This window comes from Lygodium microphyllum, chromosome 6, assembly GCF_053477565.2.
Source record: "Lygodium microphyllum isolate KBCC chromosome 6, Lygodium_microphyllum_v1.1.10, whole genome shotgun sequence".
Classification (NCBI taxonomy): Eukaryota; Viridiplantae; Streptophyta; class Polypodiopsida; order Schizaeales; family Lygodiaceae; genus Lygodium; species Lygodium microphyllum.
Window position 1 is genome coordinate 82,016,786 of NC_141140.1, and position 576,716 is coordinate 82,593,501.

Below are 576,716 nucleotides of genomic sequence, written 5' to 3' on the forward strand. Positions count from 1 at the left end.
TTATACAAGGGGTGATATCCATGGATTCTTGCATAGATGTGACCCAACAGGAATCCATTTGTACTGCAGGTCAATTTCGAAGCATGGCATTGATGAAAGGATGATTGTATGAGACCAATGATACGACGTCGATCTTCTCTATCTCTCCTAGAGATTCACATGCCCTCTTATCTCTCTCCTTGGGTATTATCTATAAGTGTTTTGTTCATATTCAAGTCAGAGAAGATCCTATCATGGGTAGTGCATATACCCTTCCATGTATAACTCTTTGCATGTGAATTTCTTTTGATGTAGCGTTCAAGGATTTGCCTCATGGTTTCCTCGCTAGGCACCTCTAGGGGAGCTTCTGAACCTGTCAACACATTCTTTATCCGCACAAAACGTGTTTTCTTGCTCAACTTTCCAATAATGTATTGTGAATCCTTCCACCATGGGATTTCATGGCTACTATCCCAATCCGAGCGAGGAGTATCAGGTGGTGGTATATGTATGAATTTGAGGGGTATGGTAAGTTGAAAGCTTGGTTATGGAATCCATGTGGGTTTTGACATCTTCTGTTGTAGGATCGAACCAATGGCTAATGTCTCCTCCAGCCTCCAAGAGCAGTGGCTGGGAGAGGTGGGGGTGGGGGTTGGAGGCGAGGATGGGGGAGATGTCGAAGACGCGGCCCAGGAGGGAGACCCAGCAGTCCGACTGCACGCAGTGCTCCGTGACCTCCGCTCTCGTGTACCACCCGCTGCTGTTGCCCCGCCGCCCCCTCTCCTCCTCCTCGGGCAACGTGGCGTTTAGCCGCAGATCGCCGACCTAGAATGACACATACACACATGTATGAGAGAACTTATGTGGTTGATCTGCATATGCAAATGGAACGGATAGCCCTGGCCTTGAAACCCTGCTTCTGCCATTCTCTCTCTCTGTCATGGCGCCCCCCTGTTCATAAACGAATTACATCCTAAGAGGCACAAATTCGTCTGCAGAAATGGCGCCCTCTTTCTCTGTAATTTTCCTGCGTTGTGATTCATCATGTCTCCCGCAATCATCGCTACTGCGTCCTTGATAACTAACATGCAACACAATGGTTTTGCAGCACAAGTCATGCTTGCGGTCCCCCCTCCCAAAGTTCTTTATGAAACAATAACTGCCTTCCCAGTCAGTCTTCCCTCCTCTCTCTCTCTCTTGTGCCAAAGGCAAAGCAAGTTGTCATTAGTTGGAACATAGAATACGGCGAACTCTGAGTTCGCCTTGCGCACACTGAATCAGAGTCATTCATTCAGTCAGTGAGTTAGTCGATCAAGCACGGCTCTCTCCAAAATGGCACATCCCCGTACCTTCGTATCGCTTCCTTCACCAACAGGCCATGCTTCCGTTTTCCCATCTTTCTCTCATGCAGATGATGGCACCTCTTCCCTCCTCACGGTAGTTCGCATCCCCCCTTTCCCACGCATAACTACCACACCCATATGAATAGTCCAAAGCATTTAACTCTTCAAGTAAAATGAGATCTCCTTTGTGCATTTTAACTTGCAAAAGGTTGTGGTACATGATAGTTGTGGTTGTGCAATTGCTTTCCACGCCATTTGGTAATCCCCCATGCATGGCTTACAAATACCATGGCCTGAGTTTGAAGCTTTGGAAGACTTTATTGACTTGATCCCCTTTGCCATGGGATGTAAACTCATGTTGCCTAAAGAACCAAATGGCCTCTGCAAATCAATGTTTGAATCCTATGACCTTGCTGCCCAGTGTACTTCATGTGCAACTGCAGCTACGTCTCTGGATATATCCATTCCAAAAAGGCCCTTTGTAAATACTAAGTGGCTTGGTCGATATTGCTAGCTAGTGCTACTACTATGCTTCATACAGTTGGCACACTTTGAGTTTTAGTGAGTTCTCTTTAGTTCTTCTAGGTTCTCTTGCCGTTATTCATATCCTTAGAAGCTAAGGGAATGGTCAGACATCTTATGAGTGGGAATCCACAATGATGGATCATGTTTGTTTAATGCTATTGTACCTTTAGTGCCATCTCAATTTTCTATTGAGGACTTTAACACAATTCTCCTTTGTTGTAACCTAGGCTCATTAAGCTCAAAGAGAACTGCATAATCTTCCATGAATGACATGATTTCTAGTGGCTCTAAGGATGTGGATTGCATAAACTCAAAGGATTCCATTTTGCAAAGTCCTACAGTCTCTAATTCTAGGTCTCCAAAGCCTATGCCTCGCAAATGAGATATAAGAGTTTCCTGTGATTGTAGATAGGCCAAAAGATTAAATTTTGTACCTACATTCCCTGGCCAGACTGCAAGGACACGGCTTCCAAAGACAACAACAACGAACACCGCATCTGCATTAAATTCATGTAAAAATTTAGTAATAAGGTGTCAATTGTATACAGTTTTGCCAAAAAATTGGTGCAATAAATGGCATATATTTAGGTGTTGTCAAACATGTCCAGGGATTGCACTAATACATTACCATGACAATTCAGCATATCAGTTTTCAGCATATCTCCCATCTCTGTCATCGTATCTGCACAAATCACACTGTCATACATCCCATCTATGTGCTCATCATCCTCCAAAATTCTTGCATTTTTCAAATTTTTCTCCTTCTTGCATATATACTGCCTGGCAGCTCTAGGCAACCTAGAAGTCTTCTGATAACTCATCGAACTGTTTGCTGAAATCCCAACATAACCGAAGGAGAAAACACTGCTGCTGCCAGGAGGCGAGAACTCCAATCTCCTCTCCTCTGTACCACCGTCGTCTCGCGAAACGGCGGTACCTAATGAAAACCCGAATCCCTCACAGTGGGCAAAGGTGCATCTCTGAGAGTATCTCTGTTTCTAACATGGTTCACACATACAGTCATAAACTGAACTGCTCTCATACCATCTTTACTGCGAATCCGTGCATAAGCAGATCCATCATCCATGACCTTTGTTTCCATGCGCATCTCTGTAATGAATGGCTGACCAAGAATTATGGGATAAGAGCATGAATCCTGCACAAAGAAATGAAAATCCTCCTCTACATCACCAATAGAAACCCTGACACTAGGGCAAGCAGCATATAAATCACCTGCAGTGTTATTGGCGGCTCTCATATGCCACCCATGCTCTACATCCATAGGCCATCTATTACTCTCATAAACTCCACGAACTATGAGATTAATCTCTGAACCATGATCAACCAATGCAACATAAGGCACCTGTTTCTCTCCAATCTTTACCATCGTCTCTGTAGTTGCCCTAGCCCAATGGCTCCGCGAAAAGTGACTACGCGGTATCAAAACGGGCTCATCAATTTCAGCATAATGCATAGGCTGAACCCTCTTCTCTACCTGCGGAAAAACAGAAGCATTATCAACCATAACCTCATCATCATCCTCATCCAACTCTCCAATCAAAACTCCCTGTGTATCAGTGGTAGCCAATGCATGTCTTTTCCTCTTCAGGACCTCCTGAAACTGATCCTGAAACTCTCTTTTTGAGATGCCCAAAATCTCAGAAATAGTGAAAGTCACCTCACTGCCAAGTATCTTATCATTAAAGATTTTCTTCATATCTGTAGATGTCTCAATATCGGACATCAATCTGAATCCTGGCTTCTTTCTCTCTCTAGGCTCTTGCCTCTTTTCTCTCTTTTGAGCATCCTCCATCTGTCGATCTGGCCCTGGTCTTGAAGATGGTCCTGCAGTAGGTGGAGTAACAAACTCACCCCCTCTAGTCTTCTTAGCTGCACTTGGATTTTCTTCATCCCTCTTACGCTTCTCCTCAACAAATACATCTGCACCATGAGATTTAGCCAAATAAGCATAAATAGAATACCTATCAACAGGCGAGTCCCAACCTGTCTCTGATCTGATGCTAGAGCCTGCACTAGTCAAAACAGTTTGCTGAATTTTCCCCTTGTTTGCAGTCTCCATAGCATAAGTCCATAGTGCGGACTGAGTCTCTGATCCCTTCTCAATCTGTACTCCATATGCAGAAGCATCACCTCTAACTGTCACATAAGAAGTACGCGCAGCCATGTCCTCCACTAACTTCTTCATTCCACCTTTACCACAGTTGGTAGCAAGTGGAGCTCCTGTCTCAGTCAACCAAATCTTACCATCTTGCCCCCAATATACCAAATTCTGCCTCCTTGCATCCTGGAAAGAGTCACAATCCCTACAATGCTGATGCTCCGTACTATCACACCAAATACATCTCCGATCTCTCCTAGGAGCACTAGGAGCACTCCTAGGTGCAGTAGGAGCACTAGAAGAAGTAGTAGGCATAGTCGAAGCAAACTGCTCCTTCAACTTACCCACCAACTCCGCTTTGACTGACTCAAGTGTCAAATCTGTGATGCCTTTGATTATGTCATCAAGAGAGGTAGGCATCGATGGAGCGGATGGTTTTGGAGCAGAAGGTGTAGGCATCGGTCGTGGAACAGGAGGAATAGGTGGAGTAGAAACAGTAGGCACTGGCATAGGCCAAGAAACTGGCTGAGGAGGAGAAGAAATAACAGGGATAGAAGTAGGCATAGGAGCTGATGATGGTGTAGGTGTCATGGAACCATTCTGTAGGCGAGTCTTCCATATCCTCCTCTTGGTCAAAGTCGAGACTGCATCCTGAGCATCCTGCCAATCAGTTTTAAGACCCATAGGCTTTGTACGATCTTCAAGAAGCTCACCCAATTCTTCTTGAAGAGCAGGATCTGCAGCTTGCAAGAAAAGTTCAACTTTTTCAACATCCAATGCTCTTTGTTCAATAGCATCAAGCTGACTATACCTCTCTTCGAATTCTCGAATCAACTCCGAAGCAGCAAGACCCTTGTTTGGCATGTAGACCCACTCTCAGAATGACCACCGAGTAGCCATACCAAAGTCCTCAAGGAAGTATTCTTCTTTTAGAGCCTTCTTAAAATCTTGCCAATGTGTATTTTGAATAAAAAGATCAGTCACCTTTGTCCTCAAAGCAGGTGTGACAAGACGAAGGAAGAACTTACTCATAAGTCCAGCAGGAACTCCAAAAAACCCCATCTTGATCTCATATGTCTTCAAATATGCTGAAACATTACGCCCATCAAATAGCTTCTTCTCACTCTCAACTGATTCAATAGCCTTAGTCGCACTGTTTGCATTCTCCTGCTCCCAATAGAGTTGCCTTTGCTGAGACAACTGCTGTTGATGCAATTGTTGTTGCTGCTGCATATACATTTGTGTTTGCTGATTTTGGAGCTGCATATACATGGACATATTCTGTAAAATCTGTTTTAGATCCTCCCTTGAAGTACTTGACGCAGCAGTCATAGATGGAGCTGAAGTAGAGGCAGCTGGAATTGTAGAAGAAGCTGAAATAGAGGCTGAAGTGTCTCCCATCCTGAAATTTCTGCGACGCTTTCACGTCGGGTTCACCAAAGATGTCGAAGAGTTTGGAAAGCAATGTCGCAACTTCAGAAGTCCTTGATAATTTCAGGCTAGAAGATCCAGCAAGAAAAATGAAGTAAAATCTGTTATAATTTCAGGACACCCTACATTCTTTTGAGCATTTAAAAGGGATTCCACCCTCTTGTTCAGCTCCATAGTTGCTTCAATAAAGTCTATAAGAACAAAAGGAGAGTTGCTTTTTCCACAAGTTTTAATTACAGTGGTTCGATGGATCAATCTCTGAATTGTCAATGATCTCTTATGAATTCAATCCTTCGTGTTTATCACAAACATCCTCATAAGGTCTCAAATCTGTTTCCACAATCATAGATTGTTTTACTGTCTTCATTATCATAGATACAAAGCTTGCATGAATAGCACTAAGAACTGATGGACTTTGTTTAAGCTGTGCCTTTTACATCCAAGACCAGCTGCATTGCCAAAGGACCTCCAGATTCATCCTCAGAATTTAGTTCTTAGATAGCATTTATGTCTTCTTGGGCTTTTATAAGCAAAAGCATTAACCCTTCATAAAGATCTGTCAGGCCTTTTCTTGTTTCAGCAGAGAGTGAAACAGCTTCATCAAATCCTAAAGTAAAAGATTCACCAAGTGTGGCCAGAAATCTGCCAGTACTTAATTCACTTGCAGAATTGGAACCACCAATACAGCTTCTAGAGTCCGCGCGATAACCACAGCATCAATAATCTGATTTCACTGCTGGTTCAAGCCCCTTTAAAATCCCAATTTCACCAATCACATATACCTTCTTTCCTGCTGGAAAGTCTATTGACTTTAAATAAGTAGCTGCAGCAAAAGAAGAAGCAAAAATCTCTTCCTCAGTCACATTTAGATCAAGAGACTCAAATTTTTTTTTCCCATATTGTTTCCTGGACTTTATGGAGTTGTTTGTTACAAACACAAGCCTTTTGTCAAGATCTCGTAACATGTCCAACGTTTCTGGTACACCATCAATCAGGGTATCACCCTTCCAAATAACTCCTGTAAACATCGCAATCGAATATGAATGTCTCGACCGAGCCAATCAAGTCGTCCACATTGGTAAGAAAAGGGGCAGTGACTCTCCCTGCAGAATCGTTAGTAGACATGGCAGCAATCGGTGTTGTCACGCAAGGTCTTCTGTAGTAGTAGTGTGTGGGAGAGTGAGTGCTAATAGGTGATGAAGACAGGCAGCTATGGCGAGAAGGCAGAGATAATGAGGAGGATGCAGAAGAGGGCAAGCAGGCAGTCCGAGAGGTGCTAGAGAAGAGCGAGGAGACAAAAGCACCTCCCCCCAGTCTGGATTCCGAGCTTTCCCCCAGCTTTATGTTCAGCGTCCACCTGATCAGTAGGCGTCATCAAGCTTTTCTTCTCCTTAGCTTAATCAATGTCCAGCGCGTCCATCAGAACTTGCCAATTGTTGCCGGCTCCTTCCTCCTTCGTTATTTCCTTCCGAGCCTTTCTCCTCCATTTTTCGTCTTCACAATCAAGTTCTTTTAAAGAATTTTTCGATCTCCCTCAGTCTGCATCTGCACTTCAGGAATTGAACTCCCTTCTGCATCCAATAAAGATATACAATTGTTCCCTCCTTTTCTTTGTGTGTTGCATCTGAGCTCCAAATTCAGAACGTCATTCTGTCAAAGTGATCGTCCCCGATGTCTGAATGGCTTTTCCATGAAGTAGCCTTTTTGCCCGATTGAAGACCATTCGTCGAACCCTCCTCTGTAATCGATGCTTTTTTCGTTGAAGCCTCCTCCTCACAGCTGATGCCGTCCTCTGTTTTCCAGCGCCGCGTATCGTCCTCCTTACTTCCCCCTTTCTCCCCCCAAAGCACTTTTCAAAAAAAACAAAAGCTTCTCTTTTTCCCCCAAAAGCACGGCTCCTTTCCCCTAAATCACGGCTCCTTTGTCCCTGAAAAAGCCCCTATCCACATATCTTTAGAAGGTGAGGAAGACATCGTTTCCAGAATTCCATCTCCTTTTGGCAAAGCCCACAACTCCTCCATCTATCTCAGCATAAATCGTGCTGTTAATGAACCAAGGCGGTCTCCTCACAGTAAATAGGACATTGCCTAATGCATCCATAATAGAAGCAATGAATGGCCGCCTTCGGTGTAGAAATTGACGAAGCAGCCAATGGCTTGATTCAATTATGTACCCAACCATCATTAATCCTTCTCGAGGGTCCATGATAACATATCGATTTGCTTGTTCAAAACCAACCAAAAGATTGGCCCACTCAATATTTCGTGTAACTATAATATCACTTCTTGCAAGTAAAGGTGCAACTTTTACTTCCTGGGGGGTTTTTGGCTGCAAAATTCCCACCAAAGGTTGACTTGGTATGGTTGTCCCAGGCCGAATTGACGATGGAACGGTTTGCCAGTCTCTCCAAACTCTAAGAAACCTCCTCAAACGATCTACAATGCGCCATGTCTCTAAAATGACAACTTTCGGGTGGTTTTCACATCTCGAATGCGCAGCAATACGACACCGCCACTTTCAAAGGCGCGGCGTTTCCATGATATGAGAGACAAGCAGTAGGAACTTTTAGCACATGGGACGACCTGAAGTTGGCCTTCCTCACTAAATTCAGGTGTGAAAGTTTTGAAGAGCGGATGCGAGAGGAGTTCATGAACCTAAGTTAGTCCTCTGGAGAGAGAGTAGAAGCTTATGTCTCGCGAATGGAATCCATCGTGAAGAGATGGACTAACCATCATTTGGATGAAGGTATCTAGAAAGGAGTTTTCCTCATAGGCCTACAACTAGAAGTTTGCAAGTTTATGGAATTGAGAAGACTAGTCAATCTACAAGCTGCAGTGGAAGGTGCAAGATTGTATGACGAAGTTGAACCAAGGCTATCAATGACTCCAGGAAGAGGAGTCTTACCTCCTCCCATGCAAGGAATGGTATACCCACCAAATGCAATCCTAGGGATAGTTCCCTACCCCGATCCCCAGATGCAAACATTGCCACAATATAGTGCACCTAATCCACTGTGGTCACCACAGATGATAGTGCCTCAAATGATGGTTCAACCACAACAAAAGTGGCCTCAAACAGTTCCTCCAATGGTGACTCAACAATAGTGACTCGACCAACTAGAATCAACAATCCCAAGTCTCAACAAGAGCTTTGAATTAGAACTAGAACAGTGGACCTATGGATCTACTCAACTTGTATATGTAGTAATCATAGAAGCTTCTCAAAACCCTACTACAAGTACTTTAGGAGGTGAAAATCTGAAGGACTACTTATCCAACTCAGTTTCAAATATCAAGCAAGAGCTTATGGATGTGATTATAGAGTAGCTAGAGACGCTGAAGGTGAATATCACCAATATATCCATTCCTACGGGAGGTGGGAGAGATGTGATGCATTCTAATATATGGTGCGAAAAGTGCCATCAAGCAGGACATTTAGCCACTGAATGTACCAAAAAAGGAACCATTCCTAGAGCCTTCTGTTCCTATTGTTTGTGGAAGAACCATAGAGAGGATATTTGCTCTATGAAAGAGATGCACGAACAAAGACAGAAAGATGAAAATGCAAGATTCAACTACTAGAATCCAAAATGACAACACAGGACATTGGACTAAAGCCTAGGAAGTTTGGTCCTAATTTTGGTCCTAATTTTGGTCCAAGGAGGTTTCCCTCTCAAAGTTACAGAGGACGACAGTTTGGAGGTGGTTAGAGAATAAAGGTGGAATGTTACAGATGTGGAGAAAAGGGTCATATCTCCCCGAATTGTCCAACCCCTCGAAGATCTGTGGATTAAAATCCCTGATGCATCAGATGCAAAGGAGAAGGCCACATTGCAAAGGACTGTCCAAGTCCAACCCCTCTCAAAGGCCAATGCCACTGATAGCCAACAACAGGCACAAGAGCTTGCCTCCAATTTAGTGGAGTTGAAAGTTGCCGCTATCATGCACACCAAGAAGAAGGAACTAATTGTCTAGAACGAGAATAATTCCCTTTCCAAGAATGTGAAGTTCAACCTACCAATAGAGGGACAGAGTAGTACAGGACAGAACAGTGGAGTACAGAGCATTGCAGTGCCACAAAGAGTCACAGAGATAGTCCTAGAAATAGGACCAGAGGTCCAGGAGATAGACGATGCAGAAGCACCTCTAGAAACAAAAGAAGTGCTAATGCTGCCATTGCTTGAAGAAAAAGGAAAGATGAAAATGGGTGTAGTCCCATTCTCCCAACAGGCTAGAGAAGCTTGTGGATCCTATCAAAGATTATGACTTGGTCAAAGACCTAGACACTTTTATACCAAATCTAACATTCTAGCATGCTGATGCTATCTGCCAGCTGCCAAAAGAAATTCAAAAGCAACTTGACAAGAATACGCGGACTAAGAATTGCTCCCCCAACAACAATAAAGTCCAATAGAGCCCCAGAACCTGCGAAGGAAGTGGATGTAGCTAACACCTTCCTAGATCTTGGAACCCCAGATATTAGTGTATGGATAGAAGGATGCTTTATTTTAGATGCATTGATTGATGGAGGCTCATCAATAAACATAATGACGGATGTGACAATGAAGGACTTAGATTTGCAAGGAATTCAACCTACGCAATGGCTTATCAAATTGGAAAACCAAAGCAGAATTAAGCCATTGGGCATCCTACCATACATAAAAACAACCCTTGCAAGAAGAGACTATTCAGTGACATATTTGGTGGTCAAACTAAATTCTTACGAGACATCATACCCTCTGCTATTGGAAAGACCTTGATTTTTTGAAGCGAGAGCCAGGACAGACTGATTCAAAGGAATCCTAACCCTAGGAAGAGGACCCAACAAAGTGGTGCTGAAATTGTATGGATTGCAAAAAGGCAATCGATCCACATCCATCCAACTCATAACTAACTCCTCCAACTAAGTAACAAATGGTACATCAGGAGATGAAGAGGCTGTTAAATAGATCTTTCCCAAGAAAACAAAGGCACAGTCCCTAACAGTGGGCACTGTAAGCCAACTACCAAAGGAAGCAAAGTCTTTGTCCATGGGAGAATACCTCCTGCCTCAACTCGAATTGACTTCTGAAATTACCTCTGACAGCGAGATAGAAGCTTGGATGTACTATTCTCCCTGTTAGATGGCAGTCACATAGACAATAGCACAGACAGAGCCAGAGACAGAAGCAGAAGCAAAAGTAGACGCAGAGGTGAAATATCTGTTCTTCTCCTACAGAGCCTCTACAAAAGCAAAGAGAGAGCCTCTAGAGAAAGAGGATGAAAATGATGAGGAAGAAAACAAAGCAGGTTACGAAAGTGCAGTTGAAGAAGATTCTCTGATAGCGGATGATCTTGTTGATGTCCCTACAGAGACCTCAGAGATCGAAGATCTCGGGGTGTTGGAGGGAATGACCATGGTTCCATTTGGGTTGACCGATGGACCACAAAGTATGCAGAATCTGCATAAGCAATGGATTAAAGGTATAAAAATTAAGTTCACCAACGGCTCCTATCACCCTGACCAATCAATCTGGAGAAAATATGATGATGATGCCCCTTGTCAAGAGAAGCCGGAGCCATCAGAGCCATGGCTTACAGAAGGTCTATGCTATGTGACATTCCTAGACGCATCTTCTGAAGATGAATCCCTAAGTCCAAAAGAAATCACCACTCATACAGAAGCAAACAAAGCTCTGATACCCTTCCAGCAATTTCAACAAATAAATGAGTCATCTATTCAGAAGAAAGACATTGGTTCTAGTTGAACATCAGATGATAGCACTACTCCCTTGAAAGAGTCAGACCTCTATCTAGAAGCAATCCGTGGTGGGACATTTATCCGCGAAGTGGAAGGTGAAAGGCAATTGACTTTCTTGGATACTGATGGTACTGAACATCACCTAAAAGTGGGTCTAAATCTTCCAGTACAAGAACTAGTGGTCCTGCGATATCTATTAAAGGAGAACTTAGACGTGTTTGCTTGGTCGTACAAAGACCTAAAGGGGATTGATCCCATAGTATGCCAACATCACATTAACCTAGAGCTTGCTGCCAAACCTGTGGTGAGGCAAAGACAAAGGCATATCGATCTTAATTATTCAACTTTGGTGAATGCCGAATTATTGAAGCTTCTTGAAGCCGAGTTCATTTATCCTGTGGCTAACACAACAAAAAACCCTACTGTTTGCTTCTTTTTTCTTTGTTTTTTTTTTCCTACCTTAAATGCATACAAATCACAAAGTAAATACCTACACTACTTCATTCCACAACATAAAGCTCCGAAAAGCAAAAAACCTACTTGCCAAGGATATCGAATACCCTCTTCAACCCCCTCGCTTCCTACCTATCTACCTCAAGCACCAGTTCGGGGAAAACCCTACTCCAATGCTCGATTCGAAGCGCGCAAGCGCTCAAGGCTTGAATCCGTTGGTCCCGGCAACAAGGGAACCAAAATGTGGGAGCTTTCACTCAACCGCCAAGACCCTCGGACCGCTTATTGTTTCAAGCGTTCCAAGCCGAGCACTAATGGCTACCTCTCACATAGCCGACGCGCAATGCCTACCTTACGGGTGTAGTGAGCTTATCTTGATGCCGTTCGAGTTCCCTCCTCTCCCGCGCACTCCGGTAGCTCCACGATCCAAGTGCAAGCTTCAAGCAAGCTCCATCCTCAAGCTCCACACTCCAAGCTCCATGTCCACGAGCAAGACAAGAGGAGAGAAGAGAAGAGAAGAAGAGAGGAGAAGATGGAGAGCTTCTCCTCCTTAGTCTCTCACCCTCACACACTCACTCCCTCACACTCTCACACTCCCTCCCTCAAGAACAAGCTCAAGCAAGCAAGAACAAGAAGAAGAAGAAGAAGAGGAGAGCTACTTTTGGCCACACACAAGAATGAGCTTCTCATTCACTTTTCAACTTTATATACAAAACCCTAAATCCCTTTTGGGCGGTCATCCCCTTTTCCCCTTTTTACATGGCCGGCCATAGCCTAGGCCCTTTTTCCCATTGTCCTTCTATCTTCCTAGCTTCCTTTCCACCGCCCATCTACATTTACAAATTGCACGGGTGAGAGCCTGGCGCTCTTTTACAAGATTTCAAGGTGTGCCTTTTTATTTTAAAATGCGCCTTTTCCCTTTTGTATTTGCCTTGGACTTTTAAGGTTGCCCTTGCGCTTTTGGCCTTTTCTCCTATTCTTTCCTCAGTCGGGCTACCTTTTTTTCGCCTTTGCCCTGCGTCTTTTTTATTTCCTTTTGCTTTCTTCGTATTGGGGTTAACAACAAGATCACCTTCTTTGAACTCCTTGTGCTGGATGAAACTGTCATGATAGGCCTTGCGTCATACTTGAGTGATTTCCATACATTATAGGGCCATCTTCCAAATCTCATCCAAACATTCCAAGTGTAGAAGATGGCATTGTAGTGATTCATCATCTCCCAAGTATTATTTAATTGCCACTCGAAAAGAGGGCAATTCTAGCTCAACAAGGAAGACAACTTTCGTACCATACACTAGCTAGAAAGGGGTCTGTCCTGTAGCTACCTTATGGGAGGTTTTGTATGCCCAAAGGGCCTCTGTAAGTCGATCATCCTAGTTGTGACGATGTGCAGCAATCGTTCTTGTCAAGATCAAGCAAATGATGTGATTGGTGACTTCAACTTGGCCTTTGGCTTTGGGGTAGTAAGGAGTGGACTTGCGATGGCGGATCTTATATAGCTCTGTCAGCCCCTCCATGATTTTATTAAGGAAATGAGTACCTCTGTCACTTACCAGATCAAGGGGACTACCAAAATGGATGATAATATTTTCATTCATAAATAAAGCTACACTATTACCATCGTCCGGCTTTAGAGCTTTAGCTTCACACCACCTTGTGACATAATCCGTACATACTAAGATGTATCTATTTTGCTTCCTCTTTTGGGTGGATCAATGGGTCCCACAAAATCAATCCCCCACTTCTCAAACGCCTTTAGGGGAAGAATGTATTGCAGTGGCATGGCACTTGTTTTGGTGGGTTTTCCCATTCGCTGACAAGCATCGCATCTCTTGCAATAATCATATGCATCCTTATGGAGGGTCGGCCATAAGTATCCCACCAACAGAGCCTTCCTGGCTATTTCTTCTCCTACGAAGTGTCCACCACATGGTTCATCATGGCATGCTTTCAATACTATGTTGATTTCATCTCCTGCAATATATCTTTGCAATACTTCACCTTTGACTCTCTTGTACAGTGCACCATCTAGCAAAGTGTAGGGGGCTGATTTTAAGAGAAGCTTCTTCTTCTCACGGCTTGAGATGCCAAGAGGATACTGTTGAGTTGCGAGGAGGTTGGCTATGTCTACATACCAAGGACTAACTGTTTCGACTAGAAACAAGGAAGCATTGGAAAGGTCTGGATCATCTTGTTCCTCTTCTGCGGTTTGAGGGATCCGTGATAGATGATCGGCTAGAACATGGGAACGGTCAAACTTAGTAACCACTTCAAAATCAAACTCCTGGAATAGAAGAAACCATCTCATTAGTCATCCTTTAACATCTACTTTGTTCATAAGGAAGGACAGGGCTTCATGATTTACGGAGAACTTGAAATGCATTGACAGTAGATAGTGTCAAAACTTCTCCAGTGCAAACACCGTTGCTAAGCACTCAAGACCAGGTCGTCCGAGTCCCAGAATCGGACCACCCAGAATCAGACGAGGCTGTCTGAGCCCCAGAATCGGACCACTCCCAGAATTGGACAGTCCGATCGGATGTGCCACGTGGCACTTAGACCACCCAGAATTGGACTAGGCCGTCCGAACCTTAGAATCGGACCAGGCCGTCCGAGTCCCAGGATCGAACCATCCTGTCCGATCGGACCACTTGGACCAACCCCACCGTCCGATCGGACTAACCCTGTCTGATCGGACCAACCCGTCCGACTCGGACACTCGGACACTCGGACAATTGGACCAGTCAGAATCGGACCGTCCAGAATCGGACCATCTTGTCCAATCCGATTCCCAGAATCGGACCACTTTGAAAATCGGACCACTTTTTGATCCAATTCCCAAAATCGGACGAGACCAAAATCGAACCACTAGGCTGATGGGACCAACCCAAAATCGAACGTCCAATTTTGATAATTGGACTCCTGAAAATCGGATATCTGAGAATCGGACAGAAAACTGTCAAAATCAGACATGTATCCAGAACACAAATTCTGACGCATGTAAACCCCGAGATTGACCCCAAAGACCGCATAGAGCTAAAGGCACATCACAGATCCTCACTGGGCTAGAATTTAGAGTACGTAGTTCAAAATTTGGCTATAAACGGTCCTCCAAATTGCATATGGCGTCTACCGTAACGGCCCTGCGGGCCGGGGGGGACTACCCCCCCCCCCGGACCCTCGCAGAGGGGGCTCCTGCCCCTCCGCACCTCCCCTGAGTAGGTTGGAGAGAAAACGCGCACCGTGACAGGTCTTCCAAATTGGACCCTAGTGAAGCAATGGCTCTACATGAGCATGGATTCTCACTTGCAAAAGAGCAGCCAAAAGCCCATACCCGAATAGAGACAAACAGAGACCCTAGAACCTCAATGGGCCAATCTAGCCATCAGGGGCAAAAAGGCCACACCACGAGAACACAAAGACATTGTGTTCATACCATGTCTAGTCAGAGCGAAATGCAACATCAGCAAGCAACAAATGCCAAGATGACTAGACATGACACTCTTGACGAGAGAAGTACCTTGAGCAACACTGCACAGACAACCCAAGACATTGGTGGAGAATCCACGTCTGGTCATGCAAGTGGGGACTCAAGGGCATCTGTTAGAAGGCTTAAATTTACAAGCCAGTACCCGGAAGATGAAGATATAGTACCACCTGCTTATCTTAGGGTCAAGCTCACCACGAAAAGAGAGCATACTATCGATGCTCTGATTGATGAAGGCACAGATTTTAACATCTTAACCTATGAATCATGGACCCTACTAGGCCAACCAGAGCTCACTCCGACTAGTGCAACTCTTAGCCCTTATGGGGGACACCCACAAGCACTCATAGGGAAGTGCAAATTCCTTGTGACAATTGAAACGGAAAGCTTGCCTATCCTATTTCATGTTCCTCCAAATAGTGCTAGCTGCGGGAAAGAAACCCTCCTAGGTAGACCCTTCAAAAGGGCGACCAAGTGTGAGGCCGACTATGTAGCACAGAGGATACACCTAACACTACCGGGTGTGAGGATAGTCACAACCTTTAGCAAGGGTGACCTCATCAGACCTCGAGGGAAAGGCAAGCAAGGTGCTGACGTAATAGTCAAGCCTACAAACGAGAGCAAGGACTTGTTGGAAAAACTGATACAAGCATAGATCGAACAACAAGAACCAGTGAGTGAGGCCAGACCTGAAAAGAGGTCAAGAGACAATGCCAAAGACGGGCTCTGGACTTACAAATATCGTAGAAGACCCCAAAAGAAGCCCAAGCCTTATAGACGCAGGCATCGATGGAAGGCCAATACAACACCACGATGGATATCCAAGGCGTTGCTTCATGCTCAAGGGTATTATGCAGGCAATCATTGGATTTGGGTACCCAAACTCCCTACCAAGCCACCTCTATCCGAAGCCCAAATTATGTCCAAAGCAAAGAGGCATAGGAGGAAAACTAAACGAAAGGCCAAGTTTCAAACCAAAAATATTGGAGTGATCGAGCCCCTCACTACTGAAATCAAGAAACCAAACATGGCCTGTCAAAAAGTAGATCCTCAGCCTAGTGTGCTTGACAAGCGGACATCAGATGTAGCCATTGAGCATGCACAAAAATCGTTAGTGCCCAAGGAGCCTTTGATTTCCCAAGGGGAGAGCAAGCATCATAGGCACAACATTGCTCAAGGCAAGGCTGATCGCTCAACAAAGTAGATGGCACAATCGTTTAATAGCCTCGAGCAAATCATTCAGCTGGTGCCAAGTCCACCTAAGAGTCCTAGATCTCCTACATCCTCTTTTTCCAAAAGGACACAGGAAGCACAACAGTGGTTGTCAAGGGAAACGGCTCAATTCTAATCTCTATCTCCATCTAAGTTTCCAAATGTCCAAGAGGTGAGACATGACGCCATCTGTAGCTCTCGACCCAAGGATATGCCTGAGCCACTTAATGCGACTAGATCAACTCATGTTCGATCTACACAGATGAGGGCTCAAAGGCCAACAAAAGACACAACCAGTTCTGATCGCCCTAGGGACTTGACACCACAATCCACCAAGGGTAGCCAGCCCACTAAACTAGTTGCTACTACTTCCAATCAGGGATCACAATAGTCATAGCCCTTGGCCGTGACAATGCCCCTTGTGGAACGTGTCCTTAGTGGTTTACCTGTGAAGGAGGTGTCGCAACCAACTTCATTGACAACTCCAGCACTTTCAAAGTGCCTAGAGCCGAGGCTGGAGAAGTTATACACAAGGGAGTTGGCTGAAGAGCTAGACTCTCCGAAAAGGGAGACAGTTGTGCTCTCACAACCTAGTGAGGCTGTTCCGCAGGCTCCAACCATGCCCTGTATGGACACTCTAGAGAAAGAGAATGCTGAGGCCCAACCAAGCACCTCAGCGGTCGACCTAGCCCAGGGTCCTGAGCCGTTAGATGCACCTGTGCTGAACAAGAAAAAGAGGAGAAAACAGCGAAAACAACAACTATTGCAGGTAATTGTGGACCCCAAGAACATTGGGACGAAGAGTGCTGGAGAGCTGATGAATAAAGCATCAAGTCCGTCCACCAATGAACCCATAGATGTCTCCCCTAATAGCGGTGAAGCCTCAGACACATCCGTGTGCTCTGAAAAATCAAAGCAGCTGTTGCCATCAACAGTTGCTTTCAATGCTCAATCCACTGAAATAGAACCCATATCGACCAATCAAGAGTGGATACAACGTGGTCACAACAAGGTGACGAACTCACACTAGTCACATCCAAAAAGAACCATAACGCAACAACGAAGCCTCTAGAGGACCATGGAAACCCCAAGGGCATGAGCAATCCCAACGTTGACCAATCTTGCTCATCTAGGCCTAAGCCCCCAGCTATGCTAAAGCCCCGGCAAACTCCTAGAACCTTGCATGAGATGGCAATCGAGCAAGCCCTCGTTGAACATAGAAGTGTCGCAGAATGCTTAACTAAGTTGGATGCTAAGCTCAAAGTGTTCGCACGTATCTACGTTCTTGCGGATATGGGCACATGCCCTAAGGAGCAGCTTGAAGAATACTTGCCATTCCCCTTATCTTGGGAAGAGCAAGAACATCTTGATGAGCACCATAACAAGCTCTTACATGAACGCATGCAACTCATCTCTGACGAGGAGGCTAACAAACTGCGCTTAACCGTCACGTTCAATGAAGTGCTCTGCCAACCGAATCTCATAGACATAGAGAAACTAAAGTGACTAACAGAGGGCCGAAGTCAATTTGAACAGCGTTGGTGTGAACGCCGCGTTGCAATGGCCGAACTAGGGGCTCAGATCATAACAGTCTCTGAGGAGCGATTGGCCAAATGGCGGTCTCAAAGAGACCCAACCTATGGGGCACCAACTTCCCTACGAGTGCTGACTGCCATTCAGGGTAGGGACTTGGCTAAACCACCTAGCCAAGAAAACCCTCTGTTTGATAAGGTTCTCATAGAGGAGGAGTTACATGTTGCTAGTAGACTCGAACAAGGGTCCATGCTGCTCGATGTGGCAAAATATCTATTGGTACTAAGTAAGCTGCCACGAGTGTTGGATGCGTGTGCCACGCTCCAGTACAACCCCAAGTTCTACAATTGGTTCTTATCCTCGTGAAGTGACATTATGTATATAAATAAACACTGATTCTTGTGTTACCTTGTAAAAACAATATCAACACACACAAGCAATGACAGTCAAGTGCATGGAGAAGAGTTGGGTCTAACAGGCTAAGCTCCTCAAGTCCTCTTCTCATCACACATTTAAAAGCCATGTGACCATTCCCACCTCCAAGTGAAGGGCATGCAACCCACATTACCGCCATAGGAGGCCTTGATAACAACACTGATGATGTAGACAGGGTGCAGTCCCTTTCTGTACACCTTCTTCCCTTTTTGGTCTATCCTTCCGAGGATGTGCCCTGTCCCACTCCATGACAACCAGTCCACACTACTTAGCATAAGCCAATATCTGCTAATGGCTAGAGGCAAAACGAACATCATCATGGGGGCCATCCCTCTACGACAAACACTGCATGCCTCACCCCTCCCCTTCATATATGCACTTGAACTAAAATCCCTTCCATGCGAACAGTTGTATCCTATATCAAGGTCTAACCCTTGGTTCGCACCTTGCAGGTCCCCCCATGAGGAAAACATGGAGAGCCTAAGGCAGCTGGCTTGTAAAGACACTCTCTGCTGCTGATGGGAACATGCAGCACATGCCCCTCCACCGGTACGCTATGTACCCACCCTCAAGAGGTATGCCAAGAAGGGAGGCCCTAAGCGACACCGTCCTGGACGTAGGCCAAAGAACCCCCAGGCCAAGAAAGTCGAGACTCGAAGAAATGCGCAGTATGTGGCAACGCTACTGGCACAAACCCCCAACATACACTCGGGCACCAATGCTCAAGGGCAAAAAAGGCGGCCCGGGATAGGGAAGAATTTAATGAGTTGTTTAAGGACATTTTGGAAACGGTCGCGGCCCGGGACTACACCATTCATGTCCCGGTCGACATGTTCCCTGCCCAGCCTCACGAGAGCCCCGCACTAACACCGCCCCAGTTGCCTAGCCAACCGGACTCACCTCGCCTAGTACCTATCGACTAAGCCCCTATGATGTATAAGTAGCTTGGCAAGTCATCATGCCAAAACTTTTTGTTTTTGATGAGTAAAGGGGCAAGATCCCCACTTGTACACACTTCCTTCACCTACCATTAATATATGCAACCTTAACAAGTAATGGGATAGGCATCATAGCATTCTGAAAAATTATGTCTTAACATGATTGCATTGGTCGGATGTACTTAACACGAGCAAGCATATACTCTTACAAAGTGACAAGTGGATGCAGAATGACACAGGTCAAGGTCTAGAAGCGTTTAATATCCAAGTCACCACAAGACCACCAACCCCATGAAGAACCATTATGGAGGAAGTGACAGGATACCAAGAAACAAAAGCCATGACAGAAACGCCACTGCATGAGAACCCAAGGACACCTTTGCAGAAAAAGCACATATTGCAACTAAGCATGGCCAAAGCATAATCATCGAGTACCTACTCCTTGTTGGCCAAACTCTATGTTCGGGCAGGAACCACGCTCTCAACAAGGGCGAACGTCTCTTCATCATCCAAGATTCAATTCGCAAGATGCTCTGCCCTTGTCCATGCATAGATCACTCCAAGTGCTACCTCAATTGTTCGATGTCTCACATGTTACAAAGAGGTTTGCAAAATCTCAAGTGTATCTCTTCATCTCAACAACAGTTCCTCTAGCATCAAGGCTGGTGACACAATCATCTTTGTAATATCCATTCTTCATAGCCTTTGGATCCCAACATTTTTCAAATCCAAATAAAAGGCTACAAGCCTCAAAGTATGGCATTGATTGTATTCATTTTTTCCACCACAAAAAAAAAGAAGGGAAAAAGAAAAAGAAAAAAAACAAAGAAAAAGAGAAAAGAAAAAGAAAGAAAGAAAGAAAAAAAAAAGGAGAAAAAAAAGGGAAAAAAAAGAGAGAGAAAAAAAAAAACACACACACAATGACAGCACCGCACCTAGGGGTCCTCAAATTAGGTACCTCCAGTGACCTTGGTCGGCTGGCTCCGTCCCTAATCCCCTAGCCCTTTGTACATCCCCCACAATTGTTCAAGGCACATCAAGGGCAGGACATACCTTGGGAGCTCGCCTCGCCTATGGTTAGACCTGTCACCCTGAACCACTTGCACAATTCTTTTGCACCTCATCTCAATGCCATTACAATCAACAGTGGTAAGCAAGGCATGAAAGACACTGGAAAAGTCAAGGCATGAAAGACACTGGAAAAGTACACCATACTTTTCCAGCACTACGAGTAGCAACTAGCTACCAAAAGCTAAGACATCACAGAGCTTAATTGTGCTGCATTGCCTTGACAAGACCATAAAGATGTCTCAAGCAATCTTTAAGTGTACTCCCCGTCTTCATCGACAAATTTTTCCATCAACTAAGCCCTTGCTTCACTGACCCATTGCTATACAAGGAACCAGGCTGACAGTCTTCTAACTAAGTAATATCTAAGTATACACAAGCACTCACATAATATCTGCACCGAAGTATATTCGCAATTTGGGTCCTCAAGTGCAAGACAATACTCTCTGCTTGCTTAGAGTTCGACCTATCTCCCAAACTAATTGCACTATCTCTTGTGAACGATAAGAAGACTAGTGCTACCCCTTAAGGAGAGACCACATGAGAGGTTTTCAATTGCAGGTGTTGAAGACTCCAACGAAAGTGTCGTTCGCTCTTCATCAACACCCAACTCTGAATGCTTATCCCTTACCATCCGACAAGCCCGAACAGAATCGTCATGTGCAGAATCCCCAACAAACCAACACTTGTGCTGGCCATCAATGCAATCCCCAACACAGAATAGCCCTACCGCCAACTCCAACAACCTTCCACTAGCCACCTTGGCCACCAACAGGCCCCCAAGACCTTCTTCCACACCACCACCAACACTCCTCCACGGAAACCACAGACGTCCTTGTCACCCACGTCTTCAGTGCATACTACGGCCTGCTACCTACGACGGTGAGTGCCATGGGACTGACACTCGTCTAGGAGGGGGTAATGTTAACCCCAATACGAAGAAAGCAAAAGGAAATAAAAAAGACGCAGGGCAAAGGCGGAAAAAAGGTAGCCCGACTGAAGAAAGAATAGGAGAAAAGGCCAAAAGCGCAAGGGCAACCTTAAAAGTCCAAGGCAAATACAAAAGGGGAAAGGCGCATTTTAAAATAAAAAGGCACACCTTGAAATCTTGTAAAAGAGCGACGGGCTCTCACCCGTGCAATTTGTAAATGTAGATGGGCGGTGGAAAGGAAGCTAGGAAGATAGAAGGACAATGGGAAAAAGGGCCTAGGCTATGGCCGGCCATGTAAAAAGGCGAAAAGGGGATGACCGCCCAAAAGGGATTTAGGGTTTTGTATATAAAGTTGAAAAGTGAATGAGAAGCTCATTCTTGTGTGTGGCCAAAAGTAGCTCTCCTCTTCTTCTTCTTCTTCTTGTTCTTGCTTGCTTGAGCTTGTGCTTGAGGGAGGGAGTGTGAGAGTGTGAGGGAGTGAGTGTGTGAGGGTGTGAGGGTGAGGGACCGAGGAGGAGAAGCTCTCCATCTTCTCCTCTCTTCTTCTCTTCTCTTCTCTCCTCTTGTCTTGCTCGCGGACATGGAGCTTGGAGTGTGGAGCTTGACGATGGAGCTTGCTTGAAGCTTGCACTTGGATCGTGGAGCTATCGGAGTGCGCGGGAGAGGAGGTAACTCGAACGGCATCAAGGTAAGCTCACTACACCCGTAAGGTAGGCATTGCGCGTCGGCTATGTGAGAGGTAGCCATTAGTGCTCGGCTTGGAACGCTTGAAACAATAAGCGGTCCGAGGGTCTTGGCGGTTGAGTGAAAGATCCCACACTTGTCATGGCCTATGATTCGAGATTTGGCAAGTTTCCTGGCAAGCTTCAACAATAGTGGATGGGCATGTACAAGGTACTTGCTATCAATCCTAATGGCTCTATTCAAGTCTGTTAATGCCTCTGATGATCCTTTTCTGATCAATGGCTATCATTTAAAGAAGCACTTCCCTCCTTAGGGATATTGACAATCATAGTCGACTCACCCTTTCCCTTTTGGGCATCGCACTGTCATTCTCTTCATGCTTTTGATAGCCCTTATGATCTTCCTCATGAGGCGGTCTCATTCTACTAGCCCCTCGCAGATACCTCTCAATCCCACCTTGTTCTCTTCTCGTCTGATTCATTCTACCATTCTCTTTATTAATGAAAAAAGAAAAAAAAAGAAAAAGAGAGAGAAAAAAAACAAGCAAACTATCATGGGAGAAAAGGAAGAAATTCCATGTCATAACAGGCCTCGTTCCAAGAAAAGGTGGAAACACCCTTGGGCAGGAATCTGACTGTGGAAAAGCTGGTAACACCCCATAGTTCAGGATAGCTGACTCACCAGCAGAACCTTTCCAGCAAGTAATTTGAAGCCACCTCCCTTGGTGGGCTATCTCTGCAATATTAGTCCATTTGCCCTTCTTAACAGACAACCTCTCTTACAAATCATTGAAGTACCAAACTTGTTGGCTGCCTCCCTGGGTACGACTTGTCTTCAATATCCTGATGACAACAATAGAGCCGATATGATCTTCATCACCAACCCCTTGAATGTGCGAGCTTTGATCCTAACAGGATGGGGACGTGATTACGGGCTACCCTCTGTATTTATCAGTGAGCGTGAGACAAAGGGTGTGCTGAGTGACTAGTGTTTCCCTTCAAATCAAATGAGAGGTGAGATGTGTGACTGGAGTGTTGCACATACCAGATGGGCCTCTCAATGCACAATGTACGATCTGTTCATGTGCACTGCACCATAATGCTCCCTAGCCAGCCTTCCTTCTTGCACTGTATGCGTGCACAGGGCGGAATGCACAATTGCACCATCAAATGCGCACAAGGCATACAACCTCTGCACAAGTGCTAGTAAAGATTACATCAATAGGTTTTAGGAATGGGTTACCCTTCTGTATCTTTCAATAGAGAGTGAAACAAAGGGTGGGTTGAGTGTGATTGGCGTTTCTTCAATCAATTATTGAGAGGTGAGGCTTGAGGGACATTACGACAATTGGCGTCAAATACGTTTCTCTTTTCCTATGCACCCACGGGATGGGTCTTTCCCATCATCACAGGACACACCACTTTGTTTTGTGCACTGTACTACAAGGCTCCCTGGTCTTCCTCCTTGCACCTATGCCAGACGGATTGGATGCACTGATGCACCATCAACTGTACACCCTGGCATACTCCCTCTGCACCATTCCCTTGTCGATTCCTAAACCGGATGTGAGATCTGGGTTTCCATCAATATTCACTCATGTGATGCAAGTTATGGGGCAAGTGACTGTTCTCTCATCCCATTTGAGTGCCCGTGAGTTGAGTGACTCTCCTTCATCAACGACACCTACCCCGACGGGCTTTATCAACCAGCTACCTCCCTGGGTGCTGTTGCATGGTCCCTGCTATGATGGCTGAATGCTGGAGCGAGTTGTGGTACCTCCTACAGCCGACTCCAACCCTTCTGTAGCAGTGATGGTTCCTTTAACCATACACGAACCGGGCCAAGTTTTTCTAACCCTATCCTTATGATTGCAAGTTTACGTTATGTTTTAAGTGTGGGGACACCAGAGTCTAGTCGATTGATGAGTCCTAGGCTGTGTTGTTGTATCTAACCCTGCCAGTTAAGGTTTTCAGTGTGGGGATGCGTCCTTACGCATCTATGATGCATATCCCCCGCATACGCCTCACTTTAATCCTGCATCCATGCCATGACCTCATTTTACCTTGATGGGGTCCCTTCCCCACCCACTCGTCCATGTTCACCCCACCCTTGGGGTTGTTCCTTCTTTTTTTCCTTTATCCCTTATTGTGACGATTCTCCATGAGAATACATCCTACGTTCACCGAGACCCCCATCCAACCTTACAACCTTGTTCGTTCCTTCCTTTTTTATCCTTGTCCTTCCAATGCACAGTTCATCTGATATTACTTTTTGCGCGTTTTCGGGTCATTTTCATGCATATTTTTCACATTTTTCCATGTGACCATACCCTATTTTCACCGAAATTCCAGTTTCATTTGACTGCTATGTCTCCCAGCCTTTCTCAACATTTCTTCTTTTTTCTCCACCCTATTTCGACCGCTGTATTTTTCATTATTAATTTTTCACTATATTTTTTGTTCCTTTTTTTTTGTATTTTTCGCATAAGAATCCCTTCTAACTCCACCTGAAGTGAGTTTTGATGTGGCAGCCCTGTGCATCCCCTTACCGCTGACATTTTTCCTTTTTACTGCCCTTCGTTTCGCTGCTAAGTTCTTTCCGTATTAATTTTTGAGCCCATTTTCAGGTCTATTTTTTGGGTTTTTTTCATGTGAATGCATCCTCTCTTGGTTGGAACTGTGTGTTGACGTGATAGATTTGTCGAGCATGTTATTGGACACATTTTTCCTTCTTTTCACCCTACGTTCCGGCGAGCGGATTTTCCAATATTAATCCCCATATGTATTTTTGGAGCCGTTTTTCGTGTTTTTCTTATGGGAACACCCTGATTTAATCCCAGACACCTTGTTCTATTTTTCCGTAGTCTCCCCCTCACCTTCTTGCCCCGGTTTTCTTTTTACTACATTGTGTTTTGATGCATGGTTTGGGAGTTATTAAATTTTCTTAGTTTTGTCGAGTTCCTGCGTGCTTCGCATCGCACATGAAGGCGCGTGTTTTTGTTATTACACGCCTCACGATGCCCCCATGGCGTCCATGCCTTCCATGTCACCATCTCAGCCCCCATTACTTTCCGTCCCTGTAAATTTTTAATACCCTTGTTCCGCACCCGCGCGCGAGACAAGGATGGCCTCCATCCCTTTTTTCTTTCTTTCCTTTTTCTTTCTTTTTAGTTTTTTTTAAAAAAAACAACAAACAAAAGCAAAAAAACAAAACCCAACAAAAAAAAAACAATCAAACACCCACAACTAAATTCCCGCACTTCACACTTCATTTAAAAACAAAACAAAACAAAAACAAAAAAAAACAACAAAACAAATAACACCCCAATTACATTTTATTTAAAACAAATTTTTTAAAAAATTCCCCCCCACCTAACAGTTTTTTCTCTCTCTCTTTCTTCTCCTTCTCTCTCCCTCTCTTTCTCTCTCCCCGTCATCTTCTTTGTCTTCTTCTCCTTCTCCTCCCTGCTCTTCTTCCTCTCCTCCCTCCCTTCCCCCACCTTCTTCCTTCTTCCCTTCTCCTCCTCCCCCTTCCTCCCTTCCTTCTCCTCCCTGCTTTTCTTCCTTCTTCTCTTCTCCTCCTCCCTCTTCCTCCCTTCCTTCTCCTCCCTGCTTTTCTTCCTTCTTCCCTTCTTCCCCTTCTCCATCTTCCCCTCCCTCTTCTTCTTCCCCCCCTTCCTCTCCCTACCGTCCACGCTGCCACCTGGCAGCCTTTGTGCCGATGTGCCGTGCCATGTGCACCGCCGCCTGGCCACCTTTGCGCTTCCTGCCACCTCCCCTACCTCCCTCCTCCATCATCCGCCTCCTTCTTTTCCTCATTACTCCTCCCTCTCCACCAACCCCTCCTTGCCCATTGTCCCCCCCCCCCCCCCAATTGCGCATTGCCCACCTTGCCCCACCTCCCCCTACCATTTTTACCCTTCCCCCCCTCCTAATTTAGCCCCCTCTTCCTTAATTAACCCCCAACCCCACCTTAACCCCCTTTCCCACCCCTACCCAACTACCGCTCTCATAGCCCCCTTTCCCACCACCCCCACCCGCAGCAAACACGCAACCACCCCAACTTTTTTTAAAAAATCTCCAAAACCCCCCATACGTAGGCCCGCTTTCCTGCCCGGTGGTCCCCTGTGTGCGTGTATTCGCGTGGGCGTTGAAGCGTGCATATGTGTACGTGACTTGCCAGTGGGTGTTCATGCGCGAGGACATGCATTTGGTCTTATCCGTGCGGTGATGTGCCGTCCCCAAGCACATGCAGGTGTTCACACGCAGCCCGGGTATCTCCTTTGGTTTTCCACAAACCCGCGAAAAATACCTAAAAATACCTAAAAACACTTAAAAACATTAAAATATTCATAAAAATTCAATTAAAAAATAAAAAAATTACTAAAAAATACCCTACTACATTTGGTAATTTTTTGGTTTATCTTGTTGATTATAGTATAGAGAATTAGTTGTTAAAAAATAATAATATTGAAAATCTTTTTTAAAATTCACTAAAATTTGAGAAAAATTCACTAAAATTTCCAAAAAATCAAAACTATATTCAAAAAAATCACAGAAAATTCCATCAATGAATTTGACTACTTTTGGAATATTTTAAAAGCTAAAAAAACTTGATACATGATCACCCTATTATTTTCCGACCCAAATGATAAACTTTTGATCTAAATTCATAAAAATTTCATTTTAAATGCCAAAAATAGGCTGCAAAATTACCCAAAAAAAATACAGATCCATTGTTGAAGCTTGATGGTTCAATTCTCACTTAGGTTTGATTAATACCCTAATAAATCAAACATTTTAAAATAATAATAATAATAATACAAACAAAGAAAAAACAAACAAAAATAAAAATACACCTAAATTACAATTAATAATAATAATAATAATAATATCACCCATATACTAATCAACATTACCTAAACCAGATGTGAGCCAACTAACATCACCTTGATATTTCTTTTGTTTTTTTTAAATAATGTGTTTTATTTTTTCCAGTCAATGGTTTTTGCTCTTTTGTTGGATTCCTTGCATTTGAGACTACTCCGTGCGCCCTCAGTCTCTTGCATACGCACCCATGTTAGGTATCTATCTTTCGTGATTTATTTATTTTTGGTCATCCCTTAACCATTGTTAATTTTTAAAATAAACTTTATTCACCCACTTTTTCATGCATGTTTGCGCCAAACACACATTTTTCTAATAAATTAAAATCAACTCGTCATTCACACATGTGCTTCAAAGAAACCTTAATTTTAAATAAAAAAGAACCAACTGTCACAAAAATGCATGTGTTGAAAAAGAAGAGTGCTTCAGACACATTAAATTTATAATTAATGAATATACATTTAGAGACCCAAGTATGAGTATTGAAGTCCGGGCTTCGTTAAAAGCACCGTTTCACATTAATAAATTGTAACTAACAATTTAAAAATGAACCGTTGTTTCTTATTAAGGTTTACAACCTAATAAAATTTCAACCATTGTTAGTAATTTATTAGAATGAACCCTTCACTAAATCATTCCTCTCACTGCACTTTTTTTCCTTTTTAATAAATACGCTTCATGGGATGGGCACGTGCAATCCTTTAAGCTAACATTGTTTATCAAAGTTCTAGTTATGTCCTGATTAGGTTATCGAGGTATTATAGTTTGATTGTGTGATACGATTACGGGTGCGGTCTGTAGTTTTCTTTTCTACCTGATACGGGATCTTGGGTGTGTGTTTGTTGCATAGCATGAAGCTTTCAATGGCATATGTGTAGGGGTCATGCCGAAATTTTTTCTATGACGTGGATTGTTTGGGATGGTCAGTTGGTTAGTCAGTTCTGTGTATGCTTATTTTGATCGATTTCTTTTTTATAGCTATGTTGTTGTTTTATAGGCATTCACTGTGATGTTCTGTGTGTGTGGTGTGTGTGTATATTCCATCTGAATGGTGCCTCAAGCTCCTCCTCCTATTCAGTATGTCCCATTGATCAGTATGTCTCTTTTGTGGCTGCTTCACTTCCTCTGATTCTAGATGATCCAGGCCTTTGTGATGAGTTTCTTGCGTCATACAGTAAGAAATTGGGCTTGGTTCATGGTACTTCCATGGTCCTGACACCTAGAGGGTTAGGGAAGGCTTTCTCTCTTCCTTACAAAGGAGAACACTTTGTCACAACTAGACAGTTATTCTCAAATGAGGAGATCCTCAAGCTGTTACAGAAGCAGGCTAAAGAGATCCTCGATGTCAAGAAGGTAATTAACACTTTAGGAGTGTCTTTCTCAATGATCACTAATCCTCTCTGGAAGCTAGTCTGTCAATTTTTTCAGGACAGGTTCATGCCTGCCAAGACACCATCTCACTATTTGTCCAAGGAGCTCTTCACAGCTTCTAGGATGGTTTTAAAAGGGATTTCCATTGATTGGAGTACTTACCTTCTTACGAAGATGGACCGGCATTTTGTCAAAGTGACTAGAGGGAATGTTACCAATGTAACCTATGGTTCATATTTGTAAAAAATGGCATGCAAAAATCAAGTTACTTTTTCAGTCACTTATGGGATTTTTATAAAAAAGGACAGATTGGCGAAATCGCGTGTTGTCAAAGGGGTTTTTGTTGAAAGGTCGAATCTAATAGGGATCAGAAGTAGAAGGAAGTAGAGATAGGAGATGGAAAAGAAAATAGAGAATACACAAGTGGTAAACACTACAAAGACAAAGCACAATGAATTGAATCAATATGTATTGAAAGAACCTGGAATCTTCGCACTACTTATAAGCAATCTCGAGGCATTAGATCTCATGGAGCTTCTTCGTAGAACAATAAACACTAGTACTAATCCATGCAACTCACACTCGTACTAATGGCTCAGATCACATTAACTCTCCACATCAATAAAGAAGTCGGATGATGATGCATTCCATGCTTTTTCACATTGTGTCCTCATAACATCATGACATCCACCCCCTCTGAACTTGCACATCCTCCGGTATGTGCCAAAATCCTAGCTGTCACCGGATTCTGAGTCCTCATCCTCTGCAATCATATCCATTGCTTCTATTGCACTACTTCTTTGGATAATCCATGCAACTCACACTAGTACTAATGGATCATATCACATTGACTCTCTAGATCAATAAAGGAGTCCGATGATGATGCATTCCATGCTTTTTCACATTGTGTCCTCATAACATCACGACATCCACCCCCTCTGAACCTGCACATCCTCCGGTATGTGCCAAAATCCTAGTTGTCACAGGATTCTGAGTCCTCCTCATCCTCTATAGCCATATCCTTTGCTTCTTCATCTTCCATATCTTCCTGGCTAGCCCCTATATCATGAACACTATTTTCTTCCAATTCTGGCAACTCATAGGCAATAGATTTCCGCCTTTTGAATAATTTGATTATTTTCCCTACTACCAAAAGTTTGATGGTTGTCCCATCCAGCTCATTTAATGCATAAGTAGCGTTATCAAACACATGTCTTATCACATAAGGTCCAAACCATGTTTTAAAAACTTTACGCATGGCACCATGCTAGTTGTCTAAATTGCTATCATAAAGTAATACCCAATCCCCATCTTGTATGGTTCTTGGTCTCAGTATATGTCTTTTGTTAAACCGTTTCTTGTTCTGTATCCTTGCTAATTGCTGCCTCTATGCCTTCTGGCTTTCTTTCCAACTGTCTAATGCATAAGGCCAATAACTCCTCTCGATTCAACTCCTCCTCCCAAGGTAACACACTCCATGTGACTGTCATCTCTTCTATCGGCATGATAGACTTTTGACCATACATCAATTCTGCAGGCATATATCTTGTAACAACACTATGAATTGTTCAGTCAGCCCACAAAGCATAAGGGAGTAATCGTGGCCACTCTTTTACCTTCTCTCCATATGCTTTTGCCAATGCCTTCACAATAGGTGGGTGACCTCTTTCACTTTTTCCATTTCCTTCAGAGTTATAGCCTGAATTTAAAGCAAGCTTTATCCCTAGCCATGCAAAGAAATCATGAGCTTCATCTGCATCTAACTCACCCCTATCTGCTGTAATTTTTTCCACACAGCCATACCGACAAAAGAACTCTTCTAAGAGAAAAGTACACATAGTATTTGTTGTCTTAGTACGTAAAGCTTTTCCTTCCACTTGATTAGTCAAGTCTTTACAAGTAAGCACAAGATACCTCATTTGCCAAAGACCTGTAGGCATTGTGACCAAATCCATCACCCACTTAAAATGAAGAGACAATGGATATGTGGGTTGCAATCCATCCCGATGTCTCATAGATGAATACATTTGACATGTCGTACATGTTTCCACAAAGTGAGAAACATCCTTATACATACCCTCACACCAATATATTTCTTTAATCTTTGTAAAAGTACCCCAAACACCTTTATGACCAGCCCACAAGCGTTCATGAAATTCTTGCATTACTTTTACTTGTGAAGCTCTATCACCCAAAACTCGCAATGGCATATCCTATTTCTTTTTAGCATGTTTCCATAAATATCCATCTTTTAAGAAAAACCCATATGCTTTCCTCTTGATTTTCTTAAACTCCTCATCTAACCATTCATCTCTCTTTGTTAATGTACTGAGGTATTGACCAATTCTCAGCCACTCTCGTGCATATTTGTCTTCTAGAAACACTTCTACACAAGATACAAAACATCTAAAGTGTCTCCTCTTTTTTGTCCAAGCTTCTGTTAATGTTGTAGCAACACCTTGCATTGCTAAATTCACTCTTGCTTTATCATTTTCAACCATAAGAAAGTCATCTTCTTCCTCCTCATCCATCATCCCATCTTCATTCTCATAACATGCTCGAGATAACATGTCTACCACTAGGTTATCTCTTCTTGCAATATACTAAAATTTAGGGTTCAAAGATTTGATGTATGCAATCCACTGGAGCACAGCAATGTCTGGAGTAGTACAACTAGTAATCATACCCAATACCGGCAAACAATCGGTCTCAATGACTACAAGAGCACCCATAAAATACTTCTTATCACATTTAAGGGATGTCACAATTCCCCATAATTCTCTTTTAACCTGTGGATATCTTCTCTAACGTTCAATCAATACTTTAGCACCAAAGCAAATTGCATATCTTTGGCCTTCCTCATCATCTTGCCCAATTGCCCATCCAATCCCGATTGGGGTTGTATCAACATTAATAATGATAGGCTCTCCATGTGAATAGACTATCTTTCTCAATGTAAGAGCAGATTTTAAGAGTTGCTTCAATTTCTTCATTGCTTTCTGATGCTTCCTTTGCCAATGAAATTTTTGACCTTTCCTTAGAAGCTAATAAAGATCATTGGCTACATGTGCAAAGTGAGGAATCCATATCAAATAGAACACACATGCATCCAAGAATCTAGGCACCTCTAATACATTCGTGCATACATCTTGCATTCTATCAATTCCATTTATTTTTGGTGGTGATGGCCTTTGCCCATAAGGCCCACACATATACCCAACAATCAAAACCACTTCAACTCCAAAGATAGACTTTTGTCTAGAAAGAGTTAAATGCACCTCTTCTAGATGTGTCAAAATCCTCTCACAATCCACAATATGGTCTGCAACAAACTATCTGCATCCATGTGCATCCATCTCTTCATTCTTTTCATCCATTGCACACTCTTTGATTGGAACATCATCCAAGAAGGGCATAGTCAATTGTGGTATAAAATCCCTGAGTACCCTATTCATAGCATTTGTCATGTGTGCCACTGAGTTTGTTGCTCCCTGTGGGAGAGTACACATCTGTACTAACCCCAAGGGGGTCTTCATGGTTGTGATATCCCTGCTTTCAATTGCAAGCTGAAACTAATCATAACTCGAGTAAAGATCACCCAAATAATAGATCACTTTGCTTGCAAAAGCCTCTGCAAATTCATCAACCATAGGACTTGCATCCACATTTCTTATGGTTACTTTATTGATCGGTTGCATGTCTTGAATAAATCTCAAAGCCCCATTCTTTTTTGTCACAGTAAACCAACTATTTGAGTACGGGGATGAAGAAGGCTCCAAGATCTTCATGTGAATCTTTTCATTTAGCAAATCCGTCAGCTTTGGCAAGTAAGATTTAGACACTAGAATAGGCCTCAAGTTCCATGGTATATGTAGCACCATAAATATGACCATAAGAGAGACAACATTTGGATCCACACAACCTATTTCACTTGGCTAAAATGTAAATGCCTTTCCTGTTAGATATGATCAATGCCCCACCCTCATTAGGTGCTACCAATGATCCATGGTGCTTAAAGTTTTAAGGCCCCCATTATGAGGAGAAGCCAAATGTGAGCCGAGACATTGGTTGAGTCCTGACTTGTATATCAGATGAGGTCTATGTGACCGGATGGCAAACAGGTGACCGTTGTGAGTCTAATCTTTGGGTTAGATGGAGTGGTTAAGCTGGTAGCAACTCGAGACACATTGCATCGAGTTGCAGGGTAAGGGAGTTAAAAGGGGCCCCTATTGTGGGGTCCGAGGGCCGCGGAAGCGGCCCTTAGTGGCTGGGGGGTCCTAGAGGGGGCCAGCGGCCCCCTGGCGAGGGTCCGGGAGCAGTGCCCCCGGCCCGATGGTAAAGAGAATATTCCTTGGAATATTCCATGGCCGACTAGTGGAGGCTCATATGGTAGGTCGGTCAGGCCGACCTAATGACCTTCGTGGGCTATAAAAGCTAAACCCCTTCATAGCCATCGATTACTCATCTTTCACCCAGTCAGAGTTGTTGTTCCAGCTAGCCTTAAGCTCTTCACCTATCTTCTGTCTAGATCGCCATCTAAGCTTCACACAGTGGAAGCACACGGGTGGACAAAGCCATCTTTGTATCAATTGTTTGGACTAAAGAATTTACTGATTCTCCTCTTATCTATTGTGTACTCTCTATCTCTTTCTGAGATTCTGTTCGTGCACCGTGTAATTTTTACATTTCCATGTCTAGCCAACATCCGCATAAAATAGTCTCTCTCAACAGGCAAAAGAAACCCTTCTGCACCAACTTTCAATTCCTGTAATGTTTCAGATGTAAATTGATGACCTATATCATTAGGATCTCGTAAGCTTGGCTGCCTTGACACTTTTTCATACATACCCTCACTCTCTGGTGAAAGTGGCAAAGCAATTGGTTTCACCTTTTTGTCAATGTCTTATACGTTGTCTCCACAAGTGTTTCAACCCATTGTAATCCTTCCTATTGAGCAAATGATGCTATAACACCATACATATCCAAAGAACATACGAACAACACTCTGTTTTCAGCCTCATTTTTTGCATGTATAATTGCTGAAATTTCAGCCATAGTGTCAGTAATATTAAGCCCATAAAAGATGATTGAAATGCCATCATTTTCAGCTAACAAACCCAATGCTCTTTGTTCCTTAGTAGTCCATTTCATAGATATGCATTCAACCCTACACATAGCTTCCATAGGCTTAAACAAACATGAATTGTTTGCTATAAATTGAGAATTACTAATAGTAAATACATGCTTCATTTCATCAAGAGGTGAGTACACCCTCTGAAAAGCACTACTGTAGCCCCGCATTACATGAGTGCTTAATGAAAATCCAGGTCTTTGAATTCCCTTGCATTTGGAACCAAAGGAGACTCTCGATACATATCCTGATTTCTAGGATGATTAACACAAACAATAAAAAACTGGACTGCTTTCCTCCCATCCTTGCTTCTAACTCTTGCACAAGCAGAACCATCATCAAGCACCTTTGTTTCCATATGCACTCCTGTAATATATGGTTGTCCCAAAATCACTGCATATTAGGAATTATCTTGCACAAAGAAGTGTTGCTCTTCTTGTACATCAACAATTGTCACTTTACATTAGGACATGCAGCATAAAGCTCTCCCAAAGAAGTATTTGTAGTGCTCATACGCTATCCATGATTAGTATCTATAGGCCATGCACCATTTTCATACAATCCATGCTCAATGACATTTATCTCAAACCCATGGTCAAGTAAAGCAACACAAGGAGTTTCACGTTTCCCTATCGTCACTACCATTTCAGTGGTAGCTCTAGCCCAATGATTCCTTGTGTAGTGACTTCGAGGAATAAATCCTAGAGTCTCTTCTCCATATTGTTGCATTTTCCTTACTTCACCATGCATATTGCTACAAGACAATGCATTTTCAGCCACTTTCTTCTCTTTTCCACATGTTGTCCCTGATTACTAGCATCCTGCATAGACAATCCTGTACTTACTTTATGCTCATATTCAGCCCAAATACCCAACAAACCAGTTTCCTCTTCAAATTGCAGCAATGCACTAGTGGTATCACCAAGAAATTGACATTTCCTTTTAATTATGTCAATGATCTCATCATGAAATTCTCACTTGGCAATGCTAGCACATCTCGCAAGGCGAATTCCACCCGACTGTTTAAGATCCGTTCTTCAAGAACCTTCTTAAGATTTGTGTCTATCTCAATGTCAGATTGCAACTTATATCCTGGCTGCTTGCCCTTCTTTTTGCCCTCTTGTTTGTTATCCTTATTTTGCTCTTGACTGACCTCTTCCATAACATGCTCGAGAGGTGGCTGATTTGCAACTTTAGGTTGATCCACACTTCTTTTTGTCATTCTTTTAGATGTCCTTGCAATATCTTCATCTCTTTTTCATTTTTCTTCCAGAAGTACATCCATGTTTTGTACCTTTACTAAATATGCATACACTGAATATGCATCTACTAGTGATTTCCAACCAGTTATGCCACAAATGTCTTGCCCTGCATGAGACATTTCACTATTAGTGACATTTTTCTTTTCAGTTGCATATAAAGCATGTGTCCATATTTCAGCCTTTGGGCCAATCATCACTTGGCCATGCATTCTATCCAACTGTACACCAAAAGTAGAAGCATGTACCGCCGCATAAGCATTTCGGATAGCCAAGTCTTCCAACAACTTCTGCATACCTCCCTTTCCAAAATTAAAAGCAAGAGGCAATCCCGTTTCTTGTGCATGGATCTTGCCATCTTTCCAAAAGATAAGATGTCATGCCAAGGCCTCTTGATAGGCAGCACAATTCTTTCTCTCGTGCTGCAAACTGTCATACCACATACATCTTTTTTTAGGCTTAGGGGGCCATGCACCATTTTCATACGAAGAATTATTTGTAGCCCTCATACACTATCCATGATCAGTATCTATAGGCCATGCACCATTTTCATACAATCCATGCTCAATGACATTTATCTCAAACCCATGGTCAAGTAAAGCAACACAAGGAGTTTCACGTTTCCCTATTTTCACTACCGTTTCATTGGTAGCTCTAGCCCAATGATTCCTTGTGTAGTGACTTCGAGGAATAAATCCTAGAGTTTCTTCTCCATATTGTTGCATTTTCCTTACTCCACCATGCATATTGCTACAAGACAATGCATTTTCAGCCACTTTCTTCTCTTTTCCACATGTTGTCCATTGATTAGTAGCATCCTGCATAGACAATATTGTACTTATTTCATGCTCATATTCAGCCCAAATACCCAAAAACCTAGTTTCCTCTTCAAATTGCAGCAATGCACTAGTGGTATCACCAAGAAATACGTTTTCTTTTAATTATGTCAATCGCTGTTGACAGGCTGAAAACTGCAGTTTGAATTGGAAGAGGAAGAAAAAGTGATCTGGCAGATCCGTGAGCAGGTGTCCTAGGATTTTACCCCCCTTTTGGAGCCAACGGAACCATCAAATTTGGGTTCGGAGCAGCAAAGAAGGAGATGTAATTTTGATGCACGTTTTGTTCTACGAAGAAGCTCCAAAAGATCTAATGTTTGAAGATTGCTTTTGAGTAGTGCAAGGATTTCATGTTCTTTTAATACATATTGATTCAGTTCATTGTGCTTTGTCTTTGTCGTGTTTACCACTTGTGTATTCTTTATCTTCTCTTCCATCTCCTATCTCTACTTCCTTCTACTTGTGATCCCTGGTGGATTCAACCTTTTGACAAAAACCCCTCTGACATTGGTGAACCTGACATGAAAGGTCGTCAGACGAAGGAAAGACAATATGGGAGAACCTTCGAACACAATCTCCAGTGATGTTTTGCAACAATTGGTGCAAAATATGAATATGCTTATGCAGGTACAACAATAGCAACAGGTGATGCAGGTTTCTACTCAAACAGAAAGTGTTGTGATGAATGCTCTGTAAGCAGTTGAGTGTGAGATAAAGTTATTCAATTACAGGAATGTACTTGCATATGTACATACCTATGCTCATAAGATGGAATTCTTTGGGGTGGCTCAACCTGCATGGAGTTGGTATTTTGTACGTGTTACTGTACATGAACTGATAACAGTGATTAACTGAATTATACTTGCACGATGCTCACTGGGTAGCTCTCAAGAAGACACTCAAGGAAGAATTTTACATTGAAGATACCAAATTGATTACACAAAAGACTTTTCAGGAGTGGGTTTTACAATCTAATAAGGGACTTGTGGCTACAGAATTGTTAAGAGAATTTAAAAGTCGATTTGAGTAGTCCTGAGCTTCAAGAGAAGCTTGATGATTTGTTAGAGGATCAAACTACAAAGGCAAGTTTGAAAATAGAGTGGAGACATGTCAAGGAAGTTGTTCCTGCACTTGTGAAGAAGCATAGAAGAAGAGAAAGATTACATGTCTCTAGCATGCCCACTATTATGGGCAACGCAGTTGATGTATTCAGTAGGCCACCTACTTCTGTGGCTAACCCTATGGCTGTACCTGCTATTCTTCCCTCTGTTAGGGAAGATGTCTTAGATGAATTGGTCAAAGGCATGCGGGATCTTCAATTGAAGGTTGCAAAATTGGATGAAAAAGGACAAGAGGAAAGGGGATGGGCAGCAGCCCCTAAGCCAGGAAAAAGATGTATGTGGTGTGATAATTTGCAGCATGAGAGAAAGCATTGTGCTACCTATCATGAGGCCTTGGCACAATAGCTCATCTTTTGGAATGATGGTAAGATCCATGCACAAGAAACGGGATTGTCTCTTGCTTTGAATTTTGGAAAGGGAGGTATGTAGAAGTTGTTGGAAAACTTGGCAGTTTGAAACGCTTATGTGGCGTTACATGCTTCTACTTTTGATCTATAGTTGGATAGAATGCATGACCAAGTGATGGTTGGTCCAAAGGATAAAATATGGACACATCCTTTACATGCAACTAAAAAGAGAAAGGTCACTGATAGTGAAATGTCTTATGCAGGTCAAGACATTCGTCGCATAACTAGTTGGGAATCACCTATGGATGCATATTCAGTGTATGAATATTTAGCAAAGGTACAAAACACGCATGTACTTGTGGAAGAACAAGGAAAAAGAGATGAAGATAATGAAGAGACATCTAAAGAGTAAACTCGTTTGTTGGGTATTCGGGTTGAATATGAGCATGAAGTAAGTACTAGATTATCTATACACGATGCTACTAATTAGTGGACAACATGTGGAAAAGAAAAGAAAGTGGCTGAAAATGCATTGTCTTGTAGCAATATGCATGGTGGAGTAAGGCAGATGGAAAAATTAGGGAAGAGACTCTAGGATTTATTCCTCGAAGTCACTACACAAGAAATCATTGGGTAAGGGCTACCACTAAAATGATAGTGAAAATAGGGGAACGTGAAACTCCTTGTGTTGCTTTAGTTGAACTGAGATAAATGTCATTGAGCATAGATTGTATGAAAATGATGCATGGCCTGTAGACATTGATCATGGTTGGCGTATGAGGGCTGCAAATAATTCTTCGGGAGAGCTTTATTCTGCATGTCCTAATGTAAAAGTGACAATGGGTGATGTACAAGAAGAGCAACACTTCTTTGTGCAAGATAATTCCTCGTATGCAGTGATTTTGGGACAACCATATATTACATGAGTGCGTATGGAAACAATGGTGCTTGATAATGGTTAGTCAGAAGTAAGGATGGGAGGAAAGTAGTCCAATTTCTTACTATTTATGTTAATCATCCTAGAAATTGGGATACCCTTCGAGAGTCTTCTTTGGCTCCAAATGCAAGGGAATTCAAAGACATGGATTTTCATAAATCACTGTTGTAATTCAGGGTTGCAGTAGTGATGTTCAAAAGATATACTTGCCTCTTGATGGAATAAAGCATGTATTTACTATTGGTTATTCTCAATTTACAGCAAACAGTTCATGTTGGTTTAAGCCTATGGAAGCTATGTGCAAGGCTGAATGCATATCTATGAAACGAGCTACTAAGGAACTGAGAGCATTGGGATTGTTAGCTAAAAATGAAGGCATTTCATGCATCTTTTATGGGCTGAATATTAATGACACTATGGCTGAAATTTCTACGACTATATATGCAAAAAATGAGGTTGAAAACAGGGTGTTGTCAGTATGTTCTTTGTATATGTATGATGTTATAGCATTGTTTGCTTAGCAAGAATTGCTCAGCAGGAAGGATTACAATGGACGGAAGCACTTGTGGAAACAAAGTATAAGACAATTTACAAAAAGGTGAAATCGATTGCTTTGCACTTGCACCAGAGAGTGAGGGTTTTGTATGAAAAAGTGTCAAGGCAACCAAGCTTATGGGATCCTTAAGATATAGGTCATCAGTTTACATCTAAAAATTTACAGGAATTGAAAGCTAGTGTAGAAGGGTTTCTTTTGCGTGTTGAGAGAGACTATTTTATGCGGATGTTGGCTAGGCATGGAAAGGCATTTGCATTTCAGCCAAGTGAAATAGGTTATGTGAATACCATGGAAATTGAGACCTATTCCAATGCCTAAAGCTTACTTGCCAAAGCCGATGGATTTGCTAAACGAAAAGATTTGCATGAAGATCTTGGAGCCTTCTTTAGCCATGTACTCAAATTATTGGTTTACTGTGCCCAAAAAGAATGGGGATTTGAGATTTATTCAAGACATACAACCTGTCAATAAAGTGACCATATGAAAAGTGGATGCAGGTCCTGTGGTTGATGAATTTGTAAAGGCTTTTGCAGGTAGAGCGATCTACTCTTTGGGTAATCTTTACTCAGGGTATGATCAGTTTCAGCTTGCAATTGAAATCAGGGGTATCACAACTATGAAGACTCCCTTGTGTTTTTGGTTTATATGTATGTGTGATCTGAGAAAAGAAGAACAGAAAGGATCTACAACTAATTTTGCACTGCTTGAGGCAACCACGCTTTGTGGGGCATTTTTCACATGGGGTTGCCATTCCTAGAAAATAGGAGTTGTATGAATTTTAAAGCTTGTGTTGTCAGAGTCTCGATCATGGTTTTTTTTGTATCAGTTTCTCTCTAAAAATGGTAAATTCTGAGCTTGAAGGTTTAAAATTCTTAAGTTTTGAGTTGAAGTCTCCATGAAGAGTGAGTGATCAAGAATATTTGATCATGTTTTTAATGGTGCTATCTCATGGGTTTTGTTGAGGGGAGATATTGGGTCTTTATCCTGTGGTGTTGTCTTCGGGGTTGTTAGAGGCGGACTACCCAATTCACCAACCATAGATTGGTGCCCCTGTTGAGGATCTCCCATGTTGAAGATCTCTTGTTGATCTTATCAATTGGGAAGTGTAAGGTTTGGAAACCAACCTATACACAAAATCAAGCATGGTAGCTTTTGGATATGAACCCTTCTTTGGTACTAAAAATGAGGATGTTAATAAGTTGATCAAGAGATTGGAGTGGATGGCTTACCAAGATGGAAGGGACACTGATGCAAATAAGCTTCAAATGATCAGCATGTTGCTTGAAGGTTCTGTAAGATTATGGTGGAACTCACTAAATGAAGAGATAAGGGAAAATTTGAATGAAGTAAAAAATGAGTTCCTTATAAGGTTAGCAACTAAGCAAACTCTTGAGAGTTTATGGAAATATTTGGAAATGATGTTTCAAGGGGAAAATGACAAAGTGTATAAATTTACTGTGAGATTTGAAGTAAAATGGATAGAAATTGCACAAAGTATGGAGCAACCTCTGATGAATTTCTTGAAAAAGGACAAGTTTGTTTCATTGTTCAAGCCTGAAATTAGAGAAAAGATTCTGATCAAGGAGCCTAATACATATGAAGATGTAGTCAAAATAGCCAAAGAAAAGAAAATCAAAATACAATTGAGGTCGGATCAATCAAGAGGTATTGTTGTGCATGCATTTTTATAGACTAATCAGGTTGCCACTATTGCAAGAAATGCACGACAACAAGCTGTGAATCTTCATGGGGAATTTGAAAGAGTGGAGAATGGAACTAAACAAGACCATAGGAAACTTGATGATGATGTGATTAATAAACTGCAGGAATAGTTGGCAAATCTGAATTTGATATGAGCCTATTGCAAGCAAGGAAACCTCAAATGCAACCTAGATTTAGAGGACCTCCAAGAAATAGATGGGAAAACTTTGAATGCTTTGATTGTAGGGAGAGAGGTCATATTTCTCCTGATTTCCCTTATCCAAGAAGAACAGAAGGGAAGATGTATCCCATGCCACAACAGAATCCTAGGCAAGATGCTAGACCTCAACAGGAACAAAGGCCACTTGAACTAGCTAGGCAACAATTGGAAAGAAGACCTGATGAATGCACATCGAGTATGAAGCTGATCAAAACTAGCATGTCCTAAAATGGGGAAATGCAGATGTTTTAGCTAACAAGAGAGCCAAAGGAGGGATATTGAAACTGAAACTTAGAGGGAAGTAAGGATTAAAAAGGCATGGGGGATTCACTAGTAGTAATAAGGAGACGTCACCTGCGTGCAAGAAATATATGAAAATACCCCTTATCTACCTCCTATTTATGGGACCTTACCTTATAAAATGTACCTTCATTCCCTTAAATAACCCCCGTCCTTTACACTCACAAGGTACCATACAATGAATGCTAGTAGACTCCCCAGGTAAAAAGGGAAAAAACGATCCAGAAGCCAGCAACAAGAAAACTAGACAACGAAGCAAGATTCAAATGGGATACTTTGCTTTGGGAGTCAATCAAGTTCCTTACAACTTGCTTGACGATTTAAAAGGTAAAAAGGCTGATGTTACATATAGTCAACTCTGCTCTATAGATGAACTCACTCTCTAAGGAGGCAATGGCATGAGTTGGTTAGTATTAGGAAAGGAAAAACCTGAATTGGGCATGTTGGAGTGGTATACCTATCAAATGGGAACACATTATACCTTTCATGGATGCATGGATACACGAAAGGACAATTGATCAAGTTTATGTTGATGGTGGTGTGCATGTTTGCGTAATCAGTGAAGAAGAAATTCTACAAATGCATCTTAAAATGACATGGAAGTCATTGTTTAAGGTTAAAATGGCAAACATCTCAAAAGTGAAAAGTTTAGGAGTCATCGAGAACTTGGAGATCAACATTGAAGGCCAAAGAGCATGTTTGGATTTCTGTTTTATGCCTGCAAAACTTGGGCCATATCCTCTCATTTTGGGACGAATGTGGTTGGTTGGTATGAGGTCCGGACAAGACTAGTATAGAGGTCGATTGGAAATATATCTAAAGAAGTCAGCTCATAGGAGGGTGATTTTTGACATGAAAATGGGGTTCGTCATTGAAAATGGACATGAAAGTGATGCTAGAGGCAATGAAAGTAGTGATTCAAAAATTTCTAGTATTGATGAGCAAGATAGAGAATGGGAAGCTGGCCTACTCTCTAAGGATGTTGACCTCTTCAGGTTTGAATGTTGGACTGCCCATGCTTATGAATATATTGGGAAATGACTTGACTAATGATGAAAGAGATAAATATTCAACCATTTTTCAGAAATACCCAAAACTGTCTGCTATAGAATATCACCAACTGAGGGGTACTAACAGTATTGTGCACCATATCAAATTGAAAGAAGGATATAAACCAATGGCTCAAAAACTTAGGAGACTTGGTACAATTTAGGAAAATGTACTTAAAGCTAAAATTCAGAAATTGCATATGCGAGATTTATCTATCCTATTGATGATGTAGAGTGGGTGTCTCCTGTTGTAATAAGGCCAAAGAAGAATGGAAAGTGGAGAGTATGTGTTGATTTCAAGCCTCTTAAATCAACAACTAAGAGGGACTACTATTCTCTTCCATTTCGGGATGAGATGTTGGATCAAGTGGCTGGTCATGAATTTTACAATGTGTGTGATGGATACTCAGGATATTTCCAAATCAGAATAGTAGAAGAAGATTACATAAAACACTGTTCATTACCCCACGAGGATGCTTTTGCTATAGAGTAATTCCCTTTGGTCTGATGAATGCATACCCCAACTTTTCAAGATGGGTTAGCTAGATATTTGCCCCCTTCATTGGAAAATATTTGTGGGTGTTTATGGACAACTTTTGTGCGTACAGCACAAGGGCACTACACTCTTAAAAACTTAATGAAGTTTTTTGCAGACTTAATGAGGATGGCGGCCAGTTGAACCCTAATAAATATAACATAGTAAGAACTAAAGTGATACTTTTGGGTCATGAAGTGTCTGCTAATGGTATTTCACTGGAGCCTAGTAAAGTTGAGGATTTACTTCTTATGGATTATCCAAAAACTGTAAAGAAACTGATGAGCTTTGTTCAAAAGTTGACAAATCTATCATGATTATTCCATATGCTAGTTGAGTATGTATATCCTTTACAGAAAGCAACTCATATGGATTCTTTAGTTTGGATGCAAGTTGAAGAGGATGCATTATTGCAGATTAAAGAAAAGTTAAGCACTTTGCCAGTTCTTATGCCTCCAAATTGGGATGAACCTTTCTTCATTATCATCACTGTTGGAAAAAATGCAGTGGGAGCCATTTGAATGTAGAAGGGAAAGGGGATGTCTTATATGAGGCTTGTGTTTTATATAAGTAGATCCATTGGAGTGGCTAAAAAAGGTTGGATGGAAGAAGAATTGTTGGTATGGAGGATCGTATATGCAGTTAAAAGATGGAAATCAAACTTGATTCAAAAACCATTACTAGTTCCTAGTTGCTTCCACATGTTTTGCGATCTGCTAAAAATGCTCAAAAAGTTACTAAGTGGCTACTGGCTCTGTAAGAATTTGAATTTACATGTTTGAAGGAGGATACTTTAAGAGCTAACTTAGCTGATATTTTGATTTATAAAGAACCTATTGAAAGTGCAGTTATTATAAGATGGAAACTAATTCCACATCCACAAATTCATGAGGAGATGAAGGATAAAGATGCTACCTTGTTTTTTGATGGCAGTTATTATAGAAGAGTGCTAAAAAAGGGAGGACTTGTAACGTGTCCACCTATTGTCTTCAGGACACTTCTTAGCAGTCCATCAGAAAGGCTATCTAGAAAGCTCCGCCTGGCACTCCCATGTAATGTTACGGGGTTTGCAATCTAGGACTTTCCACGTCTGCCACGTAACGGAAGTATTATGGCCGTTCCTACTTAGGACCAACTTGAATCAGGGTTTTCCCTATTGGTCATTTCCTAAATGGCAACTAGCGTCGAACCCGAGCGAACTACTTTACGCAGAAACGCCAGGTCCGAAGCAGATTCATGCTGCACTTGATTCAAGGAGAATGGGAAACGAGAGGGATGCAAGGCTCGACCTCTCTACCATAAGGCATAGTCCCATTCCGTTCCCCTAAAACAGCGTAAATCGGGATTATTATAACTTAGACTCTAGGTCAGCGCCCTTGCTATTCGTGTCCTTTGAACTATCTTCTTGCTGTCCATCATGATTGAGAAAAGTTCCTGGCCAACCGGGACCTCCCATCCGTAGGACGGACCCATGGACACATCCACCGCACTTTTCTCAAGTTGTTTTAGTTATTTCATTACCTAACACATTTAGTTGGACATGTATCAATCAGCTTCCTTAATTAGCCCGTTAGGCACTAGTTCCTTCACGTAATCATAGCACTTAATATAGAAAAGCAATGTCAAACAAGTTCCTTTTCAATAGGTTATCATATTTATCTTTGAATACATAAAGTCCAGCCCGTAGGCTTATCCATAATCTGCCTGAAGGCTATCCAGCAATCCACACGGATTACTAATCCAAGATTCCACCCGTAGACTAGTATGCGGGCCTCGAGATCCAATCCCGAGTCACGTTGGCCTCCTGTGCACGGCCTGAAAGGCGAGGGATTTACGACCATAGCCCCCTTTGGCACCCAAGCGTCCTCCTGCTCCAAGTACTGCTCAACGGAGAGACCTCTCGTGGTGGGTTCAGTCCACCTTCCTTCCCGGCGCGGTTAACAACCCCCTTGGTTAGGGTCGAGCAGGCAGTTGGGGGTAACTGAAGCTGCCTCTCCCTTCACACCTTCAACCAAAAGCATTAGATATCTTTTCATCCTTTAATTCTTTGAGCAAACAAAGCAAAACAATGCTCTAAAAACTGTTACAAGCACAATCATTTCCATTGGTCGTTACTTTGGCCAACTGCTAAGGAGTGAATCCTTCTTTTTTGAATGCATCCACCACTCAATGCGAGATCAATTGCGACTTGGCAAGATCCCCAAGGACTTATTTGTTAACCCTATATCCTTGGGTTAGGGCCGTACCCTATTAACCTAACTTAATCAATACCTTAAGTTCAAATAGTAGTACATATGTTATTCCGATTTACTGATTGGTCTTTTGCTTCCAAGGAAATATCTAATTCTCGTATCTTGGTCACTTTACCCAAGAAAGGTACTATATCAGGACGATTATTCATCCTCTTGCAAGATAACTTGTGTAAGAATCTACCAATCTCTTTCCGAGGATTTGGCCATTCCCTTGTGATTAAATCACAAGATCATGCGACTCTGCAACTTGTTGCACAAGTGTCGCATCAAAACTATGGGACTATTTACCCATAGAATGAAGCCTTATAATCACGAAATCATGATTAGATATAACAATCCGTTCCTGATTGCATTAGGTCAACATTGTCGGTCCTAGGGTTCCAAGTTCAGACCGAGTTTCATCCTTTTTGCGAGCAAACCTTAGGGTAAAACTCCTAGCTCATTTCTCACAATTATGTACTATTGTCCCTACATTTTGTGACTGTGGGCAAGTCTTTAGGGTATAGGAGTTTCAGCTTTGGCAATAAGAGCGATTAGGTCATGTCCTCAACATGTTAAATTCCTAGTTAGCACTTGAGATATGTTGCATTGTTTTAACCATTCCTAATTAGTTCCTCGGGGTTTAGGTGATTAGGTTAAACCACTTTACTTGCCTACTCTTGAAGATAATTACGCTACCATTTTCATAACCACATGATTCATTGCCTACGTATCAGTTAATTTACAAACCCTAACTTTTCAGTTTAAAATCAAAGCATACGTTAAGTTATAGCATAATTCCAACCGATCCTTCATTACATGCAATCAAGTTTCCTTCTACTACTTTAGGGCTTTATGATTGAACCATGTAGCCTTTTTGTAAAAACTATGCAGTTGAAACGAGATTTATGCCATTTGCCTACGGTTTAATCTTCTTCATGCAACCTAGATTCATTTCCATGACTAGCAATTTCCTATGATTGTTAGCAACCTCCTTTTAATGAATCATTTCAAAGGAAAGATGCCTAATAATGCGATTTATTCCTTCCATGCATAATCAAAGTGTACCATCATTATTTTGACTTGTAAAGATGGGCATTTAATTAATCTAAGTTTGTTACCTTGCAATGCATAAAACCCACTTACTAGGAATACATAGAGATTTTTATGCTCTTTCTTTGTTCGTTTCATTGCAAAATACCAATGACCGAATTCTTCCATTGTGAGCTATTTCTTTTAAATTAGTCAAAGTATTTTAATCGAAAAATGCATCCTATCTCCATAAATGATCCATGCACAATTAAATTATAACGACGTAAATCAAAATTAGGAAGAAAAACCTAGACTTGTGGTGAAATGTCCACATGGATGTTAGGAGACAATCCTCCTGCGGTTGCGTCTTATGCCTTCTTAGGGGCCATTGCAAATTCGGTCTTTTCACCTTGGGCGCATATTTATGATGTTGGCCATCTCCTTCGCACACGAAATTCCCTTTGTGATTCCACCGTCCTTCAGAATCGAACCTTAGAAATGGAACTTATGAATTTTTCCTTCCTTTTGTAGAAGCTTCGAGGGTGCAAATTGTCTACACGAAAAGGGGGAAAAGAAAATAGCTTTGTGGTATGTAAAAGGGGAAAAAGATAGCTTAGAAATCCGGGTTATAAAGACCCCTTTGGAAAGGGTTTATAAAAGTCTCTAGGAAGGGCTTTTAAGATAACGTGTGAGGGGGAAAAATCCACAGGAATTGCTAAAATGGCTATTTGTGTGGGGAGGATTTAAAAGGAACCCGGGTTGAATAGCCTTTGGGGAATGCTATGAAAGGCCTTAAAGCCGGCTAGGGGCGGGGAAATCCACGAGAAGGGATTTGAGGACTTGTGTGGAAACCTCACTGAAAGGGGCTTAGGTGGAATTTGCAAGGGAATGGATGAAAAAATCCCAGGGGCGAGGGAAGGGGGAGGAGGGAGGGCGGGACAGGGGGGTATAAGAACCACAATAGGGGGGCTTTGGATTCCGAGGGGTGGAAAAAAAAACTATCAAGAGGAAGGCTTAATAAAGCCACACGAAGGGGGGCTTAGCTCCTCCCCTTAGAAGCTTCCAAGAAGCTTCTTGGAAGCTTTTGTGGTCTCAAAAGCCACGTGGGCAAAAAGGATATTACCTCAAGGGAATTGATGGTGGCAAGAGGTGGACTGCAGCAGCGGATCTTCCGTCAATCCCTCCTCCCTCTCAGCCAGCAGAGCAGCACGGCTTTATGCTCTCCTCCTCTTGACGTTTGCCTGCAACGATGTCAGCCTCTTACTCCCTCCTCTACGGTAGCGATTCCATGTACTCCAGCTCCCTTGGCTATGGTTCTTATAGGGAGGGGGAGAGGTACCTCACTCCCTCCACGCACCATTTTGCATGGCATTCACCCCCTGCAAGCTCCAGCAAGGAGCTTATTCACCCTTGGTATTCCCCCTCTCCTCTAGCACGGCAGTCGGCTGGGGGAGAGAGGGATAATTCAAAAAAAATTTGCCATAATTCTAACAATGACTTCTTCCCAAGAGGGGAGTCTTATGAAGAATGCGGGAGGAATCGGAAATATTACATTCTCTCCCCCTTGGAGGAATCGAGATGTCCTCATCTCGAGATAAACTGGGGATATTGATGGTTGAGAGTGCTTTCATCTATCCAAGTGGCATCCTCCTCAGGATAATCTTCCCACTCAACGACGCATTCTCTCAAGGTTCTGGATCCACTTGTCTCTCCCTAACATCTAAAATCCTGTCAGTCCTTAGTTCAAGGACTCCTTGACTAGGCATTACAACTTGTTGGTCATCAAGTACATGGTTAGGATTTGGTACATACTTCTTCAATAGGCTGATATGGAATACATTATGAACCTTGAGGTTCTCCAGGAGTTGCAGTCTATAGGCATTAGGTCCTAGGCACTTGAGGATTTTGTATGGTCCACAATACCTTGGACTCAGCTTCTTGCAATCTCCTAAGGATAGAGAACTCTTCTTTGGACGTACACGAATGAAGACCATGTCTCCTTCCTCGAAGATTGACCTTCACGCTTCAAATCCGCATATGCCTTCTGTCTATCCTTGGTGGCTTGGATATCCTGTCTTATTGACTTTATTTGGTCATCCATCTCCTCCAACATTTGTCTTGAAGTTTCAACCCTCAAGGTTGGATCTAAGAAGTTTAGGGGACTTCGACAGTCATGACCATACAATGCTTGATCAGATATAGCTCTCCACTAGAAGTGTGATGTGAAGAGAGAATCACGATCACTAATGATTCTTCTGGATAACCCATGTAGCTTGAATATCTCTTTGATAAACAACCTTGCAATGTTTGAGGCTTTATAGTTTGTCTTTACCGGAATAAGGTGTGCAACCTTAGTAAGCATGTCAACCACAACCATGATGGAGTTGTATCCTCCCTGAACTTGGGGTAGGCAAACAACAAAGTCCATACTGATGAATTCCCATTTCATTTGGGGAATGTCGAGCGGTTGTAACTTTGCTGGCATTTTGACATGTTCGGCTTTGATACGTTGACAAGACAAACACTCAATGACATATTTGAGAACATCACCTTTAAGCCTCTCCCAATAGTAGCTCTTCCTAATTGCATTGAGAGTCTTGGCATAGCTAGGATGTCCTGAAAAAGGGGAATCATGAGTTTCCCACAATATCTTCTGCTTAAGTGACTGGCTTGCCGGTAAACATAGCCTCGTTCTATAGTAGACAAGTCCACTATTGATAGAGAATTCGTGATACTTAGCCTATAGCTTTTGCTCCTGGTCCTTGATAGGGATTTCCCTTAGCATCTTCTGGTAGGATGGATCATGGCATGCTTCTTCTTTAGCTAGCTCAAGTATTGGGTTGTTTGGCATGGACACCTTTGTGGCTAGAGATCTAGCTGTTGATGGGTTTTGCAAGATTAATGAGTTAAGAAATGCCTTGCGACTGAGTGCATCAGCAACTACATTCTCCTTTCCTGGTCGATATTTGATTTCACAATCATACTCCTCCAACACTTCAATCCACCGACGTTGCCTCATGTTGAGCTTGTTCTGGGTAAAGATCCACTTGAGACTTTTATGATCAGTCACTAGAGTAAACTTGTTACCCAACAGGTAGTGCCTCCAAAGCTTTAGGGCATGGATGACAGCTAACAATTCTAGATCATGGGTAGCATAATTCTTCTCATGGCTCTTCAGTTTCCTTGAAGAGTATGCTACAGGATGATCTTCCTGCATGAGCACACATCCTAAGGCAAGTGCGCTAGCATCAGTTACTACCTTGAACTCCTTACTGAGGTCTGGAAGTTTTAGGATAGGTGCCGATACAAAACTTTGCTTCAATCTATCAAAGCTGGTTTGTTTCGGGAGTTGACCATGCAATGGATGTTTGCTTCTTTAGTAAGTCCGTCAGAGGTGCTACAATCAAAGCAGAGTTTTTGATGAAGACCCTATACCATCTTGTCAATCCAAGAAAAGTGCGTATTTCTTTGACAATTGTTGGTATTGGCCATTCTAGCACATCTCTGACCTTGGCTGGGTCCACTGAGATTCCTTCCGCTGATACGATGAATCCCAGATCTTCAATCTGACGTTTGAAGAATGCACACTTCTTCATCTTAGCATACAGCTTATGTGCCCTCATTGTCTCAAGGACAATCTGAAGTTGGGGTTCATGATCTTCTTCCTGTTTAGAATATACTAAAGTGTTGTCAAAGAAGACGAGTACGAAGTCATCAAGATATGGCCTAAAGATATCCTGCATTAACCTGTTGAAGGTGGCAGGCGCATTTGTGAGCCCGAATGACATAACTAGGAACTCAAAGTGTCCATAACTTGTGTTGAAGGCCGTCTTTGGGATATCTTCTTCCTTGATCCTTATCTAATAGTAACCAGACCTGAGATCAATCTTGGAGAAGATCTTTGCGCCCTGAAGACGATCAAGAAGCTCATCTATTCTAGGGATAGGGTACTTGTTCTTTTTTGACAGTTGATTGATTTAACCCTCTTTAATCAATACACAGTCGAAGTGTTCCATCTTTCTTTTCTTGGAATAGTACTGGAGCTTCCCATGGTGAACTGCTAGGATGGATGTAGCCCTGATCTAGCAATTGCTTGAGTTGTTCATTCAGCTCAATTGCTTCTGGTATGGACATTCTATAAGGTCTCTTTGCAATTGGCGCAGCTCCTGGTACTAGCTTGATCTCATGATCCACTTCTCTTTGAGGTAGAAGTTCTGTCAACTCTTTAGGAAATACGTCTGCGTATTCCTTTAGCCATGAAGGTCCTTCACTAGACTCCTGCTTCTGATCTAACTTGTTGAGCTTAATCAAGTAGACAGGTAGTCCCTTTCTAACTCCCTTTATAATCCGTGATGCTTTGGCCAATTGAATTTTTGGCTTTCCCTTGAGTTGTGACCAATTCCCCTTCAAAGTTTCGAAAGGAAATTTGGCCCTTTCCACAATGGATGTGGGCGTCATTAGATTTAAGCCAATCCATTCCGAGTAGACACTCATGGATGCCTAAGTTCATGACTCTGAATTTGACCGAAGTTGTCTTTCCTCCCAGAAAGAATTCCACCTTAGCAGTTTACCTAGTACAAGTAACCTCACGACCATTTGCTAATTCCACACACAAGGTAGGTGCTTCTACTGTGGCTATTCCTAATCTTTTTGCACAAACTGGTGGTATAAAGGAATGTGTACTGCCACAATCAATCAAGGTCTTGAGACCTTTACCTTGATAGTTCGCCGGTATCTAAATCACCAAGAACTGGTGATTCGGGCCTTTCTTGTGAAGAGCGGCATGGACTATCGCCCTTTTACACTTTGCTTCCATGGTTGGATCTTCTTCTTTGCACATCTCCCTGTTGGCAACACAGGCGGTTCTTCCTTTGCCTCGGGTAGCGGCTCCCTGGCCACGGCCAATTCCTTGGAAAGGTGCTTGGCCATGTCCTCCTCCAAGCTTGGGACATTGCCTCTTGAAATGTCCTGGCTCGTTGCAGTGGAAACAATGGAAGTTCCGGCCATTGGTTTGGGTAGGGACAAAGTTGTTGACATTATTAGTCCTTGCTTTCTTTCTTTGTCCCTGATTCTGACCTTGAACTCTCTTCATTTGAGGCCTAAATGCTCCTCTATTTGGGTCATTATAAGACCAAGTTTTGTTACCTCTTGGCCTAGCCTGCACCTCCTAAATTATAGGGGCAGCTCGAATGAGTGCATCCTGAAGATCTGATGGGCGCATAGATTCGAGACGGGTATTCACTGGTGGATTTAAACCATCACAAAATTTTAACACTTGCTGTGTCATGTCCATCTGTGGCGCATACTTAAGAGGTGAGACGAATTTAGAATAGTACGCGTCAAGAGTGAGTCCCAACTATTTTAGCTCGTAGAACTCATTCATTTTCTATGTGCGATATGCAGGTGGTAAGTAGCTTCCTGCACGGCTTTCTTCAACTTCTCCCAGGTAACGGATCCTTCCGCAATCCCTTGATCTCTGCACCATTGCTTTCACGAAAGCCTGGCTTCACCGGTGAGCTTTAGCTTGGCAAGCATAGCCTAGTTGGCAGGTGCAGTACCGACTGCTTCAAAGTAATCCTCCATGGATTCAATCCAAATTTCAGCATCTGCTTGGACGGACCTGCCTCTCCAGTCAAATTCGGGCAGCCTAATCTGCTTGAGAAGAAACTTCTTCTCCTGGATTACAGTTGTACTTGATGTAGGAGGCAAACTGGGAATCTGTACCTGGGGTTGTGCCTGGATAAAGGTTTCTTAATGTTATTACTCGTTAATTGTTACGATTCATATTTCATCTCCATTTCAGCTCTCAACCAAGCAATCTAACCACTTAATTTCTTATCAATTCTCATGAACAAAACAGACATTGATAAAAAGAATTCTTATTGCATTTATATGGGTCTAACCATTTTTTGGAGTACAACATCTCTTGGTATGGCAAAGTGGCTGATACATTTAGTTTGGGGAGAGTAGTGTTGTATTACATTTATCTACGGGAGCAGGATAATAGTATGGTTTCAGGTATGGATCTTCAGGAATCGGTAAGTCATCAGAAGATCAGGGTATCCTTTTCTTTGGAACCCATTCTTCTTGTAGCCCCCCAATACTTTGATCCTGTCGGCGGGGATTACACGGGTCACTTCCTCATATACATATGAGTTCAGCTCAACCCTCCCACCTCGAATATGTAAAGTTGAATTTACATGAGGCTCTACAAAAATGAACAGCTTCACGATCTTCAGGTCTTCCAACCACTTGATCCTCTTGAGGTTGGTTTGGAGGTATGCAAGCCGGTGGGCAGTTATGTAGTAGATTCGTGAGGCACCCGTCCATCTTTGTTCCACGTACAAAGGCGATGGATTATAAATACGCTCTAGGATGTTCATCATCTGAACCCTTTGTTGATAATCCGGGGAATGCGTCACAGTCATAAACATGACTCAGAACACTAAGAACTTGTTCCATGCTTTGTAATTCTGTAAGACAGCATCGAAAGTAAGGAAATATTTGGAACAGCAACATTTGCTTTACTTCATCTTATTAAGATTTCTTAAAACAAATCCTTTTTTGGATCGGCTCTGATACCAACTGTAATGTGTCCACCTGTTGTCTTCAGGACATGTCTTAGCAGTCCATCAGAAAGGCTATCTAGAAAGCTCAGCCCGACACTCGCATGGAATGTTACGGGGTTTGCGATCTAGGACTTTCCATGTCTACCATGTAGCAGAAGTATTCTAGCCGTTCCCACTTAGGGCCAACCTAAATCAAGGTTTTCCCTATTGGTCATTTTCTAAATGGCAACTAGCATCGAACCCGAGTGAACTACTTTACGTAGAAATGCCAGGTCCAAAGCGGATTCACGCTGCACTTGGTTCAAGGAGAATGGAAAACGAGAGGGATGCAAGGCTCGACCTCTCTGCCATAAGGCATACACCCATTCCATTCCCCTAAAACAATGTAAATTGGGATTATTATAACTTAAGACTCTAGGTCAACGCCCTTTTTGTTCGTATCCTTTGAACGATCTTCTTGCTACCATCATGATGGAGAAAAGTTCCCGGCCAACCGGGACCACCCATCCGTAGGACGGACCCATGGGCACATCCACTGCACTTTCCTCAAGTTGTTTTAGTTATTTGATTACCTAACACATTTAATTGGACATGTATCAACCAGCTTTCTTAATTAGCCCGTTAGGCACTGGTTCCTTCACGTAATCATATCACTTGACATAGAAAAGCAATCTCAAACAAGTTCCTTTTCAAGATGTTATCATATTTATCTTTGAATACATAAAGTCTAGCTCGTAGGCTTATCCATAATCTGCCCTAAGGCTATCTAGCAATCCACAGGGATTACTAATCCAAGATTCTACTTGTAGACTAGTATGCAGGCCTTGAGATCCAATCCCAGTCACGTCGGCCTCTTGTGCAGGGCCCGGAAAGAGAGGGATTTACGGCCAGAGCCCCCTCTAGCACCCAAGCATCTTCCTGCTTCAAGTACCGCTCAATGGAGAGACCTCTCACGGTGGGTCGGTCCACCTTCTCAGCATAGTTTACAATCCCCTTGGTTAGGGTCAGGCAGGCAGTCGGGGGTAACTGAAGCTACCTCTCCCTTCAGGCCTTCAGCCTGAAGCATTAGATATATTTTCATCCTTTAATTCTTTAAGCAAACAAAGCAAAACAGTGCTCTAAAAATTGTTACAAGCACAGTCATTTCCATTGGTCATTACTTTGGCCAACTGCTAAGGAGTGAATCCTTCTTTCCGAATGCATCCAACACTCGATCCGAGATCAATTGCGACTTGGCAAGATCCCCAAGGGCTTATTTGTTAACCCTATATCCTTGGGTTAGGGCCATACCCTATTAACCTAACTTAATCAATACCTTAAGTTCAAATAGCAGTACATATGTTATTCCGATTTACTAATTGGTCTTTTGCTTCCAAGCAAATATCTAATTCCCGTATCTTGGTCACTTTACCCAAGAAAGGTACTATATCAGGATGATTATTCATCCTCTTGCAAGATAACTTGCGTAAGAATCTACCAATCTCATTCCGAGGATTTGGCCATTCCCTTGTGATCAAATCACAAGATCATGCGACTCTGCAACTTGTTGCACAAGTGTTGCATCAAAACTATGGGACTATTCACCCATCGAATGGAGTCTTATAATCACAAAATCATGATTGGATATAACAATCCGTTCCTGATTGCATTAGGCCGACATTGTCGGTCCTAGGGTTCCAAGTTCAAACCGAGTTTCATCCTTCTTGCGAGCGAACCTTAGGGTAAAAACCCTAGCTTGTTTCTTGCAATTATGTACTATTGTCCCTACATTCCGTGATTGTGGGCAAGTCTTTAGGGTATAGGAGTTTCAGCTTTGGAAATAAGAGTGATTAGGTCATGTCCTCAACGTGTTAAATTCCTAGTTAGCACTTGAGATATGTTGCATTTTTTAAACTAGTCCTAACAAGTTCCTCGGGGTTTAGGTATTTAGGTTAAACCAACTTACTTGCCTACTCTTGAAGATAATTATGCTACCATTTTCGTAACCACATGATTCATTGCCTACGTATAAGTTAATTTACAAACCCTAAATTTTCGATTTAAGATCAAAGCATATGTTAAGTTATAACATAATTCCAACTGATCCTTCATTACATGCAATCAAGATTCCTGCTACTACTTTAGGGCTTTATGATTGAACCATGTAGCCTTTTTGTAACAACTATGCAGTTGAAACAAGATTTATGCAATTTGCCCAGGGTTTAATCTTCTTCATGCAGCCTAGAGTCATTTCCATGACTAGCAATTTTCTACGATCATTAGCAACCTCCTTTTAATGAATCATTTCAAAGGAAAGATGCCTAATAATGTGATTTATTCCTTCCATGCATAATTGAAGTGTACCATCATTATTTTGACTTGTAAAGATGGGCATTTAGTTAATCTAAGTTCGTTACTCTGCAATGCATAAAACCCACTTACTATGTAATATTTCTACCAAAAATATATATTGAGGCCATGTGAATTCTCGACAAAAGACAATACCGGCATTGGGTCTCGGACGGTACGAACTTAGATACGATGTATCATTATCTCCTTTAGCAAAAACCGGGACTATGAAACCGCATCTGTCACATGAATCCCCTCTTGGGAAGAGGTCATGGGGATAATATTTTAATTTGATAATTAATAGGATAATGGCAAATTTTTTAATCCCTTTCTCCTCAGCTGACTGTTGTGCTGGAGGAAAAGGGAATAGTAATGGCCACCAAGCTGCTTGCTAGATGCCATGAGACGAAAGAAGCATGCCCGATGCTGCGTGGGGGAGGGAGCTACCTCTCTCTCTCCCTATAAAACCATGGCTATGGGAGCTTTGGAAAAAGGAGGGAAAGTCGAGAACTTTGACGCTGCCTGGTCGCTGCCGTGGAGTGAGAGGGTTGATGTTGGCCGTCGAGAGGGGGGAGACAAGGCGTTGCGTTGCCGTGAGTTGGGAGAGGCCCACATCGCTGCCAGTCAAGAAGGGGAGTGTTGGTGTGGAGAGAGGAGGAGGGTCAGACTGCCGACGTTGCCATGAAGCACTACAATCGTAAAGGAGGGGAAGAATGCCGACGCCGCCGTGAGAGGGAGAGGAAGAGCCGACACGCTGTCACTTCCGCCAGTCAAAATCCCACCTGGCCTCCTTCCACATGGGCTTCTGAAAGCTCCAGAAGCTTTAGAAGCTTCTTGGAAGCTTCCAAGGTTGGGCCTCGGCCCCCTTCCACATTACACCCCCATTCCTCTTTGTGGGTCCTCTTAGCCCTTGTCCATGTGGGCTTGGTAAACCCCCCCACATAAAATTCCCCTTCTAAGGACTTTTACACCTCTTGCTTCCCTTTTTCCATGGGGTCTCGGTAGACCTTGTGAAAAGCCACTAAGCCCTTTCCTATGGCTTTACTAACCCTTACCTCGAAAGGTTTTAAAACCCCCTCCCCAGGATTTAATCCCTTCACAAGCGGGCCCTTACACTTCCTTTCCCCCAATCTCACTCCGAAATTTAGGACCCCATGTTCCAAAAAGCCGTGTTTTGAAACTCCATTTCCGTGGATTTTTCTTTCCATACATCTCCCATAAAGCTTACCATAATCGATTTTTAAAAAAAAACCCATTTTCATAGCATCCCCACAAAGTTTTAAACCTGTTTCTTTCCAAGTGATTCTCCTCAAGTTCAGTTTATCCACTAGATCAAAAAAACCATCTTTCCTATTGCAACTCCCACAAGTCTTTAAGGCCTTCTAAAGCCGATTCACAAAGGGAGTTTTGCGTACGAAGAGACGGACAAGATCATAACTCTGCGTCTAAGGCGAAAAGGCGGAATTCGCAATGGCCCCTAAGAAGGCATAAGACGCAATCGCAGGAGGATCATCTCCTAACATCCACGTGGACATCTCACCACAAGTCCAAGTTTTTCTTCCTAATTTTTATTTACGTCGTTATAATTCAATCGTGCATGGATGATTTCTGGAGATAGGATGCATTTTTTGTTTTAATACTTTGACTAATTTAAAAGAAATAGCTCACGACAAAAGAATTCGGTCATTAGTATTTTCAATAAAATGAACAAAATAAAGTGAGCTAAAGATTGCTATGCATTTCTAGCAAGTAGTTTTTATGCATTGCAATGAATTGAAATTCGATTAATGTCCATTTTTACAAAACGAAATTATGATAGTACACGTTGATTAAGCATGGAAGAAATAAACCACATATTGCATTATTGAACATCTTTTTCGAAATGATTCCCAAAGAAGGTTGCTAGCAACCGTAGGAAATTGCTAGGGTTGCATGAAGAAGATTTAACTCTAGGCAAGTGGCCTAAAAACTTAAATCAACGAAAGAGTGTCTAAGTTCGACATATGACAAATTCATTCGGAAAAGAAAGTAGAAAAAGGCTGCATGTTTTAAGCATGAATCTTATTGCATGTTATAGGATGATCAATTAGAGTTAGGCTATAACAAAAACTATGCTTTGACCTTAAACCGAAAAGTTAGGGTTTGTAAATCAAGTTACACGTAGACAATGAATCATATGGTGACAGAAATGATAGTGTAATTATCTTCAAGAATAGACAAGTTGGTTTAAACGTAAACACCTAAAAACTGCGAAGTACTCGTTTAGAAAGGGTTAATTCAATGCAACATATCCCAAAGAGCTGACTAGGGTTAGCACGTTGGGGACTTTACCTAGTTGCTCGTTTTACCAAAGCTGAAACTTTGATACACTAAAGACTTGCCCACATTCATGTAAGGTAGGGACATTGGAACATACTTGCGAGATGTGATCTAGGGTTTTCCTAAGGATCTCTTACTAAAAAGATGAAACTCGGAACTCTAGGACCGACAATGTCGGCCTAATGCAATCAGGGACAGATTGTTATATCTAATCATGAAACGGTGATTGGAAGACACCGTTGATGGATAGAATAGTCCCATAGTTTAATGCGACACTTGTGCAACAAGTTGCAGAGTCGCATGATCTTGTGATTGGATCACAAGGGAATGGCCAATTCCTCGGAATGAGATTGGCAGATTCTTACGCAAGTTTATCTTGCAAGAGGATGAATAATCGTCCTGATATAGTATCTTTCTTGGGTAAAGATAATTGCTTGGAAGCAAAAGACCAATCAAAAAATTGGAATAACATATGAACTTAAGGTATTGATCAAGTCGAGTTAATAGGATATGACCCTAACCCAGGATATAGGGGATCTTGCCAAGTCGCAATTGATCCCGGATCGAGTGTTGGATGCATTCAGAAAGGAGGATTCGCTCCTTAGCAGTTGGCCAAAAATAATGACCAATGGTAATGATTGTGCTTGTAACAGTTTTAAGAGCACTGTTTTTCTTTGTTTGCTCAAGGAATTAAATGATAAATGGATATCTAATGCTTCAAGTTGAAGGTCTGGAGGGAGAGGCAGCTTCAGTTACCCCCGACTGCCTACCTGACCCTGACCAAGGGGGTTGTTAACTACGCCGAGAAGGTGGACCAAACCTGCCGCAAGAGGTCTCTCCATTGAGCACTACTTGGAGCAGGAGGACGCTTGGGTACCAGGGGGGCTCTGGCCGTAAATCCCTCGCCTTCCGAGCTCTGCACAAGAGGCTAACGTGACTTGGGATTGGATCTCGAGGCCTGCATACTAGTCTATGGGCGGAATCTTAGATTAGTGATCCTTGTGGATTGCTAGATAACCTTCAGGCGGATTATGGATAAGCCTACGGACTGGACTTTATGTATTTCAAAGATAAATATGATAAGTGTTGAAAAATGAATTGTTTGACATTGTTTTTCTATGTCAAGTGCTATGATTACGTCAAGGAACTAGTGCCTAATGGGCCAATTAAGAAAGCTAATTGACACATGTTCAACTAAATGTGTTAGGTAATTAAATAACTAAAATAACCTGAGGAAAGTGCGGAGGATGTGGCCATAGGTCCATCCTACGGATGGGTGGTCCTGGTCGGCCGGGAACTTTTCTCAATCACGATGGACAGCAAGAAGATCGTTCAAATAGAACACGAACAGTAAGAGCGTTAACCTAGAGTCTAAGTTATAGATGATCTCGATCTACGCTGTTTTAGGGGAACGGAATGGGACTATGCCTTATGGCAGAGAGGTTGAGCTTCGCATCCCTCTCATTTCCCATTCTCCTTGAACCAAGTGCAGCATGAATCCGCTTTGGACTTGGCATTTCTGCGTAAAGTAGTTCGCTCGGGTTCGACGCTAGTTGCCATTAGGAAATGACCAATAGGGAAATCCCTAATTCAGGTCGGTCCTAAGTGGGAACGGCCGGAATACTTCCACTACGTGGCAGACGCGGAAAGCCCTAGATCGCAAACCTCGTAACATTCCATGGGAGTGCCGCGCAGAGCTTTCTAGACATCCTTTTCAATGGACTGCTAAGACGTGTCCTCAAGATAACAGGTGGACACATTACATACTAGGAATACATAGAGATTTTTATGCTCTTTCTTTGTTCGTTTCATTGCAAAATACCAATGACCGAATTCTTCCATCGTGAGCTATTTCTTTTAAATTAATCAAAGTATTTTAATCAAAAAATGCATCCTATCTCCATAAATGATCCATGCACAATTGAATTATAACGACATAAATCAAAATTAGGAAGAAAAACCTGGACTTGTGGTGAAATGTCCACATGGATGTTAGGAGAAATCCCTCTTGCGGTTGCGCCTTGTGCCTTCTTAGGGGCCATCACAAATTCGGCCTTTCCACCTTGGACGCAGATTTATGATATTGGACATCTCCTTCACACACGAAATTCCCTTTGTGATTCCACCGTCCTTCAGAATAAAACCTTAGAAATGGAACTTATGAATTTTTCATTTCTTTCATAGAAGGTTCGGGGGTGAAAATTGTCTACACGGAAAGGGGGAAAAGAAAATAGCTCTGTGTATGCAAAAGGGGAAAAAGGTAGCTTAGAAATTCGGGTTATAAAGACCCCTTTGGAAAGGGTTTATAGAAGTCCCAAGGAAGGGCTTTTAAGATAACGTGTGAGGGGGGAAATCCACGGGAATTGCTAAAATGGCTATTTGTGTGGGGAGGATTTCAAAGGAACCCGAGTTGAATAGCCTTAGGGGAATGCTATGAAAGACCTTAAAACCGGCTAGGGGAGGGAAAATCCACGAGAAGGGATTTGAGGACTTCTGTGGAAACCTTACTGAAAGGGGGTTAGGTGGAATTTGCAAGGAAATGGATGAAAAAATCCCGGCGGGGGGGGGGGAGAGGGGGGCAGGGGGTATAAGAACCACAATAGGGGAGCTTTGGATTCCGGGGGGTGGAAAAAAAAACCGTCAAGAGGAAGGCTTAATAAAGCCATAGGAAGGGGGGCTTACCTCCTCCCCTTAAAAGCTTCCAAGGAGCTTCTTGGAAGCTTTTGTGGTCTCAGAAGCCACGTGGGGAAAAAGGAGATTACTTTAAGGGAATTGATGGCGGCAGGAGGCGGACTGCATCAGTGGATCTTCGGTCAATCCCTCCTTCCTCTCGGCCAGCAGAGCGGCCCGGCGTTACGCTCTCCTCCTCTCCACGTTTTCCTGCAAGGACGTCAGCCTCTTACTCCCTCCTCTACGGCAGCGATTCCTTGTACTCCAAGTCCCTTGGCCATGGTTCTTATAGGGAGAGGGAGAGGTACCTCCCTCCCTCGACGTGCCATTTTTTATGGAATTCACCCCCCTGCAAGCTCCATCAAGGAGCTTATTCACCCTTGCTATTCCCCCTCTCCTCCAGCATGACAATCGGCTGGGGGAGAGAGGGATGATTCAAAAAGAAAAAATGCCATTATTCTAACAATGACCTCTTCCCAAGAGGGGATTCTTATGAAGAATGCGGGAGGAATCGGAAATATTACAGGATTGAGTTTTGTCATTATGGACGCTAAAAATCAAGAAATCTTTTTTGAAAGTCCAGAAAGTAAAGAGATACAAAGTAACAATGAAGCTGAATATGCGAGTTTACATGCTTGCCTGAAACAGTGTATTCAACTGGGATATAGGAAGATAGTTGCAAAAGGAGATGCTATGTTGGTGGTTAGACAAGTGCAAATGTTTGGAAAGGCAATAAAGATATTTTGAGGGACTGACTGTTCAAGATAAAAGGCCTCATGAGGCAGCTACAAAAATTTGAAATTTGGCATATTGGTAGGGAGAACAACTGTAGAGCTCATGAATTGGCTAAAAATGCTCTTTCCTAGTATGTTGCTACCATGAGGGTGAATAATCCTAAATATGAGGGCAGAGAAAACCTTCACTTGATTGAAGAGTTTCTAAAAATTGGGGAGCAAAAGTCATTGGTTGATAAATACAAAAGGTATGCCATTGTCAAAAAGGCTAAGGAATATGTGCTCATAAATGATCACTTGTACATGAAGGGGATTGATAATGTAATGAGAAGGGTGCTGGATAGTTTTGATATTCCTGCTTGCTTATCTTCTCATCATGAGGAAGCATGTGGTGGTCATTTTTATTTGAGCTTACCAAAAGGAAAATTTTGCCAGTAGGACTTACTTGGCCTAGTCTGAGCACTAATGTTGCTCATTGGTGTAAAAGTTATCATGCTTGCCAGTCATATGCAAAAAGGGTACTAATTCCAAAACCTACTAAAGCCATTGTTGCCTATGGATATTTGAGAAGTGGGATTTGGATTTTATTAGACTTTTTCTTGGTACAAAATCAGGAAAGTCTTACATCCTTACTGCACTTGATTATATGACCAAATGGCATGAAGCTAAGGCTACAAGGAATTGCAAGAAAGAGGATGTAACTCAATTCCTCATGGAGGACATATGCTGCAAATTTGGAATACTACTAGAAATAGTGACATACCAAGGTCTTGGCTTTAGAAATAAGCTATTGAGAGAATTAATGGGGAAAATAGACTTGAAACATAGATTTGCTACTCCTTATTATCTTCAGTGCAATGGACTGATGGAAGCATTCAATGGAACGTTACAGAAGATTCTCTTTAAGCTGGTGAAAGATCATCCTAAAGATTGGGACAATTATCTACATCAAGCTTTGTGGGTTTGTAGAACAATGAAAAAGATAAGTACATGATTCACCCCTTTTCAATTAGTATATGGTCAAGATACTTTATTACCTATGAATGTCATGTTCCCTACGATGGATCTTGCAAGAAAGCATCAGTTAGATAAAATGGAATTTGGGAGTTCATAGAGGACTGAACTTGCATACACTACAGTTGGATAGGAAACATGCAATGGATTGTTATGAACAACAATTTGTGAAGAGAAAGGAATGGTTCAATACATGGCTGAAGAAGAAGAATATTGCAGAGGGAATGCTAGTTATGAGATATGACACTAGCTTGGACTCCACTTTTCAAACCAAGTTTTGACTTAGATGGGAAGGATCTTTCCTCATCAAGCAGAAGTTTGAAATGGCACTTACTTGCTACAAGATTTAGATGGGAGTGTTCACAATAGAATCAATGGATTTAGTCTAAAGAAATATATATGCAGAATCCTCTAAATAAATAGGATGTAAGTAATGTACATACTATACATAGAGTAGGTTGCTTCGAGTTTAATGTTTGGGGGCAGATTCAATTTTTTGAAATCCGGTGTTAATTAGATGGTTTTGAATTATGGATAGCATATTTGAAGTGTGCTTTGACACCTACTAAAGGTCTCTATCGAGTTTGTGTTGATCCGAGCAATAATATGAAAGTTATGGTCTTTGGAAGGTCAATGTTTGAAGCAGACTGCATGCAAAAATTTAGGACTACAAGCTATGTAGAGCTATTTCAGGATAGTAGCTCAAAGAGCTTGGCTCTCACTTTTTCAAAAGAGTTCTAGATTGGAAAGAGAGCTACAACTTTCCTTTTTGAAGCTTGGAGATTCGAGACTTTTTAAAAAAGTTATGAGCTGTTTTGTGCAATGCTTTATGAGGCAGATTTTTAGGAAAAGGAGTTTGTCTTTGTCAAATGTTTTCGAAGCTTTTAATAAAGGTTTTTTCACAACTTTTTTTCCAAACAAGGGGGTGGCTAATTATGGTGGGTGAAAATGAGTGATTGGGGACATGATGCTGCATGGCGTCAAGTGAGGTAACACATACAAATATCCTTTTTTTGTCTTTCTAACACCTACCCATAGAGCAGGTGTTTGGTTGATAAGTGGAAATCCCAAGTGGCACCATGCATGTTCAATATGTGGTTGTGGTATTCCAGTTTTGAGACATGCACCTCATGCATGAAGAGATATCCTCATCATATAGGGAACGTGTTCTCGCTTTTGATTTTGAGTCCCCAAGTGGAATTTTGCATGGTAGGGGGCAAGTTTTCCATCTAGTCACTAAGGGGAAGTAAGGGGCAGCTTGGCACAATAGGGGAAAAAGCAAAGACATGAGAAGTTAAAAGAAAAAACAAGAGAGGGGGAGAAGGGTTCTACAAGTTGTACTAGTAGGTGTCTCAACACAGTGTCTTAGATAAATGGAAGTACATGCTAGATAGAAAGGACTATGTGATAGCGATCGTGAATGTGGAGCTCCCCATATCATCTCCTATACTAAGATAGATTCTCCATAGGATGGATGATGGAGCAAATGTACTCATGTATGTCCAATAGGAAAGTTGATACATGCAAGGTAATAAGATCCCACTTCCTCTCTACAAAGATTATAGCAATACCAAAGGGAGGCAATGAGGGCACATTTGGAGACAAAAACCATATAACCCCATGGTAACAAAAACAACAACCTACTTGGAGAATTTTTTGCATTCTATAGATTCTTTATTATAGATTTATTATTCTTTGTGTTGCTTATAATACTACCTCATTCTAACAATGCTAGTTTATGTTCTTTAATGAAGCATTCCATTGCAGGTTAGGATTTCACTAGGCTAAAAATAACATATATGGAGAAAAGCATGGTTTTAATGCCCTCATCAACAAGATCTATGTATGCATGGTTTGTTATATCGTGTCTCTGTTAATAGTGTAGCAAATGTATAGTTCCCATGATGTTGCATCTAAAGTTAGATTATTATTTAGTTATTTTGCAATACCCTTTTGAGAAGCAATTGCCTCAAGATTTGGTAAGGACTTGTGGCCAATCTTGTATAGTTTAGATACTTGGAGCACCCCTTTCTTTTTTACCTTGTGATTTGTCTTGTCCCCTCCACCATGCATTATGGCTACATCTTTGTTTATAGCACATATATTGTATATGATATTGATAGCATATATTACATATTGTGAAACTCAATCAATAACTATTTGTTTATGTTCAAGTGTTTGCAATGCAATCCATTAGCTAGTATAACTCCTAAAATTTAATGGCAAGTTGTGGTTCTTAGCGCAATCAGGTAAGATGTGCTTTTGAACCCAATGTAGTTAGAAGGATAGTAGAGCTTTGTACAAATTTCTTTCTTTCAACTCTCACTATTTTTATTACATCCAACATTATTTATGTCTCTTTTAGCATTGCTACAGCCGTGTGAAAAGAGATAGCAATAGTGATACTATAACTGTCACGCTATTATTATCGCTATTTGCATTACTATAAAGCAACAATTTTATGGTGAGGCTTTCAATGATGAATAGGGGGCCTTTTTTCATTGACTAATTATATCACTAAAGACATTGCTACAGGCCTAATGTTGTAGTGTGGGATTACTTCACTTCTTTGACCCAAGATAGGCATAGAACAAGTTGCCACCACGACGTTTTTGCAGCACTCGAGCGTAACTAGGTTCAAGGTCAATATGAAGATGGTACTTGGCATTGTCAACATGGACATGGGAGTCCACCATTGCTAATAGAGGTAATAATAGCCCAGTAGACTGCTATTACCAACAAAGGGAAAAGCTCAGTAGAACACCATTGCCAGGAGGGCGGGAGGGATTAGAGGGGTTTAGTGGAGGGCAGGCTGAAGAGGTCAAGTGGGACTTTCCCAACTACATATGGCATTGAATGTAGAGGGGTGGCATAGTATATGGCATTGAAGGTTTACAATGCTCTTACTCCCTAAAGATTCCTGACTTTAAATTTTCCAGTCATCAGTGTGGGCCGTCGTTATCCACAAAAGGTGTTACTAACTTTCTCAGGTGGCTAGTTAAACACACTTATTTTATTCCAAAAAATGAAGATTTTGGTATTTTTCCAGAGAGATAATGATACAAATACCCATTTTCTTACAAGGCCCTCCTTTTGACCTCCAAATAGCTCTAATGCTAGAGCTATCACTAATATGGTAGTGAAAATAGGGAAATGTGAAACTCCTTGTGTTGCTTTACTTGACCATGGGTCTGAGATAAATGTCATTGAGCGTGGATTGTATGAAAATGGTGCATGGCCTGTGAACACTAATCATGGTTGGCATATGAGGGCTACAAATAATTCTTCAGGGGAGCTCTATGCTGCATGTCCTAAGGTAAAAGTGATGATTGGTGATGTACAGAAAGAGCAACACTTCTTTGTGCAAGATAATTCCTCATATGCAGTGATTTTGGGACAGCCCTATATTACAAGTGTGCGTATGGAAACAAAGGTGCTTGATGATGGTTCTTCTTATGCAAGAGTCAGAAGCAAGGATGGGAGAAAAGCAATCCAATTTCTTACTGTTTGTGTTAATCATCCTAGAAATTGTGATGCACTTCGAGAGTGTCCTTTGGTTCCAAATGCATGGGAATTCAAAGACCTGGATTTTCATTAAGCACTACTGTAATGCAGGGCTACAGTAGTGCTGTTCAGAGGGTGTACTTGCCTCTTGATGAAATGAAGCATGTATTTACTATTGGCAATTCTCAGTTTATAGCAAATAGTTCATGTTGGTTTAAGCCTATGGAAGCTATGTGTAGGACTAAACGCATATCTATGAAACGGGCTACTAAGAAACTGAGAGCATTGTGGTTGTTAGCTGAAAATGATGGCATTTCAGGCATCTTTTATGGGCTGAATACTACTGACACTATGGCTGAAATTTCAACAACTATACATGTAGAAAATGAGGCTGAAAACAGAGTGTTGTCAGTATGTTCTTTGGATATGTATGATGTTATAGCATTGTTTGCTCAGCAGGAAGGATTACAATGGGCTGAAGCACTTGTGGAAACAAAGTATAAGAAAGTTGACAAAAAGGTGAAACCAATTTCTTTGCCACTTCCACCGGAGAGTGAGGGTATATATGAAAAAGTGTCAAGGCAGCCAAGAACACAATATTAGTGAGTTTGTGAATCTCCCACTTCCCATTTTTTGAATACTAAAAAGGTGTCACCCGGATAACATGCTCATAAGTTTTTTAAAACCATATGATGTGACCTATCATTGGAAAGCACTTGAAAAATGGAATCTATTGAGTTATAGAGCGCTTGATTTGGAGTGATAGTGTTCAAGTTATGACAAATCCAAAGATTTGACCACATGTCCCAAACTTATGGAAAATTCCCATATCCCCCAATATGGTGTTCAAGCTTATAGGATCCTAAAGATATAGGCCATCAGTTTACATCTGAAACATTACAAGAATTGAAAGTTGGAACAGAAGGGTTTCTTTTGCCTGTTGAGAGAGACTGTTTTATGCGGATGCTGGCTAGACTTGGGAAGGCAGTTGCATTTCAGCCAAGTGAAATAGGTTGTGTGGATCCAAATGTTGTCTCTCCTATGGTTATATTTATTGTGCCACATGTACCATGGAACTTGAGGCCTATTCCAGTGCTTAAAGCTTACTTGGCAAACCTAATGGATTTGCTAAATGAAAATATTTTCATGAAGAACTTGGGGCCTTCTTCAGCCCCGTACTCAAATCATTGGTTTACTGTGCCCAAAAAGAATGGGGCTTTGAGATTTATTCAAGACATGCAACCGGCCAATAAAGTGACCATAAGAAATGTGGGTGCAAGTCTTGTGGTTGATGAATTTGCAGAGGCTTTTGTAGGGAGAGCGATCTATTCTTTGGTTGATCTTTACTCAGGTTATGATCAGTTTCAGCCTTGCGATTGAAAGCAGGGATATCACAACCATGAAGACTCCTTTGGGGTTAGAACGGATGTGTACTCTCCCACAGGGTGCAACAAACTCAGTGGCACACATGACAAATGCTATGAATAGGGTACTCAGGGATTTTATACCACAATTGACTATGCCCTTATTGGATGATGTTCCAATCAAAGGGTGTGCAGTGGATGAAAAGAATGAAGAGATGGATGCTCATGGATGTAGATAGTTTGTTGCAGACCATATTGTGGATTGTGAGAGGATCTTGACACGTCTAGAAGAGGTGCATTTAACTCTTTTTGGAGAAAAGTCTGTCTTTAGAGTTGAAGAGGTTTTGATTGTTGGGCATATGTGTGGGTCTTATGGGCGAAGGCCATCACCAGCAAAAATACATGGGATTGATAGAATCCAATATGTATGCACAAATGTATCAGAGGTGCGTAGATTCTTGGGTGCATGTGTGTTTTATTTGATATGGATTCCTCACTTTGCACATGTAGTCAATGCTCTTTACCAGCTTCTAATGAAAGGTCAGAATTTCATTGGGAAAGGAAGCATCAGAAAGCAATGAAGAAATTGAAGCAACTCTTAAAATCTCCTCCTACATTGAGAAAGGCTGACTTTTCACATGGAAAGCCTATCATTATTACTGTTGATACAAGCCCAATCAGGATTTTATGGGCAATTGGGCAAGATGATGAGGAAATACAAAGATATGCAATTCGATTTGGTGCTAAAGTATTGACTGAATGACAAAGAAGATATCCACAGGCTAAAAGAGAATTATGGAGAATTGTGACAGCCCTCAAAATGTGATAAGGAGTATTTTATGGGTGCTCATGTAGTCATTGAGACCGATTGTTTGCCAATATTGGGTATGATTACTAGCTGATACTCCAGACATTGCTATGCTCCGATGGATTGCATACATCAAATCTTTGAACCCTGAATTTCAGCATATTGTAGAAAGAGATAACCTAGTGGTAGACATGTTATCTTGAGTACGCTATGAGAATGAAGATGGGATGATGGATGAGGAGAAAGAAGATGACTTTCTTATGGATGAAAATGATGTTGTAAGAGTGAATTTAGCAATGCAAGGTGTTGCTACAACATTAACAAAAGCTTGGACAACAAAGAGAAGACACTTTAGATGTTTTGCATCTTGTGTAGAAGTGTTTCTGGAAGACAAATATGCAGGAGAGTGGTTGAGAATTGGTCAATATCTCAGTACATTAACAAAGAGAGATGAACGGTCAGATGAGGAGTTTAAGAAGATCAAGAGGAAAGCCTATGGATTTTTCTTAAAAGATGGATACTTATGGAAACATGTTAAAAAGAAACAGGGTATGCCATTGCGAGTTTTGGGTAACAGAGCTTCATGAGTAAAAGTAATGCAAGAATTTCATGAAATCTTGTGGGCTGGTGTCATAGAGGTATTTTGGGTACTTTTACAAAGATCAAAGAAAGATATTGGTGGCAGGGTATGGCAGGGTATGTATAAGGATGTTGCTCACTTTGTGGAAACATGTATGACATGTCAATTGTATTCAACTGTGAGACATCGGGATGGATTGCAACCCATATATCCATTGTCTCTTCATTTTAAGTGTGTGGTGGATTTGGTCACAATGCCTACAGGTCTTTTGCAATTGAGGTATCTTGTGCTTGCTCGTGAAGACTTGACTAATCAAGTGGAAGGGAGAGCTCTACGTACTAAGATGAAAAATGCCATATGTAATTTTCTCTTAGAAGAGATCTTTTGTCGATGTGGATGTGTGGGAAAATTTATAGCAAATAGGAGTGAGATAGATGCAGATGAGGCTCATGATTTCTTTCCACGATTGGGGATAAATCTTGCTTTAACTTCAGCCTATAACCCTCAAGGAAATGGAAAAAGTGAAAGAGGTCACCCACCTATTGTGAAGGCATTGGAAAAAGCATGTGGAGAGAAGGTAAAAGAGTGGCCACGATTGCTCCCTTATGCTTTGTGGGCCGACATAACAACTCATAGTCTACTATAGGATATATGCCTGTAGAATTGATATATGGTCAAAAACCTATCATGCCGATAGAAGAGATGGCAGTCACATGGAGTGTGCTACCTTGGGAGGAGAAGTTGAATCGAGAGTTGATGGCCTTACGCATTAGACAATTGGAAAGAAATTTAGAAGACATAGAGGCAACAACTGCAAAGTTAAGGGCAGCAAGGATACAAAACAAGAAACAGTTTGACAAAAGACGTAGACTGAGACCAAGAACCATACAAGATGGGGATTGGGTATTGGTTTATGATAGCACTTTATATAACCAGCATAGTGCCATGCGTAAAGTTTCCAAAAGATGGTTTAGACCCTATGTGGTAAGACAAGTGTTTGATAATGCTACTTATGCATTAAATGAGCTGGATGGGATAGTCATCAAACTTTCGATAGCAGGGAAAAGAATCAAATTATTCAAAAGGCAAGAATATACTACCTATGAGTTGCTAGAATTGGAAGAAAATAGTGGTCATGATAGAAGGGCTAGCTAGGAAGATATGGAAGATGAAGAAATAAAGGATATGGGTGCAGAGGATGAGGAGGACTCAGAATCCGATGATGACTAGGATTTTGGCACATACCGGAGGATGTGCAGGCTCAAACCTACAAAGGGGGTGGATGTCGTGATGTTATGAGGACACAGTGTGAAAAAGTATGGAGTGCATCATCATCAGACTTCTTTATTGATCTAGAGAGTCAATGTGATCTGAGCCATTAACACTAGTGTGAGTTGCATGAATTATTTGAAAATACTAGATTTTTTTGATAATTTTAGTCTATTTTTTATATGATTTATTGTAAGAATCCGAAAAAGTTAGAAAAAGCTTCTAGATTAGGGTGGCATGCAAAAAGCTAGTTGCTTTTTTAGCTAGTTAGGAGAGTTTTCATAAAGAAGACATATTGACAAAATCGTGTGCGTTGCGATCGCTATAAACAGGCTGAAAACTACAGTTTGAACTGAAAGAAGAAGAACTGGGAGATCCGTGATCAGGTGTCCTACGGTTTTACCCCCCTTTCGGAGCCAACGGAGCCATCAGATTGGGGTTTCGAGCAGTAGAGAAGGAGTTGGAATTTTTATGCACGTTTTGTTCTATGAAGAAGCTCCAGGAGATCTAATGCCCGGAGATTTCTTCTGAGTAGTGCAACGATTCCAGGTCCTTTCAATACATATTGATTCAATTCATTGTGATTTGTTTTGGTAGTTTTTACCACTTAGGTATTCTCTATCTTCTCTTCCATCTCCTATCTCTACTTCCTTCTACTTTTGATCCCTGGTGGATTCGACCTTTCGACAAAAACCCCTCCGACAACGCATCGTTATTGGTGTCATTATTAGTGTTGTAAAGCATCGTTATCAGCATTGTTATTTGGGTCGGTATCAGCGTCGCTGATATCAATGCAAATAGCAACGCTGATAATGATGCTAATACCAACTGTTCTATGGCGTTGCCAATAACAGTGCTTTTTGTGACGACAGGGAAAATTTTCTTTATTTACATTTCATCACTTTTAACGTCGGTATAAGGCCTATATCTTGTAGTGCACTAGCCTTGTAATGGTTGAGATTATTAGTGAGTGTTTCAGTAGGATCATCCTAGTCAATTTTACCTAATGTCCTACCAAGTGGATATGAGATAAATAAAATTGACTCTTGTATCTAGAGTTTCTTCCTAGTTTGGGGACTTTTTTTGTGGCCCTTATGATGTGACCTGTTTGCATTTATTAAGCATCATGACTGATGTGTCCTTCAAACCATGCTCTTGAATTCTCAAAACATTAATGTGCAATCACATGGTTTGTTATCTAAGGGACTATATATTAACACTCCTACATGTTGTAGTATTAAGATAGACAAAGCTATATCATTGATGAAGGTGGGCTATTAGACTTGATATGGAATGGATCTATTAGGTGACGACTATATATATTGAATAGGTTTTAGGCCCAGGGTCTTCTTAGGAAATTGGGTCATGGGGCCAAGTCCAACTTATGGGATCTTGCTTTGTGTAAAAGGATACATGGCATTTTGGATCATTATCTTTGAATATATATAGATTTGGATTATTCATTTCTTTTGAAAGCTAACTAGCTTTAGCTACATGTAGCCTTAAGGCTTTGGGTTTGTGTGAGATTATGGCCTAGATCCCTTGCAAATGGATGAAACATATCTCTTGGCTAGAGTACTTAGTTTGAGGTAAGTTTCTTATGATTGGTATGATAGTTATAGCTTAAGAATTACCTAAATATTAACTTTCTCCATAAGCTATACTATAAAAAATAGAATATTATTCATATTCCAATAATCTAACCATATAAATGTAATGTGATGTAGTATCATAAAAACTTTAGACCATAATTATGCATAGAGTCAATGAAGATAACATAGATTCTGGGCATATCTTTAAATTGTGATTGTCATGGTATAGTAAAGCTACTTGAAAACATGTACATTCTATCAAATGCACATTGATGTTGTAAGATACTACAAAATTATGGAGGATCTATATGGAAAGAAAATAAATTTCCTTTCAATTCACTACAACATGGAAAATTGATTCATAAAATACATTTTTGTTAGTTACATTATTGCTATATGACTTGAAGTTATTGACATTATTAGCAACCATCACTCTCTATGCAAATTAACATGGATTACTTTTCTGAATATGTAATTACCATGGGATATGAGGAGATATGTAATTTAAGCCTACTTTTTTTGGTAATCATTTTCCATAAAAAGGATATTTTTGTATACTAGGTGTTTTAGTATCCTAGGATAGGATATGGGAAGTGGAATACCCTAATTATGTAGCCTAGAATTCCCTAATGTAGGGAATCAGATTCCCTAGTTTTATGACCTATAAATCCCTAGTTCGAGATGTGACAAATGGAATTCCCTAGTTATCTCAGAGGAATCCATTATGCATGCCTACTAGTCCCTACTATGAAATATGGGAGATGTAATTCCCTAGTTATAAGTAGGGAATGCATATGGGGATACCTAGAAAATATTAGAAAATTTCCTACATTCGAGGAGTTTTCCTATGTAGGTACTCTTCAAAAGCTTTGCACAATACATTGTAGTCGCGACGATGATGTGCCTAGCCTAACGATATACTCCTTGATATCTCTAGCAAGCTAGTACTATGGCGACGGATAAAAACACGAATATCAGAATCAATCAAATTAGTTCTCGTCAGCTAATCCAAATTAGGACCCATTATGAAAGCCAACTAGACGTATAGCCAAACTTAAATAATTTTCGATACTGGAATAATGATTTGCTTATGAACTCATGTGCTAGAATTTCATCAACTCATATTATAGATATACTAATTCATACAGGAAGATTTTAAAGTGAAGTAAACCCACTATAAGCTCATCATTAAGAATGCCACCAAGGTGTATCTTCTCCAAAGCCTAAAGCAATCTCAAACCGAATGATTTTTTTAGCTAGAATCAGTGTATTATTATTATTATTATACATAACTTTGAAAGTGTGACCCTGTTTACCCTTTTCAATAGCCTTCTAAGAGTTGTCAAACCATCATCTTGCAATTTATCAACCCCAAGAAGAAATAAACCTTATGTTGCTTACATGCATATGCAATTAGCCAAAGAATATGTGGATGTCTTGTGCATCTTTAGGTATCTTATATAAGTGGCAGTGTATATTAACCATTGGTACGTTTAATAAACAATGCAATCAAGGTATGAGCCTCTACATCTCTACCACTCTAATGGATCTACTTAGGAATAGGTGATGGTTGTGCTTTGATATATACCAAAGTAGCTAGAACATGCAATATTCTTATCAATAACACATATTTCTATTGCACTTCCTAGCTTCCCAAATACCACTTGGTTGTTTTTCAAGTCCACACACGATGTCTTAAAATGCCCTTGATAACCAATATATAATGCATTATATAAGCCCACAGTGGATAGTTGGTTCCCTCCAACTTGTAGTCCTCAAAAGCCAACATATGAAATATATAATTGTTGCAACCATGGCTATTGATTGTACTTCATACAGAGGTTGAAAGTATAGAGGAAAATATGCAAAAATTAAATCTATACAAAATAATAGAGCACAAAGTAGATTGTACAAACTCTTACTTTTGCAAAATCTAATATTGTTGAAACTATTGGATAAAAGGATGAAATAGCTTGACCTATTTAATTTTCCATAGTATTTAATTATACACAATCATCAAAACTTATCCCAATCTAAATCAAGGGGCAGGTATTGACAACTTTGCCTAAGAGGTCAAAGACCACTTTGGATTTAGGGTTGTAGGAATCTACACAACTTGGAGAACAGGAATGAAAGGACATAACACCAATGGTATTGAGAAGTGGTAGTAGAGAAGATTTACAAAACTAAGTATGCCTTAAAGTGAATAGATATATATAGAAGGCCACAGAAAAAGATGACCTAAAGAGTGAAAAAAATGCCTTGAGAATCGTAAGTATATTTACACACATCACTACAAAAATATAATATTAGCTTCTGAATACATGTTGGATAACTAGTTAAAATCCCCTCTGACTTTAATTCTCTTGTTGTTGTGTACATTTATTTTCTCAACCCTAGTGTTGACATATTTATAATCTCCCTCAACACTTGGGCCTTATGTGCACATGGTAAAGCTATGTACAATTTGCACCTTCAAATACAAGGTACCAACAATAAAAATGTGGAATATAGTCACATTATAAACCATGCTATCCACATAAGAGTGCAACTTACTCTAATATTAGTTGATGTAACATGTCCACCTGTTCTCTTCAAGACACGTCTTAGCAGTCCATCGGAAAGGAGATCTAGAAAGCTCCGCCCGGCACTCCCATGGAATGTTATGGGGTTTGCGATCCATGACTTTTCGTGTCTGCCACGTAGCGGAAGTATTCTGGCCGTTCCCACATAGGACCGACCTGAATCAGGGTTTCCCCTAATGGTCATTTCCTAAACGGCAACTAGTGTCGAACCCTGAGCGAACTACTTTACATAGAAATGCCAGGGCCGAAGTGGATTCACGCTGCACTTGGTTCAAGGAGAATGGGAAACGAGAGGGATGCAAGGATTGACCTTTCTGCCATAAGGCATAGTCCCATTCCGTTCCCCTAAAACAGCGTAAATCGGGATTATTATAACCTAGAGTCTAGGTCAGCGCCTTTGCTATTCATTTCCTTTGAAATGATCTTCTTGCTGTCCATTATGATTGAGAAAAGTTCCCGACCAATCGGGACTACCCATCCGTAGGATGGACCCATGGTCACATCCACCACACTTTCCTTAGGTTGTTTTAGTTGTCTAATTACCTATCACATTTAGTTGGACATGCATCAAGTAGCTTCCTTAATTAGCCCTTTAAGCACTGGTTCCTTCGCGTAATCTTAGCATTGACATAGAAAAATAGTGTCAAATAAGTTTCTTTTTAACAGGTTAACATATTTATCTTTGGAATACATTTATAAAATCCAGCCCGCAGGCTTATCCATAATCCGCCCGAAGGCTATCCAACAATCCACAGGGATTACTAATCCAAGATTCCGCCCATAGACTAGTATGCGGGCCTCGAGATCCAATCTTGAGTCACGTTGGCCTCTTGTGCAGAGCCTGGAAGGCGAGGGATTTACAGTCAGAGCCCCCTGGTACCCAAGCGTCCTCCTGCTCCAAGTAGCGCTCAACGGAGAGACCTCTTGCGGCAGGTTCGGTCCATCTTCCCGGTGCGGTTAACAACCCCCTTGGTTGGAGTCAGGCAGACAATCAGGGGTAACTGAGGTTGCCTCTCCCTTCAAGCCTTCAACCTAAAGCATTGATATCTTTTCATCCTTTAATTCCTTGAGCAAACAAAGCAAACAGTGCTCTTTAGACTATTACAAGCACAATCATTTCCAGTGGTCATTATTTGACCAACTGCTAAGGAGTGAATTCTTCTCTCCAAATGCATCCAGCATTAGATCCGGGATCAATTGCGACTCGGCAAGATCCCCAAGGGTTTGTTTGTTAACCCTTACGTCTTTGGGTTTAACCAATACCTTACGTTCTATTAACAGAAAATATGTTGCTCCAAATTATTGATTGGTCCTTTGCTTCCAAGCAAATATCTAATCCCCTTATCTTGGTCACTTTTCCCAAGAAAGGTGCTATATCAGGATGACTATTCATCCTCTTGCAAGATAAACTTGCGCAAGAATCTGCCAATCTCATTCCGAGAAATTGGCCATTCTCTTGTAACCACAAGGTCATGCAACTCTGCAACTTGTTGCACAAGTGCCACATCTAATCCATGGGACTATTTTACCCATCTAATGACGTCTTTTGATTAGATAGGAAACATGGTTAGGGTGTCCTCTTATCCAATCCGTTTCTGATTGCACTAGGCCCACATTGTCGGTCCTAGGGTTCCAATTTAAATCAAGTTTCATCCTTTTAGCGAGCGAACCTTAGGGTAAAAATCCTAGATCGTTTCTCGCAAGTATGTCCTATTGTCCCTACATTCCATGAATGTGGGCAGGTCTTTAGGGTATGAAAGTTTCAACTTGGCAATAAGAGCGACTAGGTCACGTCCTCTACATGCTAAACCCTAGTTAGCACTTGGGATATGTTGCATCGATTTAACCATTCCTAAGCGAGTCCTTTGTGGTTAGGTGTTTAGGGTAAAACCATTACGATACCATTCTCGTAAGCACACGATTCATTGGCTATGAATGATTAGATTTACAAACCCTAGCTTTATCAGCTAAGGTCTAAGAGCATGTTAAGTTATGACACAATTTCTATTGATGCATTCACGATTCATGCTGCTAAGCTTTTAGGGTTTATGCTAAAATGAACCATGCGTCCTTTTTCTAACTTCATTTCTATGGTTGTTAGCAATCTTCTTTAATGAATCCTTGCGAAGAAAGATATGTCTAATGATGCAAAATGCGATTTTATCTTTCCATGCATACTCGAAGTGTACAACAATAATTTCGACTTTGTAAAGTTGATCATTAGTTGATCTAAATTCATTACTTTGCAATGCATATAAACAATTTGCTAAGAATGCATCAACGTCTTATGTCCTTCTTTCATTCGTTCCTTTGAAAAATACAAATGACTGATTCCTGGATTGTGAGTTATTTTCCCTAATATAGCCAATGTTTTTCAATCATAAAAGTGCATCTTACTTTTGTGAATTAACTATGCATAATTACAATATTACAACGTAAATCAAAAATAGGAAGAAAACCTGGACTTGTGGATTCGATGAAATGTCCACATAGATGTTAGGAGATGATCCTCCTGCGGTTGCACCTTGTGCCTTTTTAGGGGCCATCGCGAATTTGACCTTCTTGCCTTGGCCACAGACTTATGATCTTGACCCGTCTCCCTCGCACACGCAATTCCTTTTGAGATTCGGCTTCCTTGACTGATGCTCCATCTTGTGGAATTGGGCTTTGGAGGGTTCAAAAGGGAAGGGCCTTTTAATTTGATTAGAAAAATAGGCTTGTGGGAGTTGCAATAGGAAGGACAGTTTTGAATCCGGCGGTTAGAGTGAACTTAAGGAGCACCAACGGAAAAGAGGGTTTAAACCTACTAATATGGCTTGTGTGAGAATGCAATGGGAGGCTTTAAAAGGAAATAGGGTTAAAAAACCTTGTGCGAATGCTATGAAAAAGGGGCTTTAAAAACCGGCTATTGTGAGCTTTATGGGGGATGCAAGGGGGGAAAAGATCTTAATTCCCAAGGATGCAAGGAAAAAGGGGTTTTGAAGAAACCCGGGGTAAATGGCCCAAAAGGGTCTTGTATGGGAAATTCCATAGGAAAGGTCTTTAAAACCCGGCCGAAGGTGGGCTTTGGGCCAAGGGGGAAATGGGGGCTTAAATTCTAGGGGGAAAGGGGGTTGTAAAGATCGCTTGGGAAGGCCCAATGGAAAAGGGTTTTTAAGAAACCTGGGAGTAATAGGAACTTGAGTGGGGATTTCCATGGGAAGGGGTGCTTAAATCTTGGGGGAGGTAAGGGGAAGGCTTAATTTCCCGGGGTAAAAACCCCTTGTGTAAGAATGCAAGGGGGGGAAAGGGGGCTTAAAGATCCCCCCCTTAGAAGCTTCTAAGAAGCTTCTAAGGCTTCTAGTTACGGCACGTGGGAGAGAGGGAAGAGGATGGGAGCTTGCTGGCGGCCATGATCTACAGGTGAGAGCAAATGGGGATGGCACTAGCGGCGTACTCCACTTCAGGCAGCGGCTCACGATCCCAGGCGCAGCAGCTCTCGCAGCACTTCAATGCCCTTCAGCTCCTCTCCTCCACGGCCTGGCACAGTCTACGCTCTCCTTTTCTTCACGCCCTCTCTCTCCTTTCTGTCAGCCTTTCCACACTCCTTAGCTTCTCAGAATCCTCTCTTTTCTCACCCCTTAGAGGGGGGAAGTATTTATAGGAAGGGGGGTAAGGGCTCCCTCCCCCAAGTGGTGCCCCTCATGCATTTCCTCCCCTCCACCTCTCTAATTCCTTTTTAGTCGATCACCTTCCCTCAACCACGTTTCAGCCAGGGGAAGGAAAATAAAAATAAAAATTTTGCATTAGATGTGCGGTTACCTTAGTTGGTCTCGTTTGGCTAGTGGAGACTCATGATATGTCATGTACCGTTCAAGTTCTCACCGACCCTAACTTCGATGCCGGAATTGTTCTTGAATGAGTCTCACGCGGGCTAGTAATATTTTTCAATGGAAATATTACATTCTCTCCCCCTTGGAGGAATCGAGATAAACTGGGGATATTGATAGTTGAGAGTGCTTTCATCCACCCAAGTGGCATCCTCCTCGGGATAATCTTTCCACTAGATGAGGCATTCTCTCAGGGTTCTGGATCTTAGTTGTCTCTCCCTAACATCTAAGATCCTGTCAGGCCGTAGCTCAAGGACTCCTTGGCTAGGCATTACAACTTGTTGGTCATCAAGTACATGGCTAGGATTAGGTACATACTTCTTCAATAGGCTGATATGCAATACATTATGAACCCTTATGTTCTCAGGGAGTTGCAGTCTATAAGCACTAGGTCCTAGGCACTTGAGGATCTTGTATGGTCCACAATACCTTGGACTTAGCTTCTTGCAATCTCCTAAGTGACACCTTTTTTTTCCCATACAAAATCCCTCGTAAGGGTTTCTACACCTTTTATTCCCCGTTCGTGTGAGTATTTAAAAGGCCATTAAGCCCTTCCCATGGCTTTAATGGGCCTTATTCGCGAAAGATTTTGAAAAACATCCCCTTTTCGAAATCCCTACTTCAAGGAGGAAGCCTTCTAAAACCGCTTCCGACGGACGGTGCAAGTTATCGCAAAGGGAGCCATGGTGGAATTTCAAAATGGATTTGTAAAGCTGCATCCATGATGGAAAGACTGCATTCGCAATGCCTCCTAAGAAAGCTCAAGGTGCAGCCACAGGAGGGTCGTCTCCTAGCATCCATGTGGACATCTCACCCCAAGTCCAGGTTTTCCTTCCTCATTTTTATTTGGTATTGTTATAATTCAATCGTGCAAAGTATAATTGTTGGAAATAGGATGATTTTTTGTCGTAAATGCTTTAGAAAAATTAGCTCGCGACGGAGGAATCTAGTCATTAATATTTTCAATAAAAAAAGCAAAATAAAGGGAGCATAAATACATTTCTAGCAAATAGCTTTATGTAGTGCAATGAATTAAAATTAGATTAATGTCCATTGTTATAGAACAGAATTAAAATAGTATACCTCGTTTAAACATGGAAGTATAAACTTCATATCACATTATTAAGCCATATTTTCTTCGCAATGAATCATCATGGGAAGTGCTAGGAATCCTTAGGAAAGTGCAAGGCATGAAATGATTCTTACGATGCATAACTCTAGGCAATTATCGTTTGTCAACTGCATAAATTATCAAGTAAAAGGTTTCTTGTTTAGCATGAATTTTGTTCGCAAGTTATAGGAAGATTAGTTGGAATTAACCTAACCTATGCATGACCTTAAATCGATAAGTTAGGGTTGAAAATCAATTTACGTGTAGACAACGAGTCATGTGTCTATGGAAATGATAATGTAATTATCTTCAAGAGTTAAACAAATTGGCATTAACCTAAACACCGACTACCTACCTGACCCTAACCAAAGGGGTGTCAAGATTGTGGGAGAGAAGGAAGGAGTCTCACTTGAAGCTTTCTTGCTTGCACAATGGGGGAATACACACACGGGTGGAGGCTGAAAACAGTTTTTCTCTTCTTAGTTGTGTAAGCCAAAAGAACTCTAGTACAAAGAAATAGAAGAACCCTATATATGGGTCTCAAACCAAACTCAACTAACTAAGGTGGCATACTAACTGAGCCACAAACTAGAGTAGATAAGGATAGCTATCATGTAGCTATTATTCATGGGCGGTGTACCAACCGCGTCTGCAACTGACAAGTCAGTGACATAAATACACAACGGTCACCCTGGCGTATCACGAGTGGAGCTCGATATCTCAACACTCCCCCTCGAGCTCAATCCCAATTCCTGCACACCAAGCAGGTCTCTGAACTTGCGCAACTTCTTTGCGCCCAATGCCTTCGTGAATATGTCAGCTACCTGATCCTCTGTGTTGTCATAAACTAGATCAATAAGACCTAGTAAAACCCTCTCCCGCACATAGTGATAATGCACCTCAATGTGCTTTGTTCTAGCATGATAGACTGGGTTATTTACCAAGTGTATACTACTCATGTTGTCACAATAAATGACAACTGGCCCATCTGTAGGCTGATGCATATCATAAAGTAGCTTATGCAACCAAGCTACCTCACATGCAGCCATTGCTGCACCCCTGTACTCAGCCTCTGTGCTGGACAAGGCAACTGTAGGCTGTTTCTTGCTGCTCCAAGTGACTGCAGCACTCCCAAAAGAGAACACATATCCACTGGTAGATCGTCTATCAGAAATGCTACCAGCCCAATCAGCATCAGTGTATCCATGCAACTGTATCTGAACCCCAGTCTCATAAAATAGTCCATACTGCAATGTGGACTTCACATACCTGAGTATGTGTCTAGCCGCATCCAAATGCGGTTTCCTTGGAGCCTGCATAAACTGACTTACCAATCCAACAACATAGCTCAAATCTGGCCTGGTAATAGTCATATAAATCAAGCTTCCTACTATGCGTCTGTACATAGTAGGGTCTTCTAAAAGCTCACCTGCATCTACGCTCAGCTTCACATTATGCTCCAAAGGAACTGAAATAGGCTTACAGCCTGTCATCCCATATTTGGACAGCATGTCCAATCCATACTGCCTCTGCAAGAGCTGTATCCCACTTGCTGATCTAATCACCTCAATGCCCAAGAAATAACACAACTCTCCCAAATCCTTCATCTCAAACTTCTGCTTCAATAGCATTTTCACATGAAGGATATCTTCATCACTGTCACCTGTCATAATCAAATCATCAACATAAATGACAAGTAGCATAATACCTTTCTCTATTTTTCTCACATAAAGTGAGAAACCTGCCTTGGAAATCTGAAAACCAATAGTGACAAGATACTGTCCTATCTTGTCAGACCATGCTCTAGGTGCTTGCTTCAAGCCATACAAGGCTTTCTTCAACCTGCAAACAAACTCAGGATGAACATCATGCACATAACCTGGTGGCTGCTCCATATAGACCTCTTCTTGCAAATCACCATGCAAGAAGGCATTCTTTACATCCATCTAATGTAAAGACCATCCCTTTGATGCAGCCATAGCAATGACTGCTCTTACGGTTGCCATCCTTGCAACTGGACTGAATGTTTCTTCATAGTCAATGCCATATGTTTGTGCATACCCCTTGACTACTAATCTTGCCTTGTATCTGTTCACAGAACCATCTGCATTGTGCTTCACCTTATAAACCCACTTACAGCCAATTGCATTCTTATCTTTAGGCAAAGGTACTAACTCCCATGTAGCATTTGCTTCCAAGGTATCCATTTCTTCATCCATGGCTTTCTCCCATTTTTCTTTTCCCATGGCTTCCTCAAAAGAAGTGGGTTCTGGTTCCTATATCACTTTAACCATATATGCATAGTGAATGGCTGTAAATCCATCATATTTCAACCTATCCACAGGATACCTAGCTCTCGTAGACCTGCGCAAAGTAGATTCACTCCCAGGTGCTCTCAAAACATCCCTGGTCTTCCTTACTCCAAGTGTAATAATAGAAGGAATACCCAACTCATCATCAATGCTCTGTTCTGAGCCACTGGATTCACCATCCACATAAGAGTGACCTGCATTCACATCAAACATGGGCTGATCAACCTTCTCTTTTCCTTTTCGTGATACCTGCATACCACTATCTACATTGCTTTAAGAAGATTCTCCTGATCTCAATCTGCATGTCCATGGCGAAGAATATGAACCACTGCTAGAGAACGCTCCAGGTCCACTAATATTTTGTGACTGCTACTGTGAATTCTATGCAGCATTACCATTTTGTGCATCTACATCATCAATCACATTTAGTGGTTTATACCAGCTACTCATCTCATCAAAAACAACATCTCTGCTCACTGTAAACTTACGAGTAGAAGGGTTATAGTATCTATACCCTATTTGCTGCAGAGAGTAACCAATAAAGATGCACTTCTCAGCTTTTGGATCCAACTTGGATCTCAACTCATCTGGCACATGTACATAGGCAATGCAACCAAAAATTTTCAAATGAGAGATATCTGGTTTCCTACCAGTATACCTCTCCTCTGGAGTCATTCCATGTATTGCTGCAGTGGGAGTCCTGTTCATTATGTAGACTGCTGTAGCAACTGCTTCAGCCCAATAAAAATATGGCAAGTCTTTTTCATTGAGCATGGCACGAGATACCTCTCCAATATGCCTATTTTTCCTTTCTGCAATTCCATTTTGTTGTGGGGTATGACTGCATGAATATTGCTGCTTTATGCCATGCTCCTGCAGGAACCTTGCAAACTCATTTGAGAGGTACTCTCCCCCTCCATCTGGCCTTAGGCATTTTATCTGCATGCCTGTTTCTTTTCCAACCATAGCTTTAAGAGTTTTGAAATGCCCAAAAACTTCACTTTTCTTTTTCATAAAATACACCCAAACTTTTCTGCTATAGTCATCAATAAAACTGACAAAATAATGATAGCTTCCAAGAGATGCAGCTTTAGTAGTCCACACATCAGAGTGGATTAATTCCAATGGCTTCTCACTCTCTTGAACATGTCTAGGAAATGGTTTCCTTGCCTGTTTTCCAAACTGACAGGCTTCACATACCTTATGCATTTCTGCAACCTTGAATTTTGGCAATCCTGCAACAATATTTTAGGCCTGCATTGATTTAAGTCACTGTACATTAGCATGACCAATGCGTTTATGCCAGATATCAATATCTGCAACTACACCAGTCCCATGAGCAAACATTGCTGCACTCAATTCAGACATGTCTACATCCAACGTAAACATTCTGCCCTTCTTCTTTCCTTTTGCTATCAAGCGACCTTTATTTTTCATATCCTCAACAAAGTATCCATGAGGATTAAATCTGACCTGCAAGCCCTGCTCAACCATTTGACCAACGGAAACCAGATTCTTGGAGATATTTGGAACATGAAATATATCTGACAGGTATTTCTTTTTCCCATCCTGCATAGACAAGGGAATTTTTCCAATCTGCACAATAGGATGTGCAGTATCATCACCAGTCTCCACAAATCCTGGTTTTTCCATTTTCCTTGCATCCTCCATCCATTCTGCATGACCTGTCATGTGGTTTGATGCACCTGAGTCAACATACCATACATCGTTGCTTTCTTCTGCACTTGTCACAGAATTGTTCATGTGTTGCACCATAAACAAGTGCTCATTTCTGTCATCACCCTGTCTACTAGAAGATGCATAATTCCCTTGTTGCAATTTCCCATTCATGATGTCATTCTGCTTTTTATAGCAGTCTTTAGCCATATGACCCATTTTACCACAGTAGTAGCATTCAACATTGCTGTTTGCATTTTGGCCTCTTTGCTATCCACCACGACCTCTTTGGCTCCCCCTGCCTCTAGAGTTACCACGTCCTCCTCCATAGGACTGGTTTTCTTGAGTTTGCTGCATATTCTGATTTCTACCACGGCCTCCAAATCGGCCTCCTCTACCTCTGCCTCTACCTCTTCCAGCATTTGAGTAGAATACAGCTTCTTTTGAAGTTCCTCCTGATGAAGATGCACCACCATTTCTCTGCTCCTCAGAAATTAGAAGAGCAATCAACTCCTCAAAATCAGGAAATCTTTCACGAACTGAAATGGATGTCCGAAACTGTGCATAATCCTTTCCTAGACCATTCAAGGTCACGGAAACTAAATCATCATCTTCCACTGGTGACCCAATGGAAGCAAGTGCATCTGCAATCTTCTTCACCTTCATGTGGTAGTCATTGATGCTCATATTTTCTCTTTGCACATTATGCAACTCTTGCTTGAGCTGCATTTTCCTGGCTTGCGTATTTGTGCTATACATTTTTGACAAAGTATCCCATGCCTCCTTTGGCGTACTTGCATCCTGAATATGCACAATCATAGAATCTGAAATGCTGATAGACAGCCAGTACATAACTTTCCTGGCTCTCTCATGCCATGCTTTAAATGCCTGCATTTACTGTTGATTGCGAACATCAGGAAGAACTGGTTCTTCTTCATTTCCTGCAACAAATTCCCAATATCCTTTTCCCAAAGGAAATTCGTCATTCTAAACTTCCATGCTTGGAAGTTGTTCTTGTCAAGCTTTTCAATGACAATCTGTGAGAGAGAATCAGACGCCATTACAGAACACTGCAAAAAATTCTGTCACTGCAAAGAACACAGCTTCAGCCTCACAAAGGCAGATCTGCAAAACTGACGAAAGTGGTATTTGACCACACAGTCACTTCCTAGTGACGATTTTGCATCAACAGGCAACAGGGATGATTTTGTAACTCCCAATGTCTCTGCGCACAAGCATACGATGCAATTTCTACAGTAACTTTTCACCGATCTGTAGAACAGTGGCTGCACAGCATAAAACTGGGCCTTTTCCTGAGTGCATGCAGAAAACTTCCGCCTCCAAAACAGGCCCCGAAATGGCCTCAAATAAAAAAAACAAGGTCACCACAGGCTAAAGCCCTTTCCCGCAGCATATACTGCCCTCTTGCTTCACCGCGAAGGGCGTCTCAACTGGGACAATGCACTCCTGCACTTTCCGGCTGTGCTACCTACAAAGATCTGCTCCCAAAACAGAAAATGAAAGCAACACTGCTCCTCTTACCAGAACACCGCGAGCTTGGCTTGCTTTCTTGAGCTCCTTACCACGAACAAGGCTCTGATACCATGTCAAGATTGTGGGATAGAAGGAAGGAGTCTCACTTGAAGCTTTCTTGCTTGCACAATGGGGGAATACACACACCGGTGGAGGCTGAAAACAGTTTTTCTCTTCTTAGTTGTATAAGCCAAAAGAACTCTAGTACAAAGAAATAGAAGAACCCTATATATGGGTCTCAAACCAAACTCAACTAACTAAGGTGGCATACTAACTGAGCCACAAACTAGAGTAGATAAGGATAGCTATCATGTAGCTATTATTCATAGGCGGTGTACCAACCGCGTCTACAACTGACAAGTCGGTGACATAAATACACAACGGTCACCCTGGCATATCACGAGTGGAGCTCGATATCTCAACAGGGGGTTGATAACTGCGCGAGGAAAGTGGACCGAACCCGCTGTGAGAGGTCTCTCCGTTGAGCGCTACTTGGAGCAGGAGGATGCTTGGGTGCTAGAGGGGGCTTTGGCCATAAATCCCTCGCCTTCCGGGCCCTGCATAAGAGGCTAACGTGACTCGGGATTGGATCTCGAGGCCCGCATACTAGTCTACAGGCGGAAACTTGGATTACTGATCCCTGTGGATTGCTAGATAGCCTTCGGGCCGATTGTGGATAAGCCTACGGGTTGGACTTTTTGTATTTCAAAGATAAATATGATAACCTCTTAATAAGAAACTTGTTTGACATTGTTTTTCTATGTCAAGTGATATGATTACGTGAAAGAACCACTGCCTAACGGGCTAATTAAAGAAGTTGATTGTTACATGTCACTACAACAGAAACGAGGCATAGACGCGCATGTTAGACGTGCAAAGTCGGGTGCGTCTATAGGCGCTTCTAAACGTGCGTGTAAATAGATGCGATTTTTGCATCTATATATCCACACAAATAGACGCGCTTATACACGCAAAAATAGACGCACACGTCAAAATTCAAATCATACTTAAATCATTTCTTTTCAAAATACGCCTTTCCTTTCCTACGTTTTTTGCGGTTCTGAAGCTTGAGTTTAGCCGACATGCAGTCTCTTCATGCCTCACCTAGTCTTTTCATGCCTCACTTCCTCATGACTCACCTCTTCTTTCATTTCAAACACACAAGAAGGGAAAAAGGAAAGCCAAGGAGAGGAAGAAAGAGAGAACAAGAGAGAGGAGAATAAGAAGAAGCAGCAAGCAAGGAAGCAAGCATCAAGGGAGGGTAACTTACCAGTAAGAGAAAGAAGGAGAAGGAAGAAGCGCTACCACCCGCCACACCAAACACCCAAGGTGAGTCTCTCTCTCTCTCTCTCTCTCTCTCTCTCTCTCTTTCTTTCTATCTTCCTCTCTTTGCTCTGTCCGTGTATTTAGGATTTGTGATTTCATTATGTATTGCATTTTGTAAATCAATAATGGCGGTCCTCAGTTAAAATCATCCGACCAAGCATGTCTGATAGCGCATCTACATCCCAGTGTAGATGCATATATAGAAGCGGAAAACATTTCTCTGAGGGCGTGTCTTTGAGCACGTGTGCGGGCGCGTGTGCTCTGCAGTGTACACGCGAGGATACACACAGTGACAGACGCCCACAGAGACGCAGGTATAGACGCTGTATGTAATATGTTTTATCTACACAGGGTAATATGATTTTTTTTGTGTAGATGTGGAATCCTGGATTTTCCAGCACCCCATTCAACAAGGAGCAATTCATGGGGGAGATGATCAATTATCTTGGTCGCCCTCCCACTGCAGATGAGGTTTTCAGTGTGATGTCTGGGACACCTATCACATCTTTGCCTACACAGGGATCAGCTGAGGTACATGTATCGGATGAAGCACGTACATCTGCAGAGGCATGTGTATCGAGTGAGGTAGAGGGTAGTGCACATTGAGGGAGGAGGGAGAGTGGTGCGGGAGGACGAGGAGGTCGAGGGCTTTGTGGGGGTTGCCTAGGTGGTGGCTCTCAATCACCCTCACCGAAAAATGAGAGAGGTGAGCCTCCACAAATGTACTACTCTATCACTGATGTTGGTGGTATCTTGCATGACTTCGAGGGGAGGGAAGTGATAGCCTACTTGAGGAGTGTCATGCATGCCACATACAAAGATTGCATGATTCCCTTCAAGCACCAAAAAAATGGTTTGTGGCAAGAGGTGCTACAGGCAGTACATAAAAGGTACCCTAATCCTGAAAATTCATGATTCTCAGATGATTGGGGACGGTCAAAGGTGAGAGACGCGCTTCATAACAAGAGGTCTCACCTTATGACGCGCGCTAAGGAGTCATTACGGAGACAAGAGTAGGGGCGCCTTGGATATGGCCAACCACCCAATTGCCACTGCAAGGAGTGGAAAGAGGCCAAGAAGAGAGCAACAGAGAAAATGACAAGTCGCCAGCATGCAGAGGTGCGACGTATCCAGATGGCAACCATGGGATCGTTGCATTATGGATCGGGTGGCAGGGAGTCGTGGGAGGCTGAGTTTGTAAGTATTATTTGATTTCTTTTTTTAAATTAAATTTTGTAATTTGTTTCATTTCATTATGTAGTGTGTTTTAATACGTTGTATGTTCAAATTGTTTTGTACTTCCATATCATTGGTAGCATGCCTACTCCTAGAGAGGTAGGCTACCATCGAGGTCATAACCGGGCATCCACTTGGCAGCATTTCTATGAGGAGGGACTCATCATGGAGGAGCAATATAATCGCGCCATGAGGATTCCACCACCAGAAGAGGTATGTTTTATTTTTTACATGAAAAGTATAGATCAATATGATTTATTGTTTGTAATGGTATTTATATATTTTAATCCTTTGTGTAGGCAAACCCTGATGCAGTTGAGGATAGCGAAGGGGGGACTAGCAGTAGCGGTGGCGGCAACGGCAGCGGCACAGGCAGCGGTGGTGGTAGCGATGAGGATGCCTCTTCTGAGGAGATATAGAGGAGTCCCATGCATGCATGCCTCCCCTTGGCTTGTAATTTTCATTTTTGATATGTATTACTTTCAGCTAGTGCTTGCGATCATGACGTCACAAGCACTAGAACTCATAATGTAAAAACATTTCATCTATATATATGAAATTTCGTGTGCTACATACATTGTTTTGTTTTCAGTATCCAATCTTCCAAATAATCTTTCTCTGTTTTTCCTAAGCATACAATTTGATGTTGATGGGGGGGGGGGGGGGGAAAAACCAGAGAGCATGTGGTTTTTCATACCTCTATTTTGCACGTCTATCAGCGCGTCTAAATTGCAGGATAAATGCGTGTCTATTCTCATCAAAAACTTTCAGAGTAAACGTGGTGTTAGACACCTAGATACACGCGTATATAGATGCACAATATGAATATATCCACTTTTTTATAAATATGATTATATATTAACGTAGCGCGTTTATACCTGTGTCTATAGGCGCGTCTAAGTGTGCGTCTACTTTTGCCTATAAGCGCTGTCGAAGGGTTTCGAAAGCAATGTCACAACTTCAGAAGTCCTTGTTAAATTTCAGGATAGAAGATCAATCAAGTGTGACATTACAACCTTATTCAACATCAACAGCTTCAGTTTTCACAAAGGAATCAATTCTGATTCAATAACCAACTGGTTATTCAAAAATTGAAGTTCTTCACGTCCCTTCTTGTTATTTCGAAAAGAATTTTACTGGTTGATACTGTATAAGAAACACCAAGATAATATACAGAAGATTGGACTCTTGAGATTTTAAAGAGAAATAACAATCTTATTCAGATAGGGTAACATTTCAATTCTGTAATCAAATTATCTTCCAGTTTTCTATATGAACTTCAGAATGTTACAAAAGATTCATGGTTCATATTTCAGCATCAATCCAGACAGGTATTGAGTTTTCGATCTTTAGTCGATGGAGAAGTTTACAAAGAAAAGTTCAATGGATTTCTGAAAGTTCTTCTTTTCTCTGCCTAATAAACTTTTGAAAGCTCATATTTTGAATTCTGCACATCTGAATTCTGCATACCAGGGTCTCTGTTCGATTCAACAAGGAAAAAAAGTCTTCCCATAAACAGGACTTAATTGAGCACCTTGCACACCTTTCCAACCATGTAAAATATCATGCAAAGATCCCATTGTTGCAAACTCATAAGCAAAGATACATAAGTTCCCATGAATGCAGTATCCAACAAGCTCCACGATATTCTCATGCTTTAACCTTGAGATCCTGACTTGCCATTTGTTGCTGGATGGTTCAGTAAAATTGGAGGCTTTTCCTCCACTAACATCAATGACCTGTCTACTGGAGGATGTCACGGGCCTTAGTACCAAACAAGTGAGCCTTTTCGATGATGAACAGCTGCTCCTTCTCGGTGGTCCAGAGCATTCGCCAAGTGGCAATTAGGGATTCATGACTGGTGGTAATGCTGTCAGCTCTAAGGACTTTCAGCTCCTTGCACTTGCACAGACATAACGTAAATACAGGGAAAACATCTTGAATCCTGCTACCAAGTTCTCCAATTGAGTGAAATTGTGAACAGATAATCTCGGGTGTTATTGAAATTTCTTGTGGCCTTACAACTGAGGCGGAGCGCTTCTTCTTGTGTGAACTAAGCCACCGAGCACAAAAGTTTTTGCAGAGTTTAAAACAAAGCAAGGTTACAGCAGGCGATGGAGATCAAAAAGCAATCTTCTGGGGCTCCGATTTGCAGGCTATGAAGATGAAAGCTCCTCGAAAAGCTACTCCAAAACACATCATATGAGATTCGCCTTGCTCGACTGATTTCCCAACAGCTTGTCCATCCTCAATTTGATCTCTATCCATTCATTCAGCATGCCCCCAGAGAAAGACTTTCCTTCCCTTCTTCGGATTTGCAACCACCATTCACCGCCTGACGATGTAGTATTAAGGACAGTTTGACTCCCTTCTAAAACATCCTTGGAATTCTTTTTAATGTCGACAGCAACGTCTCGGCTACTTTCCCTCGATCGTCTTCATGTCGTCGTCCTCCTCTTCACTTGTCTTCCACTATCCTTCGCCACAGCTTTCGAGTTCACGGCATCTTCCTTCTGACATCTCGTCCTCTTTGTTCTCGCGCTTTGTTCCATCTCCAGCAGAAGCAACAGCAAAGCGTGAAGCAGCATCGAACAGGCATCCTTTCTCCTCACTTTGCTTTGAGATACGATCTGTCTTTCACATCCAACTCCTCGTTGCAGTCATCCTCTCGTGCCGATAGCCTGCCGTCTTCACTCCTGCTTTGTATGTATCTGTAGCTCGGTCCTTCTCTTCGTCTAACAGGTCTCTTCCCCTCCCGTAATTATCTCCTTTCGAGCTCCCTCAGTTTGCATCTGCACTTCAGGAATTGAACTCCCCTCTGCATCCAATAAAGATACACAATTGTTCCCTCCTTTTCTTCGTGTGTAGCATCGGAGCTCCAGAATCAGATCATCATTCTGATTCCGAGTAGCAGAACCAGTTGGAGTAGGGAAAAGAGATGACGGAAAAGCAAGAGCAAAATCGCGTGTTGCCCGTCAAAGTGATCGTCCCCGATGTCCGAATGGCTTTGCATGAAGTGGCCTTTTTTCCAGATTGAAGACCGCTCCCTCAGCTACTTCGTCGAATCCTCTTCTGTAGTCGATGCTTTTTCGTTGAAGCCTCCCCCTCCACAGCTGATGCCGTCCTCCTAAATCCATTCACCCTGTTTTTTTAATGTTTTCTTTCCCTCCCTCCGAATACTCTGTTTTTTTTCCTAGATTAGTCTTCACCTCTTTTTCTATCCCGCCCTCTTTAGCTTTTTTAAAATTCCCCTCTTTTACATGCTGCTTTTCTTTTCATAAACCAGAAAAAACCCACTTATTTAGCCACCCTTTCCTCTCTTACACACACAGAAAAGCAGCATCTTTTCCTCTTCACATTGCATGTCCCTTCAACTCTAGGTCTTTTGCTTTGCTTTAAGCTTGGTAAAAGTACGAACACAAAGCATCTCACAAGAGCATCTGCACTCCCCATTGCAAAGCGCCTCCGAGTCGGATCAATGGCAAAACAATAACAACCTGCTGTGTGAGCATCAAGTGTGTATAATGTAGAAAGAGATGGATAAACAAGATATCCACCGTTCCATTCTCAGTTGTGAGGAAAAACAGTTCACCTCTTAAGGAAACTTACGCTTGTTTCTTTTGTAAAGTTGAACATGAACCAACTGAAAGAAAAATGTTCAAGCAAAGCAAAGCACAACGTCTACGTCAAACTATGTACAAAGTAACAAATCTCATGCACAACTTTTGGGTGGTTTTCACACCTCGAATGCGCAGCAATACGACATCCACCCCCTCTAATCCTGCGCATCCTCCGGATGGGCCAACTACCGATGATCCTTATCATCAAGATCCACAAACAGATCAATCTCTTTGTTATGCATTTCCGGTAGATCAACAAGATTATCTGTCATATCATCTGTCTCTTCCATTGGAGTTTCTTGTCGTTGCTCTTCTCTTGAAAATTCTTCCAATGCATAATCCTCATCATCTCTTTTCTTGAAAATCTTGATTCTTTTTCCAGCAATAGGCACTCTAAGCACTGTTTCATCCAACTCTGTCAGCTCATATGTTGCATTATCAAAGACATGTCTGACTATGTATGGCCCAAACCATCTTTTCACCATCTTCCGAAGTACAGTATGCTAATTTTCAAGGCTGCTATCAAAGACCAATACCCAATCTCCATCTTCTATTGCTCTAGGCTGCAAGCGATGCCTGCTGTCAAACCTATCCTTATTCCTTAGTCTAGCAACCTTCAACCTGTCAATAGCTAGCTGAATATCCTCAGGTCTCCTCTCCAACTGTCGAATCCGAAGAGCTAAGAGCTCCTCTCTCGTCAAATCCTCCTGCCAAGGTAAAGCTGACCAAGTCAAAGCACAAGTCTCAATCGGCATAACAGGTTTCTGACCATACATCAACTCTGCAGGCATATATATCCTGTGGTAACACTATGAGTCATACGATCAGCCCACAAAGCAAATGGTAGAATTTTTGGCCATTCTCCAATCCGTCCTTTGCATGCTTTGGCTAATGCTTTCACTATCGGCGGATGCCCTCTTTCACTCTTTCCATTTCCCTCTGGATTATATGCTGTGGTTAGAGCCAGCTTGATTCGTAGCTGAGAGAAAAACTCCCTAGCTTCATCTGCATCCAATTCACCACGATCCGCAGTGATCTTACCCACACAACCATACCTGCAAAAAATTTCCTCCAATAAGAACTTACACACTGCACTAGTGGTCTTCGTTCTCAAAGATCTGCCCTCAACATGATTAGTAAGATCCTCTCTAGCCAAAACAATGTATCTCATCTACCATAGACCCATAGGCATGGTAACCAAATCAACTACCCACTTATAATGAATGCATAGCGGATAGGTCGGATGAAGCTCATCTCTATGACGCACTACTGAATACATCTGGAGGTCTCTGCAAGTCTCAACAAAGTGAGAAACATCTCTGTACATGCCTTTCCACCAATATTTCTCCTTGATTTTCTCATAAGTAGCCCATACTCCTCTATGACCAGCCCAAGGACTCTCATGAAACTCCCTCATCACCTGTAACTGTGTCTCTCTATCGCAGACAACCCGCAAAGGTAATCCGCCTCTTTTTTTCGGATGCTTCCAAAGAAATCTGTCCTTGAGAAAATAACCATAGGCTTTCCTTCTGATCTTCTTGAACTCTTCATCTGACCATTCATCTCTTTTGCTTAGTGTACTAAGGTACCTGCCAATCTGCAACCAATCTCCAACATAAAGTTCTTCTATGAAAGCCACAATATCATAGACATGACAAACATGATCAACCATAGTGGCTGAAATTTCTGCATCATCCTCTTCTGCAAGTAGAGTCTCCTCATCATCATATCTAGCTCTAGACAACATATCTGCCACTGGATTATCTTTCCCTGCTATGTGTTTAAATTCCGGATTTAATGACTTGATATATGCAATCCATCTCAACATAGCTATATCCGGAGTAGAGCAACTCGTGATCATGCTAATCAATGGCAAGCAATCTGTCTCTACCACAACTGAAACTCCAATAAAGTACTCCTTGTCACATTTGAGAGCCGTGACAATCCCCAATAACTCCCTCTTGATTTGTGGATATCTCCTCTGTCTCTCGTTTAGGACTTTCGCCCCAAACCGAATAGCATACCTATTTCCATCTGCATCATCTTGACCCACAGCCCAACCTATGCCAATTGGACTAGTGTCAACTGTCAATACAATAGGCCTATCACAATTATAATCCGCTTTCCTAAGAGTAGGAGCATTCTGCAATAACTTCTTTAATTTCCGCATGGCTTTAGTGTGGCTCTCATCCCAATAGAATTTCTGCCCCTTTTGAAGCAGCTGATACAAACAATCTGCAATGTGTGCAAAATGAGGTATCCAAATCATATAAAACACACAAGCACCAATAAATCTCCGTACCTCAGAAGTGGTAGAACAATACTCTGCAATCTTGCCTATAGCATTCACCTTATCAGGTGAGGGTTTTCTGCCATAATATCCACACATATGCCCAACAATGACAACCTCATTCACTCCAAAAAGAGATTTTTGCCTTGAAAGTGTCAAGTTCACTTCTTCTAACCTGGCCAAAATCTTCTCACATGCTGAAATATGATCACCCACAAAGTATCTGCATCCCTGCTCATTTAGGCTCTCATTCTTCTCTTCTTTTGCACACCCCTTAATGGGCACATCATCCAAGAAAGGCATAGTAAGCTGAGGTATGTAATCACGAAGGACCTTATGCATGGCATTCATCATATGCGCAACAGAATTAGTGGCACCTTGAGGCAAGGTACACATCCTGACAAGCCCAATAGGAGTTCTCATAGTGGTTATGTCCCTGTTTTCCAAACCCAGCTGAAACTGATCATATCCTGAATACAAATCACCCAAAGAATAGATGGCACGTCCAGCAAATGCCTCTGCAAACTCATCCACAACTGGACCTATACCAACATTCCTGATAGTAACTCTGTTCACTGGCTGCATGTCCTGAATAAATCGGAGAGTACCATTTTTCTTTGGAACTGTAAACCACCTGTTTGAGTATGGTGCAGATGAAGGCTCAAGGATTCCCATCCTGATTTTCTCATTCAATAAATCAATCAGCTTTGGCAAGTGTGCCTTAGGCACTGGAATAGGTCGGAGATTCCATGGAATATGAGGAATAGTAAAAATGACCATAGGAGCAACAATATCAGGATTCACACATCCAATCTCATGTGGGAAAAAAGCAAATCCCCTTCCATGATGCTCAAGCATCTCCTCAAAGCATTGCTTCTCTATAGGTAACAAAAAATCACCATTTTCAATTTTCAATTTAGCAAGAGTCTCTGTTGAAAACTTATGACCAATATGCTCCGGATTCCTCAAAATTTGCTGTTTAGCAGCCCTCTCTATTTGCTGATCACTGTCAGATGGAAGCGGTACAGCAACCGGCTTCACCTTCTTATCCACAGTTTTGTATTTCGTGTCAACCCTGGCTTCATTATGCTCTTCTGCATTACATAAACCTTACTGTAAATCAACAATTCTGCACTCCAATGACTGAATATTCTCAGCCCTCTGCTCTATGGACTGCATAGAAACAGCCCCAAACTCTGAATGCTGAAATATTTCAGCAGTAAACTCTGTTGGCTGAAAATTTTCAGCCCTCTGTCTCTCTGAAAGCTGATCATAACCAGCTGGAAACTCTGTTTGCTGAATTTCTTCAGCACTCAACACTCTTTGCTGAGTTACCTCACCCTCTCACTCAATCTGTGATATAAAATGTGCAATTTCATGAAACATGTCCAGGGATTGCACTAATACATTACCATGACAATTCAGCATATCAGTTTTCAGCATATCTCCCATCTCTGTCATCGTATCTGCACAAATCACACTCTCATACATCCCATCTATGTGCTCATCATCCTCCAAAATTCCTGCATTTTTCAAATTTTTCTCCTTCCTGCATATATACTGCCTGGCAGCTCTAGACAACCTAGAAGTCTTCTGATAACTCATCAAATTGTTTGCTGAAATCCCAACATAACCGGAGGAGAAAACACTGCTGCCAGGAGGCGAGAACTCCAATCTCCTCTCCTCTGTACCACCGTCGTCTCGCGAAACGGCGGTACCTAATGAAAACCCGAATCCCTCACAGTGGGCAAAGGTGCATCTCTGAGAGTATCTCTGTTTCTAACATGCTTCACACATACAGTCATAAACTGAACTGCTCTCATACCATCTTTACTGCGAATCCGTGCATAAGCAGATCCATTATCCATAACCTTTGTTTGCATGCGCATTTCTGTAATGAATGGCTGACCAAGAATTATGGGATAAGAGCATGAATCCTGCACAAAGAAATGAAAATCCTCCTCTACATCACCAATAGAAACCCTGACATTAGGACAAGCAGCATACAAATCACCTGCAGTGTTATTGGCGGCTCTCATATGCCACCCATGCTCTACATCCATAGGCCATCTATTACTCTCATAAACTCCACAAACTATGAGATTAATCTCTGAACCATGATCAACCAATGCAACATAAGGCACATGTTTCTCTCCAATCTTTACCATCGTCTCTGTAGTTGCCCTAGCCCAATGGCTCCGCGAAAAGTGACTACGCGGTATCAAAACAGGCTCATCAATTTCAGCATAATGCATAGGCTGAACCCTCTTCTCTACCTGCGGCAAAACAGATGCATTATCAACCATAACCTCATCATCATCCTCATCCAACTCTCCAATCAAAACTCCCTGTGTATCAGTGGTAGCCAATGCATGTCTTTTCCTCTTCAGGACCTCCTGAAACTGATCTTGAAACTCTCTTTTTGAGATGCCCAAAATCTCAGAAATAGTGAAAGTCACCTCACTGCCAAGTATCTTATCATTAAAGATTTTCTTCATATCTGTAGATGTCTCAATATCGGACATCAATCTGAATCCTGGCTGCTTTCTCTCTCTAGGCTCTTGCCTCTTTTCTCTCTTTTGAGCATCCTCCATCTATCGATCTGGCCCTGATCGTGAAGACGGTCCTGCAGTAGGTGGAGTAACAAACTCACCCCCTCTAGTCTTCTTAGCTGCACTTGGATTTTCTTCATCCCTCTTACGTTTCTCCTCAACAAATACATCTGCACCATGAGATTTAGCTAAATAAGCATAAACAGAGTACCTGTCAACAGGCGAGTCCCAACCTGTCTCTGATCTGATGCTAGAGCCTGCACTAGTCAAAACAGTTTGCTGAATTTTCCCCTTGTTTGCAGTCTCCATAGCATAAGTCCATAGCACTGACTGAGTCTCTGATCCCTTCTCAATCTGTACTCCATATGCAAAAGCATCACCTCTAGCTGTCACAAAAGAAGTACGCGCAGCCATGTCCTCCACTAACTTCTTCATTCCACCTTTACCAAAGTTGGTAGCAAGTGGAGCTCCTGTCTCAGTCAACCAAATCTTACCATCTTGCCCCCAATATACCAAATTCTGCCTCCTTGCATCCTGGAAAGAGTCACAATCCCTGCAATGCTGATGCTCCGTACTATCACACCAAATACATCTCCGATCTCTCCTAGGTGCACTAGGAGCACTCCTAGGTGCAGTAGGAGCACTAGAAGAAGTAGTAGGCACAGTTGAAGCAAATTTCTCCTTCAACTTTCCCACTAACTCCGCTTTGACTGACTCAAGTGTCAAATCTGTGATGCCTTTGATTATGTCATCAATAGAGGTAGGCACCGATGGAGCGGATGGTTTTGGAGCAGAAGGTGTAGGCATCGGTCGTGGAACAGGAGGAATAGGTGGAGTAGAAACAGTAGGCACTGGCATAGGCCAAGAAACTGGCTGAGGAGGAGAAGAAATAACAGGGATAGAAGTAGGCATAGGAGCAGATGATGGTGTAGGTGTCATGGAACCATTCTGTAGGCGAGTCTTCCATATCCTCCTCTTGGTCAAAGTCGAGACTGCATCCTGAGCATCCTGCCAATCAGTTTTAAGACCCATAGGCTTCGTGCGATCCTCAAGAAGCTCACCCAATTCTTCTTGAAGAGCAGGATCTGCAGCTTGCAAGAAAAGCTCAACTTTTTCAACATCCAATGCTCTTTGTTCAATGGCATGAAGTTGACTATACCTCTCTTCGAATTCTCGAATCAACTCCGAAGCAGCGAGACCTTTGTTTGGCATGTAGACCCACTCTCGGAATGACCGCCGAGTAGCCATACCAAAGTCCTCAAGGAAGTATTCTTCTTTTAGGGCCTTCTTAAAATCTTGCCAATGTGTATTTTGAATAAAAAGATCACTCACTTTTGTCCTCAAAGCAGGTGTGACAAGACGAAGGAAGTACTTACTCATAAGTCCAGCAGGAACTCCAAAAAACCCCATCTTGATCTCATATGTCTTCAAATATGCTGAAACATTACGCCCGTCAAATAGCTTCTTCTCACTCTCAACTGCTTCAATAGCCTTAGTCGCGCTGTTTGCATTCTCCTGGTCCGAATAGAGTTGCCTTTGCTGAGACAACTGCTGTTGATGCAATTGTTGTTGCTGCCGCATATACAATTGTGTTTGCTGATTTTGGAGCTGCATATACATAGACATATTCTGCAAAATCTGTTTTAGATCCTCCGTTGAAGTACTTGACGCAGCAATCATTGATGGAGCTGAAGTAGATGCAGCTGGAGTTGTAGAGGAAGCTGAAATAGAGGCTGAAGTATCTCCCATCCTAAAATTTCTGCGACGCTTTCACGTCTGGTTCACCAAAGATGTCGAAGGGTTTCGAAAGCAATGTCACAACTTCAGAAGTCCTTGTTAAATTTCAGGATAGAAGATCAATCAAGTGTGACATTACAACCTTATTCAACATCAACAGCTTCAGTTTCCACAAAGGAATCAATTCTGATTCAATAACCAACTGGTTATTCAAACATTGAAGTTCTTCACGTCCCTTCTTGTCATTTCGAAAAGAATTTTACTGGTTGATACTGTATAAGAAACACCAAGATAATATACAGAAGATTGGACTCTTGAGATTTTAAAGAGAAATAGCAATCTTATTTAGATAGGGTAACATTTCAATTCTGTAATCAAATTGTCTTCCAGTTTTCTATATGAACTTCAGAATGTTACAAAAGATTCATGGTTCATATTTCAGCATCAATCCAGACAGGTATTGAGTTTTCGATCTTTAGTCGATGGAGAAGTTTACAAAGAAAAGTTCAATGGATTTCTGAAAGTTCTTCTTTTCTCTGCCTAATAAACTTTTGAAAGCTCATATTTTGAATTCTGCACATCTGAATTCTGCATACCAGGGTCTCTGTTCGATTCAACAAGGAAAAAAAGTCTTCCCATAAACAGGACTTAATTGAGCACCTTGCACACCTTTCCGACCATGTAAAATATCATGCAAAGATCCCATTGTTGCAAACTCATAAGCAAAGATACATAAGTTCCCATCAATGCAATATCCAACAAGCTCCACGATATTCTCATGCTTTAACCTTGAGATCCTGACTTGCCATTTGTTGCTGGATAGTTTAGTAAAATTGGAGGCTTTTCCTCCACTAACATCAATGACCTGTCTACTGGAGGATGTCACGGGCCTCAGTACCAAACAAGTGAGCCTTTTCGATGATGAACAGCTACTCCTTCTCGGTAGTCCAGAGCATTCGCCAAGTGGCAGTTAGGGATTCATGACTGGTGGTAACGCTGTCAGCTCTAAGGACTTTCAGCTCCTTGCACTTGCGCAGACATAACGTAAATACAGGGAAAACATCTTGAATCCTGCTACCAAGTTCTCCAATTGAGTGAAATTGTGAACAGATAATCTCGGGTGTTATTGAAATTTCTTGTGGCCTTACAACTGAGGCGGAGCACTTCTTCTTGTGTGAACTAAGCCAACGAGTACAAAAGTTTTTGCAGAGTTTAAAACAAAGCAAGGTTACAGCAGGCGATGGAGATCAAAAAGCAATCTTCTGGGGCTCCGATTTGCAGGCTATGAAGATGAAAGCTCCTCGAAAAGATTTTCCAGAACACATCATATGAGATTCGCCTTGCTCGACTGATTTCCCAACAGCTTGTCCATCCTCAATTTGATCTCTATCCATTCATTCAGCATGCCCCCAGAGAAAGAGTTTCCTTCCCTTCTTCGGATTTGCAACCACCATTCACCGCCTGACGATGTAGTATTAAGGACAGTTTGACTCCCTTCTAAAACATCCTTGGAATTCTTTCTAATGTCGACAGCAGCGTCTCGGCTACTTTCCCTCGATCGTCTTCATGTCGTCGTCCTCCTCTTCACTTGTCTTCCACTATCCTTCGCCACAGCTTTTGAGTTCACGGCATCTTCCTTCTGACATCTTGTCCTCTTTGTTCTCGCGCTTTGTTCCATCTCCAGCAGAAGCAACAGCAAAGCGTGAAGCAGCATCGAACAGGCATCCTTTCTCCTCACTTTGCTTTGAGATATGATCTGTCTTTCACATCCAACTCCTCGTTGCAGTCGTCCTCTCGTGCCGATAGCCTACCATCTTCACTCCTGCTTTGTATGTATCTGCAGCTCGGTCCTTCTCTTCGTCTAACAAGTCTCTCCCCCCCTGTAATTATCTCCTTTCGAGCTCCCTCAGTTTGGATCTGCACTTCAGGAATTGAACTCCCCTCTGCATCCAATAAAGATACACAATTGTTCCCTCCTTTTCTTCGTGTGTAGCATCGGAGCTCCAGAATCAGATCATCATTCTGATTCCGAGTAGCAGAACCAGTTGGAGTAGGGAAAAGAGATGACGGAAAAGCAAGAGCTAAATCGCGTGTTGCCCGTCAAAGTGATCGTCCCCGATGTCCGAATGGCTTTGCATGAAGTGGCCTTTTTTCCAGATTGAAGACCGCTCCCTCAGCTACTTCGTCGAATCCTCTTCTGTAGTCGATGCTTTTTCGTTGAAGCCTCCCCCTCCACAGCTGATGCCGTCCTCCTAAATCCATTCACCCTGATTTTTTTATGTTTTCTTTCCCTCCCTCCGAATACTCTGTTTTTTTTCCTAGATTAGTCTTCACCTCTTTTTCTGTCCCGCCCTCTTTAGCTTTTTTAAAATTCCCCTCTTTTACATGCTGCTTTTCTTTTCATAAACCAGAAAAAACCCACTTATTTAGCCACCCTTTCCTCTCTTACACACACAAAAAAGCAGCATCTTTTCCTCTTCACATTGCATGTCCCTTCAACTCTAGGTCTTTTGCTTTGCTTCAAGCTTGGTAAAAGTACGAACACAAAGCATCTCACAAGAGCATCTGCACTCCCCATTGCAAAGCGCCTCCCAGTCGGATCAATGGCAAAACAATAACAACCTGCTGTGTGAGCATCAAGTGTGTATAATGTAGAAAGAGATGGATAAACAAGATATCCACCGTTCCATTCTCAGTTGTGAGGAAAAACAGTTCACCTCTTAAGGAAACTTACGCTTGTTTCTTTTGTAAAGTTGAACATGAACCAACTGAAAGAAAAATGTTCAAGCAAAGCAAAGCACAACGTCTACGTCAAAATATGTACAAAGTAACAAATCTCATGCACAACTTTTGGGTGGTTTTCACACCTCGAATGCGCAGCAATACGACATCCACCCCCTCTTATCCTGCGCATCCTCCGGATGGGCCAACTACCGATGATCGTTATCATCAAGATCCACAAACAGATCAATCTCTTCGTTATGCATTTCCGGTAGATCAACAAGATTATCTGTCATATCATCTGTCTCTTCCATTGGAGTTTCTTGTCGTTGCTCTTCTCTTGAAAATTCTTCCAATGCATAATCCTCATCATCTCTTTTCTTGAAAATCTTGATTCTTTTTCCAGCAATAGGCACTCTAAGCACTGTTTCATCCAACTCTGTCAGCTCATATGTTGCATTATCAAAGACATGTCTGACTATGTATGGCCCAAACCATCTTTTCACCATCTTCCGAAGTACAGTATGCTAATTTTCAAGGCTGCTATCAAAGACCAATACCCAATCTCCCTCTTCTATTGCTCTAGGCCGCAAGCGATGCCTGCTGTCAAACCTATCCTTATTCCTTAGTCTAGCAACCTTCAACCTGTCAATAGCTAGCTGAATATCCTCAGGTCTCCTCTCCAACTGTCGAATCCGAAGAGCTAAGAGCTCCTCTCTCGTCAAATCCTCCTGCCAAGGTAAAGCTGACCAAGTCAAAGCACAAGTCTCAATCGGCACAACAGGTTTCTGACCATACATCAACTCTGCAGGCATATATCCTGTGGTAACACTATGAGTCGTACGATCAGCCCACAAAGCAAATGGTAGAATTTTTGGCCATTCTCCAATCCGTCCTTTGCATGCTTTGGCTAATGCTTTCACTATCGGCGGATGCCCTCTTTCACTCTTTCCATTTCCCTCTGGATTATATGCTATGGTTAGAGCCAGCTTGATTCCTAGCTGAGAGAAAAACTCCCTAGCTTCATCTGCATCCAATTCACCACGATCCGCAGTGATCTTACCCACACAACCATACCTGCAAAAAATTTCCTCCAATAAGAACTTACACACTGCACTAGTGGTCTTCGTTCTCAAAGATCTGCCCTCAACATGATTAGTAAGATCCTCTCTAGCCAAAACAATGTATCTCATCTGCCATAGACCCATAGGCGTGGTAACCAAATCAACTACCCACTTATAATGAATGCATAGCGGATAGGTCGGATGAAGCTCATCTCTATGACGCACTACTGAATACATCTGGCAGTCTCTGCAAGTCTCAACAAAGTGAGAAACATCTCTGTACATGCCTTTCCACCAATATTTCTCCTTGATTTTCTCATAAGTAGCCCATACTCCTCTATGACCAGCCCAAGGACTCTCATGAAACTCCCTCATCACCTGTAACTGTGTCTCTCTATCGCAGACAACCCGCAAAGGTAATCCGCCTCTTTTTTTCGGATGCTTCCAAAGAAATCCGTCCTTGAGAAAATAACCATAGGCTTTCCTTCTGATCTTCTTGAACTCTTCATCTTACCATTCATCTCTTTTGCTTAGTGTACTAAGGTACCTGCCAATCTGCAACCAATCTCCAACATAAAGTTCTTCTATGAAAGCCACAATATCATAGACATGACAAACATGATCAACCATAGTGGCTGAAAGTTCTGCATCATCCTCTTCTGCAAGTAGAGTCTCCTCATCATCATATCTAGCTCTAAACAACATATCTGCCACTGGATTATCTTTCCCTGCTATGTGTTTAAATTCCGGATTTAATGACTTGATATATGCAATCCATCTCAACATAGCTATATCCGGAGTAGAGCAACTCGTGATCATGCTAATCAATGGCAAGCAAACTGTCTCTACCACAACTGAAACTCCAATAAAGTACTCCTTGTCACATTTGAGAGCCGTGACAATCCCCAATAACTCCCTCTTGATTTGCGGATATCTCCTCTGTCTCTCGTTTAGGACTTTCGCCCCAAACCGAATAGCATACCTATTTCCATCTGCATCATCTTAACCCACAGCCCAACCTATGCCAATTGGACTAGTGTCAACTGTCAATACAATAGGCCTATCACAATTATAATCCGCTTTCCTGAGAGTAGGAGCATTCTGCAATAACTTCTTCAATTTCCGCATGGCTTTAGTGTGGCTCTCATCCCAATAGAATTTCTGCCCCTTTCGAAGCAGCTGATACAAACAATCTGCAATGTGTGCAAAATGAGGTATCCAAATCATATAAAACACACAAGCACCAATAAATCTCCGTACCTCAGAAGTGGTAGAACAATACTCTGCAATCTTGCCTATAGCATTCACCTTATCAGGTGAGGGTTTTCTGCCATAATATCCACACATATGCCCAACAATGAAAACCTCATTCACTCCAAAAACAGATTTTTGCCCTGAAAGTGTCAAGTTCACTTCTTCTAACCTGGCCAAAATCTTCTCACATGCTGAAATATGATCAGCCACAAAGTATCTGCATCCCTGCTCATTTAGGCTCTCATTCTTCTCTTCTTCACACCCCTTAATGGGCACATCATCCAAGAAAGGCATAGTAAGCTGAGGTATGTAATCACGAAGGACCTTATGCATGGCATTCATCATATGCGCAACAGAATTCGTGGCACCTTGAGGCAAGGTACACATCCTGACAAGCCCAATAGGAGTTCTCATAGTGGTTATGTCCCTGTTTTCCAAACCCAGCTGAAACTGATCATATCCTGAATACAAATCACCCAAAGAATAGATGGCACGTCCAGCAAATGCCTCTGCAAACTCATCCACAACTGGACCTATACCAACATTCCTGATAGTAACTTTGTTCACTCGCTGCATGTCCTGAATAAATCAGAGAGTACCATTTTTCTTTGGAACTGTAAACCACCTGTTTGAGTATGGTGCAGATGAAGGCTCAAGGATTCCCATCCTGATTTTCTCATTCAATAAATCAATCAACTTTGGCAAGTGTGCCTTAGGCACTGGAATAGGTCGAAGATTCCATGGAATATGAGGAATAGTAAAAATGACCATAGGAGCAACAATATCAGGATTCACACATCCAATCTCATGTGGGAAAAAAGCAAATCCCCTTCCATGATGCTCAAGCATCTCCTCAAAGCATTGCTTCTCTATAGGTAACAAAAAATCACCATTTTCAATTTTCAATTCAGCAAGAGTCTCTGTTGAAAACTTATGACCAATATGCTCCGGATTCCTCAAAATTTGCTGTTTAGCAGCCCTCTCTATTTGCTGATCACTGTCAGATGGAAGCGGTACAGCAACCGGCTTCACCTTCTTATCCACAGTTTTGTATTTCGTGTCAACCCTGGCTTCATTATGCTCTTCTGCATTACATAAACCTTGCTGTAAATCAACAATTCTGCACTCCAATGGCTGAATATTCTCAGCCCTCTGCTCTATGGACTGCATAGAAACAGCCCCAAACTCTGAATGCTGAAATATTTCAGCAGTAAACTCTGTTGGCTGAAAATTTTCAGCCCTCTGTCTCTCTGAAAGCTGATCATAACCAGCTGGAAACTCTGTTTGCTGAATTTCTTCAGCACTCAACACTCTTTGCTGAGTTACCTCACCCTCTCACTCAATCTGTGATATAAAATGTGCAATTTCATGAAACATGTCCAGGGATTGCACTAATACATTACCATGACAATTCAGCATATCAGTTTTCAGCATATCTCCCATCTCTGTCATCGTATCTGCACAAATCACACTCTCATACATCCCATCTATGTGCTCATCATCCTCCAAAATTCCTGCATTTTTCAAATTTTTCTCCTTCCTGCATATATACTGCCTGGCAGCTCTAGACAACCTAGAAGTCTTCTGATAACTCATCAAATTGTTTGCTGAAATCCCAACATAACCGGAGGAGAAAACACTGCTGCCAGGAGGCGAGAACTCCAATCTCCTCTCCTCTGTACCACCGTCGTCTCGCGAAACGGCGGTACCTAATGAAAACCCGAATCCCTCACAGTGGGCAAAGGTGCATCTCTGAGAGTATCTCTGTTTCTAACATGGTTCACACATACAGTCATAAACTGAACTGCTCTCATACCATCTTTATTGCGAATCCGTGCATAAGCAGATCCATCATCCATGACCTTTGTTTCCATGCGCATTTCTGTAATGAATGGCTGACCAAGAATTATGGGATAAGAGCATGAATCCTGCACAAAGAAATGAAAATCCTCCTCTATATCACCAATAGAAACCCTGACATTAGGACAAGCAGCATACAAATCACCTGCAGTGTTATTGGCGGCTCTCATACGCCACCCATGCTCTACATCCATAGGCCATCTATTACTCTCATAAACTCCACGAACTATGAGATTATTCTCTGAACCATGATCAACCAATGCAACATAAGGCACCTGTTTCTCTCCAATCTTTACCATCGTCTCTGTAGTTGCCCTAGCCCAATGGCTCCGCGAAAAGTGACTACGTGGTATCAAAACAGGCTCATCAATTTCAGCATAATGCATAGGCTGAACCCTCTTCTCTACCTGCGGCAAAACAGAAGCATTATCAACCATAACCTCATCATCATCCTCATCCAACTCTCCAATCAAAACTCCCTGTGTATCAATGGTAGCCAATGCATGTCTTTTCCTCTTCAGGACCTCCTGAAACTGATCTTGAAACTCTCTTTTTGAGATGCCCAAAATCTCAGAAATAGTGAAAGTCACCTCACTGCCAAGTATCTTATCATTAAAGATTTTTTTCATGTCTGTAGATGTCTCAATATCGGACATCAATCTGAATCCTGGCTGCTTTCTCTCTCTAGGCTCTTGCCTCTTTTCTCTCTTTTGAGCATCCTCCATCTATCGATCTGGCCCTGATCGTGAAGACGGTCCTACAGTAGGTGGAGTAACAAACTCACCCCCTCTAGTCTTCTTATCTACACTTGGATTTTCTTCATCCCTCTTACGTTTCTCCTCAACAAATACATCTGCACCATGAGATTTAGCTAAATAAGCATAAATAGAGTATCTGTCAACAGGCGAGTCCCAACCTGTCTCTGATCTACTGCTAGAGCTTGCACTAGTCAAAACAGTTTGCTGAATTTTCCCCTTGTTTGCAGTCTCCATAGCATAAGTCCATAGCGCTGACTGAGTCTCTGATCCCTTCTCAATCTGTACTCCATATCCAGAAGCAACACCTCTAGCTGTCACATAAGAAGTACGCGCAGCCATGTCCTCCACTAACTTCTTCATTCCACCTTTACCAAAGTTGGTAGCAAGTGGAGCTCCTGTCTCAGTCAACCAAATCTTACCATCTTGCCCCCAATATACCAAATTTTTCCTCCTTGCATCCTGGAAAGAGTCACAATCCCTGCAATGCTGATGCTCCGTACTATCACACCAAATACATCTACGATCTCTCCTAGGTGCAGTAGGAGCACTAGAAGAAGTAGTAGGCACAGTTGAAGCGAACTGCTCCTACAACTTTCCCACTAACTCCGCTTTGACTGACTCAAGTGTCAAATCTGTGATGCCTTTGATTATGTCATCAATAGAGGTAGGCACCGATGGAGCGGATGGTTTTGGAGCAGAAGGTGTAGGCATCGGTCGTGGAACAGGAGGAATAGGTGGAGTAGAAACAGTAGGCACTGGCATAGGCCAAGAAACTGGCTGAGGAGGAGAATAAATAACAGGGATAGAAGTAGGCATAGGAGCAGATGATGGTGTAGGTGTCATGGAACCATTCTGTAGGCGAGTCTTCCATATCCTCCTCTTGGTCAAAGTCGAGACTGCATCCTGAGCATCCTGCCAATCAGTTTTAAGACCCATAGGCTTCGTGCGATCCTCAAGAAGCTCACCCAATTCTTCTTGAAGAGCAGGATCTGCAGCTTGCAAGAAAAGCTCAACTTTTTCAACATCCAGTGCTCTTTGTTCAATGGCATCAAGTTGACTATACCTCTCTTCGAATTCTCGAATCAACTCCGAAGCAGCGAGACCTTTGTTTGGCATGTAGACCCACTCTCGGAATGACGGCCGAGTAGCCATACTAGAGTCCTCAAGGAAGTATTCTTCTTTTAAGGCCTTCTTAAAATCTTGCCAATGTGTATTTTGAATAAAAAGATCAATCACTTTTGTCCTCAAAGCAGGTGTGCAGAACGAAGGAAGTACTTACTCATAAGTCCAGCAGGAACTCCAAAAAACCCCATTTTGATCTCATATGTCTTCAAATATGCTGAAACATTACGCCCGTCAAATAGCTTCTTCTCACTCTCAACTGCTTCAATAGCCTTAGTCGCGCTGTTTGCATTCTCCTGCTCCGAATAGAGTTGCCTTTGCTGAGACAACTGTTCTTGATGCAATTGTTGTTGCTGCTGCATATACAATTGTGTTTGTTGATTTTAGAGCTGCATATACATAGACATATTCTGCAAAATCTGTTTTAGATCCTCCGTTGAAGTACTTGACGCAGCAATCATTGATGGAGCTGAAGTAGATGCAGCTGGAGTTGTAGAGGAAGCTGAAATAGAGGCTGAAGTATCTCCCATCCTGAAATTTCTGCGACGCTTTCACGTCGGGTTCACCAAAGATGTCGAAGGGTTTCGAAAGCAATGTCACAACTTCAGAAGTCCTTGTTAAATTTCAAGATAGAAGATCAATCAAGTGTGACATTACAACCTTATTCAACATCAACAACTTCAGTTTTCACAAAGGAATCAATTCTGATTCAATAACCAACTGGTTATTCAAAAATTGAAGTTCTTCACGTCCCTTCTTGTCATTTCGAAAAGTGTTTTACTAGTTGATACTATATAAGAAACACCAAGATAATATACAGAAGATTGGACTCTTGAGATTTTAAAGAGAAATAACAATCTTATTCAGATAGGGTAACATTTCAATTCTGTAATCAAATTGTCTTCCAGTTTTCTATATGAACTTCAGAATGTTACAAAAGATTCATGGTTCATATTTCAGCATCAATCCAGACAGGTATTGAGTTTTCGATCTTTAGTCGATGGAGAAGTTTACAAAGAAAAGTTCAATGGATTTCTGAAAGTTCTTCTTTTCTCTGCCTAATAAACTTTTGAAAGCTCATATTTTGAATTCTGCACATCTGAATTCTGCATACCAGGGTCTCTGTTCGATTCAACAAGGAAAAAAAGTCTTCCCATAAACAGGACTTAATTGAGCACCTTGCACACCTTTCCAACCATGTAAAATATCATGCAAAGATCCCATTGTTGCAAACTCATAAGCAAAGATACATAAGTTCCCATCAATGCAGTATCCAACAAGCTCCACGATATTCTCATGCTTTAACCTTGAGATCCTGACTTGCCATTTGTTGCTGGATGGTTCAGTAAAATTGGAGGCTTTTCCTCCACTAACATCAATGACCTGTCTACTAGAGGATGTCACGGGCCTCAGTACCAAACAAGTGAGCCTTTTCGATGATGAACAGTTGCTCCTTCTCGGTAGTCCAGAGCATTCGCCAAGTGGCAATTAGGGATTCATGACTGGTGGTAACGCTGTCAGCTCTAAGGACTTTAAACTCCTTGCACTTGCGCAGACATAACGTAAATACAGGGAAAACATCTTGAATCCTGCTACCAAGTTCTCCAATTGAGTGAAATTGTGAACAGATAATCTCGGGTGTTATTGAAATTTCTTGTGGCCTTACAACTGAGGCGGAGCGCTTCTTCTTGTGTGAACTAAGCCACCGAGTACAAAAGTTTTTGCAGAGTTTAAAACAAAGCAAGGTTACAGCAGGCGATGGAGATCAAAAAGCAATCTTCTGGGGCTCCGATTTGCAGGCTATGAAGATGAAAGCTCCTCGAAAAGCTACTCCAGAACACATCATATGAGATTCGCCTTGCTCGACTGATTTCCCAACAGCTTGTCCATCCTCAATTTGATCTCTATCCTTTCATTCAGCGTGCCCCCAGAGAAAGAGTTTCCTTCCCTTCTTCGGATTTGCAACCACCATTCAGCACCTGACAATGTAGTATGAAGGACAGTTTGACTCCCTTCTAAAACATCCTTGGAATTCTTTTTAATATCGACAGCAGCGTCTCGGCTACTTTCCCTCGATCGTCTTCATGTCGTCATCCTCCTCTTCACTTGTCTTCCACTATCCTTCGCCACAGCTTTCGAGTTCACGGCATCTTCCTTCTGACATCTCGTCCTCTTTGTTCTCACGCTTTGTTCCATCTCCAGCAGAAGCAACAGCAAAGCCTGAAGCAGCATCGAACAGGCATCCTTTCTCCTCACTTTACTTTGAGATACGATCCGTCTTTCACATCCAACTCCTCGTTGCAGTCGTCCTCTCGTGCCGATAGCCTGCCGTCTTCACTCCTGCTTTGTATGTATCTGCAGCTCGGTCCTTCTCTTCGTCTAACAGGTCTCTCCCCCCCCCTTAATTATCTCCTTTCGAGCTCCCTCAGTTTGCATCTGCACTTCAGGAATTGAACTCCCCTCTGCATCCAATAAAGATACACAATTGTTCCCTCCTTTTCTTCGTGTGTAGCATCGGAGCTCCAAAATCAGATCATCATTCTGATTCCGAGTAGCAGAACCAGTTGGAGTAGGGAAAAGAGATGACGGAAAAGGAAGAGCAAAATCGCGTGTTGCCCGTCAAAGTGATCGTCCCCGATGTCCAAATGGCTTTGCATGAAGTGGCCTTTTTTCCAGATTGAAGACCGCTCCCTCAGCTACTTCGTCGAATCCTCTTCTGTAGTCGATGCTTTTTCGTTGAAGCCTCCCCCTCCACAGTTGATGCCGTCCTCCTAAATCCATTCACCCTGCTTTTTTTATGTTTTCTTTCCCTCCCTCCGAATACTCTGTTTTTTTTTCCTAGATTAGTCTTCACCTCTTTTTCTGTCCCGCCCTCTTTAGCTTTTTTAAAATTCCCCTCTTTTACCTGCCGCTTTTCTTTTCATAAACCAGAAAAAACCCACTTATTTAGCCACACTTTCCTCTCTTACACACACAAAAAAGCATCATCTTTTCCTCTTCACATTGCATGTCCCTTCAACTCTAGGTCTTTTGCTTTGCTTCAAGCTTGGTAAAAGTACGAACACAAAGCATCTCACAAGAGCATCTGCACTCCCCATTGCAAAGCGCCTCCCAGTCGGATCAATGGCAAAACAATAACAACCTGCTGTGTGAGCATCAAGTGTGTATAATGTAGAAAGAGATGGATAAACAAGATATCCACCGTTCCATTCTCAGTTGTGAGGAAAAACAGTTCACCTCTTAAGGAAACTTACGCTTGTTTCTTCTGTAAAGTTGAACATGAACCAACTGAAATAAAAATGTTCAAGCAAAGCAAAGCACAACGTCTACGTCAAAATATGTACAAAGTAACAAATCTCATGCACAACTTTTGGGTGGTTTTCACACCTTGAATGCGCAGCAATACGACAGCGCGCTTTTAGACGTGATTTTGTAGACGCGAAAATAGACGCGTTAATAAATGCGCCCGACTTTTTTTTTCACAATTCAAATATTATGTCCACAAACGCGTCTATGGAGCCTTTTTGTTGTAGTGTGTCCAACTAAATGTGCTAGGTAATTAAATAACTAAAATAACCCAGGAAAATGCGGTGGATGTGGCCATAGGTCCGTCCTACGTATGGGTGGTCCTGGTTGGCCGAGAACTTTTCTCAAATTATGATGGACAGCCAGAAGATCGTCAAGAACATGCACAACAAAAGTGTTGACCTAGAGTTACAATTGATCCCGATTTACGTTGTTTTAGGGAAATGGAATGGGACTATGCCTTATGGCAGAGAGGTTGAGCTTCGCATCCCTCTCGTTTCCCATTCTCCTTGAACCAAGTGCAGCGTGAATCTGCTTCGGACCTGGCGTTTCTGCGTAAAGTAGTTCGCTTGGGTTCGACGCTAGTTGCTGTTAGGAAATGACCAATAGGAAAAACCCTAATTCAGGTCGGTCCTAAGTGAGAGTGGTCGGAATACTTTCGCTACATGGCAGACGCGGAAAGTCCTAGATCGCAAACCCTGTAACATTCCATGGGAGTGCCGGGCGGAGCTTTCTAGACATCCTTTTCGATGGACTGCTAAGACGTATCCCAAAGGTACAAGTGGACATGTTACTGTTGGTATCAAAGCAAACCGACAACCGAATTGTTTTTATGAAATATTAATAAGATAAAGTAAAGCAAATGTTGTTGTCCAAATATTTCCTAACTTCCAATGCTGTCTTGCAAAACTATGAAGCATGGAACAGGTTCTTGGTATTTCAAGTCATGTTTATGACCGCGATGCATTCCCCGTGTTACCGACAAAGGGTTGAGATGATGATAATCCTAGAGTGAATCTACAATCCATCGCCTTTGTACATGGAACGAAGATGGAAGGGTGCATCAGGAATCTACTATATAGCTGCCCACCGGTTTGCTTATCTACAAACCAACCTAAAGAAGATCAAGTGGTTGGAAGACCTAAAAGTTGTGAAGCTGTTCATTTTTGTGGAAGCTCACGTAAACTCAACTTTACATAATCAAGGTTGAAGGGTTGAGATGAACTCATATGTATATGAGGAAGTAACCTGTGTGATCCCCGCCGACAAGATTAAAGTGTTGGGGCGCCATGAGAAGAATGGGTTCCAAAGGAAAGGATACCCTGAACTTCCAATGACTTACCAATTCTTAAAGATCCATGAACCGAAACCATACTATCATACAGTTCCTATAGATAAATGTAATACAACGTTATTCTCCCCAAACTAAATGTAATAGTTGGCTTATCATTGCAAGAAATGTTGTATTCCGAAAGGGCTATGCCCATATAAAGAAAAATAAGACTTCTTTTTATCAATATCTAATTGTGCATGAAAATTGATAAAAAGTTAAGTGGTTAGATTGCCTAGTTGATAGCGAAATTAGACATGTAATATAAACCAATAATGATTATCGTATAATAACGTTAAGAAACCTTTATCCAGGCACAACCCTAGTTACAGGTTCCTAGTTTGCCTCCTACATCAAGTACTATTGTAATCTAGGAGAAGAATTTTCTTCTCAAGCAGATTAAGCCGCCAGAATTTGACAGGAGAAGCAGATCCGTCCAAGCAGATGCTGAAATTCGGATTGAATCCATGGAGGATTACTTCGAAGCAGCCGGTATTGCATCCACCAATTCGCCTATGCTCGCCAAGCTGAAGCTCACTAGCGAAGCCAGGCTTTGGTGGAAGCAATGATGCAGGGATCAAGGGATTGCGGAAGGATCCGTTACCTGGGAGAAGCTAAAGAAAGCTGTGCAGGGAAGATACTTACCACCTACATATCCCACGCACAAAATGAATGAGTTCTATGAACTAAAACAACTGGGACTCCCTCTTGATGCATACTATTCCAAATTTGTCTCACTTCTAAAGTATGCACCGCAGATGGACATGACATAACAAGTGTCCAAATTTTTTTCCGGTTAAAACCCACCAGTAAATACCCATCTCGAATCTATGCGTCCATCAGACCTTCAGGATGCACTCATTCGAGCTGCGCCTATAATTCAGGAGGTGCAGTCTAGACCAAGGGGTAACAAAACTTGGTCTTACAATGACCCGAACAGAGGAGCATTCAGACCTCAAATGAAGAGAGTTCAAGGTCATAATCTGGGTCAAAGAAAGAAAGCAAGGACTAATAACGTCAACAACTTTGTTCCTACTCAAAGCAATGGCCAAAACCTCTATTGTTTCCACTGCAATGAGCCTGGTCATTTCAAGAGGCAATGTCCCAAGCTTGGTGGAGGACATCGCTAAGCACCTTTCCAAGGAACGGGCCGTGGTCAAGGAGCCACTATGCGAGGTAGAGGAAGAAACGCATGTGTTGCCAAAAGGAAAATGTGGGAAGAAGAAGAAGATCCAACCATGGAAGCAGAGTTTGAAAGGGCTATAGTCCATGCCGCTCTACACAAGAAAGGCCCGAATCGCTAGTTCTCGATGATTCAGACACCGTCGAACTATCAAGGTAAAAGTTTCAAGACATTGATTGATTGTGGCAGTACACATTCCTTTATCTCACCAACCTGTGCAAAAAGATTAGGAATAGCCACAGTAGAAGCACCTACCTTGCTTGTGGAATTGGCAAATAGTCGTGAGGTTACTTGTACCATGCAAACTGCTAAGGTGGAATTATTTCTGGGAGGAAAGACGACTTAGGTCAAATTCAGAGTCATGAATTTAGATATCCATGAGTGCCTACTCGGAATGGATTGGCTTAAGCCTAATGATGTCCACATTCATTGTGGAAAGGGCCAAGTTTGCTTTCGAAACTCTGAAAGGGAATTAGTCACAACTCAAGGTGAGGCTGGAGCGCCAAAAATCCAATTGGCCAAAGCATCTCGAATCATAAAAGGAGTCAGAAAAGGATTACGTGTCTACTTAATTAAGCTCAATAAGTTAGATCAGAAGCAAGAGTCTAGTGAAGGACCTTCTTGGCTAAAGGAATACACAGACGTATTCCCTAAAGAGTTGACAGAACTCCCGCCTCAAAGAGAAGTGGATCATAAGATTAAGCTAGTACTAGGAGCTGCACCGATTGCAAAAAGACCTTATAGAATGTCTATACCGGAAGTAATTGAGCTGAAGGAACAACTCAAGCAATTACTAGAACAGGGCTACATCCGTCCTAGCAGTTCACCATGGGGAGCTCCAGTACTGTTCCAGAAAAAGAAAGATGGAACACTTCGACTATGTATTGATTACAGAGGACTGAATCAATCAACGGTCAAGAACAAGTACCCTATTCCTAGAATGGATGAGCTTCTTGATCGTCTTTAGTGGGCAAAGATCTTCTCCAAGATTGATCTCAGGTCGGATTACTATCAGATAAGGATCAAGAAAGAAGATATCCCCAAGACGGCCTTCAATACAAGATATGGACACTTTGAGTTCCTAGTTATGTCATTCAGGCTTACAAATGCACCTGCCACTTTCAATAGGTTAATGCAAGATATCTTTAGGCCATATCTTGATGACTTCATGCTCGTCTTCTTCGATGAAACTTTAGTCTATTCTAAACAGGAAGAAGATCATGAACCCCAACTTCGAATTGTCCTTGAGACAATGAGGGCGCATAAGCTGTATGCTAAGATGAAGAAGTGTGCATTCTTCAAACGTCTGATTGAATATATGGGTTTCATCGTATCAGTAGAAGGAATCTCAGTGGACCCAATCAAGGTCAGAGATGTGCTAGAATGGCCAATACCAACATCTATCAAAGAAATACGCAGCTTTCTTGGTTTGACAGGATGGTATAGGGTCTTCATAAAAAACTATGCTTTGATTGCAGTACCTTTGACGGACTTACTGAAGAAGCAAACAACCATTGCATGGTCAACTCCCGAACAAAATAGCTTCGACAGATTGAAGCAAAGTTTGGTATCAACACCTATCCTAAAACTTCCAGACCTCAATAAGGAGTTCGAGGTAGTAACTAATGCCAGCACACTTGCCTTAGGATGTGTGCTCATGCAGGAAGGTCACCCAGTAGCTTACTCTTCAAGGAAACTGAAGAGTCATGAGAAGAATTATGCTACCCATGATTTGGAATTGTTAGCTATTATCCATGCTCTAAAGCTTTGGAGACACTACCTATTGGGTAACAAGTTTACCCTAGTGACTGATCAAAAGAGTCTCAAGTGGATCTTTACCCAGAATGAGCTCAACATGAGGCAATGTCAATGGATTGAAGTGCTGGAGGAATATGACTTTGAAATCAAGTACCGACCAGGGGAAGAGAATGTAGTTGCCAATGTAATCAGTTGCAAGGCATTCCTTAATTTCCTAATCTTGCAGAACCCATCAACAACTAGATCCCTAGCTACAAAAGTATCTATGCCAAACAATCCAATACTTGAGTTAGCTAGGGAGGATGCATGCCATGATCCGTTCTACCAAACAATACTAAGGGAGATATCTATCAAGGATTAGAACCAAAAGCTGCAAGCTAAGTATCATGAATTCTCTATCAACAATGGACTTGTCTACTATAGAACAAGGCTATGTATACCGGCAAGCTAGTCACTTAAGTAGAAGAAATTGTGGGAAGCTCATGATTCCCCTTTTTCAGGACATCCTGGCTATGCCAAGACTCTCAATACAGTTAGGAAGAGCTACCATTGGGAGAGAGTTAAAGGTGACGTTCTCAAATATGTCACCGAGTGTTTGTCTTGTCAACGTATTAAAGTCGAACATGTCAAGATGCCAGGAAAGCTGCAACCGCTTGTTGACATCCCCCAAATGAAATGGGAATTCATCAGTATGGACTTTGTTGTTGGCCTACCCCAAGTTCAGGGAGGATACAACTCCATCATGGTTGTGGTTGACATGCTAACTAAGGTTGTATACCTTATTCCAGTAAAGACAAACTATAAAGCCTCGCACATTGCAAGATTGTTTATCAAGGAGATATTCAAGCTACATGGGCTACCAAGAAGAATCATTAGTGATCGTGATTCTCTCTTCACATCACACCTCTGAAGAACCATCTTTGAAGCCATTGGAACTCAACTCTGTTTTAGCACAGCTTACTATCCCCAAATGGATGGCCAAACAGAGCAAGTAAATCAAGTCATCAAGGATATGTTTAGGGCATACTGTTGTCGTGAGCCAAAAAGGTGGATTCAATACTTACCTTTGGTTGAATTTTCCTACAATGCTTCTTACCAACAAAGCATTCAGATGACCCCTTTCCAAGCATTGTATGGTCATGACTGTCGAAGCCCCCTAAACTTCTCAGATCCAACCTTGAGGGTTGAAGCTTCAAGGCAGATGTTGGAAAAGATGGATGACCAAATAAATTCAATAAGATAGGACATCCAAGCTGCCAAGGATAGACAGAAGGCCTATGCAGATTTGAAGCGTCAAGATAGAGTCTTCGAAGAAGGAGACATGGTCTTCATTCGCGTACGCCCAAAGAAGAGTTCCCTATCCCTAGGAGATTGCAAGAAGCTAAGTCCAAGGTATTGTGGACCATACAAGACCTCAAGTGCCTAGGACCTAATGCTTATAAACTGCAACTCCCTGAGAACCTAAAGGTTCATAATGTATTCCATATCAGCCTATTGAAGAAGTATTTACCTAATCCTAACTATGTACTTGATGACCAACAAGTTGTAATGCCTAGTCAAGGAGTTCTTGAACTAAGGCCTGACAGGGTCTTAGATGTTAGGGAGAGACAACTAAGATCCAGAACCATGAGAGAATGCCTCATCCAATGGAAAGACTATCCCAAAGAGGATGCCACTTGGATAGATGAAGGCACTCTCAACCATCACTATCCCTAGTTTATCTTGAGATGAGGACATCTCAATTCCTCCAAGGGGGAGAGAATGTAACAACCCCAAAATCTGAATTTCTCATACAAAGGACTCATAGGGATAATATTTTTGAATTAAGCAAATTTTTTAAATTATTTCCCCTCTCCTCCAGCTAACTGTCGAGCTGGAGGAAGAGGGGAATAGCAGGAGAGGCAAGCTCCTTGCTGGAGCTTTCCTAGGCAATGGTGCATGCCCGTCGATGCGTGGGGGAGGGAGGATCCTATCCCCTCCCCCTATTTAAATCACGGCTGCTAGTGGCTATGGTAGCCTTGGAAGAGAAGGAAGAGAGGACCGCCATGAAGCTGTACGCCGTTCTGAATGCATGAGGGAGAGAAGAGAGGAGATGCTTTGAATCTGTGAGGTAGAGAGAGAAGAGTGGACGCGACGCTGCATCTTCCGCCGATCCAGAGAGGTCCCGCTGTCATGAAAGGGAGAGGTGGAGTGGAGGTGCTGATCACCGCCACCTGAAGCATTGCGCCAGCGCCATCCCGACGGCCGACGAATGACTGTTTGTCCCCCCCCCATGTAAAGAAGCCCACTGAAGCTTCTAGAAGATTCTAAGGGGGCTTCATAAGCCCTCTTTCCCCCCAAAAGAAGTTTAACCCTGAAATTCTTATTCTCCCTCCCCCCCCGCCCCGTGTTTTAAATCCCATTAGGCCCCTTTTCCTATAGCCTTTAAGGCTACCTTTTTCCCCTTTAAAATTCCTCCCTACGGGCTCCCTTAGGGTCTCTTTCCCCCCTCGAAATTCCCCCTTAGGGCTTTATAAAGCCCCCTTTTTCCCCCAAGAAAGGATTTTACCCAAAAATTCCTTGAGAGGCCTTAAGTGGTCTTTAAGGCTCTTCCCTCCCCCCCCAAAATTTCCCCCTTGAAGCTCTATAAGCCCTTTTTCCCCCAAAATATTTTACCTTAGCCCTTTTCTTTCCCCATGCAAAAATACCCTTGGAGCTCTCCCATACCTTGTTTTTTTTCCCCACAAATAAAAGAAAATAGGATTTTAATGTTTGTTTTTGTGACACCTTTTTTTTCCCCATACAAAAGCCCTCGTAAGGGTTTCTATACCTTTTATTCCCCGTTCGTGTGAGTCTTCAAAAGGTCATTAAGCCCTTCCCATGGCTTTAATGGGCCTTATTCGCGAAAGATTTTGAAACACCCCCTTTTCGAAATCCCTACTTCAAGGAGGAAGCCTTCTAAAACCGCTTCTAATGGACGGTGCAAGTTATCACAAAGGGAGCCATAGTGGAATTTCAAAAAGGAGTTGTAAAGCTGCATCCACGATAGAAAGACTGCATTCACGATGCCTCCTAAGAAAGCCCAAGGCGCAGCCACAGGAGGGTCGTCTCTTAGCATCCACGTGGACATCTCACCCCAAGTCCAAGTTTTCCTTCCTCATTTTTATTTGGTATTGTTATAATTCAATCGTGCAAAGGATAATTGTTGGAAATAGTATGCATTTTTCGCCTTAAATGCTTTAGAAAAATTAGTTCACGATGAAGGAATTTAGTCATTAATATTTTCAATAAAACAAGCAAAATAAAGGGAGCATAAATGCATTTCCAGTAAATAGCTTTATGCAGTGCAATGAAATAAAATTAGATTAATGTCCATTGTTATAGAACGGAATTAAAATAGTATACCTCGTTTAAACATGGAAGTATAAACTGCATATCGCATTATTAAGCCATATCTTCTTCGCAATGAATCATCATGGGAAGTGCTAGGAATCCTTAGGAAAGTGCAAGGCATGAAATGATTCTTACGATGCATAACTCTAGGCAATTATCGTTTGTCAACTTCATAAATTATCAAGTAAAAGGTTGCTTGTTTAGCATGAATTTTGTTCGCAAGTTATAGGAAGATTAGTTGGAATTAACGTAACCTATGACTGACCTTAAATTGATAAGTTAGGGTTGAAAATCAATTTATGCGTAGACAACGAGTCATGTGTTTATGGAAATGATAATGTAATTATCTTCAAGAGTTAAACAAATTGGCATAAACCTAAACACCTAAGCCGCGGAATACTCGTGTAGAATGAGTTAAATTCCAAGAAATTCACTAGGAATCAATACGTGACCTAATTGTACATATTGCTAAAACTGAAACTCCTATACCCTAAATACTTGCCCACATTCACCAAATGTAGGGACAATGAAACATATTTGGGAAGTGATCTAGGGTTTGTCCCTAAGAATCTTACGAGATGGAACTTGAAACCCTAGGATTGACGACGTCAGCCTAATGTAATCAGGAACAGATTGTTTCGTGACTCCATTTGATGAGTAGAATAGTCTCATAGTTCGATGCAACACTTGCACAACAACTGCGGAGTCATATGATCTTGTGATTGGATCACAAGGGAATAGCCAATTCTTGCAATGAGGTTGGCAGGTTCTTACGCAAGTTATCTTGCAAGAGGATGAATAATCATTCTAATATAGTATCTTTCTTGAGTAAAGATAATCGCTTGGAAGCAAAAGACTAGCCAATAAATGGGAATAATCTATGAACTTAAGGTTTGACCAAGTCAGGTTAATAGGGTATGCCCTAACCCAGGATGTAGGGGATCTTGCCAAGTCGCAAGTCATCCCGGATCGAGTGCTGAACGCATTTGAGAGAAAGGATTCATTCCTTAGCAGTTTGCTAATAAAAACAACCAATGGATATGTTTGTGCTTGTTACAGATTTAAGAGCACTGATTGGCTTTGTTTGATCAATGAACTAAAAGATAAATGGATATCTAATACTTCCGGTTGAAGGCCTGAAGGGAGAGGCAGCTTCAGTTACCCCGACTGCCTGCCTGACCCTAACCAAGGGGGTTGATAACTGCACCGGGAAAGTGGACCGAATCGGCCGCGAGAGGTCTCTCCGTTGAGCGCTACTTGGAGCAAGAGGACGCTTGGGTGCCAAAGGGGACTCTGGCCATAAATCCCTCACCTTCGGAGCCCTGCACAAGAGGCTAATGTGACTCGGGATTGGATCTCGAGGCCTGCATACTAGTCTACGGGCGGAAACTTGGATTACTGATCCCTGTGGATTGCTGGATAGCCTTCGGGCGGATTGTGGATAAGCCTACGGGCTAGAAATTTTGTATTTCAAAGATAAATATGATAACCTGTTAATAATGAACTTGTTTGACATTTTTTTTCTATGTCAAGTGATATGATTACGTGAAAGAACTAGTGCCTAATGGGCTAATTAAAGAAGTTGATTGTTACATGTCCAACTAAATGTGCTAGGTAATTAAATAACTAAAACAACCCGAGGAAAGTGTGATGGATGTGGCCATAGGTCCGTCCTACGGATGGGTGGTCCCCGTTGGCCAGAAACTTTTCTCAAATCACGATGGACAGCCAGAAGATTGTCAAGAACACGCACAACAAAAGCGTTGACCTAGAGTTACAATTGATACCGATTTATGCTATTTTAGGGGAACGGAATGGGACCATGCCTTATGGCAGAGAGGTTGAGCTTCGCATCCCTCTCGTTTCCCATTCTCCTTGAACCAAGTGCAGTGTGAATCCACTTCGGACCTGGAATTTCTGCATAAAGTAGTTCGCTTGGGTTCGACGCTAATTTCTATTAGGAAATGACCAATAGGGAAAACCCTAATTCAAGTCGGTCCTAAGTGGGAGCGGCCAGAATACTTCCGCTACATGGCAGACACGGAAAGTCCTAGATCGCAAACCCTGTAACATTCCATGGGAGTGCCGGTGGAGCTTTCTGGACATCCTTTCCGATGGACTACTAAGACGTGTCCCGAAGGTACAAGTGGACACATTACACTACCTCACCATAGTGTCTCTCATACATCTTCATAAACAACTTCCTTTTTTCTCAACCATACTACTTATTTCCATCTTCGCAAAGTTCAAGAATTCTTGCTTCAATATCTACCATTATCAATATAAGAACCAATGGATTCATCTTCTAACTAAGTATTAGTCTATCTAAACACGTAGACTTGCATAATATTTGCACCATAAGCTATATTCATGGTTTTGGGTCCTCAAGCTGGGGACAAGACTTTAGACTTTGATCCATCTCCCAAACCAACAATATTCTATGTCTTATGCATAAATAGAAGAACTAGTACTCTCCCCTCAGAAGTGATTGGATGTGAGCTTTTACTTTACAGGTACATATCTTCATGTTGGAGAATCCTGAGCCATCACTTCTGGCTTCAATATTGAGTTTCCCCTCTGCTACAAGCTCAATTTCTTTTTCTTGGAAATTCAAGATTTATCCCACATGATGTATAACTAGTCATGTGTATTTGCAAGCAAGAACATAAACTTCTAAAGCTGTGTTCGTGACCATATTGTTCTCATTATCATGTACCACAACACCAACACCATCACTTGCACCACTTACAGTAGGAATATCATCATCATCATCATCCAAAGTTTTTCATCAGCTACTCATATTACTCCTCCATCAGGATCATTTCTTCTTTTGCGCTACTTCATACTGTTCCCAACATTCCACATCTATCTTTGACGATATGTACCTTTCTTCCTAGCTAACAATAGGTTCTTTTGATTGCATTTATGATATTGGCATAGCCCAGATGTCTAGCCCACAAGGTTGTCATGTGCTTCCCACAAGATTTTTTTCTTCAACTCCTAATTTTGGGGTGTTTTTTCCTCAATTTTTTCTTATTTACATGGATAATCCTTTTCAACTCCATGTATTTTAGACCCTTAAGCACTTTAATGGCCACACTATGTCAAGAATGGAATTGCTAGGCATTGATCTCAGACTTACGAGGCTGCCTTATGAAGAATTTTCAATTGTTAGGGTATTCAAGAAGGCTTTACAACTAAGAGCATTGGCCACCACATTTTCTTTGCTAAGGTGATATTTCACCTCAAAGTTTAAAATTTTTTAGGACTTCAATTCATGTTCTTTGTCTCGTGTTGAGATTTGGTTAAGTGGAAATCCATTTAAGGATCTTATGATCGGTGATAAGAGTGAATCTACAACCAAGTAGATAGTGTCGCTAGAGTTTGAGAGTGTGAATGGATACTAGTAGCTCCAAGTCATGAGTGGTATAATTCTGTTCATATGATTTTAGTTTCTGAGAAGAGTAGGTAGTGGATCAATCTTCTTGACAAAGTATGCAACCCAGGACTATTATGTTGGCATTAGACTTCAAATTCGTGAGAGAACTTAGGGAGTTCTAATATTGGAGTAGTAGTGAGACATACCTTTAGCTTATTGAAGCTCTCTTGCTCCCTAAGAGTCCACACTATCTTGGTCTACTTCTTAAGAAATTTAGTTAAGGGAGAACTGATGAAAGCATAATCTTTGATGAAGATGTAGTACTGTCTTCTGAGCCCTAGGAATCCTCTGATTTCTTAAACAATCTATTGAGGTGGCCAATCCTAGACATCCTTCACTTTGGATAGATCAATCAAAATTCCCTCGGTAGATACAATGAAGCCCAGGTATTTTATCTTCTTTTTGAAGAAGGTTCATTTACTCTCCTTTTCTTAGAGCTTATTCATCTTTACAGTTTTAAGGATGATTTATAGATGTTTTTGGATAGTTTTCTTCTTATTTTTTGGAATAATCCAATGTATCATCGAAGTATATAAGAATGAATATGTTAAGCTAGGGTTTGAAAATATATTGTACCAATATGTTGAAAGTTGCTAGTGTGTTCATTAAACCAAATGGCATATCTATGAACTCAAAATGGCCATAGCTAGTGCTAAAATTGAAACCCTTGATGGAAGTTGCTCAATGAAAGGTTGAACTTCTTGAAACTTCCCTAGAATCACTAGAACATCCATATCTAGCATTTTTAATTCTTGCACTGCCAAAAAAGAACCAGATTGACCTAGCTTTTGATCTCCCCAATTCCATATGTTGATCGAACATGTTGGTGTTGGACTAAGTATAGTGGAAAACTTGGTGTCCAAATCGATCTTTCCAAGCTTCAAGAGTAATCTTTTTACTACACATTTGAACACAATGCTGAATCAAATGCATCAAAAATAGCCAAATCAACACTTTCTCCTTCATGCATATAATCAACAATCCTTTGTGTTGTTTCATGATCATATCCAACTACTAAGAGATCATCTAGTATCTATTTGTTGACTATTGTCTTCAATGGAAGGATTATCCACAACATCTTTATCATGCTTAAGGCTGCTCTATAGAACAAGATGACAATTTTCCCTTTCCTTTTCTTGTTGTAGGAGTAGTTTGCAAAATTTGAGATTGCATGTTTGCTGTAAAATTATACAAAGCCCCTATGAGCATATCCAAGCGACTTCTTTGTTGAATATTCCTTTTCCCCCTTAGATAAACTTCATGCATAATATTTACATAAACCACACTAGCCCAATTAGGTATTCCTTCATTCTCAATATACCACAAGATCCTATACGGGTCATAACCAATACAATAGGTCTTAATGAGCTACATAATCCTTTCCATGAACTATCGGAGATGAAGCTTCCTAGGTGGTGGCACTTCCTTAAGTGTATATGCTTTTCTTGTCCCTATAGCCTCTCCAAATTCCTCATTCATCTCTCTCATTGAACATTTCCATTATCTAGGCTTTTCATTTATAGGGTAACTTCATTTTTCTCTAACCAGGGTGGGAGTCAACTCCACCACATTGCCTAACTAGCTCTTTGATTTCTTCAAAGAATCCATCTATATTGTAGCATCAAGATTTGTCTACCAGTTTACCCATGGAAAATTGGCATATTCCCAAAGACCAATTTCTTTCAACCCACCACTACTAGGTCTTGGAATTAGACAGGTCAAGTGATATCTGGGAATCTTGAAAGGATTGTCCACTCTACAGAGATGGGATGGTCAGTGGTCCTCCTTGGCTCTAGACCTCTTCTTTCTCCTTTGGTATTGGAAAATGAGTAGAGTTTATGTCAACATCCTTCTCACTATCCATCTCATGCACAAGTGATAGCTCCCTTTACCTAGTTGCTATTTGCGACGATTGAACCTTTTGTTTGTTACATAAGAGCCTGATGCTATAGCTATTTCTCAATCCCTCAAATGGTTGAGATGTTGCAAAGGAGAAAGTATTTAGTTTTGCAAAGAATCCATGTACTTTCCTTTCATTTGAGAAGAATGGAAATATAGACCATCATGCACGAACACTTTAAAATATTTCTTCCTAGAATTTTTAGAGCATATTTCTCGATTCATGTGCCACAAGGCAATGAATTGGGGAAGAGGGTGGAACAATTGTGTTCAACCTAAATCCATTATTGGCTATCTTCAAGAGTCTGCTTGCAAAATCCTACAACAAGAATGTTCCCAAGCCTACATCCTTAGCAATGATATAAGGGCCATAATGAAATAATTTTTAGTGTACTAGGGTGCTTTTCTAGCTTGGAATTATACATAATTGCACAACCACTCTCCTTAAAGATTTTCTTTTTGATGTGTCAATCCACCCAAGCTTGCCTCTTGCATTGTACCACTTCTGACATATAGGCTGAAATAATCCGGTCCTCATCAAGTTGTATGAGCTACTTTAGTCTTAGGTGAATAGACTCATTAAGATCCAATTTAAACTCTGCAACAGTACTACGAAGAGATAGTACGACATATTCCATGAGCACCACTACTTCCAACCCATATGCCAAGTGGAATGGGGTCATTTTTGTAGTAACTTTATATGATGTATGAAAATCCCATAAAGCAGAGTCTTGCCTTTGATCCCATTGTGTTCTATTTTCTTCAAAAAAAATTTCAAGATTTGCAACAAAATCTTATTCCAACTTTCGGTCTCTCCATTGGCATGTGGATGATATGGAGTAGAATTTTTATGTAGAATCATGTGCCTATACATCAGCTCAACAATTACTTTGTTCATGAAATGCTTACCCTAATCATTAAAGCTCCATGTAATATGTCAAACACTGGAAATCATGCATGAACCCCCTTTTTAGGTAATGGGATAATGATGTAGTATTTTAAAAATTTATTAAGGATGATGGAAATTTTTTTCCTTATCTCCCCCCCCTCGGCCGACGTCGTGCTGGAGGGGGAGAGGGAAATAGAATGTGGAGCAAGCTCCTTGCTGGAGCTTGCTCACACTTACACCCATGCCCGTCGACACATTAGGAGAGGGAGGATCCCCCTTCTCTCCCCTATTTAAACAGAGGGGGGCTGCTGCCATGAGGGGACGAAAGACGAAGAAAGAAAGGGCTGCCATGACACCATTCTGAGTGTGAGAGGGAAGGCCTTGAGAGAGGGGAGGACGGCCGCGAAGTTGTTGAAGGAGGATACACCGCCACAACCAGGCCACCTGCCGCCTTCATTTGCTGTCCACGTCACCATTGAGCTTCCCCCTCCCACGTGGCGGAAGCTTTAGAAGCTTCCTGGGGGGGAAGCTTCTAAAGGGCTAGATAAGCCCCCTTTCACCCCCCCTCGTGTTTAAAGGTCTATAAGCCCCCTTTTCCCCCAATAAGAGTGGGGCTTAGAGGTCTTATTACCCCCCCTCGTGCTTTTAATCTCTCTTAAGCCCCTTTCCTTGGGCTTTGAAGGTACCCCCCTAAAACTCCCCCTTAGGTTTTACAAGCCCCCTTTTCTCCCCCCATAAAAGGGCTTTGACCTTTAAGATCTTTTCTCCCCAGTTTTTTTTTTAAAATCCTCCTTAAGGCCCTTCCTTTGGGCTTGAAACCCCCTATCGTAAAAACCCCCTTAAGCCCTTCCTTTGTGCTCTTGAAACCCCTTTCCTCCAAATTTTCCCTAAGGGTCCTTAGACCCTTACTTATAACCTTTAAGGCTACTTTTTCCCTTGGAGTTACCCCCTTAGGATTTTCCCCCCAATAAAAGGTTACTCCAAATGACCTTTCCTTTTCCCCCCCGTGTTTTCTAAAAAAAACCCTTAGGCCCATAGCCTTTAAGGCCACTTTTCCCCTTGGAAAAATCCCTTAAGATTCTATAGGGCCCATTTTCTCCCAAGCGAATTTTACCTTAGCCCTTTCCTTGGCCCATGCAAAAATACCCCTTGGAACTCTCCCGCACCTTGTTTCTTTTCCCACATGTAAAAGAAAGAAGAATGTTGAGGGTCGTTTGACACCTTCCTTTCCCACTCAAAGACCCTCGTAAGGGATTCCACACCTTTTCATTCCTGATTTGTGCGAGTCATTACAAGGCCATTAAGCCCCTCCTATGGCTTTAATGGGTCTTGTCCACAAAAGATTGTGAAACATCCCCCTTTTTGAATTCCCTACTTCAAGGAGAAAGCCTTCTAAAATTGTTTTCGATGGGGACGGTGCAAGTTATTGCAAAAGGGAGCCATGGTGGAATTTCAAAAAAGAGTTGTAAAGTTACTTCCACGGTGGAAATGCCTCCTAAGAAAGTCCAAGGTACAGCCGCGGGAGGGTCATCTCCCAGCATCCACGTGGACATTTCACCCCAAGCCCAGGTTTTCCTTCCTAATTTTTATTTGATATTGTTCTAATTCAATCATGCAAGGTTAATTGTTAAAAATAGGATATAATTTTTTTCCTAAATGCTCACGATGAACAAACTTAGTCATTAATACTTTTAATGAAACATGGAAAATAAAGAAAGCATAAATGCATTTCTAGCAAATAGCTTTATGCATTGAAATGTGTTAAAAATTAGAATAATGTCCATTAAATTAGTATACTTTGTTTAAGCCTAGAAGTATAAACTGCATATCGCACTATTAACCCATATCCTCTTCGCAATGAATCATCATGGAAAGTGCAATTCATGGAATGATTCTTACGATGCATAACTCTAGGCAAATTATCGTTGTCAACTGCATAAACTATCAAGAAAAAGGTTGCTTTTTTAGCATGAATTTTATTTCACAAGTTATAGGAAGATTAGTTGGAATTAACCTAATCTATGCCTGACCTTAAATCGACAAGTTAGGGTTGAAAGAGCAGTTTACGCGTAGACAACAAGTCATGTGTTTATGAAATGATAACGTAGCTATCTTCTAGAGTCAAACAAATTGGCATAAACCTAAAAACCGCGGAGTACTCATTTAGAATGGGTTGAATTCTAATAAATTCACTAGGAATTAATAAGTAACCTAATCGCTACGTATTGCTAAATTTGAAACTCCTATACCCTAAAAACTTGCCCACTTTCACTGAAACGTAGGGACAGTGAAACATATTTTGAAAGTAAGCTAGGGTTGTCCCTAAGAATCTTACAAGATGGAACTTGGAAACCCTAGGTCTAATGACATTAGCCTAATGTAACCTAAAACAGATTGTTTTGTGACTCCACTGTCTCATAGTTCGATGCGACACTTGCGCAACAAGTGCGGAGGCATATGATCTTGTGTGATTGGATCACAAGGGAATTGCCAAGTTCTTGCAATGAAGTTGGCATGTCCTTACGCAAGTTATCTTGCAAGAGGATGAATAATCATCCTAATTTAGTGGTCTTTCTTTAGTAAAGAAGATTGATTGGAAACTAAAGACCAGCCGCCGATAAACTGAAGTAACCAATGAACTTAAGGTTTGACCAAGTTGGGTTAATAGGGTACGCCCTAACCCAGGATTTAGGGGATCTTGCCAAGTTGCAAGTCATCCCGGATCGAGTGCTGGATGCATTCGAAAGGAAGGATTCATTCCTTAGCAGTTTGCCAACAAAAACGATCAATGGAAATATTTGGGCTTGCTACAGATTTTAGAGCATTGTTTGATCAATGAATTAAAAGATAAATGGATATCTATACTTCAGGTTGAAGGCCTGAAGGAAGAGGCAGCTTCAGTTACCCCCGACTACTTGCCTAACCCTAACCAAGGGGGTTTCTAACCGCGCCAGGAAAGTGGACCGAACCCGCCGCGAGAGGTCTTTCCATTGAGCGCTACTTGGAGCAGGAGGACACTTGGGTGCCAGAGGGGGCTCTGGCCGTAAATCCCTCGCCTTTCGAGCCCTGCACAAGAGGCTAACGTGACTCGAGATTGGATCTTGAGGCCAGCATACTAGTCTACGGGCGGAAACTTGGATTAGTGATCCCTATGGATTGCTGGATAGCCTTCGGGCCGATTGTGGATAAGCCTACCGGCTGGAATTTTCTTTGTATTTCAAAGATAAATATGATAACCTGTTAATAAGGAACTTGTCTGATATTATTTTTCTATGTCAAGTGATAAGATTACGTGAAGGAACCAGTGCCTAACGAGTTAATTAAAGAAGCTGGTTGTTACATGTCCAACTAATGTGTTAGGTAATTAAATAACTAAAACAACCCGAGGAAAGTGTGAAGGATAGGCCATAGGTCCGTCCTACGGATGGGTGGTCTCAGTTGGCCGGGAACTTTTCTTAAATCATGATGGAGAGCAGGAAGATCGTCAAGAACACGAACAACAAAAGCGTTGATCTAGAGTTATGATTGAACCCGATTTACGCTATTTTAGGGGAACGGAATGGGACTATGCCTTATGCCAAAGAGGTTGAGCTTTCCATCCCTCTCGTTTCCCATTCTCCTTGAACCAAGTGCAACATGAATCCGCTTTGGACCTGGCGTTTCTGCGTAAAGTAGTTCGCTTGGGTTCGACGCTAGTTGCCATTAGGAAATGACCAATAAGGAAAACCCTAATTAAGGTCGATACTAAGTGGGAATGGCCGGAATACTTCCGCTACATGGCAGACACGGAAAGCCCTAGATCGCAAACCTCGTAACATTCCATGGGAGTGCCGAGCGGAGCTTTCTAGACACCCTTTCCGATGGACTACTAAGATGTGTCCTAAAGATACAAGTGGACACGTTACACTCCATAGGGCATCCAGAACACGCCATTATGCTAGAATTCAAAAATCTAGCAACACTTCTGGTAGTACTATCCTTTAGGGATTTTTCTTCCACCCGCTTAGTATAGTAATCTATGTAAACAATAATATATCTATTCTATGTATATCTTGTAGGTGGTTTTATTGGGCGTAAAAGCCAATCCCCCATTTTGAAAGGGTTCTAATGTAAGCACAAAGTGATCCTTGATACAATCTTGCAATTGAGGATGGCCTTCCTTAGCACAAATCAAACATGATTTAAAAATTTGATATGCATCCATCAAAACTATAGACCACCACAATAGGTTTGTAAAATCTTTTGGACTATAACTTATCTTGAAAAATGGCCTCTTGAAAGTTCGACATGAGCTTCTTCAAGAATTTTCAACTATTCTTCTTTTGGAACATATCTCAAAATATCACCAGGTCTCCTATATAGCTGGCCAAAAATAACTTGAAAAGACTTACTCCACAATGCTGGTTTTCTCAAATGATCAGAACTTAACCAATCAAGCATGCTGCTTGAAAGTAGAAACTTCAAGAGTTGATCATAATATGCATTCAAATTGTAAACCTATACTTTAAATAGATCAATGTAACGTGTCCACCTGTTCCCTTTCAGGAAACGTCTTAGCAATCCATCGGAAAGAGAGTCTAGAAAGCTCCGGGGAATTCCGGGCGGAGCTTTCTAGACTCTCTTTCCGATGGACTGCTAAGACGTGTCCTGAAAGGGAACAAGTGGACACGTTATAGTTGGTATCAGAGCGAACCAACAAAGGATCTGTCTTTATAGGAAAAACTTAATAAGAAGAAGTAAAGCAAATGTTACTCTTAAGAACATTTCCTTACTTTCGATGCTGTCTTGCAAAATTATGAAGCATGGAACAGATTCTTAGTGTTACAAGTCATGTTTATGACCATGATGCATGCCTCGGATTATCAACGAAGGATCGATATGATGAACATCCTAGACCGCATTTACAATCCCTTGCCGCTGTACGTGGAACGGAGATGGACGGGTGACTCAGGAATCTATTACATAGCTGCCCACCGGTTTGCATACCTTCGAACCAACCTAAAGAGAATCAAGTGGTTGGAGGATCTGACGATCGTGAAGCTGTTCATTTTTGTTGAGGCTCACGGAAATACAACTTTACATGTCAGAGGGTCGAGTTGAACTCATATGTGTACGAGGAGGTGACCCGCATAATCCCCGTCGATAGGATCAAGGTGTTGGGACGCTATGAGAAGAATGGGTACCAAAGGAAAGGATACCCTAACCTTCCAATGGCTTATCGATTCCTGAAGATCGATGACCCAAATCCATACTATTATCCAGTTCCCGTAGCTAAATGTAACACAACATTATTCTCCATGAACTAATGTACTAGTTTGCTCTACTATCCCAAGAAATATTGTACTCCGAAAGGGCTATGCCCATATGAATGAAATAAGACTTCTTTTTATCAATGATTGCCTTGTCCAAGAGTATTGATAGAAAGTTAAGTGGCTAGGTTTCTTGGCTGAAAGATGAATTGGGTATGAAATATAATGGTAACGATTAGTGAGTTGTTAACATTAAGAATCCTCTACCTAGGCGCAACCCCAGGTACAGATTCCCAGTCCAACCCCTACATTAAGTACGGCCGTGATTCAAGAGAAGAAGTTTCTTCTCAAGCAAATCACGTCACCAAAATTTGACGGGAAAGGAAGGGTTGTCCAAGTTGATGCTGAGATTTGGATAGAGTCCATGGAAGATTACTTTGAAGCAGCCGGTAATACACCCGCCAAATAGGCAATGCTCGCTAAGCTGAAGCTCACGGGCAAAGCCAGGATTTGGTGAAAGCAATGGTGCAGAGATCAAGGGATCTCGAAAGGATTTTTTACCTGGGAAAAGCTGAAAAAAGGTATGCAAGGAAGATACTTACCACCTGCATACTGCACGCAAAAAATGAATGAGTTCTACGAGTTGAAACAGCTGGGTCTGACTCTTGATGCATACTACTCAAAGTTTGTCTCACTTCTGAAGTATGCACCACAAATGGATATCACACAACAGGTGTCAAAATTTTGTGCCGATTTAAACTTGCCAGTGAATACCCGCCTCGAATCTATGCGCCCAACAGATCTACAGGAAGCACTCATTCGAGCTGCGCCCATAATTCAGGAGGTGCAGGCTAGGCCAAGAAGTAACAAGACTTGGCCTTATAATGATCATAACAGAGGAGCATATAGGCCACAAGCGAAGAGAGTTCAAGGTCAAAATTTGGGACAAAGAAAGAAAGCAAGGACCAACAATATCAATAACTTTGTCCCTAACCTAGGTAATGGTCGCAATCTCCGTTGTTTCCATTGCAATGAGCCCAATCATTTCAAAAGGCAATGTCCCAAACTTGGCGGAGGACAACATCAAGGACCTTTCCAAGGAACTTCCTGTGGCCAAGGAGCCGCCACCCGAGGCAGAGGAAGAACCGCCTGTTTTGCCAACAGGGAATTGTGCAAAAAATAAGACCCAACCATGGAAGCAGAGTTTGAGAGGGCAACAGTCCATGTTGCCCTTCACAAGAAAGTCCCGAATCGCCAGTTTTTGGTGATTTAGACAACATCGGACTATCAAGGTAAAGGTTTCAAAACCTTGATTGATTGTGGTAGTACGCATTCCTTTATCTCACTAGATTGTGCAAGAAGATTAGGAATAGCCAGAGTAGAAGCACCTACCTTGCTTGTGGAATTAGCAAATGGTCATTGTGGGAGCTTTTGCTCAACCGTCAAGACCCATGGACCGCTTATTGTTTCAAGCATTCCAAGCCAAGCACTAGTGGCTACCTCTCACATAGCCGACGCACCATCCATATCTACGGGTGTAGTGAGCTTAGCTCCATGTTGTTTGAGTTACCTCCTCTCCCGCGCACTCTGGTAGCTCCACAATCCAAGTGCAAGCCTCAAGCAAGATCCATCCTCAAGCTCCACACTCCAAGCTCCATCACCGCGAGCAAGAGAAGAGAAGAGAAGAGAAGAGAAGAAGAGAGGAGAAGACAGAGAGCTTCTCCACCCCACGGTCCCTCACACTCACACACTCACTCCCTCACACTCTTACACTCCCTCTCTCAAGCACAAGCTCAAGCAGGCAAGAAGAAGAAGAAGAAGAAGAAGAGAGCCACTTTTTGCCACACACAAGAATGAGCTTCTCATTCACTTTTCAACTTTATATACAAAACCCTAAATCCCTTTTGGGCGGTCATCCCCTTTTCCCCTTTCTTACATTGCCAGCCATAGCCTATGCCATTTTTCTCATTGTTTTTCTATCTTGCTAGCTTCCTTTTCATCGCCCGTCTATATTTACAAATTGCACGGGTGAGAGCCCAACGCTCCTTGAATTAAACCATGATGTGCTTGCGCTCTTTTACAATAGTTTTGACTTGCGCTTTTCCTTGTGTGCCTTTGTCTTCCATTTCTCTCTGGCTTGGCCTTTGACTTTGTCTTCAGTTTTAGCTTTCCGTATTTTCCACCACCTGGCACTCTTTTACAAGATTTCAGGTTGCGCCTTTGTATTTTAAAATGCACCTTTCCCCTTTTTGTAGCTGCCTTGGACTTTTAAGGTTGCCCTTGCACTTTTTTCCTTTTCTCCTCTTCTTTCTTCAATGTTAATCGCACTGCATATGTGATCGCTTGTCAAAGATGTGGCATACATTAGCTATAGGCAGCAGAAGTTACACGAGTGGGGAGTTTCCCTTTCACCCATCAAAAAGACAAAAAATTAGGTCCTGATAACTTGTTAAGCTGGTCGTACATCCTAGGGCTTAGTCGATTTCTACTAGGCGGGGCAAGTCCGATTGGTTGGGCGACTGGGCTGGTGCTAGTGCGGGATGGTCGTGAGGTCGGATAGGGCACATATCGGCCGGGATATGGATGGTATAGTCCCGGGCCACCATCAGTTCCAGAATGCGTTTAAGTAATTCGTTGAACTCTTCCCTGTCCTTGGCCGCCTTTTCTGCTCTTGGGCATCTGGTGCTTGAGCGCTTGTGGGGGATTGGTGCAACTAGTGTTGCCACGGCTTGCACGCTTAGCTAAGCTTTGACTTTCCTGGTCCAAGGATTTTTAGGCCTTCCTCCGGGATGGTGCCGTTTAGGTCCGCGCTTCTTTGCATATTTCTTGAGAGTGGATACATAGAGTACCGGGGGAGGGGCATGTGCCGCGTGCTCGCATTGTCTGCGAAGAGCGTCTCTGCATGCCAGTTGTCCCTCGTTCTCCATGTTTTCCTTCTGGAAGCCTGCAAGATGCAATCCAAGGGTTAGGCCTTGATATGGAATAATATTGTTTGCATAGGAGGGATTTCAGTGTGGGTTGTCAAATGCATATGACTAGAAGAGAAGGTGGGGAACATGTTGCACTCGTTGTAATGGTGTCCCTCTCGCCTCTAACTATGAATAGATCTTGACTCACGCTGAGTTACATCAGTTGGTGGTCCTACGTTTGGAGGGCTCATCCTCCGAAGGATAGGCCGGGAAGGGAAAAGTGTGTAGAGAGGGACTGCACCCTGCTTACATCTTGAGGGATGTTGGTCAGGGCTTTCCATGGTGGCAATGCGGGGTGTATGCCCTTTGCTCGAAGGCTCACATGATTTGGTGCATATTGTTTGCATAAGAGGGATTTCAGTGTGGGTTGTCAAATGCATATGACAAGAAGAGAAGGTGCGGAACATGTTGCACTCGTTGTAATGGTGTCCCTCTCGCCTCTAACTATGAATAGATCTTGACTCAGGCTGAGTTACATCGGTTGGTGGTCCTACATTTGGAGGGCTCATCCTCTGAAGGATAGGCCGGTAAGGGAAAAGTGTTTAGAGAGGGACTGCGCCCTGCTTACATCTTGAGGGATGTTGGTCAGGGCTTTCCATGGTGGCAATGCGGGGTGCATGCTCTTTGCCCGAAGGCGCACATGATTTGGTGCATATTGTTTGCATAGGAGGGATTTCAGTGTGGGTTGTCAAACGCATATGACTAGAAGAGAAGGTGCGGAACATGTTGCACTCGTTGTAATGGTGTCCCTCTCGCCTCTAACTATGAATAGATCTTGACTCACGTTGAGTTACATTGGTTGGTGGTCCTACGTTTGGAGGGCTCATCCTCCGAAGGATAGGCCGGGAAGGGAAAAGTGAGTAGAGAGGGACTGCACCCTGCTTACATCTTGAGGGATGTTGGTCAGGGCTTTCCATGGTGGCAATGCGGGGTGCATGCCCTTTGCCCGAAGGTGTTGGTGAAAGGGGGGGCTGGCCTAGCGTAGCGTGTTGGTTCCGATTCTTTTGTCTGCGCTTGACTTTTTATTGCTTGTGTATGTTGATAATGTCTATACAGGGTGACACAAAAATGATTGTTTATATATATATACTTTTTTTTCAATCCTTGTCACTTCACTAGGATAGAAACCAATTGTAGAACTCGGGATTGTACTGAAGCGTGGCACACGCATCTAGTACACGTGGAAGCTTACTCAATACTGATAGATATTTTGCCACATCGAGTAGCATGGAACCTTGTCCGAGTCTACTGGCGACATGTAACTCCTCCTCAGTGAGAACCTTATCAAGCAGAGGGTTTTCTTGGCTTGGTTCAGCCAAGTCCTTGCTCTGAATGGCAGTCAGCACTTGAAGGGAAGTTGGTGCCACATAGGTTGGGTCTCTTTGGAATCACCATTTGGCCAATCGCTCCTCAGAGACTGTCATGATCTGAGCCCCTAGTTCGGCCATTGTGACGCGGATTTCACACCAATGTTGCTCAAATCGACTTCGGCCTGCTGACAGTTGCTTTAGTTGCTCTATGTCTAAGAGATTTGGTTGGCAGAGTGCCTCATTGGATGTGACAATTAAGCGTAGTTTGTCGGCTTCCTCGCCTGAGATGAGTGGCAAACGCTCGTGCAAGAGCTTGCTATAGTGCTCATCAAGGTGTTCCTGCTCTTCCCAAGATAAAGGGAAGGGCAACTAGTCTCCAAGCTGCTCTTTAGGGAATGTGCACATGTCTGCCAAGACATAGACACGTGCGAACACCTTGAGCTTGGCATCCAACTCAGCTAGGCATTCTAAGACACCTTTATGTTCAACAAGGGCTTGCTCAGTTGCCGTCTCACGCAAGGCTCTAGGAGTTTGCCTGGGCTTTAACGTAGCTAGGGCTCAGGCCTAGAAGAGAAAGATCGATCAATGCTAGGAGTGCTCATGCGCTTGGGATTTCCATGGTTCTCTTGAGGCTTTGTCATTGTGTCATGGTTCTCTTTGGACGTGACTGGTTATGAATTTGTCGCCCTGTTGTGACAGCGTTATCTCCACTCTTGATTGGTAAATGAGAGTTCTATTGTCGGTGGATTGAGCATTGGAAGCAACTATTGATGGCAATGGCTCCTTTAACTTTTCAGAGCACATGGATGTGTCTGAGGTTTCATCGCTATTAGGAGGGACATCAATGGGTTCAGTGGTGGATGGACATGATGCTTTATTCCCCAGTTCTCCAGCGCTCTTGGTGTTAATGCTCTTGGGGTCCACGACCACCTGTAGCTGCTATTGTTTGCGTTGTTGTCTCCTCTTTCTCTTGGTCAGTGAAGGCATATCTCTCAATAGTTCAGGACCTTGGACTAGGTCAACCGTTGTTGTGCCTGGTTGGGTCTTAGCATTTCCTTTCTCTAGTGTGTCCCTATGGAACATAGCTGTGGCCCACTGAATAGCCTTGCTAGGTTGAGTGGTTAGGTGTGTCATTTCCTTGGCCACACCTTTGAGGGGTTTCTCCTCGAGCCTAGGCTCCAGGTGCTTGGGACAGATGGGAGTTGTCAAGGCTACTAGTTCCGGCACCTCCTCCTCAGATGAAGTGTTAGGGACACATTTCGCAAGGGGTGTGATCACAGCCGAGGGCTGTGACTACTGTGATCCCTGGTCAGGAGCAGTGGCATTTAGTCTAGTTGGTTGGTCACTCTTGGTGGATCATAGTGTGAAGTCCCTAGGGTGATCGAACATGGTTGTGTCTTTTGTTGTCCTCTGAACACTCACCTATGTGGATCGAGATCCTGAGTTGATCCAGTCACATTAGATCGCACGGGAGTATCCTTGGGCCGAGAGCTATGGCTAGTATCATGTTTCCCCTCTTGGGTATTTGGAAGCTTTAATGGAGATAGAGGTTGGGAGTGATCCCCTGCCATTGACAGCTGTTGTTGTGCCTCCGGGGTCCGTTTGGGAAGAGAGGACGTAGGGGACCTAGGACTCTTAGGCAGACCTCGGCTGAATGATTTGCTTGTGATTGTTGGGGGATTCCGTCGTTAGCTTTGTTGAGCAATCAGCCTTATCATGAGTGACGTTGTGCCTGTGGTGCTTCTTGTCCCCTTGGGAAGTCAAAGGCTCCTTGGCCACTAGTGGACCTCGTGCACATTTGACGGATCCCTCTGATATCTACTTGCTAGGTACGCTAGACTGAGGATCTAGTATTTGATGGGTCATGTTCGATTTCTTGATTCCAATCGTGAGGGGCGCACTCACTCCAATATTTTTGGTCCGAGACTCGGATTCTCGTTTAGGGATCCTCCCATGTCTTGTTCTTTTTTACCTAATTTGGGCTCTCGATCGAGGTGGTTTAGCAGGAGGTTTCGGCACCCAAATCCATCAGGTGCCTGCATAATACCCTTGAGCACGAAGCAGCGCCTTGGATATCCATTGTGGCATCGTGTGTGCTCTCCATGGATGCCTTCGTCTATAAGGCTTGGGCTTCTTTTGTGGTCTTCTATGATATTTGTAAGTCCAAACCCTATCAACACAATATAGTGAGTTTGGGAATCTCCCAATTCCCATTTTTTGAATACTAAAAATGTGGCACTTGGAAAACATACCCATAAGTTTCTCAAAACCATATGATGCAACCTATCATTGGAAAGCGCTTGAAAAGTGGAATCTATAGAGCTATAGAGCACTTGATTTGGAGCTATAGTGTTCAAGTTATGACAAATCCAAAGAATTGACCACGTGTCCCAAACTTATGGGAAATTTCCATATTCCCCAATATGGTGTTTATCCTTGGCCTTGTCTCCTAACCTTTTTGTCTCTAGCATGGCCTCACTCACTGGTTCTCTCCGTTCAACTTGTGCTTGTATCAACTCTCTCAACAACTCCCTGCTCTCATTACTAGGCTTGCTTGGCATGTCAGAATGCTCCTTGCCCTTCTCTCGAGGTTTGGTGAGGTCACCCCTGCTAAAAGTTGTGATTATCCTCACACCTGGTAGTGCTAGGTGTACCCTTTGTGCTATATAGTCGGCTTCACACTTCGTTTCCCTTTTGAAGGGCCTTCCTAGGAGGATTTATTTTCCATAATTCTCGCTATTTGGAGGAACATAGAATAGGACTGGGAAGCTTTCTGTTTCAATAGTTACAAGATTTCTGCACTTCCCTAGAAGTGCTTGTGGGCTTTCCTTGTGAGACGTAAGAGTTGCATCAGTCGGTTTGAGCTCTGGTTGACCTAGTAGAGTCCATGCTTCGTAAGTCAAGATATAGAAATCTGCTCCTTCATCAATGAGAGCATCCACACTATGCTCTCTTTTTGCGGTGAGTTTGACCCTAAGATAAGCAGGTGGTACTATGTCTTCACCGTTCGGGTCTTGATTTGCAACTTCCAGCCTTCTGATACATGCCCTTGAGTCCCTAGCTGCATGATCAGAAGTGGATTCTCCTCGGAGATCTTGAGTTATTTGTGCATCGCTGCTTAGGGTACATCTATCGTCAGGACTGTCATGTCTAATCATCTCCGCATTGGTAGCTTGATGATGTTGCATTCTGCTTTGACTAGACATAGTTTGAACACAATGTACATGTGCCCTTGTAGTGTGGCCTTTTTACCCCTGATGGCTAGATTGGCCCATTAAGGTTCTAGGGTCTCTGTTTGCCTCCATTCGGGTGCGGGCTTCTCATAGCTCCTTTTCAAGGGTGCCTCCATGCTCGCATAGGGCCATTATTTCCCGAGGGTCTAAGTTGGAGGGCCTATCATGGTGCGCGTTTTCTCTCCATCCTACTTGGGGAGGGAGTAGAGGGGGCAGGGCCTCCTTTGCAAGGTTCCAGGAGGCGGTCCCCTCCCCGACCCGTAGGGTCGTTACAGTAAGCACCATGCACAGTTGGGAGGATCATTCCACCAAATCTTGAACCACTTGCTCGAAGTTTCGGCCCAGTGATGGATCTACGATGCGCCTTTCGCTCTATGTAGCCTGTGGTGTCGATTTTGGGGTTCAGAGTTTTCCTAATTCGTCGCCTTGTTCATCTTTGGGTCTAATTCGGCTTTTCCACTTGGCTGGTTGCGTCTAAGTCCCTGGTCTCGCAACTGCCCATCTCTAGCTACTCAGCGGTTACGCCCTACAATTTCGCCTATTCCATGTGCCAGAATCAAGTTTTGAGTGTCCTAAGGACTTCCAACAGTTCGCGCTGCTGAGTGTTGGCTAGATCAGGTAAAGTTTTCTGAAAATTTGGTCAAAATGCATACTCGGCCCAACTGGTTCGAGTTGCATGGTCCAAGTGCCCGATTTGGCACATCCGAGGGCCGAGTGGTAAGGGTCGTGTGTGACTGTCCGAATGAAAAATTCGGCTGGCCGGGTGTCTGAGGGCTGAGTAGGCTGAGGTTAGGTCAGGTGGCCGAGTGGGCCGAGGCTGAATCAAGTGGCCGAGTGGGCCGAGGCAGAGTCAAGTGGCTGAGTGCTCGATTCGGACGGCTCGAGTGTGGGTGTCTAAGTGGTAGTGGTCGAGTGGGTTGAGTTGAGCAGTCCGAGGGCCGAGTCTGGGCCTCGGACCAGAGTCATCGTTACTCGGACGCGGCGGGTGCTGTGCATCTTTTCGCTGACTCTCACGAGATTCATCGTGCTGGGCCGCTGGAGGCCTTCCCCCTTGTCGAGCAGCTCCAGATTGGTTCTACTACTGTAGGGGAAGGTGTAGAAATACCTGGGATAGCCAAAGATCTCTTTGATGCCAAGATTGAAGCGGATTCCCTCACCAAGCTTTCCTCTTCTCTCCTGCTCTCCTGAAACCCTGCAATGCACAATGTGGCCTTTCTTGCCACTTTTGCCCTTATACCCCTTTCCTGGAATGGTATTGGCACCACCAATAACTCACTTGCTGACCTTAGGCATCACAGGCGAGTTTTTTTACCACTTTTGCATGATTCTTGCCCTGTTTTTGTCATGTTTTACAATAGTAACCCTAATGCTTATTTTCTTTGTTTTTCTTTGTTTTCTCCTACTCTAATACATCCAAGTCACAAAGTAAATACCTACACTACTCCATCTCACAACATAAATCTCAAAAAGCAAAAAACCTACTTCCCAAGGAGATTGAATACCATCTTCAACCCCCTCACTTCCTACCTATCTCAAGCACCGGTTCGGGGGAAAACCCTTACTTTGATGCTCGATTCAAAGCGCGCAAGCACTCAAGGCTTGAATCTGTTGGTCTTGGCAAAACGGAACCAAAATGTGGGAGCTTTCGCTCAACCACCAAGACCCACGAACCGCTTATTGTTTCAAGCGTTCCAAGCCGAGGACTAGTGGCTACCTCTCACATAGCCGACGTGCCATCCATATATATGGGTATAGTGAGCTTACCTCTATGCCGTTCGAGTTACCTCCTCTTCCACTCACTCCGGTAGCTCCACGATCCAAGTGCAAGCCTCAAGCAAGCTCCACGCTCCAAGCTCCATCACCGTGAGCAAGAGAAGAGAAGAGAAGAGAAGAGAAGAAGACGGAGAGCTTCTCCACCCCATGGTCCCTCACCCTCACACACTCACTCCCTCACACTCTCACACTCCCTCTCTCAAGCACAAGCTCAAGCAAGCAAGAAGAAGAAGAAGAAGAAGAAGAGAGCCACTTTTTGCCACACACAAAAATGAGCTTCTCATTCACTTTTCAACTTTATATACAAAACCCTAAATCCCTTTTGGGCAGTCATCCCCTTTTTTACATGGCCGGTCGTAGCCTAGGCCCTTTTTCTCATTGTCCTTCTATCTTTCTAGCTTCCTTTCCACCGCCCATCTACATTTACAAATTGCATAGGTGAGAGCCCGGCGCTCCTTGAATTAAACCATGATGTGCTTGTGCTCTTTTAAAAGAGTTTTGACTTGCGCTTTTCCTTGTGTGCCTTTGTCTTCCGTTTCTCTTTGCCTTTCCCTTTGTCTTTGTCTTTAGTTTTAGCGTTTTGGATTTTCAACCGCCTGGCACTCTTTAACAAGATTTCAGGGTGCACCTTTGTATTTTAAAATGCACCTTTCCCCTTTTTGCAACTGCCTTGGACTTTTAAGGTTGCCCTTGCGCTTTTAGCCTTTTCTCCTCTTCTTTCTTCAATCAAGCTACCTTTTTTCCGGTTTTTCCCTGCATCTTTTTTATTTCCTTCTGCTTTCTTCGTGTTGGGGTTAACAGTCATGAGGTCACTTGTACTAGGAAAACTGCTAAGGTGCAATTCTTTCTGGGAGGAAAGTCGACTTTGGTCAGATTCAGGGTCATGAACCTTGGTATCCATGAGTGTTTGCTCGGAATGGATTGACTTAAACCTAATGACGCCCACATTCATTGTGGAAAGGGCCAAGTTTCCTTTCAAAACTCCAAAGGGGAATTAGTTACAACTCAAGGAGAGGCTGGAAAGCCAAAAATTCAATTGGCCAAAGCATCTCGGATTATAAAGGGAGTTAGAAAGGGACTACCTGCCTACTTGATTAAGCTTAATAAGCTAGATCAGAAGCAGGATTCTAGTGAAGGACCTTCATGGCTAAAGGAGTACTCATACGTATTTCCTGAAGAGCTGACAGAACTTCCACCTCAAAGGAAAGTGGATCATGAGATCAAGCTAGTGCTAAGAGTTGCGCCCATTGTAAAGAGGCCTTATAGAATGTCCATCTCGGAAGCAATTGAGCTGAAGGAGCAACTCAAGCAACTGTTAGATCAGGGCTACATCCGTCCTAGGAGCTCACCATGGGGAGCTCCAGTGCTGTTCTAGAAGAAGAAGGATGGAACGCTTCGACTATGTATTGATTACAGAGGGTTGAATCAATCAATGATTAAGAACAAGTACCCTATTCCTAGAATAAATGAACTTCTTGACCATCTTCAAGGTGCGAAGATCTTCTCCAAGATTGATCTCGTGTCTGGATACTATCAGATAAGGATCAAGGAAGAAGATATCCCAAAGACGGCATTCAACACAAGATATGGACACTTTGAGTTCCTAGTCATGTCATTTGGGCTGATGAATGCACCTGCCACCTTCAATATGTTAAATGTAGGATATCTTTAGGCCATATCTTGATGACTTCGTACTCGTCTTCTTTGACGATACCTAGTCTACTCCAAACAGGAAGAAGATCATGAACCCTAGCTTTGCATTGTCCTTGAGACAATGAGGGCATACAAGCTTTATGCCAAGATGAAGAAGTGTGCATTCTTCAAACATCAGATTGAATATCTGGGATTCATCGTATCAACAGAAGGAATCTCAATGGATCTGGCCAAAGTCACAGATATTCTAGAATGGCCAATACCAACAAGTGTTAAAGAAATACGCAGTTTTCTTGGATTGACAGGTTGGTATAGGGTCTTTATCAAAGACTATGCTTTGATTGTAGCACCTCTGACGGATCTACTGAAGAAGCAAACATCGATTGCATGGTCAACTGCCGAACAATCTAGCTTTGATAGATTAAAGAAAAGTTTAGTATCAGCACCTATCCTGAAACTTCTAGACCTCAGTAAAGAGTTCGAAGTAGTAACTGATGCTAGCACGCTTGCCTTAGGATGTGTGCTTATGCAAGAAGGTCATCCTGTAGCATACTCTTCAAGGAAACTAAAGAGCCATGAGAAGAATTATGCTATCCATGATCTAGAGCTGTTAGCTATCATCCATGCTCTCAAGCTTTGGAGACACTATCTGCTGGGTAATAAGTTTACCCTAGTGATGGATCATAAAAGTCTCAAGTGGATCTTTACCCAAAACGAGCTCAACATGAGGCAATGTCAGTGGATTGAAGTGTTGGAGGAGCATGATTTTGAAATCAAATACCGGCTTGAAAAGGAGGATGTAATTGCTGATACACTCAATCGCAAGGCATTCCTTAATTCTCTAATCTTGCAAAATCCATCAACAACTAGATCTCTAGCCACAAAGGTATCCATGCCAAACAACCCAATACTTGAGCTAGCTAGAGAAGAAGCATGCCATGATCCAACCGATCAAAAGATGCTAAGGGAGATCCCTATCAAGGATCAAGACTAGAAGCTACAAGCTAATTATCATGAATTCTCTATCAATAGTGGACTTGTCTACCATAGAATGAGGTTATGTATACCGGCAAGCCAGTCACTCAAGCAGAAGATACTTTGGAAAGCTCATGATTCCCCTTTCTCAGGACATCTTGGCTATGCCAAGACCCTCAATGTAGTCAGAAAGAGCTACTATTGAGAGAGGCTTAAAGGTGACGTTCTCAAATATGTCACTAAGTGTTTGTCTTGTCAACATATTAAGGCCAAACATGTCAAAATGCCAGGAAAGTTGCAACCACTTGACATTCCCCAAATGAAATGGGAATTCATCAGTATGGACTTTGTTGTTGGCCTACCCCAAGTCTAGGGAGGATACAACTAAATTATGATTGTGGTCGATATGCTTATTAAGGTTGCACACCTTATTCCGGTTAAGACAAACTATAAAGCCTCAAACATTGCAAGGTTGTTCATCAAGGAGATATTCAAGCTACATGGGTTGCCTAGAAGAATCATTAGTGATCGTGATTTTTCTCTTCACATCACACTTCTCGAGAGCTATCTTTGAAGCCATTGGGACTCAACTCTATTTTAGTATAGCTTACCATCCCTAAACCGATGGTCAAACCAAGTGAGTCAACCAATTCATCGAGGATATGCTAAGGGCACATTGCTACCGTGAACCAAAAATGTGGATTCAATACCTACCACTGGTTGAGTTTGCCTACAATGCTTCTTACCAACAAAGTCCTTTAAACTTCTCAAATCCAACCTTGAGGGTTGAAGCTTCAAGGTAGATGCTAGAAGAGATGGATGACCAAATGAAGTCAATAAGACAGGACATCCAAGCCGCCAAGGATAGATAGAAAGCATACACAGATTTGAAACGTCAAGATAGAACCCTCGTGGAAGGAGACATGGTCTTCATTCGCGTACGCCCAAAGAAGAGTTCCCTATCCTTAGGAGATTGCAAGAAGCTAAGCCCAAGGTATTGTGGACCATACAAGATCCTCAAGTGCCTAGGACCCAATGCTTATAGACTGCAACTCCCTGAGAACCTAAAGGTTCATAATGTATTCCACATCAACCTACTGAGGAAGTATGTACCTAATCCTAGCCATATACTTGATGACCAACAAGTTGTAATGCCTAGCCAAGGAGTCCTTGAGCTACGGCCTGATGGGATCTTAGATGTTAGGGAGAGACAATTGAGATCCAGAACCTTGAGAGAATGCCTCATCCAGTGGAAAGATTATCCCGAGGAGGATGCCACTTGGATGGACGAAAGCACTCTCAACCAACAATACCCCTAGCTCTTCTCAAGATGAGGACATCTCGATTCCTCCAAGGGGGAGAGAATGCAATATTCCTGCTCGTAAATATTACCAAACTTGACTCCCCACACGCCGTGTAAACCCTATGCAAGGCTATCTTCCGCATTGTGATTGCCAGCAGTTTAATCCGTAACCCGCATACGTGAAAACGAGACCTCCGTATTGGAAAATTGAGCGGGGGTTCAAATCTGCATAACCCCGGGGAAACACCCTCTTGGGAGGGAAAAAATGGATAATATTAATGCAATTTGTTTTAATGTTTATCCCTTTCCCCCAGCCGATGCATGGCTAGAGGAGAGGGAGTGTGGGGAGGGATGGGCTAGGTGGAGTTGTTGGCTACATGAGGAGGGGAGGAAGCCATGCAGAGGCCACGTGGGGAGCTTCTCTCCCCAACCCCTTAAGCCCTATATAAACCCCCCTTAGCTAAGGAGGGGGGAAGGAGAGAGCAGAGGACAACATCGTGCTGCAAGTGCGAGGAGAGAGGGAGAAGTTGCTGCCGCCGTCTGCTGTAGGCGGCCACTGTAATCGTTGCCGCCACTCGTCATTAACGTTAGGGCCATTCAATTCATCACCTCCTCCCCAATCATTCCCCTACGTCACATTCTGTACACTTCAGAAGCTGCTTAGAAGCTTCTTATTAAGCTTCTAAGGGAGGGAGCTTCAATAAGTCCCATTCCCACAACTTCTAAGGGATAAGGCTTTGGCCTTGTTCCTGCGGCCTTCCCGGGTTTAAGACCGCCGAGCTCATTAAGCTCTATTCCCCTAGCCTCCTCGTAAAACTCCAATTCTCATAAGTCCTCGTAAAGCCTCCATTCCCACAGCTCCATTCATAAAAGCCATGTTTCCGTAAACAAAGCTCCAATCCCATACGCCCAAATCCCATAAGCCCAAATCCCTTAAGCCTAAATCTCACAACCCCCGGCCTTTTAAAGATCCAAAGTTCGGTGAAGGTATCTCCCGTGTATGAGGGAGAAGGGAAAGATCTTGAGGCTTCTTACCAAGGCTGAGGAGATTCACCGATCACATAAGGGCAAAGGTAAACTAGAAGTCAGTAATCATGCCTATGATGGCCCCCAAGAAGTCGCAAGTCGCACGTGCGAGAGGTTCTTCTCCTAGCATTCACGTGGACATCTCCCCAAGTCCACAAACCAAATTTTTTTACTATTTTGATTCCATGCAAAAGTAATGCATTAAGCACGATAACTTCATGGATTAGGAAGCACCTATGCATGCTCAAATTCACCTAGCCTAGTTAAATGCAATTGGGAAAATTGGTGTTTTCAATGTGATGAACGCAAATTGTCTATCCATCTTACGGCCTTAGTAGTATGTTGCCTTGTCATGCATTTCAAAGTGACGAGCCTAGAACACCTACTGCCTATGATTATAAGGTTGAAATTATGAAATGGCACCTTTGACTAGACATGGAAAGATTAGACGTATGTCATATTTTTAGGCAATATCTTCATTATAATGATTCATTAGGGAAAGGTCATTAACACTCGTAGGAAATATCAAAGCATGGAAATGATTCTATGAGCTTGCATGGAATAGGTTAACTCTAGCTTTAATTGGCATGAATTTCATTTAACTATGTTGTAGTCAGAAAAGGATTGCATGTTGCACATTCGTCCTGCGCAAAAATTCATTCATCAAGAGTTGTATTTAGGGAAAGGTTGCATGGTTTATTAAAGCATGAAATTCTAAAGCTTAGAAAAAGAGTTGCAGGCATGATTCTTGAATGTAAAACCTAGTAGATCCTATGTAAGTTATCCTTCAATTTATCATGCGTTTTAATTTTAACCAAGAAGGATAGGGTTATTGCGAATTGTAACGTGTCCACTAGTATCATCCATGACACGTCTTAGCAGTCCATCGGAAAGGATGTCTAGGAAGCTCCGCCCGGCACTCCCATGGAATGTTACTGGATTTGCGATCTAGGGCTTTCCGCGTCTGCCACGTAGCAGAAGTATTCTGGCCGTTCCCACTTAGGACCGAAATTAGGGTTTTCCTGATTGGTCATTTCCTAATGGCAACTAGCGCCGGACCCAAGCGAACTACTTTACGCAGAAACACTAGGTCCAAAGCGGATTCACGCTGCAATTGGTTTAAGGAGAATGGGAAATGAGAGGGATGCAAAGCTCAACCTCTCTACCATAAGGCATAGTCCCACTCCGTTCCCCTAAAACAACGTAAATTGGGTAAGACATAACTCTAGGTCAACGCTTTTGTTGTTCGTGTCCTTTGACGATCATCCACTTGTGCTTCGAGATTTGAGAAAAGTTCCCAGCCAGCCGAGACCACCCAACCGTAGGACGGACCCATGGTCCATCCTCCGCACTTTCCTTGGTTTGTTTTAGTTATGTAATTATCTAACACATTAGTTGGACATGTAACACCCAACTTCTTTAATTAATCCGTTAAACACTGGTTCCTTCACGTAATCTTATCACGTGACATAGAAAAACAATATCAGACAAGTTCTTTATTAACATATCATCATATTTATCTTTGAAATACAAAAGTTCTGCCCGTAGGCTTATCCACAATCCGCCCGAAGGCTATCCAGCAATCCACACGGATCACTATTCCAAGTTTCTGCCCATAGACTAGTATGCGGGCCTCGAGATCCAATCGCAAGTCACATTAGTCTCTTGTGCAGGACCCGGAAGGCGAGGGATTTATGGTCAGAGCCCCCCTGGCACCCAAGCGTCCTTCCGCTCCAAGTAGCGCTCAACGGAGAGACCTCTCGCGGTGGGTTCGGTCCACGTTCCCGGCGCGGTCAACAACCCCCTTGGTTAGGGTCAGGCAGGCAGTCGGGGGTAACTGAAGCTGCCACTCCCTTCAAGCCTTCAACCTCAAGTATAGATACTTATTTACTTTGTACTTCATTGGTCAAACAAGTCAAACAGTGCTTTCTAAACTGTTACAAGCACAATCAATTCCAATGGTCGTTTTTTGTTGTTGGCAAACTGCTAAGGAAGGAATCTTTCCTTTTGAATGCATCCAACACTCGATCTGGGGTGTCTTGCAACTTGGCAAGATCCCTTATATTCTGGGTTAGGGCATACCCTATTAACCCAACTTGGTCAAACCCTAAAGTTCATTGGATACTTCAGTTTCTGATTTTTAACCTTCCTTACTTAGAAGAATATCAAAGTATACATCCTTTTGCAATATAACTTGCATAAGGATCCGCTATCCTTGTTGCAGGAATTTAGCCTTTCTTCTTGTGAATCGATCACAAGACCATATGACTTCGTACTTGTGCTGCGCAAGTCCTACATCGTACTATGCAATAATGGAGTTACGAAACAATCCATTTTCAGTTTCTTTAAGCTGATATTTGTCAGACCTAGGGTTTCCTAGCTTTATTATTTTCTTTTGAGAAACTCAGGGACAAACCCTAATTTCTTTTACGTTTACAATTTACTGACCCTATAATCAGGGAATGTGGGCAAGTATTTAAGGTATAAACGTTTCTTGGATTTTTAATTCATTCGCAATGAATATTTCGCAGCATAGGTATTTCTATTTTATTTGGTTAACTTTTAGAAGGTAATATCGAGATCACCTCCGCATGATTTATCTATGTGTCAATTGATTTTTCAATTCTAAACTTTATTGATTTGAGATTAGGTAAATTCAATTAATCTTCCTTTTTCCTTGCGAACAAAACTCATGCCAAATAAGCAATCTTTCCCTTGCTAAGTTATGCAGTTAGCAATGATAACCTCTTAGAGTTTAAGCAACGTAAGAAACCTTTTATGATTCGCACCTTCCATGATGACTCGTTATAAAAAGAATAGGGGTTAATAGTGCAAGATGCAGTTTTATACCTTCTAGACTTAACTGAAGTATACTACTTTAGTGGGTAAATAATCTTTCTCATAATTCTTTTCAATGCATAATACTTTTTAAAGGAAAACTATGTTTTTACTTTATTTATTTTGCATGTTTAATTAAAATAAATTCCTTCATCGTAAATAACTAGGACAAAATATATCTTATCCCTAACAAATTATCTTGCATGATTGAATTAAAACTGATATAAAATTAAGAAGGAAAAACCTGGGTTTGGGGTGAGATATCCACATGGATACCGGGAGATGACCCTCCCACAGCTACTCCTTGGACTTTCTTAGGAGGCATCGCAGTTGTAGTCCTTTGAACATGGAAGCAGCTTTACACTCCCTTTTGGAATTCCACCGTCGCTCCCTTGCACGTCAATACTCTTCTTCTTCTTTTTCGAGTAGGGGAAAAACCAAGTCCCAAGGGTATTTTGGAAAGGCAAGGAACAATTAAGGGTTTATCCACGAGGAGGGGTAATAAGACCTTTAAGGTCTTAGTTTCTTTTGGGGGAAAAGGTTTACAAAGCCTAAAGAAAAGGCCCTATAGGGGTATATACAAAGGAAAAAGGGTGTGTGTGTGTGGTTCCAGAAGGCGTAAGAAGAGGTCTTGGGAGACTTTTGGGCACCGGAGTGAAAGGTATAGGAAGGGGGGTATTGGAGGGGTTTTAGGACACGGGGGTGAAAGGGTAAAAGGGGAAAGGTGAAGGGTGAAAGGGGGCTTATAGCACGGGGGGGGGGGAAGGGTGTGTAAAAAGGGGACATGAGGGAGGAAATTGGGATTTTGGAAGGTTCCAATGGGAAGGGGCTTTAAATCCCCGGAGATAAAATGGACTTATGTGGGAAGGATTTCAATGAAAAGGCTAAATTCTCGAGGGGAAAAAGCAAGGGAAAAGCTTAATTTCTCGGGGTGAAAATCCCCTTGTGTAAGAACGCAAGGGAAAGGGCCTTAAGGAGGCCCCCCCACTTAGAAGCTTCCCAAGAAGCTACTGGGAAGCTTCTATAGTCATGACCACTCCACGTGGAGGAAGAGAAGATGCTTTTCAATGGCAGCTTTCTGGCGGGCAGGGCCAACATGATGGCCGTGGCAGAACTTCAGTGGCGCTTCTCCCTCATGGCGTGGCACAGAGCGGCGTGGCTCAACTCTCTCCCTCTCATGGCCTGGTGGCGTCGATCCTCCTCCCTCCACGATGGTCTATGGTAGCCTTACAACACTCCTTGCTTCTCCACCACTCCCCTCAGCGTGACGGCTATTCTCAGTGTCCCGTCCTCCCAGTTTAGCTCCATCTCCTCCCTCTGGCAGCGACGTCCTCTCTGGTTAAATAGGGGAGGGGAGGGGGGATCCTCCCTCTCCATCGTGTCAATATGCATGGAACTCACACTCCCACGAGCTCCCACCGAGGAGCTTCCCCATGGTTTCTATTCCCCTCCCCTTCTAGCACGACTGTCGGCTAGGGGGGAATTAAAAAATTTTGCATTATCCTCAAGAAATTGCCATATCGATATCCCCCCTTCCTATAAGGGTAACTCACGTGAAAAAAAGAAATTTGGAACGTTACATTTACTCCCCCTTAGAGGAATCGAGATGTCCTCATCTCGAGATAAACTAGAGATATTGATGGTTGAGAGTGCCTTCATCTACCCAAGTGGCATCCTCTTCGGGATAATCTCTCCACTGGACAAGGCATTCTCTCAAGGTTCTGGATCTTAATTGTCTCTCCCTAACATCTAAGATCCTATCAGGCCTTAGTTCAAGGACTCCTTGACTAGGCATTACAATTTGTTGGTCATCAAGTACATGGTTAGGATTAGGTACATATTTCTTCAATAGGGTGATATGGAATACATTGTGAACCTTTAGGTTCTCAGAGAGTTGCAATCTATAAGCATTAGGTCCTAGGCATTTGAGGATCTTGTACGGCCCACAATACCTTGGACATAGCTTCTTGCAATCTCCTAAGGATAGAGAACTCTTTTTAGGGCGTACGCGAATGAAGACCATGTCTCCTTCTTCGAAGACCCTTTCTTGACGCTTCAAATCCGTGTATGCCTTTTGTCTATCCTTGGCTACTTGTATATCCTGTCTTATTGACTTTACTTGATCATCCATGTCTTCCAACATTAGCCTTGAAGCTTCAACCCTTAGGGTTGGATCAGAAAAGTTTAGGGGACTTCGAGAGTCATGTCCATACAATGCTTGGAAAGGGGTCATCTGAATGCTCTGCTGGTAAGAAGCATTGTATGCAGATTCTACCAACGGCAAGTATTGAATCCACCTCTTCGGTTCTTGACAATAGTATGCCCTAAGCATATCCTTGATGACTTGATTTACTCGCTCTGTTTGGCTATCTGTTTGGGGATGATAAGCGGTGCTAAAACAGAGTTGAGTCCCAATAGCTTCAAAGATAGCTCTCCAGAAGTGTGATGTGAAGAGAGAATCATGGTCACTAATGATTCTTCTGGATAAACCATGTAGCTTGAATACCTCCTTGATAAACAATCTTGCAATGTCTGAGGCTTTATAGTTTGTCTTTACTGGAATAAGGTGTGCAACCTTAGTAAGCATGTCAACCACAACCATGATGGAGTTGTATCCTCCCTGGACTTGGGGTAGGCCTACAACAAAATCCATACTGATGAATTCCCATTTCATTTGGGGAATGTCAAGCGGTTGCAGTTTTCCTGGCATCATGACATGTTCGGCTTTGATACGTTGGCAAGACAAACACTCGGTGACATATTTGAGAATGTCACCTTTGAGCCTCTCCCAATGGTAGCTCTTCCTAACTGCATTAAGAGTCTTAGCATAGCCAAGATGTCCTACGAAAGGAGAGTCATGAGCTTCCCACATTATCTTCTGCTTAAGTCACTGGCTTTTCGGTATATACAGCCTTGTTCTATAGTAGGCAAGTCCACTATTAATGGAAAATTCTTGATACTTAGCCTGCAACTTTTTATTCTCATCCTTGATAGAGATCTCCTTTAGCATTGATTGGTAGGCCAAATCATGGCTGCTTCCTCTCTAGCTAACTCAAGTATAGGGTTGTTTGGCATAGATACTTTTGTAGCTAGAGATCTGGCCGTTGATGGATTCTGCAAGATTAGGGAATTTAGGAATGCCTTGCAACTAAGTGCATCGGCAACTACATTCTCTTTCCGTGGTCGGTACTTGATTTCAAAGTCATTTTCCTCCAACACTTCAATCCACCGACGTTGCCTCAGGTTGAGCTTGTTCTGGGTAAAGATCCATTTGAGACTCTTATGGTCGATTACTAGAGTAAACTTGTTACCCAACAGGTAGTGTCTCCAGAGCTTTAGAGCATGGATGACAGCTAGCAATTCCAGATCATACATGGCATAATTCCTTTCATGACTCTTCAATTTCCTTGAAGAGTATGCTATTGGATGACCTTCATGCATAAGTACACACCCTAAGGCAAGAATGCTAGCATTAGTTATTACTACCTCGAACTCTTTATTGAGGTCTAGAAGTTTTAGAATAGGTGCTGATACCAAACTTTGCTTCAATATGTCGAAGCTATTTTGTTCGGGAGTTGACCATGCAATGGAAGTTTGCTTCTTCAGTAAGTCCGTCAGAGGTGCTGCAATCAAAGCATAGTTTTTGATGAAGACCCTATACCATCCTTTCAATCCAAGAAAGCTACATATCTCTTTGATGGATACTGGTGTTGGCCACTCAAGCATATCTCTCACCTTGGCTAGGTCCAATGATATTCCTTCCACTGATACTATGAATCCCAAATATTCAATCTGACGTTTGAAGAATGCACACTTCTTCATTTTAGCATACAACTTATGTGACCTCATTGTCTCAAGGACAATTCGAAGTTGAGGGTCATGATCTTCTTCTCATTTAGAATAGACTAAAGTGTCATGGAAGAAGACAAGTACGAAATCATCAAGATATTGCCTAAAGATATCCTGCATTAACCTATTGAAGGTGGCAGGTGCATTCGTAAGCCTGAATGACATAACCAAGAACTCAAAGTGCTCATATCTTGTATTGAAGGCTGTCTTTGGGATATCTTCTTCCTTGATCCTTATCTGATAGTAACCTGACCTGAGATCAATCTTGGAGAAGATCTTTGCATCCTGAAGACGATCAAGAAGCTCATCTATTCTAGGAATAGGATACTTGTTCTTGACTGTTGATTGATTCAACCCTCGGTAATTAATACATAGTTGAAGTGTCCCATCTTTCTTTTTCTGGAATAGTACTGGAGCTCCCCACGGTGAATTGCTAGGCCGGATATAGCCCTGATCTAACAGTTGCTTGAGTTGTTCCTTCAGCTCAATTGCTTCTGGTATGGACATTCTATAAGGTCTCTTTGCAATTGGCGCAGCTCCAGGTACTAACCTAATCTCATGATCCACTTCTCTTTGAGACGGAAGTTCAGTCAACTCTTCAGGGAATACGTCTGTGTATTCCTTTAGCCAAGAAGGTCCTTCATGAGGCTCTTGCTTTTGATCTAATTTGTTGAGTTTGATCAAGTAAACAGGTAATCCTTTTCTGACTCCTTTTATGATCTGAGACACTTTGGCCAATTGGATTCTTGGCACTCCTGCCTCACCTTGAGTTGTGACTAATTCCCTTTCAGAGTTTCGAAAGGAAACTTGACCCTTCCCACAGTGAATGTGGGCATCGTTAGGCTTAAGCCAATCCATTCCGAGTAGACACTCATGGATACCTAATTTCATGACTCTGAATTTAACCGAAGTCTTCTTTTCTCCCAGAAAGAATTCCACCTTAGCAGTTTGCCTGGTACAAGTAACCTCACGACCATTTGCCAATTCCACAAGCAAGGTAGGTGCTTCTACTGTGGCTATTCCTAATCTTTTTGCACATGTTGGTGAGATAAAGGAATGTGTACTGCCACAATCAATCAAGGTTTTGAAACCTTTACCTTGATAGTCCGACGTTGTCTGAATCACCGAGAACTAGCAATTTGGCCCTTTCTTGTGTAAAGCGGTATGGACTATCGCTCTTTCGAATTCTGCTTCCATGGTTGGATCTTCCTCTTCATCTTCTTCGCACATTTGCCTATTGGCAATGCAGGCGGTTCTTCCTCTTCCTCAAGTAGCGGCTCCTTGACCACGGCTTGTCCTTGAAAAGGCGCTTGGCGATGTCCTCTACCAAGCTTGGGACATTGCCTCTTGAAGTGACCGGTTTCGTTGCAGTGGAAATAAGAGAGGTTTCGGCCATTACTTTGAGTAGGAACAAAGTTGTTGATGTTATTCATCCTTGCTTTCTTTCTTTGTCCCTGATTATGAGCTTGAACTCTCTTCATTTGAGGTCTGAATGCTCCTCTGTTTGGGTCATTATAGGACCAAGTTTTGTTACCCCTTGGTCTAGCTTGCACCTTCTGAATTATAGGTGCCACTCAAATGAGTGCATCCTGAAGATTTGATGGACACATAGATTCGAGACATGTATTTACTGGTGGATTCAAGCCTGCACAAAATTTGGACACCTGTTGTGTCATGTCCATCTGTGGCGCATACTTTAAAAGTGAGACAAATTTAGAGTAGTATGCGTCAAGAGTGAGTCCTAGCTGTTTTAGCTCGTACAACTCGTTCATTTTCTACGTGCGATATGCAGGTGGTAAGTATCTTCCTTGCACGGCTTTCTTCAGCTTCTCCCAGGTAACGGATCCCTCTGCGATCCCTTGATCCCTGCACCATTGCTTCCACCAAAGTCTGGCTTCGCCGGTGAGCTTTAACTTAGCGAGCATAGCCTGATTGGCGGGTGTAGTACTAGCTGCTTCGAAGTAATCCTCCATGGACTCAATCCAAATTTCAGCATCAGCTTGGACGAATTTTCCTCTCCCGTCAAACTCGGGTGGCTTAATCTATTTGAGAAGGAACTTCTTCTCCTGGATTACAGCAGTACTTGATGTAGGAGGCGAATTAGGAACTTGTACCTGGGGTTGTGCCTGAATAAAGGTTTTCTTAACGTTATTATATGATAATCGACGTTAGCTTATATTACAATTTTAATTCAGCTATCTCGTAAACAATGTAGCTACTTAACTTTTTATCAACTCTCATGCATAGCCAGACATTGATAAAAAGAAGTCTTTATTTGTATTTATATGGGCATAGCCCTTTCGAATACAACGTTTCATGCGATGATAAGCCAATTGTTACATTTAGTTTGGGAAGAACAACGTTGTATTGCATTTATCTACAGGAACTATGTAATAGTAAGGTTTTGGGTCATGGATCTTCACGAATCGATAAGTCATTGGAAGTTCAGGATATCCTTTCCGTTGGAATCCATACTTCTCATGGCGGCCCAGCACTTTAATCCTGTCGGCGAGGATTACAGGGGTTACTTCCTCATATACATATGAGTTCATCTCAACCCTCCGACCTTGAATATGTAAAGTTGAATTTATGTGAGCTTCCACAAAAACGAACAGCTTCACGACTTTCAGGTCTTCCAACCACTTGATCCTCTTTAGGTTGGTATGTAGATAAGCAAAGCGGTGGGCAGCTATATAGTAGATTCTTGAAGTACCTGTCCATCTTCGTTCCATGTACAAAGGTGATGGATTAAAGATCTGCTCCAGGATGTTCATCATCCCAATTCTTTGTCTATAAAGCGGAGAATGCATTGCAGTCATAAACATGACTCGAAATACCAAAAACTTATTCCATGCTTCGTAATTCTGCAAGACAGCATTGAAGGTAAGGAAATGTCTAGACAACAACAATTTCTTTACTTCATTTCATTGAGATTTCATAAAAACAATTTCGTTGTTGGTCGGCTCTGATACCAACTGTAACGTATCCACTAGTATCATCCAGGACACGTCTTAACAGTCCATCAGAAAGGATGTCTAGAAAGCTCTGCCCAGTACTCCTATGGAATGTTACGGGATTTGGGATCTAGGGCTTTCCGAGTCTACCACGTAGCGGAAGTATTCTAGCCGTTCCCACTTAGAATTGACCGGAATTAGGGTTTTCCTGATTGGTCATTTTCTAAGGGCAACTAGCGTCCGACACCAGCGAACTACTTTACGCAAAAACGCCAGGTCCGAAGCGGATTCACGCTGCACTTGGTTCAAGGAGAATGGGAAACGAGAGGGATGCAAAGCTCAACCTCTCTACCATAAGGCATAGTCCCACTCTATTCCCCTAAAACAGCGTAAATTGGGTAAGACATAACTCTAGGTCAATGCTTTTGTTGTTCGTGTCCTTTGACGATCATCCCCCTGTTCTTTGAGATTTGAGAAAAGTTCCCGGCCAACCAGGACCACCCAACTGTAGGACGGACCCATGGCCCATCCTTCGCACTTTCCTCGGTTTGTTTTAGTTATGTAATTATCTAACACATTAGTTGGACATGTAACACCCAGCTTCTTTAATTAATCCGTTAAGCACTAGTTCCTTCACGTAATCTTATCACATGACATAGAAAAACAATATCAGACAAGTTCTTTATCAACATATCATCATATTTATCTTTGAAATACAAAAGTTACGCCCGTAGGCTTATCCACAATCTGCCCAAAGGCTATCCAGTAATCCACATGGATCACTATTCCAAGTTTCCACCCATAGACTAGTATGCGGGCCTCGAGATCCAATCGCGAGTCACGTTAGCCTCTTGTGCAGGACCCAGAAGACGAGGGATTTACGGCCAGAGCCCCCCCTGGCACCCAAGCGTCCTCCTGCTCCAAGTAGCGCTCAACGGAGAGACCTCTCACGGCGGGTTGCGTCCACGTTCCTAGCGCGGTCAACAACCCCCTTGGTTAGGGTCAGGCAGGTAGTCGAGGGTAACTGAAGCTGCCACTCCCTTCAGACCTTCAACCTGAAGTATAGATACTTATTTACTTTGTAATTCATTGGTCAAACAAGTCAAACAGTGCTTTCTAAACTGTTACAAGCACAATCAATTCCAATGGTCGTTTTTTGTTGTTGGCAAACTGCTAAGAAAGGAATCTTTCCTTTTGAATGCATCCAGCACTCGATCTAGGGTGTCTTGCAACTAGGCAAGATTCCTTATATTCTGGGTTAGGGCATACCCTATTAACCCAACTTGGTCAAACCCTAAAGTTCATTGGATACTTCAGTTTCCGATTTTTAACCTTTCTTACTTAGAAGAATATCAAAGTATACATCATTTTGCAAGATAACTTGCATAAGGATCTGCCATCCTTGTTGTGGGAATTTAGCCTTTCTTCTTGTGAATCGATCAGCAGACCATATGACTTCGTACTTGCCGTGCAAGTCCTGCATCGAACTATGAGATAATGGAGTTACGAAACAATCCATTTTCAGTTTCTTTAAGCTGACGTTTGTCAGACCTAGGGTTTCCTAGCTTTATTATTTTCTTTTAAGAAACTCAGGGACAAACCCTAATTTCTTTTACATTTACGATTTACTGACCCTATAATCAGGGAATGTGGGCAAGTATTTAAGGTATAAACGTTTCTTGGATTTTTAATTCATTCCCAATGAATATTTCACAGCATAGGTATTTCTATTTAATTTGGTTAACTTTTAGAAGGTAATATCGAGATCACCTCCGCACAATTTATCTATGTGTTAATTGATTTTTCAATCCTAAACTTTATTGATTTGAGGTTAGGTAAATTCAATTAATCTTCATTTTTCCTTGCGAACAAAACTCATGCCAAATAAGCAATCTTTCCCTTGCTAAGTTATGCAGTTAGCAATGATAACTTCCTAGAGTTTAAGCAACGTAAAAAACCTTTCATGATTTGCACCTTCCATGATGACTCGTTATAAAAAGAATAGGGGTTAATAGTGCAAGATGCAGTTTTATACCTTCTAGACTTAACCGAAGTATACTACTTTAGTGGGTAAATAATCTTGCTCATAATTCTTTTCAATGCATAATACTTTTTGAAGGAAAACTATTTTTTTACTTTATTTATTTTGCATGTTTAAGTAAACTAAATTCCTTCATCGTAAATAACTAGGAGTAAAGTTTATTCCAATACAAGTTGTATTTCATGTCGACAAAATTTCTAGGATTTCTAATCATCTTGAAGAGGTGTTGTAGGTTCTAGGTCTTCCTCTTCATCTGATTGCTATATATATTCGAAGACTGTACTTGTGTAGCTTCATTTTCTTGGAGGCTCAATATCTTCTGGGCTTACGTTAGGGCAGTTTGCTTGGACGTGTCCTAGCTTATTGCAATGCATTGACGATAGGGACATTTTCTATGAATGTGCCCTATCTCTCCACACGTGTGGCATATCTTGTCCTAATCTCGGGAAGCATCTTTGTCACAATTTCCCGATCCAAGTTCTTGGATGATTGGCTTTGCTCAAACTAACCCATCTTGCAAGTCCATTGGATGCATTGCTTGAAGGGTGGTTTAGAGGAGTGTTCAGGCCATGGCAAAACTAGGATACTTGCTATGCAATATCTATAGGTAGTACACATTTTAGTAGGGTTACAAACTTTGAGTAGTAGGGTTGCAAGGTTAATTCCAGCTATTTGAGCTTGAATAATTCATTCATCCTCAAAGTCTGGTAAGTTGGCGGAAGGTATCATCTGCATACAACATCTTTCAATTGAGCCCAAGTAACCGTGGATTTAGAAACACCTTCATCTTTGCACCATTGCCTTCATCATAATCGAGCCTGGCCAACTAATTTAAGTTTGGCTATCATTGCTTAATTGGTAGCAGTCATTTTCCCAAAGTAGTGAAATAATCGTTCATCAACTCAATCCATATCTCCACAGTGATTGCGATGTCTATCCCTTCTCCACCAAACTCGGGTGCCTTAATTTGCATGAGAATGAATTTTTTCTCTTGCATGTTAGCATTCATGGGTGCAGAAGGTGCTTGACAATCAAGCCATACCACTTAGGTTATTTGGTTTAGGATATGTCTACAAACCATACATAAATCAATCGCATATCATTACAAATTTTCACTGTGATTCCAACTGCAACGTGCCCACCTATCAATTGTTCAAGCATGCTTTAGTTGTCCATTGACAAATGAATCTAAGCGTCGCCGCCCGCCGGCACTCCCATGGAATGTTCCAAGATTTGTCGCCTAGGGTTTTCTGAGTCTACCTCGCAAAACGGAACGTTCACGGTCGAGTTGGCTAGGATCATCCTAAAATCTGGTCCCTAGTGATCAAGGTCTCTTGACACGGCTTTGTGAAATACGAGGCCCTAAATTCCAGAGTGAGACTAGGGGAAAGGAAGTGTAAGGGGCCGCTTGTGAAGGGGTTAAATCCGGGGGGGTGGGGTCATAAAACTTGCTTTGTAAAGGTAATAGGAAAGATGGCACGGGAAGGGGCTTTGGATCCTGGGGGGGGTTATCAAACCCAAACAAACGTGGGCTAGGGGGAAGCCCACAAGAAGGAATGGGGGGGGTGTAATATGAAAGGGGGATTCCTGAGGCTTTGGAAGCTTCCCAAGAAGCTTCCAAAGCTTCTGGGCTTCTTCGTGGAGATGCCATGTGGGGGGTGATGAAGCGACTATTGGCGGCAGTTTGTACTTCCCAGGTGGTGGTAGAGCAAGCTGACGAGCGGCAGTTGGTGTTCTCCTCTCCCCCTCACACTCTTGACCAATAGAGCAAGGGGTCAGCTCCCTTCTCCTAGCCTTTCCTCCTCCTTTCAACGGCAGCGACGACCGCCATCCTCTTAGCTATTTCCCACACCAAGCTGAATTCTCACGGTCTCTCCCTCCTCACAGCAATCACACGGCCCTCCAGCTCACGACAACGATTCAGTTGTCTCCTCCTTTTCATTTATTCCCCACAGGGGGTTTATATGGGAGAGGGAGAGTTAACCTTCTTCCCTCCACGCACCATTACGCATGGCCTCCCCCCCTTGCGAGCTCCAGCAAGGAGCTTAGTGGCTCTTGCTATTCCCTTCTCCTCCAGCATGACAATCAACTGGAGGAGAGAGGGATAATTAATTTAAAAAAATTGCCATTATCCAATTAACTATCCTCATGACCTATTATTAAGAGGAGGTTCATGCGAAGAATGCGTTTTAATTAGGAATCGAAGTTATTACAAATGTAAAGTGATCGAGACCCTATATCATTAATGTAAAGGATATCATAATCAAAATTACAAGATGACACAAACAGATATTCATAATTAAAATTTGTATTAGTATTATATCCATGTCTATTTATAAAATCAAGATTTGAAGCTTTTGTTATGAAGGCTTTGCTCTTATTGGTCTAGAGTACTCTCTCTCTACATCCTAAAAGGCATTTTGGAGACCTCAAAACTCTCTTAATGATCATTACTTCCATCTCAAGCTCCAACATCTCAGGAAGATCAAGTTGGCCCCTAATCGCTTCTCAACTAGAAGGCACACTAAATGAAACACCTTCTAGAGGGGTTTATCTACTTGAGTACTTCTTCTATGGTATACTTCTAAACTCTTTTTATTGGGCACAAAGCATCCATTTCTTGCAATGTACCGACATCTCCCTATGAAGATTTTCATAGATGAATAATATTATTGAATAATATTTCAATTAAAGTTTTACTATAAAGCACAATTAATACATGCTTTACTCCCTTCTAACTCGAAGTCTAAGATTTCTTAATCAATGATATCTAGCCAAGACTCACCATAGTGTCACATATGGTTTATGGAAAAATAATATTTTTAACAAATTGCAAACTTAGTTTGAGTGCAAGGACATGGAACACACTAATTGAGATATATCATTCCATCTCCAGCATCACGGTCATCATTATTAGTTATTTTTGTTGTAGTATAGGCAATAGATAATTTAAATGATTAGTTCATCCATTCTAAACTAAGAATAAAATCTATAATCTAATTTTAATCTCAACAACCAACAAAAACTTCTTTTCTCAAATATTTTGCTAACCATGCATTGAGTATTTTCCAATTTCATTTCTACCTATGCCTCAGAAGGTCTCCATTATGGTATATTTTTTACTTGTAGATGATACAGATAATTGGTATGTTGAAATTTCATTTGAACTTTGCAACAAAAACCAAGCTATCATCTTAAGATAAGGATATACTATTTTTTGTGCTTGTGTTCTCTAAAGTAAAAAAACAAGCATGTGTGTGTGTGTGGATGTCCTTATTGAAATCTCTCTCTCTGTGTCTCTCTCTCTCTCTCTCTCTCTCTCTCTCTCTCTCTCTCTCTCTCTCTCTCAATTTTCTCTTTCCCTTTATCTCACAAGTACAATGCACAATGAAAAAAATGAAAAAAGAAAAGAAATGGTTTAATTCCACCTCTCCCCTTTTCATTACTTTTATAAACCTCTTGCTCTCTCTTTCTCTCTCCATCTCCATCTCCTTACAATGCACATAAAGCAAGGAAAGAAGAAAAGAAATGGTTTACCTCCCCTTCTCGCCTTTTTATTACTTTTATAATCCTCTTTCTCTCTCCATCTCCATCTCCTTTCCCCTCTCTTTTTCTCTTCCTCTCTCTCTTAAGTGTAATGCATAAAGAAAAATGAACAAAGAATAGAAGAAAAGGTTTACCTCAATAGTTGAATAAGGGTGTCTCCGTTGTGGTCTCCTTTGGGGTCTTTCTCCTCCTTTTTTCCTTCCTCTCATCACTATATGGCAACAATTATAGTGATGCTTTTATTGACATGTATAGTGATACATGGAGATACCAAACGAAGATGTTTCTATTTTTTGTCCCTATACTCTTAATGCCTTGTAGTAAAAATATTTTAATTGGCATCGGAATGGAAATATGCATGCTAATATTTTCATAATACAAGTGCACATACTGGTGAGTATATTGATTCATATACTAGTGTTATGCTTTTTTGAAGACGTGCACTTGAATTTTGAATCGTAACTACCCTCATCCATTGTAGTGAGGCCCCTTTACTATTATTCATTTTCAATGTTCTTGTGATCCATAGTATAGAATTCCTAATTAATGCTAAATTTTGACAACCCAGTTCAGTAAGATATCAACATATATATAAACATTTGATAGACAGTGAGTTGAACTTCAATCCACTTTAGCAAAATATCAACATATATATAAACATTTGAGAAATATTGAATTGAACCTCAACCTCAAGGTGTGTATTATTGAAAAAGCTTGTGTATAATAATGTTTTCAAGGGTCATCTTATAATTAATTATGCTAGGATAATATCATAAATAAAATGAATCCTCTTACTTTATACATTATTACAAGTATCTATTGTAGGAAGAAGAGAAAAAAGAGAAGCCAAGATGAGCATGTCTCTTGCATCTACAACCATGTCCTTATATAGATAAATAGAAGGGTACAACCATCTACATGATCTTATCCTACTTAACCTAAGGGTCACTTCATAGACTGTGGCATCACACACATTAGATCTTTCCCCTTTGGGAGAAAATGATTTTTTTTTTTTGTTGTCTTGCACTCAACTGTATTTTGATATGACTAAGGGACATGTTTCATCTCCTCATACAATGACTAAGATGACTACGGAGCTTTCACCAAAAAGGATTAGATGACATCATGCTGAATATGGATGATCTTAAGAGGGTGGTTATGTCCACTTAGGCACATCATTTCAAGGCATGGAGAACCTGTTGACATTATCTAACCATAGATTAGGTTGTTATACCTATGGATATGGCATATTCGAGGTATATCTAGATAAGTTCTTGGTAGCTAAGACTAATTTGGGGGTTTGGGAAAGCTTTGAACTCTTGTTTTGCTGTTCATCTTTGTTCTTCAGAGTTTGGTGTATGTTGATTATTATCTAATACCAATGTTTTTGCAATGGATTGTGCAAGATAATGCAGGTGAGGAGATTTGAGTGAATTTTGGTGCTCTTATGAGTATTGTGACTAATGACCAAACTTTGCAATTCTTGTGAGTTGTTGTTATGCTTAAGCATAGTTGGTAAACTATTGCATCATTAATATATTCTAGTACAATCAATAGAAAAGAATATTCTATTCCATTTTTGCATATACAATTGTAAGCAACTCAAAACCAAGAAATACAATAATGAGTTAATTTGTGCACATAATTTGTTTCATCTTAACCAACACAAGGTAGGACTTTAATGGAATAAAACATGCTTAAATAAGTTACTCTTCATGTTCACAACATTCAAAACCTCCATGTTTTCTTTGCACAATAGATCTCCCTAATAAAAGATGCTACTTGTATGCTTCAATCTTTGCATTATGGATGAGAGCCACAAACCTAGGTCAGTATGTGAAGGTCCAATGCTTGCAAATTTCCTTGAGTTGTGACTCTAGTATGTGATTAGAATTCTTTAAAATCATAGGTGTTGTAGGTTAGTGGGACTTGCTATCGCAATGCCTAAATATCACTATTTTTTGGAGAGGGAATACCATGGACTAGCCCATCACACGATGCTAGTGTTTGTGCATGGCTACAACTGATGACATTTTCTTAGATTCAAAGTTCTGGATGTGGGAGGGGATTGTGAGGTGTTGATCATGTGTTGACCTATCATAATGGGAGAGAATCTCAATAAGAAAGCAAGGAACTATGTCATGGCTATATAGAAGAAGAAAGAAACCAAAGAAAGCACAACTAAACTACCTCACATGTCCGCCAATCTAGCATACTTGTTATAGGAAAGAGAGAGAAATATGAAACCAATATGAGCATGTCTCTTGCTTCCAAGATAATTTTCTTAGGTTAGATAAATAGTAAAGGTTAGGACCTGCTACATCGTCTTTTCCTACTCGCTCTAAGGAATAATTATACATTGTGGGACTATTCGCACATAATACAAATCGTTCTTTTCTAAAAGCAATTTAAATTTTTCTTTTCACTTGCATTCTTTTGTTCATTCACCTTTGACTTTTATCTCATGGGTTTTATTATATGTATATCCTCTATATCACATATGTTAAATGTCTATTCATAGATACCCTTATTTATGAATCTTTCCCGAATAAATCACAACCCTTTTAATCTATTCAATCTACAAATAATCCCTTCATGGACACCCTTTTGTATGTAAAAGGTGTTCAAAAATATTATTCAAAAAATCCCTTATGTTGAATCCATGTGATACACACATATATTTATAAAAAATGAGCTCCCTATGACTTTTATTAATAACTAGTCCTATTGAGTTCACATGCTGTATAAATGATCACAAAATGCACTCCTTGAGGTTTAAACATAGGTATTCTTTACATTTTTTAAATAATGAATAGTTATTTCTAGAGGAAAGAAGTGCCATATAGTCCATAAATATGGTGTGTATAGATGACACAACATGGCTTCACACCATAGACATGATTAAGAAAACTTGTCTTAGATGGTGGATCTGTCAAGATTATGATTGATGGTAGAGTGCATTGTATGCTCTCAAGATTCCTCATTCTTGGTTTTCCCACCACTATGCAATGGTGATAAGATGGATATAGTGTCAGAAGATCTATGGATGGGAGTCATAATAGATGGGAGTCATAATAGAATGATTGTGAAGAAAAAATTTCTATAATACATTTAAGAAGGGTGTGATAACTAATTTAGATAACCTCATAAAAGAACACTTTTTTTTTTGTTGATCTACCACGAAATCACTTCCAAAAATTGACATTGTTTTGAAAAATACAAGTGAAAAATGACAAAGAAACCATATCACAATGATGTAGATAATGACATCGACAATCCAAAAACATAGATAGATCAAGGATGTACTCAAAAAAATTCCAATCCGATGCTCTTCAAGGTATGCTATTGAAGCATGCAAATCTTGATTGATGTGGTCTCAGAGGTGACCAACCTCTTGGTGTCCAAAGGCTTTCTCACATGAGTCGATGACTATCTATCATGGGTTCTAGGCATTGCTTGTCTGGGTTTCCTTGTGTGTGGGCCCGACGTCTTTAGGTTACATCATCCAAGTGCAAACATGATTCACATTCACCCATGCTTTTATTGGTCTTCTCATATGCAAAAGAAACATTTAGAGGTGCACACAACAACTCTGCATGGCTTTAAATATTATGCCTAGGCATGTAAAATCACACGTTAAATGAAGCTAACAATGAACATATGTCACAAGGGGAGTGTGTACTACATACCTTCATTCTTCAGAAAATAAAAGACTCTTTGTAAGGCTCACGAATTTTTTTTTTCCTAACCAGCGAAATGAGACATAAAGCTCTAATGTAGTTGGTATTTCTTTGGTTTTGGTCATTTTTAACACTATAATACATGAAAATCACTCAGTTTTTTGCAAGATTACCACAAAATTTGTCAACAATCTCCTGATTTTAACTTTGATAAAATACACTAAAGACTGGTTTTCTTTGAGCTAAGTCATCACTAGAGCAAGATAGCTAGAGTACATAGGCAGTGAAGAGCCTAAGAGACAAAAAGCCCGTTAATGTGGAGGTGTTAGCATCATTAATGTTGTGAAACAAGCACGCACACATAGAGCGACTCGTGAGAGAGGCACGAATGAGATGTTTTTATTATGCTTGCCAAGGGCAGTTTAAATAATACATCAGAGTTGGTGGTTGCTCGTCAATTATAGGGTGAAACTGACTATCCAAGCAAGTTTATGTGAAACTAGAATTGGGCGACTCAAATCTTAACTTATTGTGCCACACACCCCCGTAAGTTTATAATTCCCATTATAATGGTTTTAAATCGAGCTGCTCATAGCTTTCATAATGTTTAGCCTCTGGAATTGACTTGGTGAGGAAATCTACCCACTGTTGTTCTATACGAACATGGGAGAGCTCAATGTTGCCTTCTTGAATGAGCTCCTTGATGAATTGTAGCTTCATTGTTATGTGCTTTGTCTTTTCTAAGTTTTTAAGATTCCTTGCAAGCATTATAGATAACATGTTGTCACAATGAAGTACAAGAGGCTGATTCAGGAAGAGGGTAGTTTCCATTAGGAAGTGTTTGAGCCACATGACTTCTTTCAAGTAAAGTGTCATTGCTACATATTCAACTTCTGTCGATGACAAAGTGACTCTTTCCTCTTTCTTACTTTGCTAAGAGATTGCACCACCAGCTAAGAGAAAAGCATATCTTGATGTGGATTGAAGAGTATCTTGATCACCCCCCCCAATCTACATGAGAGTAGCCAGCAAAGAAGGGCATTGGCAGAGGCTGAAAAACATAATAGTAGATGCCATAATCCTTCATATGCTTTAGATAGCACATGAGACACTTTAGATGTTGAATGTGGTTCAAGAGCCTTCATGTAGCACGATAAAAGATTTGTAGCAAAGAAAATGTCAAACATAGTACAAGTGACTGGGTAACACACTTTGCCAAGGATATTTGAGTATGGAAAAGACTCCATAGCAACATCTAAGGCAAAAGGTGATTCAGATTGCTTCAGCTTGATTGAAGTTGGGAGAGGAGTCACCAATCCGTTGCATGTAGACATGTTGAACTTCTTGAGTAGGGAGAGAATGTAAGAATCTTCGCTAATTCGGATGAAGCCCTTTGAAGGATCCTGCAACACTTGAATCCCAAGGCAGTAATGAAGGTGTCTCATGTTAGTCATGGAGTAGGAAAAGTGGAGTTCACCTTTGGCTATCTCAAGGGCCAAGTGAGAATTAGAGAGTAGTAAAATGTCATCCACATAGATATGAAGAAAAAGTGACACACCAGCAATATGACAGCTATATACATTGGCATCAAATTGAAATCGTGCATATCCAAGAGTGACCATGCACTGATGGAACCATTGGTACCATTTTGTGGGGGATTGTTTCAATCCATAAAGGGTATTGAGTAGCTTGCATACATAATTCGGGTGTGACACTGAGATATAGCTATTGGGCTGCTCCATGTAGATTTCCTCCTATAAATCACCATTTAAAAAGGCAGTGCGGACATCGATTTGATGGAGCTAGAAACCAAATAGTGCAGCTATGGCAATCAAAACTCAAAAAGAGGTGATACAAAGCACATGAGAAAAGGTTTCAATGAAATCCATGCCAAGGACATGGGTGTATCCTTGTGCCACAAGACGAGCTTTGTAGCGTGAGACTCTGCCATCAGCATTGAGCTTTTTTGTAGTAACTATTTGTAGGTCACCAATATTTTGTTAGATGGTGGAGGAACATGTTGCCATGTGCCATTGTCCACAAGAGATTGGTACTCTGGCTCCATTGCTTGCCGCCAAGATGTGGCCTCACGTCCAAACAAAGCCTCATCCAAAGATATTTCATAAATGGATTCAACAACCAAAAGAAGTGTGTCAAGTTCATTCGAGGAGGCATGGAGCATCTGGAGATACATGACTTCAGCTAGATTGATGTTACCAGAGGTTTCTCCACTGATGGGATCACCACGAGTTTGAGTGGGTTGAACTGTAGAATCCAGGAGCAATGGTTTGCCTTTTCGTAGATCTCCTTGAGAGACTTAACCTTCAAAGACTTAGAAGGTCGAGAGGTTGGGGTTGGGCCTCACAAGAAGCACTAATAGATGGGTTCCACTGTTATAGTCCCTAGTGTTGGATGGAGGACTTGAAATCCTTAGAGTAGGGGTAGTTGGAGGAGTTGTATCATTTGCCAAAGGTACCATGATGGTGGGATTTTCTACCACATGAGGAGTAAGTTGACGAGGTGGGGAAGTCATCAGCATTCACTTTGTGACATCAATTGGTGTATTATGAATAGTGAACAAGGGGTTTGAAGATTTTGGAAATAGAAAGGAATTGGTTTTTTCTCCCAAGAGACTAAGGACGGGCACTGTGAGGTAGTGGTGTGCCAATTGGAATTGGAGAAGGAGGCACCTGTGGTATGGGAGGGGCATGGGGCAAAGGCATATGTTTCCAAACGTCTGCTTCCTCCCATTTAGTCTGTGGAATACTTGAGTTTGAAGTGGTTGATATGATGGGTGCCGATGGAAGGGTAAGCATGGGAGGTACTGCATCTTCCTACTGGGGACTAGTCATTTCTTTTGTAGAGGGTCGTACAACCTGTAAGATTTCACACTAAGACAATCACCATAGCCCACGAACACCATCCTTGTGCTCGTAGGATAAAATTTGTGATGCAGGGAAAGGGCTTTCATAGGGTCGGCTAAACACCCCAAGACACGGAGGTGCTCTAAATTTGGAAATTTACCAAACCAGTGGTAGTATGGGGTGTACTGGGGATCCACTGCATGTGGGATGTGTAACATGTCCACTAGTATCATCCAGGACACGTCTTAGCAGTCCATCGGAAAGGATGTCTAGAAAGCTCTGCCCGGCACTCCCATGGGATGTTACGGGATTTGCAATCTAGGGCTTTCCGCGTCTGCCACATAGCGGAAGTATTCCAACTGTTCCCACTTAGGATCGACCTGAAATAGGGTTTTCCTGATTGTTGGTCATTTCCTAACAGCAACTAGCGTTGGACCCAAGTGAACTACTTTACTCAGAAACGCCAGGTCTGAAGCAGATTCACGCTGCACTTGGTTCAAAGAGAATGGGAAACGAGAGGGAGGCAAAGCTCAACCTCTCTGCCATAAGGCATAGTCCCATTCCATTCGCCTAAAACAACGTAAATTGGGTTTAATCATAACTCTAGGTCAACGCGTTTGTTGTTCTGTCCTTTGATGATCATCCCGCTGTTCCTCGTGATTTGAGAAAAGTTTCCGATCAACCAGGACCACCCATCTGTAGGACGGACTTATGGCCCATCCTCCGCACTTTCCTCGGGTTGTTTTAGTTATTTAATTATCTAACACATTAGTTGGACATGTAACAACCAGCTTCTTTAATTAACCCGTTAGGCATTGGTTCCTTCACGTAATCTTATCCCTTGACATAGAAAAACAATATCAGACAAGTTCCTTGTTAACAGGTCATCATATTTATCTTTGAAATAGAAAGAGTCCAGCCCATAGGCTTATTCACAATCCGCCCGAAGGCTATCTAGTAATCCACAGGGATCACTAATCCAAGTTTCTGCCCGTAGACTAGTATGCGGGCCTCAAGATCCAATCCCGAGTCACGTTAGCCTCTTATGCAGGACCCAGAAGGTGAGGGATTTACGGCGAGAGCCCCCCCTGGCACCCAAGCGTCCTCCTGCTCCAAGTAGCACTCAACGGAGAGACCTCTCGCGGCAGGTTCGGTCCATGTTCCCGGTGCGGTCAACAACCCCCTTGATTAGGGTCAGGCAGGCAATCGGGGGTAACTGAAGCTGCCTCTCCCTTCAGGCCTTCAACCTGAAGTATAGATATTCATTTATATTTTAATTCATTAGTCAAACAAAGCCAAACAGTGCTCTAAAATTTGTAGCAAGCACAAACATTTCCATTGATCGTTTTTATTGGCAAACTGCTAAGGAATGAATCCTTCCTTTCGAATGCATCCAACATTTGATCCGGGATGACTTGCAACTTGGCAAGATCCCCTATATCCTGGGCTAAGGTGTACCCTATTAACCCAACTTGGTTAAACCTTAAAGTTCATTGGGTACTTTAGTTTTTGGTCTTTAATCTTCAATTAATCTTCCTTACTTAAGAAGGATATCAAAGTATACATCCTCTTGCAAGATAACTTGTGTAAGAATCCGCCATCCTCGTTGCGAATTTGGCCTTTCTTCTTGTGATCCAATCACAAGACCATATGACTCCGTACTTGCTGCGTAAGTGCCACATCGTACTATGCAATAATGGAGTCACAAAACAATCTGTTTCAGGTTCTTTAAGCTGGCATCGTTAGACCTAGGGTTTCCTAGCTTCATTTTTGTAAGAATCTCAAGGACAAACCCTAGTTCCTTTTATGATTACGATTCACTGACCCTACATTCAAGGAATGTGGGAAAATATTTAAGGTATAGGAGTTTCTTGAAATTTAACTCATTCCCAACAGGTATTTCACAGCATAGGTATTTTTAAGTTTATATCAATTTGGTTAACTCTAGAAGATAATTTCGAGATTACTTCCACATGATTCATTGTCTATGCGTATCCCTAACTTATCGATTTGAGGTCAGGCATAGGTTAGGTTAATTTCAACTAATCTTCCCCTTTCTTTGCGAACAAAACTCATGCTAAATAAGCAACCTTTTTCCTGCTAATTTATGCAGTTAACAACGATAATTTCATAGAGTTTATGCATCGTAAGAGTCATTTCATGATTTTCACTTTCCATGATGATTCATTGTAAAAAGAATAGGGGTTAATAGTGCGAGATGCATTTTTATACTTTTAGGCTTAACCGAAGTATACTATTTTGATGGGTAATAATCTAGCTCATAATTCATTTCAATGCATAAAGCTATTTGCTAGAAATACATTTATGCTTTATTTATTTTGCATGTTCCATTAAATGTATTACTGACTAAGTTCCTTTGTCATGAACAACTAGGACAAAATATATCCTATTTCTAACAATTAGCCTTGCATGATTGAATTACAACAATATAAAATAAAAATTAAGAAGGAAAACCTGGGTTTGGGGTGAGATATCCACATGGATACCGGGAGATGACCCTCCCGCGGCTGCGCCTTGGACTTTCTTAGAAGGCATCACAATTGTAGTTTTTCGGACATGGAAGCAGCTTTACAACCCCTCCTAGGAATTCCACAGTCGCTCCCTTGCACCACCCGTCAATAGTAGTTTTTTTGAAAGGCTCCCTCCTTGGAAGTCGGGGAAATTCAAAAGGGTGTTTCAGAGCTTCTACGACTAAGACCCATTGAAGCCATGGGAAAGGCTTAATGGCCTTTTAATGACTCGTTCAAACAAGGAACGAAAAGGGGATGGAAAAAACACAAGGTGCGGGAGAGAACTCTAAGGGGATATAGTAACCGTAAAGGTTATAAGTAAGGTCGAAGGACCCTTGGGTCAAACTTCGAGGAAAGGGGGTTTCAATATGCCACAAGGGGAGGGGCAAGGGAAGGTTTAAACACGGAGGAAGAGGGGTGGTTCCAAAGCCAAGGGATAGGGGTTTAAGGGATTAACACGGGGGGTGTGGTTTTAGGATGCCCAAGTAAAGGGTTTAAGGGTTAATACACGGGGGGTGTGGTTCCAAGGAAAAGGGGGCTTGAGGAAAGGGACTAAGTGCCTTTTAAAAGCACGGGGGTGTGTAATAATAGGACTTATAAGCCCACTCTTTATAGGAAAAAAAAGGGGCTTATGATCCTTTAAACACGAGGGGGGGTGAGGTTCCAAAAAACATAAGAAGGGGGCCTTGGGGATTTTTAGGACACGGGGGTAATAATAAGGCTTTTGAAAGATACAATAAGGGGGTGAAAGGCCCTTAAGAGGATAAAATTGGGGGGGGGGGGGGGGGTTAATAAGACTTTTAAGGCCTTAGATCTTTGGGGGGAATAGGGGCTTATGAAGCTTCTTTTTAGAAGCTTCTAGGGCCTTCACGTGTGGTAGGAGGGAGAAAAAAAAATTAGTGGAAATGTGGACGCGTGCTGACGAAGTGGTCATGGCTACGATGGCGGAGGCCAACGATGGCGATACGTGGTGTCTCCACCTCTCCCCTCTCGCAATGGTTGCGACAGCCTCTCTATCTCCCTCACGATCCTCTCATAATAGCAGCAGGCGCATCCCTTTTTTTTCCTTCCTCCCTTGTTTTTGATGGCAGCAGCCCCCCTCTGTATAAATAGGGGAGGGGAGGGAGATCCTCCCTCTCTACGTGTCGAGAGGCATGATTCCCCCTTGCATCAAGCTCCAGCAAGGAGCTTAGTATCCCATGCTTCCCTCCCTCTCCCCCAGCTCGACAGTCGGCTGGGGGAAGGAGGGAATAATTTTATTTAAAAAATACATTTTTCTAATTAAAATGAATTATCCCGCGTGATAGAATTAGATTGTTACAGGATGTGATTTTGAAGGTAGGCAACACTAGCAATGGCTTCCTCCTAGTATGCTTTTGATAATCCAACTATGAGTATCATGGCACAGAAAACTACAACTAGGGTGCGATTCTTCCTTTCATCAGTAACCCCATTTTGTTGAGGCATGTAGGCTATTGGGCAATGCTGATGTATGCCCTCATCCATGCAAAACACTTTAAATGCATTGGTAACATACTCCCCTCCATTATCCGAGCAAAGTGATTGCACAGGTAGCTCATGCTGGTGCACTAGCAAGCTGCAATACTCTTTGAAACTTGAAAGAACTTGTGGCTTTTTCTTCAAGAAATATGTAAGTATTGTGTACTTGCTAAAGTCATCGATAAATGTTAAAAAGTACACAGAACCTGGTAGGGGAGGTTGACTCAATGGGTCCACATAAATCACTATGGACCAATTGATTCAGCTGAGAAGTTTGCAAATGAGAACGAGGGAAGGACTTGTGGGTAGCTTTGCCCAAGAGGTAGCCTGCACATAGATCAATATTTGTCAGGTTTGGTGGTAGGCCTGAGCAAAGATTATTCTTGGCCATGTGGTGGAGTGTGAGACCATTGATATGCCCAAGCATGTAATGCCACATGAGGGTAGATGCTGCTTTGGTTAAGTGTAGGAAGACAATTGAAGTAGAAAGTTGAAGTAGAAGCTACAATGGCATCACGACCAAATTGGGTGATTGGAATCAGATACAAGCAATTATTTTGAGTCAGCTTGAGGATTTCAAATTTTACATTAAGGAGTTTGAAGTGAATGACACAGAAGTTATGGAAAAACTCAATGGAAGACCTTGTAGATGTGGCTTTAGTGGCTGAAAGGATGCGATTGAGGCCAGGTATGTGGTAGATGTCATAAATGATGACAGGAGCCCCATTGGGTAAGGTGATGTGGAGATTGCCGAGCCCAACTGCATTGAGGCTATGATTATCTCCAAGGTAAACTTGAACCTAGTGTGTGAGGTGCTTGTAGTCACAAAGTAAATGACTATGTGTTGTCATATGGTGTCTTGTGTCGGTGTCAAGACACCATATGACTATGTGTTGTCATATGGTGTCTTGTGCCGGTGTCAAGTAGCCATTCTGTTGTAGCAACTGAAGAAGCCAAAAAACCAACATAGTTAATGTGAGAAGTAAAAAGTTAGAGGGTTTCCATACCATACTGGTTGAGGGCATGTACTTTAATGTTCTATAATTGTGGTCATGGACGATGGTCATTCTGTTGTTGTTCACACCATTTGGTTCGACATTCATGAACAAGATGGCCATGGTGGCCACAATGGCTGTAGATTTTGGTAGAAAAGGGGTTATTTGATGTTTTTTTGGTATTGTTGAAGCGGCAAAAGGGTTTTTTTTGAAGTTTGATAGATGTTGCATACATTGTGTGGTGGGTATGGCAAATGCAGGGACACTCGAACTGCCTTGCATCGCATCTTCTTGAAGGATGCGAGAGATAAGTGTTTCAAAAGTGAGGCTTGTTGTTGAAGCTTGAGTAGTGATGAAGGGTCACCAAGATGAAGGAAATGCAGCAAGGAGTAGCATGACCTGAAGGCTTTCATCCAATCGAAGACCAAAAAGGAGGACCTTGTCCAATAGTGTGTGCCAGTCATCAAGAAACTAGGAGATGTCATGTTGTTCAGTAAAGAAAATAAGAAGATGTTTCTTGAGTGTTGTAACACGAGTGATCAAATCTTCGTGATGACAGGCTACACTTAGGAATTTCCAAATCTCGGATGTGGATTGGGAGAGCCTAACCATTTGAACCTATCGATTAGCCAGGTGCAGTAGCATGAGTTCAGCCCAGGCTGTCCAATCAGTGCTATTGGCAATGGGTTTGGGAGTAACTCTACTCATAATATCCCACAGGTTTGCTCCTTTGAGTAGTAAGATTACTGGCCCATGTGAGGTAATTGGGGCATGTAATCATATCAATGTGATAGCTCCTCATTGTGGAGGGAATTAGGGAGGTAGGGGGTTGGGCTTGTTGAGACATGCTGGTTGTCTAAATCAATGAGCACACACAGGCAAGGACAGCATGCGCAGGAGAAGAGAAGGGTGGGTGGGTTTGGTGTGGATGGTTTAAAATAAAACAATTAAATCCTAAAATAAAACTAAAATAAGCCGAATAGTCAAGAAAAGAGGGTCTCACCTTTTTAGTGCGACCCACCTTCTAAATACCCAATCTTCATCAATATGATTGCTATTGTGTATCAAGAATCTCTCTCTCTCTCCTGTCTCTATTCTACATTATGTTCTTGATTAATAGTAGAAAATTAATGCCCACATGGTATCAGTAGTGGCGTATTAAAATCTGTTGTTCCCTCTACGACAACCTGAATCATTGAAGCCTCTATTGTAGCCATTCCTTGTTGACCGATCCAGACATTCTTTAGGAGTTATGGCCATTGTAGCATCAGCAAGTTCATCTATGTCCAAATTCTACCACATTGAAAAATCGACTAGACCAAACTATCTGCCTTGGAGTCTACACCTGAAGATGGTTCTTGAAAAAGCAGGGAATGGAGGTGTTGTTGATGGCATCGAACCTGACCCAGCCTCTGTTCCACTTATAGCAAGACAAGATGCCCCTACAGTCGATGAATTAGCTACATGGAGGAAGAAAGATTTGGAGGCATGAACTGAGATTGTTCTCCATCTTGGTGATTGTCAGTTACAATTGGTTTGCCAACTCATCACGACCAAATCAATGTTGGAATTTATGTAGCAACAGTACCAGCGGACCAATGTTGTTTCTTGCGTCCTTCTACACAAACAACTCAGTGAAGTTGTTATGAAAAACTATTCAACAGCATAAACATTCCTGGAAGCTTGGTAGCAAGCCAATGATAATGTCTCGATCTTGGCAAGATTAATTCTACATCTAGAAATTCAAGTGACTACTCTTCTTGCGCCTTGCCTAAAACCTGGCAATCTTTTATAAGTACTCATTCTACCAACTCTACATTGACAATCAATGAATTGTTTGCATTGATTCGTCAAGAAGACCAACTAAGGGGTAAGACATCGAATTGAGGACATGCTATGCTTGTAGGAGGACCTCGATTTCCTCCTTGAGGTAGGCGGTCCTCTTCCTTCCACCCATCCCCAAACCCAAGGTCTTCACCTAATTGAGCTAATCAGTGGCATAAATCACCCATGAGTGGTAATCAATCCCAGACCTATAAGCCTTCTTCGTGCTTTGGGAATGCAGGTCCTAATCTGTAATGTGTCCACGTGTTCCCTTCAGGACAAGTCTTAGCAGTCCATCGAAAAGGAGATTTAGAAAGCTCCGCCCAGAACTCCCATCGAATGCTATGGGGTTTGCAATCTAGGACTTCCTGCGTCTGCCACGTAGCGGAAGTATTCTGGCCATTCCCACTTAGGACTGACCTGAATCAGGGTTTCCCCTAAGGGTCATTTCCTAAACGGCAACTAGCGTTGAACCTCGAGCGAACTACTTTACGCAGAAACACCAGGGCCGAAGCGGATTCACGCTACACTTGGTTCAAGAAGAATGGGAAATGAGAGGGATGCAAGGCTCGACCTCTCTGCCATAAGGCATAGTCCCATTTCATTCCCCTAAAACAGCATAAATCCGGGATTATTATCACCTAGACTCTAGGTTAGCACCCTTGCTATTCATATCCTTTGAAACGATCTCCTTGCTGTCCATTATGATTGAGAAAAGTTCTTGGCCAACCGGGACCACCCATCCGTAGTACGGACCCATGGCCACATCCACTGCACTTTCCTTAGGTTGTTTTAGTTGTCTAATTACCTACCACATTTAGTTGGACATGCATCAAGCAGCTTCCTTAATTAACCCGTTTGGCACCGGTTCCTTCACGTAATTTTAGCACTTGACATAGAAAAAATAGTGTCAAACAAGTTCCTTTTCAACAGGTTGTCATATTTATCTTTGGAATACATTTATAAAGTCCAGCCCCGTAGGCTTATCCATAATCTGCCCAAAGGCTATCCAACAATCCACAAGGATTCCTAATCCAAGATTCTTCTCGTAGACTAGTATGCGGGCCTCGAGATCCAATCCCGAGTCACGTTGGCCTCTTGTGCAGGGCCCGAAAGGCGAGGGATTTACAACCAGATCCCCCCTGGCACCCAAGCGCCCTCCTGCTCCAAGTAGCGCTCAACGGAGAGACCTCACGCGATGGGTTCGGTCCACCTTCTCAGCACGGCTAACAGCCCCCTTGGTTAGGGTCAGGCAGATAGTCGGGGATAACTGCGGCTGCCTCTCCGTTCAAGCCTTCAACTTGAAGCATTAGATATCTTTTCATCCTTTAGTTCCTTGTGCAAACAAATCAAACAGTGCTCTCTAAACTATTACAAGCACAATCATATCCAGTGGTTGTTATTTGGTCAACTGCTAATAAGGAGTGAATCCTTCTCTTCGAATGCATCCAGCATTGGATCCAGGATCAATTGTGACTTGGCAAGATACCCAAGGTTTTTGTTTGATAATCAGTATGTCCTTGGGTTAGGGCCGTACCCTATTAACCCAACTTAACCAATACCTTAAGTTCTATTAATAGTAAATATGTTGCTCCAAACTATTGATTGGTCCTTTGCTTCCAAGAAAATATCTAATTCCCTTATCTTGGTCACCTTTCCCAAGAAAGGTGCTATAACAAGATGACTACTCATCCCTTGCAAGATAAACTTGCGCAAGAATCTACCAATCTCATTCCGAGGAATTGTCGGAGGAATTGGTCATTCCCTTGTGATCAAACCACAAGATCATGCGACTCTGCAATTTGTTGCACAAGTGTAACGTGTCCACTAGAATCATCCCGGACACGTCTTAGCAATCCATCGGGAAGGATGTCTAGAAGGCTCCGCCCGGCACTCCCATGGAATGTTACGGGACTTGCGATCTAGGTCTTCCCGCGTCTGCCACGTAGCGGAAGTATCTTGGCCGTTCCCACTTAGGATCGACCTGAGTTTGGGTTTTCCTGTTTGGTCATTAGCTAGCAACAACTAGCGTCAGACCCGAGCGAACTACTTTACGCAGAAACGCCAGGTCCGAAGCGGATTCATGCTGCACTTGGTTCAAGGAGAATGGGAAACGAGAGGGATGCAAGGCTCGACCTCTCTGCCAAAAGGCATAGTCCCATTCCGTTCCCCTAAAACAGCGTGAATCGGGTAATCGGTAATTCCAAGTCATTGTTCTCATTACTTGTTTCGGTGATGTTGAACATCCTTCTGTTCGTCGAAGACTTTGAGAAAAGTTCCCGGCTAACCGGGACCACCCATCCATAGGACGGACCCATGGTCCATCCTCCGCACTTTCCTCGGTTTGTTTTAGTTATGTAATTACCTACCACATTAGTTTGACATATACAAACAGCTTCTTTGATTAACCCTGTTATGCACCGGTTCCTTCACGTAATCTTATCACAGGACATAAAGAAAACAATGCCAAACAACTTCTTTATTATCATTTTATCCTTTTATCTTTGAAATACAAGGAGTTCCCACCCGTAGGCGTATTCATAATCCGCCCGAAGGCTATCCAGTAATCCACCAGGGATCACTAATCCAAGTTTCCGCCCGTAGACTAGTATGCGAGCCTCGAGATCCAATCCCGAGTCACGTTAGTCTCTTGTGCAGGGCCCGGAAGGCGAGGGATTTACGGCCAGAGCCCCCCCTGGCACCCAAGCGTCCTCCTGCTCCAAGTAGAACTCAACGGAGAGACCTCTCACGGCGGGTTCGGTCCACGTTCCCGACGCGGTTAACAACCCCCTTGGTTAGGGTCAGGCAGGCAGTCGGGGGTAACTGAAGCTGCCTCTCCCTTCAGGCTTCAACCTGAAGCTTTAGATATCTTTTCATCCTTTAGTTCCTTGAGCAAACAATGCAAACAGTGCTTCCTAAACTATTACAAGCACAATCAATTCTAGTGGTCGTTTTATTTGGCCAACTGTTAAAAAGTGAATCATTCTCTTCGAATGCATCCAGCATTCGACCTGGGATCAAATTGCGACTTTGGAAAGATCCCCAAGGGTTTGTTTGTTCACCCTTTTATCCTTGGGTTAGGGCCATACCCTGTTAACCCAACTTAATCAATACCTTAGGTAATAGCAAATCCTGGCGACCATGTCGCCTCAATTTATTGATTGGTCATTTGCTTTCAGCCAAATACCTAACTCTCCTTTTTCTTGGCAATTATTCCTCAAGAAAGGTGAAGTAACATGATGATTACTCATCCCTTTTGTAAGTTATCTTAGCGCAATAACTTGCCAACATCATGACAAAACTCTCTTGTGGACAAATCTCAAGTCTATGCGATGTTGCAACCTTTATGCACATGTGTTGCATCTATTCCACAGGATCATTTCACCCATTGAATGGTGTTTTCTGGTCACGGAATTACCTCCAGCCGAGTAGCAGGGTTTAGGGCGTCTTCTTACCCAGCTCATTATATTGGGCCATGGTCCTAGGAATTTCCAACTCAGTCGGAGATTCATCATTTGAACGAATGATCCTTAGGATAAAACCTTAGATCATTTTATGCATGAGCATCCAATTGATTCGACATTTCGTGAAGGTGTGTAAGATCTTTGAGTTTGCGGGTTTTGACTTGGCAACAAGTGTAAAACTAGGTCGAATCCTTATCGCGCTAAACACTAGTTAGCACTTGGGATATTTGTCATATCGACTGAACCATGCCCATATGAATCTCTTGTGGTTTAGGTGACTTAGACAACTCAATATACTTGTCTTGCGACAAGGATGAAACCTTTCCTAAAGGTAATAAACTAGATCTAAAGGAGAACAATAGATACAACTTCACCAATACGTGTAAACATGCGATTCACTGCTTCTACGCATCACATGGTTCACAATAACCCTATCTTTCCTTGGCAAAGTAAAAATGCCTGATAATCTGAACACTAACTTTCCTAGGTCCTACTAGGACTTACATCAAATAATCATGCCACTTGCAAGTCCATAGATCATTTTCGTGCCCTTCTATTCCTTTTCGAATAACATCTTATGGGTGTTAACTTTTCCTCATGAATCATTACAAGGAAGATTTATCTAAAAATGGGACATGCCATTAATCTTTCCATGCCTAGTAAAAAGGTGTACCTCAATAATTTCAACCTTGTAATGAGGCAACAGTTGTCCTAGGCTCGTCGCTTTTGAATACACAAAAGGAAAACTTGCTGATAAGGTCTTACAAATGCATAGACACCTTATGCTCTTTCCATTCATTCCTTTGAATGTACCAATGATCAATTTTCATATCTTAAGCTATTTCTAATAAATGTTCAAATAGCCAATTCATTTTCCAATTGCATTTAACTTGACTAGTTGAATTCGAACATGCATGAGTGCTTCCTAATCCGTGAAGTTATCGTGAATAAATCAATACTTTTGTGTGGAATCCAAATAGATAAAACCTGGACTTGTGGACTCGGGGAGATATCCACTTGTATACTCGGAGATGAACCTCCCGCAGTCGCACCTTGTGATCTTTTTGGGGCCATCGTAGGCGTGGATTCGGCTTCTGATTTGCCTTTGTGGTCTACGAATTGACTTGCCTCGGAATGCAGCCTCCAGATCTTGCCCTTCTCCCTCATACGTACAAGATCCCTTTTTGAAGTACGGATCCTTGAAAAAAGGAAATACCGGCTTGTGGGATTTGGCTTATGGAAGGCCTTAGGGATTGGAACTTGGGCTTTTTGCAGAAGAGCTGTGGAAAAAATGAAACTTAATAAATGCTTGCGGGAATTGGGGCTTTCTCGAGCAAGCTTGTGGGAATTGAAGCTTGTTATGGGAAGGAGCTCTTGCGAATGGGCCTTGCAAGAATGGGGCTTTAGAGTTCTTCTTCTCCTTCCCAAAAATCCTAGGCCCAGCCTTGTGGGTGATTGGTGGGGAGGCTCGTAGGCTACCCCTTCTTCTCTTCAAAGTCCGGGCTAAGGGGCTTGTGGGTGTTGCAAAGGGAAAGGGTTTAAAAGGAACCCATGGGGGTAATATGGACTTGTGTGGGAAAATCCATGGAAAAAGGCCTTAAAAATCGGGGCTAATATGATTTGCGGTGGTTCCAATAGGAAGGGGGCTTAGAGAAGCCCCCTTAGAAGCTTCCTAGAGAAGCTTCTAAGAGCTTCTGGCAGCACGTCCATGTCGGGAGAGGGGAGGGTTCGTGATCCAGCGGCGGCGGCGGACTAAGGTGGCCGGGCGGCTTCACAGCAGCGGACTGTGGCGGCAGGCGGCTGGCGGAATGGGCGGCAGCGTTTCCTTCACGTGGTGACGGCCTGGTCTCCTTCCCCTTTCCCAACGGTGGCAGTAGCCCGTCCTCTCCTTCCACAGCCGTCCCTCCTCCACACGGCCACCTCCCTCACACGGCGACAGCCTTCTGCCGCCTTGTCCTCCCTTCCACAACGACGGCCTTCACACGACACGTTCAGCACGTCCTCCTCCCTCTCACCCTTTTCTTCCCCCCCCCCCCAAGAGGGGGTTCTTATAGTCCAAGGGGGGAGAGGGGACCTCCCCACGTGGCCCTTTGCATGGCTCTCTCCCTCCACCTCCTCATGCTCCCCTTACTAGCCCATCCCTTTCCCCCAGCCACACATCGACTGGGGAAGATAATAATAAAAATTTGCAATTACCTATCCTCTTGACCTCTTCCCAAGAGGCTGTTTTCCCGCGGCTATGCGGGTTTGAATCCCCGGCCTTATTTTCCTAAGGTGGAGTGTCTCCATTTCCCGCGTGTGGTTATAGATTAGCTGCTGGCACTAGTGATAATCTTTGCCCGAGTTTACGATGAGAGCGGGAGGTCGGTTTAGTAATATTCTCGAATGGGAATATTACAACAAGTGTCGCATCTAATCCATGGGACTATTTTACCCATCGAACGGTGTCTTCTAATCACGGAATCATGATTAGATAGGATATAGGGTTAGGGTGTCTTCATATCCAATCCGTTCCTGATTGCACTAGGCGAACATCGTCGCTCCTAGGATTCCAACTCAATCCGAGTTTCATCTTTTTAATGAGCGATCCTTATGGCAGAAACCCTAGATCCTTTCTTGCAAGTATGTCCTATTTTCCCTACATTCCGTGAATGTGGGTAGGTCATTAGGGTATGAGAGTTTCAACTTGGCAATAAGTGCGACTAGGTCACGTCCTCAACGTGCTAAACCCTAATTAGCACTTGGGATATGTTGCATTGATTTAACCATTCCTAAGCAAGTCCTTTGTGGTTTTAGGTGTTTAGGGTAAAACAATGTACTTGTCTATTCCTAAAAATATTGTCTTGATCAAAGAGGGGAAAAACTAGATGCATTACGATACCATTCTCGTAAACACACGATTTATTGTCTCTTTATATGATTAGATTTACAACCCCTAACTTTTGTGGTTAAGATCAAAGCGTACGTTAAGTTACGACATAATTTCTATTGATCCTTATAGAACATGCATTCAAGATTCATGCCACTAAGCTTTTAGGGTTTTTTTGTTAAAACGAACCATGTAGCCTCTCCCTAACTTCATTTCTGAATGAAATATTTGTACACTCAATGAGCATTACACAACCTTTCCTAACTACTTACGTAGTTGTGATTGAGATTTATGCCAATTGACTAGAGTTTAACCTACTTCATGCAGCCCTAGAATCATTTCCATGCTTTGCAAATTCCTACGGTTGTTAGCAATCTTCTTTAATGAATCATTGCGAAGAAAGAGATCTCTAATAATGCGACATGCGATTTAATCTTTCCCTGCATAATGGAAGTGTACTACAATAATTTGGACTTTGTAATGATGGTCATTAGTTGATCTAGATTCGTTACTTTGCAATGCATAAAAACATCTTGCTAAGAATGCGTAGACATCTTATGTTCTTTTTTCGTTTGTTTCATTGAAAAAAAATACAAATGACCGATCTTCAATCGTGAGTTATATCCCTTAAAATAGCCAATGTATTTCAATCAAAAAAGTGCATCTTATCAAACTAGGTGAATTTGACAAGCATAAGCGTAACCTAATTCCATGAATTAACCATACATGTTCGTAATACTTCGACATAAATCAAGAAATAGGAAGAAAACCTAGACTTGTGGGCTCGGTGAAATGTCCACATGAATGTTAGGAGATGATCTTCCTGCGGTTGCACCTTGTGCCTTTTTAAGGGCCATCATGAATTCGACCTTCTTACCTTGGCCGCAGTCTTATGATCTTGGCCCGTTCTCCCTTGTATGCGCGAATCCCTTTGAGGTACGACTCCTTGACCAAAGTATCGACTTGCAGAATTGGGCATTGGAAGGCCTTAGGGTTCAGAGCTAGGGCCTTCTTTCTTTCGGAAAAGAGGGATTCATGAGTGGGTTCTTGCAAAAGCCTTGTGGAAACGCAGGCTTGGGAGATTCTTCTCTTTGAAATTTTGGCTAGGAAGGGTTGTATAGCTTTGCGGAAGGAGAAATGGGGATTTATAAACTTCTCCTTTGCTTCAAAGCCAGGATGGCTTATTGAGAATCTAAAGGGACTTATGGGAGTCGTAATGGGAAGGGGGTTTAAGGGAAACCCGGGGGTAAAATGTGCTTGTGGGAATTGCAATGGAAAAGGGGTTTTAAAGAAACCTGGGGGTAATATGAACTTGTGTGGGGAATCCACAGAAAGGGTCTTTAAAAAAAAACTTGGGCTAAGGTGGCTTTTGGGGGGTTCAAGGGGGAAAAGGGGGCTTAAATTCCGAGGGGGGGGGGAAAACCACTTTATAGGGAGCAATGGAAAAGGGGGCTTCGAGAGCCCGCTTAGAAGCTTCTGGGCTGCAGCACGTGGCATGGAGATAGAAGATGGGAGCTTGATGGTGACCACAACTCTCGACAATAGGCAGCGTACTCAAGCTTCAGGCGGTGGCAGTTGGTGCAGCATGGCACTTGATGCCTTCTTTAGCTCCCTCCTCTCACGACAACGGTAGCCTATCGCAACTGTACTTCTCACCTCTCTCCTTCCCTTACCCCCCCCCCCACAGGGGGTTTTTATAGGATAAGGGAGAGGAGACCTATCTCCCCCACACGGCCTGTTGCATGGCCATATCCCACCCCACATCCTCCAGCTATGGTGCTGATACAACTGCGCCACACTCCCTTTCCTCCATCACAGCATTCGACTGGGGAAAGAAGGAGTAATAAATATAATATAGAAAGAATTTGAATTTTTTAATCCCTACATTATCCTTTTAACCTCCTCCAAGAGGATGTTCACCTGCGGTTATGCAGGTTTTTAAACCTCGATCCTGTTTGGCCAGTGGAGAGTCATGATACATCATGTACAATTTAAAGATCGCACCGTCTGTAACTTCAATGTCAAAATTTTTATTTGCATGAGTCTCACGCAACTAGTAATATTTTCCAACAGAAATATTACATTCTCTCCCCCGTGGAGGAATCAAGATGTCCTCATCTCGAGATAAACTGGGGATATTGATGGATGAGAGTGCTTTCATCCATCCAAGTGGCATCCTCCTCAGGATAATCTTTCCACTGGATGAGGCATTCTCTCAAGGTTATGGATCTCAGTTGTCTCTCGCTAACATCTAAGATCCTGTCAGGCCGTAGCTCAAGGACTCCTTGGCTAGGCATTACAACTTGTTGGTCATCAAGTACATGGCTAGGATTAGGTACATACTTCTTCAATAGGTTGATATGGAATACATTATGAACCTTTAGGTTCTCAGGCAGTTGCAGTCTATAAGCATTAGGTCCTAGGCACTTGAGGATCTTATATGGTCCACAATATCTTGGACTTAGCTTCTTGCAATCTCCTAAGGATAGAGAACTCTTCTTTGGCCGTACGCGAATGAAGACCATGTCTCCTTCCTCAAATATTCTATCTTGATGCTTCAAATCCGCGTATGCCTTCACTCTATCCTTGGCGGCTTGGATGTCCTGTCTTATTGACTTTACTTGGTCATCCATCTCTTCCAAGATCTACCTTGAAGCTTCAACCCTCAAGGTTGGATCTCAGAGGTTTAAGGGACTTCTATAGTCATGACCATACAATGCTTGAAAAGGGGTCATCTGAATGCTTTGTTGGTAAGAAGCATTGTAGGAAAACTCAACCAAAGGCAAGTATTCAGTTCACCTTTTTGGTTCACGACAGCAGTGTGCCCTTGGCATATCTTTGATGACTTGATTGACTCGCTCCATTTGGCCATTATTTTGGGAATGGTAAGATGTACTAAAACAGAGTTGAGTCCCAATGGCTTCAAAGATAGCTCTCCATAAGTGTGATGTGAAGAGAGAATCACAATCACTAATGATTCTTCTGGGTAACCCATGTAGCTTGAATATCTCCTTGATAAACAACCTTGCAATGTCTGAGGCTTTATAGTTTGTCTTTAATGGAATAAGGTGTGCAACCTTAGTAAGCATGTCAACCACAACCAGGATGGAGTTGTATCCTCCCTGAACTTGGGATAGGCCAACAACAAAGTCCATACTGATGAATTCCTATTTCATTTGGGAAATGTCGAGTGGTTGCAACTTCCCTAGCATTTTGACATGTTCGGCTTTGATACATTGACAAGAAAAACACTCAGTGACATATTTGAGAACGTCACCTTTAAGCCTCTCCCAATAGTAGCTCTTCCTAATGAGAGTCTTGGCATAGCCAAGGTGTCCTGAGAAAGGGGAATCATAAGCTTCCCATAGTATCTTCTGCTTAAGTGACTGGCTTGTTGGTATACATAATCCCGTTCTATAGTAGACAAGTCCACTATTGATAGAGAACTCATGATACTTAGCCTATAGCTTTTGGTCCTAGTCCTTGATAGGGATCTCCCTTAGCATATTTTGATAGGCTGGATCATGGTATGCTTCTTCTCTAGCTAGCTCAAGTATTGGGTTGTTTGGCATAGATACCTTTGTAGCTAGACATCTAGCTGTTGATGGATTTTGCAAGATTAGAGAATTAAGGAATGCCTTGTGACTGAGTGCATCGGCAACTACATTCTCCTCTCCCTATCGGTACTTGATTTCAAAATCATACTCCTCCAGCACTTCAATCCACCGACGTTGTCTCATGTTGAGCTTGTTCTGGGTAAAGATCCACTTGAGACTTTTATGATCAGTCACTAGAGTAAACTTGTTACCCAACAGGTAGTGTCTCCAAAGCTTTAGAGCATGGATGACAGCTAACAATTCTAGATCATGGGTAGCATAATTCTTCTCATGGCTCTTTAGTTTCCTTGAAGAGTATGCTACAAGATGACCTTCTTGCATGAGCACACATCCTAAGGCAAGCGTGCTAGCATAAGTTACTACCTCAAACTCCTTACTGAGGTCTAAAAGTTTCAGTATAGGTGATGATACCAAACCTTGCTTTAATCTATCAAAGCTAGATTGTTCAGTAGCTGACCATGCAATGGATGTTTGCTTCTTCAGTAAGTCTGTCAGAGGTGCTGCAATCAAAGCATAGTTTTTTATGAAGACCCTATACCATCCTGTCAATCCAAGAAAACTGTGTATTTCTTTGACAATTGTTGGTACTGGCCATTCTAGAACATCCTTGACTTTGGCCGGATCCATTGAGATTCCTTCTGTTGATATGATGAATCCCAGATATTCAATCTGATGCTTGAAGAATGCACACTTCTTCATCTTAGCATAGAGCTTGTGTGACCTCATTGTCTCAAGGACAATCCGAAGTTGGGGTTCATGATTTTCTTCTTGTTTGGAATAGACTAAGGTATCATCGAAGAAGACGAGTACGAAGTCATCAAGATATGGCCTAAAGATATCCTGCATTAACCTGTTGAAGGTGGTAGGTGCATTCGTGAGTCCGAATGACATAACTAGGAACTCAAAGTGTCTGTATCTTGTGTTGAAGGCCGTCTTTGGGATATCTTCTTCCTTGATCCTTATCCGATAGTATCCAGACCTAAGATCAATCTTGGAGAAGATCTTCGCACCCTGAAGATGATCAAGAAGCTCATCTATTCTAGGAATAGGGTACTTGTTCTTGATAGTTGATTGATTCAACCCTCTGTAATCAATACACAATCGAAGCGTTCCATCTTTCTTTCTCTAGAACAGTACTGGAGCTCCCCATGGTGAATTGCTAGGATAGATATAGCCCTGATCTAGCAGTTGCTTGAGTTGTTCCTTCAGCTCAATTGCTTCCGGGATGGACATTCTCTAAGGTCTCTTTGCAATTGGCGTAGCTCCTAGCACTAGCTTGATCTCATGATCCACTTCTCTTTGAGGCGGGAGTTCTGTTAACTCTTTAGGAAATACGTCCTCGTATTTCTTTAGCCATGAAGGTCCTTCCCTAGACTCTTGCTTATGATCTAACTTAGTGAGCTTAATCAAGTAGATAGGTAGTCCCTTTCTAACTCGCTTTATAATTCGAGATGCTTTGGCCAATTGAATTTTTGGCTTACCAGCCTCACCTTGAGTTGTGACCAATTCCCCTTTAGAGTTTCGAAAGGAAACTTGGCCCTTTCCACAATGAATGTGGGCGTCATTAGGTTTAACCCAATCCATTCCGAGTAGACACTCATGGATACCTAGGTTCATGACTCTGAGTTGGACCGAAGTCGTCTTTCCTCCCAGAAAGAATTCCACCTTAGCAATTTTCCTGGTACAAGTGTCCTCACGACCATTTGCTAATTCCACAAGCAAGGTAGGTGCTTCTACTATGGCTATTCCTAATCTTCTTGCGCAAGCTGGTGAGATAAAGGAATGTATACTGCCACAATCAATCAAGGTTTTGAAACCTTTACCTTGATAGTCTGATGGTGTCTGAATCACCGAAAACTAGCGATTCGGCCCTTTCTTGTGAAGAGTGGCATGGACTGTTGCCCTTTCAAACTCTGCTTCCATGGTCGGGTCTTCTTCTTCGCACATTTCCCTGTTGGCAACAGAAATCCTAGGCCCAGCCTTGTGGGTGATTGGTGGGGAGGCTCGTAGGCTACCCCTTCTTCTCTTCAAAGTCCGGGCTAAGGGGCTTGTGGGTGTTGCAAAGGGAAAGGGTTTAAAAGGAACCCATGGGGGTAATATGGACTTTTGTGGGAAAATCCATGGAAAAAGGCCTTAAAAATCGGGGCTAATATGATTTGCGGTGGTTCCAATAGGAAGGGGGCTTAGAGAAGCCCCCTTAGAAGCTTCCTAGAGAAGCTTCTAAGAGCTTCTGGCAGCACGTCCACGTCGGGAGAGGGGAGGGTTCGTGATCCAGCGGCGGCGGCGGACTAAGGTGGCCGGGCGGCTTCACGGCAGCGGACTGTGGCGGCGGGCGACTGGCGGACTGGGCGGAAGCGTTTCCTTCACGTGGCGACGGCCTGGTCTCCTTCCCCTTTCCCAACGGTGGCAGCAGCCCGTCCTCTCCTTCCACAGCCGTCCCTCCTCCACACGGCCACCTCCCTCACACGGCGACAGCCTTCTGCCGCCTTGTCCTCCCTTCCACAGCGACGGCCTTCACACGACACGTTCAGCACGTCCTCCTCCCTCTCACCCTTTTCTTCCCCCCCCCCCAAGAGGGGGTTCTTATAGTCCAAGGGGGGAGAGGGGACCTCCCCACGTGGCCCTTTGCATGGCTCTCTCCCTCCACCTCCTCATGCTCCCCTTACTAGCCCATCCCTTTCCCCCAGCCACACATCGGCTGGGGAAGATAATAAAAAAAATTTGCAATTACCTATCCTCTTGACCTCTTCCCAAGAGGCTGTTTTCCCGCGGCTATGCGGGTTTGAATCCCCGGCCTTATTTTCCTAAGGTGGAGTATCTCCATTTCCCGCGTGTGGTTATAGATTAGCTGCTGGCACTAGTGATAATCTTTGCCCGAGTTTACGATGAGAGCGGGAGGTCGGTTTAGTAATATTCTCGAATGGGAATATTACATTCTCTCCCCCTTAGAAGAATCGAGATGTCCTCATCTCGAGATAAACTGGGGATATCGAAGATTGAGAGAGCTTTCATCCATCCAGGTAGCATCCTCTTCGGGATAATCTTTCCACTAGACGAGGCATTCTTTCAAGGTTCTAGATCTTAACTGTCTCTCTCTGACATCTAAAGTCTTTTCCGGTCTTAGTTCAAGGACTCCTTGACTAGGCATTACAACTTGTTGGTCATCAAGTACATGATTTGGGCTAGGTACATACTTCATTCTTCAATAGACTGTTATGGAATACTTTATGAACCTTTAGGTTTTCAGGGAGTTTGCAGTCTATAAACATTAGGTCTTAAGCACTTGAGGATCTTGTATGGTCCCCAATACCTTGGACTTAGCTTCCTGCAATCTCCTAAGGATAGAGAACTCTTCTTTGGGCATACATGAATGAAGACCATGTCTCCTTCCTCAATATTCTATCTTGACACTTCGAATCCGCGTATGCCTTCTGTCTATCCTTCGCAGCTTTGATGTCCCGAGAAAGTGAAATCATGAGCTTCGCACAATATCTTCTATTTAAATAACTGGCTTGCTCGTATACATACTCTCATCCTATAGTAGACAAGTCCACTACTGACAGAGAATTCATGATACTTAGCCTCTAGCTTTTGTTCCTGGTCCTTGATAGGGACTTCCCTTAGCATCCTTTGATAGGCTAGATCATGGCATCCTTCCTCTCTAGCTAGCTCATGTATTAGGTTGTTTGGCATGGACACCTCTGTAGCTAGAGATCTAGCTATTGATAGATTTTGCAAGATTAGTGAATTAAGGAATGCCTTGCGATTGAGTGCATCAACAACTACATTCTTCTTTCCAGGTCGGTACTTGATCTTAAAATCATATTCCTCCAATACTTTAATCCATCGACGTTGCCTCATGTTGAGCTCGTTCTGGGTAAAAATCCATTTGAGACTCTTATGATCTGTTACTAGAGTAAACTTGTTACCCAACAGGTAGTGTCTCCAAAGCTTTAGAGCATGGATGACAGCTAATAACTCCAGATCATGCGTGGCATAATTCTTTTCGTGACTCTTCAATTTCCTTGAAGAATATGCTGGAGCCCCGAGAGGAACACCAAGGAAAAGGGAATTATCTTGCAAGAAAATCTATCTTGTAACATCAACAAGCTTGTTTATCATATTTCATATTATCACAATGAAGAAAAGAACACCAGGCACAACAAATCTTCATGCAGCATCATGTAAATCTCCCACGGTTTTTAATAGAATCAACCATATTCTTCAACACCTTCACAAAATCCATCAATAGACCAAAGAAATACACCATCTTTGAATGGAAATACATCACATAGTATTCATCTTCAATATCTTCATAGTCTTCTTTCTCAATCTCTCATATACAATCACTCTGTTTCAGTAGAATTGGCTATCTCTGACTCTCTCTCTCTCACTCCATCAATAATACATCATATCCTCACTACAATCTCTCAAAAATTACTCTCAATAATCACTCTTAGGTCGTGGATATCCCTCCCAAGAGGTATGTCTGATATGAAAGGTCACCAGAGCCACTACAGTGTCTCTTCACAGCTCACTACTGTCACTTCACTCTAGTCTTCTCTTGAGTCTTCAACAGCTACTTCTTCCACTTCTTTCAGCTCTTTTGCACTTGTATTCACCTCTTTCCAAGGCTAGAAAACTTTCCCAAAGTCATACATACATTCCACAGAACACTTACAGAACAGTCTACAGAACAGTACCAGAACAGTTACAGTACAGAACAGAACAGAAACTGAACAGAAGCAGAAGCTCTATAGAAGACCTACAGAAGGTTACAGAAGGTCATCAAAACCTCATAACTCATTCTCAAATCATTCCAAACTCTCACAAACCATTCACTAAGCTTTCACAATATCTCATTCTTCATCAATCAATACTCCATCCCTCCTTACAGAAGACAATCAGAACAAAACAGACCAAAACAGAACAAAACAGAAGGTATACAGAACCATTCAGAACCTATCAGAACATCACAGATCCATCAACAAACATCATGAACTTCTAAAACACAATCATTATCATCCAAAACACTCTCAATCCACTTCCTAATCAATCAATCATCCCTTAAAATCAACCATTCAGCTCTCAAAAACAACAAAAATCGGCCAAAAAACAAGTCATTTCAACACTCAACATATCCCCACACTTAATAAGGAAGCGTCCTCGCGACCCAGGAAAAAGGGAATACAAGTTCAGTGAAAAGCTTCACTTTGATCTTCAATATCTTCTCACAAAGAATCCATCCACCACGACCCCAACTTATAACCTGTTTCTGATATAAAAATACAAAGAAAGGAAAACTCTTTATACATTAACACCTCTTATCAAACTAAAAATCACCACAAATTTGTAAAGGATATAAGAGTTTGCTTCTTCTTCTTCATCTTCATCAGCTTCAACTCTCCAACCACGACCCCATCTCTACAAATCTCCAAAACATAGCTCGTACACAAGATCCAATAGGAAACCACCACGTTCGTTTGACATAAATGAACTCACAACACAAACACAAATACACAACACAACCATCTGAATGACTTCTTCAAAAAGAAGAGTTTGGCATTAAAAAGCTTGCACCATACATTGGAAAGGCATCAATGAAGATGATCCCTCTTAAAAGATTGATGTTGTCGGAATCGATCCATAGATAAGGATTCATCTACAAAGTTTTTAGGAGGATTTTGGAAAAATTGGAGACAACACATCCTTTCCAATAGGACCAAGTATCTGCTAGGCAAACAGAGGGCATGAAAATACAATATCTCCAGCTGTTGAGAATCAATGCTAACATTGACATTCATGCACAACTTTGGAATAGGCTTTGAATCAGTATGAGAGTGCCTATGCATATACGCTAGGTACCAAGCAAAGTGAGCAGTTAATCTCACTGAGGGATCTGCAGACTGTGAATATTGTTGGGCAAAATGAACATAGTTCTGATAAGCTTGACTTGAAGCTGTCCATTCCCCTGGAATTACTAGCCAATTAATCTGCGGTCCTGTAAGGCAATCATCCGAACTCCATCCCCTTCTTCTGGAAATCTGATTATCAAAACCGTCACAGTCACTAACCAACTGAGGTGGTTGAGATATGGAAGTGCTAGGAGAGGGTAATGGAATAAGAGAAAGTGGATGTAGGGAAGGATAGGAAAAATCATAAAAGGAAGAAAAGGTTAAAGAAGGAGTGGCAGAAATTTGTAAGGAATCACTAAGGAATGGTGTTAACTGATAAATAGGAAATGTGGAGGGTACATTGATGAGGGGTGAAGAACAGGGTGGAGAAGGGGAAAATACCCTATCCTCAATAAAGGAACAGTAAGTGAAAATAGGAATTTGAGGGAAATTGGAAGGTTGGAAAAGAAGGGGTAAAATTACTGTGGAATTAGTTTGACAAAGGGAAAAATATATAGCATAGCGGTGAGCCATTTGTTGGTAATAAAGGAGAGTAGGAACAGAAGGTCCTAAAAGAGATCGTCTATGATAGGCATCAAAGAAGATAGCATCAAATGGATTATGTTTTGAAAGATAGGTTAAGAGATCCATCCTCAGTTGGTTAGTACTCTGTACAAAGGTAGGAGCTGTGTTTTGTCTTTGATTGAGGACCACTGAATCAATCATGGGATGCCACGAACTATCCTGACAATCAGCTACTTTGGAGGAATAACTCTGAAACATATCAGCTATGCGCAACTCCAAATGATTGACATATAGAACAGCCTGTAAGACCACATCCCCCACATACCATGCCATATCTACCTCATCTGGAATTAACAAATCTCCTCGGAGATACATGTATGACATCAGCATGGTGTCTGGCGTGACAGAATCTTCAAAGAGTATTCTAACTACCTCTGTCAACAACTCAGCAGACCAAGCCCCACTCCAGCCATCCTCTGGAAAAGGTAAATCCATCGTGGAAAGCTTCATATAGAAAACCAGCTTCTGCAAATGGTAGTGGACAAAGAAAGAATGGTCTGGTAAGACATAGTCCTGAAACTGTTCAAAGGTAGACCATAACAAGTCCATTCTGGACTGCAATCTTTCCACTTTGTCTTGGAATAGAGGGCACAAAGTAGCCTGTCTCTGTAAGGCAGCCAAGTCCTGCTGTGAAAGAGAAGGAATTAATGGAACAGGAGGGCTTGGAGGAACAGAGCGGGACTTTGCAAGCTGATCTTGCAACTGCTGGATTTGGGAGGCTTGGCTGGCCACTGCGTCATTAGCTGTCTGTAAAGCTAAAAGCTTGTCATCTAAAAGAACTTGGAATTCTTTCGCTTCACTGGACATCCTCTCCTTCTCTGCTGAAAGGTTAGTAACCTGTGACTGAGCCTCGAATAACTGGGTCTTCAATGAAGAAATCTCATCACTTTGAATGGCAACCAGGTGGGTTTGCTGTTCCATTTGCTTAAATAGATCTGCTAGGGTATCCTTAGCAGAAGCTAACTCAGATGTTGCCGTATGCAACTGGTCTTTGGACTGCATGAGCTCCTCATAGAAAGATGCGTACAGCTGTTGAACACAGGCTGTCACTGACAACTCAATGGAACTTTGAATATCCTTGCAGATGAAAGGAATGGCATCTCCTGAAACGAGACTTTTTAGGGAAGGAACTGAGATCTCCAAGGATCCTTCTCTATGTGCTCTGAACAGGTTATTGCAAGTGAGAAACCCAGGGAGTTCACTGCCAGAAGTAGCAGGGATAGGCACTGAGGGAAGTACAGCAGGGGCTTTGTCCGCTACCCTCTTCAAGCGTTTGCGCTGTATGACCAGGGGAGACGGAGAATCATCATCCTCAATGTCAATAGGTGCTGACTCTTCTGAAGGTGGAGGAGGAGGTACTGGATCTAATGGAGGAGGTGGAGGCACAGTCTTCTGTAAACCTGAATAGGTCAAGAAGGCAGACAAATATGATCCGTAGGTAACATTGGTAACATTACCCCGCGTGACTTTAACGAAATGTTGATCCATCTTAGTAAGGAGGTATGTGCTCCAATCAATGGCAACTCCTTTTAGCACCATCCTGGAAGCTGTGAAAAGCTCTTTGGACAAATAGTGGGATGGCGTTTTGGCAGGCATGAACCTGTCCTGAAGGAACTGGCACATCGTCTTCCAGACGGGATCAGTAATCATAGAAAATGAAACTCCTGAAGAGTTTATCACCTTCTTAACATCAAGGACTTCCCTTGTCTGCTTCTGCAACAGTTTGAGAATCTCTTCATTAGAGAAGAGCTGACGAGTGGTTACAAAAGGTTCTCCTTTGAAGGGTAAAGACAGAGCCTTCCCTAAGCCTCGAGACGTCAATGTCATAGACATTCCTTGGACTACTCCTGTCTTCTTGCTGTAAGAGGCCAGGAACTCATCACATACGGACGGATCCTCTGGAAGTAATGGAATAGAAGTGGCCACAAAAGCAGCAAGTCCTGCCTTCGTGAGGGGCTCAAAAGTAAGTAGGGACGAGTAATCCCTACTAACTAGTGGGACGTACTGGATAGGGGGAGGAGCATGAGAAGGCGCCATTCAGATGGTTACACACACACCATAAACACAGACAATCAAGGTGAATGCCTGCAAACCAACAGACAAAAACCAAGGATAAGAGAATTACCAAATAAACGTGACCCGACCTACTAACCCCAGGCAAACCACATCCTAGAAAAAATTCGACATGACCTTGAGACAAATGCGACCGAAAGCTTCATGCGATGCATCAAACAAACACCCTGAACCCCGTATCAGGCAATAAAAGAAAAAAACTACATACCGTACCTGTAACCGTAACCGTAACTAAAACAGGAAACCAAAACCATACCATATCCGACACATATCAATACGACATCTGTGATAAACCCAAGATTGGACCATGGAAAATAACACTAATGACTGCGTATACCCATCCCACGAAACGGTTCATTAAAAAGGGGAATTCAGTGCAGTGAAGGGGAATTTAATTTAATGAAGGGTTGATTTTAAGCAATTATTAAAAATGGGTGAATTTTTATTAGGTGATAAACCTTAACAAGAAAACGGCGGTTCCTTATTATAAATTTATGTACCAATTATTAGGTTAAACCGGTGCTTTTATTCGATTCCCGGACTTCGATTCCCGACTGGGTCTCTAAATGCAATTCATTCATTATAATTGAAAGTGATGTGGAGCGCTTTTTTGCCAGCGCGTGCTCATGTGACGGCTGGTTGATTTTATTAAAATTTTAGAGTGCCTCTTTAGCGCACGTAGCGCGTGCTAAGTGAACGGCTGGTTGATTTTAATTTAAAAAAGTATGTGTGTTTAGCGCGAATGCGCGTGGAAACTATGGGTGAATTAAAGGGTTTATTTTAACAATTAATTGTGATTAAGGGGGAAAATAAATAAATAAATAACAGAAAATAAATACCTGGAAGGGTGCGTATGAAATGCAGGAATGCGCACGGAAGAGTCCCAGTAAAGGAAAAGCAAAAAGCACTAATGAAACAACAAACAACACCTTAGCAGATGTGTTAATGTGGTTGGTGGTGGTGTTTTTATTTTTATTTATTTTATTTTATTTTTAGTTGTGATTTTTAATGTTTGAATAAATGGAAAATGAGCAAGGGAGGTGAGGGGAATTTTTTAGAATGTTGTTAGAATTTTTTAGAATTTTTTACAATTTGTTAAATGATTTTTTCATATTTTTTTGGCAATTTAGGGGTAATTTAGGAAAGATGGATTTTTCTAAAATTATAGGAAAGGCAGTTCCTAGCAGACAAAGGTCCAAAACTGGGCAACAGACAGAAGGAATTTTTAGAAATTTTTTTAAATTTTTTGATGGAAAAATTAATGTAGTGATTAATTAAGTCACATTAATCACATTAGTCACAAGTCAGGTTAGTCAAGTTAATCAGGTAAGTCTACCTAGGTTAGTCTGGTAAGTCAACCTAGGTTAGTTAAGTTAAGTCTACCTAAGTCAGTTAAGTTAGGTCTACCTAAGTCAGTTAGGTAAAGTCTACCTAAGTCAGTTAGATAAAGTCTAACTAAGTCAGTTAGTTAATGTTTAACTAGGTTAGTTAAGTTAATGTTTAACTAGGTTAGTTAAGTTAATGTTTAACTAGGTTAGTTTCTAACCTAAGGAGGAGGTGGGGTAGGAGGTGGAGGTTGGAGGGAGGCGAGGGGAGGTGGAGGCGGCGAGCCGACGGCGGGCGTAGCGATCCGGGCGGTGCGGCGGCAGGCGGTGGCGCTGCGACGGCGGGCGTTCCGGGCGCGGCGGTCGTGGCGACGGCAGCGACGGCGGCGTTCGCGAGGAGGCGCGGCGACTGCGACGACGACGACGGCGCAGCGGCGGAAGGAGATCACGGCGGCGGCCACGAGGAGGAGGAGGACAGCGCTGGGGGGTGGAGGCAAGGGTGGAGGGGAGGAGGAAGGAGCGCGGGGAGGAGAGAGGAGACGGTGGAGGGAGAAGGAGTGGGGGGAAGAAGGAGAGAGAAGGAGTGAAGGTGGAGATGGAGGGAGAAGAGGGAGGAGGGAGAGGCAGAAGATACGCAGAGAGAAAGAGAGAGAGAGAGAGAGAAAGAAGAAGAAAGAGAAGAGAGGAGAGGTGGTTGAGAGTCAGGGGGGGGAAGGGTGGCCGTTGGGGAAAATTTTTGTATTTATTATTATTATTATTTTTTCATCTGAGGTAATGGCAATGGGCGGGGGGGAAGATGGATGGGCAGGGGCAATGGCGGACGTATCCCCGTCCCGCGCACGTGCGCCGGGCGGGGTAAAAAAAATTTGCCGTGACGGGATTGAAACGACGCTGGGATGATGGTACGAGTTACACGGACACAACCGGGGCGCGTGGAGACGCGTTAAATCGAAAAAGGGCGCGTTCACGAGCAAAACGAGCGCGAGAAAAAACGGAAAAAATAAAGAAAAATTAATAACTCCCAATCCGGATGTCAAAACGAAATATCGTAAAAACGAAAAGTGGGCAGGACGACAGGGGGGAAACAAGAAAAATACGGGACGGGGGTTCCGGGAGGGGTAAAGGGCGTTCACGTGCAAAAAACACAAAAAATGAACCAAAAACGCAATTTAAAAATTAATATCGAAAGATCCGTGCATCGGAATGAGGTGTGGAAAAAAGGAAAACTGTGCAGAAAGTTGTGCCTGACAATCCTATCATGTCAAAACATAATTCTGACTAAGATAAGACGCGTTCACATGGGAAAAACCCAAAAAACAAACCCAAAAATGGGATCGGAAATTAATATCGGACAAACCATTGACCGGAATGACATGTAGTAAGAAGAAAAAATGTCCGCAGGAAGGAGTGGCACAGGGTTATCACGTCAAACCACAGTTCCGGCGGAAATAGGAGGGGTTCACATGTGAAAAACTCCAAAAATACTCCCGAAAACTCATTTAAAAATTAATAAGTAAAAATCCAGAAGTTGAAAAAGGGTGGAGGAAAAAGGAAAAAGGTAGGGGAAGGCACGGGGGACACGGCTGTCAAATCAAATTGGAATTCTGATACAAATAGGGCAGGTTCACATGGAAAAATGTCAAAAATACGCACGAAAAAGTCGTGAAAACCCGAAAAATTAATAACGGACAAACCATGTATCGGAATGATGCGGAATAAAAAGGAAAAATGTCAGGGGAAAAGCGTTGTTCAGGGCTATGACGTCAGATTACGGTTCCGAAGCAAGAAAAGCGCGTTCACATGGAAAACCGTCTAAATTGCGTAAAATGTTTCAAAAATTAATAACTCAAAAACCGTGCACCGGAACAGGGGTAGGTAAAAGGGAAAAATGGTCAGTTCAAAGGGAGGAACAGGGCTATAAGATTGGATCTGGACCTTGGTGAACGTAGGGTGCATTTACATAGCAGGACCTCAAAATCAGGGAATGAAGGAAAACTGCAAGGGAACAGCCCCAAGGGTGGGTGGAACATAACCAGGTGGGTGGGAAGGGATCCCATGAAGGTAAAAGCAAGTCATGGTATACATGCATGAGCAGGTTGAGGCATATGCAAAGGATATGCACGGTAGACGCGCAGGGACGCGTCCCCACACTTAAGACCTTAACGGATAGGGTTAACCGATCAACAGGGACCTAGGACCATGCCACAGACCATCCACTAACTTCCCCACACTTAAAACATGAACATCACTAAGAAACAGAAGGTGTAGGGTTAGAAAAACTTGGCCCGTTTCGTCAAGAATCAAGGTTGAGTGTCAACGCTAGCTCACACGTCCGTCATGGAAGGGACCATGCGGCAGCACCCAGGGAGGTAACTGATGGAAGGAATCACAGGAAATTTGTCGATGATGAGGGATACTACACTCAACTCACAGTCACTCAAATGAAATGAAAGATCAGTCACTCGCCCCATGACTAATATCACTCGCGGAAGAATGATTAAAACCCATAACTCATATCCGGTTGAGGAATCAACAAGGGGGAGAAATGGCGTAGAAGGAGTATGCCAGGGTGCACGGTTGATAGTGCATTAGTGCGTCCAACCCGTCTGGCATAGGTGCAAGGAGGAAGGCAAGGGAGCCTTAGGGTGCAGTGTACAGAACAGGGTGATGTGTCTTGTGTTGACGGTAAAAACCCATCCCGTGGTGCACAGGGAAACGGAAACATACCTGACTCCAAGTGTCGTAACGTCCCTCAATCTCACCTCTCGGTAAATGATTGAAGAAACTCCAGTCACACTCAGCCCACCCTCTGTCTCACGCTCGGGGGATAGATACAGGAGGGCAGCCTTTTCCTGAAACCCATTGATGTAATCCTCACAATCACTTGTGCAAAGATTGTATGCCTTGTGCGCATTTGAGGGTGCAATTGTGCATCCCGCCCTGTGCCGGCATACGGTGCGAGAAGGAAGGCAAGGGAGCCTTATGGTGCAGTGCACAGAACGAATTGTGCTTTGTGCATTGAGAGGCCCATCCCGTGCGTGCAACACTTCATTTACACTTCTCACCTCTTATTCGATTTGAAGGGAAAAGATTAGTCTCTCGCCCCACCCTCTGTCTCACTCTCTGTTGATAGATACAGAGGGCAACCATACTCACTTCCCCATCCGGTTAGGATGAAAGCTCACATCACTCAATTGTTTGTCGATGAAGATCGCGTCATCAATTGTTAAAGAGGCGTACCCAGGGAGGTAGCCATCAAATTGAATATTGTGTTGGATAGAAACATGTTGTCTGCTAGAGGATAGTTAGTCACTTTGCAAAGAGACCCATGACACAGCGTACCAAGGGAGGCAGCGTCGGAATTGGATCCGAGGGATATCAATTAATGAATCCATTATCTGGAATGCTGGGTGTTACCACCTTTTCCACAGCCAGCTTCCCGCCCAAGGGTGTTTACCACCTTTTCTTGGAACGAGGCCTGCTATGACAGGGAATTGCTTCCTTTTCTCTCATAACAGATTTGTTTTGTTTTTTTTTTTCTCTTTCTTCTGTTTTTTTCTTTTCTTTTTCTTATTTTCCCCCATTCCCGAGGGTGTTTCCACCTTTTCTCGAAGAATAGGTCGGCATGACAGGGACCTAAGTCCTTTTCTCCCATGACCGATATGTTTTGTTTTTTTTTCTTTTTCTCTTTTCTTCAAATTGAACAAGGGAATGGTGGAAAGACCATGTGTCAGAACCCACCTCGCCACTGTCGCTGGTGGAAAATAGAGGATAAGAGATCAAGGCTGGACGGGGGTTTTGAGGGGACAGAGGGTTGCGTCCACTTCATCAGGAGTGATTGAAGAACGGCTATCAGAAGTAGCATCATAAGAAGTACAGTGCCGCGCCAACGAGGGAAAGGATCAAGTGTCCGTAATTGTCAAGATCCCCAAGGAGGGAAGTACTTCTTCAGGCGATATCCATTGATCAGAAAGGGATCATCAGAGGCATCAACGGTCTGCACTTGGACAGAACCATTAGGGTTGACGGCAAGTACCTTATAGGGGCCCATCCACCACTGTTGGAGCTTGCCAGGAAACTTGCCAAATCGTGAATCATAGGCTAGGACCAAATCACCTTCTTTGAACTCCTTGCGCTTGATGAAGCTGTCATGGTAAGCCTTACGTCGAGCTTGCGTGGCTTCCATGCACTGTAGAGCCATCCTACGAATTTCGTCCAAACATTCCAAGTGCAGGAGACGGCGTTGCAGTGAATCGTCATCCCCCAAACGCTCTTTGATAGCTACTCTCAAAGAGGGTAGTTCCAGTTCAACAGGAAAAACAGCTTCTGTACCATACACCAGCTGGAAAGGTGTCTATCCCGTTGCTGCTTTATGGGAGGTTCTGTACGCCCAGAGGGCCTCTGTAAGTCGATCATCCCAATCACGACGATGTGCGGCAATTGTTCTTGTCAGAATCGAGCAGAGGATGCGATTCGTGACTTCGACTTGGCCGTTGGCTCTGGGGTAATAGGGAGTGGACTTGCGATGGCGGATCTTATACAATTCTGTCAACTCTTCCATGACTTTCTTGAGGAAATGCGTGCCTCTATCACTTACCAGCTCTAAGGGACTACCAAAACGGGTGATGATATTCTCATACATGAACAGGGCCACGCTGTTACCATCGTCCCGCTTGAGGGCTTTAGCTTCACACCACTTTGTGACATAATCCGTACATACGAGGATGTATCTGTTCTGCTTCCTTCTGGTAGGAGGATCGATTGGACCTACGAAGTCGATGCCCCACTTCTCGAACGGCTTCAAGGGAAGGATAGGTTGCAATGGCATGGCACTTGTCTTCGTGGGTTTCCCCATTCTTTGACAAGCATCACATCTTTTACAGTAATCATAGGCATCCTTATGAATGGTAGGCCACCAATATCCTGCTAGCAGAGCCTTCCTGGCTGTAGCTTCTCCTGCAAAGTGACCTCCACATGGCTCGTCGTGGCAAGCCTTCAGAACAATCCCAATCTCATCTCCTGCAACACATCGTTTGAGCACTTCATCTTTGCCCTTCTTGTACAGTGCAACACCTAGCAGGGTGTATGGGGCTGATTCTAGCATTAGCTTCTTCCTTTCCCGACTAGAAATACCAGGAGGGTACTGTTGGGTTGCCAACAGATTAGCAATATCTGTATACCAGGGAATTACAGTTTCTACCAAGAATAGGGAAGCATCAGGGAGGTCTGGATCATCCTGCTCCTCGTCTGCAGTTTGTGGGATACGCGACAGATGATCAGCCAGAACATGGGAACAACCAGGCTTAGTAATCACCTCAAAGTCGAACTCCTGGAATAAAAGGAGCCATCTCATCAATCGTCCTTTCACATCTGCTTTGTTCATTAAGAAGGACAGGGCCTCATGATCCACATAAAATTTAAAGTGGGTGGATAGGAGGTAATGGCGAAACTTCTCCAGGGCAAACACCATTGCCAAACACTCCAGCTCTGTCACTGTATAGTTTCGTTCCCTATCAGTGACTTTTCGGCTTGCATAATAGATCGGTTGATCCAACTTCGAGGAGCCCTTTTGGCAGAGGACAGTGGCTAAGCCTTCAATTGATGCATCAGTGTGTACGTGGAACTCTTTCGTCCAATCAGGAGGTTGCAGGATGGGTGCCTCTATCAGACACTGGTTCAGAGTGTGGAAGGCTTTGTCACATTCTTCCGTCCAAGTAAACTTTGCATCTTTCCTCAGGAGCTTGTGCAAGGAGGTTGCCTTTGTCGCAAAATGGGCTATGAACCTTCTGTAGTAACCCACATGGCCTAGGAATCCCCTCAACTGTTTGAGGTTGGTGGGTGCTTGCAGAGCTGAGATCTTTTCGATCTTTGCAGGGTCTGTTGATATCCCTTGTGCAGAGACAATGTGGCCCAACAAGACTCCAGAAGAGACCCCAAAAATGCATTTGTCGGGGTTGAGGGAAATCCCATACTCCCGGCATCGGCCAAAGCATTGTTCCAAATGTCCCCAGTATTCACTGATCAAACTATAGACACAGAAGTCATCCAAATATACTTCGATAAAGTCATGCAGATGATTTTGAAATGCAGCCATCATGACTCGTTGGAAAGTAGCAGGGGCATTGCAGAGCCCAAATGGCATCACTCGGTAAGCGTAGGTCCCCCATTCTGTGGTGAAGGTTGTTTTGGATTGGTCTTCTTCTGCGATTTGCACTTGGTTGTATCCACTGAATCCATCCAGAAGGGAATAAAGCTCATGTCCTGCCACTGTGTCCTACAGTTGGTCTGTGAAAGGGATAGGAAAGTGATCCTTCTTTGTCTTGGAATTAAGCTTTCGGAAATCCACACATATTCGCAATTTGCCATTCTTCTTGGGTACAACCACGATGGGTGAAACCCATTCACTGTTTGCCACTGGATAAATGAACTTGGCTTCCAGAAGCTTCAGCAGCTCCGCTTTCACCAATGTGGAATAATTCGGGTTCATTCGCCTCTGTCGTTGCCGTACTGGCTTGGCATCAGGCTCCAAGTCAATATGATGTTGGCATATTGTGGGATCAATCCCCTTTAGGTCTTTGTAAGACCACGCAAACACGTCCAAATTTTCTTTCAACAAGTTGTACAAGGTTGACAACTCCTCTTCTGGGAGACTGCTACCCACCTTCAAGTGGCGTTCAGTGCCTTCTGCATCCACAAAGGTTAACTGCCTTTCACCTTCTACTTCACGGATGAAGGTCCCGCGGACTGCTTCTGGATACAGATCCGACTCCTTCAAGGGAGTGGTGTCCTCTTCTGATGTCCCACTAGAACCAATTTCTTCTTTTGGTAGAGACTTAGGTTGCTCCTGAAGACGTTGGAATGGGATTAGAGCTGTTTCGGGTTTGGTTTCAAAATTAATTACCTCTTGGCTTGAAGACTCATCTTCTGAAGATACATCCAGGAACGTCACATAACAGGGACCCTCTGATGCCTGTTGGGTTGATGGGACTGGTGCTTTTTGGCACGGTGCATCATCATCATCCTTCTTTGGCACGGATGGGTTAGGACGGCATGAGCCACTACTGAAAGACGACTTGTTCTTCTTAATCCACGTCTTATAAAGGTTTTGCATATGAGAAGATCCATTTACCAGACCAAATGGTACCATCACCATACTGTCCCATAGCATGAGCTCGTCGGCTTCTGATGCTTCTGGAACTTCTTCCTCAAATGTATCCTCTTCAGGTGGGATAGACTCTTCTGGCTCACTTTCATCATTCTCTTCGTCCATATCATATTCATCCTCTTCTGTCTCTGTCTCTGCTTCTGCTTCTGTTCCTGTTGCTGCTTCTGCTTCTGCTTCTGCTTCTGTCTCTGTAGGAGCTCTGTAACAGAAGAACAGATTCTCTGGTTCCTCTCCTGCCTCTGTCTCTGGCTCTGCTGTGGCCATGTAACAGGGAGAGCAGTACATCCATGCCTCTATCTCACTATCAGAAGTGACTTCAGAAGTCATTCCCGGTTCAGGCAGGAAGTATTCACCCATTGATAATGGCTTTGCATCCTTTGGAAGTCGGCTTACTGTATCCACTGTTAAGGAATGTGCCACTGTTTTCTTAGGAAGGATTTGTTTGACAGCATCTTCGTCTGCTGATGTTCCATCCGTAACCTCATTAGGGGAGTCAGAAGATAATTCCAAGGAGGTGGATCCATGTCCTTTTTGAGAACCATACAGTTTCAGCACCACTTTGTTGGGTCCTCTGCCCAAGGTCAAAGTTCCTTTGAACCAATCCGTCCTTGCTCAGGCTTCAAAAAGCCATGGTCTACCTAGTAACAGAGGATAGGATGTACCATAAGAGTTTGGCTTCACCACCAAATAGGTCAGCCAATAATCTTTTCTAGCCACAGTAGTCTTCACATATGGGAGAATGCCCAAAGGCTTGATTCTACTCTGATCCGCCAGTCTGATGAGCCATTGGGTTGGTTGCACACCTTGTAGGCCTAGATCCTTCATCGTCACATCTGTCATAATGTTTACTAATGAACCACCATCAATCAGTGCATTTGAAATGAAGCAGCCTTCTATCCATACGCCAGTCTCTGGAATACCCGGATCTAGGAAAGCGTTAGCCACATCCACTTCTTTGACAGGCTCTGGAGCCTTGTTGGACTTTGTTACTGTTGAGGGAGCAATCCTTAAACCACGTCTTTTCGTCAGTATACTTTTGAACCTTTTCCGGCAACTGGGAGACAACAACAATAATTGTCGGAATGTGAGGTTTGGTTTAAAGGTATCTAGATCTCTAACTAGATCGTATTCCTTAATAGGATCCACTGGCTTTTCTAATCGGTTAGGGAATGGAGCAACACCCATTTTCATTTTCCCTCTTTCTTCCAACAGAGGAATTACAGGAACTTCTTCTGCCACTTGTGGCACTTCCTCCTCTTCTGTATCCTGGACCTCTGGTCCTGCCTCTGTAACTGTCTCTGTAACTCTCTGTAGCACTGTAGGGCTCTGTACGGCACTGTTAGGCTCTGTTCTGTTCTGTTCTTCTGGTGGAAGATTGAACTTCACTGTTCTGGCTAGAGGGTTATTTTCTTTCTGGGTAGGTGGTTCCTTCTGCTTTGCACGCATGATGGCAGCAACTTCCAATTCCACTAAATTGGAGGTAGGCTCTTGAGCCTTGGACGGACTATCAGTAGCACTGTTTTTCACTGGGGCTGGGCTTGGACAGTCTTTTGCAGTGTGGCCTTCTCCTTTGCATCGACTGCATAAGGGCTTGTAATCCACTGACCTTCGAGGATTTGGACAATTTGGTGAGATGTGTCCCTTTTCCCCGCATCTGTAACACTCCACTTCTGATCTCTGACCACCGCCAGACTGTCTGCCTCTGTAACTTTGAGAAGGAAATCTTCTAGGTCCGAAATTAGGACCAAACTCTCTAGGCTTGGGTCCAATATCTTGTGTTGTCATTTTGGATTCCAGCAAGTTAAATCTTGCGTCTTCTTCCTTTCTTCTCCTGTCATGCATCTCCTTCAGGGAGCAAATGTCCTCTGTATGGTTCTTCCGCAAACAGTAGGAACAGAAGGCTCCAGGGATGGTTGGTTTCCGTGTACATTCAGTGGCTAAATGGCCTGCTTGATGACACTTACCACACCAAGTATTTGACCGCATCACATCTCTTCCTGCTCCTGCAACGTTGGATATGCTCGCTGTGTTCACTTTCAGCGTCTGTAGTTGCTCTGTAATCACATCCATCAACTCCTTTTTTATGTTTGCAACTGAGTTGGATAAATAATCCTTCAAGCTTTCTCCTCCGGACGTACTGGTAGGAGGGTTTTGAGGAGTCTCTGTAATTACTGCATAAACTGGTTGGGTTGGTATAGAGGGGTCTCTGTTCTGGTTCTGATTCAGAGCTCCTGTTTGAACTGTTGGCTGTTGACCCCAGTTGGTAGGGTTCCACTGTTGCTGCTGATTTTGCATTGAGGATATTGGTTGGGACCATTGTTGTTGTGGTTGAACCACCATTTGAGGTAGGGATTGTGGCCACTGTGGATTTGGTGCATTGTACTGTGATACCGGGGGCATCTGTTGGTAGGGATAGGGAACAGTCCCTGGAACTGCATTTGGTGGATACATCATTCCTGACATCAGAGGAGGTAGGACTCCTCTTCCTGTATTCATTGCTAATCTAGCTTCCACTTCATCGTACAGTCTTGCACCTTCTGTTGCAGCTTGCAGGGTGGCTGGTCTTTGTACCTCCACAAACTTACGGACTTCTGGTTGTAATCCTCTGAGAAACACTCCCTTCTGAATGCCATCATCTAGATTATGGTTAGTCCATCTCTTCAGGATGGATTCCATTCGTGAGACATAAGCTTCTACTCTTTCTCCAGAGGACTGACTTAGATTCATAAATTCCTCTCTCATCCGCTCTTCGAAACCTTCACGCCTAAATTTAGTGAGGAAGGCCAACTTCAGGTCGTCCCATGTGCCAAAAGTTCCTGCTGCTTGTCTCTCATACCACTGAAACGCCGCGCCCTTGAAAGTGGTGGGGAATATTGCTAACCAATGCTCAGGGGTTCTGGCATTGTTAGCTACACACGCTACCATAAACTCTGCTACATGAAGATCGGGGTCTTCATTGTACTCTCCTTTAAAAACTGGCAATGGGACTATATTCGCTGGTCTGTCATCAATATTTCCAGGACGGATCTGGCTTGGAAGTGGGCCTCCAGCAGGAGGAGGAAGGGCTTGATGTGCCATTGGGACTTCTGTAAAGAGTTCCGCAAGGGCGTCCAAGGCAGCTTCTGCTGCGAGCTCGTTCTTGGCTCTGATTCTTGCTTTCTCTCTTCTCACGTACCTCTGGACTCGTTCTAACGCTTGCCTTTTTATTGCGTCATTCATCAGGGGGTTGACTCCACTATGTTGTTAGTGCTCCACAGAGGGTTAACAGAAGGCTTCAATCTCTGGAGGACTCTCTTGCCAACATTTCTTCTACTTCTTTCTTTTCAACGTCCCTAAATTCTGCTTTCATGCCACTGCACAGAGGAAGGTATTCGGTTCTGAAGGTGTCAAAATGCATACGTCTGAGCATTGTGGTGGTGCCATCATCATAGTAATGCCAGCTTCTGATGGTTTCAACAGTGTATGTTGTGAAAAACACTCTGTCTACCAACTTCCAGTGGGTTGCTAATTGAACAAACAGAAGATTATCAGTACACCAAGCATCCCATGTATCTTGCTGTTGAGCATCCACGAACAAATTCCAACTCTTTTCCTTCTTGTCCCTGTGAACCTCTACAGACCAAGACTCCTGAAGCTTCTTCACAATCTCCCACTTGATGTTGTCTGGAAACTTTTCAATGAATGCCAAATCTTCCATGGATGGTCATTCTCTCTGTTTCTGCTCTTCAATTTGTTCCCAAACAGTTTGCCACCAAGATGCAAGTTTCTGCTGCTTCAATAGGAAGAGGAAACTGTCCACCACATAGAGCATGCATCATGATGGTGATATGTTTCCGCCATTGTGTGATGAACTTCTTATGGAAAGTGGCTTTGATTATGAGGAATTCCAACTCTTCTGTGGAAGAAGGAACTTTACAAACATCCATTGAATTCTTCTCTTCTTGGCAATGCCAATTCCTTCATTTTCAGCCTCTTTTGGTGCTTGTTGATGGCAAGTTTCCCCGGCTGCGCACCAAAAACATGGAGCCCCGAGAGGAACACCAAGGAAAAGGGAATTCTCTTGCAAGAAAATCTATCTTGTAACATCAACAAGCTTGTTTATCATATTTCATATTATCACAATGAAGAAAAGAACACCAGGCACAACAAATCTTCATGCAGCATCCTGTAAATCTCCCACGGTTTTTAATAGAATCAACCATATTCTTCAACACCTTCACAAAATCCATCAATAGACCAAAGAAATACACCATCTTTGAATGAAAATACATCACATAGTATTCATCTTCAATATCTTCATAGTCTTCTTTCTCAATCTCTCATATACAATCACTCTGTTTCAGTAGAATTGGTTATCTCTGACTCTCTCTCTCTCACTCCATCAATAATACATCATATCCTCACTACAATCTCTCAAAAATTACTCTCAATAATCACTCTTAGGTCGTGGATACCCCTCCCAAGAGGTATGTCTGATATGAAAGGTCACCAGAGCCACTACAGTGTCTCTTCACAGCTCACTACTGTCACTTCACTCTAGTCTTCTCTTGAGTCTTCAACAGCTACTTCTTCCACTTCTTTCAGCTCTTTTGCACTTGTATTCACCTCTTTCCAAGGCTAGAAAACTTTCCCAAAGTCATACATACATTCCACAGAACACTTACAGAACAGTCTACAGAACAGTACCAGAACAGTTACAGTACAGAACAGAACAGAAACAGAACAGAAGCAGAAGCTCTACAGAAGACCTACAGAAGGTTACAGAAGGTCATCAAAACCTCATAACTCATTCTCAAATCATTCCAAACTCTCACAAACCATTCACTAAGCTTTCACAATATCTCATTCTTCATCAATCAATACTCCATCCCTCCTTACAAAAGACAATCAGAACAAAACAAACCAAAACAGAACAAAACAGAAGGTATACAGAACCATTCAGAACCTATCAGAACATCACAGATCCATCAACAAACATCATGAACTTCTAAAACACAATCATTATCATCCAAAACACTCTCAATCCACTTCCTAATCAATCAATCATCCCTTAAAATCAACCATTCAGCTCTCAAAAATAACAAAAATCGGCCAAAAAACAAGTCATTTCAACACTCAACATATGCTGATGATTTTCCTACATGAGCACATATCTTAAGGCAAGCATGCTAGTATCAGTTACTACCTCTACTCCTTACTGTGGTCTAGAAGTTTTAGGATCGGTGCTGATACCAAACTTTGCTTCAACCTATCGAAGCTAGTTTGTTCGACAGTTGACCATGCAATGGACGTTTGCTTCCTCAATAATTCTGTCAAAGGTGCTGCAATCAAGGCATAGTTTTAGATGAAGACCCCATACCATCCTGTCAATCCAAGAAAGCTGAGTATTTCTTTGAGAGTTGTTGGTATTTGGCCATCCTAGAACATTTCTAACTTAGGCTGGCTCCACTGAGATTCCTTTTTCCGATATGATGAATTCTAGATGATCATTCTGATGTTTGAGGAATGTGCAATTCCATCATCTTAGCATACCGCTTGCGTGACCTCCTTGTCTCAAGGAAAATCCGAAGTTGGGATTCATGATCTCCTTCCTGTTTGGAATAGAGTATCGTCGAAGAAGACAAGCACGAAATCATCAAGATATGGTCTAAAAATATCCTGCATTAATCTATTGAAGGTGGCAGGTGTATTTGTAAGGCCGAATGACATAGCCAAGAATTCAAAGTGCCCATATCTTGTATTGAAGGCCGTTTTTGGGAATATCCTCATTCTTGATCCTGATTTGATAGTAACCTGACCTGAGATCAATTTTGGAAAAGATCTTTGCACCTTGAAGGCGATCGAGAAGCTCATCTATCCTAGGAATAGGGTACTTGTTCTTGGCTGTTGATTAATTCAACCCACGGTAATCAATACATAGTCGAAGTGTCCCATCTTTCTTTTTCTGGAATAGGACTGGAGCTCCCCATGGTGAATTGCTAGGCCGGATGTAGCCTTGGTTTAACAGTTGCTTGAGTTGTTCCTTCAACTCAATAGCTTCCGATATAGACATTCTATAGGGTCTCTTCGCAATTGGCGCAGCTCCTATTACTAGCTTGATCTCATGATCTATTTCTCTTTAAAGTGGGAGTTCTGTTAACTCTTCAGAACTACGTCCACGTATTCCTTCAGCCAAGTGACCAATTCACTTTACTACTTTTATCAATATTCACAGTCAAGACAATCGGGAAAAAGTTTTATTCCATTCATATCAGCATAGCCCTTTCATGGTATAATTATTTCTTGGGCCGATGGAACAAGTTAATATATTAATTCGAGGAGAATAAGATGTTGTTGCATTCAGCTACAGGAACTGAGTAGTAGTACGGATTGGGGTCATCGATCTTCAGGAATCGATAGTTCATTGGAAGATTAGGGTATCTTTTCCTTTGATATCCATTCTTCTCATGACGTCCCAAAACCTTGATTCGGTCGGCAGGGATTCTTTGGATTACTTCTCCGTACACATACTTATTCTGGTAAACCCTTCGACCTCCAACCTGTAGAGTCACGTTTGCGTGAGCCTCAACAAAGATGAACAGCTTTACGATCTTCAAATCCTCCATCCACTTGATTCTCTTCAAGTTAATTTGAAGGTACGCAGGTCGATAGGCAGTTATGTAATAGATCCCTGAAACACCCATCCATCTCTGTTCCATGTACACAGGCAATGGATTGTAAATGCGGTCTAGGATGTTCATCATCTCAACCCTTTGTCGATAATCTGTGGAATGCATCGCGGTCATAAACATGACTCGGAACACTAAGAACCTGTTCCATGCTTCATAATTCTGGAATACAGCATTCAAAGTAAGGAAATGTTTGGGACACAACATTTGCTTTACTTCTTCTTATTAAAATTTCCTAAAAACAAATCCTTTGTTGGTTTGCTCTGATACCAACTGTAATGTGTCCACTAGAATCATCCCGGACACGTCTTAGCAGTCCATCGGGAAGGATGTCTAGAAGGCTCCGCCCGGCACTCCCATGGAATGTTACGGGACTTGCGATCTAGGTCTTCCCGCGTCTGCCACATAGCGGAAGTATCCTGGCCGTTCCCACTTAGGATCGACCTGAGTTTGGGTTTTCCTGTTTGGTCATTAGCTAGCAACAACTAGCGTCAGACCCGAGCGAACTACTTTACGCAGAAACGCCAGGTCCGAAGCGGATTCATGCTGCACTTGGTTCAAGGAGAATGGGAAACGAGAGGGATGCAAGGCTCGACCTCTCTGCCAAAAGGCATAGTCCCATTCCGTTCCCCTAAAACAGCGTGAATCGGGTAATCGGTAATTCCAAGTCATTGTTCTCATTACTTGTTTCGGTGATGTTGATCATCCTTCTGTTCGTCGAAGACTTTGAGAAAAGTTCCCCGCTAACCGGGACCACCCATCCATAGGACGGACCCATGGTCCATCCTCCGCACTTTCCTCGGTTTGTTTTAGTTATGTAATTACCTACCACATTAGTTTGACATATACAAACAGCTTCTTTGATTAACCCTGTTATGCACCGGTTCCTTCACGTAATCTTATCACAGGACATAAAGAAAACAATGCCAAACAACTTCTTTATTATCATTTTATCCTTTTATCTTTGAAATACAAGGAGTTCCCGCCCGTAGGCGTATTCATAATCCGCCCGAAGGCTATCCAGTAATCCACCAGGGATCACTAATCCAAGTTTCCGCCCGTAGACTAGTATGCGGGCCTCGAGATCCAATCCCGAGTCACGTTAGTCTCTTGTGCAGGGCCCGGAAGGCGAGGGATTTACGGCCAAAGCCCCCCCTGGCACCCAAGCGTCCTCCTGCTCCAAGTAGAACTCAACGGAGAGACCTCTCACGGCGGGTTCGGTCCACGTTCCCGGCGCGGTTAACAACCCCCTTGGTTAGGGTCAGGCAGGCAGTCGAGGGTAACTGAAGCTGCCTCTCCCTTCAGGCTTCAACCTGAAGCTTTAGATATCTTTTCATCCTTTAGTTCCTTGAGCAAACAATGCAAACAGTGCTTCCTAAACTATTACAAGCACAATCAATTCCAGTGGTCGTTTTATTTGGCCAACTGTTAAAAAGTGAATCATTCTCTCTGAATGCATCCAGCATTCGACCTGGGATCAAATTGCGACTTTGGCAAGATCCCCAAGGGTTTGTTTGTTCACCCTTTTATCCTTGGGTTAGGGCCATACCCTGTTAACCCAACTTAATCAATACCTTAGGTAATAGCAAATCCTGGCGACCATGTCGCCTCAATTTATTGATTGGTCATTTGCTTTCAGCCAAATACCTAACTCTCCTTTTTCTTGGCAATTATTCCTCAAGCAAGGTGAAGTAACAGGATAATTACTCATCCCTTTTGTAAGTTATCTTAGCGCAATAACTTGCCAACATCATGACAAAACTCTCTTGTGGACAAATCTCAAGTCTATGCGATGTTGCAACCTTTATGCACATGTGTTGCATCTATTCCACAGGATCATTTCACCCATTGAATGGTGTTTTCTGGTCACGGAATTACCTCCAGCCGAGTAGCAGGGTTTAGGGCGTCTTCTTACCCAGCTCATTATATTGGGCCATGGTCCTAGGAATTTCCAACTCAGTCGGAGATTCATCATTTGAACGAATGATCCTTAGGATAAAACCTTAGATCATTTTATGCATGAGCATCCAATTGATTCGACATTTCGTGAAGGTGTGTAAGATCTTTGAGTTTGCGGGTTTTGACTTGGCAACAAGTGTAAAACTAGGTCGAATCCTTATCGCGCTAAACACTAGTTAGCACTTGGGATATTTGTCATATCGACTGAACCATGCCCATATGAATCTCTTGTGGTTTAGGTGACTTAGACAACTCAATATACTTGTCTTGCGACAAGGATGAAACCTTTCCTAAAGGTAATAAACTAGATCTAAAGGAGAACAATAGATACAACTTCACCAATACGTGTAAACATGCGATTCACTGCTTCTACGCATCACATGGTTCACAATAACCCTATCTTTCCTTGGCAAAGTAAAAATGCCTGATAATCTGAACACTAACTTTCCTAGGTCCTACTAGGACTTACATCAAATAATCATGCCACTTGCAAGTCCATAGATCATTTTCGTGCCCTTCTATTCCTTTTCGAATAACATCTTATGGGTGTTAACTTTTCCTCATGAATCATTACAAGGAAGATTTATCTAAAAATGGGACATGCCATTAATCTTTCCATGCCTAGTAAAAAGGTGTACCTCAATAATTTCAACCTTGTAATGAGGCAACAGTTGTCCTAGGCTCGTCGCTTTTGAATACACAAAAGGAAAACTTGCTGATAAGGTCTTACAAATGCATAGACACCTTATGCTCTTTCCATTCATTCCTTTGAATGTACCAATGATCAATTTTCATATCTTAAGCTATTTCTAATAAATGTTCAAATAGCCAATTCATTTTCCAATTGCATTTAACTTGACTAGTTGAATTCGAACATGCATGAGTGCTTCCTAATCCGTGAAGTTATCGTGAATAAATCAATACTTTTGTGTGGAATCCAAATAGATAAAACCTGGACTTGTGGACTCGGGGAGATATCCACTTGTATACTCGGAGATGAACCTCCCGCAGTCGCACCTTGTGATCTTTTTGGGGCCATCGTAGGCGTGGATTCGGCTTCTGATTTGCCTTTGTGGTCTACGAATTGACTTGCCTCGGAATGCAGCCTCCAGATCTTGCCCTTCTCCCTCATACGTACAAGATCCCTTTTTGAAGTACGGATCCTTGAAAAAAGGAAATACCGGCTTGTGGGATTTGGCTTATGGAAGGCCTTAGGGATTGGAACTTGGGCTTTTTGCAGAAGAGCTGTGGAAAAAATGAAACTTAATAAATGCTTGCGGGAATTGGGGCTTTCTCGAGCAAGCTTGTGGGAATTGAAGCTTGTTATGGGAAGGAGCTCTTGCGAATGGGCCTTGCAAGAATGGGGCTTTAGAGTTCTTCTTCTCCTTCCCAAAAATCCTAGGCCCAGCCTTGTGGGTGATTGGTGGGGAGGCTCGTAGGCTACCCCTTCTTATCTTCAAAGTCCGGGCTAAGGGGCTTGTGTGTGTTGCAAAGGGAAAGGGTTTAAAAGGAACCCATGGGGGTAATATGGACTTGTGTGGGAAAATCCATGGAAAAAGGCCTTAAAAATCGGGGCTAATATGATTTGCGGTGGTTCCAATAGGAAGGGGGCTTAGAGAAGCCCCCTTAGAAGCTTCCTAGAGAAGCTTCTAAGAGCTTCTGGCAGCACGTCCATGTCGGGAGAGGGGAGGGTTCGTGATCCAGCGGCGGCGGCGGACTAAGGTGGCCGGGCGGCTTCACGGCAGCGGACTGTGGCGGCGGGCGGCTGGCGGACTGGGCGGCAGCGTTTCCTTCACGTGGTGACGGCCTGGTCTCCTTCCCCTTTCCCAACGGTGGCAGTAGCCCGTCCTCTCCTTCCACAGCCGTCCCTCCTCCACACGGCCACCTCCCTCACACGGCGACAGCCTTCTGCCGCCTTGTCCTCCCTTCCACAACGACGGCCTTCACACGACACGTTCAGCACGTCCTCCTCCCTCTCACCCTTTTCTTCCCCCCCCCCCCCCCAAGAGGGGGTTCTTATAGTCCAAGGGGGGAGAGGGGACCTCCCCACGTGGCCCTTTGCATGGCTCTCTCCCTCCACCTCCTCATGCTCCCCTTACTAGCCCATCCCTTTCCCCCAGCCACACATCGACTGGGGAAGATAATAATAAAAATTTGCAATTACCTATCCTCTTGACCTCTTCCCAAGAGGCTGTTTTCCCGCGGCTATGCGGGTTTGAATCCCCGGCCTTATTTTCCTAAGGTGGAGTGTCTCCATTTCCCGCGTGTGGTTATAGATTAGCTGCTGGCACTAGTGATAATCTTTGCCCGAGTTTACGATGAGAGCGGGAGGTCGGTTTAGTAATATTCTCGAATGGGAATATTACAACAAGTGTCGCATCTAATCCATGGGACTATTTTACCCATCGAACGGTGTCTTCTAATCACGGAATCATGATTAGATAGGATATAGGGTTAGGGTGTCTTCATATCCAATCCGTTCCTGATTGCACTAGGCGAACATCGTCGCTCCTAGGATTCCAACTCAATCCGAGTTTCATCTTTTTAATGAGCGATCCTTATGGCAGAAACCCTAGATCCTTTCTTGCAAGTATGTCCTATTTTCCCTACATTCCGTGAATGTGGGTAGGTCATTAGGGTATGAGAGTTTCAACTTGGCAATAAGTGCGACTAGGTCACGTCCTCAACGTGCTAAACCCTAATTAGCACTTGGGATATGTTGCATTGATTTAACCATTCCTAAGCAAGTCCTTTGTGGTTTTAGGTGTTTAGGGTAAAACAATGTACTTGTCTATTCCTAAAAATATTGTCTTGATCAAAGAGGGGAAAAACTAGATGCATTACGATACCATTCTCGTAAACACACGATTTATTGTCTCTTTATATGATTAGATTTACAACCCCTAACTTTTGTGGTTAAGATCAAAGCGTACGTTAAGTTACGACATAATTTCTATTGATCCTTATAGAACATGCATTCAAGATTCATGCCACTAAGCTTTTAGGGTTTTTTTGTTAAAACGAACCATGTAGCCTCTCCCTAACTTCATTTCTGAATGAAATATTTGTACACTCAATGAGCATTACACAACCTTTCCTAACTACTTACGTAGTTGTGATTGAGATTTATGCCAATTGACTAGAGTTTAACCTACTTCATGCAGCCCTAGAATCATTTCCATGCTTTGCAAATTCCTACGGTTGTTAGCAATCTTCTTTAATGAATCATTGCGAAGAAAGAGATCTCTAATAATGCGACATGCGATTTAATCTTTCCCTGCATAATGGAAGTGTACTACAATAATTTGGACTTTGTAATGATGGTCATTAGTTGATCTAGATTCGTTACTTTGCAATACATAAAAACATCTTGCTAAGAATGCGTAGACATCTTATGTTCTTTTTTCGTTTGTTTCATTGAAAAAAAATACAAATGACCGATCTTCAATCGTGAGTTATATCCCTTAAAATAGCCAATGTATTTCAATCAAAAAAGTGCATCTTATCAAACTAGGTGAATTTGACAAGCATAAGCGTAACCTAATTCCATGAATTAACCATACATGTTCGTAATACTTCGACATAAATCAAGAAATAGGAAGAAAACCTAGACTTGTGGGCTCGGTGAAATGTCCACATGAATGTTAGGAGATGATCTTCCTGCGGTTGCACCTTGTGCCTTTTTAAGGGCCATCATGAATTCGACCTTCTTACCTTGGCCGCAGTCTTATGATCTTGGCCCGTTCTCCCTTGTATGCGCGAATCCCTTTGAGGTACGACTCCTTGACCAAAGTATCGACTTGCAGAATTGGGCATTGGAAGGCCTTAGGGTTCAGAGCTAGGGCCTTCTTTCTTTCGGAAAAGAGGGATTCATGAGTGGGTTCTTGCAAAAGCCTTGTGGAAACGCAGGCTTGGGAGATTCTTCTCTTTGAAATTTTGGCTAGGAAGGGTTGTATAGCTTTGCGGAAGGAGAAATGGGGATTTATAAACTTCTCCTTTGCTTCAAAGCCAGGATGGCTTATTGAGAATCTAAAGGGACTTATGGGAGTCGTAATGGGAAGGGGGTTTAAGGGAAACCCGGGGGTAAAATGTGCTTGTGGGAATTGCAATGGAAAAGGGGTTTTAAAGAAACCTGGGGGTAATATGAACTTGTGTGGGGAATCCACAGAAAGGGTCTTTAAAAAAAAACTTGGGCTAAGGTGGCTTTTGGGGGGTTCAAGGGGGAAAAGGGGGCTTAAATTCCGAGGGGGGGGGGAAAACCACTTTATAGGGAGCAATGGAAAAGGGGGCTTCGAGAGCCCGCTTAGAAGCTTCTGGGCTGCAGCACGTGGCATGGAGATAGAAGATGGGAGCTTGATGGTGACCACAACTCTCGACAATAGGCAGCGTACTCAAGCTTCAGGCGGTGGCAGTTGGTGCAGCATGGCACTTGATGCCTTCTTTAGCTCCCTCCTCTCACGACAACGGTAGCCTATCGCAACTGTACTTCTCACCTCTCTCCTTCCCTTACCCCCCCCCCCACAGGGGGTTTTTATAGGATAAGGGAGAGGAGACCTATCTCCCCCACACGGCCTGTTGCATGGCCATATCCCACCCCACATCCTCCAGCTATGGTGCTGATACAACTGCGCCACACTCCCTTTCCTCCATCACAGCATTCGACTGGGGAAAGAAGGAGTAATAAATATAATATAGAAAGAATTTGAATTTTTTAATCCCTACATTATCCTTTTAACCTCCTCCAAGAGGATGTTCACCTGCGGTTATGCAGGTTTTTAAACCTCGATCCTGTTTGGCCAGTGGAGAGTCATGATACATCATGTACAATTTAAAGATCGCACCGTCTGTAACTTCAATGTCAAAATTTTTATTTGCATGAGTCTCACGCAACTAGTAATATTTTCCAACAGAAATATTACATTCTCTCCCCCGTGGAGGAATCAAGATGTCCTCATCTCGAGATAAACTGGGGATATTGATGGATGAGAGTGCTTTCATCCATCCAAGTGGCATCCTCCTCAGGATAATCTTTCCACTGGATGAGGCATTCTCTCAAGGTTATGGATCTCAGTTGTCTCTCGCTAACATCTAAGATCCTGTCAGGCCGTAGCTCAAGGACTCCTTGGCTAGGCATTACAACTTGTTGGTCATCAAGTACATGGCTAGGATTAGGTACATACTTCTTCAATAGGTTGATATGGAATACATTATGAACCTTTAGGTTCTCAGGCAGTTGCAGTCTATAAGCATTAGGTCCTAGGCACTTGAGGATCTTATATGGTCCACAATATCTTGGACTTAGCTTCTTGCAATCTCCTAAGGATAGAGAACTCTTCTTTGGCCGTACGCGAATGAAGACCATGTCTCCTTCCTCAAATATTCTATCTTGATGCTTCAAATCCGCGTATGCCTTCACTCTATCCTTGGCGGCTTGGATGTCCTGTCTTATTGACTTTACTTGGTCATCCATCTCTTCCAAGATCTACCTTGAAGATTCAACCCTCAAGGTTGGATCTCAGAGGTTTAAGGGACTTCTATAGTCATGACCATACAATGCTTGAAAAGGGGTCATCTGAATGCTTTGTTGGTAAGAAGCATTGTAGGAAAACTCAACCAAAGGCAAGTATTCAGTTCACCTTTTTGGTTCACGACAGCAGTGTGCCCTTGGCATATCTTTGATGACTTGATTGACTCGCTCCATTTGGCCATTATTTTGGGAATGGTAAGATGTACTAAAACAGAGTTGAGTCCCAATGGCTTCAAAGATAGCTCTCCATAAGTGTGATGTGAAGAGAGAATCACGATCACTAATGATTCTTCTGGGTAACCCATGTAGCTTGAATATCTCCTTGATAAACAACCTTGCAATGTCTGAGGCTTTATAGTTTGTCTTTAATGGAATAAGGTGTGCAACCTTAGTAAGCATGTCAACCACAACCAGGATGGAGTTGTATCCTCCCTGAACTTGGGATAGGCCAACAACAAAGTCCATACTGATGAATTCCTATTTCATTTGGGAAATGTCGAGTGGTTGCAACTTCCCTAGCATTTTGACATGTTCGGCTTTGATACATTGACAAGAAAAACACTCAGTGACATATTTGAGAACGTCACCTTTAAGCCTCTCCCAATAGTAGCTCTTCCTAATGAGAGTCTTGGCATAGCCAAGGTGTCCTGAGAAAGGGGAATCATAAGCTTCCCATAGTATCTTCTGCTTAAGTGACTGGCTTGTTGGTATACATAATCCCGTTCTATAGTAGACAAGTCCACTATTGATAGAGAACTCATGATACTTAGCCTATAGCTTTTGGTCCTAGTCCTTGATAGGGATCTCCCTTAGCATATTTTGATAGGCTGGATCATGGTATGCTTCTTCTCTAGCTAGCTCAAGTATTGGGTTGTTTGGCATAGATACCTTTGTAGCTAGACATCTAGCTGTTGATGGATTTTGCAAGATTAGAGAATTAAGGAATGCCTTGTGACTGAGTGCATCGGCAACTACATTCTCCTCTCCCTATCGGTACTTGATTTCAAAATCATACTCCTCCAGCACTTCAATCCACCGACGTTGTCTCATGTTGAGCTTGTTCTGGGTAAAGATCCACTTGAGACTTTTATGATCAGTCACTAGAGTAAACTTGTTACCCAACAGGTAGTGTCTCCAAAGCTTTAGAGCATGGATGACAGCTAACAATTCTAGATCATGGGTAGCATAATTCTTCTCATGGCTCTTTAGTTTCCTTGAAGAGTATGCTACAAGATGACCTTCTTGCATGAGCACACATCCTAAGGCAAGCGTGCTAGCATAAGTTACTACCTCAAACTCCTTACTGAGGTCTAAAAGTTTCAGTATAGGTGATGATACCAAACCTTGCTTTAATCTATCAAAGCTAGATTGTTCAGTAGCTGACCATGCAATGGATGTTTGCTTCTTCAGTAAGTCTGTCAGAGGTGCTGCAATCAAAGCATAGTTTTTTATGAAGACCCTATACCATCCTGTCAATCCAAGAAAACTGTGTATTTCTTTGACAATTGTTGGTACTGGCCATTCTAGAACATCCTTGACTTTGGCCGGATCCATTGAGATTCCTTCTGTTGATATGATGAATCCCAGATATTCAATCTGATGCTTGAAGAATGCACACTTCTTCATCTTAGCATAGAGCTTGTGTGACCTCATTGTCTCAAGGACAATCCGAAGTTGGGGTTCATGATTTTCTTCTTGTTTGGAATAGACTAAGGTATCATCGAAGAAGACGAGTACGAAGTCATCAAGATATGGCCTAAAGATATCCTGCATTAACCTGTTGAAGGTGGTAGGTGCATTCGTGAGTCCGAATGACATAACTAGGAACTCAAAGTGTCTGTATCTTGTGTTGAAGGCCGTCTTTGGGATATCTTCTTCCTTGATCCTTATCCGATAGTATCCAGACCTAAGATCAATCTTGGAGAAGATCTTCGCACCCTGAAGATGATCAAGAAGCTCATCTATTCTAGGAATAGGGTACTTGTTCTTGATAGTTGATTGATTCAACCCTCTGTAATCAATACACAATCGAAGCGTTCCATCTTTCTTTCTCTAGAACAGTACTGGAGCTCCCCATGGTGAATTGCTAGGATAGATATAGCCCTGATCTAGCAGTTGCTTGAGTTGTTCCTTCAGCTCAATTGCTTCCGGGATGGACATTCTCTAAGGTCTCTTTGCAATTGGCGTAGCTCCTAGCACTAGCTTGATCTCATGATCCACTTCTCTTTGAGGCGGGAGTTCTGTTAACTCTTTAGGAAATACGTCCTCGTATTTCTTTAGCCATGAAGGTCCTTCCCTAGACTCTTGCTTATGATCTAACTTAGTGAGCTTAATCAAGTAGATAGGTAGTCCCTTTCTAACTCGCTTTATAATTCGAGATGCTTTGGCCAATTGAATTTTTGGCTTACCAGCCTCACCTTGAGTTGTGACCAATTCCCCTTTAGAGTTTCGAAAGGAAACTTGGCCCTTTCCACAATGAATGTGGGCGTCATTAGGTTTAACCCAATCCATTCCGAGTAGACACTCATGGATACCTAGGTTCATGACTCTGAGTTGGACCGAAGTCGTCTTTCCTCCCAGAAAGAATTCCACCTTAGCAATTTTCCTGGTACAAGTGTCCTCACGACCATTTGCTAATTCCACAAGCAAGGTAGGTGCTTCTACTATGGCTATTCCTAATCTTCTTGCGCAAGCTGGTGAGATAAAGGAATGTATACTGCCACAATCAATCAAGGTTTTGAAACCTTTACCTTGATAGTCTGATGGTGTCTGAATCACCGAAAACTAGCGATTCGGCCCTTTCTTGTGAAGAGTGGCATGGACTGTTGCCCTTTCAAACTCTGCTTCCATGGTCGGGTCTTCTTCTTCGCACATTTCCCTGTTGGCAACAGAGGCGGTTCTTCCTCTGCCTTGGGTAGTGGCTCCCTGCCCACGGCCAGTTCCTTGGATAGGGGCTTGGCAATGTCCTCCGCCAAGCTTGGGACATTGCCTCTTGAAATTTCTGAGCTCGTTGCAGTGGAAACAACGGAGGTTTTAGCCATTGCTTTGGATAGGGACAAAGCTATTGGCATTATTAGTCCTTTCTTTCTTTCTTTGTCCCCGATTCTGACCTTGAACTCTCTTCATTTGAGGCCTATATGCTCCTCTGTTCAGGTCATTATAAGACCAAGTTTTGTTACTTCTTGGCCTAGCCTGCACCTCCTGAATTATGGGTGCAACTCGAATGAGTGCGTCCTATAGATCTGATGGGTGCATAGATTCGAGACGGGTATTCACTGGTGGGTTTAAACCAGCACAAAATTTTGACACCTGCTGTGTCATGTCCATCTGTGGTGCATACTTAAGAAGTGAGAAGAATTTCGAGTAATATGTATCAAGAGTGAGTCCCAGCTATTTCAGCTCGTAGAACTCATTCATTTTTTGTGTGCGGTATGCAGGTGGTAAGTATCTTCCTTGCACAGCTTTCTTCAGTTTTTCCCAGATAACGGATCCTTCTACAATCCCTTGATCTTTGCACCATTGCTTCCACCAAAACCTGGATTTGCCGGTGAGTTTCAGCTTGGCGAGCATAGCCTGGTTGGCGGGTGCAGTACCAGCTGCTTCAAAGTAATCCTCCATGGACTCTATCCAAATTTCAGCATCCGCTTGGACAGTCCTACCTTTCCCGTCAAATTCTGGAGGCTTGATCTGCTTGAGAGGAAACTTCTTCTCCAGGATCACCGCAGTACTTGATGTAGGAGGCGAACTCAGAATTTGTACCTCGGGTTGTGCCTGGATAAAGGATTCTTAACATTATAACTCGCTAGTTGTTATGATTTATATTTCTTACCCATTTCAGCTATCAACCAAGCAATCTAGCCACTTAACTTTTTATCAATTCTCATAGACAAAACATACATTGATAAAAAGAAGTCTTATTCCATTTGTATGGGTCTAGCCCTTTTGGAGTACAATATTTCTTGGGATGGCAAAGCAACTGTTACATTTAGTTCGGGGAGAATAATGTTGTATTACATTTATCTACGGGAATCGGATAATAGTATGGTTTCGGGTCATGGATCTTCAGGAATCGATAAGTCATCGGAAGATTAGGGTATCCTTTCCTTTGGAACCCATTCTTCTCATAGCGCCCCAACACCTTGATCCTGTCGGCGGGGATTACACGGGTCACTTCCTCATAAACATATGAGTTCAGCTCAACCGTCCAACCTTGAATATGTAAAGTTGAGTTTACGTGAGCTTCCACAAAAATGAATAGCTTCACGATCTTCAGATCCTCCAACCACTTGATCCTCTTTAGGTTGGTTTGAAGGTACACAAACCGGTAGGCAGCTATATACTAGATTCCTGAGTCACCCGTCCATCTCCATTCCACGTACAAAGGCAATGGATTATAAATACGATCTAGGATGCTCATCACATCAACCCTTTGTCGATAATCCGGGGAATGCATCGCGATCATAAACATGACTCGGAATACTAAGAACCTGTTCCATGCTTCATAATTCTACAAGAAAGCATCGAAAGTAAGGAAATGTTCCGAACAACAACATTTGCTTTACTTCTTCTTATTAAGATTTCTTAAAAACTAATCCTTTGTTTGTTCGCTCTGATACCAACTGTAACATGTCCACCTGTTCCCTTCAGGACACGTCTTAGCAGTCCATCGAAAAGGAGATCTAGAAAGCTCCACCCGGCACTCCCATGGAATGTTCGGGGTTTTGCGATCTAGGACTTCTCGTGTTTGCCGCGTAGCGGAAGTATTCTGGCCGTTCCCACTTAGGACCGGCCTGAATCATGGTTTCCCCTAATGGTCATTTCCTAAACGGCAACTAGTGTTGAACCCCAAGTGAACTACTTTACGTAGAAACTCCAGGGCGGAAGCGGATTCATGCTGCACTTGGTTCAAGGAGAATGGGAAACGGGAGGGATGCAATGCTCGACCTCTCTGCCATAGGGCATAGTCCCATTCCGTTCCCCTAAAATGACATAAATCCGAGATTATTATCACCTCGACTCTAGGTCAGCGCCCTTGCTATTCATTTTCTTTTAAACGATCTCCTTGCTGTCCATTATGATTGAGAAAAGTTCTCGGCCAACCAGGACCACCCATCCGTAGGACGGACCCATGGCCACATCCACCGCACTTTCCTCAGGTTATTTTAGTTGTCTAATTACCTACCACATTTAGTTGGACATGCATCAAACAGCTTCCTTAATTAACCTGTTTGGCACCGGTTCCTTCACGTAATCTTAGCACTTGACATAGAAAAAATAGTGTCAAACAAGTTCCTTTTCAACAGGTTATCATATTGGAATACATTTATAAAGTCCAGACCGTAGGCTTATCCATAATCCACCCGAAGGCTATCCAGCAATCCACATGGATTAGTAATCCAAGATTTCACCCGTAGACTAGTATGCGGTCCTTGAGATCCAATCCCGAGTCATGCTAGCCTCTTGTGCAGGGCCCGGAAGGTGAGGGATTTACAGCCAGAGCCCCCTAGCACCCACGCGTCCTCTTGCTCCCAGTAGCATACTCAACGAAGAGACCTCACACGGCGGGTTCGGCCCATCTTCCCGACGCGGCTAACAACCCCCTTGGTTAGGGTCATGCAAACAATCGGGGGTAACTGCGGCTGCCTCTTCCTTCAAGCCTTCAACCTTAAGCATTAGATATCTTTTCATCCTTTAGTTCCTTGTGCAAACAAATCAAATAGTCCTCTCTAAACTGTTTCAAGCACAATCATATCCAGTGGTCGTTATTTGGCCAACTGCTAAGGAGTGAATCTTCTCTCTGAATACATTCAGCATTCGATCCAGGATCAATTGCGACTTGGCAAGATCCCCAAGGTTTTTGTTTGATAACCCGTATGTCCTTGGGTTAGGGCTGTACCCTATTAACCCAACTTAACCAATACCTTAATTTCTATTAATAGTAAATATGTTGCTCCAAACTATTGATTGGTCCTTTGCTTCCAAGAAAATATCTAATTCCCTTATCTTGGTCACCTTTCCCAAGAAAGGTGCTATAACAGGATGACTACTCATCCTCTTGCAAGATAAACTTGCGCAAGAATCTGCCAATCTCATTCCGAGGAATTGGCCGTTCCCTTGTGATCAAACCACTAGATCATGCGACTCTGCAATTTGTTGCATAAGTGTCGCATCTAATCCATGGGACTATTTTACCCATCGAACGACATCTTCTAATCACGAAATCATGATTAGATAGGAAATAGGGTTAGGGTGTTTTTGTATCCAATCCATTCCTGATTGCACTAGGCCGACATCATCCGTCCTAGAGTTCCAACTGAATCCGAGTTTCATCTTTTTAACAATCGATCCTTAGGGTAGAAACCCTAGATCGTTTCTTGCAGATATGTCCTATTATCCCTACATTCCGTGAATGTGGGTAGGTCTTTAGGGTATGAGAGTTTCAACTTGGCAATAAGTGCGACTAGGTCACACCCTCAACATGCTAAACCCTAGTTAGCACTTGGGATATGTTGCATCGATTTAATAATTCCTAAGTGAGTCCTTTGCGGTTTTAGGTGTTTAGGGTAAAATAATGTACTTGTCTATTCCTAAAGATATTGTCTTGATCAAAGAGGGAAAAAACTAGATGCATTACGATACCATTCTCTTAAACACACGATTTATTGCCTCTTTGTACAATTAGATTTACAACTCCTAACTTTTGTTGTTAAGATCAAAACGTATGTTAAGTTACGGCATAATTTCTATTGATCCTTCTAGAACATGCATTCAAGATTCATGCCACTAAGCTTTTAGGGTTTTTTGTTAAAACGAACCATGCAACCTTTCCCTAACTTCATTTCTGAATGAAATATTTGTATGCTGAATGAGAATTACACAACCTTTCCTAACTACCTATGTAGTTGATTGAGATTTATGCCAATTGACTAGAGTTTAACCTACTTCATGCAGCCCTAGAATCATTTCCATGCCTTGCAAATTCCTACGGTTGTTAACAATCTTCTTTAATGAATCATTGCGAAGAAAGAGATGTCTAATAATGCGACATGCGATTTAATCTTTCCATGCATAATCGAAGTGTACTACAATAATTTCGAATTTGTAATGATGGTCATTAGTTGATCTAGATTCGTTACTTTGCAATGCATAAAAGCATCTTGCTAAGAATGCATAGACATCTTATGTTCTTTTTTTCGTTCGTCTCATTGAAAAAAAATACAAATGATCGATCTTCAATCGTGAGTTATTTCCCTTAAAATAGCCAATGTATTTCAATCGCAAAAGTGCATCTTATTAAACTAGGTGGATTTAACAAGCATAAGTGTAACCTAATTCCATGAATTAACCATGCATGTTCATAATACTTTGACATAAATCAAGAAATAGGAAGAAAACTTGGACTTGTGGGTTCGGTGAAATGTCCACATGAATGTTAGAAGATGATCCTCCTGCGGTTGCGCCGCTTTGTGCTTTTATAGGGGTCATCGTGAATTTGACCTTCTTGCCTTGGCCGCAGTCTTATGATCTTGGCCCGTTCTCCCTTGTACGCGTGAATCCCTTTGAGGTATGGCTCCTTGACCAAAGTATCGACTTGTAGAATTGGGCTTTGGAAGGCCTTAGGGTTCGGAGCTAGGGCCTTCTTTCTTTCGGAAAAGAGGGATTCATGAGTGGGTTCTTGCAAAAGCCTTGCAGAAACGGAGGCTTGGGAGATTCTTCTCTTTGAAATTCCAGCTAGGAAGGGTTGTATAGCTTTGCGGAAATGGGGATTTATAAACTTCTCCTTTGCTTCAAATCCAGGATGGCTTACTGAGAATCTAAAGGGACTTATGGGAGTCGCAATGGGAAGGGGGTTTAAGGGAAACCCGAGGGTAAAATGTGCTTGTGGGAATTGCAATGGAAAAGGGGTTTTAAAGAAACGCGGGGGTAATATGAACTTGTGTGGGGAATCCATGGGAAGGGTCTTTTAAAAAAAACCCGGGCTAAGGTGGCTTTTGGGGGATGCAAGGGGGAAAAGGGGGCTTAAATTTTGGGGGGGGGGGAACCACTTTATAGGGAGCAATGGAAAAGGGGGCTTAGAGAGCCCCCTTGGAAGCTTCCAAGAAGCTTCTTGGAAGCTTCTGGCTACAGCATGTGGCGTGGAGATAGAAGATGGGAGCTTGATGGCGGCCACAACTCTAGAATAGCAGGCGGTGTACTCAGGCTTCATGCGGTGGCAGCTAGTGCAACACAGCACTCGATGCCTTCTTCAACTCCCTCGGCTCATGACAACGGTAGCCTATCGCAACTGTACTTCTCACCTCTCTCCTTCCCTTACCCCCCCCACAGGGGGTTTTTATAGGATAAGGGAGAGGAGACCTCTCTCCCCCACGCGGCCTATTGCATGGCCATATCCCCCCCACGTCCTCCAGCTATGGTGCTGATACATCCGCGCCACACTCCGTTTCCTCTAACACGGCATTCAACTGGGGAAAGAAGGAGTAATAAATATAATATAGAAAGAATTTGAATTTTTTTATCCCTACATTATCCTTTTAACCTCCTCCCAAGAGGATGTTCACCTGCGGTTATGTGAGTTTTTAAACCTCGATCCTGTTTGGCCAGTGGAGAGTCATAATATGTCATGTACAATTTAAAGATCACACCGTCCGTAACTTCAATGCTGGAATTGTCATTTGCATGATTCTCACACGGCTAGTAATATTTTCCAACAGAAATATTACATAATCCTCAGTCCTCGTCCTTTTTCACCTATTATAAATGACATGGCCATGTCATACAGGACTGTTGTACTCATCACCGTGCATCTGGGGATTTTTTCGAGCTCACAATCAAGCGAATATTGTAGCCACTGAAGTATCTCAACAGGAATTTGGTGAAGAGGAGGAACAAACTCTTTAGCTGTTTATGGCTTCAGTTTTAACCACTGAAGACTCTACTGTATGGTACCTTGACACAGGTGCTAACCATAATATGACAGGGACACTTGACTGGTTGTTGAATTACACGCCTTTACAATCATGGATGACTGTCCGCCTTGGTGATAATGGACTTTATCATGTTGAAGGAGTTGGGGAGGTTCATTTGCAACTTGCAACATGCAAAATAACCCCTATTCGCCAAGTTTATTACATCCCTGGTCTTGCAAAGAATTTTTTGTATGTTAGCAAGTTGATCACACAAAATGGCTCTTCAATTGAAATTTTCTGGCATCATTGCATAATTAAAACACTTACCAAGAAGAGTCAACCGATTCGAGTCATTTGTCAACAGCAAGGTTGTTTGTATCCACTTGGTGTTGGCACTCTCAAAGCTTCACCTTCAATGCATGCTTCGCTCACTTTGAGAACCCAACAACATCCATATTATGATGGCATTATAGACTTGGGCACCCGCATGTTTACACATGCAGACTCTTCAAAGGTATAACATGGCTGATGGATTTAATCCCTCTTTGATTACCATTGACTTGTGCGAGGCTTGCATCAATGGGAAATTAACGCGCATGAAGTTTCCAAGATCAAAGACCAAGACCACACAACTATTGTAGCTGGTGCACTCCGACTTGTGTGGTCCAATGCCGATGCAGTCCCTAACAAATCATCTCTATTTCCTCACATTTATTGATGATTATTCAAAGTACTCAGTTCTCTACTTTCTTAAGCACAAGTTGAAGGTTCTTACTCACTTCAAACACTATTTAACAATGGTGGAATGGAAAACTTCATAGAAAATTAAAGCCATTTGTACTAATAACGGAGGGGAGTAGGTCTCTCATGAATTTTCCACTTATTGTCTTGACCTGGGTATCATTCATCAATTTACAACTCCATACACTCCTCAACAAAATGGTGTTGCTAAAAGAAAGAACCGTACCTTGCTTAATGTTACTCGTGCCATGCTCTAAGTCGCTAGTGTTTCCTTGGCTTATTGGGAACACTACAACATATACATGCTATAACGACATTTATAACGATGTTTTCTTTATATATGAAAAATATCCTGGTCCTCGCTATTAGTGTCGCTACAAAACCATCGCTATTTTCCTTGCTATTTTCGTCGCTAATTTCATCGGTATTAGCGTCGCTAAAATTTTCATTGCTAATCAAAATTAGCGATGAAAATAGCGATGGTTACAGAGGAATGTCTGATGCTAATACCAACGATTGCAGAATTATTTTGCGACGCTAATACCGACGGTTTAGAAAATTTTTTTAATATTGTGGCAGAGCTGCATATGCAGCCCTACCACAGTTAGAGCCACATATGGCTAAGAGACAATTCCTGCTGTCAAAGAAGTTAGACAATCGATCCCAAATAATGACAAGACTTTGCAAACAAGTACTTTCATGACATTAATTAACACAAATGTGCACTACATTGATAAAGAAAATAACAGAACTTAAATTGAGAAGTGCTAGTACGACAAAGCAAATATGTATACACCTGTACATCAATATGTGGTGAATAACATGGAGATGTGTATATGGAATCATGCTACAACATAGAAGTCCGAATCATATACACTTAGCTATTACATATGGAGGATAGAGGCCATAAGGCCTTACATAATACAAGATGGGGAGTAATCCTATGTAGCCTAATCTGCTCTCTACGACTCATCCGCATCAAAAATCTCCTCTCGCTGTAGTGGCATACCGAAGGGAGCCTACAACAGCAAATACATATATAATTGTGAGTACCAAATACAAACTGATATATAATGACAGATTTCTCAAATTAGGAATGATATTTATTACTACTTACCGGTCCTCCGCGAACATAAAGCTTCTCAATCAGGGCACTCAAGCCATGCTTCTCCCTGTATGTCACCTCTAGTGCAATTGGTCGTAAAACCTTGATGTGGCACACAAACATTGAAAAACAACGTACTTGAGATTCATGTTTGAAATACATACATCAACATGGATGTCATTAAATTAGAGTACTATACCCTATTAATACTTACGAAATCTGCCAGGAATGTTATGTGGCTGCCGCTACCAAGGTGATGCACCGATCCTGTATCAAAGCGTGCCTTTGTTGCATCCTTCTGCTGCTTCCAATTGTCTGGAGTGGATGTCGCCTCATCCTGGAGATTACACTAGTCCTCTATATCCAGCCACTCTGGCTTCGATTTGCCCTGCTTGACTGCTTCGCATGCATCAGATTGCCTTTGCGTCTGATAGTCACGCATATGCGTCATCATCCACCCTCTCGGAAATCTATCATTGCTAGAGGGCTGAGGGAGCTCTCAATACAATGTATCTATTATGTACTCCTTGCTGGCATCTGGGATCTCCTTCCACTTGTCTGTAATGTTGTGCCGAAATACTTGTTGGCACAACTCATGCATCCTAGAGATGACAACTTTTCCCTCATCATTCATGTATAAATGGCCAGTGGCCTTATCTGTGAGATATGAGTAACCTGCAAGATTTTGCAAACCGGTACTTTCATGACATTAATACAAATATGTCAAACACAACTTGAATTGATAAGTGCTACTGCGAAAAAGGATGCAAAAATACATACCTGGAGGAGTGGGTTTCTTGTACTTCTTGTCGGCCCTAGGAGTGATCGGTGGGGTACGTGAAGGAGTGGGAGCAGTAGACATCTGCCCGCCACCGCCAATGAAAGACGGTGTCGACTCCCTGGTGGCAGTGCGAGTGGGAGAGACTGCATCTGTATCCCCACAACAGGAGCTGCCTCCTCCATGACTACGTGACTCTGAAGCAAAGCGAAACCTACGACTGCATCTACTGGAGATCGAAGCATCGGACCATCTAGAGTCTGTCGATCGTGCTGAGGTGGAACGGGAAAGCTATGCATCGGCTCTATCTCTGACCTGTGCTAGCTGCTCCGGTGAGAAACGTGCTAGCATCGTGTCAATGTCGTCATCTATAAAATCGCAACTCATCCTGCCATTCGTGCCCCAAATCCTAAACCTACACATACAAGAAAAAATAATAATATTAGATAATGAATTGCAATACATAAAAAAACTAAGACTTAATTTGCAAGAATTCATTTTAAAATAATAATAATAATTAGATAATACAAAACATCATACTCCAAAAACATACAAACTGTCCTAATCGATTTGCAAAAAGTGGCATTGTTGTAGTGGGAGGAACGTTTTGATCGAGTCACTTTTGTTTAGGGTTCCACAATCTCATCTTGACATAGCTCAGTATGCAAAAGGAGATCTATACAAAATTCTCCACAAGATGAGGACTCTGCTTCATTCTCAAAAAACCCATCCTCTATCTCTATAGGTGAGATGTCTTGGTCCTCCAAGCGGTTCATCCTAGTTTCTTGTATGCCTTCTGTCATTGCCGCTATTAAAGGTGTCTCTTCTATGATCGGTACAGGGGTTCTAGAAAACACGGGGATACTCCTAGATGTCATGGGAATGACATACCACCATTGAGGTTATTGCAGATTAGGGAAAAAGACGACCTGATCCATATTACGATTAGTATAAAAGTCCACTTCGAGATTGCTAAAGCGTGTCAAGTATTAGGGACTCTTACCTGCTCACAGTGATTTGGCAAAACAAATGTATCACTCAAATTGGTCCACTTCTTCGTTGAGTCAATCTCAACAAAGCCACTTGGCCCTCGTCGAACACTTGCACCTACTTCTTCGAGAGTAACCTTGAACCATTGCACATCAAATATGGTCATGGAGAAACTTCGATAGTCCACTGCAAGGATACTCTGTAAACATCTGAAATACTCCATCTCTACAACTACACGGTTTGGATCTGTGGCATGTCGTCGGCTTTCCTGCTCAAACATTGCCATCACTCCACAGTCCATTGTCGAGCGTAACTTATCAATGTGCTCTACTTTGAAATGTCGTCCACGTGACCATGCTGCACTATGGACCTTATACTGGGAGAAGAACAAGTATATTAGTTGCGATTTGCAGTATAGATTGTAATTTCTTGGGATTGCATACCTTGGGATTGCATCCACGTGAGAAGTCCCACTCTTCTTCAGGACTGTTTCTCCATCTTGAGATACTTTGGTTAGGGCCTCATGTAGCCATCTAGTGGACATGAGTAGAGGCATCTCCTGTAAGCCCTTCGGATATCGAATGGGCTGTTGCCGCGTACTCCGTCGAAAGTCAGATCTTGCAGACTCTCGCTTAGCTCGAGTATCCTCATATTGTTGCAGCCACTTCTCCATTGTAGCGCTATGCAGCATACAAAATCGGTTCACCTTGGACTCCATGGATGCATCCATCTTCTTCTCTATTCCATTTTCCACTAGGACATCTCCATTCAGACGATCATCCTCCTTAAGTGACCATATCAAGCCTTTGTCCCAGTCCATAGTGGACAACCACTCAGAAATGTACACCAAGGCCTCCGACACTAACCAACCTTCAGCCATGCTACCCTTAGGACCAGCCCGTTGTTGCACAAATCCCTTTAAGGTCTTCATGAACCGTTCAAGGAAAAACATCCATCGACTATGGACTGGACCTAAAACCTGCAATTCATCTACAATATGCACTAGAAGGTGGGTTTGTATCGTGAGCATGCTAGTGGGAAGATACTTCTCCAAAAGACAAGTAGTCATAATTGCCATGCATTTCATGGATTCAATCGATGATGTGTGAATCTCTTTTTGGGAGACAAACTGAACCAACTCAGACAATTTGTAAATGGTTGTCCATAGCTCCGATGTCAGAGACACCACGATTGCGATCGGCAATATGAACTATGAAAACCATGTAATTAATATTGTGTATAAACAAACAGAGATTCTGAAATCTAATATACAGAATCATGCCATATGCAGCCTCATACTGTACATACCTGACACATCTTATGCCAATCATGGGATTTGAGTCATGTCAGTTGGTCATCCTTTGTGAATGTTGTCTTGAGAGAACGCATTAGCCCAGTCGGCATGCGAAAGGACTTGATGTTTTCCTTTACTCATTGCACTTCATTGCTAGATAGAACCCAAGGAGCACGCGGCAATCGCACTCGACCGTCGACGCCACTTACAGGCCAATATGGTTCCATCTTTTCCACTACTTTCAAATCCATCATGGTTCCTAGTGTGTCTCGCTGCCCAGTGAGGTGGTGCCATAGCAAGCTACCCACATTCTTAAAAATGTGCATGGGATCTAAAAGGTTGTTAATTTTTAGTTTTTTCCAATAAGTAAACTCATAGAAAATTGAGAAGCGTCGCATTCCACTGGGAAGCGAGTCTTGGTCCACCATCCTACGATCAAACCAGCTCAGTGCGTTCATTCTCGCAGGAGGGCGACCAAGAAATCCTTCTCTCATGACATGACCCTCTGGCAAAAAATCTCGATGTCCCTCAAATACCATCTTCTTCATAAATTTCGACATACGAGAATCCAACCTTGGTCCACACAGAGGACATGCATGGTAACCTGACGTGACTAGCCTTGCAGAACACACATGTACAATGAGGCATGTCATAACACCAACATCGCTCAAAGAAAACTAGAAAAATAAGAAAACACGCTTTACCAGAGCATTCTCCATAACCTGGAAAGTCATGCATGGTCCACATAAGAATTGCCCTTATAGTTGCGGATCGCCTACCAATATGTTTGCTCATGTCCTCCACTACAATTCCCTCCCACAACTCCTTTAGCTCATCAATCAGTGGAGAGAGGTAGACATCCATATTCTTGACTTTGTATCGTCCAGGCACAAGCAAGCTGAACAAAAGGTGTCCTTTCTTGGTTGAAAGCCATGGTGGTATATTTTAGTTAACAAGGACCACGGGCCATACACTATAGGAGGTGGAACGTAAACCAAAAGGATTTACCCCATCCATGGCAAGACAGAATCGTAGATTCCTCGCCTCCTTTGCAAAGTCAGGGAAAGTCTCGTCAATGTGATGCCATGCTTTTGAGTCAGCTAGTGTACGCTGTACACCATCAGTGGATCGATTTTCCGCATGCCATGTAGTCAACTTTGCAAAACTCTTGGTTCGAAAAATGTGACGAACACGCGGTATCAGCGGAAAGTGCCTCAAAACCTTCTGCAGAACAGTCTGTCCTTGCAAGTCATTTCGATACCTGTCCGCACCGCACTTGGGACATGTGGCCAACAATTCAAACTCTCCCCGGAAGAGAACACAATCATTGGGGCAAGCATGAATGCAATTATAATCCATGCCTAGAACAGTTGGTATTAGCATCGTTATCAACATCGTTATTTGAGTTGATATCAGCATCGCATGCTGATAACGACGCTTTGTGATGCAAATAACGACACCAATAACAACGTGTGCCGGTAAATTTGCAATGCTAATAGCGACGGTAACAACGAAAAAAACAAATTATGGTAGGGCACCAAGATGCCCTACCACATATAGCACTATGTGCTTTATTTGGGCCATACAAAATAGTTTATGCAATGTGTATAATACTCGTGTAAATAAAAACAAAGTATACTTAAATCATAACACTGATACATGAAATAAATACATGATCGCATAATGAAAGCAACTGGTACAATCATGGCAAGATATCACTACTATATAGAAAATGTCTACATAGATCAGGTGACCAAAAAAGAAGGGTGTGTGAGCTCTAGGGATCCATGGGTGAGCTATACATCCTTGCAATCTAAAAGCTCGTCCCGCCGTAGAGGAGCATTGAATAGACTCTGCAAAAAAAGAAATAACTACACATCAGTCCACCATACAATAATGCATTCTAATTAAACATGGTAACTACGGACAAGTAATTAAACATGGTAACTATGGACAAGAAAGATGAATGACTTACAAGGCCGCCACGTCCATACAATCGATCGATCAATGCAATGAGACCGTGCCTCTCTGCATACCGAGTCTCAAGGCTGGTCAGATCGCGATTTGTAAAGGAGTGTTGCAAAGGAAACAAAATATGAACTCTTAGAAACACGATTGTTAGTACAAAAAGGATATTGCAAAAAAATAAGCAAGCAGAACAAAAGAAAAACTTACGAAGTCCTCCATGTTGAGAATCTAGCAGCACACCTAATGTATCCTCTTTGTATGAGGCAGTTTGGGCTTAGGACATGCAGGCTACAGAAATCCCATATGCACATAGAGGGAAGAATGCTACTATCTAGTTCTATATAACATTGTACTTGACTATCACTTATATATGAGATGAATACAATATGATGATGCTTTCCTCTTTCAGTTAGTTTCATTGTCATTGTCTGTCTAATACACAAGAATGTGTTTATGAGTTCAAGTCTCAATCTTGAAATCTAATTCACTTGTGTAACAGTCAGCTCTTCTTTGTTTATGTCATCACGAGGTTTATCTCTACCTTCCAACCTCCATAGCTTTTGCCATGCTCTAGATCCCATGTTTCTCAACATGGTATCAGAGCCCAATCGGGCATGGAACTACTCCTCTAGCTACGGTTCATACTCTCTCAACTTTGCTTGATCTCTCCCCAGCTCAGGTTGAAGGCATGACCTCATTTCTTCACCTGAATCTCATAGACATTGCTTGTCTACCATAGCCTACAGGACGAGAGTTTTTCATTAGAAAGCTTCCACCATACATTGGAAAGATATCAATGAAGATGATCCCTCTTAAAAGATTGATGTTGTCGGAAACGATCCATAAATAAGGATTCATCTACAAAGTTTTTAGGAGGATTTTGAAAAAATTGGAGATAGCACATCCTTTCCAACAGGACCAAGTATCTGCTAGGCAAACAGAGGGCATGAAAATACAGTATCTCCAGCTGCTGGGAATCAATGCTAACATTGACATTCATGCACAACTTTGGAATAGGCTTGGAATCATTATGAGAGTGCCTATGCATATACGCCAGGTACCAAGCAAAGTGAGCAGTTAATCTCACTGAGGGATCTGCAGATTGTGAATACTGCTGAGCAAAATGAACATAATTTTGATAAGCTTGACTGGAAGCTGTCCATTCTCCTGGAATTACTGGCCAATTGATCTGCGGTCCTGTAAGGCAATCATCCGAACTCCATCCCCTTCTTCTGGAAATCTGAGTATCAAACCCGTCACAGTCACTAACCAACTGAGGTGGTTGAGATATGGAAGTGTTAGGAGAGGGTAGTGGAATAAGGGAAAGTGGATGTAGGGAGGGATAGGAAAAATCATAAAAGGAAGAAAAGGTTAAAGAAGGAGTGGCAGAAATTTGTAAGGACTCACTAAGGAACGGTGTTAACTGATAAATAGGAAATGTAGAGGGTACATTAATGGAGGGAGAAGGACAGGGTGGAGAAGGGGAAAATGCCCTATCCTCAATAAAGGAACAATAAGTGAAAATGGGAATTTGAGGGAAAGATGAAGGTTGGAAAAGAAGTGGTAAAATTATTGTGGAATTAGATTGACAAAGGGAAAGATATATAGCATAGCGGTGAGCCATTTGTTGGTAATAAAGGAGGGTAGGAATAGAAGGTCCTAAGAGAGATCGTCGATGATAGGCATCAAAGAATGTAGCATCAAACGGATTATGTTTGGAAAGATAGGTTAAGAGATCCATCCTCAGTTGATTAGTACTCTGGGCAAAGGTAGGAGGTGTGTTTTGTCTTTGATTGAGGACCACCGAATCAATCATGGGATGCCACGAATTATCATGACAATCAGCTACTTTGGAGGAATAACTCTGGAACATGTCAGCTATGTGCAACTCCAAATGAGTGACATACAAAACAGCCTATAAGACCACATCCCCCACATACCATGCCATATCTACCTCATCTGGAATTAACAAATCTCCTCGAGATACATGTATGATATCAACATGGTATCTGGCGTGACAGAATCTTCAAAAACCATTCTGACTACCTCTGTTAACAACTCAGCAGACCAAGCCCCACTCCAGCCATCCTCTGGAAAAGGTAAATCCATTGTGGAAAGCTTCATATAGAAGACCAACTTCTGTAAGTGGTAGTGGACAAAGAAAGAATGGTCTGGTAAGACATATTCTTGAAACTGCTCAAAGGTAGACCATAACAAGTCCATTCTGGACTGCAATCTTTCCACATTATCTTGGAATAGAGGGCACAAAGTAGCCTATCTCTGAAGAGCAGCCAAGTCCTGCTGTGAAAGAGAAGGAATCAATGGAACAGGAGGGCTTGGAGGAACAGAGCGGGACTTTGCAAGCTGATCTTGCAACTGCTGGATTTGGGAGGCTTGGTTGGCCACTGTGTCATTAGCAGTCTGTAAAGCTAACAGTTTGTCATCTAAGATAGCGTGGAATTCCTTCGCTTCTCTGGACATCCTCTCCTTCTCGTTTGAAAGGCTAGTAACCTGCGATTGAGCCTCTAGTAACAGGGTCTTCAATGAAGAAATCTCATCGCTTTGGGTGGCAACCAGTTGGGTTTGCTGTTCCATTTGCTTAAATAAATCTGCTAGGGTATCCTTAGCAGAAGCTAACTCAGATGTTGCCTTATGAAACTGGTCCTTGGACTGCATGAGCTCTTCATAGAAAGATGCGTACAACTATTGAACACAGGCTGTCACTGATAACTCAATGGAACTTTGAATATCCTTACAGAGGAAAGGAATTGCATCTCCTGAGACGAGACTGTTCAGGGAAGGAACGGAGATCTCCAAGGATCCTTCTCGATGTGCTCGGAACAAGTTAGTACAAGTGAGATACCCAGGGAGTTCACTACTAGAGGTAGCAGGGATAGGCACTGAGGGAAGTACAGAAGGGGCTTTATCCGCTACCCTCTTCAAGCGTTTGCGCTGTATGACCAGGGGAGGCGGAGAATCATCATCCTCTATGTCAATGGGTTCTGACTCTTTTGAAGGTGGAGGAGGAGGTACTGGATCTGAGGGAGGAGGTGGAGGCACAGTCTTCTGTAAACCGGAATAGGTCAAGAAGGCAGACAAATATGATCCATATGTAACATTGGTAACATTACCCCTGGTGACTTTAACAAAATGCTGATCCATTTTAGTAAGGAGGTAAGTGCTCCAATCAATAGCAACTCCTTTCAGCACCATCCTGGAAGCTGTAAAAAGCTCTTTGGACAAATAGTGGGATGGCGTTTTGGCAGGCATAAACCTGTCCTGAAGGAACTGACACATCGTCTTCCATACGAGATCAGTGATCATAGAAAAGGAAACTCCTGAAGAGTTTATCACCTTCTTAACATCGACGATTTCCCTTGTCTGCTTCTGCAACAGCTTTAGAATCTCTTCATTAGAGAAGAGCTGACGAGTGGTCACAAAAGGTTCGCCTTTGAAGGGTAAAGACAGAGCCTTCCCTAAGCCTCGAGGTGTCAAAGTCATAGACATTCCTTGGATAATCCTGTCTTCTTGCTGTAAGAGGCCAGGAACTCATCACATAACGACGGATCCTCCGGAAGCAATGGAAAAGGAGTAGCCACAAAAGCAGCAAGTCCTGCCTTTGTGAGAGGCTCAAAAGTAAGTAGGGAAGAGTAATCCCTACTAACTAATGGGACGTACTGGATAGGGGGAGGAGCATGAGAAGGCGCCATTCAGATGGTTACACACACACCACAAACACAGACAATCAAGGAGAATGCCTGCAAAGCAACAGACAAAAAACCAAGGATAAGAGAATTACCAAATAAGAAAACGTGACTCGACCAACTAACCCCAAGCAAATCACATCCTAGAAAAAATTTGACATGACCTTGAGACAAATGCGACCGAAAGCTTCATGCGATGCAGCAGACAAACACCCAGAACCCCGTACCAGGAAAGAAAAGAAAAAAAAACTACATACCTCACCTGTAACCGTAACTAAGACAGGAAACCAAAATAAGATCACATCCGACACATATAAAGACTATATCTGTGATAAACCAAGACTGGACCATGGAAAATAACTCTAATGAATGCGCATACCCATCCCACGAAACGGTTCATTAAAAAGGGGAATTAAGTGCAGTGAGGGGGGAATTAATTTAATGAAGGGTTTATTTTAATAAATTATTAAAAATAGGTGAATTTTTATTAGGTGATAAACCTTAGCAAGAAAACGGCGGTTCCTTATTATAAATTAAATTACCAAGTATTAGGTGAAGCGGTGCAGTTATTCGATTCCCGGACTTCGATTCCCGACTGGGTCGCTAAATGCAATTCATTGATTACAAATTAAGGTGATGTGGAGTGTTTTTTTGCCAGCGCGTGCTCATGTGACGGCTGGTTTATTTTATTTAAAAAGTATGTGTGTATAGCGCGAATGTGCGTGGAAACTGTGGGTGAATTAAAGGGTTCATTTTAACAATTAATTTGTGATTCAGGGGGAAATGAAAATAAATAAAGTACATAAAATAAATACCTGGAAGGGGTGTGTATGTAATGCAGAAATGCGTACGGAAGAGTCCCTCAAAAGAAGTGAATCCAGTAAGGAAAAAGTAAAGATCACTGATGAAACAACAACGACAACACCTTAGCGGATGGGTGGATTTGATTGTTGTTGGTTTTTGATTTTTTTTTATTTTTTTAACATTATTTTTTAGTATATTTATATTTTATTTTTTTTTTGGTGTTAAGTTGTGATTATTTATGGTTGAATAGATGGAAAATAATCAAGGAGGTGAGGGAAATTTTTTAGAATTTTTTGAGAATTTTGTACTATTTTTAAATGAATTTTCTACATTTATTGGCAATTTAGGGGTTAAATGAGGAAATATGTAATTTTCAGAAATTGTAGGGTAGTTAATGGCCAGCGGACAAACTCCCAAAAATTGGCAAAAAGCAAAAGGAATTTTGAGAAATTTTTCTGAATTTTTTTAATGGAAAAATTAAGGTAGAAATTAATTAAATCACATAAATCATGTTAATCAAATAAGTCAAGTAGAAATAAGTTAGTTAAGTCTGGTTAGTGTTGGTAAATCATGGTAGTCTAACTAAATCAAGTCAGGTTAGGTTAGTCAGCTAGGTTAAGTTAACTAGGTTAGTCAGCTAGGTTAGTCAGCTAGGTTAGTAAACTAACCTGACTATGGTTAGTTAGAACTAACCTAGCTAGGGTTAGGGTAGGGGTAGCTAACTAGGGTTAGGTGGTTAGTGGGTGGGGTTAGGTTAGGGTTAGTGGGGTCCTAGTTAATCCTAGTTAGGGTTAGTTTAACCTAGTTAGGTTAGTGAACTAACTAGGGTTAGTATTAACCACAGTTAGTGAAGGGCAAACCTGGTGACTGAGTGGTGGAGGAGGTGGAGGTGAAGGAGGAAGGGGAAGAGGAAGAGGGAGGAGGGCGGCGGCACGCTGGCGAGGAGCGGCGGCGCGGCGTCTGCTGGCGGGGCGGTGTCGACGGCGGCTGGCTCCGGGCACGGGGCAGTCGGTGTCCATAGGCGACGTGGCGGCGTCCCCAGGCGAGCAGGGCAGGGGACGGGGGAGGTGGCGCGACGAGCGTCTGGTGGCGGTCTAGAGCACGACGGCGGATGTCTAGAGCATGACGACGGCTGTCAGGAGCACGAGGGCGGCGACTGGAGGCGAGAGTTCGAGCGCGGCGCGGCGGCTCCTGGGGCGGCGCCTGCGGGTGGAGGGCGGCTACCTGCGGGTGGAGGCCGGCTACCTGTAGGACCAAGGCGGCCGGGGGAGGACAGCGGCTTGCTGGAGGGAGAGGAAGGAGGGGAAGGAGGGGGGAGGAAGGAGAAGCGGGTTGGAGAGGGAGGAGGAGGAAAGGAGGAAGAAAGGGAGGGAGGGAATGGAGGAGGGAGATGGAGGAGGAAAGGAGGAAGAAAGGGAGGGAGGGAATGGAGGAGGGAGATGGAGGAGGAGGGTAGGAACAGAATGCAGGGAGAAGAGGGAGAGGGAGGGGGTTGGAGGGAAGGGGTCGGGCGGTTGGGGGGAAGGGGTGGGCAGTTGGGGGGAAGGGGTGGGCAGGGGCAATGGGCGGGCTGGGTGGTTGGGTAGGGACAAGGATAGGGTAGGGTAGGGGGTGGGCAAGGTGGTTGGGTAAAAAAATTTGCCGTGACGGGATTGAAATGGCACTGGGATGACAGGGCGGGTCATACGGACACAACCGGGGCGCGTGGAGACTCGTAAAATCGAAAAAGGGCGCGTTCACGCGTAAAACGGGCGCGCGAATACACGTAAAAATAAAGAAAAATTAATAACTCCCAATCCGGACGTCAAAACGAAATAGCGTAAAAACAAAAAGTGGGTAGGACGGCAGGCGGAAAATAAGGAAAATACGGGACGGGGGTTCCGAGGGGGGAAAGGGCGGTCACATGCAAAAAACACAAAAAACGAACCAAAAAATGCAATTAAAAATTAATATCGAAAGATCCATGCATCGGAATGAGGTGCAAAAAAAAGGAAAACTGTGCAGAAAGATGTGCCCGACAATCCTATCACCTCAAAACATAATTCCGACGGAGATAAGACGCGTTCACATGGAAAAAATCCAAAAAACAAACCCAAAAATGGGATCGGAAATTAATATCGGATGAACCGTTCACCGGAAAGACATGTAGTAAGAGGGAACAATGTCCGCAGGAAGGAGCGGCACAGGGTTATCACGTTAAACCGCAGTTCCGATGGAAGGAGGAAGGGTTCATATGCAAAAAACTCCAAAAATACGCCCGAAAACACATATAAAAATTAATAATAAAAAATCCAGAAGTCGAAAGAGGGTGGAGGAAAAAGGAAAAAGGTGGGGGAAGGCACAAGGGACATGGCTGTTAGATTAAATTGGAAGTCCAATGCAAACAGGGCAGGTTCACATGGAAAAATATCAAAAAATATGCACGAAAAAGTCGTAAAAATTCGGAAAATTTATAATGGACAAACCGTGTATCAGAATGACTCGGAGGAAAAAGGGAAAATGTCAGGGGAAAATGGATTGTCAGGGCTATGACGTCAGATCACGGTTCCGAAGCAAGCAAAGCACGTTCACATGGAAAACCGGCTAATTGGCACAAAATGCTTCAAAAATTAATAACTGAAAAACCGTGCATCAGAACAAGGGTAGGTAAAAAGGAAAAATGATCAGTTCAAAGGGAGGAACAGGGCTATAAAGTTGGATTGGGACTTTGGTGAACGTAGGGTACATTCACATAGCAGGATCTCAAAATCAAGGAATGAAGGAAAACTGCAGGGGAACAGCCCCAAGGGTGGGTGGAACATAACCGGGTGGATGGGAAGGGATCCCCAGCAGGGTAAAAGCAAGTCATGGCAATCATGCATGAGCAAGTTAAGGCATATGCAGAGGGGTATACAATATAGACGCGTAGGGACGCGTCCCCACACTTAAGACCTTAACGGATAGGGTTAACCGAGCAACAGGGACCTAGGACCATGCCACAGACCATCCACTAACTTCCCCATAGTTAAAACATGACCAACACTGAGAAACAAAATTTGTAGGGTTAGAAAAACTTGGCCCATTTTGTTGAGGACCAAAGTAAGGGTGAGTGTCGATGGCACGTCCAGTGTTGTTGGCGGCGTCTGGAGGTACGAAGGCATCTTCTCGGCACACGTTCGTCATGGCAGGGACCATGCGGTAGTACCCAGGGAGGTAGCTGGTTGAAGGAATCGCAGGAAATTCGTCGATGATGAGGGATATTGCACTCAACTCACAGTCACTCAATTGGAATGAAAGAATAGTCACTCTCCCCATGACTAATATAACTCGAGGAAGCATGATTAAAAACCCATATCCCATACTCAGTTTAGAAATCGACAAGGGGGAATGGTGCAGGAGTATGCCAGGGTGCACAGTTGATGGTGCATTAGTGCATCCAACCCGTCTGGCATAGGTGCAAGGAGGAAGGCAAGGGAGCCTTACAGTGCAGTGTACAGAACAGGATGACGTGTCTTGTGATGATGGTAAAGACCCATCCCGTGGGTGCACAAGGAAAGTGGAACATACCTGACTCCAAGTGTCGTAACGTCCCTCAATCTCACCTCTCGGTAATTGATTGAAGAAACTCCAGTCACACTCAACCCACCCTCTGTCTCACTCTCTGTTGATAAATACAGGGGGCAACCTTTTCCTGAAATCCATTGATATAATCATCACAGTCACTTGTGCAAAGGTTGTATGCCTTGTGCGCATTTGATGGTGCAACTGTGCATCCCGCCCTGTGCCGGCATACGGTGCGAGAAGGAAGGCAAGGGAGCCTTATGGTGTAGTGCATAGAACAAATCGTGCATTGTGCTTTGAAAGGCCCATCCCTGCGTGCAACACTTCATTCACACTTCTCACCTCTCATGTGATTTGAAGGGAAAAGACTGGTCTCTCACCCCACCCTCTGTCTCACTCTCTGTTGATAAATATAGAGGGCAACCCATACTCACTTTCTCATCCGGTTAGGATGAAAGCTCACATCACTCGATTGTTTGTCGATGAAGATTGCGTCATCAGTTGTTGAAGAGGCGTACCCAGGGAGGTAGCCATCAAATCGAATATTGTATTGGATAGGAACATGTCGTCTGCTAGAGGACAGGTAGACGCTTTGCAGAGAGACCCAGGACACAGCGTACCAAGGGAGGCAGCTTCGGAATTGGATCCTGGGAATATCAATTAATGAATCCCTTTCTGGACTGCTGGGTGTTACCACCTTTTCCACAGCCAGCTTCTCGCCCAAGGGTGTTTATCATCGTTTCCTGGAACAAGGCCTCCTATGACAGGGAATTGCTTCCTTTTCTCTCATAACAGATTTGTTTGTTTTGTTTTGTTTTTTTTTTCCTTTTTTTTTTGCTTGTTTTCTCCTATTCCCGAGGGTGTTTTCACCTTTTCTCGAAGAATAGGTCGGCATGACAGGGACCTCAGTCCTTTTCTCCCATGACCGATATGTTTTGTTTTTTTTTTTCTTTTTTTTTTCTGCAAAGTGAGCAAGGGAATGGTAGAAAAACCATGTGTCAAGACCAACCTCGCCACTGTCGCTGGTGGAAAATAGAGGATAAGAGATCAAGGCTGGAAGGGGGGTTTAAGGGGACAGAGGGTTGCGCCCACTTCATCAGGAATGATTGAAGAACGGCTATCAGAAGTAGCATCATAAGAAGTACAGTGCCGCGCCAACAAGGGAAAGGATCAAGTGTCTGTAATTGTCAAGATCCCCAAGGAGGGAAGTACTTCTTCAGGCGATATCCATTGATCAGAAAGGGATCATCAGAGGCATCAACGGTCTGCACTTGGACAGAACCATTAGGGTTGACGGCAAGTACCTTATAGGGGCCCATCCACCGTTGTTGGAGCTTGCCAGGAAACTTGCCAAAGCGTGAATCATAGGCTAGGACCAAATCACCTTCTGTGAACTCCTTGTGCTTGATGAAACTGTCATGGTAAGCCTTACGTCGGGCTTGCGTGGCTTCCATGCACTGTAGAGCCATCCTGCGAATTTCGTCCAAACATTCCAAATGCAGAAGACGGCGTTGCAGTGAATCATCGTCCCCCAAACGCTCTTTGATAGCCACTCTCAAAGAGGGTAGTTCCAATTCAACAGGAAAAACAGCTTCTGTACCATACACCAGCTGGAAGGGTGTCTGTCCTGTTGCGGCTTTATGGGAGGTTCTATATGCCCAGAGGGCCTCTGTAAGTCGATCGTCCCAATCACGATGATGTGCGGCAATTGTTCTTGTCAGAATCGAGCAGAGGATGCGATTGGTGACTTCGACTTGGCCGTTGGCTCTGGGGTAATAAGGAGTGGACTTGCGATGGCGGATCTTATACAACTCTGTCAACTCTTCCATGACTTTGTTGAGGAAATGAGTGCCTCTATCACTTACCAGCTCTAAGGGACTGCCAAAACGGGTGATGATATTCTCGTACATGAACAGGGCTACGCTGTTACCATCGTCCCGCTTTAGGGCTTTAGCTTCACACCACTTTGTGACATAATCTGTACATACGAGGATGTATCTGTTCTGTTTCCTTCTAGTAGGAGGATCGATGGGACCGACGAAGTCAATGCCCCACTTCTCAAACGGCTTCAAAGGAAGGATAGGTTGCAGTGGCATGGCACTTGTCTTCGTGGGTTTCCCCATTCTTTGACAAGTATCACATCTTTTACAGTAATCATAGGCATCCTTATGAATGGTAGGCCACCAATAACCTGCTAGCAGAGCCTTCCTGGCTGTAGCTTCTCCTGCAAAGTGACCTCCACATGGCTCGTCATGGCAAGCCTTCAGAACAATCCCAATCTCTTCTCTTGCAACACATCTTCTGAGCACTTCATCTTTGCCTTCCTTGTACAGTGCACCGCCTAGCAGGGTGTATGGGGCTGATTCTAGCATGAGCTTCTTCCTTTCCGGACTAGAAATACCAGGAGGGTACTGTTGGGTTGCCAGCAGATTGGCAATGTCTGCATACCAGGGAGTTACAGTTTCTACCAAGAACAGGGAAGCATCAGGGAGGTCTGGATCATCCTGCTCCTCGTCTGCAATTTGTGGGATACGCGACAGATGATCAGCCAGAACATGGGAACGACCAGGCTTAGTAATCACCTCAAAGTCGAACTCCTGGAATAGAAGGAGCCATCTCATCATTCGTCCTTTCACATCTGCTTTGTTCATCAAGAAGGACAGGGCCTCATGATCCACATAAAATTTAAAGTGGGTAGATAGGAGGTAATGGCGAAACTTTTCTAGGGCAAACACCATTGCCAAGCACTCCAGCTCTATCACTGTATAGTTCCGTTCCCTATCAGTGACTTTTCGGCTTGCATAATAGATCGGTTGATCCAACTTTGAGGAGCCCTTTTGGTAGAGGACAGCACCTAAACCTTCAATTGATGCATCAGTGTGTACATGGAACTCTTTCGTCCAATCAGGAGGTTGCAGAATGGGTGCCTCAATCAGACACTGCTTCAGAGTGTGAAAGGCTTTGTCACATTCTTCTGTCCAAGTGAACTTTGCATCTTTCCTCAGAAGCTTGTGCAAGGAAGTTGCCTTTGTCGCAAAATGGGCTATAAACCTTCTGTAGTAACCCACATGACCTAAGAATCCCCTCAACTGTTTGAGGTTGGAGGGTGCTGTCAAAGCTGCGATCTTTTCAATCTTTGCAGGGTCTGTTGATATCCCTTATGCAGAGACAATGTGGCCCAACAGAACTCCAGAAGAGACCCCAAAGATGCATTTGTCGGGGTTGAGGGAAATCCCATACTCCCGGCATCGGTCAAAGCATTGTTCCAGGTACTCCCAGTGTTCACGGATCAAACTATAGACACAGAAGTCATCCAAATATACCTCAATAAAGTCGTGCAGATGATTTTGAAATGCGGCCATCATGACTCGTTGGAAAGTAGCAGGGGCATTGCAGAGCCCAAATGGCATCACTCGGTAAGCGTAGGTCCCCCATTCTGTGGTAAAGGTTGTTTTGGATTGGTCTTCTTCTGCAATCTGCACTTGATTGTATCCACTAAATCCATCCAGAAGAGAATAAAGTTCATGTCCTGCCACTGTGTCCAACAGTTGGTCTGTGAAAGGGATAGGAAAATGATCCTTCTTCGTCTTGGAATTAAGCTTTCGGAAATCCACACATATTCGCAATTTGCCATTCTTCTTGGGTACAACCACGATGGGTGAAACCCATTCACTTTTTGCCACTGGATAGATGAACTCGGCTTCCAGAAGCTTGAGCAGCTCCGCTTTCACCAATGTGGAATAATTCGGGTTCATTCGCCTCTGTCGTTGCCATACTGGCTTGGCATCAGGCTCCAAGTCAATATGATGTTGACATATCGTGGGATCAATCCCCTTTAGGTCTTTGTAGGACCATGCAAACACATCCAAATTTTCTTTCAACAAGTTGTACAAGGTTGACAACTCCTCTTCTGGGAGACTGTTACCCACCTTCAAGTGGCAGTCAGTGCCTTCTGCATCCTCAAAGATTAACTGCCTTTCACCTTCTACTTCACGGATGAAGGTCCCACGGACTGCTTCTGGATACAGATCTGACTCCTTCAAGGGAGTGGTATCCTCTTCTGATGTCCCACTAGAACCAACTTCTTCTTTTGGTGGAGACCTAGGTTGCTCCTTAAGATGTTGGAATGGGATAAGAGCTGTTTCGGGTTTGGTTTCAAGATTAATTACCTCTTGACTTGAAGACTCCTCTTCTGAAGATGACACATCCAGGAACGTCACATAACAGGGACCCTCTGATGCCTGTTGGGTTTGTGGGACTGGTGCTTGTTGGCACGGTGCATCATCATCATCTTTCTTCGGCAAGGATGGGTTAGGACGGCATGAGCCACTGCTGAAAGACGGCTTGCTCTTCTTAATCCATCCCTTATAAAGGTTTTGCATATGAGAAGATCCATTTACCAGACCAAATGGTACCATCACCATACTATCCCATAGCATGAGCTCGTCGGCTTCTGATGCTTCTGGAACTCCTTCCTCAAATGTATCCTCTTCAGGTGGGATAGACTCTTCCGTTTCACTTTCATAATTCTCTTCGTCCATATCATATCCATCCTCTTCTGTCTTTGTCTCTGCTTCTGCTTCTGTCTTTGCTTCTGTCTCTGCTTCTGTCTCTGCTTCTGTCTCTGCTTCTGTCTCTGCTTCTGTTTCTGTCTCTGCTTCTGCTTCTGTCTCTGTAGGAGCTCTGTAACAGAAGAACAGATTCTCTGTTTCCTCTTCTGCCTCTGTCTCTGCTCTGGCCATGTAACAGGGAGAGCAGTACATCCATGCTTCTATCTCACTGTCAGAAGTGATTTCAGAAGTCATTCTCGGTTCAGGCAGGAAGTATTCACCCATTGATAATGGCTTTTGTATCTTTTGGAAGTCAGCTTACAGTATCCACTGTTAAGGAATGTGCCACTGTTTTCTTGGGAAGGATCTGTTTGACAGCATCTTTGTCTGCTGATGTTCCATCTGTAGCCTCATTAGGGGAATCAGAAGATAATTCCAAGGAGGTGGATCCATGTCCTTTTTGAGAACCATACAGTTTCAGCACCACTTTGTTGGGTCCTCTACCCAAGGTCAAAGTTCCTTTGAACCAATCCGTCCTTGCTCGGGATTCAAAAAGCCATGGTCTGCCCAGTAACAGAGGATAGGATGTACCATAAGAGTTTGGCTTCACCACCAAATAGGTTAGCCAATAATCTTTTCCAGCCACTGTAGTCTTCACATATGGAAGAATGCCCAAAGGCTTGATTTTGCTCTGATCCGCCAGTCTGATGAGCCATTGGGTGGGTTGCACACCTTGTAAGCCTAGATCCTTCATTGTCACATCCGTCATAATGTTCACTGATGAACCACCATCAATCAGGGCATTTGCGATGAAGCAGCCTTCTATCAACACACCAGTCTCTGGAGTACCTGGATCTAGAAAGGCGTTAGCCACATCCACTTCTTTTATAGGCTTTGGAGCCTTGTTGGACTTTGTTGCTGTTGAGGGAGCAATCCTTAAACCACGTCGTCTTGTCAGTATACTTTTGAACCTTTTCCGGCAACTGGGAGACAACATCAATAATTGTCGGAATGTGAGGTTTGGTCTAAAGGTATCTAGATCTCTAACTAGATCGTATTCCTTAATAGGATCCACTGGCTTCTCTAACCGGTTAGGGAATGGGGCAACACCCATTTTTATTTTCCCTTTTTCTTCCAACAGAGAAATTACAGGAACTTCTTCTGCCACTTGTGGCACTTCCTCCTCTTTTGTCTCCTGGACCTCTGGTCCTGTCTCTGTAACTGTATCTGTAACTCTCTGTGGCACTGTAGTGCTCTGTACGGCACTATTAGGCTCTGTTCTGTTCTGTTTTTCTGGTGGAAGATTGAACTTCACTGTTCTGGCAGGAGGGTTATTTTCTTTCTGGATAGGTGGTTCCTTTTGCTTTGCACGCGTGATGGCAGCAACTTCCAATTCCACTAAATTGGAGGTAGGCTCTTGGGCCTTGGCTGGACTATCAGTAGCACTGTTTTTCACTGGGGCTGGGCTTGGACAGTCTTTTGCAGTGTGGCCTTCTCCTTTGCATCGACTGCATAAGGGCTTGTAATCCACTGACCTTCGAGGATTTGGACAATTTGGTGAGATGTGTCCCTTTTCTCCACATCTGTAACATTCCACTTCTGATCTCTGACCACCGCTAGACTGTCTTCCTCTGTAACTTTGGGAGGGAAATCTTCTGGGTCCAAAATTAGGACCAAACTCTCTAGGCTTGGGTCCAATATCCTATGTTGTCATTTTGGATTCTAGCAAGTTAAATCTTGCGTCTTCTTCCTTTCTTCTCCTATCATGCATCTCCTTCAGAGAGCAAATGTCCTCTGTATGGTTCTTCCGCAAACAGTAGGAACAGAAGACTCCAGGGATGGTTGGTTTTCGTGTATATTCAGTGGCTAAATGGCCTGCTTGATGACACTTACCACACCAAGTATTTGACCGCATCACATCTCTTCCTGCTCCTGCAACGTTGGATATGCTTGCAGCATTCACTTTCAACATCTGTAGTTGTTCTGTAATCACATCCATTAACTCCTTTTTGATGTTTGCAACTGAATTGGATAAATAATCCTTCAAGCTTTCTCCTCCTGACGTACTGGTAGGAGGGTTTTGAGGAGTCTCGGTAATCACTGCATAAACGGGTTGGGCTGGTACAGAGGGGTCTCTGTTCTGGTTCTGATTCAGAGCTCCTGTTTGAACTGTTGGCTGTTGGCTCCAGTTGGTAGGATTCCACTGTTGCTGCTGATTTGGCATTGAGGAAATTGGTTGGGACCATTGTTGTTGTGGGTGAACCACCATTTGAGGCGTGGATTGTGGCCATTGTGGATTTGGTGCACTGTACTGTGATACCGAGGGCATCTCTTGGTAGAGATAGGGAACAGTCCCTGGAATTGCATTGGGTGGATACATCATTCCTAGCATCAGAGGAGGTAGGACTCCTCTTCCTGTATTCATCGCTAGTCTAGCTTCCACTTCATCATACAGTCTTGCACCTTCTGTTGCAGCTTGCAGTGTGGCTGGTCTTTGCAGCTCCACAAACTTACGGACTTCTGGTTGTAATCCTCTGAGAAACACCCCCCTTTTGAATACCATCATCTAGATTATGATTAGTCCATCTCTTCAGGATGGATTCCATTCTTGAGACATAAGCTTCTACTCTTTCTCCAGAGGACTGACTTAGGTTCATGAATTCCTCTCGCATCCGCTCTTCAAAACCTTCACGCCTGAATTTAGTGAGGAAGGCCAACTTCAGGTCGTCCCATGTGCCAAAAGTTCCTGCTGCTTGTCTCTCATACCACTGAAACGCTGCGCCCTTGAAAGTGGCGGGGAATATCGCTAACCAATGCTCAGGGGTTCTGGCATTGTTAGCCACACACGCTACCATAAACTCTGCTACATGAAGATCGGGGTCTTCATTGTACTCTCCCTTAAAAACTGGCAATGGAACTACATTCGCTGGCCTGTCATCAATATTTTCAGGACGGATCTGGCTTAGAAGTGGACCTCCAGCAGGAGGAGGAAGGTGCCATTGGGACTTCTGTAAAGAGTTCCGCAAGGGCGTCAAAGGCGGCTTCTACTGCGAGCTCGTTCTCAGTCTTGATTTTTGCTTTCTCTCTTCTCACGTACCTCTGGACTCGTTCTAACGCTTGCCTCTTTATTGCGTCATTCATCAGGGGTGTGACTCCACTATGTTGTTAGTGCTCCACAGAGGGTTAACAGAAGACTTCAGTCTCTGGAGGACTCTCTTGCCAACATTTCTTCTACTTCTTTCTTTTCAACGTCCCTGAATTCTACTTTCATGCCACTGCACAGAGGAAGGTATTCGGTTCTGAAGGTGTCAAAATGCATACGTCTGAGCATTGTGGTGGTGCCATCATCATAGTAATGCCAACTTCTAATGGTTTCAACAGTGTATGTTGTGAAAAACACTCTGTCTACCAGCTTCCAGTGGGTTGCTAATTGAACAAACAGAAGATTATCAGTACACCAAGCATCCCATGTATCTTGCTGTTGAGCGTCCACGAATAAATTCCAACTCTTTTCCTTCTTGTCTTTGTGAACCTCTACAGACCAAGACTCCTGAAGCTTCTTCACAATCTCCCATTTGATGTTGTTTGGAAACTTTTCAATGAATGCCAAATCTTCCATGGATGGTCATTCTCTCTGTTTCTGCTCTTCAGTGTGTTCCCAAACAGTTTGCCACCAAGATGCAAGTTTCTGCTGCTTCAATAGGAAGAGGAAACTGTCCACCACATAGAGCATGCATCATGATGGTGATGTGTTTCCGCCATTGTGGGATGAACTTCTTATGGAAAGTGGCTTTGATTATGAGAAATTCCAACTCTTCAGTGGAAGAAGGAACTTTACAAACATCCATTGAATTCTTCTCTTCTTGGCAATGCCATTTCCTTCATTTTCAACCTCTTTTGGTGCTTGTTGTTGGCAAGTTTCCCCAGCTGCGCACCAAAAACATGGAGCCTCGAGAGGAACACCAAGGAAAAGGGAATTCTCTTGCAAGAAAATCTATCTTGTAACATCAACAAGCTTGTTTATCATGTTTCATATGATCACAATGAAGAAAAGAACACCATGCACAACAAATCTTCATGCAACATCATGTAGATCTCCCACGGTTTTTAATAGAATCAACCATATTCTTCAACATCTTCACAAAATCCATCAATAGAACAAAGAAAGCAAAGGAATACACCATCTTGAATGGAAATACATCACATAATATTCATCTTCAATATCTTCATAGTCTTCTCTCTCAATCTCTCATATACAATCACTCTGTTTTTATAAAATTGGCTATCTTTGACTCTCTCTCTCTCTCCATCAATAATACATCATATCCTCATCACTACAATCTCTCTAAATTCACTCTCAATAATCACTCTTAGGTCGTGGATACCCCTCCCAAGAGGTATGTCTGATATGAAGAGTCACCAGAGCCACTACAGTGTCCTTTCATAGCTCACTACTGCCACTTCACTCTAGTCTTCACTTGAGTCTTCAACAGCTACTTCTTCCACTTCTTTCAGCTCTTTTGCACTTGTATTCACCTCTTTCCAAGGCTAGAAAACTTTCCCAAAGTCACACATACATTCCACAGAACACATACAGAAGCATACAGAACAGTCTATAGAACAGTACCAGAACAGCTACAGTACAGAACAGAACAGAAACAGAACAGAAGCAGAAGCTCTACAGAAGACCTACAGAAGGTTACAGAAGGTCATCAAAACCTCATAACTCATTCTCAAATCATTCCAAACTCTCACAAACCATTCAATAAGCTTTCACAATATCTCATTCTTCATCAATCAATACTCCATCCCTCCTTACAGAAGACAATCAGAACAAAACAGACCAAAACAGAAGGTATACAGAACCATTCAGAACCTATCAGAACATCACAGAACCACCAACAAACATCATGATCTTCCAAAACTCAATCATTATCATCCAAAACATTCTCAAACCACTTCAAAATCAATGAATCATCTCATAAAATCAACCATTCAGCTCTCAAAAACAACAAAAATCAGCCAAAAAACAAGTCATTTCAACACTCATCAGGCAAGCATGAGCTCCCACTTCAGTATGTGTATGTATTTGTGTAAGAGGGGGAGAAAGAGAGGAGTTGCTATTTGAGAAAGAGAGAGAGAGAGAGAGGAGGAGGAAAGGAGAGTGAGAGTGTATGTGTGTGTATGTATTTGTGAGCAACACAAGGAGAGAGAGAGCAAGCAAGAGAGAGGGTGAGTGTAAGAGATGGAGAAAGCAAGAAATTGCTAATTGAGAGAGAGAGAGAAAGAGAGAGATATATGGGGAGGAGAGAAAATAGAGAGAGTATAATTGGTGAAAGATGGGGGATATAGAGAGAGACAAAGAGAGAGAGATAGAGAGACTTGTACTTAAAGTAATTAACATGGGGCAAGAAACATGGATAGGAATGGTGGTGGTGGTGGTGGCGATGGTGGTAGTGGTGGTGGCAGTAAGGGATAGTAGTGGTGGTTGATATATTCCCATGAGAAGAGGAGGAATAAATGAACTATGTGGAACAAGAAATTGAGGTTTCCTAGAAAAGCTCACTCAAAAAACTCATTCTCACACAAACTCATCATGAAGAAAGCAAATACAAACTTATTGCAACATATTTAAGCTTATATTTATATTGAAAGTAAAGAAACCTTTTCTTCAATATCCTTGCAATATATATATATATGATATCTGGAAAAAAAAATACCATTCAAAGAAGTGGAATCGAATATATATATATATATACTCTATATGACTTGATGTACAAACATACTCGTTTTTCATTAACTTGAAGCACAAGTAGCCTTCCTCTTCTCTTTTTTAATTAAATAATAATACTTTTCTCTTCATCTCCATTTTATTTTCCCTCTCTCTTTATCTCCCTCTCTCTCTTTATCTCTCATTTTTCTTTTATTCTCTTCCCCTGTTCTCTCTTTGAAATGTAAAAAAATTAAATTTTTTTGGTATCCTCGCCCATTCCATCTCCGTCTTCTTCCCTCTCTCTTCTACCCTCTTCCTTCCCCTCTTTAATTTACCTAATCTCAAAACTCTCTCTCTCTCTCTCTCTCTCTCTCTCTCTCTCTCTCTCTCTCAATTTTCTCTTTCCCTTTATTTCACAAGTACAATGCACAATGAAAAAAATGAAAAAAGAGAAGAAATGGTTTAATTCCACCTCTCCCCTTTTCATTACTTTTATAAACCTCTTGCTCTCTCTTTCTCTCTCCATCTCCATCTCCTTACAATGCACATAAAGCAAGGAAAGAAGAAAAGAAATGGTTTACCTCCCCTTCTCGCCTTTTTATTACTTTTATAATCCTCTTTCTCTCTCCATCTCCATCTCCTTTCCCCTCTCTTTTTTTCTTCCTCTCTCTCTTAAGTGTAATGCATAAAGAAAAATGAACAAAGAATAGAAGAAAAGGTTTACCTCAATAGTTGAACAAGGGTGTCTCCGTTGTGGTCTCCTTTGGGGTATTTCTCCTCCTTTTTTTCTTCCTCTCATCACTATATGGCAATAATTATAGCGATGCTTTTATTGACATGTATAGTGATACATGGAGATACCAAACAAAGATGTTTCAATTTTTTGTCCCTATACTCTTAATGCCTTATAGTCAAAATATTTTAATTGGCATCAGAATGGAAATATGCATGCTAATATTTTCATAATACAAGTGCACATACTCACTACAAGGATTTAAGCTTATAGTGACAACGAGTAGCGACGGTGGGTAGCGGCGTCACTATTTGCGACGCAAATAACGACACTCCACAGGGAAAAAAAACCGGTTGAAACCGAGTGCGGCTTTATTTTGCGTTTTTGCGTTTTGTGTTTTGAGAGTGAGAGTGAGGGAGAGAGCGGCCGTCATGAGAGAAGGAGAGGAAGAAGACTTGCCGCCACTGCCACCGCCGCCGTTATTCACGAAGGAGAGGAGGAGCCTTCATCGCGAAGAGGAGCCACCCCACAGTCGCCATATCTCATCGGTGAGTCTCCCTCTCTCCTTGTTTTGCTTGTTTAAGGTTTAAATCACTTTCTCTTTTGCTTGTTTAGGAGAGGAAATGAGAGACAAAGAGAGGGAGAGGGAGAGGGAGAGAGAGGGATATAAAGAGAAAGAGAAAGAGAAAGAGAGGGAGAGGGAGGGGGAGGGGGAGGACATGAGAGAGGGAGAGAAAGAGAAAGAGAGGGAGAGGGAGAGGGAGGGAGAGTGCATTCTCTCTCTCTCTCTCCCTTTTGCTTTTGGAGAGTGTTAGGATATATTGTGAGAGGGAGAGGAAATGAGAGAGAAAGAGAGGGAGAGGGAGAGGGAGAGGGAGGGAGAGAAAGAGAGAGAGAGAGAGGAAGAAAGAGAAAGAGAAAGAGAAAGAGAGGGAGAGGGAGAGGGAGGGGGAGGAAATGAGAGAGGGAGAGAAAGAGAAAGAGAGGGAGAGGGAGAGGGAGAGGGAGGGAGAGTGCATTCTCTCTCTCCCTCTCCCTTTTGCTTTTGGAGAGTGTTAGGATATATTGTGAGAGGGAGAGAAAATGAGAGAGAAAGAGAGGGAGAGGGAGAGAGAGGGGGAGGAAATGAGAGAGGGAGAGAAAGAGAAAGAGATGTATACTCAAATGGATAGCTTTATGGAGATGTATGTCTACTCAAATGGATAGCTTTTGTCTACTCAAGATGTAGTCCACCTGTGTGTGTATATATTGGAACGATAACATATCCATGATTATGGTAATGGTATGCACTTTGCTTTTTTTATGGGTACCATTACATCGACTCCTTAAGAGGGCTAAAAATTGGTCATACACTTTATAAAGTCTAATTAGGAGATTTAAGATACACGATAATAGAATTATCGATAATGGTATGCAATGTGCTTTACCATGGGCCACGTACATTGGTGACTCTTTAAGATGGCTTAAAATTAGTCATATCCTTCATAATGTCCAAGTAGGGGATCTAATTGTGATATGCATAATTCCTTGTTTTTGTATTAACTTTATAGGCATAACAAATTAGTAATCATGCCAACTAGTCAACGGAAGGACTAAAAAAAAAATGATACCCTAGCTAATGGTCATTATGGTACTTCATCAAAATGAACCCAAAAGTATTGCCATAGAAGAAGAATCCCTTAAATTGAGCATAGGATATTTTCTTCAAATGTTATGACTATGAATATAATTGATTGGAACAAATTTTATAACTATAGTTGATAAATTTCATAGATGGCATTAATTTTTATATATGGACCTAGGACAAAAAGACGACATTACTAAGATGCTTTTTGTTGAGACTGATTTATTATTAGACTAAGAGATCCTCAATGATGCTCATAAATTTTGTTGACTAGGATTACTTATACTCAAAGCCCTCTAGTGCAGTTGTATAAGTAATCCTAGTAGAGCCCCTTTAAGATACTCAAAGTACATAACCTAGAGACCGTAGCTAGGTATATAAGGTATAATGGCCATACAAGAAGACACCTCAATAATTGACTGATCACCACTAAATCCCAAAGAAAAATCGTGTTCCATCCCCTTCAACTCTATATTCACCTTGTGAAGAACTTCATTAATCATAGCATCCTTGTCACCAATCTTTTTGTTGCAATGATGAAGTAACATATTCATCACTTTTCCTTTTAGCATCTAAGGCATTATCCAATCTTTGAGGAGTCAGTATGAAATACGAAACCAAACAAGGATTCAAAACTTGGACAATCAACTAGCAATGGAGAAGTTTGTTGAAGGAGAGACCGTTGAAGCATTCATCACTCAAATTAAGAATCTGTGCGACTAGATGGCCGACGTTGGGATACAAAAGACTAGCGAAGAGCTAGCTCCGAGGTGTCTTCGGATTTTTCCACAAAAGTTTCATGCATTTCAAGCCTCTGATGCTTTGGTTGTATGCTGAATAAAAGTCAAAACACTATCAGAACAACTTGTAACTAAGGCACATAATGCATTTCTTCATTTCCAAGCTCATAGAAGATCTGCATTCGGAGGAATCGTCACACTAAAATTTGATGGGTCGAGGTTAGGTCGTGGTTCTGCGTCAATCCCTAGCACAGTCTCAAAAAGCTCATAAGAATCAAGGTTAGTTGTAATTTTGAACTTCCACAAGGTGTAGTTTGTACCAGGTTGGTGAACCAGTCCTCAGGGTTTGAATAGCTGGTACAGCAGCACCACCTCCTACACCACTTCCTAATGCACCAGAACCACTTATGAAAGACGACATCATTCCTCTTTGTTGTTGAAGCCTTTGCCTCTTGCGCACTCTTCGATCCCTAGAGCCCCCTGGGCTCTGATACCATGTAAAAAATTACATGACGCAGTGAACAGAATCAGAGAAAGAGATGGAAAGTACACAACAGATAAGAGGAGAATCACAAAATTTCTTTATCTCCAAACAACTGATACAAAGATGACTCTGTCCACCCATGCGCTTCCACTGTGAAGCTTAGATGGAGATCTAGAAAGAAGATAGGTGAAGAGCTTACGGCTAGATGGAGCAGCTCTGACTGGGTGAAAGATAGATAATAGATGGTTGTGAAGGGGTTTAGCTTTTATATCTTGTGAAGGGGGTCATGATGGATGACCTTCCATATGCACCTTTGTCTATTGACTTTCCATGTGCCCATGTGTCTGTTGACCTTCCATATGCATCTCCACTAGTTGGTCAAGGAATATTCTAGGGAATATTTCCTTTACCATTGGCTAGGGCCCCTGATAACTCTCTTACCCCGCAACTAGATGCAATGTGCCTCGAGTTACTACCAACTTAACTACTCTATCTAACCCAAAGATTAGACCCACGATGGTCACCTTTTTGCCATCTGGTCACATAGACCTCATCTGACATACAAGTGAGGACTCAACCAATGTCCGGGCTCACATATGGATTCTCTCATAATGGGAGCCTTACAACTTTGAGCACCCTGAATCATTGGCAGCACCTTATGAGGGTGGGGCATTGAGCATATCTAATAGGAGGGGGGAGAGAGAGAGGAAGAGAGCTATCAACCCATTGCAATGAAAGCTCTAGAAACACATAGTGGCCACAAAAGAAATCACATTATGTGTGTGTGTGTGTGTGTGTGTGTGTGATAGAGAGAGAGAGATGTATTTAGGATTTAAGAGAAGTGTTTGTTACAACACATGCCATAATTCGATATGAAGCATTATTATACAATGTGAATTAATCACATGTATGAGAGAGAGAAAGTGAGAGAGAAAGATAGGGAGACAAACATGGAGAGTGAGTGAGTGATTGAGATTTATACACACACACACACACACACACACACATATATGTATGTATGTATGTATGTATTTATTTATTTATGTATACATATATATATAGGTGTTTACACAACATAAAGAGAGAGAGAATGTAGAGTGAGAGGGAGAAATTGCGTGTACGAAGGGAAACTTAGAGAGAGGAAAGAGATGGAGAAATCTGAGAGAGAGAGAGAGAGAGAAAGAGAGAGAGAGAGAGAGAGAGAGAGGTGTGGGCCATGGTATACCATTCTAGGGCGATTGCATGAATGTACCCATATTATGTGCTAGAGAGAGAGAATCGTTTACATGAGATATAGTGCTATTTGAGTGTGTGTGTTTGAAAGAGAAAAAGGGAATATACATGTAGAGAGAGAAATGGGAATGAAAGATGAGAGAGAAAGGAAGAGAGGTACACAGATTAAAGGTAGTGGTGGTGATCGTGGAGGTGGTGAGGGTAGTGGTAGTGGTGGTGGAGGCAGTACCAATGGTGGCAGAGAGGGTGGTAGTGGTGGTGGAGGTAGTCGTGCTGGCGGCAATGGCGATGGTGGTGATGATGGTGATGGTGGAGGTGGAAATATCAAGGAGTAGAATAAGTGGATTGTGTGGAATAAGAAATGGAGTTTGCCCAGAAAAGCTTGCTTAAGTACTCACTCAAAAAGCTCACTTTTTGCCCTTTCCCTTCATGATGCTGTCATCATGTTAAGGGTTGAAGGTCTACCACCGGGGCTTTAGTACAGAAGAGGAGTTTAGGATTCAAAGTTCAGGAAGGGAAAATAGATTGAGGTTTAATAAGATCCGGGATTTAGAAATGATTTAGGTACGGAAGAAGAATTCAAGCTTTTTCTCTATGTATTTAGCATACATGAACGAAAGAAATAACTCTATCTTGATAACATCAAATGCCTCTGGATACATACATCATATCATAAAGGACATTTTCAGATTCTCAATTCAATTATGAATATCAAATGCAAGTTCTAATGGATTTTGTTTCAAGTACATAGATGGATTTCAACCCTTTGGAACAAGTATTATGTTGATAGACTCAAATGCATTCAAGATTTGGGCCAATGATACATGAAATGAACTGAAGAAGCATAATTTTAGCTTCAGCCCTATTTTAAAATAGAAAATTCCAGCCCATAATCAAGCTCAAAATGAGTGCATAAACTCAAGAAGAAGCTTCTCTAATCATTATTGAACAAAGTCCTAATGAAAAGAGGTCATTTCCTCCCATTGCAACCACATAAACCTCTTGTTTGCTCATAAAAATGGACCATAATAGTGGGCTGACCTGTTTATAACTAGTTATTTCAGCCCATAACAACCCATATGCCTTCAATATCCTCACCCTTTGCTTACCCCAAAGTCACTCAAGTACTTGGATACAAGTCGGGCTTCATTGGACCAAAAATGAGGTAGACAAAATGAGAGAAGTCGTGCATAAGAGCAGGCTGAATACTTTTCTCTCAGATTTCCCTCTTTTATAGACTGTTTCAACATGCATTTTCCTCAGATGAAATGGGCAGAGAAGTGGAGCTCTCACCATGTTTACACCTTCAGTATTTGGGCCTATTGATCTTCAGTTTGCATGCTCCAAATCATGCACCATAGCTCCAGCTCTCTCCAATTATGCTCAAACTGTGCATCCCGCATTTTGCACCGAAAAATGCGGACTACTCCCTGCTCAGGCCCTGGTCACTTTTTGACCTACCCAGGTCACTTGCTAGTCACTTAAGTCTATTACTTCAGGTCCCATGTGAACCTAGTAGACATTTGGCAACTTTTGGCATTTTTATTGGGTTCTGACCATATTTTTGTACATGAATCAATGTGATTTATCCTGCAGTCTGTCAATTACTTTCAGTTGACCAAGTTGTAGGTTCCCATAGACTTATTTTTCATCAATATACATGGTATAACTGAAAATTATATGCTAAATACAAAACAACTTGTGTAACTAAGTTGGTTATTGGATAACAATGTCTAAATTTTGTATGCAAATTCCTCATATAACTCCCAGTGAAGCTCTTCCGTGTTCATAAGAATCCCATGATTTATATTATGAACAGTAAACTCTTTGACATTCACCCCCTCCTAACCTGCACATCCTCTGGCATGTGCCATTTCATAAGATTACAGGTCAAGGAGGGTCTTCTTCTGATATTTCTTCATCTTCATTCTCTAAGTCTTTTTCTTCCTGCATGTCTTCAAGTAGAGGGCTCATACCTAAGTCATCAAGTTCATAAGTTGAAGATTCTCTTCGTTTGAAGAGTTTGATTAGTTTCCCGGCTATTGGTATCTTAATCATGATCCCATCCATTTCAACCAAAGAGTAAGTAGCATTATTATGTACTACTTTTACAACATATGGTCCAAACCATCGCTTGGCTAACTTCCTATGAGCACTATATTGATTGTCCAGGCTGCTATCATAGACAAGAACCCAATCATTCTCTTGAATAGCTATTGGACGGAGTCGATGGTGCTTGTCAAACCTCTTCTTATTCTTTAATCTTGTTGTTTTCAGCCTTTCAATGGCTGTTTTGACATCTTCTAGCCTTCTTTCGAGTTGCCTTATGCGCAAAGATAGCAACTCTTCTCTATTCATGCCTTCATCCCAAGGTAAGATACTTCATGTGACAATGGATTCCTCAATAGGCATAACAGGTGGCTGTCCATATATAAGTTCAGCTGGCATATATAATGTCACTGCACTATGGGTAGTTCTATCAACCCATAATGCGAATGGTAGCATTTTAGGCCATTCCCTCATCTTTCCTTTGCATGATTTTGCTAAAGCTTTAAGAATTGGTTGATGACCTCTTTCACTCTTACCATTGCCTTCAGGGTTGTAGGCTGAAGTAAGAGATAGCTTAATTCCCAATTGAGCAAAGAAATGGCGAGCCTCATCAGCATCCAATTCTCCTCTATCAGCAATTATTTTAGCGACACATCCATACCTGCAGAATACTTCTTCAAGTAAAAATCTACAAATAGCATGAGTAGACTTTGTTGTCAAGGCTTTTCCTTCCACTTGATTTGTGAGATCTTCTCTAGCAAGTACTAGATATCTCATGTTCCAAATTCCTGTAGGCATGGTTACTAAATCAATAACCCATCTATAGTGAATGGATAAAGGATAGGTAGGCTGAAGCCCATCTCTATGCTTTACCATAGAGTACATTTGACAAACATGACAAGACTCAACAAAATTCTCAATGTCTTTATACATGTTTTGCCACCAAAATTTCTCTTTTATATTGGCAAAAGTGCCCCATATGCCTCTATGTCCAGCCAATAGGCTTTCATGAAATTCTTGCATGACCTGTTTTTGTGTCTTTTTGTCTCCTAAGACACGAACAAGTGCCCTTCCTTTCTTTTTCGCATGCCTCCAAAGGTAACCACCTTAAGAAAAAAACCATAAGCTTTTCTCTTAATTCTCTTGAACTCTTCATTAGTCCAATCTTCCTTCTTTGGCATAGTGCTCAAAAATTGGTCAATTTTTAGCCAATCATCTGCATAATATTCTTCTTTAAAGTGTGAACAAACCATAACATAACATTGAACATGCTGTTTACTAGCTATCCATTGTCCTTCTTTGGCTGTTTCATCCTTCCTTGCTGATGTAAAATTTGTTTTAGCAGCTGAACCTGTTGTACTTGCTGTAATTTTTGTTGTACTTGCATTTTTGATTGTTGAATCAACATTAGATTCAGCTATACTTGCTGTTCACAGATTTGTACCTGCATTAACAGCATCATTTATAAACTCTGATTCTTCTTCATCCATCATTTCTTCTTTATCCCTATATCTGGCATGCGAAAGCATGTTGGCAACTGGATTATCTCTACCTGCAATATGTTCCAAATCAAGATTTAAGGATTTAATATAGGCTATCCATCTTAGCATGGCTATGTCGGGAGTGGAACAGTTGGCGATCATGCCCAAGAGTGGAAGACAATCTGTTTCAACTATAACGTGTGTGCCCATGAAGTACTCCCTATCACGTTTTAATGTAGTTACTACTCCCCAAAGTTCTCTTTTAATTTGAGCATACCTTCTTTGTCGTTCATTAAGAACCTTTGCTCCAAAGCGGATTACATATCTGTTTCCTTCAAGGTCGTCTTGACCAATTGCCCATCCTATTCCAATAGGACTTGTGTCCACTGTGAGTATAATGGGCTGTCCATTAGATTAATTAGCCCTCTTTAAAGTGGGGGCTGAAATCAACATTTTCTTGAGTTTCCTAATAGCCTGAGTGTGTTCTTTTTTCCTTATAAACCTTTGGCCCTTTCTTAAAAGCTTATAAAGACTTTCAGCAACATGAGCAAAATGTGGTATCCAAATAAGGTAGAAGACACATGCACCAAGAAATCTTCTCACTTCTGAAACATTTGTACATTCTTCCTACATTTTGTTGATATCATCTATTTTGGATGAAGAGGGCTTTTGGCCATATGGACCACACATATGTCCGACCACAAGGACTTCTTTGACTCCAAAAACAGATTTAGCTCCTGAAAGAGTAAGATGGACTTCTTCTAATTTAGACAAGATTTGAGCGCAATCATTAATATGATCAGAAACAAACTTTCGACATCCAAGTTCGTTGAGTTCTTCATTTTTCTCATGAACTTCACATCCTTTGATTAGAACATAATCAAGAAAAGGAAGAGTCAATTGAGGAATATAGTCCCTCAATACTTTATGCATAGCATTCATCATGTGAGCTACTGAATTCGTAGCCCCTTGAGGTAGAGTACACATGCGGACTAGGCCAAGAGGCTCTTCATTGTGGTAATGTCTCGGCTTTCCAAAGCAAGCTGAAATTGGTCGTAGCTTGAATATAAATCTCCCATGGAATAGATTGCCTTTCCTCCAAAAGCTTTAGCAAACTCATCAACAATTGGCCCTGATCCAAAATTTCTAATAGTGACTTTATTGATGGGTTGTAAATCTTGAATGAATCGCAAAGATCCATTCTTCTTAGGTACAGTAAACCATCGGTTGGAATATGGAGCTGAAGATGGCTCCAATATTCACATTTTTATCTTTTCATTTAGAAGTTCCAATAACTTAGGAAAATGAGCCCTTGGAACCGGAATTGGTTTAAGATTCCAAGGAACATGTGGGACCGTAAAAATCACCATTGGTGCCATATTGCTTGGATCCACACAGCCAATTTCATGTGGCTGAAATGAAAAGGCTTTGCCATGATTCTTTAACATCTGCATGAAGATTTGCTTTTCAGCTGGCAAGAGGAAAGAGTCCTCACCAATTTTCAGCTTTTGTAGACTTTTCGCTGTAAATTGGTGACCAATATCTTTAGGATCATGGAGGCTTGGCTGTTTGGATATCCTTTCTGCCAGTCCTTCACTTTCAGGTGGTAGAGGAGTAGCTACCGGCTTGACATTTTTGTCAACTATTTTATACTTTGTTTCTACTCTTACTTCATCCTTGTTTGGCTGTCCAAAAGCTTCATAATTTGCAAATTCTTGAATTATGTCATACATATCTAATGTACATACCTGTATGGACTGATTTTTAGCTTGATTTTCTGTATGAACGGCTGTATAAATGATGCCAGGAGGCATATTTCATGGTAGATTCCGTGCTACGGTGGATTCCGTGAGGTTTTACAGTGGATTCCGTAAACTTTGATGACCGAGGCTCATACACAAAGTGGATTCTTTGTGCGAGAAGTTGATGGGGACGCCTATCCTTTTCGGGCGTTTCATTAATTTAGTGTGTACATGGGTGATTCCATAGCGGGTGATTCCGCAAAATGCATATTAAATTAATAAACGTTTATGAGTTTAGAGTGCGCACTCATAATAAATTAAGGTTAGGATTGATTTCTAACCAGTTGATTTATTTATGTAGTTGAAGACTGCTAGGTATTCACTTTTGTCGGTTTAATTGTATTATTTTACTAACGATTGTGAATGCTCCAGTTGATGTGTAGAGATAGCAGTAGTGGTGGAGGAAAGCATTGGAGGATAGCGAGTATTCGAGTTATCACTTATATTTTGATGGGCACATACCTTAGGCATGGCGCCTATATTTTGTCGCGCCTATTTATTGAGGCGTTGGATATTTGTTTATTATTTTGTATGCGCATGGGCGCACGATTATATTATTTGTACTTAGACATGGTATTGGGTATGCCTAACTCTTTGGGTGCCGCCCATTAGCTTTATTTCTATTTTGTGCTAAAGCAAACTCAAAAGCCAAAAGTGTGCTATTTTGTAATTTGGGCTATTATTTGAGCTTGAAGATAATTAATACATAAAATACATACTTTGTGGAGCGCTCACACAAGGCATGGGGGGAGATTGCACCCAATTGGTCTCTTGTTCATGCCGTGCATGCTTTTTACCTTGAGTTTTGTGCAAAAAGTAGAGTTCTTTTGTTCTTGGGGCCTTCTGGCATTCACTATGCGAGCATACAGCATCCGATCTACGCACTAGTGGTATCAGAGAGAAATTGAGATGGAGAGCTTCCAATCGCTACCCATCTTGTGCGAAGGTGGAGCTCCTAGAATGATCGAGCTCTACGGTCAATCTCATCGCAAACGGTCGATACGGGTGGATTCCTGGCGGTCAAGAACCTTTGTTTCCATCCTCTGATCACGAAGGACCGGCGTGCAACAGCGGAGGACCACTCCTACATCCTCTCATACAAGTCGTGGTTATACAGAGATAAGCCATATCCTCTCTTAAGCTTCAAGCTTAAGTTTTTAAAGTTTTAAAGCTTAGTCTAATTTGAAGCTTTATAAAAGCTTCAAATCGTTGATTCACGAGGACGTCAGGATCTTCAGGCCACCGAAATTTCCACCGAGGACATATTCATGTCCTCAAAATCATCGACTAATTAAGAAGCTAAAAGCTTCTTAATACTCTAAGTCAACTAAGGCTTCCCAACTACTCAAGTTCAAAGTTACTTATCTTGCAAGTTCTGTTGGTCCACAGTCACATAAATCTATCAAGTCGATCAAGTTACATAAGTTCTGGTACTCTGCAAGTCACATAAGTCTGCAACTTTGCAAGTCAAACAAGTCATCTGAAGTCAGAATTGACTTGTGCTCAAAACTCCTATAAGGGTTGTTCCTGTGCAGAAACTCCAAAATGCAAAGTTGTTCTCTGGAAGGTACTGTTCGCATACGCAAGCTTGCTGAACTAGTTTTAGCACACGCAGAAGGATAAAACACAGACGTAGATTTTTCAAAGATTACAAATCCCACAATAGCCAAAGACGAAGATTGTGAAATCCACACACAAAAATATATAAGCCTTGTACACCCGATCTTGAGCTACGCTCATCCCGCTAATTGGATTTTGAGAGTGTGAGGTCTTTTGAAGTTTTGCAGGATGACTGAACAAAATATGGATGATTTAATGAGTGAAGGCGATCTTCCTGAACCTACGATGGAGCAAAAGTTGGATTTAATTATGATGCAGTTGGATGCAGAACGACGAGCTCGGTAAGCATTGCAAGTTCAATTAGCTAATTTATAAATATCGCCTACCGACAAAGAGGAACCACAATCTGAAGATCTTATCCGACGTACCATCGATGCGACTCTCGAAGCTCAATCTATCTGCAAAGAAACAAAGATAAGTAAAAGAAATTTCAAATTCCGTACTTTCAATGACACCCGAGATGGAAAAACTGTTCTTGCACTCATCAGTCAGTTTGATGATTACTTTCATGAGGAAACATACGCAGAAAAAGATAAAATCAAGTGTGTCACTAATCATTTAGTGGATAGAGCATCTCTTTGGTGGACCGTGGTTCATAAGAGTATAGATTGTCCCACTACCTGGGAGAATTTCAAGAAGAAGTTTATGCAGAATTTCCTTCCTCCACAATTTCATGAAAAAGCCATAAAGCAATGGGACCTTCTTCAGCAACGAGATCGTGAGCCTATTCCTCAGTACACCCAACGCTTTTGGAATGCATTACTCCAGTTACACATGCTTGAAGACGTACCTGAAGCAACTCACAAGCGCAAGTATATGTCTAGATTACTTGGGCATTACTACGCTAAAGTCAATATGTTCAAGCCTGCAACTCTTGAAGATACAATTTCTTTAGCTCATGACACTGAAGACAAGCTTTGAGGAAGAGACAAGCGTCCACATCAATTTCAAACCAATGGTAACTATGGAACTAAGCAATTCAATTCAAATTTTAGAATATTTAATCAAGGTCATTTTCCTTCATCATCTTTCCGTAAGTCTTGGGCAAGACCACCTGCTTTACCATCCAATACCAATCAAAACCCTAAGCCAACTTCACAGCCAAATTCTAATATTCCTAGACTTCCTGCCATTGCAAACAATGTAACCAAAGCCAAATCTATAGTGTGTTACAAATGCCATCAACCTGGACATCTAGCAGCCAATTACCAATCGAAGAAGCCACCTGTCCATATCAACTATCTTGGAGCAATGGAAGATGAAGAACATGAAGAAATGCCTGACTTTACAGAAGATGAAGACGACATTACTACTCCTTCGGATACTTTACCAGGCATGCAAACTCCACATTCTTTATTGACAATGAAATGTCTAGTGCATGGAAAAGAAAATATTATTTTGCATGATGATGGTAGTACTCATGATTTTATTTCTTCAAAGCTAGTAAAAGAATTGAAATTACAAACTGTTCCTACGCATTATCGCATCAAAGCAACATTCTTAGGCACAACGTATAATTGAACACAAGAGGTGCATGACTTAGAAATTCAAATTGGTGAATACACTGAAAGAAGGAATTTCCTAGTTGTACCACTACAGTCCAGTGATATTATTTTAGGTATGCCTTGGCGTCATCAGCATAATCCTGATATAGATTATTCCACACATTCAATTAATATTCATTTTCAAGGAAAACATATTACATTGTATGGTATGCATGCATCTAATGCTTTTCCACTGCTTTCGCATACACAAGCTAAACGTGCATTACACAATAGTAAATCTTATCTAATTTGGGTGAATGAACTGCAAGTTAAAGAAAACCATATGCACCCTAGGCATAAAGAATTTATTGCACACTTTAAAGATTGTTTTGCAGAAGATCTACCACCTGGTTTATCTCCTTCACATCCAGAAGACCACAAAATAGATTTGATTCCTGGTACACAACCACCTTGTAAAGCACCATATAGGCATAACCAGATAGAGCAAAAAGAAATTCAAAATCAAGTTGAGGAATTACTAAATAGAGGATTGATTAGACCTAGTAGTTCTCCATTTGGTGCACCTGTTTTGTTGGTAAAGAAGAAGAATAATACTTATCGTATGTGCATTGACTATCGCGCTTTAAATAAGATCAGTGTAAAGAATAGATATCCAATTCCTAGAGTCGATGACCTTATGGATAAACTGTAAGGTTCTGCCATATTTAGTAAAATAGGCCTTAAATCTGGTTATCATCAGGTGAGATTAGATAAGCCTGACATATTCAAGACTGCATTTAGAACACAATTTGGTCATTATGAATTTTTAGTGATGCCTTTCGGTTTGACTAATGCACCTGCTACATTTAGTAGAATGATAAATCATATATTTTTGAAATATCAGCATTGTGTTATTGTATTCTTTAATGATATTTTGGTGTTTAGTCAAAATGAGAAAGAACATTATGAACATCTGTCATTGGTTTTCAAGTTATTGAAAGATAATCAACTGTATGCTAATCCAAAAAAGAGTGAGTTCTTTAAAACAAAAATTGAATATTTAGGTCATATTGTATCATCAGATGGTATTAAAGTTGACCCTAAGAAAATAGAAGCAATATTGAACTGGCCTATACCTAAAAATGTGCATGAGTTACGATCTTTCCTAGGTCTTGCTAGTTTTTACAAGAAGTTTATGTGAAATTTTTCATTACTTGCTTTGCCTTTGACTAAACTTTTAAAGAAAGGTATTGTTTATCATTGGTCTGATAATCAACAGAAATCTTTTGACTTATTGAAACATGCATTAACCCATGCTCCTGTATTACAACTGCCTGATTTTAATAGATCATTCTTTTTAGTAGTTACTGATGCTAGCGGATCTGGAATAGGAGCCGTACTTATGCAAGACAATCATCCCATAGCCTATTCTAGTTGTAAACTGAAACCCTCTGAACTTAAATATTCCACATATGATAAAGAATTATTAGCTGTGGTACAAGCTTTAAGACAATGGAAACATTATTTAATGGGTTCTGAGTTTATGATTAAGACTGATCAACAAAGTATTAGACATTTACTTAGCCAACCCCAGATATCTGACCGACATATCAAATGGGCAGCCTTTATTCAGAGTTTTCATCCTATCATTCAATATCAACCAGGTAAAGAAAATGTAGTGGCCGATGCATTAAGTAGAAGACCCACCATTCATAATATTTCTATTATATCATTTGATTCTTTAACTCATATGAAAGATACTTATCATCAGGACATTACTTTTCATGCTAATTGGAATAAATTAGTTAGAAATAACTGGATTCCTATTGATTCACTGTCTTATAATGATGGATTAATGTTTTATGAAAAGAGATTATGTGTTACAGTTCCATTTAGATCTTTTCTTTTGAATGAGGTTCATTGTCCTCCATATCAAGGTCATAGAGGTATCATATCTACTTTACGTACATTAACTGAAGATTTTTATTGGCCACATATGGACACTGATGTATCTAACTTTGTTTCTGAATGTTTGATTTATCAAAGAGTTAAGAGACATCATGGTAAATAGTATGGATTACTTATGCCTTTATCTATTCCATCAAGACCATGGGAACAAATTTCTAAGGATTTTATTACTGGTTTACCTAATACTTAAGCTAACCATGACATGATTTGGACTATAGTATATAGGTTTAGTAAACAAGCATATTTCATTCCATGTAAGAAAACTTTAACAGCATCTCAGGCAGCACAATTGTTTTTGAAAACTGTTTTCACTAACCATGGATTACCAAAAGTTATTATTTCTGATCGTGATTCTAGATTTTGTAACAACTTTTGGATTACTTTGCTTGCTAACCTAGGAACAAAAATTGATTTCTCATCTGTATTTCATCCTGAAACTAATGGACAAACAGAAGCCACTAACAGTACTATTCTAGATCTTTTACGTGCTTACACTATTTCTAAACCACAGACATGGGACACACATTTGCATTTACTGCAGTTTGCATATAACAATACACCACACACATCTACAAAGAAAGCACCCTTTGAAGTGATTTATGGTTATAGATTGTCTACACCTGTTGCATCTTTATCAAATAGAATTCAGAGTGCTGATGATATTGCTACTATGCATGCTACTAGTTTTGATGAGGTTAAAGACATGATTGCCAAAGCCCAGCAATCATATACCAAACAAGCCAATAAGAAAAGACAAGCAATGAATTTCAAAGTTGATGACTATGTTTGGTTGAGAATAGAAAAACGTAGATTACAAAGTGTAGATAGACACCCAGTTGTCAAATTAGCACCTAGATTCTATGGACCATTTAAAATCATTCACAAAATTAATGACAATGCATTCAAGTTAGAATTACCACCTCACTGGAAAATTCACAACACATTTCACATTAGTTTATTAAGACCCTTTAGAGGCCAATTACCTGTGCACCCTGTTTATGAAAACCCACTTTTGTTAGAGGAAGAAACTGAAATACTTGAATCTGAAGCTATCATAGATACTGACTTTATGACCACTAGAACTGGCCGAAGATATTCTAGATATTTAGTCAAGTTTAAGAACCATCCTGTAGAGGAATCCCAATGGATGCACGCTAGAGACTTAAATGCTTTCCCCACTCTGCTAGCTCCACATTGAGCTAATAGCAATTGAGGTCAATTGCTATCCCACCCCGGGGGTATGATGCCAGGAGGCATATTTCACGGTGGATTCCGTGAGGTTTTACGGTGGATTCCGTAAACTTTGATGAGCGGGGCTCATACACAAAGTGGATTCTTTGTGCGAGAAGTTGATGGGGACGCCTATCTTTTTCGGGCGTTTCATTAATTTAGTGTGTACATGGGTGATTTCATAGCGGGTGATTCCGCAAAATGCATATTAAATTAATAAAAGTTTATGAGTTTAGAGTGTGCACTCGTAATAAATTAAGGTTAGGATTGATTTCTAACCAGTTGATTTATTTATGTAGCTGAAGACTGCTAGGTATTTACTTTTGTCAATTTAATTGTATTATTTTACTAACGATTGTGAATGCTTCAGTTGATGTGTAGAGATAGCAGCAGTGGCAGAGGAAAGCATTGGAGGATAGCGAGTATTCGAGTTATCACTTACATTTTGATGGGCGCATATCTTAGGCATGGCGCCTATATTTTGTCGCGCCTATTTATTGAGGCGTTGGATATTTGTTTATTATTTTGCATGCGCATGGGCGCATGATTATGTTATTTGTACTTGGACATGGTATTGGGTATGCCTAACTCTTTGGGCGCTGCCCATTAGCTTTATTTCTATTTTGTGCTAAAGCAAACTCAAAAGCCAAAAGCATGCTATTTTGTAATTTGGGCTATTATTTGAGCTTGAAGATGATTAATACATAAAATACATGCTTTGTGGAGCGCTCACACAAGGCATGGGGGAAGATTGCACCCAACTGGTCTCTTGTTCATGTCGTGCATGCTTTTTACCTTGAGTTTTGTGCAAAAAGTAGAGTTCTTTTGTTCTTGGGGACCTTCCGGCATTCACTACGCGAGCATATAGGATCCGATCTGCATACTAGTAAATTTCAGCCATTGTATCATTATAATTCAGCCCATAAAATAGTCCTAAAATTTCATCATCTTTAGGTAAAACATCAATTTGCTTCAGCTCTTGCTCCATATGACTCAAATATTTTCTTTCAGCCCTGTTCATGGCTGAAAATTGTTTATAACAGCCCACACTATTGGCTGTTAAAACCTGCAAATCAGCTTTTGGCCTTGCCTCCTTTATAAGTGGAGGCATTTTTTTGTGACATGATGCACTGCCATAGCCTCCACTTATAGCAGTGCTACCCGAAAACCCTTAAATTCTCGGGCATTAGAAGGAACAGGAGGATCTCTCAATCGATCCCTATTCCGGTGGTGATTAACACAGTCGACGGTCAGGAATTGGACAGCTTTATCATTATCCTTGCTTCTTATCTGAGCATATGATGAACCATCATCGAGAGCCTTTGTCTCTAAACAAGACTCGAAAATAAATGGTTGTCCAAGAATGATAGGATAGCTGCAGGAATCTTGAACAAAGAAATGAAATTAATCTTTTACATTACCAATAGTAACTTGTACATAAGGACATGCTGCATAAAGATCGCCAGAAGAGTTATTGGCTGCCTTCATGCGCCATCCTGGGTCCACATCAATGGGCCATCCGCCATTCTCATAGAGACTTCTTGACATAACATTAATTTTCAAACCATGGTCTATAAGGGCAATGCATGGAGTTTCTTTTTCACTGATTTTAACAACAGTTTCAGTAGTCGCCCTTGCCCAATGGGTACGTGAGTAGTGACTACTAGGAATAAAGTGAGCTTCACTTTCTTCTTGCATGTTGTGAAGAAGAGTTTCTTTCTTACGCATGGGCTGCACTTTAGATTGAGAAGTCCCCACCATACTGGCTTCTTCAGTTTCTGCTTCATAAATGTCTTCATCTTTGGCTTCTATTGCTGCAATCAATTCATTGATTGCCTCCAATCGAATCCCTTGAGTTTTCAGCTTCTCTTCATCCTGCAAATACACATGAAGTACTTGCAAAAAAGCATGTACAGATTCTTCAGTTTCCTCACCAACATATTGTCTTTTTCATTTAATTACACCAATTATTACACCATGAAATCCTCGTTTTGCAATACCCAGAATTTCACCTAATGTAATCCCCTTCTCTTACACCTTATTAAATCACTCATCATCATTTTATTGTGGTCTACAATTCTAGTAGACTTACATAGTTAGACTATTACATGCTTACATAGACTATTACATAGTTAGAAGACAACATAATGGCTTCACTTTGTCTAATTTCAATGAATTATGGTATGTGTTCCTGATGGATAGGTGATGGGAAGTATTATCATTACTCTTGGGGGATGTAGAAATCAATGGGATATCATGAGAATAACCTCAAAGTACCATATGGCCAATGGGGCTTACATTCATGAACATGATGATAGAGATCCCTTTTAGTGAATAGAGATTACCATGCTTAGTAGGAGTGCAACATTGAACGATGCCTAGATGACTTACTAGTTATCGTGCTTCTTGCATTGTTTCCATAGCTGTGAGAGATTGAAAAATATTAGAAGAATTTGTGAGAGTGACTCAAGCAAAGAGATCTCTATAAACCATAAATATGTTCTACCCTTGAGAGAACCAAGGTTTCCTAGGTGTGTCTGGCACTTGATGCACCTTGAGTTTACTTGCAAGATTAGGAAGTGGGGCTAGGGGATTAGGGATGGAGCCAACTAACTAAGGACACCATGTATACCTAACTTAAGGATCCCTAGGTGCAGTGGTGTGTTTGTCCATGCACATTGTTTTCTATATTTTTTAACATTCTTTTTTCTTTTAAAATACAATACAATACACAAGTACTTTCCAACCTTGGTGAGAAGAATACAAAAATATCAAGAGACTTAAGGAGGTTGTTAAGATGGGACAACCCAATTCATTTTGAAGAAGTAATGATAGAGTGTTTTGTGAAACTTGTGGTAGGATATTGTGGAGATTGAGGCTTGTTTGATAATATATCTACCACCATTTAATGCTACTTTTGCATTCATTGTATTGTACCTCTCTTTGTTTTTTTTTTCTTTTGAAAGAGAATAGTTGAGAGAATGTTGATGGAGGCAAACTTGTGTATGGAGCATGATCTTACAAATGTGGTCCTTAAAGTCTTTTCTAGGGATATGTTCTAGGTAGGTCTTTATTTTTTGGTGGTGCTTTTGGTAATCTTCCAATTGAGGGTAGCCCTTGATGGCTTTGAATATTTGATCCACCCACATGATTATACCACTATCATGCATTCACTTGATAAAGATATAAGAGTACATGTAGTTGATCTACTTCAAAATCTATTGATAAGTCTCCCTTTTTTAAAAATACCACTTACTTGAGTTTAGTTTGATTGTGGTTATCGGTTGACAAACATTGCTTATAGGGTGTGTAAATGATTTTAAATTATAAAAATTAACATAGACAAACAAATTGTTGGTTGATACATTTGTAAGAAAAGATTTTTAGTTCATTGTTATTTTTTACAATGGACTATGTTATTATCATCAATGGTCTATTTTGCAATAAGCCTCTATCGTAAAGTTTAGCATCTTTCACATTACGTTTACAAGTTTATCATCATTGAGATAAATAAACTTAACCAATCTTTTGGCATTTACAATTACTCTCTAGCCACCACAAGAGTGACTATCATCTTGATTGAGGACATTGCAACCAACAATATAAAGTAAAACTATGAAACTTATTTATGATAGTTTATAGAATAAAATTTCTTATTATATTCCAACCATATTAACCAAGACCTTACCACAACTTGTCTATATTGCATTGTTGCAAGTAAGTTAGAAGGCATGGAAGGCTTTTTCTCTAGCAGTTCAATCAAAATTTTTATATCTTTATACCAAAAAGACAATAAAATTTAGAGTACTAGCAAAAAAACAAGATCAACATAATTAGAGTACTTGCAAAAATAAAAAGATCAAAATATCAAGGAGACCTTGGATCATATAACTTACAACTTAGCATTTTCATGCATTCCTTTCAAATAATTGATGTAGAAGCATTACTTGTCCACATAGTCTATTCCAATTAGGCTCCAATGAGAATTGAAAATAATCATACTTCAATAATTTAGCAAAACACAATCTCAAAAATCTAACAGAATAGCAAATTACTTACTTTTCATTGTATGGAATTAGAAGGAGCTCCAAAGTGTCAAAGTCAATTGGATTGAACCAATGATCATATGCACTTGCATCAAGCTCACTTATCATATAGTGTGAGATAGATGGATCAAGAACCTCAAAATTTTTATGTATATTAAAGGGGAGCTCATGCATTACACACATATCAAAGGAATGAAGATACTGAGTATAAATATGAAAAATCTATTGCTAGAAAAATATGGTAAGTAAAAACAAATTTGGGTATATTCTACCTTATCCTAGTAAGAACAATAGATTCATTTACTTCTCTCATTTGATTCTTGAGGATGTGAACACAGTTAGAGTAAAAAAATATCATAACAGATCTTTTGTTAATATCACTAGCTAAAAAGCAACAAACATTAAAGCCCTCAAGATCAGATCTTTTAAGAAGGGTGGATAGCTCTTTTTCAAAATATGATAACTACTTTGCTTCCTTTTCTCTTGCCTTCTTTATTCTATACTCCCTCCATTTATCTATCTACTCTTCTTAGCCTTTTCCTCTTTCTCATGTTGTCTTGTGTCTTTTTCATGTGTGACATCTTCAACCTTAGGACCCATATCACCTTTCTTTTTTCTATATGCAGGCACATTTAAAATACTGAAAGTCTTCTCATTAGTAATCGAGACTTGCTCAAGGACCTTTGAAAATGTGTATCTCAATCTTTTAAAAATTATCATGTCTTTATCCATAAGTATAAGCCTATGTGCATGAGTAGCACAAATATAGGAATCTTGAAAAAACTCAATCAAAAAATATTTTGTAGCCTCCCGGATGCAATTGAGAGCTATTCTTGTCCATCTAAAACTATCAAGACTGTGCTTGTCACAAGTTTCTCTAACAAGCCTTTGAAAGGGCAATTTTGGAATTGCATTATTGAGAGTTTTCATTGCACTTCTAATCTCCTTCAAGCATTTAACCAGCAAAAATCATAAGACAATATAGAGTATCATGAGATACTTGAATGACACTAGTGTTTTACTTCAAAGTGCATGATATCACACTTGTATAAGTTGATGTATGAAATACAAATGCAAACTTGTCCATGAGAGAGAGCCACTATTTTTGCGTTTCATATGTCAAAAAATAAATTTAATTAGTTTTATTTCGAAGAAATTTCATAACAAAAAACGATATAGAAATAGCCAGGATATGTCAAAGGAAATTATATCACTATAGAAAATAGCTAGGATTTGTCAAAGGAATTTATATCACTATAGAAATTATAGCAAGGATCTATCGAAGAGAAATTTACATTAATATAGATAAAATGTCTTCTTTTTACTCCAAGAATATAGAAAATACTGTGCATTGTGGGATCTTATGTGATGAAATCTTACCTTGTGTGATGGGTAGTGGAACATTTTGAGTTGTGATGAAGCTGCCTCAAGCTAGTGAAGTAGAAGTAACAAAGGAGCTCAATGGTTTGAAAATTCACTTTGTGGTTCAAAAAGTTTGTTTAAAACAATTTTTCCTGGAAGTATAATGAGAAATTTACTCCATACGTGTGGTGGGTATATCCTTGTCACCTCAAAACTTGTACCATGTGTCAATGACCTTTCCAAACATTATGGAACTTTCATAGCATTATTTTTTGGGTGAAATGGAATATTTTTTAGCCTTATTTTTCTAGTTTAAATATAGAATTTTTTAAAACTAGTGCATGGTACCTTTTGAGTGAGTTTCAAGGTGATCCTTTTTAAATATATACATGTTGTGAAGCCAAGTCAAACTATTGTTTACAAAAACTTTGCTTCTACGCATTTTTTTCTCTCTTCCACAACCATACAACTTGTGCATCGTAAGCCAAGAATAGGTGTGCCCTTATAATGAAACCAGTTCATGCTCACAAAGCAATACATTTCTAATATAACAAACTTTTATGGGTTATTTCTCTTATACATAGGTGCTGTCATTTATTCTTAATTCCAAAGAGATCAATAGAAATCATTGAATAATTTATTTTAAAGATGTACGAGTAAGGAGTTTGTCTTAATTTTTTCCATTTGGTGAACAATATATTTTGTCCAATGAAATGCGATAAGACTCTAGAAAGCTCATTTGACCTCTACAATTGCATTTCATAAGCCATCAACTCATAAATCACACATGCCAAATGAATATTTTAAAAGTTGATGCCATGGTTTGCTACTTGGCTACTAAACGTGCATTTCATAAGTTCTAAACTCACTAATCTCCATATTAAGAGCATATTCCAAGTGATGTAGATTGAAAAATGTAATGTTACTTTTTGTTGAGTCATTTTGAAGGCAATTAGGATTTATACAAATCTAAATTGCTTATTTAGATGTAAGAAAATGTGGATTGGTTCTTTGTACTCCTAAACTTATCTTGTTGTTTCAGAATTTTGTTCTATGAGTAATCGGGATGACTAAAAGGAAGATTTATCTAGAGGGAATGGATAAAGAGGATCCGGAGGATACATGTGATGAGAAGCTTTTTTATTTCCTCCATGTAACTAGAAATTCATCTAGATTCAACATTAACATCAGAGATATGCTCAATGTTCCCTTTGATTTGTAAGAGCTATTGAAGGATCTCGAAGAAACTGAAGGATTATAGGGAGTGTTATGATAGACATGTGCAGGGCCTAGAGATTGAGGGATTTATCCATCACAATAATGTCATGGAAGCTACCAATGCAAGTAGAACAACTTTGAAAACAAGGTTTAGCCTCATTAATGAGGAATTCAAAAAGTGGAAACTAGATTGCCCTTTTCATCAGAATCAGTATCAATGTCTTCTTGTCGACAAGGATGTCAGATTTCTTGTATATCTTTAGTATATGGATATTTTTTCTTTAGACACAATATAAGACAAGAAGAAGACAAAGGATATTGCAAGTAAAGATAAAGAGGTTGAAGATAAGGGCAAAATGTTTGAGGAGGATGTTGAGAACCAACTAGTGTAGGGATTTGATGTTGCTTTGTTTAAAAGTGAGAACATTACAAAAGTGGAAGAAAAGAAGATAGAGTTGAGTGCAAAGATTGTAGAAGGTCCTCTTGATTGTGTCCCAGCATTTTCTAGTTACCACATCAATAAAAAGAGATATGTATTCCTAAATTATATTCAATACCTTTTTGATATCAAAGAAGGTTACTACTTACAAATCCTTGTAGCATGGAGCCAAAATTCTATAGATTATGAATAGGAACGGCTAGCAAGTCTTGATGTTGAGCGAGAGAATTTTCAAGACATCTCTATAGCCTTGCATTCATATATTAATCAAATCATAGAATATGAAAAGGAGGGGCTATCTACAAAGAAAGAGTTACTATAAATTTAGCAAAGACTTGGTATGAATGACATTGGATATAAAGAGAAACTAAAGTCTTCATTAGAAGAGAAACCAAAAAGTTCAATAAGTCTTTATGATGATAGTTTTTTTGAAGAAGATGAGAACCCTAAGGTTTGGAGGATAATTTTAAGATATGTGTTATGGTTTATATTAGAGTATGTTTTGCCTTATTTACAAATATTATTGGATATTTATTTATTGACATATCACACTATTGTGGTTGATTGTGCAGATAGAAATCAAAGATGCAAACAACTTTCTTGGAAGAGGCAAGGGCTCAAGGCCATTTAAGCTTGGTAAAAGTCAAGGCCTTGGTCATTATACTAGAAGCTTAAATAATCAAATAGGTGCAATTTATCACAGTAGGTTGTTAATGATGGCTTTGAAAGCTATCTCAAAGGTAATTGGAGCTCTCCAAGCTTGCCAATGATGGCTTTGAAAGCTATTTCCAAGGTAATTGAAGCCCACATTTTCAATACAGGATCATATAAGAATAGTTTGGTGGACAAGGAAGAAGTTGTAAGAGTTTTTGGCTTCATGCCTGGATATAGTGGATCTAGGGTAGAATACTTTCGAGTTCTTGGATCTTATTTGCTCTCCCATATAGGAGATGCCAAGAATTTGAAGATCCTTCCAGGCTATAGGAAAATAGAGTTCTTAAAATGTAAAGGTATCATTAAGTGGGATGAAACAAAAGATTCCTCTAGAGGCCCTAGTGAGTTGCTTGAAACTAGAGACTCTTCTGCCAACAAAGTCCGACCAAAAGATGTCAAGGGTTTCTTAAAATTCATCTTTTTCCATCTCTTTGTCTAGTTTATAACCATTTTGAAAATTTTTGCTTTGCACAATAGTTTTAATATCTCTCTTTTCTTCTTTGGGTGACAATTTTTATAGTCCTTACCAAAGATAATGTATTATGATGTGGTTGTATCTTTGAGCTTCAATTTATGCCAAATTTATCTATAGAATCATTGGAAGACCTCTAATAAATTGTTTGCTTTGTATCTTCCCCCTCCATATCCCATGTGTGTAAGGTATTTTATTCTTGCTTGATAATGTGATTTTTTCATACCTTGGGTTGACTTGATAAATAGAGATTCATATTTCTTGATAAAATATGGAGCATGGTTATATAAAATATGTTGCCTACTTCACAAATTAAAAAAATTAATTAAAAAACATTATATGAGTCAGACAATAAATAGACATAAATATGTAAACTTCTTAACATATAGTGAGTGAAGTGTTGATCACCCCAAGCTTGTGTCATTACCTTTTTAAAAATGTTCAATTGGTTTTTGAAGTCTTTGAGATCATCATCATTCCATTCACTCTTATCACAATAAAGGAATATTTTTTCTAGTGTTTCTCAAACATTGGATTTTCTTTTGTGAGCTTGTCCATTATTAGCATCATCCTTAATTGCATTATGTAGGGACCTCTAGAGTTTATCTTACCAAGTCTCCCATGAAAGCGTAGTTACCTTTTAGCCTTTACTCCACCAATAGATGGCTTCTTGGGGACACAATTACCATCCTTAGACATTTGAAGATCTAGTTTAATAACAACATTACCACCATACAGACTTTGCAGATAATACATTTTCAATCTTTGTTATAGCATCTGTTCTAGATGATAATGGCTTTTTCGTGCATGCAAACCCTATATAAAGATGAACAAGTTTTTCAATCATCATGCAAAGCATATGAAATGTACTGATATGGGCATTCACTAAAGGAATATCTAGGACTTGCTTAAATTGTGGATCCTTATTATGCCTGGAGGGAGCTCTATTCCATTTGCTTGAGTTCAACTCTATGGCTAGGGACATGTAATATAGGCAAGCAGATTTGGAGTTGGCTCCTTTTGATACATTATACACACATTTGAGTGTCTTGAAGTCACCGGGTATGTGCCACTCAATCTTATAGTTCCCACATCCTTCAACAAATAGCTCTTCTCTTGTCTCTTGTCTCTAAAGTATTGGTACCTGATAAAAAATCTAATACAATAGATCAAAATCCTTTGCATCTACTGTGAATGCTCCTAGCCACCAAATGTTGTGTTCAGATTGAGCACTAATTTCTAATTTTATGCATTTCAAATTCACACTTTCATCAAGTTGAACCACAAATCTAGCCACTCCTTTGCCTCTTCTAGTGACGTCATAGAATTTGATCATTAAACATTGTAGGGTGGGCAAGTCAAGGAAAATATTGTTAGACTCATTGAATACAACTTCCTTTTTCCTACCCTTGAAGCTAGTCTTGATATTGAAAGGCTCACCCAAAATCTCCATCACTTTGCTATTCACTCTTCGTCTGATAGTTCTAACTACAAATGGCCTTGGAAGTATGAAATTGTGTAGTTGTCATGGCTTCACATTTGATTATAAAAGTTGGAAAGGTTGCATATAAGCATCTCGATTGATATCAATACTATCTACTATCTTCTACACTAACTTAGTATATCCAAAGAATGATCCTTTATAAATGACTTCAAGCATTGTTTCTTTTCCTTTTCAAAATTTTTCTTCTCCAAAATATCTTTTGAAACTACTGAAGGAAGAAGATGACAATAAAACTGAGATGCTTTTGAAGAATCTCTTTCACTTGCATTCGATTGAGAAGAAACCTTAAAAAAATGAATATCACAAATAATTATAATTAATTATAAACAAAGTCATATTTAATATTTTTAAAGTAAAAAAAATTATACATTGATTCTTGGATTCTTTTACTATAACCACCTCCTCCTTGTTTGAGACTATCAATATTTTAACAGCCCTTTGTCAATTTCAAAGGCCTAAAAGTAGCTTGCTTTCCTTGACAAGATTTGATGCATTTCTCCAATGAATAAATCCTTTGTTGATATTCCTCTAGCTTATGCAATAACTCATTTTTATGTTCTGATAAAAGATGGTTCTCCAATCTAAGGACATTTTTTTCTACAACAACTAGGTTAAGTGTATAACCTAGAAATCCATTATAACCATTATTAATGAATCTCATCAATAAAGAGCTATTATAGAAAGGCAAAGTGCTATTTTTGCTAGGATCTTTGGGATATAGCCTACTATCTAACCAAAGATCAAGATTCTTATTTTCTTCAAACATAAGTATATATTTCATAGACTATGTAATAGTAATGGAATTTGTTCTCTTCCTTATTATTAGTTCATACTCACTATCCAACTTAATATGAAGATGATAGAGAGGTTTTTTACTAGAGCTATAGAGATCATTGGATGTTAATCTATAGTTTAGGATGTGATTAGATGATTAGATTGAAAAATTAAGTGAATTAGAAACAAAAAGAAAAACGAAGAAGAAACTAGTAAGGAGGGAAAATAAAGAAGAGAGTAAGAATGGAGGGAAGTAATCAAATGTTTTAAAAACTTCAAATTGAATGTTATTTTTTACTTCAATGAGAATGAAAAAAATCTTTATTATGACAACCCTTGTCACCTTTATGGCAGCCTAGATTTCTATGTTTGATGTGATCATAAGAATATCATGATAATGACTTATTAACGATTTTTGATATATTTACTTACCAAAATATAAAAGCTTTTACAAATCTAAAAAATAATTTTATTTTCTAAAATATTTTCTCTCACTATGATGGCTAACATGGCATTTTTAAGACCTCAAAGCCCCCTTAATGTATAAATTGTCAAATGTATCTCTAGAGTGAGACATTCCACGATCATGATCAGTAGTACTATGAGTTGCTTGAAATTTAATGCAGTAAAAACTATAGATCAACAAAAAATCTCTCTTTCCTGTGATATTGTCCCAACCAAGCTAGCAACATTCTTGAAAATATGCATGGGATTTAGTAAATGGATGATCTATAAATAAGTCCAATATGGCAACTCATAGAAAACTAAAGACCATTACATTTCGCTTGGAAGTGACCCCTTGTGAACCATAATCCACTCATACTAGCTTCGGGCTATCATTCTTAGGGGAGGTCCTCTAAAAAAGCATGCTCTTAAATCATTTTTCATTTTTATTTTTTAAAATTTTTGTTTCTCTTCCTTCCTCTCTCTATCTCTCTAATTTTCTCTCTCCTCTATATTTTTATTTCTCTCCCCTCTCTCTCTACCTCTTTGTTTCTTTGTCCCCATCTCTTTCTCATTATTTGGGATAATATACATGTTACACTACTATACATAACCATCTCAAGATTTGGGAAATATTTTTAAGATAGATCTAATTTTAGAGATGTAGACTTTCCAAGCCAATTTAAATTGTAAAAGAGCACTTGTAATAGAGGTTTTAGAATGTTCTACATACACACACAAAGGTATATGTGTGTATGCACATACAAGCGGTGGGTTATGAGGATACCTAGAGTAGTCCATCACTCCTTATCTTATGACACAATGTTTAGGACTCTCACTCTTAACTTTTTAGAGTAATTTTGGATAGATGGATTGTTCATAGATGGGAGATGATTGGTAGCATTATTTATTGGTTCATCTAAAAAGTGAGATACAACCATGTTTTAGACTTACAGGATGTTTCCATTGGAGAGATATTCTCACAAATCTAGATCAAGATAGTTCCCACTCTTAGGGGGAGATTGAAAGACTATAGTGTGACTAAAAGCGCATATGGCGGAGGAAATATATGTTTCTAGAGATTTGGGATAGTCTAGCATTTTATATCACAAGTCTTGCTTTTTACTCAAACCTTGGATTAAAATTTGTATAGCATTGACAATAGTTAATGTAAACCTCAATTCATCTCTTATGGAGTAGTCATCCTATAGAATGAGTGTCATTGATAGTACACATACTATCTAGAAAAACGATGCTGCTTAGGCCTCCTTCACAAGAAAGAGTGGTGTTGATGTACACCTTGGAGAATGCATTTCCAAAATCACCTTGAATTTGAAGTGATTTTGTCCTTCAAATTAATTCACAAACTAACATGGAACAAAATCAAATGGATCGACTTAAAGAAATAGAAGCCAAGCTAGGTAGAGAAATTAAGCCATGTTGTAGCATCAAAAGCATCACATAACCATTAACCCCATATCAAAGAAGTATAGCATTACTAGCATAAAGGCATACAAACCTAATCATGTAGTGTCCTATTTTGTGGGAGGCTCCCACAATGATAAGTGACTAACAATAAGTATTACACACAATGGAACTTGGATACCAATATGGCAACGTATGAAACTTTGCCCCTTTCATTGATATATTAGCACGAAGGTTGAAACTCCTTGCAAAGGTTTTTAATCTTCATACTACGATTGCCATCTGAAGCTTATGCATTTTCAATGTCTACTTTCTCTAATTTTCTTTTCATCAAAAGTTATAACGCTTCAAGGCATAAACATTGTTGTCTACCAAGCAGTCCCTATCTTGAAAATGATAACTTTGGAAACAAAACTTTCCTCTGAATGAGAGAACTTTCAAGACTACCAATTAAAATTTTGAGGGTTTTGGTAATAACTAGAATGAATTAGAGAGTATAATAATGCTTGCCTTTGGCAATGCAATGTGCCTGATGACAATTCATGGTTATTGTTAACTGCTACGCTCATGGTTATTGCTGTTACCTGCTACAATCCTGTATTCGCAAACTTAAGTGGGATATGCAAGACACTCATCTATTTTGATTGATTGCATTTCATGTGGTGACATAATGTTTCTTACTAGTCAAGTTTGTAAGCCCACATCTTAGTTAAGGATGATGGATTACAAGTCAAGTTTGTAAGCCCACATCTCATTGAAAAAGTATGGCTTGTTTCAATGAGCGAGAGAGAGAGAGAGATGTGTAGACTACGAAAAAAAAGAGATGTGTGTAGCCCTTCAAACAGATTTTCTTGTTCCTTGTGAAGGGAGGTAGAGATTGAGATTTGTAGTGTTTCAAACAGATTTTCCTGTTCCAATCTACATTTAAGGGATATAGAGACAAGATCTGTAGTGCTTCAAGTAGGTTTTCCTACTCCAATCTGCAAAGTGAGATCATTTTTATTCTACGGGACCTTGGAAACGTTGTAAATATTTTCAATGGACACATCGGCAATACATTTAACAACGTTATCAATAAAATGTTTCCAGACTCGAGTGGCCGCGGATTATTGATTCTTTGCGCTGGACCGACCTGAACTACGTCTTCCGATCTTCGCATTTATCCGCCGCCAGCCGGGCCCGCTAGAGATTTAACAGTATATATAAAGCCCGGCTAGACACGAAGGAGGAAAGCAAACCCGGAGAAGAACAGTACAACAATGTCTTCATCCTCAGCTGCTACTTCCTCGACCAGCAGTACGTCCAAGTCGTCGTCGTCGTCGCCGCTATTGCAGCGAACAACGCAAAGCCTGTCGTCATTAAAGATCTCACGTAATTCTACGTCCAAAGATCATTCGACAATGCAGGTGGCTACAAGATCTACTGACGATCCAGTTACGCCAATATTAAGCGGCAACAGCAACGGCAAGGTGGAGCCTCCGATGCCCAGTACAACTGCCAAGCGGCCGGATGATCGATGCCTGCAACGGGGCCTACCGCACGTGTTCGACTGCGTTCTGGAGCTACCCGTGAGCGTGGACACGCACGTGCGACTGGAGGAGACTGATGACGGCTGCCTCGTTTTCTCTGTGCCCTTCTCCTGCCCGCCCTCCAATGGTCGACCCCTGGGGCCGCACTTCGAGGTGGAGGTGGCGGAGCAGTTCCCCGGTTGGCCCACCAAGGTTCAGGTGGTGGGAGCGGGCTCCACCATCCTGAGGTCGTTCATGAGAGAGCTGGGCGTGCCGGAGTGGCGCTGCCGCTTGCCTCCCTCCTGCTGCCCCCGCTCTGCCACCCTCGCCTACCATTATGCCTCTCGGACCCTCGTCCTCTCCATACCCAAACGCCGGCCAGTACCTCAAAAGAACAGCTCGCGGCCCTTCTAGGTTATTACACCATGCGCAAATCGTAACTCATCAGCAGCCACCGATTCATTAACTGGCAACCCCCTTCGGTTCTCAACTTCATCTCAACTAAAGTACTCCTCAAGTTGTTCTATTTTCACGCCTTCTTTCTTGTTATTTAATTTGTATTCTCTTTGACATTAATCACAATGACACCTCGTGAGCTTTGGGTTCTTCAAGCCGTCATATTGGGGATGTTTAGATATAAATGTTGGCGTATTGTGCTTGTTCATCGAGGATTAAGGATATGAGGGAGCTATTATGTCTCTTAAAGAGAGAGAGTGTGTATTTGTTGTGCCTATGCTTTGAAGTTGTCTATTCCATTGAAGTATCCTCATGGTTTTCCTATTGTCAAATTCATAAGGAACAATCTAAGTAGGCACACCCTCATGTACTCTTTTGTATGAAAGTCTTTCATACAAGAAAGCTACAAGAGGTGTTGGACCCCTTTGAAGCTACCTGACAATTTCACTCTTCTTGCCACAACACTCACTTCCTCCACCCAAGAATATATTCTTCCAATAGCTCTACTCGGAATTTGGCTTTCGTGATCCTTACTATAATCCCATTCTCAACATCTCCTAAATGCTCCTTTTTTGCTAGTTAATCATCCACCCATCCCTACATTAGTACCTTTTAGAATTTTCCCACCTTTTTTGAAAGATTGTGTACATGCCCCCCCTCAAAAGGCTTTCATGATTGAGCTTGCCATCTCAATGCTTACATGACTTTCATAAGTTTGGTGAGGTAGTACATGAGAGTAAGCATTAACATACAAGCGCCACCTAGGTTATCGTCTTTTTTTGGGAAAGATGGCTTTATGAATTTTGTATGGCCACAAGTTCAAAGACTCAACCTATTGCTCCCATTGAAGGATATATTATAAGTAGCACCATCAACATGTGTGTCTTTAAGGGGTTTCTTAGTCCATATCGTCTTCATGTTCTATTTGAGTTCACTTTCAAACAACATGTTATAAGTATGATAATAAAATGGTTTCAATAAGCATATATATAAGTTTATATGTGTTTTTTTGCTCGTGCATGCAAATAGCATAGCAACAAACCTTGTGTATACTATTGCATCTTGGATCTCTTCAAAATATTATATATATATATATATATAGAGAGGTTTCTAAGTGGTCTTGTTCATGCATACAAATAATATATATTGCAAAGCTTTTTTATACTATTACATCATGTATATTTTAAAAAGAGTAGGTATAAACATAAGTTTCCAAGTATTTTTGTTTGTGCACATAGATAATATAAATGCGGACCTTTGCAACACTATATTATCAAGGATCTTTTCAAACATTCAACAAATGCCATAATTCTTACATTTGGGATATTTTCAAAATAGTAGGTATGTACGTAAGTTTCTAAGTGTTTTTATATTCATGGAACTTCATTCTCAAAGAAATATTACTTCCATCTCAGCTCTACTAGTTGTGCCAAAGTCTCGAAGCTTGTCTCCTCCACCTGTTTTCAAGCCCTCCTTGTCTTCCACTTCCTAAAAGTCTTCCTTATCTACTTGTACACTCTCTTCGTCTATGTGAGGAACATTCCTTTTATCATACACTCAAACTATCCAAGATGTTATAGGGACAATATACAACCAATGTGCTTATAGTAGAGTTAAGATAAAAGATGACCTATGTGAAATAATCAATAACAAATCATTGTTAAAAGGTATTTGTAGCCTCTGATTACTTGATCGTTTAAAAAAAGGGATTCACACCTACTCGTGATGACTCATTAACAAACATATATTGTAACTTCTTTTCTGAATCTACCTCTAGAAATTTAGATGGCCCTCGCTAAACAGTGATTCTTGCTCCTTGCAAGACAACTTGTACATCAAATATGATCGTGGAAAAGCTATGATAGTCTATTGAGATCACACTTTGCAAGGGATTGAAGTACTCCATCTTTGCTACTATAATGTTCAGATTTGTGTCTTGCCATGAACTCTCTACCCAAACTTTGCCATTGTATCCCAAATTGTTGTGAAGTGGAATTTATCAATGCACTCTACTCGAAAATGTCACCCACGTGACTACACCACACCGTAGACTTTCTAGTAAGAATCGAAGATTAGGGTTAGTTGCACTTAGGGAGACAAAAAAAGATGAAAGAGCACACTTATCTTTAAGCTACATCCCTTGGAGAACTCCTATTCCTCTTCTATGACCACGAAACCTTCATATGATGCTTTTATCAATGCCTCATGTAACCACGTCACAAAGCATGAACTGTGGAAGTTTCTCTAGGACCTTGGATTACCAAATAGGTTGCTGACATGTACCATGTTGAAACTTTGACCATGCTATCTCTCATTTAATTCTAGTAGCCTTGTCTTTATGAAATCAGTTCTCCATGGATGCATGGAACACAATATTAGTGAGTTTGGGAATCTCCCAATTCCTAATTTTTGAATACTAAAAAGGTGGCACTCAAATAACATGCCCATAAGTTTCTCAAAACCATATGATGTGACCTATCATTGAAAAGCGCTTGAAAAATGGAATTTATTAAGCTATAGAGCGCTCAATTTGGAGTTATAGTATTCAAGCTATGACAAATCCAAAGATTTGACCACATGTCCCAAACTTATGGAAAATTCCCATATTTCCCAATATGGTGTTATGGTGTAGTATACAAAAATGATTTACCTTTTGCTCCATGCTTCCATTCATCATCTTTTCTATTCCATTTTTAGCTATTCGGTCCCCACTTAGCTGATTGTCCTCCTTGAGTGTATTAACAATTTATTATCCATATACACCACTATGAGCCACTCAAAAATGTATACGAGTATCTATGACACTAGCCAACCTTTTACCATGGTAGCCTTTGGAAAAACTATCTGTTGTATGAGGCCCTTTAACGTCTTCATAAATTTCTCTAAAAAGAATATCCACCAGCTATGCACTAGTCTTTTGTGCAAAGTCCATGTATATGCTTCTCCTTCTCTTTCACCCCCATATTGAGTTAACTAACATTTCTTTTGTTTGCACACTTCAGCTCACACCAAAGATGTTGTGAGGATTTTTTGGGAGCATTAAACAAAACTAAGAAGATGCTTGAGAAACTTGTATACCTAGCCCCACAAAAGGAGATTCTTAATACTTTTCTTCTTCCAAAGAAATCAAGATTAGGGAGGGACCATTATAAGGTCATTAACAAATAGTGAGCATGAGAGTCTTCATTATAAGTATTTCAAGTTATTATTAATGAGGCCATGCTTACTTGTTACTGGAAATGGAGTGTTTTGTTATAATATAAGGGGAGAAGAAGACAAGTCATAGCCCTTGCAAAGAAACACGCCTTATGCCATAAGGATTTATTTATTTATTTAAAATCTTTATTATGGAGACATGTTAAGGATTTCAACCTCCAAAGATATAACGAAGGAGAAGGAGAAGATGATGATTATGAAGGAAAGATGATATGTTAGGAGGAGCCCCATCTTGTGGAGAATATAGGCCATCTTATGTGGTTGTTCATTCCTGAGGAGATAGGCCTGAGGATTGATTATCATGGTAGCTATAGTAGGCCACAATACAAAAAATAGTCACTATTATGAGACCTATAAAAGGCAATATTAGGTGTTGATACGTAGGAGGAGGAGGGAAGGTTAGTCTAGAGGAGAAGATAAATAAGATATAGGAGGAGTAGGTGCCAAACATGAAGGAGAAGATATAGGTTAAGACAATGGTTGGAAGAGGGAAGGAGAAGGTATTTTTTTGTGAGTGGTGAGGAGAATTTTAAAAAGGGTAGGTGCTATTTTTGGAGGGCTCAAAGGGATTGATTTAGATAATAAGAAGGAGAAGGAATAAGATTGTGAGGCGACAAAGAGACTAGAAGATACTATTGTATCTACTACTCAAGTGCATAAGGCCACTCAACATCAAGCACACAATGTCCATACAAGGGAATAATCAAGGTTTATGAGGCCACTATTGATGCTTGTTTGAGACTTGAAGACCATACTTGTAGGAGGAAGAGTTTGTGTTTTGTAAACTAGGTAAAGCAATGGGAGCGCAATTATTGAGTCTATCCTATAGCCATTTCCTATGTGAGTATAAGTGTAAAGTTTCTGCTTAAATTACATGGCACAGAGAACAAAGCTGTAGAGAATGTACAATAAATATGAGAAGAATAAAAAGTGCTTTAATTCCAAACAAGCTCATACAAATATGGTTGTGTCCACTTGTGTGCTTCCACTATGAAGCTGCGATGGTGATCCAAGTAGATGATATAGGTGAAGAGCTTAAGGCTAGGTGGAAGAACTTTGACTAGGTGAAAGATAGATTGATTATAGATTTGAAGGAGTCCCCCTTTTATAGCTGACCATATTATGAATCTTTCCTAGTCGACCAAGGAATATTTCCTTTACTATCAGATCAAGGGTGTATCCCCAAACCCCATCAAGGGGACCACTAGCCCTCTTGAGAACCCCTAGCTAGGGGCCACGTCCATGACCCTTAGGACCCAAAATGGGGATCCTTGATAATTTCCCTAGCCTACAACTTGATGTAATGTGCCTCAAGTTGCTACCACTACAGCAACTCTATCTAACCTAATGGCTAGACAAAGGTCACATTTTTGCCATCCAACCATATAGACCTCATTTGATATATAACTCAAGATCCAACCAATGTTTATTCTCACACATGGCTTCTCCTCATGATGGGGTCCTAACAACTTAGAGTATTGTGGATCATTGGTGGTACCTTTCAAGGGTGTGGCATTGAGCATATTTAACCCCCTATATGTGAACTATATCATCGGCCCAATGCCAAGCCCAATGCCAAACTCTCTAAAGATGAACTTGCAGTAGACCCTTTGTAAGAGCTTTGGTAAAGATATTTGCACCATTCTCCTATGATGGATAGTAGAGAAACTCTATTCTCACCCACCCTCAACCAAATCACATACATAGTGATACTCAACTTTAATGTGTTTGGTGCATGCATGAAACATTGGGTTTTTGGCAATGGTGATTGAACTTTGATTGTCATATCTTAGAACCATTGGAACTTCATCATATATACACTACAAGGAAAGAGAGGTATAGCGACTGCGAGTAGCGACGCAGGAATAGCGGCGTCGCTATTTGCATCGATATTTGCCCGAGCGTGTTTCATTTCGCGCATTTTCGTAAGACATTTCGAGAGGGAGAGCGAGAGAGAGAGTGACCGTTTTGCATAGAGGGTGAGAGAGGGAGAGGGAGAGGGAGAGGAGGAGCCTTCATCGCGAAGAGGAGCCACCAAACCCTCACCATATCTTTACGGTGAGTCCATTCTCTCTCTCTTTTGCTTGTTTAGGGTTTAATTTGTGTATATTGGAGGGAGAGGAAATGAGAGAGAAAGAGAGGGAGAGGGAGAGGGAGAGGGAGAGGGAGGGAGAGAAAGAGAAAGAGAGGGGGAGAGAAAGAGAAAGAGAAAGAGAGGGAGAGGGAGAGGGAGAGGGAGAGGGAGGGGGGAGGAAATGAGAGAGGGAGAGGGAGAGAAAGAGAGGGAGAGAGAGAGGGAGGAAATGGAAGAGGAAGGGGGATGAAATGAGAGAATGAAAGGGAGGGAGAGTGTATTCTCTCTCTTATTTATTTATTTTTTGTATAATTTGTATATAATGAGAGAGGGAGAAGAAATGAGGGAGAGGGAGAGGTAGAAAGAGAGGGAAATTAAAGAGAGGGAGAGGGAGGAAATGGGAGAGGGAGGGGGAGGAAATGAGAGAGGGAGAGGGAGGGAGAGGGAGAGAGAGGGAGAGGGAGAGGGAGGAAGAGAGAGAGGAAATGAGAGAGGGAGAGGGAGAGGGAATGAGAGAGGGAGAGAGAGAGGGAGAGGGAGAGGGGGAGGAGATGAAAACATAATAGGGAAATGAGAGAGGGCGAGGGAGGGAGAAGAAATGAGAGAAGGAGAGGAATAGAGCAAAAGGAAATGAGAGAGAGAGAGGAGAGAGAAAAAAAAAGAGAATGAGAGGAGAGAGAAAAAGAGATAAGATGTTAAACATAATAAGCAAAGAGAGAAAGAGAGGGTGTGGGTGAGGGTGAGGGCGAGGGAGGGAGAGGAAATGAGAGAGGGAGAGGAAGAGAGAAAAGGAAATGTGAGAGAGAGAGGAGAGAGAAAAAGAGAGAAAGATCATTAAACCTAATAGAAAAATAGAGAAAGAGAGGGTTAGGGTGAGAGAGGGAGAGGAAATGAGAGAGGGAGAGAAAGAAAGAAAGGGAAATGAGAGAGGGAGAGGAGAGAGAAAAAATGAGAGAGGGAGAGGAGAGAGAAAAATAGAAAAAAATTATTAAATCTAATAGAGAAAGAGAGAAAGAGAGGGTCAGGGTGAGGGAGGGATAGGAAATGAGAGAGGGAGAGAAAGAGAGAAAGGTAAATGAGAGAGGGAGAGGAGAGAGAAAAAGAGAGAAAAATCATTAAACCTAATAGAGAAAGAGAAAAAAATTATTAAATCTAATAGAGAAAGAGAGAAAGAGAGGGTCACGGTGAGGGAGGGACAGGAAATGAGAGAGGGAGAGAAAGAGAGAAAGGTAAATGAGTGAGGGAGAGGAGAGAGAAAAAATGAGAGAGAGAGGAGAGAGAAAAAGAGAGAAAATCATTAAACCTAATAGGGAAAGAGAGAAAGAGAAGGTGAGGGTGAGGGAAGGAGAGAAAATGAGAGAGCGAGAGGAAGAGAGAAAAGGAAATGAGAGAGGGAGAGGAGAGAGAAAAAATTTTGAGAGAGAGAGGAGAGAGAAAAAGAGAGAAAGATCATTAAACCTAATGGGAAAAGAGAGAAAGACAGGGTCAGGATGAGGGAGGGAGAGGAAATGAGAGAGGGAGAGAAAGAAAGAAAGGGAAATGAGAGAGGGAGAGGAGAGAGAAAAAGGAATGAGAGAGAGAGGAGAGAGAAAAAGAAAGAAATAACATTAAACCTAATGGAAAAAGAGAGAAAGAGAGGGTCAGGGTGAGGGAGGGAGAGAAAATGAGAAAGGGAGAAAAAGAAAGAAAGGGAAATGAGAGAGGGAGAGGAGAGAGAAAAAATGAGAGAGGGAGAGATGAGAGAAAAAGAGAAAAAAATCATTAAATCTAATAGAGAAAGAGAGAAAGAGAGTCAGGGTGAGGGAGGGACAGGAAATGAGAGAGGGAGAGAAGAGAGAAAAAGGAATGAGAGAGAGAGGAGAGAGAAAAAGAGAAAAAATCATTAAACCTAATAGGGAAAGAGAGGGTTAGGGTGAGGGAGGGAGAGGAAATGAGAGAGGGAGAGAAAGAGAGAAAGGGAAATGAGAGAGGGAGAGGAGAGAGAAAAGAAAATGAGAGCGAGAGGAGAGAGAAAAAGAGAAAAATCATTAAACCTAATAGGGAAAGAGAGAAAGAGAGGGTTAGGGTGAGGGAGAGAGAGGAAATGAGAGAGGGGGAGAAAAAGAGAAAGGGAAATGAGACAGGGAGAGGAGCGAGAAAAAAATGAGATAGGGAGAGGAGAGAGAAAAAGAGAAAAAATCATTAAACCTAATAGAGAAAGAGAGGGTAAGGGTGAGAGAGGGAGAAAGAGAGAAAGGAAAATGAGAGAGAAAAGGAAATGAGATGGAGAGGAGAGAGAAAAAGAAATATGAGAGATAGGAGAGAGAAAAAGAGATAAAAATCATTAAACCTAATAGGGAAAGAGAGAAAGAGAGGGTACCCTAGCACCTGTTACATAGTATCATAGTACTAGGTACTTGGCACTATGATACTAGAGTACTAGGTGCTAGATACTAAGATGTTATGATATTATGTGCTAGATACTGAGTACTAGGTACTAAATACTAGCGTTCTATGATACTATATGCTAGGTCATAGAAAAAGAGAGAGATGGAAGGAGACGATAACAATCTAAGAAAAGAAAAGAATGATAACAAAAATAACTTGTTTGTTGTAACGTAGACAAAATGGAAAATGAAGAAGGTCCTGTTGTTCAAGATCACGAGGCGTATCTTAATCAGCGTGTCCCATGTCCTTGCTCTCAATGCAAGCTAGCAATTAGACGAAAACACCGATTTTATGTAGAACACGTACGACGATTTGGCGAGTTTCAATCTGAGATAATTGATCAGGCGATTGCGGATTTTCAGCAAACGGTAATTTGAAGTTAATATCAATCATGCATTGTACTCGCAAGCTAATTAAATACCATATACAAAAAGATTGGGTTTCACTGTCAAATTTTATTGGCAAATTTTCTATCCAAGGAGATGATGTCTCATCCCAAGGAGGAGTGTACCCTTTGCGGCCAATCAGAAGAGTACGTGGGCGTGCGATGGATGGAGTGCAGGAGCCAATCCACCACTTGCAAGGCCAATCTATACCGTCAATGCCAGAGGAGACAGGCAACCTTCCAGACCTACCTACAATCTTGGAGCCTGAGATGGAGGCAATGATCGATGCATTGATTCCCATAGATGTCGAGACTTTTGATCCGCTTAGAGAGGAAGCATCCATACCATTATATGATGGGTGCCGAGTATCTCGGCTGAAGATACTACTTGCACTCTTAAGTGTGCAAGCAAAATACGGGTGGAGCAATATGAGTGTGACCGAGTTGTTCAGGTACCTTGTACATATGCTTCATTGATTTTTTTTTCGGCACTATTATTACAAGCATTTGTGCTTTTTCAAGGTGTTTATGATTTTTTTCAGGTTATTGAAATATCATGTATTACCACCTGTAAATACCATGCCTGAGTCTCGTGATGATGCACGACATGTTTTACAAAAGCTTGGCATGGACAACAATAACATCCGTGCATGTATCAATGATTGCATACTGTTTCGAGGAGAATACAAGACTATGGAGACATGTCCAAAGTGTGGTGCTCATAGGTATCGATAGGACTTGCAAGGGTAAACCATTCCTCAAAAAGTTCTTAGACACTTTCCGCTTATCCCTCGCATAAACCACATGTTTCGTACGTCCGGCATGGCGAGCTTGACAACGTGGCATGCGCAGAATAGGTCCATGGATAGAGTTCAACGAATATCAGTGGATTCACAAGCATGGAGCCACATTGACTCTACCTTCCGAGGCTTTGCCCCAGAGGCAAGGAATCTTTAGCTCGGTCTTGCAATGGATGGTTTGAACCCATTCAGTCTGCGCTCAACTTCTTACAGTGTGTGGCCTATAGTCCTTGTCAACTACAATATCCCTCCATGGCTTTCTACGAAGAAAGGACATCTCATCCTTAGCTTACTCGTTTGCGGCCGCTACAAAGTTAAAAATATGGACGTGTATCTTCATCCATTAGTCAATGAGCTTAAGATTTTGTGGGAGGAGAGGGTCACCGTGCAAGATATGAGCAGGTGCGATGGTCAGCGGTCAGCCAATATTCGAGCCATTCTCATGTGGATGATGCATGACTTTCCGGGATTCGGAGAGTGCTCAGGTGAGCAGGCCTCCATTCTCGTTGGTAATATCTATATTTTATCTCATTCAAGCAAGTATTCACTGGGTTTGGTGTTGGAACAGGTCTGGTTACCTCAAGTTATCATGCATGTCCATTGTGCGGGACACAATTAGACTCCTGAAGGTCACAAACCATGAAGAAGATGGTATATTAAGGACAAGCTACTTTCTTACCAGAGGATCATGAACTCAAGGAAGGTTTTCTTGGACGACCTCCAATACGTATGAGCGCCGCAAGCTGGTATAAGCTGAAAATGGTCCACGCGGAATAACATGCAAACGGAATGTGACAGTTCTCAGTTTTCTACGAGTTGCCATATTGGACCCACTTACAGGTCAACCACTTGTTGGATCCTATCCATATTTTCAAGAATGTGGGCAGCTTGCTATGGGACCATATCACAGGAAAGAGTGACACTATAGGAGCACGAATAGATTTGAAGGAGGTAGGTAAGATGGAGGCGCTTTGGCCGCAGTCGAGTGCTGATGGTCGCGTGCAGCTTCCTCGCGCTCCTTGGGTTTTGTCCACTAAAGAAGAGTGCATTGTGAAGCAAGTAATCAAGTCTATCCGCACTCTAACAGGTATGATGCGTTCTCTCAGGTCTGCATTTTCTAAAGATGACCAATTATCAGGGCTAAAATCCCATGACTGGCATAAGATATATCAGGTTTGTACTACGAATGGATTGTAATTGGCGTGTGCATTTTGCTATTTGGAGTGTAGTCATTATTCATAATGCTTTCTCATTTGTAACAACTCCGAAATAAAAATACCCATTCGGTATATGAATTCCCTCTTGGGAAGGGGTCATAGGGATAATATTCTTTGAATTGGATAAAGGACAAATTTTTTTGTTGTTATTCCCCTTATTTCCCCCAGCCGACTGTCGAACTGGAGGGGAAGGGGAATAGAAGAAGTGATTAAGCTCCTTGATGGAGCTTGTAGGAGCAAGGAGACCCATGCACATCGACGCATGGGGAACCAAGGATCCTACCCCCTTATTTAAATCACGGCTGTCAGAAAACTCCAAGATGGAGAGGAAGAGGGCTAGAAATGGTGAGAGATTGGGAGGATAGGAGAGTCATCATTCTGTCAACATCTGACAGAGAGGAGGAAGCAAAGAAAATTAGTGGAGGTTGCGAGGACGGCTGAGGTTGCTGCCATAAAAGCCATCGAGGCGCTGCCAATTGGGCACCGTGACCCAGGCAAAAATCGCCTTGCGTGCTACGAGATCACCATGAAGTCGCCCTCATTCTTCTTCTGCATGGGCTTTGTCTAAAAGCTCTTGGAAGCTCCTTGGAAGCTTCCAAGGGTGGGCTTCCTAAGCCCCCCCCTCCTGTGGCCTTACATCCCCCCCCTTCCCCGCCCCCCCCCCCCAGGTTTTAAACCCATAAGCCCCCTTCCCATGAATGGACCCCCCCCCCCCCTCGTGCTTAAATTTATAAGCCCCCTTCTTGTGTTTTTTTTGAAAACCCGTGTTTCACCCCCCTTGTGTCCCCTTTTTTCTTACACACCCTTTTCCCTCCCCAGTGTTATAAGCCTTCACCCTTCACCTTTTCCTTTCACCCCGGGTTTAAATCCCTAAGTCTTTACTACTTCGTGTCCTAAAACATCTCCAAGATTCCCCCTTCCTATACCTTTTGCTCCCAAGCCCAAAGATCTCCTAAGGCCCCTTCATATGTTTTTTGAAACCACGCTCACACACACCCTTTTCATCGCGTATAAATCCCTATAGGGCCTTTTCTTTTAGGCTTTGTAAACCTTTCCCTCTCCGAAGAAGCTAAGACCTTAAAGGTCTTGTTACCCCTTTCTCGTGGTTAATCCCTTAACGATTCCTTGCCTCGAAAGAAAGAAGAAGAGTATTGAAGCGACGGTGGAATTCTTAAAAGGAGGTAAAGCTGCTTCCACGTTTGAAGGACTACAACTGCGATGCCGCCTAAGAAAGTCCAAGGAGTAGCTGTGGGAGGGTCATCTCCCAGTATCCATGTGGATATCTCACCCCAAACCTAGGTTTTTCCATCTTAATTTTATATCAGTTCTAATGAATTGTTAGCGATAAGATATATTTTGTCCTAGTTATTTACGATGAAGGAATTTAGTTTAATTAAACATGCAAAATAAATAAAGTATAAACATAGTTTTCCTTCAAAAAGCATTATGCATTGAAACGAATTATGAGCAAGATTATTTACCCACTAAAGTAGTATACTTTGGTTAAGTCTAGAAGGTATAATTCTGCATCTTGCACCATTAACCCCTATTCTTTTTACAACGAATCATCATAGAAGGTGCAATTCATGAAAGGGATGCTTAAACTCTAGGACATTATCATTACTAACTACATAACTTAGCAAGGGAAAGATTGCTTATTTGGCATGAGTTTTGTTCACAAGGAAAAAGGAAGATTAATTGAATTTACCTAACCTCAAATTAATAAATTTTAGGATTGAAAAATGAATTGACACCTAGATAACAAATCATGCAAAAGTGATCTCGATATTACCTTCTAAAAGTTAACCAAATTAATATAAAATTAGAAATACCTATGCTGAAAAATATTCATTGGGAATGATTTAAAATCCAAGAAATGTTTATACCTTAAATACTTGCCCACAGTCCTTGATTATAGGGTCAGTAAATCGTAAAAATAAAAGAACTAGGGTTTGTCCCTGAGTTCTTAAAGGAAATAATAAAAGGAGACCCTAGGTCTGACAAACGTCAGCTTAAAGAAACTGAAATGGATTGTTTCATCGCATATTACGATGGAGGACTTGCGCAGCAAGTACGAAGTCATATGGTCTTGTGATTGATTCACAAGAAGAAAGGTTAAATACCCTCAATAAGGATGGCGGATCCTTACGCAAGTTATCTTGCAAAAGGATGTATTCTTTGATATCCTTCTAAGTAAGGAAGGTTAAAAAAACTGGAAACTAAAGTATCCAATGAATTTTAGGGTTGACCAAGTTAGGTTAATAGGGTACGCCCGAACCGAGAATATAAAGGATCTTGCCAAGTTGCAAGGTACCCCGGATTGAGTGATAGATGCATTCAAAAGGAAAGATTTCTTCCTTAGTAGTTTGCCAACAACAAGATCGATTAATGGAAATGTTTGTGCTTGGTAGAGATTTTAGAGTACTGTTTGATTTATGAATTACAAATTAAATGAATATCTATACTTCAGGTTGAAGGCCTGAAAGGAGAGGCAGCTTCAGTTACCCCCGACTGCTTGCCTGACCCTAACCAATGGGGTTGTTGACCGCGTCGGGAATGTGGACCGAACACGCCACGAGAGGTCTCTCCGTTGAGCACTACTTGGAGTAGGAGGACGCTTGGGTGCCAGGGGGGCATTTAGCCGGAAATTACTCGCCTTCCGGGTCTTGCACAAGAGGCTAACATGACTCGGGATTGGATCTCGAGGCCCATGTACTAATCTACGGGCGGAAACTTGGAATAGTGATCCCTTTGGATTACTGGATAGCCTTTGGGTGGATTATGGAAAAGCCTATGGGCGGAACTCCTTGTATTTCAAAGATAAATATGATGATATGTTAATAAAGAACTTGTTTGATATTGTTTTTCTATGTCACGTGATAAGATTACGTGAAGGAACCAGTGGTTAATGGTTTAATTAAAGAAGCTGATTGTTACATGTCCAACTAACATGTTAGATGATTACCTAACTAAAACAAACCGAGGAAAGTGCTAAGGATGGGCCATGGGTCTGTCCTACAGTTGGGTGGTCCCGGTTGGCTGGGAACTTTTCTCAAATCTCGAAGAACAGCCAGATGATCGTCAAAAGACATGAACAACAAAAGCGTTGACCTAGAGTTATGTCTTAACCGATTTACGCTATTTTAAGGGAATGGAATGGGACTATGCCTTATGGCAGAGAGGTTGAGCTTTACATCCCTTTCGTTTCCCATTCTCTTTGAACCAAGTGCAGCGTGAATCTGTTTCGAACCTGGTGTTTTTGCGTAAATTAGTTCGCTTGGGTCTGACGCTAGTTGCTGTTAGGAAATGACGAATCAAGAAAACCCAAATTTCGGTCGATCCTAAGTGGGAATGGCCAGAATACTTCCGCTATGTGGCAGACGCGGAAAGCCCTAGGTCGCAAACCCCGTAACATTCCCTGGGAGTGCCGGGCGGAGATTTCTAGACATCCTTTCCGATGGACTGCTAAGACGTGTCCTGGATGATACTAGTGGACACGTTACAGTTGGTATCAGAGCCGACCAACAACGGAATTGTTTTTATGAAATCTCAATAAAATGAAGTAAAGAAATTGTTGTTGTCCAAACATTTCCTTGCCTTCAATACTATCTTGCAGAATTACGAAGCGTGGAACAAGTTTTTGGTATTTCGGGTCATGTTTATGACTGCAATGCATTCTCCGCTTTATAGACAAAGAATTGGGATGATAAACATCCTGGAGCAGATTTATAATCCATCACCTTTGTACATGGAACGAAGATGCACAGGTGCTTCAGGAATCTACTATATAGCCGCCCACCGGTTTGCTTATCTATAGACCAACCTAAAGAGGATCAAGTGGTTGGAAGACCTGAAAGTCGTGATCTGTTCGTTTTTGTGGAAGCTCACATAAATTCAACTTTACATATTCGAGGTCGGAGGGTTGAGATGAACTCATATGTATATGAGGAAGTAACTCATGTAATCCCCGCCGACAGGATTAAAGTGTTGGGCCGCCATGAGAAGTATGGATTCCAATGGAAAGGATATCCTGAACTTCCAATGACTTATCGATTCCTGAAGATCCATGACCCAAAACCCTACTATTACACAATTCCTATAGATAAATGCAATACAATGTTGTTCTCCCCAAACTAAATGTAACAATTGGCTTATCATCACATGAAACGTTGTATTTGAAAGGGCTATGCCCATATAAATACAAATAAAGACTTCTTTTTATCAATGTCTGGCTGTGCATAAGAGTTGATAAAAAGTTAAGTAGCTACATTGTTTACGAGATAGCTAAATTAAAGATGTAATATAAGCTAACGTCGATTATCGTATAATAACGTTAAGAAAACCTTTATTCAGGCACAACCCCAGGTACAGGTTCCAAATTTGCCTCCTACATCAAGTACTGCTGTAATCCAGGAGAAGAAGTTTTTTCTTAAGCACATTAAGCCACCCGAGTTTAACAGGAGAGGCAGATTCATCCAAGCTGATGGTGAAATTTGGATTGAATCCATGGAGGATTACTTCGAAGCAGCTGGTATTGTACCCGCCAATCAGGCTATGCTTGCCAAGTTAAAACTCACCGGCAAAGCAAGACTTTGGTGGAAGAAATGGTGCAGGGATCAAGGGATCGCAGAGGGATCCATTACCTGGGAGAAGGTGAAGAAAGCCGTGCATGGAAGATACTTACCACCTGCATATCGCATGCAGAAAATGAACAAGTTCTATGAGCTAAAACAGTTAGGACTCACTCTTGACGCATATTACTCTAAATTCGTCTCACTTTTAAAGTATGCGCCATAGATGGACATGACACAACAGGTGTCCAAATTTTGTGCGGGCTTAAATCCACCAGTAAATACCCGTCTCGAATCTATGTGTCCATCAGATCTTCAGGATGCACTCATTCGAGCGGTGCCTATAATTCAGGAGGTGCAAGCTAGACCAAGGGGTAACAAAACTTGGTCTTATAATGACCCGAACAGAGGAGCATTCAGACCTCAAATGAAGAGAGTTCAAGGTCATAATCAGGGACAAAGTAAGAAAGCAAGGACGAATACCTTCAACAACTTTGTTCCTACTCAAAGTAATGGCCGAAACCTCAGTTGTTTCCACTGCAATGAACCCGATCACTTCAAGAGGCAATGTCCCAAGCTTGGTGGAGGACATCGCCAAGTGCCTTTCCAAGGAACAGGGTGGGGTCAAGGAGCCGCTACCCAAGGAAGAGGAAGAACCGCCTGCATTGCCAATAGGAAAAGAGGTGAAGAAGAAGAAGAGGAAGATCCGACCATGGAAGCAGAATTCGAAAGAGTGACAGTCCATGCCGCTTTACACAATTCGGACTATCAAGGTAAAGGTTTCAAGACCTTGATTGATTGTGGTAGTACACATTCCTTTATCTCACCAGCATGTGCAAAAAGATTAGGAATAGCCACAGTAGAAGCACCTACCCTGCTTGTGGAATTGGCAAATGGTCGTGAGGTTACTTGTACCAAGCAAACTGCTAAGGTGGAATTCTTTCTGGGAGAAAAGAAGACTTCGGTTAAATTCAGAGTCATGAATTTAGGTATCCATGAGTGTCTACTCGGAATGGATTGGCTTAAGCCCAACGACGCCCACATTCACTGTGGAAAGGGTCAAGTTTCCTTTCGAAACTCTGAAAGGGAATTAGTCACAACTCAAGGTGAGGCAGGAGCGCCAAGAATCCAATTGGCCAAAGTATCTTGGATCATAAAAGGAGTCAGAAATTTGATCAAACTCAACAAGTTAGATCAAAAGCAAGAGTCTCATGAAGGACCTTCTTGGCTAAGGGAATACGCGGACGTATTCCCTGAAGAGTTGATCGAACTTCCGCCTCAAAGAGAAGTGGATCATGAGATTAGGTTAGTACCTGGAGCTGCATCAATTGCAAAGAGACCTTATAGAATGTCCATACCAGAAGCAATTGAGTTGAAGGAACAACTCAAGCAACTGTTAGATCAGGGCTACATCTGGCCTAGCAATTCACCGTGGGGAGCTCTAGTACTATTTCAGAAAAAGAAAGATGGGACACTTCGACTATGTATTGATTATCGAGGGTTGAATCAATCAACAGTCAAGAATAAGTATCCTATTCCTAGAATAGATGAGCTTCTTGATCGTCTTCAGGGTGCAAAGATCTTCTCCAAGATTGATCTAAGGTCAGGTTACTATCAGATAAGGATCAAGGAAGAAGATATCCCAAAGATGGCCTTCAATACAAGATATGGGCACTTTGAGTTCCTAGTTATGTCATTCGGGCTTACGAATGCACCTGCCACCTTCAATAGATTAATGCAGGATATCTTTAGGCCATATCTTGATGATTTTGTGCTTGTCTTCTTCAATGACACTTTAGTCTATTCTAAACAGGAAGAAGATCATGAACCTCAACTTCGGATTGTCCTTGAGACAATGAGGTCACATAAGTTGTATGCAAAAATGAAGAAGTGAGCATTCTTCAAGCGTCAGATTGAATATCTAGGATTCATAGTATCATTAGAAGGAATATCAGTGGACCCAGCCAAGGTCAGAGATGTGCTTGAGTGGCCAACACCAGTATCTGTCAAAGAAATACGCAGCTTTCTTGGATTGACAGGATGGTATAGGGTCTTCATAAAAAACTATTCTTTGATTGTAGCACCTCTGACGGATTTACTAAAGAAGCAAACTTCCATTGTATGGTCAACTCCCGAACAAAATAGCTTCGACAGATTGAAGCAAAGTTTGGTATCAGCGCCTATTCTAAAACTTCCAGACCTCAATAAGGAGTTCGAGGTAGTAACTGACGCTAGCATTCTTGCCTTGGGGTGTGTACTTATGCAGGAAGGTCATCCAGTAGCATACTCTTCAAGGAAATTGAAGAGTCATGAAAAGAATTATGCTACGCATGATCTGGAATTACTAGCTGTCATCCATGCTCTAAAGCTTTGGAGACACTACTTGTTGGGTAACAAGTTTACTCTAGTAACTGACCATAAGAGTCTCAAATGGATCTTTACCCAGAATGAGCTCAACATGAGGCAACATCGGTGGATTGAAGTGTTGGAGGAGTATGACTTTGAAATCAAGTACCGACCATGGAAAGAGAATGTAGTTGCCGATGCACTTTGTTGCAAGGCATTCCTAAATTCCCTAATCTTGCAGAATCCATCAACGGCTAGATCTCTAGCTACAAAAATATCTATGCCAAACAACCCTATACTTGAGTTAGCTAGAGAGGAAGCATGCCAGGATTTGGCCTACCAATTAATGCTAAAGGAGATCTCTATCGAGGATCCGAATCAAAAGTTGCAAGTATCAGGAATTTTCCATTGATAATGGACTTGTCTACTACAGAACAAGGCTGTGTATACCAGCAAGCCAGTCACTTAAGCAGAAGATATTGTGGAAGGCTCATGATTCTCCTTTCGCAGGACATCTTAGCTATGCTAAGACTCTTAATGCAGTTAGGAAGAGCTACCATTGGGAGAGGATCAAAGGCGACGTTCTCAAATATGTCACTGAGTGTTTGTCTTGCCAACATAACAAAGCCAAACATGTCATGATGCTAGGGAAACTGCAACCGCTTGACATTCCCCAAATGAAATGGAAATTCATCAGTATGGATTTTGTTGTAGGCTTACCCCAAGTCTAGGGAGGATACAACTCCATCATGGTTGTGTTTGACATGCTTACTAAGGTTGCACACCTTATTCTAGTAAAGACAAACTATAAAGCCTCCGACATTGCAAGATTGTTTATCAAGGAGATATTCAAGCTACATGGTTTACCCAGAAGAATCATTAGTGACCGTGATTCTCTCTTCACATCACACTTTTGGAGAGCTATCTTTGAAGCTATTGGGACTCAACTCTGTTTTAGCACTGCCTACCATCCCCAAACGGATGGCCAAACAGAGCGAGTAAATCAAGTCATCGAGGATATGCTTAGGGCATACTGCTATCGAGAGCCAAAGAGGTGGATTCAATACTTGCCATTGGTTGAATTTGCCTATAATGCTTCTTACCAGCAGAGCATTCAGATGACCCCTTTTCAAGCATTGTATAGTCATGACTATCGAAGTCCCCTAAACGTTTCTGATCCAACCCTAAGGGTTGAAGTGTCAAGGCAGATGTTGGAAGAGATGGATGACCAAATAAAGTCAATAAGACAAGACATCCAAGCGGCCAAGGATAGACAAAAGGCATATGCGATTTGAAGCATCAGAAAGAGTCTTCGAAGAAGGAGACATGGTCTTTATTTGCGTACACTCTAAAAAGAGTTCTCTATCCTTAGGAGATTGCAAGAAGCTAAGTCCAAGGTATTGTGGGCCGTACAAAATCCTCAAATGCCTAGGACCCAATGCTTATAGATTGCAACTCCCTGAGAACCTAAAGGTTCACAATGTATTCCATATCAGCCTATTGAAAAAATATGTACCCAACCCTAACCATGTACTTGATGACCAACAAATTGTAATGCCTAGTCAAGGAATCCTTGAACTAAGGCCTGATAGGATCTTAGATGTTAGGGAGAGATAGTTAAGATCCAGAACCTTGAGAGAATGCCTCGTCCAATGGAAAGATTATCCGGAAGAGGATGCCACTTGGATAGATGAAGGCACTCTCAACCATCAATATCCCCAACTTATCTCGAGATGAGGACATCTCGATTCCTCTAAGGGGGAGAGAATGTAACAACTCCGAAATAAAAATACCCATTCCGCATATGAATTCACTCCTGGGAAGGGGTCATAGGGATAATATTCTTTGAATTGGATAAAGGAAATTTTTTTTTGTTGTTATTCCCCTTATTTTCCCCAGCCGACTGTCAAGCTGGAGGGGGAGGGGAATAGAAGAAGTGATTAAGCTCCTTGATGGAGCTTGTAGGAGCAAGGAAACCCATGCACATCGACGCGTGGGGAAGGGAGGATCCTAACCCCCCTATTTAAATCAAGGTTGTCAAAAAACTCCAGGACGGAGAGGAAGAGGGCTGGAAATGGTGAGAGATTGGGAGGATAGGAGAGTCATCATTCTGTCAACATCTGACAGAGAGGAGGAAGCAAAGAAAATTAGTGGAGGTTGCGAGGACAGTTGAGGTTGCTGCCATAAAAGCCGTCGAGGCGCTCCCAATTGGACACCGTGACCCAGGGAGAAATCGCCCTGCCTGTCGCGAGATCACCACGAAGTCGCCCTCATTCTTCTTCCACGTGGGCTTTGTCTAGAAGCTCTTGGAAGCTTCCAAAGGTGGAATTCCTAAGCCCCCCCTCTTGTGGCCTTACACCATCCCCCCCCCTCGGGTTTTAAACCCTTAAGCCCCCTTCTCGTGGATGGAACCCCCCCCCCCCAAAAAAAAAGAACTAAGGCTCGAAAAGCCTTATTACCTTTCCCCCAACCCCCCCCCCCCCCCCCCCCCCCCGTGCTTAAATTTATAAGCCCCCTTCTTGTGTTTTTTTTAAAAACCTGTGTTTCACCCCCCTTGTGTCCCCTTTTTTTTTACACACCCTTTTCCCTCCCCCGTGCTATAAGCCTTCACCCTTCACCTTTCCCTTTCACCCGGAGTTTAAATCCCTAAGCCTTTACTACTCCTTGTCCTAAAACATCTCCAAGAATCCCCCTTCCTATACCTTTTACTCCCAAGCCCAAAGATCTCCCAAGGCCCCTTCATATGTTTTTTGAAACCACACTCACACACACCCTTTTCCTCGCGTATAAATCCCTATAGGGCCTTTTCTTTTAGGCTTTGTAAGCCTTTCCCTCTCCGAAGAAGCTAAGACCTTAAAGGTCTTGTTACCCCTTTCTCGTGGTTAATCCCTTAAGGATTCCTTGCCTCGAAAGAGAGAAGAAGAGTATTGAAGCGACAGTGGAATTCTTAAAAGGAGGTAAAGCTGCTTCCACGTTCGAAGGACTACAACTGCGATGCCGCCTAAGAAAGTCCAAGGAGTAGCTGCGGGAGGGTCATCTCCCGGTATCCATGTGGATATCTCACCCCAAACCCATGTTTTTCCATCTTAATTTTATACGGTTTTAATGAATTGTTAGGGATAAGATATATTTTGTCCTAGTTATTTACGACGAAGGAATTTAGTTTAATTAAACATGCAAAATAAATAAAGTATAAACATAGTTTTCCTTCAAAAAGCATTATGCATTGAAACGAATTATGAGCAACATTATTTACCCACTAAAGTAGTATACTTTGGTTAAGTCTAGAAGGTATAATTCTGCATCTTGCATCATTAACCCCTATTCTTTTTACAACGAATCATCATAGAAGGTGCAATTCATGAAAGGTTTCTTACGATGATTAAACTCTAGGACATTATCATTACTAACTGCATAACTTAGCAAGGGAAAAATTGCTTATTTGGCATGAGTTTTGTTCGCAAGGAAAAAGGAAGATTAATTGAATTTTTAAGATTGAAAAATCAATTGACACCTAGATAACAAATCATGCGGAAGTGATCTCGATATTACCTTCTAAAAGTTAACCAAATTAATATAAACTTAGAAATACCTATGCTGAAAAATTTTCATTGGGAATGATTTAAAATCCAAGAAATGTTTATACCTTAAATACTTTCCCACAGTCCCTGATTATAGGGTCAGTAAATCGTAAAAATAAAAGAACTAGGGTTTGTCCCTGAGTTCTTAAAGGAAATAATAAAAGGAGACCCTAGGTTTGACAAATGTTAGCTTAAAGAAACTGAAACGGATTGTTTCATTGCATATTACGATGCAGGACTTGCACAGCAAGTATGAAATCATATGGTCTTGTGATTGATTCACAAGAAGAAAGGTTAAATACCCTCAACAAGGATGGCGGATCCTTACGCAAGTTATCTTGCAAAAGGATGTATTCTTTGATATCCTTCTAAGGAAGGTTAAAAAAACCGGAAACTAAAGTATCCAATGAATTTTAGGATTGACCAAGTTGGGTTAATAGGGTACACCCTAACCTAGAATATAAAGGATCTTGCCAAGTTGCAAGGTACCCCGGATCGAGTGCGAGATGCATTCAAAAGGAAAGATTTCTTCCTTAGCAGTTTGCCAACAACAAGATTGATTAATGGAAATGTTTGTGCTTGCTAGAGATTTTAGAGTACTGTTTGATTTATGAATTACAAATTAAATGAATATCTATACTTCAGGTTGAAGGCCTGAAAGGAGAGGCAGCTTCAGTTACCCTCGACTGCCTGCCTGACCCTAACCAAGGGGGTTGTTGACTGCGCCGGGAACGTGGACTGAACCCACCGCGAGAGGTCTCTCCGTTGAGCACTACTTGGAGCAGGAGGACGCTTGGGTGCTAGGGGGGCTCTGGCCGGAAATCCCTTGCCTTCCGGGTCCTGCACAAGAGGCTGACATGACTCGAGATTGGATCTCGAGGCCCGCATACTAGTCTACGGGTGGAAACTTGGAATAGTGATCGCTGTGGATTACTGGATAGCCTTCGGGTGGATTATGGACAAGCCTACGGGCGGAGCTCCTTGTATTTCAAAGATAAATATGACGATATGTTAATAAAGAACTTGTTTGATATTGTTTTTCTATGTCACGTGATAAGATTACGTGAAGGAACCAGTGCTTAACAGTTTAATTAAAGAAGCTGATTGTTACATGTCCAACTAACGTGTTAGATAATTACCTAACTAAAACAAACCGAGGAAAGTGCGGAGGATGGGCCATGGGTCCGTCCTACGGTTGAGTGGTCCCGGTTGGCCGGGAACTTTTCTCAAATCTCGAAGAACAGCAGGATGATCATCAAAGGACACAAACAATAAAAGCGTTGACCTAGAGTTATGTCTTAACCAATTTACACTGTTTTAGGGGAACGAAATGGGACTATGCCTTATGATAGAGAGGTTGAGCTTTGCATCCCTCTCGTTTCCCATTCTCTTTGAACCAAGTGCAGCGTGAATCCACTTCGGACCTGGTGTTTCTGCGTAAAGTAGTTTGCTTGGGTCTAACGCTAGTTGCTGTTAGGAAATGACCAATCAGGAAAACCCAAATTCCGGTCGATCCTAAGTGGGAATAGCTAGAATACTTCCGCTACGTGGAAGACGCAGAAAGCGAGGTCGCAAACCCCGTAACATTCCACGGGAGTGCCGGGCGGAGCTTTCTAAACATCCTTTCCGATGGACTGCTAAGACGTGTCCTGGATGATACTAGTGGACACGTTACATCATTTGTGGTAGTTTGTACTACCGATCGCGATTACAGGATGTCTTACTCCAGAAATACGCGGGGCCATTTACAGGTTGTCAACTTTGGTGCAATGGATCTCATAGAAGGAGATTAAGACGTCCTTTATTGAATCCGCGAGGTGGGGAGCAGTGGAGAAAGTTTGTCTCTTTGAGAAATACCTACCCACTAGCATGCTCACGATACAAATCCACCTTCTTGTGCATCTTGTAGATGAAGTGGAGATTGTTGGACCTTTCCATACGCGATGGATGTTCTTCTTGGAGCGCTTCATGAAAACCCTGAAAGGCTTTGTGTGACAACGAGATCGGCCAAAAGGTAGCATGGCTGAAGGTTGGTTGGTGTCTGAGGTGCTAGTGCATATTTCACAATGGCTACCAACGGTGGATCTAGAAAATGAAATGCTATGGTCGCGCTGAGGGACGATGATAGACTAACTGGAGATGTGGTGGTTGGAAATCGGGTAGAAAAAAGATTGGATGCCTCAATGGAGGAGAAGGTGAATCGCTTTTGTATGTTGCACCATGCCTCTATGGAGACATGGCTCGCCAAGTACCAAATCGCTAGGCAAGATTGAGAGGAAGTGCGAGCTAAATTCCGACGTAGTATGTATCATCGGCCAATTCGATATCTCGAAGGCATGGAGGAGATGCCACGGTTCATGTCAATGTGATGGTTGCATGGAGCTTTGATCGCAGTATCTCACGAAGGGACAGAGGTCTCAATGGAGGAGTGGGAATTCTAGAGGGAGTAGTCCAAAGGTAATGAGCGGTTTAGAATCTGTCGTATCTAAATTTTATATGTGACATCTAATTTGAGTGTTTCAATGTACAATACAAAATATATAGTGTAGCATGGTCGCACGGATGGCATTTTCGCGTGGAGCCTATTGACAAAATGCGCTCCACAATGGATTGTGGTATCATGGCAAGGTTCGAGCAAGAGAGCCGACGATGAGCAACGGATCCAAACACGGTTGTGGATGAGATGGAGTATTTTGGGAACTTGAAAAGTATTGTTATGGTGGATTACCGTAGCTTCTCCATGATAGTATTCAATGTGCAGTGATTCAAAGTGGTACTTGGAGGAGCTGGAATAACAATTCGACGAGGTCCATCTAGATTTCTTGAAATAGATTTTTAAAAAAAATGGACGGATTTGCGCGACACCTTTGTGTTGCCGGCCCATTGTGAACAGGTGCATGGACTTATTTGTTTGCTAATTGTATTACGACATGGTTTATGTCACAATGGTTTGAACTCTCTTGTACGTATTTGTGAACAGGTAATCTTCTATCCAAACCCTCGACAACCTCAATGGTGGTATGTTATACCTTCAACTCCCCAAAGTGTGAGACTATATGATCAAAGCGGTGTTCCGAGCATAGATGAAGATAATATGCAAATAGAGGGGTCGATATTGCAAGGGGTGGAGGCCGTCAAAAGCTCGGAGCCAGCATCGGCTAATAACGATGGAAATACAGGAGTCCAAGAATTCTTTGAGAACGAGGTGGACTCATTCTTTTGTGGTGACATGTCTATCGACCTTCCAGTGTATGCAGAGTTGTGTCAAGAGATTAACATGGGACCATAGGATACTTCATACTTGGAGCATCCACTTACTCAATTCATTGACCAATCACTTATAAGGGTACATTAGATATGCATTTTAAGTGAGATTTTTTAAAAAGGATTTATATTACTGTGCTTTGTATGATTTAAATTGATTATTCTAACATCATTTTATGTCTGTGCAGGTGACATTTTCAAGATGAGTCGAGGGATGATGATGAGGAGTTACAGGATATCTTCACACGCATGTCTCTAGACCATATCGCGAGATTCAGAGATATGGCAGACCAGGAGTTGTCTCGGTCTTCGTCAAGGCACTCTACTAGATCTACTTCAGCGCAATCGGATGCTTCGGCTTTGAGCAGACGAGCTTGATGTTCCAGACTTGGGCCAGAGGGAGGGAGTGCTTCGAGGTCAAGGGGATGCTGCAGAGATACAGAGGCAGTGAGCCCGCGGTCGACACGGGATACAAGTGTGACTCCTCACTCTCGTAGCCCTTCCAGGGAGAGTGGCTCAGGCTCAGGTGGATACTGTGGACGCATGAACGTGGTGTCTCCATCTCATCATTCAGCTAGAGTTACATCACCTCAGGGATTTGTCACACCTGTGGGACGTCTACTCCAGTTACTTCGGTTTTTGCTCGCAGCCATCACAGCAGGTGACACCCCTGTGGGTGCCACTCCCAGAGATATTACCCTAGTCGGTACAGCGGATGCACAAGGGTCTCCTGGATATGCCCAGGAGCGTGGACGTAGATGGAAGAGGACCCATCTTAGGCAAACTCCAGGGGGATATGGATATCTAGTCGATGGTTGGTCAGGAGCCATCATCACGAATGATGAGGGGAGGAGGGTGATGGCTCGCATAAGAGAGTTGTGCCAACAAGTTTTTCGGCACAATGTCTTGGATCATTGGAAGAACATACCAGAGGGAAGCAAGGACTACATAGTAGCATCCTTGCACGAGGAGTTTCCGGTTCTAGCCTCAGTAGATAGATTCTCTACGGGCTAGATGATGGATTGTATGCGTTGTCGTCGCGTTAAGATTTGAAGGTCTACCACCGGGGCTTTTAGTGCAGAAGAAGAGTTTAGGATTCAAGATTCAGAAAGGAAAAATGGATTGGGTTTTGAAAAAGATTCGGGATTTAGAAATGATTTAGGTACGGAAGGGGAATACAAGCCTTTTCACTTTGTTCTTAGCATACTTGAACATAAGGATTAAGACTAACTTGAATACATCAAACGCTTTAGGATGCATACATCATTTCATAAAGGAGATTTTCAGATTTTCAATTCATTTATGAATGTCAAATGCAAGCTCTAATGGCATTTATTACATGTACAAAGATGGATTTCAATCCTTTGGTTCAAGTATATTGATGCTAGAATCAAATACATCCAAGATTTGGGCCAAAGATACATGAAATGGATTGGAAAAGAATAATTTTAGCTTCAGCCCTATTTTAAAACAGAAAATTCCAGCCCACAAACAAATTCAAAATGAGTGCATAAACTCAAGAAGAAGCACTTTTGATCATCTATGAACAATGTCCTGAAGAAAAGAGGTCATTTTGCTCTATTACAACCATAAAAAATCCATGTTTGCTCATAAAAATAGATCAAAATAGTGGGCTGCCCTGTTTATGACTGGTTATTCCACCCCATAACAGTCCATAAATCTTCAATATCCTCACCCTTTGCTTGCCCCAAAGTCACTCAAGTACTTGGGCACAAGTCGGGCTTCATTGGACCAAGAATAAGGTAGAGAAGATGAGAGAAGTCATGCATAAGAGCAGGCTGAATCCTCTTCTCTCAGATTTCTCCTCTTTTATAGACAATTTTAGCATGCATTTTCATTAGACCAAAGAGGCAGAGAAGTAGAGCTCTCACCAAGTTAACATCTTCAGTTGTTGGCCTGTTAATCTTCAGTTTGCATGCTCCATTTCATGCATCTCAGCTCCAGCTTTCTCCTAGTTTCCCTCAGGCAGAGCAGCCCGCATTTTGCGCCAAAAAACGCGGGCTGTTCTCTGCTCTAACCCTGGTTACTTTTTGACCAGCCTAGGTCACTTGCTGGTCACCTTAGTCAGTTATTTTTGGTCCCATGTGGACCTAGTGGGCTTTTGACAGTTTTTTGGCAACATTTTTGGGTTTTGTCCATATTTTTGTACCTGAATTAATGTGATTTATCCAGTAGACTGTCAATTACTTCCAAATGTCCAAGTTTTAGGTTTCCATAGACTTATTTTTCATAAATGTACATGGTTTATCTGCAATTTATATGCTAAATACAAAAGAACTTGTATAACTAAGGTAGATATTGGATAATAATGCCTGAATTTTGTATGCAAATATCTCATACAATCTTCTAGTGAAACTCTTCTGTGTTTATAAGAATCCCATGATTTATATCATGGATAGTAACCTCTTTGACATTCACCCCCTCCTAACCTGCACATCCTCTGGCATGTGTCATTTCATAAGATTACAGGTCAAGGAGGGTCTTCTTCTTCATCTTCATTCCCTAAGTCTTCATCTTCCTGCATGTCTTTAAGTAAAGGGCTTGTATCAAAGTCATCAAGTTCATAAGTTGAAGATTCTCTTCGTTTGAAGAGTTTGATTCGGTTCCCAGCTATTGGAGTCTTTATCATGGTCTCATCCATTTCAGCCAAAGAGTAAGTAGCATTATTATGTACTACTTTTACAATATATGGTCCAAACCATCGCTTGGCTAACTTCCTATGAGCACTATATTGATTATCGAGGCTGCTATCATAAACAAGAACCCAGTCATTCTCTTGAATAGCTCTTGGACGAAGTCGATGGTGCTTATCAAACCTCTTGTTATTCTTTAATCTTGCTGGTTTTAGCCTTTCAATGGCTATTTTGACATCTTCTGGCCTTCTTTCAAGTTGCCTTATGCGTAAAAACAGCAATTCTTCCCTGTTCATGCCTTCATCCCAAGGCAAGATACTCCATGTGACAATGGATTCCTCAATAGGCATAATAGGTGGCTGTCCATACATGAGTTCAGTTGGCATATATCCTGTTACTGCATTATGGGTTGTTCTATCAGCCCATAATGTGAATGGTAGCATTTTAGGCCATTCCCTCAACTTTCCTTTGCATGATTTTGCTAAAGCTTTAAGAATTGGTTGATGATCTCTTTCACTCTTACCATTGCCTTCAGGGTTGTAGGCTGAAGTAAGAGATAGCTTAATCCCCAATTGAGCAAAGAAATGGCGAGCTTCATCGGCATCCAATTCTCCTCTATCAGTAGTTACTTTAGTAACACATCCATACCTGCAAAATACTTCTTTAAGTAAAAATCTACAAACAGCATGAGTGGACTTTGTTGTCAAGGCCTTTCCTTCCACTTGATTTGTGAGATCTTCTCTAGCAAGTACTAGATATCTCAAGTTCCAAATTCCTATAGGTATGGTTACTAAATCAATAACCCATCTATAGTGAATAGATAAAGGATAGGTAGGTTGAAGCCCATCTCTATGTTTTACCATGGAATACATTTGACAAGCATGACAAGACTCAACAAAATGCTCAATGTCTTTATACATGTTTTGCCACCAAAATTTTTCTTTTATTTTGGCAAAAGTACCCCATATGCCTCTATGACCAGCCAATAGGCTTTCATGGAATTCTTGCATGACCTGTCTTTGTGTCTTTTTGTCACCTAGGACACAAACAGGCACTCTTCCTTTCTTTTTTTGCATGCCTCCAAAGGTAGCCATCTTTAAGAAAAAAACCATAGGCTTTTCTCTTAATTCTCTTGAACTCTTCATGAGTCCATTCTTCCTTCTTTGTCATAGTGCTAAAAAATTGGCCAATTTTTAGCCAATCATCTGCATAATATTCTTCTTTAAAGTGTGAACAAACCATAACAAAACATGGAATATGCTATTTACTAGTTGTCCATTGTCCTTCTTTACTTGATTCATCCATCCTTGCTGATGTAAAAGTTGTATTATCAGCTGAACCTGTTGTTCTTGCTGTAATTTTTGTTGTACCTGCATTGACAGCTTCATTTATAAACTCTGATTCTTCTTTATCCATCATTTCTTCTTCATCCATATATCTGGCACGTGAAAGCATATCAGCAACTGGATTATCTTTACCTCAATATGTTTCAAATCAGGATCTAAGGATTTAATATAGGCTATCCATCTTAGCATGGCTATGTCAGGAGTGGAACAGTTGGCTATCATGCCCAAGAGTGGAAGGCAATCTGTCTCAACTATAACATGTGCACCCATAAAGTACTCCTTGTCACATTTTAATGCAGTTACTACTCCCCAAAGCTCTCTTTTAATTTGAGCATACCTTCTTTGTCATTCATTAAGAACCTTTGCTCCAAAGCGGATCACATATCTATTGTCTTCAAGGTCGTCTTGACCAACTGCCCATCCTATTCCAATAGGACTTGTGTCCACTGTGAGAAAAATGGGCTGTCCATTAGAGTAGTTAGCCCTCTTTAAAGTGGGAGCTGAAGTCAGCATTTTCTTGAGTTTCCGAATAGCCTAAGTGTGTTCTTTTGTCCATAGAAACCTTTGGCCCTTTCTTAGAAGCTGATAAAGACTTTCAGCAACATGAGCAAAATGTGGTATCCAAATAAGGTAGAAGACACATGCACCAAGAAATCTTCTCACTTCTGAAACATTTGTACATTCTTCTTGCATTTTGCTGATTGCATTTATTTTAGATGGAGAAGGTTTTCGGCCATATGGACCACACATATGACCGACCACAAGAACTTCTTCAACTCCAAAAACAGATTTATCTCCTGAAAGAGTAAGATGGACTTCTTCTAATTTAGACAGGATTTGAGCACAATCATTGATATGATAAAAAACAAACTTTCGACATCCAAGTTCATTGAGTTCTTCATTTTTCTCATGAACTTCACATCCTTTAATTGGAACATCATCAAGAAAAGGAAGAGTCAATTGAGGAATATAATCCCTCAATACTTTATGCATGGCATTCATCATGTGAGCTACTGAATTCATAGCCCCTTGAGGTAGAGTACACATGCGGACTAGGCCAAGAGGCGTCTTCATTGTAGTAATGTCACGGCTTTCCAAAGCAAGCTGAAATTGGTCGTAGTCTGAATATAAGTCTCCCATGGAATAGATTCCCCTGCCTGCAAAAGCTTTAGCAAACTCATCCACAATTGCTCCTAATCCAACATTTCTTATAGTGACTTTATTAACGGGTTGCAAATCTTGAATGAATCGTAAAGATCCATTCTTCTTAGGTACGGCAAACCATCGGTTGGAATATGGAGCTGAAGATGGCTCCAATATTCGCATTTTTATCTTTTCATTTAAAAGTTCCAATAACTTAGGCAAAGGAGCCCTTGGAACCGAAATTGGTTTAAGATTCCAAGGCACATGTGGGACTGTAAAAATTACCATTGGAGCCAGAATGCTTGGATCCACACAACCAATATCATGCGGCTGAAATGAAAAGGCTTTACCATGGTTCTTTAACATTTGCATGAAAATTTATTTTTCAGCCAGCAAGAGAAAAGAGTCTTCACCAATTTTCAGCTTTTGTAGACTTTGAGCTGTAAATTGATGGCCAATATCTTTAGGATCACGAAGACTTGGTTGTTTGGATACCCTTTCTGCCAATCTTCCGCTTTCAGGTGGTAGAGGAGTAGCTACCGGCTTGACCTTCTTATCAACTGTTTTATATTTTGTTTCTACTCTTGCTTCATCCTTGTTTGGCTGTCCAAAGGCTTCATAATTTGGAAATTCTTGAATTATGTCATACATATCCAATGTACATACTTGTATGGACTGATTTTCAGCTTGATTTTCTACATGAACAGCTGTATAAATTTCAGCCATTGTATCATTATAATTCAGCCCATAAAATAGACCAGAAATTTCTTTATCTTTAGGTAAAACATCAATTTGCTTCAGTTCTTGCTCCATATGACTCAAATACTTTCTTTCAGCCATGTTCATGACTGAAAATTGTTTATAACAGCCCACTCCATTGGCTGAAAAAACCTGCAAATCAGCTTTAGACTTTGCCTCCTTCATATGTGGAGGCAATTTTTTATGACATGATGCACTGCCATAGCCTCCACTTATAGCAGCGCTACCCGAAAACCCTTAAATTCTCGGGCATTAGGAGGAACGGGATGATCTCTCAATCGATCCCTATTCCGATGGTGATTAACACAGACAGTTAGGAATTGAACAGCCTTATCATTATCCTTGCTTCTTATCCGAGCATATGATGAACCATCATCAAGAGCCTTTGTCTCTAAACAAGACTCAGAAATAAATGGTTGTCCAAGAATGATTGGATAACTGCAAGAATCTTGAACAAAGAAATGAAATTCATCTTTTACATTACCAATAGTAACTTGTACATAAGGACATGCTGCATAAAGATCGCCAAAAGAGTTATTGGCTACCTTCATGCGCCACCCTAGGTCCATGTCAATGGGCCATCCACCATTCTCATAGAGACTTCTTGACATAACATTAATTTCTGAACCATGGTCTATAAGGGCAATGCATGGAGTTTCTTTCTCACCAATTTTAACAACAATTTCAGTAGTCTCCCTTGCCCAATGAGTACGGGAATAGTGACTACTTGGAATAAAGTGAGTTTCACTTTCTTCTTGCATGTTGTGAAGAAAAGTCTCTTTCTTTTGCTTGGGCTGCACTTTAGATTGAGAAGTTTCCACCATTATGGCTTCTTCAACTTCTGCTTCATAAATGTCTTCATCTTTGATTTCTATGGCTGCAATCAATTCTTTGATTGCCTCCAATTGAATCCCTTGAGTTTTCAGCTTCTCTTCATCCTACAAATACACATGAAGTACTTGCAAAAAAGCATGTACAGATTCTTCAGTTTCCTCACCAACGTATTGTCTTTTTCGTTTAATTATATCAATTATTATATCATGAAATCCTCATTTTGCAATACCGAGAATTTCACCTAATGTAAATTCAATTCTACTTCCAAGAATCCTTTCTTCTAGGATCCATTTAAGATCCGTTGCGATCTCTATGTCTAATTGCAACTTGTAACTGGGATGTTTGCTTTATCTTTTTCCTTCTGTCTTCTTTGCTTGAAGGACATCTCCCATGTCAAATTCTGGTGGTGGCGGATTTTTAGCAGTCTTCTGTTGGTCTGGTTTACTTCTTGTTATGCGTTTAGTTGGTCCTAAAGAAGGACCGGCAACATCTTCTTCTCTTCTTCTCTTTTCTTCTATCATGGCTTCTTGATTATTAATTTCAGCTAGCCGAGCAAAAGCTGAAAATGAATCCACAAGCTCGAACCATCCGGTTCTTCCCCGAATACATTGACTGGCTGTAGTTAAATCATCCTTAGTTGCCTTGCCTTGCTCCATGTGTTCCAAGGCATGCGTCCACACTTAAGATTTTGCATTAGTTTTACATGCTTTAACAATTTCATTAGTTGGCTCGATTTGCAACCCATAAGTTGTAGCATCAACAACTGCATAGGCTGTTCTTATTGCCAAATCCTCCAATCTTTTCTTTATGCTGCCGTTACCGAAGTTTGGCTCAAGAGGAAGCCCGGTTTCGGTTGCATGAAATTTTCCATCCTTCCAAAAGACTAATTTTTGTGCTTCGGCTTCACGGAATGCTCCACACTCCCTCTTGTCATGCTGAAGGCTATCACACCAAATGCAGCGTCTTTTAAAGCCTTCTCGTGGTCTTTGGGCGGTTGACCGATCCCTTTCTTCTACTTTAACATCAAGCCTTTCTACTTTAGAATTAATTTCTGTTAAATTAAGATGGAGATCCCGCATGCTTTTACTTAACTCATCCATGACATCCTTCTTTGGAGAAGGAACATCAGAATTTCTTGGTTGCTCGGCCATAGAGACAGGAGGTCGAGAAGCTGAAACAGGCTCCTTCATAGAATCAGTTGTTACAGGGGTTGATCCCCATCTTAGGCGCAATCACTCTCTTCGAGCAATCATATTAACTGCTTCAGTGACATCACTCCAAGCAGTCTTTAATCCCGACTCAGAGTCAGCGTCTTCAAGTCGGTCAGTCAACTTCTCCTGAAGAGAAGAATCTGCAGCTTTTAAAAATAACTCAATCTTTTGACTTTCCATACCTTGTTGGTCATCAGGATCTAGCTGGGCAAATTTGATTTCAAACTCTTGATGAAGAGCAGCAGTTAGAACCTTATTGGGCCTCTCGACCCATTCGGTGAAGATTTTCTTTGTCATAAGGCTAGAATCTTCAAGGAAAAATTCTTCTCGAAGAGCCTTCTTGAACACAGTCCATCCAACATCTTTTTGAGAAAGACCATGAATTCGGTCCTGGAGACCATGCACAACCAGACAGGCAAAGTAACGGCTCCAGGCATGTTGAGGAAATCCAAAGAAGACCATCTTATCAGTGTAGAGACGGATAAAAGAGGACACATTTTGCCCATTAAATTGCTTGAGCTCATGCCCAACTGCTTCTAAGGCCTTAATGGCAGCAGCATCAATCCGTTCTTCTTCTTGTCTCCGTTTTGTTGCAATTGCAACTGCTGCTGAAATTGCAGCTGTTGTTGTTGGCTCTCTTGCATTAGACGAACCAACTGTTGCAAAGCATCTCCTCCCGAGCTTGATGATTCTCCCATTGGACTTCTTCTTCTGCAGTGGACCTTCACATGGGGTTCACCACTGTCGTCACGTTAAGAGTTGAAGGTCTACCACCGGGGCTTTTAGTGCAGAAGAAGAGTTTAGGATTCAAGATTCAGAAAGGAAAAATGGATTGGGTTTTGAAAAAGATTCGGGGTTCAGAAATGATTTAGGTACAGAAGGGGAATACAAGCCTTTTCACTTTGTTCTTAGCATACTTGAACAGAATGATTAAGACTAACTTGAATACATCAAATGTTTCAGAATGCATACATCATTTCATAAAGGAGATTTTCAGATTTCCAATTCATTTATGAATGTCAAATGCAAGCTCTAATGGCATTTATTACATGTACAAAGATGGATTTCAATCCTTTGGTTCAAGTATATTGATGCTAGAATCAAATACATCCAAGATTTGGGCCAAAGATACATGAAATGGATTGGAAAATAATAATTTTAGCTTCAGCCCTGTTTTAAAACAGAAAATTCCAGCCCACAAACAAATTCAAAATGAGTGCATAAACTCAAGAAGAAGCACTTTTGATCATCTATGAACAATGTCCTGAAGAAAAAATGTCATTTTCCTCTATTACAACCATAAAGAATCCATGTTTGCTCATAAAAATAGATCAAAATAGTGGGCTACCCTGTTTATGACTGGTTATTCCACCCCATAACAGTCCATAAATCTTCAATATTCTCACCCTTTGCTTGCCCCAAAGTCACTCAAGTACTTGGGCACAAGTCAGGCTTCATTGGACCAAGAATAAGGTAGAGAAGATGAGAGAAGTCGTGCATAAGAGCAGGCTGAATCCTCTTTTCTCAGATTTCTCCTCTTTTATAGACAATTTTAGCATGCATTCTCATCAGACCAAAGAGGCAGAGAAGTAGAGCTCTCACCAAGTTAACATCTTCAGTTGTTGGCCTGTTAATCTTCAGTTTGCATGCTCCATTCCATGCATCTTAGCTCCAGCTTTCTCCCAGTTTCCCTCAGGCAGAGCAGCCCGCATTTTGCGCCAAAAAATGCGGGCTGATCTCTGCTCTAACCCTGGTCACTTTTTGACCAGCCTAGGTCACTTGCTGGTCACCTTAGTCAGTTATTTTTGGTCCCATGTGGACCTATTGGACTTTTGACAGTTTTTTGGCAACATTTTTGGGTTTTGTCCATATTTTTGTACCTGAATTAATGTGATTTATCCAATAGACTATCCATTACTTCCAGATGTCCAAGTTTTAGGTTCCCATAGACTTATTTTTCATAAATGTACATGGTTTATCTGCAATTTATATGCTAAATACAAAAGAACTTGTATAACTAAGGTAGATATTGGATAATAATGCCTGAATTTTGTATGAAAATATCTCATACAATCTTCCAGTGAAACTCTTCTGTGTTTATAAGAATCCCATGATTTATATAATGGATAGTAAACTCTTTGACAGCGTGCATACATGTCACACAGACAATTCGACGCACGCAAGGCAATCAAGAGTGGGGCTCCAAAGCCCTAGTGGTTAGATGCAGACGACTGGCGCCGACTGAGTGAGGAGGCTACAGATTCTCCAGGACATTGGAGTCAGCAGCACAAGGCGGCGAGGGCACGACTCGAGGCCGGAGTGGTCCATCATCTTGGGAGTGGCGGCCACAGGATATATTTGGAGGACTTTATAAGTTTTTCTTTTTTTTTTCCTGTTTATTTTTTTGCAATATTCTTTGTACTAACAATCATGTTTCTAACAATTAGCATTTTGTTTTCTTTGCAGCACTTCATCACAAATCGTGATCCGACTGGCCTTGAGACTCAATATGCAGAGAGGCATGGTCTCACTTCATTGATCGACCAATTGTATAGATGTAGCGACCATGTAAGTCACTCACCTTTCTTGTCCGTAGTTACCATGTTTAATTAGAATGCATTATTGTATGGTGGATTGATATGTTGTTTCTTTTTCTGCAGAGTCCGTTCGATACTCCTTTGCGGCGGGACGAGCTTTCGGGGGACAAGGATATGTAGCTCGCCCTTGGATCCCTGGAGCTCACACACCTTTATTTTTGAGTCACCTTATCTATGTAGACATTTTCTATGTATTAGTGATAACTTGTCATGATTGTACCAATCGCTTATTATGCGATCATGTATTTATTTCATGTATCAGTGTTATGATTTTAGCATGCATTGTTTTTGTTTGCAAGCGTATTGTACACAGTGCAAAAACTATTTTTTATGGCTATAATAAAGCACATGGTGCTATATGTGACAGGGCAGCTTGCTGCCCTGCCACAATTTTTTTTTTCCATGTTACCGTCGCTATTAGCGTTGGAAATTTTACTACTCGCGTCATTATTGGCGTCGTTATTTACATCACAAATCGTTGCTATCAACGTTGGTATTGGCATCGGTATCAGCGTCGCAAATGCGACGCTCATACTGGTGATAGCGTCGAAAGCGACGGTGATACCGATTGTTCTATGGCATCGCCAATAACGACACTTTTTGCGACGACGGGGAAAAATGTTATTATTTGCATTTTCGTCGCTTTAAATGTCAGTATAAGGCCTATATCTTGTAGTGATACTCCCATATATCATGGGATCCTCATTAACCATACCCTTTTACATGTAGCAAAATAATATGCATTGTAATTTTCTTCGATATAGAAGACAACGCCAGCATTGGTTTCTCATGAATCCAAAAGAAGGTTCCTAAACCTAAAGAGAAACAATATCCAAAAACTAATATTCTAGAATCACTTCACCTATCTAGTCGGAGGTATAGTTCCCCACAAGAGAACTTTCAAATATGTATGTGATACCATAATCAAGAGTCCTCTTCAAGTATCTAAGAACCCATATTTTACCTTTCCAAAGAATTTCTCATGGTTTGATTGAGAATTCACTTAACATACCAACAGTAAATTGGAAATCTAGCTTGGTGTTGTAAAAGTAGATGAGAGTGTCTTCCAATATTCTATACCCCCTAATGCCTACTAGTGTTAATATATCCTCAATGAATAACTTTCCATTGATCTCCATAGGTGTAGCTATCTTTGCATTCTGTCATGACAAATGCTTTCAAGATCTCTCATGCATACTTCATTTGAGGGAGGAAGATTTTTCTAGGCTCTTGCTACACTTTAAATTCCAAATTATAATGTAACAAGCCTAATTCTATCATTTTAGACCTAGAGCTCAATGCCTTTTTAGTTTGATGGATCATGTCTTCATAGTCACATGTACTAAGAAGTTTGTCCACATATAGGTCAATCAGTATAGAATTTTCACCATCCTTGTAAACATACAAGTTAGCATTTGAGGCACATCTATTGAATTTTAAGCTCCAAAATGTTTTATTTATCCATCCTTGTAAATATAAAAGTTAGTATTTGAGGCACATCTATTGAATTTCAAGACCAAAAAGAATTTATCGATCCATGGGTACCATGCTCTAGGGGCTTGTTTTAGCCCATATGATGACTTTTTTAGGTGACAAACTTCGTTCTCAAAATTGGAGGCCTCAAACCCAATTAGAATCACATACATTAGTGCCTTCTTTAGCTTACAAACTTCGTTCTATGAATGGGTGGCCTCCAATCCTAGTGGTTAACATAAGGATTGGGTGGCTCCTAAGAGACTAAGGGCAAAGTGGTTGATGCTCAACCCCCTCTCATTTCTTATACTCATAGAACCAAGTGCAATGCTTGCAAGCTAGAGTCTTTGACATCTTGTGTAATAGTGATTGAACGTCTTAGTTCAATGCTAAATTGGTTGCTATAGGCTGTGGTTGTGTCTTTAGGACCTCACAGCTCGATACTCATAGGATGAGGCTAATTGCTTCACTTCTAAGATAGACCTAGGAAATACCTAGTCACTGAAATTTTCATGCTTATAGTTAGTAGGGATGGTGATAGCTAGGATTGGATCCCTATATGACTATCAAACTACCCTCCCTACGATTCAAGTTTGGGTATGTAACATAATTTTAATAGTCAAATTTTTCTAAATGAAAAACCAAAATTATTAAGGAGGGGAGTTCTTAAAGATAAGGGGGGGTTAAAGAGGGGGCGACACAACTTGTTTTTGTCATAATTTTGCTTGACTCTCCTCCCCCTCGAATCAATAAAGCCATCCTTATTGGACATCACATGCTCAATGTTAGGGATTTTTGACACACTCCTATTGTTTCAAGAGCTTTGACCATGAAATATAATAGCTATCTCTCACCTAGCACCTCACATGTCTCAAATGTTATGACCCATTTGTAATGAGCATGTATGGCCTTCTCTCGACGAGCACAAAGGACACACATTGCAAGCTCCATGATCATTATGCTCTTCCTTGGTTCTCAAACCCTCTATGGCCTTCACATGTAAGAGAGAAGCTTGGGTGTAGGAAAGAGAGAGGACTAGAGAAAAGAAAGGAGGCTTCACCACTTGGTCCCTCATACTCACACTCTCACTGTCTTGCTCTCAATCTCACCCTATCCCTCACTCTCTCTCTCTCTCTCTCTCTCTTGATAGTATTCCATATAATGATCTCTTCAAAAACATAGTAATTTTTGTCAAAAATTTGTGGGCCTATAGGGTATTCTTCTTTCCTTCATGTCTTTCACCTTCATGCAATTAGCATCCCCCTTAACAAAGCCCATCCCCCAATTTAATAGTCATTTTACTTTACCCCTTTCTAAATTATTAAAGCCATCTCTCCCTTTAATCAAGTCCTCACCAATCATTGGGAGGCCATCATGATTATATTACCCACCTCAATCAATAGTAATATTAACTCCTCCCCTTGCACCCTACAATTCAGCAAATCACACATTCCTCCCCTCCCCCTCAATTCATCAAGCAGTGGAATGAAACCCCTCTCCCTCCTTAGATTGAATCAATTATCTCACCCTTCTCCCATCCTCTCCCCCTCTGTTCATGCACATAAGTGAAAAATGTGATCTGTCCCTGCCCTCTCCTTTCCATGTGGACACAACAATATTAGAGTGGATTGGTCACCCCCTCTTTCTCTCCCTATCCCTATCCCTATCCCCCCCCCCCCCCCAAGATGAGAAGCTCACAAGGAGAATGGGAGCCATGAGGCGAGAGAGAGAGAGAGAGAGAGAGAGAGAGAGAGAGAGAGAGAGAGAGAGAGAGAGAGAGAGAGAGAGAGAGAGAGAGAGAGAGAGAGGTAAAGTGAAGACCAAGGCAAGCAAGTCCATGAAAAGGAGACCTCCTTCTCTTATATTTTATATCCCTACACTTCCTTTGATAATGCCTTCATGGTGGCAAGTGACTCAAATGGTGAGACCATCCTCAACTATTAATAACATAACCATGCATGCAATAACATCAAACAATGATCAAGTGCTCATCATAGTTCACTCTTAATTAACAAATTTTATCATAATTAATTAATTAGAGAAAGAAAAAGATTAAACTAGAGAGTTTGAATATTTTATTTTAAAAAATAATGGAAAAGAAAAAATATTATATAAAAATCTAGATTTCTTTAGTAGAAAGTATAAAAAACAAACACTTGATTGATTTATAATTAAAGTTCTTATTTGTACATTAAATAAACTATTTGATTAGTTTAGAAAAATATTAATTTAAAAAAAGAGAGTAAATTATCATTAGAAGATCTTTTAATAACAATAGTTATAATAACTACAATGCTTATAAAATAAAATTATGATTAAAGTAATAGAATAATATATAAGACTAAAAAATTTAAAGTAATCATTTATAAACTAATTTAGGTAATGATGTGATGTTTGTAAAAACTAGGTTTATAAAATTTATAATGACTTGATTAAAAAGTATGATTAAAATAATATCACTAGAAGTTTTTTTTTAAACTAAATATGTTCACAACAAATTAGAAGAACATAGAATATATATATAGCATTAATAGTTATTTACCATGATTAAATAATTGCCTTGATAGAGTAAAGATAAAAACTTAGTATTTATTACGAGACAAGATGCTAGAAAAATATTACTTAGGTATTTAGAAGAAATTTAGAAAATTTATTACAAAAAAAAGTTAATTCAAGCGGTGTCGTGATGTTATGAGGACACAGTGTGAAAAAGTATGGAATGCATCATCATACGAGTTCTTTATTGATCTAGAGAGTCAATGTGATCTGAGGCATTAATACTAGTGTGAGTTGCATGGATTATCCGAAAATACTATATTTTGGGATAATTTTAGTCTATTTTTGATATTATTTATTATAAAAATCCGAAAAAAGCTAGAAAAAGCTTCTAGATTAGGATGGCATGCAAAAAGCTAGTTGCTTTTTCAGCTAGTTAGGAGATTTTTCATAAAGAAGACAGATTGACGAAATCGCACGCGTCGCGATCGCTGTAAACATGCTGAAAACTACAGATTGAACTGAAAGAAGAAGGAGTGATCTGGGAGATCCATGACCAGGTGTCCTGGTCCTAGGGTTTTACCCCCCTTTTGGAGCCAACGGAGCCATCAGATTTCGGTTCTGAGTAGCATAGAAGGAGCTGGAATTTTTATGTACGTTTTGTTCCACGAAGAAGCTCTAGGGGATCTAATGCCTAGAGATTGCTTGTCAGTAGTGCGACGATTCTAGGTTTTTTCAATACATATTGATTCAATTCATTGTGATTTGTTTTTGTAGTGTTTACCACTTAGGTATTCTGTATCTTCTCTTCCATATCCTATCTCTACCTCCTTCTACTTTTGATCCTCGGTGGATTCGACCTTTCGACAAAAACCCCTCCGACATTGGTGAACCCGACATGAAAGGTCGTCAGAAGAAGGAAAGACAAGATGGGAGAATCTTCGAATACATTCTCTGGTGATGTTTTGCAATAGTTGGTGCAAAATATGAATATTCTTATGTAGGTACAACAACAACAACAGGAACAGGTGATGCAAGCCTCAACTCAAACAGAAAGTGTTGTGATGAATGCTTTGCAAGCAGTTGAGCGTGAGGTGAAGTTATTCAATGGCATGAATGTATCTGCATATGTATATACCTATGCTCAGAAGATGGAAATTTTTGGAGTGGCTTAATCTGTATGGAGCCGGTATTTTGTACGTGTTACTATTCATGAACTGAAAGAACAGATTACTAAATTATACTTGCAGGATGCTGACTGGGTAGCCTTCAAGAAGACACTCAAGGAAGAATTCTACATTGCAGACACCAGTTTGACTACGCGCAAGACTTTTCAAGAGTGGGTTTTATAACCCAATAAGGATCTTGTGGCTACGAAATTGTTAAGAGAATTTGAAAGTCGATTTGAGCAGTTGGATCTTGCAGAATAGCAAGCTCTTGCAAGTTAGAAAATTGAATTGTTTCTATAGGTAGTGTACATGTTACTATTCATGAACTGAAAGCACAGATTACTAAATTATACTTGCAGGATGCTGACTGGGTAGCCTTCAAGAAGACACTCAAGGAAGAATTCTACATTGTGGACGCCAGTTTGATTACGCGCAAGACTTTTCAAGAGTGGGTTTTATAACCCAATAAGGATCTTGTGGCTACGAAATTGTTAAGAGAATTTGAAAGTCGATTTGAGCAGTTGGATCTTGCAGAATAGCAAGCTCTTGCAAGTTAGAAAATTGAATTGTTTCTACAGGTAGCTGATCTTGACCTTCAAGAGAAGCTTGATGATTTGCTGGAGGATTTGACTACAGAGACAAGTTTGAAAACAGAGTGGAGACATGTCAAGGAAGTTGTTACTGCGCTTGTGAAGAAGCATAGAAGAAGAGAAAGATAGCATGTCTCTAGCTTGCCCACTGTTACTATGGGCAAAATAGTTGAAGTATCTAGTAAGCCACCCGCTTCTGTGGCTAACCCTATCGCTGTACCTGCTATTGTTCCCTTTTTTAGGGAAGATGTTTTGGTTGAATTGATCAAAGGGATGCAGGATTTTCAATTGAAGGGGATTAATAGGACGAAAAAGGACAAGAGGAAAGGGGACAGGCAACAGCCCCTAAGCCTAGAAAAAGATGTATGTGGTGTGAGAGTTTGCAGCACGAGAGAAAGGATTGTGCTACCTATTAGGAGGCCTTGGCATGACAGCTTATCTTTTGGAAAGATAGCAAGATCCATGCACAAGAAACAGGATTGCCTCTTGCTTTGAATTTTGGAAAGGGAGGTATGCAGAAGTTATTGGAAAACTTGGTTGTCCGAAATGCTTATGCGGCAATACATGCTTCTACTTTTGGTTTACAGTTGGATAGAATGCATGGCCAAGTGATGGTTGGTCCAAAGGCTGAAATATGGACACATGCTTTACATGCAGCTGAAAAGAGACAGGTCACTGACAGTGAAATGTCTCATGCAGGGCAAGACATTCGTGGCATAACTGGTTGGAAATCACCGGTAGATGCATATTCAGTGTATGCATATTTAGCAAAGGTACAAAACATGGATGTACTTGTGGAAGAAAAACAAAAAAGAGATGAAGATATTGTAGGGACATCTAAAAGAATGACAAGAAGAATGGATCAGCCTAAAGCTGCAAATTAGCCATCTCCCGAGCATGTTATGGAAGAGGTCAATCAGGAGCAAAAACATGATAACAAACAAGAGGGAAAAAAGAAGGGAAAGTAGCTAGGATATAAGTTGCAATCTGACATTGAGACAGCCACAGATCTTAAGAAGGTTCTTGAAGAACGGATCTTAAACAGTCGGGTGGAATTTACCTTGGGAGAGGTGCTTGGCATTGCCAGCAAGAATTTCATGATGAGATCATTGACATAATTAAAAGGAAGTGTTAGTTTCTTGGTGATACCACTAGTGCATTGCTGCAATTTGAAGAGGAAACTGGCTTGTTGGGTATTCCAGCGGAATATGAGCATGCAGTAAGTACAAGATTGTGTATGCAGGATGCTACTGATCAATGGACATCATGTGGAAAAGAGAAGAATGTGGCTGAAAATGCATTGTCTTGTAGCAATATGCATGGTGAAGGCAAATGCAACAATATGGAGAAGAGCCTCTAGGATTTATTCCTCAAAGTCACTACACAAGAAATCATTGGGCTAGAGCTACCACTAAAATGGTAGTGAAAATAGGGGATCGTGAAACTCCTTGTGTTGCTTTACTTGACCATGGGTCTGAGATAAATGTCATTGAGGGTGGATTGTATGAAAATGGTGCATGGCCTGTGGACACTAATCATGGTTAGCATATGAAGGCTTGAAATAATTCTTCACGGGAGCAAGGATACAGAACAAGAAACGGTTTGAAAAAAGACATAGATTGAGACCAAGAACCATCCAAGATGGGGATTGGGTATTGGTTTATGATAGCATTTTAGATAACCAGCATAGTGCCATGCACAAAGTTTCCAAAAGATGGTTTGGACTCTATGTGGTAAGACAGGCGTTTGATAATGCTACTTATGCATTAAATGAGCTAGATGGGACATCCATCAAACTTCAAATAGCAAGGAAAAGAATCAAATTATTCAAAAGGCGGGAATCTACTACCTATGAGTTGCCAGAATTGGAAGAAAATAGTGGTCATGATATAGGGGCTAGCAAAGAAGATATGGAAGATGAAGAAGTAAAGGATATGGTTGTAGAGAGGATAAGGAGGACTCAGAATTTGGTGACAACTAGGATTTTGGCACATACCAAAGGATGTGGAGGTTCAGAGGGGGTGGATGTCATGATGTTATGAGGACATAGTGTGAAAAAGTATGGAATGCATCATCATCTGACTTCTTTATTGATCTAGAGAGTCAATGTGATCTAAGCCATTAATACTAGTGGGAGTTGCATGGATTATCCAAAAATACTAGATTTTTGGAAAATTTTAGTTTATTTTTTATATTATTTATTGTAAAAATCTGAAAAAGTTAGTAAAAGCTTCTAGATTAGGATGGCATTCAAAAAGCTAGTTGCTTTTTCAGCCAGTTAGGAGATTTTTCATAAAGAAGATAGATTGACGAAATCGCATGCTCGTCGTGATCGCTGTAAAGAGGATGAAAACTATAGATTGAACTGAAAGAAGGAGTGATCTGGGAGATCTGTGATCAGGTGTCCAGGTGTCCTAAGGTTTTACCCCCCTTTCAGAGCCAAGGGAGCCATCGGATTTGGGTTCCGAGCAGTAGAGAAGGAGCTAGAATTTTTATGCACGTGTTGTTCTAGGAAGAAGTTCCAGGAGATCTAATGCCTAGAGATTGCATCAGAGTAGTGCGACGATTCCAGGTTCTTTCAATACATATTGATTCAATTCGTTGTGATTTGTTTTTGTAGTGTTTACCACTTAGGTATTCTCTATCTTCTCTTTCATCTCCTATCTCTACTTCCTTCTACTTCTGATCCCCGGTGGATTCGACTTTTTGACAAAAACCCCTCCGACAATGGATGCAACAAAATTGCCTAGGCAGATACTAGTATAATCACAAATATAATTATCATTAAAATAATAGAGGTTAAAGAAATTTTTGCTAAAATGATGATTAAAGTGTTGTAAATATTGTCATAAAATTCTTCCACTATGATGTGCTAGCAAAAATTTCAATTTAATGAATGATGGAACACTTACTATTAAAGAGTACTAACTTTAATCGAAAAAAATTGTAGTAAGTTGAATAGTAACAATGATTATTTAGAAAATGATAATAGCAATAGGGATAAATATTGATAAAAAAAGAATGTTGCATCCTTCGAAGAATTAGAAACCATGCTATTAGATTTTTCTAAAGATCATCAATAAGACTTAAATAGGCTAGGACTACTATTAGAAGTGGTCATATCAAAAGTTCATAGGTACCCATGACCTAAGTTATGGGCAGTCTATTTTTAATTTGGTAATTAGCCAACCTATTTTGTAATAGGACAACTCCTCTATTTTTGTCTATAAAAGGAGATAGTGTGGCTATAATCCATTATCCATTTAGGTACTTATAAATTCTTGGTGTGGAGAGAGGGATCTTGTGGAGTGTGTGAGCTAGTGCTTGACCATTATACTCTTGTCATAGCGGATTCGTATTCCTAGTTACACCTTGTGCATTGTCTCTTTCATCAATAAGATGTTTAAGGTTTATTGATAAAGGTATGCTCATATGTGTTGATGTTTTCTTCGTAAATGTGCCTAGTTTTACATTTTGTTGTGTGTAAGACATACTCTTTGGTTGGTGAGACCGGTTGTAGGTGCTTTCTTGAATTGACAAGCATACCATGTGCTTTCAATAGGGTTTCCTTACCACCATCTAGCTATTATTAACGCCTTTGTTGGTGGGGGTATTCTTAACTCCACAAGTTGTTCTATGCGTGTAGTTTTGATGCCGAGATTTATGTGGTAGCTTGCTCTATTGATACCATCCTATCCCTCTTGCATATCCTTTGACTGGTTGATGTGCTCTTATGACCTATCTTGGACATGTGCTACGGTTATGACTTGCACTGGTTCCTTATCATTTCAATTCTCCTTTGACTTGATTGTGTGTGTTGCTATGTGAACGTGCTTGCTGCATTGACCTAGTCCTTGTGGATGTGCCACTACCTATATTGCTTATCTATGTGTCATCATTCATGTCATTTGGTTGATTTTCTTGTATCATTGGCAGTTGCCTTATGTTGAATGAGCTGATGTTGTGGATACTAGATGACATGTGTTTCTTGGCTAGCAACAGATGACTTATACCATTTGTATTGTTGTATATTAGGCTTGCATCATTTAGCAGCCTACTATTGCACTTTTTGTCTTGACTGATGCATTGACACTTAACATGTGCTATTTTTACACACATGCCTATGTGCCATATGCATGTTGACATGTGTTTTCCATGTTGGACTAGTTTGGTATTGATACTTGGTAGTTGGTCTTTGTGTTTCATTGATATTTAAAGTTAGACTTGTGTTTTAGAATTATGTAAGCCCTTGTTCATGTGCTCATGTCTTTCATGGTGATTCACACAAAGCTTGTGTTTTACATTGAGAACTATGTAGGCTATTTATAGTGTGTCTACTCCTATCTCCTTCCCAAAGTAATTGTGTAAGTATCCTTTCTCATTTTTCAATCATCATGTCATCCCCTTGTACTAACATCACAATGACAAACTCAAATGCTCTAAGTATGCTCATTGGAAGCTCTGTATAAAGACTTGGTTTGTGAACGGGCATGAATCCCTAAGCTAGGAAAAAGATATATGCAGTGTGATAGTTTGCAGCATGAGAGAAAGGATTGTACTACCTATCAAGAGGCCTTGGCATGTTAGCTTATCTTTTGGAAAGATGGCAAGATCCATGCACAAGAAACGGAATTGCCTCTTTCTTTGAGTTTTTGGAAAGGAAGGTATGCAGAAGTTGTTGGAAGACTTGGCTGTTCAAAATGCTTATGTGGCGGTACATACTTCTACTTTTGGTCTATAGTTGGATAAAATGTATGGCCAAGTGATGGTAGGTCCAAAGGCTGAAATATGGACACATGCTTTGCATGCAACTGAAAAGAAAAAAGTTATTGATAGTGAAATGTCTCATGGAGGGCAAGACATTGGTAACATAACTGGTTGGGAATCACCAGTAGATGCATATTCAGTGTATGCATAACTGGTTGGGCAAGACATTCATAACATAACTAGTTGGGAATCACCAGTAGATGTATATTCAACGTATGCATATTTAGAAAAGGTGCAAAATATGAATGTACTTATGGAAGAAAAATAAAAGAGAGATGAAGATAATGTAGAAACATCTAAAAGAGTGACAAGAAGAGGTGTGGATCAGTCTAAAGCTACAAATCAGCCACCTCCCAAGCATGTTATGGAAGAGGTCAGTCAGGAGAAAAGACAGGATAACAAACAAGAGGGCAAAAAGAAGGACAAGCAGCCAGGATATAAGTCGCAGTGTGACATTAAGACAGTCATAGATCTTAAGAAGGTTCTTGAAAAATGAATCCTAAACAGTTGAGTGGAATTCACATTGAGAGAGGTGCTTGGCATTGCCAAGTAAGAATTTCATGATGAGATCATTGACAAAATTTAAAAGGAAGTGTCATTTTCTTGGTGATAACACTAGTGCATTGATGCAATTTGAAGAGAAAAGTGGTTTGTTGGGTATTCAGGCTGAATATGAGCATGAAGTAAGTATTGATTTATCTATGCAGGATGCTACTAATCAGTGGGACAGCATGTGGAAAAGAGAAGAAAGTGGCTGAAAATGCATTGTCTTGTAGCAATATGCATGGTGGAGTAAGGCAGATGCAACAATATGGGGAAGAGACTCTAGGATTTATTCCTCAAAGTCACTATATAAGAAATCATTGGGCTAGGGCTACCACTAAAACGGTAGTGAAAATAGGGGAATGTGAAACTCCTTGTGTTGCTTTACTTAACCATGGGTCTGAGATAAATGTCATTGAGCATGGATTGTATGAAAATAGTGCATGGCTTGTAGACACCGATCATGGTTGGTGTATAAGGGCTATAAATAATTCTTCAGGAGAACTTTATGCTTTATGTCCTAATGTGAAAGTGACGATTGGTGATGTACAAGAAGAGCAACACTTCTTTGTGCAAGGACAATTCCTCTTATGCAATGATAGCCCTATATTACAAGAGTGCGTATGGAAACAAAGGTGCTTGATGATGGTTCTGTTTATGCAAGAGTTAGAAGCAAGGATGCGAGGAAAGCAGTCCAATTTCTTACTGTTTATGTTAATCATCCTAGAAATTGGGATACACTTCGAGAGTCTCCTTTGGCTCCAAAAGCAAGGGAATTCAAAGACTTGGATTTTCATTAAGGACTACTGTAATGTGGGGCTACACTAGTATTGTTCAGAGGATGTACTCGCCTCTTTATGGAATAAAGCATGTATTTACTATTCGTTATTCTCAATTTAGAGCAAACAGTTCATGTTGGTTTAAGCCTATGGAAGCTATGTGTAGGGTTGAATGCATATTTATGAAACCGGCTACTAAGAAACTGAGAGCATTGGGATTGTTAGCTGAAAATGAAGGCATTTCAGGCATCTTTTATGGTTAATATTAATGACACTATGGCTGGAATTTCAACAACTATACATGCAGAAAATGAGACTGAAAACAGAGTGTTGTTAGTATGTTCTTTGGACATGTATGATGTTATAGCATTGTTTGCTTAGCAAAAAGGATTACAATGGGCTGAAGCACTTGTGGAAACAAAGTATAAGACAATTTACAAAAAGATGAAACCAATTGCTTTGCCACTTCCACCAGAAAGTAAGGGTCTGTATGAAAAGTGTCAAGGCATCCAAGCTTATGGGATCCAAAAGATGTAGCACTACAAGATATAGACCTTATAGCGACATTTAAAGCGACAAAAATACAAACAACAAAATTTGCCCCCGTCGTCGCAAAAAGCGTCGTTATTGACGATGCCATAGAATCGTCGCTATATGCATCGCTATATGTGTCGCATTTGCGACATATATAGCGACGCATATAGCGACGGTTACAGAGAATTTGCGACGCTTATAGCGATGACAATAGCGACGCGTGCAGTAAATTTGCGATGCAAATAGCGATGGTAACAGAGAAAAAAAAAATTTGTGGCAGGGCAGCTTGCTGCCCTGCCACATATAGCACTGTGTGCTGTATGAGAGCAATACAAAATAGTTTCTGCACTGCTGCATACAAAGCGTTTGCAAACAAAAAGAATGTATACTGAAATCATAAAATTGATAGATGAAATAAATACATGATATCGCATAAAATGCGATTGGTACAATCATAAAACAATATCACTAATACATAGAAAATGTCTACATAGATCGGGCGACTAAAAACTAAAGGTATGTGAGCTCTAAGGATCCAAGGGTGAGCTACAAATCCTCGTCCCCCGAAAGCTCTTCCCGCTGCAAAGGAGCATCAAACAGATTCTGCAGAAAAAGAAACAACATATCAATCCACCATACAATAATGCATTCAAATATCTCATGGTAACTACGGACAAGAAAGATGAGTGACTTACTGGGCCGCCGCGTCTATACAATCAGTCGATCAATGATCTGAGACCGTGCCTCTCTGCATATCGAGTCTCAAGGCCTTGCGGATCGCGATTTGTAATGGAGTGCTGCAAAGAAAACAAAATGCTAACTGTTAGAAACATGATTGTCAGTACAAAGAATATCTCAAAAAAACAAATAAGCAAAACAAAAGAGAAACTTACAAAGTCCTCCAAATATGTCATGTGGCCGCCACTCCCAAGATGATGTACCGATCCGGCCTCGATTCGTGCCCTTGCCGCCTCCCGCTGCTGACTCCAACGTTCTGGCGAATTTGTAGCCTCCTCCCTCAGTCGGCGCCAGTCGTTTGCATCTAACCACTCGGGATTTGGAGCCCCACTCTTGATTGCCTTGCGTGCGTCGGATCATCTATGTGACATGTATGCACGCATGCAATCCATCATCCAGCCCGTAGAGAATCTATCCACTACGGCTGGCACCGGGAACTCCTCGTGCAAGGATGCTACTATGTACTCCTTGCTCCCCTCCGGTATGTTCCTCCAATGATCCAGGATGTTGTGCCGAAAAACTTGTTGGCACAACTCCCTCATGCAAGCCATCACCCTCCTCCCCTCATCATTCATGATGATGGCTCCTGACTTGCCATCCACTAGGTATCCATAACCCCTAGGAGTATGCCTAAGATGGGCCCTCTCCCATCTCCGTCCACGCTCCTGGGCATATCCAGGAGACCCCTGTACATCAGGTGTACCGACGGGGGTACCCTCTCCCGGAGTGCCACTCAAAGGGGTGCCACCAAAGGGGGTGCCACCAAAAGGAGTGCCACCAAAAGGCGTGCCATCTACCGACGGCTGCTCAAAAGCCGGAGTAACTGGAGTGGACGTCCCCACATGTCTGACAAATCCTGGAGGTGACCGAGCTCCAGCTGAACGATGAGACGGAGACACCGCATCCGTGTCTCCACAGCAGCACCCTCCTGATCCTCCTGCAGTCGCAGTCCCTCCCTCTGGCCCAAGTCGCGAGCGTCGAGATCGTCTGCTCGAAGCTAAAGCATCTGATTGCGCTGAAGCTGATCTAGCAGAGCGCCCTGACGAAGAACGAGACAGCTCCTGATCTGCCATCTCTCTGAATCTCGCGAGCTGATCTGGAGACATGCGTGCCATCATGTCCTGAAACTCCTCATCGCTCATCCCTCGACTCATCCTGAAAATGTCGATACCTGCACAGATAAAAAAATGATGTTAGAATAATCAATTTAAACTATACAAAGCACATTAATATAAATCATTTTTGAAAAATCCCTCTTAAAATGCATATCTTATCTACCTTTATGGAAGATCTAAACAACGAATTGAGTAATACAATTCTCCAAGAATGAAGTATTCTATGGTCCCATGTTAATCTCCTGACACAACTCTGCATACACTGGAAGGTCGATAGACATGTCACCACAAAAGAAAGAGTCTGCCTCGTTCTCAAAAAATTCTACGACTTCTGTATTTCCATCATTGTTAGCCGATGCGGGCTCTAAGCTTGCGGTGACCTCCACCCCTTGTAATTTCGATCCCTCTATTTGCATATTCTCTTCATCTATGCCTGGAACATCGCTTTCATCGTATACTCTCGCACCTCGAGGAGTTGAAGGTATAACATACCACCATCGAGGTTGTCGGGGATTTGGATAGAAGATTACCTGTTCACAAACACTTACAAAGCGGCTTCAAACCATTGTGTATTACAATTAGCAAGCAAATGACTATTTGTACCTGTTCACAATGGGCCGTCAACACAAAGGTGTCGCGCAAATCCATCCATTTTTTTTCGGAATCTATTTCAAGAAATCCAAATGGACCTCATCGAACTGTTGCGCCAGCTCCTCGAAGTACCACTTTGAACCACTGTACATCGAATATTATCATGGAGAAGCTACGGTAATCCACCGTAATAATACTTTGCAAGTTCCCAAAATACTCCATCTCATCCACAACCGTGTTCGGATCCATTGCTTGTCACCGGCTCTCTTGCTCAAACCTTGCCATGACACCACAGTCCATTGTGGAGCGCATTTGGTCAATACGCTCCACCCGAAAATGCCGTCCGCGCAACCACGCTGCACTATATATTTTGTACTCCACATTGAAACACTCAAATTAGATGTAGCAAGTAAATTTAGATACGACACATTCTAAACCCCTCATTACCTTTGGACTACATCCCCTCGAGAACTCCCACTCCTCCATTGAGACCTCTGTCCCTTCGCTGGATGCTGCGGTCAAGGCTCCATGCAACCATCGTGTTGACATAAACCGCGGCATCTCCTCCATGCCTTCGGGATATCGAATCGGTCGGTGACATGTACTGCGTCGAAATTCAGCTCGTGTTTCCTCTCGATCTTGCCTTGCAATCTGGTACTTGGCGAGCCACGTCTCCATGGAGGCATGGTGCAACATACAAAAGCGATTCACCTTCTCTTCCATTAAGGCATCCATTCTTTTTTCTACCCCATTTCCAACCACCACATCTCCAGTCAGCCTGTCATCGTCCTTCAGCATCCATAGCATTTCATTGTCTGGTTCCACCATTGGTAGTCATTGTGAGATATGCACTAACACCTCTGACACCAACCAACCTTCCGCCATGCTACCTTTTGGACGAGCTCGTTGTCGCACAAAGCCTTTCAGGGTTTTCATGAAGCGCTCCAAGAAGAACATCCATCACGTATGGACAGGTCCAGCAATCTCCACTTCGTCCACAAGATGCACAAGAAGGTGAACTTGTATCGTGAGCATGCTAGTGGGCAGGTATTTCTCAAAGAGACAGACCGTCTCAACTGCTCCCTGCCTTGCGGATTCAATAGAGGACGTCTTAATCTCTTTCTGTGAGATCCATTGCACCAAAGTCGACAACTTGTAAATGGCCCCGCGAATTTTCTGGAGTTAGACATCCCGCGATCGCGATCGGTAGGATAAACTGCCACAAATGAGAAAGCATTAAGAATAATGGTCACTTTTCAAATTTCAAAATGTCCACGCTAATTAAAATCCATTCTGTTCACAAACCTGACATATCTTATGCCAATCATGGGATTTTAGCCCAGACATTTGGTCATCTTTAAAAAATGCGGACCTGAGAGAACGCATCATACCCGTCGGAGTGCGGATAGACTTGATTACTTGCTTCACAATGCGCTCTTCTTTGGTAGACAAAATCCAGGGAGCGCGAGGAAGCTGCACTCCCCCTTCAGCACTCGACTGCGGCCAAAGCGCCTCCATCTTACCTACCTCCTTTAAATCCATTCATGACCCTATAGTGTCTCTCTTTCCTGTGATGTGGTCCCATAGCAAGCTGCCCACATTTTTGAAAATATGCATGGGATCCAACAAGTGGTTGACCTGTAAGTGGGTCCAATATGGCAACTCGTAGAAAACTGAGAACCGTCGCATTCCATTTGGATGTGATTCCGGGTTTACCATTTTCAGCTCGTACCAGCTTGCAGCGTTCATACGTGCTGGAGGTCGTCCAAGAAAACCTTCCCTGAGTTCATGATCCTCCGGCAAGAAAGCGGCGTGTCCTTGATATACCATCTTCTTCATGGTTCGTGACCTTCGGGAGTCTAACTGTGGCCCACACAATGGACATGCATGATAACCTAAGGTAACGAGACCTGCAAGGCGATCCACGACCTAGTGAATACTTGATTGAATGAAATAAAATATAGATATTACCAGCGAGAACAAAGGTCTGCTCACCTGAGCACTCTCCCAATCCCAGAAAGTCATGCATCGTCCACATGAGAATGGCTCGAATGTTGGCTAACCGCCGACCATCGCGCCTGCTCATATCTTGCACCGTGACCCCCTCCTCCCACAAAATCTTAAGCTCATCGACTAATGGACGAAGATACACGTCCATATTTTTTACTTTGTAGCGGCCCAGGACGAGCAAGCTAAGGATGAGATGTCCTTTCTTCGTAGAAAGCCATGGAGGAATGTTGTAGTTGACAAGCTTTATAGGCCACACACTGTAAGAAGTCGAGCGCAGACCGAATGGGTTCACACCATCCATGGCGAGACCGAGCCGAAGATTCCTTGGCTCTCGCGCAAAGCCTGGGAAGATAGAGTCAATGTGGCTCCATGCGCGCGAATCTGCTGATATTCATTGCACTCCATCCGTGGACCTATTCTGCACATGCCACATTGTCAAGCTTGCCATGGCAGACGTGCGAAACATGTGGTTTATGCGGGGGATGAGCGAAAACTGTCTGAGGACTTTTTGAGGGATGGTCTGCCCTTGCAAGTCCTGTCGATAACTGTGAGCACCACACTTTGGACATGACTCCATAGTCTCGTATTCATCTCGAAACAATATGCAGTCATTGATACATGCATGAATGTTATTGTAGTCCATGCCAAGCTTCCGTAAAACATGTCGTGCATCATCACGAGACTCAGGCATGGTGTTTGCAGGTGGCAATATATGATATTTCAATAACCTAAAAAAATCATAAAACACCTTGAAAAATCCATCCATGTTTGCAATAATACTGTTTTTTTTTTTTTAAATGAAGTCTGTGTGCAAGGTACCTGAATAACTCAGTCACACTCGTATCGCTCCAACCGTATTTTGCTTGCACACTTAAGAGTGCAAGCAATGTCTTCAACCGAGATACTCGGCACCCATCATATAATGGTATGGATGCTTCCTCTCTAAGCGGGTCAGATGTCTCAACATCCATGGGAATCAATGCATCAATCATTGCCTCCATCTCAGGCTCCAAGATTGTAGGCAAGTCGGGAAGGTTATCTGTCTCCTCTGGCATTGATGGTATAGATGGGCCTTGCGAGTGGTCGATTGGCTCCTGCAATCCATCCATCGCATGTCCACGAACTCTTCTAATTGGCCGCAAAGGGTGCACTCCCCCTTGGGTCGAGACATCACCCCCCTGGATACAAAATTTGCCAACAAGACCCAATCTTATTGTGTATGGTTTTCAATTAGCTTGAGAGTACAATGCATGAAAAATGCTAACTTCAAATTACCGTTTGCTGAAAATCTTCAATCGCCTGATCAATATCTCAGATTGAAACTCGCCAAATCGTCGTACATGTTCTATAGACAATCGGCGTTTTCGTCTAATTGCCAACTTGCATTGAGAGCAAGGACATGGGACACGCTGATTAAGATACGACTCGCGGTCTTGAACAATAAGACATTCTTCGTTTGCCATCTTATCTACATTACAGCAAACGAGGCTTAAATTGGATAGCTTTATGGAGATGTACGTCAAGTTGCAAGTTGACCATAAACCTTGCATTGTATATAGTAGTCGAGAGATTTTCCGATGTTATATCTCGGCCTTGTATCATGCTCAACGATTTGTTTGTCCCGGTAGATAATTATTTGTTATATCTCGGCTTTGAGTATAAGTAATCCATTTTAAAATTAATGCGCGCCCTCTATGAAATTTTATAACTATAGTAATAAAATTTATCTCAATCAATTCTACTCATAGTCATAAGATCTTAGAGAAATTATCCTATACTCAATTTAAGGGTTTCTTCTTCTATAACAATAATTTTGGGTTCATTTTGATGAAGTACGTGGCCGTATGCAAAGCACATTGCATACCATTATCAATAAGTATATTATCTTAAATTTCATTCCCCTCCCTCTCCCTCTCTTTCTCTCCCTCTCCCTCTCTTTCTTTGATGACAGGCCAGCAAATGTAGTCCCATTGCCAATTTTTAAGGGAGAGTATAATGAAGACCCTGATCTTCATGTAGCAGAGTTTATGGTAGCATGTGTCTCACACTCTCACACTCCCTTTCTCATACACAAGCACAAGAACAATCAATAAGAAGAAGATAAGAAGAGAGTCACTTTAGGCACACACCAAAAATGAGATTCTCTATTCAATTTTTAACTTTTCTATGTGCCCTCATTCCTTTGGGCACCCATCCCCTTTTTTACATGACTAGCCGTTTTAGCCAAGGTCTTCTTTCCTCACGTCTTTCTTCTTTTCAAGATTCTTTTGTTCTTATATTTCTACACTCACAATTTGCATAGGAGAGAGCTTGATGCTCTTTTATAAAATGAATTACATTGCACCCCACACTTTCCTTGCTAGAAAATTTGCTACACTCCTTCATTTATTCTAAGCTTGCCTTCTTTTCCGCTTTTCTTGCCTGGGACGTCTTCCATTCCCACCTTGGGCTTTCTTGGTGTTCCTCTAGTTCTTTTTGGAATGTATAGTCTTTAAAATTACCCCCCTCCTAATCTAGTGCCACTCTCATGGCACTTGTGGGTAAGAGCTCTGGTGGATAAAGGTTTACCTTCTAGGTTGGTGATGGGGCTTTTGTATAAAGTGGACATGGGAGAGAAGCATGTCAAAATGATTGAGTTTGTGGAGACTGACGGTACTTTGAGTGGGTGACGGTGGCCTCCATTGTTTCCATGGTTGGTCTCATCTGCATTGACGTGAAAAGGAGAAGAAAAGTACGTTGCCTAGGGGGTGTGTCTATCCCACTGTGTGGTGCATTGTGTTCATGCTAATGCAACTAGGAGTGGAGTGGAACCTTGGGGTGTTGTCCCACACTTGAGGACCTAGTTTGTGTATGGGGAAAGTGTGGTGAGTGTATCTTAGGGAGACATGTCTAACCCTAGTTGAGTGTGACCTCCCTAGGTGTGCCATGCCCTTGATCTAACCTAAACGCAAAGTGGAGAATAAAATAGGTTAGGGGATTAGCGAGGCCAACCAAGGCCACTCGACGTGCCTAACTTGAGGATCCCTAGGTGCAGTGATTGTGGCACTCATCAAGTGAGATCTTCTATTTCCTTCTTTGTCTTGTCTTTCTTTTTCCTCTTTTCATTATCTTTTTTTTTTAATGTACACAAGGAGCTAATCCTCAGATTATGGATTGTGAGAGTAGGAGTCTTAGGGCTTAAGCAATTTACTAAGGAAGTTCCTACTTTGCACATAGTCTTTCAGGTTCATTCATATATTCAGAGGAGTTGTGGAAAAAAATGGATGACTACACTTAGTGAATTGGTTGTCATTCATGTTCTCTAATAAGGCCATACAAAAGGATGGGAAGAGGGTAGTTCACAACATTAACCTAGCCATGGCACAATTATCTATGCTAGCATTTTGATAAAAAAAATAGGTGCGAAAGGAGATATTTGTGAGAAGTACGTAGTTGCTTGAGCAAAACCCTACGTAGCCTAAGGTAATTAAAAGTTTTGATAAAGAGATGATTAGGACAAGAGGGAAATTCTCTAATGAAGTGGGTGATTGAGGATCCTAAGTCGGTTTAAGAGAATATAAGAGCTTTCTCTAACGTAGTAGCATTTATATTGTATATTTTAGGGAAGTCATAGTGACCATGGATGTCCAAATTGAAGTCCACCTCTACCCTTATTGGATATGGCATGTACACTAGGTTGTTTTGTTCATGGGGCAAGGTGCTACAAAATGACAACCATGCATCTACATTTTCATCCTAGAATCTCCTCCTCCATTTCAGCTGTGATTTGTACCCTTTAATAGTCTTGGGCACCTCCATGACCTTATCTTCCTAGTATTCATGAGCCTTTGCCCCCTAGAGTGTTGGATGTGTTTCTCTTTCAATACTCTACTACTCCCCAAGCGTTCGACCGATGTTGATCACTTTCTCCACCACTTTACCAGATAAGGCCCCACTTAGTGTGGGTGGGTAATGGAAGGTGAACTTGAAGGGCTTTCTCTCGTTCTAACACTGCTCGCACACCACGAGTTCTAGGTTCTAATTGACTAGAAAGCATTCTTCTCTTTACGGAATGGGGGCTTCTAGGGTTGCTAGGGGTCCTTCCTCTAGTCTTCATGTTACTTGCTCTAGCAACCTATTCCTTTATTTCCTAGGCTCTTATTTTCTTTTAGCCATTGCTTCCTCAGATTGTACTTCCTACTAGGCTTCCGGTCTTGGAGACAATGGTCAGTGGATCTGTTCCTCATCTTGTTTCCTTACTTCAATGTCTTGCCCCTCTTCTTTTGGCAGCACCTGCTACTCTTCCCCTCTCATTCGCTCTTGCAATTATCATTCCTCCTTAAAGTCTAGTAGCTCCCCCTCTTAGATTGTCAACAATGTCCTCCTAATAGATACTCACACTGCCCATGTTAGCTCAATTTGGTTCTCACTATTTGGGGTTGGACACATAGCCCATGCTTTATGACTCGACACATGATCTCCATATTCCTATTTAGAGTTTCAACAACCTCCTCCTCTTTTGATTCTGTGACCTTCAAGATGGTAGTGAGGAAGGTTGGTTGCTTGACTTCTAATCTTGTGCTAGTAGCCTTTGCCTTGCTTTCCACTAATACCTTGTCTCCTTCTACACGTGCTAGATGGCTTGCTAGGTCTCTTATCCTTCCTTTGCTTTGGGTCACCCATGTTTCATCCTTATTTTTAATCTCCTCTAGGCTATCACTCTTCGTTTGGGCAAAGGCCATTATCATTGGCTCTTGGTCTCTCCATTTTTGGGTCACCCTTTTCTTCTCCTCCTCCAAGTTCTTGATGTCTCTTTCCAGTCTTCCTTGCTCCTCTATCTCCATTAACAATTTGCACCTCATTTCCTCCACCTCTTTTTGATGCTCTTCTCCTATTTGATCTCTTTTTGCTTCTCTTGTAGCGAATTTATCCATCACTTCTTGAACTCTTTCCATTTGCCCTGCCGTCAGGTCCTTGTATTGTAGAATTAGTAGATTGTATTCTCTTTGTAATCTAATTAGCTCTTGTGCTTCTTCTGCAAGCCATTTTTGCCACATGTGTTCCTCTCTTTCTTTGGTTCCTTCAACTCTCTTATCTCTTTTTTATATTTGGCCACTTGGCAAGTCCTCTCCAATTGAAAGGCTGCTAGTGGATCTCTTTTCCCTTCCAAGTCAGCCACACTACTATTTCCTTTTCTTCCTTAGCCCTCTCTAGCTAAGAGAGGAGCTCTCTAACGTACTCATCATAGCACACTAATGGGAATACTATTGTAGGTATGGACGTCCTTGATGCCTCTACTTTTAGCTTCTTTGGGTCTTATCTTCACTCGGCATTTGCACCTGCTAGTCTTTTTATTCCAATTGTTGTCAAGGTTCCTCCACTTGGATTTGGGGCTTCCTCTTGCGCCTTATTTACCAGGAATTGAACCCACACCATGAGATTGCTCCCAACCACTGTAGTTGAGGTACCTTGGGTGGATGTGGCAGTTGGGGTAGTAGGCACAAGATTAATTGGATTGGATACAACAAGCCCTTGGCCCTTGCCTTTTGTTGCTGGCAATGCTATGATTTTTGGTACCTAGGCACTTATGCTTAGGCCTTCTTCTCCTCGTAGGCACATGACAACCAACTCCTCCTACTTGGAGGGTTGCTCTACCAACATGTGTATTGCTAGAGTAGGTCTTCCTCCTCCTTTCTTCATAGCCCATCTGCCTCTTCCTATACCCTCCCCTTTCCTTCCTTTTCAACTCTCTTAGATTCCTCTTTGATCCTTCCCAGTTTTGCTTCTTCTTTCCTCCTCTTTTTGTCAACCTTCTCTTTGACACTTTTTGTGGCTTTTGCAAGTTCGTCTTCTCCTTTTTTATCATTCTTTCCTTGGCTTCTTGATGTCGCTCTTCTAGGGAGTCTTCTTATTTGCCTTTTGAAGCTCTCCAAAATCTCTCCTTGGCTCAATTTTGTCTCATGTTCCTCCTTCTCACTTACTATTATCTCGTTGGACTATTTGTGCTCCTGCGGCAATATCCTCTTGGGTGTCTCTCCTACCTCTTCTTTGCGTGCTACCTCTTCCATTTCCTCCTAGTGGATGAGGGCCATTAGTACTCCACCGAACCCTATGAATGAGGCTTTTAAGGAATGTTTCTTTCTTTCTCCCCTAGCTTTTGATGTTTGGGGACTCTTCATTGGCTGGCCCACTCCTTAAGGCTAGTGGTAGAGTGATTGATTGTCTTCCACACATAGCCGTTCCAATCGATATCATTGGGTGAATGGGCCACCAAGCCCTCCCACAAAGGCACTCCAATTATGTGCATGAGCAAGTGGTGCCTCTGGCTTGAAAACAACGTATGGATGACATTGGCCTAGAGTCTCACTTCAAGATCAGGGATATCTTGGATGTCGATACCATCATTTGTTAGTACTAGGACCTTGCTCATGTTGAGCATGGCATAGACATCCATTTTTTGTCTCCTCTCCACCTTGTGTGCTAGCCCCATTCCCTTCTCCACCAAGGTCTTACTTAGCTCTACCTGCACATGTTTGGCCTCTTTGCCTCTACCCACAATCACGGTGCCGCATGCTCTATTAGAGTTGTAGGTTCTCAAGAACTCCATGCACCGATTTTTGTTAGCCTCCTACCTAAACTTCTCAACATTCTTTGTGAGGTTGCATTATTCTGTGATCCTTTTGGCTGCTTTCTCCTCAACCACTACCTTGTCAATGTTATGAATGGTCTTGAACTTCTATGATTATAGGTGTGGTTCATGAGGCAAATGTTGTATCGTCTTCTCTCTCCTTTCATGAACGGAAGTCAATGATAAGCATGGTCTTGATGTCCTATCATTTCTAAAGCTTGTTGTAGCACAACAAGCTTCCATTGGTTCATTTGTAAGATCATTTTTTGTATAGGAAGACAAAGCGATTACAATACAATTTTCACTTTAAGGAATACATTTATTCCAAGAAAGTATTTTCTCCTTATTCTTTTAAAAGTATAAAATCACTTTTCAATTTTAAGGTTCTCTTTTTGTTTCATTTCCTTTTTTTTTGTGTTTTGATTTTCAATTCATTCCCATCTGTTTTTATTTTCAATTGATTTCCACCTTATCCCCTCCCCCTCGTTAATGATATGAATCCTTTTGAGGATTATAGGTTGAAGGGTTGAGGGCATTCAATGCATACTCAGGGTGCTTTACTTCCACATGATCTAAGCGTAGAAGTGCGTTTTGTACTCCAAGTTAGCATGGCGGTCCATGTCGAAAGGTCAGATGCCTACTTGAGTGATGTAGGTAAGTACATTCATTAGGAAGTCATCAAAGTGTCAATTCTACTAGCAATGTGTAGCTCTTCTTCAGTAAGGATGCCATCTAAATAGGGGTGGCCCATGACATGCTCTTCTAGAGGTCGGGTTTTGAGTAATGGCCAATATCCTATTAGAGGTGGGAGCTACATAGGTTGGTGATACTTACAAGTTTTGACTGCGTATCTTTGTTTAGCATTGGTCATAATTTGATAGCCCTCTTGTTCACATTGAAGCCAAGAGCATACCATTTTCACAATCAAGAGGAGTTAGTGTCGGCTAGGGTTTTCAACTCTTCAATTTCATGGTTTGTGGCAAAGATCATTCTCTTGTCATAAGATGTAATGAGTCGTTTTTGGCATTCTTGCTTGCGAGAAATTTCATTGGCCATTAATGCTTCAACTATCGTGGGTGTAAAATATTACACGGCGCAGCGAACAGAATCTGAGAAAGAGATAGAGAGTACACAACAGATAAGAGGAGAATCAGTAAAATTCTTTAACTCCAAACAACTGATACAAAGATGGCTCTGTCCACCCGTGCGCTTCCACTGTGTGAAGCTTAGATGGCGATCTAGACAGAAGATAGGTGAAGAGCTTAAGGCTAGCTGGAACAACAACTCTGACTGGGTGAAAGATGAGTGTGAGATGGCTGCGAAGGGGTTTAGCTTTTATAGCCCGCGAAGGTCGTTAGGTCGGCCTGCTGACCGACCTACCATATGAGCCTCCACTAGTCGGCCAGGGAATATTCCAGGGAATATTCCCTTTACCATCGGGCCGGGGGCGCTGCCCCCGGACCCCCGCCAGGGGGGCCGCTGGCCCCCCTGGGACCCCCCAGCCAGGGGCCGCTTCCGCGGCCCCCGGACCCCACAATAGGGGCCCCTTTTAACTCCCTTACTACGCAACTCAATGCAATGTGCCTCGAGTTGCTACCAGCTTAACCACTCTGTCTAACCCAAAGATTAGACCCACAATGGTCACCTTTTTGCCATCCGGTCACATAGACCTCATCTGATATACAAGTCAGGACTCCACCAATGTCCGGGCTCACACTTGGCTTCTCCTCATAATGGGGGCCTTACAACTTTGAGCACCATGGATCATTGGTAGTACCTAATGAGGGTGGGGCATTGATCATATCTAACACCCCCCCTCAATGTCCACCCATAGGTGAACTATCTCCTCGGCCCAATGCCGAGTCTCTGAAGATGAACTTGAAGCAGATCCTTCGTAAGTGCTTTGGTGAAGATATCTGCTCCATTCTCCTCTGTTGGACAGTAGACCAATTCCACTATCCCATCCTCCATCAAATCACGCACATAGTGATACTGGATCTCTATATGTTTGGTGCGTGCATGAAACACTGGATTTTTGGCAATGGCAATGCAACTCTGATTGTCACATCTCAGCACAGTTGGTTCTTCATCCTGCACTCCCATATGCCATAGAATCCTTCTCAACCATACGGCCTCACATGCAGCAAAACAAGCTGCCTTGTACTCTGCTTCGGTAGAAGACAATGCCACTGTTGGTTGCTTCTTACTAATCCAAGAGAAAATTCCTGAACCCAGAGAGAAACAATAACCAGAAACTGACTTCCTGGAATCAATGTCTCCTGCCCAATCTGAGTCACAGTTCCCCACAAGAGAAGTTCCGAAACTGTATGTGATACCATAGTCAAGAGTTTTCTTCAAGTATCTGAGCACCCGCATCCCAGCCTTCCAATGACTCTCATGAGGTTTGTTTGAGAACCTGCTCAAAACACCAACAGCAAAACTGATATCTGGTCTGGTGTTACACAAGTAGATTAGACTGCCGACCAACCTCCTATACCTCCCAATGTCTGCTAGTGCTGATGTATCCTCAACGGATAACTTTACATTCACCTCCATAGGTGTAGCTATCTCCTTGCACTCGGTCATGCCAAATGCCTTCAAGATCTCCCATGCATACTTCTTCTGAGAGATGAAGATCTTTCCTGGCTCTTGCCAGACTTCAATCCCCAAACAATAGTGCAGCAAGCCCAAGTCTGTCATTTCAAACTCAAAACTCAAAGCCTTTCGAGTTTGGTTGATCATATCTTCATAGTCACCTGTAATAAGAAGGTCGTCCACATATAGGACAATCACTGCAGACTTTTTACCATCCCTGTAAACATACAAGTTAGCATCTGAGGCACATCTTTTGAAGTTTAGGTTTAAAAAGAACCTATCTATCCGTTGGTACCATGCTCTGGGGGCTTGTTTCAGCCCATACAATGCCTTCTTCAGTTTACACACTTTGTTCTCAGAATGGGGGGCCTCAAACCCTGGTGGCTGAGCCACGTACACCTCCTCCTTGAGGTCACCATTTAAGAACGCTGACTTAACATCCATTTGGTACACTGGCCACTTCTTGTGGGCAGCCACTGCAAGTACCGTGCGAATAGTGGTCATTCTGGCAGTTGGGGCAAATGACTCTTGAAAATCAAACCCTTCAACTTGTGAAAATCCTTGGGCAACCAGTCTAGCTTTGTACTTTTCTAAGGTACCATCAGCCTTGTACTTTACCTTCCAGATCCACTTGGTGCCAATAATCTTCCGCTTTGCTGGCCGATCCACTAGCTCCCAAGTGTCATTCTTCATTATGCTGTCATACTCCGCCTGCATAGCAGCCTTCCATGATGGATCTGCAAGTGCTTCTTCTAAGTCAGTTGGCTCCTTTACTTCTCTCATAATCTCAACCATCAAGGCCATGTTGACTATGTGAGCAGAAGCCCTCCTTTGCTCCTCTATTCTCTGAGACCTCCTTGGTCCGTCTGCCTTCTCCTCAACAGATGCAGGCATAGGATTATTGTGGTCATAGAGCTGCTTCACCCAGCGCGGCAATGGCTTTTCCGGTGGGGTGATGTCAGGTTGGTGAACTTTTTCCTCATCATCTGAAGATGATGCTTCCTCCTCCTTAAGGATAGGGATAGCTCTCGGGACAGGTTCATAGTGGACTACTTCTTCGCTTGATGATAAAGTGGAAGACCTTGCCTTCTCCTCCTCCACTGTATGCGGCTCCTCCTTGAACACCACATCACGGCTCGCGATGATCTTCTTTGCCTCTTGGTCATATAACTTGTAAGCCTTCTGCTCATCACTATAACCCAAGAAGATACATTTTCTGCTTTTTGGTTGTAACTTGTTTCTCTTCTCATCTGGAACATGTGCATAACATTCACATCCAAAAATTCTGAAATGTGAAACAGATGGTTTCTTACCAGTGTAAGCCTCATGAGGTGTTTTTCCCTTGAGAGCCTTTGTGTAGCTCCGATTTAGAATGTAGACTGCAGTATTAACAGCTTCAGCCCAAAAATGGTTAGGCAATCCCTTGCCCTTTAGCATGCATCTTGCCATCTCCACAATGGTACGATTCCTGCGTTCCACAACAACTCTGACTGGGTGAAAGATGAGTGTGAGATGGCTGCGAAGGGGTTTAGCTTTTATAGCCCGCGAAGGTCGTTAGGTCGGCCTGCTGACCGACCTACCATATGAGCCTCCACTAGTCGGCCAGGGAATATTCCAGGGAATATTCCCTTTACCATCGGGCCGGGGGCGCTGCCCCCGGACCCCCGCCAGGGGGGCCGCTGGCTGAAACAGATGGTTTCTTACCAGTGTAAGCCTCATGAGGTGTTTTTCCCTTGAGAGCCTTTGTGTAGCTCCGATTTAGAATGTAGACTGCAGTATTAACAGCTTCAGCCCAAAAATGGTTAGGCAATCCCTTGCCCTTTAGCATGCATCTTGCCATCTCCACAATGGTACGATTCCTGCGTTCCACAACACCATTCTGCTGAGGTGTGTGAGGCGTCGTCAATTGACGCTTGATCCCTTTGCTCTTGCAAAAGCCTTCAAACTCCTTTGAGTTGAACTCACCACCACCATCTGTTCTAAATTTCTTCACACTTTTCCCTGTTTCATTCTCAACAAGTATTAGCCATTCTTTAAACTTACCAAAAGCTTGAGCCTTATCACGAAGGAAGTACACCCACATCTTCCTACTGTAGTCGTCGACAATCAACATAAAATAAGAAGATCCCCCCAAGGCCTGTGTAGGCATCTTACCACACAAGTCAGCATGCACCAACTCTAGAGGAGCATGTGCTCTATTCTTGCTTTCTTGTGGAAATGCCTTTCTCTGTTGCTTGCCCATCATACAAGCTTCACATGGTTCCTTCAATTCAGTTATTGTAGGTAGGTGAGCAACCATACCTTGCTTTTGCATCTCCTTCAATACTGCAAATCCGATGTGTCCAAACCTTTCATGCCAAAGCTTACTTGTGCCCACTCCAGCGGTGGCTGTAAGAGCACTTAGCTCATACAGGTTGTTCCTCCTTTCTCCTTTGCCAACAATTGTGCCAGCACTATCAATAATTTCTGCACCTGTCTTCTTGAACCTCACTTCATGACCAAGATCAGTTATGGCAGCAACTGATAAGAGATTTCTTCTGATTTCGGGAACATACAACACATTTGAAAGCTTTTTGACTTCACCATTTGCAGCAACAAAAGAAATAGTACCTGTGCCCGCAGCAGGGCATTTAGCATCATTTCCAACCGTCACAGTGATGGATTCTTGTAGAGGCTGCATAGAACTGTATAGACCTTTCTTGTTGGTCATGTGACGGGAGGCCCCACTATCCAACACCCAAGAGTCAGTGGTAGATTCTTCTTGCGCCGAGGAGCACACTTCCTCAATGGTCGCCATGAATAATTCCAACTCTGCTTCAGCCGTATTGGCTGTCTCTTTCCCTTTACTTTTAAGGGTACCATTCTTTTCATCTGCCTTCTTGACACGACAATCTGCAATTGCATGTCCTTTCTTCTTACAGTAGAAGCACTCTCCTTGAAACTTCTTCTTGCCGCCCTTCTTCTTTTTGTCACCATCATTTTTGGTGGAGGAAACTCCTTTGCCTTTTGCATTGGCAGAGAATGCAGCATCTCCATTGTTGCTTCCTTCTCGGGCTTTCAGCCTCAACTCCTCCTCCATTAATAATGCACAAAACTCCTCAAAAGTCAAAGCTTGAGGTCTCACCTGAGTATTAAGGGCAGTTACTAGTCCATCAAACTTTTGTGGACAAATCCGAAGACACCTCCGAGCTAGCTCTTCGCTAGTCTTTTGTATCCCAGCGCCAGCCATCTGGTCGCGCAGATTCTTAATCCGAGTGATGAATGCTTCAACCGTCTCTCCTTCAGCAAACTTCTCCGCTGCTAGTTGATTCTCCAAGTTTTGAATCCTTGTTTGGTTTCGTGTTTCATACTGACTCCTTAGTACATTCCAAGCCTCTGACGCTTTGGTTGTATGCTGAATCAGAGTCAAAACACTGTCAGAACAGCTTGTAACTAAGGCACACAATGCATCTGCATTCCTTCGTTTCCAAGCTCGTAGAAGATCTGCATTCGGAGGAATCATCACACTAGGATTTGATGGGTCGGGGGTAGGCTGTGGTTCTGCGTCAGTCCCCAGCACAGTCTCCAGAAGCTCATAAGAATCAAGGATAGTAGTAATTTTGAACTTCCACAAGGTGTAGTTTGTACCATCTAACTTGCCTTCGCTGAAGGTTGGTGGACGAATCCTCAGTGTTTGAATAGCCGGTACAGCAGCACCACCTCCTGCACCGCTTCCTGATGCGCCAGAACTGCTTCCCGGAGTCGACATCGTTTCTCTTTGCTGTTGAAGCCTTTGCCTCTTGCACTCTCTCCGATCTCTAGAGCCCCCTGGGCTCTGATACCATGTAAAATATTACACGGCGCAGCGAACAGAATCTGAGAAAGAGATAGAGAGTACACAACAGATAAGAGGAGAATCAGTAAAATTCTTTAACTCCAAACAACTGATACAAAGATGGCTCTGTCCACCCGTGCGCTTCCACTGTGTGAAGCTTAGATGGCGATCTAGACAGAAGATAGGTGAAGAGCTTAAGGCTAGCTGGAACAACAACTCTGACTGGGTGAAAGATGAGTGTGAGATGGCTGCGAAGGGGTTTAGCTTTTATAGCCCGCGAAGGTCGTTAGGTCGGCCTGCTGACCGACCTACCATATGAGCCTCCACTAGTCGGCCAGGGAATATTCCAGGGAATATTCCCTTTACCATCGGGCCGGGGGCGCTGCCCCCGGACCCCCGCCAGGGGGGCCGCTGGCCCCCCTGGGACCCCCCAGCCAGGGGCCGCTTCCGCGGCCCCCGGACCCCACAATAGGGGCCCCTTTTAACTCCCTTACTACGCAACTCAATGCAATGTGCCTCGAGTTGCTACCAGCTTAACCACTCTGTCTAACCCAAAGATTAGACCCACAATGGTCACCTTTTTGCCATCCGGTCACATAGACCTCATCTGATATACAAGTCAGGACTCCACCAATGTCCGGGCTCACACTTGGCTTCTCCTCATAATGGGGGCCTTACAACTTTGAGCACCATGGATCATTGGTAGTACCTAATGAGGGTGGGGCATTGATCATATCTAACAGTGGGGGCCTTAACAAACATAAATTCTAATTCCTCCCAAGTGGAAGGCAGTATATGCACTTCTATTGCTAAAGGATCTTCTAAAAGACCTAAGGCTAATTGCTCATAGCTTTTAGCAAGCGTGGTAAATGTAGCATCCAAACGTTGAATGCAAGTGACCAAGTCATCCCTTGTATTTTGAGCTAAGTTAGAGGCCAAGATAATGATGGATCACTGCTCATACAAGGGTGGAAGGCCTCTAAGAAGTTGGGGTTTGACTGGATAGATAACTTAGTGACTGGTATTAGGAACTTTTGTTGGTCCTAAGGGTGCAGTTTAGCTTCTTGTGTGATAGGTGTGATATGTGGTGTTGTTAGATTCTTTTGACGCCCTTGGGAAAGGTTGACATGGTTTGGAAGCAATAATCTTTGGTCTCTATATCAGTAGATGTGTTGAGGCTCTGTAGGCCTAGCAATTTTTGCCCCTAGAGGCTTAGCATCTTGAGTTTCCTGTGGTTTCAGTTGCTAAACTATTATGTGTCTATGGTTTCAGTTACTTAACTATTATGTGGGCTTGTATAAATGAGTTCAAGGGTGGCACTTGAGTGGTACCCTTGGAACTCTTGGCTCTAGGTACCCATATCCAAGTGTTGCCATCATAATAGCCTTGCACTTGCAAGAGGGTTTTGGGGACCCATAATGGCTTGACTGTTCGTTTACGTCTATAATGTATTTGTTGCCTTCTAGGTCTCCAAAATGAGTTTCTAGCAGCGCGAGATCATGTCTACTTATTTCTAACTAGTGGTCCTTGGTGCTTAGGAACCCACTTGAACTTGGGTTCATTGGCCTTAACATTACGCTTGGTAGTTTGCAAGTGTTGAGGCCTGGCGGGTTGTGACAAGTCACGACCCCTCACCTTAGACGGGATTGTAGGTTCATCACTTTGTGGACTCTCATGGAGCCTTGATACCTTTGTTAAAAGCTGTCATGATGTGTGCGTCAGTGATGTGGCAAGGTGAATACACTGCAACTCGTAATCAACATTGCAATGTGCCTGCTTCTTCAATGTGTATCCCAATGCTCTCAGAATTGATGGAGACTACAACCTTGCCTTTTCCCAAGAGCACATTTGAGTGACCCCCAAATGGCCTGAGTTTGGCGTTCATGGGTTGTAGTTGTGGTTGACCAATGAGAGTCCAATGATTGTGAGTTAAGATATTACAGTTGGGGGCCTCATTGATCAACACATCAAAAGTATGGAGTTGTTGGGTAGTGACCATTATGCATAGCTAAGTTGGTGCTATTACTTCCTCATCTTCCGCTTCCTCCATCTCTATAATTATGGCAATTCATACATTTGTAGGGAACACTAGCATTGGAGGCTCGTGTAATGGATATGTGGGAGGATGATACTTCTTTATGCAACTACTGTTGAAGAAGCCCATGCCCTCTCTGTCTAGGGTCTTAAGCTCTACATTGCTGGTTTTTCGAATGGTGTAAACTCCAAAATGCCCTAATCCCCTTAACTTTATCTTTTGTTTATGGCCTTTCACTGAGTATAAAAATACTAGGTTACCCTGGTTGAAGTCTTGCTACTTGACATGCTTACCAAACTAGCTCTTACACCATGCGTTTTTGCAAATTAGTGCATGGGTACCTAGAAGTCGAGTCTCTAATGGGCATTCTAGGTCAACTAGGGATTCCATCCATGCCTCCTTTCCATCCCATCTCTCTTGGATGGTGACTCTCAGGCTAGGAACAAAGAATTCCACTTGTAGAATGGCTTCACGTGTGCCGTAGGGCAACTTAAAGGGAGTGTGCCCCACAATCATTTTATAGGTTGTTTGATAGGCTCATAAGGTTTCCATTAGCTTGTTGTCCCAATCACTACACAAAGCAGACACTACCTTGGTTAGGACATTAATTAAGATCTTATTTGTGGATTCTTCATGGTTATTTTCTTGCGGGTAGTAGGGTGAAGATTTCCTGTGGATGATAAAAAATGTACAAAGGAGGTGGGCCATCACTTCATTAATGAAGTGCATACCTTGGTCACTAACTAGTTCAATGGGGCAGCCAAATTGTGAGATCACCTGCTCCCAAAGAAACTTGGTCAAGTTCCTAGTGTCATTTTTCCTAGTGTCTCATGCTTCTGCCCACTTTGTGAGGTAGCAACTATTATATAATTACCTTGTGAGTATTGTGCTACAAGACTAATCAGCCCAATGAAGTCAATCCCCCATTTTATCAAATGGTTGCCTTCTAATGAGAGAGATTAGCTACATCCTCTCCTTGCAAATAGGAACCTTGTGTAACGTGCCCGCTTCTCAAATCGCGGGACACATCTTAGCAGTCCATCAAGAGATATATCTAGAAGACGCCACACCTGGCACTCCCAAGGAATGACACAGGGTTTGCCAGCAAGGGTCTCTCGAGTCTGCCCTGCAACGGAACTTATCCGGCCGTTCCCACTAGGATCGAGACCTGAAGTCCAAGTTCTAGCCAACATTGTTTAAGGTCATAGACCGATTTTTTACTAACATTTCTCGTTAACATTTCCTTTGAGGAAAGCTCTTGGCTAACCGAGACCACCCTTCCGTAGGATAGACCCATTGGTCACATCCACCATGCTTCCCTGGGGGGGAGGGGGGTTATTTTAGTTATCTAATTACCTACCACATTATGTTTGACATATAAATGCAGCTTCCTTAATTACACCATTAATCACAAGTTCCTTTACAAAATTTAGGACACTGACACGAAGACAAGATAAAACAAGATCAAACACTTCCTTAACTTATCTTAAGATTAATGTTTGTCTCCTGCCCATACAGGCGAATTAAGTGTTCCTTCCTACCTCCACAAAAAAATCCTTCCGTCTCTTGTCAATAAAACCCAAAGGTTTATCCTATCAAGGATCTGCCTTGTAACTAGTATCAAGGCCTCGAGATCCTATCTCGAGTCACGTAGAACACTTGTGTAGGGCCCAGAGGCATTGGGATTTACGGCCAGAGCCCCCACTAACATCCAAACGTCCTCCTACGCCAAGTAATTTCCACGGAGAGACCTCTCGTGGTAGGTTCCGTCCACATTCTCAACGCGGATTCACAACCCCCTTGGTTAGGGTTTGGCGATTCGCGGGGGGTAGCTAGCGTCATCCTTCCTTAATTATCCCTTTAGGAAATCAACCGTAGCTAAAGCACCCAGCTTAAAAGCAATCACTAGGGAAAACATCCCTTTTGTTTCCATGGCAATCAGGCATCTCAGACCCGGCCATGCAATTGTCCAACACACCCCACTTGGGTTAACATCCAAACCATATTAACAAACAGCTGAATGCACAACCTCTTGCTTCAAGGCATCGCAATCCCATTGCATGCACAATCAGAATTTAACTTGGATGTATCAAAACACTTGCTCAATGGATTTATAACCTTTTCAAACAACCAAGCATAACTTGGGCCAACAATCCATCTAGGGTTAGGTCACCAACTTCAATTAAGCTAGGAGCGTGTCCATTTGCGATAGTCCATAGCATGATCGATAAAACAATTTGCAGGAAATTATACTTATTCCTAATGCCCTAGATCTCATGAAGGTCTAGGTTTCTATCCATCAAAAACTATCATTTCATGTGTTTCTTTTAGTCATGATCACGAAGCATGATTTCTAAATGACTATTCATGCACTGAACTGGTTTAAAAGCTATTATTTTATGTGAAATAATACAAAAACCTTATCATTTTATGTGTGTAAAAGCTATCATTTCATGCATATAAACTTATGCGAACTCCATACTCTATCATTTCACGCATGCAACCTAGCGCCTAAGACTCGTCCGTATTCCATGCACATAGCTAACCCCTTCATTTCTTTCACGAGAAATAAAACATAATTACAAAGGTTAAAGAACCTAGGTTTGATTTATGATCGTAGGGGCATTCGTTGCGTCGGTTGCTCCGCTTGCCTCTCCCGCATTACGGGTACCAATGGTAGCTTTGGTACCTACGTTTCCTGCGTCTTTCTTCTTGGGAGCCATTTGCCCCATGGAGATTAGACAGTCCGGACCTTGACGGTTTTCAGGACGAAAGGTTCGAGTAGGAAAGATTGTTGGATAGGGTCCTTCGCCGAGGGGGTGGTTTGAGTGTGGCTCCTTGAAGTTACTCACCAACTCTCACTCCCTCTCCTTCTTTTTCTCTCTCTCTCTTCTTCTTTTTTTCTTCTTCTCTCTCTCTCTCCTCTTCCTCTTCTACTTCTTCCTTTCTTCTTCTCCTTCTTCTCTTCTTCTTCTCTCTCTTCTTCTCTTCTTCTCTCCCTCTCCTCATTCCCTTCTCTCTCTCCTTCCCTTTTTCTTCTTTTCTCTTATTCTCCTACTCTCTCTCTCTCTCCCCTCCTCTTGTTCTCCTTCTCCCTCTCCCACTTCTTTTCTCCTTCTTCTCCTTCCCTCTCTTTCTCTTCTTCTCTCCTTCTACCTCTTCTTCTTATTCTTCTTCTACTACTTCTCTCCTTCTCCTTCTTCTTCTCCTCTCCTCTCTTTTACCCCTCTTTTTTCTTATTCTTCTACTTCTCTCTCTCCTTCTCTTCCCTCCTTCTCCTTCTCTCCCTCTTCTTCTCTTCTCTCCCTCTTCTTCTCTTCTCTCTCCCACTCCTTCTTCTCTCCTCCTTCTCTCCCTCGTCCTCTCTTCTCTCTCCCATTCCTTCTTCTTCTCTCCTTCTCCTTCTCTCCCTCTTCTTCTCTTCTCTCTCCCACTCCTTCTTCTCTCCTCCTTCTTCCTCTTCTCACTCCTCTCCTTCTTCTCTCCTTCTCCTTCTTCCTCTTCTCACTCCCTCTCCTTATTCTTCTCTCCCTCTTTTTCTCTCACTTCTTCTCTTCTCCTTCTTTTTCTCCTCCTCTTCTCCCTCCTCTTCTTCCTCTTCTCCTTCTCCCTCTCCCTCTTCTTCTCTCACTTCTTCTCTCCTTCTCTCCTCCCTCCTGGGGCGCCTGCTCTTGAGCTGGAGGAGGGGGCTGTTGTCCTGTGTGCCAGGGAGGAGGGGGAGGTTTATAAGTGGAGGGGGGAGGTGGCAAGACGGTGCCACCCGCCACTTGGGGGGCTACATGCCCCCCTTCCTTTACTACTCCTACTCTCTCTTGCTCTCTCCCCACCATGCACACGGCATGGGGAGAGAGAGGGAGTTTTTTTTTAATCAATTTTTTTTTGAAAAATCTAGAAGGGGGGATGCTACATCCTCTCCCCCTTAGAGGAATCAAGATGTCCTCATCTGGAGAGAAACTGGGGAAGACAAGCACTAATGGGCTTATGACCTGTGGGTTAAGACCCACCATGCATCCGCTACGCTACTCTTAATTACTCAAATTCTGAACTTAAAATAACAACTTGTCACAACTCATAGGATTCAATAGTATTTATTCTAAGTAGAAGACTTGTTACCTCAAGAGGATCTTCCTAGGATATCTAGTCATCCTCAAAGGTTACAACAGGCTCCAAGCCTTCATCATCATGTGGTTCATAATATGAGCCAAAAGTGGAGTTTAGATGGCTTTGATTGACTGCACGTTCTTGATTCTCAGGGTCCAACTCAGGACAATCTGCTTGGATGTGTCCTAGTTCATTGTAGTGGAAACATCGGCAGTTGGGGCATCTCTTACGGATGTATCCTATCTCTCCACACTTGTGGCACCTCTTGTCTTGATCCCATGAGTCATTTTTATCATAGTTGCCTGATTTAAGTTCTTGGATGATTGGATTCACTTGGAGTAATGCATCGTGTAAGTCCATTGGGCGCATTGATTCCAATCGAGAGTTTATGTGTGGATTCAACCCAACATAGAACTTTGACACCTGTTGTGTCATATCCATTGGGGGTGCATACTTTAGGAGTGAAACGAACTTTGAATAATATGCTTCAAGGGATAATCCTAGCTGCTTCAAGTCATAGAATTCATTCATCTTTTGTGTGCGGTAGGTAGGTGGCAGATATCTCCGTTGCACAACTTCCTTAAGCTTATCCCAAGTGACTGTCCCCTCCGAGATCACTTAGTCTTTGCACCACTAATTTCACCAAAGTCTTGCTTTGCTTGTGAGCTTAAGTTTAGCGAGCATGGCTTGGTTAGCAGGTGCACTTTCTGCTGCCTCAAAATAGTCCTCCATGGACTCAATCTAGATCTCGGCATCAGGTTGAACAGTCCATCCCTTGCCATCCAACTCGGGTGGCTTAATTTGCTTGAGAATGAACTTCTTCTCTTGCATGTCAGGATTCGTGGGTGTAGAAGGTGCTTGACAATCAAGCCATACCACTTAGGTTATTTCTTTTTAAGATATGTCTATGAACCAAACATTAATCAATCATGTATCATTAAGAAATTTTGCTCTAATACCAATTGTAACGTGCCCGCTCCTCAAATCGAGGGACACGTCTTAGTAGTCCATCAAGAGATATATCTAGAAGATGCTGCTCGGCACTCCCAAGGAATGACACGGGGTTTGCCAACTAGGGTCTCTCAAGTCTACCCCACAACGAAACTTATCCGACTGTTCCCACTAGGATCACCTGAAGTCCGGGTTCCTAGCCAACATTGTGTAAGGTCATAGACCGACTTTTTCCTAACATTTCTCGTTAACATTTCCTTTTAAGAAATCTCTCTGCTAACCAAGACCACCCTTCCATAGGATAGACCCATTGGTCACATCCACCATGCTTCCCTTGGGGGGGGTATTTTAGTTATCTAATTACCTACCACATTATGTTTGACATATAAAAGTAGCTTCCTTAATTAACCCGTTAATCACACGTTCCTTTACGAAATTTAGGACACTGACACGAAGACAAGATAAAACAAGATCAAACACTTCCTTAACTTATCTTAAGATTAATGTTTGTCTCCTGCCCATACAGGAGAATTAAGTGTTCCTTCCTACCTCCGCAAAAAAATCCTTCCATCTCCCCGTAATAAAACCCGAAGGTTTATCCTACCTGTTGGCTATATATAGTCTGTCTATATATAGCGCCCCAGGTCCCCTCCATATATTCCTATCATGTGTGCTCAGTTGACACACTTCTAGGGTTCCACTTCCAATGTCTCATATCTCTCTTCTCTCCTCTCTTCCTTTCGTCTCTCATCTTCCTCGCAGTTTCTAACATGGTATCAAAGTGCACAAATATGCCCGAGCTAGAGGAGAAGAAATGGGTGCTCTCCATCAAGGGCATGCTCGACGCCTGTTTGTGTGGGCCATGGGAGTTCTCCCCCTCCATCTTCATGGCCTAGTGGGACTCCTCCCGCTCCATCTTCATGGCCTCCAGCCCTCTCTGTAGCCATCGTGGACCTGCCGTGGGCTTCTCACACACAGGAGAACTGCACCTGCCGGCCTCGTCAAACAGCTTCCTGAAGGGTGCTTTTTAAGCATTATTCGAGTCCAAAATTTACTGTTGCCTAGGGCTTCTTGGGGCATTTTCTTGCTCGCTTCTAGGTCCATAGGCAACTAACCAAGCTTTCCAGTTTACCATATCTTCACAGTTCATGTGTTTGTGGCAGAAGTTTTGGGCACACTTGCTCTGAAGGAGGCGAAAGAGAAGATCAGGCACCTGTGTGACTAGCAGAATGAGGTGGTGCAATTACAGCAACAATATCATCGGTCCTAATCATGGCAGAATGCCAGAGCCAGATGCCATCTTGGAGTTCATTGCCAAGGACCAGGCATGGTATGTAGGAACTGCATCCTTGCAGGCAGCTTTCTTGCGTGTTCATTTTCAAGACTTTTTTGTTGAGGAAGATGAGCTTTGGCCTTCACATTGCTTCAAGTCTACTGAAGAAGCAAAGGAGATGATTCGTCCAGCATCTCAAGCCATGCATGACTATCAGTGTAAAGATATTCACCCTGGTATGATTCTCTGTGTTGCCTATCAGTGGCGTCCTTCGAAGTGCTTTGAATACTACAATGCAGAGGTGTTGGAGGTGAAGCGGAGTCCACATAAAGTTGGAGCTAATAGAGAAGAATACTATGAGTGCATATTCAAGGTGAAATGGCGAGGGAGGCACAAGCAAAAACATAGCGGCAGCTCTCTGCGCATTGCACATCTGCAGCAGGGCGACTATAGATCTCTACTTAGCAGTTTGCTTTTCAGATCACAAGCCTTGTGGCAGACCAGAGAGAGATTTTTGATTGCTTGTCTGTATTTCTCCTTCTCAGAGTGTCCCCTCTATTGTGGATAAAATGCATAGGCACAGTTTCCAGGAAGCAGTAGCTTCACCCTCTAGGAGATTTGTGGATTGGGAGGAGCAGTTTATCTCCCATGACCGTGGGAGTATAGTTGTCAATTATTGGCTCATGGATAGGAATGGTGCATCATGCCTTGCTATTGCTGGTAATGAGCGTAGTCTCAGATACATGGTTTATGTAGTAACTGATGAGTTCTTATTACTAGTAGGGCTGGACAATTGTAGCACTCTCGAGTTCTTATTACTAGAAGGGCTGGACAACTCTAGCACTCCCTCCATCACTGGTCACCAAATTAGCCTGTGAAAAGCTTGTGGAGAAGCCAACCCACTTCCCATCTGCAGTTGATCTTCACAATTGTGGTATCAAATTCCAACCTGTAGTACTAGGTTACATGAACTGAGTCAGTTTCGATGCTAAGAAGGCCATTCTGTATTTGCCCAAAATAAGAGTGGGAGATGATACAGAGAGGTTATTTAGAACCTGGTAGCTTACGAGAGCCACTTAGCAGATAAGCTTCCTCTCTCTCTCTCTCTCTCTCTCTCTCTCTCTCTCTCTCTCTCTCTCTCTCTCTACATTTCAACATCAACATTACTTTTGGATGCTAATATTGCCATGCTTCAAGCCCACTCCTTCTTCTTCTCTCCTTCTCCTTCTCTCCCTCTTCCTCTCTTCTCTCTCCCACTCCTTCTTCTCTCCTTCTCCTTCTCTCCCTCTTCTTCTCTTCTCTCTCCCACTCCTTCTTCTCTCCTTCTACATCTCTCCCTCTTCTTCTCTTCTCTCTCCCACTCCTTCTTCTTCTCTCCTTCTCCTTCTCTCTGTCTTCCTCTCTTTTCTCTCCTACTCCTTCTTCTTCGCTCCTTCTCCTTCTCTCCCTCTTCTTCTCTTCCCTCCCTCTTTTTCTATTCTCTCTCCCACTCCTTCTTCTTCTCACCTTCTCCTTCTCTCCCTCTTCTTCTCTTCTCTCCCTCTCCTTCCTTCACTTCTTCTCTCCTTCTCCTTCTTGCTCTTCTCACTCCCTCTCCTTCTTCTTCTCTCCCTCTTTTTCTCTCACTTCTTCACTTCTTCTTCTTTTTCTCCTTCTCTTCCCCCTCCTCTTCTCCTTCTCCCTCTCCCTCTTCTTCTCTCACTTCTTCTCTCCTTCTCTCCTCCCTCTTCCCTCCGCATCTCCTTCTCTTCACACTATCTCACGGGAGAGGGGCACAACTTTCAAACGCATGGGGGGACGGGTGCTGACATCATACCCCAAGGGAGGGGGTGGGGGGATTCTCAGCCCGATGGAGAGGGGGGCCACTCACTGCCTATAGTCTGAGAGAGGAGGGGGGGAAGCCTGCTACCGAACGACAAGCTGGAGGGGAGCGCCTGTGCTTGAACTGGAGGAGGAGGCCACTGTCCTGTGTGTGAGGGAGGATGGGGAGGTTTATAAGTGGAGGGAGGTGGCAAGGTAGTGCCACTTGCCACCTGGGGGGCTGCACCCCTTCCCTCACTACTCATACTCTCTCTCTCTCCTCACCATCATGCACACGGCAGGGGGAGAGAGAGGGAGAGTTTTTTTTTTAAATTTTCAAAAGAGATTTGAAAAATCTAGAAGGAGGGGATGCTACACGTTGGTCCCTTGGCACTCATCGTAGTGCTTCACAAATCATGCTGCATTAGAGAAAAGCATAGGCCACCATAGTTGAGACTATAGAACTTTGCACATCATCGTGTCTTCACTAAAGTGTCCTCTACTGATTTGGTCATGTACTATGCATCTTGTATTTGCACACACATTGTCGCACTAAGTCACCTTGCCCTAATCTATAGATCTTACTAGCTATCAACTAATAGGGTTGTAGCTTAACAATAAGTTACCTAAGCCAAGCTTTCTCGATAGGTCTTTTCAATAGTCTACACTGAGTCCATGCTCTAGCACTTCAACTATGTCGTTTGTTGAGAATGGCATCAAGTCAGCTCTAAATAAATCTGTCTCGCTAGATAGGTTAAAAATATACATATTTGGTAAGTTTTTTTACAATACCACGTCTAATGTCTTCTCCTTGTGTATGTGGGACATGTGATCGGCCATGTAGTGCTATTTTTCTTTATGTACAACCATGAAGAAGTCAAATTCTAGTAGTAGTAGCCACCTGGATATGTGTCCTCTATGTAGTGTAAGGTTTATTTATGAGATATAGTAGCAAAGCTTGATGGTCTATGAAGAAATTGAAAGGCATACCTTAAAGCTAATACCATAATTTCTTCACAGTAAACACCATGGCCAACACTTCTCTCAGCTGTGGAATAGTTCATCTCAGTATTCATGAGTTGTCTCCTAGCAAAGCTCAATGGATAGTCTAGGTTGTATTCACCCAACTAGGACAAAAAAACACCCACAGCAAATTTTGATATATCAATATGTACATGGAAGGTTATGGTCCAATATCTGAAGCTCTTAGGATTAGCGTGGTTGTTAGAACCTTCTTCAACTCTTCATATGCATGTTGGCATTCCTTGGTCCATTTGAATACCGACACCAATTTGTAGAGTGGTCTAGCGATTGCGCATAGTTCAACATGACTTGCCGATAGTACCTTGTATGTCCTATGAAGCACTGAACTCCCTTGTAATTGGTTGGTGGTGGAAGGTCAACAATAACCTTGACTTTTGAGAAGTCGGTGTCAATTTCGTTATTGGACACCACATGCCCTAGGATGCACCCATGCTTCACCCAAAATTGATACTTAAGGGGGTTCAACAAGAGACAATATAGTCTACATTATTCAAAGACTACACAAAGTTTGTCTACGTACTCTTGTAGAAGTGCAATAAGATTCGCTTCTTCTTGTTGCTCACTCAAGTCATCAGCTATGAAGACATGTCGGGGCTTCTCCTCTTCCTCCTTGGCCCTCCTTGACTTTGGCAAGCCCTTCTATGGGTTCATTTGCTTGTCCTTGCCTCTTGGCACCTAGCAAGATCACTACTCTATCACCCTTCTTGAACTTCATGAATCACTTTGGAAGATCTTGCATTTTATTCTGCTCCTTAGCTTTCAACTCCCTAGGTTGTCTCTTTCTCTCCTCCCTCAACTCTCTGCATCTTAGGTTGAATGATAGGTCCCCCCTTGGTGCGTTTGGTCTCAGGTGGTCGGGGTATTTCAGGATCGCTATCTAAGCTTAGTTCTGACTCAGAATTGAACTCTCCATCTTTGCTAAATGAGGGAGTCTCTCCTGGTGGTCATATGTCTAAAGGTGCTACCATTCTAAATAGCAGTGCAACATTTGGTTGGGTGAGCCATACTTGTTTGTAATCAATTACCCATAAGTGTTCCAACCATGTGCGACTGCACCCCATTTCCATGATTCCTCTCTTGATTTTATTGGTATTTCTCTTTTGTGGTTTGTAATCTACTTGTATTTTCTCAATCAGGTGTCCATCAAGTGTCATACTCTATTGTGTCAATATCTTCTTCACTCTCCTCACATTAAGGGAACAATAGTCTTCATACTTGCCCATCCGAATTGTTCTCCTTTGATTGCTCGTCATCTCCTAGGTTTCCATGCATTTTTTCTTTCTCGTTTATGACTAAGGCCCAATTGTACATTAGGTTTAGATTGTTTGCCTTGGTCCACTTCCCCTTGGGTTCATCCATGAGATCTTTGAGGGGTTCAAGGTTAGCAGCTAGGTTGCTAGTAAGCTTTTCGTCAAGTACTCTAAGATCCCATAGAGATCTAGCTTGTTATTTCTCGACATGGAATATGGTAGGGGTGTGCTGGCTGTAAGAGCTTCTCGCCATCATGCATAATGGTACCGTAGGATTATTTACACGCTCATGGACTCTCTTGATAGCTTGATCATATTCCTCCTCCTCATGGTTTGAGAATGACAAATCGATGGTGGCTAGTACGTGCATCCAATCTCGGTGATCCTCAAGGTTAGGGATATATTTCGGTAACAGCCTGTAAGATATTCCGACTTGAGTGTTACCCTTCAGCACAACGAAGATGGCATCACGTCATCAATCGACATTGTCTTCTAGGTGTCCATCTCCACTCTCACTGCTTCTATTTGGTTGCTCAAGTAGATCAAACCATTGCGCGAACCATTTCTCGAGTCTTCTAGAACTCATGCATTTTGCATCTAGGGTCGGCCTTACAGGATGTTGTACTAGACTCCCTTCATGATGATGAAGTCAATTGAGAACTGGACTCGTGCAATATTCAATGGCCAATTCTTCAACACTTTGATTTTCCTAACTCTCATCCTATAGGCTAGTGTGACATTAAACTTAGCATTCTCACTAGATAGGTTACCCCAAGCTTGGAGGACCGCATGGCTAAGTACACTAACTCCAACTACCGTGTTCATGATCCCTTTCCTTGTGGTTTCTCCCAGCACTAAGGATGGCAAGATTGCATGCATCTGCCTTCCCATAAGACATTAACATGTAAGGACTTGGGCACTAAGTGCAGTGTCAAGCTAGGCATTTGAGTAACTACATCATGGTCATGTCAGTCAGTTGCCCCTTACTGGATTCGTCCTTCCACCCATTGCTTCAACTCTTGCCACAGTGTTGGAAGTTTCCTAAGTAGGTCTCCTAAGTGCAAAGTCATAGGGGTTGTCATTAGTGTTGCAAGAAGAGTGTCAGCTACTCACTTGAAATATGGACTAGCACCTCAGATACCAACCAACCTTTAGCCATGCTACCTTTTGGCCGAGCTTGTTGTCACACAAAGCCTTTCAGGGTTTTCATGAAGCGATCCAAGAAGAACATCCATTGCGTATGGACAGGTCCGGTAATCTCCACTTCATCTACAAGATGCATAAGAAGGTGGATTTGTATCATGAGCATGCTGGTAGGCAATATTTTTTAAAGAGACAGACCGTCTCCAATGCTCCCTGCCTCACGGATTCAATAGAGGACGTCTTAATCTCCTTCTGTAAGATCCATTGCACCAAAGTTGACAATCTGTAAATGGCCCCGCATATTTCTAGAGTAAGGCATCCTATGATCGCGATCGGTAGTACAAACTGCCACAAATGAGAAAGCATTATGAATAATGGCTACACTCCAAATAGCAAAATGCACACGTCAATTACAATCCATTCGTAGTATAAACCTGACATATCTTATGCTAGTCATGGGTTTTTAGCCCTAATAATTGGTCGTCTTTAGAAAATGCAAACCTGAGAGAACACATCATACCCGTTGGAGTGCGGATAGACTTGACTACTTGCTTCACAATAATGCGCTCTTCTTTAATGGACAAAACCCAAGGAGCGTGCGGTAACTGCACGCAACCATCAGCACTCGACTGTGGCCAAAGCGCCTCCATCTTGCCTACCTCCTTCAAATCCATTCATGCCCCTATAGTGCCTCTCTTTCCTGTGATGTGGGCCATAGCAAGCTGCCCACATTCTTAAAAATATGCATGGGATCCAACAAGTGGTTGACCTCTAAGTGGGTCCAATATGGCAGCTTGTAGAAAACTGAGAACCGTCGCATTCCGTTTGGATGTGACTCCGTGTGGACCATTTTCAGCTCGTACTAGCTTGCGGCATTCATACGTGTTGGAGGTCATCCAAGAAAACCTTCCCTGAGTTCATGACCCTCTGGCAAGAAAGTGGCGTGTCCTTGATATACCATCTTCTTCATGGTTCGTGACCTTCGGGAGTCTAACTATGGCCCGCACAATGGATATGTATGATAACCTGAGTTAACCACACTTGTTCCAACACTATGACCTAGTGAATACAAGCTTGAATGAGATAAAAAAATAGATATTATAAACGAGAATGGAAGACTATTTACTTGAGCACTCTCGAAATCCCGAAAAGTCATGCATCGTCCACATGAGAATGGCTCAAATATTGGCGGACCATCGACCATCATGCTTGCTCATATCTTGCACAATGATCCCCTCCTCCCACAAAATCTTAAGCTCATCGACTAATGGACGAAGATACACATCCATATTTTTGACTTTGTTGTAGTCGGGGACGAATAAGCTAAGGATGAGATGTCCTTTCTTCGTAGAAAGCCATGGAGGGACATTGTAGTTGACAAGGAGTATAGGCCACACACTATAAGAAGTTGAGCGCAGAACAAATGGGTTCACGCCATCCATTGCAAGACCGAGCCGATGATTCCTTGGCTCTCGGGCAAAGCCTGGGAAGGTAGAGTCAATGTGGCTCCATGCACGTGAATCTGTTGATATTCATTGAACTCCATCTGTGGACCTATTCTGCGCATGCCACGTTGTCAAGCTCGCCATGTCGGATGTATGAAACATGTGGTTTATGTGGGGGATAAGCGAAAATGTTTTAGGGATGGTTCGCCCTTGCAAGTCCTATCAATACCTGTGAGAACCACACTTTGGACATGTCTCCATACTCTTGTATTCTCCTCAAAACAGTATGCAATCATTGATACATGCATGGATGTTGTTGTAGTCCATGCCAAGCTTTCGTAAAACATGGCGTACATCATCACGAGACTCAAGCATGGTATTTACAGGTGGTAATATATGGTATTTCAGTAACCTAAAAAAGATCATAAAACACCTTGAAAAAGCACAAATGTTTTTGATAATAGTGCAAAAAAGAAATCAATGAAGCGTATGTATAAGGTACCTGAACAACTCAGTCACACTCATATCGCTCCACCTGTATTTTTCTTGCACACTTAAGAGTGCAAGTAGTGTCTTCAGGCGAGATACTCGGCACCCATCATATAATGGTATGAATACTTCCTCTCTAAGAAAATCAAAAGTCTCAACATCCATGGGAATCAATGCATCGATCATTACCTCCATTTCAAGCTTCAAGATTGTAGGTAGGTCTGGAAGACTGCCTCTCTCCTCTGGCATTGACGGTATAGATTGGGTAGTGCCTTGCAAGTGGTGGATTGGCTCATGCACTCCATCCATCGCACGCCCACAAACTCCTCTAACTGGCCGCAAAGGGTGCACTCCTCCTTGGGACAAGACGTCACCTCCCTAGATAGAAAATTTGCCAGCCACACCTAATCTTCTTGTATATGGTATTCAATTAGCTTGCGAGTATAATGCATGATTGATATTAACTTTTCTTACCATTTGCTGAAAATTCGCAATCGCCTAATCAATGATCTCAAATTGAAACTCGTTGAATCGTTGTACTGTTCTATAGACAATCGACATTTTCGTCTAATTTTCAGCTTGCATTGAGAACAAGGGCATGGGACACGCTAATTAAGAAACACCTCCCGATCTTGAACAACAAGACCTTCATCGTTTTCCATTTTGTCTACGTTATGACAAACAATTTGTTTTTGTTATCATTCTTTTTTTCTTTCTTAAATTGTTCTCCTCTCCTTCCATCTCTCTCTCTTTTTCTCTTTCTTTATTATGTTGTATGTATTTCCTCTCCCTCTCTCTCGTTCCTTCTTCTTTTTTCTCTTCCTCCCCCTCTCTCATTTTCTTTAATGATCACGGCTACGACTACTATGAAGACCACGACCAGGATGAGGACTACGACCACGACCACGACCACGACCACGACCACGACCACGACCACGACCACGACCACGACCACGACCACGACCACGACCACGACCATGACCATGACCATGACCGTGACCGCGACCACAACTACCACTACGATGACCATGACCACGACTATGACTGCAACCATGACCATTACCATGACCACGACCACGACCACGACAGCCACGACCACGACCACGACCACGACCACGACCACGACCACGACCACGACCATGACTACGACTACGACTACGATGACCATGACCATGACTACGACCATGACCATGACCACGACCACAACCACGACCACGACCATGACCACGACCATGACTATGACCATGAACACCACGACCACGACTACAACTACAACCACGACTACGACCACGATCACGATCACAACCACGACCACGACTACGACTAATTTTATAGAGATGAAGAGAGAGACAAGAGTTAGGGAGAGAGTAAAGTTAGAGAAGAAGAGGAGAGAAGTAAGAGAGGTAGAGATAGAAAGAGAGATAGAGAGAGAAAAGAGATAGGGGGAGAGAGAAGGATTTAGGGAGAGTATAGGAAGAGAGAAAGAGGAAAGATTGAGGGAGAGAGAAGGGTTGAGAGAAGAGAGAGGAGAAAGAGAGAGAGATCTGACTAGAGAATTTGACACCCATAGTCAACACACTGTGGAAAACACAAGCACAAATTGACATTGAATTATGGCAAGAAAATCCACCACAAAACAGTAGTTATAATACTCGAGGTAGGATTTCAAAGTCTTACTGATTTCAATAGGTCATGGATGCCGTACTATGGGTAGGTTGCACTCACTAAGAATAGAATTGGCAATTCATCTCATCTTCTCTCCATCATCAATAGAATTCTTCTTTAGCATTTACAACTCACCCATAGTCAACATACCGTGGAAAACACAAGCACAAATTGACATTGAATTATGGCAAAAAAATCCACCACAAAACAGTAGTTATAATACTGGAGGTAGGATTTCAAAGTCTTACTGGTTTCAATCAGTCATGGATGCCATACTATGGGTAGGTTGCACTCACTAAGAATAGAATTGGCGATTCATCTCATCTTCTCTCCATCATCATAGAATTCTCCTTTAGCATTTACAACTCACCCACCTTCTCTCCACACTATTGCACACTTATACAATCTCTATGAGGGCATGAGATTGGGATCTCCACAGATACCAAAGCATAATCTCTAGCTTGATGGTTGCATATATACTACTACTACTCATGGAATAAACCTTGAAATAGTTATTATGCTCAAATATATGCTTGTTAGAGCATAAATTTGTTCCTAGGACTATTCTAAGGAAGAAAGAGGGTTAATGATAAAAGAGTATCCTTCCTTGCAAGTGATTTTATATTATATTTTGTAATTAAAATTGATAGTTGAAGACGAGTTTCCTAAGAGATCTTGTGGTGATGTTGTTTTAGTTTTGCGAAGCATATGAATGATGTTGTTTTAGTTTTTTGTATTTGTCTTTTTAAGAAGAGATTGATTTCTTGCAAGTAATTTTATATTATATTTTGTAATTAAATTTGATAGTTGAAGATGTGTTTCCTAAGAGATCTTGTGGTGATGCTGTTTTAGTTTTGCGAAGCATATGAATGATGGTGTTTTAGTTTTTTGTATTTGTATTTTTAAGAAGAGATTGATTTTTATGGAATATCCAAAGTTATTTTTGGATTTACGTTATGAAAAATGAATGTTTTTCTAACTGATTGGTTGATTGCCTTCGTTGTATACTTGCGTGGTGGAGGTTAGGACAAGCCCTATGTATGCGAGGTCTCTTTGTAGGAAGAACATTATGCTAGGAGGCGCAAATGTGCTAGGGTTCTCTAGCCATATATCCCTTAGGTTTGTTGAGGATCCACCTAACCCCTATGAGCCTAGGATGAGCTTATTGTAAGGTCCTATTTCCTTTTCTCTCTTTATCTCTCTCTCTCATTTCCTCTCCCTCCCTCACCCTCACCCTCTCTTTCTCTCTTTCCCTATTAGGTTTAATGAATTTTCTCTCTTTTTCACTCTCCTCTCCCTCTCCCATTTCCTTTTCTCTCCCTCACCCTCACCCTCTCTTTCTCTCTTTTCCTATTAGATTTAATGATTTTTCTCTCTTTTTCTCTCTCCTCTATCTCTCTCTCATTTTGTTTTCTCTCTCCTCTCCCTCTCTCATTTTCTTTTCTCTCTTCCTCTCCCTCTCTCATTTCCTCTCGCTCCCTCACCCTCACCCTCACTCTCTCCCTCTCTTTCTCTCTTTCCCTATTATGTTTAACATCTTTTCTCTCTTTTTCTCTCTCCTCTCCCTCTCTCATTTCCTTTTGCTCTCTTCCTCTCCCTCTCTCATTTCTTCTCTCTCCCTCTCCCTCTCCCTCCCTATCCCTCTCCCTCTCCCTCCACAAGCTTTGTGTGAATCACCATGAAATACATGTGCGCATGAACAAGGGCTTACATAATTCTAAAACACAAGTCTAACTTTAAATATCAATGAAACACAAAGACCAACTACCAAGTATCAATACCAAACTAGTCCAACGTGGAAAACACATGTCAACATGCATATGGCACATAGGCGTGTGTGTAAAAATAGCATATGTTAAGTGTCAATGCATCAATCAAGACAAAAAGTGCAATAGTAGGTTGCTAAATAATGCAAGCCTAATATACAACAATACAAATGGTATAAGTCATCTGTTGCTAGCCAAGAAACACATGCCATCTAATATCCACAACATCAGCTCATTCAACATAAGGCAACTGCCAATGATACAAGAAAATCAACCAAATGACATGAATGATGACACATAGATAATCAATATAGGTAGTGGCACATCCACAAGGACTAGGTCAATGCAACAAGCACGTTGACATAGCAACACACACACAATCAAGTCAAAGGAGATTTGAAATGATAAGGAACTAGTGCAAGTCAAAGGATATGGAAGAGGGATAGGATGGTATCAATAGAGCAAGCTACCACATAAATATCGGCATCAACACTACACGCATGAAACAACTTGTGGAGTCAAGAATACCCCTACCAACAAAGGTGTTAATAATAGCTAGATGGTGGTAATGAAACCCTATTGAAAGCACATGGTATGCTTGTCAATGCAAGAAAGCACCTACAACCAGTCTCACCAACCAAAGAGTATGTCTTACACACAACAAAATGTAAAACTAAGCACATTTACAAAGAAAACATCAACACATATGAGCATACCTTGATCAATAAACCTTAAACATCTTATTGATGAAAGAGACAATGCGCAAGGTGTAACTAGGAATACGAAGCCACTATGACAAGAGTTTAATGCTCAAGCACTAGCTCACACAACTCACAAGATCCCTCTCTCCACACCAAGAATTTATAAGTACCCAAATGGATAATGGATTATAGCCACACTATCTCCTTTTATAGACAAAAATAGAGGAGTTGTCCTATTACAAAATAGGTTGGCTAATTACCAAATTAAAAATAGACTGCCCATAATTTAGGTCATGGGTACCTATGAACCTTTGATATGACCACTTCTAATAGTAGTCCTAGCCTATTTAGGTCTTATTGATGATCTTTAGAAAAATCCATGGTTTCTAATTCTTCAAAGGATGCAACATTCTTTTTTTATCAATATTTATCCCTATTGCTATTATCATTTTCTAAATAATCATTGTTACTATTCAACTTAGTACAATTTTTTTCGATTAAAGTTAGTACTCTTTAATAGTAAGTATTCCATCATTCATTAAATTGGAATTTTTGCTAGCACATCATAGTAGAAGAATTTTATGACAATATTTACAACACTTTAATCATCATTTTAGCAAGAATTTCTTTAACCTCTATTATTTTAATGATAATTATATTTGCGATTATACTAGTATCTGCCTAGGTAATTTTGTTGCATCCGCTGTCGGAAGGGTTTTTGTCGAAAGGTCGAATCCACCGGGAATTAGAAGTAGAAGGAAGTAGAGATAGGAGATGGAAGAGAAGATAGTAAATACCTAAGTGGTAAACACTAAAAAAACAAATCACAATGAATTGAATCAATTTGTATTGAAAGAACCTTGAATTGTTCCACTACTCACACGCAATCTCCAGGCATTAGATCTCCTGGAGATTCTTCGTAGAACAAAATGTGCATAAAATTTCCAGCTCCTTCTCTGCTGATCCAAACCCAAATCTGATGGCTTTGTTGGCTCCGAAAGAGGGGGTAAAAGCCCAGGACACCTGATCACGGATATCCCAGATCACTCCTTCTTCTTTCAGTTCAATCTGTAGTTTTCAGCCTATTTACAGCGATCGTGACGCATGCGATTTTGTCAATCTTCTTTCTTTATGAAAAATCTCCTAACTGGCTGAAAAAGCAACTAGCTTTTTGCACGCCATCCTAATCTAAAAGCTTTTTCTAACTTCTTCAGATTTTTACAATAAATAATATAAAAAATAGACTAAAATTATCCAAAAATCTAGTATTTTTGGATAATCCATGCAACTCCCACTAATATTAATGGCTCAGATCACATTGACTATCTAGATCAATAAATAAGTCGGATGATGATGCATTCCATACTTTTTCACACTATGTCCTCATAACATCACGACATCCACCCCCTCTGAACTTGCACATCCTCTAGTATGTGCCAAAATCCTAGTCGTCACTGAATTCTGAGTCCTCATCCTCTCCACAACCATATCCTTTACTTCTTCATCTTCCATATCTTCTTGACTAGCCCCTGTATCATGACCACTATTTTCTTCCAATTCTGGCAACTCATAGGTAGTAGATTCTCGCCTTTTGAATAATTTGATTATTTTCCCTTCTATTTGAAGTTTGATGGATGTCCCATCTAGCTCATTTAATGCATAAGTAGCATTATCAAACGCCTGTCTTACCACATAGAGTCCAAACCATCTTTTGGAAACTTTGTGCATGGCACTATGCTGGTTATCTAAAATGCTATCATAAACCAATACCCAATCCCCATCTTGCATGGTTCTTGGTCTTAGTCCATGTCTTTTGTTAAACCATTTCTTGTTCTATATCCTTGCTACCCTTAACTTTGCAGTTGCTGCCTCTATGTCTTCTGACTTTCTTTCCAACTGTCTAATGCATAAGGCCAACAACTCCTCTCAATTCAACTTCTCCTCCCAAAGTAGCACACTCCATGTGATTGTCATCTCTTCTATCGGCATGATAGGTTTTTGACTATACATCAATTCTGGTGGCATCTATCGTGTAACAGCACTATGAGTTGTCGTGTCAGCCCAAAAAGCATAAGGGAGCAATCATGGCCACTCTTTTACCTTTTCTCCATATGCTTTTGCCAATGCCTTCACAATAGGTGGGCGACCTCTTTCACTTTTTCCATTTCCTTCAGGGTTATAGGCCAAAGTTAAAGCAAGCTTTATCCCCAATCGTGCAAAGAAATAATGAGCCTCATCTGCATCTAGCTCACCCCTCCTTGCTGTAAATTTTCCAACACAGTCATATCGACAAAAGATCTCTTCTAAGAGAAAAGTACAAATGGCATTTCTCGTCTTAGTATGTAGAGCTCTCCCTTCCACTTGATTAGTCAAGTATTCACGAGCAAGCACAATATGCCTCATTTGCGAAAGACCTGTAGGCATTGTGACCAAATCCACCACCCACTTAAAATGAAGAGACAATGGATATGTGGGTTGCAATCCATCTCGACGTCTCACAGTTGAATACATTTGACATGTCGTACATGTTTCCACAAAGTGAGCAACATCCTTATACATACCCTGCCACCAATATCTTTCTTTGATCTTTGTAAAAGTAACCCAAACACCTCTATGACTAGCCCACAAGCTTTCATGAAATTCTTGCATTACTTTTACTTGTGAAGCTCTGTCACCCAAAACTCGCAATGGCATACCCTGTTTCTTGTTAGCATGTTTCCAAAAGTATCCATCTTTTAAGAAAAATCCATAGGCTTTCCTCTTGATCTTCTTAAACTCCTCATCTGACCATTCATCTCTCTTTGTTAATGTACTGAGATATTAACCAATTCTCAGCCACTCTCATGCATATTTGTCTTCTAGAAACACTTCTACACAAGATGCAAAACATCTAAAGTGTCTTCTCTTTGTTGTCCAAGCTTCTGTTAATGCTATAGCAACACCTTGCATTGCTAAATTCACTCTTGCAACATCATTTTCATCCATAAGAAAGTCATCTTCTTCCTCCTCATCCATCATCCCATCTTCATTCTCATAGCGTGCTCAAGATAACATGTCTGCCATTGGGTTATCTCTTCCTGCAATATGCTGAAATTCAGGGTTCAAAGATTTGACGTATGCAATCCATCGGAGCATAGCAATGTCTAGAGTAGCACAACTAGTAATCATACCCAATACCAGCAAACAATCGGTCTCAATGACTACATGAGCACCCATAAAATACTCATTATCACATTTAAGGGCTGTCACAATTCCCCATAATTCTCTTTTAACCTGTGGATATCTTCTCTATCGTTCAGTCAATACTTTAGCACCAAAGCGAATTGCATATCTTTGTCCTTCCTCATCATCTTTCCCAATTGCCTATCCAATCCCGATTGGGCTTGTATCAACAGTAATAATGATAGGCTTTCCATATGAATAGTCAGCCTTTCTCAATGTAGGAGTAGATTTTAAGAGTTGCTTCAATTTCTTCATTGCTTTCTCATGCTTCCTTTCGCAATGAAATATCTGACCTTTCCTTAGAAGCTGATAAAGAGCATCAGCTACATGTGCAAAGTGAAGAATAAATATCAAATAGAACACACATGCACCCCAAGAATTTAAGCACCTCTGATACATTCGTGCATACATCTTGCATTCTATCAATCCCATCTATTTTTGCTGGTGATGGCCTTCGCTCATAAGACCCACACATATGCCCAACAATCAAAACCTCTTCAACTCCAAAGACAGACTTTTGTCCAGAAAGAGTTAAATGCACCTCTTCTAGACGTGTCAAAATCCTCTCACAATCCACAATATGGTCTGCAACAAATTGTATGCATCTATGAGCATCCATCTCTTCATTCTTTTCATCCACTGCACACCCTTTGATTGGAACATCATCTAAGAAGGGCATAGTCAATTGTGGTATAAAATCCCTGAGTACCCTATTCATAGCATTTGTCATGTGTGCCACTGAGTTTGTTGCACCCTGTGGGAGAGTACACATCCGTACTAACCCCAAAGGAGTCTTCATGGTTGTGATATCCATGCTTTCGATTGCAAGCTACAACTGATCATAACCCGAGTAAAGATCACCCAAAGAACAGATCCCTCTCCCTACAAAAGCCTCTACGAATTCATCAACCACAAGACCTACATCCACATTTCTTATGGTCACTTTATTGGCCGGTTGCATGTCTTGAATAAATCTCGAAGCCCCATTCTCTTTGGGCACAGTAAACCGACGATTTGAGTATGAAGAAGGCTCCAAGATCTTCATGTGAATCTTTTCATTTAGCAAATCCATCAGCTTTGGCAAGTAAGCTTTAGGCACTGGAATAGGCCTCAAGTTCCATGGTACATGTGGAACACTAAATATGACCATAGGAGAGACAACATTTGGATCCACACAACCTATTTCACTTGGCTGAAATGCAAATTCCTTCCCATGTCTAGCCAACATCCACATAAAACAGACTCTCTTAGCAAGCAAAAGAAACCCTTCTGTTCCAACTTTCAATTCCTGTAATGTTTCAGATGTAAATTGATGACCTATATCTTTAGGATCCCGTAAGCTTGGCTGCCTTGACACTTTTTCATACATACCCTCACTCTATGGTGGAAGTGGCAAAGCAATTGGTTTCACCTTTTTTTCAATTGTCTTATACTTTGTTTCCACAAGTGCTTCAGCCCATTGTAATCCTTCCTTTGCTGAGCAAACAATGCTATAACATCATACATATCCAAAGAACATACTGACAACACTCTGTTTCAGCCTCATTTTCTGCATGTATAATTGCTGAAATTTCAGCCATAGTGTCAGTAATATTCAGCCCATAAAAGATGCCTAAAATGCCATCATTTTTAGCTAACAATCCCAATGCTCTGAGTTTCTTAGTAGCCTGTTTCATAGAGATGCATTCAACCCTACACATAGCTTCCATTGCTTAAACCAACATGAATTGTTTGCTGTAAAATGAGAATTGCCAATAGTAAATGGCATCAAGAGGCGAGTACACCCTCTGAACAACACTATTGTAGCCCTGCATTATAGCAATGCTTAATGAAAATCCACGTCTTTGAATTCCCTTGCATTTGGAACCAAAGGAGACTCTTGAAGCGTATCACGATTTCTAAGATGATTAACACAATTAGTAAGAAATTGGACTGCTTTTCTCCCATCCTTGCTTCTGACTCTTGCATAAGCAGAACCATCATCAAGCACCTTTGTTTCCATACGTACACCTATAATATAGGGTTGTCCCAAAATCACTGCATATGAGGAATTATCTTGCACAAAGAAGTGTTGCTCTTCCTGTACATCACCAATCGTCACTTTTACATTAGGACATGCAGCATAGAGCTCCCCTGAACAATTTTTTGTAGCCCTCATACGCCAACCATGATCAGTGTCCATCGGCCATGCACCATTTTCATACAATCCACGCTCAATGACATTTATCTCAGACCCATGGCCAAGGTAACTTAGTAAATACTATGAAAGCTATAAGGCCAAAGAAAATCAAAAGTGGATACAATGGTGTTTGCCTTATGTATTGTGTGAGGTTAAAGGAATTCCAAAGGTCTTTTATGACTTAGTATTAATACTCATAGACATTGCTCAAGCTTTTTATTACTACACTCGTGATCATGGTTGGTCTAGAGAAGATGTAGATACTTTGAGAGAATTGCTTGGTTCTTGGAGAGTAAGGTTTGAAGAACTCTTAGGATCCAGCTCAACTCCATCAGAGCATATTGTAGGTATAAACTCTTCTCAACTTTCCTTTTGTTTATGTATTTACGGTATTTGCATTTCAATTTAATAATGTATTTTTTTTCTATCAATTATAGGTTTTAGAGAGTTTTTGGATGATATTATTTGTCAGAGTAGCTAATGCTTTTTGATGTTGTATATATGAACGAATGGTCTCAACATATATTAATATAAAAACAAACAACAAAGACAATGAATTTTTTTTTGCAAATTATCAAACATGGAGTTTCTTTACATGGGTACTCATTCATGTAACAACATACTAGCTTGACAAACTTATGCAACATCAAAGGATGATAAGATAATTTCACAAAACTCTCTTGCCACCTGATGGATACGTAGTGAATCTCAATAGATGTTATAAATGTCTAAAATAGCGTGTATTAGGTCACATACATGTATCATGTGTTGATAGAGCACAAGAGTTATAGAGGTTTTCTATGAAAGCTAATGATTGTGCATACAAACTAGCAACAGTAACAAAGGGAATAGTTATAGGACGGAAGAGATTGAGATACACGAATGCAGCTAGTGATGAAAGCAAATACATTCATCAGACTTTCAACATACATATGGAATAAGTAATAGAACATAAAAAAGTATTTCTTAAGGGAGAAACTTATAAATTAGGAGATAAAGTACTTGTAAGATGTGACAAAGATACCATTATTTATATGAATGTTGGCTATTGGAAAGCATGCAAATCATCACTTTTTCAATTTAAATGTCAAGGTTAAGTGAGGTTTTCTTTTTTGTGCACATTACAAGAGTATATTCTAAAGAAAGCATACAACAAAGCATCAAATCAAGCAAAGATCAGATATATGTTTTGTTTTCATATCGATATATGTTTTTAAATTTAATTACTAAGTTTATTTTTAAATATAGGTTCATGTACATGAGCAAAATTATAAAGTATTATAAAAAAGTTTGAGAAAGCGAAAGGTAAATATTAATATCTATGTGATGATAATATTTACATAATTTGGTAAATTAAAAATGTGATTTAGTATTTAATTATCTATATGTTTATTTCAATCAAATAAGAAAAGTGATTAATCTTTTGTAACAAACAATCGAATTAGGAGGTAACAATGTTAAAGAAAAAATATTAAAGATATTATACATGTTTTTTTGTTTTTTTTAAGTTTTACATTAAAATAATAATCTTATTTGGTTATTTCATTTGGATTAGAAATGTAAGGATCTTTCAAATCCAAGCATTGAAATTGATATTTTCAGTGATATTCAAATGGTAACTTTTTAGTGACTTATTTTTAATTTGTATATAATATTTATTTAAAGATATAATTATATAAAAATATTTTTAAATATTATAATTAATTTATTTTAAAATAAATTATATTATTTATTTATTTATTTTTAAAATACACGTCATGATGAAAGATAATATAGAGATGATACTTTTAAAGTATCTTGGTCTGCATACAAATAATGATAAAAAGTACATATATGAATCTTAAAAAGATCGATGTTAACTTTCGAGACTTTTGTAAGGATTAAAAAAAGCCAACAAGTGATAATATGATACATAAAATTGTAATAGCCATAAACAACAATATGATTAGTTTAGATCATGTAACGATTGTAGCATAATGCTATTATAGACTTCTCATTTATGAACTCATTACTAATTTAGAAAATTTATATTTTAATATCTTTTATTGACACTATGTATTGATGTTTTCATTTGTTGAGTTTATATTAATCAATTAGATGTGTACTATGTTCTATTTCAAATTAAATAAACAATCTCTATAGAATTTTCTAGTTGAGAATTTGCTATATAATCTCCTACTTAAAAATAGGCAAAAGTAGGCATGTGTATCTTCAAATATGATAACTAAGAAGGGTGGCCAAACCATAATTCATAGGGATTGTAATTGTGAAAAGAGGTAGAATACAACCTATTTTGAGGATAAGTTGTTATAGCAAGTGCTTCTTCCCAATATTCTTTTTCAAGATGGACTACTGCAGTAGTATTTGAACTCATTGGATTTGTACTCTCCTCCATTATATGTCCATAGGGCCTTGATTTGTAACTCGTGCTTGTTATCCACTTCTTCTTTGTATTCTTGGAACTTCGAAAATACTTATGACTTCCCTATGAGGAAATATACAATAGTATACCTAGAGTAATCATAAATGAGTATCATGAAATATTTTGCTAGAAGAGATCATATTGTATGGTCAATAGAAAGCCTCAAATTATTGCCCCCAAACGTGAAAACTTGAGGAGTTCTATGGACTCCATTTCATAGGTTTCCATGATTGATTGTTTCCAAGAAAAGTGTTGTCAGTTTGCTAAGAGAGAATCAATGCAACAATTATGTAAATACTTTTGGGGATTGCAATTTGAAGACTGCACAAACTATGTTTATGAAAAGTTTGAATCATCATGCAAGATTGACTACTTGGGAACAAGGAAGTACAGCTTCATCTTCAATGGACAAGTGGCATGTGGAAGGGCATGGTATGAGATTCATGGAATCCCAAAGACATCTTTTTACAGGTACAAAACCCAATTTGGGCATGGCATGAGAAGATGAATGCATGGAAACAAGGGGGTAATAAGAGCAGCTTGGGATCACACAGATATGGGAAGAGCTATCCTTAGAGACTTTGTTAAGAAGAATGCAAAGCAAATGCCACACAAGAGTAAAGCAATGCAAGATGAATCAAGGGAGACACAATTGGTCATCCTAGATGTTTACAAGCAGGTAGATATATGGGCAGAAGTAAATGCAACATTGAATGGTATTGGATGTAAGCAAATGTCCTTGTCCACCTTCAATCGTATTTGGAACATAGAGCTCAAGCATGTAACCTTAGCAAAGACAATGTAGTTCTCCAAATGTAGTATTTTCTCATAGATCAAAGAGCAACTTGCAGCAACAAAGTGTCTTCAAGAGCAAAATGTGCTTATAAAAAAGTGTTAATCTCACATGCTACAACAACAAAGTTTTCGAAACATATACTATAGTTGGCGCATGGCCTCAACATTAGATCCATATAAAAACTTGTGCATCATACATGATAAAATGGACCAACAAAAGACAGCTATCCCTAGGTTAAGGCTTCCATCAAAAGAGACTAAAAGATCTACTGAACTACTAGTTTCTTTAACATGCATGATTACACATGGACATGGAGAAGGAAAATATAGACATTTCTCGCTTGATCTATGGCCTCATGATCCTAACTTCACAATTGCCTCATTGTTGTTTTGCTTTAGGAACTTGGAGCGACTACAAAAGCATACAAATGGTGATCTACAAGTAGATGGAATGTCAAGATCAACCATTGTGCTACTAAATGCCCTCAACTCAAAAAAAGCACTGAACCACCATCAAGGTGTTGCAGAAAATAAATCATGCATAGAAGATAATACACCATAGGATGGCCATCATCATTTCAAATGATTTCTAGAGAACTTACTACTTCAACTTGATAATTGTAGATCAAAAAATAAAAATCGCTATCTCTTTACATATCTATAATTGCATGTGGCACGAGGAACATTCAAGATGATCCAGCTTGGGTTTCTCATGGTGGGTCATACACATGAAGACATTGATGCAATGTTCAGTAAATTTTCAAAGAAGCTAAGGATGAGCATGACCTTCACTTTTCCTCATCTTATGCAACATTTTCGATCATGCTAGATGACAAAACTTACACCTTTCTTATTGACGCATGTGCCTGACTTTAAGAGATACATTGAGGGATACTTGTGTGATTCCAAAGATACACTCGTTGGTCACTCAAAACCTCTTCCATTTTGGTTTTATATGTAAGGAGATACACTTGTCATGCAATACAAGATGCATACAAAGTCCCCAGATTGGTTATCAAGAGAAGGTGGCATTGAATTATGAAAGAGAGACCTTGCAGGAAAGCCTACTCTTCCAATGTGTGTTCTAATGTTGCTGCCCATGTTTGAGTACATTAAGGATCATCAAGAAGTAGTAAGTGGAGTTAAAGATTATTTGAAGTATTAGGAAAGATGGTCAAATGTAGAAGTACCTGAAGCAGAGTTCGAAAAGTTTATAACACCAGTGGTTGATTATTGGAAACATATGATCTACGCTCTTCAAACTCCAAATGTCCAAGAAGATTTATTATTCATAGATTTTTGGCCAAGAACACAAAGTGATGTAACCAATATAAATGCAGATGACTTTACTGGATTAGAAGAGTTGAATGATTACTATTGTGGTCCTTTCAGTAAATGACCCAAACATGCATTTGAACCAATGCTTGATGTTAAGAAAGATGAGTTTGTGCTTGTTAGACCTTTAGATCCAGTATATCCAATATGGCTTGGTGTTGCACAAAGTGAGGTGGATACAAATAGAAATTCCAAATACTTCAGCAAGGTAAGTATACAATATTGGGCACCAGTTTGTAGGCGTCAAAATGCTACAAATGTAGAGGTGTATTTTAATTGTTGGGATAAATATTGGATGTGCAACAAAAAAGATCCTGAACGATGGGAAACAATAGATAGCATTGTCTTCTCTTGGATGAAGAAAGGTACAAAATCTCCCAAATTCTTTAAATTCCCCTAACGGTTGTATTGAAAGCCAAAGAAAGTCTACAAGAATCCATCGACTGAAGATTTTCCTTGAAGATTTTCAAGGATATTAAAACTAAGATGTTTATTAACACCACCTTTTTGAGTTGTTTTCAATCTCTTGCAAACAACCATAAGCAATAATATGTTCCATTTCACAAATTTCCAAATTAATGAAATTCCCAAAATTCAGGAAATCCATTTTGATTTGGAATTCCCATATTAATGGGAAATTCTCAAAATCCTAAATATGGAGTTCCTATGCAAGGAGGTAGCGAGTAGTACCAAAACTGTTCAAAGCCCCCTAGTTCTCACTCTACCATAAGGGGGAACCTTCCGTATGTGACCTCTATCTAGACATTGTTTAAGCACTTGTAGGTAGGTGAAAAAATTGGCTTACATATAGTCCCAACTAAGGCCTTAGGGAGACTCAAAATTTTGAAAATCTTTTCTAGTATCTAGAGCACATACTAAATTTAGAATATTTCATGGTATAAATTACAATTAGATTTTTAAAGAAATGCCATTCATTTCCTAGTACTACTACAAATCATTTTTAAAAGAATTTTGTAAGAGTCCACTATTTTTTTTAATTTTTCACACGGAAGGAATTTATGACATAACTAAAAATATGAGGCTAATTGTTAATCTCTAACTAGTAAAATCCTTATGTTGTTTGATTTTAGATATATAGGAATCCCTATGGATTTTTTGGCTCTTAGTTATATATCCCATGTAGTTGTTAGAAAGGAAAAATATGCAGCAAAGTAGCGGATGGCATAAGATCGATGAAAAAGATAATGCACAAGATGTAACTGAGAATAGGGGTCCACTATGACAGGTACAATGGTCATGTGCTAGCTCACACACTTCACGAGCTCCCTCTCTCCACACCAAGAGTCTCCAAAGGGTACATGAATGGATAACGGAGTTTAGTCACACTCCCTCCTCTTTTAGATACAAATAAAGGAATTGTTTTATCAAAAATAGTAGCCTTTAGTGATGGTCTTTGAGTGTGAAGATGAGGTATCCATCTTCTTTCTCTTCTCTTTGGATTTGGTAGCCTTCTTCAAAAAATCCTTAATAGAGAGATGGTCATGCTTCCCACAAGAATAGCAACGAGCATGCTCCTTCTTAGTCTTCTCAAAGATACTGCCAATGCTCTCTCAATATCATCACTATATATCAGAATGGTTCCTTATCCCTATAGAAAAGACTCTTCATCAAGAAAGAGAGATATGAGATCATCAAAATCAAGATCAAGAGTGGAAAATCAGACCCTCAAAGCTTGAGCCACCATAATATCGTATATTCTAGAGGAAACGTAGTAAGAACCAATGCAGATAATTGAGAGGAGGTAATATTTCTCTCAAAGTTGGGCAATTGATCATGAGTAATTTTGAATCTCAATAGAAATGCATGCATGGAGTGTCTAGATATAGACTTAATGTTATAAAATTGACCTTGGATGGCGATAGCCATACATGGAATATTACTACTCATAAAGCTTGTGTAGCTTATCCCAAACTTAAAGAGAGGTCTCAAGATTTGAATGGTAGGAGATACCATTGGGTGAAGCAAGCATAACAAACCAGTAAAGTTCGTCAAGACCTATAACAATGTGCTATAGATATTTTTTGACAAACCAAGTCTTTATACAGAGCTTCCAATGAGCATACTTAGAGCATTTGAGTTTGTCATTGTGATGTTAGTACAAGGGGATGACATGATGATTGAAAAATGAGAAAGGATACTTACACAATTACTTTGGGAAGGAGATAGTGTCAAGATTGTGGGAGAAAAGGAAGGAGTCTCACTTGTAGCTTTCTTACTTGCACAATGGGGGAATACACACAAGGGTGGAGGCTGAAAACAGTTTTCCTCTTCTTAGTTGTGTAAGCTAAAAAGAACTCAAGTACAAAGAAATAGAAGAACCTTATATATGGGTCTCAAACCAAACTCAACTAACTAAGGTGGCATACTAACTGAGCCACGAACTAGAGTAGATAAGGATAGCTATCATGTAGCTATTATTCATGGGCGGTGTACCAACCACATCTGCAACTGACAAGTCGGTGACATAAATGCACAACGGTCACCCTGGCATATCACGAGTGGAGCTCGATATCTCAACAGATAGGAGTAGACACACTATAAATAGCCTACATAGTTCTCAATGTAAAACACAAGCTTTGTGTGAATCACCATGAAAAACATGAGCACATGAACAAGGGCTTACATAATTATAAAACACAAGTCTAACTTTAAATATCAATGAAACACAAAGACCAACTACCAAGTATCAATAGCAAACTAGTCCAACATGGAAAACACATGTCAACATGCATATGGCACATAGGGGTGTGGGTAAAAATAGCACATGTTAAGTGTCAATGCATCAGTCAAGACAAAAAGTACAATAGTAGGCTGCTAAATGATGCAAGCCTAATATACAACAATACAAATGGTATAAGTCATCTGTGCTAGCCAAGACACACATGTCATCTAGTATCCACAACATCAGCTCATTCAACATAAGGCAACTGCCAATGATACAAGAAAATCAACCAAATGACATGAATGATGACACATAGATAAGCAATATAGGTAGTGGCACATCCACAAGGACTAGGTCAATGCAGCAAGCACGTTCACATAGCAACACACAAAATCAAGTCAAAGGAGAATTGAAATGATAAGGAACTAGTGCAAGTCATAACCGTAGCACATGTCCAAGATAGGTCATAAGAGCACATCAACTAGTCAAAGGATATGCAAGAGGGATAGGATGGTATCAATAGAGCAAGCTACCACATAAATCTCGGCATCAAAACTACACGCATAGAACAATTTGTGGAGTTAAGAATACCCCCACCAACAAAGGCGTTAATAATAGCTAGATGGTGGTAAGGAAACCCTATTGAAAGCACATGGTATGCTTGTCAATTCAAGAAAGCACCTACAACTGGTCTCACCAACCAAAGAGTATGTCTTACACACAACAAAATGTAAAACTAGGCACATTTACGAAGAAAACATCAACACATATGGACATACCTTGATCAATAAACCTTAAACATCTTATTGATGAAAGAGACAATGCACAAGGTGTAACTAGGAATACGAATCCACTATGACAAGAGTATAATGGTCAAGCACTAGCTCACACACTCCACAAGATCCCTCTCTCCACACCAAGAATTTATAAGTACCTAAATGGATAATGGATTATAGCCACACTATCTCCTTTTATAGACAAAAATAGAGGAGTTGTCCTATTACAAAATAGGTTGGATAATTACCAAATTAAAAATAGATTGCCCATAATTTAGGTCATGGGTACCTATGAACTTTTGATATGACCACTTCTAATAGTAGTCCTAGCCTACTTAAGTCTTATTAATGATCTTTAGAAAAATCTAATTGCATGGTTTCTAATTCTTCGAAGGATGCAACATTCTTTTTTTATCAATATTTATCCCTATTGCTATTATCATTTTCTAAATAATCATTGTTACTATTCAACTTACTACAATTTTTTTCTATTAAAGTTAGTACTCTTTAATAGTAAGTGTTCCATCATTCATTAAATTGGAATTTTTGCTAGCACATCATAGTAGAAGAATTTTATGACAATATTTACAACACTTTAATCATCATTTTAGCAAAAATTTCTTTAACCTCTATTATTTTAATGATAATTATATTTGTGATTATACTACTATCTGCCTAGGCAATTTTGTTGCATCCGCTGTCGGAGGGGTTTTTGTCAAAAAGTCGAATCCACCGGGGATCAGAAGTAGAAGGAAGTAGAGATAGGAGATGGAAGAGAAGATAGAGAATACCTAAGTGGTAAACACTACAAAAACAAATCACAATGAATTGAATCAATATGTATTGAAAGAACCTGGAATCATCGCACTACTCTGATGCAATCTCCAGGCATTAGATCTGTAACGTTCTAAAAATCTTTTCTTCGCGTGGACTACCTCTTATAGGAAATAAGGATAATGATATAGCAATTTTTTTTCTTCTTTCTTTTCTAAGGATAATGGGAAAATTTTTTCCCCTTATCCCCCCAGCCGACTGACGAGCTGGAGGGGGAGGGAAATAGAAGGAGTGATTAAGCTCCTTGGTGGATCTTGGAGTGAGGGGGAAGGCATGTGAGATGCCACGCAGGGGAGGGAGGATCCCCCTCCCCTCCCCTATTTAAATCAGGGGCCGCAGGGCTGAAGGGGGGCCGCCGGAGATCAAGAAGATGGATGCTTCCGTGATTGGGTGAAGGAGAGGATTGTGAGGGAGGGGAAGCAAACCACTGCAGTCGTCAGTTCGTAAGGGTGAGAGGAAGTAGCCTAAGGAATGAGCTACCGTCAGAAGTACACGTCGCCAACTGTCGCCTGGATCGCAAGCTGCCGCCATCAACATCCCCTTTTCTTCCATGTGACGAACTCACCCTCCAGAAGCCCAAGACCTTAGAAAGCTTCTTGGGAAGCTTCCAAAGCCCTTAGGAAGCCCACTTTCATACCCTTTGTTCTCCCCCCCTCGGGTTTTTAAAAAAACCCTTAAGGCCCTTCACCCTCGTGCAAAAAAAAAACCCTTCCCTTCACTTTGGAGTCACTCCCCCCAAAAGCACAAAGGCCTTAAGGGTCTTATTACTTTTCCCCCTCTGTATAAACCCTCATAAGCCCCTTTCCTCCTAAATTGCCCCCGTGTTTAAAGCATTATATACCCCTTCCCATAGTTGGAACCCAATCCCCGTGTTTTTTTAAATTTTCCTTTAGCCCTTCCTCATTGGCCTCGGAATCATTTCCCCCCCTACGTGTGTAAACCCTCATAAGCCTCTTTCCTCCTAAATTGCCTAAGGGTCCTTCGACCCTTACGTATAACCTTTACGGTTATTATTTTCCTTAGAACTCTCCTATACCTTGTGTCTTTTCCACACCTTTTTATTCCCGTTCGTGCGATCTTACAAACGCCATTAAGCCTTCCCCATGGCTTCAATGGGTCTTAGTTGTAAAAGATTCTAAAACACCCTTTCAAATTTCCCAATTCAAGGAGGGAGCCTTTCAAAAAACTTCTTTTTACGAACGGTGCAAGGGAGCAACGGTGGAATTCTAAGGAGGAGTTGTAAAGCTACTTCCACATTCGAAAAACTACAATTGCGATGCCTCCTAAGAAAGTCCAAGGCGTAGCCGCGGGAGGGACATCTCCCGGTATCCATGTGGATATCTCACCCCAAAACTAGGTTTTTCTTCTTGGCTTTAATTCCGTTTTAAGTCAATCATGAATAAGGAAAATTGTTAGGAATAGGATATATTTGTCAGAGTTATTTGTAATGACGGATTTTAGCTTACTTGAATGAGTGATAATGTATAGAACTTAGGTTCCTTCGAATTGCATCAAGCATTACAAATTACGAGCAAGATTATCCATTTACTATAGTAGTATATTTTAGTTAAATCCTAAAGATATAGAAATTATATCTTGCACCATTAGTCTTATTCCTTTCGCAACGAATCATTGTAAATGATTAAATTCATGAAAGGTTTCTTTCGTTTCTCAAATTACTAGGAAGTTATCATTGCTAATTGCACATCGTAGCAAGGGAAATGTTTGTTATTTGGCATGAGTTCATCTGCAAGGAAAAAGGAAGTTTAAATTGAACTGTATTGACTGAAAAGTAAATTGTCACAGGGTTAGCAAAACTGTGACAAGACGATTAATATTACCTTCCAAAAGTTATCCAAACCAATCTAAACATAGAAATATTCATACCCTAAGCACTTGACTACTTTCCTTATTGTAGGGTCAAAAAAATTCATAAAGATAAAGAACTAGGGCTGTCCTCGAGATCCTTAAAAAAAGAAACCCTAGGGCCGACATACGTCAGCTTAAAGGATCTAAAACAGATTATTCCATCGCAGGACTTGCGCAACAAGTACGAAATCATTTAGTCTTGTGATTGATTCACAAGGAGAAAGGGTAAAAACCCTCATCAAGGATGGCAGATCCCTACGCAAGTTATCTTGCAAAAGGACGTATTTTTGGATATCCTTCTAAATAAGAAAAGTTGTAAACTGGAAACTAGCATATCTAAGGAACTTTAGGGTTGACCAAGTTGGGTTAATAAGGTACGCCCTACACCGGAATGTAAAGGATCTTGTCAATTTACAAGTCACCTTGGGAACGAGTGCTGATACACTCAAAAAGGAAAGAACACTTCCTTAGCAGTTTGCCAAACAACACGGTTGATTAATGGAAATGTTTTTTCTTGCTAGAGATTTTAGGTCTCTGTTTGAATTATGAATTACAAATTAAATGAGTACCTATACTTCAGGTTAAAGGCCTGAAGGAAGAGGCAGTTTCAGTTACCCCTGACTACCTGCCTACCCCTAACCAAGGGGGTTGTTCACCACGCCGGGAACGTGGACCGAACCCGCCGTGAGAGGTCTCTCCATTGAGCTTTACTTGGAGTAGGAGGACGCTTGGGTGCCAGGGGGGGCTCTGGCCATAAATCCCTCACCTTCCGGGTGCTGCACAAGAGGCTAACATGACTCGGGATTGGATCTCGAGGCCTGCATACTAGTCTACGGGCAGAAGCTTGGAATAGTGATCACTATGGATTACTGGATAGCCTTCGGGCGGATTATGGACAAGCCTACGGGCAGAACTTCTTGTATTTCAAAGATAAAATGATGAAATGTTAAAAGAGAACTTGCTTGATATTGTTTTTCTATGTCACGTGATAAGATTACGTGAAGGAACCAGTGCTTAACAGGATTAATTAAAGAAGCTGATTGTTATATGTCAAATTAATGTGTTAGATAATTACATAACTAAAACAAACCGAGGAAAGTGCGGAGGATGGGCCATGGGTCCGTCCTACGGTTGGGTGGTCCCCGTTAGCCGGGAACTTTTCTCAAAAATCAGGAAGAACAGCGAGATGATCATCATCATCAAAACGAATAACGAGAGCGATGACCTAGAGTTACGTCTTACCCGATTTACGCTGTTTTAGGGAAACGGAATGGGACTATGCCTTATGGCAGAGAGGTTGAGCCTTGCATCCCTCTCGTTTCCCATTCTCCTTGAACCAAGTGCAGCGTGAATCCGCTTCGGACCTGGCGTTTCTACATAAAGTAGTTCGCTCGGGTCTGACGCTAGTTGTTGTCAACTAATGACCAATCAGAAAAACCCTAATTCCGATCGATCCTAAGTGGGAACGGCTAGGATACTTCCTCTACGTGGCAGATGCGGGAAGACCTACATCGCAAAACCCGTAACATTCCATGGAAGTACCGGGCGGAGTTTTCTAGACATCCTTTACGATGGACTGCTAAGACGTGTCCTGGATGATACTAGGGGACACGTTACAGTTGGTATCAGAGCCGACCAACAACGGAATTGTTTTTATGAGACCTCAATAAAATGAAGTAAAGAAATTGTTGCTGTCCAAACATTTTCTCACCTTCAATGCTGTCTTACAGAATTATGAAGCGTGGAACAAGTTTTTGGTATTTCGGGTCATGTTGATGACTGCAATGCATTCTCCCCTTTATAGACAAAGAATTGGGATGATGAACATCCTGGAGCAGATTTATAATCCATCACCTTTATACATAGAATGAAGATGGACGGGGACTTCAGGAATCTACTATATAGCCGCCCACCGGTTTGCTTATCTACAGACCAACCTAAAGAGGATCAAGTGGTTGGAAGACTTGAAAGTCGTGAAGCTGTTCATTTTTGTGGAAGTTCATGTAAATTCAACTTTACATATTCAAGGTCGAAGGGTTGAAATGAACTCATATATATATGAGGAAGTAACCCGTGTAATCCCAGCCGACAGGATTAAAGTGTTGGGCTTCCATGAGAAGTATGGATTCCAATGGAAAGGGTATCCTGAACTTCCAATGAATTATCGATTCCTAAAGATCCATGACCCAAAACCCTACTATTACACAGTTCCTGTAAACAAATGCAATACAACGTTGTTCTCCCTAAACTGAATGTAATGATTGGATTATCATCACACGAAACGTTGTATAAGGCTATGCCCATGTAAATACAAATAAAGACTTCTTTTTATCAATATCTGGCTGTGCATAAGAGTTGTTAAAAAGTTAAGTAGCTACATTGTTTACGAGATAGCTGAACTAAAAATGAAAGATAAGCTAACGACGATTATCATATAATAACGTTAAGAAAACTTTTATCCAGGCACAACCCGAGGTACAGGTTCCAAATTCGCCTCCTACATCAAGTAGTGCTATGACCCAAGAGAAGAAGTTCCTCCTCAAGCAGATAAAGCCACCTGAGTTTGACGGGAGAGGCAGATTCATCCAGGGTGATGCTAAAATTTGGATTGAATCCATGGAGGATTACTTTGAAGCAGCTGGTACTGCACCTACCAATCAGGCCATGCTCGCCAAGTTAAAGCTCACCGGCGAAGCCAGACTTTGGTGGAAGCAATGGTGCAGGGATCAAGGGATTTCAGAGGGGTCCGTTACCTGGAAAAGTTGAAGAAAGCTGTGCAGGGAAGATATTTACCACCTGCATATCGTACGCAGAAAATGAATGAGTTCTATGAGCTAAAACAGCTAGGACTCACTCTTGACGCATACTACTCTAAATTCGTCTCACTTTTAAAGTATGCGCCACAAATGGACATGACGCAGCAGGTGTCCAAATTTTGTGCGGGCTTAAATCCACCCGTAAATACCCGTCTTGAATCTATGCGTCCATCAAATCTTCAGGATGCACTCATTCGAGCAGCGCCTATAATTCAGGAGGTGCAAGCTAGACCAAGGGGTAACAAAGCTTGGTCCTATAGTGACCCGAACAGAGGAGCATTCAGACCTCAAATGAAGAGAGTTCAAGGTCATAATCAGGGACAAAGGAAGAAAGCAAGGACAAATAATGTCAACAACTTTGTTCCTACTCAAAGTAACGGCTGAAACCTCCGTTGTTTCCACTGCAACGAACCCGGTCACTTCAAGAGGCAATGTCCCAAGCTCAGCGGAGGACATCGTCAAACGCCTTTCCAAGGTGCAGGCCGCGGTCAAGGAGCCATTACCCATGGAAGAGGAAGAACCCCTTGCATTGCCAATAGGCAAAGATGCAAAGAAGAAGAAGAGGAAGATCCGACTATGGAAGCTGAATTCGAAAAAGCGACAGTCCATGCCGCTTTACACAAGAAAGGGCCGAATCGCTAGTTTTTTATGATTCAGACACCGTCGGACTATCAAGGTAAAGGTTTCAAAACCTTAATTGATTGTGGCAGTACACATTCCTTTATCTCACCAGCATGTGCAAAAAGTTTAGGAATAACCACAGTAGAAGCACCTACCCTGCTTGTGGAGTTGGCAAATGGTTGTGAGGTAACTTGTACTAGGCAAACTGCTAAGGTGGAATTCTTTCTGGGAGGAAAGAAGACTTCAGTCAAATTCAGAGTCATGAATTTAGGTATCCATGAGTGTCTACTCGGGATGGATTGGCTTAAGCCCAACGACGCCCACATCCACTATGGAAAGGGTCAAGTTTCCTTTCGAAACTCTGAAAGGGAATTTGTCACAACTCAAGGTGAGGCAGGAGTGCCAAGAATCCAATTAGCCAAAGTATCTCGGATCATAAAAGGAGTCAGAAAAGGATTACCCGTTTACCTGATCAAACTCAACAAGTTAGATCAAAAGCAAGAGTCTCATGAAGGACCTTCTTGGCTAAAGGAATACGCTGACGTATTCCCTGAGGAATTGATGAACTTCCACCTCAAAGAGAAGTAGATCATGAGATTAGGCTAGTGCCTGGAGCTACACCAATTACAAAGAGACCTTATAGAATGTCCATACTGGAAGCAATTGAGTTGAAGGAACAACTCAAGAAACTGTTAGATCAGGGTTACATCCGGCCTAGCAACTCACCGTGGGGAGCTCCTGTACTATTCCAGAAAAAGAAAGATGGGACACTTCGACTATGTATTGATTACGGAGGGTTGAATCAATCAACAGTCAAGAACAAGTATCCTATTCTTAGAATAGATGAGCTTCTCGATCATCTTCAAGGTGCAAAGATCTTCTCCAAGATTGATCTCAGGTCAGGTTACTATCAGATAAGGATCAAGGAAGAAGATATTCCAAAGACGGCCTTCAATACAAGATATGGGCACTTTGAGTTCCTGGTTATGTCATTCGGACTTACAAATGCACCTGCCACCTTCAATAGATTAATGCAAGATATCTTTAGGCCATATCTTGATGATTTCGTGCTTGTCTTCTTCGATGACACTTTAGTCTATTCTAAACAAGAAGAAGATCATGAACCTCAACTTCGGATTGTACTTGAGACAATGAGGTCTCATAAGCTGTATGCAAAAATGAAGAAGTGTGCATTCTTCAAGTGTCAAATTGAATATCTGGGATTCATAGTATCATCAGAAGGAATATCAGTAGACCCAACCAAGGTCAGAGATGTGCTTGAATGGCCAATACCAATATCCGTCAAAGAGATACGTTGCTTTCTTGGATTGACAGGATGGTATAGGGTCTTCATCAAAAACTATGCTTTGATTGCAGCACCTCTTACAGACTTACTAAAGAAGCAGACTTCCATTACATGGTCAACTTCCGAACAAAATAGCTTCGACAAATTGAAGCAAAGTTTGGTATCAGCACCTATTCTAAAACTTCCTAACCTCAATAAGGAGTTCGAGGTAGTAACTGATGCTAGCATTCTTGCCTTGGGGTGTGTACTTATGCAGGAAGGCCATCCAGTAGCATACTCTTCAAGGAAATTGAAGAGTCATGAAAAGAATTATGCCACGCATGATCTGGAATTACTAGCTGTCATCCATGCTCTAAAGCTTTGGAGACACTACTTGTTGGGTAACAAGTTTACTCTAATAAGCGATCATAAGAGTCTCAAATGGATTTTTACCCAGAACGAGCTCAACATGAGACAACATCGGTGGATTGAAGTATTGGAGGAATATGATTTTGAAATCAAGTACCGACCAGGGAAGGAGAATGTAGTTGCCAATGCACTCAGTCGCAAGGCATTCCTAAATTATCCATCAACGGCCAGATCTCTGGCTACAAAAGTATCTATGCCAAACAACCCTATACTTGAACTAGCTAGAGAGGAAGCATGCCATGATTTGGCCTACCAAAAAATGATAAAGGAAATATCTACCAAGGAGCAGAATCAGAAGTTGCAAGCTAAGTATCAGGAATTTTCCATTGATAATGGACTTGTCTGCTACAAAACAAGGCTGTGTATACCAGCAAGCCAGTCACTTAAGCAGAAGATAATGTGGGAAGCTCATGATTCCCCTTTTGCAAGACATCCTGGCTATGCTAAGACTCTTAATGTAGTTAGGAAGAGCTATCATTGGGAGAGGCTTAAAGGTGACGTTCTCAAGTATGTCACTGAGTGTTTGTCTTGCCAAAGTATCAAAGCCGAACATGTCATGATGCCAGGGAAACTGCAACCGCTTGACATTCCCCAAATGAAATGGGAATTCATCAGTATGGATTTTGTTGTGGGCTTACCCCAAGTCCAAGGAGGATACAATTCCATTATGGTTGTGGTTGACATGCTTACCAAGGTTGCATACCTAATTCCAGTAAAGACAAACTATAAAGCCTCCGACATTGCAAGATTGTTTATCAAGGAGATATTCAAGCTACATGGGTTACCTAGAAGAATCATTAGTGATCGATATTCTCTCTTCACATCACACTTTTGGAGAGCTATCTTTGAAGCTATTGGGACTCAACTCTGTTTTAGCACCGCCTACCATCCCCAAACGGATGGCCAAACAGAGCGAGTAAATCAAATCATTGAGGATATACTTAGGGCATACTGCTGTCGAGAGCTGAAGAGGTGGATTCAATACTTGCCATTAGCTGAATTTGCCTAGAATGCTTCTTACCAGCAGAGCATTCTGATGACTCCTTTCTAGGCATTGTATGGTCATGATTGTCGAAGTCCCCTAAACTTTTCTGATCCAACCCTAAGAGTTGAAGTGTCAAGATAGATGTTGGAAGACATGGATGATCAAATAAAGTCAATAAGACAAGACATACAAGCAGCCAAGGATAGACAAAAGGCATACGCAGATTTGAAACGTCAAGAAAGAGTCTTCGAAGAAGGAGACATGGTCTTCATTCGTGTACGCCCTAAAAAGAGTTCTCTATCCCTAGGAGAATGCAAGAAGCTAAGTCCAAGGTATTGTGGGCCGTATAAAATCCTCAAATGCCTAGGACCCAAATCTTATAAATTGCAACTCCCTGAGAACCTAAAGGTTCACAATGTATTCCATATCAGCCTATTGAAAAAATATGTACCCAACCCTAATCATGTACTTGATGACCAACAAATTGTAATGCCTAGTCAAGGAGTCCTTGAACTAAGGCCTGATAGGATCTTAGATGTTAGGGAGAGACAATTAAGGTCCAGAACCCTGAGAGAATGTCTCGTCAAGTGGAAAGATTATCCCGAAGAGGATGCCACTTGGATTAGATGAAGGCCCTCTCAATCATCAGTATCCCCAATTTATCTCGAGATGAGGACATCTCGATTCCTCTAAGAGGGAGAGAATGTAACGTTCTAAAAATCTTTTCTTCGCGTGGACTACCTCTTATAGGAAATAAGGATAATGATATAGCAAATTTTTTCTTCTTTCTTTTCTAAGGATAATGGGAAATTTTTTTCCCCTTATCCCCCCAGCCGACTGACGAGCTGGAGGGGGAGGGAAATAGAAGGAGTGATTAAGCTCCTTGGTGGAGCTTGGAGTGAGGGGGAAGGCATGCGAGATGCCACGCAGGGGAGGGAGGATCCCCTCCCCTCCCCTATTTAAATCACGGGCCGCAGGCTGAAGGGGGGCCGCCGGAGATCAAGAAGACAGATGCTGTCGTGATTGGGTAAAGGAGAGGATTCTGAGGGAGGGGAAACAAACAACTGCAGTCGTCAGTTCGTGAGGGTGAGAGGAAGTAGCCTGAGGAATGAGCTGCTGTCAGAAGTATATGTCGCCAACTGTCGCCTGGATCGCAAGCTGCCGCCATCAACATCCCCTTTTCTTCCACGTGACGAATTCACCCTCCAGAAGCTTTGGAAGCTTCTTGGGAAGCTTCCAAAGCCCTTAGGAAGCCCCCTTTCATACCCTTTGTTCTTCCCTCCCCCCCCCCTCCCGGGTTTTTAAAAAAACCCTTAAGGCCCTTTCACCCTCGTGCAAAAAAAAACCCTTCCCTTCACTTTGGAGTCACTCCCCCCAAAAGCACAAAGGCCTTAAGGGTCTTATTACTTTTTCCCCTGTGTATAAACCCTCATAAGCCCCTTTCCTCCTAAATTGCCCCCGTGTTTAAAGCATTATATACCCCTTCCCATAGTTGGAACCCAACCCCCATGTTTTTTAAAATTTTCCTTTAGCCCTTCCTCATTGGCCTCGGAATCATTTCCCCCCCTACATGTGTAAACCCTCATAAGCCCCTTTCCTCCTAAATTGCCTAAGGGTCCTTAGACCCTTACTTATAACCTTTACGGTTATTATTTTCCTTAGAACTCTCCTGCACCTTGTGTCTTTTCCACACCTTTTTATTCCCGTTCGTGCGAGCTTACAAACGCCATTAAGCCTTCCCCATGGCTTCAATGGGTCTTAGTTGTAAAAGATTCTAAAACACCCTTTCAAATTCCCCAATTCAAGGAGGGAGCCTTTCAAAAAACTACTTTGTACGAACGGTGCAAGGGAGCGACGGTGGAATTCTAAGGAGGAGTTGTAAAGCTGCTTCCACATTCGAAAAACTACAATTGCGATGCCTCCTAAGAAAGTCCAAGGTGTAGCCGCGGGAGGGACATCTCCCGGTATCCATGTGGATATCTCACCCCAAAACCAGGTTTTTCTTCTTGGCTTTAATTCCGTTTTAAGTCAATCATGAATAAGGGAAATTGTTAGGAATAGGATATATTTGTCCGAGTTATTTGTAATGAAGGATTTTAGCTTATTTGAATGAATGATAATGTATAGAACTTAGGTTCCTTCGAATTGCATCAAGCATTATAAATTACGAGCAAGATTATCCATTTACTATAGTAGTATATTTTAGTTAAATCCTAAAGATATGGAAATTATATCTTGCACCATTAGTCTTATTCCTTTCACAATGAATCATTGTAAATGATTAAATTCATGAAAGGTTTCTTTCGTTGCTCAAATTACTAGGAAGTTATCATTGCTAATTGCACATCGTAGCAAGGGAAATGTTTGTTATTTGGCATGAGTTCATCTGCAAGGAAAAAGAAAGTTTAAATTGAACTGTATTGACTGAAAAGTAAATTGTCACAGGGTTAGCAAAACTGTGACAAGACGATTAATATTACCTTCCAAAAGTTATCCAAACCAATCTAAACATAGAAATATTCATACCCTAAGCATTTGACTACTTTCCTTATTGTAGGGTCAAAAAAATTCATAAAGATAAAGAACTAGGGCTGTCCCCGAGATCCTTAAAAAAAGAAACCCTAGGGCCGACATACGTCAGCTTAAAGGATCTAAAACAGATTATTCCATCGCAGGACTTGCACAGCAAGTACAAAATCATTTAGTCTTGTGATTGATTCACAAGGAGAAAGGGTAAAAACCCTCATCAAGGATGGCAGATCCCTACGCAAGTTATCTTGCAAAAGGACGTATTTTTGGATATCCTTCTAAATAAGGAAAGTTGTAAACCGGAAACTAGCATATCTAAGGAACTTTAGGGTTGACCAAGTTGGGTTAATAAGGTACGCCCTACACCGAAATGTAAAGGATCTTGCCAATTTACAAGTCACCTTGGGAACGAGTGCTGATACACTCAAAAAGGAAAGAACACTTCCTTAGCAGTTTGCCAAACAACATGGTTGATTAATAGAAATGTTTTTTCTTTCTAAAGATTTTAGGTCTCTGTTTGAATTATGAATTAAAAATTAAATGAGTACCTATACTTCAGGTTAAAGGCCTGAAGGAAGAGGCAGTTGCAGTTACCCCCGACTACCTACCTAACCCTAACCAAGGGGGTTGTTCACTGCGCCGGGAACGTGGACCGAACCCGTCGCGAGAGGTCTCTCCGTTGAGCTCTACTTGGAGTAGGAGAACGCTTGGGTGCGAGGGGGGGATCTGGCCGTAAATCCCTCACCTTCCGGGTCCTGCACAAGAGGCTAACGTGACTCGGGATTGGATCTCGAGGCCCGCATACTAGTCTACGGGCAGAAGCTTGAAATAGTGATCTATGGATTACTGGATAGCCTTCGGGTGGATTATGGACAAGCCTACGGGCGGAACTTCTTGTATTTCAAAGATAAAATGATGAAATGTTAAAAGAGAACTTGCTTGATATTGTTTTTCTATGTCACATGATAAGATTACGTGAAGGAACCAGTGCTTAACAGGATTAATTAAAGAAGCTGATTGTTATATGTCAAATTTATGTGTTAGATAATTACATAACTAAAACAAACCGAGGAAAGTGCGAAGGATGGGCCATGGGTCCGTCCTACGGTTGGGTGGTCCCGGTTAGCCGGGAAATTTTCTCAAAAATCGGGAAGAACAGCGGGATGATCATCATCATCAAAACGAATAACGAGAGCGATGACCTAGAGTTACATCTTACCCGATTTACGCTGTTTTAGGGGAACGGAATGGGACTATGCCTTATGGCAGAGAGGTTGAGCCTTGCATCCCTCTCGTTTCCCATTCTCCTTGAACTAAGTGCAGCGTGAATCTGCTTCGGACCTGGCGTTTCTGCGTAAAGTAGTTCGCTCGGGTCTGACGCTAGTTACTGTTAACTAATGACCAATCAGGAAAACCCTAATTCCGATTGATCCTAAGTGGGAACGGCCAGGATACTTTCACTACGTGGCAGACGCGGGAAGACCTAGATCGCAAAACCCGTAACATTCCATGGGAGTGCCGGGTGGAGTTTTCTAGACATCCTTTCCGATGGACTGCTAAGACGGTCCTGGATGATACTAGGGGACACGTTACAAGATCTCCTGGAGCTTCTTCGTAGAACAACACATGTATCCCAAATCCGAGGACACCTGATCATGGATCTCCCAGATCACTCCTTCTTTCAGTTCAATCTGTAGTTTTCATCCTCTTTACAGTGATCGCGACGAGCGCGCGATTTCGTCAATCTATCTTCTTTTTGAAAAATCTCCTAACTGGCTGAAAAAGCAACTAGCTTTTTGCATGCCATCCTAATCTAGAAGCTTTTACTAACTTTTTCAAATTTTTACAATAAATAATATAAAAAATCAACTAAATTATCCAAAAATCTAGTGTTTTTGGATAATCCATGCAACTCCCACTAGTATTAATGGCTCGGATCACATTGACTCTCTAGATCAATAAAGAAGTCGGATGATGATGCATTCCATACTTTTTCACACTATGTCCTTATAAAATCACGACATCCACCCCCTCTGAACCTCCACATCCTTTGGTATGTGTCAAAATCCTAGTTGTCACCGAATTCTGAGTCCTCCTCATCCTCTCTGCAACCATATCCTTTACTTCTTCATCTTCCATATCTTCTTTGCTAGCCCCTGTATCATGACCACTATTTTCTTCCAAATCTGGCAACTCATAGGTAGTAGATTCCCGCCTTTTGAATAATTTGATTCTTTTCCCTGCTATTTGAAGTTTGATGGATGTCCCATCTAGCTCATTTAATGCATAAGTAGCATTATCAAACGCCTGTCTTACCACATAGAGTCCAAACCATCTTTTGGAAACTTTGCGCATGGCACTATGCTGGTTATCAAAACTGCTGACCAGCCCACAAGCTTTCACGAAATTTGTGCATTACTTTTACTTGTAAAGCTCTGTCACCAAAACTCGCAATGGCATATCGTGTTTCTTTTTCGCATGTTTCCAAAAGTATCCATCTTTTAAGAAAAATCCATAGGCTTTCCTCTTGATCTTCTTCAACTCCTCATCTGACCATTCATCTCTCTTTGTTAATGTACTGAGATATTGACCAATTATCAGCCACTCTTATGCATATTTTTCTTCCAGAAACACTTCTACACAAGATGCAAAACATCTAAAGTGTCTTCTGTTTGTTGTCCAAGCTTCTGTTAGTGCTGTAGCAACACCTTGCATTGCTAAATTCACTCTTGCAACATCATTTTAATCCATAAGAAAGGCATCTTCTTTCTCCTCATCCATCATCCCATCTTCATTCTCATAGCATGCTCGAGATAACATGTCTACCATTGAGTTATCTCTTCCTGCAATATGCTGAAATTCAGGGTTCAAAGATTTTATGTATGCAATCCATCGGAGCATAGCAATGTTCGGAGTAGCACAACTAGTAATCATACCCAATATCGGCAAACAATCACTCTCAATGACTACATGAGCACCCATAAAATACTCCTTATCACATTTAAGGGCTGTCACAATTCCACATAATTCTCTTTTAACCTGTGGATATCTTCTCTATCGTTCAGTCAATACTTTAGCACCAAAGCGAATTGCATATCTTTTTCCTTCCTCATCATCTTTCCCAATTGCCCATCCAATCTCGATTGGGCTTGTATCAATAGTAATAATGATAGGCTTTCCATGTGAATAGTCAGCCTTCCTCAATGTAGGAGCAAATTTTAAGAGTTGATTCAATTTCTTCATTGCTTTTTTATGCTTCCTTACGCAATGAAATTTCTGAACTTTCCTTAGAAGCTGATAAAGAGCATCACCTACATGTGCAAAGGGAAGAATCCATATCAATTAGAACACACATGCACCCCAAGAATCTAAGCACCTCTGATACATTCGTGCATACATCTTGCATTCTATCAATCCCATCTATTTTTGCTGGTGATGGCCTTTGCCCATAAGACCCACACATATGCCCAACAATCAAAACCTCTTCAACTCCAAAGACAGACTTTTGTCTAGAAAGAGTTAAATGCACCTCTTCTAGACGTGTCAAAATCCTCTCACAATCCACAATATGATTTGCAACAAAATGTTTGCATCTATGAGCATCCATCTCTTCATTCTTTTCATCCACTGCACACCCTTTGATTGGAACATCATCCAAGAAGGGCATAGTCAATTCTAGTATAAAATCCCCAAGTACCCTATTCATAGCATTTGTCATATGTGCCACTGAGTTTGTTGCACCTTGTGGGAGAGTACACATCTGTACTAACGCCAAAGGAGTGTTCATGTTTGTGATATCCCTGCTTTCAATTGCAAGTTGAAACTGATCATAACTCGAGTAAAGATCACCCAAAGAATAGATCGCTCTCCCTGAAAAAGCCTTTGCAAATTCATCAACCATAAGACCTACACCCACATATCTTATGGTCACTTTATTGACTGGTTGCATGTCTTGAATAAATCTCAAAGCCCCATTCTTTTTGGGCACAGTAAACCAATGATTTGAGTACGGGGATGAAGAAGGCTCCAAGATGTTCATGCGAATCTTTTCATTTAGCAAATTCATCATCTTTGGCAAGTAAGCTTTAGTCACTGGAATAGGCCTCAAGTTCCATGGTACATGTGGCACAGTAAATATGATCATAGGAGAGACAACATTTGGATCCACACAACATATTTCACTTGGCTGAAATGCAAATACCTTCGCATGTCTAGCCAGCATATGCATAAAATAGTCTCTCTCAACAGGCAAAAGAAACCCTTCTATTCCAACTTTCAATTCCTGTAATGTTTCAGATGTAAACGGATGACCTACATCTTTAGGATCCTGTAAGCATGGCTGCCTTGACACTTTTTCATACATACCCTCACTCTCTGGTGGAAGTGGCAAAGCAAGTGGTTTCACCTTTTTTTCAACTGTCTTGTACTTTGTTTCCACAAGTGCTTCAGCCCATGGTAATCCTTCCTGCTGAGCAAACAATCCTATAACATCATACATATCCAAAGAACATATTGACAACACTCTGTTTTCAGCCTCATTTTTTGCATGTATAGTTGCTCAAATTTCAGCCATAGTGTAAGTAATATTCAACCCATAAAAGATGCCTAAAATCTCATCATTTTCAGCTAACAATCCCAATGCTCTCAGTTTCTTAGTAGCCCGTTTCATAGATATGCGTTCAACCCTACACATAGCTTCCACAAGCTTAAAACAACATGAATTGTTTGCTGTAAACTAAGAATTGCCAATAGTAAATACATGCTTCATTTCATGAAGAGGAGAGTACACCCTCTAAACAGCACTACTGTAGCCCCGCATTACAGCACTGCTTAATGAAAATCCACGTCTTTGAATTCCCTTGCATTTGCAACCAAAGGAGACTCTCGAAGCATATCACAATTTCTAGGATGATTAACACAAATAGTAATTGGACTGCTTTTCTCCCATCCTTGCTTTTGACTCTTGCATAAGCAGAACCATCATCAAGCACCTTTGTTTCCATATACACAGCTGTAATATAGGGTTGTCCTAAAATCACTGCATATGAGGAATTATCTTGCACAAAGAAGTGTTGCTCTTCCTGTACATCATCAATCGTCACTTTTACATTAGGACATGCAGCATAGAACTCCCCTGAAGAATTATTTCAAGCCTTCATACGCCAACCATGATTAGTGTCCATAGGCCATGCACCATTTTCATACAATCCATGCTCAATGGCATTTATCTCAAACCCATGGTCAAGTAAAGCAACACAAGGAGTTTCATGATCCCCTATTTTCACTACCGTTTCAGTGGTAGCTCTAGCCGAATGATTTCTTATGTAGTGACTTCGAGGAATAAATCCTAGAGTCTCTTCTCCATATTGTTGCATTTGCCTTCACCGTGCATATTGCTACAAGACAATGCATTTTCAGCCACGTTCTTCTCTTTTCCACATGCTGTCCATTGATTAGTAGCATCCTGCATAGACAATCCTGTACTTACTTCATGCTCATATTCAGCTAGAATACCCAACAAGCCAGTTTCCTCTTCAAATTGCAGCAATGCACTAGTGGTATCACCATGAAACTGATGCTTCCTTTTAATTATGTCAATGATATCATCATGAAATTCTTGCTTGGCAATGCCAAGCACCTCTCCCAAGGTAAATTCCACCCGACTGTTTAAGATCCGTTCTTCAAAAACTTTCTTAAGATCTGTGGCTGTCTCAATGTCAGATTGCAACTTATATCCTAGCTACTTGCCCTTCTTTTTACCCTCTTGTTTGTTATCATGTTTTTGCTCCTGATTGACCTCTTCCATAACATGCTCCGGAGATGGCTTATTTGCAACTTTAGGCTGATCCATACTTCTTCTTGTCATTCTTTTAGATGTCCCTACAATATCTTCATCTCTTTTTCGTTTTTCTTCCACAATTACATCCATGTTTTGTACCTTTGCTAAATATGCATACACTGAATATGCATCTACCAGTGATTCCCAACCAGTTATGCCATGAATGTCTTGCCCTGCATGAGACATTTCACTGTCAGTGACCTGTCTCTTTTCAGCTGCATGTAAAGCATGTGTCCATATTTCAACCTTTGGACCAACCATCACTTGGCCATGCATTCTATCCAACTGTAAATCAAAAGTAGAAGCATGTATTGCCGCATAAGCATTTCGGACAACCAAGTTTTCCAAAAACTTTTGCATACCTCCCTTTCCAAAATTTAAAGCAAGAGGCAATCTTGTTTCTTGTGCATGGATCTTGCCATCTTTCCAAAAGATAAGCTATCATGCCAAGGCCTCCTGATAGGCAGCACAATCATTTCTCTCATGCTGCAAACTCTCACACCACATACATCTTTTTCCAGGCTTAGGGGTTGTTGCCCGTCCCCTTTCCTCTTGTCCTTTTTCGTCCTATTTTTCAACCTTCAATTGAAAATCCCGCATCCCTTTGACCAATCCAATCAAGACATCTTCCCTAAAAAAGGGAACAATAGCAGGTACAGCCATAGGGTTAGCCACGGAAGCGGGTGGTTTACTAAATACTTCAACTATGTTGCCCATAGTAACAGTGGGTAAGCTAGAGACATGCTATCTTTCTCTTCTTCTATGCTTCTTCACAAGCGCAGTAACAGCTTCCTTGACATGTCTCCGCTCTATTTTCAAACTTGTCTTTGTAGTTTGATCCTCCAGCAAATCATCAAGCTTCTCTTAAAGCTCAGGATCAGCCCTGTAGAAACAATTCAATTTTCTAACTTGCAAGAGCTTGTTGTTCTGCAAGATCCAACTGCTCAAATCGACTTTCAAATTCTCTTAACAATTTCGTAAACACAAGATCCTTATTGGGTTATAAAACCCACTCTTGAAAAGTCTTGCACGTAATCAAACTGGTGTCCACAATGTAGAATTCTTCCTTGAATGTCTTCTTGAAGGCTACCCAGTCAGCATCCTACAAGTATAATTCAGTAATCCGTGCTTTCAGTTCATGAACAGTAACACGTACAAAATACCGGCTCCATGCAGATTGAGCCACTCCAAAAATTTTCATCTTCTGAGCATAGGTATATACATATGCAGATACATTCATGCCATTGAATAACTTCACCTCACGCTCAACTGCTTGCAAAGCATTCATCACAACACTTTCTATTTGAGTTGAAGCTTGCATCACCTGTTGTTTTTGTTGTACTTGCATAAGAATATTCATATTTTGCACCAATATTAATGGCTCAGATCACATTGACTCTCTAGATCGATAAAGAACTCGGATGATGATGCATTCCATACTTTTTCACACTATGTTCTCATAACATCACGACACCGCTTAAATTAACTTTTTTTTGTAATAAACTCTCTAACTTTCCTCTAAATACCGAAGTAATATTTTTCTAGCATCTTGTCTCTTAATAAATACTAATTTTTTTATCTTTACTCTATCAAGGCAATTATTTAATCATGGTAAATAACTATTAATGCTATATATATATTCTATAATCTTCTAATTTGTTGAACATATTTAGTTTTAAAAAAAACTTCTAGTGATAACATATTATTTTAATCATACTTTTTAATCAAGTCATTATAAATTTTATAAACCTAGTTTTTACAAACATCACATCATTACCTAAATTAGTTTATAAATTATTACTTTAATTATTTTAGTCTTATCTATTATTATATTACTTTAATCATAATCCTATTTTATAAGCATTCTACTTATTATAACTATAGTTATTAAAAGATCTTCTAATGATAATTTACTCTTTTTTTCAAAATTCATCTTTTTCTAATTTAATCAAATATTTTATTTAATGTACAAATAAGAACTTTAAGTATAAATCAATCAAGTGATTTTTTTTTCTACTTTCCACTAAAGAAATTTATATTTTTATATATTATTTTTTTCTTTTCCATTACTTTTTAAAATAAAATATTCAAACTCACTAGTTTAATCTTTTTCTTTCTCTAATTAATTAATTATGATAAAATTTGTTAATTAAGAGTGAAATATGATGAGCACTTGATCATTATTTGATGTTATTGCATGCATGGTTATGTTATTAATAGTTGAGGATGATCTCACCATTTCAGCCACTTGCCACCATGAATTCATTATCAAAGGAAGTGTAGGGATATAAAATATAAGAGAAGGGGGTCTCCTTTTCATGGACTTGCTTAGATTCAGCTTACCTTGGTCTTCACTTTACCTCTCTCTCTCTCTCTCTCTCTCTCTCTCTCTCTCTCTCTCTCTCTCTCTCTCTCTCCCTCTCTCTCCCTCTCTCTCCCTCTCTCTCTCTCTCTCTCTCTCTCTCTCTCTCGCCTCATGGCTCCAATTCTCCTTGTGAGCTTCTCATCTTGGGGGGGGGGAGGACAAGGATAGGGAGAGAAAGAGGGGGTGACCAATCCACTCTAATATTGTTGTGTCCACATGGAAAGCAGAGGGCAGGGACAGATCACGTTTTTCACTTATGTGAGTGAACAGAGGGGGAGAGGATGGGAGAAGGGTGAGATAATTGATTCAATCTAACGAGGGAGAGGGGTTTCATTCCACTGCTTGATGAATTGAGGGGGAGGGGAGGAATGTGTGATTTGCTGAATTGTAGGTTGCAAGGGGAGGAGTTAATATTACTATTGATTGAGGTGGGGAATATGCTCATGATGGCCTCCCAATGATTGGTGAGGACTTGATTAAAGGGAGAGATAGCTTTAATAATTTAGAAAGGGGTGAAGTAAAATGACTATTAAATTGGGGGATGGGCTTTGTTAAGGGGGATGCTAATTGCATGAAGGTGAAAGACATGAAGGAAAGAAGAAGACCCTATAGGCCCACAAATTTTTGACAAAAATTGCTATGTTTTTGAAGAGATCATTATATGGAATGCTATCAGGAGAGCTAGATTCCCTCCCATGCAAGTTGTAGTCATGATTAAGAGACACCAAAGGCGAGATATATGACACTCATTTGTGATCAACAATTATAAGTTAAAATAAAAACAAGGACCAATCACAAGGCCCAAAAAGGGGGTTGGATGAAACCTTAAGCCTAACTTTTTTTTAAAGAGGATGAAAGAGAATGGAAAGGGCTATTCATGTGTATGAAAAATTCTCATTCTTGCCTTCTTAGTTTTTCCATTGAGAGAGAGAGTGAGGAATAGGGTGAGATTGAGAGCAAGACAGTGAGAGTGTGAGTATGAGGGACCAAGTGGTGAAGCCTCCTTTCTTTTCTCTAGTCCTCTCTCTTTCCTACACCCAAGCTTCTCTCTTACATGTGAAGGCCATAGAGGGTTTGAGAACCAAGGGAGAGCATGATGATCATGGAGCTTGCAATGTGTGTCCTTTGTGCTCATCGAGAGAAGGCCATACATGCTCATTACAAATGGGTCATAACATTTGAGACATGTGAGGTGCTAGGTGAGAGATAGCTATTATATTTCATGGTCAAAGCTCTTGAAACAATAGGAGTTTGTCAAAAGTCCCTAACATTGAGCATGTGATGTCCAACAAGGAAGGATGGCTTTATTGATTCGAGGGGGAAGAGAGTCAAGCAAAATTATGACAAAAACAAGTTGTATCGCCCCCTCTTTACCCCCCCCCCCCCCCCCCCCTTATCTTTAAGAACTCCCCTCCTTAATCATTTTGGTTTTTCATTTAGAAAAATTTGACTATTAAAATTATGTTGCATATCCAATCTTGAATCGTAGGGAGGGTAGTTTGATAGTCGTATAGGGATCCAATCCTAGCTATCACCATCCCTACTAATTATGAGCATGAAAATTTCAGTGACTAGGTATTTCCTAGGTCTATCTTAGAAGTGAAGCAATTAGCCTTATCCTATGAGTATCGAGCTGTGGGGTCCTAAAGACACAACCACATCCTATAGCAACCAATTTAGCATTGAGCTAAGACATTCAATTTTTATTACACAAGATGTCAAAGACTCTAGCTTGCAAGCATTGCACTTGGTTCTATGAGTATGAGAAATGAGAGGGGGTTGAGCATCAACCACTTTGCCCTTAGTCTCTTAGGAGCCACCCAATCCTTATGTTAACCACTAGGATTGGAGGCCACCCATTCAGAGAACAAAGTTTGTAAGCTAAAGAAGGCACTAATGTATGTGACTCAACAAATTGGGTTTGAGACCTCCAATTTTGAGAACAAAGTTTGTCACCTAAAAAAGTCATCATATTGGCTTAAACAAGCCCCTAGAGCATCGTACCCGTGGATCGATAAATTCTTTTTGGTCTTGAAATTCAATAGATGTGCCTCAAATACTAACTTGTATATTTACAAGGATGGATAAATAAAAAAAATTTGGGGCTTAAAATTCAATAGATGTACCTCAAATGCTAACTTGTATGTTTACAAGGATGGTGAAAAGTCTATACTGATTGACCTATATGTGGACAACCTTCTTAGGACATGTGACTATGAAGACATGATCCATCAAACTCAAAAGGCATTGAGCTCTAGGTCTAAAATGATAGAGTTAGGCTTGTTACATTATAATTTGGAATTTATAGTGTGGCAAGAGCCTAGAAAAATCTTCATCCCTCAAATGAAGTATGCATGGGAGATCTTGAAAGCATTTGTCATGACAGAATGCAAAGAGATAGCTACACCTATGGAGATGAATGGAAAGTTACTCATTGAGGATATATTAACACTAGTAGGCATTAGGGGGTATAGAATATTGGAACACACTCTCATCTACTTTTGCAACACCAAGCTAGATATCCATTTTGTTGTTGGTATGTTAAGTGAATTCTCAATCAAACCATGAGAAATTCATTGGAAAGGTAAAATATGGGTTCTTAGATACTTGAAGAGGACTCTTGATTATGGTATCACATACATATTTGAAAGTTCTCTTGTGGGGAACTATAACTCCGACTAGATAGGTGAAGCGATTCTATAAGATTAGTTTTTGGATATTGTTTCTCTTTAGGTTTAGGAACCTTCTTATGGATTCATGAGAAACCAATGGTGGCATTTTCTTCTATATTGAAGAAAATTACAATGCATATTATTTTGCTACATGTAAAAGGGTATGGTTAATGAGGATCCCATGATATATGGGAGCATATGATGAAGTTCCAATGGTTCTAAGATATGACAATCAAAGTTCAATCACCATTGCCAAAAACCCAATGTTTCATGCATGCACCAAACACATTGAAGTTGAGTATCACTATGTATGTGATTTGGTTGAGGATGGGTGAGAATAGAGCTTCTCTACTATCCATCATAGGAGAATGGTGCAAATATCTTTACCAAAGCTCTTACAAAGGGTCTACTGCAAGTTCATCTGTAGAGAGTTTGGCATTGGGCCGATGATATAGTTCACCTATCGGGGTTTAAATATGCTCAATGCCACACCCTTAAAAGGTACCACCAATGATCCACAATACTCTAAGTTGTTAGGACCCCATCATGAGGAGAAGCCATGTGTGAGAATAAACATTGGTTGGATCTTGAGTTATATATCAAATAAGGCCTATATGGTTGGATGGCAAAAATGTGACCTTTGTCTAGCCATTAGGTTAGATAGAGTTGTTGTAGTGGTAGCAACTTGAGGCACATTGCATCAAGTTGTAGGCTATGGAAATTATCAAGGATCCCCATTTTGGGTCCTAAGGGTCATGGATGTGGCCCCTAGCTAGGGGTTCTCAAGAGGGCTAGTGGTCCCCTTCATGGGGTTTGGGGATACACCCTTGATCTGATAGTAAAGGAAATATTCCTTGGTCGACTAGGGAAGATTCATAATATGGTCACACATGCCAACCAAACTACTCCCAAGCTATAAAAGGGGGACTCCTTCAAATCTATAATCAATCTATCTTTCACCTAGTCAAAGTTCTTCCACCTAGCCTTAAGCTCTTCACCTATATCATCTACTTGGATCACCATCGCAGCTTCATAGTGGAAACGCACAAGTGGACACAACCATATTTGTATGAGCTTGTTTGGAATTAAAGCACTTTTTTAGGTTCTCTGTCCCATGTAATTTAAGCCAAATACTCTAAAACCAAACAAATAAACTTTACACTTATACTCACATAGGAAATGGCTATAGGATAGACTCAATAATTGCATTCCCATTGCTTTACCTAGTTTACAAAACACAAACTCTTCCTCCTACAAGTATGGTCTTCAAGTCTCAAACAAGCATCAATAGTGGCCTCATAAACCTTGCTTATTCCCTTGTATGGACATTGTGTGCTTGATATTGAGTGGCCTTATGCACTTGAGTAGTAGATATAATAGTATCTTCTAGTCTCTTTGTCACCTCACAATCTTATTCCTTCTCCTTCTTATTATCTAAATCAATCCCTTTGAGACCTCCAAAAATAGCACCTACCCTTTTTAAAATTATCCTCACCACTCACAAAAAAACACCTTCTCTCAGTATATACTTCCCTCTTGCAACCATTGTCTTAACCTATATCTTCTCCTTCATGTTTGGCACGTGTTCCTCCTATATCTTATTTATCTTCTCCTCTAAACTAACCTTCCCTCCTCCTCCTACATATCAACACCTAATATGACCTTTTATAGGTCTCATAATAGAGACTATTTTTTGTCTCGGAGCCTACTATAGCTACGAGATAATCAATCCTCAGGCGAACAACCACATAAGATGGCCTATATTCTCCACAAGACGTGGCTCCTCCTAACGTATCATCTTTCCTTCATAATCATCATCTTCTCCCTCTCCTTTGTTATATCTTTGGAGGTTGAAATGCTTAACATGTCTCCATAATAAAGATTTTAAATAAATAAATAAATCCTTATGGCATAAGGTGTGTTTCTTTGCAAGGGCTATGACTTGTCTTCTTCTCCCCATATATTATAACAAAACACTCCATTTCCAGTAATAAATGAGCATGGTCTCATTAATGTTTAACTTGAAATACTTATAATGAAGACTCTCATGCTCACTATTTGTTAATGACCTTATAATGCTCCCTCCCTAATCTTGATTTCTTTGGAAGAAGACAAGTATTAAGAATCTCCTTTTGTGGGGCTAGGTATACAAGTTTCTCAAGCATCTTCTTAGTTTTGTTTAATGCTCCCAAAAAATCCTCACAACATCTATGGTGTGAGCTCAAGTGTGCAAACAAAAGAAATGTTAGTTAATTCAATATGGGGGTGAAAGAGAAGGAGAGCATATACATGGAATTTGCACAAAAGACAAGTGCATAGCTGGTGGATATTCTTTTTAGAGAAGTTTATGAAGACCTTAAAGAGCCTCATACAACAAATAGTTTTTCTAAAGAGTGCCATGGTTAAAGGTTGGCTAGTGTCATAGATACTCGTATACATTTTTGAGTGGCTCATAGTGGTGTATATGGATAATAAATTGTTATGTACACTCAAGGAGGACAATCAACTAAGTGGGGACCAAATAGCCAAAAATGGAATAGAAAATATGATGAATGGTAACAAGAAAATCTGTTTGAAGGGCTACACACATCTCTTTTTTTTCGTAGTCTACACATCTCTCTCTCTCTCTCTCGCTCATTGAAACAAGCCAAACTTTTTCAATGAGATGTGGGCTTACAAACTTGACTTGTAATCCATCATCCTTAACTGAGATGTGGGCTTACAAACTTGACTTGTAATCCATCATCCTTAACTGAGATGTGGGCTTACAAACTTGACTAGTAAGAACATCATGTCACCACATGAAACGCAATAATATAGGATTGTAGCAGGTAACAGCAATAACTCTGAGCGTAGCAGTTAACAATAACCACGAATTGTCATCAGGCACATTGCATTGCGAAAGGCAAGCATTGTTATACTCTCTAATTCATTCTGGTTATTACCAAAACCTCAAAATTTTAATTGGTAGTCTTGAAAGTTCTCTCATTCAGAGGAAAGTTTTGTTTCGAAAGTTATCATTTTCAAAATAGGGACTGCTTGGTAGACAACAATGTTTATGCCTTGAAGCGTTATAACTTTTGATGAAAAGAAAATTAGAGAAAGTAGACATTGAAAATGCATAAGCTTCAAATGGCAACCTTTGCAAGGAGTTTCAACCTTCATGCTAATATATCAATGAAAGGGGCAAAGTTTCATACGTTGCCATATTGGTATCCAAGTTCCATTGTGTGTAATACTTATTGTTAGTCACTTATCATTGTGGGAGCCTCCCACAAAATAGGACACTACATGATTAGATTTGTATGCCTTTATGCTAGTAATGCTATATTACTTTGATATGGGGTTAATGGTTATGTGATGCTTTTGATGCTACAACATGGCTTAATTTCTCTACCTAGCTTGGCTTCTATTTCTTTAAGTCGAGCCATTTGATTTTGTTCCATGTTAGTTTGTGAATTAATTTGAAGGACAAAATCACTTCAAATTCAAGGTGATTTTGGAAATGCATTCTCCAAGGTGTACATCAACACCATTCTTTCTTGTGAAGGAGGCCTAAGCATCATCATTTTTCTAGATAGTATGTGTACTATCAATGACACTCGTTCTATAGGATGACTACTTCATAAGAGATGAATTGAGGTTTACATTAACTATTGTCAATGCTATACAAATTTTAATCCAAGGTTTGAGTAAAAAGCAAGTCTTGTGATATAAAATGCTAGACTATCCCAACTATCTAGAAATATATATTTCCTCCGCCATATGCGCTCTTAGTCACACTATAGTCTTTCAATCTCCCCCTAAGAGTGGGAACTATCTTGATCAAGATTTGTGAGAATATCTCTCCAATGGAAACATCCTGTAAGTCTAAAACATGGTTGTATCTCACTTTTTAGATGAACCAACAAATAATGCTATCAATCATCTCCCATCTATGAACAATCCATCTATCCAAAATTACTCTAAAAAGTTAGGAGTGAGAGTCCTAAACATTGTGTCATAAGATAAGGAGTGATGGACTACTCTAGGTATCCTCATAACCCACCGCTTGTATGTGCATACACACATATACCTTTGTGCGTGTATGTAGAACATTCTAAAACCTCTATTACAAGTGCTCTTTTACAATTTAAATTGGCTCGAAAAGTCTACATCTCTAAAATTAGATCTATCTAAAAAATATATCCCAAATCTTGAGATGGTTATTTATAGTAGTGTAACATGTATATTATCCCAAATAATGAGAAAGAGATGGGGACAAAGAAACAAAGAGGTAGAGAGAGAGGGGAGAGAAATAAAAATATAGAGGAGAGAGAAAATTAGAGAGATAGAGAGAGGAAGGAAGAGAAACAAAAATTAAAAAAAAATGAAAATTTATTTAAGAGCATGATTTTTTAGAGGACCTCCCCTAAGAATGATAGCCCGAAGCTAGTATGAGTGGATTATGGTTCACAAGGGGTCACTTCCAAGCAAAATGTGATGGTCTTTAGTTTTCTATGAGTTGCCATATTGGACTTATTTATAGATCATCCATTTACTAAATCCCATGCATATTTTCAAGAATGTTGGTAGCTTGGTTTGGGACAATATCACAGGAAAGAGAGATTTTTGTTTGATCTATAGTTTTTAGTGCATTAAATTTCTAGCAAATCATAGTACTACTGAACATGATCGTGGGATGTCTCACTCTAGAGATACATTTGACAATTTATACATTAAGGGAGCTTTGAGGTCTTAAAAATGCCATGTTAGCCATCATAGTGAGAGAAAATATTTTAGAAAATAAAATTATTTTTTAGATTTGTAGAAGCTTTTATATTTTGGTAAGTAAATATATCAAAAATCATTAATAAGTCATTATCATGATATTCTTGTGATCACATCAAACGTAGAAATCTAGGCTGCCATAAAGGTGACAAGGGTTGTAATAATAAAGATTTTTTTCATTCTCATTGAAGTAAAAAATAACATTCAATTTGAAGTTTTTAAAACGTTTGATTACTTCCCTCCATTCTTACTCTCTTCTTTCTTTTCCCTCCTTACTAGTTTCTTCTTCATTTTTCTTTTTGTTTCTAATTCACTTAATTTTTTAATCTAATCATCTAATCACATCCTAAACTATAGATTAACATCCAATGATCTCTATAGCTCTAGTAAAATACCTCTCTATCATCTTCATATTAAGTTGGATAGTGAGTATGAACCAATAATAAGAAAGAGAACAAATTCCATTACTATTACAAAGTCTATGAAACATATACTCATGTTTGAATAAAAGAAGAATCTTGATCTTTGGTTAGATAGTAGGCTATATCCCAAAGATCCTAGCAAAAATAGCACTTTGCCTTTCTATAATAGCTCTTTATTGATGAGATTCATTAAATTAATAATGGTTATAATGGATTTCTAGGTTATACACTTAACCTAGTTGTTATAGAAAAAAATGTCCTTAGATTGGAGAACCATCTTTTATCAAAACATAACAATGAGTTATTTCATAAGCTAGAGGACTATCAACAGAGAATTTTATCATTGGAGAAATGCATCAAATCTTGTCAAGGAAAGTAAGCTACTTTTAGGCCTTTGAAATTGACAAAGGGCTGTTAAAATATTGATAGTCTCAAAGAAGGAGGAGGTGGTTATAGTAAAAGAATCCAAGAATCAATGTATACATTTTTTCACTTAAAAAATATTAAATATGACTTTGTTTATAATTAATTGTAATTATTTGTGATATTCATTTTGTTTAGGTTTCTTCTTCAATAGAATGCAAGTGAAAGAGATTCTTTAAAAACATCTCAGTTTTATTATCATCTTCTTTCTTCAGTAGTTTCAAAAGATATTTTGGAGAAAAAGAAATTTTAAAAGGAAAAGAAACAATGCTTGAAGTCATTTAAAGGATCATTCTTTGGATATACTGAGTTAGTGTAGAAGATAGTAGATAGTATTGATATCAATCGAGATGCTTATATGTAACCTTTCCAACTTTTATAATAAAAAATGAAGCCAGGACAACTACACAATTTCATACTTCCAAGGCCATTTGTAGTTAGAACTATCAGACGAAGAGTGAATAACAAAGTGATGGAGATTTTGGGTGAGCCTTTCAATATCTAGACTAGCTTCAAGGGTAGGAAAAAGGAAGTTGTATTCAATGAGTCTATCAATATTTTCCTTGACTTGCCCACCCTACAATGTTTAATGATCAAATTCTATGACTTGTCACTAGAAGAGGCAAAGGAGTGGCTAGATTTGTGGTTTAACTTGATGAAAGTGTGAATTTGAAATGCATAAAATTAGAGAGACTCTCAATTAGTGCTCAATCTGAACACAAAATTTGGTGGCTAGGAGCATTCATAGTAGATGCAAAGGATTTTGATATATTGTATTAGATTTTTTTATCAAGTACCAATACTTGATATTATTAAGAGGCAAGAGACAAGAGAAGAGCTATTTGTTGAAGGATTTGGGAATTATAAGATTGAGTGGCACATACCCGCTGACTTCACGACACTCAAATGTGTGTATAATGTATCAAAAGGAGCCAACTCCAGACCTCCTTGCCTATATTACATGTCCCTAGCCATAGAGTTGAACTCAAGAAAATGGAATAGAGCTCCCTCTAGGCATAATAAGGATCCACACATAGTCCTAGATATTTCTTCAGTGAATGCCCATATCAGTACACTTCATATGCTTTGCATGATGATTGAAAAGCTTGTTCATCTCTATATAGGGTTTGCATGCAAGAAAAAGCCATTATCATCTAGAACAGATGCTATAACAAATATTGAAAATGTCTTATCTGCAAAGTTTGCATGGTGGTAATGTTATTATTGAACTAGATCTTCAAATGTCTAAGGATGGTGATTGTGTCCCCAAGAAGCCATCTATTGGTGGAGTAAAGGCTAGAAGGTTCCTACGCTTTCATGGGAGACTTGGTAAGATAAAGTTTAGAAATGATGGCTCAACTATTAGATACAATCAATGGAGGTCCCTACATAATGCAATTAAGGATGATGCTAATAATGGACAAGCTCACAAAAGAAAAGCCAATGTTTGAGAAACACTAGAAAAAATATTCCTTTATTGTATAAGACTGAATGGAATGATGATGATATCGAAGACTTCAAAAACCAATTGAACATTTTTAAAAAGGTAATGACACAAGCTTGGGGTGATCAACACTTCACTCACTATATGCTAAGAAGTTTACATATGTATGTCTCTTTATTGTCTGACTCATATAATGTTTTTTAATTGATTTTCTTTATTTGTGAAGTAGACAACATATTTTATACAACCATGCTCCATATTTTATCAAGAAATATGAATCTCTATCTATCAAGTCAACCCAAGGTATGAAAAAATCACATTATCAAGCAAGAATAAAATACCTTAGACACATGGGATATGGAGGGGGAAGATACAAAGCAAAAAAATTATTAGAGGTCTTCCAATGATTCTATAGATAAATTTGGCATAAATTGAAGCTCAAAGATACAACCACATCATATAATACATCATCTTTGGCAAGGACTATAAAATTTGTCACCCAAAGAAGAAAAGAGAGATATTAAAACTATTGTGCAAAGCAAAAATTTTCAAAATAGTTACAAACTAGACAAAGAGATGGAAAAAGATGAATTTTAAGAAACCCTTGGCATCTTTTGGTCGGACTTTGTTGGCAGAAGAGTCTCTAGTTTCAAGCAACTCACTAGGGCCTCTAGAGGAATCTTTCGTTTCATCCCACTTAATGAGACCTTTACATTTTAAGAACTCTATTTTCCTATAGCCTGAAAGGATCTTCAAATTCTTGGCATTTCCTATATGGGAGAGCAAATAAGATCCAAGAACTCGAAAGTATTCTACCCTAGATCCACTATATCCAGGCATGAAGCCAAAAACTCTTACAGCTTCTTCCTTCTCCACCAAACTATTCTTATATGATCCTGTATTGAAAACATGGGCTTCAATTACCTTGGAAATAGCTTTCAAAGCCATCATTGGCAGGCTTGGAGAGCTCCAATCACCTTTGAGATAGCTTTCAAGGCCATCATTAACAACCTACTGTGACAAATTGCACCTATTTGATTATTTAAGCTTCTAGTATAATGACCAAGGCCTTGACTTTTACCAAGCTTAAATGGCCTTGAGCCCTTACCTCTTCCAAGAAAGTTGTTTGCATCTTCGATTTCTATTTGCACAATCAACCACAATAGTGTGATATGTCAATAAATAAATATCCAATAATATTTGTACATAATGCATAACATACTCTAATATAAACCATAACACATATCTTAAAACTATCCTCCAAACCTTAGGGTTCTCATCTTCTTCAAAAAAACTATCATCATAAAGACATATTGAACTTTTTGGTTTCTCTTCTAATGAAGACTTTAGTTTCTCTTTATATCCAATGTCATTCATACCAAGTCTTTGCTAAATTTATAGTAACTCTTTCTTTGTAGATAGCCCCTCCTTTTCATATTCTATGATTTGATTAATATATGAATGCAAGGCTATAGAGATGTCTTGAAAATTCTAAGAGTGGAATTTTGGTGTCCGGAAGTGCTTAAAAATAGCTAAAAATTATGAATATCAAGGGAAAAATATTCAATGTCAAAGGCGGCGGCTCGATCTAGGACGATTTTAAGCGTCAAAGTGCTTTAAAGGTGCCGGAGCGACACTTGTTGATTTTTCATAATTTTTCAGATAGTCGTGCGGGTTGACACGAGCTACTGGCCAATGCGGGATGCTAAGCCGGACGCCCAAGATTTTTCAGAGCTCGATTCCGAGTCCAGACGGGGAAATGGCCAAGAAACCGGTCAAGATGCGAAGGGGTGGACAAAATTTGGCCCAAAAGAGTAAGTGACTCTTGGGAGCCCAAGATTAAAAGTCACATGAAATGAAACATGCAAAATCGTGGTGAGAGAAAGAGGAAGATGAAGGCGCCATCACGTCCGAAAAATGCGCCATCATGCTTGATGATCAAGCATGCAGCCTGCAAACAACCCCTGCCAATCATCATTGCCCCTCATTCCCTCCTGGATGCCAATCATTTCGCCGCCCTTCGCCCGTCAAATGATGCTCTCTTTGAAGATCTCTGATTTCAGTCTTTCTCTCTCCTCCCTCTCTCTCTTCTAAAGGCAAGTTCATGTGGGAAGAAGAAGGAAGAAGAAAGAATGATGGAGGCTTGTCCGGCATGGATCGGATTGCTCCACGGGCTGGAAATGGTGATTGGTGATTGTGCTGGACATGAAGTGCTGCTGATTTTCAGATTTGCAGCCATGGACATGAAACCCGAAACACGCAAATAAGCGGTAATTCAAAATTTTCAAAGGAAATTTGAGATTTTATGGCTTTTGATTGATGAAATGTTGTTCATGTGGGCTAAAAATTGTTTATGTTACTGTTTTTCATGAGTTCTTGCTGGTCATAATCAGAAAATCAGAAAAATATGCATCTTGTGGTTCAAAATAACATGCTAAAACACGTAAAATATGAAAAATCAAGGGGAAATGATGGTTTTTTGGCATAAAAATGGGAAAGTAAATAGGAACATCAACTAAACTTTCATTTTTCTGCAAGAAGGAACTAAGGGCCACAGCCCATAACCTGTTTTGAATTTTCAGTAATTAAATAATGTAGAAAATAAGGGAAAATACAAGAAAAGGGTGGAAAAACCCTAAAAAATAGGGGAAAAATATATTTTGAGTTTCGAAAAATAAGGATAAATAAGAGCAATGTTTGTGAATGTTTGTGGGGACTGAAGCATGAGGATTTGCCTCAGTTCAACCCCACCTTCTTGTTCTAGTGTGTCTTTTTCCGGGTTTTTTCACATAAAATGATGGTAAAATGCCTCATAAATCTATGCAACGACGCAATATTCAAATGGGGAAGGGTGGAGGAGTTGAAATATGTCTAAATGCCGTGTGAGATGATGGAAAAGTTGTTTATTTTTATGCCTAGCATTTAGGACGTATGATAATTAAAATTAAGAGCTTAGTAGCACGAGGATCACCTCGGTGCTAGGCCCATGCAACGAAGCACGAACGGTAGTTGGAAACCATTAAAAGAATGTTTTTGCACTTGTGCACGATACTGTTTTGCTAAATGTTTGAGCACTAGGCATCCACCAAATGCATAGAGCATGAAAAGAATTTAGAAAATATCAGGGACCAGCTCCTGGACATGCATTGCAATTGGTTTATTGGAACCTGACCTACGATGAGAGGCAGTGAGGTACCCATGCTGTAGGTAGACGCGGGTCGCAAAGGGAAAGAGAAGTAAGGACAATGGTACATTCCTGGACACGCTTATTTGGATCCTTGAGCGACTTTTGTGCGAAATGTTTAGATGTTGAGCGACGCATTGAGGGGCCAATCCCCAAGGTGTAGGAGAGTCGCAGAGGGTTGATGGCATTCAGCCGTAGGAGGAACCCCATGTGTATGTGATTCGAGCCTTTTGGCTATGTAAAAGGGACTCCCTCTGAGGAGTAATATTGGGTTAGGATCATTTGGACTACAACGTATTACAAACGCAATGTTTAGGAAGGCAGAGATTTTGATAGACGCTCCTGGCCGCGAGGCCGAGGGGGTGTCTTGTGCGTAGTGACGAGGTCCAGCTAGTGCATGAGCCAGTGCCGGCCCGTTTTTAGGTCCATCAGTGGTGCGTCTGCCGGGAGCCGCTTAAAAGTGGCGGTTCTCGAATCCTGGTTATCTAGGGACCAACTAGCAGTTTATGCCAAAGGATACTGAGATTGATCCGTTATTTATTGATAAGCATCGTCTAGCAGAAATCCAAAAGCAAGAAAGAGACGAAAGAGCTAGGCGACGTGCTGAAATTTTTAGGAGATATTCCCCTAAGCGTAGCGATGCTGAACCCTTACGAGGGAGTGGATCTAGTGGTCTTGGAGCCACAAGCAGCAAGTTAGAAGAAGGTGGAAGCTCTAGTGCTCCCCTTCCTGCCATAAGCTAGTCTACATCAAGTACGGGAGGTGTAACCCCACCGTCCCCTATTCCTAGTGCAAATCCAATCCTCGTCATGGCGCAGCCTATTGCAATTCCAACAGGAACGACGGATTTACCGGCTCTAGGTTACCCGCTACCCATTTTTAATGGGTTAGTTGAGGAAGATGCGAAACTTCACATTAGGGAGTTTCAAAAGCTGATGTTTAACTGTCGCATCCAAGAAGAAGGACATTTAATGATGTTCTTCAATATGACTCTCAAAGGAAGAGCCGCTATATGGTATCATGGTTTAGAAGTCGGAACCATATTGAACATTGATGCATTTTATGGAGCTTTTCGAAGGGAGTTTGCCCCTGAAAGGGGTGGACAATATTGGTTGCGTGTACTCAACGTGACCCGCCAAGAACCACACGAGGATATTCGTGCTTATGCGAAGAAGATAAAAGAGGTTTTCTGTAAGTTGGACACCTCTATTCCTATCCCCGCAGCTGCCCAATTGCAATATTTCCTACATGGTTTGGACTTTAATATCCAATTGCAGTTGAGTAGTGTTCCCTTGGGGGATATAGATACTGCCATTACACGAGCACAAGAGGTGGAATCCCGACTACAAGCAACCTATGCTTCTCGAAGCAATTCGAACATGGGTTTAGTATTGGGAAATAACGGGGCAATGACCAATGGCAGTAGTGGCCAAGGAATAGCAATGGCTAACCCTAATGGGAGAGGAAACATGATGCAGAATGTCCCTTTATTACCAGCTCCCCCTAGCATGTCGATGCCTACGGGCAGTCAAATGATTCCAAATGGTGGAAGCCAGGCGGTCAATTCTAACACCATGCATGTGGCTCAACAACCAGTGCCTAATTGAATTGTTAGGCCGATGGAACGACATGGTAATGACCAAGGCTATGAGTCGAGTTCTTCCAATGTTCTTGGCGAGGTTAAGGACATGATGAAGCATTATACCGACATGATTACGGAGCAGTATCGGCAAATAGCCGTTGATGTCAACTTCCTTAAAAAACAACAAAATTTGATAGGAAGTAGATACCCGGAGGAGGGTGCACCGTCGAGGTTTAGCTGCAAATGGTGTGGTGGGCAGCACTATCCAAGAAATTGCCCAAATGTTAAGTGCGACATTTGTGGAAAATCTGGCCATTTAGCAGCTACTTGCTGGAGTAAGATCAGTTCCCTCCAGCGAGGAAGTCGGCAACCAGGGCCTGTTAATCATCGTGCCCAAGGAAATGATTCCCAGCGAGAGGACGGGCCTAAACAAATACTTCAACGACCAAAGACTACAGTGGAGGAGCTACCAAGTGGTAGTGGGGTTAGTTTGATTGAGGCTGTACGCGTTAACGATGCTGAAACCTCTAATTTGCGAGCTGTACTTACAAGAGGTCAAAAGGGTAGAGAAGCCGACAAGGATAAGCCTGCCGACAGAAACCCTAAACAAGGCGACAAAGGAATGCAAGTTTTGGATCCTGCCATGGAAGGGGGACCTTTGAAGCCCGTAGAGAGTAAAGCCAATAAGGAACCATCAAAGAAGAAGGTGAAAGTTAAAAAAGAGGCAATAAAGCCAGTTCAGCGACCTAAAGAGCAGATGGTTTGGCGTGAAAAGTGAGCTCTATCAAACTATCATGAATTCGATTTGGCGAGCTCTCTTTGCGAAGTCAAGCCGGATGTGAATCTCTTACAGCTTATTAAGCTTTCCCCAGGAGTACGCAAGGAATTTAGAAAGATCCTACGTACTGGGTATATCGTAGAACCTTTGGGTATTGCGCGAGTTGGTGATGACTGGTTCGAGCATGCTGAAAAGCATTGCCCAAGGGTTGCAGCCTATGTCGATGGGATATTAGTAGATTATGCCATTGTCGACACGGGATCATCTATTAACATTATGAGTTCTGAACTGATGGAAAGGTTGGGTCTTGCGATCTAGAAAGATACCTCCACAATTCTCAGAATGGCAGATGATAGTTTGAGACAGCCAGAAGGCTGCATTACTAAGGTCCATGTCACTGTTGCAAATGTAGAATGCCTGTTGGACTTTAGGGTGATTCGGTTTGCAGGCCGGCCAAGTTACCAAGTATTACTCGAACGACCTTGGATCTTGCAAGCGGACTACCAAGTGGATATACCCGCCGGTCGACTGATATTCGGCAGAGGTGCGCAGCGTGTGGTGGTTGATGCTTATCCTGAGTCCCCGCAGAGTGAGAGAGCTCCTCTATCTTCTACAGAATTGGAGACATTAGAAGATTTATCTGGCAGTGAGACATCATCGAGTGATGAGTCCAAAGAGGGATCCACCACGGAAGACATCTATCAGATCACTTTGAATGAGCCGATAGAGGGCCAAGATCGTATAAGAGATGCAGATGTTATCGAGCTAGACCTTGGTACGCTTGATGGTTCGCGGCCAATCAAATTAGGTTCTATGCTCAGTTCAGCAGAAAGGGAGGACTATGTGGCCTTGATCCAGGAATTCCGTGATATCTTTGCCTGGAGTTATGATGAGTTGAGAGGCATCCCTCCTAGGCTTGCTGTTCATACAATTCCGTTGAAAGAGGGCAGTCGTCCTGTACGGCAGAAAGTAAGGCGTATGCCTTTCGAATTGAGGGACGGCCTGTTTGAAGAGTTACAGAAGCTTCGAAAAGCAGGTTTGATTTTTCCTGTGCAACACACGGAATGGTGTTCGCCAGTTGTGATTAGAAAGAAGAAGAATAATCAAATCCGTTTATGTGTAGACTTTAGGGAGCTGAATAAGCAGACAGTTAAGGACTACTACCCGTTGCCATTTATTGACCAGATTTTGAATCAATTAGCGGGTAGGGAGATATATTCGTTTATGGATTGCTTTGCAGGATACAACCAAATGGCAATTGCAGAAGAGGACAAGTTGAAAACAACTTTCATCACTGTATTTGGTACTTTTGCGTACCATGTGATGGCCTTTGGTTTATGCAATGCGCCTGGTTCGTGGCAACGAACAACAGATAAGACATTCGGTGACATATCCCCTGAAGAGTTGAAGGTGTTTATTGACAACTTAGGGGCTGCCACCATGAGAGGAAGGCAGTTGATCATTCTAAGAAAATGCTTTGAGCGCTGTAGACAATTTTGCATCGCCTTAAACCCACAGAAGTGTGTTTTTGGAGTACCTTATGGGCTATTGCTGGGTCATGTGGTCAGTTCGGTAGGAATTGCGACAGACCCCGAGAAGGTCAAAGTTATAGTTGCCATGGGTCCACCACGCACTCCGAAGGAAGTTCATAGCTTTCTGTCTTTGGTTGGTTACTACCGTAGATTCATCAATGCCTTAGCAGAAAGAACGTTGTCGCTTACAAATTTATTGTCCTTTAGTTGTTCGTTTGTATGGGGTGACCCTTGTAAGGTAGCATTCGAGGATGTGAAACAAGAGCTAGCAAGAGCGCCCGTTTTAAAAGCACCTAAAAGAGGTGAGGTGTTTTATATATTTTCAGCAGCCACCATGTATAGTATCAGCTGCTGTTTAGCCCAAATTTGGGAAGAGAAGTGGTACCACCCGATTGCTTTTGCTAGTCGGAAGCTAGGGGTATCCGAAATCAATTATACCTACATGGAGAAGCTGTGTCTAGCGATGGTCTTTGGGACCAAGAAATTCGGGCATTATATTCTCTATGAGAAAGTTGTGCTTTATACGAAGGCGGAGGGGCTTCGATTATTGATGAATAAGCTACAGCCGCATGATCGTCTCGCAAAGTGGTTGATCACTTTGCAGGAATTTGATTATGAAATCAAGAGTAAGCCACCAAGGTTGCAAGGCATCGTGGAATGTCTAGTGGACTTTGGGGAGCCGAAAGAATCTATGGCTGAAGGTAGTGACATGGAGTTGTTATTTAAAATAGATACGGCATCTATTCCCTCCTGGTATGCTGCAATAACGCATTATTTATCAACGGGAGAGGCGGGATCTGAACTATCTAAAGCTGAGAGAAGGAAAATTAAGCAACAAGCGTTAAAGTTTGCTTTGATCGCAGGTACATTATATCGGCAAGGGGTTGATGACATCTATCGCCGATGTGTGATGCCTGACGAGGTGCCATTCATTTTGGAAGAGTGCCATGATTCTGCTTGCGGTGGCCATTTTGCTGGACGGCTTACAGCACAAAAGGCTTTAAGAGCAGGTTATTGGTGGCCTGCCATCTTCTAGGATGCGTTTGCGTATGTTAAGAGATGCGATATTTGCCAACGACATGATAGTCAGGAGAATAGGAAACGACCACTCACCCCTATTATGGCAATAATTCCATTTGAGAAGTGGGGAATAGACTTTGTGGGTCCTATTACTCCGTCATCGACTACACAAAAGAGGTACATCATTGTAGCAACTACTTCACAAAGTGGTCAGAAGCACGTGCAACAAGGAAAGATGATGCTAAAGAAACTACTAGTTTCCTTTTAGAGCAGATAATATGCCGTTTTGGTCCGCCGAAAGAATTAGTGTCGGACCGCGGAACCCATTTCCTGAATAAGGTGATTAAAGGTTTGACAAAGATGTGGCAAATCAAGCATAACAAGACAACCCCATATAATCCGCAAGCCAATGGGCAAGTTGAAAGCACCAACAAGCAGCTTGTGGGCATCCTGTCCAAAATTGTGTCGGAAAAGAAACGGGATTGGGATAAAAAGTTATACGTGGCAATGTGGGCTTATAATACGACCTTCAAACGAGCCACTGGCCATACCCCGTTCAAGTTAATATATGGGGAGGAGTGTGTCTTGCCTTTAGAGATTGAGCTGCCGACCATTCGGTTTGCCATCAATCATTCTTTGAGCGGTGAAGATGCACTTTTTGAGCGCTTGACGACACTGGCACATTTAGATGAGCTTAAGTTGCAGAGCTTATTGCACCAAGAAGTGGCGAAGCGCCGAATGAAGCAGTTACACGACATCAAAGCCAAGAAATACACCTTCAAGAAAGGACAGCTTGTTCTGTATTATGACACACGACGAGAATTATTTCCAGGCAAGTTAGAGCCCAAATGGGATGGGCCCTATAGGATCATTAGAATAGGAAAGAATAAATCCACAGTTTTGTTAGCTGACCTTGAGGGGATAGAATTTAAAAATAAGGTTAATCTTAATAAAATTAAACCTTATTATTTCTGATTGCACTAATGCTATGACTGCCTTGCAGGTCTAGGAGAGATTGATCAAATATCTGCAAGGAAATCGTGATAAAGGTTGATGGGTCGTCTGATCCCTTATTTGGTGGAGCAAAGGATACAAGGTGATTGAGCAAGAAGGCGGGACATTTATTTGGGAGATCAAGATCTTCTGCCATCACTGCCTACAAATTTTGACGAGCATCCCTGTTGGATTCAATGATGATGGAGGGATGGAGCCTACAGTCCACCCGTTGAATATGCTGAATTTCGATTACCATAATTACGAGTAGAATTCAGGATGGCGGGATATGTAAACCCTTTATGGACGTATACCTTGTACTTTGATGGGGCATCCAGGGGTGCATCCAAAAAAGGATCATAATGATGCCAAGAAATCCTGAATATCCTAAAAGATGACTATAAATACGAAGGTGTGTAAAAAGGGGTTCTAACCCCTATCGAAGAAAAGAAAAGAAATGGAAATGAATAGGCAGTTGCTCATTGCCTTGCGAAGGCCTGGTAGGTTCCTGGGGACGAGTCAGACCCGGGGCCGATACCTTGTCTTCCTAGGGGTGGCTTCTTGCTGGAAAAAAAAAAGACAAAACAAGGAAGGTTGGAGCGAAAAAAAAAGTGAGCGTTAGAAAAGGATTAAGTGTCGCCTTGCGAGGGCTTGGCAGGTTCTTGGGTGCCGAGACAGGTCCTGAGACCGATGCCCTGTTCTCCTTGGGTCACTACGCTCAGCTCCCTCCTTTTTACATGCCCAAGTATGTTCATCCAATATAAACCCTAAAAGAAGACATGTACTGAAAGAAAATACTCTTTGATCAGGCTATAGGAGTCCTCGCCTTGCAGGAGCTCCTAGTTGTGTTGTCTTTAGTTGGTAAGTAGTGCAAACTACCACTTAGGGCAACCTCTTTGATAGGTTTTTTAGTTTGGCTGTGTTGGAGAAGCTGGTTAGTGACTCACTTCGGATCTTCTATTAGATGATGCTAGGCCTACTCCTTGTGGATGTCATGCCTTGGTTCTGTCCAGGGGTAGGGGAAGCATTGTGCTGAGTTTTATTATATAAATGTTTTGTATCAACTTGATGCTTCTTTGGTTGTTTATGTGCACATATGTTCGTGGATTCGACGGGCTGAGTCGCCCTATCCCGTGGTCACCAATGAGAGCGGAATTTTGGTGTCAGGAAGTGCTTAAAAATAGCTAAAAATTATGAATATCAAGGGAAAAATATTCAATGTCAAAGGCGGCGGCTCGATCTAGGACGATTTTAAGTGTCAAAGTGCTTTAAAGGTGCCCGAGCGACACTTGTTGATTTTTCATAATTTTTCAGACAGTCGTGCGGGTTGACACGAGCTACTGGCCAATGCGGGATGCTAAGCCGGACGCCCAGGATTTTTCAGAGCTCGATTCCGAGTCCGGACGGGGAAATGGCCAAGAAACCGGTCAAGATGCGAAGGGGTGGACAAAATTTGGCCCAAAAGAGTAAGTGACTCTTGGGAGCCCAAGATTAAAAGTCACATGGAATGAAACATGCAAAATTGTGGTGAGAGAAAGAGGAAGATGAAGGCGCCATCACGTCCGAAAAATGCGCCATCATGCTTGATGATCAAGCATGCAGCCTGCAAACAACCCCTGCCAATCATCATTGCCCCTCATTCCCTCTTGGATGCCAATCATTTAGCCGCCCTTCGCCCGTCAAATGATGCTCTCTTTGAAGATCTCTGATTTCAGTCTTTCTCTCTCCTCCCTCTCTCTCTTCTAAAGGCAAGTTCATGTGGGAAGAAGAAGGAAGAAGAAAGAATGATGGAGGCTTGTCCGGCATGGATCGGATTGCTCCACGGGCTGGAAATGGTGATTGGTGATTGTGTTGGACATTAAGTGCTGCTGATTTTCAGATTTGCAGCCATGGACATGAAACCCGAAACACGCAAATAAGCGGTAATTCAAAATTTTCAAAGGAAATTTGAGATTTTATGGCTTTTGATTGATGAAATGTTGTTCATGTGGGCTAAAAATTGTTTATGTTGCTGTTTTCCATGAGTTCTTGCTGGTCATAATCCAAAAACCAGAAAAATATGCATCTTGTGGTTCAAAATAACATGCTAAAACACGTAAAATATGAAAAATCAAGGGAAAATGATGGTTTTTTGGCATAAAAATGGGAAAGTAAATAGGAACATCAAATAAACTTTCATTTTTCTACAAGAAGGAACTAAGGGCCACAGCCCATAACCTGTTTTGAATTTTCAGTAATTAAATAATGTAGAAAATAAGGGAAAATACAAGAAAAGGGTGGAAAAACCCTAAAAAATAGGGGGAAAATATATTTTGGGTTTCGAAAAATAAGGATAAATAAGAGCAATGTTTGTGAATGTTTGTGGGGACTGAAGCATGAGGATTTGCCTCAGTTCAACCCCACCTTCTTATTCTAGTGTGTCTTTTTCCGATTTTTTTCACATAAAATGATGGTAAAATGCCTCATAAATCTATGCAACGATGCAATATTCAAACGGGGAAGGGTGGAGGAGTTGAAATATGTCTAAATGCCGTGTGAGATGATGGAAAAGTTGTTTATTTTTATGCCTAGCATTTAGGAGGGATGATAATTAAAATTAAGAGCTTAGTAGCACGACGATCACCTCGGTGCTAGGTCCATGCAACGAAGCATGAACGGTAGTTGGAAACCATTAAAAGAATGTTTTTGCACTTGTGCACGATACTGTTTTGCTAAATGTTTGAGCACTAGGCATCCACCAAATGCATAGAGCATGAAAAGAATTTAGAAAATATCAGGGACCAGCTCCTGGACATGCATTGCAATTGGTTTATTGGAACCTGACCTACGATGAGAGGCAGTGAGGTACCCATGCTGTAGGTAGACGCGAGTCCCAAAGGGAAAGAGAAGTAAGGACAATGGTACATTCCTGGACACGCTTATTTGGTACCTTGAGCGACTTTTGTGCGAAATGTTTAGATGTTGAGCGACGCATCGAGGGGCCAATCCCCAAGGTGTAGGAGAGTCGAAGAGGGTTGATGTCATTCAGCCGTAGGAGGAACCCCATGTGTATGTGATTCGAGCCTTTTGGCTATGTAAAAGGGACTCCCTCTGAGGAGTAATATTGGGTTAGGATCAGTTGGACTACAACGTATTACAAACGCAATGTTTAGGAAGGCAGAGATTTTGATAGACGCTCCTGGCCGCGAGGCCGAGGGGTTGTCTCGTGCGTAGTGACGAGGTCCGGCTAGTGCATGAGCCAGTGCCGGCCCGTTTTTAGGTCCATCAAATTCTCTCGCTCAACATCAAGACTTGCTAGCATTTCCTATTCATAATCTATAGAATTTTGGCTCCATGCTGCAAGGATTTCTAAGTAGTAACCTTCTTTGAGATCAAAAAGGTATTGAATATCATTTAGCAATACATATCTCTTTTTATTGATGTGGTAACTAGAAAATGTTGAGACGCAATCAAGAGGACCTTCTACAATCTCTGCACTCAACTCTATCTTCTTTTCTTGCACTTTCGTAATGTTCTCACTTTTAAACAAAGGAACATCAAATCCCTACACTAGTTGGTTCTCAACATCCTCCTAAAACATTTTGCCCTTATCTTCAACCTCTTTATCTTTACTTGCAATATCCTTTTGTAACAACTCCGAAAGGATAATTCCTTTTAAAAAAATAAAGGTAAAATTTTTTAATCCCCTCCTTCTCCCCCCAGCCAATGTCGCACTGGAGGGGAGGGAGGGAAGCCAAGATGAAGCAGCACGTTGGAGCTCATGTGGAGCCATAGCCATGTGTGCTGCCACATAGGGGAGGGAGGAACCTCTCCCTCCCCCTATTTAAATCACTGGGGGCAGAGATCGAAAGGGTGAACAAAAACAAAGTGCTGCCGCCATGAGAGAGTGAAGGCTTTGAGGGAGGGAGAAGCCCGTGCTTGTGCCGCTTGAGGGAGAGAGGAGGGTCGCTTGAGCTGAGGAGGAGCTGTAGAGCCGCCAGCCGCCTGTACGTCGCTGCCAACAGACGGGCTCCAAATCTTCTTTCCCCCCCCCCCCCCACGTAAGCTTCTAGAAGCTTAGAAGCTTCCAAAGGGGGGCCTTCTTAGCCCCCTTTCCCTTGGGCTTTAAAACCACCCTCACCCCCCCATGTTTTAACATCCTTAAGCCCCCCTTTCCCATGGTTGTTGGAACCCTCGTGTCTAAACCCTTAAGCCCCCCTTTCCCATGGTTGTTGGAACCACCCCCCCCCCCCCCCCATGTTTTAAAATTTTCTTTTAGCCCCCTTCCCTTGTGCCATTTTGGAACCCCCCGTGTTTTAACCCCTAAGCCCCTTCCCTTTGGGCTTGAAACCCCCTCCTCCGTGTGTTTAAATTCCCTTATCTCCCTTCCCTTATGGCATATTGAAACCCCCTTAAAACTCCTCTTTAAGGCTTTCTTAGGGTTTTTTTATTTTCCCCCTCAAAAAGCTTGACCTTAAGGGTCCTTTGCCTCCCCGTGATTATAAATCCCCCCTAAGGACCCCCTTATCCCTTTTTACCCTTGGAGTTTTTTTTTTCCCCACTCGTAAATGAAAAGAGAGTGTTGAGGGTCTTTTTACACTTTCCCACGCAAAAGCCCTTGTAAGGAATTCCACACCTTTTCATTCCTCGTTTGTGTGAGTCATTACAAGGCCATTAAGCCCTTCCCATGGCTTTAATGGGTGTTATCCGCAAATGATTTTGAAACACCCCTTCTTTCAAAATCCCTACTTCAAGGAGGGAGCCTTCTAAAACTGCTTTCGATGGACGATGCAAGTTATTGCAAAAGGGAGCCACGGTGGAATTTCAAAAAAGAGTTGTAAAGCTGCTTCCACGTCCGAAAGACTACAATTGCGATGCCTCCTAAGAATGTCCAAGGCGCAGCTGCGGGAGGGTCGTCTCCCAGCTTCCACGTGGACATCTCATCCCAAGCCCAGGTTTTCCTTCCTAATTTTTATTTGGTATTGTTGTAATTCAATCATGCAAGGTTAATTGTTGGAAATAGGATATATTTTTGTCCTAAATGCTCACGAGGGAGGAACTTAGTCATTAATACTTTTAATGAAACATGCAAAATAAAGAAAGCACAAATGCATTTCTAGCTAATAGATTTATGCATTGAAATGAATTAAAAATTAGATTATTGTCCATTAAAATAGTATACTTTGTTTAAGCCTAGATGTATAAACTGCATATCACACTATTAACCCATAACCTCTTCACGATGAATCATCATGGAAAGTGCAAAGCATGAAATGATTCTTACGATGCATAACTCTAGGAAATTATCGTTGTCAACTGTATAAATTATCAAGAAAAAGGTTGCTTCTTTAGCATGAATTTTGCTCGCAAAGTATAGGAAGATAGTTGGAAATAACCTAACCTATGCCTTACCGCAAATCAATAAGTTAGGGTTGAAAAATCAATTTACACATAGACAATGAGTTATGTGGAAATGTTCACGTAATTATTTTCTAGAGTTAAACAAATTGGCATAAATCTAAAACACCTAAACCGCGGAGTACTCGTTTGGAATGAGTTAAATTCCAAGAAACGCCTATACCTTAAATACTTGCCCACATTCACTGAATGGAGGGGTAGTGAAATGTAATTGTAAAGTGAACTAGGGTTGTCCCTAAGATTCTTACAAGATGGAACTTGGAAACCCTAGGTCTAACGACGTCAGTCTAATATAATCAGGAACAGATTGTTTCACGACTCCATTCAATGAGTAGAATAAGTCTCATAGTTCGATGTGACACTTGCGTAGCAAGTGTGGAGTCATATGATCTTGTGATTGGACCACAAGGGAATGGCCAAATTCTCGCAACGAGGTTGGCAAGTCCTTACGCAAGCTGTCTTGCAAGAGGATGAATAATCATCCTAACTTAGTATCTTTCGTGAGTAAAGAAGATTGATTGGAAACTAAAGACTAGCCGATAAACAGAAATAACCGATGAACTTAAGGTTTGACTGTTGAGATATCGAGCTCTACTCGTGATATGCCAGGGTGACCGTTGTGCATTTATGTCATCGACTTGTTAGTTGCAGATGCGGATGGTACATCGCCCATGAATAATAGCTAGATGACAGCTATCCTTATCTACTCTAGTTCGTGGCTCAGTTAGTATGCCACCTTAGTTAGTTGAGTTTGGTTTGAGACCCATATATAGGGTTCTTCTATTTCTATGTACTAGAGTTCTGTTTGGCTTACAGAACTAAGAAGAGGAAAATTGTTTTCAGCCTCCACCTTTGTGTATATTCTCCCATTGTGCAAGTGAGAGAGCTACAAGTGAGACTCCTTCCTTCTCTCCCACAATCTTGACATGGTATCAGAGCCTTGTTTGTGGTAAGGAGCTCAAGAAAGCAAGCCAAGTTCGCGGTGTTCTGGTAAGAGGACCAGTGTTGCTTTCATTCTTCTGTTTTGGGAGCAAGTCTCTGCAGGTAGCACAGCCGAAAAGTGCAAGAGTGCATTGTCTCAGATTGAGACGCCCTTCGCGGTATAGCAAGAGGGCAGTATATGCTATGGGACAAGGGCATTAGCCCTTGGTTGCTCTGTTTTTTTTATTTGAGGCCATTTCGGGGCCTGTTTTGGAGGCGGAAGTTTTCTGCATGCACTCAGGAAAAGGCCCTGTTTTTTGCTGTGCGACCACTGTTCTACAGGTCGGTGAAAAGTTACTGTAGAAATTGCATCATATGCCTGTGCGCAGAGACATTGGGAGTTACAAAATCATCCTTGTTGCCTATTGGTGCAAAATCGCCACTAGAAAGTGACTGTGTGCTCAAATACCACTTTCGTCAGTTTTGCAGATTTGCCCTTGTGAGGCTGAAGCTGTGTTTTTACAGTGACAGAATTTTTTGCAGTGTTCTGTAATGGCATCTGATTCTCTTTCACAGATTGTCTCATTGAAAAGCTTGACAAGAACATCTTTCAAGCATGGAAGTTTAGAATGACGAATTTCCTTATGGGAAAAGGATATTGGGAATTTGTTGCAGGAAATGAAGAAGAACCAGTTCTTCTTGATGTTCCCAATCAACAGCAAATGCAGGCATTTAAAGGATGGCATGAGAGAGCCAGAAAAGTTATGTACTGGCTGTCTATCAGCATTTCAAACTCTATGATTGTGCATATTCAGGATGCAAGTACGCCAAAGGAGGAATGGGATACTTTGTCAAAAATGTATAGCATAAATACGCAAGCCAGGAAAATGCAACTCAAGCAAGAGTTGCACAATGTGCAAAGAGAAAGTATGAGCATCAATGACTACCACATGAAGGTGAAGAAGATTGCAGATGCACTTGCTTCCATTGGGTCGTTAGTGGAAGATGATAATTTAGTTTCTGTGACCTTGAATGGTCTAGGAAAGGATTACGCATAGTTTCGAACATCCATTTTCGTCCGTGAAAGATTTCTTGATTTTGAGGAGTTGATTGCTCTTCTAATTTCTGAGGAGCAGAGAAATGGTGGTGCATCTTCTTCAAGAGGAACTTCAAAAGAAACTGTCTTCTACTCAAATACTGGAAGAGGTAGAGGCAAAGGTAGAGGAGGTCGATCTGGAGGCCGTGGTAGAGATCAGAATATGCAGCAAACTCAAGAAAACCAGTACTATGGAGGAAGACGTGGTAACTCTAGAGGTAAGGGGAGCCAAAGAGGTCATGGTGGATAGCAAATAGGCCAAAATGCAAACAGCAATGTTGAATGCTACTACTGTGGTAAAATGGGACATAAGGCTAAAGACTGCTATAAATAACAGAATGACATCATGAATGAAAAATTACAACAAGGGAATTATGCATCTTCTAGTAGACAGGGTGATGACAGAAATGAGCATTTGTTTATGGTGCAGCACATGAACAATTCTGTGACAAGTGTAGAAGAAAGCAACGAAGTGTGGTATGTTGACTCAGGTGCGTCAAACCACATGACAGGTCATGCAGAATGGATGCAGGATGCAATGAAAATAGAAAAACCAGGATTTGTGGAGACTGGTGATGATATTGCACATCCTATTGTGCAGATTGGAAAAATTTCTTTGTCTATGCAGGATGGGAAAAAGAAATACCTATCGGATATATTTCATGTTTTGAATATTACCAAGAATCTAGTTTCTGTTGGTCAAATGGTTGAGCAGGGCTGCAGGTCAGATTTAATCCTCATGGATGCTTTGTTGAGGATATTAAAAATAAAGTTCGCTTGATAGCAAAAGGAAAGAAGAAGGGAAGAATGTTTACGTTGGATGCAAACATGCCCGAATTGAGTGCAACAATGTTTGCACATGGGACCGCTGTAGTTGCAGATATTGATATCTGGCATAAACTCATTGGTCATGTTAATGTACAGCGACTTAAATCAATGCAAGCCCAAAATATTGTTGCAGGATTGCCTAAATTCAAGGTTGCAGAAATGTATAAGGTATGTGAAGCCTGTCAATTTGGAAAATAGGAAAGGAAACCATTTCCTAGACATGTTCAAGAGAGTAAGAAGCCATTGGAATTAATCCACTCTGATGTGTGGACTACTAAAGCTGCATCTCTTGGAGGTTGTCATTATTTTTTCACTTTTATTAATGACTATAGCAAAAAAGTTTGGGTGTATTTTATGAAAAAGAAAAGTGAAGTTTTTGGGCATTTCAAAACTCTTAAAGCTATGGTTGAAAAAGAAACATGCTTGCAAATAAAATGCCTAAGGTCAGATGGAGGGGGAGAGTACCTCTCAAATGAGTTTGCAAGGTTCTTGTAGGAGCATGGCATAAAGCAGCAATATTCATGTAGTCATACCCCACAACAAAATGGAATTGTAGAAAGAAAAAACAGGCATATTGGAGAGGTATCTCTGGTGTGCAGATTGGATGCTGTACGCTCGCGTAGTGAATGCCGGAAGGTCCCCAAGAACAAAAGAACTCTACTTTTTGCACAAAACTCAAGGTAAAAAGCATGCACGACATGAACAAGAGACCAATTGGGTACAATCTCCCCTCCATGCCTTGTGTCAACGCTCCACAAAGCATGTATTTTATGTATTAATCATCTGCAAGCTCAAATAATAGCCCAAATTACAAAATAGCAAGCTTTTGGCTTTTGAGTTTGCTTTAGCACAAAATAGAAATAAAGCTAATGGGCGGTGCCCAAAGAGTCTGGCATACCCAATACAATGTCCAAGTACAAATAACATAATCATGCGCCCATGCACATACAAAATAATAAATAAATATCCAACGCCTCAATAAATAGGCGCGACAAAATATAGGCGCCATGCCTAAGGTATGCACCCATCAAAATATAAGTGATAACTGGAATACTCGCTATCCTCCAATGCTTTCCTCCGCCGTTGCTGCTATCTCTACACATCAACTGAAGCATTCACAATCGTTAGTAAAATAATACAATTAAACCGACAAAAGTGAATACCTAGCAGTCTTCAGCTACATAAATAAATCAACTGGTTAGAAATCAATCCTAACCTTAATTTATTACGAGTGCGCACTCTAAACTCATAAACGTTTATTAATTTAATATGCATTTTGTGGAACCACCCACTATGGAATCACCCATGTACACACTAAATTAATGAAACGCCCGAAAAGGATAGGCGTCCCCATCAACTTCTCGCACAAAGAATCCACTTTGTGTATGAGCCCCGGTCATCAAAGTTTATGGAATCCACCGTAAAACCTCACAGAATCCACCGTGGCACGGAATCCATCGTGAAATATGCCTCCTGGCATCATACCCCCAGGGTGGGATAGCAATTGACCTCAATTGCTATTAGCTCAATGTGGAGCTAACAGAGTGGGGAAAGCATTTAAGTCTCTAGCGTGCATCCATTGGGCTTCTTCTACAGGATGGTTCTTAAATTTGACTAAATATCTAGAATATCTTTGGCCAGTTCTAGTGGTCATAAAGTCAGTTTCTATGATAGCTTCAGGTTCAAGTATTTCAGTCTCTTCCTCTAACAAAGGTGGGTTTTCATAAATAGGGTGTACAGGTAATTGGCCTCTAAAGGGTCGTAATAAACTAATGTGAAATGTGTTGTGAATTTTCCAGTGAGGTGGTAATTCTAACTTGAATGCATTGTCATTAATTTTGTAAATGATCTTAAATGGTCCATAGAATCTAGGGGCTAATTTCACAACTGGGTGTCTACACTTTGTAATCTACATTTTTCTATTCTCAACCAAACATAATCATCAACTTTGAAATTCATTGCTTGTCTTTTCTTATTGGCTTGTTTGGTATATGATTGCTGGGCTTTGGCAATCATGTCTTTAACCTCATCAAAAATAGTAGCATGCATAGTGGCAATATCATCAGCACTCTGAATTCTATTTGACAAAGATGCAACAGGTGTAGACAATCTATAACCATAAATCACTTCAAACGGTGCTTTCTTTGTAGATGTGTGTGGTGTATTGTTATATGCAAACTGTAATAAATGCAAATGTGTATCCCATGTCTATGGTTTAGAAATAGTGTAAGCACGTAAAAGATCTAGAATAGTACTGTTAGTGACTTCTGTTTGTCCATTAGTTTCAGGATGAAATGCAGATGAGAAATCGATTTTTGTGCCTAGGTTAGCAAACAAAGTAATCCAAAAGTTGTTACAAAATCTAGAATCACGATAAAAAATAATAACTTTTGGTAATCCATGGTTAGTGAAAACAGTTTTCAAAAACAATTGTACTGCATGTGATGCTGTTAAAGTTTTCTTACATGGAATGAAATATGCTTGTTTACTAAACCTATCTACTACTGTCCAAATCATATCATGGTTAGCTTTAGTATTAGGTAAACCAGTAATAAAATCCATAGAAATTTGTTCCCATGGTCTTGATGGAATAGATAAAGGCATAAGTAATCCATACTGTTTACCATAATGTCTCTTAACTCTTTGACAAATCAAACATTCAGAAACAAAGTTAGATACATCAGTGTTCATATGCGGCCAATAAAAATCTTTAGTTAATGTACGTAAAGTAGATATGATACCTCTATGACCTTGATATGGAGGACAATGAATCTCATTCAAGACAAAAGATCTGAATGGAACTGTAACACATAATCTCTTTTCATAAAACATGAATCCATCATTATAAGACAGTGAATCAATAGGAATCCAGTTATGTTGAACTAATTTATTCCAATCAGCATGAAAAGTAATGTCATGATGATAAGTATCTTTCATAGGAGTTAAAGAATCAAATGATATAACAGAAATATTATGAATGGAAGGTCTTCTACTTAATGCATCGGCCACTACATTTTCTTTACCGGGTTGATATTGAATAATCGGATGAAAACTCTGAATAAAGGCTGCCCATTTGATATGTCGGTCAGATATTTGGGGTTGGCTAAGTAAATGTCTAATACTTTGTTGGTCAGTCTTAATCATAAATTCAGAACCCATTAAATAGTGTTTCCATTGTCTTAAAGCTTGTACTATAGCTAATAATTCTTTATCATATGTGGAATATTTCAGTTCGAAGGGTTTCAGTTTACAACTAGAATAGGCTATAGGATGATTGTCCTGCGTAAGTACGGCTCCTATTCCAGATCCGCTAGCATCAGTCACTACTAAAAAGAATGTCTATTAAAATCAGGCAATTGTAAAATAGGAGCATGGGTTAAAGCATGTTTCAATAAGTCAAAGCATTTCTGTTGATTATCAGACCAATGATAAACAATACCTTTCTTCAAAAGTTTGGTCAATGGTAAAGCAAGTAATGAAAATTTACGCACAAACTTCCTGTAGAAACTAGCAAGACCTAGGAATGATTGTAACTCATACACATTTTTAGGTATAGGCCAGTTCAATATTGCTTCTATTTTCTTAGGGTCAACCTTAATTCCATCAGATGATACAATATGACCTAAATATTCAATTTCTGTTTTAAAGAACTCACTCTTTTCCGAATTGGCATACAGTTGATTATCTTTTAATAACTGGAAAACCAATGACAAATGCTCATAATGTTCTTTGTCATTTTGACTAAACACCAAAATATCATCAAAGAATATAATAACACAATACTGATATTTCAAAAAGATACGATTCATCATTCTACTAAATGTAGCAGGTGCATTAGTCAATGCGAAAGGCATCACTAAAAATTCATAATGACCAAACTGTGTCCTAAATGCAGTCTTGAATATGTTAGACTTATCTAGTCTCACCTGATGATAACCAGATTTAAGGTCTATTTTACTAAATATGGTAGAGCCTTGCAGTTTATCCATAAGGTCATCGACTCTAGGAATTGGATACCTATTCTTTACAGTGATCTTATTTAAAGCTCGATAGTCAATGCACATACGATAGGTATTATTTTTCTTCTTTACTAACAAAATAGGTGCACCAAATGGAGAACTACTAGGTCTAATCAATCCTCTATTTAGTAATTCCTCAACTTGAATTTGAATTTCTTTTTGCTCTATCTAGTTATGCCTATATGGTGCTTTACAAGGTGGTTGTGTGCCAGGAATCAAATCTATTTTATGGTCTTCTGGACGTGAAGGAGGTAAACCAGGTGGTAGATCTTCTGCAAAACAATCTTTAAAGTGTGCAAGAAATTCTTTATGCCTAGGATGCATATGATTTTCTTTAACTTGCAGTTCATTCACCCAAATGAGATAAGATTTACTACTTTTGTGTAATGCACGTTTAGCTTGAGTATGAGAAAGCAATGGAAAAGCATTAGATGCATGCATACCATACAATGTAATATGTTTTCCTTGAAATTGAATATTAATCGAATGTGTGGAATAATCTATATTAGGGTTATGTTGATGACGCCAAGGCATACCTAAAATAATGTCACTGGACTATAATGGTACAACTAGAAATTTCCTTCTTTCAGTGTATTGACCAATTTGAATTTCTAAGTCATGCACTTCCTGTGTACCATTATACCTAGTGCCTAAGAATGCTGCTTTGATGCGATAATGCGTAGGTACAGTCTGTAACTTCAATTCTTTTACTAGCTTTGCAGAAATAAAATCATGAGTACTACCATCATCATGCAAAATAATCTTTTCCTTTCCATGCACTAAACATTTCATTGTCAATAAAGAATGTGGAGTTGGCATACCTATTAAAGTATCCAAAGGAGTAGTAATGTTGTCTTTATCTTCCGTGAAATCAGGCATTTCTTCATGTTCGTCATCTTCCATTGCTCCAAGGTAGTTGATATGGACAGGTGGCTTCTTCGAATGGCAATTTACTGCTAGATGTCCAGGTTGGTGGCATTTATAACATACTATAGGTTTGGCTTTGGTTACATTGTTTGCAATGGCAGGAAATCTAGGGATATTAGGATTTGGCTGTGGAATTGGCTTAGGGTTTTGGTTGATATTGGATGGTAAAGCAGGTGGTTTTGCCCAATTCTTATGGAAAGATGATGAAGGAAAATGACCTTGATTAAATCTTCTAAAATTTGAGTTGAATTGCTTAGATCCATAGTTACCATTGGCTTGGAATTGCTATGGACGCTTGTCTCTTCCTCGCAGCTTGTCTTCAGTGTCATGAGCTAATGAAATAGCGTCTTCAAGAGTTGCAGGCTTGAACATATTAACTTCAGCGTAGTAATGCCCAAGTAATCCAGACATATACTTGTGCTTGTGTGTCACTTCAGGTACGTTTTCAAGCTTGCGTAGCTGGAGTAATGCATTCCAAAAGCGTTCGGTGTACTGAGGAATAGGCTCACGATCTCGTTGTTGAAGAAGGTCCCATTGCTTTATGGCTTTTTCATGAAATTGTGGAGGAAGGAAATTCTGCATAAACTTCTTCTTGAAATTCTCCCATGTAGTGGGATAATCTATACTCTTACGAACCACGGTCCACCAAAGAGATGCTCTATCCACTACATGATTAGTGACACACTTGATTTTATCTTTTTCTGCATATGTTTCCTCATGAAAGTAGTCATCAAACTGACTAATGAATGCAAGAACAGTTTTTCCCTCTCGAGTGCCATTGAAAGTATGGAATTTGAAATTTCTTTTACTTATCTTTGTTTCCTTGCGGATGGATTGAGCTTCGAGAATCGGGTCGATGGTATGTCGAATAAGGTCTTCAGATTGAGATTCCTCTTTGTCGGTAGTCGATCTTTGTAAATTAGCCAATTGAACTTGCAATGCTTGCCTAGCTCGTCGTTCTTCATCCAACTGCATCATAATTAAGTCCAACTTTTGTTCCATCGTAGATTCAAGTAGGTCGCCTTCAGCCATTAAATCATCCATATGTGGTTCCATCATCCTGCAAAACTCAAAAGACCTCACACTCTCAAAATCAAATTAGCGGGATGAGCGTACCTTAAGATCGGGTATACAAGGCTTATATATTTTTGTGCATGGCTTTCACAATCTTCGTCTTTGGCTATCGCGGGATTTGTAATCTTTGAAAAATCTGTGTTTTATCCTTCTGCATATGTTGAAAATGGTTCAGCAAACCTGCGTATGCAAAGAGTACCTTCCAATGAACAACTTTGCAGTTTGGAGTTTCTGCACAGGAACAGCCCTTCTATGAGTTTTGAGCACAAGTCAGTTTTGACTTCAGGTGACTTGTCTGACTTGAAGATTTGCAGACTTATGTGACTTGCAGAGTTCCAGGACTTGCAGAACTTGGTTGATTTATCTGACTTGCAGGATTTAGACTTGAAAAACTTGCAAAACTTGGGAGCTTTTGTGTGACTTGCAGAATTGATAGGACTTATGTGATTGGAGCTTAAGTGATTAAGCTTTAGGCTTGTAGGAATAAAAAACGGTGAATTTTTAGGGGGGGCCATTTTTTCAGCCCGGCGCAAATTTCGGACTCCTCCTCTGATACGTCGCGTTGAATTTTAGAAGCTTTTAAGCTTCTCTAAGCTTTGTAAGCTTTAATTTTTAAGCTTTGAAGTCTATGGAAATTAAAACTTATCTCTGCAACTCCATGACTTGTATGAGAGGATGTAGGAGTGGTCCTCTGCTACTGTAGGCCGGTCCTTCGCGATCTGATGATAGAAACAGAGGTTCTTGATCGCCAAGAATCCACCCGTATCGACCGTTCGCAACGAGATTGACCATAGAGCTCGATCGTTCCAGGAGCTCCGCCCTCGCACAAGATGGGTAGTAATTGGAAGCTCTTGATCTCAGCTTCGCTCTGATACCACTGGTGCGCAGATCGGATGCTGTACGCTCGCGTAGTGAATGCCGGAAGGTCCCCAAGAACAAACAAACTCTACTTTTTGCACAAAACTCAAGGTAAAAAGCATATACGACATGAACAAGAGACCAATTGGGTGCAATCTCCCCCCCATGCCTTGTGTCAGTGCTCCATAAAGCATGTATTTTATGTATTAATCATCTTCAAGCTCAAATAATAGCCCAAATTACAAAATAGCAAGCTTTTGGCTTTTGAGTTTGCTTTAGCACAAAATAGAAATAAAGCTAATGGGCAATGCCTAAAGAGTCTGACATACCCAATACAATGTCCAAGTACAAATAACCTAATCGTGCGCCCATGCGCATACAAAATAATAAATAAATATCCAACGCCTCAATAAATAGGCGCAACAAAATATAGGCGCCATGCCTAAGGTATGCACCCATCAAAATATAAGTGATAACTCGAATACTCGCTATCCTCCAATGCTTTCCTCCGCCACTGCTGCTATCTCTACACATCAACTGAAGCATTCACAATCGTTAGTAAAATAATACAATTAAACCGACAAAAGTGAATACCTAGCAGTCTTCAGCTACATAAATAAATCAACTGGTTAGAAATCAATCCTAACCTTAATTTATTACGAGTGCGCACTCTAAACTCATAAATGTTTATTAATTTAATATGCATTTTGCGGAATCACCTGCTATGGAATCACCCATGTACACACTAAATTAATGAAACGCCCGAAAAGGATAGGCGTCCCCATCAACTTCTCGCACAAAGAATCCACTTTGTGTATGAGCCCCGGTCATCAAAGTTTACGGAATCCACCGTAAAATCTCACGGAATCCACTGTGGCACAGAATCCACCGTGAAATATGCCTCCTGGCATTAATCTCGTGCCATGCTCAATGAGAAAGACCTGCCAGATTTTTACTGCGCTGAGGCAGTTGCTACATCAGTCTACATAATGAATAGGACTCTCACTGCAGCAATACATGGCATGACTCCAAAGGAGAGGTATATTGGTAGGAAACCAGATATTTCTCATTTGAAAATTTTTGGTTGCACTGCCTATGTTCATGTGCAAGATAAGTTGAGATCCAAGTTGGATCCAAAAGCTGAGAAGTGCATCTTTATTGGTTACTCTCTACAGCAAAAAGGGTATAGATGCTATAACCCTTCTACTCGTAAGTTTATAGTGAGCAGAGATGTTGTTTTTTATGAGATGAGTAGCTAGTATAAACCAGTAAATGTGATTGATAATGTAGATGCACAAAATGGTAATGCTGCATAGAATTCACAGCAGCAGTCACAAGATATTGTTGGGGTAAAGGCGCCTCCGCCGTGCCGCCCCGTGTATTACTACACTGACAGTACCCGCCACTGCACACTGCAGGTGGCAGGCGCCCGTCACGTCACTTTATTCTTTACATTCATTTTATTAACTAGTAAATAAAGGAAGACCCGGTCACACATTGTGACTGTTGGAGTTCCCATTTCTTGTCTCTCTCTTTCTTGCTCTTACTCTCCCGCCATAGCTCGCGTGAAAGCTTTGATCCTTCTCACCTTTCAACTGGTATCAAAGCTTGGCTTCCTCTTGCTCGAGCTCGACTCGGTGCTTGCTTAGCTTCGCATTGACTCCCTTCTTGCATTGGATCTCCATCCCGGCAGCCATATCCGATCTCCCCGAGCTCCCGTCACTCCCCAGCTTCCCGAGCACCTTCGCGGCCTATTGAGGCACCTTCAAGGCATTGGTACTGAGGTATTTGATCATTCTTTCAGGGTTTCCTTCAAGGCATTGCAAACAGCAAGGGTAGCCATGGCTTCAAACCCTTGAAGCTTATTCCCATCATATTGTGCCTTACACCTATCAAGGCTCAAAGAGGCTTGTCATAGGCCTTTGATAGGCCCTTCTTGAGCCCCCCATTACCCCCTTTTAGAGCAGCAGCAAGTTTAGCACCAACAGGACAGATTGCACCATTTTTCCAGGCTGTTAGCACTCATCTACTTTAGCTCCACACTTGGCCATTGCTTGTTGCTCTCTACCTTGATCAAGAGGGCTATTAGACTTCATGTTTGATGTCATTCAAGCTATGGGCATTGGTCTTGATCATTCGGGGCTGATTTCTTCAGATTTGGGACTGTCATAAACTGTCATAACAGGCTGAGAACAGGGCAACAACATTGGCATTAGCATTTGTTACTTTTACACTCCATTCCGATTGTGCTATTTGATGCCCGTATGCAGCCTACATGATGCCTAGTGCCTTGGGAATGTATGCACATGATTATTCCATGATTTTGGCCTGAAATATTGGCTGATTTGGGATTGCCATTTACTATTATACAGTGCTAGAAACAGGGCAGCCACACTTGCCATTGGCATTTGATGCTTATACTCTACTCCGGTTACCTTGCTTGATGCCCGTATGCGGCCTACATGATGCCTACTGCCTTGGGAATGTATGCATATGATTATGCCATGATTTTGGCCTGAAATATTGGCTGGAATTTCTCAGTTTTTACAGTCGAACTTGGCTGTAATAACAGTGGGCTGAAGGTACTTTGGATGCTTTGTCACTTACCTACTGGTACCGGATGTATGCTTTGGGATTTGCCATCATGTATCTGACATTTGGGGACGACTTTGAGCTCATGTTTGAATCTATGGAATGTATTTGAGCTATGCATAAGCTCCGTCTTGGTTGGTATTCACTGGCATTTGGACTGACTTGGCATGCTCTTGGACCGCTTATGCCTCATGTCTATGCCTGACAGTTAGGCTTCATACATTACATACTTTGGTTTGTGATATATGCCGCTTGGTTCGTCTATGCTTTACCGACATTGGGAGCTTTGCCTTGGATGTATTTGAGCATTTCCAACTCAGTTTGATCATTTACTTGGTTGCTATCGGATGTCATTGAGTTGACAGAGATCTTATTTTGGGATTATGTATTGCTCGTTGGTTGCTTCCATCAGTTGCTTCATGTATGTCATGCTCTTGGGATGCGTATGACGCATTGACTTGGTCACTTGTCACTGATACTTTGTCTTGGGTTGCTTGAGCCCTTAACTCATTTGTACGCCTTTTGTGCCAGTGGGAGCATCTTGCATGCTTACTTGACCTTGAGCAGGGATTATATGCTATTGGAGCAGTTACATGTATTGGAGCAGTCTATGTCATTGAGCAGTTACAGATGTATTGAGACTTTGGGATTATACTCCGACAATTGGATGTTGCATTGAGTATATGTCTTGGTTCACAGGATACTTATGAGCTGAGTCTCAGTTTTGGATCCGCTTTCTTTTGAGCAGAAACCTATTTGTGTCAGGTTTTGGTAGTTGGTTCTACATTTTGCCTAGATTGTTTGGGGGTGTGCCTCTTACTGGCAGATGCTATTTGACATCTCTCGGTGTTATGCTCATGTATTTTCACTGTCATTTGGCTTTGCTTTGTCCTCTTTATGCCGGCTTTGGACCTAGCATTGTTTAGTTGACATTAGATCCAGTTTTGGGACAGTTTGCTCTCATTATTGTAGTTCTGAAATTTATTACAGCAAGCATTTATTGGTGGACTGAGCAGTATTTTTTATGCTGAAATATATTGATTTGGTGTACCGCACCTAGTACTAAGTGGGAAACATTTTTTGCCACACTTTTCTTGCCATTTGGAGCTCATTTCAATGGATTTTGGGCACTTTCTGCAGTAAAACAGCAAGCAGTTTTAGACTGTCTATGCATTTCGAGCCTACATTATGGCGTCCTCTTCGACTAATAATGCCATATTTAACATCACAAAGTTGGATGGTACCAACTACTCTTATTGGAAGAGTCAAATTTGGCAGGCTCGGTTGAGCGGGGAGCAACCTGAAACTATGAACAATGACAACTGGCTTCAACTTGATGAGCTATGCAAGTCCACGATTGTATTGTCTCTCACTGAACAGGTACATTATAATGTATTTGAGGAAGCACAGAGTGCATGGGATCAATGGAATAAGATCAAGAATCTTTATGATAAGAAAAGTCCGGCGAGTCAGATGTACTGGTTGAAGTAGCTTATGGATCTGCGCATGAAGGATAATGCGACTATGTCTGCTCACTTGAGCCAGTTCCATGCTATACTGAAGAACCTGACTTTGCAGGATATCACCTTTGGAGACAAAGTAACTCCTCTTTTCTTGCTTGGGACTCTCAATGAGTCATGGGATGTATTCCGCGCTGCCCTATGTGCCTCTAGTGCTACTCTGAAATTGAATGATGTTGAGAGTGCTCTTCTACAGGAAGAGGTTAATCGCAAAAACTTGGATGCCTCTCGTGTTTCACATGCTTTGACAGTTAGAGGCAGGAATGATAGGAATGAACGTGGGAATGGCCGTGGCCGTGACTCTCAGAAGGGTCGGTCTAAATCTCATGGAAAGTCGCATAGTAAGTCGCGTGGGCGCAACGCTAATGTCACTTGTCATCATTGTGGGAAAAAGGGCCATATCAGACCACAGTGTCATGAGTTGCACAATGAGAAGAGCAAGGATAAGGGGAAAGAGAAAGTGCAGGAGAAGTCCTCTGATCGCAGCATAGTACCTGCGAAGTCTAGCGTCAAGATTGAGGAAATTAATGTCACGCAGACCGAGGATTTCGATGGTGGTGATGAGTTCATACTTGCAGCTAGTTCTTCTTATGCCTCACACTTGACTGAGACACCTAGTATGTATGCACAGTACTGGTTATTGGATTCAGGTGCATCCTTCCATGTGACGCCTTACCGTGAGTGGTTTCACTCTTACTGTACTGTATCTGGATTAGTCAAACTTGGAGATGACAGGTCTCTTGATATTGTGGGCTATGGAGATATTCAGTTGCAGTTTTCCACTGGCAATTCTTTTTTGCTCAGCGATGTACGTCATGTACATGTGCTTACGCGCAGTCTTATGTCTACAGGACAGTTGGATGATGCAGGGTTTCATGTCTGTTTTGGGGATTCTGCCTGGAAGATAACCAGAGGCAGACTTGTGCTTACTAGAGGCACCAAGGCTGGTAGCCTCTATCCTCTTGTTGTATCTGGGTCTTCTGTAGACCATGTTTTGGCAGTGGGCTCTATCCCACATGTATCACTTTAGCATGCCCGTTTGGGGCATTTGTCTTTGAAGGGAATGAAAATGTTATCTGGTTTGCAGTATCTTCCGCCTTTGGACTATGCACGTTTTGACTCGTGTGATCATTGTCTTTATGGTAAGCAGAATAGGTCTACGCATAAGAAATCGGGTAGGCCATGCATGAGTGAGCCCTTGGCTTTGGTGCATTCAGATGTTTGTGGGCCCATGCCGTGTATGTCTATGGGTGGCGCGAAGTACTTTGTTACCTTCATTGATGATTTTTCTAGGAAAGTGTGGGCTTATCCCATAAAGCAAAAGTCTGATGTCTTGGCAGTCTTTCAGCGTTGGCTTTCTCTTGTTGAGAACCAGACTGGGTATAGGCTGAAATGCCTTAGGACTGACAATGGGGGAGAATATGTCTCACGTGCTTTTGAGCAGTTTTGTTATGACAGGGGTATTAAGCGTCAGTTGACCACCCCTTACACCCCCGCCCAGAATGGTTTGGCTGAGCGCATGAACAGGACTATTCAGGAGTGTGTCCGCTCTATGCTTAGCCATGCAGGCCTACCACAGAGCTTTTGGGCTGAGGCAGTTAGTATGGCAGTGCATATCATAAACCGATCGCCTTCTAGTGGATTGGATTTCCAGGTTGCAGAGGAATTTTGGGCTGGTAAGCCACCCTCTTATGCACATCTTCGTGTCTTTGGATGTGAGGCATTTTGCCATGTGCCCAAGGACAAGAGGAGTAAGTTGGATCCAAAGAGCATTAAATGCATCTTTCTTGGTTTTGGTGATTCAGGAGAGATGGGCTATCGCCTATGGGATCCGCAGGCGTGAAAAATAGTACACAGCCATGATGTAGCCTTCCATCAAGACAAGATGCACAGGCAGCCTGAGAAGGTGGTTGAGATTCGCAGAGTGATCTTTCAGGAGGAGCCTAGAGCTCCTGCACAGCCAGTTGGATAGCCTACAGCTGTAGCAGATGCTCATGGTCAGGGTGTTGGACAGGCAGCTGGGCAGCAGCAGAGCCTGTAGTGAGACGGTCTGCTAGAGATAGACGTCCACCTGATAGATTTCAGCCCTCTATGCATTATGTTTTGGTTACAGATGCAGGAGAGCCTTTCACTTATGATGAGGCTATGCGCAGGGGTGACAATTACTCATGGGAGAGGGCTATGCAGTCTGAGATTGACTCCTTGCATAAAAATGAGACTTGGGATTTGGTTGCCTTGCCTAAGGGCAAGAAGGCTTTGCCATGCAAGTGGGTGTACAAGCTAAAAAGTACCCCTAGACACCCCAAGTCAGCATACAAGGCTAGATTGGTAGCAAAGGGTTTTAAGCAAGAGCATGGTGTAGACTTTGATGAGATCTTTTCTCCTGTGGTTAAGATGACCACCCTGCGCTTGGTCTTGGCTTTGGTTGCTTAGCTTGACTTAGATCTATATCAGATGGATGTCAAGACGGATTTCTTACATGGGGACTTCCATGATGAGATCTATATGGAGCAGCCTAAGGGCTTTGCAGAACCTGGCAGGGAGCACCTAATGTGCAAGTTGAAGAAAAGTCTTTATGGCTTGAAGCAGGCACCTAGGGAATGGTATCATAATTTTGATGCCTTTACGTAGTCACAGGGCTACAGCAAGAGTGCTACGGATCCGTGTCTTTACACAAAGAAAGCCCGTGATGGTTCATTGCTTATTTTGGTACTCTACGTGGATGATATGCTGATAGCAGGGAAAGCTCATGATGAGCTAGATGCTCTTAAATCTCAGCTGAAGAAGAGCTTTGAGATGAAGGATTTGGGACAGGCCTCTCACATACTTGGTATGCGCATTAGACGCGACAGGCATCAGGGACTCCTCTACTTGTCACAGAGGGAGTATATTCATAAAGTCCTTGAGCACTTCCGCATGCAGGACGTAAAGCCTATTGGCTATCCATTGCCTTCTTATGTGAAGGTATCACAGGCCAATTGTCCGCAGGCAGATGAGCAGAGGGCCAAGATGGCCCAGATCCCTTATGCTTCAGCCGTGGGTAGTTTGATGTATGCCATGATAGCCACTCGTCCAGATATTGCCTTTGCAGTTGGTGTTGTGGCACGCTATATGGCTACACCTAGTAGGAAACATTGGGATGCCGTGAAGGGTATCACGAGGTACCTGAAGGGCACAACAAATATGTGTACTTGCTATGGCAGCCAGAATACAGGGGTCATGGGGTATGCTAACTCCGATTATGCAGGACATGCAGATAGTAGGAAGTCCACTTCTAGCTATGTATTCACCTATGCTGGAGGTGCTGTCTCTTGGGTGTCCAGGGTTCAGAAGTGTATGGCTTTGTCTACCACTGAGGCTGAGTATGTTGTGTCAAGATTGTGGGAGAGAAGGAAGGAGTCTCACTTGTAGCTTTCTTGCTTGCACAATGGGGGAATACACACAGAGGTGGAGGCTGAAAACAGTTTTCCTATTCTTAGTTGTGTAAGCCAAAAAGAACTCTAGTACAAAGAAATAGAAGAACCCTATATATGGGTCTCAAAACCAAACTCAGCTAACTAAGGTGGCATACTAACTGAGCCACGAACTAGAGTAGATAAGGATAGCTATCATGTAGCTATTATTCATGGGCGGTGTACCAACCGCATCTGCAACTGACAAGTCGGTGATATAAATAAACAACGATCACCCTGGCCTGGCGTATCACGAGTGGAGCTCGATATCTCAACACTCCCCCTCGAGCTCAATCCCAATTCCTGCACACCAAGCAGGTCTCTGAACTTGCACAGCTTCTCTATGCCCAATGCCTTCGTGAATATGTCAGCTACCTGATCCTCTATGCTGACATAAACTAGATCAATAAGACCTAGTAAAACCCTCTCTCGCACATAGTGATAATGCACCTCAATGTGCTTTGTTCTAGCATGATAGACTGGGTTATTTGCCAAGTGTATACTACTCATGTTGTCACAATAAATGACAACTGGCCCATCTGTGGACTGATGCATATCATAAAGTAGCTTATGCAACCAAGCTACCTCACATGCAGCCATTGCTACACCCCTGTACTCAGCCTCTGTGCTCGACAAGGCAACTGTAGGCTGTTTCTTGCTGCTCCAAGTGACTACAGCACTCCCAAAAGAGAACACATATCCACTGGTAGATCGTCTATCAGAAATACTACCAGCCCAATTAGCATCAGTGTATCCATGCAACTGTATCTGAACCCCAGTCTCATAAAATAGTCCATACTGCAATGTGGACTTCACATACCTGAGTATGCGTCTAGCCGCATCCAAATGCGATTTCCTTGGAGCCTGCATAAACTGACTTACCAATCCAACAGCATAGCTCAAATCTGGCCTGGTAATAGTCATATAAATCAAGCTTCCTACTATGCGTCTGTACATAGTAGGGTCTTCCAGAAGCTCACCTGCATCTGCGCTCAGCTCCACATTCTGCTCCAAAGGAACTGAAATAGGCTTACAGCCTGTCATCCCATATTTGGACAGCATGTCCAATCCATACTGCCTCTGCAAGAGCTGTATCCCACTTGGTGATCTAATCACCTCAATGTCCAAGAAATAACGCAGCTCTCCCAAATCCTTCATCTCAAACTTCTGCTTCAATAGCATTTTCACATGAAGGATATCTTCATCACTGTCACCTGTCATAATCAAATCATCAACATAAATGACAAATAGCATAATACCTTTCTCTGTTTTTCTCACATAAAGTGAGAAATCTGCCTTGGAAATCTGAAAGCCAATAGTGACAAGATACCGTCCTATCTTGTCAGACCATGCTCTAGGTGCTTGCTTCAAGCCATACAAGGCTTTCTTCAACCTGCAAACAAACTCAGGATGAACAGCATGCACATAACCTGGTGGCTGCTCCATATAGACCTCTTCTTGCAAATCACCATGCAAGAAGGCATTCTTTACATCCATCTGATGTAAAGACCATCCCTTTGATGCAGCCATAGCAACGACTGCTCTTATGGTTGCCATCCTTGCAACCGGACTGAATGTTTCTTCATAATCAATGCCATATGTTTGTGCATACCCCTTGACTACTAATCTTGCCTTGTATCTTTTCACAGAACCATCTGCATTGTGCTTCACCTTATAAACCCACTTACAACCAATTGCATTCTTACCTTTAGGCAAAGGTACCAACTCCCATGTAGCATTTGCTTCCAAGGCATCCATTTCTTCATCCATGGCTTTCTCCCATTTTTCTTTTCCCGTGGCTTGCTCAAAAGAAGTGGGTTCCGGTTCCTGTATCACTTTGACTATATATACATAGTGAATGGCTGTAAATCCATCATATTTCAGCCTATCCACAGGATACATAGCTCTGGTAGACCTACGCAAAGTAGGCTCACTTCCAGGTGCTCTCAAAACATCCCTGGTCTTCCTTACTCCAGGTGTAACAATAGAGGGGATACCCAACTCATCATGAATGCTCTGTTCTGAGCCACTGGATTCACCATCCACATAAGAGTGACCTGCATTCACATCAAACATGGGCTGATCAACCTTCTCTTTTCCTTTTCGTGATACCTGCATACCACTATCTGCATTGCTTTGAGAAGATTCTCCTGATCTCAATCTGCCTGTTCATGGCAAAGAATGTGAACCACTGCTAGAGGACGCTCCAGGTCCACTAATATTTTGTGACTGCTGCTGAGAATTCTGTGCAACGTTACCATTTTGTGCATCTACATTATCAATCACATTTACTGGTTTATACCAGCTACTCATCTCATCAAAAACAACATCTCTGCTCACTATAAACTTACGAGTAGAAGGGTTATAGCATCTATACCCTTTTTGCTGCAGAGAATAACCAATAAAGATGCACTTCTCAGCTTTTGGATCCAACTTGGATCTCAACTCATATGGCACATGAACATAGGCAATGCAGCAAAAAATTTTCAAATGAGAAATATCTGGTTTCCTACCAATATACCTCTCCTCTGGAGTCATCCCATGTATTGCTGCAGTGGGAGTCCTGTTCATTATGTAAACTGCTGTAGCAACTGCCTCAGCCCAATAAAAATCTGGGAGGTCTTTTTCATTGAGCATGGCACGAGATACCTCTCCAATATGTATGTTTTTTCTTTCTGCAATTCCATTTTGCTGTGGGGTATGACTGCATGAATATTGCTGCTTTATGCCATGCTCCTGCAAGAACCTTGCAAACTCATTTGAGAGGTACTCTCCCCCTCCATCTGACCTTAGGCATTTTATTTGCAGGCCTGTTTCTTTTTCAACCATAGCTTTAAGAGTTTTGAAATGCCCAAAAACTTCACTTTTCTTTTTCATAAAATACACCCAAACTTTTCTGCTATAGTCATCAATAAAAGTAACAAAATAATGACAGCCTCCAAGAGATGCAGCTTTAGTAGTCCACACATCAGAGTGGATTAATTCCAATGGCTTCTTACTCTCTTGAACATGTCTAGGAAATGGTTTCCTTGCCTATTTTCCAAACTGACAGGCTTCACATACCTTATGCATTTTTGCAACCTTGAATCTAGGCAATCCTGCAACAATATTTTGGGCCTGCATTGATTTAAGTCGCTGTACATTAATATGACCAATGCGTTTATGCCAGATATCAATATCTGCAACTACACCGGTCCCATGTGCAAACATTGCTGCACTCAATTCAGACATGTCTACATCCAACGTAAACATTCTGCCCTTCTTCTTTCCTTTTGCTATCAAGCGACCTTTATTTTTCATATCCTCAACAAAGCATCCATGAGGATTAAATTTGACCTACAAGCCCTGTTCAACCATTTGACCAACAGAAACCAGATTCTTGGTGATATTCAGGACATGAAATACATCGGACAGGTATTTGTTTTTCCCATCCTGCATAGACAAAGGAATTTTTCCAATCTGCACAATCGGATGTGCAGTATCATCACTTGTCTCCACAAATCCTGGTTTTTCCATTTTCCTTGCATCCTCCATCCATTCTGCATGACCTGTCATGTGGTTTGATGCACCTGAGTCAACATACCATACATCGTTGCTTTCTTCTGCACTTGTCACAGAATTGTTCATGTGTTGCACCATAAACAAATGCTCATTTCTGTCATCACCCTGTCTACTAGAAGATGCATAATTCCATTGTTGCAGTTTTCCATTCATGATGTCATTCTGCTTTTTATAGCAGTCTTTAGCCATATGACCCATTTTATCACAGTAGTAGCATTCAATATTACTGTTTGCATTTTGACCTCTTTGCCATCCACCACGACCTCTTTGGCTCCCCCTGCCTCTAGAGTTACCACGTTCTCCTCCATAGGACTGGTTTTCTTGAGTTGGCTGCATATTCTGATTTCTACCACGGCCTCCAAATCGGCCTCCTCTATCTCTGCCTCTACCTCTTCCAGCATTTGAGTAGAGGACAGCTTCTTTTGAAGTTCCTCCTGAAGAAGATGCACCACCATTTCTCTGCTCCTCAGAAATTAGAAGAGCAATCAACTCCTCAAAATCAGGAAATCTTTCACGGATGGAAATGGATGTTCGGAACTGTGCATAATCCTTTCCTAGACCATTCAAGGTCACAGAAACTAAATCATCATCTTCCACTGGCGACCCAATGGAAGCAAGTGCATCTGCAATCTTCTTCACCTTCATGTGGTAGTCATTGATGCTCATATTTTCTCTTTGCACATTATGCAACTCTTGCTTGAGCTGCATTTTCCTGGCTTGCGTATTTGTGCTATACATTTTTGACAAAGTATCCCATGCCTCCTTTGGCGTACTTGCATCCTGAATATGCACAATCATAGAGTCTGAAATACTGATAGACAGCCAATACATAACTTTCCTGGCTCTCTCATGCCATGCTTTAAATGCCTGCATTTGCTGTTGATTGGGAACATCAGGAAGAACTGGTTCTTCTTCATTTCCTGCAACAAATTCCCAATATCCTTTTCCCATAAGGAAATTCGTCATTCTAAACTTCCATGCCTGGAAGTTGTTCTTGTCAAGCTTTTCAGTGACAATCTGTGAAAGAGAATCAAACGCCATTACAGAATACTGCAAAAAATTCTGTCACTGCAAAAAACACAGCTTCACCCTCACAAGGGCAAATCTGCAAAACTAACGAAAGTGTATTTGACCACACAGTCACTTCCTAGTGACGATTTTGCATCAACAGGCAACAAGGATGATTCTATAACTCCCAATGTCTCTGCGCACAAGCATACGATGCAATTTCTACAGTAGCTTTTCACCGATCTGTAGAACAGTGGCTGCACAGCATAAAACTGGGCCTTTTCCTGAGTGCGTGTAGAAAACTTCCGCCTCCAAAACAGGCCCTGAAATGGCCTCAAATAAGAAAAAAAGGTCGTAGAGGCTAAAGCCCTCTCCCTCAGCATATACTGCCCTCTTGCTTCACCGTGAAGGGCGTCTCAACCTGAGACAGTGCACTCTTGCAATTTCCGGCTGTGCTACCTGTAGAGATCTGCTCCCAAAACAGAAAATGAAAGCAACACTGCTCCTCTTACCAGAACACCGCGAGCTTGGCTTGCTTTCTTGAGCTCCTTACCATGAACAAGGCATTGATACCATGTCAAGATTGTGGGAGAGAAGGAAGGAGTCTCACTTGTAGCTTTCTTGCTTGCACAATGGGGAAATACACATAGAGGTGGAGGCTGAAAACAGTTTTCCTCTTCTTAGTTGTGTAAGCCAAAAAGAACTCTAGTACAAAGAAATAGAAGAACCCTATATATGGGTCTCAAAACCAAACTCAACTAACTAAGGTGGCATACTAACTGAGCCACGAACTAGAGTAGATAAGGATAGCTATCATGTAGCTATTATTCATGGGCGGTGTACCAATCGCGTCTGCAACTGACAAGTCGGTGACATAAATACACAACGGTCACCCTAGCGTATCACGAGTGGAGCTCGATATCTCAACAATAGGTCCGTCCTATGGATGGGTGGTCTCGGTTGGCCGGAAAATTTTCTCAAATCACGATGGATAGCAGGAAGATCGTCAAAGAACATGAACAACAAAAGCATTGACCCAAAGTTATGATTGAACCCGATTTATGCTGTTTTAGGGGAACGGAATGGGACTATGCCTTATGGCAAAGAGGTTGAGCTTTGCATCCCTCTCATTTTCCCATTCTCCTTGAACCAAGTGCAGCGTGAATCCGCTTCGGACCTGGCGTTTCTACGTAAAGTAGTTCGCTTGGGTCCGACGCTAGTTGCCATTAGGAAATGACCAATAAGAAAAACCTTAATTTAGGTCGATTCTAAGTGGGAACAGTCAGAATACTTTCGCTACGTGACAGACACAGAAAGCCCTAGATCGCAGACCCCGTAATATTCCACAGGAGGGCCGGGCGGAGCTTTCTAGACACCCTTTCCGATGGACTGCTAAAATGTGTCCTGAAGATACAGGTGGACACGTTACAGTTGGTATCAGAGCCGACCAACAACGGAATTGTTTTTATGAAATCTTAATAAGATAAAGTAAAGCAAATGTTGATGTTCCAAACATTTCCTTACCTTCAATGCTGTCTTGCAGAATTACAAAGCGTGGAACAAGTTCTTGGTATTTCGAGTCATGTTTATGACCGCAATGCATTCTCCGCATTATCGACAAAGGGTTGAGATGATGAACATCTTGGAGAAAATCTATAATCCATCACCTTTATACATGGAACGAAGATGGACGGGTGCTTCAGGAATCTACTATATAGCCACCCACTAGTTTGCTTATCTACAAACCAACCTAAAGAGGATCAAGTGGTTGGAAGACCTAAAAGTTGTGAAGCTGTTCATTTTTGTGGAAGCTCACGTAAACTCAACTTTACATATTCAAGGTTGGAGGGTTGAGATGAACTCATATGTATATAAGGAAGTAACCCGTGTAATCCCCACCGACAGGATTAAAGTGTTGGGGCACCATGAAAAGAATGGATTTCAAAGGAAAGGATATCCTGAACTTTCAATGACTTACCGATTCCTGAAGATCCATGACCCCAAACCATACTATTATGCAGTTTTTGTAAATAAATGTAATACAACGTTGTTCTCCCCAAACTAAATGTAACAATTGGCTTATCATCACAAGAAATGTTGTATTCCAAAAGGGCTATGCCCATATAAATACAAATAAGACTTCTTTTTATCAATGTCTGATTGTGCATGCTCCTAAGGAAAGATTAGATAACATTTGCACAACTAGGATTTAGGTTCTATTTTCGGAAAATTTTTTAGCCCCTTCTGCAAGAGCTATCCCTTTTTCAAACCGAAACCAATTCCGTTTCCCTATTAGGTTCGACGACAGACACTTTTCCACCGTGAAACCAAATTAGAAAATCGTGAAAGAATGATACGCAATACTATTCGAGAGCTAATTGCCTTTGGACTGATGACTGTGAAGAGGCCTTTAATATCCTAAAATAGTGCATGATCCAAGCACCTATTTTACAGCCTCCTAATTGGACGAAGGAGTTCCATGTGCACACATATGCATCAGTTGAAGTGCTAGGTGCTATCCTATGTCAAAAGGGCCCCTCTAAATTAGATCAACCAATTTATTATGCAAGCCAAAAAGGTCACTGATAGGGAACGGAACTACATAGTGACAGAGATTGAATGCTTAGCAATGGTGTTTGCACTGGAGAAGTTTTGACACTATCTACTGTCAACGCATTTCAAGTTCTATGTGGATCATGAAGCCCTATCCTTCCCAATGAACAAAGCAGATGTTAAAGGACGACTGATGAGATGGTTACTCCTATTCCAAGAGTTCGACTTTGAAGTGGTCACTAAGCCTAGCTATTCCCATGTCCTAGCCAATCATCTATCACGGATTCCTCAAACAGAAGAAGAGGAACATGATGATCCAGACCTTCCTAATGCTTCCTTGTTTCTAGTTGAAATAGTTACTCCCTGGTATACAGACATAGCCAACCTCTTGGCAACTCAACAGTATCCTCTTGGCATCTCAAGCCATGAGAAGAAGAAGCTTCTGCTAGAATCAGCCCCCTATACCTTGCTAGGCAGTGCACTATATAAGAGAGGCAAAGATGAAGTATTGCGAAGATGTGTTGCAGGGGATGAAATTGGCATAGTATTGAAAGCATGCCATGACAAACCCTTGGTGAACACTTCGCAGGAGAAGTGATAGCCAGGAAGGCTCTATTAGCAGGATACTGGTGGCTGACCCTCCACAAGGATGCATATGACTACTGCAAAAGATGTGATGCTTGTCAGCGAATGGGAAAACCCACCAAAACAAGTGCCATGCTGCTGCAACCCATTCTTCCCCTAAAGCCATTCGAGAAGTGGGGGATTGATTTTTTGGGTCCCATTGATCCACCCACCAGATGGAAGCAGAATAGATACATCCTAGTATGTATAGATTATGTCACAAAGTGGTGTGAAACTAAAGCCCTGAAGCAGGATGATGGTAACAGTGTAGCCCTGTTCATGTATGAGAATATTATCACCCATTTTGGCAGTTCCCTCGAGTTGGTGAGTGATAGAGGTACTCATTTCCTTAACAAAATCATGGAGGAGCTGACGGAACGGTATAAGATCCGCCATAATTCCACTCCTTATTACCCCAAAGCCAATGGCCAACTTGAAGTCACCAATCATGTCCTTTGCTCGATTCTGACAAGAATGATTGCCACACATCATCTCCACTGGGATGATCGACTTACAAAGGCCCTCTGGGCATACAGAACCTCTCATAAGGCAGCTACAGGACAGACCCCTTTCCAGCTAGTATATGATACAGAAGCCGTCTTCCCTATTGAATTGGAATTGCCCTCTTTGCGAGTGGCAGTTAAAGAACGCTTGGGAGATAATGAGTCACTGCAACGCCATCTCCTGCACTTGGAATGCTTGGATGAGATATGGCGGATGGCCTTATAATGTGTGGAAACCACTCAAGCGCGACGCAAGGCCTATCATGACAGTTTCATCAAGCACAAGGAGTTCAAAGAATGTGATCTTGTCCTAGCCTATGATTCGAGATTTGGCAAGTTTCCTGGCAAGCTTCAACAATGGTGGATGGGCTCGTACAAAGTACTTCCTGTCAATCCTAACCGCTCTATTCAAGTACAAACTATTGATGCCTCTGATGATCCTTTCCTCATCAATGGCTATCGCCTAAAGATGTACTTCCCTCCTTGGTAACCTTGACAATCACAATTGGCCTATCCTTTCCCTTTTGGGCGTCACACTGTCCTTCTTATTGTGCTTCTGATAGCCCTTATGATTCTCCTCATGAGGTGGTCTCGTTCTGCTAACCCCTCGCAGAAACATCTCAACCGGACCTTATCCTCTTCTCGTCTGATCCAACAACGGTGACGAGGTTGGTCCTGACATATGGTATTTCTACCATTCTCTTTCTTAATGAAAAAAGAAAAAAAAAGGAAAAAGAAAAGAAAAGAAAAGAAAAAAAACAAAACAAAAAAAGAAAAAAATAAATGAAACTGTTATGGGAGAAAAGGAAGAAATTCCCTGTCATGACAGGCCTCGTTCCAAGAAAAGATGGAAACACCCTTGGGCGGGAAGCTGAGTGGAAAAGGTGGTAATACCCTGCAGTTCAGGATAGCTGACTCACTAGTAGAACCTCTTCAGTGAGTAATTAGAAGCCACCTCCCTTGGTGCGCTGTCTTTGCAATATCAGTCCGTCTGTCCTTCTTAACGGGCGACTCTTTTTACAAGTCCTCGAAGTATGAGACTTGTGGGCTGCCTCCCTCGGTACGCCTCGTCTTCAAGATCCCAATGACAACAACAGCCGACATGATCTTCATCACCAACCCCTTGAGTGATGTGAGCTTTCATCCTAACAGGATGGGGACGTGAGTATGGGTTGCCCTCTATATCTATCAGAGAGTGAGACAGAGGGTGGGGGGAGTGACCAGTCTTTCCCTTCAAATCAAATGAGAGGTGAGATGTGTGAACAGAGTGTTGCATGCACAGGATGGGCCTCTCAATGCACAATGCACGATCTATTCCTGTGCATTGCACTATAAGGCTCCCTGGCCTTCCTTCTTGCACTGTATGCCAGCACAGGGCGGGATGCACAGTTGCACCATCAAATGCACACAAGGCATACAACTTTTACATAAGTGATAGTGAGGATTACATCAATGGGTTTCAGGAATGGGTTTCCCTCTATATCTTTCAACAGAGCGTGAGATAGAGGGTGGGCTGAGTGTGACTGGTGTTTCTTCAATCAATTATCGAGAGGTGAGGATTGAGGGACGTTACAACAATTGGAGTCAGGTACGTTTCGGTTTCCCTATGCACCCACGGGCTGGGTTTTTGCCATTAGGATAGGACACATCACTCTATTCTATACACTGCACTACAAGGCTCCCTGGCCTTTCTCCTTGCACCTATGCCAGACAGGTTGGACGCATTGATGCACCATCAATTGTGCACCCTGGCATACTCCCTCTACACCATTCCCTTGTCGATTCCTAAACCGAGTGTGAGCTCTGGGTTTTCATCATTATTTCCTCGAGTGGTGTTAGTCATGGGGCGAGTGACTGCTCTTTCATTCCATTTGAGTGAGCGTGAGTTGAGTGCAATATCCCTCGCCATCGACGAATTTCCTGTGATTCCTTCAACCAACTACCTCCTTGGGTGTTGTCGCGTGGTCCCTGCCATAAAGGACGTTGGCTGAGTGTTGTGAAGATATATTGTTACCTCCTACAACCAACACAATGACATCAGACGTAACCTCGATAGTCAACATTCCTCCTCGGCAATATGGGCCAAGTTCTTCTAACCCTACACATTCTATTTTTTGTGATGGTTATGTCTTAAGTGTGGGGACGTCGTGGTTGGTCTAATGTGTGGTACTCAATCCTTGATATTCGGTTTACCCTTCCTGCTAAGGTCATAAGTGTGGGGACGCGTCCCTGCGCGTCTATGTTGCATACCCGCATGCATATATCATGTTCTAATGATGCATCCATGCCATGACTTCATTTTACCCTAATGGGGTCCCTTCTCCACCCTTCTGTTCTATTTTACCCTGTCCTCGGGGTTGTTTCTTGACCATTTATCCTTATTCTTGGTTTTGCGCTTCTTTCATGTGAATGGACCCTATGTTCATCAGAATCCCAATCCAACCTTATAGCCCTATTCGTCCCTTTGAACTGCCTAGTTTTCATTTTTACCAACCCTTGTTCCGATAGACGGTTCTCAAATTATTAATTTTTGAAGCAATTCCCGTAAAATAGACGGTTTTCCATGTGAACGTATCTTTATTGCTTCAAAACCTTGGTCTAATGCACCAACCCTGTCCTACTCCTTCCCGTGACATTTTTCCTTCTTATTCCCTGTCATTTCGATGCACGGTTGATCCGTTATGAATTTTTATGGGTTTTCGGGCATTTTCGTGTCTCTTTTTCATATTTTCCATGTGAACTGTCCTATTTTCACTAGAATTCCAGTTTGATTTGACAACTGTGTCTTGCCATCCTTTCCCCCACTTTTTCATTTTTCCTCCCCCCTCTTTTGACTATCAGATTTTTAGTTATTAATTTTTTAGAGTGTTTTCGGATGTATTTTTTGTGTTTTTTCCACGTGAATCCCTTCTAATTTCCCCCAAACTGAGTTTTGATGCACCAACCCTGTGAATCCCTTTCTTCCAATTTTTTTTCTTTTTCAACCTTATTTTGCACACTTTTCCTTCTTTCCGCACTTCATTCCGATGGGCGAATTTTTTGATATTAATGCATGTACGTGTTTTTGGGTTTTTTTTGCGTTTTTCCCATGTGAACACCCTCATTTTTCCTCGAAACCCGTGTTGCATGTTTCCAACATTTTTCCCTCGTCTCCCGATATTTTTTCTTGTTACAGATTTTTGATCCAACAAATGATTTGGATTTTATTAATTTTTCTTCCTTTTTCTCCTGTGACCACATTTCTCGTGTCGCGCGTGAATGCACTTGTTTTTGGTTTTACGCGCCTTGCGACGCCTCATGGCGTCCGTGGCTTGCATGTCACTGTCCCTGCCCGTTTGACCCCGTCACTGCAAATTATTTTATCCCTATGCGCGCATGCGCGCGAGCCGAGGGTGTGTTTCTTGCCCCTTCATTTTTCATTTTTTATTTTATTTTTCTATTTTTTCTTAAAAAACAAAAACCGAAAACAAAAACAACCACAGCCAAAATTTAAAAAAAATAAAAAATGAAAAAAACAAGAAGAGAAAAAAAAACAACACAGCCTAATCCATAATCCTAATAATATTTAACTCCAAACAAATATATATATATATATATATATAAAAGCTAGAAAGAAACAAGAAAGAACAATAAGAAAGACAAAAAAAAAAGAGCCAAAAAAAACACACAACCAAAGAAAAAAGCAAAAGACAAAGAAAAAAAAACCAAAAAACAAAAAACTAACCCATTAAAAAAACCCAAGCAAGAAAAAAAGAAAAAAGAAAAAACAAGAAAAAAAAGGGAAAAAAAAAACCTACCTGTTTGCCGTTTCGTGCGCGCCTTCTCTCCCTCCCCTTCTTCTCCCCTCCTGCTCCTTCTTCCTTCTCCCTTTCTCCCTCCTTCTTCCCCTTCCCCTTCTCTTCTTTCTTCTTCCTCTTCTCCTTCTCCTTTTTCTCTTCTCCTCCTCTGTCGTTGTGGCGCTGCCTTGCGCACCGCCCTCGCCGTCCATCTCCTTCATCGATGCCGCCCCGGCCCTCTATTGTTGCGCCGCCTCCTTCGTTCGCCTCCACCAACGCCCAGCGCCTCCTCGCTGACGGCCGCCACCTCCTTCGTCCGCCGCCCCCGTCAGCGCCGGTGCCACTGCTCATCTCCTCCTCCCCCACCACCACCTGCATCTCCTCCCTCCTCCTCCTCCTCCCCCTCCTCCTCCCCCACCACCACCACAACCTCCACCTCCTCCTCCAACTCCACCAGCACAACCTCACTCTGGTTAGTTTTTAACCTCACTCTGGTTAGTTTTTAACCTCACCTTACTTAGTAATTAACTTCACACTAGTTAATAATCAACTAACCCTAGTTAGTTAACCCCCCCAACTAACCCTAGTTAGTAAACCCCCCAACTAACCTTAGTTAGTTAATCCCCCCCAACTAACCCTAGTTAGTTAACGCCCCCCCCACTAACCTTAGTTAGCTTAACTAACCCCCTTCACTAAACCTGGTTAGTCCCCACCCTAACCTAGTTAACCTAGTTAGACTTAACCTAACTAACTAGACCTAACTAACTAGACCTGACTAACTAGACCTGACTAAACTGACCTACCTAGACTAACCAGACTTAATTGACCTGACTTGACCTCACTTAACCAACTAACCTAATTTAACTAACTTCATTGATTTACTCAAGTAAATTAACTTAATCGACTTTATCAAACTAAACTAACCTAATTCACTTAATCTACTCAGTTAGCCCCCATTCCCGCCTTTTCTCTTCCGTTATTTTTTGGTTGTGTATGGGTGTGCTAGCGGGCGTTCACGCGTGAGAACGCGCTTTTGACTTGTCCGTACGGTGGAGTATTGCAGACCCGCCATTCACACGCAGCAGCCCGGGTATCACCTTCTATTTTCCAACCCGCAAATACATTTATAAAAAAAACAAAATAAACGGAAAACACATAAAAATTCCAAAAATTCATTTTAAATCGTAAAAAAATTGTAAATTTTTTTGAAAATTTACCAATATTGCTGAAATCATTTGGAATATTTTTAAAGGAAAAATTTAAAAAAAAAGTAAAAAATTCAAAATCTGAAAATTCATTCAAAATTACATGAAAATGGGTAAAATTCATTCAAAATTACATGAAAATGGATAAAATTCATTAAAATTAGTAAAAATATAGAAATAAATCTAGAAAAATTCCACAAACTCCCCTTGCTCTTTTTTTGCTAATTTCTCAATAAAAAATATTTTCATAAAATGAAAAAATATTATTTCAAGCCAAAAAATCCTAATTTTAATATTACACTTCATAAAATTTCATTTTAAATCCTAAAAATCAGCTGAAAGTCATGGATGAATTAACATACATTGTGTATACTTGCTAGATAGCTGAAAATTCATTCTTACACTTCATAACATATCCATGTATTATATATCCTGATTTAATTCTTTTAATTATTTAAAAAACACAACAGGAAAAAAAATAATAACAAAAAAAAAAACCAAACCAAACAATATACAAAAAACAAACACACCTAAAATACAAAACAAAAAAAAATACAAAATATAAAATAAAAATAAAATAAAAATCAATAAAAACACTAAGGTGCTTTATTTTTTTCAGTCAATCAATGGTCTTTGTTTTTATTTGACTGGATTCATTGCTTTTGGGAAACTACTCCGTGCAGCTTCAGTCCATTGCATACACACCCCTACCAGGTATTTATTTTGTGAGCTTTATTTATTTTCATTACCCCCTTAACCACAATTAATTGCTAAAATGAACTATATTCACCCACATTTTCCACACGCATTCGCGCTAAACACACAATTTAATAATTTAAAAATCAACTAGCCATTCACTTTGCACGCACTACGTGTGCTTAAGAGGCACCTTAATTTGTAATAAAAATAAACCAATCATCACAAAAAAAGCACGTGTTGGCAAAAAAACGCTCCACATCACTATTACTTTTTAATTAATGAATTTGCATTTAGAAACTCAGTCTGGGAATCGTAGTTCGGGTTTCGATAAAGCATCGTTTCACCCTAATAAATTGTAATTAAAATTTAAAGAAAGAACCATCATTTTCTTATTAAGGTTATAACCTAATAAAATGTCACCCATTGTTAATAATTTCTTAAAATGGACCCTTCATTAAAATAATTTTTCCTCACTCCACTTTTTTTCCCTTTTAATAAATACGCTTAGTGGGATGGGCATGTAAAGTATTCTTAGTTGAAATTGATGGTCAAGGTTATGGTCAGGTCTTGATTTACATTTTTATGGTATTATGGTTTGTCTATGTTGCTTGATTACGGGTACGGTTTGTAGTTTTTCTTTCTTTCTTGCCTGATATGGGGTTTTGCGTGCCTGTTTGTTGCATCGCATGAAGTTTTCGGTCGCATATGTGTAGAGGTCATGCCGAATTTTTTCTAGGATATATATTATTTGGGATGGTAAATTAGTTAGTTATGTCTATGTATGTATATCCTTATTTTGATTGATTTTTTTTTTATAGACCTTTGGTTGTTTTGCACGCATTCTTTGTGATTGTCTGTGTTGTGATGTGTGTTTTCCATCTGAATGGTGCCTCACGCTTCTCCTTCTCCTATCCAATATGTCCTGCTGGTTAGTAGGGATTATTATTACCTACTGGCTTTTGAGCCTATAGCGAAAGCAGGACTTGCGACTTTCGTGGTTGCTTCTTTCCCACTAATTCTAGATGATTCATCAACGTGTGATGAGTTCCTTGCCTCATACAGTAAGAAGTCAGGACTAGTTTATGGTGCTTCCATGATATTGACACCCCGAGGGTTAGGAAAGGCTTTGTCTCTTCCATACAAAGGAGAGCCCTTTGTTACAGCTAGACAATTACTCTCCAATGATGAGATTTTCAAGCTGTTACAGAAGCAGACCAAGGAAATTCTAGATGTCAAGAAAGTGATCAACACTTCAGGAGTATCTTTTTCCATGATCATTGCTCCTCTGTGGAAGTTGGTCTGCCAGTTTTTCCAAGACAGGTTTATGCCTGCCAAAACACCGTCCCATTACTTGTCCAAAGAGCTCTTTACAGCTTCCAAGATGGTGTTAAAAGGAGTGGCTATTGATTGGAGCACTTACCTACTCACAAAGATGGATCAACATTTTGTCAAAGTAACCAGAGCAAATGTCACAAACGTCACATATGGATCCTACCTATATGCTTTCTTGACGTACTCAGGCCTAAAGAAGGGTGTGCTCCCACCTCCTCCATCTGATCCAGTACCTCCCCCACCACCTTCAGAAGAGTCAGAACCTATTGACATAGAGGATCTTGATTCTCCTCCTCCACTGGTCATTCAACGAAACGCTTGAATCGTGTGGCAGATACAATTCCTTCAGTTCTTCTTGCAGTCACAATTCCTGCTGCATCTGGCAGTGACCTCCTTACTTACCTCACATGTAACAACTTTTTCAGAGCACATAGATAGGGTTCCTTGGACATATCAGTACCTTCCCTGAATAGTCTAATATCAGGAGATGCTATTTCATTCCTTTGTAAAGACATTCAGAGTTCGATTGAACTTTCAGTGTGACAGCTTGTGTTCAATAGTTGTATGCTTCCTTTTATGAAGAACTGATGTAGTCCAAAGACCAGTTGTGTAAGGCAACATCAGAGTTAGCCTCTCCTAAAGACACACTTGTACATTTGTTTAAGCAGATGGAGCAACAAACCCAAATGATTGAGGCTCAAAGAGAAGAGATATCTTCTTTGAAGATTCAGTTAACAAAAGCTCAATCAGAGGTCACTAAAGTCTCAGAGGAGAAGGAGAAAATGTCTAAAGAAGCTCAAGAGTTTTAGACTCTTTTAGATGCAAAACTCTCAGCCTTCCAGACTGCTCATGACACAGTGGCATCACAAGCTTCCCAAATTAAGCAGTTGCAAGACCAATTGATGCAGTCACGGTCTGTTCCTCCAAGCCCCAATGTTCCTTTGATTCCTTCTCTCTCTAAGCAGGACTTGACAATTCTCCAGAGACAGGCCACATTGTGTCCTTTGTTCCAAGATAAAGTGGAAAGATTGCAGTCCAGGATGGATTTGTTATGGTCAACATTTGAGCATTTCCAAGAGTATGTTCCTCCGGACCATTCTTTCTTTGTCCACTATCAATTGCAGAAGTTGGCCTTTTACACAACGATGGATCTTTCTCTTCCAGAGGATGGTTGGAGTGGGACTTGGTCTCCTGAGTTGCTAACAGAAGTGGTCCATATGGTGTTTGAAGATTCTATGATGACGGATACCATGTTATTATCATACATGTATCTACGAGGTGATTTGTTGATTCTAGATGAAGTAGATATGGCCTGGTATGTGGGAGACGTGGTTTTGCAAGCCGTTTTATATGTCAACTATTTGGACTTGTGGATAGATGACATGTTCTAGTGTTACTCCTCAAAAGTGGCTACTTGCCCTGATAATTCCTGGCACTCAATGATTGATTTGGTGGTCCTGAATCAAAGTTAGAATACAACTTCTACCTATGTACAGAGCACTAACCAACTGAGGGTGGATCTCCTAGCTCACCTTTCAAAAAACCATCCATTTGATTCAACCTTTTTTGATGCCTATCAGAGAAGATCTTTCTTAGGTCCCTCTGTTCCTAGCCTATTGTACTACCAACAAATGGCTCATCACTATTGTGGGAGCTTTTGCTCAACCGCCAAGACCCACGGACCGCTTATTGTTTCAAGCATTCCAAGCCGAGCACTAATGGCTACCTCTCACATAACCGATGCGCCATCTATATCTAAGGGTGTAGTGAGCTTACCTCCGTGCCGTTCGAGTTACCTCCTCTCCCGCGCACTCCGGTAGCTCCACGATCCAAGTGCAAGCTTCAAGCAAGCTCCATCCTCAAGCTCCACGCTCCATTGCCACGAGCAAGAGAAGAGAAGATAAGAGAAGAGAAGAAGAAATGAGAAGATGGAGAGCTTCTCCTCCTTGGTCCCTCACCCTCACACACTCACTCCCTCACACTCTCACACTCCCTCTCTCAAGCACAAGCTCAAGGAAGCAAGAACAAGAATAAGAAGAAGAAGAGGAGAGCCACTTTTTGCCACACACAAGAATGAGCTTCTCATTCACTTTTCAACTTTATATACAAAACCCTAAATCCCTTTTGGGCGGTCATCCCCTTTTCCCCTTTTTTACATGGCCGGCCGTAGCCTAGGCTCTTTTTCCCATTATCCTTCTATCTTCCTAGCTTCCTTTCCACCGCCCGTCTACATTTATAAATTGCACGGGTGAGAGGCCGGCGCTCTTTTACAAGATATCAGGGTGCGCCTTTTTATTTTAAAATGTGCCTTCCCCTTTTTGCATTTGCCTTGGACTTTTAAGGTTGCCCTTGCAGTTTTGGCCTTTTCTCCTATTCTTTCTTTAGTCGGACTACCTTTTTTCCACCTTTGCCCTGCGTCTTTTTTATTTCCTTTTTCTTTCTTCATGTTGGGGTTAACATTACCCCCCTCGTAGACGAGTGCCAGTCCCATGGCACTCACCGTCGTAGGTAGCAGGCTGTAGCATGCACCGAAGACGTGGGTGACAAGGACGCCTGTGGTTTCCGTGGAGGAGTGTTAGTGGTGGTGTGGCAGAAGGTCGTGGGGGCCTGTTGGTGGCCAAGGTGGCTGGTGGAAGGTTGTTGGAGTTGGTGGTACGGCTATTCTATGTTGGGGATTGCATTGATGGCTAGCACAAGTTTTGGTTTGTTGGAGATTCTACACATGACGATTCTTTGCGGGCTTGTTAGATGGTAAGGGATAAGCAATCAGAGTTGAGTGTTGATGAAGAGCGAACAACACCTTATACCTGCAATTGGAAAACCTCGCATGTGGTCTCTTCTTAAGGGGTAGTGCTAGTCTTCTTATCGTGCACAAGACATATTTTGATTTTTTTGGGAGACAGGTCGAACTCTAAGCAAGCCTAGAGGATTGTCCTGCACTTGAGGACCCAAACTATGGATATACTTCCGTGCAGATATTATGTGAGTGCTCGTGCATACTTAGATATTACGTAGTTAGAATACCATGCGCTAGTTTCTCATAACAATGCGTGGATGAAGCAAAGTTGTCCATGTGGAGAAGAAGAACACATGAAGGTATATGAGATATCCTTTGCATTGTGACTGCATGACGTAGCATAATTGAATACAAGGACACCGCACTTTCAGTAGCTGGAAACTATTGGACTTGCTTGATGAGTACGGTGTACTTTTCATGGCCAATCGTGCGGTGCTTATTATCACCACTGATTGCAATGGTACTAAGGCAGAGTGCAAGAGAGAATTGTGCAAGTGGGTCAGGGTGACAGGTCTAACCATAGGCGAGACAAGCTCCCCAGGTATGTCCTGCCCTTGATGTGCCTTGAACAATTGTGGGTGATGGTAAAGGGCTAGGGGACTAGGGACGAAGCCAGTCGACCAAGGTCACTAGACATACCTAATTTGAGGACCCCTAGGTGCTATGCTGTGATCGTGGGTGCTTCTTATCTTTTCATTCGTTTCTTTTTTTTTTTCCGGACTTGCCTATGTACAACCATTACAATATGTTGAGGCTATCAGCCTTTCAATGGGTTGGAAAATGTCAAGCTTCGAAGGCTCAGGAAATGGATAGTACAATGATGATTGTGCCCTAGCCTCGTTGTTAAAGAAGCCGTTGTTGAGATGGGGAGACACACTTGAGATATTGCAAACTTCCTTGCGACACATGCGATGTTGGTACGATTGAGGTAATGACTACCGTGAGCCAACTATAGAGCTTGACCCAGAAAGGGAGCGTGGCCCATGAATGTGCTTTGGGCCATGCGATGTGGGCGGTCGGCAAGGGTGATTCGTGCTTTTGGCAGCGTGGCTTTGTCGCGGCTCCTTGTGGGGTCGATGGTCTTGCGGTGATCGGGCATTGAACACTGTCGCACAAAGACCTGTATCATCCTGCATCCACTTGTCACTTCATGAGAGTATATGCTCGCTTGTGTTAAGTGCATCGAACAAATGCAATCATGATGAGACAAAATTTTTCAGAATTCTATGATGTCTATTGGGATGCCTATTTCATTGCTTGTTAAGGTCGCATACATTAACGAGAAGTAACGAGAGAGTGTACAAGCGGGGATCTTGCCCCTTATTCATAAAAAAACAAAATGTTTTGGCATGCTAACTTGTCGAGCTACTTGCACATCATAGGGATTTAGTCGATAGGTATGAGGCGGGGTGAGTCCGGTTGGCTAGGCGACCGGGGCGGTGCTAGTGCGGGGCTCTCGTGAGGCCGGGCAGGGAACATGTCAGCCGGGACATGAATGGCGTAGTCCCGGGCCGCTACCGTTTCCAGAATGTCTTTAAATAATTCATTAAATTCTGCCCTATCCCTAGCCGGCTTGTCACTTCGTGAGCACCTGGTGCCCGAGCGTGCATTGGGGGTCTGTGCAACTGGTGTTGCCACATTTTGTGTGCCTCCCTGAGCATCCGCTCCCCTGGCCCGCGGATTCTTCGGCCTTCATCCGGGGCGGTGTTGCTTGGGGCCGCGTTTCTTGGTGTACCTTTTAAGAGTGGGCACATAACGCACTGGTGAAGGGGCGTGTGCTGCATGTTCCCGTCGGCTGTGGAGAGCGTCCTTGCAAGCTAGCTACCCTTGGTTCTCCATGTTTTCCTTGCAGGGGACCTGTAAGATGCAAATCAAGGATTAGGATTTGTCACATGATAAGACCATTCATATGTAAGGGATTATAGTGCAGGTTATCAAGCGCATAGGATGAGAAGGGGAGGGGTAGGGCATGCAGTGCTTGTTGCAAAGGGATGGCCCCTGTGATGTATATTTAGCCTCCTGCCATTAGCAGATCTTGGTTCATGCCGAGTTACGTCGGGTGGCGGTGTCGTGATGCTACGCATCTGAGCCGTGAACATCTCCATTTTTTGTTGTGCATTTGTGTTAATTTCTGCGTGTGATTCATTGTTTGTGTGGTGCATTTTAATAAACTACATCCAATGTATGTATATATTCCCTTAAATGTATTGTACATTGATCATGTTCTGGAGTTACTATCTGAAGTTGAGAAGACTGACCTCAAACCACTCCAACCATGTTTTGACAGTGCCATGAAGATGTATTAGCAATTGAAGTGCTAAAAAGAAATGGAGTCTTTGTTTGACAAGGCAAAAGCTGCGAATGTGTGGCCTGTCTTAAAGAAGGGACAAGAAGTTCAAAAGACAAAGCTGAAACTTGTAATGGAGCACCGAGAGAAATTACCAGGCTTATTATTAGGTGGTTGACGCCACGCACTCTTGCCTATTGGTACATGTATGGGAGCCATAAATGTGATAGGACAGGTGGTATTGTTAGGAAGGACATCAAGTTCGCCTTTAAGGCAAATCAGCATCTAAGAATGGGGAGGTCACGAATGGAGAGGGAGAAATGCTAAAGGGAGAAAAGGAGGCTAATTGGGGAAAAGAGTATTCGAATGGAAAAAGGGAGGGAAAAAGACGGATTGTCATGCGCTTGAATGGGAGGAAAGGTTCCTTCTTTTTCGCTTCTGTGGCGAAAGGAGGGGGAGTAATGCTTGGATTAGAAAAAATGAAGGACAGCTCTGCTCTGAACCATGTATAGAGTGGGCCTCAGGGTTCCGTGGGGGGAACGGATATTCTTCTTGCAATTATGATACAAGGCTATGGAGTAGAAGACTTCGTGTATGTCAGAATTGACATAGAATCGTTGCCTTGATACCAGCAGGTTTTTTTTTCTGTAATCCGTTGATCAAAGCTATCTGTGAAGCTTTCGTACCTCCTGAGATCAACGAAATCGAAAGAAAGATCAGCTACTTGGATATTATGGCTCTCAATTTGACTATGGCGGACGACGAGCTTCCTTGAATGTCGCCTCCTCATCTCTATTATGACTGAGGACTCCAATCGAGTCATCAGTGCTTGACAACAGATTACTTCTACTAATGCTGGAATAATGGATTGAAAACATCCTTCCTCCAGAAGCACTTCCTTAAAAATCTCAAGCACTCTACAACCAGAATTGAATGCTTGAAACATTCTCTGTTACAGGATTTTGCTTAATTCAGTTTCGAACAGCCCAATACACCACCAGGTTTTGTAGGCCTTATAGGCACATGTGTATCTCCAGTAGCAGTTGCTCAGAATGCGATAGATGATGCACGTTCAGCTTGCATGCGCACATATGGGAGTTCTCCTGAGATGCATGTATATGGGGACCCGAGCTTCACCTTTGCATATGTACCAATACATTTGCATCAGATGATCTTTGAGTTGGTAAAGAATTCACTTCGTGCAGTTCAAGAGCGGTATGCTGATACAGATCAGGGTTGTGATAGCTGATGGTCTTGAGGATGTTACGATCAAGATTTCTGATGAAGGTGGTGGAATACCTAGAAGTGGAATTTCAAAAATATGGACTCTATTAATGCTGGAACAACGTTACTGTGCAAGAAAATGCGCAAATAAAACATGCAGTAATATGTGATGGGTCAACAATCAAGTCGGGAGCTGTTATTGAACCTGGTGCTGTATTGTCTTTCAATGTTGTTGTGGGGCAGAATTTTACAGTCCCAGCATATTCAAAGATTCCTTTGATTCCTCAGCCTACTGAGGAGGACTGCAGCGATGAAGAGCTGGAGTATGTGGAGGGTGCAAGTGTTACTTCAGAGAGCCCCTCCAAACCTGTGCAAGGGGAAGATGAATCTCTGAATGATGGTGAAGTAAGATCAGGTGAACAACACTCCTCTCCATCAGGCAATTGGGACATTACAGAGGTAGGAATATCAGGGTCTGGTTACAGGTGGATCAAAGATGGATCTCAAGATGAAGAATGGAGGCACTCTATTGCTCCTATTCCACCAGAAAAGATGCTGAGGAAATGAGGGTACAAGAGGATCAGTCTTACGTTGAAGATGTTCAAGATGCTGTGCTGGTTTCTGGACCTGAAAACTCTGTTGTCTCTGAAGAGGAAGGAGATAAAGATGAGCAGCATGAGGCAACAGATATAGCATACTTTGACAAAGAGGTGGAGGAGACCTTCAGGCGTGCCATTTTGGAAGGGGTGCCTGAAAGTAATGTCATAATTGAGGTCAATGCATTGAGGTTGGCATGTAATTCCTCATTTTCAGACTGTGCAGGAACCATTTTTAAGGCAATCATGAATGTTGCCTTGGAGGAGCCACACACGACAACATCGGAGTTGTTTGCAAACAGCAAGAAAGCAATCAGCAAATGGAGAAATATATTAGAGAACTACCTAAAGAATGAGGATGACTCCCTTTGATGACAGGTGTTGTAGGATGTGGTGGTTCTTTGTCAAGAGACGACAATTATTGATAGCAAAAAAAAGGACTTCAGAAAGTTTGACAGTTTCTCAGCCTTGTGGGAAGGCTTAGTCAACACTTAATGGTTTTGGATTTGGAGGCTTGTAACATTGATTTGTTTTTAAGGGTATCCTGCTCAGTGCCTTGAGTATTTGGCTCTTTCCCAGCAAGCTAAGATGATGTCCTAATGAGTAGTTACAATTCCCATTCTCACTGTTCTTCAACTTCTATGTGTGAAGTTACAGTGGACAGATCTACAATTGGTGGAGTTTTGAGGGACTTAACACATAGCATCTGGTTACAGGGCAGATTCATACATGGATGCATATGTACATGTGATATGCATCGTTTGGATAGATATGCAGTTGAGTCATAGATAGCCAGAATAATGAGCAGTGGGAACAGGGAGTGGATGGCTGCATGGCCATAGCACAAGGCTTGAAAGACCAGCTGAATAGCAACATGTCTGTGGCTTAAGTGAAGTGCCTGCCTATATTCTCTCAGAAATGAATACTCCACCTTTTTATGAAGACAATTTAATACCCTGCTTTGGCTTCAGAGATACAATCAGATTGTTCCTCATTTGTGCTTGACTGAGCATACTTCTTTTGATGCCTACTAGACTCCTACTTTGTATGGAATCCTGAAAACTAGTTCATACACTTATTGAAAAACAGAGGACAGATTGACATGTTTTGTCATTTATTTTTGACTCTTCTTTTGTAAAAGATTGGATAAACAATATAATGAACTTGGCATCAAATATTGTGTTAACGAGATCTTCTTGATAGTCTTTATTTCTTGCTGTACCTTGAACCCCGTGTTCTGCAGCCCTCGCACGAACTCTTTGACATTTCTGGTGAACCCGACGTGAAAGTGCTGCGTCATCAGCAAGATGGGAGACTCGCAAGAAGAGATGACAGATGATAATGTCATGAAGAACCTGTTTCAGTCATTTACCATGTATATGCAGCAGCAAGCTCATGCAAAACGAGATAGTGATACTATGGATGCCTTGAAAGCTGTCCAACAGGAGATGAAGCAGTTTAATGGCCAGCAAGTGTCAACTTACCTGCATTTGTATGAAGAAAAGATGAAGTTTTTTGGAGTTTCTCAAGATGTTTGGAGCCGCTACTTCTTGCGGATCGTGGTGCGCGCTCTTGAAGGTCGAATTGCAGAAATTCAAGAGGCACATGCAGGTTGGGCTGAATTTAAAAAGGCATTAAAAGATGAATATTTCCTGGAGGATACAGGTTTTATGAATCGCAGGAATTTTTTAGCATGGGTTTCTATGCCTAATAAGGGACTTTCTGTTACCGCTCTTCTGCGAGAGTTTGAAAGCCGTTATGATCAGTTGGATGGGACTGAACAGCAAGCTTTGGAGATGCAGAAAGTGGAGTTATTTTTGCAAGCTGCAGATGCTGATTTGCAGGAAAAGTTGGATGATCTTTTGGAAGATCAAGCTACTGATTCAGGTTTAAAGACTGAGTGGAGACATGTTATTGATGCTGTGAATGCTCTTGTCAAGAAGCAGCGCAGGAGAGTCAGATTGCATCGAAATACAGGATCAGTTCCTGAGAAATCCTTGGAGACTTCTTCTTCTACCCCTGCTGCTACTCCTTTGCCTAAGCCTACTCCTCCTGTTATGAATCCACCAGTTCCTGCTGCTCCAGTGCCCTTATCTGTAGATGATGTTATTAAAGGCTTGGCGGATTTGACGATTGAAGCAGTCAAAGCTGAAGTTGGTAAGTTAAAGGAGCAACTTATGTCAGTACCTGCTGTAGCGCTTGCTCCAGTGACTGCGTTTCCAGCTGGTCAAAGAAAAGGGCGACGATGTATTTGGTGTGATAGTACAGAGCACCAACACTGCAGAGATTGTGATGCTTTTCAGGAAGCACGTAAGAAGAATGTAGTGTTCTGGGGACAAGATGGGAAGATATGGCTGACAGAGACTGGCGCTCCTCTTGACACGAACTTTGGTAAGGGAGGTATGAAGAAGCTTGTTGATGATATGGCTGCGCGATCAGCTTATGTGAGTGTTAGAGGAGATGCTTCAGCTTTTGGAGTCCAGCTTGAGCAGAAATCTGATGGAGACTCTGCTTTATGGTCTTCTGCCTTGGAGATAGCGAGAAGAGGGAAAGTTCAAACTTCTACTATGACTTGCGTGGGCTCTAGCATCCGAGGAGAAACAGGATGGGATTCTCCTGTTGACAGGTATTCTATTTTTGCTTATATTGCTAAAACGCAGGGTTTAGATGCCATGGTTGAAGAGAAGAGAAAAAGAGATGAGGAGGGTCCTAGTTCCTCCAAAAAGACTAGAGGGGGTGACTTTGTTTCACCACCTGTTACAGCTCCACCTATGTCAAATTCTCCATATGCAGATACATTGTTTGAGATGAGAGCAATGCTGAAAACTGATGTATGCAAGGGTACAAAGATCATACCTGTGCAAACCTTGGATATGTTTCAGGAAATTTCTGGTTTTATGCTGCAAACAGAGTTAGAGGCTGAGAAAACTCAGCAAACTGAATTTATGGCTGATCTTGAATAGCTAACAGAATTGCAGAGGGCTGAATCCATTCAGCCAACAGAGTTGAATGCAGAAAAATTTCTGCATACAGAGTTTCAGGCTGCACTCATGCAGTCCATAGAGCTAAAGGCTGAAAATTTTCAGCCAACAGAGTTGAATGCAGAAAAATTTCTGCATACAGAGTTTCAGGCTGCACCCATGCAGTCAATAGAGCTAAAGGCTGAAATTTTTCAGCCAACAGAGTTGAAAGATGCTGAAAATTTGCAGAAATTGCAGCAAAGGAAAGAGTGCTTGAATGATGCCAAGGTTGACACAAAATATAAAACAGTTGATAAGAAGGTTAAGCCGGTTGTAGGCCCGCTTCCTTCTGACAATGATGAACAGATTGAGAAAGCTATGAAGCAGCCTATGTTGAGGGATCCTGCGAATATTGGACATAAGTTTACAGTTGAAACTCTTGCAGAATTGAAGATTGGAAATGATGATTTTTTGCTTCCAGTGGAAAAAGAATGTTTTAGAGAGATGCTTGGACGTCATGGTAAGGCATTTGCTTTCTTTCCACATGAAATTGGCTGCATTAGTCCCGAATTGGTTGCATCTATGGTCATCTTCACTGTTCCTCATGTACCATGGAATATACGTCCTATACCTGTGCCTAAAGCACACTTGCCAAAGCTGATAGAGTTGCTGAATGAGAAGATTAAAATGGGAATTTTGGAACCCTCTTCTGCACCCTATTCTAACAGGTGGTTTACTGTACCAAAGAAGAATGGTACTTTGAGATTTATTCAGGATATGCAGCCCATGAACAAAGTGACAATCAGGAATGTGGGAACAGGTCCAGTTGTGGATGAATTTGCTGAGGCTTTTGCAGGACGAGCCATCTATTCATTAGGTGACTTGTATTCAGGTTATGATCAGTTTCAGCTTGCCTTGGAAAGCAGGGATATTACTACTATGCGGACACCTATTGGTCTTGTGAGGATGTATACCTTGCCTCAAGGTGCTACAAACTCAGTTGCTCATATGATGAATGCTATGCATAGAGTTCTTCGAGACTACATTCCATAGTATACCATGCCTTTTCTAGATGATGTGCCTATTAAGGATTGTGCAGAAGAAGAAAAGAATGAAAGTCTTGATTTGTGTGGATGTAGACAGTTTGTGGCTGATCACTTGAAAGCTTGTGAGCAAATATTGACACGATTAGAGGAGGTAAATTTGACACTTTCAGGGCTGAAATCTGTCTTTGCTGTTAATGAAGTCATCATAGTTGGGCATATGGTTGGATATTATGGCAGAAAGCCTTCTCCTGCAAAGGTGGATGCCATAAACGGGATTGCAGAGTATTGCTCAACTACTTCAGAGGTGCGGAGATTTGTGGGAGCTTGTGTATTTTACATAAATTGGATTCCACATTTTGCTCATATTGCAGATGTTCTCTATCAGCTGTTTCGAAAGAGGCAGAAATTTTATAGGGATGATGAAGCTGATGGAGAAACAGGTTTACTAGAATCAGAAGATGGACTTGACCTGTTTGTGGAGTTGAATGATCCTGGATAGTTGGCACATCCGGAGGATGCGCAGGTTTAGAGGGGGTGGATGTCGTGATGCTGCGCATCTGAGCCGTGAACATCTCCATTTTTTGTTGTGCATTTGTGTTAATTTCTGCGTGTGATTCATTGTTTGTGTGGTGCATTTTAATAAACTACATCCAATGTATGTATATATTCCCTTAAATGTATTGTACATTGATCATGTTCTGGAGTTACTATCTGAAGTTGAGAAGACTGACCTCAAACCACTCCAACCATGTTTTGACAGTGCCATGAAGATGTATTAGCAATTGAAGTGCTAAAAAGAAATGGAGTCTTTGTTTGACAAGGCAAAAGCTGCGAATGTGTGGCCTGTCTTAAAGAAGGGACAAGAAGTTCAAAAGACAAAGCTGAAACTTGTAATGGAGCACCGAGAGAAATTACCAGGCTTATTATTAGGTGGTTGACGCCACGCACTCTTGCCTATTGGTACATGTATGGGAGCCATAAATGTGATAGGACAGGTGGTATTGTTAGGAAGGACATCAAGTTCGCCTTTAAGGCAAATCAGCATCTAAGAATGGGGAGGTCACGAATGGAGAGGGAGAAATGCTAAAGGGAGAAAAGGAGGCTAATTGGGGAAAAGAGTATTCGAATGGAAAAAGGGAGGGAAAAAGACGGATTGTCATGCGCTTGAATGGGAGGAAAGGTTCCTTCTTTTTCGCTTCTGTGGCGAAAGGAGGGGGAGTAATGCTTGGATTAGAAAAAATGAAGGACAGCTCTGCTCTGAACCATGTATAGAGTGGGCCTCAGGGTTCCGTGGGGGGAACGGATATTCTTCTTGCAATTATGATACAAGGCTATGGAGTAGAAGACTTCGTGTATGTCAGAATTGACATAGAATCGTTGCCTTGATACCAGCAGGTTTTTTTTTCTGTAATCCGTTGATCAAAGCTATCTGTGAAGCTTTCGTACCTCCTGAGATCAACGAAATCGAAAGAAAGATCAGCTACTTGGATATTATGGCTCTCAATTTGACTATGGCGGACGACGAGCTTCCTTGAATGTCGCCTCCTCATCTCTATTATGACTGAGGACTCCAATCGAGTCATCAGTGCTTGACAACAGATTACTTCTACTAATGCTGGAATAATGGATTGAAAACATCCTTCCTCCAGAAGCACTTCCTTAAAAATCTCAAGCACTCTACAACCAGAATTGAATGCTTGAAACATTCTCTGTTACAGGATTTTGCTTAATTCAGTTTCGAACAGCCCAATACACCACCAGGTTTTGTAGGCCTTATAGGCACATGTGTATCTCCAGTAGCAGTTGCTCAGAATGCGATAGATGATGCACGTTCAGCTTGCATGCGCACATATGGGAGTTCTCCTGAGATGCATGTATATGGGGACCCGAGCTTCACCTTTGCATATGTACCAATACATTTGCATCAGATGATCTTTGAGTTGGTAAAGAATTCACTTCGTGCAGTTCAAGAGCGGTATGCTGATACAGATCAGGGTTGTGATAGCTGATGGTCTTGAGGATGTTACGATCAAGATTTCTGATGAAGGTGGTGGAATACCTAGAAGTGGAATTTCAAAAATATGGACTCTATTAATGCTGGAACAACGTTACTGTGCAAGAAAATGCGCAAATAAAACATGCAGTAATATGTGATGGGTCAACAATCAAGTCGGGAGCTGTTATTGAACCTGGTGCTGTATTGTCTTTCAATGTTGTTGTGGGGCAGAATTTTACAGTCCCAGCATATTCAAAGATTCCTTTGATTCCTCAGCCTACTGAGGAGGACTGCAGCGATGAAGAGCTGGAGTATGTGGAGGGTGCAAGTGTTACTTCAGAGAGCCCCTCCAAACCTGTGCAAGGGGAAGATGAATCTCTGAATGATGGTGAAGTAAGATCAGGTGAACAACACTCCTCTCCATCAGGCAATTGGGACATTACAGAGGTAGGAATATCAGGGTCTGGTTACAGGTGGATCAAAGATGGATCTCAAGATGAAGAATGGAGGCACTCTATTGCTCCTATTCCACCAGAAAAGATGCTGAGGAAATGAGGGTACAAGAGGATCAGTCTTACGTTGAAGATGTTCAAGATGCTGTGCTGGTTTCTGGACCTGAAAACTCTGTTGTCTCTGAAGAGGAAGGAGATAAAGATGAGCAGCATGAGGCAACAGATATAGCATACTTTGACAAAGAGGTGGAGGAGACCTTCAGGCGTGCCATTTTGGAAGGGGTGCCTGAAAGTAATGTCATAATTGAGGTCAATGCATTGAGGTTGGCATGTAATTCCTCATTTTCAGACTGTGCAGGAACCATTTTTAAGGCAATCATGAATGTTGCCTTGGAGGAGCCACACACGACAACATCGGAGTTGTTTGCAAACAGCAAGAAAGCAATCAGCAAATGGAGAAATATATTAGAGAACTACCTAAAGAATGAGGATGACTCCCTTTGATGACAGGTGTTGTAGGATGTGGTGGTTCTTTGTCAAGAGACGACAATTATTGATAGCAAAAAAAAGGACTTCAGAAAGTTTGACAGTTTCTCAGCCTTGTGGGAAGGCTTAGTCAACACTTAATGGTTTTGGATTTGGAGGCTTGTAACATTGATTTGTTTTTAAGGGTATCCTGCTCAGTGCCTTGAGTATTTGGCTCTTTCCCAGCAAGCTAAGATGATGTCCTAATGAGTAGTTACAATTCCCATTCTCACTGTTCTTCAACTTCTATGTGTGAAGTTACAGTGGACAGATCTACAATTGGTGGAGTTTTGAGGGACTTAACACATAGCATCTGGTTACAGGGCAGATTCATACATGGATGCATATGTACATGTGATATGCATCGTTTGGATAGATATGCAGTTGAGTCATAGATAGCCAGAATAATGAGCAGTGGGAACAGGGAGTGGATGGCTGCATGGCCATAGCACAAGGCTTGAAAGACCAGCTGAATAGCAACATGTCTGTGGCTTAAGTGAAGTGCCTGCCTATATTCTCTCAGAAATGAATACTCCACCTTTTTATGAAGACAATTTAATACCCTGCTTTGGCTTCAGAGATACAATCAGATTGTTCCTCATTTGTGCTTGACTGAGCATACTTCTTTTGATGCCTACTAGACTCCTACTTTGTATGGAATCCTGAAAACTAGTTCATACACTTATTGAAAAACAGAGGACAGATTGACATGTTTTGTCATTTATTTTTGACTCTTCTTTTGTAAAAGATTGGATAAACAATATAATGAACTTGGCATCAAATATTGTGTTAACGAGATCTTCTTGATAGTCTTTATTTCTTGCTGTACCTTGAACCCCGTGTTCTGCAGCCCTCGCACGAACTCTTTGACATTTCTGGTGAACCCGACGTGAAAGTGCTGCGTCATCAGCAAGATGGGAGACTCGCAAGAAGAGATGACAGATGATAATGTCATGAAGAACCTGTTTCAGTCATTTACCATGTATATGCAGCAGCAAGCTCATGCAAAACGAGATAGTGATACTATGGATGCCTTGAAAGCTGTCCAACAGGAGATGAAGCAGTTTAATGGCCAGCAAGTGTCAACTTACCTGCATTTGTATGAAGAAAAGATGAAGTTTTTTGGAGTTTCTCAAGATGTTTGGAGCCGCTACTTCTTGCGGATCGTGGTGCGCGCTCTTGAAGGTCGAATTGCAGAAATTCAAGAGGCACATGCAGGTTGGGCTGAATTTAAAAAGGCATTAAAAGATGAATATTTCCTGGAGGATACAGGTTTTATGAATCGCAGGAATTTTTTAGCATGGGTTTCTATGCCTAATAAGGGACTTTCTGTTACCGCTCTTCTGCAAGAGTTTGAAAGCCGTTATGATCAGTTGGATGGGACTGAACAGCAAGCTTTGGAGATGCAGAAAGTGGAGTTATTTTTGCAAGCTGCAGATGCTGATTTGCAGGAAAAGTTGGATGATCTTTTGGAAGATCAAGCTACTGATTCAGGTTTAAAGACTGAGTGGAGACATGTTATTGATGCTGTGAATGCTCTTGTCAAGAAGCAGCGCAGGAGAGTCAGATTGCATCGAAATACAGGATCAGTTCCTGAGAAATCCTTGGAGACTTCTTCTTCTACCCCTGCTGCTACTCCTTTGCCTAAGCCTACTCCTCCTGTTATGAATCCACCAGTTCCTGCTGCTCCAGTGCCCTTATCTGTAGATGATGTTATTAAAGGCTTGGCGGATTTGACGATTGAAGCAGTCAAAGCTGAAGTTGGTAAGTTAAAGGAGCAACTTATGTCAGTACCTGCTGTAGCGCTTGCTCCAGTGACTGCGTTTCCAGCTGGTCAAAGAAAAGGGCGACGATGTATTTGGTGTGATAGTACAGAGCACCAACACTGCAGAGATTGTGATGCTTTTCAGGAAGCACGTAAGAAGAATGTAGTGTTCTGGGGACAAGATGGGAAGATATGGCTGACAGAGACTGGCGCTCCTCTTGACACGAACTTTGGTAAGGGAGGTATGAAGAAGCTTGTTGATGATATGGCTGCGCGATCAGCTTATGTGAGTGTTAGAGGAGATGCTTCAGCTTTTGGAGTCCAGCTTGAGCAGAAATCTGATGGAGACTCTGCTTTATGGTCTTCTGCCTTGGAGATAGCGAGAAGAGGGAAAGTTCAAACTTCTACTATGACTTGCGTGGGCTCTAGCATCCGAGGAGAAACAGGATGGGATTCTCCTGTTGACAGGTATTCTATTTTTGCTTATATTGCTAAAACGCAGGGTTTAGATGCCATGGTTGAAGAGAAGAGAAAAAGAGATGAGGAGGGTCCTAGTTCCTCCAAAAAGACTAGAGGGGGTGACTTTGTTTCACCACCTGTTACAGCTCCACCTATGTCAAATTCTCCATATGCAGATACATTGTTTGAGATGAGAGCAATGCTGAAAACTGATGTATGCAAGGGTACAAAGATCATACCTGTGCAAACCTTGGATATGTTTCAGGAAATTTCTGGTTTTATGCTGCAAACAGAGTTAGAGGCTGAGAAAACTCAGCAAACTGAATTTATGGCTGATCTTGAATAGCTAACAGAATTGCAGAGGGCTGAATCCATTCAGCCAACAGAGTTGAATGCAGAAAAATTTCTGCATACAGAGTTTCAGGCTGCACTCATGCAGTCCATAGAGCTAAAGGCTGAAAATTTTCAGCCAACAGAGTTGAATGCAGAAAAATTTCTGCATACAGAGTTTCAGGCTGCACCCATGCAGTCAATAGAGCTAAAGGCTGAAATTTTTCAGCCAACAGAGTTGAAAGATGCTGAAAATTTGCAGAAATTGCAGCAAAGGAAAGAGTGCTTGAATGATGCCAAGGTTGACACAAAATATAAAACAGTTGATAAGAAGGTTAAGCCGGTTGCAGGCCCGCTTCCTTCTGACAGTGATGAACAGATTGAGAAAGCTATGAAGCAGCCTATGTTGAGGGATCCTGCGAATATTGGACATAAGTTTACAGTTGAAACTCTTGCAGAATTGAAGATTGGAAATGATGATTTTTTGCTTCCAGTGGAAAAAGAATGTTTTAGAGAGATGCTTGGACGTCATGGTAAGGCATTTGCTTTCTTTCCACATGAAATTGGCTGCATTAGTCCCGAATTGGTTGCATCTATGGTCATCTTCACTGTTCCTCATGTACCATGGAATATACGTCCTATACCTGTGCCTAAAGCACACTTGCCAAAGCTGATAGAGTTGCTGAATGAGAAGATTAAAATGGGAATTTTGGAACCCTCTTCTGCACCCTATTCTAACAGGTGGTTTACTGTACCAAAGAAGAATGGTACTTTGAGATTTATTCAGGATATGCAGCCCATGAACAAAGTGACAATCAGGAATGTGGGAACAGGTCCAGTTGTGGATGAATTTGCTGAGGCTTTTGCAGGACGAGCCATCTATTCATTAGGTGACTTGTATTCAGGTTATGATCAGTTTCAGCTTGCCTTGGAAAGCAGGGATATTACTACTATGCGGACACCTATTGGTCTTGTGAGGATGTATACCTTGCCTCAAGGTGCTACAAACTCAGTTGCTCATATGATGAATGCTATGCATAGAGTTCTTCGAGACTACATTCCATAGTATACCATGCCTTTTCTAGATGATGTGCCTATTAAGGATTGTGCAGAAGAAGAAAAGAATGAAAGTCTTGATTTGTGTGGATGTAGACAGTTTGTGGCTGATCACTTGAAAGCTTGTGAGCAAATATTGACACGATTAGAGGAGGTAAATTTGACACTTTCAGGGCTGAAATCTGTCTTTGCTGTTAATGAAGTCATCATAGTTGGGCATATGGTTGGATATTATGGCAGAAAGCCTTCTCCTGCAAAGGTGGATGCCATAAACGGGATTGCAGAGTATTGCTCAACTACTTCAGAGGTGCGGAGATTTGTGGGAGCTTGTGTATTTTACATGAATTGGATTCCACATTTTGCTCATATTGCAGATGTTCTCTATCAGCTGTTTCGAAAGAGGCAGAAATTTTATAGGGATGATGAAGCTGATGGAGAAACAGGTTTACTAGAATCAGAAGATGGACTTGACCTGTTTGTGGAGTTGAATGATCCTGGATAGTTGGCACATCCGGAGGATGCGCAGGTTTAGAGGGGGTGGATGTCGTGATGCTGCGCATCTGAGCCGTGAACATCTCCATTTTTTGTTGTGCATTTGTGTTAATTTCTGCGTGTGATTCATTGTTTGTGTGGTGCATTTTAATAAACTACATCCAATGTATGTATATATTCCCTTAAATGTATTGTACATTGATCATGTTCTGGAGTTACTATCTGAAGTTGAGAAGACTGACCTCAAACCACTCCAACCATGTTTTGACAGTGCCATGAAGATGTATTAGCAATTGAAGTGCTAAAAAGAAATGGAGTCTTTGTTTGACAAGGCAAAAGCTGCGAATGTGTGGCCTGTCTTAAAGAAGGGACAAGAAGTTCAAAAGACAAAGCTGAAACTTGTAATGGAGCACCGAGAGAAATTACCAGGCTTATTATTAGGTGGTTGACGCCACGCACTCTTGCCTATTGGTACATGTATGGGAGCCATAAATGTGATAGGACAGGTGGTATTGTTAGGAAGGACATCAAGTTCGCCTTTAAGGCAAATCAGCATCTAAGAATGGGGAGGTCACGAATGGAGAGGGAGAAATGCTAAAGGGAGAAAAGGAGGCTAATTGGGGAAAAGAGTATTCGAATGGAAAAAGGGAGGGAAAAAGACGGATTGTCATGCGCTTGAATGGGAGGAAAGGTTCCTTCTTTTTCGCTTCTGTGGCGAAAGGAGGGGGAGTAATGCTTGGATTAGAAAAAATGAAGGACAGCTCTGCTCTGAACCATGTATAGAGTGGGCCTCAGGGTTCCGTGGGGGGAACGGATATTCTTCTTGCAATTATGATACAAGGCTATGGAGTAGAAGACTTCGTGTATGTCAGAATTGACATAGAATCGTTGCCTTGATACCAGCAGGTTTTTTTTTCTGTAATCCGTTGATCAAAGCTATCTGTGAAGCTTTCGTACCTCCTGAGATCAACGAAATCGAAAGAAAGATCAGCTACTTGGATATTATGGCTCTCAATTTGACTATGGCGGACGACGAGCTTCCTTGAATGTCGCCTCCTCATCTCTATTATGACTGAGGACTCCAATCGAGTCATCAGTGCTTGACAACAGATTACTTCTACTAATGCTGGAATAATGGATTGAAAACATCCTTCCTCCAGAAGCACTTCCTTAAAAATCTCAAGCACTCTACAACCAGAATTGAATGCTTGAAACATTCTCTGTTACAGGATTTTGCTTAATTCAGTTTCGAACAGCCCAATACACCACCAGGTTTTGTAGGCCTTATAGGCACATGTGTATCTCCAGTAGCAGTTGCTCAGAATGCGATAGATGATGCACGTTCAGCTTGCATGCGCACATATGGGAGTTCTCCTGAGATGCATGTATATGGGGACCCGAGCTTCACCTTTGCATATGTACCAATACATTTGCATCAGATGATCTTTGAGTTGGTAAAGAATTCACTTCGTGCAGTTCAAGAGCGGTATGCTGATACAGATCAGGGTTGTGATAGCTGATGGTCTTGAGGATGTTACGATCAAGATTTCTGATGAAGGTGGTGGAATACCTAGAAGTGGAATTTCAAAAATATGGACTCTATTAATGCTGGAACAACGTTACTGTGCAAGAAAATGCGCAAATAAAACATGCAGTAATATGTGATGGGTCAACAATCAAGTCGGGAGCTGTTATTGAACCTGGTGCTGTATTGTCTTTCAATGTTGTTGTGGGGCAGAATTTTACAGTCCCAGCATATTCAAAGATTCCTTTGATTCCTCAGCCTACTGAGGAGGACTGCAGCGATGAAGAGCTGGAGTATGTGGAGGGTGCAAGTGTTACTTCAGAGAGCCCCTCCAAACCTGTGCAAGGGGAAGATGAATCTCTGAATGATGGTGAAGTAAGATCAGGTGAACAACACTCCTCTCCATCAGGCAATTGGGACATTACAGAGGTAGGAATATCAGGGTCTGGTTACAGGTGGATCAAAGATGGATCTCAAGATGAAGAATGGAGGCACTCTATTGCTCCTATTCCACCAGAAAAGATGCTGAGGAAATGAGGGTACAAGAGGATCAGTCTTACGTTGAAGATGTTCAAGATGCTGTGCTGGTTTCTGGACCTGAAAACTCTGTTGTCTCTGAAGAGGAAGGAGATAAAGATGAGCAGCATGAGGCAACAGATATAGCATACTTTGACAAAGAGGTGGAGGAGACCTTCAGGCGTGCCATTTTGGAAGGGGTGCCTGAAAGTAATGTCATAATTGAGGTCAATGCATTGAGGTTGGCATGTAATTCCTCATTTTCAGACTGTGCAGGAACCATTTTTAAGGCAATCATGAATGTTGCCTTGGAGGAGCCACACACGACAACATCGGAGTTGTTTGCAAACAGCAAGAAAGCAATCAGCAAATGGAGAAATATATTAGAGAACTACCTAAAGAATGAGGATGACTCCCTTTGATGACAGGTGTTGTAGGATGTGGTGGTTCTTTGTCAAGAGACGACAATTATTGATAGCAAAAAAAAGGACTTCAGAAAGTTTGACAGTTTCTCAGCCTTGTGGGAAGGCTTAGTCAACACTTAATGGTTTTGGATTTGGAGGCTTGTAACATTGATTTGTTTTTAAGGGTATCCTGCTCAGTGCCTTGAGTATTTGGCTCTTTCCCAGCAAGCTAAGATGATGTCCTAATGAGTAGTTACAATTCCCATTCTCACTGTTCTTCAACTTCTATGTGTGAAGTTACAGTGGACAGATCTACAATTGGTGGAGTTTTGAGGGACTTAACACATAGCATCTGGTTACAGGGCAGATTCATACATGGATGCATATGTACATGTGATATGCATCGTTTGGATAGATATGCAGTTGAGTCATAGATAGCCAGAATAATGAGCAGTGGGAACAGGGAGTGGATGGCTGCATGGCCATAGCACAAGGCTTGAAAGACCAGCTGAATAGCAACATGTCTGTGGCTTAAGTGAAGTGCCTGCCTATATTCTCTCAGAAATGAATACTCCACCTTTTTATGAAGACAATTTAATACCCTGCTTTGGCTTCAGAGATACAATCAGATTGTTCCTCATTTGTGCTTGACTGAGCATACTTCTTTTGATGCCTACTAGACTCCTACTTTGTATGGAATCCTGAAAACTAGTTCATACACTTATTGAAAAACAGAGGACAGATTGACATGTTTTGTCATTTATTTTTGACTCTTCTTTTGTAAAAGATTGGATAAACAATATAATGAACTTGGCATCAAATATTGTGTTAACGAGATCTTCTTGATAGTCTTTATTTCTTGCTGTACCTTGAACCCCGTGTTCTGCAGCCCTCGCACGAACTCTTTGACAGCGGTCATGGATTTAGGCAGGGCTCCTCCTCGGAAGGATAGACCAGAAAGGGGGAAAGATGTATAGAAAGGGATGGTACCCCATCTACACCATCAGAGTCGTTGGTCAAGGCTTCGTATGGCGGTAATGAGGGTTGCATGCCCTTCACTTGGAGGTGGGAATGGTCACACGACTTTTAAAAGTGTGATGAGAGGAGGACCTGAGGAGCTTAGCCTGTCAAACCCAACTCTTCTCCCTGCGCTTGACTATCATTGCTTGTGTGTGTTGATAGTATCTATACAGGGCGACACAAAAATCATTGTTTATATATACATCTATATATATATACAGATACGAATCCATGTCACCTCATGAGGATAGAAACCAATTGTAGAACTCAGGGTTGTAATGGAGCGTGGCACACACATCTAGTATTCATGGCAGCTTACTCAATACCGATAGATATTTTGCCACATCGAGTAGCATGGAACCTTGTCCGAGTCTACTGGCAATATGCAACTCCTCCTCAGTGAGAACCTTATCAAACAGAGCGTTCTCTTGGGTAGTTCCAGCTAAGTCCATACCCCAAATGGCAGTCAACACTCGAAGGGAAGTTGGTGCCACATAGGTTGGGTCTCTTTGAGATCACCATTTGGCCAATCGCTCCTCTGAGACTGTCATGATCTGAGTCCCTAGTTCGGCCATTACAATGTGACTTTCGCACCAACGTTGCTCAAATTGACTCTGGCCTGCTGACAGTCGCTTTAGTTGCTCTATGTCTATGAGATTCGATCGATAGAGCACTTCATTGAACGTGACGGTTAAGCGCAGTTCGTCAGCCTCCTCGTCAGAGATGAGTCGCATGCATTCATGCAGGAACCTGTCGTAGTGCTCGTTAAGATGTTCTTGCTCTTCCCAGGATAGAGGAAAGGACAAGTAATCTCCAAGCTGCTCCTTGGGGATTGTGCCCATGTCTGCAAGGACGTAGACACATGAGACCACTTTGAGCTTAGCATCCAACTCAGTTAAGCATTCTGCGATCCTTCTATGTTCAACGAGGGCTTTCTCGGTTGTCATCTCATGCAAGGTTCTAGGAGTTTCCTTAGGCTTTAGCATAGCTGGAGGCTCAGGCCTAGATGAGCAAGATTGGTCAACACTAGGATTTCTTATGCTCTTGGGGTTCTCACATTTCTCCTGAAGTTTTGTTGCTATTTTGTCATGGTTCTTCTCTGATGTGACTGGTATGGATTTGTCACCCTGTTGTGATGATGTTGTATCCACTCTTGATTAGTCAATGTGAGTTCTATTGTCAGTGGATAGAGTGTTGCAAGCAACTATTGATGGTAATAGCTGCTTTGATTTTTCAGAACACACGGATGTGTCTGAGGTTTCACCGCTATTAGGAGAGGCATTAATGGGTTCATTGGTGGATGGACTCGATGCGTTATTCATCGGCTCTTCGGCACTCTTCGTCTCAATGTTCTTGGGGTCCACAACCACCTGTGATTGTTGTTGTCTTCGTTGCTTTCTCCTCTTTTTCTTGGTCGACGCAGGTGCATCTAATGGCTTAAGACCTTGGGCTAGGTCGACCGCTGATGTGCTTGGTTGGGCCTCAGCATTTTCCTTCTCTAGTGCGTCCTCATGGGACAGAGTCGTGGCCTGCTGAATAGCCTTACCGAGCTGTGAGGGCACACAACTGCCTCCCTTTTCAGGGAGTGTAGCTCTTCAGCCAACTCCCTTGCGTGTAACTCCTCCAACCTAGGCTTTAGGCACTTTGAAAGTGCTGGAGTTGTTGAGAGATTTGGTTGCGACACCTCCTCCACAGGTAAACTACTAAGGACACATTCCACAAGGGGCATTGTCACAACCGAGGGCTGTGACTGCTGTGGTCCCTAATTGGAAGTAGTGGTGGCCAGTATAGTGGACGGGCTACCATTGGTAGATTGCGGTGTCAAGGCCCTAGGGCGATCGGAAGTGGTCGTGTCTTTTGTTGCCCTTTGCGCATTCACTTGTGCAGATTGAGCAGCAGCACGAGGCTGCTGCTGCGGTGCTTCCCGTGTCCATTTAGGTGAAGAGGATGTGGGAGATTTGGGACTCCCACGTGGGCTTGGCATTGACTGGAGAATTTGCTCGTGATTGTTAGATGATTCTATCATTAGCTTTGTTGAGCAATCAGCCTTATCATGCGCAATGTTGTGCATGTGGTGCTTATTATCCTCTTGGAAAGTCAAAGGCTCCTTGGGCACTAGTGGACCTAGTGTATGCTCGACAGTTACCTCTGATATTTGCTTGCTAAGTAATGGTAGGCTGAGGATCTACTTTTTGATAGGTCATGTTTGGCTTCTTGATTTCAATCGTGAGGGGCTCAATCACTCCAACATTTTTGGTTTCGAGACCTGGACTTTTGTTTAGGTTTCCTCATATGCCTCTTTGCTTTTGACATAATTTGGGCTTCTGTCAGAGGTGGCTTAGCAGGGGGTTTTGGTACCCAAATCCATCGGTTGCTTGCATAATACCCTTGAGCCCGAAGCAATGCCTTGGATATCCATTGTGGCGTTGTGTTGGCTCTCCACCGACGCCTCCCTCTATAAGTCTTGGACTTCTTTCGTGGTCTTCTACGATATCTGTAAGTCCCAACTCCATCCTTGGCCTTGCCTCCTGACCTTTTTGTTTCAAGCATGGCCTCACTCACTGGTTCTCGTTGTTCGACCTGTGCTTGTATCAACTCTTCCAACAAGTCCTTGCTCTTGTTAATGGGCTTGACTGTTACATCAACACCTTCCTTGCCTTTCCCTCGAGGTTCGCTGAGGTCACCCTTGCTAAAGCTCGTGACTATCCTCACCCCCGGTAGTGTCAAGTGTATCCTCTAAGCTACGTAGTCAGCCTCACACTTGGTAGCCTTTTTGAAGGGCCTTCCTAGGAGGATTTCCTTTCACCATTCTCGCTATTGGGAGGAACATGGAACAGGAGTGGCAAGCTTTCTGTTTCAATAGTTACAAGGATTCTGCACTTCCCTAGAAGTGCTGGTGGGTGTTCCCCGTAAGGATTAAGAGTTGCATCCGTCGGTGTGAGCTCTGGTTGGCCTAGTAGGGTCCATGATTCATAGGTCAAGATATTAAAATTTGCTCCTTCATCAATTAGAGCATCAATAGTACGCTCTCTTTTTGCGGTGAGTTTGACCCTAAGATAAGCAGGTGGCACTATGTCTTCATCTTCTGGGTCTCGGCTTGTAAATTTAAGCCTTCTGATAGATGCCCTTGAGTCCCCATATGCATGACTAGACGTGGATTCTTCTCCAATGTCTTGGGTCGTCTGTGCAGTGTTGCTCAAGGCACATCTCTCGTCAGGACTGTCATAACTAGTCATTCTCGCTATTGTAGTTTGATGTCGTTGCTTTCTGCTTGGACTAGATGCAGCCCGAATACATTACGTACATGTTTTTGTAGTGTGGCCTTTTTGCCCTTGTTGGCTAGATGGGCCCATTGAGGTTCTAGGGTCTCTATTTGTCTCTATTCGGGCACGAGCTTTTGGTTGCTCTTTTGCAAGGGAGAATCCATGCTCGTGTAGAGCCATTGCTACAGTAGGGTTCAATTTGGAGGACCTATCACAGCGCGCGTTTTCTCTCCAACCTACTTGGGGGAGGTGCGGAGGGGACAGAGCCCCCTCTACGGGGGTCCGGGGGGGCAGTCCCCCCTGGCCTGCAGGGTCGTTACGGTAAAAGCCATGCGCAATTTGGAGGACCGTTTATATCCAAATTTGAACTACTTGCCCTAAGTTTCAGCCCGATAATGGATCCATGATATGGTTTCAACTCTATATAGTTTCTCGGTTAATTTCACTGTCTTCAGGTTAAAATTTGAGAGAATCTAAATTCGGCCTAACAGGTCCGAATTGCAGGGTCGGAGTGGGTCACTCAGACGGGCCGAGGTGCATGGGCCGAGGGCTAAGTTTGGACGATTTGGACGAATTCGGATGAGGTCACTCGGGCGGGCCGAGGCACTCGGGCCGAGGGCCAAATGTGGAATGTGGCCAAGGGCCGAATTTGAGTCTCGGACGGGTTTTTCCTCAGACGGTCTAAGGCCGACTAGGGTTTGGCCGAGTGGACCGGGTGGTCCGAGGGCCGAGTCTGGGCCTCGAACCAGAGTCGACGTGACTCGGACGCGCCAAACGCCGCGCCTGTTTTTTCGCCGAAGCTCACAAAATTCGTTGTGCAAGGCGCTGGGGGTCTTCTCCCTTGTCAAGCAACTCCAGATTGGTCCTACTACTGTAGGGGGAGGTGTAGAATTACCTGGGCTAGCCAAAGATCTCCTGATGCCAAGATTGAAGCGGATTTCTGCACTAAGCTTTCCTCTTCTCTCCTGCTCTCCTGAAACCCTGCAATGCACACTGTGGCCTTTCTTGCCACTTCTGGCCCTTATACCCTCTTCCGGTTATGGTATTGGCACCCCCAATAACTCACTTATCGACCTTAGGCATCACAAGTAAGTTTTTTATCACTTTTGCACGATTCTTGCCCTGTTTCTGCCCTGTTTTGCAACAGTAACCCTAATGCTTATTTTCTTTGTTTTTCTTTGTTTTCTCCTACTCTAGTGCATCCAAATCACAAAGTAAATACCTACACTACTCCATCTCACAACATAAATTTTAAGAAAAACAACAAACCTACTTGCCAAGGAGATCGAATACCATCTTCAACCCCCTCACTTCTTACCTATCTCAAGCACCGGTTCAGGGGAAACCCTACTCCAATGCTCGATTCGAAGCGCGCAAGTGCTCAAGGCTTGAATCTGTTGGTCTTGGCAACGAAACCAAAATGTGGGAGCTTTTGCTCAACTGCCAAGACCCACGGACCACTTATTGTTTCAGGCGTTCCAAGCCGAGCACTAATGGCTACCTCTCACATAACCGACGTGCCATCCATATCTAAGGGTGTAATGAGCTTTTTTCCATGCCGTTCGAGTTACCTCCTCTCCCGTGCACTCCGGTAGCTCCACGATCCAAGTGCAAGCTTCAAGCAAGCTCCATCCTCAAGCTCCATGCTCCAAGCTCCATTTCCACGAGCAAGAGAAGAGAAGAGAAGAGAAGAGAAGAAGAGAGGAGAAGATGGAGAACTTCTCCTCCTCGGTCCCTCACCCTCACACACTCACTCCCTCACACTCTCACACTCCCTCTCTCAAGCACAAGCTCAAGCAAGCAAGAACAAGAAGAAGAAGAAGAAGAGGAGAGCCACTTTTTGCCACACACAAGAATGAGCTTCTCATTTACTTTTCAACTTTATATACAAAACCCTAAATCCCTTTTGGGCGGTCATCCCCTTTTCCCATTTTTTACATGGTTGGCCGTATCCTAGGCCCTTTTTCCCATTATCCTTCTATCTTCCTAGCTTCCTTTCCACCGCCCGTCTACATTTACAAATTGCACAGGTGAGAGCCCGACGCTCTTTTACAAGATTTCAGGGTGTGCCTTTTTATTTTAAAATGTGCCTTTCCCCTTTTACATTTGCCTTGGACTTTTAAGGTTGCCCTTGTGCTTTTGGCCTTTTCTCCTATTCTTTCTTTAGTCGGACTACCTTTTTTCCACGTTTGCCCTATGTCTTTTTTATTTCCTTTTGCTTTCTTCGTGTTGGGGTTAACAACTATGATACCTATCTTTCCCTTTATCAAACCAATTCAATAGCAATCTTACCTCTTCTTTTTCAGCCTCAATCTTTTCCTCAAATTCCCATATTTACCTATTGTTCTTTTATTGAAGATAGAGTATTTTCCCATTCTCCACCATGCCCTTCACCATCTATCCATATACCTTCTACTTTTCCTGTTTATTAATTAACACATTTCCTAACTGATTCCCTTAAATCTTCAGTCACTCCTTCTTTAACTTATTTCTCCTTTTATGATTTTGCCTACCCATGTCTTCATCTTCTTTTACTTATTCCACTTCCATCTCCTGCCACTTCTATTTCTCAATCCCCTTAGTTGGTTAGTGAATACGAAGGGTTTGATTAGCAGATTCCTAAAATAAGAGGATGGAGCTTGATTGATTCTCTGTAACGTGTCCACTTGTATCTTCAGGACATGTCTTAGCAGTCCATCGGAAAGGGTGTCTAGAAAGCTCCGCCCGGCACTCCCATGGAATGTTACGGGGTTTGCGATCTAGGGCTTTCCACCTCTGCCACGTAGCAGAAGTATTCCGGCCGTTCTCACTTAGGATCGACCTGAATTAGGGTTTTCCTTATTGGTCATTTCGTAACGGCAACTAGCGTCGGACCCAAGCGAACTACTTTACATAGAAACGCCAGGTCCGAAGCGGATTCACGTTGCACTTAGTTCAAGGAGAATGGGAAACGAGAGGGATGCAAATATCAACCTCTCTGCCATAAGGCATAGTCCCATTCCGTTCCCCTAAAACAGCTTAAATCGAGTTCAATCATAACTCTAGGTCAATGCCTTTTGTTGTTCGTGTTCTTTGACGATCTTTGTGCTATCCATCATGATTTGAGAAAAATTCCTGGCCAACCGGGACCACCCATCCGTAGGACGGATCTATGGCCCATCCTCCACACTTTCCTTGGGTTGTTTTAGTTATTTAATTACCTAACACATTAGTTGGACATGTAACTACTAGCTTCTTTAATTAACCCGTTAGGCACTGGTTCCTTCACGTAATCTTATCACTTGACATAGAAAACAAATATTAGACAAGTTCCTTATTAACAGGTTATCATATTTATCTTTGAAATACAAAGAGTCCAGCCCATAGGCTTATCCACAATCCGCCCGAAGGCTATCCAGCAATCCACAAGGATCACTAATCCAAGTTTCTGCCCATAGACTAGTATGCAGGCCTCAAGATCCAATCCAGAGTCACGTTAGCCTCTTGTGCAGGGCCCGGAAGGTGAGGGATTTATGGCCAGAGCCCCCTTTGGCATCCAAGCGTTCTCCTGCTCCATGTAGCACTCAACGGAGAGACCTCTCGCGGTAGGTTCGGTCCACTTGCTCGGCGCGGTTAACAACCCCCTTGGTTAGGGTCAGGCAGGTAGTTGGGGGTAACTGAAGCTGCCTCTCCCTTCAGGCCTTCAACCTGGAGTATAGATATCCATTTATCTTTTAATTCAATGATCAAACAAAGCCAAACAGTGCTCTTGAATCTGTAGCAAGCACAAACATTTCCATTGATCGTTTTTGTTGGCAAACTGCTAAGAAATGAATCCTTCCTTTCGAATGCGTCCAGCACTCGATCCAGGATGACTTGCAACTTGGCAAGATCCCCTATATCCTGGGTTAGGGCGTACCCTATTAACCCGACTTGGTCAAACCTTCATTGGTTATTTCAGTATATCGGCTGGTCTTTAGTTTCCAATCAATCTTCCTTACTCAAGAAGGATACTAAATTAGGATGATTATTCATCCTCTTGCAAGATAACTTGCGTAAGGACCCGCCAACCTCATTGCAAGAATTTGGTCATTCTCTTGTGATCCAATCACAAGATCATATGACTCCGCACTTGCTACGCAAGAGTCGCATCGAACTATGAGACTTATTCTACTCATTGAACGGAGTCATGAAACAATCTGTTCCTGATTATATTAGACTGACGTCGTTAGACCTAGGGTTTCCAAGTTCCATCTTGTAAGAATCTTAGGGACAAACCCTAGTTCACCTCCCAAATATGTTGCACTATCCCCTCATTTTGGCGAAAGTGACCAAGTATTTAAGGTATAGGAGTTTCAGTTTTTAGCAATACGTATGATTAGGTCACATATTAATTTTCTAGTGAATTTCTTGGAATTTAACTCGTTCTAAACGAGTACTCCGCGGTTTAGGTGTTTTAGATTTATGTCAATTTTTTTAAACTCTAGAAGATAATTTCGAGATCATTTCCACATGACTTGTTGTCTATGCATAAATTGATTTTTCAACCCTAACTTTATTGATTTGAGGTCAGCCACCATAGGTTAGTTTAATTTCTACTAATTCTACTTTGCGAACAAAATTCATGCTAAACAAGCAACCTTTTTCTTGATAATTTATGCAGTTGACAAACAATAATTTCCTAGAGTTTATGCATCGTAAGAATCATTTCATGCTTTGCACTTTCCATGATGATTCATTGCAAAGAGGATATGGGTTAATAGTGAGATATGTAGTTTATACATCTAGGCTTAAACGAAGTATACTATTTTAATGGACATTAATCCAATTTTTAATTCATTTGAATGCATAAGGATGTTTGCCAGAAATGCATTTATGCTTTCTTTATTTTGCATGTTTTATTGAAAGTATTAATGACTAAGTTCCTATGTCGTGAGCATTTGGGACAAGAATATATCCTATTCCTAATAATTAATCTTGCATGATTGAATTACAACCATATCAAATAAAAACTAGGAAGGAAAACCTAGGCTTGGGGTGAGATGTCCACGTGGATGCTGGGAGACAACCCTCCCGCGGCTGCGCCTTGGACTTTCTTAGGAGACATTTCCGCCGTGGAAGCAACTTTACAACTCCTTTTTGATATTCAACCGTGGCTCTCTTTTGCAATAACTTGTACCGTCCGTCAAAAGCAGTTTTAGAAGGCTTCCTCCTTGGAGTCGGGAATTCAAAAGGGGTGTTTCAGAATCTTTCACGACTAAGACCCATTAAGCCATGGGGAAGGCTTAATGGCCTTTGTAAGGACTCGCACAAATGGGGAATAAAAAAGTGTGGAATCCCTTACGAGGGTTTTTGAGTGGGAAAGGGAGGTGTTAAAAGACCCTCAACATTCTTCTTTCTTTTACATGTGGGAAAAGAAACAAGGTGCGAGAGAGTTCCAAGAGGTATTTTTGCATGGGCAAGGAAAGGCTAAGGTAAAATTTTCTTGGGGAAAAATGGGCCCTATAGAATCTTAAGAGAGAACTTCCAAGGGGAAAAAGTAGCCTTTAAAGGCTATACCTTTCGGAATGAGGGAAAAGGCCTAAGGGCCTTTAAAGACAAACTCAGAGGAAGGAGGGGGTAATCCTAAAACTCATAGGAAGGGGGTTAAGGGAAATTAAACATGGGGGGGGGGAGGGGGTAATAAGACCTCTAAGGCCAACTCTTATGGGGGGGAAAAGGGGGCTTATAGAGCTTTAAACACGAGGGGGAGGGGGAGAGGGGTTCCAAAGCCCAAGGGGAAGGGGGGCTTAAGGGGTTAAAACATGAAGGGGGAGGGGGTAATAAAACCAAAGGAAAGGGGGCTAAGAAGGCCCCGCCCTTGGAAGCTTCTAAGCTTCCAAAAGCTTATGTGGGGGGGGCAGGGGGGTATATAGCCATCCGAGGACGACGGCGGAAAATGAATGCGGCTCCTCCCTGGGCACCGGAAATGTGGCAGCCCTTATCAGCGCAACGCGACAGCCTCCTTGACGATGGCAGTTCAGTGGCTCAGGTGCAGTCCTCCCCCTCAAGCATTAATGCAGCGCTCAACCGTCCCTCTCCGTCCTGCTGATCTCTGGCCGCCCTCACAGTTTAAATAGGGAAGGGGAGGGAGATGCTTCCTCTCCTACGTGTCGAGAGGCATACCTCCCAGTGTGAGAAAGCTCCAGCAAGGAGCTTTCTCGACATTCTATTTCCCTCTCCCCCTCCAGCACGACCGTCGGTTGGGAGGGAAGATAAGGAAAAAAAAAATCCATTATCCTTAATAAATTTTCAAAATGCTACATCATTATCCCATTACCTAAAAAGGGGGTTCATGCGTGAATTTCAGTGTTTGATATATTACATTCTCTTACAAGACCTCAGATAAACTGGCCAATAATTCTAGGAGATTGGACAACTGTCAGTCAAGCATACCAAAACTACCTTCATTTTGCTCACAAATATTCACAATCTCTATATCCTTCAGTGAGATTAACAGCTCATTTTGCTTGGTATCTATCATACATGCATAGGCATTCCCATAATGATTAAAAGGCCATTCTAAAGCTTTGTATGAATATCAATGTGAATATTGACTCCCACCAGTTGGATGTCTTGTATTTTCATGCACTGTGTCTCCCTAGCAGATACCTTGTTTTGCTAGAAAGGATGTGCTGCCTGCAGTTTTTTCAAAATCCTCCAAAGACATTTGTAGATGAATCCTTCTCCATGGATCATTTTCGAAATCACCAAGCATTGAAAAGGGATCATCTTCATTGATGCCTTTGCAATGTATTTTGGATGATTATTAATGATACTCCCTTGAAACAATCTTCCAAGCAGATGTTTTTGCTTATGCGTCAATGGCCTTTTTTCCTACGGTTAGCATCATGGCACTCTCCATCTGAAGCATGACCTTTGCTTCAGTTCTCTTCCTCATTTTCCTATGGATTCTATTTCTAATTGAGGCTATATCTAGGTTACTAGGCCTTGGTAGTAGTGATATGCCGACTTGCTTCATCTCTATGCTTGGGTCATAACATGCAATGGGATAGGCATAGCTTCTTGCTCGAGTGTTTCAACCCCAAATAGCCCCAATGGTACTGATGGTACAATCACCAAATTAGAGGTTAGTTTTTGTCTAGGAAAATCCGTAAATAGGTGGGTGATTCCACACTCTAGGCATCTAAGGTCAGCCTACTCTTGATTGGCTTGCTCCCTCTTGGGGCAGCGCAAAGAAATATGCATTGGTTGACCACAAGTCCAACATGCAATTGGCCCCTTGGGTCTGCCCTCCTAGGCCTCTAGCCCTACCTCTGCCTCATGACATCATCGAAACTAGTTGATAGTCCATGAGAATAAGACTACTCTCCTCGTCGTATGAGACTTAAGAATTCACGTATGCTTTCTCATCATTTAGCTCCTCCACGTAGTGGACTGGGGCATCGCTTGGCGGGTGGGTTACAAAAGGTCTACCGAGGGGTGGCCTAAGTATGCCTATGGGATTAATATCCATTCTGGGGATGACTAGTTTCATGTCGTTAGTAGGTGTTGGAAGAGCCAATGAGGCTCCCAAGGGTTTGGCAAATACCCTCTTGAAAGATACTACAATCACATACCTAAAGTAAGATACAATCACATACCCACAGATTTAGCATTTCAGAAAAGAATTAGAGATTCAACTTCTCTATTTTTCTCATTGAGCACATATAACAATGGGATATGGGACATGGAAACAAGTTCTTAGTTGGAAGACTAGCATACTCAATGCATACATAATACCTCTAGGCTCCATATCATGCTAGGTATGATAACAAATTTTGAAGAGCATGTTTAATGTATACACACACCTCCACACATCATGCTAGCTATGAAAACAAATTTGGAAGAGAATGTTTAATGTATGCACATACCTCCACATTATGCATTATTATCTTGAGGAAGGCAGGGCCACTTGTGTAGTGGAATTCAAGCTTGTAATTATCCATGATGTCACGCTAAAGATAGCCCTTCTACATCTTGATCTCCACCAAAGACCAAGACCACCCAATCCAACACATCCTCCATTTAGGGCTTAGGTTTCCCCAATTTTGGAGGCCCCATAGGACCATGGTCATATTCAAACTCCTTCTTGTGATTGGATCCTTTCACACCTGCATCCAAAAAAACAGGAAAGTGTATTGCTTTGAAACACATACCTGGAGTAAGATACAAACTTCAAAAAATATTTGGTGTAGAAGAAATGAGACATGAAAACAAGTTCTTGGTTGGAAGACTAGCATGATCAATGCATACATAGTACCTTCAGGCTCCATATCATACTAGATATGAGAAAAAATTTGGAAGAGCATGTTTAATGCATGCACACACATACACACATCATGCTATCTATGAAAACAAATTAGGAAGAGAATGGTTAATGTATGCACACACCTCCACACCTCCACTTATAGATCCAATCATGGAAATGAGTGTACTACAAACTCAACGACTTACATTTACATGGGATTGCATAAAGACCATTGAGTTCTTTATTTCATAACTTTGTTCCTTTACCTTTACATACTAGACTTGTTGCATATGAGGTAAAAGATCTAATTCAAAGAACAAGATTATTACGAATAGGGGCAGTTGGTTGTATACCTCCTTGGTTAGAAAAATATGATATTGTGTTGGCAAGAAAACATGATAATGATATGGATGGGGAGTACATTCATGCAATGATAAGAGAGGAAAATTATGAAGAAAAAAGGTGCAAATTGTCATGGTTGAAGTGCGATCATAATAGAAGTACATGGAGAATTGATATTGATGAAGATATTTGGAGGGATTGGAACTTGTGTAGCATGGTAATGTCAAACTTTGAAGTTACAAATAGAAGGAGAGTAACATTATCAATTGGAGAGTCTATAGATGTTCCGATAGTGTGAAGATCACGTGATGTAACTTGACTGCTTTAGAGAGAGTGTATGTGTGTGTTGCATTATCCTGAGGAGGTTGAAGTTGCATGGAAAATTCTTCATGTACGAAAGGTATGCTTATACATCTCTTGATCTTTTATTTTAGTATATGCAACTAATAAACTATATCTAATTACAAACTTATTGTGATAAGATGAACGAGAAAATGAAGCAAAGCAAGGAACAACATGTGGCATAATTTAATTTTGTTAACTTTATTTTCTTGTCTATACTATAGGCTCTCGACCATGTTGAGCCATCAAAAAGTGTGGATCCTTTTGATATAGAATTGCAATCAAGAACTTCATCGGTAACTCATGTTATTAAATATTAAGATTATAGAGTAGCTAATTAACTTATGATGTAGTAGCATACTAATCTACGTTGTATTTCTAAAATGTAGGTTGTTAATACCTTTGAAGAGGAAGACAAAAAAACCATCCTCCTCAAATATTTGGACATCCTATCCATTAATGAGCTACATGCATCATTAAAATCTACATGTGGTGTTCTTAAGAGAGATTCTAAATTTTTAGGAGGACATAATGAGCAAACATTGCTAGCCATGAGAAAGTCTATTGTGGATTGTTTACTCTAGAGAGAAAATTCACGTCACAAAAAATCACAATAAACCTTTGAGTATTGATGATATATGTATCTTGAATTGACCTCTTTATTAATGAAGATAACATGTTTTAATTCTTTCTATTATTTTGATTCATATTTTTTACCATAATAGTAATTCTTAAAACTATCTACATGATTGCAACTAGTTTTCTTATATATGAAAAATACTATATCATTAGTTCTAACTAGTTTGTTTATATAGTAAATTTTTACTACATCGATAACTAGAGAATTTTAAAATTCCTATATGTGAATATTTTATTATATCACCAACTTGTAAATTGTCCCACTTTTACCTGTTGAGACTTTTCTAGATACTTTGATAAGTATCTTGAAAATTTCTCTTTTTTTACTATGTGGATAGGTGTGTAAAGTTCCTTGTGCAAGTTAGAGGATGAGGATGGGCCGTGGCCTACGACAAGCCAAGGCAATTTTGATGTATGTCTCCTACAATCTCAAGTTCCTCACTGTCTATACAACCTTTGCAAGTACATGGCTAGTCGATAGGAGCAATGTTGATATTGTGCACGCTAGACATATTGGGGAAATGTAGGACGTATTGCGCAAGGCAGGAGCGCAATTGGATAGGGCGCATGAGGATAGAGGCTATAGGGTAGGATCGAGAGCTGAAGGAAGATCATGCCAGGTAATGGGAGAGCTCCAGAGTAGAAAGAAGAGCAAGCAGAAGAGGAGGAGAATACATGTGGCTAATATCCCTATTTTGGCACCAACATTCCACTTGGTCATTAATGAATTTGGAGAGCATAGTATGAAGAGACCTTGGAGAAACCCAATGCTTGAGATGTCTCCCTAAAACCCACCCTTCATAGATCCATATATGTGATTCATGAGCTACTAATGAGTTAAAACTTATCATAGAATAAACTCTATCTTTATTGCTTAGTAAAATTAGCAACATTGCACATTACCAATCCCTATGCATGCATGCCAACCATTTGATATTTTTTATGAGTCTAATAATGGGTTGACAAACTAGTAAAAATCCAAAACTCTAGATTTTTTTGTATGTAGGTATATGAATGTAAAGAGAGCTAAGACAGATCTCCTTTAAAACTTTCCCTAGCTCAAGAATCGCTGCACAGTATGGTCAACTACACTACTAGTTAGCTCATGCACATAGTGGCTTGCTAAAGTAAGGGGATTAAATAATTCATTGAGGAAAAATTTTAAGAAGAGATTTGTAACTTCTTGACAAAAAGCCTGAAAACTCAATGAAACTTTTTGAATATCCCCAGCAATGCTATTACATGTGACTTTGAAACATCAAAGTCTCCCTATAGGAGTAGAGTTGGTATCATGATTAAAAATAAGGTAATTCTTATAGTTCCAAATGTGGCATAACACAAGGGACCTTGAGAGATTCTATTTTCTAAAAGTAGCTAGATGCACATTTAAAGATCATCAAGGGGTACTATCTTCATAAAGAGAGAGTCCTTTAGACAAGCCACTTTAAGCCAAGTCTTGAGCTTGACCAAAATTATCTCAACTTGAGGAGGTTCTTACAAAAATGAATAAATAATAGATTCTTATTGATTCCTACACAAAACACAAAAGGGAGAGACATTGATTATTTTCAAGATCCGACCCTGCAAGAAATTTGTTTAGAGTAAGCCTTCATGGAAAACTTGTTTGATTGCAGTGCTTTCCACACTTTGGAGATCCTATTATTTCACCTAGACCTATGAGAGACTAGAACTGTTTTTCCACAAAGCCTAACTGTACATCATGACCCATGGACATTGCAAATATGTTTGTGCACCCATGGACACATATGAACAAGCATAAGAACATGCACACCATGGGAAAGCACACACCATATGCAACAAATATGTACACACATCCTCCTTTGCTTTCTCATAGTGTGTATACATGCATGCTTGCATATGTATATACACAATTCTAAGTACACATAACCAAATCTTTGAATCTAGACAAAGTCCATAATATCAACACACTTTTTTTTGACAAAGCATAGGTATTCATAATCCCAAACTTTCTTGCAATGCAAAAGAGCTTTGCTAGACTCAAAAATTAGATGCTTAGTAAGGTGTACTATGCTTGGTGCACTAGCTATCAACTAAGTTGTTTACCATATTGGTTAGATAGCAAAACCAATCAAATTTCTTGCTTGATAAGACAAAGTGCTCAGTAACCCATTGGAGGTCTCTCTTATAAGGGTTACTTGTTGTGTCAAATGGGTACAATGATAACCAAATTCTAGGAATAAAATATGATCATCCTTATTAAATATCATTGTTTCACATGGTCATTGGAGGTCTCTCTTATAAGGGTTACTTGTTGTGTCAAATGGGTACAATGATAACCAAATTCTAGGAATAAAAGATGATCATCCTTATTAAATATCATTGTTTCACATGGTGGTATGCATTGTCAAGTTCCACATTGACTAATAAAAAGTTAGTTGCTAAGATAAGGGATAACACAACCAAAAATACACACATAAAGCTCACAAGTCTTTTTTTACATGCTCCTATTGACAAAGTAGATAATACAACCAAAAGAACACACATAAAACACATGCACAAACACATCTGCATATGGATGAACAAATACACATGTGATACTCACAGAAATACATTTGTATATGCAATAACAAATACATATGTGATACTCACACAAACACATTTGCATATGCATTAACAAATACACGTGATACTCACACATACATATTCATATAGGCATAAGATACATGTAATGGTCCTCCACAAACACACGTATATTTATACGCAAAAATATGTGTGTAGAAAACACTTGAGGCCATAGAACATAAGCCCTAATGACTCCCACCTCTCTTCAAATGTTGAAGGAAACTATCTCTTCACAAACCTACATTTGGTGTAATGAAGAGCATCCAAAACCTTTCAATAGTGCTCATTGGACATGTAAATATGATCATGACCCTTATGCACCTAGCAAAGAAGGAATGCTTTGATGATAAGAACTTAATGCCCTTAAGATGATGTATGAGTCAATGTCCATGCAAAAGAGACATCAATACATGTACAAAGGGATCCAATACTAATACATTGGGAAATGATGCAAAAATATGTGCCTAGCCTAACTAGGCATAATGTGTCTAGCCTAACTATAAAGTTTGGTGGCACTTGATCATTGCCTTGTAAGGATCTTTTGAGCTCATTTCACAAAGCATTGAACTCGGTAGCTACATGGTAAATAAGCATATTTTGTTCTAGATGTAACCTCCCAAGCTCTTTCCATATTACTCTAGGTGCTTTTCTTTGTTGGAAAGCTTGCACTAATTGAGATATAAATAAGACCTAACTCATCCTCATCTATAATGTTTGAGAATTCCACAATTCTCTTGCATACCCTACCGTTAGTAAACCCATGATTTTGAGCCTATCTACATTTGCGACCTTGCCATTTAGAGAAGTTACAAGCTCTATCTACTTAATAAATTCTCTAAGACTCTCTCCCTCATGGTAGTGGAACTCAATGTAACAAATAGTGCCATCTTGAACTATTTTGGAGTGATAATTGAACCCATAACCATAAAATATTCTCACTAAGGGCACTATATTTATGGATGGTTGTATTTTTATTTGTGGCAAAACACTACAAGAAGCCACATAGAAGAATGAGAAATAAGGAACTTTGGGCTTCAAGATGACTTTGCCACTAATAAAATTTTCCCTTTGTAAGAAAATCTAAGTCTATTTCTCCAACCCTAGCAACAAAGACACCTTCATAATAAGTGTCTCTCTACTCGAATGTTGTGTTTCTTAGTGATCAAGGCACCCTATATCTTGCTTTTAACACATGTCATGCTTAAATGAGTACGCTCCTATAATGATTTGGTCTAGGTGGTTTAAGACTCAAATCATTATGTGGGCAAGAGTGAGAGTTTAGGACCTCAATATGGTCATTGCCTCCTTGTTATATGCAACTTCTATGGCACACATTTGCAATGGGTTGATTATATTCAGGGAGCATGGCACATGCTTGTTAGTTTTCTACCACTCTTGTGACTTGCTTACCCAATGACTTGCATCATATGCACCACCGAGAGCAAGACCCCATTAGGTCAAAGATCACCTGGATGCATACAAGAAGAGCTCTAGTGGGTCCTTGTATTAGTACAATTGTTATTAGAGTGGCACAGGGATAGTAATGTTTCCCATGGTGCACTTTTGATAGTTTGGAAGTGAAAGCATTTGTAGGGGGTGTAAACTAGCTTCAAAGTCATCGAGATGCTAGCTCCTCATTCTCTAATTGCATTTTCCCATTGAGTATGTAATGTACTTCAAAAAGGAAGTTAATAATTCCCCTAAAATATAAAGCATAAGCAAAGGTTTACACATAACTCATAATTTTATTATGAACTTTGAAACCATGCCTTGAGGGTCACCCTTTAAATATGAACCACTATTTAATATAAATATTCAAATTAGGTCTAGATACTTCACCCTCTACGATAAAATATATAACCAAAAAAAATGCATGAAATAATGTTTCATAAATTGTGAAAATTTTGAGAAGACTGCTTGCTAATGTAATTGGGAAAGAAAGATAAACCCTTCTTGCTCCTGAAGTGCAAATTTCTTCATGACTTAACTAAACAAAATGGTGAAGTACTTTAGGCTGTATTAGATAAATATCTGCATTACAAATCAACTAAAAATTTACTAGTTTGATGTCCTTTAAGTCACAAAATTAAGAAGCTAAGGATTACTTTATATTAACCCTTTATTAAGAACTATACTAGCCAATCTAGTTAATTGAAATATGGTCTTTGATATAAAATGTAATCCATTCAAACTATCATTTTAGCTCATTCATATAGGTATTGAGCTATGACATATGGTGGTTTACTTTTTAAATATACGACTTGGCACACCATTGAAATAAAATTTTGAAGGAGTAAAGAGAAGAAATTTGAATAAAATCATGCGAAAAATGATAAGCAATGTTGCATCAAATAGGCATGAAAAGAATAAAATACACCCACGTAATTAACATATCATTAAGTGACTACTTATTTAAACACATTCCATTTATACAATATCATGGCCATTTTCAAAAATTTGTGCCAGGGAAAACAAGTTTAAAATTATATCTAAATATGACCTGTTGTCAACTAGGAGTGGAGGGTCTATGTGTGTGTGTGTGTGTGTGTGTGTGTGTGTGTGTGTGTGTGTGTTGGGGGATGGGTGGGTTTGTATATTAATTTGACTTCAGCTCCATATAACTAATTTAGAACATAGGTAATAATCTATACATACTTACAATTCCCTACTATTAGTCGTGGGGAATGATACTATTACATTCTCATACATAGGAAATTTCGAGGAATGTAGGAATTCTGTATAATGACCTATAATTTATTGGTATTAGATGTAGGGAATCGGTTTCTTTACTCTCTTTTGTAGGAAATTTTGAAAAAGTGTGAGAAATTCTTATGTTTGGGGAATACCTATACATGTAAGTAGGAAATATTAAAGAATTTCCTACATTTCAATAAATTTCCTATGTAGGGAATGATTAAAAGTTCCTCGTGCAAGGGGACGAAAAAAGATATCACACAAGTGGTGATCAAGATCCTTTCATGCAACCCAAAGATGCAAGATAAATCAATTTAGATTGTGAAGTATGACTTTGCCTAGGTGCCAAACTTGACTATAAACTCTAATAATACATGGCAAAACACTAGGGAACTCAATCCACCAAACAATGTCAAAACCTGTTGTAGCCTCAAAAACACTGAAAAAGTAGAGTATGATATTAATAAAACAAGGAACTAAGGGTCTTGAGTTTGGTTTTTTTGAGCCCACCACACATCCAAGACTCTAGAAAAGTCTCCAAGAAAACTCTAACTATTGCAAGAACATAACACCAATGTCTCATACTAGACAACTTGAAACTTGAAGAACAAATTATTTCACCATCCAATACATTAAAACATCAATTCAAAAAGTTTTAGAACACAAGGAGATTTTGAACAATTCCTATGAAGGAAACTCATGAACTGTAGGAATTTCTCTCATTTTTCCTATGTATATATATAAATGGATTTGCCTATGTATAACTAGGGAATTACATTCCCCACATCTCATGGTAGGAAATCCTAGGCATGCATGTATGATTTTCTTATATATAACTAGGGAATTTGATTCCCTCCATCTTAAACTAGGTATTTGTAGGTCATACAACTAGGGAATCCCATTTCCCGCCTAGCATAGTAGGGAATTGTAGGTCACACTAGGAAACTCAGTTTCCACATTTTATACTAGAGAATTACCAATATCCATATCCAAAATATATACTTTATGGGAGATTATAAATAGTCATACCAAGACATATTTTTTGGGAAGTGATCACCCAACAAATTAGACTTAAATTAAGTGGCTACCCAATAATACAACATTTATTCTCATCCATTTTTACAAAAATTTGGCAAAACTCTTCCACTTACTCCTCTAAAGATTGCTTGGTGGTGCAGCAAGCCTAGTCAAGGTAATTATATTGATTAATAATTTAATATTGAGCACCGTGTGACCTAGCTCAATAGTTATGGAAATTAAGAACTTATTATATGTGCCATTTGTGCATATTCTTTCACACATTTCTAGTGTATGTGCATTGCAAAAAGAGATAAAAATGATCATCTTTTCCATAAGGGTAATTTCCTAAAATAAGCATCAACATGTCTTCCTCCATGAAAAACTTCAACATAACTAGCCTCCAAAGAAACATATAAAACTTACAAAGAATGATGTGGCATTCCATCTTGGTAAGGTTAGGAGTTTTTCATTTTCTCACATACATAAGTTTATTACACTTACTCTCATTATCCCAAATCACATTAGAGTTTAAGGACACATTGCCCATCTTGCTGATGATCCAACATAATTGAGCTTAGAAGTATTGAAATGAAAACCTTTATAGATATTAAAGCCACAAGGCAAATGGGTCGGTTTCTTAAGGCACATGCATTAAGGAGTATCCAAAAATAATTAGCTACAAGAATACCTAGTTAATTTCTTATAATCATACAAGTTTTTTAAAAAAAATTATCATTTTGAGAATCGATTGACCAATTTAGGATTTTCATTGATAATAAATATATCCTCTTTGAATCCCAAAGCATTCAATGAATTAGAGAATTCATGTGATGAATCCATCCTCAATGAAAACACCTTGCCAATCTTGAATATTTCAAACTATGGCTATTATTTTTCATGTTTCTCATGGGCAAACACCCTCTAAGAAGAAGGTTCAACAATGGATCAAATAGAATTTATTGGAAAGGCCTTTAATCATGCTTAGTTAGTTTTAGAGAGAGCTAGTCCACTATCTTCCTTGGTTAGTAAGCTCTTCTCTTGAGGAAGAGAGTGTCTTCTTACAATAGCATAAGATAATGCACTTAGTTTGTACCAACACAATGTAAAGTATGAATATTAATATAATTGACTACCCTCATGAGAGAAACCCCAATACACTTTATAGAGTGGCATTATTATTTCTAGCATCCCCTTTTGATACTTAATAAATGCTACAATAACAACTAATTGATCCTAAAACCATGAATGCTCAAGTCTTGCACATACACTAGATGTGCCTCAAAGACAACAAAAAGAAGACTCCTTAATTATGAAGCATGGGATAAGAAAACAACTCCCTACATGTTGTAGCTCACCAATGTCCAATTTTTTCTTAAAGCTCCAATAGGACCATTCAATAGTTGTAGCATTTCGAAGGCTACATAATATCGAAGAAGATTCAAGCCTCGAGCTACTGATCATAGCAACAACTAGAATCATGAATCATCCTCAAGAACATGCACTAAATTCATTAAAACCACTACAACAAATATACACTTGAGAAGTACCAATCAACCAAGAACATGAGAAATTATATGAGTATCTTGCATTTTATGTATCACACTTGATGTTAACATATGAAAATATTTCAATGTTAATGAAGGTAATCTTCCAAGATTCTCTCTCTCTCCCTCTCTCTCTCTCTCTCTCTCTCTCTCTCAATCTATATACCTATCTACCTATCTATCTATCTCTCTCTATACAAAAAAATCAATAAATACATAAGGGCAAGGCATTTGATTCTTTGCAAGTTGTTATGGCAGCATAAGAGCTGTCTATAGACCCTTTGGGCAGAACCCAAAAATGGAAGAGCTTTCATAGCCATGGTTGCATGCACTCCTCACACATTCTAGGCTAGTGAGTGGATGTAGTGGAGAAAAATATTTCACTAGTATAGTTACACTTTGGCATTATAAGAAACGCTGGAGCTTGTTGCTTCTAGGTCCATGATGGGATGTTTTTTATAACAAGTAGTGTTTCTCCTAGCTGATCTTACATGGTGTGGCTAAAGGCAAGATTCCATGGCATGATATGCTTCACTTGGAGAAGGTTGCATGTGAGATAGAGATGGTGCTATGTTCCTTTTCTATGATCAAGGTATGCCTATGAGCTACATTGACATTTGTGCTTCTTTAGAGATGATGTCTAGAGTGGGAGTGGCTATCCCAATTGATCCCCTCCCTGTTGGTCATTTTGAGGAAATGAGTTAAATGAGTGGTTGAATCAGTCCGAGTTCCAGTTCCTCCAACTTTAATTCTTATTCAATCTAGCAGTTAGCTGCTTGCTTTCCTCACAACGCCCAATCTTTTCAAAGCACATAGAGATGGTACTTTGGAGATTTCAATTCCCTCTGTGCAACGACTGGTGATAGGAGATGCAATACTTTCTTACGCAAATATATCCACGGTTCTATTGAGCTCTTAGTTACTACCTATATCCAATAGCTTTATTATTCTTGCTATGAAGAGGTTCAACAGTCCTCCAAGGAGGAGTTGAATAAAGTGAATAATGAGCTAGCCTCCACTCAAGAAAGTTTTTCTTACCTTTGTACAAAGATGGAGCAGCAGACTACGATCATTGAAGGTTCTTCTAAGATGTTGGAAATATGGTGATGATAAATCTTCTTTGGTGTTTATGGTGGTAAGGGCACATTGAGGTTATCTTGAGGTTCTTCTAGGGGTGCTGGCAAATGGTGAACCTCTAAGGTATGCCTATGAGCTACATTGACATTGGTACTTCTTTGTAGATGGTGTCTAGAGTGGAAGTAACTATCCCAACTAGCTTTCTTGAGGCTCTTCTAAGATGTTGGCAATATGATTATGATAGAGCTTCTTTGGTGGCTGTGGTGTCAAGGGTACATTGTGGTCATCTTGAGGTTCTTCTAGGGGTGTTGGCAAATCGCAGATGGTGGACATCTAAGGATATTTCCCATTTCATTTCATACAATCATGCACTTTCCACCCTTGATTTTGAGAGAGGGTGTTAGCATTATGGAGCTCATTGTGGTCCACACCTATTCATGGTTTTCGTGTTTTGGTTCAATTTGTTCCCAAGCGAGAATGTTTCCTCTCTAGACACTCTCTTTTGGCCATATTGGATCATATTGGTATTTTTCTTACTTTTAAGCATCATATTAGGATTGGTATTGTCTTAAGACTGTTTAGTTAGAACTTCATATTATGGAAGTCATATTTGTAGGTGATTCAAATGGTAACTTTGCTTGATATTTTTGATCTAACACACAAGATGTGGACACAAGTAATATTCTTTGGCAATTGACATGGAAAAACCTATACTTTAATTAGTCATGGAGGGAAAAATAGGCTTGATTACATTTATTTCAACCAAAGGGAATGTGATATTTGTAAATTTTCTATATCAATATTGAAACCCTTGTAAGCAATATGAAGGGTACAATGAGAGCATTGGAAGCTAGTGATTGTACTGCATTGAAAATTTCTTACAAAAGAAATAGGAGGATATAAATTCACATACTAGAGTTCAATCTCATATTATGTGCTAGAGTTCAATCTCATATACGTTGTTTGCAACACAATAAGAAGGAAGTCATAACTAAGGCATTATATTGCTTTCTTGAGCCAATACCTTCCTTAATAGGCCATCATTTGAGGAGATAAACCCATTTGTATTCCTCGTGAAGAAAAAATAAGATACTTGGTGCTAATAGTCTAGGAAATATGGAAATTCACTTCAATAGTTGGATTAGCCACTCCATTGAATGACTAATGATGAGCAAATGAATCCTCCAATGGATGTCTTGCAAATTGGGTAACTTAAGGGAGGAGAGTTTTGATATACTTGAAAAGGCCTATCCTAGATAGGACTTCTATTTCTGTAATAGCTTTATTTCCTAATATTTTAGTCTATTTTGGGTCTAAAGCCAAGCAAAGGGTTTTTTTATCGGCATTCACAGAATAACACTAGTGCCTGGGTAATGACTTTTTCTACACTCACTCTCTAGAAGCTGAAGTCTCTTCCTTGAGTTTTTGTCTTGAAATAATCTCTAGATAATAATATTGAAAAAATAATGAAGATATCCAAGGAACTTTGGGAATCAAGAGTCATATGATGAGCCACGATTTGCCTAGTTTCAAAGATGGGACTAGTAATGGCTCTTTTTATTTCAACCACCTACATGAAGCATTCATTCCACATCATACATAATAAGCTTACTTATTATTGGGGGTAGCTATTTATGAACCAAAACAATTGTGAATTTAGATACATATTATCATGGAAATTATGACCATAGGCTATTGCTATCAAAGATGTTTAGCTTGTTACAATACCTTCATTCTCAAAAATCCAAAGCCTATGAATACTATTGCATGACTAACTTGCCACCATAGATAAACTTGAAAAATGCGAAAACAATAAAAGAAAAGGAATTAGATCCTCTATGATTGCTAGAGTGGGGTCTATTGCATCTAGATGGCCCAAGATTAGAATACATCCACAATATCACCCTAAATCTCAACATGTGAACAATCGGCATAAGCACGTTGATAGTCCATGCACATAACCTTTTGCAAGCACAAAACACTTTAGTATGGTGACTACTTTTTTTATGTTTGTAAGAAATATTTAGATTAAAAATTTATCTTTATTGGCCTAGTAATAGCATGTGTAAGATTTTCGTTCATTGAGAATAGTGGTAGTTAGAGTGATAAGAAACATCCTAATCAAGAGGCATGCTGATCGAGACTACATCTAGGGTTTACCATGAAACGTAGTAGGCATGCCATTAGGCATGTTATTTGATGTGCCTCTCTCACCTATATGAGATTCTAGCATAGCAATTCCTATATCTTTTGTTAGATGTTGTATCACTCTATGTAGTGATTTGAAATAGGAAGAAAATGAACCTAAGATGGACTCAAGAGATGTGCATAATGCAAAGCAAAGCCAATGCCTATAAATGTAAAATGTTGCAAGTGTAAAGGCTTCTTTTATCACAACAATGAGTTAGTGGGATGGTCTATTTATTCTTGAAATAATTGCATACATTAGGGCCACTATTTTTTTTTTCCCTTGCTCATGTTCAATTCATATTTAGAATGTACTCCCATTTATCATAGCTACAAAAGTGGTAAGAAGAATTTCCAATGCTAGGTTGCACCTACTACAAACTCCATTCAAAGGTCATTCACTTGCTTTACTAGGGTGTGCAATGGTAAATCACAGCTAAATTATTATTCTTTTGTTTGTATGAGACTTTTTTGTCATGCAAATCTCAAAGAGAATATTGAATAACATAGTTATCTATCTAATGCAGCTTGTAGAATGGTTTTTAAACCTGAATTAGTAAGATGAGTTAACGAATAGTATTTTTTGACAACATTTTTGAGTCAAACTAGTAAGAAGAGGTGGAGTCTAAACAGAGCACTATTCGTGATATTTGCTCACCCGTGGAGACTCGCCTCCTCTGCTTTGACCTCTAGGGAAAAGAAGGCAATTGACAACATCTGTGACGATGCCCGCCACCATGGTTTATTCGAGCTGCCTACTACTACCATCTCTGCCAAGTAAGCTCCTTTCAGCCCATATGACCCTATCGATGAGGAGTACTTGTTGGACAAGGTTTACAAAATCAAGGATGGTCTGCTTCTTGATGCTGAGCATGATATGAAGGTCCTAAGAAATATGATGTAAAGTACTAGAATTGTGTCTGATTCCTTTGTCGGTAAATCCACTTGGTCGTTTTGGATTAGGTGCTTGAAGTAAGAGATAATGTTTACTTCGTAAGACGGACAATGATGATATTGTAAATGCTTTTCAAGGGAATTTGAATTTGTTCCATGTAGAGTGATTTGAGAAGGAGATGCTAAATTTGAATGAATTGTGGGTAAAGTAGTGTGGTATCAGTCACACGTGGAGCTTTAAGGATCATGGCATGACACTCTTGGTGAGTCAAGTGAAGAGGCTAAGGGAAATAAATAAGGTTGTCATTGATGTCAATTGTGCATTAACTACTGATACTTTTGTAGCACTTTTAACTTATTGTGCTACAACTTCCATTCCTCCTATTGTGTTTTTGCTGCCAGCAAAAAAAATTTGAATTGCCCAGTTGGTGCAAGGAATTGCCAATGGGGTAGTCTTATTGAGCTGGGACTGTTTACTTGCCCACATAATTGTGTGGTACTCTCCTCTCCTCTCCTGCAAGTAATCACTTGCATATAATAGAATTTTGGTCCACACGTATAAGTTGATACACATGATGGCTTTTAATGTGCTGTTCTTGAAGTCCTTTGTTTTTCACATTTTGGAACATTCAAAACCAATTTTTGTTTCTTTTTTTGTGTTGATTATTTTTCATCACTAAAAACATTGAATGAACTCTCAAGATATTAGAGCATTCTTATTTTCTCAACCTTTTCAAGGCTTGCATGCCTAAGTGTCATTTTCCCTACTTCATATAGTTTGCAAAGCAGCCAAGCCATGAGAGCCATGGCTTGTATATTACCCAACATTCAAACAAGCTTTCCTTGATTAGTTTGATAAGATGCTAAGGGTACTCCAAATTGCTTCCTCTCTTATAGATATCCAAACCAACATATGGTAATAGACTATTAGTCTCTAGGAGCTATGCAAAAGGAACAAATTGCTGCAAAATGATATCTTAGTCCTCTTGAACTACTTTGTAGAAGGAACAAAATGTTGTAAAATGAAGATGCTCCATTAGACTTGATTAATAGCAGCAACTTCATAATCCTGATTAGATAAGAACCTCAAGCATGCTAGTTGGGCAATCTCGTGTCAGTCATAGCAAATAAAGATGCCCTACAAATGGTCTATGAAGTATGTCCTCCATTTGTATGCTTCTATGGGAGAGAACATCTATCAGAAGTGATGGAAACACCATCCTTCATGGTGATATTGTTGGTGGGTCGACACAACCAGAGAAAACTCTCCAATGCTTTTGACACAGCTAGATGCTATAAGGTCTACAACAACTAATGACAATGTAGAACACCACCACATCTCCCATGTTATACCCTTACAGTCGGTAAACTAGCATGGTACTCAGTTTGACATTGAGACATGTCTATTATTTTTTGGGACTTGCCAGTTTGTGTGTGGAAATTGGTACATGCCTAAAAGTAACGAATGGCCTAGTTAGGTAGAAAAAGCTTTCATGTCATTGATTAGTGTAGTTTGTTTGTTGTTTGCTTTTGCCTTGCACCATGACCAGGGCTACTCTACATGTAAATTGCATGTGTTGTGCTTGTAAAAGTGTGATAAGTGCTATCAATATTTTATCATAGGATTTAGTATCTGGTTCTCAAGTAATTGGTGGATACTTTCCTAGCTTATGATTTAGTCTCTAGCTTTCTAGTAATTGGCGATTGTTTTGATGGTTACTTTGCTTTTCTTGCAGGGATTGAAGGTGATTGAATCATCAATGGAAAACTTGGCAACATGAGCACGGGAGGCCTTTGGAACTACTTTGAAAGATAGGGTGAATTTCATTCAAAAGTCTCTGGTTGTGTAGTAATTGGAAGTTAACTTCATGGTTAGTTTTCCTTTCTTGCAAGGGTTGAAGGTGATTGACTCATCAGTGGAGAACTTGGTAATAGTAGCATTGCAAGCCTTTGGAACTACTTTGGAAGGCGGGGTGAATTTCATTCAAAAGTGAAACTACATGTTGTGGGCTAGGTAGGGCAACTATCTTTGCAATGGTTCAATTTTGTACTAGCATCAAAACATGTCACAGAAATTTATTGGTGAGTCTATGTCATACATATGTTAATTTGATAGGTTAAGACAATGTTCTAGTGGGCAAATCCTCATTGTATGATATGATGAACATGACAACAGGAGGAAGTTGTCTTCTATAGCAAATGTTGCTTGACATCCTATCTCCTGATTGTGACATGTTTGTTTGTATATTCAAAGCATGTGCCACAATGGAAGCCTGAGAAAATGGTAGGGAGATGCTTGTTGATTTGCTAAATTAGGACTAGAGACTCAACCTTGTGCAAATTAGTGTGAGTGCAATTTTAATCACAATGCAAGTAAAATGACATGTGTAAATGTGAATGCCTCAACACTGTGGGATGAAAATGCAAGCCTGTGCCCATGAGGAGGAAGGGGAGGGAGGTGCATGGTCGTGCCCATCCATATTGTTAATGGATGCAAGTCAAAATCACATAATGCATTATCAAACTCATGATTGATTAACCTTTCTCTAGTAAAAATCGTGTAAAAAGGGTATTTTTCTTTGCTTATGCTCTTTTTGGTTGGCTATTTCCTAGTTATTTAATTTTCATAGTTTAGATTTTCATGTCTTTATGATAAGCAACACCACTCTTCGTAGATAGGGAGAAAGTGGAGGATATCTTAGATCCCTAACTCAACGGACAACTGAAACAAAAAGAGTTGACTTAGGTTTGTATGGCCCTTTTGATTATGCACGATGGCCTAGAGCCATCCTACATCTTGTAATCACGTAATCTTTTACTTTTTTGGTAATTAATACAATTACCTATGACAAGAAAATAAGAGAGAGATTCTGTTGTGTTCTACATCCCAACTATCGCCATCATCTAGGTAAAGGATCTACGCAAGAGATAGGGTGGTTGTGGTGACCCTAACGTGATAGGACAAGTGATGCACAAGTTGGGAGCATCATAGATAGGACCTATTGGTCTAAAAGATAAGTTGTGGACAGGCACAGCTCTACATTTGAGCTATCAAATCTGGACAATCACATGTGTAGGCTACTAGACCCTAGTTTTTCAAGAGCAACTAGGGCTGCAAGCCGTGCAAAATTTGGTGTTGAATGTAGAGAAACCTATCACAAACATAGAGGGACAACAGCAGTGTGCAACATAGCCTATTTTTTTTACTGCAAATTCTTTTAGGTTTCACTTTTGCAACATGCACAATCTAGGGTAGAATCATCAAGGGGAAAAGGGCAGCAATCTTCAAGAAAGCCCTCTAACCAAGCATCAGATATCTGCATACGCTGAGAGAATAACTAGAGTCATAGGGTGGTATCACTCACATCCACAGATCACTCTCCTACCTTCTCATGTTTGTAAGTACTATTATCTTTGAGATCAAAGTATGGCTAGTCAAGAAAGTAATCTTTAGCACTCTTTTGCAACCACCTTTTAGCATGATCACACATGCAAGTGAACTTGTCCTTGTGCTTTCTTTTAGTTGATCTCTTAGTGATTGCCAAACTTATGAACATGGGGGCATGCTCTTTGTTTGTTGCACTTAAGGGAGGTTAATTTATGTAAAGCTTTGAATACATTGGGATGATGCTTGACTTTACAGATGTGCAGACTCAAGGAATGTATCAATTAATAGAACCATGCTTTGTAGGCCTCATCTTCTCTTGTTTTAGTGAAGATGCCAACAAGGTTTCACTTCTTTATATTAACCATTAGCTAGTCCTAAGATTAGATTAAAGTTTTGATGTAGTTTCTAGAGAAGCTTTAAGTGGATATCGGGGTCTCAGTACTTGCCATCAGTACCAAAATAGCTTTTCTTATGACATTGGTATAACTTTTTAACCGTTTTTGGTATGTAAGCTGATTATGGAATGCTGACAGGTCCTTCACACATTTCCTTGCTTACTACAAATTGCTTGCCATATTGACTTTAAACACAATATTAGTGACCTTGGGCCCATTTTTTAAATACTAAAAGGGTGGCACCTGGACAACATGCCCATAAGTTTCTCAAAACCATATGATGTGACCTATCATTGGGAAATCACTTGAAAAATGGAATCTATTGAGCTATAGAGCACTCAATTTGGAGTTATAGTGTTCAAGTTATGACAAACCCAAAGATTTGACCATGTGTCCCAAACTTATGGGAAATTCCCACATTCCCCAACATGGTGTTTTTATGTTGGTAACCGATATGTTCACAAGTCCTCAGCATAATTCCTTATTGATTACAAATGCTGGCCATTCTAGGATTTTTGTTTATAATTGTTTATTCTCTTCTAATGGGAGTACAACAAAAGATGAACACTCTTCTATGTTTATTGGTTCTAGCTTATAGGTAGGTAGGATTCATGCAACTACATTTTAAGCATCTAATGGAAGGTAGAAGGAGGTAACGTTGCGGGTGTCTATCAAAGGAAAGAATCTAAAGGAATCTTCTAGTGATATGTAGGTTGGTAGGGCATTGGCACCGTCAATATCGTTGTCAAGTTCTAGCCATTCTGAGAGTGATGAACTAGAAATTATTAACCCATAGGTACACTTTTTAATTGTTGTCAGATTTATAGAATATAATTGTGTGCATATAATGTTTAGTGAGCATTATAAATAACAAAACATGTAGAAGATATATTCTAATAAGGGTGGTTTTATTTGCATGCTTATTTTTGCTCATGTCTTCTATGGTAGATGTGTTGTGAAGCTACAAGAGAGACGGTTTTTTAAATGGAAGCTTGTTTGAATTTGACTAATCACTAATTAGTGTTGTCCTAGATGGCTGGGATTTGGCTCCATCAATGTAGAATCTAGAGCTCCAAACTTCCAGCATGGTTGTAGGAGTGGATGGCCTTGGAAGTGAACATACACTTGACTCAAATACATCATGTCCTAATTGGTCTAGGTCTTCAACTAAAAATCCCTTAGCTGCTATCAAGAAGAGGGCCCCTCTTCTAGTATTTGTGCATTGAGATTTCGGTTCGTCTCAATATGCATATCCTATGAAGAAAGTTGGATCCCTCACTCAACAACATTTGGCTATGTTGATGCCATGCATACATGAAGCTTTGGGGAACAAGGATTGGGCAACAAGGAAGGTAGCAACTGAAACCCTTACTCTCATTGGTTCCAATCCTGGTCCTACATTAGTGTCTTTCAAGTTGACAACCTTTGAGTGTCCTTGAATCTTGTTGATTTGACAAGGTTTGTGCTTTACCATTCTATGTTTTGTTTTTTATTATTTTTGTCACATTCTTTAAAGAAATGCTTTATCTATGAATATATATTTTTAGATTTTTTCATTTCTCAAGTGAAACTAGTATGAGATAGTGTGCATGATGCAACACAACAATGGAAAAACCTTCTAAGGGGTAGACTTTGAATCTCCTTCATCACCAAAGAAAGCTGGTATACTATTTTGAAATATAGCTAGTTGTCTAGTTGTGGGTGGAGCCTATTTGGAGGAGTTTGGGACTATAATAAAAAGGCATATCTAGTTGTTTAGTTGTGCTTATCATGCATTGAGTGGTGACAAATTATCTTTTTTTTAGTGAATGAAGCTTTAGATTTGTCTTATTAGTGAAATGTAGGTTTAGAGGTATTTAGAGTATTATAGTAGGTCTCTTATAGTAACTATAGATAGATTGCTCCAAATCCTATTGCCAATGCTGGCCCTTATCACAAGGATTTTTCAATCATTCCCTATATAGCTTAAAAAAAGAGAATTCCCTATTAATTTCCTAGTTAAGAATATACATAAGTAGGCAAAGTAAATGATAGGAAAATGGGAATATTCCCTAGTTACACAAAATTGCTACATAGAGAAAATTCCCTTGTAGTTCCCTATGTAGGAAAATTCATGTAGGAAATGTTTCTATAGGGAAATTTCCCTATGTAGGAAATTTCCAATGTGATTCCCTAGTTTTTCTAACTAGGAAATGTTCAATTTTCCCTATCATTTACTTTTCCTACTTATGTGTATTTTTAACTAGGAAATTGATAGGGAATTCCCTTTTTTTCCCTATGTAGGGAATGATCAAAAGTTCCTTGTGAAACCTTACAAGTTAACTTTATAGTTGGTAAGTCTTTCCATCAACTTGGACATCCAAACTACCAGCCTTGCAAGGATGTTGACTATTCTTCATCAGCAATCGGCCCCTTAATCCTAATGAGTCTACCCCAATAAAAAAAGATCCAGTACTCTATGATAATCATGCTATACAAATTTACAGGAAGAGAAGGGACCCATAATCCATGAACCACCCTTCTATTTATAGTTGTTCACAAAACACGACCAGCTTTTTATCTTTCGATTGTTAATCACCATCTTTCCTCTCGTGTTTAGTCAAACACCTCCCTTGGTCTTTGTAAGAGCTCCTAGAATTTCTCTTTTCTTAGCTTTGCCAACTCTCACTTAACTAATGAACTCCTCTTAGCTCTGGCTATCATCACATTGAAACACTCAACATCATTCAAAGATGCTGTCAAGATTGTGGGAGAGAAGGAAGGAGTCTCGCTTGAAGCTTTCTTGCTTGCACAATGGGGGAAGACACACAAGGGTGGAGGCTGAAAACAAATTTTCTCTTCTTAGTTGTGTAAGCCAAAAGAACTCAAGTACAAAGAAATAGAAGAACCCTACATATGGGTCTCAAACCAAACTCAACTAACTAAGGTGGCATACTAACTGAGCCACGAACTAGAGTAGATAAGGATAGCTATCATGTAGCTATTATTCATGGACGGTGTACCAACCGCATCTGCAACTGACAAGTCGGTGACATAAATACACAACGGTCACCCTCGCGTATCACGAGTGGAGCTCGATATCTCAACACTCCCCCTCGAGCTCAATCCCAATTCCTGCACACCAAGCAGGTCTCTGAACTTGCGCAGCTTCTCTGCGCCCAATGCCTTCGTGAATATGTCAGCTATCTAATCCTCTGTGCTGACATAAACTAGATCAATAAGACCTAGTAAAACTCTCTCTCACACATGGTGATAGTGCACCTCAATGTGCTTTGTTCTAGCATGATAGACTGGGTTATTTGCCAAGTATATACTACTCATGTTGTCACAATAAATGACAACTGGCCCATCTGTAGACTGATGCATATCATAAAGTAGCTTATGCAACCAAGCTACCTCACATGCAGCCATTGCTGCACCCCTGTACTCAGCCTCTGTGCTCGACAAGGCAACTGTAGGCTGTTTCTTGCTGCTCCAAGTGACTGCAGCACTCCCAAAAGAGAACACATATCCACTGGTAGATCGTCTATCAGAAATACTACCAGCCCAATCAGCATCAGTGTATCCATGCAACTGTATCTAAACCCCAGTCTCATAAAATAGTCCATACTGCAATGTGGACTTCACATACCTGAGTATGCGTCTAGCCGCATCCAAATGTGGTTTCCTTGGAGCCTGCATAAACTGACTTACCAATCCAACAGCATAGCTCAAATCTGGCCTGGTAATGGTCATATAAATCAAGCTTCCTACTATGCGTCTGTACATAGTAGGGTCTTCTAGAAGCTCACCTGCATCTGTGCTCAGCTTCACATTTTGCTCCAAAGGAACTGAAATAGGCTTACAGCCTATCATCCCATATTTGGACAGCATGTCCAATCCATACTGCCTCTGCAAGAGCTGTATCCCACTTGGTGATCTAATCACCTCAATGCCCAAGAAATAACACAGCTCTCCCAAATCCTTCATCTCAAACTTTTGCTTCAATAGCATTTTCACATGAAGGATATCTTCATCACTGTCACCTGTCATAATCAAATCATCAACATAAATGACAAGTAGCATAATACATTTCTCTGTTTTTCTCACATAAAGTGAGAAATCTGCCTTGGAAATCTGAAAGCCAATAGTGACAAGATACTGTCCTATCTTGTCAGACCATGCTCTAGGTGCTTGCTTCAAGCCATACAAGGCTTTCTTCAACCTGCAAACAAACTCAGGATGAACAACATGCACATAACCTGGTGGCTGCTCCATATAGACCTCTTCTTGCAAATCACCATGCAAGAAGGCATTCTTTACATCCATCTGATGTAAAGACCATCCCTTTGATGCAGCCATAGCAATGACTGCTCTTACGGTTGCCATCCTTGCAACCGGACTGAATGTTTCTTCATAGTCAATGCCATATGTTTGTGCATACCCCTTGACTACTAATCTTGCCTTGTATCTATTCACAGAACCATCTGCATTGTGCTTCACCTTATAAACCCACTTACAGCCAATTGCATTTTTACCTTTAGGCAAAGGTACCAATTCCCATGTAGCATTTGCTTCCAAGGCATCCATTTCTTCATCCATGGCTTTCTCCCATTTTTCTTTTCCCATGGCTTGCTCAAAAGAAGTGGGTTCTGGTTCCTGTATCACTTTAACCATATATGCATAGTGAATGGCTGTAAATCCATCATATTTCAGCCTATCCACAAGATACCTAGCTCTCGTAGACCTGCGCAAAGTAGGTTCACTCCCAAGTGCTCTCAAAACATCCCTGGTCTTCCTTACTCCAGGTGTAACAATAGAAGGAATACCCAACTCATCATCAATGCTCTGTTCTGAGCCACTGGATTCACCATCCACATAAGAGTGACCTGCATTCACATCAAACATGGGCTGATCAACCTTCTCTTTTCCTTTTCGTGATACCTGCATACCACTATCTGCATTACTTTGAGAAGATTCTCCTGATCTCAATCTGCCTGTCCACGGTGAAGAATGTGAACCACTGCTAGAGGACACTCCAGGTCCACTAATATTTTGTGACTGCTGCTGTGAATTCTGTGTAGCATTACCATTTTGTGCATCTACATCATCAATCACATTTACTAGTTTATACCAGCTACTCATCTCATAAAAAACAACATCTCTGCTCACTGTAAACTTACGAGTAGAAGGGTTGTAGCATCTATACCCTTTTTGCTGCAGAGAGTAACCAATAAAGATGCACTTCTCAGCTTTTGGATCCAACTTGGATCTCAACTCATCTGGCACATGTACATAGGCAATGCAACCAAAAATTTTCAAATGAGAAATATCTGGTTTCCTACCAGTATACCTCTCCTCTGGAGTCATCCCATGTATTGCTGCAGTGGGAGTCCTGTTCATTATATAGACTGCTGTAGCAACTGCTTCAGCCCAATAAAAATCTGGCAAGTCTTTTTCATTGAGCATGGCACGAGATACCTCTCCAATATGCCTGTTTTTCCTTTCTGTAATTCCATTTTGTTGTGGGGTATAACTGCATGAATATTGCTGCTTTATGCCATGCTCCTGTAAGAACTTTGCAAACTCATTTGAGAGGAACTCTCCCCCTCCATCTGACCTTAGGCATTTTATTTGCAAGCCTGTTTCTTTTTCAACCATAGCTTTAAGAGTTTTGAAATGCCCAAAAACTTCACTTTTCTTTTTCATAAAATACACCCAAACTTTTCTACTATAGTCATCAATAAAACTGACAAAATAATGACAGCCTCCAAGAGATGCAGCTTTAGTTGTCCACACATCAGAGTGGATTAATTCCAATGGCTTCTTACTCTCTTGAACATGTCTAAGAAATGGTTTCCTTGCCTGTTTTCCAAACTGACAGGCTTCATATACCTTATGCATTTCTGCAACCTTGAATTTCGGCAAACCTGCAACAATATTTTGGGCCTGCATTGATTTAAGTCGCTGTACATTAACATGACCAATGCGTTTATGCCAGATATCAATATCTGCAACTACACCGGTCCCATGTGCAAACATTGCTGCACTCAATTCAGACATGTCTGCATTCAATGTAAACATTCTGCCCTTCTTCTTTCCTTTTGCTATCAAGCGACCTTTATTTTTCATATCCTCAACAAAGCATCCATGAGGATTAAATCTGACCTGCAAGCCCTGCTCAACCATTTGACCAACAGAAACGAGATTCTTGGTGATATTCGGGACATGAAATACATCAGACATGTATTTCTTTTTCCCATCTTGCATAGACAAAGGAATTTTTCCAATCTGCACAATAGGATGTGCAGTATCATCACCAGTCTCCACAAATCCTGGTTTTTCCATTTTCCTTGCATCCTCCATCCATTCTGCATGACCTGTCATATGGTTTGATGCACCTGAGTCAACATACCATACATCGTTGCTTTCTTCTGCACTTGTCACAGAATTGTTCATGTGCTGCACCATAAACAGATGCTCATTTCTGTCATCACCTTGTCTACTAGAGGATGCATAATTTCCTTGTTGCAGTTTTTCATTCATGATGTCATTCTGCTTTTTATAGCAGTCTTTAGCCATATGACCCATTTTACCACAATAGTAGCATTCAACATTACTGTTTGCATTTTGGCCTCTTTGCCATCCACCACGACCTCTTTGGCTCCCCCTGCCTCTAGAGTTACCACGTCCTCCTCCATAGGACTGGTTTTCTTGAGTTTGCTGCATATTCTGATTTCTGCCACGGCCTCCAAATCGGCCTCCTCTACCTCTGCCTCTACCTCTTCCAGCATTTGAGTAGAAGACAGCTTCTTTTGAAGTTCCTCCTGAAGAAGATGCACCACCATTTCTCTGTTCCTCAGAAATTAGAAGAGCAATCAACTCCTCAAAATCAGGAAATCTTTCACGAACTGAAATGGATGTCCGAAACTGTGCATAATCCTTTCCTAGACCATTCAAGGTCACAGAAACTAAATCATCATCTTCCACTGGTGACCCAATGGAAGCAAGTGCATCTGCAATCTTCTTCACCTTCATGTGGTAGTCGTTGATGCTCATATTTTCTCTTTGCACATTGTGCAACTCTTGCTTGAGCTGCATTTTCCTGGCTTGCGTATTTGTGCTATACATTTTTGACAAAGTATCCCATGCCTCCTTTGGCGTACTTGCATCCTGAATATGCACAATCATAGAGTCTGAAATGCTGATAGATAGCCAGTACATAACTTTCCTGGCTCTCTCATGCCATGTTTTAAATGCCTGCATTTGCTGTTGATTGGGAACATCAGGAAGAACTGGTTCTTCTTCATTTCCTGCAACAAATTCCCAATATCCTTTTCCCATAAGGAAATTCGTCATTCTAAACTTTCATGCTTGGAAGTTGTTCTTGTTAAGCTTTTCAGTGACAATCTGTGAAAGAGAATCAGATGCCATTACAGAAGACTGCAAAAAATTCTGTCACTGCAAAAACCACAGCTTCACCCTCACAAGGGAAAATCTGCAAAACTGGCGAAAGTGGTATTTGACCACACAGTCACTTCCTAGTGACGATTTTGCATCAACAGGCAACAGGGATGATTCTGTAACTCCCAATGTCTCTGCACACAAGCATACAATGCAATTTTTACAGTAACTATTCACTGACCTGTAGAACAGTGGCTGCACAGCATAAAACTGAGCCTTTTCCTGAGTGCATGCAGAAAACTTCCGCCTCCAAAACAGGCCCCGAAATGGCCTCAAATAAAAAAAATAGGGTCGCCGAGAGCTAAAGCTCTCGCCCGCAGCATATACTACCCTCTTGCTTCACCGCGAAGGGCGTCTCAACCTGAGACAATGCACTCCTGCAATTTTCGGCTGTGCTACCTGCAGAGATCTACTCCCAAAACAGAAAATGAAAGCAACACTGCTCCTCTTACCAGAACACCGCGAGCTTGGCTTGCTTTCTTGAGCTCCTTACCACGAACAAGGCTCTGATACCATGTCAAGATTGTGGGAGAGAAGGAAGGAGTCTCGCTTGAAGCTTTCTTGCTTGCACAATGGGGGAAGACACACAAGGGTGGAGGCTAAAAACAGTTTTTCTCTTCTTAGTTGTGTAAGCCAAAAGAACTCAAGTACAAAGAAATAGAAGAACCCTATATATGGGTCTCAAACCAAACTCAACTAACTAAGGTGGCATACGAACTGAGCCACGAACTAGAGTAGATAAGGATAGCTATCATGTAGCTATTATTCATGGACGGTGTACCAACCGCATCTGCAACTGACAAGTCGGTGACATAAATACACAACGGTCACCCTCGCGTATCATGAGTGGAGCTCGATATCTCAACAGATGCTTGCCACTTTTGAAAAATGAGCTTTCTTCCCCATGACCTATTCTTCATTTTACTTTGAACATTGTAGCCTCAGTGGCTTCTATTAACTGTTTTTTCTTTGGCATCCTCCATGAGTGTGACATGCTCGAAGTTCATGATCCCACACACCATGTCTGGAGAAAACTTATTAGTACCATCTTTGAATCACGTATGTGACATCCTAAAAGACTATAGCAAACTCACTCTCCGCATCTTGGTATACATTGTCATTGACATCTTCCTCGTAAAATTCTCAAGAAGTTGTTTTCCAGTTAGCGATTCAATTTCATGTACAAGTTTACATGTTATTGTGTAGCTAGTGTGATTCCAAGTCCACTTTTGCTAGCACGTCTTGTACATCCAACACAATGGAATCTCATAATTGATGACTAAGCCAATTGTCAGAGCTTCTTCAGGTTCTAATCCATCTACCTGTAGAACACCACCATCTTCTGTTGCTAGGCGTAGCCCACTAAGAGTGTAAAAACTGCATCCATATGATCTGGCTTTAAATCGAATGCTTTTTGGACACTACTGAATTGCATGCTCATCATGTGTCATAGCTTGTAAAGTAGATCCAAGATCATGATATGCACAAATGGCTTTATCTCATTTAAGAACACCTCAAAATAACTACCATTTTTTGTTCATACTCCATGCTAATTCCACCGAGCTCAATGCATCCTTTGTCAAACTTGCAATTAGTTGAGACATCTCTTCTCAAAAGATTCATTCATTGAATGACCTTTTGTGACTTCTTCCAGATCTTTCCCTTTTTCTCATATTTAGAAGCATCCACCTATAGCTCTCTAGAACGAATCAAATAAACACATAGCTCACTTCCATGAATGCATTTCATATTATCATGTTATTTATTCACTAAAGCCTCTCTATAATTCCAAACTTGTCATTGATTTATCCTCCAATTGTTCTTTTGATGATGGTCTCCGTTCCTTTTTTTTAGCTCTTGGTTCCATGCAATGTGTCCTATCCAAATTACATGCTTTGAATATAAACTCTATGCTCAATCACGCATGATTTGAGAAAATCTGCAAAGTCAAAACCTATGCAATGCAAACACACATTCCATGCAATACATTAAAACATGAATGCACTAAAAAAGTTTTTGCCTAGCTTGTCTACAAGTGCAAAATCAAAACATAGTTCCTTGATTAAATTATATTTATTATCCTCATATCTCATCACTTAATGAAATAAATAATTATTGTGCTCTACTCCACCCACCCAAATCTCGCAAACACTCAAAAAATAATAGTCCTCAAAATGTTGACCAAAAAAGGTAACCCATCTCATAACTTGAAGAGTCCTCTACAACCCTCAAATTCACCCAACCACCTTTCCCACTTCATTTGAAGTTCATAATTAAAAACTCCTTACATGTTGAATCCATACTAGTGACCTGTTTGTCCAAGTAGACACTCAAATGAAGTTGAATGAAAGGAATTGAGTTCACAATATTGTGTTTTGATTATTGATGTAAATTACTACTTCAGTCAATTTCCATTGGCATTGCAAAGGTGACTTGGTCCTAAGAAGGAAGCTACTCCAAAAGGTCGTTCATACAAAGGTATATAAAGTCATTCCTTATTCTGATAGCGACTACTAGATATGCATGTATTCTAGCTTCTTACATGAGAAGATCATATGCACAAAGGCACTCTATAAGGAGAGTTCGACAATTGTGCTTACTATTTATAGATGGTGACAAGGAATGAAGATGGGGTTTAATAGGGATGCAAGATAGTGTAAGCCATGACTGGGAGGAGTATGATTGTACAATGACTATGGGGAGTTGACACTAGGGAAGGGTGATCTGAGGGGCATATTTAATGTAGAGGTGGACAAGATGGTGAAGTCAATGGAGCAATTGGTGGAAGGGGTGACAATGCTAATGCTAATGGGACAATTCATTGCATCATCATATTTGAAGGTAGAGAGTCAATGAATGCTTCTGAGAACGGGTGGAGAAAGTCAATATCTTTAATGAGCTAAACAATGCTACCTATTATCGCAATGCTCTCAAGCTATGTCTATGGAATGATGCCATCTAATCTAGGATCTCAAGGGGGTCACTCTATACAAATCTCATATATCATGTGCATTCATGGCATGCTTTATATATCCCTATGTGACCTTTTTTGTGATATTTGTTTGACCCTTCAGTGTTTTTACCATAATTTATAACTCCGTTTCTGTAAGTTTATTTTTTTAAATACAAGAATTTAAGAGACCCTTATGTAATAAATACAAATTACTAGTTTTATCATAGAATTGATCGTGGACTAGTTGCATCAACGCCTATCTGCCACATCACCTGATTTGCTACATTTTAATCCTATGCGTCATTCCCAGTGACACATGATTTTTAATGCTAAGAAGTGCTTAAAAATAGCCAAAAATTCCAAATTTCAGGGGAAAAATAGACTTCGTAAAAGGCTTAAAAGACCCACTTGACGACAGTTGGTGAATTTTGAAAAATTTTTGACGTGTAAAACAAGACCCTAGGAGATGCCCGAGAGTGGAGGGCTTCAAGACGGATGCCCAGGATTTCGCGGATCTCAAAACGGACATCGGACGAGGAAATGGGAGCGCCCGAGCGGCCAAGACTAAAGTCAAGTGGAAATGGACTTTAAGGGAGCCAAAAGGAATGACCCTTGGGGGGCCCCTTAAAAAAAAACGATTTTGAGGGGGGGGGGGGGGTTTTCCGTTTTTCATGCGGGCGTACAGGAAGGTGCCATCTTCTTCTCCAATCATTGAGATGGGATGTGGGGGCTATAAGCAACCCCCCCAACTGATTACATGCCTGCTCCACTCTTGATCTTTGCTCTCCATCACTCTAGTCCACTCCTTGAATGGTTTCCCCATTGCGGAGATCAGATTTGAGTCTTTCTCTCTCCTCCCTCTCTCTCCTACAAGGGGCAGTTTCTGCGTGTGAAGAAGAATGAAGCTCGGTTGGTGAATGCTCGTCTGGTGTGGTACTAGATTGCTTCCAAACCAAAGTGGGCTGAAGATGGCAGTGTGGAGGCGAGCTGAGTATCAAATGGGCACTGATTTGCAGACTCGCAACAAGTTTCAAAACCCAAAATAATAAAAAATACACGGTAATGATCTTTTTACAAAGAAAATGGTTTTTTTCCCGTATTTGATGAGGTTAGCAATGTTCGTATGGGCTGAAAATTGATGGAAACATTGTTTGCTACTAGTTTTAGTCTTTCATAATAAAAAACTCAAAAAATATACAATTAAAGTGTGGGAAATAAATGGAAAAAACTCGAAAAGCATGGTTTTTTAGAGAAAAAATGGGCTTTTTGGGCTTAAAATGGGAAAAGCATGAAAAAAAACACCAATAAAATCTACATGGTTGCTATTTAGGGCCTCAAGTGCCATAGATCTAAAATAATGCTAATTTTCTTCCATTTTTATTGATAATAAATAAGGAAAAATAGGGAAAAATGCTCTTTAAAAGGGGAAAAAATAGAGAATGGACGATGAAAATTATGAAAAATTATGGATGTGTTTGTGAGTGTATAATGAGGATAAACTATGAGGGTTTGCCTCAGTTTATCCCCATTTATATATTTTTGTGAGTATTTACCGCTTATTTTGTGCAAAATACACATGAAATTACCCTTTTTACCTATCACAGTAGGGAGAGAGGGGAGTTTGAGCATTAAAATATGATATAAAATCTAATATATTTGCTGCATTTTTCATACAGGATGGTGTTAAGTTAAATAAACGAAAGTACAGCATGAGTGTAAAGCTCGATGTCTTCTCTCATCGCAACAATTATGCGTTAGTGTATGGAAACATGAAAAGAATGGATTTGCACAATGCATGAGGTTGTTATTTTTCAATTGTTTGAGCACTTAATCACATACACATTTGCATCAAGCATCGTTAAATTGTATCAATTACAAGCTCCTGGATACATGGCACTTGGTTTCTCTAGGACTTGACCGACGTAGAGAGAGTGAGCAGCCCGACTGTAGGCCTAGAAGACGGTGGGTTAAAGGGGATGGATAAGTGAGGATAAGTGCATTCCTAGAACGTTAAGTATATTGGCACTAAGAGGGGAGCTTGTTTCGAATGTGTCTATGTGTGGAAGCAGTGCATAGAGGGGCCAATCCCCAAGATGTAGGAGAGCTATAGTAGGGCCACGACAATCAGCCCCGATGGGGTGCCCTGGTGTGTGTAATATGTGGAATTTATTGCTGATATATGTGTAATCTCTCTTTGAGGAGACGAGGAAAAGGGAACATTCATTGGATTATAGACTATAAATGCATAGTAATTAGTATTTAGGATAGTGTATCCCTCGACAGACGCTCCTGGCCCGCGAGGCCGTGTGGTGGGGTTATCTATGGAGAGCATGAGGTCGGGCTAGTGCCTTAGCCAGTGTCAGCCCATTTTAGGTCCCATTAGTGGTGCGTCTGCCAAGAGCTTCCAACAAGTGGTGGTTCTTGAATCTAGGACTTCTAGGGACCAAATACTTGGTTTATGTCCTTTGACAAGGACCATCAAGCCAAAATACAAAAGTTAGAACGTGCTGAGAAGGCTAGACGACCGTTGGAGATTGGAAGTCATTATTCTCCTCAAAGGAGAAGCCCGTTGCGTATAAGTGATAGTGGTTCTAGTAACCTACATGTTACAAGTAGCTCTTCGAGTGCAAGTGGAAGTCCTAGTACTTCCCTACTTCTAGTTAATCAACCCACAACAAGTGGGGGTGTAATTTCATCTACTCAAACTCTTGTAGTCAATCTGATTGTAGCCATGGCACAACCTATCGCAATTCGAGCAGGGACACCGGATTTGCCAGCATTAGGAGCATCATTGCCCATTTTCCATGGGTCAGCAGAAGAAGATGGAGAACTCCACATTAAGGAGTTTCAAACACTCATGTTCAATTATTGAATCCAAGACGAAGGACATCTAATGATGTTATTTAACATGATGTTAAAAAGAAGAGCAGTAGTATGGTACCACGGTCTCGAAGCCGAAACCATAACTTGCAGTACCCAAACTCGAAGGGCTTGTTCTTATTCTCCCACTTCTCCCACACCACGAGTTCTATGTTTTAATTGACTAGAAAACATTCTTCTCTTTGCAGAATGGGGGCTTCTAGGGTTGCTAGGGGTCGTTCCCCAAGTCTTTTTCTTACTTGCTCTAGTAGCCTATTCCTTAATTTCATGGCCTTTGATTTTCTTTCAGCCATTGCATCCTCACTTTGTACTTCCTATTGGGCTTCTAGTCTAGGTGATGGTAGTTGAGGGACCTGTTCCTCATCTTGTTTCCTTACTCCAAAGTCTTGACCCTCTTCTTCTGGTAATACCTATTCCTCTTCCCCTCTCATTGGCTCTTGTAGTTGTTGTTACTCCTTAAAGTCTAGCAGCTCCACCTCTTGGACTGTCAGTTGTGTCCTCTTAATAGATACTTGCACTGCCCTATTGGTTAAAACTGGTTGTCGCTCTTTAGGGTTGGACCCAAGCTCTATTATTCTATGGATGATCTCCATCTTCCTCTTTAGAGTTTCAATGGCCTCCTCCTCTTCTGAGTGTGTGACCTCCAAGATGGTAATGAGAAACATGTGTTGTTTGACTTCCAATCTTGTGCTAGTAGCCTCTACCTTGCTTTCTGCTAATACCCTGTCTCCTTTTGCACATGCTAGATGGCTTGCTAGGTATTTTACCCAACCACATTCGTCCCAAAATGAGAGGACATGCCCCAAGTTTTGCAAGCATAAAACAGAAATCCAAACATGCTCTTTGGCCTTCAATGTTGATCTCCAAGTTCTCGATGACTCCTAAACTTTTCACTTTTGAGATGTTTGCCATTTTAACCTTAAACAATGACTTCCATGTCATTTTAAGATGCATTTGTAGAATTGCTTCTTCAGTGATTACGCAAACATGCGCACCACCATCAACATAAACTTGATCAATTGTCCTTTCGTGTATCCATGCATCCATGAAAGGTATAATGTGTTCCCATTTGATAGGTATACCACTCCAACATGCCCAATTTAGGTTTTTCCTTTCCTAATACTAACCAACTCATGCCATTGCCTCTTCAGAGAGTGAGCTCATCTATAGACCAGAGTTGACGATATGTAACATCAGCCTTTTTACCTTTTAAATCGTCAAGCAAGTTGTAAGGAACTTGATTGACTCCCAAAGCAAAGTACCCCATTTGAATCTTCCTTCGTTGTCTAGTTTTCTTGTTGCTAGCTTTTGGATCATTTTTTCCCTTTTTACTTGGGGAGTCCACTAGCATTCACTGTATGGTACCTCGTGAGTGTAAGGGAGGGGGGTTATTTAAGGGAATGAAGGTACATTTTATAAGGTAAGGTCCCATAAATAGGGGGTAGATAAGGGGTATGTCAAGATTGTGGGAGAGAAGGAAGGAGTCTCACTTGTAGCTTTCTTGCTTGCACAATGGGGGAATACACACAAAGGTGGAGGCTGAAAACAGTTTTCCTCTTCTTAGTTGTGTAAGCCAAAAAGAACTCTCATACAAAGAAATAGAAGAACCCTATATATGGGTCTCAAACCAAACTCAACTAACTAAGGTGGCATACTAACTGAGCCACGAACTAGAGTAGATAAGGATAGCTGTCATCTAGCTATTATTCATGGGCGGTGTACCAACCATTTGCAACTGACAAGTCGGTGACATAAATGCACAACGGTCACCCTGGCATATCACGAGTGGAGCTCGATATCTCAACACTCCCCCTCGAGCTCAATCCCAATTCCTGCACACCAAGCAGGTCTCTGAGCTTGCGCAGCTTCTCTGCGCCCAATGCCTTCGTGAATATGTCAGCTACCTGATCCTCTGTGCTGACATAAACTAGATCAATAAGACCTAGTAAAACTCTCTCTCGCACATAGTGATAATGCACCTCAATGTGCTTTTTTCTAGCATGATAGACTGGGTTATTTGCCAAGTGTATACTACTCATGTTGTCACAATAAATGACAACTGGCCCATCTATAGGCTGATGCATATCATAAAGTAGCTTATGCAACCAAGCTACCTCACATGCAGCCATTACTGCACCCCTATACTCAGCCTCTGTGCTCGACAAGGCAACTGTAGGCTATTTCTTGTTGCTCCAAGTGACTGTAGCACTCCCAAAAGAGAACACATACCCACTGGTAGATCGTCTATCAGAAATACTACCAGTCCAATCAGCATCAGTGTATCCATGCAACTGTATCTAAACCCGAGTCTCATAAAGTAGTCCATACTGCAATGTGGACTTCACATACTTGAGTATGCGTCTAGCCGCATCTAAATGCGGTTTCCTTGGAGCCTGCATAAATTGACTTACCAATCCAACAGCATAGCTCAAATCTAGCCTGGTAATAGTCATATAAATCAAACTTCCTACTATGCGTCTGTACATAGTAGGGTCTTCCAGAAGCTCACCTGCATCTGCTCTCAGCTTAACATTCTGCTCCAAAGGAACTGAAATAGGCTTACAGCCTATCATTCCATATTTGGACAGTATATCCAATCCATACTGCCTCTGCAAGAGCCGTATCCCACTTGGTGATCTAATCACCTGAATGCCCAAGAAATAACGCAGCTCTCCCAAATCCTTCATCTCAAATTTCTGCTTCAATAGCATTTTCACATGAAGGATATCTTCATCACTATCACCTGTCATAATCAAATCATCAACATAAATGACAAGTAGCATAATACCTTTCTCTATTTTTCTCACATGAAGTGAGAAATCTGCCTTGGAAATCTGAAAGCCAATAGTGTCAAGATACTTTCCTATCTTGTCAAACCATACTCTAGGTGCTTGCTTCAAGCCATACAATGCTTTCTTCAACCTGCAAACAAACTCAGGATGAACAGCATGCACATAACCTGGTGGCTGCTCCATTTATACCTCTTCTTGCAAATCACCATGCAAGAAGGCATTCTTTACATCCATCTGATGTAAAGACCATCCCTTTGATGCAGTCATAGCAATGACTACTCTTACGGTTGCCATCCTTGCAACCAGACTGAATGTTTCTTCAGAATCAATGCCATATGTTTGTGCATACCCCTTGACTACTAATCTTGCCTTGTATCTATTCACAGAACCATTTGCATTGTGTTTCACCTTATAAACCCACTTACAACCAATTGCATTCTTATCTTTAGGCAAAGGTACCAATTCCCATGTAGCATTTGCTTCCAAGGCATCCATTTCTTCATCCATGGCTTTCTCCCATTTTTCTTTTCCCATGGCTTGCTCAAAAGAAGTGGGTTCTGGTTCCTGTATCACTTTGACCATATATACATAGTGAATGGCTGTAAATCCATCATATTTCAGCCTATCCACAGGATACCTAGCTCCGGTAGACCTGCGCAAAGTAGGTTCACTCCCAGGTGCTCTCAAAACATTCATGGTCTTCCTTACTCCAGGTGTAACAATAGAAGGAATACCCAACTCATAATCAATGCTCTGTTCTGAGCCACTGGATTCACCATCCACATAAGAGTGACCTGCATTCACATCAAACATGGGCTGATCTACCTTCTCTTTTCCTTTTTGTCATACCTGAATACCACTATCTACATTGCTTTGAGAAGATTCTCTTGATCTCAATCTGCCTGTCCATGGCGAAGAATGTGAACCACTGCTAGAGGACGTTCCAAGTCCACTAATATTTTGTGACTACTACTGTGAATTCTGTGCAGCATTACCATTTTGTGCATCTACATCATCAATCACATTTACTGGTTTATACCAGCTACTCATCTCATCAAAAACAACATCTTTGCTCACTGTAAACTTACGAATAGAAGGGTTATAGCATCTATACCCTTTCTGCTGCAGAGAGTAACCAATAAAGATGCACTTCTGAGCTTTTGGATCCAACTTGGATCTCAACTCATCTGGCACATGAACATAGGCAATGCAACAAAAAATTTTTAAATGAGAAATATCTGGTTTCCTACCAGTATACCTCTCCTCTGGAATCATGCCATGTATTGCTGCAGTGGGAGTCTTGTTCATTATGTAGACTGTTGTAGCAACTGCTTCAGCCCAGTAAAAATCTAGCAAGTCTTTTCATTGAGCATGGCACGAGATACCTCTCCAATATGCCTGTTTCTCCTTTCTGCAATTCCATTTTGTTGTGGGGTATGACTGCATGAATATTGCTACTTTATGCCATGCTCCTGCAGGAACCTTGCAAACTCATTTGAGAGGTACTCTCCCCCTCCATCTGGCCTTAGGCATTTTATTTGCAGGCCTGTTTCTTTTTCAACCATAGCTTTAAGAGTTTTGAAATGCCCAAAAACTTCACTTTTCTTTTTCATAAAATACACCCAAAATTTTCTGCTATAGTCATCAATAAAAGTGACAAAATAATGACAGCCTCCAAGAGATACAGCTTTAGTAGTCCACACATCAGAGTGGATTAATTCCAATGGCTTCTTACTCTCTTGAATATGTCTAGGAAATGGTTTCCTTGCCTATTTTCCAAACTGACAGGCTTCACATACCTTATGCATTTCTGCAACCTTGAATTTAGGTAATCCTGCAACAATATTTTGGGCTTGGTTTGATTTAAGTCGCTGTACATTAACATGACCAATGCGTTTATGCCAGATATCAATATCTGCAACTACACTGGTCCCATGTGCAAACATTGCTGCACTCAATTCAGGCATGTCTGCATCCAATGTAAACATTCTGCCCTTCTTCTTTCCTTTTGCAATCAAGCGACCTTTATTTTTCATATCCTCAACAAAGCATCCATGAGGATTAAATCTGACCTGCAAGCTCTGCTCAACCATTTGACCAACAAAAACCAGATTCTTGGTGATATTCGAGACATGAAATACATCGAACAGGTATTTCTTTTTCCCATCCTGCATAGACAAAGGAATTTTTCCAATCTGCACAATAGGATGTGCAGTATCATCATTAGTCTCCACAAATCCTGGTTTTTCCATTTTCCTTGCATCCTCCATCCATTCTGCATGACCTGTCATGTGGTTTGATGCACCTGAATCAACATACCATACATCGTTACTTTCTTCTGCACTTGTCACAGAATTGTTCATGTGCTGCACCATAAACAAATGCTCATTTCTGTCATCGCCCTGTCTACTAGAAGATGCATAAATCCCTTGTTGCAATTTTCCATTCATGATGTCATTCTGGTTTTTATAGCAGTCTTTAGCCATATGACCCATTTTACCACAGTAGTAGCATTCAACATTGCTATTTGCATTTTGGCCTCTTTGCCATCCACCACGACCTTTTTGGCTCCCCCTACTTCTAGAGTTACCATGTCCTCCTCCATAGGACTGGTTTTCTTGAGTTTACTGCATATTCTGATTTCTACCACGGCCTCGAGATCAACCTCCTCTACCTCTGCCTCTACCTCTTCCAGCATTTGAGTAGAAGATAGCTTCTTTTGAAGTTTCTCCTGAAGAAGATGCACCACCATTTCTCTGCTCCTCAGAAATTAGAAGAGCAATCAACTCCTCAAAATCAGGAAATCTTTCACAGACGGAAATGGATGTTCGGAACTGTGCATAGTCCTTTCCTAGACCATTCAAGGTCACAGAAACTAAATCATCATCTTCCACTGGTGACCCAATGGAAGCAAGTGCATCTACAATCTTCTTCACCTTCATGTGGTAGTCATTGATGCTCATATTTTCTCTTTGCACATTATGCAACTCTTGCTTGAGTTGCATTTTCCTGGCTTGCGTATTCGTGCTATACATTTTTGACAAAGTATCCCATGCCTCCTTTGGCGTACTTGCATCTTGAATATGCACAATCATAGAGTCTGAAATGCTGATAGACAGCCAGTACATAACTTTCCTGGCTCTCTCATGCCATGCTTTAAATGCCTGCATTTGTTGTTGATTGGGAACATCAGGAAGAACTGGTTCTTCTTCATTTCTTGCAACAAATTCCCAATATCCTTTTCCCATAAGGAAATTTTTCATTCTAAACTTCCATGCTTGGAAGTTGTTCTTGTCAAGCTTTTCAGTGACAATCTGTGAAAGAGAATCAGACACCATTACAAAACACTACAAAAAATTCTGTCATTGCAAAGAACACAGCTTCAGCCTCACAAGGGCAAATCTGCAAAACTGACGAAAGTGGTATTTGACCACACAGTCACTTCCTAGTGATGATTTTGCATCAACAGGCCCTCTTGCTTCACCGTGAAGGGCATCTCAACCTGATACAATGCACTCTTGCACTTTTCGGCTGTGCTACCTGGAGAGATCTGCTCCCGAAACAAAAGAATGAAAGCAACACTGGTCCTCTTACCAGAACACCACGAACTTGGCTTGCTTTCTTGAGCTCCTTACCACGAACAAGGCTCTGATACCATGTCAAGATTGTGGGAGAGAAGGAAGGAGTCTCACTTGTAGCTTTCTTGCTTGCACAATGGGGGAATACACACAAAGGTGGAGGCTGAAAACAGTTTTCCTCTTCTTAGTTGTGTAAGCCAAAAAGAACTCTCATACAAAGAAATAGAAGAACCCTATATATGGGTCTCAAACCAAACTCAACTAGCCAAGGTGGCATACTAACTGAGCCACGAACTAGAGTAGATAAGGATAGCTGTCATCTAGCTATTATTCATGGGCGGTGTACCAACCACATCTGCAACTGACAAGTCGGTGACATAAATGCACAACGGTCACCCTGGCATATCATGATTGGAGCTTGATATCTCAACAGGGTATTTTCATATATTTCTTGCATGCAGGTGACGTCTCCTTATTGCTACTAGTGAATCCCCCATGCCTTTTTAATCCTTGCTTCCCTCTAAGTTTCAGTTTCAATATCCCTCTCTTTGGCTCTCTTGTTAGGTAAGACATCTGCATTTTCCCCATTTTAGGACATGCTAATTTTGATGAGATTCATACTCGATGTGCATTCATCAGGTCTTCTTTCCAATTGTTGCCTAGCTAGTTCAAGTGGCCTTTGTTCCTGTTGAGGTCTAGCATCTTGCTTAGGATTCTGTTGTGGCATGGGATACATCTTCCCTTCTGTTCTTCTTGGATAAGGGAAATCATGAACAATATGACCTCTCTCCCTACAATTAAAGCATTTTTTCCCATCTATTTCTTGCAGGTCCTCTAAATCTAGGTTGCATTTGAGGTTTCCTTGCTTGCAATAGGCTCATATTCAAATTCAGATTTGCCAACTATTCCTGCAGTTTATTAATCACATCATCATCAAGTTTCCTATGGTCTTGTTTAGTTCCATCCTCCACTCTTTCAAATTCCCCATGAAGATTCACAGCTTGTTGTCGTGCATTTCTTGCAATAGTGGCAACCTGATTAGTCTGTAAAAATGCATGCACAACAATACCTCTTGATTGATCCAACCTCAATTGTATTTTTGATTTACTTTTCTTTGGCTATTTTGACTACATCTTCATATGTATTAGGCTCCTTGATCAGAATATTTTCTCTAATTTCAGGCCTAAACAATGAAACAAACTTGTCCTTTTTCAAGAAAGTCATCAGAGGTTGCTCCATACTCTGTGCAATTTCTATCCATTTTACTTCAAATCTTACAGCAAATTTACACACTTTGTCATTTTCCCCTTGAAACATCATTTCCAAAGATTTCCATAAACTCTCAAGAGTTTGCTTAGTTGCAAACCTTGTAAGGAACTCATTTTTTACTTCATTCAAATTTTCCCTTATCTCTTCATTTAGTGAGTTCCACCATAATCTTACAGAACCTTCAAGCAACATGCTGATCATTTGAAGCTTATTTGCATCAGTGTCCCTTCCATCTTGGTAAGCCATCCACTCCAATCTCTTGATCAACTTATTAACATCCTCATTTTTAGTACCAAAGAAGGGTTCATATCCAAAAGCCGCCATGCTTGATTTTGTGTATAGGTTGGTTTCCAAACCTTACACTTCCCAATTGATAAGATCAACAAGAGATCTTCAACATGGGAGATCCTCAACAGGGGCACCAATCTATGGTTGGTGAATTGGGTAGTCTGCCTCTAACAACCCCGAAGACAACACCACAGGATAAAGACCCAATATCTCCCCTCAACAAAACCCATGAGATAGCACCATTAAAAACATGATCAAATATTCTTGATCACTCACTCGTCATGGAGACTTCAACTCAAAACTTAAGAATTTTAAACCTTCAAGCTCAGAATTTACCATTTTTAGAGAGAAACTGATACAAAAAACAACCATGACTGAGACTCTGATAACATAAGCTTTAAAATTCATACAACTCCTATTTTCTAGGAATGGCAACCCCATGTGAAAAATGCCCCACAAAGCGTGGTTGCCTCAAGCAGTGCAAAATCAATTGTAGATCCTTTCTATTCTTCTTTTCTCAGATCACACATACATACAAACCAAAAATGCAAGTAACCAAAGCTTTATACAATAAATTTTCATGCCCATTCAGCTGCTACAAGCATTTCACTATTGTAGACATTCCATTACCACATCAAAACAAAGTTTACACTGATATAACAATGGGTAATCATGATGACTTTCATGGAAAACCAAGTTGGTAATGTAGATGCCATTGAATTTACCTATTGTCTCATGCAACATAGAAATTTCCTCATAGAGCACTACATAAATACACTGCTACTTTATACAGCAAATATATAACTTCTCTGCTCCAAGAAGTACAAAATTGCAAACAGGAGGCCATTTTCTTTGATTTCATGTTATCATTCAACATAACAACAGATACATCTCAGCATATCATGCATTGATGAAGAGTTACGGAGCTTCGAACGTTATGAGTTCTAATTCATCATTTTTATGGCTACAAATCCTTCCAAATTTCCACTAACTTGAGTCTGTGCATTCAACACATGCAGATAATACATATTATTTGCCACATACCCAGTTTCAGATGTAGAGATCCTTTACTTCTATTCTTCTCTCCTAATGGGAAGCCTCACGCAAACAACTAACATATATCACTCTCAACACGACGAAGAGCAACCCTCTATTATCTCTCACTAATATCCGTACATCAGAACATATTTACGTACTCTGTGTCCCACGCAGTAGTAGATGAAAAAAAAACAAAAGGAAGACTCTGATTACCTTCATCTGAAAATCGAGAACTCGAATCAGCCAATTGACTTCAACATGCCCATCTTTAATATACTGCCATCATGCTCCACAGATCCGATAATTTTAGTTGCACGGCCTCTTTTTTTAAAAAACTTTTTCTTGTTCTTCTAAGCATCATATTTCTCCCTTCTCTTCAGACTATAATTCTCTTCTCTCTCTCTCTCTCTCTCTCTCTTTCTCTCTCTCTCTCTCTCTCATATGCTAACTGTCTTCTATAGAACCCTTCTCCCCCTCTCTTCTTTTAAAAAAAACTCTTCACATTTTTTCTTTTTTGCCTATTCTACCAAGCTTCTCCCCTACTTCCCCTCACTTACTATAAACCTGCCCACCGCCACGTAAAATTCCACTCGAAGTCTCAAAATTGGAAGTGAGAACATGTTCTTGTATGAGGGTATCTCTTCTTGCATGAGGTGCGTGCCTCAAAACTGAAATATCACAACCACATGTTGAACATGCATGGTACCACTTGGGATTTCCACCTATCAACTTGACTCCTACTACAGGCAGGTGTTAGAAAGACAAAAAATGATATTTGTATGCGTTACCCCACTTGACCCCACACAGCATCATGTCCTCAGTTGCTCATTTTCACCCACCAACATGGTATATTACGTGCTCTATAAGGTGGATTCTCTGTGTGGGATGTGGTAGCTAAAAATGGGATAGAGAAGTCAATGAATGGAATCATGGAGCAAAAGCTAAATCATTTTTGTATACTACACCATGGATCCATGGAGAAGTGGTTTCGTAAGTATGATGCTACTAGAGTTGAACGAGATGTACTACAACTAGAGTTTCAACATCATACATGTGAGAAGCCTACTTAGTGTCCCAAGGTCCTAGAGGAACTTCCATGGTTCATGCCTATGAGTTGGTTACCCAAGGCATTGATAAAAGTGTCACATGAAGCTTAGGTGGTCACATAAGAGGAGTGCGAGTTCTCTAGGGGATGTAATTTATGGATAAGTGTGTTTGTTCATCCTCATTGTCTTCACTAATAAGTGAAAACTAACCCTAATCTTCAATTATTACTAGAAAGTCTATAGTACGGTATGGTCATGTGGGTGACATTTTTTAGTAGAGTGTATTGATAAGTTGCACTTGACAACAAATGGTGATATTATGGCAAAGGAAGTTTGGGCAAAAAGGTTGATGTGGAAAGACAAATCCGAACACTATTGAGTGAAATGGAGTACTTTGATACCTTAGAAAGTATGATTTCAATACACTATCATATCTTTTCTACAATCATATTTGATGTACAATGGTTTAAAGTTGACTTGGAAGGAGCAAGGGCCACTGTTTAGTGAGGGTCATTTTCATTTCTAGAGGTAGATTCAAAAAAGCACTGGAATGATTTATGAGATATGTATGTATTATCAAGACATGGCAAGAAAGTTTGAATCCTTTTTCATTAGATACTACAAAGAACTTTTGACAATGATTTATTATTGGTTGTTTCACACAAGTGGTCTTCTATCTTCACCTATAACAACCTCACTAGTATATTTTCCCTATAACACCTTGGACAACTTGAGTGTATGATTAAATGAATGCCCAAGCATAGAGGAAACTAGTACACAATTAGAAGATGAAGGCTTATAACAAGTGGAGGACAAGGAGGGCTTACAACAAATGGAGGAGACATCCTTGGGGGATTCGGCACAACTAATAGACGAGACATGCACACAATAATACTTTTAGAATGAAGTTCTATGAATACAAAAACACTTAGAAACTTACATACATACCTAGTATTTTGAAAAGATCCCACATGTAAGAATTATGGCATTTGTTGAATCTTTGAAAAGATCCTTGATATGATAGTATTCAAAACGTCTAGAATTATGTTATCTATGGGCACACACAAAAACACTTAGAAACTTATGTATATACCTACCTTTTTGAGAATATACTTGATGTAATAGTATCCAAAAGCTTTGCAATTATGTTATTTGTATGCATGAACAATAACAATTAGAACTTATGTATATACCTACTATTTTGAAAAGATCTCAAACACAATAGTATACACAAGGTTTGTGGCTATACTATTTGTATGCACAATTAAAAAAACAAATATAAACTTATGGCACTCCCTCATATATTGTTTTCTATGAAAGCCTTTCATAAAAGAAACTCTAGTAAATCTTGCTTGAAGCTACAAGAGGTGTTGGAATGCCTTTAAAGCTACCTCAAAAGTTCACTCTTCTTGCCACAACATTCACTTCCCCACCCATGAATCTATCATTCTAGTAGCTCTACTTGGAATTTGGCTTTGTTGATCATTACTTTAATCCCCTTCTCAACATCTAGTAAATGCTCCTTTTTTGCTAGTTAATCATCGACCCATTCCTAAATAAGTACCTTTTATAATTTCCCCAAATTTTTTGAATGATTGTGTACATGCCCTTCAAAAGCCTTTCATTATTGAGCATGTCATCTCAAAGCTTATATCACTTCCATAAGTTTGGTGAGGTAGAACATGCGAGTGATCATTAACATACAAGCACCACCTATGTTATCATATTTATTGGGAAAGATGACTTTTTGACTGTTGTATGGCCACAAGTTCAAAGAATCAAACTATTTCTCCAAAGGATATACTATAAGTAGCACCATCAACGTGTGTGTCTTGAGGGGCTACTTATTACTGCATATCATGTTCATGTTCTACTTGATCAATGAACACAAGAATAATTTGAGAATGACATTCTATGAATACAAAAACACTTAGAAACTTACATACATACCTAGTATTTTGAAAACATCCCATATGTAAGAATTATCAGATATACATTCCAAGGATTCACGAACTATTTGATCGACTACAAGGAGCGAAGATTTTCTCCAAGATTGATCTCAGATTAGGATATTACCAAATTAGAATCAAGCAAGAAGATATCCCAAAAACCACTTTTAGCACAACCCTGCAACCTTCAATAGATTAATCCAATATATATTCACAGCTTATCTTGATAATTTTGTCTTTGCATTCTTTGACAACATCTTAACATATTCCAAGGATGAAAGAAGTCAGGAGTCACAACTGCGGACAGTTCTTAAGACAATGTGGACTCACAAGTTGTATGCTAAGAATAAGAAGTGTGTGTTCTTCAAGAAGCAAATCGAGTATTTAGGGTTTATAGTTTCAGTAGAGGGAATTTCAGTAGATCCGGCCAAGGTCAAGGATGTACAAGATTGGATGCCTCCAACCACTGTAAGTGAAGTTCGTAGCTTTTTGGGTTTAACATGATGTTATCGGGTCTTTATCAAGAATTATGTCTTGATTGCTGCCCTGGGGGGTCCACTAGGGTTTACCATATGGTACCACATGAGTGTAAGGGAGGGGGTTATTTAAGGGAAGAAAGGTACATTTTATAAGGTAAGGTCCCATAAATAGGGGGTAGATAAGGGGTATTTTCATATATTTCTTGTACACACGTGACGTCTCCTTATTACTACTAGTGAATCCCCCGTGATTGCTGCACCCCTCACCGATCTACTCAAGAAGCAAGTTGCCATTAAATGGACCCAAGTTGAACACCCTAGCTTTGACAGACTCAACCTAAGCTTAGTCACAGCCCCGATCTTCAAACTATCCAATCTTAGAAAACAATTCCAAGTGGTGACGGATGCAAGTTCTCTTGCCGTAGGATGTGTACTCATGCTAGGAAGGACATCCAGTAGCATATTCTTCCAAAAATTGAAGACTCACGAGAGAAAATATGCTACTCATGACTTGGAATTACTTGCAATCATACATGCTCTTAAGTTATGGAGACATTATCCACTCAAGAAGGAATTCTCACTGGTAGCCAACCATAAAAGTCTTAAATGGATCTTCATTCAACCAGATCTAAATATGAGGCAACGTCGGTGGATCAAAGTCTTGCAAGAATATGATTTTGAGATCAAATATAGATCGAGAAAAGAGAATGTAATTACAGAGGCTTTAAGTGGCAAAATCATTTCTCAAGCACTTGGTTCCGCATGACTACCTTGAGCCCAAGCTATGCTTGCCTAAACTAGCAACCATTAAATGTACATCACAATGGCCATCCCACCCATCATATGAGTCATCCCTACTATCATGTGCATGGGCAAGACTTCATGTTGTATGGAGTGAATTGAATTGGATATGATTAGCCATCCAACTATCAACCATATAATCATGTCTATGATGTGAAGCCATATTGTGTCATACCATATTTATGGACTACATAACACTTCTTTCCTCTTGAAATAAGTATTCATTATTAAAATGTAAAGGATTCTGATGTTTAAACCTCAAGGAGTGCATTTTGTGATCATTTATACACCACGTGAGCTCAATAAGACTGGTTATTAATAAAAGTCATAGGGAGCTCATTTATAAATGTATGTGTGTATCACATGGATTCAACATAAGGGATTTTTTGAATAATATTTTTTCACACCTTTTACATACAAAAGCATGTCTATGAAGGGATTATTTGCAGATTGAATAGAAAAGGGTTGTGCTTTATTCAGGAAAAACTCATAAGTAAGGGTATTTATGAATAGACATTGAACATATGTAATATAGAGGATATACATATAATGAAACCCATGAGATAAAAAAAGGGTGAATTAACAAAAGAATGCTAGTGAAAAGACATTTTTAAATTACTTTTAGAAAAGAACCATTTGTATTATGTGCTGATAGTCCCACAATGTATAATTATTCATTAGAGCGAGTAGGACAAGATGATATAGCAGGTCCTAACCTTTACTATTTATCTAACCTAAGAAAATTCTCTTGGAAGCAAGAGACATGCTCATATTGGTTTCATAAATTCTCTCTATTTCCTATAACGTATGCTTTATTGGTGGACATGTGGGGTAGTTAAGTTGTGCTTTCTTTGGTTTCTTTCTTCTTCCATATAGCCATGACATAGTTCCTTCCTTTCTTATTGAGATTCTCTCCCATAGGTCAACACATTCTCAATAGCTCACAATCCCCTCCCACATCCAGAACTTTGAATCTAAGAAAATGCCATTGGCTATAGCCATGCACAAACACTAGCATCATGTGATGGGTCAATCCATGATACTCCCTCTGCAAAACAATTGTGATATTTAGGCATTATGATAGAAAGTCCCACTACCCTACAACATTGTGGGAACACCTAGGATTTTAAAGAATTATAATGACATACTAGAGTCACAACTCAAAGAAATTTGCAAGCATTAGACCTTCACATACTCACTATGTTTGTGGCTCTCATCCATAATACAATGCTTTACCTCTCTATCAAGCTCCTTGTAAGATTCAAGCATACAACAACATCTTTTATTGGGGAGATCTATTGTGCAAAGAAAACATGGAGGTTTTGAATGTTGTGGACATGAAGAGTAACTTCTTTAAGCATGTTTTATTCCATGAAAGTCCTACCTTGTGTTAGGTAAGATGACACAAATTACGTGCACAAATTGACTCATTATTGTATTGTTTGGTTTCAAGTTGCTTACAATTGTATATGCAAAAATCGAATAGAATATTCTTTTCTACTGATTGTACTAGAATATCTTAATGATGCAATAGTTTACCAACTATGCTTAAGCATAACAACAACTCACAAGAATTCCAAAGTTTGGTGATCAGTCACAATACTCATAAAAGCACCAAACTTCACTAAAGTCTCCTCACCGTGCATTATCTTGCACAATCCATTGCAAAAACATTGGTATTAAATAATAATCAACATATACCAAACCTTGAAGAAAAAAGATGAACACTAAAACAAGAGCTCAAAGCTTCCCAAGCCCCCAAATTAGTTCTAGTTACAAAGAACTTATCTAGATATACCTCAAATATGCAATATCCATAGGTGTAGCAACCTAATCTATGGTGGTGCGCAAATCGGATGCTGTATGTGTACGTAGTGAGCACCAGAAGGTCCCCAATAACAAAGAACTCTACTTTAAGCTCAAAATTCAAGAGAATAGACTTGCACAACATGAGGCAAAAAGACCAATTGGGTATAATCTCCCCCCATGCCTTATGTGAGTGCTCCACAAAACATGTATTTATTAATTTATTTATCTCAAAGTTAAAAAATAGCCCAATTTTACAATTAGCATGCTTTAGCTTTTTTGTTTTTTTTTGTCCAAATAAAGAATAAAGAGGTTGGGCGGCCCAAGAGTTGGGCGGTGCCCAAATACAATATCCAATAATAAATATTTAAATCGTGCGCCCATAGTATACAAAATAATAGATATATGTCAAGCGCTTCAATAAATAAGTGCGCCTAAATAAATATTAGCGCCATGCCTTTAATGATAAGATACACGCCATACAAAAATGATAATTTTTTCTACATTACTTCAATACACGCTATCGCCCAGTGCTTCCCAATGCCACCGCTGCTTGCTCTACACATCAACTGAAGCATTCACAATTGTTAGAAAATAATAAAATTAAACTGACAAAAGAGAATACCTAGAAGTCTTCAGCTAAAAAATAAATAAATAGGTTGGAACTTTGGTCATAACCTTACTTTAATACAAGTACGCACTCTAAACTCATAAACGTCCATTAATTTAAATACGTATTTTGTTGAATCACCCGCTATGGAATCATCCACTTGCACATTAAATTAACGTGACGCCCGAAAAGGATAGGCGCCCCCGTCAACTTTTCACACAATGAATCCACCTTGTGTATGAGCCCCAGCAAATAAATATAGTTTTACGGAATCCACCTCAAAACCTCATGGAATCAACCGTGGAATATGCCTCCTGGCATCATACCCCCGGGGTGGGATAGCAATTATCCTCAATTGCTATTAGCTCAATGTGGAGTGAGTAGTGAGGGGTAAGCACCTAGGTCATGAGCGTGCATCCATTGGACCTCTTCAATAGAATGATTTTTAAACTTTACCAAATATCTAGAATATCTAAGGCCAGTTCTAGTGGTCATATTATCAATGTCTAAAATAGTTTCGGGTTCAAGGACTTCAGTTTCTTCTTCTAAAAAATGAGGGTTTTCATAGATAGGGTGGACAGGTAATTGGCCTTTAAAAGTTTGGAACAAAATAACATGAAAAGTATTGTGGATTTTTCAGTGTTGGGGTAATTCTAATTTAAATGCATTGTCGTAGATTTTGTGAATGATTTTGAAAGGTCCATAAAATCTAGAAGCTAACTTTACAACAAGGTGTTTCTCAACACTTTAAAATCTTCTCTTTTCAATGTGTAACCAAACATAATCATCAACTGTGAAACTCATATCTTTTCTTTTCTTATTAGCTTGTTTTGTGTATGATTGCTGGGCTTTTGCAATCATGTCTTTGACTTCAGCAAAAATAGTAGCATGCATATTGGTAATATCATCAACAACTTTAACTTTGTTTGACAATGAGGTAAGAGATGTAGGCAATCTATATCCATAAATGATTTCAAATGGTACTTTCTATGTAGCTATATGTGGGGTGTTATTGTATGCAAACTGAATTAATGCAAGTGTGTATTCCATGTTTGTGGTTTTGAAATTGTGTATGCACACAAAAGATCCAAAATTGTATTGTTTATAACTTCTATTTACCCATTTGTTTCAAGATGAAATACAGATGAAAAATCAATATTTGTACCTAAATTAGCAAACAAAGTAGTCCAAAAATTATTGTAGAATCTAGAATCATGATCAGAAATAATAACTTTTGGTAAACCATAGTTAGTGAAAACAGTTTTCAAAAACACTTGTGCAGCTTGAGATGCAGTTAACATTTTCTTGCATGGAATGAAATATGCTTGTTTACTAAACCGATCTACAATAGTCCAAATCATATCATGATTGGCTTGAGTGTTAGGCAAACTAGTAATAAAATCCATTGAAATATGTTTCCATGGTCGTTCTGAAATTGGTAAAGGCATTAACAAACCATATTGCTTACCATGGTGTCGCTTAGATCTTCGACAAATTAAACATTCAGATACAAAGTTAGAAACGTCAGATTCCATCTGTGGCTAGTAAAAATCTTCAACCAATGTACGTAAAGTGAAAATAATACATCTATGTCCTTGATATGGGGGACAATGAATTTTGTGCAATACAAATGATCTAAATGGAATAGTTACACATAACCTTGTCTCATAAAACATAAATCCATCAGCATAAAACAATGAATCAAGCGGAATCCAGTTATTTGCAATTAATTTATTCCAATCAGTTTGAAAACTATGGCCTTGATCATAGGTATCTTTCATAGGAATTAGGGAATCAAAAGATATCACAAAGATATTATGAATAGTTGGTCTTCTACTCAAGACATTGGCAACAACATTCTCTTTTCCAGTTGATATTGGTTAAGTGGATGGAAACTTTGAATAAAAGCAGGACATTTAATATGACGGTCAGAGATTTGTGGTTGACTAAGGAGATGTTTGATACTTTGTTGGTCAATTTTGATCATGAATTCAGATCCCATTAAATAGTGTTTCCATTGTCGTAAAGCTTGTACTACTGCTAGCAATTCCTTATCATAGGTAGAATACTTAAGTTCAGAGGGTTTAAGTTTACAGCTAGAGTAAGCTATGGGATGTGAATCTTGCATAAGGACAACTCCTATTCCAGATCCACTAGCATTAGTGACTATTAGGAAGAATGGTCTATTAAAATCAGGTAGTTGCAATATAGGAGCATGTGTTAAGGCATGTTTTAGTAAATCAAAACACTTTTGCTGATTTTCAGACCAATGATACACAATACCTTTCTTTAATAATATTGTCAAAGGTAATGCAAGCAATGAAAAATTTCTCACAAATTTTCTGTAAAAGCTAGCAAGACCTAAGAAAGAACGTAATTCATACACATTGTTAGGTATCGGCCAATTCAAAATTGCTTCTATCTTTTTAGGATCAACTTTAATACCTTCAAATGAAACAATATGTCCTAAGTATTCAATGTGGGTTTGGAAAAATTCACTTTTTTCAGGATTAGCATATAATTGATTCTCTTTTAATAATTTGAAAACCAAGGATAAATGTTCATAATGCTCGTTTTTATTTTTACGAAAAACCAATATGTCATCAAAGAATATAATGATGCAATGCTGATGCTTCAAAAATATGCGATTCATCATACGACTCAATGTGGCTGGTGCATTAGTTAAATCAAAAGGCATAACAAGGAATTCATAATGTCCAAATTGTATCCTAAATGCAGTTTTGAAAATATCGGATGTGTCCTGTCATACTTAATGGTATCCAGGTTTAAGATCTATTTTACTAAATATTGCAACTCCTTGTAGTTTATCCATGAGGTCGTCTACCCTAGGGATCGGATATCTATTCTTGACAATGATATCACATCCTATAGGTGTTATTTTTCTTCTTGACTAATAGGATATGTGTACCAAAAGAAGAACTATTGGGCCTAATGAGTCCTCGAGTTAATAATTCTTCAATTTGAGTTTGAATTTCTTTCTATTCAATTTGATTATGTCGATATGGTGCTTTACGTGCTGGTTGAGAACTTGAAATTAAGTCTATTTTATGATCTTCATGACGTGTAGATAGTAAGGCAGGTGGTAGGTCAGCATTAGAACAATCTAAAAATTGTGAAAGAAATTGTGCGTGCCTAGGATGCATCTGATTTTCCTTAGCTTCAATTTCATTCATCCATATTAAGTAGGATTTGCTATCTTTTCTTAATGCATGTTTAGCTTGTGTATGACTAAGCAATGGAAAATTATCAAGGGTGTGCATACTATGCAATGTGATTTGTTTTCCATTAGAACGAATCTTCATTGAATGTGTGGAATAATCTATATCAAGATTATATTGATGATGCCAAGGCATTCCTAAGATAATGTCACTAGATTGCAAAGACACAACTAAGAAATGTTTGCACTCAACATACTCACCAATTTTAATTTCTAAGTCATACACTTCTTGTGTTCCATTGTATCTAGTGCCTAAGAATGCAGCCTTGATGTGATAATGAGTCGAAACAGTATGTAAATTCAATTCTTTGACCAATTTTGTAGAAATAAAATCGTGTGTGCTCCCATCATGATGTAAAACAATCTTTTCTCTACCATGCACAAGACATTTCATCGTTAATAAAGAATGGAAAATTGGTCTACCTGGTAAAGTATTTGAAGTAGTAATGATATCGTCATCGTCATCTGTGAAATTTGGCATTTCTTCATTGTCTTCATCTTTAGTCGCTCCCAAGTAGTTGATGTGAATAGTTGGCTTTTTGGATTGACAATTCACCACTAGATGTCCAGATTGATGGCACTTATAGTAGACAATTGATTTAGCTTTGGAAACATTATTTGTAATAGCGGGGAGTTTAGAAATGTTGACCAAGCCCTTTCATCCTTTCATATAGAATTTGATGCTCATTTTCATAAAATACATTTGGCCCTCATCTAGTAGACCTAAGTGACTAGATGCATTGAGCATGCAAACAAAGGTACCTGGGTTTGGAGATACACCCTTATAATGCATCTGTTCTAAAGAGTCTAGAGAATTTGTACTATGAACCTAACTTGCAAACCCTGCATATGAATGCATTCTAGGAGACCACATCCCGCACAAGAATTTCATCAAACACTTCCCATGCTTTTCTGAATGTGCCACACTTGGCATGCATATCCACTAGAGCATTGGCAATGCTCACATTTCAATGCTTCAGATTGTTCACCAGAAACTTGCTCACTAGGAATCCATCCTATTGCCATAGATCATTGCCATCAACAAAAGGAATGCTGATGGACTCACGAACCCCAGAGAAAAGAGCCTTATGTACCTTGCACTGCTGAGTTCTTACATGAACATTTTCCATAATTCTATGACCATAATTCTTTGCTTCTCTATCTTAGATATGAGTGTTGTAGCTCTATGGAAATCATTACAGACCTGGATATTCTTAGCAACAATTATAGTTGACCATTCCCATGTTTTGATCAAGGCACAAGCAATTGCAAACTTCTCACTGTGCCCACAGAGCACATCCTTCTTCATGCCATCAGATATATTTTTTGAAACCAGACCCAAGCTTGGAGAATAACCCTCCCATGACATCTTTTCCACTAGATCTTGTAGCATACATATTCACCAAAGCATTTTTTAGCATAGCATTTTCCTCCAACAACCCTGCCCTAACAATCTCTTCATGCTTTTTTTTTACCCTTGTCAATGCTCCTATCTCAACACATGCTTTGAAGGTGCTCAAGAAGGTGATTGCATTAGGAACGTGACCCTCCCATCACATCTTGTCAAAACATTTCAGTGCTTCCTTACCTTGCCTATGCTGTACATATCTTGCAATCAGTGAACTCCAAGAGACAACATCCCTAACAGAAAGCTCGTACAACACTCCCTTTGATTTTGCAAATACACCACACTTGGCATACATATTCACAGAAAAATTGCTAGGCACACTATGTCTCTCCAACCACCCAAGTCAATTTATCTCATCATGAATTTCTTCACCCTTTACAATTGTTTCTACATCTCTCCTGCATTTGCATATGCTTTAAATGCACAAGTAAACCGAACTACAGTGGGACAGTGCAACTCATGTCACATCTTATCAAAACATTTCGATGTCTCCTTCCCTTACCCATCACTACAAGGATATGGAGTATAGCGACGATGGTTTCTGACACAAAATAGTGGCGTCGCTATTTGCATTCCAAATGCGATGCTAATAGCGACGGTACTCAGACAAAAAAAATGCAGGCGGAAACCCGAGCACATTATTTTACGCGCATACACGAAAGAGAGAGCGAAAGGGAGAGAAAACATCTTGCATTTGCGAGGGAGAGGGAGAGAAAGAGACGAAGAGGGAGAAGGAAAGCTTCTCACCGCCGCTGCCACTACTGTTCATGAAGAAGAGGAGGAAGTGTACGGAGGGTGAAGAGAAGCCACTAAACCCTTTTTCGAGCCTTTACGGTGAGTGCATTGTTCTTTCTTGCTTTGTTTTTGTGTTTTCTCTTTCTTTTTTACTTGTTTTTGTTAAAATTCATGTGTATTGAGAGAGGGATAGGAAATGACAGAGAAAGAGAGGGAGAGGGAGAGGCAAGAAGAGGAAATGAGAGAGGGAGGGAGAGAGGGAAAGGGAGAGGGAGAGGGAGAGGGAGGAAGAGAGGAAAACATTAAACATAATAGAGAAAGAGAGAAAGAGAGAGAGAGGGAGAGGGAGGAAGAGGAAATGAGAGAGGGACGGAGAGGAAAGAGAGGGAAACATAATAGGGAAAGAGAGAAAGAGAGGGAGAGGAAGAGAGAAAAAACATTAAACATAATAGGAAAAGAGAGAAAGAGAGGGACAGAGTGAGGGAGGGAGAGGAAATGAGAGAAAGAGAGGAAGAGAGAAAAGGAAAGGGAGAACAAAGAGAAAAAACATTAAACATAATAGGGAAAGAGGGAAAGAGAGGGAGAGAGAGAGGGAGAGGGAGATGGAGAGGGAGGGAGAGGAAGAGGGAAAGGGAAAGAGGGAAAGAGATGGGAGAGAAAGAGGGAAAAGGAAATGAGAGAGGGAGAGGAAGAGGGAGGACATGAATGGAGAGGAAAGAGAGGGAAACATTAAACATAATAGGGAAAGAGAGAGGGAGAGGAAGAGAGAAAAAGGAAATGAGAGAGGGAGAGGAGAAAGAAAAAACATTAAACATAATAGGGAAAGAGAAAAAGAGAGGAAAGAGAGGGAAACATTAAACATAATAGGGAAATGAGAGAGGGAGAGGAAGAGAGAAAAGGAAATGAGAGAGAGAGAGGAGAGAGAAAAAACATTAAACATAATAGGGAAAGAGAGAAAGAGAGGGAGAGGGAGAGGGAGGGAGAGGAAATGAGAGAGGGAGGGGGAGGGGGAGGGAGAGGAAATGAGAGAGGGAGAGGAAGAGAGAAAAGGAAATGAGAGAGGGAGAGGGGAGAGAAAAAGAAAGAAAGAAAATTAAACATAATAGGGAAAGAGAGAAAGAGAGGGAGAGGGTGAGGAAGGGAGAGAAAATGAGAGAGGGAGAGAAAGAGAGAAAAGGAAATGAGAGAGGGAGAGGAGAGAGAAAAAACATTAAACATAATAGGAAAAGAGAGGGAGAGGAAGAGAGAAAAGGAAATGAGCGAGGGAGAGGAGAGAGAAAAAACATTAAACATAATAGGAAAAGAGAGAAAGAGAGGGAGATGGAGAGGGAGGGAGAGGAAACGAGAGAGGGAGAGGAGAGAGAAAAAGACAGAAAAAACATTAAACGTAATAGGGAAAGAGAGGGAGAGGGAGGGAGAGAGAGAAGGAGGGAGAGGTTGTTGTTTTCTTGTTTGTAGTAGTAGTAGTAGTAGTAGTAGTTTTTTTTTCTTTTCTTGTTTATTGTTGTTTATTTTTCTTGTTTATTGTTGTTGTAGTAGTAGTAGTAGTAGTAGTTTTTTCTTGTTTTCTTGTTTATTGTAGCAGTAGTAGTAGTAGTAGTAGTAGTAGTAGTAGTTGTTGTTGTTGTTCTTTCTTGATTTCTTATTTATTATACTGGTAGTGATAGTGGTAGTCATGGTCGTGGTCGTGGTTATTGTAGTAGTAGTAGTTGTTGTTGTTGTTCTTGTTATTTATTCTTCTTTTCTTGTTTATTATAGTGGTAGTGGTAGTGGTAGTGGTAGCGGTAGTGGTAGTTATTATTGTTGTTATAATAGTAATGGTTTTTTTTGTTTTTTTGTTTATTGTTATCTAGTTTTCTTATTTGTTGTTGTTGTTGTAGTAGTGGTAGTAATATTAGTTTTTTTTCTTTTCTTGTTTATAGTAGTAGTAGTAGTAGAAGAGAGAGAGATATATGTTTTGTTAAAGAAAATGAGAGAGGTGGAGGAAGAGAAAAAAGAAGAAGGAATGACACTACAACATATACATGCTATAATGACATTTATAACGACGTTTTCTTTATATATAAAAAATGTCCCTGTCATCGGTGTTAGCGTCGATATTAGCTTCGCTAGAAAACCGTCGGATCGACGCACATATCGATGCTAATATCGACGAAAATAGCGACGGTTACAGTAAATTTCTCACGCTAATACCGATGATTGCAGAATACTTTTTCGACGCTGATATCGATGGTTACAGAGAATAATTTTTTTTTGTGGCAGCACTATAGATGCAGCCCTGCCACAGTTAGAGCCACATAGGGCTAAGAGACAATTCCTGCTGTCAAAGAAGTTAGACAATCAATCCCAAATAATTACAAGACTTTGCAAACAAGTACTTTCATGATATTAATTAACAGAAATGTGCACTGCATTGATAAAGAAAATAACAGAACTTAAATTGAGAAGTGCTACTGCGACAAAGCAAATATGGAGTCATGCTACAAGATAGAAGTCCAAATCATATATACTTTGCTATTACATATGGAGGATAGAGGCCATAATGCCATACATAATACAAGATGGGGAGTAATCCTATGTAGCCTAATGTGCTCTCTACGACTCATCCACATCAGAAAACTCGTATCACTGTAGTGGCATATCGAAGGGAGTCTGCAACAGCAAATGCATATATAATTGTGAGTACCAAATACAAACTGACATATAATGACCGATTTCTCAAATTAGGAATGATATTTATTACTACTTACCGGTCCTCCGCGAGCATAGAGCTTCTCGATCAGGGCACTCAAACCATACTTCTCCCCATATGTCACCTCCAGTGCAGTCGGGTCGCGATTCGTAAAACCTTGCTGTGGCACACAAACATTGAAAAAAAATGTACTTGAGATTCATGTTCAAAATACATACATCAACATGGATGTCATTAAATTAGAGTACTCTACCCTATTAATACTTACAAAATCTGCCACGAATGTTGTATGGCCGCTACTACCAAGGTGATGTACCGATCCTGCGTCCAAGCGCACCTTTGATGAGTCCTTCTACTGCTTCCACTTGTTTGGAGTGGATGTCGCCTCATCCTGGAGATTACTCCAATCCTTTGTATCCAGCCACTTCGGCTTCGATTTGCCCTGCTTGACTGCTTCGCGTGCATCAGACCGCCTATGCGACTGATAGTCACGCATACGCGTCATCATCTACCCTCTCGAAAATCTATCATTGCTAGAGGGCTGAGGGAACTCTCGATACAATGTATCGATTATGTACTCCTTGCTGGCATCTGGGATCTCCTTCCACTTGTTTGTAATGTTGTGCCAAAATACTTGTTGACACAACTCATGCATCCTAGAGATGACATCTTTTCCATCATCATTCATGTATAAATGGCCAGAGGCCTTATCTATGAGATACGAGTAACTTGCAAGATTTTGCAAACGGGTAATTTCAGGACATTAATACAAATGTGTCAAACAGAATTTGAATTGATGAGTGCTACTGCAAAAATCTTCATGCGAAAATACATACCTGGAGGAGTGAGTTTCGTGTACTTCTTGTTGGCCCTGGGAGTGATCGGTGGGGTGCGTGAAGGAGTGGGAGTGATCGGTGGGATGCCTAAAGGAGTGGGAGCAGTAGACGTCTGCCCGCCACTGCCAGTGAAAGAAGGTGTCGACTCCCTGGTGGCAGTGCGAGTGGGGGAGACTGCATCCGCGTCCCCACAAAATTTTCGTAGCTACATTGCAAAGAATAAAAACCAACACAAGAAAATTTTTGAAAACACTTGCTTCCATTTCTCTCTCTTTCAATACTTCCTAACCTACATTGCAAAGCAACACAAAGCAACACAAAGATCGAAGACAAACCAACACTTTCTAACCTACATTGCAAAGCAAAACAAAGATTGTAAAGAAACCAAAACAGGGCATACCGTCGTGCTCTCTTCTTCCTCCACGACCTCTTCGTGTAGGCGACGCTCCTCTCCTCGTGTGTGGCTCACGGCTTGCTTCCTTGCTCACCTCTCTTGCTCACCTCCCTCTCTTGCTCACAATTCTTTCTTTCTCTCTGCCTTCGCGCACTCAAATGATACAAACGTTCGGGTTTCGGCCAAATTTTTCCGCAGTAAGTCGTCGGTATTAGCGTCGGTATCTGTGTCTTTAAAAACGTTGGTATTTGCGTTGGTATTAGAGAGGAAACAAACATATAACATAATAAAAAAAGAGAAAAAGAGAGAGAGAGATAGAAGGAGAGGAGATAATGAATGGATAAAAAACAAAGAGAGAGTGGTGGTGAGGTCCGGTGAGGTCCGCTACAACACCATGAGATGGAAAACACTCAAACATACATTAATTTGTGGGTGGGTGGGTTGAGACTTTATATACATTAATTTTTTTTGAGTTACAAGAGAAGAAATCCCTTCTCAAACAATTTAAGAAAGAAAAAAATAATGATAACAAAAACAAATTGTTTATTGTAACGTAGACAAAATGGAAAACGATGAATGTCTTGATGTTCAAGATCGCGAGGCGTATCGTAAACTACATGTCCCATGTCCTTGCTCTCAATACAAGCTGGCAATTTAACGAAAACATCGATTGTCTATAGAACACGTACGACGTTTCAGCGAGTTTCAATCTAAGATCATTGATCAGGCGATTGCCAATTTTTAGCAAATGGTAAGAAAACTTAATATCAATCATTCATTGTACTCCCAAGCTAATTGAATACCATATATAAAAAGATTGGGTATGGCTGGCAAATTTTCTATCCAAGGAGGTGACGTCTCGTGCCAAGGAGGAGTGCACCCTTTACGGCCAATTAGAAGAGTTCATGGGCGTGCGATGGATGGAGTACCTGAGACAATCCACCACTTGGAAGGTACTACCCAATCTATATCGTCAATACCAGAGGAGACAGACAGCCTTTGAGACTTACCTACAATCTTGGAGCCTGAGATGGAGGCAATGATCGATGCATTGATTCCCATGGATGTCGAGACTTCTGATCCACTTAGAGAGGAAGCATTCATGCCATTATATGATGGGTGCGGAGTATCTCGCCTAAAGACACTGCTTGCACTCCCAAGTGTGCAAGCAAAATATGGGTGGAGCGATGCGAGTGTGACCGAGTTGATCAGGTACCTTGTACGTACGCTTCATTGATTTCTTTTCAGCACTATCATGAAAAAAAAATAATGTTTTTTCAAGATGTTTTATAATTTTTTTCAAGTTACTGAAGTATCATATATTACCACTTGCAAATACCATGCCTAAGTCTTGTGATGATGCATGACATGTTTTACGAAAGCTTGGCATGGACTACAACAACATCCATGCATGTATCAATGATTGCATATTGTTTCGAGGAGAATACGAGACTATGGAGATATGTACAAAGTGTGGTTCTCACAAGTATCGACAGGACTTGCAAGGAAAAACCATCCCTTAAAAACTTCTTAGACAGTTTCTGCTTGTCCCCCGCATAAACCACATGTTTTGTACGTATTCACTGGATAGAGGTGTTGGGAGAAGTCTGGTTGCCTTAGGTTATCATGCACGTCCATTGTGCGGACCATAGTTAAACTCCCGAAGGTCACAAACTATGAAGAAGATGGTATATCAAGGACACACCACTCTCTTGCCAGAGGGTCATGAACTCAGGGAAGGTTTTCTTGGATGACCTCCAACAGGTATGAATGTCCAAAGCCAGTATGAGCTAAAAATAGTCCATGTGGAGTCACATTCAAACGAAATGCGCCGATTCTCAGTTTTCTATGAGTTGCCATATTGGACCCACTTACAAATCAACCACTTGTTAGATCCCATGCATATTTTCAAGAACATGGGCAGCTTGCTATGGGAGTACATCACCACAAGAAAGAGAGACACTATAGGGGCACGAATGGATTTGAAGGAGATAGGAAAGATGGAGGTGCTTTGGCCGCAGTCAAATGCTGATGGTCGCATGCAGCTACCTTGCGCTCCTTGGGTTTTGTCCACTAAAGAAGAGCGCATTGTGAAGCATATAGTCAAGTCTATCCGCATTGCGACGGGTATGATGCGTTCTCTCAGGTGGTCTATGTTTTCTAAAGACCACCAATTATCAGGGCTAAAATCCCATCATTGGCATAAGATATGTCAGGTTTGTACTACGAATGGATTGTAAGTGGCCTGCGTATTTTGCTATTTGGAGTGTAGTCATTTTCATAATGCTTTCTCATTTGTGGCAGTTTGTACTATCAATCATGATCGTAGGATGGCTTACTCCAGAAATACGCGGGGCCATTTATAGGTTGTCGACTTTAGTGCAATGGATCTCACAGAAGGAGATTAAGATGTCCTCTATTGAATCCGTGAGGTAGGGAGTAGTGGAGACAGTCTGTCTCTTTGAGAAATATCTATCTACCAGGATGCTCACGATACAAATTCACCTTCTTGTGCATCTTGTAGATGAAGTGGAGATTGCTGGACGTGTCCTTATGCAATGGATGTTCTTCTTGGAGCACTTCATGAAAACCTTGAAAGGCTTTGTGCGACAACGAGCTCGGCTAGAAGGTAGCATGGCTGAAGGTTGGTTGGTGTCTGAGGCGCTAGTGCATATTTCTCAATGGCTATCAACGATGGATCCAAATAACAATACGCTATGGTCGCTGAAGGACGATGATAGACTGACTGGAGATGTGATGGTTGGAAATTGGATAGAAAAAAGAATGGATGTTGCAATGGAGGAGAAAGTGAATCGCTTTTGTATGTTGCACCATGCCTCTATGGAGACGTGGCTCACCAGGTACCAGCAAGCTAAGCAAGATCGAGAGGAAGCGCGATTTGAATTTCAACGTAGTACACACCATCAACCAATTCGATATCTCAAGGACATGGAGGAGATGCCATGGCTTATGTCAACACAATGGTTGTATGGAGCTTTGACTGCAGCGTCTCACGAAGGGGCGGAGGTCTCAACCGAGGAGTGGCACTACAAGACATAGGCCTTATAGCAACGTTAAAAGTGAAAAAAATGTAAATAACAAAATTTGCCTCCATCGTCGCAAAAAGCGTCGTCATTGGCGAGGCCATAGAACAGTTAGTATTAGCGTCAGTATCAGCGTCCTTATTTGCGTAACGACGCCAATAATGACGCGTGCAGTAAATTTGCGATGCTAATAGCCACGGTAACAGGGGAAAAAAATTTGTGGTAGGGAAACAAGCTGTCTTGCCACATATAGCACTGTGTGCTTTATTTGGGCCATACAAAATAGTTTCTGCACTGTGTACAATACTCGTGTAAACAAAAACAAAGTATACTGAAATCATAACACTGATATATGAAATAAATACATGATTGCATAATGAAAGTGACTGGTACAATCATGACTAGATATCACTACTATATAGAAAATGTCTACACAGATCAGGCAACCAAAAAAGAAAGCTATGTGAGCTCTAGGGATCCAAGGGCGAGCTACATATCCTCACCATCTGAAAGCTTGTCCCGCTGCAAAGGAGCATCGAACGGACTCTGCAAAAAAAGAAACAACTACACATCAGTCCACCATACAATAATGCATTCTAATTAAACATGGTAACTACGGATAAGAAAGATGAGTGACTTACAGGGCACCACGTCTATACAATCGATCAATCAATGCAGTGAGACCATGCCTCTCTACATATCGAGCCTCAAGGCTAGTCGGATCGTGATTTGTAATGGAGTGCTGTAAAGAAAACAAAATACTAACAGTTAGAAACATGATTATCAGTACAAATGATATTGCAAAAAAAAAATCAAGTAAAATAAAAGAAAAACTTACAAAGTCCTCCAGATATGTCCTATGGCCACCACTCCCAAGATGATGGATCACTCTGGCCTCTAGTCGTTCCCTCGCTGCCTCGCGCTACTGACTTCAACGTCCTGGAGAATCTGTAGCATCCTTCTTTAGTCCATGCTAGTCGTCTGTGTCTAGCCACTTGGGCTTTGCAACCCCACTCTTGAGTGCCTTGCGTGCGTCCGATCGTCTGTATGACATATATGCATGCATGTAGTCCATCATCCAACCCGTAGAAAATCTATCTGTGGTGAGGCTGGAATCGGAAATTCCTCTTACAAGGATGCTACTATGTAGTCCTTGCTCCCCTCTGGTATGTTTTTCCAATGATCTGAGACGTTGTGCTGAAAAACTTGTTGGCACAACTCTCTCATGCGAGCCATCACCCTCCTCCCCTCATCATTCATAATGATGGCTTCTAACCTATCATCCACAAGATAGGCATATCCCCCTGGGGTATACCTAAGATGGGTCCTCTACCACTTGCATCCACGCTCCTGGGCATATCCAAAAGATCCCTGTGCATCTCGTGTACTGATCAGGGTAATATCTATCGGAGTGGTATCCATAGGGGTGCCACTTGCAGATGGCTAAGTAAAAGCCAGAGTAACTGGAGTAGATGTCCCCATAGGTGTGACAAATCCTGGAGGTGATGCAACTCTAGCAAAACGACGAGACGAAGACACCGCATCCATGCCTCCACAACATCCACCTAAGGCACGCTCCCTAGAACCGCCACGAGAGCAAGGAGTCGCACTTATATCCTGTGCCGACCGTGAACTCACTGCCTCCGTATCTCTACAGCATCCCCTTGACCTTGAAGCACTCCCTCCCTCTAGCCAAGTCTGGAGTGTCGACCTCGTCTACTCGAAGCTAAAGCATCTAATTGCATCGAAGTAGATCTAGCAGGGCAACCTGACCATGTCCAAGACTACTCCTGGTCTGCCATGTCTCTGAATCTCGCGATCTGATTTGAAGACATGCACGTGAAGATATCTTACAACTCCTCATCGCTCATCCCTCGACTCATCCTGAAAACGTCACCTGCATAGATAAAAAATGATGTTATAATAATCAATTTAAATTATACAAAGCACGGTAATATAAATCCTAAAAAAATGATCTCACTTAAAATGCATATCTTATGTACCCTTATAAGCGATTAGTCAACGAATTGAGTAAGTGGATGCTCGACGTATGAAGTATCCTATGGTCCCATGTCAATCTCCTGACACAATTCCGCATACACTCGAAGGTCGATAGACATGTCACCACAAAAGGATGAGTCCACCTCATTTTCAAAGAATTCTTGGACTCCTGTATTTTCATCATTGTTAGTTGATGCTGGCTCCTCTATATGCTCCAAGTTTTCAGTGGCCTCCACCCCTTGTAATATTGACCCCTCTATTTGCATATTGTCCTCATCTATGCTTGAAACATCACTTTGATCATATAATCTCGCACTTCGGGGAGCTAAAGGTATAACATACCACCATCGAGGTTGTCGAGGGTTTGGATAGAAGATTACCTGTTCCAACACCATGTACAAGAGAGATTAAACTATTGTGACATGTATCATGTCGTAATACAATTAACAAACAAATGAGTTCATGCACGTGTTCACAACGGGCCGACAAACAAAAAGGTATCGTGCAAATCTTTCCATTTTTTTTCGGAATCTATTTCGAGAAATCCAGATAGACCTCGTCGAGTTGTTACTCCAGCTCTTTGAAGTACTACTTTGAACCACTAGACACATCGAATAGTATCATGGAGAAGCTACGATAATCCATCATAACAATACTTTGCAAGTTTCCAAAATACTCCTTCTCATCTATAATCTTGTTTGGATCCGTTGCTCGGCGCAGGCTCTCCTGCTGCTCGAACCTTGCCATGATATCATAGTCCATTGTGGAGCGCATTTTATCAATATGCTCCACACGAAAATGCCATCTGTGCGACCATGCTGCACTATATATTTTGTATTGTACATTGAAAAACTCAAATTAGTTGTCGCATATAAAATATATATATGAAAAATCCTAAATACCTCATCATCTTTGGACTATATCCCCTCAAGAATTCCCACTCCTCCATTGAGACCTCTGCCCCTTCGCGTGACGCTGTAGTCAAAGCTCCATGCAACCATCGCATTGACATGAACCGTTGCATCTCCTCCATGCATTTGGGATATGAATTGGTCGTTGGCATGTACTACGTTGAAATTTAGATCACGCTTCCTCTCGATCTTTCCTAGCGATCTCGTACTTGACGAGCCACGTCTCCATAGAGGCATGGTGCAAGATACAAAAGCGATTCACCTTCTCCTCCATTGCAGCATCCATTCTTTTTCCTACCCCATTTCCAACCACCACATCTCCGGTCAGTCTATCATCGTCCTTCAGCGACCATAGCATTTTGTTGTCTCGATACACCGTTGGTAGCCATTGTGAAATATGGACTAGCGCCTCAGACACCAACCAACCTTCAGCCATGCTACCTTTTGGCCGAGCTCATTGTCACACAAAGCCTTTCAGGGTTTTCATGAAGCGCTCGAAGAAGAACATCCATTGCATATGGATAGATCCGGTAATCTCCACTTCATCTACAAGATGCACAAGAAGGTGGATTTGTATCATGAGCATGCTGGTAGGCAGGTATTTTTCAAAGAGACAGACCGTCTCCACTGCTCCCTGCCTCGCGGATTCAATAGAAGACGTCTTAATCTCTTTCTGTTAGATCCATTGCACCAAAGTTGACAATCTATAGATGGCCTAGCATATTTCTAGAGTAAGACATCCTATGATCGTGATCGGTAGTACAAATTACCACAAATGAGAAAGCATTATGAAAAATGGCTACACTCCAAATAGCAAAATGCACACACCAATTACAATCCATTCGTAGTACAAACCTGACATATCTTATGCCAGTCATGGGTTTTTAGCCCTGATAATTGGTCGTCTTTAGAAAATGCAAACCTGAGAGAATGCATCATACCCGTTGGAGTGCGGATAGACTTGACTACTTGCTTCACAATAATGCGCTCTTCTTTAGTGGACAAAACGCAAGGATCGCGCGGTAACTGCACCCGACCATCAGCACTCGATTGCGGCCAAAGTGCCTCCATCTTGCCTATCTCCTTCAAATCCATTCATGCCCATATAGTGTGTCTCTTTCCTGTGATGTGGGCCCATAGCAAGCTGCCCACATTCTTAAAAATATGCATGGGATCCAACAAGTGGTTGACCTCTAAGTGGTTCCAATATGGCAACTTGTAGAAAACTGAGAACCGTCGCATTCCATTTGGATGTGACTCCACGTGGATCATTTTCAGCTAGTACCAGCTTGTGGCATTCATACGTATTGGAGGTCATCCAAGAAAACCTTCCCTGAGTTCATGACCCTCTGGCAAGAAAGTGGCGTGTCCTTGATATACCATCTTCTTCATGGTTCGTGACCTTTGGGAGTCTAACTGTGACCCGCACAATGGACATGCATGATAACCTGAGTTAACCAGACTTGTTCCAACACTACGACCCAGTGAATAGAAGCTTGAATGAGATAAAAAAATAGATATTATCAATGAGAATGGAAGACTATTTACCTGAGCACTCTCCGAATCCCGAAAAGTCAATATGCATCATCCACATGAGAATGGCTCGAATATTGGCAGACCATGGACCATCGCGCTTGCTCATATCTTGCACGTTGATCCCCTCCTCCCACAAAATCTTAAGCTCATCGACTAATGGACGAAGATACACATCCATATTTTTGACTTTGTAGTAGTCGGGGACGAGTAAGCTAAGGATGAGATGTCCTTTCTTCGTAGAAAGCCATGGAGGGATATTGTAGTTGACAAAGAGTATAGGCCACACACTATAAGAAGTTGAGCGCAGACCAAATGGATTTACGCCATCCATTACAAGACCGAGCCGAAGATTCCTTGGCTCTCGGGCAAAGCCTGGGAAGGTAGAGTCAATGTGGCTCCATGCACGTGAATCCGTTGATATTCGTTGAACTCCATCTGTGGACCTATTCTGCGCATGCCATGTTGTCAAGCTCGCCATGCCGGATGTATGAAACATGTGGTTTATGCGAGGGATAAGCGAAAATTTTTTAGGGATGGTTTGCCCTTGCAAGTCCTGTCGATACCTATGAGAACCACACTTTGGACATGTCTCCATACTCTCGTATTCTCTTCGAAACAGTATGCAATCATTGATACATGCATGGATGTTGTTGTAGTCCATGCCAAGCTTTCGTAAAACATGTCGTGCATCATCACGAGACTCAGGCATGGTATTTGCAGATGGTAATATATGATATTTCAATAACTTGAAAAAAAATCATAAAACACCTTGAAAAAGCACAAATGTTTTTAATAATAGTGCCAAAAAGAAATCAATGAAGCGTATGTACAAGGTACCTGAACAACTCGGTCACACTCGTATCGCTCCACCCGTATTTTTCTTGCACACTTAAGAGTGCAAGTAGTGTCTTCAGGCAAGATACTTGGCACCCATCATATAATGGTATGAATACTTCCTCTCTAAGAAAATCAGAAGTCTCAACATCCATGGGAATCAATGCATCGATCATTGCCTCCATCTCAAGCTCCAAGTTTATAGGTAGGTCTGGAAGACTGCCTGTCTCCTCTGGCATTGACGGTATAGATTGGATAGTGCCTTGCAAGTGGTGGATTGGCTCATGCACTCCATCCATCGCACGCCCACAAACTCTTCTAATTGGCCGCAAAGGGTGCACTTCTCCTTGGGACGAGACGTCATCTCCCTGGACAGAAAATTTGCCAGGCACACCCAATCTTCTTGTATATGGTATTCAATTAGCTTGCGAGTATAATGTATGACTGATATTAACTTTTCTTACCATTTGCTAAAAATTCGCAATCGCCTGATCAATGATCTCAGATTGAAACTCGTTGAATTGTTGTACGTGTTCTATAGACAATCGACGTTTTCATCTAATTTTTAGCTTGCATTGAGAGCAAGGGCATGGGACACGCCGATTAAGAAACATCTCCTGATCTTGAACAACAAGACCTTCATCGTTTTCCATTTTGTCTACGTTATGACAAACAATTTATTTTTGTTATCATTCTTTTTTTCTTTCTTAAATTGTTCTCCTCTCCTTCCATCTCTCTCTCTTTTTCTCTTTCTTTATTGTGTTGTATGTATTTCCTCTCCCTCTCTCTCGTTCCTTCTTCTTTTTTCTCTTCCTCCCCCTCTCTAATTTTCTTTAATAATCACGGCTACGATGACTATGAAGACCATGACCAGGACCAGGACTACGACCACGACCACGACCATGACCACGACCGTGACCACGACCACAACTACGACTACGACTATGACTACGATGACCATGACCACGACCACGACTATGACCACGACCATGACCACGACCATGACCATGACCACGACCATGACTACGACGACTACAACCACGACCACGACCACGACCATGACCACGACCACGACCACGACCATGACTACGACTACGATGACCACGACCATGACCATGACCACCACCATGACCACAACCATGACCACGACCACGACCACGACCATGACCATGACCATGACCACGACGACCATGACAACCACAACTACGACTACAACCACGACTACGACCACGACCACGACCATAACTACGACTACGACTACGACTATGACTACTTTTATAGAGATGAAGAGAGAGACAAGAGTTAGGGAGAGTAAAGTTAGAGAAGAAGAGGAGAGAAGTAAGAGAGGTAGAAATAGAAAGAGAGATAGAGAGAGAAAAGAGATAGGGGGAGAGAGAAGGATTTAGGGAGAGTATAGGAAGAGAGAAAGAGGAAAGATTGAGGGAGAGAGAAGGGTTGAGAGAAGAGAGAGGAGAAAGAGAGAGAGATCTGACTAGAGCATTTGACACCCATAGTCAACACACTGTGGAAAACACAAGCACAAATTGACATTAAATTATGGCAAGAAAATCCACCACAAAACAATAGTTATAATACTCGAGGTAGGATTTCAAAGTCTTACTGATTTCAATCGGTCATGGATGCCATACTATGGGTAGGTTGCACTCACTAAGAATAGAATTGGCAATTCATCTCATCTTCTCTCCATCATCAATAGAATTCTCCTTTAGCATTTACAACTCACCCATAGTCAACACACCGTGGAAAACACAAGCACAAATTGACATTGAATTATGGCAAAAAAATCCACCACAAAACAATAGTTATAATACTCGAGGTAGGATTTCAAAGTCTTACTGATTTCAATCAGTTATGGATGCCATACTACGGGTAGGTTGCACTCACTAAGAATAGAATTGGCGATTCATCTCATCTTCTCTCCATCATCAATAGAATTCTCCTTTAGCATTTACAACTCACCCATAGTCAACACACCGTGGAAAACACAAGCACAAATTGACATTGAATTATGGCAAAAAAATCCACCACAAAACAATAGTTATAATACTCAAGGTAGGATTGCAAAGTCTTACTGATTTCAATCAGTTATGGATGCCATACTATGGGTAGGTTGCACTCACTAAGAATAGAATTGGCGATTCATCTCATCTTCTCTCCATCATCAATAGAATTCTCCTTTAGCATTTACAACTCACCCACCTTCTCTCCACACTATTGCACACTTATACAATCTCTATGAGGGCATGAGATTGGGATCTCCACAGATACCAAAGCATAATATCTAGCTTGATGGTTGCATATATACTACTAGTACTCATGGAATAAACCTTAAAATATTATTATGCTCAAATATATGCTTGTTAGAGCATAAATTTGTTCCTATGACTATTCTAAGGAAGAAAGAGGGTTAATGATAAAAGAGTATCCTTCCTTGCAAGTGATTTTATATTATATTTTGTAATGAAAATTGATAGTTGAAGATGAGTTTCCTAAGAGATCTTGTGGTGATGTTGTTTTAGTTTTGCGAAGCATATGAATGATGTTGTTTTAGTTTTTTGTATTTGTCTTTTTAAGAAGAGATTGATTTCTTGCAAGTAATTTTATATTATATTTTGTAATTAAATTTGATAGTTGAAGATGAGTTTCCTAAGAGATCTTGTGGTGATGCTATTTTAGTTTTGCGAAGCATATGAATGATGCTGTTTTAGTTTTTTGTATTTGTATTTTTAAGAAGAGATTGATTTTTATGGAATATCCAAAGTTATTTTTGGATTTACGTTATGAAAAATGAATGTTTTTCTAACTGATAGGCTGATTACCTTCGTTGTATACTTGCGTGGTGGAGGCTAGGACAAGCCCCATGTATGAGAGGAAGAACATTATGCTAGGAGACGCAAGTGTGCTAGGGTTCTCTAGCCATATATCCCTTAGGTTTGTTGAGGATCGGCCTAACCCTTGTGAGCCTAGGATGAGCTTATTGTAAGGTCCTATTTCCTTTTCTCTCTTTATCTCCCTCTCTCATTTCCTCTCCCTCCCTCACCCTCACCCTCTCTTTTTCTCTTTCCCTATTAGGTTTAATGAAATTTCTCTCTTTTTCTCTCTCCTCTCTCTCTCTCTCATTTCCTTTTCTCACCCTCTCTTTCTCTCTTTCCCTATTAGATTTAATGATTTTTCTCTCTTTTTCTCTCTCCTCTCTCTCTCTCTCATTTCTTTTTCTCTCTCCTCTCCCTCTCTCATTTTCTTTTCTCTCTTCCTCTCCCTCTCTCATTTCCTCTCACTCTCTCACCCTCACCCTCACTCTCTCCCTCTCTTTCTCTCTTTCCCTATTATGTTTAACATCTTTTCTCTCTTCTTCTCTCTCCTCTCCCTCTCTCATTTCCTTTTTCTCTCTTCCTCTCCCTCTCTCATTTCTTCTCTCTCTCTCTCCCTCCCTCTTCCTTTCCCATTTCCTCCCCCTCTCCCTCTCCCTCTCTTTCTCTCTCTCTCTCCCTCCCTCTCCCTCTCCCTCTCCCTCTCCCTCTCTCATTTCCTCCCCCTCCCTCTCCCATTTCCTCCCTCTCCCTCCCCCTCTCTCATTTCCTCTCCCTCCCTCTCCCTCTCCCTCTCTTTCTCTCTCATTTCCTCTCCCTCTCTCAATATACACAAATTATACAAAAAACAAGTAAAAGAGAGAGAGAATGCACTCATCGTAAAGACTTGAAGAAGGGTTTGGCAGCTTCTCTTCACAACCGCGGCTCCTCTTCGCCCTCCGTACACCTCCTCCTCTTCTTTGCGAATGGCGGCGGCGGTGGCGGTGAGAAGCCTTCTTTCTCTCTTTCTCTCCCTCTTAGCAAGATGATTGCTTTCCCTCTCGCTCTCCCTCTTGCTGTCTTTCGTGAATGCACAAAATGTAATGCGCTCAAGTTTCGGACCGCGTTTGTTTGCTCTAGGTATCGTCGCTATTTGTGTCGCTATTCAAATAGCAACATCGCTATTTGTCGTCGCTACTGTGTGTCGCTATGTTTTGATATCCTTGTAGTGTGGGAATTCTCGAGGGGATGTAGTCCAAAGGTGATGACATGTTTAGGATTTGTCAAAACTATATTTTATATGCGACAACTAATTGAGTGTTTCAATGTACAGTACAAAATATATAGTGCAGTGTGGTCGCGTGGACCGCATTCTCGCGTGGAGCGTAATGACAAAATGCACTCCACAATAGACTGTGGTATCATGGCAAGGTTTAAGCAAGAGAGCAGATGACAAGAAACTGATCCAAATACATTTATAGATGAGATGGAGTATTTTGGGAACTTGCAAAGTATTGTTATGGTGGATTACCGTAGCTAATTCTCCATGATACTATTCGATGTGTAGTGGTTCAAAGTGGTACTTGAAGGAGCTAGAGCAACAGCTCGACGAGGTCCATCTAGATTTCTTGAAATAGATTCCGAAAAAAAATGAACGGATTTGCGCAACACCTTTGTGTTGCTGGCCCATTGTAAACAGGTGTATGAACTCATTTGTTTGTTAATTGTATTACGACATGGTATATGTAACAATAGTTAAATCTCTCTTATACGTGTTTGTGAATAAGTAATCTTCTATCCAAACCCCCGACAACCTCGATGGTGTTATGTTATACCTTTAGCTCCCCGAAGTGCAAGAGTATATGATCAAAGCGATGTTGCGAGCATAGATGAGGAAAATATGTAAATAGAGGGGTCCATATTGCAAGGGGTCGAGGCCACTGAAAGCTTGGAGCATATAGAGGAGCCAACATTGGGTAACAATGATGGAAATACAGGAGTCAAAGAATTCTTTGAGAATGAGGTGGACTCATCCTTTTGTGGTAACATGTCTATCGACCTTCCAGTGTATGTGGAGTTGTGTCAGGAGATTGACATGGGACCATAGGATACTTCATACTTGGAGCATCCACTTACTCAATTTGTTGACTAATTTTTTATAAGAGTATATAAGATATGCATTTTAAGTAAGATCATTTTTTAAAGATTTATATTACTGTGCTTTGTATGATTTCAATTGATTATGCTAATATCATTTTTTGTCTGTGCAGGTGACCTTTGTGGATACTTAGATCATCAGAATGAGTCAAGGGATGAGCAATGAGGAGTTGCAGGATATCTTCACGCGTATGTCTCCAGATTGAAGAGCATTAGCAAAGACTTAGAAAGAAGAGGATTCCCGTTTGTTGGACCTACCATTATATATTCTTTCATGCAAGCAGCAGGCATGACCAATGATCATTTGATGCAGTTGCTCGTTTGACCATGCAATGTCATGCGAATTAGAGTTCTGTATTGGGTCACAACTAGCACCTACAGATGCTTCTCAGATTGACATTTAGTACTAAACCTCTTCAAGGAGGCTGGAAGACCGGCTATTTCCCGCATTCTCATGTATGTTAGAGTTTGTGATGTCTAGCATTAACAACTTTACAAAACTTACAAGAGCCATGTGTGGATGCCATAATTCATTCGTATTGTAATGCTATCATGAAATCTAAAGGATTAACTCACTTTTCCATGGAAGATGCTCCCCATAATCACATGGCAAAGATGTCTCTTTGTAATTTACAATGGAATGTACTGGTTTAATAGGGCGAAAGCATGCCATGTGCTTGAATGTTGCAGTAGCATCTGATTGTACATCAGAATTTGAAAGCTCCATATAGCCAAAGAATTTCCTCAGATTATTTGACTCTAAGATATACTTTGTTGTACTTTGATGTCTTATCCACGATGCTTTGCCCTGGAGCTTGAGCCTACACCCGCAACCATAAAACAAAGCCGTCTAGAACTTGTTGTTGTGTGGGAAATTGGTCAATAGGATTATTCACATGTTGGATCTTCTATCCTGAAATTTGTCAAGGTCCTCTGTGGTCACGACTTTGCTTTCGAAAACCCTTCGACATCTTTGGTGAACCCGAGGTGAAAGTGTCGAATAAATTTCAGGATGGGAGATACTTCATGGGAGATACTTTAGCATCAGTTTCAGCCTCTTCTACGATTCCTGCTTTGTCCTCTACTTCAACTCCATCATTGACTGCTGCTTCAAGTACTTCAACGGATGATTTAAAGCAGATTTTGCAGAATATGTCTATGTATATGCAGCTTCAAAATCAGTAGACGCAATTGTATATGCAGCAGCAGCAGCAATTGCATCAACAACAGTTGTCTCAGCAAAGGCAACTATATTCGGAGCAGGAGAATGCAATCAGCGTGACTAAGGCGATTGAAGCAGTTGAGAATGAGAAGACGCTATTTGATGGCCGTAATGCTTCGGCTTATTTGAAGACGTATGAGATCAAGATGAGATTTTTTGGAGTACCTGTAGGACTTATGAGTAAGTATTTCCTTCGTCTTGTCACACCCGCCTTGAGGGAAAAAGTGACTAATCTTTTTCTTCAAAATTCGCATTGGCAAGATTTTAAGAAGGCCCTGAAAGAAGAGTATTTCCTTGAGGACTTTGGGATGGCTACACAGCAGTCATTCCGGGATTGGGTCTACATGCCAAACAAAGGTCTAACTGCTTCAGAGTTGATACGAGAATTTGAAGAGAGGTATAGTCAGCTTGATGCCATTGAACAAAGAGCATTGGATGTTGAGAAAGTTGAGATTTTCTTGCAAGCTGCAGATCCTGCTCTTTAGGAAGAATTAGGAGAGATTCTTGAGGATCGCACGAAGCCTATGGGTCTTAAAACGGATTGGCAACATGCCCAGGATACAGTCTCGACTTTGACCAAGAGGAGGATATGGAAGACCTGCATACAGAATGGATCTATGACACCGACACTGTCTTCTGCTCCTATGCCTGCTTCTACCCCTGTCATTTCCTCTCTTCCTCAGCCACTTTCTTGGCCTATGCTAGTGCCTACTATTTCTACTCCTCCTGTTCCAAGACCGATGCCAGCTCCTTCTGCTCCAAAACCATCCACTCTGTCGGTGCCTTCTTCTCTTGATGATATAATCAAAGGCATAACGGATTTGACACTGGAGTCAGTTAAAGTAGAATCGGTGGGAAAATTGAAAGAGCAGTTTGCTTCGACCATGCCTACTATTCCTTCTAGTGCTCCTACTGCACCTAGGAATGCTCCTAGTGCACCTAGGAGAGATCGAAGATGTATTTGGTGTGATAGTACGGACCATCAGCATTGCAGGGATTGTGAATCTTTTCAGGATGCAAGGAGGAAGAATTTTGTATTTTGGGGACAAGATGGCAAGATCTGGTTGACTAAAACAGGAGCTCCGTTTGCTACCAATTTTGGGAAAGGCGGAATGAATAAATTAGTGGATGACATGGCTGCGCGTACTTCTTATGTGGTAGCTAGAGGAGATGCTTCTGCATATGGAGTCCAGATTGAGAAAAGATCAGACAATCAGTCAGCATTATGGACTTATGCTATGGAGACAGCAAACAAGGAAAAATTTTAGCAGACTGTTTTGTAGTGCAGGTTCTAGCATTCAGATCTGAGACAGGTTGGGATTCACCTGTTGACAGGTACACTATTTATGCCTACTTAGCTAAGTCTCGGGGAGTAGATGTACTTGTTGAGGAGAAGCGTAAGAGGGATGAAGAAAATCCAAATGCAGTTAAAAAGACTAGAGGGGGTGAGTTTGCTGCTCCACCTACTGCAGGACCATCTTTGAGGCCAGGGCCAGAACGATAGATGGAAGATGCTGAAAAGAAAGAAAAGAGGCAAGAGCCTAGAGAGAGAGAGCAGCCAGGGTTTAGATTGATGTCTGATATTGAGACATCTATGGACATGAAAAAAATCTTTAATGACAAGATACTTGGCAGTGAGGTGACTTTTACTATTTCTGAGGTTTTGGGCATCTCGAAAAGAGAGTTTCAAGAAGTCCTGAAGAGGAAAAGACATGCATTGCCTACTACTGATACACAGGGAGTTTTGATTGGGGAGTTGGATGAGGATGAGGATGAGGTTATGGTTGAGAATGCTTCTATTTTTCCACAGATAGAGAAGAGGGTTCAGCCTATGCATTATGCTGAAATTGATGAGCCTGTCTTGATATCACGTAGTCACTTTTCGCGGAGTCATTGGGCTAGGGAAACTACAAAAACGATGGTAAAAAATTGGAGAGAAACAGGTGCCTTATGTTGCTTTGGTGGATCATGGTTCAGAGATTAATCTCATATTTCGTGGAGTTTATGAAAGTAATAGATGGCCTATGGATGTAGAGCATGGGTGGCGTATGAGACCAACAACACTGTAGGTGATTTCTATGCTGCCTGTCCTAGTGTCAGGGTTTCTATTGGAGATGTAGAGGAGGATTTCCATTTCTTTGTGCAAGATTCATGCTCTTATCCCATAATTCTTGGACAACCATTCATCACAGAGATGCGCATGGAAACAAAAGTAATGGATGATGGATCTGCTTATGCACGGATTCACAGTAAAGATGGTATGAGAGCAATTTAGTTTATGAATGTGTGTGTGAACCATGTTAGAAATAGGGATACTCTTAGAGATGCATCTTTACCCATTGTGAGGGATTCGGGTTTTCATTAGGTACCGCTGTTTCGCGAGACGACGGTGGTACAGAGCAGAGGAGATTGGAGTTCTTGCCTCCGCAGTAGTGTTTTCTCCTCCAGTTTTGTTGGAATTTCAGCAAACAGTTCAATGAGTTATCAAAAGACTTCTAAGTTGCCTAGAGTTGCCAGGCAGTACATATGTAGGAAGGAGAAAAATTTGAAAAATGCAGGTATTTTAGAGGATGATGAGCATATAGATGGGATGTATGATAGTATGATTTGTGCAGTTATGATGACAGAGATGGAAAATATGCTGAAAATTGATATGTAGAGTTGTCACAGTAATGTATCAGTGCAATCCCTGGACATGTTTCATGAAATGGCAGATTTTGTGTCACAGATAAAGTCAGAGGCTGAGGTGACTCAGCAAAAAGTGTTGAGTGTTGAAGAAATTCAGCAAACAGAGTTTCCGGCTAATTATGATCAGGTTACAGAGACACAGAGGGCTGAAAATTTTCATCCAACAGAGTTTACTGCTGAAATATTTCAGCATCCAGAGTTTAGGGTTGTTCCTATGCAATCCATAGAGCAGAGGGCTGAGGATATTCAGCCACTAGAGTGCAGAATTATTGATTTACAACAAGATTTGAGTAATGCAGAGGATCATAATGAAGCCAGGGTTGACACGAAATACAAGACTGTGGATAAGAAGGTAAAGCCGGTAGCTGTACCGCTTCCACTTGACACTGCTCAGCAAATAGAGAGGGCTGCCAAACAGCCAATTTTGAGGAATCCAAAGCATATAGGCCATAAATTTTCAGCAGAGACTCTTGCTGAATTAAAAATTCAAAATGGTGATTTCTTGCTACCCACAGAGAAGCAATGCTTTCAGGAGATGCTTGAGCGACATGGAAGGGGGTTTGCTTTTTTCCCGTATGAGATTGGATGTGTGAATCCGGATATTGTTGCTCCTATGGTGATCTTTACTATTCCTCATATTCCATGGAACCTCCGACCTATTCCAGTGCTTAAGGCACACCTGCCAAAGCTAATTGACTTGTTGAATGAGAAAATCAGGATGGGAATCCTAGAGCCGTCATCTGCACCATACTCAAATAGGTGGTTTACGGTTCCAAAGAAGAATGGTACTCTCCAATTTATACAAGATATGCAGCCAGTAAAAAGAGTTACTATCAGGAATGTTGGTTCAGGTCCAGTTGTGGATGAGTTCGCAGAAGCATTTGCTGGATGTGCCATCTATTCTTTAGGTGATTTGTATTCGGAATATGATCAGTTTCAACTAGCTTTTGAAAGGAGGGACATAACCACTATGAGAACTCCTATTGGGCTTGTCAGGATGTGTACCTTGCCTCAAGGTGCCACTAATTCTGTTGCGCATATGATGAATGCCATGCATAAGGTCCTTCATGATTACATACCTCATCTTACCATGCCTTTTTTGGATGATGTGCCCATTAAGGGGTGTGCAGAAGAAGATAAGAATGAGAGTCTAAATGAGCAGGGATGCAGATATTTTGTGGCTGATCATATTTTAGCTTGTGAAAAGATTTTGGCCAGGCTAGAAGAAGTGAACTTGACACTATCAGGGCAAAAATCTGTTTTTGGAGTAAATGAGGTTGTCATTGTTGGACATATGTGTGGGAATTATGGCAGGAAACCCTCACCTGAGAAGGTGGATGCTATAGGCAAGATTAAGGAGTATTGTTCTACCACTTCAGAGGTACATTGGAGCTTGTGTGTTTTATATGATTTGGATACCCCATTTTTCACACATAGCAGATTATTTATATCAGCTGCTTCGAAAAGGGCAGAAATTTTATTGGGATGAGAGCCACACTAGAGCCATGCGGAAATTGAAGAAGTTATTGTAGATTGATCCTACTCTCAAGAAAGGGGATTATAATTGTGGAAGGCATATTGTATTGATAGTTGACACTAGTCCAATTGGCATAGGTTGGGCTGTGGGTCAAGAGGATGTAGATGGAAACAGGTATGCTATTCGGTTTGGGGAGAAAGTCCTAAATGAGAGACAGAGGAGGTATCCGTAAATCAAGAGTGGAATAAATATCATGGTGTGGTGGCAGACTGATAAGTCCACACATGATGCCAAGAGGCATATTTCACGGTGGATTCCGTGAGGTTTTACGGTGGATTCCGTAAACTTTGATGACCGGGGCTCATACACAGTGGATTCTTTGTGCGAGAAGTTGATGGGGACGCCTATCCTTTTCGGGCGTTTCATTAATTTAGTGTGTACATGGGTGATTCCATAGCGGGTGATTCCGCAAAATGCATATTAAATTAATAAACGTTTATGAGTTTAGAGTGCGCACTCGTAATAAATTAAGGTTAGGATTTATTTCTAACCAGTTGATTTATTTATGTAGCTGAAGACTGCTAGGTATTCACTTTTGTCGGTTTAATTGTATTATTTTACTAACGATTGTGAATGCTTCAGTTGATGTGTAGAGATAGCAGCAGTGGCGGAGGAAAGCATTGGAGTCTAGTGAGTATTTGACCTATGGATTATATTTTGATAGGCGCCACGCCTATATTTTGTCATGTCTATTGAGGCATCGATTATTTATCATTATTTTGTATGCACCTATGCGCATGGATATGTTATTTATATTTGGACATTGTGTTGGGCGTGCCAGACTCTATGGGCACCGTCCATTAGCTTTATCTCTTATTTTTGTAAAAGCAAACTCAAAAGCTAAAAGCTTGTCATATTTTTGTAAATTGGGCTATTATTGAGCATGAAGATGGAAATATACATAAAATACATGCTTTGTGAAGCGCTCACAAAAGGCATGGGGGGAGATTGAACCCAATTGGTCTGTTGCTCTTGTCGTTCATGCTTTTTACATTGTAATTTGTGCAAAAAGGTAGAGTTCATTGTTCTTGGGGACCTTCCGGGATTCACTACGTGAGTATACAGCGACCAATCTGCGCATCAGTGGTATCAGAGCGGAGCTGAGATCAAGAGCTTCCAATCGCTACCCATCTCGTGCAAAGGCGGAGCTCCTGGAATGATCGGGCTCTACAGTCAATCTCGTCACGAACCGTCGATACAGGCAGACTTCTGGCGATCAAGAACCCCTATTTCTGTTATCAGATCGCGAAGGACCAGGCAATACAGGCGGAGGACCACTCTCTCATCTGCATCATCAAGTCGTCAAACAGAGAGAGATAAGTGATAAATACCAAAATTTAATATTTCAAATCTTCAACCATTAAAGCTTCAGAAGCTTAGTTAAGCTTTAAAGAAGCTTCAAAGCTTCAATTTCTCTTCGTGGTACATCAGGAGAGCTGCCCGCGTTTTTCGCCGCCTGGGAAAAACGGCCCCCCTCCCCCGAACGAAATTCATCGATTAAGCTTTTCAAGCTTAATCCATTAAGCCAAGCTAAACTACTCAAGTCAGACAAGACAATTCATCTCCTGGAAGTCATCAAACTCCAGGTCCCGCGCCTCAGAGATCAAATTCTGCAAGTCAACTGTGATCAAGTCCTGCAAGTTCACTAAGTCGGCTAAGTTCTGTAAGTCTGCAACTCTGCAAGTCACCTAAGTCTGCAACTCTGCAAGTCAGACTAGTCAACTGGAGTCAGAACTGACTTGTGCTTAAAACTCCTAGAAGGGCTGTTCCTGTGCAGAAACTCCGAACTGCAATGTTGTTCGTTGGAAGGTATTCTACCCATACGTAGGTTTGCTAAAGTATTTTCAGCATACGAAGAAGGAAAAATCACAGATTTTCTGAAGATTGAGAAAGAAATACCCAAAAACACATAAGCCTTGTAACCCCGAATTTGAGCTACGCTCATCCCACTAACCTGATTTTGAGTGAGAAAGGTCTTTTGAGTTTTACAGGATGATAGAACCACATATTGATGATCCTATGGCTGAAGACGACCTACCTGAGCCTACGATGGAGCAAAAGCTGGACTTAATCATGATGCAATTGGAAGAAGAACGAAGGGCTAGGCAAGCATTGCAAGCGCAATTGGCAAAATTACAAAGAGCGTCTACTGACAAAGAAGAACCTCAAGTTGAAGATTTGATTTGACATACCATCGACGCCACCCTTGAAGCTCAAACCATTTGCAAGGAATCAAAGATAAGTAAACGAAGTTTCACATTTCGTACTTTCAATGGCATACGAGAAGGAAAGACTGTTCTAGCATTCATTAGTCAGTTTGATTACTATTTCCATGAGGAAACTTACCCAGAAAAAGATAAAATCAAGTGTGTTACTAATCATTTGGTAGACAGCAGAGCATCACTTTGGTGGACTGTAGTACGCAAGAGCATAGAATGTCCTGCTACTTGGGAAGATTTCAAGAAGAAGTTCATGCAGAATTTCCTTCCACCGCAATTTCATGAGAAGGCTATCAAGCAATGGGATCTACCTCAACAACGGGATTGTGAGCCTATACCTCAGTATACAGAGCGTTTTTGGAATGCACTCCTACAGCTACGCATGCTTGAAGACGTACCAGAGATGACACATAAGCGAAAGTATATGTCTGGACTTCTTGGGCATTACTACACTGAAGTGAACATGTTTAAGCCTGCTACCCTTGAAGACGCCATTTCACTAGCTCACGACACTGAAGATAAGCTACGCGGTAGAGACAGACGACCACAGCAATTCCAAGCCAATGGTAATTATGGATCTAAACAATTCAATTCCAATTTTAGAAGATTTAATCCAGGTCGTTTCTCTTCATCATCTTTCCGCAAGAATTGGGCTAAACCACCTGCATTACCATCCAATGTCAATCCAAATCCTAAGCCTATTCCACAAGCAAATCCAAATGTACCTAGACTTCCTGCCATTGCAAATAATATAACCAAAGCCAAGCCAATAGTATGCTATAAATGCCACCAGCCTGGACATCTCGCAGCAAATTGTCATTCAAAGAAGCCACCAGCTCATATCAACTATCTTGGAGCCATGGACGAAGACGAACATGAGGATATGCCTGTTTTTACTGAAGATGAGGACGACACTATTACTACTTCCGATACTTTACCAGGTATGCCTACTCCACATTCATTATTGACTATGAAATGTTTAGTGCATGGAAAGGAAAAGACTATTTTGCATGATGACGGTAGTACTCATGATTTTATTTCAGCAAAATTGGTAAAGGAATTGAAATTACAGACTGTACCTACGCATTATCGCATAAAAGCTGCATTTTTAGGCACTAGGTATAATGGTACACATGAAGTGCAAGACTTAGAGATTCAAATTGGCCAATACATTGAAAGAAGAAATTTCTTAGTTGTTCCATTACAGTCGAGTGACATTATTTTAGGAATGCCTTGACGACACGAGCATAATCCAGATACAGATTATTCCACACACACAATGAATATTAATTTTCAAGGAAAATCTATTACATTATATGGTATGCATGCATCTAATGTTTTTCCATTACTTTCGCATACTCAAGCTAAACGTGCATTACGCAAGAGTAGTAAATCATATCTCATTTGGGTGAATGAATTGCAAGTAAAGGAAAATCATATGCACCCTAGGCATAAGGAATTTCTTGCATATTTTAAGGATTGTTTTGCAGAAGACTTACCACCAGGTTTACCTCCTTCACGTCCAGAAGACCATAAGATAGATATGATCCCTGGCACACAACCACCTTGCACAGCACCATATAGGCATAACCAGATAGAGCAAAAAGAAATCGAGAGTCAAGTTGAGGAATTACTAAATAGAGGTTTAATTCGACCTAGCAGTTCTCCATTTGGTGCACCTGTATTGTTAGTCAAGAAAAAGAATAATACCTATTGTATGTGTATTGACTACCGAGCTTTAAATAAGATCACTGTAAAGAATAGGTATCCTATTCCTAGAGTTGATGACCTTATGGACAAACTACAAGGATCTTCTATATTTAGTAAAATTGACCTTAAGTTTGGTTATCATCAGGTGAGGCTAGATAAATCTGACATATTCAAGACTGCATTCAGAACACAGTTTGGTCATTACGAATTTTTAGTCATGCCATTCGGATTGACTAATGCACCTGCTACCTTTAGCAGAATGATGAACCGTATCTTTTTGAAATATCAGTATTGTGTAATTGTTTTCTTTGATGATATTTTGGTGTTTAGTCAAAATGAGAAAGAACGTTATGAGCATTTATCATTAGTTTTTCAATTATTGAAAGAAAATCAACTGTATGCAAATCCTGAAAAGAGTGAATTCTTTAAGACAGAAATTGAGTATTTAGGTCATATTGTATCATCTGAAGGAATTAAAGTTGATCCTAAGAAAATTGATGCAATATTGAATTGGCCTATTCCTAAAAACGTGCATGAGTTACGGTCATTCCTTGGTCTTGCTAGTTTCTATAGAAAATTTGTACGTAATTTTTCATTACTTGCTTTACCATTAACCAAACTTCTGAAGAAAGGAATAGCTTATCAATAGACCGAAAATCAACAGAAATCCTTTGACTTACTGAAACATGCATTAACCAATGCCCCTGTTCTACAGTTGCCTGACTTTAATAGACCATTCTTTCTAGTTGTGACTGATGCTACTGGATCAGGAATAGGAGCCGTACTTATGCAAGACAATCATCCTATAGCATATTCTAGTTGTAAGCTGAAACCCTCTGAGCTGAAATATTCCACATATGCCAAAGAACTATTAGCAGTTGTACAAGCATTAAGACAGTGGAAACACTACTTAATGGGTTCAGAATTTATGATAAAGACCGATCAGCAAAGTATTAGACATTTACTTAGCCAACCTCAAATCTCTGACCGTCATATCAAATGGGCTTCCTTTATTCAAAGTTTTTATCCTATCATTCAATACCAACCTGGAAAAGAAAATGTAGTGGCTGATGCATTGAGTAGAAGACCTGCAATTCATAATATTTCTGTCATATCTTTTGATTCTTTGATTGCTATGAAAGATACATATCACCAGGATATTACTTTTCATTCTGATTGGAATAAATTAGTTCAAAATAATTTCATTCCTGTTGATTCATTGTCATATAATGATGGATTTATGTTTTATGAAAAGAGATTGTGTGTTACTATTCCATTCCGATCTTTTGTTTTGAATGAAATTCATTGTCCCCCATATCAAGGTCATAGAGGTATCATATCTACATTACGTATGTTAACTGAAGATTTTTATTGGCCGCATATGGATGCAGATGTATCTAACTTCGTTTCTGAATGTTTGATTTGTCAAAGAATTAAGAGACATCATGGTAAACAGTATGGATTACTTATGCCTTTGTCTATTCCATCTAAACCTTGGGAACAAATTTCTATGGATTTCATTACTGGTTTACCAAATACTAAATCTAACCATGATATGATTTGGACAATTGTAGATAGATTTAGTAAACAAGCATATTTCATTCCATGTAAGAAAACTTTAACAGCATCACAAGCAGCACAATTGTTTTTTAAAACTGTTTTTACTAACCATGGATTGCCAAAAGTTATCATTTCAGATCGTGATTCTAGATTTTGTAACAATTTTTGGATTACACTGTTTGCTAATCTAGGCACAAAGATTGATTTCTCCTCTGCATTTCATCCAGAAACTAATGGACAAACAGAAGCCACAAACAGCACTATTCTAGATCTTTTACGTGCATATACTATCTCTAAACCTCAGACATGGGACAGTCATTTGCATTTATTACAGTTTGCATATAACAATACACCGCACACATCTACAAAGAAAGCACCGTTTGAAGTCATTTATGGATATAGATTATCTACACCTGTTGCATCTTTGTCTAATAGAATTCAGAGTGCTGATGATATTGCGAGTATACATAACAGTATTTTTGATGAGGTTAAGGATATGATTGCTAAAGCCCAGCAATCATATACCAAACAAGCTAACAAGAAAAGACAAGCTATGAATTTCAAAGTTGATGATTATGTTTGGCTGAGAATAGAAAAACGTAGACTGCAAAGTGTAGATAGACATCCAGGTGTCAAACTAGCTCCTAGATTCTATGGACCATTTAGAATCATTCATAAAATGCATTCAAGTTAGAATTACCATCTCATTGGAAAATTCACAATACATTTCACATTAGTTTATTGAGACCATTTAGAGGCCAATTACCTGTCCACCCTGTTTATGAAAACCCACCTTTATTAGAGGAAGAGACTGAAATACTTGAACCAGAAGCTATCATAGACACTGACTTTATGACCACTAGAACTGGCCGAAGGTATTCTAGATATTTAGTTAAATTTAAGAACCATCCTGTAGAGGAAGCACAATGAATGCACGCTAGAGATTTAAATGCTTTCCCCACTCTATTAGCTCCACATTGAGCTAATAGCAATTGAGGTCAATCCCACCCCGGGGGTATGATGCCAGGAGGCATATTTCACGGTGGATTTCGTGCCACAATGGATTCCGTGAGGTTTTACCGTGGATTCTGTAAACTTTGATGACCGGGGCTCATACACAAAGTGGATTCTTTGTGCGAGAAGTTGATGGGGACGCCTGTCCTTTTCGGGCATTTCATTAATTTAGTGTGTACATGGGTGGTTCCATAGCGGGTGATTCCGCAAAATGCATATTAAATTAATAAACGTTTATGAGTTTAGAGTGCGCACTCGTAATAAATTAAGGTTAGTATTTATTTCTAACCAGTTGATTTATTTATGTAGCTGAAGACTGCTAGGTATTCACTTTTGTCGGTTTAATTGTATTATTTTACTAACGATTGTGAATGCTTCAGTTGATGTGTAGAGATAGCAGCAGTGGCGGAGGAAAGCATTGGAGTCTAGCGAGTATTCGACCTATGGATTATATTTTGATAGGCGGCACGCCTATATTTTGTCATGTCTATTGAGGCATCGATTATTTATCATTATTTTGTATGCGCCTATGCGCATGGATATGTTATTTATATTTGGACATTGTGTTGGGCGTGCCAGACTCTATAGGCACCGTCCATTAGCTTTATCTCTTATTTTTGTAAAAGCAAACTCAAAAGCTAAAAGCTTGTCATATTTTTGTAAATTGGGCTATTATTGAGCATGAAGATGGAAATATACATAAAATACATGCTTTGTGAAGCGCTCACAAAAGGCATGGGGGGAGATTGAACCCAATTGGTCTGTTGCTCTTGTCGTTCATGCTTTTTACATTGTAATTTGTGCAAAAAGGTAGAGTTCATTGTTCTTGGGGACCTTCCGGGATTCACTACGTGAGCATACAACGACCGATCTGCGCATCAACACAAGAGTGGAATTTCTTGTCACTCCAACATCACCTACTACTTTATGACCGGGAAGCTCACCACCCTCACCTGGTTTTGCTCCCTGTCAAAATGTGGAATGTCAAGGTTATGAACCTGCACAGAATAAGTCTTGTATAATAAACAATAAAGTTATGCAAAACTTCCTAACCTGTGCCATCTTGATTTGTAGCTCAATTGCATTTGTTAGATGGTAGCTTGTCACACCAAAATGACCACTTGCAACTTTTTTAATTGTACTTCTTCTAGGATTTGGAGACCCATCTGGAAGCTCTTCCAAACGAGATGCATTCTACCCACCTTCACCTGCATTTACACAAAGATTAAGATAAATAGTTAGCAACCAGGACGTGAATCAACACAAGGTCACATGCAACCAAAGACTAGAGTAGACCGCTACAGCATAGTAGAGCTGACTTGAGTTTGATTTACCACCAATAGTGTTCATAGCCAATTGTATTTTCATCAGAAGTATCAACCTAGAAAATGCATCCAAGAGACTTTAGCAAACAATTATCACATTCAGATATCGTTCATTGTAGCAAGCTCAAACAATAGAAGACACAAACTAGGGATGGGAAAACATACATTAACAGAACCATATGAAGGGAGGGAGGGAGGGAGGGAGGGAGAGAGGAGGGAGGTTTCCAGAGGAGAGAGGAGAGGAGGTGTTTTTAGTAGAGAGGAGGTGTTTTTGTTTGTTTTTTTTGTCATTTTTTATTGATCATCATCCACAACAACATGCTTCTCAAAGTCCACCAGAAGCATCATTCCAAGATTAAGCCGTCCCTTCTTACTGACATCCTCAAGGGGGAATTGGAGACCCTTTACATGTGGTCAAGTCTAAACTTGGAAAGGGTTTTTGGGAGGGTCATCGGTGTGGGAGTGTTTTTGGGGGTAGCCCCCGATTTCGAACCCCCCCCCTATGTGGCCTAGAGTGGTTTTCGGTGTTTTATCTAAAAACCGTTAGAAACCCCCCCCAAAAAAACCCCTGTGTGAATAGCTCCATTGTGTTTGCACTTGCTTTTTCCATCATTGGAAATATTTTTTGTGACCCTATTTTTTAGGGTGGGACACTTGAATAGTGGTAATAGTGGGGCCTCAAAACCCCCACTAAGATTGGGTGGGAAGAGGCTCTAAGAGCACCTTTTGATGGCCCCTTCTTAGAACAAGATAATGAGCATTATGATTTTCAACTTCACTTTCTCACGCAATCAATTGACGAGGTGTTGAAGGTCATATCTGATTTTGTTGCAGCCATTACACACTACTATGGCTCCATTAACTGGCTATTGGTTGTTAAAATTTGAAATGATTAGTGATGTTTTGTAACTTTTGCAAATATGAAAAAGTTATGAAACTCGCACAAAGAGCCTGATGCTCGCCATAATTTCCTGGTGTGAGTTGCAGAAAGGGTTTGTGGGAAGGTGCTATAAAAAAGTAGCATCTTTTCAACTACCAAATCCACAAATCTTAATTCAAAAAAATGGGACACTTAACTCCAATTAACCCTGGGTAAGTTTTTTGGGGCTTGAACTACCTTGTCACCTCACCATTGTATAAGCATATACCCTAACAAGCAATGCTAATAAACTAAAAACCTCAGATGCTTAAAAAAATATATCATGCCATCTTTGGGAATTGAACCTTTAACAGTATGCAAAAACTCCCTTGTTCCAAGTAAACCATGATACCCACATGCCCAAGTTGCAATAAGAACTTCTGAAAATTTATTAATAAAAAACCCCCTTTTGTAGGTTAACTTTTAGGCCCTAATTTTTACCCTTTTGTATTTGTAAATATGTAGATTCTAGGGATATTAAATACCCTTATTTTGAACTCACATGCTAGAGGTACATATTGTTGATCGACCCCCCCGAGTCTAGGATTTCCAAGAAGACGTATGCCATTGTATATAATAGGTTTGCTATGGCTTTGGATCTACCCAAGTTGTTGTACTTGATCGATGAGGACCTAGTACTGTTTTGTTTGGGGTGCTCCACATCTTTGTAATAAAAGGAGATCCAATTTCCTTCAATTACTCCATCAACCAAATATACTATCATGTGATCATGGGCAAATTGAACATTTTACTTTACTTACATTAAATAGTGTACTTACGTGGTATTAGTTATTATTAGTTAATGTGAATAATATTCTAGTTAATGAGTTGGTATAATCAATCATTAGTTTTAAGTAAATCACTACAATAAAAATGTAATATTTCCGTGTACCCCGTACCGCAAATATTAACTTCCCGCACGCCGTGTAAACCCTGTGCAAGAGTATTCCCTACTTCGTGATTATTGGTAACCTAATCCACACCATGCACGCTAAAAAATGAGGCCTCCACGTCGAGAATTAAAGGCCGGGGTTGAAGACCGTATAGCCGCGAGGAAACAACCGCTTGGGAAGGGCAATTGGATAAATTCAAGGCAAATTTTTTTATTATTATCCCTTCCCCCATCCGATGCATGGCTGGAGGAGAGGGAGTGTGGGGGGGAATGGCCAAAGAGGAGAAGGTCAGTTTGCATGAGGAGGAGTCCTCCACGTGTGTGGAGGCCCTCTTCCCCACCCCTCCCAAGGCCTATATAAACACCCCCCTAGCTAGAGCTTCTAGGGGGGGTGTGCCGGACGTGCAGAGGGGGCTGGGACGTGCTGGACGAGCTGGGGAGGTCGCCGTGTGGAGGAAGGGCGCCGTGGAGAAGAGGACGCCGTGCAGAGGGAGCCGCCGTGCAGTCCGCCCAGTCCGCCAGCCGCCACAGTCCGCCGCCCTGCAGGAAGCCGTCGGCCACTTCAGTCTGCCGCCGCCCGCTTGGTTCATGACCCCCCCCCCCCCCCCCCCCCGACGTGGCCACGTGCTGACAGAAGCTTCTTAGAAGCTTCTCTAGGAAGCTTCTAAGGGGGCTTCCTTAAGCCCCCTTCCCACTACATTCCCCCATAGGTCTATCCACACCCCCCGGGATTTGAAGAGAAGAAAGTGACGAGCTTTCTCACCAGTCACCCAATAAGTCCATCCGAGACTTTGAAGAAGAGGAGGCTACAAAGACCCCTTCCCACCAGTCATCCCTGGGCCGGGATTTTGAAGAATAAGGGAGGAAGCCCATAAAGGCCCTTCCCACTAATCACCTACAAGGCCGGTCCTAGGATTTTAGGGAAGGAGAAGAAGAACTCTAAAGCCTCCATTCTTGCAAGGCCAATTTGCAAGAGCCCTTTCCGCGAACATCCTCGTAAGGTCCAATTGTTGAAACTCCATTCATAAAATCCCCATTTCCACAAACTAAGCTCCAACCCCGCAAGGCCTTCCATAAGGCCAAATTCCCCAAGCTGGTATTCCCAAGGATCCACAATTCGAAAGGGATCTCCTGCATACCAAGGAGAAAAGAATAAGATCTTGAGACTGCGTACCAGGGCGAGCAAATTCACCGATTGCGTAAGGGAAAAGGCAACCTGGAAGTCCGTAATTATGTCATGATGGGCCCTAAAAAGTCACAAGACGCGCCTGCGGAAGGATCTTCTCCTGGTATTTACGAGGATATTTCCCGGAGTCCACAAGTCCAGGTTTGATCTATTTGGATTTCACACAGAAGTATTGAGTTAATCATGATAAACTTCATGAATTAGGAAGCACTCATGCATGTTCGAGTTCAACTAGTCAAGTTAAATGAAATTGGAAAATGGATTGGCTATTTGAACATTTATTAGAAATAGCTTAAGATATGAAAAATTGATCATTGGTACGTTCAAAGGAATGAATGAAAAGAGCATAAGGTGTCTATGCATTTGTAGGACCTTATCAGCAAGATTCCTTTTATGTATTCAAAAGTGACGAGCCTAGGACAACTGTTGCCATCATTACAAGGTTGAAATTATTGAGGTACACCTTTTTACTAGGCATGGAAAGATTAATGGCATGTCCCATTTTTAGATGAATCTTCCTTGTAATGATTTATGAGGAAAAGTTAACACCCATAAGATGTTATTCGAAAAGGAATAGAAGGGCACGAAAATGATCTATGGACTTGCAAGTGGCATGACTATTTGATGTAAGTCCTAGTAGGACCTAGGAAAGTTAGTGTTCAGATTATCAGGCATTTTTTTTACTTTGCCAAGGAAAGATAGGGTTATTGTGAACCATGTGATGCGTAGAAGCGGTGAATCGCATGTTTACGCGTATTGGTGTAGTTGTAACTAATGTTCTCCATTGGATTTAGTTTATTACCTTTAGAAGGTTCATCCTTGTCACAATACAAGTATATCGAGTTGTCTAAGTAACCTAAAACACAAGGGATTCATATGGGCATGGCTCAGTCGATATGATAGGTATCCCAAGTGCCAAGTGCAATAAGAATTCGACCTAGTTTTACACTTGTTGCCAAGTCTAAACCCGCAAACCCAAAGATCTTACACACATTCACGAAATGTCGAATCAATTAGATGTTCATACATAAAATGATCTAAGGTTTTATCCTAAGGATCATTCGTTCAAATGATGAAACTCCGACTGAGTTGGAAATTCCTAACACCATGGCCCAATATAATGAGCTGGGTAAGAAGACGCCCTAAACCCTGCTACTCGGCTGGAGGTAACTCCGTGACCAGAAAACACCATTCAATGGGTGAAATGATCCCGTGGAATAGATGCAACACATGTGAAAAAGGTTGCATCATTGTATAGACTTGAGACTTGTCCACAAGAGAGTTTTGTCATTTCTCGAAATGAGGTTGGCAAGTTATTGAAAGAATCTAACTTACAAGAGGATGAGTAATCATCCTGTTACTTCACCTTTCTTGAGGAATAATTGCCAAGAAAAAGGAGAGTTAAGTATTTGGCTGGAAGCAAATGACCAATCAATAATTTGAAGCGATATGGTCGCCAGGATTTACTATTACCTAAGGTATTGATTAAGTTGGGTTAACAGGGTATGGCCCTAACCCAAGGATAAAAGGGTGAACAAACAAACCCTTGGGGATCTTGCCAAGTCGCAATTTGATCCCAGGTCGAATGCCGGATGCATTCGGAGAGAATGATTCACTTTTTAACAGTTGGCCAAATAAAACGACCACTGGAATTGATTGTGCTTGTAATAGTTTAGAAAGCACTGTTTGCATTGTTTGCTCAAGGAACTAAAGGATGAAAAGATATCTAAAACTTCAGGTTGAAGCCTGAAGGGAGAGGCAACTTCAGTTACCCCCGACTGCCTGCCTGACCCTAACCAAGGGGGTTGTTAACCGCGCCGGGAACGTGGACCGAACCCGCCGTGAGAGGTCTCTCCGTTGAGTTCTACTTGGAGCAGGAGGACGCTTGGGTGCCAGGGGGGGCTCTGGCTGTAAATCCCTCGCCTTTCGGGCCCTGCACAAGAGGCTAACGTGACTCGGGATTGGATCTCGAGGCCCGCATACTAGTCTACGGGCGGAAACTTGGATTAGTGATCCCTGGTGGATTACTGGATAGCCTTCGGGCGGATTATGAATACGCCTACGGGCGGGGAACTCCTTGTATTTCAAAGATAAAAGGATAAAATGATAATAAAGAAGTTGTTTGGCATTGTTTTCTTTATGTCCTGTGATAAGATTACGTGAAGGAACCAGTGCTTAACAGGGTTAATCAAAGAAGTTGTTTGTTATATGTCAAACTAATGTGGTAGGTAATTACATAACTAAAACAAACCGAGGAAAGTGCGGAGGATGGACCATGGGTCCGTCCTATGGATGGGTGGTCCCGGTTAGCCGGGAACTTTTCTCAAAGTCTTCGACGAACAGCATGTTGATCTTCAGCATCAAAGCGAATAACGAGGACGATGACCTAGTGTTACATCCTACCCGATTTACGTTGTTTTAGGGGAACGGAATGGGACTATGCCTTATGGCAGAGAGGTCGAGCCTTGCATCCCTCTCGTTTCCCATTCTCCTTGAACCAAGTGCAGCGTGAATCCTCTTCAGACCGGGCGCTTCTGCGTAAAGTAGTTCGCTCAGGTCTGACGCTAGTTGTTGCTAGATAATGACCAAACAGGAAAACCCAAATTCAGGTCGATCCTAAGTGGGAACGGCCAGGATACTTCCGCTACGTGGCAGACGCGGGAAGACCTAGAACGCAAGTCCCGTAACATTCCATGGGAGTGCCGGGCGGAGCTTTCTAGACATCCTTCCCGATGGACTGCTAAGACGTGTCCGGGATGATTCTAGCGGACACGTTACAAAAAAGGCCTCTTAGACGCGCTCTTAGACGTAATTTTTGAATTGAGAGAAAATCTTATGGCGCGTCTATAAGCCCATATAAGTGTGCGTGTATAATTTCGCATCTATAGTCGTGTGTATATGGAAATCTACACACACTAATACATGCGCTTTAGACGCACACATACACGCTTAAATAAACATGCATATACTTCCAAATATAGATGCTCATATAGACGCACTTATAGATGTGCATATACATGCACACATAGATGCGATTTCACTTGCAACTTAGATGCATATATAGACGTGCAAAACAGTGTATGAAAAAAAAATCAAAGAGCATGTGGTTGCCATGCAACCACATGCTCTCTTGCTTCCCCTCCCCCCCCCCCCCCCCCCAATCAAATTTTGTGTGTTTGGGGAAAACAAAAGAACATTACTCAAGAATATTAGCCATACTTCTCATGTAATAACAAAACATACCTTATCTATGATGAGCCTCTTCTCGTAAAAGTCCATTGCAAAGATCATGAAGTACTAGTGTGAGAGATAAGTAATTTTACAAGGTAGCTAATACAGCAAAAAAATGTGATTTTATAAGCTAGGATTCGTTGCAAGGATCGTGTAGTCCCAATGTAAGCACGCTGTATAGCTTATGATAGCACACATGTAGGGATTTCTCAACTATTTTGTTAATACTAGAAATACTAGAGCACATGCTTTTTTCAATGCAAAGACACCTTAAGGTTAAGAGTAACATCATTAGGCTATATAACACAATCAAAATATTGGTTGTGGTGATTATCAGCTTGCTATCCACTCCCATGTTTACTCCTTGCCATCTCGTGCTATCTGTATTATCCTTTGCCTTCTCTTTTCTCTCCAATTTTGAATATATTATGTAGCCTACCGATGTTACTCTTATACTTAAGGTGCCATTGCATTGTAGTGAGCATTTATGTCTACATGTCTATTTGTCTGTCTCTCTATATGTTTGTTTGTCTGTCTGTATGTCTGTCTCTCTCCTTCTTTCTCTTTTTGCATATTTTGCAAAACAAATTTGCACGTCTATTAGCATGTGTACACTACACACTAGACACGCTCCTACATGCGCCAGGTCCACAAAACTCAAAAAACCTCAAAGGAGGTTTGGTTGTTTAACGCAAGTGCATCTACAGGCCCGTCTACACTATGGATCAGATGCGCTCTTAAACGCGCCAGCTCCACAAAATTTAAAAAAAAACTAGGAGGTTGCATAGATCTTCAACACTTGCATGTCTACGAGCGCGTCTACTTTGTATATCAAACGTGCTTTTAGACGCAAATTAGCAGTGAAGCACAAAATAAAACTAGGAAAAGCAAGAAACAACTAACATACCCAAAGCTAAGAAGGAACCGAAATACAACTTAGAGTAAACACAGAGAGAGAGAGAGAGAGAGAGAGAGAGAGAGAGAGGGAGAGGGAGAGAGAGAGACACAGAGAGAGAGAGAGAGAGAGAGAAGAGAAGAAGGACTCACCTTGAATATTTGTTGTGATGGGTAGCGGCACAACTACAAACTCCTTCTTCTCCTCCATCTCCTTGCTCTTTGGTTGTTCTCCTCGTTGCAACAAACATACCAAAAGATAAGAAGGTAGCAAAATACAACTCAAAGCAAAGATAGAGAGAGAAAGAGATAAAGAGAGAGAGAGAGAGAGAGAGAGAGAGAGAGAGAGAGAGAGAGAGAGAGAGAGAGAGGAAGGACTCACCTTGAATCGGTGTTGTGACGGGCGGCGATAGGGCTATAAACTCCTTCTCCTCCCTCTCCTTTCTCTTTGCCTCTTGCTTCCTCCTCTCTTTACCCTTTCTTCTTTGCCTCTTCCTTTCTCCTCTCTTTGTGTCGTGCGCCTATCAGAAAAAACCCAAAAGAAACACAAGATGGGACTACTTTGAAAAAAACGACACACCAGCAATATTTTTTAAAATTTTTTAAACTTTTAGTGTGCGTCTGTGCGTGCATTTGAAAGCGCCTCTATAAGCGCGTGTATATAGAGCACGAATTGCGTCTATATACACACGCTTATAGACGCGCTTATATATGCACAGTTAAATGCGTCCGACTATGTGCGTGTACCAAGCGCGTCTATAACTGTTGCTCGTTGTAGTGAATGTTAATAATTTAATATTATACAATACCTAATTAGGTAACAATAGTAATATAAGCTTAGGTAGTATCCAATACTTACTTATAGTTAGTGCCTAGCTTATCTGTAGTTACTTAATTATCAATGAACTAATTAATACAGTTAGATTTGACATATTTAGTAAGGTCAAATCAACGAGTTTTGAAGCTCAAACTAATGAATTTGGCACTAAAAGTTTTTGTAATGTGCTCATGCAGTTCTTTCTTATGATTGCGTCCAGATTACTCATTCGGTTCCTTCTCATAACAAAGCCAATTACAATCTTCATAAGTACAATCTCAGCTAAAACCTATGTTTTGACTATAACTTTTCCTTGAAATTCCTTCATTTCATTTTGTGGTAATTTGCGTTGGCGTTGTCGTCCTAATTTGGGTTGGGCCGACGTCTTGTTCCAATCTTGGCATTTTAATCCTGCTGTAGATATCAAAGGGTATATAATTAAGGCGCCTCTGGCTCCACCAGAACAGGAAAGCGAGCAGCGCGGAGAACAAACACAAAGTCGAACTGCAACGTCGTCATCGTAAGCAGCCGCTACTCCCAGCGCCACCAGTAGTATGTATACGTCCTGGTCTCTCTCAATACTGCAGCATATCACGCAATGCCTGTCGTCCTTAGGGGTGTCAGGACGTAGTACAATTAAATCCACCAAAGTTGAGTCGATACTAATTATGCCGGTGTCGACTTCTAAGGGTTCGGGTGACGACGTTCCAGTATTAAGCAGCAGCAGCAGCAGCGATCAGCAGCTGGAGCTGCCGCAGAAAATCATGCCCAGGACAATTACCAAGTCGCCGCCGGATGATCGATGCGTCCTGGAGCTGCCGGTGAACGTGGACACGGACGTGCGAGTCGAGGCCACCGATGACGACTGCCTCGTCTTCTCTGTGCCCTTCCCCCGCCCGCCCTCCGATGGTCGGCCGCTGGGGACGCACTTCCAGGTGGACGTGGCGGAGCAGGACCTTGGCGGTGGGCCCACCAAGGTTCGGGTGGTGGGTGTGGACCCCAACATCCTGAGGTCGTTCATGAAAGACCTGGGCCTGCAAGAGTGGCGCTGCCGCTTGCCTCCCTCCTGCTGCCCGCGCTCCGCCACCCTTGGGTACCATTATGCCTCTCGAACCCTCGTCCTCTCCATACCCTCGCGCCCACAGCTACCTCAAAAGAAAAGCTGGTGGCACTTCTAGGCTTTTGCACAAATCACAATCCGTCAGCAGCTACCGATTCAATAATTGACAAGCTCTTTCAGTTCTCTTTGTCGACTAATTTGGGTTCTCTTTGACATTAAATGTGGAGCAGTAAGTTAATAATTGAGTCGCCCAATTCTACTTTCACAGGAACTTCCCTGGACGGTCAGTTTCACCCTGTAACTGATGGGCAACCACCAACTCTGATGTATTATTTAAACTGCCCTTGGCAAGCATAAATAAAAACATCTCATTCTTGCCTCTCTCACGAGTTGCTCTATGTGTGCGTTTTTGTTTCATAACATGGTATCATTGTAGAGCACGCCCAAATGTAGGCGTTAATTTTTTGCTATTAATCAAGAACATAATGTAGAATAGAAACAAGAGAGAGAGATTTTTGATACACAGTAGCAATCATATTGATGAAAATTGCGTAATTACAAAGTGGGTCACACTGAAAAGGTGCAACCCTCTTTTCTTTACGGTTCGGCTTATTTTTGTTTTATTTTAGGATTTAATTGTTTTATTTTAAATTGTCCACACTCCCCCATAAAATAAAATAGAGTTCAAATCTGTTCTAGTCCACCCAGAACACTGCAAGCATTTAGCTTGTCTCTTGAAAGGGATTTTGTAAGAAAATCATCTGCATTCTCTGCAGTTGGAACATATTCCAGCTTTATAATCTGATTTTCCACTTGTTGCCGAATGAAGTGGTCTTGAATATCCAAATGCTTCAATTTCATCGATTGCTTCGGCTTCTATGATGCATCTATTGTTGTTGTACTGTCACACCAGATTGTATAAGGCCTCTGAACTGAAATTCCCAATTCCTTAAATAAATTCCAAACCAGATAACTTCTTTTGATGCATCACACGCTGATTTGTATTCAGCTTCACAACTAGATAGTGACACCATTGTTTGACGCTTACTTCTCCATGAAACAACTCTACCTACAATGAGAAAGATGTACCCTCCAGTCAAGAGCCTTGTCTCATGATCTGATGCCCAATTGGCATCACAATAGCCTTGAATAATGAGTTCACCATTTGATCTCCCACCATAGATAATACCCACATTCTTAGTACTTGAAACATAGTTGAGTAACCTCTTTACTACTACCATATGTTGATCAGTAGGGTCATGCATATACCGGGAAAGTAAACCGGAGGAGAAAGCCAAATCCGATCTTGTACATGAAACCAAGTAACGTATATTACCAAGTATCCTCTGATATTGTGTTGCTTCTTCACTTCTGACCCACTGTTGTGTTGAAGATCCTATCTTTTGAAGATGTTTATGTGACAATGGTAAGGGGGTGCTTGATGCACTTAAAGGGCGTGACATTGTATTTTGACAAAACATCCTCACCATACTTCTACTATGAAATATGAAGAATATTCGAAGGTCGATGACGCCGAATTCGCATGCCCAGAATGTAACTCAATTCCCCCCCATCGGTCATGCGAAATGCGGCAAACAACTCTTGCTTGACGGCAACAAGAGGAGGAGGAGAGGTAGCCATGATAAGAATATCATCAACATACAGGGCAAGGATGACCAACTCGCCATTGGTAGGACAATGATAGACTGACACATTAGTCTCAAGCCGAATAAACCCTGAAGTCTTCATGAAGGAATTAAATCGTGCGTTCCACAATCGAGGCGACTGTTTCAGACCATAAATAGAGCACTTAAGAAGACAGACCGGAAGCGTGGAGATCTTTTGTTCAAAGTATGGATTATGTTCCATATATATCTCCTCATCAAGGAAGTCGTTAAGGAAGGCAGTTCTGAACATCCATTTGATGAATTTCCATACCATCAGAGTTATATTTCTTCTTGAGAACCCACGTACAGGTCATAGGTCACCGACCAGGAGGAAGGAGTTGAAGAATCCAAGTACTATTGGCTCTCAAAGAGGACATTTCTTCATGCATAGCTTCCCACTAGGAGGCAAACTTTAGAGATGCCAACGCCTCATGACTAGGGATGGATCCATCACGAGACAAGGAATTGATAGAAGAAGATGACTCATTACTGGCTTGGGTGAGGTTACCCTTTGCAAGAATATCTGACATGCTTTGATAGCGAGGAGGTTGTGAAAAGGGTGTATCAGCATCCATTGTAGAAGAGGGGACTGGTGTAGGTGTGGAGAAAGGGGCTGAAATGGAGTTGGAAGGACTTGTCAAAGCACTGGTAGTGGAATTAGTATTGGTGAAACACGTGGCTAAAGAAGGAGAACCACATGGAACATTTTGAGCTATTCCAGAGTTGATGGCTTGGTTACGAGAATGAGTACTTATAAAAGATTGCCAGGTTTTAGGCAAGGCAGCAAGAAGAGTAGTCACTTGAATTTCAGGATGTAGAATTAATCCTGCCAAGATCGAGACATTATCATTGGCTTGCTGCCAAGCTTCCAGGAATGTTTATGCTGTTGAATAGTTTTTCATAGCAACTTCGCTGAGTTGTTTGTGCAGAAGGATGTGAGAAACAACATTGGTTCACTGGTACTGTTGCTACAGATATTCCAACATTGATTTGGTCGTGATGAGTTGGCGAACCAATTGTAACTGACGATCACCAAGATGGAGAACAATCTCAGTTCATGTCTCCAAATATTTCTTCCTCCATTCGGCTAATTCATCGATTGTAGGGGCATCTTGTCTTGCTGCAACTGGAACATAGAGGCTGGGTCAGGTTCGGTGCCATCAACAACACCCCCATTCCCTGCTTTTTCAAGAACCATCTTCAGGTGTAGACTCCAAGGGAGATAGTTCGGTCCAATCAAATTTTCAATGTGGTAGAATTTGGACACAGATGAACTTGTTGCTGCTGTAGTGGCCATAACTTCTGAAGAAAGTCCGGATTGGTCAACAAGGAATGGCTACAGTAGAGGCTTCAATGATTCAAGTTGTCGTAGAGGG

General features: G+C 41.3%; 1 protein-coding gene and 1 pseudogene across 1 annotated transcript; one reads left to right on the forward strand and one right to left on the reverse strand.

Moving 5' to 3' along the window:
* Positions 1-167: 167 nt before the first annotated feature.
* Positions 168-6,425, reverse strand: LOC148034736 (uncharacterized; annotated as a pseudogene).
* Positions 6,426-456,762: 450,337 nt separating this feature from the next.
* LOC148034737 (uncharacterized) lies at positions 456,763-463,625 on the forward strand. The gene is made up of 2 exons (XM_087680706.1): positions 456,763-456,858; positions 463,218-463,625. Exon 2 carries the CDS (start codon positions 463,221-463,223, stop codon positions 463,623-463,625), a length of 405 nt encoding a protein of 134 aa, XP_087536832.1. The 5' UTR covers positions 456,763-456,858; positions 463,218-463,220.
* The last annotated feature ends 113,091 nt before the right edge of the window (positions 463,626-576,716 follow it).

Excerpts from the sequence above, each read along its gene's own strand:
- LOC148034737 (XM_087680706.1), top strand. The coding sequence starts at position 463,221 with ATGAGGGTACAAGAGGATCAGTCTTACGTTGAAGATGTTCAAGATGCT.